A 569,636-nucleotide genomic window follows, 5' to 3' on the forward strand; every position below is an offset into this window, starting at 1 on the left:
TACTGTAACTATACTTTGATATAGTTGATCTGGTGCTTCAAGGAAATCATCTAACACTACAAATATGAAGTCAGAAGACCTGAGAAACATTTATTTGGGAGCTTTAACACGGCAGCCTATTGAAAACTATTGAAAACTTTCTTGATACAGACGTGCTACTAGACACTGGTTGGTAACATGGTATTTCTATAAATATTGACCTTTACTTTAATCTTTCATTAGCATTTAACAGTGTGATCAAGGATTTTAATTGGGTTATGATTTAAAAAGTGTGTGTAGCTTTTGAAAGTTTATATGCTTCTGTGTTTTTTTGCCACCGTGGTCTCATGTTGGCTAATGTTTAATTAAAAATATGTAGTTATAAATTACTTTTTCCTTGAGACAAAACCAATTTTGCTTATAATTAACGCCAAATTCACCTTTATTACTGCCTTTAATTAATGTAGAAACAATCATAGAATTATTAATAAATTCACAACAACTAACAAACTTATTACTAATGACTACTTTTACATTTTGTCATTTTCCACATTGCTGTCACTTGTGGTAGCAGAAGTTACGTTCTGGAGAGTCCAGAGTTTCAGTCTTATCATGCATTGCAAAAGTAACTCTTAAACCAAAACAATAGTAAGTCAAGGAAGAACTGCTAATATTTACACCAAGGGTTTATTTACTGTAAACACTCCCTGTAGGTCACACCCACGTGGGCCTGACGGGTCAGGAAACCTGCCAGGAGAGAGGGTAGTTATCTGCATATGAACTCAGTACACTTGAATGATATTATTAGTCAGAATTAGTCAAAGGCATGTGACTGACGCTTACACTCATCTGATCTGGCACCATGAGGCAGAGTGAACACAACAACTGTGAGTGCTAACGTGATGAAGTGTGTCAACAACCTGTTGACGGAAACTCCGGTGAAGTAAATATCCAAATTCTGTTTCCTACATGTGGTGTTGTGATTAATGGTTTCATTCAAAGCCAGCTGGACTTCCTGGAGAAAGAGGAGGAAAGAAGGGAGGTGAATATAGCCACGCAGAAACTGATCGAATACAAACAATGAATACTGAAAAAAAAAAGCAAGGTCAAAAAGAAAATCACTTCCTCGCTGCTACATGTGGAAATGTTATAAAGTGTGTCAGGGGAAATGAAATTCCTTGTATCCTTGAATTTAGTTAAATGTCACAAGGAACCGATTAGAAACACTAAGCTGGTATGACCTTATTTATAGCAGTGGAAATGCTCTGTTTGCTCATGGGGAAATTTTCCTAGTTGCTATTTCACCAGCTGCCCACGTTTTGATTGTATGCAGGAATGTAAACAGGAGAAAGGAGGAGAACGAGAGAGGAGGAGCAGTGAGAAGGAGGAGAGAAAGAGATGAACGCCGTGATGTCAGTCCATCCCACTGCTGTGGAGTACAAAGGCACAGAGCAGAGCTGAGCATGCATACCGCTGCTGCTGACGCCTGATCTGATCGCACACACACACACACACACACACACACACGTCACACTGAGCTCCCAGAAGTGCTGCCCCTCAGACCACAGTGCGGGGAGATGCTACCGGCTGGCAGCCACTGAGTAAGTCCACTTCTCCCTCCTCCTCTCTCTTTCTTTGTCTGTGTTTGTGGTGATTGCCATTCTAAGGTCTGTCTAAGTTCATTTATCTCTTACAATCTCCTCCATCCCCGTGAAATGCCCAGTGTTTTCTCAGGCTGAGGGACCTTTCAAACTTTTCTCTCAATATGCCGCGCACATACCTTTCTCTCCTCCTCTTGTTGCCTTCCTTTTCGGCTCTCTGCGTGTGAGCGCAGGCAGAAGTGAATCGTGGACTTATTTGCATGCTGGCGCTGTACCAGACCTGGACAATTTGTCTTTATATATGTGTGTGTGTATGGATAACAGAGTGGCAGTGTGTGGATGTTTATCTGCTATATGTTAATGTTGTTCTTCTGTGATGTTGTTTTCCTGTGGGTTGTTGTTGTCTTTGGTACGTTTGACATGTTTATGTCTTCATTTGAAGATTTCCAGCGTGTCACCGTGTTTAAATGTGTACAGTTAATTGCAGGCACTGTGATGCAGATTTAAGACTGTTGTTTTATGGAAAGCTTGAGCTGTTTGCTACACAGTGGAATGATTGGTAGTAAATCGCCCTGTCAGATATGGTTTATTTGTGCCAATAAATCACAGAGTCTCAAAGGACTTTACAGCTCCTGCATAATAAAACAATAAATAAAAACAGCTCCCCTTCCATCTTTAGACAATTAGACACATGAATGGGACGAGTACAAAAACCTCACTAGGAAAAACTATTAATAGCAACTTTGAGGGTTGATGGATGCTGGTTATAATACTGATAATCTGTCTACAGCATATATTTTGAATTTAATTAAAACTGTTAGGGTTATGCTTTACTATTAAAATGATTAAAACACTGTTACACTTTGGTTCATTCAGTGAAGATGTGAATGTGTTCAGTCAGGCCCCATGATTTTAGTCTTTGTGCTAAGCTAAGCTAACTTACTGCAGAATTACAGTGAGGAGCTGCTCCTTAAAATATAACGCTGGCACAGAATCATAGTTTTTTCCGAGGTTTGTACATCATATTTAACTCTTATTTTAAATCACTTAATGTAATATAATTTACACTATTTTGCGTTCTGTCCTGCATCTGCTGTTAGAAGCAGAAAATGACTGTTTTATGTTTAAGAGCGTGTCTACTTGGAGGTTCAGTTTAATTTTACGGTTTGCATGTGGCCCCACCTCAAACACCAACTTTAAGGCACCTATTGCTTTAAGCTGGTATTAGACCTCCCTCGCCTGCAGGTTGGTGAACCATTATCACAGACACAAACTCTATTGGCTGTCGCTCAGCAGCTCAGCATTTCAAACTGTCAGGGCGGTGATGTTTCTGAGTGTGTTTACACACAGTCTAAGGTGAAGGTTGTTTTCCGGGATCTTGCACTTGGGGACTAACCAGGAAGGCTGTTGATGGTTATCAGTGTCACGTGTGTTGATAAGGTGCTAAAAACAGAGCGGCGTGTGTGTCTTTGTGTGTGAGGGACAACTACTTTCAGTGCAGACATTCTACTGCACTATAGCTGTCTTTATCTGTGTCTGTTACCCCCAGATAGCATGCACTCATTAACACCCCACCCTCTGTAAGTGTGTGTGTGTGTGTGTGTGTGTGTGTGTTGACAGACAGACTGAACCTGCCCCTGTTTGCCTTTCTGTTTGGAAGCACAGCGGCATTCTCTCTGCCTGCTGTGGGCAGAGTAAACACTGCACACACACACACACACACACACACACACACACACACACACACACACACACACACACACACACCTATACACTCATTACAGTTGGCATCGTGGCTTATTTGCTTAGGGCCTATTGTGTTTTGCCAGCTAGAACAGGATTGGATGCAGGAGTACAAAGCAATACAGCAGATATAATCTCACGCTCTTTCTCTGTCTCTCCAAACCACAGCAGCCACCTTCAGATCCTATTTATTACGGGCACGCTGCACCTTGACCTCCAGAGAGCCTGACACGCTCCTGCCGAACAGAAGCAGAGCATTTGACAGCGGACACTACTGTGACCTCTAGCAATTATACAGTACCTGATCCCACATCCTTCAAAGAAAAGGGAACCTGACTCTAAGTGGAGCAGGAAAAAGGAGCGATCATACCCCACTGCTGAAACACGACCCGCTGGACGGAGAGACAGAGGGGCTGACGGCCGTCGCTGGTGCCCGGGGAACAGAAGCAAGATGCTGGCTAAAATCCTTGAGGACATGTGGGTAGAGCCGGCTGTGCTGGAGGCCCTCAGTGAGGAGCAGAAGAGGATCCTGTTCTTGAAGATGAGAGAGGAGCAGGTACGCCGCTGGAGGGAGCGGGAGGAGAGAGAGGAGAGGGAAGAACAGAACAACAACCAAACCAGGCCAAAGAAAGGTACCGGGGATTTTTTGAACTGGTTAAACTGGCCGATCACACTGCAACACGCAACACATACTTCATGTCTCATTCATAAGGCTGCCGTAATAATGATTTCCAGTCAAGCAAAAGAGGAAAACCCTGAGTGAGGTAGCAACATATTTTTGTAGCAGCGAGGAGGAAAGTTTCTGGTAAATGTGACCTGGATAACAGACATTAACATAACTCTGACATGAGCTAAAGCTGCTGGTATCATAAGCATGACCTGGTTTCTTTACTGTCACTATCACAACAAAGTTCCAGGCTGCAGTGCAATGACTAGAAACTGTACCTTTAATCTAAAAATAAATACAGTAAGTATGATATATGATATAAAACCCTTCACTCTAAGAGGATATAGAAACTCTGTCCATTAAATGCAAGAATATATAAGAATATGGCAGCAGCTGGTTATTTTAGCTTTAATATGAAGACTAGTGTACCAGTCTAAGCTTTCAGAATGACCTTTTACTATCATCACACCTCCGTTGTTTAACGTAATTTAAAAGTTGCCGTTTTCCAGAGATGATGTGTCAGACTACTTCTTGGTTTGGCACAGAGGACTCCTGGAGTTTCTGTGACAGAGACAGGCCAGCTGTTTCCTCCCTGTTTCTTCATGTTAAGTGAAGCTGTCCAGCTGTAGGTATTACATAATACAGATGGGAGGAGAATCAGTCATTTCACTTGATACCCGGCGAGAAAGAGAACAAATGTACTTGCCAAATGTGAAACTATTCCTTTAATCTCGGCTCATTATTGTTTAGTCCCATTACCTTGGTTCTCATTTAGGACATGATGTCCTCAGTATTGTGAAGATTTAGTACTTTTGATGTCTTAAAGAAGACTTTCTAGAGTTACATGTCAATTACACGTGTTGGGTTTCAACTGATGATTGTGACGTCTTCAGATCAAGTTAAATGTGATCGATTTTAAACAGAAAATATGTTTCTCCAGTGGTGGGATGTGACTGGAGAGGATTTTAATTCACAACATCAGCTCTTGTTAAACCCCGGCTGCAGACCTTTTTAGACCTCACACAATGACCAAATACATTTACTGTACATACAGGAAATTGCTGTTGCAAACATACAGGCTGCACATGTTCCAGACATGGTAAAACTGGACACTTGAGCCATTTTACACTTAATTAATGTAAAGCAAAAACATGTTCCGAGTGCATGTGAGTAATGAAACACTGATACACAAGCTGTGTAGTAACACCCTCTCAAGTTACCAATCTCATTAATGGGCTTAGATTACACCCAAACAAATACAGTCCATGTAACCCTCTGCTCCACCTCTCTGTCTTGTTCATTTTATTCAACCTTCCTCCATCTAAGGTGTTCATCTAACCCCTTCCTCCCCCTCCACTGGTTCACCTTGCACAATGAGATGAGTGTGTGCCATTCTGTGCAAGTGTGTGTGTAACAGACAATTTCTATCACCACATGTCGAATTGTTCCACAGCCTGAATAAGACTGAGTAAGCCCTGTGGTTTGGGGCGTCGTCAAGCTCTAAAGCATATATTAAGTTACCGTCTTTGTTTTCCCAATCTCTGCTTTGTCACCTGAGAGGCATTACACAACATAAATCCAGTTAGGTGTCTTTCATTCTTTGTTTACTGTGCTGTGACCGGAGAACAAGCGCTCGTCGCATGTACATGCAGACCTATAAGAGTCATCAAAATAGATACTTAAAAACTTCCAGTGTGTGCTGCATTTCTGGTTTCTTTGCGGGTGTGGTAGTAAAGACAAAAACAAATAAAGCTTCTGTTCTTGCTTAATTCCAGTTATACCTCAGTGAGTGATGTGAACGTGAAGGTGTGCTGCTCAGACCATGATTTATGTCAGAGATGCTCTTTGGCTCGTTTACGTCAAACTGAGACGTCCACACAATGTCCTCTTATGTTCTGTGTGACAGTCCGCAAACACAGGTCATTCCATAAAATATGAACAGCAACAGAGCTGCCTTTGTTGGATGGTTTCTGAGAAATCAGCACAGTCGTTGCTAGAGTCTACTCTATGTTTTAAAGAGTAAATTAGCAGAGAGCTGCTGCTTTCTAAGGATATGATTTTTTTCTAAGCCACTCCCCCAGCAGTGGTGTCATGGCAGGTGTTTTTCACCTTTATCAGGTAATGTGATGTAATGGAAATCATCTGTTATCACTCAGTGGAGAGTGGGGTTTATTTTTACCTCCTGCGTGATGATGAGATAATAATAAATCCTTTTTTTCCAGGATGGAAATGTATTAAAAGAAAAGTGTGAGAGATTTAGGGATTTATTAGTGTATAGAACAACACGAAGGTGAACTGATAAAAAAAAAATACAAATAATTAAGATTAAATGTGAACAAATTAATCAGGAACATATTAGTCATGTGAGGCTGACAGGAATGAGACTGTTTTGTTTTTTTTTTTACTACTTTTATTCCTTTTGTAACGACGCCTTCAGTTAACATGGTTTATCAGTGTTTATGTGAATGTGTTTCAAAGTGAGACACAGTGTAATTCCTTCATATATAAGACACAGAGTCACAGAAAACATAGAAAACAGGAAGAGCAACTGGGAAAAGTAAAAGGACAAAGGCGTTTGACGCTTCCCAGCTTTAGACTGATAGGACAGCACCACCTTCTGGTTAAGAGCTGGAATAACACCTTCATGACAGACTGATGTTGGTGAAACTCTATCTCCTCCTTAATCTTACCCATTTTGTTTTTTTTCCTCGTCTTTTCTTTCTCCCCCATCCAGTCTCCAGTAAACATGTGAGCTGGCTGCTCGGTCGGGACGGAGACGTGAGCGTCAGTGTAATTGGAGAGGTGGATGAATTCAGGTCCTCCAAGCTCCTCCAGAGCCTCATGAACAACAGGTAGACACAAAACACAAAGACCTCCTTTAAAAAAATGTCAGTAGCTGACTGGCCTTTAGACCTCAAAGTAATTAGGATGTATAAGGACAGACTTTGTAACAGCAGGACTCAAACAAGACATGTTGAAGAGAGGAAAGTGTTGTTGGTGTTTAATCTCTGTAGTTTAATGTCATTTTTATTATTTAAATTCAATAAGGAAAAAACAAGCTGTAGGAAGATCATCCATGTCCTCCATCCCAGTTTGATTTTAGAAGTTTTTTCCTCAATAACTAAATGGGAGATTGATTCAAAGGGTGGGGCGTCCGTCTGCAGGACTAAAAAATGGACGTCTTTGTCTCCCAGATACAACAGTGGGAATATGAACGTTGTCCAGACGGCGGACTTGCTGCCAGGAAGAGATGCCCAGCAGCTCGGCTTTAAAGAAGACATCCAGCTGCCCCTCACAGATGTTAATGTGAGTTCATGTGTTTGTGTGTGGGTTTGAAGTTGGGGAGGTAAGAAGTCCAGCGTGCTAGAGTCTGAACCGCGAAACTGTGTCTCACTGAAACACAGGATGACCACGCGTCACCGAACCACTCATCTGAGGAGGACGTGGACTCCTGCAGCGCCGACGACGACCTGAAGGACCCCGCCGAGGACAGCGACAGTGAATCGGGCAGCAGCTCGGACAACCTCTGCGAATGGACTCCTCTCTACAGGGCTCCTCATCTTAGTAGCCATGGCAACGAGCCGCCGCTCAAAGCCCTGCTGTCAGGCACAGAGAGAGATGATCCACAAGACAGAGGTGAGAAAACAAGAGAGGAGCAGCGAGGTAGAGAGAAAGCTGTCACAGATTGATGTGTTTTTGTGTTCAGGTGTAAAAGCGTATGATGAACATTTACTGATTCTAATGTGTTACACAGATTTACCTTCAACAGATTCACTTAAGAGAGAAAAGATTAAAAATACTAATACTAACATGCAAATGTAACTAAACAAGGAATGAAATAACTCAAATAAAAGTTTTAATGTATTCTTTATGTAATGTTCTTATATATTAGTGTATTTCTTCTGTATTTTTGCTGGTTGACTTTTGTAGAGGTGGAAATATTCAGACTACAACATACTATTTATATTTCTGATGTCTAATAAGGACTCATCACACTTTGTTGCTTTCCTTTCAATATGTTCACTTAGATTTGTCTGTCACATAAGCCTAAGTGTAAAACCACAACTTGTGGTTTAAACACTTTACATTGCATAAATTAGTAGCTTTATACGTCATGGTGTATTAAGTAAACAGTGTGTTTACATGCAAAGCCATTCTTAATGTTTGTTATGCTAAGCTAACAGGCTGCTGCAGATCCCAATTGTCACGTAGTACCACAGTGGCATTGGTCTTTTTCTATACATAAACTCATTAATACTCAGCTAAAGTACATGTATCATGTAAAGTCTGTCTGTCTAGACAGTTTGTCGTTAATCTATGATGGAACGACTGTTAACTGAAAGTGAAACTGTGAACTCGCAGAGTAAAGAGGGTCATCAGCCTTCAAACTGTCAGTGAAGAGGAAACGCTGATTCCTAATGAAACTTGTAGAAACAGTACATCTGTGCTTCAACTTTCCTCTTTAAACATAAATACAGCAAGACGCATGTGCATGTCAGCGAGTGGAAAAAGAAATACAGCTGAGGCTCATGTCTTTTGTTTTTGTTTTGCATGTGTATTTGCATATATCTTGTTATTCTGTCACAGCTCGACTCCATTAAGTGTTCATATCAGCAGGTACTAAACGTTTGATGGCATTGACATTAAATATATAATATCACAACTGTAGGAATTTACTTTGCTTTCTGTCCTTCTCAGATATTTTGTGCTCTGAAGAGAAGAAGTCACAATGTCGAGGTCGTGTGGCGCAGCTCAGGAAGGCATTCAACAATGATCCTCGCAGCACAACCACAGCCTACTCCAAACCCCCAGTACCTGTCAAACCCGCTCATCTACACAAAGGAAGCACACCCTTCATCCATTAGAACTCCTTGTGTATCCGCCTGTTACCACAAAGTACTTGAGTCCAAAAAGGCAGAGCCTACTGTACTGAGCATGCAGAAATCTAGTCTCGGTTGCACGCTGAGGCTGAGGCCACATACATGGTGAAGAAGAGGATCCTCACCTGAATCCGAACGGGGAACTGAGACACTTTATTAGCCCTCAATTCAAGGCCCGACCCACAGACTGAGAAACGTCTGGAGGGGGTGGACAACGAGAAAGACTTGAAAGCTTTTGACCTGAAGTCAACCTGAATGCTAAAATGAAGCCGCTTTGATGTAGCTGAGTTCAAATACACTCACATAGTTTGTCGGATTGACAGGCAGATGCAGAGTGAGATGTTCAGAGATACACACAGACGACTGACTACAGGCTGAAAGAAAAACAGTGGTCCACCTGATAAATGAGTTTTGATGAAGTTTTATTATTGAAATGTCAGAGGTCAGAGGTTTTGAGGAACTGATGAATATCGTTTTCTTCTGTACTGTTTAAATGCATTGAAACTGTAGATGTAACTTTTAACAGAACTGTTTTAACACCACTGACACTATATCAGCATTTACCTACTGGCACAGGGGTTTTGGGGATGAAATAAAAAAAAGGAATTGATTGCATATTTTACAATATGCATCATATGATATTTACAATCGACTCACTTGTTTTACAGTCTGCTTTCTACATATTCATATATACAGTCTTCCTTTATATTCTACATTATGCAAATGGATGCAGGCTAAAATTGATCAAAACTGTGTTGGGCAACAACACAATGGAAACAGTGCAGTTATTGGACAGTGAACGTTTTCTTTTCTTGGTTTTAATATAGGTTTTTGGGTTTATTGTATATTTAAAAAAACAAATAGTGGTCAAGCTGTAAAACTATATTTTACTATTGTTTTAACTGCATTTGAAATTTGTTTATGTCAATTATGTCTTTACGTGTGCATGCTAAGTAGTAAAACACTGATGTCATCATGTAGCATGTAGTATGACTGTAGAGCCTAGTTCCAGAGAGTGCCTTGATTTTAGTGGCTCAAAAGTAATTTGACAAGTTAAGATGAACTTTATAAACTTCATATCCAGTTACTTAGTTTTTCCAGAGATTTTAGTTGCATTTCTGTTCACAGGTGACATAAAATCCACACTCGTTAAATAACAACTAAACCATCTCCATGACAACGGATACCACGACATGTTGCTGGAAGCTTTGGAAACTGACCATGTGATTATTTGTTGTCAAATATCATTTTTAATATTGGGCTGTGAATGCTTTGCAGTCTGAATGAATAAAGTCTGTGAGCCACAGACACAAACAGACCCCTCCATTGTTAGCGAGTTCTCTCGCAGCTCGTTCGGGGCCTTTTTGCCTTCAGTCTGGTCCTCGACAAATGAAACACATGATCAGTTGGACTGAGGTCACTTGGTCAGGTGACTTGGGTCACTCGGCATGGTCAGGTGACAGACATGGCTGGGCAAGAAAAATCCACTTGACTGGCCCTCAAACCCGCTACGTTTAGGATGGCTGAGCTGCAGCGTCACGGAGTCGGAGGGTCTGTGTTAGTCCACTGTAGCTTAGAGTCAGCACTATAACCTCCCTGGACGGAGCTGCAGTGCTGCTTTAACAGGACACCAGACAATAGAAACAGTGTAACACGACTGCGTTTGGAGTGTTTGAACAATAGTTACTACCTAACTGTTTGGTCACATGTTCCCTTTACTTGATCACTAATTCATTGTTAAACGCTGCTCCTGCTGACACTTTGACTTCTGTATTTTAAGTCTTTCTTTATTTTGTCTTTGTCTAATGATAATAAAATCTATTGTTAGTTTGGGAAAAAAACTCATTAATGAAACCACTGGCTACATGTTGTTATTTGCATTTTCATGAAGTTGTGTCTGCTCATAAGACACACTGAGTCGGGAGAGTCAGGGTTGCTGATAGAAGAAGACACAGAGAAGTTGTTGATAGTGGTCACTTACACAACTCATTATCTATTCAGTGGGATGCAACAGAAAACAGCCCCTCACAGATCAAAGAGGCAGCACAGAAAGCTGATTAGCATGCGGTTTAGACTGAGACAGAGGGTGAGACGCTTGGGGGAGACAGAGCAAATGGGAGTCAGGCTACGGGAAGCATCACGTCACAGTCAACTCAATAAAGCTCTTCACATTCCCTCACCACCTCCACTCCCACCACCACAGGACTCTGCCTCTGTGTGTGTGTGCGCTTCTGTTTGTGTGTGACGAGCAAGCGTGTGTGTGTGTGTGTCTGTCCGCCCATATATCTTGAATCATGTGACCTGACACGAGCAGTCATGCTCACAGTGTGACAAGCATCGCTATATATAGCAGGACAGTGTTGGGTTTCCCAGCAAAGCATTGTAGGAGCCCGGTTGTCTTTGTCCCATAACAAAGTGCACGCTGTTGACTTGTAATGTTTCTATCTAAGACTCTGCTGGTGCTCCTGTACATTAACTGTCCACCCCTGAAGTTAAGATTGTTGACATATTAAACACATTAAGCTTTGTTTTGTACATTAATATCCACTTCTCCAACATCTGAAGATTAAAATCATTACCTCAAAGTAATGGACCCTTTAAAGTGACCAGAACACGTTTAAGGAACCCTCACATGTCTCAGCAGCACGTTTTGTATCTAAAATATGCTGTATCCTGCCAGTCTGATCTGACAGGAAATTAATACTTATTGTTACCAAAAAACCTAATATTTCAGGTGTGAGTACGAAAACATTGGGAGTCAAGTAAAACGTTTGAAAACATGACCAGCCTTTTCCTAACCCTAACCATCATAATCCAAACTAAACACACTGCTGATATATTTTAACTGGGCTTTCATAATTTATGGTGCCTCGTGGTAAACGTCCACGTTTCCAAGCCTCATGTTCTCCGTTTGTAATGTAGGCCCTCTGCTAAAAACGCTTTTGTCTTGCTCATGTAATTAGAGTCATTTTCTCAGGCTTGACAAAACCCCTCCAAAGACACAGGAGGATGTTTTGTGAGAGGCTGAAAACTCATATCAAGTCAACTGACTTTTGTGGACTGGATGAAAATGAACCAAACTCAAATAATAAATGAAATAGCTAATATTAGCATGGGATGTGTGACGTGTTTCAGTACAACCTCACAAAGGCCTCTAACATGGCTGCACACATTTAGTCGTGTTTATAGCTATGCATTAAAATGTAATTGATCATTTAGAATCAATACCTGCATTGAGATCAAAAGAGAATAAAGGATAAAGCAGATTAAGCAGTGTTATGAACTATTTTGATTCTAAAACAGTGAGGATATCATGTAATGAAAATGCTAGAACAGACGTAACAGCTCAGGTCATGATGTGCTGCTCTGATTAAAGGGTGGGAATCATGCAAAATGAACAGTGCGAACAACCTCACGCTCCGTACTCAGTGGTAACAATCAATTCCACAACATGAGGTGGTGTGAAGAGAAGCCATGATGAAATCTCGCTGTAGGAGGACAGACTTTTTCTGCATGCTTTGCCTCACTTCCTGGAACCGCTGTGGCTTTTTTTAAATCAGCAGCAAGCTAAAGATTAACAGAATTTTGTGTACACATTACCTCTGAAAATGAACACCAACCCTAAGTGAACCCAGCACAGGATCAAAATGAATTGAGAGCTCGTTTCTGTGATGTTACCACGTGTTTGGGTTAAACTCAAAGCAACATGTAGAGCTTGGTTTGAATTGTGATGCTCTTTAGTAGTTTTGTTCCTTTTCATGAGTCCAAACCAGAAGTGGATGAGGCTGTTTTTAGAAACCGGTCAATTTGAATCCACCTTTAACAGCTTTAAGGGTCAAAGGTCAAGAGTCCCCTTTGACCCTGATGTCACCAAAATCTAACCTGAGGGCCGATGAGCCTGAGCTGCTCAAGGATGTAGGAAGCCATTGTGCTCCTGTTTGCTAGGAGAATGTTTTGCAGGTCTAAAAAAGTCAACGTGGACTAGTTAACAGAGATGTAACGAGGAGCGATCTCAGAAAAGATGCTGTTTCTGCAAAGCTGTTACACATTTTCTAACACTGGGGATCCAGCCAATGGAGGCAGAAAAAAATATTTCACAATGAGACACAGTGTCTCCAAGCAGTCGCAGTGGCCAAAATTTCAAAGGTCTGGCTTGTGAGCGAGGGTCCGCCCAGCTCCAGCGCAGGTTGCCTTGGGCTGGCAGGTTGTTCCACTGCAGTGTGTGTGTTGAGAGGAGTTTTCCTCCAGAATGGGCAGGGCCGCTGGTGCTAACATATGTAAGCTCCACAGAGGTCTGTGACGGCACACACCGGCTTTCTGTACAATGCATCCATCATTAACCCCCATCTCGCTGCATCTCTGTCTCGCTGCGTTTCGGTCGGCCTCCATCACTCTGCTCGCTGGATCTCGCACTCATCTCTCCTTCTCTCTTTGTTTGGCCCACGTTATCTCCATCCCCTGCTGTCCATCTCCCCATCCTCCTGCCTGCATATCTCTCTTTCTCTTTTCTCCTTCCCTGTGGCCTGCTTTTCATCTCTCCCAGTTTCTCCCACTCTCTCTCACCCCCCCCCCCACCCACCCCCTTCTCCTCTCTTCTCCCTTTCTGCCCTTCACCACGTCTCTTTCTCTCCCCCTTCACCCTCTCCCTGGATCCGCTTTCCACCCTCTCCTCCTCCTGCCCCACTCCCGCAACTCTCTCTCTCTCAACCCTCCCTGACCCCCCCTTCCTCCTCTGCTCTGTCCTTCGTTCAATCCCCCCCACCTCCCTCCCTCTCTTTCTCTCCTGCCATCTTGCAGGCCAGTGGAGCCAGACTGCAGGCGTTCAGGGAGTCACTGGACCTGCTGGGCAGCGGGTGACACAGATTTCCGGTGTGTGTGTGTGTATGTGTGTGTGTGTGTGTGTGTGCATGTGTGACGAGAACAGGGAGGGGGGATTAAGCTCCAAATCACTAGAAAGGCGTAGAACAGAGAGAAGGGGGGGGGGAAAAAAAGCTGCAGATCCAAGGATTTGAAATTCCCCCTTTGTCTAGGAGAAGAAGAAACACTAGACTGTGGACTTTTATTAAAAGACTGTGTGTTTCTCATTCAGTGGGAGCGTTGTAATAGCACGATGTTGGAGCTCACTGCTTTTCTCCATGAGTTGGCAGTGTCCTGCGTTGGCTGGCGTGCTGTGCTTTCTCTCTCCCTGCCTGACAAACGCGCACACACAGGCACACACACACACACACTAACACAACCCCCCCCACCCCCACAGATTCACACACACACACACACACACACACTGAGTCCCTCTGCGATCCCCCTGACTGAAGGCGCACAGGAAGTGCAGCCGTGGCCCAATTATAGCGTGACACCTCGGGCCGGCCGTTGCCATGGTTACGTCTTCCCTGCGGTCCCCTGGAGTGTGGCGCCGAGGAAGAAGGTCTTATCACATCAGCCATCGTTACGGCAACAAGCAAAAACCCACCCTGTAGCCTCAGTCCAGCTGGCTGTGTATTTGGCTTATAATGTGTGTGTGTCTGCATATGATCTAAACTTGTAAATACAAAAGGGAAATTGCGTCAGTGTGTGAAAAGAGGAGAGAGTGCTTGTGATTATGTGTGCATGTCAGGTTAGGTGTGTTCGAGTGCATGCACCGGACTTGCCAAGGCAGCGTGTAGGTGTGTTTGTGTGTGTGTGTCTGTGGGGTTGCGATAAGGCTCTCAGCCACACCATTAGGTGAATCATAATCCACACAACCTCCCTCACATACACATGAACACATTTAGGTACAAGCAGGAACACAGCACTGACAGACATATATCCAATTAAAAATGAACATATACATACTGACGTGGTAGAAATCCAGCCTGTAGACAAGTGCACATGGCCAATTTCTTTTATTTCAAAAGGGCAAACAGAGCTATACAGTACAAGTTGCACATGAAATAATTTAGCCTAATCTGAACTCATTCATTTCTTACTGATGCAGTGACGTCAGAACAACAGAATCAAAACTCCCCAAGAGAAACAAAACATTTGGCTCCTTTTTTTTATGTTGAAACACAATACATCCAAACTGGAAAGGGATGTAAAAAAAGACATAATGTTTTCCTGATATTTACAGTCTATTTACAGCATTTTTGTTGTCATCTAAATTTTGACACACATTGGTATCCTTCTTTCTCTCCTCTCCGTTTCACTGATTGTCAAAAGAAAGGATGGGAACGAGTGTGGACATTCTTAAACTGAGCTGCAGCTCCTCACTAAACACATGAGCTGAAGATCTTTGAACCACAGTCCGAGCGTGTTGACAAAGTGTCCCGTGTGTTTTTATTCAACTGCAGCTCATCAACAATCATCCAACCAGGATCCTCTGACAAATGCTGCCACCACAAGCATCCCTATCCATCCAAAGCGCCGTTGCTTCTCTCCTGTGCCAGACCCAAAGTAAAGTCGGACCCCCTTAGATCAAACCCAGACACTCTGCTATCAAACCCAGGCCCTCCAGGCTTCCTCTTCAGCTCCTCACACTTCCTGTATTTACAGATCTGGTGTCCCCTCTTGCGATTGCGACAGCTGCTGCACTGTTCGCAGTTCGTCTGACGCCGGCAAGGTACGCACTCCCCGCACCTCTTCCTCTTCCTCCTCCCTCCGCTGCTCCCACCCAGAGAGCCAGGAGAGTAGCCCTCTGCCACCAGCCCCTCGATGCCCTCGGTTCCCATGGCCGTACTCCTCCAGTGACCTCCCCCCATCTGGAAGCCAGCCAGAGGGAATAGAGCAGGGCTGAAGGGAAACCAGGCACCCAGGAAGGGTTGGAAATCAGTCCCACATCCAGAGGAGTCCTCTTCCTCCTCCTCAGGCCCCGATCCACCACCCTCCCCGTCCCCTTTCACACTCTTTGCCTCTGCAGCCTCCCTTTTAGCCGGCTGGTTGTTCTGTGCTCCCAGGCTGGCCTGCTCTGTGGTGGCAGGGGTCAGAGCCAGAAGCCCAGCGCGCATAAGCAGCTCTGCGGCATGGGCCAGGTGGAGCCCGCTGGGTGACTCCCACATGTCGGGCCAGGATGGGGCCCGGCGAGGTTTAGTGTGCCCAGGCTGGGCAGCCCGCTGCTGGGCCGGGGAGGGCTGAATTAGGCCTTTTACGTCCACGGCCGGGGAAGGGGTGGAGATGTAATGGGAGAGGCTGTAGGGATGGTTAGAGCGCTTAAGGCTGGGTCTCAGTGGCTCATTGGGGATCTTAGCGCTGCTGTGGGCCTGATCTGGGGAGGAAGGGCCAGCGATGTCTACAGCGGTGGACATAGCAGTGGCTGTGTGGGGGGTGTCTCTGTCTTTGTGTTTCTGTCTATGTCTGTGGGAGGAGAGGTGAGGGAGAAGAGGATTGAAGCCGATGCGGGGTTGACAACCGTCCTGCTGTTACTTCAGCCAAAATGGCAAGCCTTGGCCTGTGTCCCTATTCCCATTCTCTGCAGCACCCTCAGAGTCCTAGAGAGCTAGAAATGAATAGGGGATGAAGAGAGGAAGGTTAAGAATAGAAATGTTGGAGGGACAAAAACAGAAAGAGAGTAAACAGAAGAGATGAGACTGGAAGATATTTCTCAGCCGGAGCCACAACACACAGTGTCAGAGAATAAGAGCGGAGACAATCTGTGATTAAAGACTGTGCATCATAAATGTATAGATTTGGAAGGAAAAGTGCTTAAATAGAAAAGGGAAAGGCCTGTGTATCTGACAGAGTGCATGCCTTGCCAGTGATTTCCGCATACAGGAGGCAGTATCCCTTTAAGAATTTCACGGTATATCAATGCAATCAATAACAGAGCGACAACAATATGCAAAGATATGCGCATATGCGCAGGTCAAATGTGGAGCGCGCTTTTCAAATACATTTTGACGACTGCTGTTATGTGTGCCAGCCAAAGCTAAAGCTCCACGGAGAAACACTAAATAGTGGACCGTAAAAAAACAGGCTGTCTTTTGTCTGGTATCGACGACGAGGAGCGAGGTGCGCAACGATGCGGTTGCTGTGGATAAAAAAAGACCAGGCTATATTCCGTGTCCACAGTTGTAAAAAAAAAAAAAAAAACTACCCCAGTGATTAAACGCAGGTTATATACGTTGTCACGGGACACGTGTGCAAACTGTATGATGGGTCGATCAGAGAAGCCGATCGATCATTTCACCGTCGGTACGGTTACCTAAGAAGACGGTGCTCGACCGACGCCACGGCGAGCTGACCACAGTCCGAGCGGTCGCTGCGACACGGCGCTGCGCGCAGGAAAAGGCGACACAACAAAAAAACAGCGAAAATCAACAGGAAGTGCTGATCAAATGTCTCCCCTTACCTTCTAAATGCGGCCCAAACTCTCCTGTCAAAGATATGATGAAGTCATGAACTAATGGCGTGCTGATTGTAGTGTACATGGACCGCGGAGCTGCCGATTCCTCCTCCACCTCTCCGTCCCGGAGGGTCTGCAAACACTCTGCACGGAATTTGGGGGCGTCGCTCAAAATGCGAAGTGGACTCTGCAGCCGAGACCGTGGTCAGAGCGACCCCGTAATGTCCACAGGAAGTGCTCCTCACGCACGGACAGCTGACGGTGTCTGCACCGCAGCGTGGACACACAGACAACCTCCACCAGCTATTAGTCCAGAAACAAGAGTGCCCATTAACATGGATGTCATGTTTTATTTATTCATCAATTAGGACGTGTTGTTATTATTATTATTATTAGTAGTATTTTTACAGCCGTCTAATATCACATCAGTGCACATTAGGACTGCTATCAATAACACAGTTTCCATAATGATGCTAATGAGGTTAAATGAAAGCTGTAGAAATACGGACTAGTAGCTAAACGAGGACTGGAAGTGAGCTAAGAGGCGAGTGATCCGTTTGACAGGAGCCGGCTGATGCTGGATTTCCATGCTACAACACTGCCACTAATAGAAGCTCGCAGTGTGAGCAGCATACACCCTAAACACCACATGTGTGAAAGCACAACAAAGACGAACTTTTATTTCCTGTATCATGTTCAATTGATTCACACCGGACGCGACGTCATCACACTCGTACACGTTCTCACACAAAAGCCGCTAAACTTGTTGTTGTGCTTTGTTGTCACAAATTATCAGGCCGGCAAAAAATAAATTAAATTAAATAAATGTAGTTCCAAACTAAGACTGACCGCAAACCGCGACTCTTTTCCTGCTGTTTCACAGTTTATCTCAGCTAATTAGCAGCGGCGAGGAGCCCGACGTGCCGCTGACCCCGTGGCTCTCACCGCGTGCCTGCTAAAGGTGACTCCTCGCGCGGGGACGCTCGAGTCCACTCCGCCTCTTCTGAGAGGCCTCCGCCGCATCTGGCACGCGGCCAGATACCTCGTGCGTGCGTTTGTGTGTGCGTGCGTGCGCGAGCGCGCGTCACTATGGGAGCAGGGGCCCACCGTCCTCGCGCACGCTTGTCTGGCCTGGAGTATCCGTGTGAACACGGCGCCTTCTAGCGGTCCGCACCGGTACCGTCGCTTCTTAAAATGGCCACTGGTGCTGGTGGACACTGCAGCACCCCACCCCCCCTCCAGCTCAGGCCCCCCCCCGCTCTCTCAGACACACACTCACACACATTTAACAGCTCCAGTCCCACTGCAGCCACCGCACACGGCTGTTTACTCATTATCCCCTGCCCACTGTTAATCCATCAACACAGTCCGCCTCTCTGCTAAGAGGTGAAGTGATTAAAGTGGAGTGCATTTGATCCTGCGTGTGAAAACACAAACACATGTAGAGTTTGGCCCCTGGCTCCGCATCAAGAAAGAGGCATCCGAAAAATAAATATGCGACGTGTACAAACCGTTACACTCAACAGGTTTTATTCACAATATACACAACGAATCATCACGACAAACACACCGCAGCCAGCAGAAAACAGAGTCGATGAAAATGTGAAAGATCCTTAATGAGACGATGTTTTTTACTTTTGACATCTTGAAGATTAAAGACAACAGGTTTCCTCAGAAAGCAGTAACTGGATACACACAGTTCAAGAGTGGAGCTGATTTCTTTTAAGACAAACAAGACTTTTGTGAATAAGCAGCTGTTCGTGCAAATAGTGTAACATTCATTCGTGGGGTGTGTGTGTGTGTGTGTGTGTGTGTGTATTTCAATTTAAGGCGTATGCTGCACAGATGTGAAAAATGTTGAACTGACTGAGTGCCAGTTCATCAGGTTTCGACCAGCTGCTCCAAACCTGAAGGAGTCGAGAAGGAAGGGGACACAGGTGGCAGCAGACGTGAAGGTAAACTGCCTGCACTGTCACATCAGGTCCAGTGAGACTTTGAATGTTCAAGTAGGTCAAAATGCAACTGCATGGTCAAAGTACCTTCATGTCTGACTGTGCTGATTATCAAAGTCCCTTCCTTATCGCTCCTTTAACGACCTTTGATTTTGAAATCTGTTAATGCGCGAACAGTGTAGTAGGTCTGAAAACCACAAATTCATATTTTCCGCACTTCTCTGTCAGTTTCTACTTTTTACAATGAAGAAAATCCACTAACTGCAGCAGTGTCACACTGAAATCATCAGTGTGATGTTTAATATGGATGAACAAACTCAGGACAGACGCATGAGAAGTCGAGAGAGGGCGGAGATCTCCGATTGGCTGCTTTAAGCATCCTTCTTTTTGATGATGAGCGGTCCGACGTTGTCCCCGGTTTCCTCGTTGTGTTTGGTGTGGGCTCCGTCGCAGTAAGGGAACTGCAAGGACAAGGCACAATGTTAACAACAAACCTTAGTCTTATCAAGTTTATGCTGTTTGTACTTTGATATGAATCGCTTTATCTCCCTGACTTTGTGCGAGAGCCATGGCAAAAAAAACTCCAGAGCATCTGATGTTTTTGAATGGACATTTGAACTATGTTAGCCCACAACCTCAGCAGTTTATCTTTATGATAAAATGAATTAATGAAGAAGCTCAACTCAACTCCCCAAAGTCCCAGTGTAAACGATCAAAATGATTGACTTTGCAGAGTTAAACAACCTAATTCATTTTCTCTATTCTGTGTCCAGGTGCCAAATTGCTGATTATCACCCTCTTGTCGACTTTAAGTACCACTCAGCTCCATTTCAGAGCGACTATCTATTTTAAATATCACCTCTACACAAAATGATGGCTGCCCACTCAGTTAAATTCAGATTCTTACTGAAGCCAGAGGTCAGTGTCGCCAACTGTTCAATTCCCTCCTGCAGCCAACACTGCTGACCGCCTGCTGTTCAGTTTCCACTGTTATCGTTAGCACAGATCTGCGGAAGGAAACCTTCGCTGCATGGAGCCTTTCTGACCACATGCCAATTAGAGAAGTCAAAACTGAAGATTTTCATGTGCAGCGACTGCGGGGAATAAAACGCTGATGCAACAGTTTGAGTAGTTCCAATAAGAGTTTTCCACGCGGCACCGACCCGACCGTTTGTCATTTTGCTATTATTAAGTAGTGTTAGTAAGGAGGCAGACAGGAAACATGGCAGAAAGGAGAAGGGTATGACAACTGCTGGTATGCCGGGTTTTACATGCCTGCATCACCGTACCATAACCTGAACCCTACCTTACCCTAAACCTAACCAGGGGAGGGAGCTATATGGAACCCAAGCTACAGTGGGGGAAAGTGGGAGTGCATGCAATTTTTGACAAGGAGGCACTCAACACTTAGGTTATGTGGCACGTACTGTTACCATTTGGCTACCAGGGCGCCCCAAGCCTGACCTTTTTTGACTTCCAGCAGCGGCAGTAGACCGCCTTGGTGCCGATGTCCTCCATGTCGAAGCTGTGGACCACTTTGGGACTGTCTTTGTGGACGCACGTGTTCACCTGGCCCTTTTTGCAGCTCCTTCTGTTCAGGTAATGGCTGACAAGGAAACCACCAGCAGCTGCGATCACGGCCACGGGCACTGCAACCGCCAAATGCTCTGGACAGAGAGACAGACGTGGTGAGCGTACACGGACACAAGTGTAAGCAGAACACCTGCCTAAAGATCTGTTGGTGATGACTGTTGTTCTAGGAAATGTTGGTGAGGGTGGACGAAATATGAGAAACACCAGCAGTCATTGCACCCTCCAAAATAAGGGGGGATCCTGTCTAATTTACAGTGAAACTGGATTGGAAAGCTTTAGTGTAGTATGTAGTCATGGTTGGCACACGCTGAGCCAGGAGCAGCAGTTGTTTGGCCTACAACATCATGCATGGTCAAACATCCACAAACAGGCCCTGTCCATAAGATACAGGGAAAACTTGAAAGGTGTGTGCGGTGTTTTGTTTTTTTCAGTTCTACCACGAGTTGTGAAATTGCCCCATTTTGCCAGACAATGAGGATTATCCTGTTCCACCAGGCACCACATGATGCAGAGTCGTAAGACACGAGCAGTCTGGATCAGCAGGTTCAAGCTTTAAGCTAGCTGCTTCACTACAGTTACCAGAGGCCACGACACACACACACACACACACACACACACACACACACACACACACACACACACACACACACTTAGCTAGTATGTGTCTGTGTGGCTGGGACCGCATGAAGATGCGTCTAAAGTTAGAAACCCAACCTGTGACTGTATCCAGCTCCACTAACTAGATAGTTTGGCAATTTAGCTAAATGGCTAGTAACCAAGTAAAGCTTGTTAACACTGCTGCGAATAAATAACTCGTTTCAGAAAATAAATTATCTACCATTTTTTATACATAATATATTTCAATCAACATAAACACAGTGCCTCCTGCACTGAATTTCTCTGTAACCTGAACGTTAGCTGTTGCTTTAGGTCGCAGACATGTTAGGTTTACGTTGAGCAGCTAAGAGGTAATGCTCCCTCAACGCTAGCAAACAGTCTGCTCGCTGTAATACTTTAACGATACCTTTAGATAATCTGAAACCCGATGAGGGTACTGCGTACGTCGCGGCTGACATGTTTTCCCTGCAGTGGTGTGTAGTTTTTTGGTCAGCGTTCAACAGCAAGGTCAACCGTGAGTGTTGTCGGAACCCAGTCTGTTCCTGCAGCTTCCTGCTGCGTCACAGGGCAGCAACCAATGAGAACGGAGGAGCGAGAGCGTGATCATTTGCCAGAGCAAGATGCTGCACCTCGAACATCCAGAGTACTTCCGGCTTCGCGTTATTGTGCAAAGTTTGAAGGTTTTTATTTATTATATCAGAAAATGTCGACTCTAAAGTTTAAAAGTTATTTAGGCAGTTATTCATATTTCAGACAGATGTCGAGTTAACATTAGCCAAGGTTTCATGTTCACGTGAAAATCGTATTTTTCCTAGCAATTGTGCAAACAGCAATTTTTGTAAGTCCCCTTTCAGGAGCTTATTTCTCTTCAGCAAAGCCAATAACATGATCAGTCAAAGCAAAACGTGCTGAATTTAATGTGTTCAACTCATTAACTCGGTAGCTCTCTTCTACTGGATGTTGATTTGACTACCAAAACCGTCATAAATAGACATTAAATGTTCTCTGATTCCAACCATGCACAATAGCATCAGCAGAGGGCGACAAAATGGTCTCAGCATGATGAATTGTCCTGAATTCCAATAATGAATGCTAAAAAATTTAAATTAACAATATAAAGATTTGTTTATGCATTGCTTAAATGTTATTTTTCACACTCTAAAGATAAGTACTAAACCAGTGGTGTAAAGTGGTTTTACTTGAGTACTGTATTTGGGCTTTGAGTGTTTGACTAATTACATTCAAATGGAAAATATTGTTTTTACTCAAAATAATATACTAGTGTATCATTAGTTAGTATCAGCCAATGTCTGCATCAAGTACTTGCACATGTAACACTTTAAAATAGGCGTAACAAAAGAAATGTGGAAGAATTGTTTTCTGATTATATTCAACTTACACACAGACGTTTATTTGTAGCACAGTGTACTTAAAGAAGTAATGCAAGTCCCCAAGGTATGAACAACCAATATCTGAACAATGTGAAGCACCAATCAAATGTCATGTATTAATAAGATATTCTCCAATCGAGTAACAGTGATACCACAGCATTCAACTAGTCAAATCTAGTAGAACTGGATCATGAATGTGACTTGTCTTCAGATTTCTCTTTCCAGCTTCAGTATGTCCTCTTCAAAAGGACCTGAGAATGAGTCAACGCAGGAGTCATGGGGTTTTTATTACACAGTTTAATCAACACACAAAGCTCAACGAGCCTCTCAGGTAATTCAATATACAGAGGTTTTGTGCAAGAAGAGTGGGTTCTCCTCGCACCCAGAGCCCAAGCCAGTTCCGTAGCCATTTAAGATGTTAGCCTCTAATTTAACAATAGCAAAAAAGAAAACAAAAAGAAAAAAAAAAGCAACCTACAGAGTTATGGGGTGGGGAATAAAAACACAGGTTAAACTAAGAAAAATAAATTGCTTAAATACCTGGTCCAGAACCTCCACTTTGTGAATAAAGAAAATGTGGTGGTAGTGGTGGGGGTGACATGGGGTTACAGTTGTCTGTGCATGTGTGTTTGTGTACAAAGGGGTCAACTTGGATAAGGTGATTTGAGAGGGGGGAGGGGGGAGTGAGTAGCAGGAGGTGCATGGGGATAAATTCAAGTCCTTTCACAGAATCCAACAGAAGACCAAAATAGGCCAGGTGCATTGACCCCCCCCCCACCCCCATTCTACATAGCCTGCAATGATTTCTTTAAGTATTCATTGTATAAAATACAGAGTGCCCTTCGATTCGCGTGTGAAAACTGATTTCTTGAATTGTTACCTGTAAAGATGGAAAATCTAAGGACAACAAACAAGAAAGGGTGCAGAGTGTAAAAATCCCTCCATCCTATTTTCCCCCTCCCCCCCTAAATAAACTGAAGGAAAGAGAAAAAAAAAAAAAAAGTCCCCTCAAACTTGTACAGATGGTCAAAGGAATGCTTCTAGTGATTAAAGTCTGGGGAGGGTGGTTGAGGATGCATGTGTGTAGCAAAAAGGGGGAGTTCAGGAGGGGCTGAGACAAGTCAACCTGCATGGTGACAAAATGTAAGGGAATACAGAAGTCAGGACCTGGGGTCAGAGGTCACAAGGAAGGGTGGAGGTGGGAGAATTTTTTTGAAAGTAGCGGGGGATGGGATTTACCATTGCAAGTTGACAATTTGTACACGGGAGGGTGGGTAGGTGAGCTGAGAGGCATGAGGGGTAAGGGAGAGAGAGTCAAACAGAGAAAGAGAGAGGGAACGAGGGGGCAGAGGGAGTTTTACAGGTACTCTGGTGAAGGGGAGGCGTGGCTCAAAGAAAGCACTCCAATGGAAACCAACAAGATCTTGTTTTAAACTTTTCATTTGTTTGTATGGTTTTTTTGTTTGTTTTCTCTTTACTCCCCTAACCTTAAGTCATAGAGATGGTTGGCCATGATTCTACCCCAACACTACATTGCATACTTTTGTGTCCATTCCCGAGCTATTTTGTTGTACCTGTAAACAAGGAGAGAGAGAGAGAGAGAGGGAGAGAGAGAGAGAGAGAGAGAGGTTAGCTGTTTGGCTTTGTAAGATATTTTACAAAAAAAACATAGCACGAAAGCTACGCATCGTAGGTTCTGCTGGGACCTGAAAGCAGCGGCAGAGGGGCACACATCATTTTGCACTGAAACTTAGCAGGTTAGTTTTTATTTCCTTTTGCATCTGCAGCAGGTGCCAGGAATTGCTGCTGCTGGACAAGCAGGGACAAGACGAACCATGCCGTTTTAGCTCAGATATCACAAAATGAAAATAAGAAACATTTCCACTACTAGGAAAACACCTGCTGACAGCTGAGATCAGACATTTCCTTTTCATAAACTTTGGAATGCCACACTGCTGACTAATCCTGATGGGCATTATATCATGTTACATGCCAACGGTTTTAATATTTCCAGTTTTTAAATTGTGAAAAATAACACAGATGAAACAAGTGTGTGGTTTTGGTCTCATTAAACCAGATGAATCACTGATGCCAAGTGGAACGTAATGTGAACTTTCTTGCTGAAAGACATGCGGAAATGTGCGTTTGTGATATTGTTTGATGTCTCCAGTGGCTGGCTGTGTCCCTTCAGAACAGTAAGCAGGGGAAGGAAACCCAATCATAAAGGTATGATGGACACATTATTAAATATGGTGGATGAACATGACAAATTGTTGCTATAAGAGCTTATTACTTTGCACATCAGGTGTATTTTCAAAGATTTTTTTTTTCCTTTAAAGAACGTATACAAAATATAATGATTGGTTGGGTCTGTAGAATGTCTCACGACAACAATTAAGGCATGGAAACAACTCATAATGCATATAAACAATGCTGAAAACATGAAGCTTACTTTTCCCTGTCAGTCTTGTAGATGCGGGCGATCTCGGGTACTAATGGGTCATCCGGGTTTGGGTCGCACAGCAGAGAGCAGATGGACAGGAGGACTGGAATGGACAAGACACAGGTTGAGGGTCAACTCATCAGCATTCATGCAGAAAAAACAGAATTGCCCAACTTTTTCATTAGCTGGCCCTCAGATGTAAATTAGAAAGAGTATTCACTAAGGTTGATAATACTCAACACAACAGGTGTAATTGGTATCTTAAAAAAACACCCATGAGGAACAGCGTTTGAGATAACAAGAGCAGAGGCTGACAGTTATGGAGATAGTCCTCCAGCTCCATACAAGGACCTCTGTATGAGACATGTTGACATGTAATATGTCAAAAAGCGTTTTCATTTCAAAAGAAACATGTTTCTCCTCTCCTCTATCTGTTGCGTGCTGTTTATAAAGGTAGTTGCATCCACATTTATCTGTAAATACAGGTGCTGTTGTGCTCATCGGGCCTGAAGGCCACCCAGACACAGCCTACCTTTGGAGATGGTGAGAGCCGGAGACCACTGTGATCGCAGGATGTCAAGACAAATGCTGCCGTTGCTGTTGATATTTGGGTGGTAGATTCTTGTGGTAAATGCAACCTGAAGACAGACAAAGATAAATGTAGGGGGAGGGGGTGAGGACGAGGGCGAGATGAGAAGAACAGGAAATGGAATGATGTAAAGTTGTGGCACTTTTTGCAGACAACAAACACTATGTGTTCCTTGCTGTTACTAGTTAGTTTATCCTTCTTTGTGCGTCTCTGCTCATCTGTGTCTAGCTCACCTTTGGCGGTTTGAAGGGGTAGTCTGTGGGGAAGTGTATGGTCAAGAAGAAAACCCCGCTCTGGTAAGGACTGTCATTCTAAAGAAGAGAGACAGAAGAAACCCATTTATCTGATTAATAAGAAATATTGTTGGCTGACTAAAAGTTGACTTTCCTTCACTTAAATGATCAAGTAAGCAGTAGTAAGGTCTGTTTATCTAAGCCCTAAACACCATATCTGATGAGCATTTTTAGAGAACACTGAAAGTGAGGATTTTAGGGGTTAGGGCTGTGGCACATCATGCAGACATCAAAGAACTGGCGACAACTTAGACCCAACTACTGTCCTATCTTGCACTTGCATCACAAGAAATTAAAAAATTTCTTCCTATAGCACTTGTTTTTTTCCTTGACTTAGATATTTTGTCTTGTACCTTACTTGTAAGTCACTTTGGATAAAAGCATCAGCCAAATGACTAAATGTAAATTTACTGTGTTGTCTCACATTGTCTTTGTATGGATCAGAAAATGGCACGAGGAACTAAGTCTATACCAGCAGGTGGCATAAGTCTGTATTTGTCATTCAAAAAGGGAAAACAGGAGAAGACTTGCTTACTTTTCACACCACTATCGGTCAGCACGAACACTTTAGAGCTACTTCTAATCGAGAATATGTTGATAAGGAGATGTAAATAGCACTGGGGTCTATTTTCTCTTCTTGTGCTGAGATTTGCTAAGCATCAGCCAGCGATTTCACATGCTCAATCAGCTGAAAACCGCAGTCAGAGGTCCAACTAGTGCCAATGGTGCGGGACACACAGCACAAACTAGGCCAACAAAACTAGCCCGAAAGTTGCCCATGGCCGACCGTCGACTTGGCGCGTCCCAGCTCTTCAGAGTAAACGTAACAGAATGTTTACACGCACATGTTAATGCCCAGTGAAAATGAAAGCAGTAAGACTGCTGAAGCTGTGACTGAGTGAATACTTACAGGTCCCATTATTGTGGCTTGCCAGTGAAACACTGAAACAAAAAAAAACAGAGAAATTGGTTATGAAACATTAAGAATACAAAGTGTGCCTAATATGTGTTGGAGAGAAAAAAAGCTACATGAAATGTGTATGTTTATTTGTACAGCTGAGTAACAGCCTCTTATGTAAGTTTAACCCAGGAGAAATTGTATACGTTAAGGGATGAACTCACATTTACATGTCATTATATATTTTTTAATAATATCAAAAGCACTAAGCACTGTCCTAAACTGAGGTGTGAAAAATACTCAACCAGCAAAGATTTGTTATCACTTCAAAACCTGTCCAAATTCAAGCATCCTGTTGAGGTCTGACAACAGTGATTATATGTTACGTCAAGCATTGTGATATAGTTTATAGCGGAGTGGTTTGTTTGATGGTAGATGGCAGGAAGTAACGTGCAGAGCAACACTGCAGCTACTGATTTTCACCATGGTGCTATTTTATTGTCAAATGTCAAAAGGTTGATTGTTCTTGAGACATTTTTAATGGCATAAAGAAAAAACAGCTACCATGTTAAAAGCATGTGGTTAAAGGGCCACTTAACTTGCTTCTAATGATTCTAGTTCGGTGAATGCATGTATGTCAAATGACAGAAGTGCCATCATCTGAATTCCTGATGATGATAAACTTGTTTTTCAGTTAGAAGCACTTAGACATTATAATACGGAGAAGGCAGAGGGAAGTTACAAAACATAAATATACACGTACTTCCCAAACCGTAAAGGTGCGAAGAAAACTGTAAATTGGTGAAGTCGGCCATTAGGCATTTACCGGTTATAATATGGAGCTTACAAAGATGTGTAAAAAAGGTTTTTAAGACGTTAAATATTAAATGTTTCCTCTGTTAACTTCCAACTTGAGCTAAATGAACATATACAGCGTGTGCTCCTGACTGCGCAGATCACAAACTTCAAAATGAGATAACAGTGGAGGTGTTAGTCCCTTGTGGAAATCAGGTGTTGCGGTTATCCTGATAACCATCAGTTCACCCATTTACTAGCAGCTGCAGCAGTTCTGATCCTCAACATATTAGATATTAGGTCAATGTAAACCTTTGCAGATCAAAGCTAATAATGTATGATTATTGGCACCATTAGGACCACTTGTGAAGTGCAATGACGATCTAGCCAGAGAGGTGAGGTACCTGCTACCCGCCATTAGCTGTTATATGACGAATAGACCTAATTAGCTGTAGGGACACCCATCATTGTTAGGACACACTACATGTTTTATAAAAGGTCATTTCAGTCCCTTCTTCCAGTGAGATCAACTTATCAATTCCACACAGCCAATTAGAAACTGAATTTGAATTATATGAATTATAATCATATTTGCAAAAACAATTATTATCTCTCCTTAATAGTTATGTCTTGAGTTAAATTAGCAATGAGGAATAAGATGTACCTTTAAACAACTGCAACGCCACTCTGCAATACTGTGTATGATTCAGCTGATTGGTTTTCACATAACCCCGTTTCAAAATCTCCAAAATGTATCAACTCTGTCAGTGTCACCACAGATAGAGGAAGCAATTACATCAGATCTAACACAATACCAAAGCTTGACGTCATCAAAATCAAAGGTGGTTATAGTTTAGATTCATAGAGTCATTGCATCTACATTGGGTGAGTGGTAACACCTTTGTAGTCAATACAATACATACGATCTTATTTGGGTTATCTACAAATATTTAAAGAAAAAAATAATAATAATAAAAAAATCACATCACACAAAGCATATGAAATAAAATGACCAAAGGTACAATTATAGAAATATGTAAGCTGGAACAGTTTCTGTGTATTTTCTTTACTCTAAAGTCTTTTTTCAAATCTGTATGCATATAGAGCTTGTTTTCAGTTTCACTAAGTAATCTTAATCATGACAATGACACAAATACGTGATTTCTTCATCTTGTGTGTCCATCCCAAATTATCCAGATTATCTATCATTATATATATATATATATATATATATATATATATATATATATATATATATATATATATATATCTATCTATATATATATATATATATATATATTATAGATAATCGCCCTGCATGTACAAAGCCTGACTAGCTCACATTCAATAATTTTTGGCATAACAAGCTATAAAACTTTAGCTGGTTAATTTAGGAAATAACTGCTCATTATTAGTTATATAATTAGTTATCTAATAACTGCTCGATAACCAGGTTACTTTAAAACATTAATAACAGGTATTTCTCAGGCAGAGGTATTCACCAATTAACAATGGATTGTGCAAAAAAAAGACACTGAGTATGCAAACTGCACAAGGTAAGGCCAAACTAAATTCTAAAACACTTAACACAAAGATAAAGGTTTTGAGAGACACAGGTGGCTGGGATGTTAAAGCTTGAGCTTTTGATCCCTGGGACTATGCGGGTTGCTGAAAGTATCAGCTACACTGCTATAATTCTACATTTTTCTGTCTATGAACCATGTGGTGTAACCAAATTTTGTAATTTTTGTTTTGATTTTACTGATAGTACTTTCCAAAAGAATATGTCAATCTACACCAACAGACCTTGCAGCTCACCTGTGTCTGGACTGTATTTCAGTTATGTATTGATGCTATAAATGTGATTTATATAAAATTATATTTCTGTAATGTAACAGTTAATGACTGCAGGAATTAGGTAATCTGGCAATAATATGCATCACTGTCATGTTTTAAATCACATGGAAAACATTACCGGTATGTATTGATTTTAATAAAGTTATTTTGGGTTCAGGCCGTTCAAAATTATCTTATAAATGAAAAGCTAAATCTAGAAGTCTGTACTGAAAATAAATAAGGACATTCATTTTGCGTAATCCAAGATTACTTTGACCAGTAAATATTTATTTATGGACTTTTTGTGTGTTACCATTCAGATCTGAACCCCAGTACACATAGTTACCAGGACAGTATTGTGAGTTTTGATGTTAACTTACTGTCATCTCCTACTGGTCCTGCAGAACACTGGGCTGGTGGATCCCGTGCCAAGTCATTCAACTCCTGAGATAAACACATTTACAGTTCATTAGGTCCCGCTGTATTTCAAATATTTCCAAAAACAACAATGGTAATCAAATAAAAAAAAAAAAAACGAAATGACGATAATTAAAGACTAAACAAAATACATTTCTGTAAAACAATCTGACGACTCTTCAAAGTCAACTTGAACATGTCCAGTATGGAAACTCTGTATTGCTAAGTAAAAGTACTGTCTGTGAACAGTTCCTAAGGCAGGTGTCACTGCTACAAACTATCACTACAATAACAACTCTAAAAGAACTTCCTACTACTACTACTACTACTGTGAAACACTGTTGTAGCACGAACTTTGATTATTGTGGAGTGACTGTTTTCACATAGTATGATTTCTTCGGGTACAACAAATAGTATTTGAGGACCACGACGCCCCAGCACAGGTTTTACTGTAACCAAAACAACCCGGTAAACTGTGTGGTAGCTAGTTGTGTGTAGCCCGATGTAACGTTGTGGTGCAACTGTTAGCCTAGCGCAATGCTAGCTGCTTAGGTTCGTCAACAGCACAGGATGTCAAGCAAAGAGAAACATTATGATGGCCGGGCAGCCACATTATGACATATTCTCACGTTACTAGAGAAGTTACGAACAGTAAGACAGAGCATCTTAAGCTGGGCCAGAATCGCACAAACGGTAACTTCTAATAGCGACCTGCTGTTCGCCTGCTGTCAGCAACATGACATCAAAGGCGAACAACGCATGGGGCCTGTTGTCACCACAGCGGCACACTGCTAACAGGATCAGCGTTCCCCATTTACTGCTCGTTTGTCGAGTTCACACAACAATAATGTCAAATACAAACAATGAAACGTCTGTTCTACCGTGAGTGCTTAAAATAAATTAATGCTCTGTGTTATGAAACCAAAATAATGAAATAAATGAACCAATACGTTACAGTAACGATAGCTTAGGTTATTTCCATCATTACCCCAGAGCTTATACGAAATAAGTAAATTCACCCATATTTCAAAAAGCAATTGATTAACTACAAAAAAAAATAGCTCAACATTTAAAAGGATAAGAGCAAATGTCCTCTTACATGCAGCTAACGTTAATGCTAGCGGGTTAACTTAGCGTTATCTGTCAAATCGAGTAGCGAGTTAGCCAAGTAATCTTCAGTCACAGTAGTAAATAACCTTAGCTACCTGGACTAACTTATACGGGGACTGCTAATGAGAAGCATATATCATAAAAGACCTGGAAATAGGAACTATCGCTACTGTGAAGATATACCGTGATGTGGTCGGCTAGCTCGAGCCGAAACCCCTTGTTAGCTTGTTGGAGTTAGCCAGCCACCGGGACAGATGATGTTAGCCAGAAACCGCTATCATTAACTACTACCTGTCAGACAAAGCTTAAACATTTAACTAAACCCAGTGAAGGATATATCGACTGTATGTGACATGGTCAAGAGCAGCTAACCTAACGGTTACTTGTAAGTCAACGGTTGAGTTGGCCCGTTTGTAGCAGCTCATAGACACAGAAAAGCGGCGCATTGCTGCTCTCACCGTCGTCACTCGCTCTTCAGAGACTGTTAGCTGGTACTTGAAACCAAGCCAGAGTTATTAAGTCATTAATTTAAGTTATTCTCAGTTTAACAAACCAACCAGACAAGCATCAAAATGGGCAACCTTGGAACTAAATCCCTAACGAAACTGCGAGATCCTGGGCCTCGTCGTTCACTTCCTTACCTTGTGAATTCTTTTCAGAGCCATTGTTGTGCTAGCGCTTCTGTCAGGGAAAACGTGCGAATAAAATGGCGATTGAAATCACTGTCCGTTGGTAATACTAAAACGTAGTTATCATAGAACACCGTTACTGTACACTCAATTTACGGATCGCTACTAAAGGGATCACCGAAAGAATTTCGAGGCGAAACTGAAAGGTAGAAGGGGTAGAACCGCGGTCCTTCCTCCCACTGCAGCGGCTACCAAATCACTGCGGCCTGCGTTCTGCCAGCAGCAACAACGAACATACTTCCGGACGCTTCACAATAAAAGCTCCGACGCGGTTAATTTGAACAACGCTGTTCATCGACTCACACAAGTTTACAAAACTGCACAAATTACCAATAAAAGTACGTCTTTTTGGTGTACTTTCCCTTTCCTGTATCCGTTTTAGTCTAACAAATACAGGCGTTCAAAATTAGTTATATTGCACAGTTCCTCAGTGTCTGCTGCTCAGTGTTGTCGCCTTTATTAAACATGTCTGTTTTTAGGTATTGTGTTGATTGGTTTTAATATTAGCACTGTTCACTATTAACTCAGTTAAGTAGTTTGTAAATAAAATAATAAAATGTGAATAGTTGTAACATTGCATTCGTGATCGAGATTCGATTGCTGCTGTTTTATCAAAAGGCCAAACCTCTAACATATTCACTTTGCATCATAAAAATGAGCAAAACAGAAAAATCCTTATCTGAGAAGTTGAAGCAGTAAAACGTTGGCACTTGCTTTAAAAAATACTTTAACTGTGAACTAAACAATAATGCAAATTAATTATTAATTTTCCGTTGTTTAAATACTTGTCTAGCTGTTTCAATTTATTAAAACCTTTTTTTAACATATATAACATCTCCTTTTTATCGTGAAGGCTCATCGCCAAAGCCGGATGCCTTATTGTTGGATCACATCTCTCACTGCGCTATAGCTAGACAGCCCTCCGCCGACATGCGTACGTAACGGGCACCCAGTGCACGCCAGCGACGTAGTTCTGCAACTGCCGCCATTGCGGCTCCGTCCATGCGATTCCGCGGCTTTATTCATATGGCCCGTGAGGAGCCAAAATGGCTAACCAGCACGCACTTTGCATGAGGGAACCCTCCTGGGTACCTGTGCGGAGATGTTTTACTACCACAGTAAATACGTGATTTGAATATTTCACCACATCGGAATGGTTGGGTTCCACTGTCTGTATTTATCGATTTAATTAAAAGGTTAGGGTTGAGATACACACCAACTACAGTGATACGATTACTACGGCTATGATCGCGGGCACAAGCACAAAGCTTACAGTAAACAGGCTGTAAACTAGACCTACAATAACTTTGTACGATTTAAACTGCATCTTTTTGTACATTTGGAATATATTAAAATAGATTTGTGTGATTCATTCTTGGTGTAATGCAGGTTCCTGGATGTTGATATACGTTTTTAGAGGATAATTAGAATATCTTGCTGTCTTAGGTAAATACAGTTGTTTAAAACACTGTATTTATAAATTGGTATGCACCAATTTATTTAATTGGTGCATACCTGTCAGAATAAACTGACAATAAACTGTTAGAAATACAGTTCTGTTCATATTAAAACTGTGAAGAATGCTAAATACAGAAGGTAAGAGCAGTACATTCCTGCATTTCGTCACGAATGTATAAAAAGAAAAATCTTAATATAGAAAATATCCTATGAAAATGAACTATGACAAATGAAATACATAAACCTACAGTAAATTGGTTATTCAAGTGAACCTTCAAGTGAACTATGTAAGCAAACCATCCTTTATGAATATCAATAGATATTTATTCACACAATTTGAGAACCTAGAGAGTAATACTGCTCTTCACAAAGTGATCAATTCACAAAGTTTTATTTTTAAATACAGTGTGATGTTTGTCACTCGTTTGTGCACTTTAAGGAATGTACACACCTCCCTTTATCTGTACAGCAATCAGCTAAAGATTTTAGATCGTAAGAACATTCTCATCCTTTTCATATTTGCACTTTGACCCAAAATCCAATAAAACAAACAAACAAACAAACATAAAAACAAAGTTGTGAGGTATGTTGTATCAGCACTCTTGTGATTAAGATTTATCTAGCTGAAGTTATCTGGAAGTTCAGTCATATAGCAACTGGACGTCCTTCCAGCTGTCATCTAAAACCAAGTTTACGTTTATTTTTTTCATCTATTTATATGTACAAACCATCTCCTGCTCTCGCCAAGTCTCTTAAAGGTAATTGGATTTAGGAAGAAAATAAGTCATATTGATGAGCTGTAGGCAAACCCAGGGGTCTTTAGGGACAAATTGTAACTTCTTATTTTATGTGTATGTATAACAACTGTGCATAGTATAGTGTAGATATCTTCAAGTGTTCACAGTAGAGCTCACCTAACTGTAAGTTTAGCTGAGGCTTATCAGCAGCAGTTGAACCTGACAATGTGCAGCTTTATTGCTGGATACACTCCAAAGGCAGCTGTTGTTGTCGTTTGTGCTTCACACTTACTGGATACTAAGGTGTGTCAGTCTTGACTGTCCTCTGTAAAGAGACACTCAGGTAAAAGCACTTCCTCTTTTTTTTGCCCCCACAGTTTTAAGCAGTAATACCTCTCAGCCTGCTTAGTTATATGAGTCCATTCATATGATATGTTCATACCAATAGGTTGCCTGTATGTACAGTGGGTCTCACTGGTCAGGATTGTCCACTGTACACAACAATATGTTACATTTAGTCTTTGCTTTACTCCTAATTGGATCCTATTTAACAGCCATAAAGACACCACGTGATTTTCTGTCAAACTGCCTACTGTACACTCACACGTGCACACACCCAAGCACAAATTCCCACTCCACTGAAATGCTGTTGGGGGGGGGGGGTAGCCCTGTAATCAATACCTCCACAGGATGGCAGTATGAGTCTGAGTGTGTATGTGCGTGTGTGTGTGTGTGTGTGTGTGTGTAAGTTCCTGCGTGTGCGTGAATCTGCGTGGGAGTTCCTTCTTTCGCCATTCCGGGGTGTTGCCAGCCGCACGGTGCTGCTTACAGAGGCGTCCTGGAGAGGCAGAGCCTGCGCCTCTCCTCTCTCTCCAAGGCGTCTCTTCGCCCTCTAACCTCCAGAGTCTACCCCCACCTCCCCCTGCTCCGCCACCACCACCGCTACACCAGCAGCACCCCTTACACCCCCCATCCCCCCCTCCTCGCCCCCTCCTCTATCTCAAAAACAAATTCGGGATCCAAGCATGCCACAACAGCAGCTAGGTATCCGCCTATCCTCCCCCAAAGTCACCGCAGGCGCAGCAGCAGGCTTCCCCCGTCCGAGAGAGCACGGAGACTCCACCGAGTGATGCCACTACTGCAGCAAGAAAAGCACCCAGCAACCTCGCATATTGTCGACGCCTGCCGGAGGACCCGACACCACAATCTCGGCCCTTGACAGAAGAGAGAGCCCCCCCATCCCCTCGGCTCCGTTCCCGTCCCGACTCCAGGATGTCCGACTGCAACGCAAGTCCCGCCGACCGGGTGATCAAATGTAGGCATGCCAAATCCTGCACGGCCAGTGAGAGCTACCTCTGTGCCAATGATTCTGCTGTACATTGTTTCTGTCTGCATCCCTGTCGTTGCACCACTGTCTCTTATTCGCACGTTTTTTTTTTTTTTTTTTTGTCTTGAGTCCATCTCTCTTTTTTTTAATGATTGTAGCACCTTGTAATAAAAGAAACCTTTTTGGCTGGCGAGTCACCATGCATGTGCCTCTGAACCTTTTAGGGGAGGGAGGTGGTGATGGATGGGAAGGGGGTGGGGGGTATCCAGCACGATACGCCATAATCAGGGTCTTCCCTCTTTATTCTATTAGAATTCACCCCCTCACCGAGGCATTACCCCATTTTCTAACAGAGGGATGTCTCTTCCTCTATGGATAACCAAAGCTATTGTGCGACACTCCGTGCTGCATGAGCTCCATTCGGGCGCTCCACTCCTAGTGGTGGTTTCGTGTTACTGAACAATACCCAACAGAGTCACAGCCGAGAGAGTGCTAGAGGAAAAAAGCAGGGAGGGAGAGAGGGAGATGAGCATCTTGTTCCAATGAAACATCAAGCAGTGTGACGATGACAGCGAAAGGCAGACATAAAGGTAAATAAACGATCCGCGTAACCTGCGAGCGTTGGTGTTGTGCTTTTGCTGTGGATGTGGATGGTGTCACGGGATGATGTTGCATGTAAGCAACGATGAAAGGAGAGAGATGAGGAGAGAGGGAGGGTAAAGATGCTATGGGGGACTTGTCACTCGGAAGCTCGAAACGATTGTTGATCTTTCTGTCTTAGTGCTCATACAGGCTCCTGTATCTCTGCGCGTCCTAGTGGTACTTGGTTAGTGGTAATTGGTTGTGCCGACCACTCGGTGGCCTACATTGGCGATCTAGTTTTATTTCAGCCAAACTGAGCCAAACTCAGGTAATCGATAGGTTTCGACCGAAGGTAGGCTGACAACTTTGCCAGGCCGAGTGCGCACCTTCCTACTCAGTTTGGTTAAAATGAATCAAGCTTACGGGGTGAAATCAGTCTGATGTTTCATGATGTGACGTTTTCAAACCACAAGTGTACATGATGACTGTGAGAATTGTTTAAAGTCGACGTTTTCTTTAGTTAGGCCTGCGTGTCAGCGGGTGATCGTGCTTCTTCCGTGCGTGTCGCTCTTCCACGACTCCGTTAAGGTGTCCCTGGTTTCCCCCTCTTGTATCCCTGAGTGTCAAATGAGAGACAAAATGGAGTTTAGGGATGCTGGACTGCGTATCCGAGCCGTTTGTCCAACCATGATGATGAATGCCGCCCTAATGGTGTTATTGCATCATTGGATTGTGGAATATTTAATGTGTTTATGAGAGTGTCTGTTTCTGCTTTACGCGTGGGCGGCTATAGGGGAAGCGAGGAGGGGCTCCGCTCGGGTAATGATCCGCCGAGCTTGCACAGATTGTCGTGCTTATCGGGTCACAACCCAAGGCTGGCAAGGCAGCGGCGCTTCCACGCACCCAGCCTGTCACATGCGACGATGCCTGGCTGGCTGTCTCTCCCACTGGATCCCCTTAATACACTCACAAGGTTTCTGTGCAGGAAGAAGCAAAGCTGACAGTTGGACGTGTCGCTCGGGCATGCCCCGGTATTCCGTGCGTGCGTCGTGCTCCAAAGGGGGTGGGCTGGGGGTCGTCGGGGTCTAGATAGCGTTTTTTTTTATGCACGTAGGCCTTCAGGACTGCATGTGCATATGCATACAGTATGGCTGTATGTGCGTGCCTACATGCAGTTGTGCAGCAGCAGTGCTAAGAAATCTAGAGCTCCTGCGCTGAAACCAAATAAAGACCGACCCTCCTGCATCCATCAGTTATCTACCTTCACCCCATCACAGTTAGTAGCTCCCCTCTAAATCTGTATGTGTATTTTTACTTTTTAATTTCTGTGTGCATATGTGTTGTATTGCAGCTGGGCCACTGGAGCTCAGCTGCCTCAACACTGGAACAAACTAAGTGCCCTATATCCTCATGCATCATCCATCACACACACACACACATATCCACTCACCCACTCATACACTTAGACACATACACACACACAGAGAGAAATGCAACTTCTCTCATAAACATGCAGCAAAAACAGCAATTCATCAGTCATGTGAGAAGGATTTAGTGTGTATGGGGCCTGCAGAGGGATGGGGGTATCAGTCAAAGGGACATCACTTCTGGCAGATGGACTGTAGCCGCTAGTTCCTCACATTATAGATTTAGTGATGTTCAGTAGAGAGACGTGCACAGAGACGGAGCCAAAGGACGAAGCATACCGAGAGGAACGGACAGAGAGGCAGAGAGTGTGGGGGCGAGGTGAGGGAAAGAGGGAAGGAGAGAATGTGACAAGGCCACAGAGGAGGTGATGTAGCTGGAGCGAGAGAGAGAGAGAGAGAGAGAGAGAGAGAAAAGAAAGACAAGGGAAGAAGTGTTTCACACTGTTGAGTGGCAGGACAGCATCCTCTGACTTAACCAATAGACTTCTCACACCCTATTCCATCATTCACTTACCATGAAACCCTGTCTGTTTCTGTGCAAGAAGCAGGAAGGCTACGAATTACTTAAACTTTAATTTACTTTTAAGTTGCCTACATACATATATAGTCTGGTACAGTAGTTACCTAGGGATCATTCTAACAGTCCATTTCCTAGAATCCTGAGGTGAGTGACAAAGCACAGTGCAGAGTCACAGCAAACAAACAGTGCCAAATAAATCAATGACTAGAATTAGAAATCGATTAAATGTGTAACACTGCCTGTGTTGATCCCTTAAGTGGGCCAATAAAGGCCCGAATCAGGTGGTCCTGTTTGTTTGACAGTGTAAAATCATGTGATGGCTACACCTAAATATGAAAACAGAATACAGACACAGATACATATTCTATTGATCTTTTGATGGCAGATATTATAAGATGTCAATTGCAGATGTAATTATAACACTGATGATGATTACACCCCATACCAGCTAATTCCAGGGGTCTGCATTGTGCACAGTGGGTCACTGAATGACTCAGTATGGAATGGAGCCATTGTGAACATCATTACTTACACTTGTGTATTTGCTTCCATGACATGTCAAAATGTCTGCTACAGGGTCTGTTGGTATTGTTGCAGAGGACTGGTGTGACTAGCCAAGCCACGGCACGCTTGCTCAAACAACAGTACAGAATATTTTGTGGTTACAGCTTTAGGTATTTGAGATGCTAGAGTAGCTTGTTTTTCTCTGTTTTGTAGCACTGTTCATAGAATACATGAGACAAAAAAACATTTTTATGGCATCACTGTGGTTTTGGGTTTTGGAATTGGACCACCAACCCAGGGGTTTGTAGACGACTGCCCTACCAACTGAGCCACAGTTGCCCCTTAAACAAACGTGCCTCCGACGTGGCAGTCGGGAATTCTACCACTGAACCACCAATGCTTATATAATAATGACTGTTCTCCATTGTCCGTTGATTCTTATTGTCTCAGTGTCTGTACTTTACGGTGAGTGTATTGGCACTAAAATGAGCAAATATTCTTGGTTATACAGCAACGTACATACACTATGGTAGGTGAAACTGTATGTGATTGCCATTATCTTGACTTAAATGTATGAAAATAATCACTTCAGTAATGCAGTGTTGGTGATGGTTAGTTTTACCTGTTACAGTTGGTCAAGTAAGTCGATCATTTTTGCCGCCTGTCATATGATTACTGAGCAGACTGTATGTACTGTATGCTGGCATAAATGCAGCACAGAGTCACACAGAGGCATTATTTTGCTGCCAAATGTCTTTATATATATTATGTTCAGTGCCAATGCACTAGACTGTCTGATAATACAGTTAAGAAAGACATTTCAGACCACATGTGCTATTGCCTCCTCAAATAGCAAGCTAGTGTTGTTAAATTCCCTTTAGTGAACTCAATTGCTGCTCTCTCTCTCTCTCTCTCATATCATTTGAATGTAAACAGCATGTACATCTTTTGTGAACTGTGATCTTTTAAACACATATTGGAGTCATATCTAACATGCACACATGCATGTATGCATGTATTTATGCACAAACACAAGCTCACAAACATCACCTCTGGCAAAGCTCGGGGCACACTAGGCATATTTCCCTTTACTGTAACATGCGGTCCCGTTCCCTCAGAGCCTTGTGTGATCTGCATGTGTGTGTGTGTGTATGTGTGTGTGTGTGTGTATGTGTATGTGTGCTATCTTTGTGGGTTAAGGGTACCACCTTAGCCTGTGTGCCCTGTGGGGTGGGTGGCAGGGCAAAGACTATTTATAGAGTAGCTACTCCAGAGAGTGAGTGAGAGAGAGAGAGAGAGAGACAGAGAAAGAGAGAAAGGGATTGTCTAATGAGGACAGGCTGTTAGGGGATGGGCCGTTGTTTCTGTTGGTGTGTGTGTGTGTACACAGATGGTTCTTCATGTGTGTAGTGTGCATTAATTGAACAACTTCAAACACATCTTCAGTTGTCCCCTCTCCACCACCTTTAAATACCCAAGAACCTATGTGAGCTGATCTGGGTCAAAGATGTTAGATAAACACAGACACACATATTATACATGTGAACAGTCGCATCTCTCCTCTCTCATACACCCCAATTTCTGCTCTCCCTCTCTCTCTTTTCAGTGCTCTCATTCTTTCATCCCTCAGTTTCTACCTCCTTCATTTATTCATGCTGAGACAGGCAGCGGGATGTACTGATCTCAGGAGATGTGTGTGTGATCACTTTAGAGGAGGTCCTGTAGAGGGCAACACATTTAAAACACACACACACACACACACACACACACACACACACACACACACACACACACAAAGTATAGGCATGCCATCAGATCAGTTCTGCTCTGTGTCATGAGATGAACATCAGACAGACACATTGTGGACAGGAGCAATATAGCTCTGTAATGAATTAGTAGTTGTTCATGCTGTACGTGCGTCTTTACTGTATGTGTTGCAGTTTAACTCTTGTAAATCTTTTGTTCAGCACTGAAGACCATTTCCCTTTTTTTCACTGACCTAACAACCAGGTGATTGAGAAACCCATGTTTGCTTTGGTTTATACCTATTTAGTCCTATTTTACAACATTTGGAGGACAGACACACACGAGGACAGATGGACCATGGGTGACTTCTACCGTCATTTCTGCAATCTGTCTGTTCTCGCTTGCTGTCACTTCCTCCGTCCTGCACCAGCTCCTGTGATCGTGAATGGTTTCCCTGTGTTATTAAAACTGATGAAATATCCCCATAATTAACTTTAGCCATTAGGGAGGATGTGCACAATAACAAGATGATTCTGATCAGATTCTGCTCCAGTTAGGCTATTAGGGCAGCCCAAACAAATTTAGGAGATTTGGTTGAAAGCTATGTCATAGATTTTCTCTCAGGCTCCCCCTCGCTGCTCTGTGATGTGGAGGTTTTTTTGGCTGAGCTGGCAGTTTTGGTGCTTAATAAATTCCACACAGGGGAGTTCAGCTACAGAGAGTGGGCCAAAAGACAAAAACAGAACAGTACAGTACTTTAGGAAGAAGCTAAAAATGCTTTTCACCTCTTTGCTCATCATACCACTTGGTCCATCTCACCTAACACGCAAGACTTGCATCATGTGACGGGTTACCTCAGTGAAAAGGACAGGTCTAGATGAATAACTTTTTTTTTCACTCCACTTGCCCCCACTCCAGAACGTGGAGTTCCCCGTGTTTGTCTTCTGTACTCAGACAAGGGACAGCTCAGACTGTACTGTCAGAGAGTAAAGTTCCCTCTCAAGGTTAAAACACTTGGCAGCATCACAAAGCGTTAAAATGCCTTGAGAGGAATACTATCCACTATCACTTTACTGATAACTGACTTAGCTGATGAATCATAATACATAGTGTTAACGTACTCTAAGTACCATGACGTTTGCCTCCTGGTCCTCCTGACAGGAGCGTCTGTACATGAATACTTTAGGTTTTGCACTGCTCGTCACTCCCTATTTTATGGCAACATTACTGTTTGTGGAGCGTCAGAGGCTAAAAGTACTGGAATTAATCCCTGAACAAAGACAGCACTCATGCCATGATTATTGTGCTAAAATAACTATGTGAGCTAGCCAAAGTGTAGAGCCGACCGTCTCCCAGTCAGATAGGATGAACCACAGTGTGAGGTGTTTTACACCAGGAAGCTCGGTCATGTTTCACTTTGGCAAATATTTGGTAAAACAGTGCTTGTGTGCAGATTTAGTTATCCTATTTGTCCTTAGAAGTGCTTGTAAGATGGCAGTTATGGGGCATAGAGGGCAGTCACTGCTCATACGTTGATTAAATGTGCCAGGAACTCTTCAGTGACAGGAAGTGACTGCCCTACACACCTGCCCTTAGACTTTTATCCTACCAGAGTGCTGTAGGGACCTGACAGTGAGCATCACCATGGTCCCCTAAACAAAAAGCCAATGGATGTTTCATCTGGGTTTTGGATTGTTGCAGATCATAAGTGATGTTCATTTATGAATGAATGATCTTCACAAATAAACATGGCTTGTGTGAAGTCTTCATCACTTCAGTGACACCACCACTACACTCCCAGCTTAGTGGTTCTGCACTCCATGTTTTTATTTAACTTGTAGTTCACTAACATAAAGATAGGTTACACAAAAGTCACATTGAAGATTCATAAAGATTCATTAAGGTAATTCCTCCTGCTCAACGTACGTACTATGAAGGATATGTTAGTGTTGGTGAGGCTTCTGTTTTTGCTTAAAGCTACCGTTAAGTTTAAATTAATCAATGAAAGGCTTCTTTCAACCTGAATTATTAGAACCATTCACTAGGATAAAAAATTGGAAGTTTAAATATTATTAAGAATTGGAACAAGACATCTCACAGAAATAACTACAATGATTTTTTAAGGAGACATTAAATGGACACGATTGATCCTAATGTTTTCTAATCTTGGTGGATAAGGTATTCTTTGTATTCTTGCCCCTGGTATAGCACCACTGTGAGTGAGCTGGTTGAAAAAATTCAATGTATTGAATCATCAGTGGGTGCATTTTGTTCTGCACAAGCTTAAGAGCAACATTTGTACAGAGTCTGTTTTTGTCGCCATCTCCAAGTGGCACAGAATGATCCCTTCTCAGGAACCCAAGTGTAGTTTTCTCTTACAGGATTTGAAAAAAAAAAAAAGATTCTGTCTTTATAGAGGGCTAACGTCATGATGGTGTCTGTGTGTCACACAAGTTCAGTTTCGTCATTAAATTTAAGTAAATGTCTATTGTGATGAAAAAATGCATAATAAATATGAAATGAAAATGCTTAAGCGTGTTAGCATTGTGCCTCTGTGAGCATGTTAAAACACTGCTGTGCTTCCATACAGCCTCACAGAGCCCCTAACATGGCTGGAGACAGATAGTGTTGCTGTGGAAAAAATCATTTTCCAATTGTTTCAGTAGTCAGTCTAGATTAAATTGAAGGGGAAGCCTTATAAGAATAATCAAAAAACAGTTTTTAAACTATACCTAGATGATATGTGATGATGCGTTGTGCTACTGAATGTATTATATTATACAGTAGATCATAAGGGTGTTTTAAATGTAAATCTGTTTCTACTACATTAATGTTGAGCTCCAGGCCTACAGAGTGTGATGCACAATGAAGGAAGGGCTTAGTAGTGCGGAAAATCCATATTTTCACTAACAAAATATCTTGAAGGAAGAAAAAGTGATACCTACATGTTTTACAAATTCATATGAGAATTGCAATATTAAATTCATACCTAGTTTGTTTATAATTTACAGCTCTTAACCTCACAGAGTTTTCAGTCTTCAGATCTTTCATCCCTTCATTAGGCTTGAATTACAGTAAGAAACCTCTTGGATTGTGATGGTCAGTCGTCAGGTGCAAATGACTGTTGTGGCTTGACTGTGCTGGTTCTGAACCTCTTCTCTCTCTATTCCCTAACTGCCAAGTATAGTTTTCCCAAGTATAGTTCCTTTCCCCAAGCTCTGTGTCTCTGCTGCTCTCCGCTCTCTCAAACCTGCCCTACTTTCACACTGCTCTCACAATTTACGAGTTTCACACTCCTTCCCTCTCCCTTCTTGCTTCCCCTCTCTCCCTCTGTCCCTCTCTCTCTCTCTCTCTCTCTCTCTCTCTCTCTCTCTCTCTCTCTTTCACACATACACTAGAAGCCTCAGTGTTACCTCTAACCAGAATATATATACACACATCGGCTGTATCTTTCTGTGCAAGCTTTAAAAGAGTACTATACACACAGGTTTCCATGTTATGTACCAGCATCATTACAGTTTGTATCACAGCACAGTACAGTGAGGTGCAGCACAGAAGTACAAGACAGTACAGTACAGTAAAATGAAGGAGGAGGTTTGGCCACAAATGGACTGGGCCTTGCTGTTTCATTTATAAACACTGTAAATATGAAGACGCTCAAATACCAGCATGCATGAGTAATTAATTTTCTGGCTTGTTTTCTCTGACAGCCCGGGGTGCACTAACCCTATAAAATATTAATCAGTCCTAACCTGAAAGGCAAAACTGGTTATAACAAGTAGAACCGCTGTTCTCGATCGATGGAAAACAGACCCTTCAGCTTGGCAGCTCATAGTATCCTGGGATGTCTCAGGGTGCTTTCGTGTGTTGTTTTCAGTTTGTAAAGTGTGTAAAAGTGTCTCTGGACGTGATACGAGCTAGGCCATGGAAGCCCAAGGTGTCATTAGACATGTTGTGGTGTTCACATATGTCACCAAGCGTCTATCATCATTGTGTATCCCATGATGTGTGTTTTAGTTGAAGTTCAGTGTTAACATTAGGTACTTATTACTTTTGATGCAGTCAGTATGTTTTGCTGCTAATGTTTCTATGCTTTTACTTCAATATAAAATTGAATGCAGAACTTTAAGAATGGTAAAGTACTTTCACTTCAGCAAAGGATTTGCATTATTCTTCAATGACTGGGTGTCAGGATGCTAAAATAGGCTAATGGACATGTTTGGACAGTAAAAGGTTGATACAGACTCGCAGTTTTTATAGAACTCAGAACAGAACAACTACTGTGTAACGATGAATTGCAATTTAACAGCAGCAGTTGTTGTTAGTGTTTGTGTTGTAATATATGACGTATGATGTAATCTGGTCCCATGTAGTTGCTGAGCTACTTTTCCTGACTAAATGAAATAAAATGTGAGTATCGCATTAAAATGTAATGATGGACATCAATGTTAAAGCTCGCTGAAAAGACGATGGAAAGAGAGAGAAGCAGCAAGAGAGGAAGAGGAGAGACAAACTGAAAAACAAAAAAAAAAAAAACAAAAAAAAAAAACAGAGAAGGGGCAAGAGGAGAGAGTGCAAAACAGAGACAAAGTGACAGAGAGTGAAATTGTGTGTGTAGAGAGAGCCAGGCCTAGTTTTTAGTGTGTGATCTAGGCCATTATCTGTGTTAGCACTAGTGGGGCTCCAACAGGCTCTGTGGATCCTGCATAACAATACCTTTTATGAGCTTGTATGTGTGTGTGTGTGTGTGTGTGTGTGTGTGTGTGTGTGTGTGTCTGTGTGTGTGTGTGTGTGTGTGTGTATGTGTGTGTGTGTGCCACTGTAGGCTCACACACACATATGTGATCATGCGTGTTAACGGTATTGTGCCATACATGATGTACGCATGCGCTCCCGGCCCTCTGCCTATTGTGTCTTGCCACTGAGTTTTCCCTGTTTGCGAAGAACGCTCGTGTGTGTGTGTGTGTCCGCATTTTGTTTCTTCGCATGAGTGTATGCGAGTCCTCACGTGCAGCTGTGCACTCTTGCTGTATCACCCCCGTCGTCAGTCAGCCCCCTTCTCCAGCAGTGCCCTGGGGGCCTTCATTATGTAAGAAAGACATTACTGCAGAACAGAGGCAGGCAGCCCTGATAACTCTGGCAGCCCCTGCTTCAATACAACACGCCTAGGCCTCCATAACACACACTCACACACACACACACACACAGCCAGATCCTGCTGCAGAGGTGTGATCAGGATAATGGTCAGCATTCAGGGCTTGTGATGTTTGTTGGCAAGCTTGTTGAACAATACAGGAAATATCAATAAATCATGACATGAATTATAATAAATGTTCTCTTTCTTTTTCCCTGCATCAACTTTTCTCCTTCCTTCCATAATATTACTCACTATTTATTCACCATCTATTTATTTACACCCCTAAATTTCCTCCCTATCATTTATTCTCCTCTGCCTCCGTGTCTCTCTACATCTTCTCAATCACCCCTGACCCCCTCTGTCCAGCGGTCCCCTTCCCCCTGGCCCACCGGCTGACCATGAAGGAGGTGTTTGATCCCGAGGGCCGGCCGCGGGTGGACCTGCTCAAAGCTCACCTCACCAAGGAGGGCCGACTGGAGGAGGCTGTGGCCCTGCGCATCATCGATGAGGGCGCCGCCATCCTGCGCCAGGAGCGCACTATGCTGGACATCGAGGCGCCAGTCACGGGTATGGTGTAGGGATAAAGATGAAGTGTTCAGTGGACAGTTACAGTACTGTTATTTGGAAACTAAGAAAACTAAACCTGCTACTAGTTGAATAATTTGACATATAATTAATATAAATAATTATTTAACATCTTCTCATCCAACAAGAGTTGGATGAGAAGCCCTGTACATCAATCTTCTCCCTTAACTCTCAGAGAGACAGTAAGTAATAAGCATATTCCTACAATGTCAAACTGTTTGTGCACCTTCCAATGAGGCCACCCCCTTCAAAAAAAAAAGAGCTACATATGTGTTTATATGCACAACTGAGAAGTGATTATATCACACGCTTTCACATTGAGAGCACAGAGCAACAGTCAGACAGAGAGATAAAGGTGCAGTGAAATTGAGCTGCGGAGCAAAAGGCATAAATATCAGTAATAATGTATTAATCAGATTCCATTCATTGATTCATTAATCTGCCATATGTATCTGCCACCCTCTTAATATGAACTGTTGTTCGGTCGCACTTCGCTGAGAGAACCAATTGGCAGTTCTGTACCTCACAATAGCGGGCGCTGGCTTCCTAATATCTTCATGTATTCCTTTGCCAGGGAAATGGTAGAAACTGAGGAGACTGTGCAAAGAAAGGAGGAGGGGGAGATTGAGATCAGGACAAAATGGAAAACAAGTTTCTGAGAGGATGACAGAGAAGACAGAGAAGCAGGCAGGCCGACTCAGACACTCTCAACCTATTGACACTGCATGGTTAATGTACCTGTGTGTCTCTGCGTGTGTGTGCGCATCTATGCAAATGTGAGCAGTGAGATAATTCTGCGTGGGCTGTTGTGCCCACGCAGTGTGGGAACATCACTCGGCTTTCACAGGTACAGATCCCCGGGGACGAGGACAGATAGACAGGCAGATGGAGAGACAGTCGATCATAAGGGCTTAGAGCAAAGGTTCTCAAAGCTGCTCATTCCCAACGAGCAACATATTGATTCCTGTGCGCAAGTTTCTCCACTTTTACAGATTCTGACCCAGGAACACCCACTGGAGGGGATTTATTTTCTGAGGCGGCTATGATTGATTAGAACCTATAGATTGCAGAGAGATTATTTCGTAAAAATAGCTGATGCAAATGCAATGTTGACAAGGTATTTTAAAAACAGTGTATCACTCTCTAGTCTCTATGGAGAAGCTCTGAGATAAAGCAACTAGTGAACAGACAGGCAGGTGGATGGCTAAAATCTGAACTGACAGGCTTTTAGGGTGTCACATAAAGGCTTCTGGGAGAATGCTGAGACAGGTCTGAGGAGGCAGACAGGTACGGCTCCATTTTACTCATGCCATTTTGCATTCCCAATTCCCAGTTTAAATTAAAGCCAAGGCTTAGGAGTAGACACACATTCGCAGACACACACAAAAACAGACATTAACATAGCAAGCAGATGAAGAGACAGACATGCAGACATAGCCAGCCAGACAGATGCAAAATGGCCATCGTAAAATGGCTGCAGAGGGAATGAGAACTATGACATCAAGTAAAAGTGAAAGGAGAGGCCAGACAGATGGCGAGGGAGGCGGATGGGAAGATGTATGCTGGCAGATCATACAGACAGTCGGTCCTGAAGTCTTTCAAAATACATAGTGTTGAGCATATGAAGACTGCTCTGATTTAGATCCAGTACTCGTGGATGTGGATTGGAACAATTCACTGGATCAGACGTCAAAAATCTGTAAACATGCACTAAAATCTGGAGATGTGAAGTTAGTGATGCAATCAACTAATCAATGCAGAGACTGAGCTGTCCATGCTACGTTAGCATAGCATTTTAGACAGCTTCACAGAAATTATTGATAAAGATGTTAAACTGGCCCTCATGTATTCCTTCACTGGCAGGAAGTATTTAACACAGAGACGTCAAAGCAATTGAACTAGCTAGACTTTCAGGAGGACATTTAAATATAATTTATGTTATGTTGTCTTCCATCTGGCAGATGTGTGCTGTTTCTAGATCAGCAGACAGGACAGATATACCTCAGCAGATGCAAATGGGGCCATATGGAGCCACTGAAGCAAAGATTGCCCCACATTTGTTAACTGAATTGTGGAAACAAAACACGCGGAAGCTGAATATTGTGGTGTTCATGATCGTAACGTCATTGTGTGCTGTTTCCAAAGTGTGTGGTGACATCCATGGCCAGTTCTTCGACCTGATGAAGTTGTTTGAAGTGGGAGGTTCTCCTGCCAATACACGCTACCTCTTCCTAGGGGACTATGTGGACAGGGGCTACTTCAGTATCGAGGTGAGGATGAATTCTTCACTAACATGTCAACATGTTACTGGGTGTGTATTAACCTGTGCATATATTGATATTACAACACTAAGTCACTTTCCATGAGCGAGATCTAGTCCATTACAGGGGTGACTGACACACCACCACTGTGCGTGTAGCAACGATGTCATTTAAAATTCATAGATATAGAGTGTCATTATCAAGGCCGGCTTTCATTTAGTTTTCATATTTAGTAGTCTGTGTGGACATAACAAGTATAGAAAAACTCAAGGATAGTAATCACTAACTAAAATTCATTCTACTGAAGTATGTGTGGAAGCTGAGTGCAGACAGTGTACTATCCAGAGGGCTGTTTGGACATTTGATTCTCCTGCTGTGAGTCCAGTAAAGTATGTTTGTGTTTGCCTTGTCTGATAGAAATGCATTACAGATGAGCAGTGAGGCTTGAGTCCATAATGTACAAGCACATGGTGAATGCCTTAGTTTGTTGAGGCATAAGAGATGTGTCATTGACATGGAGCGAGTTCGGAGCACAGGGAGCAATATTTAGGCCACCTTCCTAACACACTTCAAGGACACATAGACAGGGGACTTAATGTAGAGCAGGGATGACACTTTGTAAAGGTGAGAGAACATCCTCTAGGCTATTTGTAGGGTTAAAAACCAGTGAAAACATGTTGGAAGATTCACAGCTTTTTTCCTGTTAAGCTAAGCAGCACAATGTCTGTTATGTTTATCTTTATAAAAGTTCAGTTCACACTCAGCTCCACTAATTCGGTGCATTAAAAAAGGAATTTCTGGTAACATCTCCACTGTGAGTTTCTGTGCCACAATTGAATTACTGGTAGGAATTTAATGAAAGTAAAATTATCCAACTGTGCTCCGGCAGTCACTATCAGTGTATGCTGTTTGCTTATTTGCTTCCTTGTTGAGAAGTACATAAGAGAAGTCTTAACACTGTTTTGCGTGGTTAAAATGAAGCTATAACCTGGAGCGACTTAGATTACCTTATCAGGGGCAAACAACTACCCTCAGTTCAGCCAAAAGTAAAATAAAAACAGCACCAGCACCTTTAGTTTTTTTAAACAAAAGCTAAAAAACAAGTTGTGCTTTCCTATTAGTTTAACTTAATATAAAGACACAAGTAGAAGGTAGAAACGACCTGTCTCTGTCTAAAATCAATACACTGGACCTCTTCAAGCAAGGTAGTCTTCTGAGCATAAGAAAATGCATATTACATAAAACACACACACACACACACATATACACACACACACACTACAAGACCAAGTACTACAAAGCATTACTTACTTTTGTGGCTAGTTTAATGGGGTTTTATTTCATTGAGCTGTTTGCTCTAACCAGCATTTGTTTTCTCTACCTGGTGAACCTCCAGTGTGTGTTGTACCTGTGGTCACTGAAAATCCTCTACCCAAAGACACTCTTTCTTCTACGGGGAAACCATGAATGTAGACATCTGACAGAATATTTCACCTTCAAACAAGAATGTGAGTAACTAACTTGTGTTTTTTCTCTCATTATGCCGTTGGCTTATTTCCTTACTACTTTTGTTTTAAAGCCGCTTCCACTACTCACTTTTGAGCTACGGTAGAAAAGAGCAGCAACTAGGAATTGTTTCTATTTTTGATTAAACTGCTGATCATCATTTCTTGATGAATTCCTTTTGTTCATTATTAAAGGTAAAATAAATTAGTTTAAAACTTACCCAGTAAATATATCCTTCCAGCAGATGTATTTTACAATGAGAATCATTCTGTAAATTTTGAAAATCATTATTTTAATATCATGATATAAACACCTCAAAAATCCAATAGAGCTGAAAAAGCAGATGTCACCCTACTCCCTGATATAATAATAATAACATTAAGGACAGGCTTTCACACATACTATACTAAGCAGTGGGTGGTTTATTGTGGTTATGATTTTCATAGCACTAGAAAATGTGGTTAGGGAAGCTTACCAATGTATAGGCATGTGCAGAGTTTTGTGAAATTTAAATACGAGACTACTCATATAACCTACAGGTATTATTTTTAGCTTGACTGGAGTAAAGATAGCTTTGCTCAAAGCTGAGCTTTTCACCTGAGGCCTTGAGCTGTATATGTGAAGAGAGTAAATATTTTTCTTTTTATTATTTACTACTATATAGTACTTACAACCTTTTATAACATAATGTGGTATCACTGCCACAGACATATCTAAGTAGTACTAAAAATGATATTACTCACTCCCTCTCTGTACAGAATTTATACAAATGTTTATATATCACGAGAGTTGAGGAAAAAGAATGTCATGTCGACAGGGGCCCCTTTGATTTAGTGCAGGGGCTTGAGCCCCCAGAGCCACCCCTTCTGTACGTGCCTGCTAATGCCAGAAATGGTCATATCAGAAGACAGAAACACTTTGATCATTCAATCCCTTGCACTTTTGCTATTATTTTTAAAGAAATCTAAAACACATCGTCCTCTCACTACCTGCTCACCTTTCTATACATGTGGAGAAAATCAGAGTTTGACAGACTGAGCATCGTTGGATTGAAAAGACAAAATAATTAGCTGCTTGGTGAAGATGTTTAGTGAACAGCTGCTTGTTTAGATAAATTTTCTGTCATTGAACTAGAATAAACTCACAGATCGTTTTAGCAGTTCAGTTATGCATTTTGTGTAGTAACTCTTTTCTTCTCTTCATCTCCCCCAAGGTCCCTCCCACATCCATCCTTCCTCCCCCTCCTTTTTAGTTACTGGCAGTTTGTTTCCTCCCTCATTTCCCACACTCCCATCTCATTTCTTTTCCTCTTCCACGCTATATTTTCTTCCCTCCCCCAGTCTCTCTCTCTCTGACTCTCTTCTGCCAGTGAATGTCGGCGTCCTGTCCGAGAGTGGGTGATTAGCAGCAAATTAATTTGGCCCTTAATGATTGGCTCAGGGACTTACTCCTAAGTGTCTGATTGGCCAAGGGACGAGGAAGCTAATTTCCCCTGGTGCTCATGGCGAATAGTGGTCGCCCTCAATTACCATCTGCTGTGTGTGTAATTGTGAATGTGTGTGTATATGTGTGTGTACCATAACGTGTGCAAGTGCATGTACTACAGTATGACTGCATGAGTGTGCAAGAGTGTGAGTGTGAGTGTGAGTGTGTGTGTGGAAGGAGATGACAACCGGTGGACTAGCAGTAGTGAGCTCGTGCTGTACACAAGGCAGATGGAGTGGCTGACAAACAATCCTCTCCAATCACACACACATACACACAAATGTTGGCTACTGTACACTGGTACTGCTCACAATACTGGCTTTGATTTGTATATGTGTCGTTCTCATGTCACACGCCTTCCCATCTCTCTTTCCTGCTCCCTTGTTGTCTCTTATCCTTCCTCTCTTTACCTCTCCTCATTCTCTCTCTTTCTCACTTTTTAAAATTATCAGTCCTTTTCTTCTCCTCCCTACTCCTCACTCACTCTCACCCAAAATCCACCCTTCTCTCTTTTTCTTTTTCTTCTATCTCTCTCCTCCGATCTCCTTTCAGCTATTTTAATCCTGCGTGTCAGATGTATTGTTACGCCCATGTGTGAAATGCACTTTAAAGATGCTGCGTATTGGTATCACTGCCAAATGAAAGGAGTTTTTCATAAAGCAAAAAAATAAGCCTTTCAGTGATGCCTCTGCGCTGGTTTGCGCTTATATTTGGGTCAGATTTTGTTCACTGGAAGCAGAATTGGAATTTGAATTTGCATCAATATGTTGCCTGAAATTCTAAATACTATGTACTGTAATATGGAGCCTTCTTTCATGGCATTCAGTGGCATTTCTAAATCATCACAGAGGAGAGAAATAAGTCATGTGGGAGTGCAGGAGAAAGTGATGGCCACATAAATTAATAACGTGTTATGTAAAAATCCTGCCTTTACACCCAAGTGAACTAAATTATGTTTTTAGAGGAACCGCACTGGTCTGTTTGAAGCTTTTAGATTACTGCTACTTATTACTGATATATAACAGTCACACTCCAAGTGACAGGGACTGGCTGTACGTTTGCAGAGAGGGTGGTTGTTCAGAGCATGTCTAAACACACTCAGGCGCCTTCTTTGTCTCAAATCTTGAAATATCTTTCTACCCCTCCAACCACCTCCAGGTAAGATCAAGTACTCAGAGCAGGTGTATGATTCCTGCATGGAGGCGTTTGATTGCCTGCCCCTGGCAGCCCTGATGAACCAGCAGTTCCTGTGCGTGCATGGAGGGCTTTCACCAGAGATCCACACGCTGGACGACATCAAGAAGGTAAAATAAATAAAATTAAAATAAGTACACACATATACATTTTAAGCAATACGATAAAAACAAACAAACTACTTACACTCACAGTTTAGAAGCGAAAATAAACAAGAAATCAGAAATTAAATAGCAACACAGTCTTAGCTAGCTTAGTTCAAGCTAAAGCTAAATGTGCTTATTCACTTTCCATTGACCTTAAATAAAAAAATAACAATAATAATAAAAAACTGTTTTCATTAAAGCTACAATATGCACAACTGACCCCAGCTCATCAGGGATTAGTCACAATACTATAAAGAAGAAGCTTCAAAACTTAACAGTCAGAAACAGTAAACCATAAACTCACTATTAAAACCTTCGAAGCAAATATCTCTGCACTGCTGCCACAATATTCAATTAGTCTGGGTCACACAAGAAAGTTTCACACTGTAGCGTCCGCTGACATCTTGTTCAGCGAGTTTTCTCTTCCACATAATTAAATAAAGCAGAAGCTAAATGCAATCAAAATGGAGAGAACAGCTAGCTAAACGCATGCTAACAGCAACTAGCTTAGCAGAGGAGCAATAATTACTAATGTGTGAATTCATTCAATATGGTTTTGTTAAACTACTGTTATTTATATACTTAAATATATATTTTAAAGTAGTAAATTGTATTCATTGTAGCTAAACAGCAAGAAATTCAAGCATTCCCCTTTTTTATGTTGTGTTTTCTTGTGGCTAAAACTCACAAACTTTCTGTCAAACAGCCTTTTTAAATGTTGTTTCTGCAGCTATTGTCTCACTGCAGGGAAGAACACATGCTGTAACAGCATTAATATACATTTTGCTAGGTAGAATAATAACATTAATGTAAGATGACTGACTTATGTGCCACAAAATACACCTGTTAGCACAGTCACAAATACAAACTGCAACTTTTATTTATACCTTTATCACAGAATGGACTGTAGATGCAGAGAATTAAGAGGAAACCAGAGAGTCCACCAGTGCACACACGCGGTGCATGTATCGGGCTGACAGTAACACAGAATACAAAAGCACACACATGAACAGAGACACATGAGAACGCACACTTCCTCATCTAATGGCAGTGTTTCCATGGTGAATCTGCCGGTGTGACATCTTCTCCCTCCTGTGTGGTGAGGGTTGCCATGGAGATGCTCTGCTCTGACTGTGTGTGTTTGTGTGCATCTCTGTATCTGTGTCTGCTATGTGTTTCGCCTTCCTTTTCTTTCTGATCTATACTGTATGTGCTTATCCATTTGTGTGTGTGAGTAAAACATTTGTGTGTGAGATAAGTGTTTCTGTTTCTACTTTTTATGTGAATTTTCGTCATATGAGCAATTGTGCTTCTGTGCACTAATAATTTGTGTGTGTGTGTGTGTGTGTGTGTGTGTTCTGTGTCCTAGTTGGATCGGTTCAAGGAGCCCCCAGCGTTTGGGCCCATGTGCGACCTGTTGTGGGCCGACCCCCTGGAAGACTTTGGCAATGAGAAAACCCAAGAATACTTTGGTCACAACACAGTCAGAGGCTGCTCCTATTTCTACAGGTACAGGACAAAATTGCTCCTTACAAGCTGCACCATGACACCAACAAAGGGAAATATTGCGCAAGAGTCCTGACTGCTTATTTTAGAAAAAAAAAAAAACCCTCCTTGAATTGAAAGTAGCCTTGCACAGTATCTCTCTGTGCATATGAGGCTCAGGATTATTAACTCACCTGATATTCAAACAAGCCAGACCAAATACAATATTCAGATATAAATTAAATATACTAGAAGCAATATTTTTTAGAATTACCAGCTGAAACATACGTCCAGAAATAAGATCACTTCCCCCAAATGTGTCCCTGCATGTACCGTGTTCAGCTCATTTAATGTATCTTGATGATCCAGCATCTTGTAAACGTCTGAAGTTAACGAGTTGATGCTGTACTTTACACGCCAGGAATCGTCTGACTTGTGGGTGGACTTCAGGCTATTGGTTTGAAATGTTGGTAATGGGAAGAGAGAAGGAAAATTTCTTCCTGCATGGCTATACCACATCCAAGATCCAATAACAATCATTGGGATTTGTATGAGAAACAGAAAATCTTGGCCAGTTCACACACACACACACACACACACACACACACACACACACACACACACACACACACACACACATGCACAAACACCACACACACACACACACACACACACACACACACACACACACACACACACACACACACACACACACATGCATAAACACCACACACACACACAGTTCCGTTTCAGCATGAAACGATATCCCACAATCCCCAGGGAGACTGCACGGTTCTGTTGCTATGACGACTGGCTACTCCTGCCAAATATGGAGTGATATTAAGATACAGTGAGAGAAAGAGGGAGAGCAACATACGAGCAGGGTGGTTGTGGCACCGGTGGTGGTGTGATTGAAGGTGAAAGATGGAAATAAAAGAGCGAAAATGGAGGAACGGAAGACAAGGAGCTGAAGTACGGAGCATCAGCGCGGTCACAGTTGTAGTCCTCACATGTAGAAGTCAGTGTTATGATGTGTCTTTGGTGAACACAGTGATTTTCTAGGTTGAGCAGACACAGCATCAATTTTCCAACTACTGTATACTCCCTCAGCACTGAGGTGGCCATAAACCCTGCTCTGGCCTGCCTGCACTCACTGATGCCCCCAGCTGGTCCCAGTAAGACATAACATTAGAAAACAAGAGGCCTCCATGTCCTGCTGTTAGACTCTAAATACTTCCATCTGTTTTGTGGTTTACAAAACAGTCTTGGTATAATAGCATATGGCATGTTTGTTAGGTAAAGTAGTTCTTACTGGATTTGTGTATACTTCTTTCTGCTGTCTGCTTTTGCCCGTTGCCCTGGTTCAGATTCATTTACTTACCTCTCCTTCTGTCCTCAGTTACCCGGCAGTGTGCGAGTTCCTACAGACCAACAACCTGCTGTCAATCATCAGAGCGCACGAAGCACAGGATGCTGGGTAAGCTGACTGACTGTTCTTCTCTCAGCTTAAAAGGGAGCACCATTTAATTTAATGGCTTACCTTGACATTTCATGCACCGAGCTGTTATTTTCTTTGTCAGGAAATCGGCACATTACAGGAAAAGAGCTTCCACAAATGTTCCTTCTATCACCCTTAAACTATGTTATTAGCATTGTTAGAGTTTGTCTCACTGAGAACACCAGCAGTCTGCACCAAATTCAGTTGAACTAACTGACCTCTTGACAATAGCCCGGTAATGGAAAAAGACATGTAAGGATTGCACTACTAGTCCAAATAAATTAGTGGGGGCAAAGTATAATTTTCTGACCCACAAATCCAGTCCTGGCATCTGTTGTCCCAGTGAAAATCCTCTAAATATAATGCTGCAATTAAGGCAGTGCTATTCTGAATGATGCTGACGTGAACCCATTAACAATATTTTGTCTGTCATGCTGTAGGGTAGTCTGGGTCAAAGGAAACTATAATACAGGAGGTTATAGCTGCACTGTAAAAACTGCCTAATGTATTGATGAAGTGCTGTGTGTTTGTGTAAAACTACTAGTACTTCATAACAATATGTGTGCATAATGATAAATAGGGTTTAAATATGTAGTGTGTTCATTCTGGGAAAGTGACAAAAGTATAATCTATCAGTATACAGATTTGTGAAGGTGCTGTTTGACGGAAACTGTTCTCCCACAATGCAGTGCAGTGAAGTGAAAAATTATTACCCTAGTATTATCGAATTATGGATGGTGACACAGCTCTAGCAACACCTCAGGAAACAGAAAGTGATATTTTAAATTACTTTGTTATTTTTGTTATTTTCTATCAATATAAAATAGTGAAATAATCTGAAGGTTAGTACAGTGACAAGCAGCCAATCAGGAACTAGTTATAAAATTGTGATTGGATAGAGGCATTTGGTTACGCACATTAGTTCCTAGAGACATTCACTGGCACCGTGATAAAAGATAGTATGGTAGTAAGTGACTATAAGAAGAAGAAAAAATCTGCATGATTATATTTTAAGTTAACGAATGAAATTCTTGATCACTGATAAGTTTGATAATTAGTTCAAATGATTTGTGTGTGCTTCATGTTTATTATTGTGTCTAATCTAGCTGGGTTCTTGGTATGCAGCTTGCTAATTGCATTAGTGTGAGTGTGTGTTTTTATTTGACCAAGTCACTAAATCTAGGCCTAAAAATTTAAATGTTCGCTTTCTGCTGGAAGCCTCTCTCACACACTTGGGATTTTCAGTACCCTCCCCAGTGGCAATTTTACCTTACCCTGTCATTTTGCCCACACAGATTTTCCCAGCCATGTCAGGGATTCTGTTCTTTCTTTGTTTTTAAATGCGTGGCTGTCTCGCTTTCAGTCAGTTCCTGTCTGGTTTAGAGACCTCCGAAGCAAATCCTCAGTTCTCATCCACAACATGGTCTTTTATTCAAATAGCTATAACGTAGGCGGTTTGTTTGTCTCTCTGTCCTCAGGTACCGTATGTACAGGAAGAGTCAGACTACAGGTTTTCCGTCCCTCATCACCATCTTCTCTGCTCCAAACTATCTGGACGTCTACAACAACAAAGGTCTGACACAAACATGCACAGAAACACACACTGGCATTTTATACATACAGAAGAATTGGGCTCTGCTACTGTTGATATGTGGTAAATGTTTTTTTTTTGTAATTTAGCTTTAAGGAATATTGTACTTTCCTAAGTAACCAAATCCAAATGACTAGTATGTAACAGTATGTATTTATTCAGCCGCAGTGCTGAAGTACGAGAACAATGTGATGAACATCCGTCAGTTCAACTGCTCTCCTCACCCCTACTGGCTGCCCAACTTCATGGACGTCTTCACCTGGTCGTTGCCTTTCGTGGGAGAAAAGGGTACCACACTTGAGACACACACCCTTCTTTTTAGACTCCACCACATATATAACTTTATGCTAAAGCATCATAATTCAATGCATAAACCTTCTGGTTTGCAGTGCATATTGGGGTGTAGTGTGTTTGGTCATGACTCAGCACGTGGTGCGGCGTTTTTATTTTTTATTTAATCTTATTGGACAACAACAGTAGAGATAGAGCACCAGGTCACCCCACTGTTACTGGTTAAATGTGCGTGTGTATCTGTGTGTTTGTCCTGCAGTGACTGAGATGTTAGTCAACGTCCTGAGTATCTGCTCTGATGACGAACTCATGAACGACGGAGACGAGATCTTCGATGGTGAGAAACACTGAGCGCTGACTTTAATACAATAATAAAGAAATACTATGATTTTCATTATAAATCGTGTCTGGCTTTGTGTTTGACTCTGTCACAGCCAGTGCAGCAGCAGCCAGGAAAGAGGTGATCAAGAACAAGATCCGAGCCATCGGCAAGATGGCCAAAATGTTCTCCGTCCTACGGTGGGTTGAGTTCAGCTTGTGCGTGTCTGTGTGTGTGCATGTGTCTGGCTAAAAATGCACTGTTTTCTGCAGAAATACATCAGCAGTGACCACACTGTCCCTTTCTGAGCTGAGTCTTTTAACCCACAAGCATGGTTTTGTGTGTTTGCAGGTGCACAGTGAGGGGAAGTGTGTAATTCTCTCCTTATCACCTGCTCTCTCTCTCTATATATATATATATATCCACACACATCTGTCACATACATACTATCTCTTTCTGTCTCTCAGGGAGGAGAGTGAGAACGTGTTGACCCTGAAGGGACTGACCCCTACAGGAATGCTGCCCAGCGGTGTGCTGTCGGGGGGCAAACAGACCCTGCAGAGCGGTGAGTGTTCAACACACTCACGCACACACGAACACACTCTCCAACGTAGCCCTAAACACCCCTTCAGAAACATATTTAAAAGACACACAAGTACACACAGACACAGTTTAAATATCTGCTTTGGACCATCCTCCGGTTCCTTCCTGCCTTCTTTCCTCCTCTCTTCCTCTACTGCTGTTTTTCTCCCCTCATTCCTCTGCCTCACTGACTCACTCACTTACTTCACCTCAACTCACCAGCGCTGAGGATACTAACAGCCTGCTGGTTGTGTATGTGTGTGTGTGTGTGTGAGAGAGAGAGTTAGAGAATGACAGAAAGTAAGGGGCAGTCATGCAGATGGTTTTAGGGTTAGAATTACTTAATTTTGGTTTAGAGTTAGGGTTAGGGTAAGGCAGTACATGTGATAAATAAAAAATTGAAACAGAGTAGATTAGCATGGACTATGTGACAGTAATGAAGGGAATTAATTAAATCAATGAGTGTACTCACAATGACACGCTGAACAAAAATGTGTGTGTGTGTGTGTGTGTGTGTTTGCATGAGTTGTGTGAGCTAACACCAGCTACTGCTAACACCAGGTGCCCTATGAACCTGCCATGGTCTCAGTGCTGCTCTGAGGGCCTCACATGACTAAAGCCTGAAACATGCTTTGGAGGCTGCAAATTTGCAAACGTTGTGTGCACAGGTTCGAAATCCATCTGCTAACATAAATTGAACATAAAGTTAAACGTCTACAATAGGGGACATCTTTCAAACTGGACAATGAAATAAATATTTCATATTTTAGGCCTTTTGACTTGAATTCATAGTGTTCAGTTGCGAGACAGACAGGAAAAGTGTTGAGGAACAGAATGTGTTCTAGCACCTAAAGCGTTATCACACCTTATCATCTTCAGGAAGGTCATACAAATATTTGTATTGATCCATCAGCCTTATTTTCATTCTCTGTTTTTTACTGGTTCACTTTTAAAAGAATTCTTCTTTGTTTGTGTTTATGTTTGGCTCCTGGGTTGGATCAGTCCAGGTGCTGGCTAAATTATTTCACACCTATGTTTGTTTTAGAGCTTTTAGAGGCTCCTCTCAAACTACTTCTTTATGTCCTGAAGTCCGTACATTTACGATTATCTGCACAGAAGCATGTTTCAGCCTTCACTCCTTTCTTCTTCTCCTCCTTCTGTCTTTGATCTTCTTCTTCTCTCTCGGACTCTGTCATCTTCTCTCTCTTCCTGTCCTCCTTTCCTTCTCTTCTTCTTTTCTCTTTGCCCATCCTTCAGCTACCATTGAGGCCATAGAAGCCATCGAGACAGTTAAGGACGCCGAAGGTAAAATCCCACTCATTTCACTGTGTGTGTGTGAGTGTGTGTGCACATGCGTGCACATGTGCGTGTGTGCGTGTGCGGCATGGCTGCGCTCTCGGCCACCCATGCTCTTAAGGTCATAGATTTTCCTTACCCACGATGCACTGAGCTCTTCTAACCATATCAGCGCTTACAACAAAGCCTATAACCGCCGCACGCTGAAGTCACCACATCAAAACACACAAAACATACACACACTTTTCTCTTTCCATCTCTTGGAAATATCAGTACACCTTCCTTCCCAGCACTCAGAAAAACATTTATTCACATCGTGCAGTGATACAACACACAGCATATACAACTTTATATATACACACAAGAAGAGCAGGGCTGTGGGAGTGGGTGTTGTAAATATAGGTGTGGTCACTCAGACCTCCTGAAGTCTACAGTTGTCTTTTCTTTGCTTTCCTTTATATTCCAGAAGTGGTGTGGTAGTTATAGAAGATGAACATGCAATCAATCTGTTTCTTTACAAGCTATGGCAGAACATTTTTAATGATGAAAAAAAGTAATGCAATAGGAGAATATATGTTGATGTATTAATGTTGCAAAGCGATTAATAACTCTTTATTGTGAAGTTTCAATTAGCTTTCCACTAAAATATCAACAAACACCCATGGTATCCTTCAGCAAATGGTCACACGACCTAAAGTAAGTACAGCAGTCCATCTTCACGCGAAGATGCCTGAGACGCTTGCTGAAGAAGACCAGGGGATATGTTTGAAATCTCTGAAAAGCTAATTGAGTCTTTTTACCACCAATTATTCAGCTGCAGGTTCAATTGGAATAATTCAAATTTTCAACTTAAACATCTGTGTTCTCATGAAGAAGTGATAGAAGATCAGTTTCATGCCCATTTTATATTTAGAAGGACTGTCTGAAGGACAGATCTGCCAGGTTCCTGTGTGATACTGAACAGATTGTGGTCATGGTGTTGGTGTTCAGTGGGTTATATTCTGTGTCCGATCTTAGTGATTACTCTGCACGCTGTAGTTAACTGTGTTTGTATCTTTAGTGCTGTTGTTGGCTTACCTGAACTACAGTCCATAATTTGTTGATGCAAATGAATTATGGTTACTTTTTGTGTTTGTTTTTCTTTTTCATTCATGTTATATTGTTTTTTATTCAGCTGGGTATTGTTGTATAATACAGTGTTATATGACAGTGGTCGTTGTTCAAAAGTGGTACTGGTCCCTCCAGACAGACTTCCTTATCAGTAAGGATTTCCAAACCTCACAATAATTATTTATCTTTTTAGCAGTTAGTTTTAATGTTAATCACCATTACATGTGGTAGGTCCACCCTGTCCCATGCTGTTGTTCCATCTGTAAATTAAAGGGGTTCTCCACTGATTTAGTATTAAAGTTCCATAACTTTGGGGAACTCTCACAGTACATGCCAGCAGTTCATAGAGGCAGCAGTGCTTTAAGCTAGTGTGTGCATGCAAACATGACACACAGTGATGGTAGCATGCTGATCTGTGTAATGTTCATTATGTTGGTGAGAGAATGTTAATGTTGCATCAATGCAACTGTTCCTGCTCGGTCCAAAGTCCCTCCTTCTTTTTCCTTATTTCTGTTCAAGGAACTTCTTCATTACAATCATTTACAGTGTATACAATATAGTGGTATTAGTATTCTCATCCTACTCTCTGAAAATAAGCCTATTCTAACAATATTCAGTATGTTGCCTCCAAAGCTTATTTGAGACACCCGGGCTGACATCATCACCCTCGTTTGTAAACCCAACTGCATGTGCAAAATCAGTGGATTGACCCTTGAAGAAATACATTAACTTCAAGTGAACTGAACAAGTTTATTTGATCAAATCTGACCAACTGTACGGTATCACCGACTTGATTAGGAACACTTCACTTTTGTCCTTACTTTGTTTGAGGTTTGGAAAAGGGTGACTTCCAATAAAAAGGTTTTGAACAACGGCTGACTGTCAGGAACTCTTCACAGAGGCAAAACATGACTTACAAACAACGCTTCTGTGCAGTTGTGCTTCTTTTCACACTCTGTGTGTCATAATGGCTTATCTACCAGGCATCTCAGGTCGCACTGACTGTCATGTTCACTGTGAGCTGCGAGGTCAAACTAATCCTAGCTCAGCATTCAGACAACAGATGAACACTGGCTGATGTGTGTGGATACTGGTGTAAGAACGCTATGAATGTGCACAGGTGAAGTTTGTTTATCCAAACCCCAAATTACCTTCAACCAAAGGGAGCAGAATGAGGACCCAAATAATCAAAATATAGTTACTGGTGTGCTCAAATGAAAACATTTAAAGGCCGAGTTAAACCAGAATAGATGATTTGGAAATGTATGCACTCTCACATTTCATAAATGATTCAAATGTGGTTTCAATCCATTTCAGTGCTCTGACTATTTCTTTCAAAGCTCCCAGAGGTTTGGATACACAAAATTCTACTAAATGTCTAGTTAAATATTAACCCTGCGTGCATGTTTGTGTGTCTGTGTCTGTGTGTGGGTGTGTGTGCCTGCCTGTCTCTGCAGCCATCCGAGGCTTCTCCCCGCAGCATCGGATCAGCAGTTTCGAGGAGGCCAAAGGCCTGGACCGGATCAACGAGAGGATGCCTCCACGACGCGACGCCGTCAACAGCGTGGGCCTGTCGATGGGCCGCATGAACATGGGGGAGCCCAATGGGACAGACAGCAACAGCAATATACAGTGATGGACGAACACTCCCACATGCCAGACACCTGCAGTTACAACACTGATGTGGTACTATATTTATAGATACGTGTACATAAGCATATATACACAAAGAAATGCATCACCCACATACACACAATTGCAGTATTTCTTACACTGAATAGGCTACAGACAAAACACCCAGACACACACATATACACATGCAGCCACACACACAACATTACCTGCCCTTTCTCGTTGCCCTCAGCTGTATGTAAAGGCATGAGCGTCCCCGGGCGTCACCACCAAAAGGCCGAATCTCTTCACTGAACTGTTCAGCCCTATTTAGAGAACTACAACTCCCCATGTACCTGCACAGCAACGAGAAAGAAACTACAAAAACACTCCCCATGCAAAACAGGAGGAGCTGCTGTACACCGTGTATGTTGGGGCTCACCAGTGGGTTGACAGTGTCAGCATCATGTGGCAGTATCAGTGCCGTGTGTTCGGTGTCGGGTGGGGGCGGGTGGCATCAAGTGTTTGCATGAAGGGGTTGGGGTGATCAGGGGGAAGGGGCATTTAAGCTATGTATGCTTCTTATTCCAGTTTGTATCCCAAAACAGGAAGTGGAACCGAACCTGCACTAGGTTTGATTTTATAGGGTTGTGCTTGCGTGCGTGCGTGCAGATGCTTCAACATGTAAATGTCCGTGCAGTTCTATTTGAAAGTGTGTTTCCGTTTACAAACACATGCAGATCTCTCCATTAGCCAGGCAACAGCGAGAAAGACGTGGATGTGTGGCGGCTTATCTGTCGCCAAGAGGTGATGGAAAGAATCTCAGCTGCAGTCAAATCTGAGCCCTCGCTGTCTCTTTTCTTCTCCGGAGGAGATTACTATTTGCTTTTGTAGCACTACACTGCATCCTCCAGCTGAAGTCAAGTGGAGAAGCCCAACCCCAACTTCTGGTCCCTGGCCAGTTAGCTTTTGGGAAAGGCTCCAAACTGGGTCCGGATCAGATTTGAAGTTTCTCCCTACTGTCGCATGTAAATAGAATACATAGAGAGGTTTTATTGCACATCTGAGGCATATGGTCACAGGATGTAGGATGCAGTATAGCAGAAGTCTGATGCCCTGTGTATGTGAGAGAGCCAGGGGGAGTTGAAATGTGAAGTCATACTCTATTCATTCTCTTTCCACATCCTCCTTTCTTCCCGTGTTGCTGTCTGCTACCACACAGCAGGGATGGCCAGGAATCTCCGGCCTCAAAAGCAGGAAATTATATTTCACAGAGGAAACAGACTCTTCTGGTGAAGGCAGCAGCCAGGACAACAAAAAGTCTGAAGAAAAAGGTCTTTGTAAAGCATTTATATTAACGCATCAGTGCATGCAGAGTTAAGTTCTTTGATAATAATGTGAAGATTATATTTGTGCTCTGTGTTTCACTATGGTAGGATTTTTTTTTCTTCTAGTTTTTCTGACTTATAAAAATGAAATGAGGAACACTGAATAATTTATTTTGTACATAATGTTAATTTTATTTATTTTTTTGTATCCATTTTGTTTTGTTCTTTTTTTTTCCACGTTTCCTTTCTTTTCTTTTTTCTCAACCTGTGTTTCCAGTTTCCTTTCCGCTCTGTACAGAACGACAGTACGCTCTAAGTGTCAAGTCCACGTTCTCTGATCTCTTCTTTGTCAATGTACAGGAGTTGTTTTTAAATGATAAATATGAATAACGATAAACAAATATTAAACTAGCATTGGTGAATGACCATACTATATACAGAGGCACAGGCATTCAGGCAGCCAAAAGCATGATTGCATGGGTAAAATTTGCGCTGTTCAAAGCAAAAAGCAGCAAGACACATTTTAACAGAAGCGCCGTCGGTGTGTTGCCGTCACAATTTAAAGGAAAAAAGTGTACTCTCTCTGATCATAATTCTTGATGATTCCTCTTGTTATTTGATGATATTTATGATTCTATGATTATTATGATTCTATTTATTATGGACATTACACTTAATATTTAAGCTCTCTCTCTCTCTCTCTGCTGGTTGCTCTTCATGTTGCGTTGCTCCTTGGTTGATCTTGTTGTGCTTCTTTGGGAGAGGTGATCCCCCCTGGGAGACCCTGTGCCATAGAAATTGTGCCACGGTTCTTTCTTTCTTTCTTTCTTTCTTTCTTTCTTTCTTTCTCTTTCTCTCTCTTTCTGCTCTCTTTCTGTTTTGACTCCCCAGTCACTAACACTGTAAGCATGCCCCATGGGACGATCCACTTTTTTACTCTTGAATAAAATATGCATGAACCTTTGGTATGGAGAATGTGCCTTTATTCACTTACTGATGAGCATGAAAACACAACACAACTAGACCAGTTGAACTGGCTGGACCTCTTATACAGTTTTTAAATAGCAGACAAACATGGTTACATGTCTGATACTTCCAGTATAGACAATATGAACAGGGTTTTATTAAACTGTAGAGAGATCGCAGCATATTGGATTTAAACTCATATTTCCCCCTTAATATGATCCACTGCCTGATGCTAATTGTATTTCACAAGATAAATCTAAGATATAAATAAAGTCAGACATTAAGGATTTTGTCTAGTAGAATTTTATTTATTTCCTACTTAGAAAATATCCCTTCTTTAACCCCTAATTTGAAGTGCACTAGGTCTTTAATGTTCTGCTTCAAACACTGAGGGAGTTACTGGTTGTGTTTTGACAATTAAAAAAGGAGTCATAAGTATTAGCTTCCTGTGTCGAGTCATGTTACTTGATCCCTTATTGTAAAAGCAGTGCCGTCTTTCATTATGCACTTTCACTTTTAAAGTGAAAATGTTTGACTAGTGAGTGAAAGACAACATTTTTAGAAAGGGGAAGCTCAGATAAGGGGATCTAAGTATGTGGATGAATATTACAATATTTATTAAAAAATAATGTGAATGTCTTTATAACCTAGTGACAGGGTTTTAGCCAGGATTTGTTTTATGAATAGGTCTGAAGTTAAAAATCTAGCATATTCCAGTGGATCTAAGACATTCTTGCTTTTCTAGCTACCAATGACGTAATGATGTAAAAAAAAAAAAATATCACAAACTTCACCTTTTTATGTAGCATGTGTTTTTCGAAGCAATAGTGTAAAAATATTATTAATCTAATACTATAATTAAAACGCCAAGCTGTGGAAAGTATGTCATTACTTTAGTGCTGTTAGCTCTCAATATAAGAAACGTTTGGATATGACTGTGTCCCTGGTACTGATGACCTAGTCACTGGAATATTTCTCCGGCTGCCAGAAGGTAAGTGGAAAGACTGTGGGTGTGCTTGAAAGAAAAACTGAAATTTGACTTGGAAAATAAGGTGTGTACTGTATACAAATCATACAGTATTATCACATATCAACATCCTGTTCATGAAGTTAGCGAGTATAACAACTAATTCAACTACTTCAACTGAATGATTCAACTATTTCTTCTTCAGATTTCTGACTTGATTTCTGAAGCTTCCATTAGTAGTGTGGGATGACGGCAGCACAGTGTACTCCAGAGCCATCATCAACACCAAATGAAGGAACGCTGTGGTAGAGAATGGCATTTGATCTCCTAAACTGAGTTCCTTCATGCTGGTTTTTACTTTAATTAGTCACTAATAGATGCCCAGTACTGCCTGGGCATCTCTTCTGTTAAATAAATACTGTAATAGACCCTAACTGCAAAGTCAAATCATGTGTCATTACAAATATAATATAATTTATGGAAAGCACTTCCTCTTCTATAAATTGTTTCTCTTCTTCCCTCCCCCTCTTTACAGATTACACTACAGAAGAGACTGAGAATACATTTCCAGAAACCCAAATCGAAACTGAAAGTGTTGGACTATGAAGGGTGGAGTGTGGAGGAGTGGAGAGGCAGAAAGAGAACAGAAGACAAACGCAGAGCTCGCTCATCTGGACCGCGGGAAACACGCCAAGGTGAGTTCCTGCCTGCACTTCTACTTTGTCTTCTTCAATGTATTTAACGTTTAAAAATGCTGAGACCAATACAATACGCACCTGAGATCTGTTTGTGGTAAAAGGTAAGTATGTCAATTAACGTGACAAACAGGATACCTTGTTGTGGCAGCTTTGCTTTGTGATTGTGCTCAGAGGCACATTAGAATGAACGCGTGGGAGTGTGTGTGTGTGTGTGTGTGTGTGTGTGTGTGTGTGTGTGTGTGTGTGTGTGTGTGTGAGGTATGGGCAGAAAACAGCCCAATCTCATATCATATTACATGTTATACTGATTCTCAAACTCTAGAGATACAAGTGTCTGGTTTCCGTGTGCTTCAACAGTTTTTCAACAGTTCTTTTAAGTCACCGCTTCATTCCTGTACAGCGTTTCATAGACAGATCAGAGGGAATAAGCATTTCTCTTCCGTACATCCATTGTATCATATGTCTCCTAACCCCATCTCAGTGAGCAATAGTGTTTTCTAGTAATAATTAATAATTCAAATCATTGTTTAATACCACTGAAACAGGCCTGTGCAATTCAGAATAAGTACTTCAACGACTCGGTACAGTTGTAATCCCACATTTTTGGCTCAATTGGTTTGTATTTATGTATTAAGACTGCAGTTGGTGTCACCGTTTCAGCCTGGGATTTTTCCCTCACCTCACTCTCCCTCTGGACTCTGCCCACCGGCCACTTCTCTCCCTCTGCTCACAGCAATCAGCTGAACATTGGACTCACCTGTGCCCACTTTCCACTACAAAGCTCTCCTCAGCCCTTTCCCCTCTGTCAGGTTTTCGCTAAACCTGCCTGTTCCTGCCCGTCCTCCTCAGCCCTGTCTGCTTCCCCCCCTGGATTCCCTGGACTTCGTTCCCCCCTCTGAATTCTGGACATTATTACCTGTGTTTCCCGAGAGTGTTTTCCTGCCTTTGAGCAGTGGTTTTGTTTTGTACTTTGATATCCTGAATTGTTACTTTGTTTTCAGCCATTTTGTTAGTTTTACGTTGTCACTTTGTCTTCGTGTTTTCCTGCCTGTTTTGTAGTGTCGGTTGACACCCCCCTTAGTTTCCCTGGTTTTTGTAGTGTGGCCTAATAAATCCTGTTTCAGTTCAGACCTGCCTCGTTCCCCTCCTTAACTGTGACAGTTGGCTGTGATTGACCTTTTTTGTTTTGCGGTTCATACTCTGTTAACATTGAAAAAACAAAAAGAAAGGAAACGTGAAGATTTGTTTGTGCACACTGTGTGATCTGGTTTCTTTAAAGCGCTCCCTGACACTGGGTCCCTGTTGCCTCACAGATGCAGTCGCTCCAAGATCAGGATTCTCTCATCCCTCAGCCTCGCGGGAATTTGCCTAAGGTGTGTGCCGTGGTGCTGGCTGCCATAACAACAGGAGGCATTGTGATGCTATCTCCTGAAACGTTGTTTGGGTGGGTTGCCATGGTAATACTCATCCTGACTCTTGGCCCTCTGCTGAATGGGGTCTTTCTACTGGCAGAGGAGATGCTGCACCATTCAAACACAAGGTGAGAGATCACTGAAGTTTTATACTTATCTTATTTTTTTGTGGGCCTTTCCTTCAACTAGTGCACATTATCTGTCCAACTGTCCAACTGTCCAACTTATCACCCAAATGCAGACAGACAGACGTTTGGGATTAGCTGGTGGAAATAATGGAGTCATTAGTTGCTAAAGAGTTGTAGATCCTTCAGCAAAAAGAAGCCGGTTTAATATTTATACTTCAGTTTGAACTATAAACCCTTTGTAGATACACTAGATGTAAATAACAGTATATTCCCTCTTATCTACTGTATAATTCACATTGCTCCAAATTAATAACCCACTTTGCTGATACTGGATAATTCTATACTGAGCATCCACCAGTGTAGCAGTTAATTAGTCAGACATGCTAATGGAGACAGTACCGTCTTTCCTTCTCTGTTGTCACCAGGTATCAAGGTCGAGGGCTGCTGAGCCATGTGCTGCCAGCCTGTGGTTTGGGGGGGAAGACCCTGCTGGCTGCAGGGCTGGCATGCCTTCTGCTCTACCTTGCTGGAAATCCTCTGCCACACAAAGGTCAATGCTGGAAACTCCTCCTCCTGTGCTCAGTTCTTTATGTGCTGCTTAAAAGCCTGGGAGTGCTGGTGAGCTGCAGACCCGACACACACAAACACCTGTGACTTGTTGTTCTGGAGTCTCTCTTTGTGTTTCACTTCCACTGCAGTGCTAAAACAAAGAAGTCTCCCTTGAACGTTACGTGGCAGAGGTTTAAGTGTCGGTCCAGGCTGCCAGTCATTTAGTCTCCATTAAAGCAAAATGGACTGTCATGAAAAAGACACAGAAAGATCGAAAACACAACTGTGTCATTTGAAAAATTGCCTTTACTTTAGCATTAAGTGGAAACAAATCTGAAGATTAGTTTTCAGAAGTTACTCCTATAGCAGGGTCACTCAGTTTCTGCTTCACTGCCACTGTCACTGTCACCAGTAAAGTGGTTCTGATGTAGCTGTCTGTGTATCTCAGATATTGTTGTTCACATCTGGAGTTTTATCAAGAATGACACTGTCTGGTGACAGTATGCTGCAAAGGTGAGGCTTCTTATTATCAGTAGCTCCATTTGACATATAAACTGTTGGCACACCCATTGTACTGTATGTGTCCTGACTTGTTGCATAAAAGAAAGAAACAAAGCGTCACAATATTGTCAGATTGCTTCTGCTCCTAAAATACTAGTTACTAGGTACCAGGTACTAACAGGTAGTCTGCTGAGTTTGGTAACTGATTAAGTGATTTTGTCTGTTTAACCAGAACAACTTAACTATTTTACATTAATCTAACTAGTAACTCAGATAAACTTAACTGAGTTATGTTCAGCTCAGGTAATTGCAACCTTGTGTTTAGGCCTAATTTTGTTAAGTGTACGACTGTTTGCTGAAACTGGAAGCTGCACAGAACTAAACTTAGAACTTCGAACACAGTTCATAAAGCTAATAGAGAGTTACTACCAGAAAGTTCAATATCTGTAGAACTTGCTGTATTTTTTTACAGCTCATTGTAGAAAAGAAAGTAGCTCAGCTTCAGCATCATAGGGCTGCACTTCATACAGAGCATCCCCTGTGTAAGAACACGTCCTGGAGCAGCATTTGATTTTAACTCGTATGGCATTTTGGAGTGAAAATAAATTAAAAACATGTCTTCATCAGCAAGAATGACCAGGGAACTCCCACTGATACCACTGTATCATTTTTTACACAGCTCACTTGTCCCTCGGTCTTCTGGCAGCATAAATTCAAATCCAGCTCAGGCTTGGGTTTAACTGTAGGAAAGGACAGTTTCAGTTCAGTTATGCCTTTTATTTAACCACCTTCACAAATGTGTCAGGGTGACTTCTGAGCAGAGCTGAAGTGACGACGTTCTAAGGGCTGTTTCTGTGGATGGTGTTCAGGGTCTGTCAGAGGTGGAGGTGTCAGAGATCTGCGAGGAGAGGAAGATGAATGTGGCACATGGCCTGGCCTGGTCCTTCTACCTGGGTTACCTGAGACTGGTGCTGCCATGTCAGTATCATCAAAAGATACACACACACACACAGAAAGAGAAAACACTTCTTTGTTCTTGTCTTTTAAATCATACACCCATCATTTAAATGCCAGAGGCTGTGGACTTTACCTGCTGTATAACATGTATTATCTGGTATTTATCTTTGCTGATTCTTTGGGTACAGTAAAACAGTCAGGGTGTGTGTGTCCTTCCAGATTTGGAGACTTCCATAGCAGAATTTCGCGCCACCCATCGGGCCGGTGGTCCCAACTGGGGTCGTGGCTCCAAAAAGCTCTTTATTCTCATCCCTCTCAACGCCAACATCACTCACAAACTGGAAGAAGAGGACGAAAACATATGTTTTTATGACAACCTGCCCAACAAAGAGATAGACAGGGCAGGGGTCAGGGGTCGGGTCTACAAGCACAGCGTCTACAAAGTACTGGACGAGCATGGGAAGGTTGGTGGGAACATAAAATGATCATTTGCTGGTTAGATTATTATGTAGGTGTATTTCTAGACTCACTGTATGTATCAGATTATATTTAGATACCCAGACAGACAAACCCAGACATATATGTCTCTCAGGTTCAGAGTAGAACTCTCCCGTCAGTATTAAATAAAGTCGTCAGAAAACCTGCAGTTTAAATGCCACCGAGCTCAGTGTTGGTCGTCTTACTGCCAGTGTGGGCTGAGACACTCAGTGTGCTGATATTTTCTCCTTTGATCAGATTTGTAAAGACTGCACAGTTTAAATGCGACAGAGAGAGAGAGAGAGAGAGAGAGAGAGAGTCACAGTAAAGTGTCAGACTCAAGGGGCTGTTTCTCTTTTCAGTACTTCCAGATAACACATCGACACGCTCTATATTCAGTGTGTTTGATGGAACAAATCTAACAGTGATCGTACTCGAAACCTCATCTGTATTTTAGTCTGGGAAAAGGAACTTGAGGGGCTGCTTGAAAGCATCCTGAGTTTCGTGTCAGACCAAAAATAGCCACCAGTTATTTCAAAGTGATTTTCAGCCCTGTGAAGTGGCTGTATTTTACAGTTACAGTCATTACACAGAATAAGACGAGGCTTAATGTTTGACCTTTAACATTTACTCCAGCACTGAACTTAACAACAAGTGTTTCTTACTTGAGAAGGAAACAGCTTCCACACATTTACCTGACAGCAGATCTGTGCATATAAAATGTGATCATCTTATAAGTTAGGGCTGCAAATAATGGTTGAAACACCTGACAAATGACGACGAAGAGCCGAGACAAAGGGCAGCAGCTGTGCAGCTGGGGTGGTGGAAACACTGGGGCAACTGGGATGGGCAGGATCTGAAACTACAAGAGATGTTAATGAGATTTAACAAGAGGCAGCTGAGAGAGAGATACAGACTGCTGTATCAAAAGCTGTAAATCATTATTGAAGTTAACATAACTATGTGATACAAGCTTATATAATATATCTCTTTTCACTCTACTTATTAAAGATGGAGATTTTGAGACATGGTGTCTTAAATATATTTCTGAAGCTATTAGACAAATCTTGAGCCTTTTGTTATTTTTGTTTATATTATATTATATATTGCCGCCACATATATTATTATACATTTATATATAGTAATAATAATAAGAAAAAGCCTCAGGAGAGTACAGCTGCTCCAGCATGCTGTTTCCCTTCCATACCAGAACATGAGTACCACCTGCTGGTTAAACCTGAGAATTCACCATTTGCTCTCCAAATGTATGAAAGCACAGTAACAGCACCATCTTCCCACAGGACACAGGCTTTTAAAGGATTAACTGTGCAGGAAAATGTGTGTGTGTCTCTCTCTGGGTTTTGTTAATGTGTGTGTGCATGTGTAAACAGGCCCATGTGTTTGTGGGGGAGTATGCAACGCCGCTGCTGACGCTCTACAACATGTCCCAGGAGAGCAGCGCTGGTTTCGGGGAGTCTGAACGCAGGCACCAGGTCCTGCTTTTCTACAGGACCCTGCAAGACATCCTGGAGCACTCGCTGGACTGTCGAAATCGCTACAGACTCATCCTGCTTAATGGTAGGAGGGTTTGTCTGAGTGTGTGTGTGTGTGTGTGTCTGAGTGTGGGTGTGTGTCTGAGTGTGTGTGTGTGTGTGTGCTTGTGTATGTGGGTAAACTCTGGACACATCTTGCGGCAGGAGACACACTGCTTTTATGGAACTTTAACTTTAAGTTTATCCACTTCCCCAAAGGACTGACAATCAGGATTGTGTTTTTTTTTTTGCAAGAATAAAAGATAAATAGAACTTTAACAAAAACAAATGTTAAAAAGAAGTAAGTGAAAAACAATGGAAGTTTTTCTTCTTCTCTTAGATGAGCACGATGACGACCCTCACTTCCTGTCCAAGGCCATTCTCAGACACCTGCAGCAGCAGGAGAAGGAAGAGTTCTGTGTCCCCCCACCTCCGCAGCAGGTGAAGAGGCACCCTTTCAGAAATCTTTTAAACACCCGGGCCTTAAATGGTGAATGGCACTGCACCGACCCAATGAGCAGGGAGCCCACACTCATGTTCAGCATGGAGCAACCTCAGCCGCTGATGGAACCTGTCGAAGACACAGATCCATACCATGCGCAACGGTAGCATGTCAACGTTGGTGTCAATGTTTTTTGATATCTAAACAACTCAGTGTGATTATAATAGTGAATACATACAAGCCTTTGCTTAAATGAATAGCTGATGAATAGTTTTTTAACAACCCTGTTTCCAAAACTGTTGGGAGGCTGTGTGAAAAGTAAATTAAAAACAGGAAGCAGAGATGTGCAAAAACAGCTGCTCATTTTGAATTTGATCCCAGCAACGCATTTAAAAAACAGTTTGAACAGGGGGCTACAAAAAACTGGAAACTTGGTTGTATAATTGATGATGGGTATAAGTGTGAGATTGTGAAGCTGCATAACCGGTGAGAAGAGACAAGAAGATTTAGAAGTTTAAAATAAATATATACTTATATATTATATACTATATATTATGGAAAATGTGCTTGGTGTAAACTGAAGTATATGCCCATAGCACACACAATGCCTGACAGTCTATAGCACAGTACATGCACAATGGAAAACTCCAGCACTGACTGTACAGGCAGTTCCAGCGTGCTTTAGTGATAAGGAAGTGTTTCAACATGTAGTTGTTGTTTAGTAGGAAGCTTGTTATTCTCCGTCCTCCTGTAAAGAACAGGACGTGATCTTCTTCCAGTTATAACATAGTTTAATTACCAGTCTGGAGTAGAACAAAGAGTGTGTGACGCCCGCTGCTACAGCTGATGCTACTACTAAACAGTTTTAAAATGTTTATTTTTTCTTAAATTTAAAGAAATCACAGTGGGATGTTTGACATCCAAACGTTTATTCCCACGATGACACATTTAATTCACAAATTCTGAACTGAACTGCATAGATAGTTGATTTCATATCCTTTTATTATGAAGAGTGATGCGGATCATTTGAAAACTAAGCTGGGTGTTGATTATCAGTGAAACAGCGCGATAAGTAGACTGGAGAAAAGTGCAGGGCTCACGTGTGTCACATTGTTGGGAGGGGTGGGAGGAAGACATAGATGTACAAGTGTGTGCTTTATGACTGTATAAACAAAATGAACAGTCACAAGACACCTGACACCACGCTTGTTTATCTGCTTCTCTCCCTCACTCACACACACACACACAGACACACACACCTCATGACCCTCAGCACTGCAGCTGAAACGGCTCGGTGAAGTTGCATCAGAACTGTCTACTGTTTACCTTCTTGACAAGGACACAGCGGGATCTGGTCCAAACCGCACTGCATTATCAGCACAGTTTTTGAATATTGCAGATTCAAATGATTCACAGATGTGTAAATGGAGCATTGTTTGAGCTTTAAACTGCACAAGGTTCTCTTTTACTGCTCGCCTTTACCTGTGAAGTACTTTGTTTGTGCTAGAAGAAACTCTGTCACACAAAAGGTATTTATTCTTTTAATGAATACAGGAAACAGTTCGAGAAGGAAACTCATCACCTCCTTGGATGAAGTGCTCTTGAACTCACCTCCACATTAAGGCAGCTTTGTCTTTTTCAGCTAGTTAAGATGTTTTGATGAAATCACTCACGTACTTGCAGCTAAGCAGCTTTGCTTTGCACAAAGCTTGTTAACCACAACTAATTGTGTTTTCATTTGCGTTTTCGCACAGAGTAGGTTTCATTTAGAGAGAAAAGGGACATCTATGTCCTCCTGAGGTCAGTCTTACAGTCATGTCATTGACTATCACTGTCACACACTCATATCAGGCAGACAGCCGTTAGAGTGCTGCTATTTTTTATCATCTACAGGTACAGTGAGCCTTTATTCTAAAGGTGCCACATGCAGAAAAAAACTTTCTCCACGTGACAGTTGGTATGAAAACAAATTATGTTTTGTTTTTCACTAAAAGCTACTGTCTATGGAGGCCCAGCAAGGGCGTATATGAAGACAAAATGTATAAATAAATAACAAATAAATGTTGTGCAATGTGGAAATGAGCTTTCTTTCTTTCTTAGGCGCATAAACCTGCATCTGAAATCATTGACATCTTGTAAAAGTGTCATCTGGAAAGATTACAACACAGCACTGGACTGTGCACAATGTACAGTCAAATATTGTTAGTCAACTGTTGGGTCTATACACGCAGATAATAAATGAATGGTAAATGGTTTTTCTAATTATTTAATAAATTAAGCACTAAACTTTTGTAGCTCAGTGCTTCTCAAAAATAAAGCTCTATTTCACATCAGAACAGTATAAACTAATCTGTTACTGATGATTTAAACGTTTCCATAATAAATAATAATTGAACTAGAACAAAAATAATAGCGAGTTTCTGTCCTGTCCAGGACAAGTGGACAGTAATGATTAACACAGCTGTAGCTGTAGTGAGAACAGACAGTGTGTACGTCAATAACCTGTCCCCATCAGGACACCGATATGAATTTGTGTGTTTTGTGAATATTCTGACGTTCCTTCCTGGTTAGATATGGATTAGAAAAAACAATTATCACTCACACCGCTGCAGACATAAAGGAGTTTTAGTTGGGGACAGGTCAGACCTGTTCTCTGCTGAAAACCGATAACCCAACAGGACTGAGACTGAAGTCGGGTTTAGGGCTCAATGACTCCATGAAACATCAAACCTGTGACCATCAGCACTCAGAACGTGGAACTCAGCACTCAGCTGGAAGACAAAGCAAAAAAAAAGTGACTCAGACTTTGACATTGAGACACTATTGAGGAAAAGCAAACACATTTATAAACCACACGCAAAGTCAACAGTGAGAAGGTAGTAAGCGTAAACGGTGACCACACGCTGTAGTTCCCCTGCATTTCCACAGAAAGACACTTCCTCCTTGGTGGCCAGTCTTTCTGGTGACAGTGTTTGATCGAAACGTTACTAGGCTGGCAGCTGTGATGTCACAGGGAGCAGGGAGATTTCCCAAGAAGGTGAGTCAGACGTGAGAGGTTAACCTGCACAAGCACCTTCCTCATCAGTGTCTGCTCTCACGTAATGCCAGAAGGCTTCAGGTCTCGTCTGCTGGTGTGTGAGTGGCTCTTTAAATCATGGTTCAACATGAAGAACACATAGTTGAGCAGATTTGATTATTAACCCTGACACCAGATGACTAAAGACTATATTAATATTGTGGTTTTGAACGCAGTTTCTAGTCTCCTGAGCAGCACAATTTATTGTGTATTAAACAAATAAAAAAACTGTTCTGCTCTATTAGTGCCGCAGAAATGCTCAACACACAAGAATCTGTGACAGGCTGAAACAAAGTTGAACCTATTCTCAGTCTGATGCTTCTCCAGGTGTGTGTGCACCTGAATGGCGCATGTTCAACCGTGTTACTCACCTGTGAGTAAGGCAGGGCTCACGCTACCATGTCTAGACCAGACGTGCTCATACACACACACGTACCTGGAGCTTGAGTCCACAGCCTAAAGGATAAAGTACTGGAAGAAGTATTTTCTCTCAGTAAAGTCTTCTGCAAAATCTGTGTGTGTGTATTTCTACTTTAATTGTCAGAGACCATGTTTCATTCAGAACTAATATAACTTTTGTAACAAAACTGTCTTTATCTCAGCAACTAATAGTAGCTTTATTTATTTATTTATTTTTGATAAATTCCCACAGAGCAGCATGTTTTCTTCATCCTCTGTTCTTTGAACATATGGGTTTATGTGTAACGTTATAACATTTACAACTTGAGCTTAAACTGTTCTTTCCATCAGTGGAAAACTGCCGACGGCTTCACTGTTTCCTTATGCTAGATTTTTCCTTCATGCCTAAGGCAGCAGGCTTAGTTTGAACTTATTGTTGTATTATTGTCTATTGTTCTATTGAGAACAAAACCAAGCCCAGAGTCAAGAACTTACCTGTGGTTAAACCAACCTGACAAATATATGAAATGAACACTTCTATTGTTCAGCAACAACACCAATAGTAGAAATATGATTTGTAAACACTTCCTGCACTTTTGAAGACTATACGCAACTTGTTCCTCATGACATAATCAACGCTTTTTGTCAAATTACAGAAAGAATTACTGGGACAACTCTGAGGACAATGTCCTTGATGAAAAATTTTCACTTAACAGCATCTGGTATTTTGTCAGATAAATGTAAATGAAAGTAAATATCCATCAAACAATCAAACAGCAGAAAAAAACAAAGTAAAGCTACACAGTGATGATAGGTATTATAATGAGGTTATGAACTGTGTGTTGAGTCTGTTTGACAGCTTTTGCTGAATCGCTTCCAGAGAATCACATGACTGATGACAAGCACATTATTTCCAACTGAACTTATCTATCTTTCTATCTGTTTTATTTTATCCTTACATTTAGTTTTACTTTCAGTTTTATTAATTTCACTTTTATTAATCAGTTTTATTAATCCTCACAAACTTTAACAGCATTAAAGCACTAGAGATTCCTCTTAACTATAAAACATATTACAACTGAATATAAGAAAAACAACCCACCGACCAATCAACAGGATCAAAATAGTTTATAACTTAATATAACAAAACATGTCTTCATTAATTATGAATAATATAATAATAATAATATTTAGACATTTCTAAAGATAATCATGATAATTAAAAAACACTGAAATGAAGATGGGGTACCTGTGTGCTGCAAATGAGCCCCAGAAAAAGTCTTTAATTATTTTTATTTGTATTATTTTATTTCTTATGCAACTGCATAAGAAATTAGTGGTGAGGTTCTTTGTCACTGTCACCTTCTTATGATCCCTCCCTTTCTTGCATATATGAAGAAATTAGACTTTCAAAAAACAAACTTTATGGCTTAATAAGAACGAAGCGAGCAGCTTCTCCTTTTACTCATCCATGTTACACATGAGGCTTGTGAGGCTCTGTCATGTTGGTGTCATCAGAAAACCATAAGGGAACATTCCCAAACCACTATATTACGAAACAACAGGAGACCTCAAATAGAGCCCTGTGGTATGCCACACGCTATTTGAGTCTGGATTGGACTTTACATTAAGTGGCTGCTATTGTAGAGTATGTGACAGGGATCAGCTCTCTCTTCCTCTGCAATGCCCCGTCATGTTGCGTGAGCCACAGATCGGGAAGTTTCTCGATCAAACCGGTCAGTCCCGCCCCCCTCCCAGCTGACGCAACCGGCGGCTGCTCCGGTATAAAAGCTCCGAGCTCGGCTCCGGACGCCGCACACGTCCGCTGACTGACTACATGGAGAAAACGCAGATCAAACGTGTGGAGGAGACAGTGGCGCCGCATCAACAGTTAGCAGGATGGTGTATAGCACGGCTTTGCTCTTTGGACACGGACTGCCCGTCTTGACAGAGGAGGAAAGAGTCGCACACATGATAGGAAACCACTTCTTCCATCTCACCTCCCCGGGCTCAAAGACGAGCTCAGCCCGGCGGGGGAGCGTCGAGAGCTGCGAGGAGACCGAGAACCACTCGCCTTGTAAGTTGATTGCAGATATAAAATATGGTTTTGTTAATGATACAGTAAAGAAGAAACATTGCCGATCCAAACGGAGTTAGTAATGAGCTGTTCAAGTTACATACACAACCGTGAACGCAACACTCATCTAATCCAAATATAATATAATAAAATAATCAAATCAATTGGCTGTGACTTGGTTAATAGGAATAAACCATGCAGTAAACTGCGGGAGAACGAATGCACATCTTGGTCTCTGTGATGGGCATGTTTCTGATGCAACTGACTCAGGGCTTGGATCAGCTGATGAGTCTCTGAGTCGTTCACACCGCTGCTGCAGCTGTTGTCGTCGCACAGCTGATGACAGCTGATGACAGCTGATCACAGCTGACCTGGTTCATGACTCAGTGCAGTCACGCGATTCATGTCAAAAGTGAAACTATAGATCATCGTTCAAACTCTTGCAGGTGTAGTGGACAGAGACAGTGGGGGCACCGTCAGCACTCATATTCAACTTCTCTTCAAATGATGCCAGATATTCTAACAATGCTCTTGCTGTTTTCTCCTGCAGTTGACAGCTTGGATTCTGGCTTTGAGCACAGAGAGCAGCTCCTTTTGCGTGATGTGACCCAGCAGATCACGCGCTGTCTGACAGAGGCCAAAGCTTCCACCCTCCACTGCCAGGTGTTGCTGCTGCCTCGCCGGATGACCGACAGGGTCGGCCAGGACGTGATGCACTCCTCTGCTGATGAGCCCTGCGGGCTTCGGGGCGCCTCCATTATAGTCTATGTAGAGATCAAAGATGGTCTGAAGTCTGTGGGGAGCATCTTCCCGGACCCCAGTGTCACCCCGACGTTTGAACTGTCTGTGATCTTCAAGGCTGATAAAGACAGTGGCTGGCCACCACTCAAGCACATCTTTGACACCAACAAAGTATTGAAGCTGAGACCAGAGTACCGGCTGGTGAAGAGGAAGCTCTACTCCTCTGAAAATCCTGTTGTTCATGATTTCTGCTAGGGGTCAAGTTGAGAACCCGTTTCAGTGTTTACCTCGTCTTCGTTTTTTTTTTTTTTTATGTCACTGTTATTCATGTTTTAAATGCCAGGCTGCATGCGGTTAGTCTGGCCCTACATGCACTGAAGAAGCTGACTTTCTCTGCACTGTTTATATTTCATGTAAGAATGATTTGGAGGTCAAACTGCTCCTTTTTTTTTTTCCCCACTCTGTAAACTCTGTTACCACTATGGCAATAGTGTTTTGCACAGAACGGTTGAATGTTAAAAGTGTACACTGTAAACAGGACCATGTCCTCTCAGGTATGTGCAGGTCTCATTCCAGAAGTGTGCCCTACTGTTATTTATGCAATTAAATATTTTTTACACTACACTTTCTTTCTGTGCTTGGATTTGAGTGAACTTGAATGCTTTCTATTTCAAAGAGCATATTTCATTTTCACTAGCACACATTGATAGTTTTTTACAGGTTTGGTGTGTCAGGCTGTTTTAGTAAACTAATTTGGACATCAAATGCTAGTAGTGACAGAGCATTTCAAAACTTCAAAATGCAGGATGTCATGTTTCAAAAAGATCTCTACAAAGTTCAAAACTACAACAGCATTACACAATTTGGAGCTGGTTTTAAGTTTAGAACAAATCTTTATTTAACAAATGTACAACAGAGCACATGATACATGTATCAGCTAACCAAACAAACTACATGATCCATCTCACAGGTACAAATCTGATTTTGTACTCAGATCTAACACACAACACGAACACGTTTCTTATGCCATTTACATAGCACGCTCTGGCTACAGCCTACGTGACCAATAGGGATGTGTTGATGCAACAAGCAGCATGTTTTATCCCTTTAACACAGTCGATACCTGCATTTTACATCACTGCCAAACATTTCACAAAGCACGTTTACTTTTTAGATTCATTTCCTACCTTCACCATAGTTTAAAATGGGTCGAGCAGGCAACGGCACCACCACACACAGTCCATCTAACAAAAGGCAACAATGTTTTACTGTGACTGATAATATATGAGACATTTCTGCCTGCAACTTAAGAGGTTCAATTTCGCTGCATCCTACCTTTTGTGAAAGTTACGGGCTGTATGAGGGTATATAGTCATATTAAAACCCTGCGCTTTAGAAAACAATCAGCAGAAATGTAAAGTATATGAATGTATAGTTAACGGGTTAAAACATGCAAAACCACTGTAGCATTATGATCCGTTACTAAACAAAGTGAACAGGAACCACCAATTTAGTGACATCATCAGGTTTTCTCAATTTCGTGGATTTCACCACAGCATTCGTGCAGTGATCAGACTGATGGATTTCTTGGTTTCGTCTGGTGCAAGTAGCACCACTATTCATTTTTGAATTTCTGGAAATTGTGTGTGGCCGTCCTGGCAGGACACTCGAGCTGATCAGTAAATCAGTATGAACCAGTATTAATGCATCCATGATTCACCTCATTAGATGTGGGAACCAGCGATCCATCCGTCCTTTATCAGTTAACCCCAAACAAACTTTATTTCCAAAAAAGCTCCCCGCTGTTTCCTCTCTTTAAGAAGGAATGATAACCTAAAAGCTTCGCTGGTGAAATGATACTTAGGGGTAGTGCTGTGTTGGCCTTTTTGTCCTGGAGTGAAACCCCATAGCGCTGCACAGTGACCAATCATATGAACTAAGCAGCTCTCTCAAACACACTGACAGACACATCCACATTTACCCTCATCTACACCACGGTTGACGACGTGTCTATCCACACACAAACGCCAGGCACACAGAGACTGCAGTGCTCTCCAGAAACCAACCAAAGTGACCAGTACGTTTACAGCTCCACGTTTCTGATTCTCACAGCATCTCAGTGTCTTGTTCTGTAAAACCTCAGTCTATTTCTTCATTTTAAGGTCGGCCTCCATGGCACTACGGCGGCCCCTGGTGCCTCCATCCTGCGGTGGAGAGAGAGGATGAGAAACAGGGAAAAAGAAAGCATGAGAAAGAATTAACACAGGAGTGGAACTGCCAATTGTTGCTGGACAAAGTGAACGGAGGCCCTGTGGCGGGCCTCCACACGTGATTGAGCTCCGCACATAAACACAGCACAGTCCGCCTTGGAAGGCTTCCTCTCCAAATGAGGAACACAAAAAAATTAATGATTATCAAAAGATTGAAAAGAAAAGAAGGAGAAAAGAAATTAGAACATGCAGAGACACGGACAACTGCACATAAAACAGAAAAACAACGGAAACCAGCATGGGGTCATTAACCGAAGGTCGACAGAAGCTGGGTGATGACAGGTTACTGTGGTGTGTGTGTGTGTGTGTGTGTGTGTGTATGTGTGTGTATGGTGAGTATTGTGTCCAAACAGAACTCAAAGGTTTATGAGGGTGATGTGGGCAGTGATGTGTGTTTGTGTGTGAGAAACTTTAGGAAAGAGCAAGAGTGAGAGTGAAAGACCTTATTTCTTTCTTTCTTTCTTATCCATAATATACAAGTACAGTATGTACAGTGGTTGAAATTTGGCTTCTTCAGTACCACTGAGTGTAGGATACTTCAGTGTAGTACCTTCATTTCTGCAGTAACACTGTGTTCCATCACAAAACTACTTTCCAATAATTGTAACTCTGAATTATTGAAAATTATTTTAATTTCTACAGAGTTTTGCTTCCTTGAGATGAGAGGTAGAGACAGAAGAGTAGAGAGTGTCACATTGGGAGTGTGTGTATGTGTTTGTATGGCTATCATTGTGAGGACCAGCATACATTTTTAACCTTTGGATTGAGGACATTTTTATAAAGTGAGGAGATTTTAGCGGGTGCTCACAATGAGATGGGTGTTTAAACAGCAATTTCGGGGTTAACACTAGGTTTTAGGGTTAGAATGAGGTTTTGGTTAGGGTAAGGCAGTACATGTGTTAAATAAAAACTGAAAAAGTTCATTGCCTGCGCGACAAGAGAGGGCTAGAAAATGAATTACATCATGGAGTGTCCTCACACTGACTGCCATACAAAAGTGTGTGTGTGTGTGTGTGTTTGTATGCGTTGAGACAAGCGTGTGCGGAGCGTGGCCTGGTTCTGGTGAAATCTCAGGGAGAACCTGAATACTTACAAAGAGAGAGAGAAGGAAAGCAGGAGAAGCCATTGGGACACTGTCCTGTAGGAGGACAAACATTGGAGTGAGAAAGAGAGAGAAAACACACACAAGTGCGTGAGAAAGCAAGTTTCATACAAGTCTGCGTCAAACAGAGAAGCACGCTGAGGGACAGGAGTCTACTGAGCTCTGCACGGCACATACACAACCATGAACAAGTTGTTCATACAATGTCAAAAAAGACAGACAGATAACCACACTCAAGACACAAAGAAGAAAGTAAATCATGAGATTAATGACACACAGGCACACTGCCACAAACACAAACACATACACGATGGTGCTTCAAAGTTTGTGAACCTTTTTAAATTGCCTCTGTTTCTGCATCCATTCCTACATACAGACAGCTTTAACGTAGATGCTGGTTTGTATTCTAGCACAAATAGTCTCCTTCACACAGCATTTCCATAGAATTAAGGTCGGGTCTTTGACTCGACCATTCCTGAACATGACGTTTCCTCTGCTTTAATCGTTCTTCAGTAAAATGGTTTGTGTGTTTAGACTTGCTGTCTTACTGAGGTTCAGTTCACAGATTTGTCATCTTCCTGTAGAATGTGCTTGTACAAGGAGTTTATAGCCCAATCAATGATGACAAGTTGTCCTGGTCCAGATGCAGCACAAATCACTATACAGCCACCACCGTGTTTCAACAGTGGCATCAAGTGTTTAATCAAGACAAACATGACACAAAAAGTCCTACTTTGGTCTCGTCTTTCCACAGAAGATTTCAGTAGCCCTGCTGTGCACACCACTGTTCTTTAGTGTTCTCATGATGATGGATTCACAAACACTAACGTTGACCACTCCTTTAGTTCCCTAAACACTAACATTTGAAGTTAGATTTACACAGTACATGAGAATTCTGAAAGGGTTTACAAACTTTTCAAGCACCACTGTAAGTCTTTAAGACAGCTCACAAACAAACAAACACAGTTCCCATCATGGCTCCTATGAAAAATATTGTAATTTGCATTTAGTCTTAGTCTTTTATATTTATATATCAGCTCCAGTGGATCTCGCTGTGTAGACACAAGTTAACAAACATTAAAAGGTTTTAATATATTTGTGGAACTGTTATCTGGAAAAGACATTCCTAAACTCTAGGATACTTCAAAAATTTAGACACACTCTCTCACATCCAGTTATCCAGTACATACAGTTAACAGATGAAAATATGAACACGATATCAAAAATGAAAATGAATTGCAGACATAAGGAGACAGACAAACAGCTGAGACAGAGACAGGCAGATACAGACGAATTAAAGATAACGAGGAGCAGTGCAGCCGGCATGCAGGACAGGAGTCAGCGGGGAAGTCAGGACCAGGAATTATCCCAGTGAAGCACATTGAAGCGAGCAGAGAGTGGTGACCAACTATATCAAGTGTGACTCTGGACAGTGTATGTGAATATAATCATGCATATATTCCAAATATAATCTCCTAGAATCATTAATATAAAAGCTGGTATGTGACTAGGTACAGTCCCTCTTTACCGGTACTTTCAACACCTATTGTCTTCACTTTCCATGGAAACTCATTCTATGGTAGTAATACTGGCAGCACGGACCACGTTTCACTTTTGATTACCCTACTTAGGTTTCACAGGTTTCACTTTGGAGTTACTGTGAAGCACAGAGGCAGTACTCTGCCAGAGACAAATGAATGTGTTGTATTAACAGTCTCTCAGTAAATGTTTATGGTTGTCTCTGTCGGGAAAACCGTTTTCACAGTAAAGAGCTAAAGTGTCTTTCCATTCCATCATTTATTAAATCCATATCTTCATACTGTTTGCCCTTTACTTGCTACTGGAAGAAGGAAACACATCTAGAAGAAGAGAGCAATGTGCCCTAATATCAAGTGTTATCTCTAATGTCAACAGGTGAAAGAGGTCACAGGCAGGATACAATTTTACAAGTCACATGCAAGCCTTTAAGCAATGAGCACAGCAATAGCAGGCCTAACGACCTTTGACCTTTATGTCTTCAGCTGGCCAGCAGACTGAAGGATAGTATTTATTTAGGCTTTATTGTATGCAGACCATTACATGTGCTTCATCCAAAATTCAAGACAAAGAAAGGTATAGTGAAGAAGTGAAGTGAGCTGCAGGAGTTTCTTTGGATGTGTTGATACTTTTTTCACTCTGAAACTGGATGTCTAGTCTAAGTTGTGCAGTAAATCACATGGCAAAAATAATCCCATTTGTGATTTGAATCCTGATCTGAGAACAAGAAAAGGTGATTTTGCAACATTATAGGGAATTCAGATAAAGACTCACTGATGCTGGTAAAGCATCCCCATATCGTGGTGCACAGACATTGTTGATATTGACAAACTCAGCACGTTTCACAGATGAGTGTGAAATGCAGATTAGCTTTAAAGCACCAACAGCTACATTTGAGGATCGAGAAGTTTTACACAGTATTTCATCTTTAAAGGGAATCCTAATTTAACCTTATTAAGTCGCCCAACCCACCTTCTCTGCTGGCTCTCCCGGCTTACGATTTCCCTCCCTGCCACGGAGACTCTTGGCGGATATTGCGCTCTCAGAGGTCTGCATGATGAGCTGTGTGGCCAGGAACTGCTGGACGTGCTCCAGGACATCCCGCTGCATCTCCAGCGCCATGTGGTATACGTCGTGGTCGGATGAGTTGTACATGACGGCATTCTGAAACATCAGCATGATGTCTCGCTGGAACTCAGCTGTTGTACGGATCACACCTGACTCAATGTTCTTCTTAATGGCTGACAGGTCCATGGGCCTGGAGCAGGAATAGTGGTGAGGTTAGCAGGTGACAAGGAGATGTTTGTATTAGAATTTGTGCCTGCTATGGACAATCAACTGTATTTTCTATTGTTTGATAGAAGTGTATTAGTACTCATTAGCCGCAAGAGCTGATGAGCAGTGTGTGTGTGTGTGTGTGTGTGTGTAGTCAGACCTGTGGACAATGCTGTGGTAACCCGGGGCAATGTCATCTGACACAGGCTGCAGGAAGACACTGGCATACCTAACAAATGAGACAGGTGAGATCAATAACAGTAAGACACCTGTTTTGCTGACATGAGATTCCTGCAGATCATGTTTCCTAGTTCTGCTCGCTCTGTATTCAAATAAAGAGGTCACAGGTTTTTCAAGGGGAAAAAATTTATATTTTAAACAATATGCAAAACCATTACTGAAGACTGTAGCGAACATAACTCGTCTCTTCTGTTTGCACATAAAACATCTTACGATTGAACAGAAAACAATTCTACGAATGAGGGCCTAAGTAGGTCAAAGTCATGTCACTGGTATTATTTCAGGGGCTGAGTATGTGCATGTGAAACATATTCCGATACTACTACTACTACTTTTTAATCAATAAACTTGGTCTACAGGAAAAAAACATTGAATCGAAAGAAAATGTTTAGAACTACTAAATACTGGCAAAACAAGGTGTATGTTAATTCAGCTTTTGTATATTGCACCTTCTGCAAAGTGAGCTGAAATAACAGCCACTCATTTCTCTGGGCAAATCTAACACGTTGCTGCAGTAAGTCAGAAACTGTATATAATCGTCCACCTTTGTCAATGTCAGGGCTTTTTCTAGGTTTTTTAATCATTCTTTTTTATTTTAATTTTGGTATAGATTACAGTATTATATTTTTCCTGTATTATAATTTTTAGCATGATTTCATTTAATATTAACAAAAGATTGTGATAAATTTGTTTTATGTGTTTATCTTTGTCTGAAACGATATGTTGCTGCCTCAAAGAAAGACATTTAAGAATGCTGTGACACTGCAGAAGCTTTTCAAACTGATGCCACAGCAAATGCGTGCTGTAATCAAATCTAAAGGTGGTCCAACGAAATATTACAGCATGTGACTTTTTTTGGACGGGCAGTGTATATTAGTATTATATCACAATTAATTAGACAATAAGCTATTAAATAACAAATGGCAGCTCAATTGAATTAAGGGTTAATTGGACTGACACCAGAAGCAACACAATCTTTCTAAATGAGAGACTGTTATAGTTTGCATAAGTATTTTTATCCAATAAAGACTAGTGGATTTTTGAGTTCAAGGCATGCCAAGAAGTTCCACCTGTGGTTGGCTGCAGCTCTCCACACCAGCATAATGGCTTTCTTCCAGATCTTTTGTGCTTGGACGGCTTCCTGGTCCTCACCACATGTTGAACTGATGTAGAGATAGAAGAACAGAAAGGGAGAGAGGATTTCCACAGTAAATGGAAATGAAAAGCAGAACAGAAACCCCAAGTGGCAAAGAGACAGAAGCACGTACTGTTAGAATTTTGATGTCAGCAGCCAGAGACTGCTTAGCTCAGAGAAATTGACTCTAATCTGATTCAGAGGTCATGACATAAATATTAATGACAAATGCTAGCTAAGCTTTATCCAGTTTTAATGCAACACTCCTAAAATGTGCTGTTGCAATAAAGGCAGGAGTTACCTCAGGACATTCACACAAGAGACTTGACAAATATAGAGTTCCCAAAACCTAAATTATTCTTATGACACAAAAACACATGACACAACTATCACATCCTTTCTGCAACCATGACTGATACCTACAGCTGGGAAGAAGAGGCTGGGCTGCTAGCCAGTGAATCAGCTGTGTATCGCTGGGATGGAGGGCCATAGCCATCTTCACTCTCACTGGCGGCCCGCTCCACCTCTGACAGGTAGGGCCCTTCCCCCTCACCACACTCCTCCTTTAGCTCCATTGCTTCGTCAGGGTCACCCTCACTTCCTGCCTCCTCCTCCTTCACCTCCTGGATTCAAGAAAAAAAAACAGGAAAAAAAACACACACACAGGAATAAAGCGACTATTTAAAAAAAAAAAAAAAAAAAAAAAAAAAAAAGGTGTGTGTGTGTGTGTGTGTAGGCATCTTATATGTGTTACCTTAGACTCTTTCCCAGACACAGAGCTGTCCTCAGAGTCTGAGGGACAGAAATGAGAAGGAGATTAGAAATAATAAACATATGGGCATGATTTCAATGTGTGCTTGTGTGTGCGCACCACCTAGGCAAGGTGGGTTAGCCTCTGGTTGGCTCCATTCTTCTCCTTCACTCTTTACTGTTATCTCTGTGGCCTCCTTTCCCGTCACACCCTCCTCTGTAACCTCACTTCCTATGGCACAGTCGTCAGAGGTGACAGAAGAAGTGACATCAATTCCTGGCACCTCAGGTGCCTCACAGTTTCCCGTAAGCTGTTCTTCTCTTTGAGTTTCAGGTTGGTTCTGGGTCTCTATGCTAGCAGGAGCCGGTGCTGTCATTGCAGCCACTTCCTGAGGCTCCTGTGTAGGGTCAGAGTCTTGGACTGTGGGTGTGGGGTCAGAAGGTTTCAGCTCCTGGGTCTCCCAGGGGCCCGGGAGAGTGTGTCCTTCTGAAACAGCCTCTTCACACAGAGAGAGTGCTGCTTCCACTGCTGCTGCATCCAAAGCCTCCACAGAGTCATCGACCTGGGACAAAGAAGGGGAGGACAGGGTGGGACAACGATGGAGACATAATGAAGAGAGGGAGAAAAACAAAATTTTTTAATGTAATGCAAACTTACACATTACATTTGTGTTAAACTTACACAAATGTAATGTGATCTTAATGACTGAGCAAATGTTTATGCTGGCAGAGAAATTAGGCCAAATCATGTAACCACGCAAATCAAATAAACATAGTATGTACCTTCTCCTCTATGATAGCAATGATGTCTCCTACTGTCTCCAGGTCCAGTTCATCTCCCATATAAGACACTGCTACAAGATCCTCTTCTACTAATCCTGTCTCCTCAGCAAGCTCTGCCTTTACTGCAGCCTCTGCTTCACCTTCTTCAAAACACACAAACATAAAACATTTGGCTCCAATATATACAACATATTGTATGATTTCAACGCTACATATAGAAATATGTTCTTATTCAGCAGCTAAATGGAAACCAAACTATGGTGTTCTTCCTACTGAGCAGCAAAAGGCAGAGTGTGGTTCTCCCAGTCTGTTCAATAACACACTGTAAAAACAGGACCCAATGTACATACATGCATGCATCAACAGTTGCAAATGCAAAATATATTTACCTGTGATGACATCATGTCCAGGTTGTAAGGCAGCGGCTGCAGTGGCTGTTTGTACTCCATTGGTGAGGTTACCAGTAGAGTCCCCCTCTGCAACCTGACATCAGCAAAATAATCAAAAAATAATTAGATGCAGAACTGAAGTAAGACGTTATTGATTTATTGATGCTTCATAGTATTTCCATCTTAAATTTCTGGTATTGTTGGTTTAGTTTTGTTTAAATCCAAGTTCAGCCTCTCACCAGACGGGGGCTGGGCGAGATGAGGTTGCCTTTTTTCAGCAGTTCTGAGAGGAGAGGTGAAGGTGGAGGTGTGGCTTTTGGCGTTAGGAGTCTCTTCTGTGGTGAGTCATCCACAAGAGCAGCCAGACCCCCGTCTTTGGGCCCTGGGCCTTGTGCATCCTTCACTGGCAGAAAAACTCCGACCCCCTGGGCCTGGCAGAAATGAAAGGAACCATGAAGAGTTGTTGAAAAGTGAATTGTGATGCTGTGAAGAGTGTCCTTCTAATATGAGCTGGATCCACCAAAACCACATAGGATAAGATTATCTTTTTCCAATGACTAATACTAATGCAAGACAACAAGTTGGACAAACAGAAAAGAACTATTGTGGAGTCCACTGTAACGTCTTTGTTTTCAAAATATTATTTTAAGCTGTGGCACCAAGGAATTTAATTTGACCAAAGATGTTGTCTTTGAATTACAAACATAATCATCACTTCTTGACACAGTATATGAATATGTTCTTACAACTGAATGTGTGGTGGTCTCATCAGAAGAAACACCTCCTGTTTCCATTGGTGGTGTGGGGACTGAAGAGTCGGCCTGAGAATCCAACGTTGGTGGGCTGGCACCCAGAGGAGAACGTACAGTAACACTGGGCAGGCGCTTGGGAGTGTTTTTCACTGCTTGACGAGCTGTAACACGGGAAGGGGTATGAGAGTGCGAATTAATCCATTTAGACTCACTTCCACTTTAGGAACTTTTCTTGGGGACTTTTGAAGAATTTCAGTTTCTCTACCTGTGTTTCCACCAATGAAATCTGTGCCTGAAGTATGACAACTGTGTTTCTGTAATTCTCACCCAATCAGAAGCACCACACAAACAACACATTATCTTAATACAGTATGTAATGAAAATATTCAATGAAGAGGCCAAGGCCATTCTAGTAGTTGGAGATCTACCCAGCGACCATCCTTAAACAACAACAAACTATTTTCTGTTGACTATTTCCTAGAGTGGAAATGTGTGTGTGTGTGAATACACTTAAATAATGATTAAATAATGATTATCCAGACACTGTCTGGAGTGCATCCATGAAGATATCTATAGAGATTATATGAAGGTTACCGATTTTTCCTAAGGAAAACAATTAATAAAAATAACATCAGGGCTTAACAAGGTATAGCGTTAATATACCTTGGTATGCTGTTTCTGTGGCTTTTCTCTTCTGCTCAGCTTCCTCTTCATCCTGCTTCTTCTTTCTGGAATTGGAAGAACAAAACCTTAATGGCAATTTAAGGAGATGGTAGCAGAAGAAAAGAAGAGATAAACTGTGGCTAAAACAATTTTAAACCTAAAACAAACTCATAAAACCCTCTCCTCAGCATTAAGAACTGTGAAATCTACTCCAGGGTCAGTGCTCACTAGCGAACATGGAGTCCGTTTTTAGACAGATGGCTGTAAGTCAGGTAAGTGTGGAAACAAGACTAAACATGTAAAGTTCAACTTGTTATTAGCATTGTCGATGTAATTAATAAATCATTTGAAACATTTTGTATCAGAGAGAACTGATGTATCAGTTAAGAGCCTTACAGTGTAATCTCTGCCCACAGCTCCTTCAGCTGGGAGTCCATGTGACCTGTCTGTATCAGGTCCACCTCCTTCTTCAACTTTCTGTTAGGACACAAATCAAAGAGAAGTTACAGGTAATTTCTCACAGTGGCCAAAAATGTTTCTTTTCAGTTTCTATATACCTGTACTGCTCCTGTGTGTCTCGCAGCAGTTTTTTCAGTTCCTCTATTCTTTCAGTTGTCAGCCTACGGACAATAACATCTTCAATGGTCTCAACCACCTCACCCTTCTCACCACGTTTACGCCTGGAGAAAACAAGGATGCGAACACCGAGTTACCTCTTGAAACAGTTTACCTTTTACCGTAGTGTGTGTGTGTGTATTGTAGTACTAACTTTGGTGCTTCTGTGGCTTCCAGCAGCTCAGAGTATTGTGAGGCACAATGCTAAAAAACACAGAAGATTTTTTTTCTTGAAAAAAATAGTAATAATGAAGACAACATCCTTTCCTTACACCACCGTTGACTTATAGTTTTGGATAGTGAGAGAAAGAAATTGTATTCAATGAAGAGGACAATGCAAAGCATTCTAGTAGATAGAGATTTACTGCACGACTGCCCTCTCACCTTCTGTGAGAACCAGTCAGGCGGGCGTCCAGGCTCTGAGAAAGGCTTAATGGCTCGACTTACAGAAACCCTGGAAGACAGAGAGATACCTGAGAATAAACACACACATTCTGAGGAGACAATAAGAAAAGCACATGGATGTTGGAATTGAAAACATACATTAAAACACATAAAAAGAAGTATATATACCATGTATTCATTACACCACTATACCATGTCCACATCTGACATCTAGTGGTGAGAACTATAACGTGCTTCAACAGCAGATGCAAGTATTACTTTTTTTCACACTATGTCCAAAGGATGGACATCATATAATGTTACCGGTAAGATAACTGGTCTCACGAACAGTTTTGTTTCCAGAAAATATGTTGTGCAGACAGCATCTTTAGATTCAATGTAAATAAAACATAAGGACTAATACTACATGTGTATTGTTAGTTCAGATGAGATACTTTCAAAGAACCAGTATACAACACAACATACGCCATTGTGCAGTTATACTTATCATACAGACACAATTACAAATCTGAGACAATAATGTGGATGGTCTATTCATGAAATGTACTGTATATAGATAAAACGCTCACATAGCTTGTCTTCCCAATACTGTATTTGTGCAATTAAATTAACGTTGTATTATAACAGATTAAAATTTGCCTATATTTTCTTGAATCATTGTGACTGCTGCTTCATGAATGACAAAACCAGATCAGTGCTTTTTTGAGTTTGTTGAGTATGCGAGTATTTTTTCTTTTTTACCAGTTTTGGTCGCCACTCCTCATAACGGAGGAGGCCAGGCACAGTTTCTCCCTGACTGACCAGGGCTCTGTTGGCCCCACATTCAGTATCTTGTGCTCTGTGAAAAAAGTACAAATATACAGCGACATTACAACAAGTCCAGGTTTTGATCAAGTCCCTGACTCAATAACTTGTTTATCTAAAACGCTGAGAAATCGCTGCAGTTTTAGGTAGGTATACTGAACTATTCAAGTTGGTCATAAAACCAAGTTACAAACACCACACACTTGTCCAGATACACACACAAATAAGTTAAAAATAAACAAATTGACAAGACATTTTAATACAGGATACAGTTCCCTCTGTTAGAGGCGATGAGTTGATCTTTCTTTTAGTTCTGTTTCATATAAAGTTGGGCAGCGTTGTGTGTTTTGTTTTTATGGAGCATGTGTTGACTATTGTGAAAGGAACACATTCATATGATGGTCATCTTCATACTCAACCAAACAACGTTAATCTGTGCGGTCAAACATAAACGACATAAAAGTAAACCACACTAGAACTGGCTCTCTTACTTATTTACACATTTTATTATTAATCCGCGTTAGCTAGCCCCTCGTAGCCACACTGAGGACACCAACTAACGCTAGCTAGTATTATACTTAGAAAATGCAATTAAGGTTTATTATTTAAATAGACTCAGTAGTTTGTTGGGGCTTGAATGCAGTTTTAAACTTAACTAAATACCGACAAATAGTTATAATTTATGGTTCTGCATACATTAACACACAACCAGCAAATGTGTAAATCGTAGCATTAGCTTAGCAATGTTGATTACGGGGGGACACATTCATGAAACACATACAGCTACACGGAGTAACGTTTTATCAAACAACGGCGCAACACAGTCGACTAAATAAAATACGAGTCAATATTTGGGTCTTGTTTGGTGGCAATGCTTTGCTACAAATTACGAGGAAAGTCGAGAAAGAGTCGGAAAATAATACTCACTGCCGATACCGCTCGCCATTTCTTTTGTGACGAGGCCGTAAGCTCAACTTCCGCCGGAGAGGTTTCAGTGGTGCACACAGTGAAAAACAAAGTTGATAAACACAGAGACTGTCAGAGTCACAGAGAGACGGTAAATCATCAACAAACCACGGACTGAGCTCTCTTCAGGGGACAACGGAATATTGTTGGTGTGGCAAGTAAATAAACAAATTAATTAATCACTGACTAACCAACTAAGTAAAATGATCTTCTGTTAAGAGCTCTGTTCTGATAAGAAAGCGCAATTGCAGAGACATTGATAGTCGTGGTGCTACACACATTTTAATAGAAGATACTGATATTCGGATCAAACAGTGCGGTAAAAATATGGCCTACGTGAGAAATACTGTGAAATATGCACCACTTCCTGCAGCACAGCTCTTTTAGTCTTCTTTTATGGGTGGTTTACAGTGGAAAAATCACTTTATTTAGCCTGCAAAAGAGGTAGTGGGCATGTTTATGTTAAACATAGCTTACTCTTATAATTTCTTTACTCTGTTTTGTAACTGTGTGTATCCTAACTTGTGTTGGATAAACATGCAGACCTTTATTAGGAGGAAAATTAAAACCAGTACACGGATACACATTACATAGTTGGTGTTTGTGTTTCTCTGTTGGACAATAGAAGGATTTCCTGCATAATTCAACTGCTGATCTATAGATACATTTCACATCCACGAATCTAAATGGACTGGTTGCAAACTGCTGTTATCATTGTAAGATGTAAAGAACAAGAGAGCAACGCAGAACATCAATATTTTCAATGAATAAAATGTAAAAATGGATCATCTTATAATGTTCTTATTATGTCATGTATTTGTGTGAATTCTGTTACACTTGGAGAAAAATAAATACCTCTCTCCACCTCTTCATGAAGACATTTCAGCTAGAAACACAAACATAGATTCAGCTCCATGGTTGTGGCTATCTACACATCTCACCATGTGTGAAAGGATTTCCATGATGTACAACAGCAGTTGCAGTCTACTTTCTAAGATAACATATAAAACCCAAACTTTCACAGACTTTAATGAGACCCCAAGTCTTAAAAGTCTGCTGTGACCACCTCCATGAAAAACAACCAATGTGGAACAATCTAAATATAGTGAAGCCAGTTTTGAGATAATGAGACCACTTACAGCTGTTTTAAATATCATCAGTCTTTATTTCAACAAGACTAAGAAATGTTGTTTAATATACATTTTCTCTTACAATTTAACATCTATCTCATCTCGTTTTTTTCCCATAACATTTAGGAGATAACTCTGACAAGTAAAAATCTGGTGTATTGTTACGGCCTCTTTTAGAGACATCTAAAAAACGGCTGCTCTTTATTTACACATTTGTTTATTCTTTTCAGTCAAGTCACTCACGCTCTCCTCAGAAAGTGAGTCCTTTCTGTTCTTGTGGGCCAAAGGCAGATGGAAAGCTTTCAACTTCTCTCTGAACTCTACTTTAAAGTCACTAGACTGAAGTTGCCTAATGGATGAAATGAACAATCCAGCGGTTGGACCAACTCTTGCCAGCTGGAAAATGTTGCTGCCCTGGCCCGCAAGCACAGACATTTTACCATAGTCACCCAAAACATTTCCTTGGACTTGTAGAAAGTTGGGTTTCTTCACACTTTAACACAGCTCTTCGCCACGACCACATGCACAAAACATCTGAGAAATGTTGGTGGAACGAAAATGAGAATTGAACTAGTTACATGCAGAATTAATGTCAAATGCAGATGCTGAAACAGTCGGTATTTTATACAGGTTGCATAGATGTTTCATCAAATGGTTGATTTCTTCTGAGTCTGTTAAGTGGGGACAATGTTTTATTTCATGTGAAAATCTTTATGTGAGCTTACAACCAAGCGGTCAATCTCAAAGCCAAACAAGAGGCAAAAAGTTGTGTCCCGTATTTACCATCTGTCCTACTGCAGCCATTTGTTTCAGACTGTAAAACATGCTAATTCAAGCCCCCAAATCCTGAAAAGAATATTTTTCACCTACAATGTGCAGATGTAAACCTTCTGAATACTGTATTTTTTGGGTAATCATGTAAGCATGTTTGCAATGACATTAAAATACATGCATAAGTTACTGTACACAAGGTAGGCAGCATCATTTTAGAGATGAAATAACCAGGAAATGCAACTCTCAGACCTATTATTTAAGTTAGAAAATCCAATGTCATGTTGCCAGATGGTAACAATCTACTCGAACACCTTGCAAGGAGTCTGAGCAGACAGACGCAAAGCAACAACATTTACATTCTTTTACCTCCAGAAGTTGCTAATAGTGTACCAAAGTAAAAAAACAAAACAAAACATCAGGCACCATACATTGCATTCATTTTGGTAGCACTTGTAAGAATACTTAAACATGCCACCTCAAGTTGAAATGATGAGAATGTGAGAACGAAGATCTGTAGATCCAACGGATCAGGATGAGTCCATTTATACTGACATAGGCCATTTAAGAGGTACAAGTGTGTATTGTGGGGACAGAGGATGTAGGCAAAAAAACAAAAACAGCCCCCAGATCTGTGCACACTGACCAAAAGTGCCCCATGTTCTGTACACACTGTCCTCCTCCACCAGCTAAAACTAGCAGTAAAATCCACTGTAGTACCCAATATATATATCTTCATACCAAAAATAGCTAAAAAAAAAAAAACAAACACCTCTTCAACATAAAATCCTGTATTAAAATAATCTTTTCTTGATTCAATTTGATCAAAGCACTGTCTTTTGTTTCTCTCCTCTAGTTTGATGTGAAACTCTCTGAACTTACACGTCACCACGATTCTTTTCAAACAGTAAGACTGTACAGAGTCGGATCCTCTGTGAACTGAGCTTACAGTACCAAAAAGGGGCTTTCAGGACTTGTCAGCTTTGCCTTCTTCAGGGGTAATGCCAAGGGAGTCCTTCTCCTTCCACACCAGTTACCTTTCACCAGGATGCCAGCCACATATCTTAGCTCTTTCAAACACTTTCAACTCAACATGACTAGATTGCATTGACATTGAGAGCATGCATGAGGTATGACCGCACTATTGAAGTGTTTAGGATGAGGAAATTAAATTAGAAATTAATGAGGAAATTGATAGTTAGGTTGTGATAATGCTTATAGCACATATACAATATGCATGTTTAGGCTTGCAGTGCGCCCTACACACTATTCCACTCCATCTTTGGGTTAAACGTCAATACTTGTGCTGTAGCTTCTCTCACCATCTTTCTGAGACATGAGCTGGCTCTGCAACATCTCTCCAAAGTAAAGTGAGTGGAGCTCAAACTATTCCTTAGTAGAGATCAACAGCTAGCTTCATAATTTCTGACTGGCTAATGTATGAAAATATGTAAATGCAGACACACAAACATTCACAGTATGCACATTCATAATGTGCAAAATGATTATGAACATTCACGACAACATGACCTGTTGATCTCTCAGTAATGAAACATCATTGGAAATATGAAGATATGTCCCACCACAGGCACTCAACGTTCAACCAAAACATCTTGTTTACAATTTAGTTACTAGATGGCATTTAGGAAGGCACACACATGAATTATAAGATTAAATTGCCAAGATAAGACAATTATATAATAATCTGTAATGCTGCAAACAGAACCTCTGTGAAGCTCAAAAGCAGCCTTATGGACTAAGGTTTATCTGGGGGAGAAAAGTGGAAAAGGAGTTCTTGGGAGGAAAATCATATTGCTGTACACTGATGACCTTAAAACATACAAACAAATATTTAAAAGTGAAGTTATTGTAATATTATGAAGAGTCTTCCCCCCAGTAGCTGACAGTCCAAGGTCCTGAAGGCAGTCTTTTCAAAGTCTCTCTGACAGTTATTCCCATTGCTCCGTCATTCATGGTCGTTCTTTTCCTCTTGCTGCCAAGCCAGTTTTATCTCAAGTCGGAAGCAAGCAGGGCCAAGACCAGCCCGCAGAGCGCCAGCGCCATGCTTCCCTTTGTGGCAACGCCAGCAGAATTTCCATGCACCACTTGATTAAGCCGGGGTTTGCCAGGGTTCGGTGGAGTAGAGAAGTAGATGTCCCGGTCTGTGTTACAAGATGGAGAGTCACAACCGCTGCCGCTCTCCTCTCCGCCACTGCCATCTTCACTGTCATCTGGAAAAACACGCGCACACACACACACACACACACACACACGAGTCAGAGGGTCTAGTGCTAGTACAGTATGCCATAAAGCACATACTTAGAAACTTTAACTGTCCTTACCATCATCACCAACAGAGATGTCATTGCCACTGTGCGCAGCTTTGAGTCGGAGTGTCATTTCTTTCAAAACTGCAATCTGACTGCGAATCACGACGTCTGGCTTTGTTATGTCCACATCCACATCAGGATTTGAAACCTGATTGGCCAGGCCATTGCCAATGACAACAGACTCATACCTAGAGCAAGAGTCAATTAGAGGTGTCGTTTACCATGTGATACATCTTAATAACATGTAGATTTTGAACAGATTTATAAAGATTTTTTAAATATTACCATATTTTACCTGCTTTTTGCAGTTCCATTCCAGCACTCGTCCCCAGGTGCAATCCTTTCACCTGCACACACAGTCTCTGGCAACGTGGACCAGAACTTTTTTGCATGTTTCAACTTCTTCTTCACATCATTTGTCTATGTGGGGGCCGAAGAAACACACAAATACCAGATCAAACAGAGCACTTTAAAAGAGTAGTCTGTGCTCTAAGTCATTGTACCAAAAAATGTCTTATTCCATGGCTGCTGTGGTCTAAATATTTTCTTAGACCTTACCAATCGATCTAAGCTGGTCCCAGCAGCAGTAGTGGGCCTAGCATCAGGACTGTAGGGGCGGAAACGCCCCGTGAAGCCCGTTTCTTTGACGGAACGTTTGGAGCGGAAGGCCATGCTTGGTTGTGGCTGCCCACAACCCTGGAAAACCTGTCAGAGTGAAGCAACAATGAAGTCAGTTAAGTGGAACTAACTCTTCTAGTCTCTTTTCTTTCTTGAAAAGTACTGTAAAGTAATACTGACTTTCTGTGACACTTGCATGCTGTTCTCCTGCATGTTCATGATGGCCTCTGAGATCTTCACATCAATGGGATCCATGACAGACTCGAAATTAAAAGGACCTTCAAGCCTCTCAACTAGACTGAGCATGGCCTCTGAAAAGCAGAAGAGGAGAACATAAAATGTAAAAATAAAACAAAAAGATATATATAGAAAAGGAATAATTTTTCCTTTTCCCCAAAGCAGCCTTATGGACTAAAGGTTCATCTGTGGAATAAAACTGACAAAAGATCTTGAGATAGGAACAAAAGACTGCCACTAGAGGGAAGCACATGCTAAGCAGTGAAACAGAGACCTAAAACTATGACCACACAGCTGCTGCAGAGCGAAGAGGCAGGAAAACGATCCCAGACAGCATGAGTAGATAGATGTAATGGAGGTATAGAAGCACAAAAGTCATGTAGAATAAATATAAAGCATGCAGAAAGGAACACTGGATATGTGCACCACCCTGAACGCAATGAAACCCATCTGGATCTGTGTTTACACAACACTTGAACTGCATTCATTCTGTGGGCTACAACATGTACAAGTTGTGCAGTGTCTCCCTCTCTCCTTTTTATTTACACAAAACACTAAAGAACATGTTTGTACATGATTTTTTAAACAATAAACACAGTTAAACATGTTCTTGTCAAGTTAAAATCAACCCTGTGACAAAAAAAACAAAAAACAAAAAAAAAAAAACCAGCTTCATCATGCCACTAACTCTGTTACATCACATTGGTTTCATGCCCACATCGGTAAGGAGGATGCATGTTTAGATAAGATGGGATTAGATTTAGCAAGATTACATAAAACTTTAATGATCTTTGGTGAAATATGAGCAGTGCAGTGGCAACTTGTATAAGAACACAGAGGCGCAGAGTTGTATAAATATACTCTGTTGCCAAATAAAACAGTTTAAGCCATTATGGTTATAGCAGAAAACATTCACAGTCAGGTTTGTTTAATACAGGCTACAGAAGGTGTCCTTGTCCACATCACAATCCCTTACCGAGGAAGTTGTTCCATTCCGTGTCCAAGTCGGCCTGGTTGGCCAAACACCCACGCATCACATTCAGACAGTAATTCTGGCAGGGTTTGAGGGCCACTTGGCCCGAGCAGTAGGGACAGTACATCATCTTCATAACTGCTCGCACACAGCTGGGAGACGCACTGACCTGGAGGAGGCAGGGGGCAGTTAGCACACTGTTATTATTGTACCACATCAAAAACACTCATCCTACAGCACAGACTCATAACTTAGCTCTGAAAAAGCCTGAGCATTTAGTTTATAAGCCAACTCCACAAAGACGTATCATCAATTAATCACTAACTGGAAAAACATGTCATGCCACAACTGTCAAAGTTGTCCTATAGTTGAGCAAAAAGCCTAACGTACTTCTCTGACTTACCGTAGAAACTTTATTGACCACCTCTGGCATGAGCGCAAGGCCCCGCACAAAGGTACGTGCAGCAATGAAGGCCCGCGTGAGCTGGATGCGAAGTTTGCGAGGCACATCCCCGAAGGGCTGCAGCTGGTCGGTGTGCCGGCTGACGCACTCCATGTAGGAGTCGCTGAATTCGTACTGTACGTTGACGAGCCGGAACATCCTCTCCAGCAGGTCGACCCAGAAGTCAGACAGCATGGAGTCCAGGTTGACTGCAGAGCTGCCAGACACGTAGTATCGAGTCAGGGCCTCGAAGAAGTTCTTGAAGAGCTCTGCGTTCTGCACATACATCATCCCGTATGTTCGCACAAACATGTTGTGTAGAGATTGTTCTGCATTTTTCAAGAGCTCACGGAAAAACCCTGAGGAAAAAAAGAAGAGGGTGATGACTAAATGCTGAGGCTGCCAAAGAGCCAGAACAAACAATTGTACATTGTTAACATTTCAGTGTCAGTGTGAAGCATTTGTTTGATGGATAACGTAATGCTGAGATTAAGAGCTGATTCTATCCATCTTCATATAACTACCTGATTATACGTTTTAAATACAGAATACTTGTTTTGGGGTTATCTCATTACAAAAACATCAGGCAGCACACAAACATATTGATTAGGGGTGTTCCAGCATGGCCACAGTAACTTCCACTCACACCTTTTCTTTCTGAGCTACTGCCATCATCCAAAATAAGACAGTTATTCCACTTCACCTGTGTCCATGTCCTGACACTTTGAGAATCCCAACAAAAACAGCTTAAGCATAAAATCCTATGAAAGGCAACACAAATGGGTTATAGCAAGGGGCAGCAGTTGGGGGTGAGAAGATGAAGGGTGAAGTGAGGAGGGTGGGAGGTGGAGTTGGAGTATCTCTGTCCTCGTCTCTAGACTGGCCATTCAGCAGAGACGTCTCTCCACATCAAGCTGCTTCAAACTGACCACCATCAATGGCATTTTTCTGTTGTCACATTCCATTCGCTTTCCTTTCTCCTGGCTTCTTTTCGACTGTCCTTCAGAGGCATTTTCAACAGGATTACTGAATAATGCCAGCCCCCTCCCCTCCCGTATATGGACCTGTATCCCCCCCATCCAGCCCTGCATCTCCCTCCCTCTGCTGCTTTCACTTCATCAGTTTCTTCAGAGAGCTCTCTTCACCAGAGACGGGGAACAATGACCTACTTCATCCTGAGGAATGTCCATCACCCCCCTCGTTGCTTTCTCCCACCCCCCAATAATCCAGTCCCACTCTCCCACAGACACCCCCTCCTCGACCCCAACTTTCTTAATCTGAACAAAATGAGAATTCCTCAGTCTCTGAAAAATGCTTCACCTTCAGTCTTGCAAGCACGCACATACGCACTCACTCATCTTTGTTTTTTAGCTGCTCTCCATCCCTCCCCCTCACTGCCCATGTGCACAAAACTTCTCTCCCACTGCACTTTCTCTGGGTGCCCTCTGCTTGGCTTTGAAATGTAAAGTTCCCATGCTCTCACAGGGGGAGTCACTGAACGCTACCCTGCCATCAGTACACATACAGACCCCAAGTAGCACTGTCACTTCCACTTCAGACTGACACACTAAAAAGAAAAAATGAGGTAGGGGAGGGGTGAGGGCGGCTTGAGGTGGGTTAAGTTGGGAACTTTTTTAACTCAAAATCCCCACTGTGTTGCCAAGGATACCGGAAACACTGCAGTCCCCCCACCTACCTCCCCAGCATTATCCCTCACACCCCCCCATTCCTCTCCAACACACACACACACACACACACAAAGCCAGGGTTGAGGGCACCAAGTTCCACGCTCCATTGACAGAGATTAAAACAAAAGGTCCACCCCTACCCCAGGAATGTCATAGTAGACACAAGTTTAAAGTCAGTGAAAGGAGACGGAGGAGGTGGAGGAGGAATAAGCACCAAGCAGGAGGATAAACTCAAACCTCTCTATTTCCTTTCTACAGTTTATTAGAGCAGTAATGCCTTTATACTAAACAGATAAGCCCTGTAATCAGTTCGGACAAACCCACTGGTTAAAAAGACAGCGGTCTGTAAAGGGTGTGTGAGCGCAGTGGCAGCAGGGGGGCTTTTTGGCCCTGACCTGAGGCTCTGAAGTATGAGCAACGTTACACAGGCATCTTGCACTATCATTAAAAACAGTTTATGCTGCACAGACGCCTGCCAATAGGCCCAGGAGCCAAACCCTCCCTCAGGACGTTTTCATTAAAAAATGTGCCAGTCACTCAGCCAATGATCTGAGAGAATCTGGGTGAAAGGTTATACAGGAGAGAGTGTAAAGGGGAAACGACGACTTCTTCCTCTGTGAGGATCCATCTTTTCCTTTCTCCTGCCCCCACCCTGCCACCATTTCCACATGTTGCAGAGAAGGTCTACATTATGAGCAATGATCTTAGACCCAATCCATCACAGGAACAGAGGAGCTGACCGATCTCCTCCCACTCCTCCCTCCCACTTCCTCCTCTAAAGAGCTCCCCCCCCTCCCCTGCACCCCCCCATGTCCCTATAAACTCTGCTCCTCCCAATTCCAGCCCAGGCTATAATTGCATCCTATTTGTGCCAATTAGCCCCTGCGCTTCTCCCTTTTCTTATGGGATAGGATTTTTGTCCCTCCTGCTGTTGGACTCCAGGGCTTCGGGTGGATGTCTCTCATTGTATGCGTGAGTGTGGGTCTGGATGCGAGGGGCCTTAATCCAAGTGCTTAAATCCCAGACATAGGCTTGCTCTGCTGGACAGGGTCACTGCAACAGGACAGAGAGGCTGAGGCCAGGACAAACACACAGTGAGAGGAGACAGAGAGAGGAGAACTATTTTTGGCTCTGGTCTTAATTGGCCATGACTCCTAGCTCCAGGCACATGATGAGAGCCGGCCTAATCACATATACCACTTCCTGAGTTTGTTAGTGTGTGAGTGCGTGTTGTTGCATCTGCCTTAATGTACAGTTGCAGCTGTGTTTCTCCACATGCCCCACTCCTCAGGAACAGTCAGCTGATGTCACAGTGACCGTTGTCTTCAGTAGTACTACTGATACTGAACTACTGACTTCCTGTGGCAGTTTTACTGACAGGAAGTGCCTCCTTCTGGATGTCTTGACATGACAACCAAAACACAATAGGACAGTAACATGAGTATGAGAGACACTCTAATGTCCCAGGTGGAAGAGAGCACAGCAGACATTTGTAAAGAGATCCCACATCTAACAGTTCAGTGACAGCGGCAACCAGCCTATAGTGATGAGGAGGGGGCACAACAGAAGACGAAGGTAAATGAAGATCGGAAAAGAGTTTCATTGTAGGTTTTAGGACTCCTGTGCATGTAGATAACCTTATAGTTCTTTGGGCTTTGTCTGTAGTAATGATAGTGTTAATATTTCAATTACATCTTTGAGGGAAAGCATGCTACCAGTTACAAAATTTAAAAATATATATACACATTCTTAAAAACACTTTGACAATAAGTCAAAAGAAAATCCTAGTTTTACTTATGTAAAACATCAGCGGAAAGTTTCAATTGTGGATCCATTGCTCAAAATCAAAGACTGAGAACTGCTTTCTAGTATCACGGTTTCTCTTAGATGTTTAACTACTGTACAGGAAGACACCAATCACAAAATCTGTAGATCATAAATATCTCAACACCTGGAGGCCCAGTAGACCAACTACAGTTCAGCTAGGAAAATTTTCACCTTTATTCAACATTTCTCTTTCTTATTACATTAGTAATAAGAGTTCTCCAAAAAAAAAAAAAAGGACCCAAACTGACAGATGTAATGAGCACAGTGAGGAGATATTTAATTTAGTCTTTTAACTAAATTAGAAAATAGTGTAATATTTCAAATTTCCTAGGTGAATGAAGGTAGGCTTTAAGTCTTTAAAGTAGCCTGACAAATACTTTTTGTTTTTTAATAATGTTTAAACAGTTTTATGTTAAACAATGTAGAGCTTCTGTATTGCAGTATTTTTTGCTTTAGTAACATGCAAAAATGTCAACAATCAGTGGTTTTGACTTCTTAAACATTATTATTTTTGGTTTTCGTGTTCTTGGGCAATAAACTAAATCTCTTTTGGTTTGACACTGTTGGTCCGACAAAAGACATTTAAAAAGAGGATGGGCATTTTATCCAACAAGCAAATGAGAAGAGTTGTCAGTTAGTTGCTGGTTTAAAACCATGTCACAGAAAGCAACAGTTTAGTTGTGTAAAGGAGAAAGAAGGATTTCATGGGCAAATAGAGGGGTTTTTGGTAGAGTGAGGCATGAGATGGGGACAAAGGGCAGCAAGAGAGGAGAAAAAGAGGGGCGGGACGGCTCGAGCAGCCACTACATTCCGACACGTCACATTCCTGTTCACATCTGGCTGCAATACACATGCTCCCTGTTACTGACTATCCCTCACTGCCTTTCACAGACACATAAGATTTGAAGGTCTCTGACCCGCATATGCACAGGCACGTATGTGTGCACACATACGCACATAACCGCCCTTAACAAGCTAAATTCCAGGCTATATTTCTTTTTAAGTTAATCTGCTGCAGAAAAGTCCTCATCCTCTCTATCATTTCAAGCTTCTCGGTAGAGCTTCAGTGGTGGCACGGTTGGGTGGCTGAGGGTATTCAAAGCTGCCCCGCTTCCTTGGTGACTCAGCACTGCTGCATGTTCCCATGCACTCCCACCCTCATCAAGAGAAACCGGATCCCAATATTTACAGGCATACACACATGTGCTCTCATACACACACATACACACACAGAGGAACAGGAAGTGCAGAGAAGACAAAATCTCAAGATGTGTGTGGTCTGTCTGGAAGCGTGCATGTCTCTCTGGAGAGGAGGGAAGCGAGTTGCAGGGGACGATAAGGCAGGGGGCTGAGACGCTGAGAGACAGGTGGACAGGCCAACAAAAACAGACCGACTGTCTCCGATTTGGGCAGTGCACTGGCAGGTGGGAGCGTCTGTCAAAAAACATGCAACACAAGTGGTGCTGGGGAGGGGGCACTGTGGCCAGCAGCACAATTCAGTCTGAAAAGTGCCTGGCGTGCATGTGTGTGTTTAGATAAGTGTGTTTGCTTACTGTCAAAGTTTTCGTGCTTCTGTCTGAAGATGGTTTGTAGGTTGGTGCTAAGCTTGGAGACGGGAGCATTCATGTCCGAGTGGCTCTGCTGGCTCAGCTTCTCCTCCATCTCCACTGTGCAGCAGGAGAAACCCTGCGGACACACTTTCAGGGGGGCTCCTGGAAGACAACAGGAGAATGCATATTAGAGCACCATCTGCTACACAAATCCCATAATCGTGGATCACATGACAAAAACCAATACATCCTACAAAAGTTACATTAACTAAATAAAAATTTAAAAAAAAGACCAGTTTCAAAGATTAAGAATACAAACCTGCTGTGCTTGGGTTGTTTCTTATTAAACGGAAAAGAAAGTTTAAAGTATATTTAATGACTTTGAAGCCCTCAGTGTCAGTGCACCTTCAAAGTGGCTTTGTAATGTGTGTGGGATACAAGAAGTTAAGGCAACAACAATTTTAGTGCATATTTTAATTGCTTGTAATCCACATGCCTATCAAACTCTGATACATTTTTTCAGTTTCTTCAAACTGTTCAGTAACAAACTCACCTCTCACCAAATCAAAGGCACATTGGCTGTGAAAACCCCTTTAACTGCACTTAAGTGGATTAATTGCAACACTCAGCTCAGAGCAGTCTTTAGCCGACCACTTTATAGAGCCTTGCTCTTAAACTGGCACTCCCCCGTCCTGATTGATAGTTCAGTGCTGTAGCTTTCTCTGAGTGCTCTGTCCTTCCAAAACTCAGACCTTAAGAGGAGAGGATTAGCTCTTCACCCACTTTACAGGTAAGAAGTGTGGAAGTGTGACTGCAGCCATGTACATGCACGCAGACAGCATTTCACAAAAAACATCCTCCAATATGAATTGCATACACTAAGGCACCGTGCTTGTGTCTGTTGTAATGTGAATTGGGAGGAGCATTTTTAAAAACTGTCACATGACCTGGTTTTGAATTGTTGATGCTCTCTTTTTAAAGCTTACGCTGTAAACAAACACTTAGGAAATGGCATTAGGCAGTTGCTGGAAACAGTGTAAAGCTGCAGGCATCAAGTGCCAAACAGGACCGAGATGTGAAGTGTTTTTCTGCTTTGGAATAGCAAAGCCATTAGACAAATGTAGGAGGTAGTCGTTTAAAAGGTTTTCAGGCTGATCTGCATAAGCATGGACATGGTTGTAAACTGAGCCAAAAACCTGAAAAACTCTGTGCTCTCACTCTGTTCTCTAATCAGAACCATTATTCAAATCCTAAATACAGTCTTTGATAAAAAAAAAAAAAAAAAAAAGAAAAGCGACTGTCAACGTTCTCAAAAGTGAGTTCAACCTCCAATTAAAAGCAGGGTCGGGAGAGGACGAATGCAAAGACGCAGCTGCAATAATGTTTTGTTTTAAATGTGGTTGTTGGAATTTGGGAGAACACAGGGATCCTTTCACTGCATCCAGGCACCAACAGCCTGTTTAGTTTTCCCCACCAGCTCATGCTCACTGACTCGAGGCCTGCACAGGTTACTGCTACTTGCGGGGCTCAGTTGTCACATAGATTGGTACTTCAGTTTTACCTGCAACGTTTTTCTGCATCTATTGAAAAACAAACTAAACATCTATCACTAGTTTAACCTAAGGTGATGACGCGGAATCCAATCTCTTAAGTGCAGTGTATACATGTTTTTTGTGTAAGTAATGCTCCAGTATTTTATTTAAAGAAATATAGCTAAATCATACTAAACAGGTGGTAACAAGGTTTTTACAGCTTCTATGATGTGAAGTTAATTCTTTTGATAAAACTATACTATAAATTTGAGCAACTTACTCCAAGTGACAACAAAAGCACGTTTAAACTTTTATACTGATTTGGCAAAGACCAATGGGTCCTGCTTGATTCTTTTACAGTACTAACATACTCTCTACTCTGTTATAGTCAAACATTGCAGTACATTAGTTTAAGGTTGTTGCAGGGTTTGTGTAGTGCATTATGGGATTTTTCCTGTTTTTGTTTGCTCACTGTGTTTAAAGTGGTGCTGTGACATCTTAAGATAGTTGTTATTCTATTTGTAAATTTAATAGACACCACACATCAATTTCTATTTGTACATGTATAACGCTACATAGATAAAGAAGAAACATATTTCTAGATCAAGTTTCCTACAGCTTAAAGAGCCTCCTGATGGAAATATTAAGCTAATCAAACAACCAACAACACAGACAACAGTTCTCAGCTCCAGCGGTTCCCGGCATGTCTGAAATACGGTAGAAGCTATAATGTTGAGAAAAATTAAACTGCAAGGCCAGAAGTGACTCATAGTAATACAATCATCTAAACAGGGCACCAGAGGGAGGGATGCACCCTGGCGCCATAAACTGGACCCCTCTGTCTGGGATCAAGTCCAAATAATCCTCAAGTCGCTCCTTCTCTCGCAGCCCTCTCCCCAAACTCATCTCGCTCCCTCCAACTCTCTCCCACTGCCCCCACCGACCCCCTCTTATACACAATTGCACATACACATACTCACACTCTCACATACCCAGGCACAGTTGGCAGTCCCTACCTAAACATATTCACACATCACATCACTGCTCAACACATGGCTCTTTGTAACAGCGTCATTGGCGGTACAAGGACTTTTAGGTGAAACAGCCATCTAGTCTCTCCTTCAGCAGGGCCCCTGCTTGCCCACAGCACAGGCACACCATCAAAAGGGCTATATCCACGTGGAAAATAGCCCTAGTTACCAAAGTACACAAATAAAAGTGAGATGGTCAATATTTCACAGGAATGTCTGCACAAATGTCACATTGTTAGCTCTAAGGATTAACTCTCTGAAAACTGAAGATTCTTAGCTAATGCATACTTTGTGAAAACATTTTGGCAGCCAATTTCTCAAACTGCTGGGAGAGAAATGGCACTGTTGGAACACAAGAGAGTGAACAGTCGAGCAGAACAGTTAGATCCTATAAAAATCAACATCATACTGGACTTTGCATGACATGTTTCAGCCTCACTGTTTTACAAAAACTGATGCAGTGGATGCATCAGTCATGTCTTAGACATCACTGGCATGAATAGTCTTTGTGTGATGGGTGAGCTGGATCTCAGTTGCCTTATAGAGCTCCTTTTAGAGGCCTCTTGCCCCTCCAGCTTCCCCACTACTTTAAGCTGTAATAAGACACAGAGACAGAACATTGTTCAAGTGTCACTCAGAAGAGGGAAACTGCCATTTATGGTGGTCAAAACAAGGGAGCAGAACCTTGTAAACAAACATGTGACTGTGTCATGGCATTCATCAGCTCCTGCTGCTTCCCGGTCTTCCCTTTGTGGGGAGACCACCATCCCCTTTAAAGGCTCATAAAATAAGTCACTTCCCTTTGACATTGTCCTGCCTCTCAAACTCGGTTCTCAGAGGAAGGACTGTGGGGGATGGTGGGGGAGGTAAAAATGCACCGCAGACAAAAACCAGATTAGACACCTCACTGCCCCCTCTGCCTGCCATCATGTGCCCCTGAACCAGACGGACCCCTAGGTGCCCCTTACCTCCGCCTCAACCACCGCCACCCTGCAGGCTTAACCAGCGAGGTCAGGGGTTAACAGCCACTCCTCTGAGAGAGGTCCTGTCCTCTGACTCCCCCTGCCCAGCAGCCAGCACATCTACCACACACAGTAACACCCCCCCCCAAACACCAAACACTCCAATAATAACACCAGCAACAAGGCATTCAAAAAATACTCCACACATACAGGCAATTAAGGGCCGTAAAAGTCACAGACACAGGCACAAAATATAAATGGAGAACCTTAACAGTCATATACTCCATTTTGAAGACCTTAAAGTCCCTCTGAGATTATTTCTGTATCTTCCTGAACTCAGGACATCTCTAAAACTGCTAAGAGAGCCATGAAGGAGGCCGTGGGGTACCGTATGTCACAAACCATTCACTTGACGTCTGTCATTAATTGGAGCCTGGTGGTCTGCAACTGAAGCAAACCTCCAAACTTTCACACAGGCATCAACATTTGTAAAGAATTAAATGACAGACTGTATGCGGCTCATAGTTTATGTAAGCATTAATCAAATCCCAGTGGAATGAAGGTAATTTCACACTGTGTATTTTGGGGAAATGTAACGTGTGAACATTTTCCAGGTCGTTCTGATTGATCTTTGAATGTGCAGCACATAAAACAAAGCTCCAAACATTCTCAGTAGCATGAAGAATGTGAAACGACACATGTGACCTAAACACAAATGATTGACCATTAATTGGCATACAGTATTGAGTTTCCTGCTGCAATAGGTAAAGGAGAGTGCTGTCAGTCCACTGAGCTTTCCTCGCACATGCTGTTGTAAATTTACACACCCTGCAGCCATAACATTCTCCTCTTGCTCCTCACTTCTGTCTAGTGTGTAATTATCTCAGGGGGCCACGGTGCCATTTGTTGGCTAAGTGTCTCTGTTCTGCTGCACATCCTGTCATGCCCAATCACGTGAGCTGAACCTATAGTCTCTATGAGGGTGTTGCCTTTATTCAAGGTGTGAGGTTTTACCCATAAGCATGACATCAGTAAGAGACGTAATAATCTGTCAGCAGTTTCAAACAGGCTTAATGTTAAAGTGGCATGTTGTGAAGCCACGACTGAAAGGAAAGATGAAAAGATGGCAGAACGCTGCATATTTCATTCAAAAATATATATTTATCACAGAAATAGTTTTTTTCTAAGTTGTTCCCTTCTTGAATTCTTTCCTGCAACAGCATGTTGTGACATCACACCTCTCTTTTCTCTTTCTGTAAGACCCTGTAGTTTCTTCACTTTCTTACTCACTCTTACTCACGGGAAAATCAATTTCACAAAAGAGATGAATTTTTTTAAAGATTTAAAAGCAACAGCCTAAAAATGCTTTTGGCAGCTTTCAGTAATAACTTTGCCGTTGTTTTGTTGAAATGTCAGCAGTGTCATTCTGAAATTAAACCCACATCTTTTCACAACCAGGGAATAAATTTAAAGGATCGGTATTTATGCAGTGGAATCTCCTGCTTAATATCAGACTAGTGTCATAAAAAACTCAATGTGCACACAGTTAACTTCTAGTGTCCTAATATACACAACATAATTTCACAGTACAATTAGAAATGTATAAATCACCATGATATTTTCCTCCTACGTGTTTTACCAGAAAACATTTGAATAGGCAAACTGGCTCAGCCCTATTTACAGGAGGAGTAGCTGCAGAGAGAGAGAGAGAAGGTTACAAACATCCACACATTCACGTCAAGTGGCTGCTTGGTACAACCGCAGACTCTTGCTCAAGGGCATCTTGCCAGTGGTAGCACAGGGAGGGGGAATGTGCGCCTTGTTCACTTTCCCCATCCAGATTTTTTTTTCTTTTATAAAAAGACTCAAACCAGCCACATCCCAGATGACTGTCATCAGTACAGAGAAATAGTACTACTAACGATTAACTGTTGACTTTTCTTAGTTAGAAACAAAATAGCACTTAATGTTTTGGCAAAAAAACAAAAACAAAAAAATAAATGAAAATGTCACTGTGAAGAGGAGTCAAATATCTGTTAAGACTTTCAAATCACAGCAGGCTGGAAAAAAACAAAAAAAACAATGTCATATTCAAAAGTAGAGATAAATACGCCCCTGCCTGCATTACATTTATCTAATATCCATCCACTAGCTGAGCACTCAGCAAACTCACTACAGAGAAGGAAAATGTTTAGCAACAATTTTCTGTAAGCGGAAACCATTATTGCCTATTCATATGGAGATAATCAGGGCGATACTTCCACCAACTCTGTTTCTACACTTTAGCCGCTTACAGACATAGAGTAATAGCAAGTTTAAAGCTTGGGCCAAAACAATAATGATTATCAGCTCTTGATGCAAAATGTAAGTCCAAAAGACACCGAACTGTTCTGGGAAAGGAGGCCTCAAACTCTGTGAAAGTGTTTTAGCAAAATGGTGAGTAGCAATGTCAAACCTGGTCCAATACTTTGTTCAAATGTTATGTAGTTCACTTGACTGCTGCTCAGTGTATTTAAGTATGGTAGCTGAACTGAAAAGGAGTATAAATTAGTTATATAATAATAAGCAATGTTAAAAGGGACTTTACAGGTGTCAAGGAGAACATTAAAATCTTGAGGAACAACAGTTCCAGTGTTTCCACAGATAAACAGCTTCAAAATGACACCAGATGTGATATTCAACTGGACATCTTGTACATTTACATCCTTTATTATTATCATCACTGCTGCATCTGTTTGTTATTGTGCAAATTATATCACCTTTGTATTTATCTACATGTGCTACTACTACTACTTTCTAAACTGCAGTTTTTGTACTAGTAAAGTATGTAAAATTCTAATTATGTTCAATTTAACCTAAGACTTATTTTATAATGAGGCGACACTAGGATGAGTCTGACTTTGCCTCAAACTATAGCACGCAGTATATATGATGTAGCTTTAGTAGTTTGTCACTCTGCATGTGGTCAACTGACTTTAGAGCAGCAATCCCTCACATGATGAGTCACACCACTAACATTGATTTAACCCATGATACAGCATCAAGCAGATGAGTAAAAGTCAATGCAAAATGCAGATCACACGGAGCATCAGTAGCATCCTTAAATAACAGCATCTACTACTGTGAGGAAGCCTCCCACTAGTGATGAGCTTGGGAAACACTTACACCACTTGTGACATGAGAGATTTACTCTACTTTGAACAATGCTCACCAACCATTTACGAGGCAGGAAGTTTTGGTTTAGTGGAGCAATCTCTCTAGAGTGAATATTTTCAGCTATGCACTCAGCCACAGGGCTTTGGATAATGTCGGTGTAAAATGATGTTTCCTTAAATAAATCAGCAATTACAATCTCTTCCACAACCCAGCTGACAAAACACCAAACTGCCAAAATTTGCTTGTCACATGGCATAGATGATTCAGAAAGGAAAGTCTGTTGCACAGCACAAGGCAGAGCACAACTCATTACAGTCTCCATCTTCTGCTCTTTATAGAGATGTATTTCACTGTCACAGAAGAAAAACTTTACACAGACTACTTGTCATTCACAGTCAAAAAGTGTGGCATTAAAAGGTTTGTCTGTGCTAAAACCTTCTAAAAAACAAAACTCACACTGGGATCTATAAATCTGCACAGAGCCCATTTCTGATTACTAAACCAGTCGGAGCCTCAGGCCTATTAAAACTCTCCATTGGTGAACATTCCAAAACGCTGCCATCCATGAACATTTACCCAGAAGCCCCTGGGGAGATTCCACAACATTGCCCCGGCCTCTCGCTCTGTCTGTTTCCCTCTCCCGTCCCGGCCCTGCATCTACGGCTTTGACTCCCCACTAAAAGCTCCCTGCTTACACCACTTCCCAGGTCACTGCTTTGTCAGGGTTTCGCCTCACTACTGCACTTCTCTAAGTACATTTAAGAAGTCAGATGCCAAACACCAACCACTGCTGTTGTTCTCCAAGTTCACCTGCTACACAATTTATATAACAATTTCTAATATTGAAAAACAAAACAAAACTGAAGGACTGTATCTGACTTTGACTTTTAAACAGTTGTTAAAGGTAAATATAGTTCCTGATGACAGATTGTGTATGTGGAGTAAAATGTTTTCCATTAAGTTTCCTGATAGCAGAGTGGAGAGGTTCAGGTCATACTGTGAAAACCAAAAGTCATTCATCAAGACACGTTAATCTACTTTCATTACATTACAGAGGACAATGGGCACCTACAACATGGTTTTCTTACTTGACAGCAAACATTTGGGCCAAGTGAGCACTGAGGTCTGGCAGAGGTCAACAAATCCACAAACATAGCAGCAAAAATGAAAAAAAAAAAAGTCATAAAAAAGAAAAGTGCAACACTTGTGCAAGTTCTGTCTCAACTATGAGAGAGATGGATGCCGTGATTCATGTTAACAAAGTTATGAGGAATTCATACTTCAAACAGAAGTGGTTTGTTTCAGGATGGGATTGAATCTGGGCCATTTTCATACCATGCTCCACACAATCTTTCTGCAACTTGTTCAACTTCCTTCTGGTAAATAAAGCAACCACTGCTTATTGGCTTTACTGCAGTTCAGATCAGTGCAAAATTCAGTGGTTTTTAACGTTGAGTGTTGTAGTGAAAGTAAATCGGGAAACCTTCTGCTGGGAGTCTTTTCTTAACTGCACTATCTATAGGGAGTTGGAGGCAATGATTCACTAACAACTAGACTAATCTTTCACCCTTTCCACATCTTTCTTTCAGCTTATGTGCCTTTTGATGAGCCGCAGAGTTGCAGTGTTTGATCTACTGCTTTTACTACAGCAGTTTAGTACCATCTTGTGTGTGTGTATGTGCGAGCAAGAAAATGTGAATGGAAGACAGCAAGACTGTGTTATGTTTAAGATTTGCAGAGACAGGCAGAGGTTTTGCAGACAAACAGAGAGGACAAGTTACAGCATAGCGTGATTATCACAAGGGAAGCGAAGAGAAGGGAAAAAAAGGCACAAAAGACCTTCCTGACTTGTCCTTCTACACCAGCCCTCCATCTTTCCCCTGACTCATGGCACACGAATGAAAACAGACTTTAAAAGAGTAGATGAAAAACACTCTTTACTTAAGACCAAGTGATTTACCATGGCAGCCTGCACAAACATTGTTGTGCTGTTAGAGAAATGGACTACTGTTAAGCTTGCAAACAGATTCTCTTTAAGATTTGATTTAACTCAAAAGCCATGCTCATGTGTGGCTTATCTAACGGGACTTTGTGGCCTGGTCATTTACAAGATACACATAACAAATCACATCCCTCCCTTGATTCCATATAACAAGAATTTTAAAAATCCAACTTTGTTGAAACATATAAGAGCTTTTAAGACTTAACACACAAACAATACATTTCTTCGTTGCCAGTAAAATCCGGCGAACCCCTCCTAAGGACAGGGAGCTCTTTGACAATGTTTATAACAGACATCCAAAAGCAGCTGAAGTCCACCAGATGTTGAGGTAGGACGGGGCCCAGCAAAGACCCCCAGGCAGAATGAGGTCAGGTACAAGATCAGGTTTCTGAAAGCTCAAAGCTACAAAAGGGCAACAAAGATTCTGATATACCTGTTGGGCCTTACGAAACTGGACACCAGCAGAGGCGGTGGGAAAAGAACCACTCATCACTGACTGTCAAAGAGACTAGTAAGTCTAAACCTAACGGTACAATGGTTTAATGGGACTCTGTCATGGATGGCTCAGTCCATTCCTGATGATATGTACTGAATGTGTCAATAAATCAAAGCTGGTTGCTATTCCTAATGATGTACATTTGAAAACCCTGGCGTGTTGACTTGCATTCCCACAGCCAGTAAAAAACCACCCTCAAAACAACTGACCAAATGATTTGCAGCTTTGGAGCCATCATTTAACAAAGTATTTCATCCTTTCATGTGTGATTTTTTTTCCCCTCCCTCGCTCATCGGCCGTCAGCCAGCACAGCGTCTACAACTGCTTTCTCCATGTTTTAAATTTGAGTTTTGATGACCTGTTTTTAACACATGGCATCAACTTGTCAGTCAAATTCACAGAGCTATGTGAAGCAGCCAAAGACCCGCCTATTGCTTTTTTGTTTGACAGAAGAAAGGACTTGTGAGAAGAAAGAAAGAAAAACCTGGGGTTTTGATCTCAAACAATATAATTTATATGAAAATAAATCCAAGAGCGAGCAGCACACAGAGGGATTAGGTAAATATTAGGAAACCTATTACGCTAACTGCAGTTTGGAAAAGTGAGCTAAGTGCAAGTGACTGCCTCATCAGTGGGAGTCTTGATGTAGGCCTTGGGAGTAATTAGCAGGGATTACAGCCTGTCTGGCCTACATCCAGCACTAGGGTTTCAGCCCAAACACCCAGGCAAGTCCCTGGCTTGGCTCCCTCACTGCTCTCCCTAACCACACGGGCCTCTGGCGAGTCACACAAATCCTTATGATGATCATGACTATCAGCACAGACATCAAACCTGCTGCGGCTTCATAGGAAATCAATTAGCATTGGTTGAGTTACACCTACATCATAACCACACTCCTCCACTGGCAGCTACACAGTGAGATGACTTCAGTGAGTGAGTGGATCCTTGTAGTGTTAGGCAAGCGGTGGCGGGGGGGTTCACACTCCACCCCAAGTAGTTTGGGATCACAGGCTGCAGCCCTTTGCCACACTTCTTGCAGCTGGTTGAGTGACACCAGCACCATAGTCATCAACACAAAGAAGACGCATGGTGGCTCAAATATCAGAGGGACAAAAAAATGACACCACCAAGCATCAAGTGCACAATGGACTTCAGCAGCCAGAGGAGCAGGTGAGGGGGTGAGGTGGTAGATGCCTATGCACAAGAAGCATGGGAGTGGCTAAGAAGTCACTGTTTCACTGATAATAGGCCCATATAGGCCAAAAATCATTAACTACATCTGAGACCTACATTACTCAACTACTGTGCTTATTGGTTTCATAGGCCAAGGCACCTCACCTCACATCAAGAATCACTTTTTAAATATTTCATGTTTTTTTGCATATTTGCAGTTACATTGTTCTCATACACTGGTGGTTATTGATGCCCCTCTAATATCCAGAGCCAATATCAAACCAATATTAGGATTAGTTTAGTTTTGGTTGTTGCAAAGTGTAGAGGCTTTTAAGGTAAAAAGTCTAACAAGAAGTTAAACAACAGACAACAGGACGCTGAATGGAGAACGACAGGAAAATACCAGACCAGTAAACCACCACTGACAGAGACGGGGAACAGAGTAAAGACTAGGAATGAAACAAACTCCCAGAGGAGCTACTGTGTGAGCAGAGGGACGGTGAAATTAACCGACATGTCAGTCTGGGCAGTGGAAGGGGGAAAAAAAATATATGGTCGACTTTAACAAGTGCAAATAGGAAGTGTTAACAAGGAGTTTCAGGGGGTCGCTCCTCTCAAACCAAAATATGGAAAACCACAAAGTCAGATCATGATTTCTCACAGTTTGTGTCAGAGAAGGACCCACACAAATCCCCCCAATTACAAATAAAGTCAAGTTTAACTGTGGCCACTTTAGCCAATATCGTGCTACGAGGCTGTTTGGTTAAAGTCTGTGATGGAACCTTGCATTGTGTTAGATAGACACATGTGCTCACAGGGGTTACCAAGAGGAGCAAGCAGTATGTACAAGCCTGTATGACTGAGCGAGGATGAGTCACAGTGCATGCATGCATCTAGTTACCTCCCCAGATTCCCCAAGCCTGTGTCACACACAAACAGTTGCTCCCTGGCTTCTGCCTGGCCCACCACTTCTGCTGGATATTCACTATTATTATATTCAAGCCCTCTTTCCTGTCAGTCAAATGCCCCCTCTCTTTTGGTGCATGCCTCAGTCAGTCCCTCCAGCGCTCTCTTTGTTGCAATGTGTTCCCAGCTCCTCGGCTCCCTGTGTGCGGGTCTTGGTGGTCCGTTGTGGAATGTGGTGGGGGGTGGGGGGCAGGCCAGCCTAAAAGGGGATGTTCAATTGTTCCCACACACAGCATCCACCCCCCACTGATCTGTCGCTCACTTGGCCATTTGGGGGGTGATAGGGCCAAAGCAAAGGATGCAGAGGTGGAATTATGGGTGCACAGTTGACACACATGCACACGCAGCAAACTGATGCTACCCTCAGAGCATATTAAGTGAGTATGAGGATCTAAGCAACTAAAACAGGCACTTTTCAGTAAAGCCTAATAAACTGATTTGTTTTGGACCAGCGATAAGGCAGCTGGTAGAGCAGAACGAGACGCCACAAGAGACCTAATCGCAGAGCTGCCACACTATGATCGCAGGAAGCTGATAAGAATGGCGAGATACCACAGAGCTGCCAAGAACATGTAGCTGCCCTTTCTCCCTGCTTTGACCCTTTTTGGATGCCACAAGTCACAGTCAGGCTCACAGGACGTTCACAAGACTCCAAGCTCATGACACCTGAACTATTGAAAACCCAAGTGTCCTGGCAGAGAGCAACAAGAACCATCAAGTTATCACTGTCACAAAAAAACAAACAAATGTACAAATCAACTCCTTAAAATGAATGAGGAGCTCATGAGCCCTGCTCTTACATTCTGCATCCTGATGCAGTCAAAAAAAAGCTGAGGTCGGAGATTGTGTTCAGCTCTATTGGCATGTCAAGACACAGGCAAAACTTCATTTTCATTAGAACACCTGGTTTTAAAAAAGGCACATAAGGCAAGTGAAAAGAAGCGGTTTCAAACTCTGAAGCTGCAAAGGTCTATCCCATAGCTCAGGAATGTTATCAGAGATTACTGTGAAGGCTTTGGCATTAATGTGGGGTGTTTATTTAATCCCAATCACACATATTTTCTACATTTTCTTTTTGAATGAATCACTGATATTAATGCCTGTGTGCTTATTCATCTTGTTTCTGCTAGGCCAAAATTGTGCTGTGCTAGGAAGATCTTGTTCAAACTAAAACCATCCATACAGCAATTCTTATGGGTTTTTTTTTTTTCAGTCTAATTTATTTTTGAAGAAATAGAACTTTGCACTTTTTTCTATGACAATTCAGATTAGTATGAAATTATAAAAGTATTTTAGGCTGGTAAAGCCAATACTAGCTTAGCTTATCTTCCTAAAACTAACTGAACACAGTTTGCCACTACTGCAATAATTTGAGATGACTGTAGAGTTGATGCTGTATTATTATTTCTTGTATCAACCAAACTAGCATCAGTGAATTCAGTTTTTATTGTAACTGCACCAATGAGTGGGAATAAAATAGTTTCTCGAGTGACACCTGAACTTGTTTGATTCTCCTTCATTCATTCAAAATCTGTTCATCTTTCATGTGTGGAGACCATCTAACTTTGTTGTGTCTTTTGAAAAAATATAGCTTACACTTCAACACTAAATTCAAGGCCTGAAAGTCAAATTGTAGTTTGAAAAGAGTTTCAAAATGTCAAATTATTCTGCGTACATTCAGAGCAGTTGGGGATCTACAGCATGTACAATACAAGTGCAACACTAGATGCAACTGCTTGACAAAACATGATGAAATGTCACCTTCTGAAATAACAATATATTCAACATTTCTTTGACCATTTTCTATTCATAAAGTGCTTCCTAGAAATATTTCCTTATTAAATATGGCTTATAATGACATACCTCAACATCCTGAATAAACTTAACCCTCTTTGAGGAAAATCCTAAAAGGTTTCTGGGTTTACCAAAAACCACATCACGGTAAAATCAACTAAAATGAACTATTTCCATGTTAAAAGTTTTGATTAACAACTACACAATAACAATATAGCATTTTTTTCTGATACACTGGTTATAAAGTCAACTTATGCTAACTACCTTGGGTCTTTTCATTAGTATTTTCTATAACAATTTTTGAAATTGCTGGAAATTAACCTTCATTACAAAATGCAACACTAAAGTGATTTTTAATAATAAAACTTGCAAAAGGTTTCACATTAAATAAAAAGGGCCGTTTGGGTTTATCACATCGACCTTGAGAAAAATGTATGACACCTGGCTAGTGGTTTATTAGTTAATCATTACAGGCGGTAAAATACTGGGCCCCACTTCTACAAAGCAGAGCCAGTCAAATATTGGTATTTGAGCTATAAAAGCTCCTGCAGACTGTGTGTGCCCCAGTTTCCTGCTCTTATCTTATCTGCTGAATGTCACTGCAATAACACAACCTGTTATTTCCCAGAGCTTAATGATGCAGGGCACGCAGCCACTGGCTAAGGAGCAGGGAGCCCTCACAATGTGAGAACTTCTGAGTGTCTCAGGCGTACAGAGAGGCCAACATGCTGAGGTCATGCGCGCTTTGAGTTTCAGTTATTATGCACTGAACTGATTATGAGCAGGGGATGTTCCTCGTACTGAAGGGAGGGAAAACGACCTTCTCCTCTTTGATCTCTGCCATTGTCCCATACCTGAAGCATGACATCAAGCCTGACTGCCAGAGTAAACCAAAACAGATTTTACTTTACCATGTAGTCTTTTCCAATCTGGTCACTTTTAATTGCTCTGCTCTCAGACAGGGTTGTTGCAAGTGAGCAGAAACACTGAGCAGATAAGAACGTTTAACATTTATCACAGTATAAAATGTAACTGTTGACAAAAAACAAACATCATTTACAATTAGCAGATAGCTTCAGACACTAAAACCACCAATTAGATTCTGTATGATTACTGATATTATTTAGCTGTCACAGCTGTGACAGTGAGTTTAATTTATTTCCCATTTAATGGAAGTATTCAACCACAGACCCTAAACAAATCATCATCGAGCAGACGAGAAACTTGGAAACAAGGTCTTGAACTGCTTCCACGTGAGTGGTAAAAGATTGATGCCATGGGAACAACAAGGAATTTGCCAACTGAGCCTGCTCTTCCTCTGTATCACTTTATTCTCTTTATGCTTAAGCAACCAGGGTTTCCATTTCAGTTTTACTGCATTAAAACATCTTTATTGAATCTCAAGTCTGGCTTCAGCTGAGCCTTTCAGTAATTTGACTAGTAACAAACATTCTTATCTCCATACTGCCAACAATAACACAAGATGTCTGTGGTTAAAAAAGGCAAGTTTTGAATCCTGTGTTTCCAAGACAAGTCATATTTCCCCAATCTGATTTATAAGTTCTTTATCAAAGGAAGTAAACATTTCAAAAACTACTTCTGAGACTACTGGCAAACATACTGTATCATTTTTCAATCTTCTTTGCCACAGTCATCTCATACCTAACTAGAAGAGCAACAGTTGGAATAAAAATGGTGCCTTATTTTAGACAGTATGAGGAACTAAATTATTCCATTGAGACATTTGCATTATTTGTTGCCCATTATAGACTCTGCATATGTTAGAACATCCTTTTCTGCTGAACCATTTCCTTAATTGTTAGCAACTGAAACTAAAACGGTAATACACAGGGGATCAAAGGTATAATCATTGTTCACTTGCAGTTTAGCTTAAACTTTGTTATGAATAGGACCGAATAAATCTTTGGAGTTTGACCCATCACCAAGTACAAACTGACAAACATGACTTAAGCTCAACCAAACTGAACATTTGGATCTCTTTCTCCTCAGCAACATTAAACATTTAAAGAGTTCAGGGCTTTTATACCTTCTTTTGCTTTCTAGAGGCCCATACCATTCTTTAATGACAGTAAACCTTGCTGCTTTCTATGGATCAATTATCTCAGTCTCTATCAGTGACAAAGAGCTGTTCATTGAAGTCAGCCCTGCCTAAGGCCCAGACATACACTAGGAATCTATTGTAAGAAAAAGGCACGTGTATAGCACACATATCTGCATAATTAAACTGCCTTCATTCAGTTCCTTCTTTCAAACCCCAGAGATGCAACACAATTAAATCTTACCAATGCAGACATGTCGGGGTACTCTCAATGACATTTAGCATCACAAAGACCTACAGCTAAAAACAAGTCCATAGACTAATGGCAATGCAGGAAGTTTTTAGCTTATTTGACAATTATTGCCAACTCACCTGAATACTTAAAGTAAACTCATAAAGGTCATCAGTACACAAATTGGTCACTTTTGTCAGGTGAAATAATACTTTTTACTTTAGTTAAGTTACCACTGGGGAAATCAAGATAACATGACAGCAGCCATGCTTGAATGACCTACTTCCTCTACGACATCTTAAATTTGGACAAGAGCGTCATGCTTAAGCCTCTGCAAAAACTGCCAATTAAACCGGACTGAATTTAGGGGTTTGAATATGTGCGCATATTTGTTTTTAACCACCATAAAAATGAAAAGGAAATGAGAGAAGGGAGGGATTTAAAGTATGCAGGGCACAGTGGAATTTCAAACCCCAACCCCCGTCCTCTGTTCCCCTCAAGCGGTCACTGTAAAGGCCCCCCTGCATGAGTTTCCATTACTTGGGTTTAACTCATGATTAGCTAAGTTGATTTGCTTTCTCACCTCCGTCTGACTGATAACATAGCAGTTCCTAATTATTACCAAGCAGCGTCCACTGGTGCATTACATGCTGCCCAGCAACGTGTGCTTAAACAGAAAATGTTAAAAACCACAAAACCAAACTAACACAGAGGGGAACAAAAACATAAGCCTTGTTCACAATGCACAGAAATGTTTACCAGTCACTGCAGGCTGCCTGCACTTCACAGCCACAGGAGTCTCTACTAAGGAAGCCTGGGAATAAACACAGACACGGCTTCTTTCAGTGGAGACCGGAGCTGGTGTGTTGATTATACGTCTTTATTGTTATGAATTACCTACAAGTATTTCCTAAATGAAGACTATATTTACCCTGTGGAGCAGTGAAGCGTTGCCAGGAACACAATTGCCTGAAGAAATGATCCCCAAATGTTTCAGTGCTACTTCCTTCAAACAACACTGTGCTGTAACTTTTCACACATGTAAAAGCATCATATATGTCTGATTAACAATGTTTCCATTGAGACTTTAAGTAAATGGATATTTAGCCAAAGTGACAGATTAGCAGCGTGTTGTGGGTGTTCCAGTGTTTCTCCACATCAGTGACCCCTAAATTAGCTACAATTAATGAGATTGTTTCAATTAAACCATTTAGAAAAGTAAGTTTAAAGTCACTTTTGACTGTTATGTATGGCTCCATTATAAGTTTAGAGTTAACAATGTGACAACAAACACCTCATTTTACCTCTTTCACTTACTTTATGCTAACTTTGCTAGCTTAAAAGTTATCATTAGCCTCAGGACTCCCGGGACACTCATCCCAGACCCACAGAGGGGGCCCCGACCCCCACTTTGGGAACCTCTGCTGTGGACTACAGTGATTGAGATTGGAAACTGGCCTGAAAGCAAAATGTAAAACTCACCGTTGACTCCTTTGTTGGGGACATCGTTAACATTGAATCCTTTGGAGCTGTAGGCTGCACGAACTTCGTTGCAGTTTTTCAACTTCTGCTCCGCGGTGCTCGACACAGACAACACAGCCAGCGAGCACAGCACGCACAGCAGCGGCGTCTTCATGGTGGTGTCACTTCAAATAACACTAAGAAGAAGAAAAAAATAATGGTCTACAGCGCAAGAAGTGAGAATAAACACCACACAGGTGTGGTGCGAGCTAGGATAAAGTTTGGGCCACCGCCGCGCGGAGTTTCCTCATGGAGACGCGCCGACTCCTCAGCAGATCGTTCCCCGAAATAAGCGTCGAACACCGGCCAAACGACGTCGGGTTACAAGCTCGGATATGCAACATAAATGTCGAGTCCCAGGCTCAACAGAAAAAACGCACGAAGAGGCGACAAAACTACTGGTTAAAACACGTAAAAACTTTTTCTCCCCCCCCCTCACTCACTAAAATCTGTGCTTCGACGAAAAGTAGGAACCACGGGGGAGAGCGCACGGCAGCAGGTCACCGGGACCGTGATGTTCTCCTTTCTTTCTTCCTTTCTTTCTTTTCCAAGCGTAAGGAGGCCGTGGTTTGTGTAGGACAGGACACCGAGGAGTACGCTAGTGGTCCTGGGATCCAGATGCGAGCAGAAAACCCTGCTGGACACCCAGGAGCGAGCGCAAGTTCCGGGGACAAAAGACCTGGAAAGCAGGAACACCAGGGGTGGAGCGCGGAGCCGGGACTTCAAACCCTGGACCGCTCTCTCTAAATGTCTCGACTGGAAACCGGTCTAGAAAATCAGGACTGGAACCAAGGGTGGAGCTACACTGTGGCATAACAAGACTTCTTATTAGACCACATGACAGAAAGAAAAGAAGCACCTCTGTTTGACCTGAGTTTCTTATCTGTTTACTCAGATTAAAGCTCATGTCTCTCCCACTGTCCTGCACCGTATATATTATTCTACGTAATGAAGTGAAATCATTGGGCTAATGAAGATCAAGTATGTTGGAGACCCGTGGGACCCTAAGCCCCCGCGCTAGAAAACCACTTGCTTTTGTAACTGAATGTCGTCCACGGTGGGAAAATCGCATTCTTGTAAATGTTGAGTCTTCGCGTTGCAAGATTATTTATTTCAAACACAGTTTTTCAAATGCTTTTATTGCATGACAGCAATTTACATAACTAGACACCACATGTCACAGAAGACATATTTCTGTTGTTTCTGTTCAGCTTTTCTAATCCAATACATCTTAGTTTGTTTAAAACCCAGGGATTAAAACCTGTCTAGTGTTACAGTAACTATGGAGTCAAAATTACAGGCCTGTTCCTTACACAAATACATGTCAAGCTGTGCTCCGTAAGCAACAGGGCAGTACTGTTTTTAATATGCAGCTGCCTGTCACGCAGAACGCCCAGTGTTGTAGACTACAGTAAACAGTCGACTGGAAGCACGGTTCACGTGTACAAGCGGACTGACATGACCAAATTAATAGAAGATGTATAAAGCAGCACAATTCAGATTAATTTGTGTTTGAAAAGCACTGATTGGTCCCATGTAGTGGGGAAACGACTGAGTGATGTGTATTTTAAAGGATAGAACAAAATTGCCCAGACTACTAATGCCCTGCAGATAAACACAGTGTGTAACTGTAAAGGCTGAATCTCCATGCATCACGTGTGTCCTGAATTTTGAGCACATGCTGTTCCTACTTTTAAAATTTCTTTGTATGATGCTTTTGAAATGTCATCTGTTCAGCAGATACTTAATATCCACCACATCCTCGTCTGTCCTGTACATGCTAAGAATACCTCTGGTCTGCCTCGGTCATATTTCTTTAATATTTTGTTCCGGTGTTGTCTTTTCCTGTTCTCAGGCACAGTTTGTTATATCTGCTGTCACGCTGCCTTCTGTCTCTGACCTTTGCCCTCAGTGTTGCCTATGGAAATTGTCTAAATCACAGCTTTTAAATCCCTTTAACCGACGACACTATGTCCACTTCGGCTATAATCAATAATAGATCGCCTCAAATCATAAACTGCACACATCATCCTCATTCATGTGGGATTTCTAATTTGAAAAAGTGCACAAGTCTTTGCGCGCAGTCCTGTACGCAAATCCCTAAATTAAAATACAAGCCATAATAATAAGAGTTTTTACCCCCTGTGTTTAAACATGCCCGGACTTGTGGGGTGCTTCTGTGTGTGTGCGCACATGTCCATTGGTTTGGGGGTTTAGCACTCAGCAAAACGACATTCCTGCTTTTGTGTCCACATTCCTCAGGCGGCTCCATTCATTATGTGTGACTGCGGCTGCTGCAGGGGAAGCCAGGGGTTGCTGAGGAGCAGGAGGAGGATGCTGGTGCACTGTGCATGGGAGAGCGTGGGCCCGGCGCAGCTCTCAATAGGCCAACAAAAGGTAAGAAAATGGTCCAGTGCCATGGTAATTACACATGAATGAGCTTTGAATGACATGACATGTCTCAGGCTTTTCTCTCTGCCTGAGGAACTTCAACATCCAGCTTAGTAAAAACTCAACTGGACTGCAGATCCAATGTGCATTCAAGCACCCAAATTATTGTATATTGTTATTTTAATTTCTGTGCTGTGTTTGATGAACCTCTCGGGCTCATATTGGTACTGTCGCCTTGTGTGATCATAAAATAGCACTGAGATACATATTCACAGGGAATCCGTCACTCAGGCAGAAAAAGCAACGATTCCTGATGGTCAGCTATTCTCACTGCTCCTGCTGATTAACATCAAATTGGCCTTTCACTCTCATAATGCATGCTGTTTCAACATTGCCCCAATATTACCCTAAGAAAACACGGGAACTCTGCATTTCAATAGGCCTGTTTGCCCTTTCTCCAACCGTGCATTAGCACTGAGATTATAACCCCCCCCCCCTATCCTGGGTCAGTTGCTGCTCTCCCTGCAGCCTGTGTTTGCTCATCTCCTAATGGTCAGGCTCTCTTTACCATCTTAAAAGCTGCAATCCAGTTCAGGAGAGAAAAGCACAGCTGGATAACAACGGCATTTTTATCCGGGTCAGGGGAGTAAAAGGTGCGTGGCTGGGAAAAGTTGCAGCCGACGCACAGAGAGAGGACTTTGAGGTGCGTTAGCTCTGACAGGAATGAGATGTGTGAAGCTGTGACTGATTGGTCTTGTCGGGGAGGTGGACGGCCTTTAAAAATGGAGATGAAACACTCACAATTAGGACTAATGAACCTTCTTTCATTGTTGTGCTGTGGATGGGCGTCTGATACCTGGTTAAGGTGACTCCAGGGGAAAAAACTAATGGGGAAACCCCACAGCGAGGGGCACAGAGGAGATCTTATGCCAAGAGCTGTTCATCATCTGCTGGGAGTGAGAAATACAGATGCAGAGAAAAACACATGATTCACATGCCGCTTTGAGGATTCGGAGAACCATGAGCACAGTCCAGAGACACATAAATTATATGATTCATGAAGGGCTTTGAAGTGGATCAGAGAGCGAAAAGCAAAAAGTAACATATACACTACTGTATACTTGCTACATGGTGTCCTGTTCATAACCTTTGCAGCAGCATGCCATCCACTTTCTATCTTTTAGCCCATTTTTAATATACATTACATATCAAAATATGTAATGCTCAAGTTGTTCCAGTGATTATTTCATGATTTGTCATTAACGATTTAACCCACTTTTCTTGTTACATAGAAAATGTGTTTCCCGACTGCACTGCATTAAAATGCCTGACACTGTATCTACTGTATTTAAGCTCATGTACAAGTGTGACAATCTTGTGCACCCTATGTGTCATTTTTTATTTTTTTACATTTCATTATTTTCTAAGATGTGATCTCAGATCTAAGAGACTGAGAGAATATGCTCAAAGCAGAAGATAGACAGTGCCAGTTTTCACTGGGAAGTATTTACTGCATCTCAATCATTTGAAAGATTTTATAATTACCTAAAAAAAATGATGACCTATGCTAACAGTGCTTTAATGGACCACTACTAGCAGGGATTGAATGCACCATCAGTTTAACACTAACAATATATTTTGTTAGCTATACAGAAAAAAGAAATCATGATGCAAACGTCCACAATCTTGTATTGAGGTTCTGGAAGATGGAACCCCCCACACACCCACACACGCCTCCCTCAGCTCGGCGAACTGACAGCTGCTGAGCTGTCAGTGCCGCCTGTTGAGCTGTCAGCATGTTAGCAATTCAACAAAGCTCATTTTTTATTTCACATACTGTAACATTGTGTAAATATTGCACATTACACTTTTTATATCGTCTTCCAGCTGCGTGTGTCCCTGGACTGCCCAACCCCACCCACAACAAGCAAAAAAAGAAGAAACGTATCCTGTCATTGGGTAAGAGGTGGGGGAATCCCTGGACCCATCCATTCACACTCTCAGGCAATTTTAGACTCACTAGTTAACCTAATTTGCATGTCTATGGTTTGTGAGAGCAAACCAGAGAAAACCTGTACAAGCACATGGAGAACATGCAGAACTCTACACAGAAAAGCCGCAGGTGGCCATCGAGGAAGTTTCCACTCTCCTAGATCTGTACAGGAAACCTCAGAATTAAAAGCTACTGAGAAATGGAACTAGTGGAACAAAACACAAGCAGGAAGTAAGACAGGACCTAGCCTTTTCCTATTGCTACTGGTCAGGAGAAAGCATAATACATAATCCTTTTTCACTTGAGAAAAAGCTATAGCTATGTCCCCCATGTATTTTATTCTCGTCTGTGTTTGTCATCTGCTGTTTGTGAAATCAGTGTAAAGTGTACAGAGACGCCTCTGGTCTTTAATTGACTGAGGAACCGACACCAAATCTCTGGTGATGAATTGAATCTGTGTGTTGCTCCTCACGTGGCCTCACAGCATCTGTGATCAGACATAAGAATAATGAAATGAATAAGAAAAAAGAAAGAGATGATGGTGCTTTTTACTATAAAGTACACTGACAGATAGTTTTTTAGTTTTTGGGTTGGGTGGGGGTGGGGGGGTGCTGACCGTGCTACCATTTAGCAATTACAGTACAGGGCTGGGTCATGTTACCACACAATTAAGAGTGGTCACAAGTACAACATCACACCTAGTTTTGATTCTGTGGAGATCGGTGCAGCAAAGTGAAGTGAAGTGAAGTGAAGTGAAGTGGGTGGGAATCAGTTAGAAGAAGACATTGTGCACCAACAAGGATGTGGCTCGGTTGTTTGCTCTTGTTGCCAGGTCACTATGCATCAAATCTGATCAAACTAGTTCCACAGCATTCTCATGAAGCGCATTAGTTTTGTGTTTATTCTGTCTTTCCAAGCAGCTTTAATTGTTATTTACGTGATCATAAATACTGAAGATAGAACGGTGAGATCTGATTGTGGATTGTTAGTAGTTGATGCAGCCGGAATGCTTAGTGGTAATAAAAGACCAAAGACATAAAACATTTTACCAGCAAAAAAACAAACAATAAACGGGAAGCAGTGCAGTACGGTACGTATTGTTTTCTCGTTTTTCTCACCAATTAGAGAATTTAAATAATTTCTGGTAGTTTTGGAGCGTTCTCATTTACTGTAGATTTGCTGGCTGGATAGAGGGCTGTGGAGCGTAGCAGACTGCGAAGCAGAGTAAACTGATCTGGAGTTTAAGACTAGAGCTAACTTAAGTTGCATATTACAACTTTAAATTAGCCACAATGTCAACAGTTTAGTTAGCAATTGTAGTGTGTTCCACTGGTAGCTAGTGTTTAGCTAATCTTTATACTCTGTCAGTGAAGTAGTAGTTATTTACACACACAACCTTTTGTGCCACAAAAGGCTTAATACTACTTTATTTAATATAGTACTGCCCAACGGTACTTTAATGTGTATAATCACTATTCACTCATTAATATTCACTCATATTGACACATCAACTCAAAACAGTAAAACAGGTGTAGTTTATTTTATATTGTACCTTTTGACATTTTGTCATTATTTAACAAAAAAAAATCAACATGTTATTTGGCATTCATCTTTTCAGGGCACTGGTCTGGCTCTGGACTGGTTATAACAAACCTTTTGACAAACACAGGTGTATTACTGCGTTGTGTTCAGGTGTGCCAGTGTCAGCACGCTGCAGGCTGGGTCATGGACACGACTCACTTGCACTGGTCCGGAACAGAGCCACCATTATTGTTATTAGTTACACATGTTTTCCTCCTGAAATGATGTGTCAAACAGTCTGTGAGTGCAGTGCACGCTCACAGCTGTGATGTCAGCTGGGTTGCAGCAGCAGACACACTTCCAATTTTTAATTAGTCTTTCCAGGCATCCATGACACTTCCTGCAGTCTAAACAACATGAGCGCTGGAATTCACCTTCCAGAGTTTCATCAACGAAACTCATTTAAAGTAACAATAAAAATCTGACTCCTAGCTTTAACCACTAAAACACAGAGGAGTAGTTTCAAGATTCAAAAATGCATCATCCCTGTGCAAAACCAATATAACAAAAAATTAATTTGCAGCTATTTTCTTTCTCCTTACTTATTTATATTTCACATTACGCCCTGCATTAGCCACAGTGCTAGATATGTGTAGCAATGCTTCACTGTCCAGTCAGGAATTCAGTCCACAAACATTTTCCTGTGAAATATGCCAATATTGCAAATCAACATATTTTTGTAAACATGGCACCAACACAAAGAAACATACATCTGTACAGGTATCCAGCTGAATTGAAGATTTATGCTCTGATGATAGCCCTTTATCATAGGGCTGTTACTGTTAAAAAAAACCATCAGGGATACGGAATAAAGCAAACACTGATGGTGGAGGGGAAAATACTTGAGTTAAGGGAATCAGACTGAAATAATTGAGCTATCACTAGGACACAACGAGAGATTGCAGTAGTCACAGAGTATTTTACGGTACAGTGCATGTTTAAGTTAAATCTTGGCTTGCAGGAAGGAGGAGCTCACCAAACCTCCCCAGCTGAAGTCCATTCCTGGCAGGAATGGAGAGAAGTAGCCAGCAGACGTTTTCCTCTTCGTCCAGCTCGTTTCTGCAGGGCAGTAACTCATTGCAGACTGGGAGTGTGGGCATTTTAAAAAGGTCTGTGGTGTGAGTGTCTTCCAAGTTGCTCCTCGCTAGACAAATACAGGTCTGTGTCACAGAAGTCGGAGCAAAAAGGAGGTGAGGCAAGAGGACAGAATAGCTGTAACAACCATAGTGGTAGTGAATCAGTGGCCAGTTTGTTATTTACAAGATGCCACAAGTTTATCTGGTGTGCTTTAATGGGGTTGTTTGGAATATCCAGTGTATTTTGAATATACCAAAACATGTTTTTATTGAGACAAATAAAGAGACGCGTACAGTTGTTCACGCTTCATTTGAGGAGCCACTGAACTTTACATCAGGAACCAGAACTTTTAAAAAGCGTGTTCCACGCTTTGTATTAAATCGTAAGGGAAACAGGTGGCGGGAGCGTGTGAATGCGCTGGTCAGTGGTTACAAAGCAGGAGCAAGGCGAGCGTCACAGGTAGCGTTGGAGCCAAGTAGCTGCTCCGCAGAGGAGCTGCAGGTGAAGAGACGCCTCCGACTCCGCCTGTGGACAACCGAGGGGTCAGCAGCTGCTCCTGGAAGGTGAAGTCGTCCATTGCCAGGTTATCAGCGAGGTCTGAGAGGGAGACAGACAGAGATGAGACACATAGATGGGAGATAGTGAGACAAGGAAGAATGAAAAATATGAGTGAAGCAGGAAAAGGGATGGAGACAATTAGAGCAAACACTGTCACAAAAGCTGAAAAACATGTGTGGTATGTCTGTCCTCCCTTTGCATGATGTCTTACGCAGCTGTAAAAACAATGTTACATCGGGAGAACGAGAAACCCAAGCTCCGCATACGTACAACCAGATGTCACATGTTGTAGACACAAGCTGAATCATACCAACACACATTTTATCGAGTGTTGACATGTGGATTTAGGTGGTGAGATGCTGAAAACAAAAAATTAAAATGAAACCCACAGAGGCTGTCTGAGGTCACGGCTCAGAATGTGATACAGCCAAAATGTTTGACTGATGAATGTCCTCTGTCTTTGAGAGTGGTGACAAAGATGATTAAACTGTTGACTGTATCAGCAACATCGTTATTTTTCTTAATTCTTCAGGAATGAGGATCAATTTGTTGTTTTATGAAAGGACACCTAGTGAAATAATATAGTTTCCCTGAATTAGTGTGACGTTTCTAAAAGGAGGCACAGGAACAACTCAGTAGTTGGCATTTTATGGATCATGAAGGTGTTTTTGATGCTTTAGGTGGAGAGAGTTTGAGAGATATTCCAGGTACAAATATGATCAGGCTACTCTAACCAAGAAAACTACTAGGCACTGTGTTTGCAAAATAATAAGTCCACCTATTTACAACTAGTTACAATAAATAATGATCTCAAAAAAGCTAATTGGAGTCAGATGTTCGCATAAGTTATTTGGAGGTGTGGACTAGAGCTACTTTGACTGACAAAAAACACTCTGACTTTTAGAATACGCCTATGTGACCCATGCCTCACCAAAAGGAGCTTTCAGAGGAGGTTAGGCAAACAATCTACAAATGGAGACACTTTGGGACTGGGTCTACTCTACCAAGATGTTTTGTGGACTGATTGAACTATATTGAACTATTCAAAAAGCACACGTAAAAAGGGCACTGCATATCATCATGAAAACATGATCACACAGACACACTCTGTGTAATTGATGGTACTAGAGTCAGGAGCCAGTTAGCACCGCAAGAAGGGAAGCTGGGGAAACAGACTGCCTCTTTTCAGTGCTCCAATACACACCTATCAACATAACGATATCAACACTTAAGACATTTTAATGTTGTTACATACAATCTGTATACAAACAAATGTAAAAGCATCAGGTTGTGGTTTTACAGGGAGTCATGTACTGCAGCTATTTCTTTGTGAACAGCATGTATTCTGTCCCTGAGCAGAAAATAAGACTAAATTTTTTACTTTCTGAGCACAGTACAGTATTTACACTGTACATACCATAGATCTAATAAAGTGGTTGAACTCGCCTCTATACTCTGTAGACTCTCTTATACATACAACAAACTTGTTGGCTTCAAATTGACTCCTGCAGCAGTGCTGTCAGGAGACAGGAGACATTAATTCAGTCCCTACACGCAGCTATTACTTCCTTTTGTGGATAAAACTTTTGTTTTCACAGTATCATTAATCTTACACAGTGTTGCATGTCAGCAGTCAGGTTGCCTGGGATTAATGGGACACCACTAGTGATAAGGTCCACTGCACATCCAAAGCCTATCATCATTAACTTTCACCTCTCCTTTACAATTACTGTAACAATGCCCTAAAGCAAAGCACTTAACTCATTTGCTCCAACCGGGCTCTTCACTTAGACTGTAGTTGACTAGGAAAGTCCTAGAAGTCAGTATGTTTGTGTTTTATTACATGAATAAAAAACCTTGCTCCTTTTTAAAGAAAAGGCTAAAAGTCCTTAGTTTTCCATGTAAATCCTACAGTAATCTTGACTAGCTCCTGTGTTTTTTCTTTTCTTGTTTCTTCTTCTCCCTCTGTTCTGTACACTGCAGTGACTTCATGGTCACCTGCTGATCTGCTCTTACTTACTACCGTCTGACTATTTTGCATCCACAGATGTTCTTCTACTGACACTGAGCAGGACTCTCTCTTCCTGTGTGTGTGTGTGTGTGTGTGTGTGTGTGTCATATATTCTGTGCTGCTATGTCTGGCAGAAAGCTGTGAGGGAGACTGAAATAAGAAGGCTCAGTTATGAGAGGGACGGCAGGAGGATATCAGTAATAAAGCAGCTTTATGGTTAGGAACGCTAACTATGAGCTGAGCTGTCCCCTGACAAGCACCTTACCAGACAAAAACACATGCACACACACACACACACACACACACACACACACACACACACACACACACACACACACACACACACACACACTGGTGCATTTTTGACATTTCTGGCATTAACCATCACCTTCTCTTAAAAAACACACACACACACACTCAGTTCCCAAAGTAACAGCTAACCCTGAATTAAATAAGCTGTCTCGTCTGATCTGAGCAGTCAGGAGTCCAACTAAAGATTGGGCCTCCTCTCCTTGAGTAGAAACACAGAGGACAGGCCCCTTCCTCCTCGCTCCCTGGTGCCCATAGGCTCCTACGCTGCCAGGCAAATAAATAAAGCACCAAACTGCATCTTTTACGAATTCCTTTGCAGTTATGACATCATTTGAATGGTGGCCAGGGGACAATTAACTTTTTTTTCTCCTTCTCTGTCCTCTGACATGGCAGCGGGTAGACATTCTTTGGGGCTCTGGAAAAAAAAAAACAATTTGTCACTGTCGACAGCGGTGCACTGTAGTGCCGGGCCAATTAAGCTCAAGGTGCAATTCGATACAGCTTTTATACACACTGTGGATAAGAGGGAGGGTGGGGAGGGGACATGCGTGTCTGCATTTGTGTGCAGATGATTGAGTGGGGTGTGTGTGCGCCCGTCCCTCTCTGTGTGTGTGTGTTAGTGAGAAAGCTTGTGAAAAAGTGGAAGAGCATTGTGTTGGTGTGCTTTACAGTGGACATAATGTGAGTGGAAAAAGTCTCAGGCCATGAAAACAATCCCTCAAAGTGGAGGGGTAGGGTGGGGCAGAGAGTCTTTCTTGCTAGTTTAAACACTTTGACATGAGCAGCACCACAGAGGGGCCTTGTTCTGCAGGCTTTAAAAACAACCCAATGGGGACTGAACAGTGTGCAAACTTAGATCCCCTACACTCCTACGCAGCGCTGGGACTAATAATATCCTGGTATAATTAGTGATGAACACCTGTGCCTGTGTGTGTATGTGTGGTAAAATATAGACAGAGAGAGAGAGTGAAAAGGAGAAAAGCACAGACAGAAGTAATGCAAATTTTCATTCTTCCTTTAGGGGTCTTTTGGGAGGAGCCAGGATAGTGGACAGGCAGAGACAATTAGGCAAAAAGATGTATAACTCCTATATATAAATAGATCTACTGTCCCGGCTGTGATTAATGTGACCAGTGTGGGCCCTTGTGGCTTTTAGAGTAGCTGAGCCCTCCTCCTCCTCGTCCATTCAAGCTTCCATTTGGATCGCTCCTCAATGGATGCCACCTTGCCACCTTACCCAGGCTAGCTTCATCGTGGCCTTATGAGCTCCAGTTAGGACCCAGGGATGAGGTCAACAGTCCACCCACTGATTGGTTACACCGAAGGCTCCAGACCAAGAATGAGCAGACAGGGCTAGTGGATGTTTGTTGGAATCCCTCTTACAGGTCAAACAGTGACTGGACTGTCTGCGTGCATGTACATACATAAGTGTGCATGTGTGTGTGTGTGTGTGTCATGCTTTTGACTGTCTGGAAGAGGTAGACAGTAGGGAGTCTGGAGTTTTGTTTTCAGCAGCGCTTTGTGCCTGAGGCTTGTCGTTCACTGTTTGCAGTTGTCACAACAAGAAAACTATGTAGAAAAATTGCAACAGTGAGTGGAAAGCTACATTTTGCAGCAAACCACAACTACAGGTGATGATTACACGGTACAGAAAATCACAGGAAAGGCTTAATTTGTGCTGTCTCATATTTTCAGTAAACACGATTCTTAAATGCAGCTAAAATACTGTTAGAAAAAGGTGCACATCAGCAACCAGTTCGCACATTAATATAAGGCATCTGGCAAGTGTATACCTTCATGGTGCAGTGCAGTTTATTCAGTACATGTGTGCTATGCACAAAGGCCTTTTTTGGTCAGATAAGTATGTGGAATGTTAAGTCTCCAAACACAGGTGCTCCTTATGAAATGGGAGAGATGGTTTAGATTGCTGCTACATTGGCAGATGATGTGTGCACATAACACACCTAAGCTGGTCAAATTTGATCTAGGTTTTCGAGATTCAACAGCTTTAAGAGATATTATGGTTTCTGAGGTAAAGCAAATATTTTATCACTTATCTCATCTCTGCGGAGCAAACTATTCACTTGGATATTAAACTCAGCACTTTTAGAACTTGACAGGTTGGTGTGTGTGTGATGTTTTGTCAGGAGTGCCCCTTACAGCTGCAGAGAAGACAAGGCTTCTCTTAAAACATGATTGGAGCCGCCAGATTGATTGATTAAGCCTTATCTCATAGAGGTACCAGATAAGGAGCTGGACTGTGATTACTGGCTTGTTGGTCACATTCTGTAAATTCTCTGACTTGGCCACGGTCGTTTGTCCTGGGACACTGAGAACTGGGAAGGAACTGAGGGAGCGGTGCAGGATGCTTCTTTCCATGGGCTGGCGGGAATGTGACCGTCTGTCTCCACACCCACAGGCCAACCACAGGGGCGCTCTGAGAGGCTGGGAATGTCGGGCCAAGACAAACGGGACGCCCAGCAAAGGCCCTGCCCCAGGCCTTTGCAACAGCACCGCTCTCTGAGCTGCTCTGGCCTCCCAACCTCCTCAACACTCACTGTTATTCTAGGCTGAGGGACCCTCCCACACAGAGGGCAGGAGAGTAAGACAGGGAGATATGATACCAAAGAAGGCTAAGGACATAAATGAAGATAATGAAGTTTAAAAGGAAGAGTACAGAAGAGATAAAATAAGGCTCGGGGGCAGAAGCGAGTTTAGCAAAACAAAAACTGGAACCAGAACAGTGATGGTGGGAAAAGAAAAAGACAGATGAGGACTGAGTTCAGCTCTGAAAAACATAACCTCCAAACCGAGTCTAGCATGTGTAGGTTTGCTACAACAAAACAGGAATACACCCAACTGTCAAATGACGAAAACAGCCCCTACAGACACTTGTGGCTTTGTGGGACAAACACAACTCAACATCTATTAATTACCATGGTCAGTGGACGGTCGTGATATCAGCAAATGGATGACCAGCATGTTGCACCCATTGGCCTCTCCCTGCGCCGTCCAAATTAGATTTACTCTGATGTATTTATAGCCTCCACTTCCAGTAACAGCTAATATGATCGTAGAGAAAGAGAAGGAGCTTGAAGAGAAATAAAAGCTCGTAACGGCAACATAAATTTTATCCGAGAATTCCTCCTCCTAGTGCTGGTTCTGTGAGGGTGGAAAGTGTGTGCGCAAGTGAGAGGGTTTAAAATCATAACAAATCAAGCATACAAAGAGTTGATTCTGTGCTGAGGGCAAGGGGCTCGTTCGGGGTGGGGAGTACTCCTCTGCCGTGTACAGAGAAGGCCTGTAACCCTCGGCGGCTTGGAGGTTTGTGCTGACTGAGGGTCAGAGGTTGGCGAGGAGCACTGGTTACGGGTGTTTCTGCAGACACTGGACAATGGTGGTTCTTATCAGAGTGACAGAAACAGATAAAGAGTCACTGAGTAAGAGAAAGAAGCAGGAGAGGCGAGCTGATGACCAGCGGGTCAGTGTTTGGCCTGGAGGACATCCTGGTCTTGTCAAGGAGCCTCTGAGAACACATTCTTTGGATACTATCTTTATCTTCTAATAATAAGGGAAGCTGACACACAGATCAGTTTTATTCTCTTCCTGGGTGCAGGAGTCAGCTCAGTGAAGAAAATATAGCTGGCAGATTGAGACGTGTGTTTGTTGTGCAAATGTCCCTGCCAACAAACAAGGAGAATTCTTCCTACATTCCTGTCATGGAGCGGCAGCCTAGACATGCAGCCAAGAGTGACAATTTGGCCGGTCTGACTGTACACACAGAGACATCCTGTTGAGCAGTTTCACTATCTATCTCAGCTCTTTTTAGTGGTTAGCCTGCGGTTTCCTCCAGCAGCTCGGAGTATATCGACAGCATGACTCCTGCAATGTTCACTGCATCCTCGAATTACTTTCAAGAATGGGCTGGAAAGACGTGGCGAGAGTTGGCCACAGGGAGAAAAAGACGGATAGAGGGAGAATTTAGGAGGCGCAGCTGAGAGCAGAGGGTTAAGATGTAAAATGCAAACCACCCAAACCCTCAACCAGGCTTTCCCACAAAATGGCTGCTGTGTGTCACCGTGGCGGCGAGCAGCGGAGCAGTGGGCCTCGAGAATGGCCCTGCTGTGTGCAGAGTGTTTGTGGACTGTGGCTGAACTGATGGACACGACCCAGGAACGGGCCTGGAATCAATTTAGTGCGTCCAAAAAGTGCCTGTGAATGTAAATAAAGCTCTTGAGCAAACAAACTCTTTTCCGAGAGGCACACACAAACACAGAAAAATGCATAGGGCTTACAAAATGAATCAATTGCCGACGGGCCCCCCTCATATAGATGATGAGAACCCAGTCGGTTTTGCGCGCTTGTATCCACAGAAATTAAAACCAGGGCTTATCTTCCTGCCTTCAGGCTAATCTTATAGGGTTTATCTTTGGGTTGATTTGAGAAAACTACATGGCGGAAGACCAACATGGGTCCAATAAGAGGGTAACTTCATCCCACTGTTCCTCTCCTCCCTTTTTTTTCCCTCGCCTTTCCCATCTTCCCCTCCAGTGCCACCACACTCAGCCCTAAAACGGGACACACAGGGCCTGGTGGCTGGCTCCACTATTAGCAGGAGAGAGCGGCGGCAGCTCTTACTAGCCAAGTCTGTTTACACAGATGGTGGCAAGCTTCATTATTTTTGTGAGGGGCGTGGAGGAGGTAGGGAAGGAATAGGATTGGCTGCATTTACAGAGGTTGTTTATAAGCTCAATGAAGGAAGGAGGTGGAGAACATTGGGTCAGAACACGTCCAGCATGTTGCACATTAACAGCCTCTCCACCACCACGACCTGTCAACACCTCCTCAACCCCACCTGTTTTTATAAATTCGAAGACTTCTCCACAGAAATATATTCATTTTGGAAAATAGTCATTGCCATAAGTTCATCATTAATCATCTAAAACACAAACAGATTTTCGTTGGCTTAAGAATTATCCTTTGTCAGCCAAGGATGAGAGAAGTAAACATTTTTTATCTAAATCTCTTTTCTGGAATAAGGATTTTGATTTGCAGTGAGGCTGCAGATCGCCTCAAATTGAGCAACAGCATCTGTTCTTTTATCTACATCCCTTTTATTCCTCTGAGAAAAAAACAAAAAAACAAATCATTATTATGCTGTTTCATAGCAGCGCATAAGATCACTGGCTGCAGAAACACATTTGGTAAAATCAATTTATATACACAACCACAGCTTTTTGGTCTTGAAGCTGTTTGAAAGAGTTCTGACTGTTAATAAATTCTTCTGGTTTGTAATTTCAGTTGGAACAACATAACATAACCAAGAGTTTACAGCCACGCCGGAGGCTCTGTCAGGCTGTACTCGAGCATGGTGACGCTTTGAAGGAAATGCTAACATTATGACAATGACAACTTTAACATATGCATTTATATATGCGTATGCATAGCGAGTATTTCAGTATCAGGATTTGTTAACATATATTTCACTATAAAGTAGTGGACCCACTGAATCTGAAGTCTCATAGTGCTTTGTACTTTCCTAGCTGTTGAAAACCACAGGTCAAGACTCAGGCCATGTGGGCACCCAGATTCCTCCACATCCAAACACCTGCACTCCTCCTTGGACATCTGCATCTGTCTGAGCCCGCCTCCTTCTGTCTCACCCTAACTTGTGGCTCACGGATCCTCTACGTGGCAGCCGCATGTGGACGACTCTTTAACTGAGGGCAAATTTATGCGCGGTAGCTCGGATAATCAGCTCTGTGAAACTATATGGAGCTTGAACGCGGAGGATACAGAATACACAGTGGATGCATCCAGGGCTGCCGGAGCTAATGTCAACAGTGTCTGGATTATGGCTGCTTTGATGAAGACATGTGGCAAACACTACTGTGGAGGACCGGCGCCGTGCGCCTCACCTATCAGGTGCCGAGGGTCAGGGGTTACAGCTGCAGTTAATTAACATACCAGGTTGTTGTACTGGCAGCACATACGGCTGTTAATTCAACCCACATACAGAGTAAAGAATGTTTAGCTTTCCCAGTGTATCAGTCGAAGACTTATCAAAGGTGTTTTTGTCTCTTTCTGTTCTTTCCCCACATTCTTTCATCACCTTCTTCTTTCTTTTCCTTGCTCCTTTGTTCCAGCCAGACAAATTTGTAGCAGACCTGAAAGGTGAGCCCAGCTCAGCCTCTCATCGTAAGCCGCATGTTTCACATTACAGGAATATTTCCACTTTGTATTTTGTTAACCCCTGGTACTGATAAAATGCTCAACAGCTCCCAACAGAACGGTCTTCTTTCGGGCTGCGTACAGTGACCGAATGTCTGAGTGCGGGAGTGTAACAAGAGGTCTATTCACACAGCTCCTGCTGAGCATGGCAAGGTAGAGCAGTGCACAGCAAAGGCCCATCCAGCTCAAGAAAACACACGAGACAGGGTTCTGGTGGAAGAACGCACGTTTCCAAACTGCATTGAAAACCCTTTTTAACAAGTCATTTAGTCTAACTAACCATCTTTATAAGTGGTTCAACAGGAGCAGTTCACTCCTGTTACAGAAAGAGACATTTCTCTGCAATAGTTCCCCTTTTCTTCAACATGAATAATTTTGTGTAGAACTAACTCGAGTCAAGGCACATTACTTTGATACTATTGGATAGATTCACTATGTTTCATTTATCATTTATTTCACAAAAGTCCAAGAGCCGAAATTCAGCTGGAAGTGTATGAATCACATCACTGGCAGGTTTTCACTTTCACAAAGGGAGCAACATTTTAAGACTGCTCCTAATAAATCATTCAGTATTTGTTGGTGCTTTTGCAAAGCTCTATTCTGAAAAACAGTGCAGTACAAATCTGAAGTGACAGCGGGAGAAAATAAATGAGTGAGGGAACGAGGAGTGGGGCGTTGAGAGAAATCTCTGAGCAGGTTTGGGTGGAGATGGAGGCGGGTTCTTTGTTTTTCACAGAGGCCGTACAGTCTGAGGCCAGGTGTGCATGAAAGCACAGAAACACAGGTGAGCCCTCATAATGAGTGAAAGACAGTCGTATGGTATCCCAGATTACTGGATTGAAAAAAACTACACCCCCAGATAAACCCATATGCACATTAAATATACTTATATGTAGCCTGAAATTATTTATAACTATTCTCCTGACTGATGTTGCAGCCCCAGTTAAAAATATTATTAGAGAGGTCCCAGTAAAGAGTGATCTGTGTCTAGTCTGGCTTTGGAGGGGTGAGGGTTAGTGTAAGGGGGGTCCCCCTGTCCTGGAATAGCTCTCCTGGCCTGGAATGCTCTGGGGAATGTGCGGCGTGAGGTTTGATTGGTCAGGACGGGAAATGCGTGAGTCTGTGTGTCTGTGTGTGCGTGCTGATCAGAAGGATGGAATCTGTGTCGAGAATGAGCGAGGACAGATCGGTCATGACGTGGTCAGCAGGTTGACAGCCAGGCTGTGTGGGGGTCTCAGCCCTGCCTGTGTCCTGTCTGCACCTTGTTGTTGTGGCTTCTGCCAACGCTTCATGTACGTGTGTGTGTGTGCGCGCGCACACACAAATCGCTCTGCTCCAGTCTTTGTGAAACCGGATCTGACTCGTCCATCTCAGGGCACCAGAACACAGACAGGCAGCTCATTAGGCCTCATGCTCTGCTGGTTGACCTTTGAACCTCAGCCCCCTGTTTGCTAGGTCAGCATTTTGCTGGGTCATCACAAGCCATGAGAAGCTATCTGTGTTTCTGCCAGTGAGCAAGGTCTGCAACAAGGTCTGCAAACATCCATTGCTAGCGAGAGCACACAGGTGTGTGTTTGCGTGTGTGTGTGCCTCCACTAAAAGCACCAACATCTAATCTGGTAATTCACAGAATAGATAAGAGGAAATTAAGGGGGTGCTGCGACCGAGGTCAGTGCAGACTTAATTTCTACAGTGTCAGCCCTCAGCAGCTCGTAAACCAGAGGAGACAGTATAATCAGCCTGTGTATCGAAGCAGAACTGTACAGTGAGGCAAACAGGAGCATGTAACAGAGGGCATTAGGCTCTCACGGCCCAGCCTGCGAGAAGTGATGGCCCTGCAGGATTCCCATGTTAACCCCGGGTTCCTGCTCTCGTTCCCTGCCCGCTGAACTCAAATCTCTGCCATAACATCCCCAACAGGAGGATGTTTGCTCAGCTGCACCGGCTTTGTGTCGGCCTATCGAATGCCCTTGTTCCTGCTCCCTGGCTGTTTTCTCCCTATTTTTCTGTTTGGTTTCTTTTCTTCCAGCAGTTTGTAGCTTCATTTGTTCTTTGTTTGTCTTTCAGAGAGAACGACTGACGTTTTTCATGCGATTGACAGCAGGGAGGTCGGGAGGTTGAGGTGAGGCAGCTACCTGAGGAAGTCTCACGTCTCCCACTGCTGTGATGGCCTCATAGTTGACCCTCTCTTGTTTTCTGTGGTTGGCTGTACTTTTTGCTTTTGTTCCAGGAAGGTAGAGGGTGGAGCTGTCACAGATGCACTACACCTGAGCGTTCTGTGTTCAGAAATGTGATCTGCAAAATCCTTTCGCTGGCTTCCCCTGCCCTCCCAGCTGTCATTGTTTTGGTGTATGCTCTCACAAAATGCATTCATTACTGACCTGCTCACAACTTATTTGTATTGAATATACTTAATTCAAAGATTTAATATTGTTGAAAAACTACATATGTGTGGTCTCCCTCTTTTGCCAGACTCCTCTGAGCGAGGTTGTGACCCTGCTGTGGTGTCAACATGTAGTCATGTAAAGCGCTGGTGTTTAGACTATGAGCATTTTGACTCACAGCAGAAGAAGCCAAATTTATTCATGCACTTACCAGTTTTAAAGTAAATAGCTCCAATTTGGTCAGCAGGCGTAGACGTAAACAACTTAATAGCTTGTGCCCAACATTTTTTACCACTCGCAATCTCATAAATGCAGTTTAAGGTAATTTGAAGTTATCAATGTGGATGCAGCACCTCATTTCCAACCACACATTTTGCAGTTAAAGTCCATTTAAAGATCCAGTGTGAATATCCGAGTGTGTGTCTAACCTGCAAAGATGCGTAACCGCTTGCGCCTCGGTGGGGGCCCCAGCCCCGACACCCCGGTGCATTCATCTTCGTCGTCACAGTCACCACTCTCGAATCCCTCTTCCCCATCACTGCCCCACCCGTCCACTCCAACTGCACGTGACCGGGCTCTCCAGCGCTTCTCAGATACCGTCACAAGCCGCAGTAACTGTGGGACAAACAAAGGAAGTGGTTAAAGGTAATGATGTAAAAACCTCTCCGCCTCTTCATGAATCATTCTGTGGCCGGATTGGGCCTGTGTGCGTTAATGGTTTCACAAAACTGTGAAAGTAAACAGGGGGTGTCTCTTGATCTGGCTGTGTACCGTATGATTATAACAGTATGTGGGGAATTCCAGACAAAAACTTGGTGAGATCTAAAAGCGCTGATATTTACCAAAGTCTAATTATAATCACCAGGCAGGAAAACCGTTTTGTTATCAGTGCCAGTTTTGTTATTTTCGCCCAAACGTGATTCATTCAAAGGGCTGTGGCTGACGTTCTATGTAATTTGCTGGTAGAAAAAGAAAGAGTGGAATAAGCAGACTGGTGAGATTGTGTTGTTACTGGCAACCATCATTGTCTTGAGTGGTTGTCTCAGGGCAACAGGGATAAAATAACACCACACAACACACTGGGCTCAGGAGGACACCAAGGCCTCAAGATGTAAAACAAAAAATGTTAATGTTAGCGTTTGTAATATTCTGACTTTTTCTGTTTGACCTTTTTTCTCCAGTTAAAATCCAGATTTAGATTTAGTTTCATCTGCAGCATAAAGAGCTGCAAATGAAACAAGAGAAAAAAAACAGGCAACACATAAATAAGTTGTAAAGAACCATGCAACACAAGCTGTCAAATCAGCAGAATTGGTGCTTTTCTTTAACAGAATATCATATAATTCTCAATACAATCTTAATTCAGTTTGGCCTCTAGGCTGTAAAAATAGTTGTTGTTCCACTCAGTTTTTCCTCAAGTGATTTACAGAAGCTCATAATGTGTTGTGCAACACATACCAGAAGTGTTTATTGAGAACTGTGGTAAACTAATCAACGCATAAATAATAAAAAATGTCCAAGAGCTGTAAAGTAATTTCATTAAAAATCTTCAAATTCCTCTTGACCAAGTACAAAAGGAGAAAATACCAAATGTGAAACATTCAATTACTAAAATTGAGCGAAACTGAATAACTTAAAGGAAGGAAAAACCTTGTTCGCATTCTGTCTTTCATCCGTGGGTGAAAAACATGTGAGCAAGCTTGGAGACAACCTACACAGCCGCTCGCTGACAATATTTCCGCCTCACAACATTGCACATGATTGAGAGCCCTGCCAAGGTAACAGATGTGCTAAATTCCAGCCGCCTGCCCTCCGAGCCTTCTTTCATCTCACAGCCCTGCCCCTCCGGTTTGCTTTTTATTGATTTCCTTCCTATCTGCATACGTCAGCATGCATTTTTTGTTGTTGTTGTTTTGGTTGTTTTTGGGCTGTCTATGGCAGAAAATTGAGTTCATATGGACGTTGTCTCAGGTCAGCTGCGATGTCTGCCTGGGATCAGACAGTGTGTGTGTGTTTGTGGGAGACGGGGAGCGGAGGTATAAAAACCAAGAGTTAATCACAGAATTACGTCAGTCAGAAGATAAACAACCCTGTTTCCTTCACCCGCATATACAAACCAGTCAATCTCTGTTTTACAAGTGACATAAACTCTAAAGTTTAGAGAGGGAACACACAGAACTGTGTTCCCAGCATGGCTGCCCAACAAACCTCCATTCATTTCCCAACATTGAGGCCATACAGAGACGATGACCACAACATTTCGAAAAGCCTGGTCACTTAGGTGGACGAATAACTCTCAGACAGACGGCTAATCCATAGGAAGGTTTTCACTTATGTTTGAGGCCATCGTGCAAAGCTCCACCTGTAGCCAGAGCCGAGCCCTCAGGTGTCACATTAAAACAACCAGTTATCTCCCAGAATGAATCGTCCCCATGCTGAATGGGACTTTAATGCACTGAACCATTTGCTTAAAGACAGAACTGTATTTGCCTGCACTGGCCAGAGTCCTCCATAGATTTAGCAAAGTCCTGAAATTCCTTCTCATGGTCTGTATCCTGGCAACTCGGTCAGACTTTGGACGGGGAGGGGTGCCTCGCATAGCAATTAAAAGGCAAACAAACACTTGGAAAGCAGGGGGAGAGAGTGGTTCAGGCTATTTCAGAACAAAACCGTGTAGGAGAAAAAAAAGGTAGGAAGGAACGAGGGGAAAAACACTCAGCAACTGTTGTGGCCGTGTTGAGAGCTCGGTGTGTGTGAACGCTATACCGTGTGTAACTGACCACCTGCCAGCAGTGTGAACACCACAGCTCGCCTCAACACACCTTAGTTTAGCGTGTAAACCAGGAGCTTACCAGCTCTAATTCTCAGCTTAGTTTTTCAGGTATTTCTTCTACTTTGGAATTCAAATGCATTTTTAGTTACACGTGGTGTAAGTGGAGAAAGGATAAAGATACCAGCTATAGCAGCAGCTGAAAAAATCATTAAAGAAATGGGTTTTCCTCAACTGAAAACAAGAAATTGGCTCTACAATCGTAGCAGTAGCTTCAATGAGCCATACCAGCGAGCCGTGCCCTCCTCCGCAGGAGGGTGACAGGGCAGTACCTCTCGCTGTGGCTCCTGCCCGCTGGCTTGTTGCCTTTGCCACAGCTGCGGTAGCTGCGATGGGTGGGATGTATGTTTGTGTCGAAAGTGACGCTGCGCTTTTGGCATGACTGAGCTACAGCGTGATCCGGCAAAAGCCTCCACATTGACCACAAGAGGGAGAAACCTCAAGTCGCTCTGGGCTGGAATCTTCTGTAATTAAAAAAAAGAAAAAGAAAAAAGAAAACAAAGCAAAAGGAAACAGAGAGGAAACAAATGAAAGAGAAATTCTTTTGGAGAAATTCTCAGTATGTTTTTCATTAAGAGAGAGAAATCTAGCTCTCGCTCTTCCCTTCCTGCTTTTCTGTGTTTCAAGAATTACATCGGGAGCTGGCTTGGACAGACAGCTGGACACACAAAACATGTAATCAGTGCGGCTACAGGCATCCCGCAGGCCACGCGGTTCATGTCCCCTTAACACAAAGCGCAAGTCACACCAAGGAAACGTGGGCTCAGAAGCTGCGCACAAAGTCCAAATGTGGTGGATTGCTCAATGCAGGCCAGCTCAGACAGAGACACACAAACCACAAGTCTGTCACTGCCTCCCACACATGACATGAACTCCGCACAGGGTCACCGTTTGAAACGACAGCTGCAGCTGAGCCCTAGCGCCCAGCCACAGGTTGACCTGCGCTGATACGGCCCAACATGCACTCACTGATGGCCACCTGTGGTCTTTTACATGAGACCCTACTTCATATAGGACTAAAACCTGAAAATAATCTATAGAAACATGTAATAGCATAAATGTAGTAAAGTGTTTAATGAATGAGTGATGTTGGGAGTAAAAGAGGGAAAGGATGAGTAATAAAGGCAGAAAGCCCATAGAGAAAGAGTGTGATTGGGATCAGGTCCTGTGTTATGTCCTCTCCACGCAGAACTTGTCTGGACAAGCTGCTCATGACTCGGCCCAGACGGAATCTGCAGCTCTGAATGTTGCTATCAATGCCTCAACACATCTTGTCTACAAATCTAATCTACAGAACTTAAGGCTTGAGTTCCCAAACTAGACTACTGCTTACCATCTGCACATAACAAAAGCCACGGCTTCGCCATCTAATGTGGATGGTTTCCATAATTAATCAGAGTTGAAAGCTTAAAATGCGCACAGCTATCACAGGCTTTGTTTGTAGCAGCTACAATAACATATTAATACAAGCTGCTGATGTGGTTTTTACATTTTCAACCAATTTATTTAAAGTTGGTCTTAATATTTTTGTATTTATGCCCATCAAACTACTTTAGAGGAGTGTGTTTTTAGCTGTAGGAATTATGACTAAACTATTAAAATAAAGCCCAAGTTGCCTTTAATTATAAACTAGACTTTGATGAAGATATGCATCAGAAGCTCTGATTAGAAAATGATTTACAACATTTTACACAGTGCAATTGTCCATAACCACTGTACTGTGCAGCAGGTGGAATATTTTAAAGTACACTAGCGGCTGATGCCCGGGTCACCGTGTTCGACAAACCAAGCGTGACTTTTCAGTGCAGACTCGTTTTCTTGACAAATAAAGGAAATGGACTTTCCTTACACCTAATCCCCCACTCTGTAATGTACTCTGAGGTGCTGTATCAAGTTTGCAGATACGCTATTTGAAGGAGAGAGCCAAGAGAAAAGGCAAGAGAGCGGGAATGAATGAGGGACACCAGAGGAGAAAGACAGAGCGACAGCGTGAGGAATGACAGGAGGCACTTTCCACAGAGTGAGTCATGGAAAGCTCCTCAGCACGCTGACAGGCAGAGCAGCGTTTCAGAAGACACAGCGTGCCCTGCGGTCCCACCCGCTCTCCTTGACTCATTACTCAACTTTTATTGAATCTGAAATGTAAAGAGAAGGGAGGGGGGGGGGGCTATGCTGTCTCATTCCCCTCTCAGTTTTTTCCTCCCCCTCTTGTCTTCCTCTCTCTGTCCGCGGTCAAGTATGTCACGCTACAGGAGCCCAGCCTCAGACAGTTAATGCAGACAAGATTAATTTCCTGATGTTAATTCCAGTTGGAACGAAACACACAGAAAGAAAAAGTAGCTCTCCAGTCCCGTGTAAAACTGGGCGTGTGTCCACTCCACCTTTCTTACTTAGCCAGTAAAACTATTTCCAAATTTCTCTAGTTTGAACTAAAACCTTTGTTTGGATTTTGCTGCCAGCAACTTTGTTCCTCTAGTGGATACATCTTTAAGTCTTCTACATACGTTTAAGATAACAAATTCAATAAATTGCGGTCAGTTAATCTTCTAGAAGAATAAAACATTGTGTCTTCTCTGTTTATTCAGACATTCTCAGATCATGCAGAGGGTTAACTCAGCCTAGTATTAAATATATCTGGTATGACAGCAATTTTCGATCTTTTTTTGAGGCTAACCAAATGAAACTTATGTCTGTGAATGAGCCTGATTGTCTACATGGGGTTTAATAGTTTAAAAAGTCCCATTCCTGCACAGGCCGCCGGTCTCTAAATCAGATTACACCCCTCAGACAATCTCTTTTTGTCTGCTGCTCATCTGCTTTACATGTTATCGCTGTGGTTCCCAGAGTCATGTGTTGCTAAGAAACCCTCCACTTGGACATCAGCAGACCGTCACTGCATGTCTCATGATCACACCTAGCTGGAGCTGGAGGACTGGGTGGAGTGGTCTGGCTATTGAACTGCCACTGGCTACCAGCATGTAGCTAATGAACACAGAGAAAAGGACTTGGGCGTGCTACACAATAACAAGGTGAACTCAAAGAAAGAGAAGAAAAAGAAGAGGGACGGAGGCACAAGTGCAAAAGTACGAGGGGCCGCTGAGATAAAAAGCAGTGAGGGGGGAATGATGACGTTAGTGCTGAGACTAAGATGAACAAAAGGCAGAGGGCGAACCGTGGAGGTCTCTGACCCTCACTGGGAGACCCTCTGATGACCTGACAGAGACAGGAAACAGGAAGTGTGACCCCTGACCCTTTCCTTGGGTGGGGAGGGGTGTGCATCAGTTACACAGCAACTGTCCTCAATGACAACATGCTTGATGCATGTTTCAGCACAGCAACTGCAGAAGTAAAACTCAGCTGTCCGTGTCTCTGCTGCCTCACAACTCAACAGAACTGTAAGAGCCCTCAGGAGACACACTCACAGGTGAAAGCTGTGTGCGCTGTTCCTGGTTAGCGAGGCTGGTGCCTGGCTTGTGCAATAGGGTTTTTATAAGCCGGCTGCGTGATAATTACACCCAATGGGGCGGTAGTGGTGTGAGAGCAAAGAGGTGGACTGCGTAGAGAGAGGCGACCCTGGCTCCGGCCTCAGGGCTGATGATGTGGGGGCAGAGGAGGAAGGGACAAGGAGGTGGAGGTATGGACTTAAGGAGGAATGAGTGGCAGTAGAAGGGATGGTTGGGCCTCATTAGCAGCCAGACTAATTGGTAGGAAAAGGGCCCTCACATGCTCTGTCTGACCTCCCAGCCAGCAGGGGAGAAACCCAGGGTGGAAGAGGGGCCAGTGAGTGTGTATGTGTAGGTGGGGGGTGCGGTATCTGCTATTTGGATTCCTAAAGTTAAGGAACCATAACTCCTCAAATCCTAAACTTACCATGAAGTCCAGAAGTCTAAAGCGACAGGATAACATGCGTGTGTGGTGTTCTAACAGAGAGCCCACCTCTGCATGCCCAAACGTCCTGCAGCCCCTCAGAGGTTTACACCAGGTGTCACGCTTCATTTACAGAACCCTTATGGCTTATCCCCGCTCACAAATATAGCGGCATAACAACACCCCCCCCACGTTCCTCCTCCACTTCCAGGGCAGTCGTACTACACACATAAAAACGAGGAGGGTGAGAGGACAAAGGCCCTGAGGGTGTATATTAAATAACACTTCAAAAACCCTCAGTAAATAACATCAAACAGAAGTCAGCCTCTTTGACTGGAGCGAGCATAATGGCTAGGTTAGCAAGTGTAAGTTTACAAAACAGCAGGCCTAGTCTGACACCCATGGTGTCTATTAGTCTGATTGTAAGCACACCCTGTAGGAAAAGGCCACCACATGCTGGCCTTGTCATGAAACAGCTCCCACTTATCTCTACTGTAATTATAATTCATACTGTACTGCCTGTATCGATACTTTTCAAAGTGTTGCTTTTTCTGTGACCGCCACATGCACGGTTACTTATCACTCATGTATATGAGCTGGAAACGTTTCACCTATATTCCTAACTATGTGTTTAAAATATTAACCGCTGCAAGTGTGCACAGTAAAAACTGTCGCAGCTTAAGTGTGTGTGTGAGTTATAGATTCAATTGTGTATTCTGTATGAGCATGCATGAGGTGTTGAGTGTACACGCTGGCCAGGCTCTAGTGGCTCGGAGGAAGTGAGACTGCGCGATGGAATTTGTGGCGCTCGGGATCTGGTTTATTTTCCACTCTGGATTCCTGTCCTACCTGCAGGATTTTCCCAGGTTCTGGCTTCAATTAGGCTGGGAAGCTGGGAAGAGAGGGAGGGGACCTAAGGGTTTAGGGGGTGGAGGGTGCTGGAGGAGGGAAGGGGGCGACAGAGCTGGAGTCTGTCACACACAACTCAGCACAGCTGGAGAGATGGAAAGAAAGGCAATGAGACCGAGACAGAAAATGATGGAAGTAAGAGCTCAAAACATTCAAATATGTTGCTACAAATTAAAAGCTTTGGCGTGCAGTGTGAAGACGCTCGTGAGCAATTTTAACAGTATAAGATGAAATAATTGTGTTTTGCCCTAAGGGATTCATAAAGAATTTCAACAAAGATGTCTTTCATATCTGTGGTGTTCCAAATGTGCCTCTCCAAAGAGTGTCATATAGCCAAGAAGAGGCTGTCAGAATAATCTCAGGAGGTCTGACCCTCCAAACGGCAAACTCATCTGACAAATGAGTGGGAAACACTCTGTAATCAAAGACCAATCACATAATTGCTCTATTTTGCCACTAGCTCAACCATCTCCTGTGAGATTAGTTGTTCAGAGGAGAAACTTGATACTCTGGGAAGTTAAACAGATGTGCAGACAAACAAACTCATCTATCCAGAATGAGGACACATCGTCAAAATAATATCTTCTAATTTAAGGGGCTCCAGATATGTCTCTCCACACGGGAACTCGCTTGGCCGGTTTTCAGAAAATGAAAGTCGAAATGCACCCTTCCAGTGAACCTCTCATTAAGAACACAGCAGGGCTTTTCAGACTGGCATCATGGAATATCATCACAGCCGGGGAGGTCATGTTGTAGTACAGTCATCTTAAACATGCTGCCTATACAAGGCGCAAGGCACAGGCAGGACCTCACACAAGAATTTGTTACACAGCGTGTAAGCATGCACAAAAATGTCCATGGCTCCTCACAGTCCCACACTGTTTAAAGATTACAAGTTAAGCAGCAATAACCGAAGCAGAAAGCCCGTTCTCTTCATCCATTTATAGTGAAAGGTTCTCTTAAAACTTGGCCACGGCTCAGTCATGACATCAGCTGCTTTAGGCGTGAGAAAACGCAGTTTTATAAGCTGAGGCGATGGGCTCTAAGATATTTTTTTTCTCTTTTGGTGCTTAGTTTAGAGGCACAGAGACACAAAAGCAAGGGTCCCCCTGCCAGACTGTCTCTGTATCTGCTGATACTGCTGCTCAACTCTGACAACGTGAGAAATGATTCATTTCCGCTGCATAGCTGCGTTTCACAGGGCCATCATCACGAAGCGCTTAGGAGTGGAGGAAGGAAACATCAGGGGGATTAAAGTTGGAAGGAAGTGGATTTCTTGGAGGGGTCCTATGTTCCCCTCAGTGTTGGAGAGTGTAGCCCCCATATTTTATGACACAGTCTCACATACAGCAGGCTGGGAATGGTTATAAAGTGGGTCAGGACAATCTGGAAGAACCATTGATTGTGTTCGCTGTTTAAGCCAAAGGGAGAAAAACGTTGCTGCAAATTGTGCGCAGCATAAAGGAGCCTTACAGGACTTGTAAAGACCTGTATGCAAGTGACCCATGTCCTGAATGTGGAGCTGAACACATATAAAGGCCAATAACATACGCATTCTTTAGCCGAGTCTCAATCACACAGACGACATTGTGAGGCTGAAATAGTGCCGTTTTTAATCAGCATGGCACTGAGCTGGTGAACTTCCAGGAACATTACACGTACCACATTGTTGGCCCGTCCTCATACACTTCGCATATAAACAGCGCCAGGACAGATGAAAGTAATTGTCTGCGAGCTGTGGCCCACTCTCTTATATCAGGTTGGTTAATTAGCCCATTTGCTTTTATTCCAGCAACATCCCGAGCTGATGGTCTTTCAACTGGCGGGGAGGTGGAGCCCTTGTAAAAGTGCTTTTAACAAAGCAACATCACTTTCTCCAGTCCAGCCTTCAGAGGTTGTTTTGCAACATGCCAAGTCAGAGCAGCTATGAAATACTGCGTATAGTCCATAAACATTCAGCAGGATTGTAAAGCAAGTTTAATGTTCTGTCTCTTTAGTGAAATGCGTCCTTCTCTACAGATATGTTTTTGTCACGCTAACATCGAAGGGCGGTGTCAATTCAAGACTTTATTCAGAGTAAAATATCTCCACAGTGACTGGATGAAATGTGGTAATAGCTGTTAGTCATTGTCTGTTTTTCATCTAGCACCATCATCAGGTTAAACTGTGACCCATTATGTGCACAACATTTCCATAAGCCTCAGCCTCAGCTCTACTTGTTGTTTGCAACTGATTAGCAAATAGGAGCATGCAGACATGATAACTTAAGAGTGGTAACATGTTAAGCATTACACCTGACATGTTAGGGTCGGCAGTGTGAGCGTGTTAACATGCTGCTGTTCGTGTTTAGCAAAAAAACAAAAAGACAGTTATATACCAATGTTAGGACAAAATAACAGTAACAGTTTACAAACACAGTACATAAACACCACAAAACCATAAAAGTCAACACCACTCCACCCTGGCAACTATGTAATATTGTAAACCTTACAAAGAGTAAGTTTATTGCAAGACTATTGTGTTACATTGCATCATAACGTCAAGTGCTGCACACCGCTATTGATGATTGAAGTAAAACTATTAGTTACTATATTCTGACTTAATAAGAAATGCACAGCTATGAGTCATAAACACTTTTACTGTGCATGAAATATGCAATCAAACGCCGTCTGTCTTTTGTCAGATATTAATCCAGCCCATTGAAGTTGAGAAGCTGGGAGTTCAAGCAGAAATGTGCTTAACTCCTCTGTATGGTCATCAGATATAGGATTAAAAGCTCCCATGTGAACAGTCAATCTGCATAAATATCTGGCGTTTGTAAGCAAAATCAAAACTCCATAAGTGTCCACATGTACACCACATCATCGGCACAACATGGGAGCCAATAAGGAAACAAGTATTAGGTTACTGAGAACATCTAATTTGACTGCGTCCGTGTTTCTAAGGGATTGTCTGAATGTCTGCAACACAATGAGCTCAGTCATTTCACCAAACAGCATTTTCTTGCAGAATCTCATCAAAAACCTATCAGGAACTTGATCCACACGGTAAACAGTCTGCACTGCAGCAGCTCTGCTTGTAATCATATGGCCAGAAATGTTTGTCCCTGTCAGAGCAGGAAGTTTTGAAAAGCTTATTACATTAGAGAGAGAGAGAGAGAGTGTGTGTGTGTGTGTGTGTGTGTGTGTGTGTGTGTGTGTGTGTGTGTGTGTGTGTGTGTGTGTGTGTGTGTGTGCCCCGGGTCCTGGGTTCCATCTTTCCTACTGGTGTTAACGTCTTATAACACTGCTAAAAGAAGAAGTCAGGAGAGCATAGGAACATGCACAGGTAGATGATTAGACAGATTCTAAGCAAACCTCCAGAAAAAAAAGGAACAATAAAAGTGGGAAAAGTGAAATAATTATCCAGACCCCACTGTAAACATCTACACACTAACACCAGTACTCTAAGGTTCAGCTTTGACCTTTTGTAATATAATTGTGTAACAGTTTTTCTGTGAAGCGTGGGCCTATTACTGACATTGGCAAGATGACCATAGCAAAAACAAGAACTGTGTTTTTAGAAACTGTAATGACCTTTTAAACGTGCTTAAAACATTTATTGCCAGGCCCAGTATGAATCACGTGTGAGCGATTTTGAAGGAATCTGTTCAAGTATTGCTCTTCTTGTCCACAGCAGGACATGAGGTAATACAAAAAAAAAAAAAATGAACTGAGAAAATTACAGCATCTCAATCCACAGCCGCCTGTGTTTTTCTTAAGGCTCTCTGGTTGTCCCAGGACGAATAGCGGAAGGTCCACTGTTGCTCCTTGGATCTCTCAGGTTGTTTAAACAGCAGAGATGGATTGTAATCATGCGAGACGGGCCTGCAGCACTCAGAAGCTCAGACACAAAGACAAACACATGCGCACACACGTTACTGCTAGAATGTACTGTATGTATGTGTGTGTGTGTGTGTGTATACGTGTGTGTGGGGGGCTATAAGTGGTCAACAGCAATCCAAAGAGTTGACAGCTACAAGCCCAACCACCAGGAACCAGGAAATACAGACAGATCTGTGGGCTGATACATCTACTTACGGAGGCTGACTTTGAGCCTACACGCAAGCATCTCTGCACTCAACCAGCCCACTGCAAAATAAAAAGAAGAGGTTTCCATGGTGATAGCAGCAACTAAAAAAAGGGGGCTTCGGCCTTGACAACAGATGGGACTTACTCTAGATGGAGGACATAATTCCTGTCTGTCACAACAACCCCCATCACCTTCAGAAAATGTGTCTTTGTCTGGTCTCCATATTGGTTTATTTGTGTCTTCTGTAATAAGGGGTTCTTTCTTTCTTTCTTTCTTTTTGGAGCAATGCAGCTGAGAGAGCAAATAAAAAGGTGTTTTCAGAAGCTTCCTGTCAAGATGATTTCTTTCTGTTTAAAAAGTTTCTGACATTACTTAGAACACAGGTTCCCGGTGGAATTTTTCTCAGATATGACAGAGGAGAGTGATTTATACCACAAAGCGTCTTCATTTCTGCTTGGAAATCAATGTCCAATTGTGAACCAATAGGCAGAACTAATGGGTAGAAAAACTCTTACACCTTCACAGAGGAGGAGGCAACTTGTGTCCACAGAGAAATCAAAAAAATTATTTGAAGAGTTTCTTAACTTGCAGTAAAAGACACAGTTAAACACAAGAGCCCACAGGAACAAAGTGGCACATGTAAAAGCGCGCACACACACACACACACACACACACACACTGTGAGAACACAGTCACACAGCTCACCTGGTTGATGTGTTTGAGTTTGTCTATGATCTGGCTGATAACTGGCTCAGGAGGCTTGCTACTGCGGGACTCGGAGGCGGAGTGCATTCGCTTCAGGCCGGGTCCGGAAAACCTGACGGGAGGGGAAGAACAAATCAGGCTCGGTTCAAACGGCTTCTAGCTGCCTTTAGAAGCATCAACGTAAGCTTGATGAGTGGAAGTGGAGTGAGCTGACCCAAGGGCCATTACTCCAAACCAGGCATTTATCACCATCTAGTGTCCACAAGGTGAACGACAGCTCTTCTGGTTTTTAGCTCAGGGGCCCCTCTGCAAGGCTGGAAAGTTCATTTGTAACTCAACCCTAACCGCTAACTTTTGCCTCGGAGGAGACGTCACGTCTATGAAGTTAAATAGGGATTTAACTTCTTTTTTTTTTACACTTAATGTCCTATTTTTTGTTTCAGTTTCAAGTTATGGAGACGTAAAGTATTCACTGCACTGAGTTCAAGTGTTAGTCTGACTCATGACATGAACTAGTCATCATTATATTTAGCAGTTTTTAGTTTTACCAGGAGGCGACAACCTCCTCGAAGAAGTGTAACTATTATGTAAAGCGTGGCTGGTGATTCAGTTTATGCACATTAAACAATTATTGGCTTTTTAATCATATCTGCTGTTAATGAGACGACATTAGCAGAGATTGTGTTCTGCTTTATCTGGGAGCTCATGTGTACGTACAACCAGCCTGCAGGCAGGTGCTTACATGTCTGTAACTGTGTGTAACTGAGGAAACGCTGTTGACGTGTGTGTGCGTGTGTGTGTGTGTGTGTATGTTATCAAGAAGGAGGAGTCAGAGCGTCTGAAAGGTAGATTTCTCTCCAGTTGTTTTCTTTCATGTTGAGCCTTTTCACGCAGGTGTTCCTTCACTTCTGGCAGTGCCAGGAATTAACCCCTTCCCGTCACTCCACGGCAGCGCCGAGGAGGAGATTAACTACTGCTGCACACGGGAGACAAGCGTGTTTGGATGAGGCAGAGTCAGAACTGACAAGATATCTTCCTCAGGCACCACAGTGATATGAGTTGTGGTTGTGGGCAGAGGTCACATCACAGCGTAAATGTCATCTGCTATATTGCAGCAAATGTTGGAAAGATGAAGGACAAATGGGCTGGAGTGGGGGGGGGGGAATTATTTTCTGAGAAAAGGTTAGTAAGAGAGAGAGGGGCCTTGAAAAACACATGTACTGTATATGTGTGTGTGTGTGTGTGTGTGTGTGTGTGAGTGTGTGAGTGTGTGTGTGAGTGTGCAAAGCATGAGGTCATAGTCTGCTCTCATCTCTGTGACACAGCCCTGAGCAGACACACACACACACACACACACACACACACCTTTCACCTGCCATCTTCATCAGTCTTTCTCTCTGCCCTAAGTCAGACTTTTCATTAAACTCAAATTACATTTCCCCGGTTATTTATTCTTCTTATTAGCCATGATCTCACCCCCTTCTCGACTGCTAATTATCACATTAATAATGAAAAGATATGTGCGATCCATTAAGGACAGGATAAGAGGAAATATGGATTAGAGGATGGACGATAAGGAACCGAGGCAGGTTCGCGTTTCACTTCACAGACAACTTTGCTGGGACACAGCTCACAGTCTGTTAAACTGTTTATCGTCACTGATCTCACCGAACTCTCAGTTTGCTATCCGACTATTTGTTATTGTTCACTGCAAACAGACCTAATCAGATCAGTTACCTCCAGCGATAACTTAATCTAATCTACCACCAATTACTATGCAACTAGGCCCAGTCTGGATGAGAGAATAAATAAGAGAAGAGACACAGGAGGCCAGGTGTTTGGAGAATACATAATGGAGTCTGACGCTTTTCACACCACCTTATGGATGACACCCCAGGTGTCCCCTAAGATACTGACACAGTCAGAGGTCAGGGTATGTGGTGCATGAAGAGTGTGTTTGCTACTGTTAATGCATCTCCTGGCTGAATGTCATGTTAAGCAACAAGAGATTCAAATTTAGGCAGTATCATACAAACACCTGAAGGGACTGAACATGCCTGCCTCCTTTAGGTTATAAATGTTTTCCGCCCTCAAACTAACTTAACATTGGAGATTTCCACTGTATCTTGAAGTTCTTCATTCAGAGACAGCAGCAGACTCAGGCACACAGTCATTATCACGATGTGTCACGTGACCATTTCTATCTTTTACGAGTAAATGTTGTCCTGGGTTGACATGCTAGTGGCACAGTTCTAGGTTTGCCATCATCAATCTATCCAGAATTTGCTGCAGGTGGAAACACCTCTACAGATATAGGTGTTATTGCTATAAAATGCTGCTACGGCTGTGCAAACCAGTTTAAGATGAACAAACTGTCTTCAGTCAGACTACTGTTTCTTAGTCAAAAGAAAAATTACAACGCCTACCCTCTATTAATTTTCATACTCTCCCTAAATGTAATGTTCACAGTTGACACAGCATCTTCGTTTTTTATCAGGTATCTCACGTGCATTAGTTTACACTGGCATTAGATCCAAGAGAGGAATAGAAATGTAATGTTTAGAGCTGACATGGTGTCAGATCTATTATCACAGTTATCAGTGTAACACTCTTTGATGTGGTGAAAAGTGTTGCTTCTCTGATCTTGGCTCCAGGTGGGATGGTAAATACGCCTGATAAAAAAGCGCCACATTTAGCTGCAAAGATCATTCCTCAAGTATCTGAGACATTTAGTACCCGACCCCTCAAGCACCTACCCCCCACCACCCACCCAATCTAAATTTATCTGCATGAGACAATATGAGAATAAATGCCATGTTTGGCTCTGCAGAAGGTCCTATCTTGGGAGATAATGGAAGATGATCCAGAACAAATCTCAGAGTGAAAATGAACCCGGAGTGAATCTGCAGGCATATGCCCTCGCGGATGACACAGAGAATTGCTTGCTGCAAGACAGTGTAATCTCTCCATCATTTCGTCTCCTTCGCTGTCTCCCTGCACCTTCCTATCGCGCTGTTTGGTCCAGCTTGTAATCATTCCCTCAGGACAGCTCTGCCCCCTTGCCAACCCAATGTCTCCTCCTCAGATTGAGGCTCCTTTCTGTCTTTGTGACAGGCTCTTTGTGAAAGCAGCAAATTTATTTTCAGTCCTCTCCGGGAACAAGAAGTAAAACGTTAACCTGCAGGATTTCTCATTTACAATGTGTACTCCTGCATTGATTAAACTCTTCACATAATTTACTGGGGAAAAGGAAAAAGGATGATATCTATAACTATCTAAGCCAAATTGAAATTGGGGCCAGCTGATGGCGCAGACAGAAAGGAAAAAGTTATGATGTGTGGAGCCAAAGGGGCGACGTGAAATATTGTGAAATCCAAATGAGGTTCTGCAGGGTGCGCAGGAGATGTTGGATGAAGGAGGGGAGAACGATCGAACAGCAATTAAGTAAGCGAGAAGAAGGTGACAGCACACCTGACATTAATAACATCCCATAGAGCCAAAGTCAAGATTTACACTCACGCCCAGTAGGAGAGGGGGGGCCTGCATGTGAAGCTCATCAGCTCTGGGCAAATTTACCCTTCAACTCACCTACACTCTGCTAGACGTGACTCTGGAGCGTTGGGAATTCAAGAATCAGAGCAGACTATTTGTATAACCAATCATTTAGAAAACCAATAAACCTGAGCAGGACCATTCTGTGCTGGAGGGTGGATTTGTCAGTGGGTGCATAGAGGGCCCGACGGCTGTTTTTTTTTTTTTAGCTGTAAAAGCAAATAAGAATCTGGTTTACCTATCTGTCATTTCCTGCCCATTCCAGCAGAGGGAGTGGTTCGCTGGAGCAGGCTCACGGCTGCACAACGCCTCCCCAAGACCACTGTAGAAAGAGCTGAAGCCCTTCAAGTTGGATATGAACTCCCTGAAGTAGGTAAAGAGAGGGTTTGTTTAACACGGAAAAGAGACAAAGACTAAAAACCTCTGAGAATGAGTTGGATTCATCAGCAGTGAAAAGAGCAGAAAGTGTCCTGCGGAAAGAGAAGGAGGGAAACAAAGGAAAACAGATAAAGAAGAAGAGCCACAGATAGAATAGGAGGAGGAATTCAGCTTGATAACAGTGAGAGAAAGTCGATGAGATCCCCTCGAGAAGCAGAGAGTAAAAGACTTTAGAATAAGCAGTGTGTCTCCTCCTAATTGACATTAATCTGGCCATTGTACTGGAGAGGCCAGCAGCCCCACTGGGCATTATTACACTGCTCATTTAAGCCTGTTACTGCATCAGGGGTGTTTGTCTGTCAGATGAATACTGCCCCCGTAGCGGTGTGGAGAGCCAGAGCGGCTTCATCAGCTGGAAGGATTTCCTCACCTGCGGAGGCCAGCCAAAGTCTCATCAGAGTCCGAGGATGAGGGCTGAGCGTTGCGGGCAGCTGAGGCGACGGGAGGCTGCGGAGGAGGGGAGGCGACTGAACGAGAGGCCCGCTGAGGAGGAGGGGGTCCACACATCCCGCTCACCTGCAGAGGGGACAGGAGGAAATGACAAACCAGGATCGAGTGAGTGAATGCACTGCCCCAAAAGCTCGTTTCACTGCTGCCAGTTTGCAGACCCCCCTCCCCGGGTGTGTTTATTCAAACTAGCAGTGACACAGGAAGAACCTGTCAAAAGCCAAACCGCTGGCCTTACTCAGCTGAGCCTCTGTGTAAATTGTCATCAGTTTGGGGTTGTTTATTTTTGGGGAGGGATGAAAGTAGGGGTGGGGATTTGCATAACAAACAAGTCACTGTAACGTCTGCCAGCCTGCTTCAAATTTGTAATCATAACACTGGAAAAAATGTGAGCGTGGAAAACAAGGCCTCTCCTCTGCTTCTTCCTCTTCCCCCATATAAGTGCCATTGTGTTTCCAAGCGGGACAACATAACAATAATAAATAAGACGTCCCCGTGTGTCTCTCAGAGATAATGGTCCTGGCACATTCTTTTCAGGTGCAATAAAAATGCAAATGGCTGTTAATGTTTAGCTTGTGGTTTAATGACTTGCCGGTGGTTTAATTTCCCTCGGGGATATTGGCCGAGGCTTAATTCTGCCATGTAATGTTAACAGCTAATTGTGGCCAGCTCCTCTTTAAGTGAATAGGCTGGCACCACCGCTGCTGAATACTGATGGGACCTGATAGAGCAGCACAGGACGTCTTCATCTGGCGGAGGCCGCATGCGCACAGGCGTGCTGACACACAGGAACGCTGATCAGCTGTGTGACAGAATCATCAGGGTTAATCTATGCAGCCTCGTCATCCAACAATACAACAGTGGCAACGTCATACATCCATCCACACACACACACACACACACACACACAATCCTGAGAGTCACAGATGGTTGAGTTGTTCTGCGTCAGGCACTCACTAATGCCCAGCATCCCTGACTGGCCATCTCCACTAATACCCCTCTCTCGTGTACTTGGAGGAAATCACAGACACACCAACACACACATGACAGACACACAAACACACACACTTTAGCCCATTGTCTCCGCCACTTTGCCTCTGTCTCTTTTCTCTCCCTCCACATCTTCCTCTCGTGTAATTCTCTCCTTCTCCTGCGCCCGGAGCGAGCGGCGGTGCTGCCACAGGCCATGATTAATGTGATTGGAGCTGCGTTTCTCTTTTTGTTTGTGCGTTCCCGGGAAGCCGTAGGGGAGTTGTGGCACGAGGGAGAGACTCTGTCGCTGCTCCCCCCCCGCCAGCCCCAACCCACTCGCCGATTGTTTCCGGATTCTGAAAGGAAAGGGCTCATTAGTGGGGTATTAATATCACCCAGGGCTGGACTAACACAACCTAAAGGAGAGTGTGCAGATAAAGCCTGCCTCAGCATGAGAGCTCAGACATATCTGCACACTTTTATCTGCACTGAGCAGCCTGCTGCTCTGAGAGGGAGAGGTGCTGACGGCCAGCAATGCAACACACACACACACACACACACACACACACACACACACACACACACACACACACACACACACACACACACACGTCACTGTCCACATGTTCATGCACTTGCACACCTGCATCTCAAGTTCCATGTGGTTCTCTGCTTGCGCAAACACATCGTAAAGATGAACTCCACAAACAAATCAATAGGGATGCACGTGGACTGTGAAGCTCAGAGTGTGTGAAATCAGGGCTTATGAATTCATTTTAATACAAGGAGTTATTACCGAGCAAGCAGTTCTACAAGGAAATATGACACTATCAGTGCTGTGAAGGTGGCCGATTGCCATGCACAGCTGTAACAGCATATTGGAGAATATTTGGTGAGTAATGTTTGTGTTTCAGGGGAGTCGAGGCTCAGGGGAGAGGCTGAGTCAGCACTCCTCCTCCGTCTCCTCCTCCTCCACCTCCTCCTCCTCTTCTTCTCTGCATTGTTGTCACCAGCATAAGAACTGACCTGTGGTGAAATGCACACATTAGAGGCATCCTATTTCGGCTGAAGCCCTTTCGAATGTGAAGTGAACGTGAAGTGAAAATGAGGTAAAAGTATCACAGCAGACAGCTCTCATGGCTGGATGGATCTTTCATCTGTGGTGTAACAGTTTAAACCACGAGCCCTTTAATTAACCTTTGTGAGCTAATTTACACTTATATTTCATTGTTTTTATGTAATAATTTGAACCATCACCTTTATTTTAGCTGTGCGTTTTTTTAATTAGTGATGAAACTGAAACGCTGAGTGAAGAGTAACACATGAGTCACTAACTGAGGAGCGTAAATATGGACACGTGTGCAGGTGTACTGTGGATATGGAGCACTGTAATACACGTTAACAGCCTCTTGTAAACTCTAATCTAATCTAATCTAATCTCTTTAGCTCTGTATGGTTACGGTTGTTCAGTCAATCAAAGCAGTTCAGAAATTTCAGCTACTAATTTAAAACAACAACAACAAATCTAAAAATACAATTGATTTTTTTGATCAGAAAAACATTTTACTAAAACACAAAGGTTACTAAATCCTGAACAGAATTGAGGATCTGCCTGTCTTGAGGTCTGTCTCACCTAAAACAGACGACGTGCCACACGGAGTGTCGTTTAAAATGAGACATTTGTTGTTTGCACATCAAGGTTAAAGAGACACTCTTAAGAAAATTAATTTCACACTTCTCACTCACAGTTTTGCAGCGCTCGAAGTATTCAGAGCTGTGAAAAGCTATTAAAGCATGGTGTCGTTCTGATTTTATAGACACTTTTCAGATGCAGGTGAAACAGTGGATGTGACAGTCTAAAGTGGGAACATGATGTTTTTATAACGGGTATAAGGAAAGAGATATATTCCTTAAAGAGGTGGAGAGAGAAGATAGAGACGTCATGACGTTTTGGTTCATCTGGATATTTCCCATGGTCAGACTGATTGGGCCTTTTAGTTCTTCCCAACACCACAGGTCCTCTTCTGCAATTCAAATTAAACACATCGGATGATGAATAATATATCTGATGACATGTTACAGCGTTTATTTATCGCATGTCTGAAAGCTCCAGTGATTTTACAGCTTCAAAACGGATTCTCGTGTTTCCAGTAGCCTCCATGTTTGAGTGCATTAATAAGTAATAAAAACGCAGCAGAGATTTAATTAGTGCTTGTTTCCTCAGTGAAGCAACAGGTTGGACGCCATTTGATCTGCCAGACTCGTGATTTTTTTGTGTTTGTTTGTTTTATGTGCACGAAGAGAAGAAAGGTGATGAAAAGTGTGTCAATGACAAAGAAAATTAGAGGCGCACAAAGAGAAATGCGACATTGGACTTAAGACTAATCACCCAACTGTGTCCAGCAACAATGAACAACTCTTGTATTTCACAGTACATCTGGTCTAATCTTGGTCAGATCCATCATATTTCTGTCTCAACCTACTTCCCATCTTCATTTTCAGCCGATGGTCGCAGGGTGATGGATGTCTCCTCCTCACTCTCCTGTCCTCCGTCCCCTTGGGCTCGCTCTTCACGCTCTCCATTCTTCTTTCCTTTTCTCTCGCTCTCCCTTTTGTCACTGTTTCTCTCCTCCTTTCTTTCCCCTCAGTAACTGGTAAAAATAGAGCTTCATAAATCATGCATCTTCTCTCACAGCAGCGTGAAAGAATGAGAGGAAGAGGAATAAATGGGGGGTTGGGTGAAAGAGAGAGAAGGATGTTGAGGATGACGGAGGTGGATGACATCAAACTCCAGGAGAGGGCTGGGAAGTTGACAGGGGAATAGATTGGAGCAGCAGGGCTCTTGGCTGCCCTCTCCATCTCTCTGAACATTGCTTCATTCCAGCTGTACTCGATGGAAGAAATGAATCTTAGCATGCTGGGTAGTGGGTGGCCGACGATGAGTGGTCATCTCGGCATGGTCCAAATCCACAGAGAAGAGATGTGTCTCTCACATCTCAAGGACCCTTTGCTCACATAGAGTTGATCCGTCTGTCACCTTAAGGAACAGCGCCGTGCACTCCCACTGGAGTTGTCGTGAAAGATACGGATCACAGCGACAGCTCTTACTATCACAGGACTCACAAAACAAGACATATGGTTCTGTAGATCCATTATGTTGCTGTACAAAATATTGTAAACGATTACTTAAGGATTCATTCGTTCATTTTAGCCACGACAGAAGCTGAGCAGTGATTTTACACATTATCAGATACTGTAGACTTTACCTCTATCCATTTGCCAAAGCATACCATCTTTAGACTCACCAGCGACAATACATTTGATAAAATCACATTTTTGTCAAGAACTAATTTAACAACTGTTGTTAATGTGCTCCAAAATCCTAAATTGAAGTTTTTTACATTAGTTTTTACGCAGGTTGTCATTTGTGCTATTACCTGACTGCTGAATATCATGTCTCATCTCAAAGCTGGTCACAGGGCAGATGTAAGAAGATACAACATGGAACCAAAGAAATAAAATGCTACTCAAGCAAGTTGGCATGTTGCAGATAGTGTTACCTGCAATTAAAGGTAAACGTGATGGATCCAAGCTACAATATGCAACTTCGCCCAGTCCTTCCTCTCCCTGTGCTGTAGGTAGTAGTGGTTAGGAAATTCACTGAGGTCAAGGTGATCTCTGCATCCCCTCTTGGTAGTCATATGTTATGACCTGTAAATAGCTGTTGTAGTTGGAAGGATTAGTGTAAACCTGTGCCTTTTCACGTTTACATCGAATCACTCTGTTTAGGATTTGAACATTGCTGATTTTATAGTAGTACTATTTAAAAATACAGAACAATGTACGCTGAAAGCTGCTCACCAACCCAGCTACACTGTGGATCTGACCCTTGGACAGTAATTCCTGTTTCATACTGTGGACTTCGATGTTTGTCCACTAAACACCTTTTATCTACGTTGGACCCAAATACACTGAATTTAAAAGCTAACCTGGAGAATGAATCTGAATAAGAGTTAAAACACTGTTCAACTGCTCGTTTTGGTTGAACTCATCAGTTTGTGTCTAATTCAGTGGATCTCATTTGTTTCTCAGTGAGACAGAGTTAAACCTTTGGGAAAACAATGTCTCAGTCCCTTCAATGACACCACAGAGAGAAGACTGTCTCTGCAAGATTAGATTCAAACACACACACACACACACACACACACACAAACACACACAACCTTCTCACAGAGCTAAACAACACACTGCCACAGCAGCTTTAATCCTATGGACTGGAACCAGACTGAGAGCCATAAATACAATGTAAAGTTATCTGTGGTGACTGACTGGAGCTGGAGTCCTAAATAAACCCACACGGGACTTTTTAAGTTTTGGAGATGAATCTTTCTCTCTCACACAGAGAGAACAATTTCCCCTAAGTCAGCAATTCATGGATGCAGCCACACCCTCATGCTGCAGAGTAAGTGAGGTCAACCTGTGTGTTAATAAATGATGGCTTCTGAGTGGAAACCTGGTCACTGCTGGGATTTGGGTGTGAGAGTGAAAAGTTCAGCAGATATACAGGAGCCAAAGCACACCCAGCTCTGTAACTCTGACTGAAATAGTTCTTCATATTTCATAAGCACTTCTCCCTGACTTCACATGTGGGCTATGAACAAACCTGACGGTTTTATCGCAGTTGAAACCACACATAACGGGTCACTGCTGCTGAGTAGTGAGAGACGTGCTGGGAGCATCTGTCTGGCTGCCCGAAAACACACACGTGTGTTCTCCATTCGCTTTTCCCGGTGCACTCTTGGTTTGTGGGGAAATAATGTTGTTGCTGTAGGTCAGCTGTAGCCGTGTCTGTTTGGGATTTCCTATTACAAGGTGATGTTTTCTGTGCTGGAGTGAAGAAATCTCACCTGCATCACTTATCCTGAAATACAAATGTCTCCTGCCTCACTCAGTAAGAAGTCATCTTTCTATTGCAAATACTGTTATAGGGATGCAGTGTTTCTTTTTTTCTTCAGGACTTGTGTGCGTTTTTTTACAGAACAGAGTTCGACCTTGACATCAACACTACATTAAAAGTCGACCTGTTAAATGTGCCGCACTTACTCAGTCCAGCTCAATTCAAGTAAGATTTACTTTCATTATACTACTGTATATTGTCAGTTCAAGCTACTTCACTAGTTAAAAAATGAAATGCTCATAAAGTACAATGTACTATATACTGTGCTCTGTAAAGTGCACTTTGTAGAGCTGTCCAAATGCTGAGTGAGAATTCTCACACCCTATATAGTGCACTGAGAGGGTCCCACGATGCAACGCTAAAAATAGTGAACATGGCATGTACACTACTTTGTGGATTGAACCCACAAAGCACTTCTCCTCATATTAAAAATAAGAAAATTACCATCACGTGGCTTAAACAGTTAACTGTGATGACACAACATGAAGCTCATTATTATCAGTTTGCAGTTCACCATTGAGTGCACTAATTAGTGTACACTGTGTTGGGAGCAGTGAATAAGTGGAGTGGCAGTGACTTAATTTTACTTACGTTGACCTCATATCCATCAAGACAGAAGATACAATTACATTAACTACAAATACAAACATGACAAATGTCTCAGATAACCTCTGGGAGTCCTCTATAATAATATATACTTTAAACTGCCCTGTCCATTTTGGAGCCTACTAAGCTTTTGCATATTGTAATTTCCTCTGTCCTCTAGGGACACCCGTATGTGTGTGATGTGTATGTGTGCGCTGCACTCACCAGGGCAGTGAGGCGGCTGCGGGCATTCACAGCGTGCTTAAGAGCCAGTTTGATCATTGATGGCAGCCTGAGAACAACCGCCTCCATGTCCTGCTCTCCTCTCATTCCACCGGCCAGCTTCCCCAGTCCATCTATGTAGCTCCTCCAGTGAGGTTGCACCTCGGCTGCTCCCCCCAGGCAGCCGTGCATCACTGTCTGACAGAACCCTCGACAGGCTGGCGGTCCCAGCATGCCCTGGCAGTGCGGGCAGTACCACAGCCTCAATAGGGCCCGGCTACAGTCCCGACTAGGCCGCAGGTGGTCGGTGGTGTTCACAACCTCGATGCCCAGGTTCAGCGCCTGCAGGAAGAGTCGCGTCGCCAGGAGGGAGCGAGACAGACGGGTCATCATGAGTTTGGGATAAACGCCAAATGCTCCTGAGTCTTTCCAGGCCCCTTTCACACACTCCTCAGATGCAGTGGATATGCTGCCCCCCAGCAGGCGGCGGTATGTGAGGGGGAAGAGGCGGCCATACAGCACCGTCACCATGTGGTCCACTGTGGAGTCTGAGCCCAGGATGTAGAGCGACATGTCCAGGAACAGCTGCCCCACCAAGCTCTGGGCACCGACTCCAAGACTTGGAAACTCTGACTTCAGCATGGCCAATGTGGAGTTACGGCCGTGACGCAGGACCAGGTCGAAGGCTTCTGCAAGAGAGAAAGTCAGCACGAGGAGTACAATGAGAAGGAAGCTAGGCTAGGTTTGAAAGCAGTTGCATTCAGCAGGTGATGATACGCTCCAATTATGACAACAACTACAGAATTCAATCATAAATAGGCAGCAGTTTAGCTCCAAAACATTAAACACTGAAATAGATGCAGTTCCCCCACCAATCCCATTACTGATGATCAAAGTCTGATGAAACTTCCCACGCACAGCCTCGCTCTCCTTTTACCCAGCTCTTCTCCCATGGGCCTGCTCACACACACACACACACACACACACACACACACACACACACACACACACACACACACACACACACACACACACACACACACACACACACACACACACACAAACACACACACACCTGTACACAACACCTCAATAATAGATCATTTGAAATATAAAGAAAGCAAAGCTTGTGCAACAGATGAAAAGCAAGAGTTAGGGTTTGACCTTTCAGTACTACATAAGAGCGAACTAGAAAAGAGAAGGGTATTAATCTCAATACATTAGCCAACACAGAGCGGCGTGGCCATAAGGATGTCTTCAGGGGAGAAAAGCATGCAGGAGGGAGGGGTGGGCGGCCGACGCGAGGAGGGAAAATAATCAGTGGCGTTTAAAGGCACAAAGTGAAGTCTTATCAACAAGGTGGCACAAGAAGCCAGAGCTCTATCATCGACCCAGAAGCAAAAGGACCCAACAACAGAGGGGATTTAAAGCTCCATTACTGAACTTAGCAGGGGAGCTGAGAGTCAGTGAAATGAAGCTTTGGACAGGAGAATAGCTCGGGATGCTGAAATCCCATTTATAGCGCAGCTAGTCCACTACGTCAGAGTGATAGGCACGACTGCTTTGTGAGGGTGGGGGGCGCGGGGTGGTTGGAAGCGCTGGTTTAGGGGGACATTAGAGGAAGTTATTGGTTTCTGTGCTACAACAACTCACGATTTATTCTTTGTTATTTGATTTTTTTCGCTTGGATAGTTTAATTTCTTTCTCTTCATGCTTCTCTGAGGTCAAATGAAGCTCATCAGCCGCCGCAGTGCTCTTGCTCCTTGGACAGCACTGAGGAATGATGTGACAGCTCTGTCTTTTCTGTGTAGGACATATAATGTGTTTTGTGTGTGCTTGTGCAATTTCAGGCCACATAAACAGGTCTATATGAGACTGTGATGATACCACAACCAAGGAAATGAAGATCACTCTGTTGCTCCAACTGCTGCTGCACCTTTCCACTGTGAATTCACACAATCTTCCTCGCAGCTATGTTTGGTCTGCTAAAAGCAATTGTTATGTCAAATGTTAACGTTTGTTCTATACAGAACATTTTGTGTCGCTGACTCTGTTCAACTTTATAGGTCGTATTTTTTGATGAGTGCAAACAGTGCTCCAACCGTTTGGTAATTTCCTGACCTTGAAATTTGCTTTGTATGAGGTCTGTGTGGTATTTTGGTGCCAAGTGCAGAGCACACAGTGCACAAGGTGGGAGGAGAGGCACAAACAGATGGGATGGTATTTTAGTGGAAATGTTGACGGCACTGAGAACAGACGTCTCAGAACTCCACCGCTTTGTGGTGCGACGCCTCTTCACAGCAGGTCTGATGATTTAATCAACAAGAGCAAACTAAACATTTGAAGCACATGGACAGTAATGATGGACTAATGGACTAGAATGAGAATAGATCATTTATTTAATCACGCTACAACAAGCTGTGGTGATTTATGCTTTAATGGTGAAGGTGATTTTAATATCACTTGCACTGATCAGATAAGTTTGTTAGCATCACTCCAAAGATAACTACAGATGTAATTAACAAAAAAAAAATATAAAGTGAACATTATATACAGCTCATGAAATATTGTGAGGAAAGCTTCAGTTACAGTAGCAAGAAAAAGTATGTGACTCTTTGGGAATTTCATAGTTTTCTGTATTAATTTGTCATAAAATCTGATTTTTATCTAAGTCAAGAGTATTAACAAATATGATGTGTCTAAAGTAATAAAAAAAAAATCTGATCTTTTATGTCTCATAGTGATAGTGAAAAGTGCACTCCATCACATTTTATGACAAATTAATGCAGAAAACTCTGTAACTCTAAACTCAAAAGGTCCACATAATGTTTCTTGCCACTGTAGATAATTCTATTCTCTTTAGAGCCTTATTCGCCTATATGTTCACATTTTAGCAAACTATTAAACCTCATCATACAATGTGAATTTTGGAGTAATTGCTATATATCACAGGAATGACAACAGACCTGGACGTAAACAGATACATATGTGTGAAATTTGTAATTATTCTGAGTGTTTCTTACCAAAACTTTTATGAATTTACACATTTAGAAGATAAGTGAGAGGAAATATCAAAGCATTACATGAAAATTGTGTGAAATCGTGTCTTAACAGACACACAGACATGAGACATGCGCTGTGCACAGTAGGGGTGTAACGCAGAGGAAACTGAGACTGAAACGGTGTCACACACGTCACTGTGTCGCATCATCTCATTAATAATGTAAAAATTCAATGTTTTCATTTCATATAACAATATTTAAAACACATTTACATCACATTATTATATTTCTCTAGGTTTAGGGCAACCATTTAAAGAATAACAGCTTTAATAAAAATAATAATAAAATACATGTATGAACCAAACCGAATTCAAGTCTGCCAAATGAAAACATAAATGTACCTCTGCTTAGGTTGAATAAATATAAAACACAAACCTTTTCTAAAAGTCACTATAGTATAGTATCAATTGATTGGAAGTTGGTGTCATTGCAACAGTAGGTATTAGCAGTAAAATTCAGAGGAAACTGAGTAATGCTGTGTGTGTAAGTGGCCACTGTTCAGCAGAAACAATGTAGTGTTGCCTTAAGCAAATCTATCGCACTACCTCGACTGTACTGTGGGTTTGAACTGTATAAATTATGGTGGAAAACAGCACACGTGCTCAGTGAAACAGTTACCGGGGGAATAAAGGTTAAGAAAAACATTTCAGGATGTTTGGGTGAATGTGAGAGGATGCTCAGAAGCGGCGCACATCTGTTTAGATTTTCAGGCGATGGCTGTCCTGCTGTGTCTACGAAGAACTTCCCTCTGTGATCAACGAGCAGACAGATGTGCAGATTGCCAGCCGAGACAGACTGGGAGGAGGGCAGACATGCCCACACACACTATCACAGAAACACTCACATAATACACAGAAACTCTTCTATTCCTGGTAACACACCAGCAGAAACCTTTCCTGTTTGCTTTCTGATTGAAACTCAAAGGCAGTGAGAAAATGCACATCTACTTCAAAGCTATTTGCTTCTCCTTTTCTTGGGTGCTGTGATAGCCTCTTACATCAAACCCTGTAATTCAGCTGCTACCTGTAGTATCCCTTACACCACAAAGAGGAGTGCCACTTTGTAATGGTAAAGAGAAAGACTAGAGGGCTCTTCATAAATGCAATTCAATGGCCCTAAGTACCTAGAGCCACGGTAAGAACCATTGTGAGCCCATTTCCTGCACACGGTGCTCACTCTCTTTCATCAGTGAAAGCCAACGCGGGATCAGGTATCCTCTAATGGAGGGGAGAGGGGCTGTATGTCAGGGACCTGTGACATTCTGGATCCAACAGTAAGAGGTCAAGAGCACACATTAACAGAGCAGGAGCCCACAGAAGCATATTGGGTCACGCTTAAAATTAGCAGTAGCATTTATTTTGTCAGTGTCACAGATGGAGGCAGAGGGCTGGCTGCTGGAAAACTGTTTCTCCTCTGAGACTGAAGGCTTTTTACAGACGGATGAGCTGAATGCAGCAGAGAGCAATGTCTCTGCCTCTACCGTTTTACCTCTGTCCACCTATTTCACCAGCCAGATAGTGTTTACACCAGGGACGTGGGCCCTCTCCACTTCCTTGGGTATTAAAATATGCATATCGGATCCACTAGATTAAGCCCAATGTTCAGTAGGTACTCTGTCATATTGTCACTGAGGATACTGCAAATCTGCAGTGTTACACTGTGATTGCTTTATCTACTTTCTCTACATACTATGCCATTAATCAAAGGCTCCAATTAAACAGTGATCAAGAGCTGCAGATTCTGGGTTATCTAAAGTGTAAAAAAAAATCTAATAAATCTGTGTCACACTGAGTTTGCTTAGCTCTGACATCTAAAAGCTCTAAGTGACTCCAGCTCTGACATAAAACAGGCTTCTTCCATAACCTATGAATGACCTGTCAAATGAACATATTTGATGTTCATGAGGCCATCAGTCTGGCAGCTCATAACACGGCAGACTGACTGGTGTGACTGACTGACCGCTGACTGTGGTTGACGCACTGCAAAGGCAGACATGTGCCTCATCAATCAGCAGCCCATACAGCCATTATGCCCAGGAGGGGAAAACATCAATGAATTACCCAGCCAATGAGACTAATCCATTTGCTGATGGAGTGTCACCTCTAGCCGCCACGTAGACAGATGAAGGAACTGTTGCCACCTGGTCCCAGTGACAAAACAGTACCTGTCCAGGATGCAGAGAGAGGACTGGTGGGAGACCTATTCACGAAGACACATGCCAGCTCGCTGTATCAGGTGGAAACCCTCGTGTGAGGTGGACAAATGGAGACAAATCCACGGAGATGTGTTTACAGTGGATGTGGGTTTGATCTACACATACTGTAACTCCCAGCATCCTGTGATTTCAATTATTACAAAAAAGCAGCATCTGTTCATTCACTGTGCAGAAAACAATATGTTGTTTTTACAGATCCATCCTCCCTCAGCTCCCACAGAGCGGCCCGTCCCAGGTAACATGAGCCACTCCACCTGAAGAGTTGCTGTTGCGGGAGCAGCGTGTGTCTGAGTACACGTGCCCGGAGCTTATGGGATGGAGGCAATGTGGCAAGGTGGGGTGGGGTGGGCCGATTCCAGGAACAAAGCTGAGAGGATGCTGGTAAGGCCCAGATAGCATCACCAGCAGACCATGGGGGCCAATGGACAGCAGGGCAGAAATGAGACATGTATTAGGTTACTCCATCTGTTAGAGAGCACCTCATTGCACACACAAAGACACACACGCGCTCACACATGCACATAGACGGACACAATGCAATCACACAGCGCCCAGCAGTAGCCAGGTGGTGACAGTGTGCGAACATTTGGCAAACCATGGTGGGAGGGCAAGGTGTGAGTCAGGTGTAAGGACTAGAGCTACACACACACACACACACACACACACACACAAAACGACAGCAGCAGCTTTTCCTTTTCATTCATTTATTTGGCACTCCATGAGCTTCTGGAAAATGTTACACCACAGCCAGGTAAAATAAGGAACAATAAAAACTCATTGTTCCATCTTAGTACCTGCGCTTTGGTCGCCCTAACCAAATGTAGAGAACATTAACATTCAAGATTCAAATAACTTTATTAATCGCAGAGAGACATTGTTTTGCCTTGTTACAGATGATCTCAATTCAGACAGGACCAGAAAAGATCCACACCAACACAAATAATGTGTGATGCTTAAATGAGTAATGATGGCACTGAATTCACAAAGTTCACGGTAGTATTAAAGCAACAGGACGCAGGACATGAGCAGGATGATTGGACAGGTGGTAAACAGGGTGATGGTGCAGGCACATTATCTAAATCCCTCTATTTTTCAGGATAAGCTATAAAACGATCACACCTGAAATGTTGAAAACAGTCCCTGATTGTACTGTAACAATTAGTGTATGTACAAACACAACTATGGGACCACTTGATGTAATCATTTTATAGCTGTTTGCAGCTGTTTACAGCTGTTTACAGTGAGCCACACTGTTGCAGTGGGTGACATGTCCTCTCATTCCCACGTACAGTTCTGCTAAACTACTTCTCTAAATACTGGCCTCGGCACCACGTGTATTGATCTACGACGGAGAACAGCGTGCAACAATAGCCTCATTTGCTCCAGTGTGACTAATGTTTGTTGAGGTTTTCAGTGCCCAGAAATCATTAAGCCTTAAAAAAAACATGAAACCATAAATGTGGAACCTGTTTTTAAATATGTGTTTCTTCAAAAGGAACTAATCAGCTTGTGGATATAATAACACATTTTTTGTTTCGGTCAGAAGGACCTAGGTACTGTACTGTACGTGGATTATGATTTTAAATGGATGTGGAACCTTCAGCCTAAGAAGACCTGACTGAATCTGAGGATGAAACAAATCATTAGTATTTTAAATGATTTAAAATTATAATCATTGCAAATTTAAAGTGAATCCTTGTAGCAGATTTTCCTTGTAAGGCACAGGTTTTTACCAACTGTTTATTACTATTTAGATTTTAAAATGCTGGCAACATGCTATGATTTCAAAATACATAAAGTTGCACATATAACATTTATTTTCATTGTTCATCACATTAAACAGTAAATTTATTATATATAGAAAAGTGTGATTGTTTTATGTGATTTACTGACAGTAAAGAAAATAATTAAATTCCTACATTTCTAAGATTAAGTGTACAAAAGTGAAACTTCACATATTTAGCCAAACATTAGTATTATTCCTGAGTAGACTATCTAAGCAACTTATTCTTTGTTGATTATAGAAGTTTGACCAAATAAGGAAAGGGATGAGTGTGTAGGTTAACTCTCACTGTGATAGTAGCATTTGGACAATTAGGATAGGCCATAGGATTCACAATCAATGTAACATGTAGACTAAGTTGCATTTATTCTGAATCCTATGGCTTTAGCTTGATTTTTACTAGATTTAATGAAATTCCTGATGCTCTCAATATTCATGAATATCCAAATATAAATATAAAACACATCATCTCCCTCTAAGTAATTGAGAAATAAATCCAAAAGCAATAAACCACATCCAAAATTATCCCATCGTCTTATGTCTACATAAAAACCAGGAAGCCCCAGACACACACACACACACATGCACACACACAGATGCACACAGCACAATACTGCTGTTCTTGCTGATACTGAATATGCCAGGCTGCTTCCTCTGCTTCCACATTTGTGTCTTCCACCATTGACTCCATTGATCTCTGGTGCTGCAGTCCACGCTGAGGTCAAAGTTGAGTCATGCTTTATCTCGCACCAGTAAATAGGCAACGCTAGAGGACATGGTGTCCAGCAGAAAAGAGGGCACAGTGAGGTAGGAAGGACGTGAGGGCAAAAGTGAACTGGAAAAACACAGCAGAGAGCGGGAACGGGGGGGATGAGGAGGAGGAGGAGGAGGAAGAGGAGCAGGGCTGGGGGTGGGGGGAGGGTTAGCGAATAGTGCCAGAATGTGTGGAGAGAAACATTCAGCGAGGCAGGCTTTGAAGCTGCATTCAAAGGCAGCTGGAGTCAAGCAGTGCCAGAGCTGTGAGACACATCGCACACCTCTCGCCAAAACTCAGCCACGGGCGAGAGAAACCTGACACCCCAATCAAACACTCACCTGGCAGACGAAATACAAAATACACATACAGTGGAGACATCGGCGGACTCAGAAGAACCCTACCACTTAGGAAAGTGATACTTGAGTGAAAGGCTATTCCAATAATGGATTCATTTCCAGCACACAGACCAAGACAGAGGAGAGTCAGGACACACAAACACACACACAAACACACACACACACACACACACACACACACACACACACACACACACACACACAGCTCTTGTTGCTCTCCAGGGCTGTGATTTGAGGATGTGATTCCATCCAGAGTGCAGCAGAGATGAGAGAGGTCACGACTAACACAGCTTGAGCACTCCACTCCAAATCAAGCATCCAGGCACTATTAATCCAATATGCATCTGTAAGTAGATCCTGTGGTTTAAGATGAATACACTCCCACACATTCACCCTCCATCTATCTTCCATGTATGCAATGCATCACGCCCATGCATCGTCTAATTCTGCACAGCTTACCGTCGCACAGAAAACAAATGTAACAGAAGAAATATTTGCATTGCCATTTCATAAAGTGCTTAAATAGCAACGAAAGATGAGATTTTGTGTCTTTTGAAGTCGGATTCATGAGACATAAAAGAGCAATGGACTGAACGGAAGCAAACTTATAAAAGAAACGCAGCAAGGGGATAGAGTGGTTTTGAAGTTCTTGAAACAGATGGGTGCACAGTGTGAGGTAGAGAGAAACAAGGAGTGTGGGAGATGGAGAGAGAGAGAGAGAGAGAGATAGAGTGAACAAAAAGGGTGCAGGAGGGATGGCTGGAGTGGCTGCTGCCTTAATTGTGAATTTAAAGCTGCAGAGTTGCTACAAGACAAAGAAGCTTCAGTGGGATATAAACTGAAGTTAACATTTTCCTCACTGCTCCAGAGTTCGTCTATCTGACCTGCAGCAAAACGCTTTTTAGACGATGTCACTTTACAGAGCTTGATGAATATTAAATGTTGCTAATGTACTGATGAAGTTTCAGTCTAACCCCTGTTAAGTGTGTGGAAGCAAGTGTGTGCCAAACAAATGAGCACGAGATGAGAACACATTTTAATTACTACATGCTGACTTTAAGAAAAGGTTAGAAAGGCCAGACGCAGTCCCTCAGGACTCCGGGAACAGACAAGTATGACCTTCCCCGCTGCCTGGTGAAGCCCCTTCCACTCAGTCCTGATCATTCTCTGTAAACAAGCAGACTAAATGTTTCTCACTTTGATAGAGATGAATCTCGAACAGTGGTTCTGTCTACAGAACACAGCAAACATACATGATTAGGCCTCAGTGTGAGCGTGTGGATAATAAAAGCGTTTGTAGTTATTAGTGCAAGGCAGGTTGAAGATGACTTCTTTGTCATGAGATCCAATAGACTGAGTGTGTGTGTGTGTGTGTGTGTGTGTGTGTGTGCGCGCGCATCTGTGAGATTGTGCTTGTAATTGACTGCCTGAACCCCTGAGGGTTGAAGGACATCAACGACAGTTTCATTTCCGAACTGCAGAGTGCAGGGTAAGGGTTTCAGCGTTTACTGTATCTCCTTGTGACAATGTTGGTTCAAATGCGACTCGAAGCACTAAACCAACGTGTGTTCTGTTTCACGGACCAGACATCACTAGCTTAGAAGAGAAAGATTCAATACTAACAAAGCATTTTCAGCGAGAATGTTTAAACTTTAATCTTAACTTTGTGAGAGAAGTGTGGAATAACATGCCAACAGACGTTTGATGCAGAATGTGAATCTGTGGAGCTTTTTTACCAGCTGTCGGAAAAAGCGAGAAAGTGAAGAAAGGCTGGCAGAAAGCAAGGAAAGGTCTTAAAAATAACAGGGGAAGACAACGTGGTACCGATGCAGTTCAGCAACAGGCTGCAAACTGCAGCACACAGGTTAGTGGTATCGAGAAGGGAGGCATCAGGACTGCACAGACAGGCATGAGGATCACGCAGCGGAGGAGGAAAAAGATCAGCAGGAAATAACTGAAATAGCCAGAGGCTACTAAAAACAGGGTGCAGGAATTGATCGATGCTGATTTAACAACAGGGTTTGACAGATCGACGGAGAAACACTCACTAAAACTGAGAAAGTTATCACAGTAAAGCAACAGCACACAGATCTTTGGAGTTTGTGAAAGAAACGGGAGGCAGCTGTCTCGGAAACAAAAGAAATGCCGGGATGCTGCAACAAGTTGAGCAACGAGTACAAAGAAGAAGACAGCTCACAAAGCCCGACTTCAGAAGATGACAGAGAATGCATTAATGTACTGCTGTTTTAAGTGTAAACTGGAAGAATCCCTGATCGCACCACAAAGCGTGCCACGAAGAAACAAAGACAGAGGATGAGCTAAGGCAGCTTTTTTCCAGGGTTCATGTGCAACGTATAAAATTATTTGTAACATTTTCCCTCTTCATGGAGAACCGCTACATGAACATCCATCCATTACCTACACGTGTTTTATTCTTGAGGGCAGCTGAGCTGCTGCGGCCTAATCCGGCCGACTCGACGTGAGAGACAGGGTACCTGCTCGACAGGTCACGAGGACCAGCTCTCTCACGGGGGCCGACACATAGAGGCAGACAGCCACTCACACGAAACCCACACAGGCACAAGGAAAACATGCTAACTTGACACAGAGAGAGGCCAGAAACTCATTCGTGTGAGGCGCCCGGCGCTCCGTCGCAGTGCCGCTCTCACACACAGTCAAGACAAGAGTTGAATCTTTCTCATGGCAACACCTCTTCTGTTCTGAGTGTGCATCAGCTGCTTCCATCTCTCATGATCACACACAGCGTTATGTTCATTGCACTTTCTCTTTTCAACTGCTGTAATCTTGTATCTTTTAACTCTTTACATCCACGCTTTTATCTGCATTTAGAGACAGTGATGCAAGAATAATGCACAGTGTGAAATGTAGAAATACGAGAGGAGGTACTGCACCACGTGGTTCTCACACGACACACTGAGAGAACACAGCAGGGGCAGATACTCTATTCACAAATCTATGTGTTACGCAACTAAATTTGACTAAACGTCATTTCCCAGGGGGCATTGCAGCATCATTTATTGCCATGAATGAAACCAGTAAGCTAGTAACCTAGTTGCTCTGGAGAAATTTTTAAGTCAACCACAGAAATCTTGTCAGTGACTAACAGGCTTTTTCAGCCTTGTTCACTTGTTTGCACACAAACAAGTCAGAAGGAAGAAGTCACGCTTTTCTTTAGTGCCGCGTCAGCAAACTGTGGCAGCAGGAGAGATGGAGACAGTCTGTCAACAGATTTGATTTCAAGCATCACAACTTACTTTGATGATTTAAGACTTTGATATTTTTCTTTTTGTTACACAGCATTAGTGTCTGATCTTACACAGGTTGTCAGTGTGTTGTGTTTATTATGACTGCCTGTAACATACATATATAAAGAATACTTGGTGGTAGATCTTAAGAATACAATCGATGGAACCAAATGCTGTATTTCTGGTCTCTGTCAGCCCTTTACTGCAGCTACCGTCAGCTCCTGCTTGTTCAGAACCAGTCACATATAACCAGACCATAACACTACTTCCAACGTGCTTCACAAAAGATGTTGTTTGCATCAGACCATGGTTCATCCAGCAGTCAAACACTTCTGTTACAAACCAGAAAACCTAAATGTGGAAGCATGAGGAGACAAAGTCAAAAGCAGGACTGGTTAATTTAACAATAAAAATTTTTAAAAAATAGTACCATTGTCCAGCTTATTCTGTCCCTGACTGTTTATGTGTAAAGCCAACACACTGACACTACTTATATAATTTATTTAAAAATGCTAATGTGCTCTTGTGTTGAATAAATATGCAACTTTCTGCAAAGCCAGTGGTCAATTATACAAAACCCTTGGTCCAGTTTTCATTTCAGTTCTCTCTTTCCAACCCTCCCATGGAATCAAGTTTATATTCAACCGTAGCAATAGTGTTTGTGATGTGAGCTTGAGAGAGAAAACAATTGTTAAAAAGTTTCCCAAACTTGATGTTAATGTGCTGTATGATAATAGTTGATACAAGCGTGTCCAGTGGGATTAATTAGATGAGTCATGTGAAGCTAACATCAACATGACTGACCAGCAGCTGAATGAAGGCACTCCAAAAACCCAGTGAGGACACGGTTTGGCTCCGGTTGCAAGTAGCATGTTGGTGGACATGATGAAACACGCTATTTATTTTCCAGAACTGTGCTGCAGTTAAATATTGATATGGCACCGTGTCCACGAAATGAGTTTCACAATGCCCCTGGTGGCTCCTCCTACAAGCACACCAGATGTCCTGAGATTTTGGGATTACGTCGCTTTATGAAACAAAAGAGACAAACAATTAATCTCTTGACCAAAGAGGAGGGTGAGGAGAAATTCTGAACTCAAGCTGAGAGACACTTCCTGCCCATAAGGCCCTTTAATCTGAACGCACAAATATGTTCTCAGGCGTGACGGCACCGTGGTAGGCAAGTGATAATAAACCAGTGAGTTTATACTGATGAGGGAAGTAAAAGCTTTTTCAAACACAAAAGCATTATAAGCACCAAATTCAATCATCATAAACAACAGAGCAGAGATTCACATGTTAAATTCTGACATGTGAAGACAAAAATGCATTAAGGGAAGTAGCACAAACATGACTTCAAGCAACAACAGGACATTCAGCAGCGTCTCACTGCTGTTATTTACTGCAGTAACATTTCATAATCACTGAACTTTTACCAAATAGATTCCCTCGCTTTCTAAGTATTAAGCATCACATTTGTGAATTATGTAAGGAGAGTCGTGTGTCTGTCGGCACCATCGCTATCAAGCATCGTGTAAATAAGCATCCACCCCTTCCTGTGACTTAGCACCAAGCGCCACACATTTCTCCGTCTTTGTTTTTCCCTCTTCTTTGTAATGTGGAAGGGTCGTACAACAAAGGAATCCCAGAAACTGCAATAATTGCCTCCTCCGCCTTTTCCACAGCTGGAAATACAAACTTCCCGGCTGCTGTAAGCCACTTTTTACCGCACAGTCTTCTTCCTCCCTCTGTCAGATCGCTATGATGCAGTTGAGTAAAGTTGTTTGCTCATGCAGTTGGGGTTCTGTGTTTATTGGTAAACAAGCGCCTAATTAAATACTGCTGCAAAATGTATGGCACCTCTCAACCTGCGCCACTATAAATAGTTGAGAGTTAAGAAAGGGTATTGTACATGATGGAGGAAAAAAAAACCCTTTGTGAGCCTCTTTGTTGTTTGTGGGAGAGAGGAGATGAAAGACAAACGCCTACGCTGCCTGAATGGCTGAGACACACCTCACCCCCCCCCCCCCCCCCGCCCCCCCACAACCTCCTCCTCCTCACCCCATCTCCCTCCTCTTCCTCGCTGCCTCCTCTCTCACATCTCCCTCTCTCATCCTACGAGTTAGAGCAGAACAGGACTCCCTTGTTTGCCCCCTCACACACTCTTGTTAAGGTTGATGCCAGTTTCGCACAGTGTAAGCCTCAGTCACCAGAACACAAATGAGACGCACGGAGGCACAAACAGGGCTCACAATCACTCACAAACAGCCTGACAAGTTCCCGGTTTGATCAAAGGCCGACACGCACGCAAGTGCAGACGCACAAATCCGTGCTGCACAGTTTTTTCTTTCTCTCCTCTGTCTGTCTTTGCTTTCCTTTTTGTCTCCATTAATTAGAGCTCCTCTAACCTTCGGTGCTGCCCTCCTCATCCGCACCCCCCTTCCCGTTCCTCCCACCCCGGCCTTCATCCATCTAAGTGAAAAAGATGTCTCTAGCAGAATAAAAAATGAATGTGACAACACTTTCTAGAGGGGAAACAATGGGGAGAGTCCCCGGGCTGCACTGTGTTAGGTTATTAGTCTCCAGGTAAAACTGTCTCATTCCTAATCCTATACTCCTGTGCTCCTCTTTAGCCACCTCACCCCTCTCCCCTCCTCCTCCTCTTCCTCTGAGAATCGCCCCAGCAATCCATACATTACACGCTGCACCCCTGCAACCAGCGGAACGGCAATACTTTTAATTTTTAATCAGGGCCTCGGTCAGAGGGGACCTGGCTTTTTCTTCTCCCCTCCTCCCGCCACCTTTCTCTCACCTTCACTTCTACCCTCTCCCTCGCTCTTATTCTAACTCGTCCACACACCCCATCCCTCGTGTCTCCCCTCCCAAAGTCACAGTGATGAATGGGTGAGCGCTGCCATCTCCGTGCCCACCAGCTAGAGGGAGAGGCCGGCTAACACGGCTCAGACGCTCTCTGGGATCACAGGCAGGGAGGAGAGTAATTAATCCAGTAGGATGGGAGGCAGGGTTGCAGGACATACTGTGAGCTTCAGGACACTGTGTGTGTGTGTGTGTGTGTGTGTGTGTGTGTGTGTGTGTGTGTGTATTGGAGAACATTATTAGAAACAGACGATATAAACTCGAGACAGAGTTGTTTTTTTTTACTTGGGGGTGATGTGTTTCGGGGCACAAGGTTAAGCTAGTGTGTGTGTATATACCTGAGTGTGTGTGTATGTGTGTGTGGGTAGATGAGCTCCTTAAATAAACACCACTTGGGTACAGACAGGAGCAGCCAGAGGCAGCACATACAAGACTGTCCTTGAACTCCAGGGTCAAACACACTAAAGCAACTATACACACACACACACACACACACAGCACATCCACAATGAATTCAACATTAGTGAGGGTGGAGAACGAGGCTGGGCAAAGCCTTTTAAAAATTGTGAGTGAAGTGGGTGTGGGCCATTATTTCTGCTGCTTTCTTTGAGTAAATCTGTTGCCGGCGCCGTTACTCAGAATAATCACTAAACTCTAATTGTCTGCTGACGGCAGGGAGGACTCAGCTTCTAAATTAAATTGCGTTCACCTTGATAAGAGAGTCTCTCAGACAACTGTGAGGTAAATGAAAGATGTGTAAGAGTTGGACGTATAAACAGGTGTGCTCTCCATCAAAGCTCTATGTTAATTGGGCCAATCCATTACTCACTTTGACGTGCCTAATGTTTCGGGGGATGACCGATTAGTGCAGTGTGGAGTGGCGTACACAAGTGCCTGGCTGGTTTTCTCTGGTCCGTGACGTCTAACCAGAGGCTACAGCTACATGCATCATTAGTCCTGGCCTAGCCAGCATACCAATCACATGTCCCTATAGCCTAATAGGATAACTGAGGCAAATGGAGGAAATGGCTTCAGTGCTGTAGAGCTGCTCTGAGTGTGCGGCCTCCCGGGTTTTTGTGTTGGAGTATTAATGGACGAGGCCGGAGCAATTATGGCACAAATGAAGCTGGAAAGGAAATATGTCAACCTTCTGGGATTGAATGGAACACAGCCAAGAAATATTGGATTTTGAAGCAAACATAAAAAAACAAAAAAAACAAGTGGAGGATGCGTGAGTGCATTGAGAGTGGAAGGTGTGCTTGGATGCTTCATGACCATGCGGCTGATCAGCGGGTGCAACGCCTTTATTTAAAGTTAAGAAAATGGAAAACGAGACTAGCTAGAGCCACCACGCCCTGTGGGATGGCTGTGAGACAGAGGCGACACACTGACAGTGACAACAGAACGAAGCTGAGGTGTGCAGGTTTAATGTTTCATCGTATTTCATCAACTCTCTTTTTAAATGTGCTGTTTCAATACATTTGACTTGACATCGTCTGTTCAAAGTGTCGTGGCAGTACTCGAGATATTTCAGTCCGGACCGACCACAAACATTCACCGCTTCAACTCTGCGTTAGTCAGCAGCAGGTTTAACGGAGCTATATGAGTTGGCTGCCCTCAATACAGGTAGAAGAAGATGTCGTGCTGCAGCCCACATAATGTGACCCATTTTTTTCAGAAAGGTGGAGCAATCAGCCGCACAGCCATGGGGTGCCTGAGACAGGGAGCACACACACACACACACAGTCCCAGAGGACAGACAGCTATTACAGCACAGGAAATACAATCATCTACAAGCCAGAGGCTAAATGTAAGATTCAGTAACAGTGTAGCAGTGAAGTTAGGTCCTTTTTAAGCCCAACCCCGACTTATTCTTAAATGTGTTTGAGCTGCTGGAAGATTTGATGAAAGATACTTGTCTTCCTATTGAGGACAGTTGTTGACACGCTGCACAGTGCAGTTGCGTTACAAAAAGATAGATTTTCTCCACAGATTCTTCTTTATCACGTGAGTGTTTTTCTTCAGAGATTGCCAGATTTTTATGAAACAAGCACGTAGCTGCTGGTTTCCGGTACAACAAGATGAAGGAGTGAAATGGAGAGACTGGATGAAAGAGGAGCGGCAATGAGGGATGAGTGAAGATGAGAGGTCGCAGCAGAGGGAAGAGCAGACTGACAGATATGGAAATGGAGTCAAGAGGGAGAGAGTGATACGAACTTTTCCTTCACTTCCTCTTTGTATTTACCCTTCAAAAAAAGAGAGAGAGAGAGAGAGAGAGAGAGAGAGAGAGAGAGGCCTAATAAAACATTTATCATTCCAGGAAAGGTCTTTAATATCTTTGACATTAAAAGACTGAAAGGGAGGAGAGATGAAAAGAGAGGAGGAAGAGAGAGAGAGAAGGGCGTGTGTCTCCAAGTGGATGGCGGTGAAAGGTGGAGGAGCGGCAGGGTTCGAGGAGGTAAAGGACAAGAAATCAGAGCCAAAGGTGTGAAAGGACATAAGTGAGCAGTGAAGTAAAAAGGATGATTACACAGAGTCTAAAGATGAGAAGCAGCGCGGACAAAGAACTGATTAAAACATTATTTACAAGCTATTAATTTCATTGACTCTTGGGTTAATTAATAGAATGAGGAGGTTTCTGCAGGGAGTCGAACACTAAAAAGCCCAGATCCAGATCCTTTCAGTCATGTTTTATGATCATCGCGAGCAGGTGACACGAAAAAGAAAATGATTTCTAAGCAGTTCAAGGACACGTCATCTGTACAGAGCAAAGTTGATTTACTGAAAAAGACTGTGTGACACTATCAAGATCCAACATCCAACACTACTAATTATTATACAACGTGCCGATGAGTCTGATAATGTTAATGTGCTTTTTAGTTACCATATAAATGCTTCAAAGTGCCCGATCATGTGATCATGTGCCTTACAACTATTTCAGTTCACAGTATAACATTTGTAACCTCTGAGTGGGAAAAAAGATTTGCTTGAATCCCCCAGCACAATGCTTTCTCAGCAGCTTCTTCAACACAAACGAAACAAAAAGCTTTTAGCACGGCACACACACACACACACACACACACACACACACACACACACACACATACTGTAGAACGGGACCAATAATATGAGCTTAACATCTACACCGCTGTTCTGTTCAGTCATCTGTGTACCAGAATCATCACATGATGACATCATCTTACACCTTTTATTCAAATGACTTCATATTAAGAGAAGAATTGCATAGTTATGCAGATTAAATGCGCTTATTTTAAGTCCTTTTGGACATAAGCATCAATACTGTGGCTGAAAGCTCCAGGCAATATTCAGAATGAGAACCTTGTGCTTACAGTTTGTTTTTTTTTTAATTGCTAAATGAAGACATATTTTCCTACTTAAGATGAAAGTGAAGGCCCAGTATCTTCAAAACCTCCAGGCTGACTTTTGGAGGAAGTGTATTTGTCTGTGTTTTATCTCCAAAATCAGCAGAATCAATCTCTGCTCAGTTCACAAACAGTGAACCCAACAATAATTATAAGACCAAGAGATTAAGAGAGAAATGTTTGTGCATTCTGTTTTACTGCTCATTTGCACTGATAAATGTCTGAAGTGATGTGAGAAGAGACGATTGCAAGTGACAGACAGAGGCAGAAACCAAATGAATGGGGGGGGGGGGAATAAATGCGAGGAAAACAAAGAAGCAGAACCCAGACAGAGGAATTAATGAAAATTAAATGTGACAGTTCAAAAGAAACATTACAGCTGTATTCAATCATCCTAACAAATAGATGAACAACGACTTAAAGAGTCAACTGAGATTTGTTCTCAGCCTCATGATTAGATGACATATTATGCATTTACTGCAGTAACACGGAGCACTGAGATTCTTTATATAAACACAATACATGTTGAATATCTAGTGGTTAGATGCTACTTGGTATAATCAACCAGGTGGTTTCCTTCTGACAGATGAATATACCAGTAGTCTTCCCAAATGCAGAAATAATTCTAAAAACCTAGTCTGATCACTGATGCAGGTTTTGAGAGGACAATAACATGAACTTGCTTCCATCTGACCTCCGCAGTCTGGATGGGAAAGTGCTGCATGGAGAAGCTAATTAAAGCCAGCAGGAATTGCTCAGTAGCTTTAGATTGAAATCTTCAAACTCCATGATTCCGTGCATTGTAATCGCAGGAAATGTGAGAGGCTTGTGTAAAGGTGGGATTCTAACTAGGAAATGTAGTACTGATAGTACTGATAGTGTAGTAGCTCTCTTGCAGTGAGTTAATTTTTATATTACTGCAGTGATATTTAACATATTGTAACTAAAGCTGTCTTGAATCTCATGGAGGACATACTAACAATACTGTCTGCATCTTCTAGCCATCTGTGGCTCAATAGTCATCAGTTCATTAATTCCCCCACTTTTATTTGGAAAAAACTAAAACAGCGAGGCCACTTTTCTCTCTCTTTGTCAACAGAAGCCTCTCAAGGGACCACTACGATGAAATAACTGGTTAGGGTTGTGGTTAGACTGGGGTCAGGATCAGGATCAGCAACACAGAGACACAACCAGTTGTAGTGGGACACCAACACAGCTGCTTAACACGTTCTTCAGCTGCTTCTTTCCAACTCCATGCAGGTTGTATTGTTGTATTGTTCCTCGTAGAACAGTTTTCAGCCAGTTTATTAAGAGTGTTAAAATTAGGAAATGAGGAATATGTGATGTAGTGATAGATTTAGAAATCTAGTGAGCATATGCCAATGTGTACTCTCCAGTATCTGTTTCCATTTTATGCCTGTTCACCACAAAAACAACAAAATCAATAATGATGGAAATAAAGAGGCTTCATTCTCTTCTGTCTCTGTATAGATTTGCTTCATAAAATGTTAAATATTCTCCAAAAAACACATTAAACTAGCAGAGGTGAAAGTCAAAATGTCTCCATACATGTTGTCTCAATAGCATAACATACATAATAACATAAAGAAGGTCTGTTTAGTGTTTCACATACATTATTGTAGCTGAGTTATCTTTAAAAAAGAAATAAATGTTGCAGGTTTACAGACTCACAACAAGTGAGCCTGTAGCCAAAATACATCACAGAGGGTTGAGACCATGCTCTATACATTTATAGGTGTACATTACAGGTGAAAAAAATCCATACTTTGAGATAATGAATATGCAAATCATGTTTGTCCACCTGCTTATTATAAGAGCTCCAAGCTGTCTCTCAGCGTCAGACAAGAAATCTGGTCACATCACCCTAGATACACACAGATGACCAACAAAGAAACGTCGTGCACTTTAAGCTGGGAGTTTCAGCAATTTGATGACTTTGCACTACTGACTAATGACCTGTGGCCAATCAAATGAATATGGTCAACGCAGTAGTAAAACACAAATAGGCCATAATCATTAAGATTAGCTAAACGTTAAAGGAACAATCAGCGCTGATTCAGTCCACTGAACATACATCGCAGAACTCGGCGCACTTTTCCTGCTCCTCACTCTCACTCTGATGCACAGCTTTGTCTCACACGCCAGTCGATTGACTTTTTAAGGAATCATCAAAGGAAACGGCACCACCAGGGCGCACAGATAGAGCCAAGAAATGTGCTGAGCTTAAGGCGCGCTCCATCATTTACATATGGGCTGGGTGGTTGAGATGTAATGGCTTTTTCATAGACGGTTTGTACAGAGTTTACACAGCCGCAATGATGAAAGTGATACGGAAGTGATTTAGGGTCTATCACTTGGCGATGTTACATAATGATCTCTGATGATAACTATCTCTAATCCTGTTATTTGGAGGGAGCTCTCATGTGATGCACAGATCTGATTTTTCCCTGGTCAATAACTCCAGGCACCGATTATCAGACACAAATATCAGCTGGTGTATTATCTGGTCAAAAGCATCTATTAATATGAAAAAAGTCTATCCAAAAAAGTCTCCTATGTCACATTTGTCTTCCCCTGTGTTTTGATAGAGATGCTGTGAGGCTGAGAGAAGCTCATTTGCTATGTGTTGTCATTCTCACCAGACACAGGCAGAGGCAAACCAGAGAATGCTCGCAATGAAAAATACCATCTGAATAATGACATGCAGACATCCAAAGACACACAAGCACTGATTCATTTGTTCCCTTCTGGTTGAAATTTTAGAGTAACACTCATAAAATGATGATGTGATCCCAAGCTAAAAACAACCTGAAGTAGTTAAGATCTAAGCATAGTTTGGGTCTAATTAAACAGAACTGTAGTGCATCAACTAACAGGCTTATGTTGTGTACAGACTTGTAACCATCACCTCAGTGTGTCTGGTATAAAAAGACACAGTCACACTTGGCTTTTTTGTTTTTTGTCCAAGTTCAACATCTCATCTACAACACAGAGGGACGGGGCGTGTGGTATTTCAAAGAAACCTATAACATGTTTTCTATCTATCTGATTTTAAAAATGTAGTTTTACAGTTTTCCTTTTCAAGAAGATTTTTTTTGTATTTAAAAGTATGTTTTTGATAAATCTGGGCCTGGCCAGTGGCTGTGTGAGATCACAGAGTCTTTAATCCCGTATGAGTCAGATCACAGTGTGAAACCTGCAGGGTAGATTCTTTGACTCAAACTAAAGTCCACACTGATGAAGGTGCTTTAATATTATGTTAAAAAACTCTAAATCCAACTAGATTAAAGCAGCAAAGTTTCTGCCCCCTTAATATCTGCACACGAAGAGATTTTACCTGTATTCTGCTTACGGTTTAGCAACACTTCAAAGCAAAATGTCTTTTTGCAACTTGAATTTATTGAAACAATTCTTCTTAAAATATTATCACATGAAGTTACTCTAAAGTTGCTCCAAAGAGTACATTTCCACCTGAGAAGGGTTTTATAGAACTCTCTCCGGAGCAGAGAGACTTAACGCGTAGCCCCTGACAGCCTCTGGGCCAAAGCCATGAGGGCCGAAAGTTCAGGTCTCACTGGGGGGTCCTGTCACATTTCTGCCTGTCTTAAGTAGCTCAGGCAGAGCTGGGCTATATGCATCTAGATGTGCACACACACACACACACACACACACACACACACACACACACACACACACACACACACACACACACACACACACACACACACGTCTCTCCTGCTGAGCTTTGTTCTTCGCATTGCTGTGGTCCACTGTGGGCTGCCACAGACGGCCGTTTGTCTGTCACATAGTCTGCACCGAGCCTGGCAGTCAGACCCCAGGGAGAAATTCTTGCTCACGGGTGGACCAGCAGCCGAGCTTGAGCCTGCAGTGATGACTGGTCTCGCCATGACGCAGCCCTGCGACTATGTGAGATGAGAGCCGCACATTTCCACTTTAAGCCCGGACTGACTGAAGTAGCGTCCCCCGGCACAGCACACACCCTCATACACAGCTAATTGCTTTCATTTTTTAAAACTGCATTTAATTTATACAAAATTCAAAAAAACATCACGTTCAAGTTCTATAATAAAAATGACACAAACTAAATATTCTACGGGCGATAAATAAAAACTTTTGTATTCACGGTTAATCAGCTTTTCATCAGTTTCCTGAATTGTCCCACTGCGCTCACATCATCTGGCTTCAGCGTATGCTTCAATTTGTTCCAGGTATGTGGAGCACAAAATGTAAAATCTGTCTTTCTCAGGTCAGAGCAGACTCAGGGAAGCTAGAAAAACAACATCCAGCAACACAGTCAATAGGAGACTTACAATGTGAGAAGCAGTGCTTCACAAATAAACAGAAACCAAATTAGTTCTCTGTTGAACCAAACCCAGTGTTTTGGAATATAAAACACAGAAATATCAATATTTTAAAAAAGAAAATTCAGTAGAGTATATACGGAGCTCTCTGAGTGGAAACTGCACAGTCCCAGTGAAAGATTTTTTACAAACCATGAACAAAGTTATGTAATGTGTGTATTGTAGGTGAAGCCTGTAATAAGGTCTAGAAGTTTACCTGCTCACTTTGCACATATTGATTTGAGAGACACATCACCGCAAACTGAAGGACGTACAAATGGACATGTACCCATACCACTAACTCAGGAAGAAACAATGAAGCACCTGCTAACATTTTCATACGGATGTAAATGTTGAAGAGTATTTATCATTTTTCTCTTTCTATAAATTCTTGTTGCACCTTCAGGAACCTCACAACATAAGATAAGCTGTTCTTGATCATGTGCCTCAGCCGCTAAGCACGCAGGAGCAGAGAAGAAATATATTGCATACTGCATTTTCATTTGTTCATAATCTATGTGAACTACATCTGACAGCAGTGGGTATTCTCACAACACCTCTGACTCACGCAGTCACTGGAAAAACACTGGTTGTGCCATTAGGAGGAATCTTTTCGGGCTATGAGGCGTGGGGTATGGTTCTGTAAATCAGTGGTTCAGAGACCAAGATCCAATCTGAACAAAATATACACACACTCCATGTCGAGGGCATCAAATACTTTTCATAATAGAAGCAAATTTATCATGAAACTGAGGAGAAGGCCAGAGGAAGCTTGGGGATTTTAATTTTGCAAGGACAGCAGTCAAAGTCAGACTTGCAGAATCATACTGTAAAAGCAGACATGACTTCATTTACATATTCATCACATCCACTGTGCATTTTGCCAGAGGCCCTGTATCCCCCATGTGAAACTGCACAGTTTGAACTAATACTGCGGGGCACGCATTTAAAGTATCACTCCGGTACTATTGTGCAGAGCCGGAGTGATGATCTGAAACTGTTTCGTAGTGCAGTTTATATCAGCCCATCAGCGTGGTTGCATCATTACAGTGCAGGTAAACCACTGGTAATTCTAGCTGCAGACGCTGTGATTTGACTGAGATGACCAGAGGACTTAGGTTTGAGTCCTTCACCTACAGTCACTGTTTTCTGACGCAGCGTGGCTCCTTGTGATGTGAGGGAACTATTCTGTCCCACCCAAGATAACACATAGTATTGTGATACGATATTAAGTGTTTGTCTTCTCAAACTTTCTCTTCCTCTGTCACTGTTGGAAATCTTTTAACATGCGTATCAAGTCAAGGTTAGTCCCATCGTCGAGGGGCGAGTCCAGTGGAGTTGAATCGAATCACATCAAGCCTCTTTTTTGATGAACTGATCAGTTTTATCGTCGTACAGTGGTTTTAGATAAATGTGGCTTGAATGTAGTTAGTTAAGAGACTTCAAAGAGGCGCTTTGAAACGAGGCCATGAAAATGCCAGAGCGCTGGTGGAGCGGGCGTCTGTCCTTTAAAGTCTGCTCTTGGCTTCCTGGCTGCGTGTTAATGATGAACAGATAAAATATTCAACTGAGTGGCATTAGTCTGCATCTGTCTGCCTGTGCTCACCCCTCAGCACTCTGTGTACTCAGACATATGTGCGCACACACACACACACACACACACACACACACACACAAACACAAAGCACGAGTGTGTGCGTCCGCCTGTCTGCTCACCATCAGCGCACCGCAGAGAGTAAATAGAACTGATTGTGCTATTTTGCCTCCAAGTACAAGGGCTTTGGTTACGTGGTCTGCGGTTTTGAGCGTGTCCGAGTGCGAGGCAGCAGGCAGTGGGTCTTATCTAGGAGAGGGGAGAGTAAGGTTGTGTAATTATTTTCACTGGCTTTGATCCAGAGCAGCCTCTTCGAGACACCTGTTGGCCTCTGGCTCCATCTGAGGCCTGATAATTAGACCCACAACCACAAGAGTGGGACACACACTGGGCTGTACAGCACACACACAAACACATGCGCATGCATGCATACAAACGCTCATTCATGACCCACAATACTCCTTTAAAACTGGGAAAACTGCAAATGAAAACTTATTTATTTTATGTCTTATGCATAAGTAATCTGGTGTAACTTTCTGTGGATGGCTCCGCAGAGCAAGTGTCATGTTGTGCCAGTTAAAAGAGAGTCACAGGAGAAGTGACAGCCGTCGTCAGTCAGACTGCAGCTCTATGTCGTAGATTTAATTTCTCTGTGTTCCTCACTTCAATGTCTCACTGAGAGCCTCAAAGCAGCTGCGTCCCCACTGTCATTCAAACTGTGCAGACTTTCAAATGACATTGGCACTCCAAGTCGCTCCTGCCGCGCAAACGACAGCGACGGCTATTGATTGTGCCTCCTTTACAAGAAATGATTCTATTCAAATTTCATTTCAATTTGTGATTTCTTATTATTTTGTGTCGGACACAATGAGAAAAAAAAAAAAAACGGCCTGAAGGGAAACAAAGGAGGGTCAATAGGAAACTTTGCTTTAGAGAAGTGAATTCTTTTTAAAAAATAATTTGATGAGAAAGTAATTTCCTGACATGCCTTGTCTTGTCCTTTCATTTCAGTACATTCCCAAGGCTGCCTATTATTTTTCAAAGAACAGTGGAGCTTTGTGCCAGGATGAGCCAAAGAAATACAAAGAATACTTGGCCAGGACCAATATCTACAATAAGCCACACAAAATCCTTGTTTTCAGCGGCCAAGAACACAAGGTTCTTTGGCTAGGAACAATTTTGTTTGTTGAAATCAGCTCTGGTTTCTCATTGATTTTAATGATACATTTGATCTAAATAAATAGCAACAGAAATGCACCAGACAGCTCTCCTCTCTGTGATGTCAGACTCTTGATAACCACCTGCTACTAAACTACACACAACGTCCACAACTGTTTGATTTTATGATTATAAAACAACAATTTCTCATTGGATATTAAATGACTTTGAAATGCTGGTGGAAATGATTAAAATGGATTATTTGTCTATTGACAATGACAGACTGTATTTATGGTCCCACTGAATCACTTTAAATAATAATAGCCCATAGCAATGACTAATTAACCTAAACCCAACACATTTCTCCAAACAGATCTAACCTTTGTGAAAAACTTTGTAATATCTAAGAAACAAAGACGTGAAAAAATTAATCAGTGAAAATCTGTTTAGTGCATACACAGTGACACAGACCTGTCTGTGTGACTTACATATACGTCTTATTTTGAAAGGACTGTCATCCTACCTAAAAACTGGAAAGACAGACAGATGAAAACATTGGAAGTGATAACAAGGTTGTTTTTTTTGTTCAGTCTACCACATGATGCCTTTACAATACAATATTGTTATAATTTGTTGTTTACCCTTTGTTTAATTTCTGTTTAGCTCTGGTTTGAGGACGAGGATGTGCATGCAAGACAAATAATAAGTAATTTCTCTCACCTGCAGCTCAGAGCCGACTGACAGAGTAGAGAAAGGGATCCAGTCAGACACATCAGATCTCAGTTTCACAGTGTCAATTGTCTTTATTAGGATTAAGAAAAGCTTTTTTAGACTTCTACCAGTCACTTTGTGTTAGTTCCAGTTTTAGTTGGACATACTTTGATTTAAAAAGGAGATAGCATTGCCCCATGTTATGATCTCTCATCAAACAACAACTGCAGCCTTTCGTCCTGCACATGCTTCTTAATTTGATTAGAAACCTTGTTACTGTGTTCAGTACATGGGAATGAAATGAAAGCTTTCTGGAAATAGCATCCCTTCACATTTATATCAGTAGACCATAGACCTCACGCTCGGAGGAAGCAGAACAAGGTGACAGCATAATGTCTGACATATCAGCACCCAGTGAAGTGACTATATGTTGAACCTCGTAGCTGAGGTTTCCTGTTAACACAGCCAGCAGGCGTGGAGCAGCATTGGTATTCATTTTGAGTCTTGATTCTGTTCCTGCCAAGACCAATATTTACTACTCTTCAGATCATCTCATTTCAAATACCTTTGTAATGTCTACGTTTTTACTCACTATCTGCTACACTAAATACAGTCACTATCAATTTTGTCTGGCACTTGGTGCCGGGTGCAATGTACTTTGGCTTTATTAGAGCTTTTTCTTTGAAAACAACTGCTCGCTGCTGTTAAAAAAAAAAAAAAGAGGTTGATAGGAGTAGATTATTGTGGGGAGGAAAAAAATAAAATAATGAGCAAAAAAGAAGTTAGCTGTTAACTGTGGAGCTGAGGTGAACTGCAGAGCTGGATGGTGATTCTCACACGAGCCGTACCTTTCACATTACACAGTCATTTTGTTCCTTGTTAATCTAAAAATATTCATTAGTGCAGCTTAAAAGTTTTGCTTCTTTGTGTCGTCGCCAGCCTGCTCCTCGCTCCTCTCTGCAGATACAGCCGAGCACATTTTCCCCTGAGTCGGTCATTAGCCCGCACAAGCACTCCTCTAATTTTAACCCTCTTAACCTCACGAGGGCATCTGTGCTCATGCTGGAGGGTTGTAAGGAGATCCAGTCACCGCCGCACCCCTGGGCCTTGTCTACACTTTGCTCTGAAATGTCGTGGTTAAACCAAACACCTCTCCTGGGGGCTTTCTCCGAGTTTGGACCGTTTTTACTGCGCGTGTGTGCATGTCATCTTTACTAACTGCTCTCAAAAACCTCTCCAGCCCCTCTGAAAAATGCATGAATAAGAGTGCCACTGTATTGTTGGGAGGTATTACCTTTTAACCTGCGTACCGCACCATCTAACCCTTTAAATAGCTCAGATGAAACAGCACCAAGGGTCAAAACAAGCCTGTGTTGATTTGTTAAATCGGCAGAGGATAAAGTATCCTTGCTCTACTTTTACCTTAATGGATCACAAAACCTTTTAAAAGTTCACACTTGTCAGCCGGGGCTGTATAAGAAAACATTTTGCCTTTTAGCTTTCATGCTGTTCTGCCCATATTTTACACAGAGCTGATATTCCATACTAGCCTGCAACTGAAGTGAATGTTTCATATGGCTGAAATGTGTGAGTTTCCTTGAGCATCTGCCTGTAGGTGAACATAAAGAAGAAAAAAAAAAAAAAGCTAGATAAACATCTGAAAACCAAGCGAAACCTGTACACGACCTACAGTATGTGATTACAGGCAGACACGTGACCAGCCTCTAAACTTTCCCTGGCGCATTTGACTGTGCAGCTTTGCTCGACAAATAAGCCCACTTAGAGAAAACACAGCCTCGCATCAAACAACAACAACAAAAAAAAAAAACACAACATAAAAGCCAACAGCGTGGTATAAGGTGTGCAAATTAAGCGGCACCAGACAAATCCCGACATGAGAGGAAACCTGCACCAGCTCAAGGAGAGTGGAGCTCTTGTTCTTTCAGTTAATGGGGCGTTTCACACAAACCCACAAACAGGCCTCTTAGCCCGACGCTGGCTTGACTATTAAGACTATGTGATCTATCTGTGTGTATCAAACCTGCTTCCGATATTGAGAATGCTGAAAGGAAGCACGGTTCACAGCAGGACATGACAAGACTCTACAGCATAATGGGAACAAGAGCTTCCTGCTAACACCTGTGACAAATCCTGCTCAACTGAGAGGAACAGAAAGCCTCCGGATAGTGGAGAAGCACAGAAGAAGAATAAGAAAAAGGGAGACAGAGACAAGAAGAATGTTTTACCCAAAAAAAGTAGAAAGAAGCCATTTTAAATCCTGTCTTTTCCTCGTTCTGTTTATTCATGTAACCTAGTCATATTTTAATTCTGTGAAAATTTTGTGGGCTGTAAAATCGAATGTTGACTGCTCTCCTGTTTTTGCAGAATGAGGGTGTAACGCCATTTGTCCTAAACTTCAGTTTTGTTTCAAGTAGTTTATCACATATAGCCAGGTAGCTACTAAATCATTTATTTCTCCTTCGTGCCAAATGTTGCATCCTTGTTTCCCATGCTCTCCTTTCATTTCTTCTACACCAAAATACCAGTTACTACCTGATCCATCCAATTAGGTTACATCGCAAATCAGGAGCTGTGTTACACAATTAATGCTTTAAACTATGTCATATCTGCAAAAACAAGACAGTGAGAATAGAAGGAAAACACTTTGAGATAAAAGCTGCATGAACTCCTGAACTCTGTCTGACTTCAGAGCACCACGCAAATGAGGCCAGGAGCAGCACGGCCTGCATGGGTGAATGCTTGTCATCATCTCTGGAGTGGTGGAAGAGTATCAGGAGGAGGAAGAGGAGGAGGAGGACAGAGTTTGGTCCTAACAGCCATTAATCTACCCGTACTGCTCGGAGGTGACAAACAAGCAGCACTGTGGCACCGTCAGCGAGATCTTCACTGAGCAGATCACAGATACAGATATGTTTACAAATCGAAAAAGGAGAGGCAGACAGCAGAGCAACAAAATGATTCACTCAACGAGCATGTGCACTTACCTTGCATAACACGGCTGCACAAATGAAAAATAATGACAGTCACTACACAGGTTGACAGGTAGGAAGCACTGTGATGGTATTGTGACGGATGAGAGGGGGTAGACGGAGCTTGGGGAAAAGAGACAGGTAGCAGTACAGCACCCACGAGAGACAAGGGGGAAGGTGGGTGGAGGACAAGAGTAGTGAGTGACAGGGTGACACTGTCAGCTCCTCTGTGGCGCGCTCTTCAGGGGAGCCCTGGAGCGTGTTCTGTTAAGTAAACAGCTGCAGCGACGAGAGCTCCTCAAATATTAATAGGGAGCGACCCCCCCACCCCTCTCCCCTCTACTCACTACTTCAAACTGAAGTTCCCTGAAGTGGACCGCAGTCCTGCAGTTGGGAGCAGACATCTTAGCTTGCTGTAACACAGCAGAGGCCACCAGGGCCGCCCAGAGCACCCATGAGACCCAGATAGAGAACGGATGGAGCCTGAGACACAGAGAGGCCATCCCTACAGGCCCCTGTGTGGCTCATTATTATCGCTGCTGTCACAAGAAAAGATTTCAGACTGCTAATCAAAACATAGTAAAACACAGTTCATCCCCACCCTCTCCAACTTCCATCTGCGCCCATCAGACGGAGATGAATTATAAATGAAGGGGTGCTCGATCCGAGAGGATCGATACTAACAAGGTCCGAGTTAGCCATGACACAGTTGTTCCTCTCTGCTGTTACCTCGCGGCTGCCCACCACTCTCCGGTGGAGACAAACAGCAAACCCACCTCTTTAGTGAATGCTAAAAAGTTGAGTCAACAAAGCAGAATGTACTACTTTTACAGGTATGATTATGAAGTTATTAAAAAGGCGTACATTACCGACAAGGGAAGTGGTAAATGAACTAAATCTACTCAATTCTACCTCCTTTGATCGACCCACCACTCCCCAACACCCAACCCATCACCTCCCCGCTGACAGGCGGAGCTGGGGGAATTGGCTGAGGAGGAGTAATGGAGCTTGTCGGAGAGCTCGCTGCTTCACACCACTTAGCCTCTCGTCCAGCTAGGGTGGTTGGAGATGTAGGGATACAGGGGAAGGGGAGGGTGGGGAGAGGTGCTCCACTGATGGGGCTCCGCTGGGACCCAGAGCAGACTCCTCACCACCCAAACATTTCTCCTCACATCAGTCACGCCATGCAGGCAGAGAAGCGTGCAGCAGCTCCCAACCACCGCCTTTCATTCTTTCCTTCGTTAAGCTGCCCAGTCGTGGCTCGCCTTGGGGGGGTACGGTGCCCTCTTCACACACTCCTGCTGGGCGAACATGGTGTCCTGCTTCATCAATAATTCCTAGGGTCAATCGTTTCAATAAGGACGACTGTGCTCTCGGCTGCAGCCTGAGCGGTGGCAGTGGCATTGTTTCAAGAAGCAGAAGCACAAATCAGACCATGGCTGTGATGTTTTTAATCTCAGAAACTGTAAGAGATAAAAAGACGTTGTAATATATGACACTGAAATAATAATAGGTTTTAGGTACTAATCATGCATCTCTGGGTTCATTGTTATTAATTCAGATATGTCTGATGTGTCAAATGTACTGTACGTCATCCATTTGTAAAATAATTCAATATTTTTGGTGACTCATCTTGAACAATCATATATATATATATTTGGGGCAATAAACTAATCCTTCCAAGCATGTGGGTTGTATTGGCTCTTAGCAATGTCCTGAGTCAAAGGTGTATGTTTACCGGCTTTGTAGGAAACATATCCAACAAATATGGCTGAGATCTAATTTAATCACTCACATACAAAAAGAAGATAAAAAAAATTGTCTGAATGTGAGCTCGACACGTACGGCCCCCTTTCCCACAAGTCCCTATATTTATATGTAACACAAAAATCATCATTATCAGTGTTTTTGTGATGTGCCACCTCTTCAGTCCTGGTGTCACTTCCACGCTTGTCATCGCTCTCTTACACGTAGCTCCTGCAGCTAAATACGGTCTCTCATGGAGCCTTTCTTTCAGTGGTCTTCTAAAAACACACAAAATCTCGGCACACGTGAAAGTGCCACAGGCGCAGCACAGGAAAAACTGAAGACAGAAACATGAAAACACTCCCACACACCACGCTCACTTAGGCTGTAATATTCATTCACAGTGTTCGGCCTGTTTGACTCTTAACGTTTCTGGGTCCTTTTCTGTTTTTTCTCTAGTGAACATTTAGGGACCATTCTTAGATTCATTAGGAAGATGAAAGCAGAATTGCATCAATTATTAACTTGTTAGTTTACAAAAAATGTAGCAGCAGAGCGGCACAGACAGGTTACTTTTGTTACTGTCATCTTAGCTTCTTTATCCTCACGCCAGCACTTTCTTCATTTGTTACATGTGAATGAAGTCACTTTGAACTTCTTACTCATTTTCATGGACTCAGTATGCTGACATTTTTACCACTAAGGCTTATTGGGTTGGTATTTGTCAAAGGCAACACCTAAATATGACTATTGTTGCTAACACATTTCTAGATTGAGGTTTTTTCAATGTCATATTGCTATCCAAGCATAAAGAGTACATCTTGAGACATACCCGTGACTGAGATTATAAAATACTGTATAGTTGAGTTTCACTTTCTTTTGGATGATCTGCTGTGAAATTCATTTCCACTTCATGTTAACATTACAATAACTTGATAGTAATCCTTGACTTTGCAACCCTGTCTCTTAAAAATGTTCTTTTACAACAAAGCTACAAAGCGAGTTTAGTTTGAAGGTTAATAAACGAGTTGTGTGAAGTTACATTTCTGTTAAACCAGACTACAGTGTTGGAGGGCGTAACCAGAACCAGAAAAAAATAATTTAGTGGTGCTGTAGTCAGACAAACTGGATGTTGTATAGCAAGATCAAATATTTTGGTGCACAAAATAACATTTTCTGGGTACTTTGTCTTTTATTAATATGTTGAGTATTAATGTATTTGTGACTTTCCATTTACATTAAATGTCTCCATCATAACAGAACATAATCAGATTGCAATTACATTCCTTACTAAAATGTACTTGCTTCGGCACACGTTTCATTTGGTCCATTATTATTGTACAGTATCTGCTAAACATTAGCTTATTAGCTTTGTTGTTATACATTTAGTTCAGAGCTATTGCTCTGTAGTAATTTGCATAAAACTATATATTTAGTTAAATCCTAACATTTCTTATTTCTATACCAAAACCTGAAATTATAGCTTCACTCCAGCTGTCTGTGGTTAAGGTCAGTCCATGCAACTAGGAGTACTAATTATAAATGATGAAAACATGGTGAAATGTTAACCTCAACCTTCAGAGAAGATGCTTAGAGAGTACAGTACCAACTCTTGACGGCAAGAGGTCACTTGTCAGGAAAAGGGTAAACATGAGTCACTGTAGGTGTTTAAATACATGATAATTTCTTTCTGGTAAGGAGGACAGACAGTCTCCCACTTTCAGAACAAGTTAAATCTGATTAATTGTTGTTACATATTTATATTGCTGTAAATAAGCCATGAGGTCGTGAAGATGTGAGATCAGCCCTTCTGCCCTGCTCCACCCGCTGACATGCTTGTTATGTCTGCATGGCTGAGCATACGTTGTATAAGCGTTTCAATTTTTCATAGGTCAAAATGAAAAATGCATCTCTTTGAACCTTAAGTGCATGGTTGGAGCAGGAGGAAGAGGGCAAGTTGGCGAGGTCATGAGGTGAAGAAAGAGCTACGAAAACATAGACGGTGAGCAGAAATAAATGGGTCGCTCAGCGCTGTGGCAGTCTTCTAATCTTGCTATGCTGGGAAACTGGGTGCTGATATAATGAAACTACAGCCTGAATTAGGTTCAAGCTGCTTAGACCTGTGAGTGAAGTGACTGCAGAGTGCACTTTGCCAAAGCGGAGGATGCTTTTCATAAACAGAGAGACCTTGAAGATTAATTCTGGAGCAGGTGTCCCATGCCACGACCTGCCAAACATTGTGCACAAAGAGAAAGATTGACAAGCAAACACCTTCAGGTCTTGCTGGGGTTGCCCCCACCGAGCTGCACTCAAATAACTCCAGATTGAGGGACTGATAGCTTTGAGTAAAAGCAAGAGAGGGAACTTTACCAGCCACAGCACATCAGCTGTAAAGAATCACTCAGGCTCTAAATTTATACTGGCGATGGCCGCCCTGCAGCGAGGATAAATACAGACAGAGTCACATCTAAGAATTCTTCTCAATTTGAAATAATATGAAGACAAATGTGCACTTTCCATAACGTGCCCTGTAAATAGATGTGGCTGTTCAAATGTGGGTTTACATTTGCATTGATTTAGCTCAGAGAACCAACTTTGATTAAACTGAACCATGGGCATTTCTGAAAACCACATTTGTAGCATCCATTAAGCTGAAAAAACAAAAAAACACCTCATCTGATGTATGGAGACAGTGGGTGGTTCATGTAAAGGTGCTCATTAGTTCAGTGTGAGATGTGTTCATGTCAATACGCTGCCTTCGCTCTTCACCCACCGCTTCTCTTTCCACTCTTGTTCTCTTCTCTTCCTCTGCCCTCCTCTCCTCTCCTCTCCTCTCTCCTTCGTCCCGCCTGATGCACCACTCATCAGATGTTAAGGAAACAAAGACTCCTTCTCTCAGCTGGAGCTGGGAGGAGCTGTCAGTCCCTTCAGCTCTGTTTGATGATAGCATTTCAAATGACACTTTGATCCTCACTCCACACTGTTTGTTTTTCCTCTATGATGAAATTCAGCTCAAGAGGCGTGCAACAGGGCACATCATTAAAATGTGGCTCAAACGCGAAGAGCCACGCTCGTCCCTAGAAACCACTCATGACAATTTTTGTCACACTGGCATAAAGAACACGACAGGGTACGCTGCGTAGGAATTGTAAAGATGATAGAAATCATGTGTTCTCCCTGCAGATAGTACTCAGCTGAATCAAAACTGGGGTCTCTCTGCAAAGACTGAACGGGAATAAATGAATCTAATGAGGCAGATATGTCAGAGCTAAGTGTTGTCTCTGGTCTGGGAAGAGAAAACAGAAAATCCTGCCTTAAAGCTAAAGAAAGTAGTGGGTAAGCATGTTTGGAGATGTAACTACAGGTAAAAAACTTCCACTCACATCCACGAGAGGTTTTCTTTATAGAGTAAGACATCAGTGCTCACGTGAAAACATTCAAGGACACAAGATAGAAGAAGCTCCAAAGCAAAGATAACTAATCCTCCTCTCCACAGGTCTTTCCAGGGTGAATACAACCATAACACACAATGAACCAACTGTAAATCTCAGTGGAGAAATTAGCCTTTTGTTAAGGAATAATGGAGGAAATGTGGAAGATGAACAGTCCAAAATGGAAATGTGAACGAATCGGTTCTTTTCTTTCTGGGGTGATAATTCTGCTATTGAGGATTTTTGGAGGCACAGCTAAAATAATATGCAAATATCCACCCCATGGGGCGTCGACTGGCTGACATATTATCAGCAGAGAGACAGGCGTCGCATTTTTTGGGGGGGGTTTGAGTGTGGTCAAATCAAAAGACGGAAGCGCGATTAAGAAGGTGTACTGTGAAGCGCTGCGAGACAACAGGAGCACTTTAAACAGGATGCCAGCCCAGTTGGGAATAGGATGGCGAGGCCTCCTGTGGAGACAGGAGCGCCTGGCAACCCGCATAAAGCCCGGAGAGATAAGACAGACAGTCTGGAAATCCAAACAATGAAAAATGAAAACAAAGGGTTATGCGAATGAAGAAAAAGACAAATAATTCCTAGGATCAGCCTAAAGGATGACAACTAAGTCAATTACTCACCTGCTTTACAATGGTTTACTCAGAGTATAGCCTGGACCCAAGTTCCTGTGATACTTTAAGATGGAAGATCATCACAAATAATGTGTAAATATAAAGTTTTATGCAATAAATGATCTTAACAGCTTCATAAACATAGTGAATTGATACTGTGTATACTAACACACTATAAACATTACAAAAGCTGCCAGCAGCCTCACTTGAGTGCTGTATGTTTTCTGTCTTTGGCTCTGTCTACAGTCTCTATCATGAAACTAGTCCAGCTCTGTGTTTGTGAGATGAGATAACTACCACTGCAGCTGTCACTTTAAATTTTTTATTCAGTGAGAGGAAACGATAGTTTGTCTGTAATGACCGATGTTGCTAAAATACATTTGATCCACTGTACACCCGCTTACACCATTAAAATGTGGAGATGTTGTTGCCCCCTTTGCTCCTATAAAATGAAGAGCAGCAACGACACAGTAACGATGAGTCTGTAGCCTACAGCACGCAGACGAAAAAGCAAATCCACTCTGCAGACTGACATCACCCATGAGTAGAGGCAATTCATTGTTGGTTTAACTGTCTGTTTGTGGATTGTTAATTAAAATAGGATTCATTTAGAAAATGGTGAAAAGTTATTGACACTATGTGAATAATACAGCACGTGTGACATTGATTTCCTCCCCAGTCCATGAAAGTTTATCCGGATCCTCTTCAGGCCTTCTGTGTGCAGCCCAAATCTGTGGCCAGTGCCAGTGCATCAACTGCCAGTGTGTCTGATGAGTAAACCAGCCACTTGCCTCATACATACACTGTACATCGTTACCTTGACAAATAGCACCCTGACCCTATGTGTATGTGTATGTAAATACTAAACCTTGATTCTAAGCAGGAGAACACCATCATCTTCTCATCATCTCCAATAACCGTGTAAGCTCGTACATAGCATACAACTAATCTTAATACCACTGAATTTTCTTGGCTTGCATATCCGTGGCAGCTTTACAGTGCTTCCACTTTTCTAGTTTAATGTAAAAACATGAAAACAACAGGATTTACGAGTTACTGTCTGGAACTAGGGCTCCTGTCTGACACACATTGGGAAAATGTGACACACTAAAGGGAAAAGACACATTAGATTCACATGCAAACCACTTCTTCTTAATTCAGTGACAAGCAGCACCCAGACATCTACTTTGTATTTGCCTCTGGTGATTCACTGTGTAATCGGAGTCTTCACAAACAGCAGACTGGATAATGAGAGGAAGTAAGAAGAAGGTGCAGCATCACTTGTGCATTTGCTGTACCTGGATGCTTTATGCTTATACACCTCAAATCCCCTGCTCACGTTTCTTCCTCAGGCTCGTACATACACTGCTTTTTTTCCTTTGAGGCTCCAGAACACCAAGACAAACCAGACACCCTCAAACAGCCAACACGCTCCTCAGAGTTGCACTTCTTTATTAAGTATCAATCTGTGCAGCTGTTTGCCAGCCCAGCAGAGTGCTCAAAAAGTCCTGAAAATCTCATTACAAGCAAACAAATAAGCGACGCATAATGATAAAACGCAACAATTAAGTTAAAACCAAATTACGAGCTGATAGAAGAAGATGTGGTAATGGCTGGTATACCCCATCGTGTCTGGTAAACGATGCTCGAAGGATCCCATTGGACATAGCAGAACTGCCTTTTCCCATCATTAAGTTATTAGATTAGCCCGGGGCAGCAAGTAAACAACTTCAGACATCTTGCAGCAGGCATACATCCCACCAGTCCTCTCTGTTATTGGATTACTCTGGGAAACCTCTTCAGAAGACAAAATGACTGCATGGAGAGATCGAGGCAAGGGATTGATATTGGAAAGCAGATGATGGTTAGAACAGAGGACAGGCCTGCTCAGCCCAGACGCCTGGAGCATTTAGGATTGAGCGAATGGCTGAGGAGCAGGAGACAGGGAACGGATGCAGAGGGCAGTGAGGTCTGATTTTGAATATTGCCTGCTGGATGGAGAGGCAGCTTGAGCCTGCCAGGTTCTGCATCATCCACCTCCTGCCACATCTTGTTTGGGTTACTGCCACAGCAAATGTCCATTCAGCACTATTTGAGACAAATGAGGGCAAACTGCTTTCAAGGTCAACAACCACCTTCACCAGGGCCACAGGGGGTCTGCCATTCTAATTCCTTATACACTTAGAGTAATTAAAACCCATCCAGAAGAAGCAGGGGAAGTCGATAGAATTTTTTGAGACTGCTAATGAGATGCTAATTTGTTGGCCCGCTAGGAATGAGGTATGAGCAACTCAAGGACAGAAAAAGAAGATTTATTCACACTTTTGTTGAGTGAACTTTTTAAATTATGGCATGTGCATTTCTCCGTGTGCGTGTGTGTGTGTGTGTGTGTGTGTCCTCGGCGAGTGCACACCACAGGTTGCCCGGTGTCTTCATGTTTGATAAAAAGAGAGGAGCATCCTTTAAAGCTCCTTCCAAACTCCAGATCATTTACAGAGCGTCGCCCCTCTGAGCTCAGAGTAAAGTGGAGAAAGCTCCCCTGCCTCGCAGCATCGAGTGAAGCCACATACACATCGTCTTCATGCTCCCAGAAAGTAGTCCAAGTCAAACCTGTTTTCGAACACCCTGCTGTGCCAGCCTTATATGGACTCATTGAGTCATTCCAAGAGCACCAGGCTGGCTGTCCCACTTTTTTCAGCAGAAATCACATAGACTCACTGATATCTGCACACATGCACACTGAACAACTTTCCTCCCCACAAAGTTGACTTTATAAGCAATCGGGCCAATCCCATCCTCTCATGTTTATTAATTGGGTTTACTCTTTGGACTAGAGTGTAACTCCCTTCTGGGTTAAGTCTGTTCCTTGAGCTGCAGAGCAGCACCAAGCTGTACTGAAGCTGAGCGCACAGCTGTGTGGTCTTGTTCTCCTCACCAGCGCTGCACTCAGGAGAGAGCCTCATTTTCTCGTGTGTTGCTTTTACACAAACGCTGCACAACAACGAGTACTCGGCCTGCCACTCAGCCGCACGCATCATTTTTAAAAAGTTTAAATAAAAGCTTGTCTCATTAACAAAGGAGGCTAATCTAATTTCTAATCTGCAGGCTGTGACTCAGGATGAGCATCACAACAGTAGCAGCGCCGCTCTGAAGGACACATCGCATGGGAAATAACAACAATTAGAGCTGCCAATCACCCAAAATGCCAGAAGATGTTTTTAGATGAGTTTCTGCTTCGTCGGGCAGTTAAACAGGGGCTACAGATAGAGACGACGGGTGAGAGAGGGGGGGGGCAGGCATGATATGTGAACTATAATTATATTACAAACATCAAAGTGCAACTTAGTCAGCTGAGTCACAGACTTAGGACAAGATTGTGGAAACAGAAGAAGGTTAGTTAGTGAAGATACTCACATATTCACAGGCAGACTGTCTCTTTCAAACCTGTGAATTTGAAACTCTTCAGCTGAAAAAATGTTTCCCTCTCACAGGTAGAGAGGTTTTATGTTTTCAGCTTGTCTTTACATCCACACTGATTTTTTACACGCTCATCTCATTCCTATAAACACAGTGTTTAAGGTAGTTCTCTGGCACAAACATCCACTTGGACTGAAGGATGAACTGGTTAGATATTAGTGGTCAAAAGTCACTGCGATTTCAGGTTTGTCCTATTCTTACATCACTCTTACCTCTGTCCTCCCCCTCCACACTGACTCGAAGCTCTCCAATCAAGATCATGTGTTCAGTTATCTCCAGGCGGTTCAATGACACGCAGCTCACATGACGTTACATATCAGATTTACTGGACTCCATTTATTTACCAAACGAAATCATCAGCATGCGCAAGATCGGCTCCTCATTTGAAAAGATTTGATTTGAAGACGAGCATCCTGCACAGGTTCACAAAGACTCATTTTGAACTAAATTGACAACATCAGGCCGCTGAGCGCGAGGCAATCACAGCACGCGGGGGAAGATGGTGTTATGATCTCGCTAATGTGAATCAAAATGAAATCCAAGAGTCTGTCACACACATCAGAATGGATGCTGCAGTTTATCCATTACATGCTATTTCCCTAGTATACTATAAAGAGATCTGCTAAGGCTCATTAGATTGTCAAATGGTATATAAGACTTTCAGGGCAAGAGTCACGCACCATTAGAAATTCCTAATGCCTTACCTATTTCCTGGTATTGATCTTGAAGAACCCTAATGATAAAGCAACCTGTCATCATACTGCTTAAAAGACAAAAGACGGAGGGAGCCATTACTTTTTCTGTTGTTTGGAGAAGTTGACTTCAAAAGGGCTAAAACCTCTGGTGTAGTCTGAGGCTTGGGAAAGCAGAGCGGGGCAGGATGGAGCTAGAAGGAGAGGGGGATGCAGGGATAGAGAGAGCACTCTGAGATGGGAGATAGAAGAAGAGAGGAGAGGTGAAGCCCTTTGATCTCTCTGGCAGAAGCGAGCGAGGAAGAAAAGAGAAAGAGGGCTGCAAAGGAGATTGCAAACAAGGCATGCGCTCAATTCCCAACAGCACGAAAGCAGGAAAGGAAGAGACAGACGGAGAGAGAGAGAGAGAGAGAGAGACGGAAAGTCAAGAAGATTGAGGGAGACAGAGATGGAGAGAGAGGGTGACAGTGTCGGAGAGAAGACGGGAGAGAGGATGAAAATAAAAAATAAAGGGAAACAGATAAGACCAGGATGTTAAAAGGATTTCAGTCTGGTGGCTGTTTGGGGAGTTCTCTCAGGCCCTATGCTAAAGCAATTAGTATTGAACCCCTTCTAGGAAAGTGCAGCCAAACCACAGCAGCAGTCTCTAACATAGTTAGTGCGTAACAACCAAGTCAAGCGAACCCCACGGTCCCCATTAAACCTCGAGTTTTAATTGGCACGTCAGGATGGTGCTGTGTTTCACTACCCATGAGTGTGGGCTCTCAAAAAAAATAATAAGTTGGTGCAGTGACACATCCCACTTCAAGTGGAAACCCCAAGTTGGCCCAATGAGTCCACACATCCCACGTGAAGACGAAGAGTAAACACGGCTGGTGCAGTACACTGGAGGTCTGTGTAGCCAGATAACAAAAGCTTTAAAGCGGTAAATGTTCACAACAACTGTTGTTGCTGCACGGCTGCACTGTGAAAGAGAAGTCGAGTGGTCAGGGAGTTAGCTTGAAATCAGTTCTTAAACTTTTCAACCATCATTTCAAAAGTAGAAAGAGTTTGTTTTACACGAGCATGTGCTTGTAAATGTGAAAAAGAGAGTCTGACCCTTCTCTCGAAAACGTCCTGTCTCAGAGAGTCTGAGACCAACAAGACAACCACCACCTCCAGAGGCAGTAGCCATCAAACTTAAAACACACACACACACACTCCTCTTCATCCCGCGCTGTTTTCCAGTTCACATCAACATACAGCTTCTATCTACACTCTCTGATTCTGAGGTCGTTGTGACTTAAAAACAGACAATAATAAGACAATAAGGAAAATGGCAAAAAAAAAAAAACAAAAGAGAGAGAGTGAGAGAGAGAAGAGACAGCTGCAACTTAAAAACAGATCTTCCAACCCTTTTGATTACAATCAGGGATGATTACATTAAAGCAAATTCATTCAGCATGTGGTCCATTATGTCCCTGTGTAGGACCAGAGGAGACTTTATTTTGCCTTCAGAGCAGCGTCGGTTGTTTAAAGCAACAATTCAACAAGAAAGTACTGACTGGAGAGTGTTTTGCTGACTTTTCAATATCTGTTTCCACCGCTGTCAGGCTGCATAGCAGCATTCACGTCCAACAATTACCTGTCTTCTTTACCGCCATCATCTTGTTCTCAGCTCGGCTCAAGAGTCGAACCTCAGCATTCCCCAGGTTTGACACATTGTTCATATCACTGTTGCAGCGAGATGTTATTCTGAGTGCTTGTTCTAAGGCTTGAACCAGTCCCTCCAGTTGGTCCCTTCTGACCTCTCTCTCATCCACGAGTGGTTCCCAGGGCCACTGCTGACTGGCGCTTTTCACTCTGCGAATGACGGTCATCACAATCGCAGTGCACCAAAACCTCAGGGGCAGCAGCCACTTTCTGGAACCAACACATCTGGCACAGACACCAAAACCAAGTCTCTTCCAACTACACGTCTGTGCCATTCTAACATTTAGTTGAACAGCAGCTGAATGTCTCATCCCTGTCTGTGTGCATTATGCTTTCGCCTTATTTATGCGTGACTCACTGTCTGGAGGAGTGAGTTGCTGACGTGCAACAGGGATGCCAAGAAAGGCTGTGTGTTGATTTGAGGGCATCAATTGTCAGTAAAAAATTGTAATAATAATAATGCCTCCTCTGTGCCAGTGAAACAAATCATCTTGCCGTTTTAAAACGGGTTTGAACAAAGTGTACTAACTGCTTACCTTGGAAAATGGCAGCGTTCTGAATGATAAGGCGTTTGAGTTGAGCACTGACAGCCTGCAGACCAGACTCCATGTTGCTGCGTGCGGCTACCTGATACCGCTCCTCCATCTTCTTGGAACAGCAGGTCGGGCCTTTGGTTTGGCAAACCTGCAGATCCGCACCTGGCAGGAAATCAGCAGAGACAGGACAGGCGTCTGGATGAGTAAAAAGGAAGGAGCTGCAAAGCCACCGTTGTTTAATTTTCAAACGCAGGAGCCTCTTACTCAACACAAAAAAAAGATTCAGCAGCATCCTCTGCATGCTAAACACAGGAAACACTATCTACAGCAGATTCTGCAGCCTTAATGAGCATATGATTATAACGTAGGGACTGTGTGATTTAGCAGGGTTGAAGTCAAAAATAAATTGCTGCTAAAAAATGAGTCATTTTGATGCACATTCGAGGCACAAGCTAAAGCAGCTGGTGTATGTTGTTTTCCACAGAGATCAATTTGGTCAATAGAAATCTTCCTCCCACTGCAGGCTACACTTTTCACATCTAGGATTAAAGAAAGTCCTGTTTTTTTTAGGCACAGGAACTCCTTTCAATCATACAGATGTAAGTTGGTGAAAGCAAAATTAAGGCGACAAGGATGTTTCATTGGGGGCACTATAGCCGTATACAACCAGATCAAAGAACAAACACCACACAGAAATTAATTCAATTTGGAAAAAAAAAAAAAACTCTCTCTGAGGAAGGAGATAAAGAGTATGCAGCTAGAATTTAGTGTGATCAAGGATAGCGAAAGCACCTCAGCTTCTGCAAAAGCGATAGCGGAAGAACTGCAGCTTTGTGTGATTATGCACTGAAGGACATATTTTATAAAGGGACATTCTTTCTTGTTCCATTATGTGAACATATCCTACTACTCCAGTGTCACAGAGGTGCTGTAAGATATAAGAACCCCAGTCAGAAAATTTAAAAGGCAATTACTCGGTATTGCAAACTAATGGTTTTTACAACGACGCCTTTACGAAAGAGGAAACAAGCACACATTCACAGAAAAAGAAAGTCCAGTGGAACATAAACGTTCTATACAGAAGCTGTAAATTTCCACCTCATTCCCAAGTCACTCCTTTAAAGTGATGCACACACAGACCTAAATAGGGCACAACCATAGGAAGTTTGGATACAAAGAGGAGTTCCTGTGAAAAATCCCTCTGCTTGGTGCTTCCCCCTCTTCGTCTCTCTCTCTCTCTCCGTCCCATGTGGCTGTTGAAAACTTGAGAGGAGGCTGCAGTTGTAATGTGCCAAGCTGCGTCGAACTGTTGTCTGCAGAATCTGCTGCCACTGACGAGGGCCTGATTGATGGCGCGGTAAACAAATGTCAGGGACGTCTGCCAGCTTCAGCTGCTCGGGGTGTGGGAGATGAAGAGACGGAGGTGGAGAGATTAATTTAGATGGATAGCTCAGATTGTGCGTGTGTATATATATATATATATATATGTATACAGTATATATCAGAAAAGGTTTGATAACAAGCATGTCAAAAGGAAGAGGAAAGGCCTTTGACAAGATGGGGGGGGTTATCTTCTGGTTTGAGGCTTTGTCTCTCTGAGATTTTCAAACAATGGCTCTTCAGAAACAGAGCTGAGGCTGAAACAATGAAAGCAGCCGACATGAGGGGGAAGTTAAACTAGCAGGAGACGCAACAGAGTGGCAGTCTTGATAATTAATAACTACTGGGGAGTCAAACAGAGAACAGTTTCAGCTAACTCCCTGCTCACTTCTTCTTCTTTTCTTCCATCAGGCTTCAAGGTGCAGAGTCTAATGAGTGAAACGCGCAATAAAACTGTCACACAGCACCTTTTGTATGCATACTGACAGGCTTAATATCTTAAATCAATACGGACAAAGGACTCCTGACAGATAAGATCAAGTTAATTTTAGCCTGCAGGGGCAAAATTATTAAGCTGTCAATAGCACCATAGGTGAGGTGAGCGCGGCCGGTGCAGAAAAGAGACTGGGATTTAGCAATTACCTCTGTCAAAACAGACAGTTTCATCTGCACGTTTGTCGTTTTGCAGATGATAAATGTGTTTCATTACAGAAGTTCCACAGCTGTGAGGAATAAGTGAAGGATCCGGCAGGGAAGTGATTCCCCATAGAGCTTCACAAATAATAAAATCATACCATCTAAATAAAACCTCCTTCCTGACTGACGGATCGCTTGGGAATAAACTTCCTCCTCTCTTTTTGCTTTAGGCTCAGCTCTCGTTCTCCTCTCTCTGCTTTTTTTTTTTTTTTAATTCCTTGTCATCTGTGCACACTTTTGTTCTGAGGTTGTTTCACTTCACCTACCTCGAGTTTAATAGCCATCAGGCACTGAGAGCATCAGTCTGTTATTGGTTAATTAGTCGATTTTTGTGTCCTGATGGCTCGTTCTCCCCAACACAAATGAAGAGAGGCGGCGTGTGAGCTGGGAGCAATTTAGATGTAAATTTCCCCAACATACAATCTCAGTTCAAGGTGACGCCTTTAAATGATTATGTACTTTCAATCAATACTCTGATGATGGGCAAGACAATTCAACATGCAGAGCAGCTGCTGCTCTCATGAGTGCGAAGGTCTTGTTCAATGCCTTCTTAAAAACACATTGATCGCCCTTCAGATTGTCACCGCTTCTTCTGACCACCCTCAGCCGCTGCTGTCGCAACAGAAAGTTTCACCTCAAATGCCACGGGCGAAAACTCCAGCGACTCTCACAACTTTCACTTGTAGTAACAGGGGCAGCCGCAGTATCTTTTAGTTTCCCAGCACCAATTAGAAAGCTATCACTATGCAAGCTTAATGACGGGACCATGGGGGAAAAAACAAATGGTATTAAGATATAGAATATGTTAAAAGCTGTTCATTAGGAGCATAAATTATACATCAAGTACCCAACTTGAGTGGAAACAACGAGGGAATCCATGGCTTCCTCTCCAGGGCAAAATAAGCCAGTGTCACTTTGTAGAGACAATAAATGAAATGAAGATAGTGCAGTTTATAACCAACCTACGGAATAATAATATCATCAGCTACTGGGGATTACAATTATTTTAAGTATTTTAGCGCTTTGCTCGCTGCTCTACTTTAAGTCGTTTGATGAAGCAATACTTCTGAAAGCTGGAAGCATGAATGAGGAACAGCCCAAATTCTTCTGTTATTTATTTAAGTGCACACAAAACAATCGGGCAGGAAACACAAGAGCCCTTCATTAAAGCGAGACTGTTCACAAAGGAGGAACTGAATCAGCAGAACACAAATGAGCACTTAATTGGACAAAAAGATGTCTCACTTCAGGTCAAGTTGACACGCCTACTACTCGTGTCGGCTGTCATTTAAACACCAGGAGTGTTTGTTCTTTGTTGCTCAGTGTTTCATGATTAACAAGAGGCCTGGATGACCTGTTCCTGCAGCTAATTACTGACAAGTCCACATGCCCTGGACCTTTTTTGGGCACCCAGCTATGAAAATATTAAACAACATGAAGCTGTAAAACATAAAAAAAAAAACCCTCTCTCGCAAAAAAAAAAAAAAAAAAGTGGCAGCTGTCAGCTCGGCCTTTACTAAACTAGCATTACTCTTCCATTTAGTGAAAATCTGATGCTCCTCTCATGAATCAGGTCAGCGGCTGCTGTCAGAGATCCACCAAGTCCTCAGCTCAAACTGCCGCTGACAGTCAAGGAGCCGCTTCAATGCTCTCGTCCTGCACTGTAAATTCTAATTAGTTAACTTGGCTTAAAAATATCTTGCAAACCGATTATTTGAGTTGTGGTAACCAATGTGACATTTCCAGACACTGAGAACTTCAATGTGTACTTGATCAGCAATTAAGTTTACATGCTTAAACAATACCCAAACTGATTGCCTTAAAGACACCAATTAACTGTAATTTAAGTACTTCCAACAGTCGCTAAATGTGACTTTCAATTTCATTCATCTTCCCATCTGTTATAGTTGGTAACCACATTTGCGCCGTACTACATTATAGCTACTATAACCTGTAGACACTGTGGCACAAGTCCCCCTTTTTTCTGGCCCTCCCATCTTTCTCTTTCTCTGCTGTGCACACTCTTAGTGCTGATTAGCTGTAGTTATGTGGCGCTCAGATCTGCCCCACCACACCGGGTTCTTGGCTTTAGGTGCTTAGACGCCGCTAATACTTTTTAGTTTTCAAGTTTTCTAGATTTGTTTCTTGCGTTACTGCCTCCCACTGGTCTAGTTCTGTAACTGCTTCCTTTGTTGCTACTTTATTGTTTTAACTTGGCCTCCTTCAAATTAATAAGCATTTCCACTCTGCAACTACCTCTAACTTAATGAGAACTAGTAAGAGGGACATTTTGTTTCTGACTGAGTGAAACCTATGTAAGTTAGGATAGCTTTTAGAATTTGCAGTGTGGGGTAAGTGCTGCACATATAGTACGAGAGGACACCTTACAGTGAACTGACACCGCAGCCTCCATTTCACCTTCAGACACTACAGCCACCCACAGCAGCAGCCGCAACAAAGGCATGAGTGGTGGCGCTACTCCTACAGCTGTGTGCTACGCTTTGTTTTTTCATATCTGTGCTGCAAATGTTGTTCCTCTGCTCTCACTTCTTTTGAATCATGTTGGTGGAAACCTAAGCGTCTGTATTTTGGTGTGTTGCCCCCTGGCACCACATGCAGCATTATCAGAATTCTGATCTGCTTTCCTGCGGACATCGCTGTGAATCAACCACCTCCCCCACACAGTAGTCCACATCAATACAGGCTACTTTGTGTCTCCCCATCATACACACACACACACACACACACACACACACACACACACAGAAAGTGATACTCAGTTAATCACTGCTTGCCATATTCAACATTTCATATCATGAATCTTTCATTTGCTGTATTCTTCAATGAAGAATTCCTGTTACAGACTATACGGCCCTCAATACGGCATTTGCTTGCCAAATGTTTAGCAAGCTCAAAGTTCAGAACAATTACAGAGGATCTGGAAAACTTATTCTGTATAAATTAATCACAAGCATGCATTATTGATGATGACCAAAAAAAAAAGTACTAAATATGAGAAGTGAAGCATATTTCATGCTTATGTCTAAACAATATGAGTTTGTTAAGGTTGGAATTAATAGATAAAATAAAAAATAAACAGCAAGCATTGCACCACAGCTTTAAAATAGTTTGACAGCATATAAAGGATCACGGGGGATAGTCAGAAAAGCATTGCCACAAAAAAAAAAAGTAAAAAATGCTGGACTGATTGTGGCATAGTTTCATATATGTCACATTATTTGCAGTGACAAACTGAAATATCCCTTACTAATAAGATCTGACTTTCGAGGGTAATGAAAAAATTCTTGCGGTAACTACTTTTCCTTTTCTCTAGAATGTGAACATGTGGACGGACACTGACAAATCACCCTCAAAAAATAAAAACCCATGTGTCGGAGTGATTATTGCTGATGACTGTGAAAATTATTCATATAATACAGTGGGAGAAAGATCTCTCTTTTAAGTAAAGAATACATATTCACGAAGCTTGCACACTACTGCATTATTCAAATGTAATTTGAAAATAGTTCTTTTCACACAACATCAGGGCGCTTACATTGTTTAAATGACGCTGGTTTTACTTCTCACTCACCTCACTATCTGGGGTCACACAGACTCCACGGCTGTATGTGAAATAGTAACACTGAATGCAACAACATCAAATTCATTTTCTTTTCTGTTTAATTTCTTCTCTTATGCTTATTAAAATCTTATTGTTATAGTTATATTGAGGGGGAAATGTACTAATTTACTGAAGTTGAGAAAATACAGAATTGACCCAATTTATAATGTTATTTAAAGTAATTATTTAAACATGAGATGGGATATACATGGACAAAGACATATATTCCTCTATTAAAGAGGTTCATGATCAACTAAAACTCAAAGAGTTAAAATTACCTTAAACAACACCCAGGACAAGTACTGTTCTGCTCTCCGTGCTTTTATAGCTTATGTGGGCCAAAAAAAACCACGTGCTAAACATGTCAAAACTTCATTTTGAGGAGATATTACAGATATTACAACTTAAACGGAGAAAAGCCTGTTGGATACACACATCAGACACTCTTGACCTCAGCCCAGAGACCTGAATGATAATTTTCGTCTAACCTAATTTGAATTCTTTTCCAAGGTCCATGTGTTTCTTATCATTATTTGTCTTTTTCTGTCTGTTTTTGACATTTATTAGTAGAACACTGTTGCATTGTGTGGATATCCCACTTAAGCGTTAGAGAGATCCATTCAGATGGTTTGATTTATATTTCTAATCATTCTAAATGACAGTGATTTACCCAATGTCAATGCACATTCTACTTTTGTCATGGCTGAATTTCAATAAACCTTTTAATTGCTTTTTTCCTTTTACATTATCAGGGTTACTGTATTTTGTACCTAGGTTTTCTATTTTGTATTCTTTATTGCTAAATTGTACGTTGAGAGCTTTTTCTATTTATCCTATTTGAGACATTTTATGTGCTCTTGTATAAATTGTTAGTACTGCTATTAAATCAACCTGTTTCTCTGTGGAAAACCTGGATTATATTTTTATTAAGTATGCAGCGTTGAAGGCTACATGAGCTGTTGTGCCGCACATTGTGCAGAATATTGAACTTTTCTGATATAGATTTCTCACATTTCCGAGTGACTTGGAGCCTTTATGTACTGTATAACTGGCTTTGTATTATGAAGTTTTAAGGCACATTAATGCCTAAAACGTCATCTGTAGAAATAAAGTCTGCAATAAAATGCAGGCTTTACAGTCTAGCACACCTCGCAGCAGTTTGGGTGTGATAGCTACATCTTACAAGGCGTAATGCTCTCTGTCTAATGGACAAGCGGCAATAAAAGCCAAATTTTTAATACATTTATTTGGATATGGAATATAATATGAGTGTTTTCAGTCTCATTTTCTTTATCAGGCTTGAAGTAATCACTTCAAAATCAGATTTATCAACTAAATTCATGAACTTAGGAAATATCATGAAGAGCCAAGCTCATGAAACAATGACTACATGCGTTATTTGAGCTTTTACAAAGGTCCTGTGGCTCCAAAACTGAAACACAACAATTATGAAAGGATCTGGGACATGTGTTTTTGAGTAATTCATAGATGTGTTTACAATACATGCATATGTATGTGGTCATTTATCACAGGTCACCTACTGTACAACTGTACAAGCAGCTCACTTACTAAACCCTGCAATTATTCTCCAACAGAGGAGTGATGGGTATCATGGCAGTGTGTAAACCAAACCAAGCCTTAACTGGCCGAGATGAATTGTCCTTTGGCCGACTTGTGAATTGATTTCCAGTGTAAGTAATGGTTTTGAGCTGCCTTGAGAGTTTGTTTGTTTGTGCGTGTGTGTGTGTGTGTGTGTGTGTGTGTGTGTGTGTGTGTCCCGCTCTGTCTGATTTCTCAGTGAAGGTTCACAGGGCTGCTCTGCCTCAGATTTGGGGAGGCTAAATATTTCTCTTGGTCTTCTCCTTGGCTGCCAGAGAAAATACTTGATGGCCTATAGGTGTAGGATGTGTGATTAAAGATGGATTCATGGAGAAATGTAGGGCTCAGAGCTGCATGCACCCACAGATTGGAGCGTGACAAAAATATGCTTCAAAGTGCACGTCTCACATCTTTCCTGCTGTTTGCTTTGAAACATTTTGTGATTCCTTATACTCCCTCGTGTTCACAGATTCCCTATTATTTGGTAAACCTCTTTTAAACCAGGCAGCGGTGAGGTGTGTGTGTGTGTGTGTGTGTGTGTGTGTGTGTGTGTGTGTGTGTGTGTGTGTGAACAGCACGCTGAGAATGGAGAGAGGACAGTTAACCTGGAGCACTTCCCTGTACTGAAATGCCAGTTACCATTTGCAGCTGGCTGTGATGGAGCCACATGAGAGGGATCTCCATTTACATACCAAATCAGGATGCATGCAACAGGCTTCAGCACGACACCAACATGCTGTGATCTGCAGTGCTGGATGGGGAGCTTTCTCCTCTGCTTGACAAAATCCTGAATTATTTAAGACACATTTCTTCCTCATCCAAGACCAAGTCAGTGACATTTGAGCTGCGTGGAGGAATAATGACTTTGTTTGGGTGATTGCATCTTTTACAAAACTGTTTATAGAGTGGTCACAATTCATATCACAGCACTGCTACTCTATATTCTGACTAGGTGGCTGAGAAAAGCTGCCAAGAGACCTGCCTGAACATGACTATTAATCAACTCTCCTAAAGCAAGAGTGCTGATCTTTTTTTTTTTTTCGAAGTGTGGATCACCATCACCTCCTATAGAACAGCAATGTTCAAACTCAGCAGAAGATTCAAACCCCTAAAATAAACTCCTGCAGAAGTAAAAACAATGCTGCATATCAGCTTTCCCCGTTTCAAAGAACTGATCAAATCAAAGTTAGGTTTCAGGAAAGGTTACTTGGCTCCGTGTTCCAATCAATACTGGAACAAATCGATTCTGCGAGCTTGTTATTTAACAGTTAACTGGTGGTTTACATAATTCAACCTGTCTTTTTAACAAGATACTTAACGTGGCCAATAGAACTCTAGAGCAGGTTGGTAAATGTTCAGGCACAGGGATGGAGAGCTTGTGTGGGTTGGTGCTCTGATACTGGAGAAAAAAAAGCCTCGAAAAAAAGCTCCATATTAGAAGGTTGATGTGTTGGTAGTGCCCTCTGAAACTGAAGAGGAATTGGATTTGAGTGTTTTCAGTCAGAGCTGAAATAGCAGAAATCAGTTTCAGTCAGTCAGACAGTGGTTAAGAATACAGTTACCAGACCGAGATCGAGTGCGTAACGCTTGATCTATCCGACTATTCTGACTCTTAATGCGAGCTCTGATGACACTTACCTGACACTGGGGTTTCGGGGACCCACTTGGAGCCAGGGTGAAGCGACTGAAACACGGTGCGCACCTCCTGGCAGTTTGGCACCTGCCCGCCGAGCAGGGAGAACAGCTGGAGGAAGGCGCACAGGAAGAGCGCACTGTGGACTGATGGACCAACCATGGCAGGCGAGAAGCACTCAGTCGAACCGGACAGAGTGGAGCAGCAGACAGCTTGGATTAACTTCAGCACGTTAAAAGTTACAGGGGGATCCAGCGGTTGCGCCGGTGAGGTGAAGCTGCAGCTCCCGGATATGCTCGGATCAGCATCCTTCCGTTATTTGATTTCTTCCTCCTCGGTGGAAAGCTGCTCCGTTGCGCCTCTTGCCGAAGCTCGTCGGATGCTGATAACTTATGAGTCCCTCTTCACTTGCTGCACTGGCTCTCAGCTCGCCGCTCAGACGAACGAGCCTCTGGATGCATGCGCGCGCTCCCCGAAACGCTCGCGCCCATTGTGCGTGAACCCGAGCGTGCTAAGAGATTTCCTCTCTCGTGTAATAGTAGAGATGCGGGATGATACATCGCCCTCTGTGCGGAGGCAGAAGAGGAGATACAGGGAGGGAATTAATGCGTAGTACGAGTTGCTGTTAGATGAATGGCACCGTGTGCTGCAGGATGCAATTAGGGCACAGAACCTGCACAGTTTGCTGTTCACGTTACATATATTATACATGCACGTGTATTACAATGAAGAAGACACGAAAGCACAGTAGGTTTTTATTATATTATCGAGCCTTTATTATTCAACCCCACGGTAAAAGCACACAGACAGCGAGTGGAACACTGTTTAATCTAAAGGACAGGCTGAAGAGAGCATCAATAATCTCATCTTAAATTGTTCTAACATGACATTTCTATTTTGCACTGATCATTGAATTTTCTCTTATTAAGTGGACACAGCACTTCACGCTCCTCTTCTAAGAGCCAAAAAAGTTCAAATGGTGCCATCTAGTGTTGGGTCTCCATGTCAGACTCCAAGGAGGTCCACTTCCAACCAATTCTGTGCAGACTGACACAAGTTCTTTAATCAAAGAATACTACATTTGGGTTTTTTTTATGTATCTGGATTAATTGGGACCATATATGTTTACAACATCTGGCGGGTTGCAGATGGATACTGTGCAATTTCTTTCATTGCATCGCGTGTTGAAATTGCAGAGTCATCCACCCGAAAACAGCAACGTCAAACAAACTTAACGTTTAGAAGCCTGTTGAGTCTAACATGAGTGCAACTGAGTGGGGGTGGAAAAAAAATAAAACAACATCTGCTCTCTTGTGCCTGCGGTGAGTGAGATTTTTAGCCTTTCAAGTGCTCATCAAAGCTTGGAACAACAGAAAACAAAAAGCACCATATCTCTACTTTTGGCTGAGGGTCTGAGAAACAAAGAGCTTTGCATGGATTTGCACAGCACGGACTGGCAGAGGCTGAGAGCAAACCAACAAAACTCGCTGTAAACCCAGCAGAGTTCCACCTCCAAATACCTCCCAAACTCAGGCTGGTGCAAGAGGGACGGTGACCAGCAATACCCGAAGTGCCCAGACTGCAGTAGATCAGTGTGCACTACCTGCACTGTGAGCACTTTGGGACTGCAAAGTTGACAGACTCATCTCACCAGTCAGAAAGCCATGAGTCACTAAATATGCCTGAAGGAAAGACCTGGGAATCAACACACTGACAAATGTAAAGAAATGTTATGCTGTTGAGGTGACGATAGTTTATTCAGCTTCCCGTTTGTGCAACACAAGATATTCAAATGCTGATGGGAATGGATTCTACCAGCACTTAAGTTCTTCTGTGCACAGGGAAACTATTATAACCAGTGTTGTGTTAGTTTATCATGCACACAAACAGTTTGCTGTGTTTTACCACACTATGATCGTGTGTGATAGTCAGATGAGGTTTTCAACAATGATGTTGCCTTGAGCTACTGGATGGTTTTCACCTCCTGCTTATCAGCAATATCAACAATCAGTACATTGAAACAACAGTTTTTGAACAGTTTCTCTTATTTTTAGGATCCTCGGCATATGATTATGATGTGCATCATCATTGCCAGTGCCAGATTCTTACTGAAAGACAGCAGGAACACTTAAAAGAACCAACAGCATCGTGGTATAATGAACAAAAGACGAGGGCGTTTAATCTCAGGGATAAAGTAGTTTGCAAGATAAGTGTAGAGAAAAAATATTTCAAACAGTGAATAAAAACAAATCCTCCATCCAGAAGGCGCAACTAGGGCAGTAGATACTGAACTACTTCACTAGCTACACTAGATGCACCTTAGCTGGAGGACCGTAAAGTATGAGGGAAGTTGAAGGGAGTTGATGTCGTGGATCACTTCCTCCAGACAAGGCTCTGGCAGACTGGACCACCTGAAACACATCAACTGTTTGTCATTAAAGGGTACAAAGATTTAACATCATCATATTGCTCATTGTTGGAGAATGAATATGTGCTGCAGCATGAAGGCTTCTGCCACACAACCAGGAATAATGATGTTCAGAAGACACAGCAAACCAAAGCAAAACTCCCATCTACAGATCAGCAGCCACATGGAAGCTTTAAGCTTCCTGTTTAAGTACAGCACTTGTGGGAATGCAATTTGTTTCCACCAGTTAGTTACTATAGAGGGTTGGTGAGGAACAAACACAGCAGCTGGTAAAGGTGGAGCTCATTTTAAACTTTAAAATGAAATGGTAACAATAAATTATTATTTATTATTTAACTAACTCAAGCTGTAAAACAAAAGTAATAGAGTCTAATTACATTCCTCTCTAAACTGTGGTGGAGTAAAGGTGAAAACAGAAATACTCCAGTTAAAGCACAAGTATCTGTACTTATTAGTAAATGTATTTAGTTACTTCCCGCCTCTCGTTACATCCCTCTTAAATAATGAGGTGGGGGGGTGGGGGAAGAGGTTTGGACCTAAAAGCTCCATCTTTCAAAATGCGGAAACTAAACGTTTGAAACTTTGAAGCATCTTTTTCGTTTCTTTTCTTTTTTTTTTTCTTTGGATCTCATCCTGAGACAGTAAAACCGCTCCTGAGTCTGTTCGAGCTGTGCGCAGCTGGAACAAAGTGGCGCCAACAGCCTCCTGTGATGGGACGAGGAGCGCGTCGAGTCCCGACGATTAAACATCGGTTCAAGACGATCGAAACTTTTACCCCGACACCTGCTGAGCACCGGGGAGGACTCCGCGTTATCAGGGGAACATTCAATGTTAAAGTGCCTGCACATTAAAAACAAAAGACTTCACCAAACTAACTTGAACCAGACCAGAGTAAACCGAGCCTCTGTGACCTGGAGAACACAAGACAGACACAAACACCGTGCGCTCCAGTTCAGGATCGATCGGTTAATGAAGTAGAAATCACTCAGTCCAAACTCGGTGGAGATCAGTCCAACTTTCTAAAAACCAAAACAAACTATACCGAGCGCGGGGCTCGTCTGTAAAGGAATGAACACGAGCAAAGCTGCAGGCAGCCTGTGTCTGGCTTGCGTTGAGGTTTGGTCAGCTGAATGAATTCACTAACTAGTAGTTCACTAACTAGTCATCGTGCAGAACATGCCAACAACACTGCAACTTACCTTCACCCGCAGATGCTGGATCCTCTGCAGCCGTCTTTGCCACCCTCTGTTTTTGGCACAAACAGGCGTCTGTTGTTGTGCGTGTAAGTGTGAGCGCATCTTTTCTTGTTGTTTTCTCTTTGTGGGGGTGGGGAGAGATATATACACATACACATATATATATATATAAATACATATATATATATATATAAATATGTCGTCCTGAAATCCTCTCCCGAGCGTGTCGCCTGTCGCGCTGTGGCACCGACCTTACAGATGTCACCTGGAGACAAGTTTGGCTGCACACTCACAAGTTGCAGACTGGAAGTGAGAGGAGTTTTATTTAAGCATATCGCTCCACCATTCAGCGCCGCGTGGTCAAAGGATCCCAGGAGGCTTGTGACCTGTAACCCCTGTAAACCCTGCCCCAGTATTTCCTCCTGCATGGTCTGCAGGGGCGCGTCCGTCCATCATGCCGCCACAAATGCGCACTAATCTCACTTTAAACACTGTGCAAACACTCGGTGCGTTTACATGCACTCAGGTAACCAGGTTCCTGAGAGAAACCCGGTTTCTCGAGGAAATCCGAGTATTCAGTAGACTACATGCAGCAAAAAGAGTAATCTGATTTCTCCTGGACCCTGAGCTGCTTTCAGAACAGACTCAGTCCACAGATTTTAGCTGTATGGAAACTCGCTACCATGTGCTGATTTCAGTTTTAGTTGGATTTGTTGCCGACTTTATTTACAAAGGAGATCGTGTTATTATCTCCCCTTTCGTCCAGCAGCACGTCTCAGCTGATAGTAGTAGAGTGGTGCGTGTCCGCAGCCTTTGTTACGCACATGCGCTCTTATAAAAAGCCGGTTAGAAACCAGAGTAATCAGAGTTCTCTGAGTGAAATCGACCTCGGGATATCAGGTTTCTCTAACCCCCTACCCCGATTACGGTGACCAGTGTTCCCGTTTAAATGACTCCTGAAAAATCAGCCTTATGGGAAAAGTAACCTGGTTACTTGAGTGCATGTGAGCGCACTGAGTGGAGTCTACTGAGATCTGTCCTTGCAGAGGTCTTCCACAGTATGGTGGCCCTCCCAGCACTGTGGGAACGGGATGCGGAGTTGCCTTGCTTTCTTTCTTCCCTGCTTGAACTTTAACCTACTTTCCCATACTGCATGTTTCTTTGCTTTTGCGCAGACCGGACTTGGTGGAGTAGCAGGGAGGGAACATTGGAGCGTTTTGACCTTATTCTTTAACCCAGTATGTTGGATCAAATGAAGTCTGAGAGAACAACGGGGTTATTTCTACTACAGTGAACGCGTGTGCACAAAACTGGGCTTAGTTTAGTTTCCGTTATGAATTTAGTTGTTAGCGTTTACACACACACACACAATAAAAGCCAGATCTGGTGCAGTCCTAGTCTTGTTTTTAAGCCGTTATGATTTTTTGTTTGTTTGTTTTGGCTTCAGGAAGTTTGCACAAATTCTAATTACCATCCACACAGACAATGGCGTGGCAGACTATTGTAAAGGCGTCAGATCCCTCCTGGTAGGATGGAATGTGCCCCAGTGTTGTGAACTGGGCTGACATTACTGCCCCACTCCCAGAGCTACAACTGGGAGGAGGGGTTACTCTGAGCAGTATTCATTTGCACCATTTGATAAGTTATGCAACATGTAAACACTGACAGACTTTGTTAAGATGAAGTTATGACCAGGCTACATGTTAAACAAACAAAGCATTGAATAAAAAGTAGGTAGTTTTGACCAATTACACTGTTGCAGAAAAACTCCTGGCTACAGTATAGATGCAAGCAGTAAATATTTTAATAGACTTAATAATTAATTTAATGCAATATCAGAATAGCAAGCAAGAAATGGAAAACTCCTTCCCAGAGGTGCATGTGGCATGTTTACTGTTTTGTCCAACTAATGCAGAAGCTGACAAGAATACCACCTGAAACCGGTCTAGTCACAGTTTACCTGTGGATGTTTGTGCCAAACGCGTTACAGTGGTTTTAAGATATAACTGTAAGAATGGGACTGATGTGCGTATGTATAGCCCACTGTTGCCATTCATTAAATGAAGCTTTTTTTTATGCTTATCAACATTAAGTTTACATCAGAAGAACTGCAAATCATCTCACATATTTTTTATTTTCGCGTGATGAATGACTTAAAATAGGCAGAAAGCTTAAAGAATTAATTCTCTGCCAATTCATTTTAGTTTCTCTAATTCAATAATCATGTAATTAAGTAATAAATGCTGCTCAGAACAATGCTTGGTGTAGATTTTTGGGGCAATAATTAAACTGGCATAGTGAATAACAAAGTCAGTATAAGAACAACCGTTCTTACAACCCCTAGAAGGTTAAACTGGTAATGACATTGATTGATTGCTGTTCGTGGGTCAGAAGTTGTAAAATTAGATTAATGGAACACTTTCAAACAAACAAGACAAAAAGATTCATATAGTTGTTCATTTTCTCAAAAGTGAAGGGACAACTTCTTCCTTTTGTACTTGTGTGAACTTAACTGCTGAAGCCACACAAGTATAAATTGCCATGAAGTTTTATTTTTCAGGAATGCTTTCACACGTTTATCCTTTATAAAGTTATGTACATATAATTCCCTCTCGTGGTAAATAAAGAGAATATTCAGAGAGTGCGTAGAGGACAGGAATTAAAAAAAAGAAAAAAAGAAAAAGTAAAGCACACAGTTTAACAGACAACTCTAAATGGTGAAATATATTGAGTATCAATCTTTTGGAATTTGTGTTGGTGTCTACATCTTATTACCAGAGACTTACTAATAATATACTAATAATTAGAGGTATGGTTAAAGAAACATTTAATGCTTGGTTTGTATGACCAATACCAGATGTCAATAGTTGCCAACAGTTCCCTCTGGTGGGATGGCTGTGTACAGCACGTCCTCTGTAACATGCACGTCATGACTGAAGTCAGATTTTAAGAAAGTTTGTATGCACTATTATACAACAAACTCTCAACACTCTTTCATATAAACTTTCTTAAAAACAAAAAAGGGCAATATGACGATACACTTTGTGTCGAACATTTGTATTTATGGTTAATGTACCAGACTCACAGCAGATTTCTGAAATTATTCTATGCATGTGAATGGTGCAGTGATCAGTTAATCACAACTGAAAAGTGTCTCTGTAGTCTACTGATCTCTATTGAACATATATTTACACTCACAGGATCACATTAGGAGTGAAATGCAGTTAGCAGTAAACATACACTGCACCATATGTGGATCTGAGAATTGAACTAGTAATGCACTAAGCACTTGAAATGTACATTGCTTATACTGTATTGACTTTGGTTTAATGAGAAATTCAGAAGTCTGAAATTTGTATGACCATTGAGATCTATTAAATGTCTTTAAATAAGGCAACATTCATTACAAGGTACCACAATGCAATTCATTATGAATTAACGTCTGTGTGGCACCAGCCAATGAAATATTTAAGTTTAAAAATCTAGTTTTCCACTGAGAAAACCAGGTCGCAGTCCGTGTTCAAGTTCGAACATATATAATCAAGTTTAGGCATGCATACAAACCACTGCTGTGCATTTTCAAATGTCAAATAAAGCATCTCATCCAGGAAAGAAAGAAAACAGAACACAGCATTTGCAAACTTAAATCCCATGAGGTATATACTGTACTAGAAGACTGTGCGCACAGACAACACATGTTGAAATCCCCAATATGCCATTTTAGTGACAATGGCAGAAATAAGGCAATTCTTAGTTAAGAAATGTAACTAATCAGTGATGAAGGTGAGGAACTCAGTAACTGCTATGCTCACCATCCAAACTCACTCTTGTTTTAACAGTGCATGTGGTTATTTTGACAGTGTGGTAACATCTAATCTCATCTACATGGTTTCTGATGCATCACAAGCATGTTACAGTGTAGTCTATTAAAAAGCATTAGTATATTCATATCAGTTACATACTCAAAAAACACGGCAATGAAAATCCTGTGAATGTATTTCAGCACATGTACCCTCTTCGTTTTGCACACTTTAACTGCATGGATGGGAGTTTTTGTTTATGATGGATAAAGCTGGTTTAGTTAGTTTTAACAAAATTATGCAAACTAAAATGTCCATTTTGTACGTGTGTCCACTTCTTAAGTCTTGGGCTACAAATGTTCAATATCTGCCAAATCACAAGGAAATGGCAAAGGAGAGTTAATATAAAGTAACTTGGACATGTTTCAAATACCTCATCATGTTTTGATATGAATACAACAGAATTGCAGTAACATACTTATGATGCATCCTTATGAGCAACACCTCTATGAAAACTGCAATTTGTTATCTTTATGCAGTGCTTATACCATAACGACTAACATTAAGTTGTTTAAAGCACTGTACATTTATTCTTTGTTAAATTTTTTTAGATGAATCGCTGTTATCTGTGCTCAGTATGTGAGAACGAAGCCAAGTGCTACAAGTGAGATCAATTGGTATATCCTGGCTGTTCATGTTGGCTGTGAATGGATGGCTCGACCCTGCAGCATTATCTGATGTCTTGTTTCTATTTCAGTCATGTAAGCCTCACTGGGTGCAGCCTAAAAATTCGCAGCGCAATAAATTGATTCCTCTATGGTTTTGATTTTCTCTTCCTCTGCCAGCTAATGCATTGGCAAGTGCAGCACTGCAGAATCATTTCTGACCTCTGTAACCTCCCACATGCAACCAAAGGCCTAAAAGTGACACCAAATTTTTATATGTGCTGACCTACTCAGTGTGATCCCCATTTCACTCTTCCAATGCCATATATCTTAAAATTAAGTCCCTGTACAACACAACAGATTACAATAAAGCAAAAAAACAAACAAAAACAAAACAAATAAACCTATGCAATTAGTTGCAATAAGCAATGTTTAGAGAGAACGGTTACTGTACGTTTTATATTGTTTACCATGAAGATACATTAGAAAAATATATTTATTTCTCCTCAGCTTTTCAACTTCTAAAATATTGACACGTTTCTGAAAAGGACACCTCAGAGCTCAAGCTGGCTGTGAATGGGTGACGTTTTTGTCATTCTAAGGTCTTGCCAGAGACAATGTAAGTGAAAAGGTAACAGTTTAAGGTCCAAAGTTACAAAAATGGACTAAATGCATTCCATCATCACTAAAGAAGAAGCACTGTGGTTTAAATAACAGTTCTTGGCCCACTCTGCTTGCTGAATGGAAAACCACCTCCACACTAAAAGCAGAAAGTGAAGGAAGTAATCTTTTTCCTATATTTTGTAGTCAATATTAAATCTTAATGAAGTACATCTTTCAGACTTAGCCCTCTGCAGCTCCACCACCATCATAAAATCTACCACCTGATGGAACAGTTGTCTTCGTGGTTTTTAAGCCTCCTCAGGTGCCACAGGCCTCTTCAGGTCTCGGATCTGCTTAATCAGATAGTTCTTCTCATCACAGAACTGTTCGTCCTCAGATCTGTCTGTTTGGAAGTGGCTCAGAAAGTCCACGAGTTTGGTCTGGTTCTTTAGCAGTATGTCCAGCACTGGCTGAGTCTTGTTGGGGTTTGCAACAAATACCTGTGAAAGAAGAAAGAGAAGGAATGTTTAAAATTTTATCCTACTGTAAAACCATTAAAAAAATCCAATATTTCTAAATTACCAACAGTTTCCTCCCCCTATGAAAAGCTCTGTAAGATTTTTCATTTCAGATTGTTAGTTGTTTTATTCGTGATGCATGTTTTATGTGCACACCTTGAATACATGGAACGCTTCAAACTGGATGTTTCGGCTGTTGTCTCTTAGCAAATTCATCATCAACTTCAGGTTCTCTGCCCGACTAATGTACTTTGTCATGACAGTGAAATTGTGTCTATCCAGCAGAAGTTCCCCAAGGAGCTGAAACACAATAAAAGATTAAGTGCATTAATGCAGAGCCAAGTACAGCAAGAGAGCCTGTCAGTTACACTGAATGAAAGTTTTTTTTCAGGTTCTACCTTCAAAGACTGTCGTTTGGTGACATAGTTGTCAGAATGTAGGAGCTTCTCATATTCTGTAAACACCTGGCAGACATTTTAAAAAGTATGTTAGGCACAGCCGAAGTATTCTTTCAATTAAAGATCAAAATCCACACTTGAAAGCTCACCCTGTCATAATTCTTCTCCAGGAAATCAGCACACATAATCTTGTGTCTTGTGAGGAGATCCTGAGAGGAAACGGAAAAGATCAGCTAAGAACTAAGCTAAGTATAAAGATGCTACACCTAGAAAGAAAATATGGCAGTGTACCTTAAATGAGGCAAAGGCATCAGAGGCAATGTCAAATGTTGATAGCTCCACATAATGGAAGAAGCAGAAGAACTCCTCAGAGAAGAGAACTGTCCGTGCCAAAGGCTCGTGTCGCAGGCACTCCCTCAGCATCATCCCACAGTTCAGAGCAACTTCTGGGCTCTCATATCTGTACAGGTTAATACATGTCAGGCCCAGGTCAACGCATTGCATATGTATTAGACCCATTATAAAAATTACACAGGACATGTAATACAAGTGAAAAAAGCTAATAAACAGTATCACTTAAAGAAAAAATACATCCTAAACACTTCTATTAAAGCCAACATTGGCAATTTGGTATTGAATTGATTTTGCACTGATGAATATAACTTAGTAGCTTTTAGTTTTTTTAAGATCTTTTTTTGCATTTTAGTCTTTACTTCATACTGTGACAGTAAAGTGGCACACAGGAAACATTGGGAGAGAGAAGGTATGACATGCTAGAAAGGGGGAAGTTGCGATTACGTGGCATGTGCAATAACCATTATGCTACCAGTGCACTCCAGAGAGTTTTTTTTTTGGTTTTGTTTTTTTTTAAAACATAGCTAGACAAAATTCGTCATACAACACTAGGAAGTTTATAAGCAGAAGCACACATTGACATTAAATGTCAGGGTTTGAAGTTCATCTATGACAAACGAACTGAGCATTTCCTTTCATGGATGTGGTAATTTAAACACAGAAGAAATTTGTCACAAAAGTGGCTATGGGCGAGAGAGCACTCCAAAATGCAGTACAAACTTCAGACATGGTTGCTCTTTGAGTAAGAATGACTCTGTTCTTAGAGCTGTAAAACCAGCAGTCCACCATCATCTACATTTGAAGCCTACATGTGAATACAACAAGTTCATGCTCGTTCTCATCTGGGAGTTGTTGAAACACATACTGGGTAACGTACAAAGTTACGAGGCCCCCTGAGGGAAAGTGATTTTTACCAAAAGAAGTGCTCTAGTAACATATTAATAAAATTATCTTTGGTATGATATTAATCAGTTTGGGAGCCTCTAAGGACTATTATATCTTATATCAAATAATCAAATACTGTGTTCCTGTAGCTAAAAAGATTAACTTACCCTTTCAAAAGCATGAAGAGGATCTGTGGGTGTGTAGAGATGTACTCTACCGTAGGTGTGCGAGTGCCAATCTGACGTCTCACAATATTGCTGAACAAATGAACCACATCCTTCTTCCCCTGTTGAAAAAAAAAAAAAAAAAAAAAAAAAGACAGATGAATGGCTAATGCTCATTATATGCAAAGATGTTTTTGCTTTTGGCGAAGAACTCAGACATACACACTCCCATTGAGCATTTGAAGTCTGCACAAAGTAATCAATACTTTTTACACACACTCAGTGCAAGTACAGGAAGAGGCACATTTTACCAACCTCAAAATCAATCCTTTGCAGGTTTGCAATGAGAGCAATGAGGAGGTTGGTGTTATAAAGCTCCTGTGCAAGCTGAGCCACTGCTTCGGTTTGAGGCTCCTTGTCACCTGTTCCACAAAGGACCTCCTTCAGTGAGGCCAGATTTTTGGACACCTCCTCTGCAACCTTAATTGTGGAAAAACAATTTGTAACTAAGTCTATAAAGAATTGGGAGAATAAGGAACAATTTCCAAATTTCAAACAGCAGAAAAACCATAGCTGACCTTTTCACATTTCTTGCTGTCTCCAGCATCCAGCTTTTCCATGTGTGCCACATTCTCTTTTAAAGTCCTCACAATTTCAGCTGGACTCTTCTGAGATTTCCCAAAAGGAAAAGGCATGACTGAAGACAGGTAGGTAGACAGGTATCCAAGTCCAAATGTCTGAAACAGAACACTGTTAAAGAAAATCTACCCAGTACAATTAGTTTAAGCAACAACTTCCTGTGTTTCAGGAAATGGCAGAAAGGTTGTCACCTGAAGAGAGGAGTGCTACAGATCGACTCTCGAAAGCAGAGTGTTTTAAAGTCAAACACCATAAAGCACACCGCTAGCTACACATGTGTTAGCCAACGTTAATTAACGGACGTTAACGTTACTTTTCAAAGTTAATGCTTTTACACTAGCACATATTGTTCTTTTTCCATTTCTACAGCGTGTTTGCACTATATCATTAGTTTTTCTGTCTTAACATGAGGTCAGCCGATTAAAACGTTAATTTTCAGGCCTTAGCAAGACCAAGTCTGAGAACCAGACGTTTAAAATGTCAACGCTAACGTCAAGTGACAGAATGTTCATGAGCAAAGTTGAGCTAGCTTGTGACCCAGTTAGTTAGCCGGCGTTAGGTAAGTGCGAAACGAGCAAACTAACGAGTATAAACAGACGGAAAACACACACAACACACTGAGATATTCAGTTCAGACTGTCAAGACTCACCGAGTGAAGTCTAGTTTCGAAGATGAAGGAGGCTCGGCGGCTAAATGTTAGCGTTAGCTAGCGGGCTAGCAAACTGTCTCCACTGTCTTTTCTTAGTGTAGCGTAATTTTAAAATGTCTGTTACGTTATCTGAGATCTGCGGCTGCAACTGTCTAACATTCAATAGTTGTAGCTACAAGTTGCTCACACGGAGGACCTTCATTGCTGAGGTATTTCATCTAAATCTATCGTGAGCGTCTTCTCACCTAGTTCACTTGCTAGCTTCCTAGTTGTGAAGAGAGAGTTGCTGGCCTGGCCCGTCTGACAACTTCATTTCCCTGTTCTCTTCTGTCGAAACTCCCGTCTCTCCTCATCCCGGGGACACTGGGCGGGTATGTTTTGCTTTACTAAATGACTGGCACTCATTTTAGCAAATCACTTTGAGGCAAGTCGCGCTTTGGAAACGCCCATTCAACTTTAGGTGCGCACGTTTCACGGCTCGCATTTATTTTACGGGTGGGCAGCTCGTTGATTCTACAGGAAGCTCTTTCCACCGGACCGCCCTGTAGAGGCAATCAAGTGCACCTAGAGTCTACAGCTTAATGAGCAGAACTTCGTCTTATAGTTGGAACTGGAAATCAATCCTTTTATCCTATGTACATTAAATTAAAGTGTGATCAACACTTGTAGAATGGGAGAAGGCAATAGCAGTTTTAAAGCAAAGGAAAGAATATCTATAGTGCCCGTCAAAAGTTTGGACATGCCGTCTCCTTCAGTTAATTTTTATTATTTTCCACATTGTACAATGATGGCGACTGTGAATTAATGACAAAACTAATATAAATAGAATCTTATAGTCGACATTAACATGTTAAATAACCCTTAATTTATTTTTATTTTATTATATTTTAGATTGTCCAAAGTAGATACATTTAGCTTTCCTCACTTCAGGGCGTTCTCTCCTTAGATTCACAGCATAGTCTTCAATTCACAGACTGCATTGTCAAGAGTTAATTTGTGACATTTCATGTGCTTTAGACCATCAGTTGTCTTGTACACAGGAAGGATATGTACAGAGCCAATACCCCTATTAGTGCTACTACAACTACTGTACAAATCCATATTATAACAAGAAACACTCAAGTAAACCGAAACTATCATTATTTTAGGAAATAAAGGTCAGCCAATTTAAAAAGTGTCCTTTGGTCTAAATTGAGTATTTTGGTGTTATGTCTTTGTTAGATGTAGAGAGCGTGAATGGACTCTTGCATTGTTGTTCCCGCTTAGAAGCATAGAGGAGGAGGTGGGATGGTTTGGGCTTTACTGGTGACACTGTTGGAGACTGAGTCAAAATTAACACATTAACACATGGCTACCACAGTATTTTGCAGCAACATGCCATCCCAACTGGTTTGCACTTAGTGGGACCATAATTTGTTTTCCAACAGTACAATGACCCCAGTCACACCTCTAGGTTATGTAAGAACTATTGGTCCAGGAAGGAGAATGATGGAGCGCTGCATCAGATGACTTGACCTCCACAATCACCCCATCTGAATCCAGTTGAGATGGTTAGGAATGAGTTGAACCGGAGAGTGAAGGACAAGCAGCCAACAAGTGCTCAACACCTCTGGGGAGTCCTTCAAGGATTCAATTGGAGGAAAACTATTCCAGGTGTCTACCTCATGATGCTGAATGAGATAATGCCAAAAAGGTGCAAAAGGTGTCTTCGGTGGAGAATTTGCTATTTTGAGGAATTGAAAATATAAAATATATTCTAGGTTGTTAAACAATTGTTGTTTACAACATAATTCAATACATGCTATTTTGGATGTCTTAGGTATTAATGTGCAATGCAAAAAATAGTAAAACTCACTGCCTTTCTGAAGGATCATGTTCAAATCATATGGTTCTATAAACTTTTTGTGGAAGTCTTTAAGTATGTTATAGGTAATTTATCATATAATTTACATGTGTTTATCCGATTCATTATACTCCTGTCCAGTTTTGTTCTTTAACAAAATTACAGTTAATGTACTTACTCAAAACTTTAGACTTTGTCTGCATACATGCATTTCATTAACATGTATAAGGATTTTAATGCAAATTATAACCTGAACACATCAAACTGACAAATAGTCCTGAAGATTTGCTGCAACAACTAGTACAACAGACACAAATCTACACGGGGCATGAAAACGACTAACTTTGAAGTTTCTATGGTCCAAAGTTAAAGTTAGTCATTTCCATGAGGTAGCCTATTTTTTGTTTTTTTATAAAGTACTTTCGTTTCCTACACACTCTGCCCTCCTACATCTTTTCACGGTTGAAACATTGCAACATACGTTCGTCACTGAGACTTTTATTGTGAAAGCCACACCCGGAAGTCCTGTTGTCTTGGACACAGCAGTTAGCTTGATGCTAGTGTGAAAAGCACACGATCACTTCTGAAGGACGGAAAGAAACACAGTCGGTCCCCGGAACACTTTTCCTTCTTTTCTGTCGTTTGGGCGCGATAAGATTACACTAACAGGTAAGGTGTTAGCTGAGGACCAGCGGCTGGATGATAGCAGATGTACTATATGGCCTATTGTCGTTTCGGCCGTATTGCTGGCGTACAGGCTGAGCTGCTCTCTTTTCACAGGGATACATCACGTATGGCGCTCTTTACTTCGAAACGGTTTGCAAAGCCCCGCGCCTGTCATCATAATTTCCCACATTTAAAGGGAAATATTCGCAGTTTTTCTGGTTAGATGATGTCGAAGTGTCATATTTTCCTACCGTCGACCTTTATTTTCCTGCATGAAAAGGCCCGGGGAGAGATTTCGGGGCGTTGAGATGTTCATAGTGCAGATTGTTTTCAGTTAGTTGAAGCTAGTTTGGTGGAGAAACAGACACACACCCCCTTTAATTCAAAACTTTGGAGGAGACATTCGAGGCGCTTTTTTTTACGTTTCCCTTGTTCCTGTCACCAATCGACCAGAACCACGCAAGTTGGCACAGGACCGTGACATGAGAGCATTTCAGCGAGCACAGGTTGAAATAAAGCCTGTTTGCTGTTATTTCCACGGACAGTATTGTGTGTTTGCACGTTGGCTCCGCTGCTGTAGCCGCCGCAGTGAAATCCTGGCCCTGCTATCATGGCTGTAGCGGCTCTATCCAGGCGTCGCAGCACACTGCTATTGTGATTTTCTTTTCTTTCTTTTTCTTTCTTTCTTTTTCTTTTTTTTTTAAACAATCACAGTTTCTTTTGTGGACTGTCAAGAAGTGAGTAGATATTTTTAATCCCCACGTTTAATGTTTCTGCGGCGCCTGCAGCGCATTATGGACAAAAACCAAACAGGATGTGTCTGCAAATGACAGCACACGTTTGGAGATTTGATCTACTCCTCTACTAGAAAGGATACAGTGGTAGCTTCTTAACTAATATTCAGTGGTTTTTATTAAAGAAAATGTTGATCACACTGTATTGGTTTAATTAAATGCAGCTTAAAGTGACAGTTCTAATTTAAATCATCCCAGATCTTGCATCTTATCTTGCTTATCACAACAGCAGTACAATCTACAAATGTCTGCTTAATAATACTGTTTTACAGAATGGGATGAATTCAGGCTGACACAGATGAGATGTGGCAGGACACTATGGTAGACTGTGTGTGTGGAAAATGTGGAAATGTGTTGCACCACTGGCAAAAAAAAAAAAAAACCCACTCATGGACTCATTTGTCTGTAATTGAGAGTGCACATAGATCTGCTGGTCCCGGTTCAGAATCCTGCTTCTGTTAGTTTCTCTTCTTCATCCAGTTTAATCTCATTTTGTCCTGGGATGACTGGTAGGTGATGCTAATCGCAGGCCTGTGTTTTGCCTATCCTGTTTTTAACTAAGACACATCAATAGAAATTTTAACTGTCTTCATCAAACATAATCAACATTTCTCCCATGGCATTGACACGCCTGCAGTGTTACATACTGGTAAATCACTAACTCTGTTGATTCATACTACAGGACATCCAAAACCCTCCACAGCAGAGTTAACGTAAATTGGGTATGATCAGAACATTAAAAAGACTGAAGCTGGAGCTCTGAACCCATGTGTGGTCCCCATGTGTGATCTATCAGAGGCATTGCTGAGCAACACTTAAAGAGTGTTTTTAGGACACGGGGCTCGTCTTTTGTGGAGTTGGTTGGTGTTCAGTTTCCAGCTGTTTCTGGGAAAGAGTTCCTAGTGGCACCTTTCCAATAGGTTTAATTCACTGATCAACACTTACCGTAGTTGGTAATAAAATAGTTAATTTCCACATGAGTTTACTCATCATTAACTGAATCTATAATGGATGTTTTACATAAATATTTTACAGATTTATACATTTTCTGCTTCAACATTAATAATTGAACGAATACAAACTTCTGTTAGTATGTTCACTTACTAATCATATGATATATATATATATATTACCAAAAACTGGGTGTACTTGACATACTATATACATTAAAAATCTTATGGCATCCTGTTCTAAAGCAGGTGATAAGGAAGATGTATGAAGACTGTACCAATGTATTTCAAAGCTGTTATGGTGATATAGTAGAGAACCTCATATGAACACTTGTTTTCATAGCTGTGATAATATCCATTTAGAAGGGTCTTCCAGCAAAGTGTAATTCAAAGTAAAATTGTCACTCACTTCAACATATTTGTGGTGTTCTTTGCATTTTTTTAGGAACTTGGACAAACAAAAAAATCCTTTGGTCATGTCCGGACAGAGAAAAGGAGCTGCAGCGTGGCTGCCTAAATGTGCCTTCTGCAGAAGCGACCGGGACAAGGAGTGTGGCCAGCTGCTGGTGTCTGACAGCCAGAAGGTGGCAGCTCACCATAAGTGCATGGTGAGTAGAGCACATTGTTCTCAGCTGTGGAGACTGTGATCCTTCAAGCCAGACTCTTTACTTATATATGCACATATGCAGAATTTAGACCAAAATGTTTGTGTAAGAGAATCATAATGGCCGTAATTCATGTCTCATGAATTCAGGACTCCAAATTCTCCTTTTGTCCTCTCAGTAGTCCTGATGTCCAGGTTGAGAGAGTGGATTAAAGCCCCTGCTGTACAATAAAAAGGACAGATGTAATATTTTGTTTAAATATATCAGTTAAAGTAAACAAATATCTCTAATAAATTATTACATGAGTCATTGAGTCATAAGGAAATGTGGAGCGTATCACAGCTTAATTGATCATATCAGTAGAAATAATAATTGTTATTTGTGCTTTTAGCTTTTCTCTTCTGCACTGGTGACGTCTCACTCAGACAGTGACAACATTGGAGGATTTTCTATTGAGGATGTGAAAAAAGAGATCAAGAGAGGAAATAAACTGGTAAGTAGCCGCAGCACGTCTCACTGTAGTGTTAATAGGAGTCTGAGTGTTATTATGTAAGACTATGAAGAACATAACTTATATGTTTTGATGCATCTTTTTTTATACAAATGTCTGTATATATTGGGGTGTGTGTGTGTGTGTGTGTCACCGTGTTTTTACCAAATGAATGAATGTAAGTTACCTACCAGGGTGAGAGGTTGCTACTAGCTTGTGGAATTACATCAGATCCTTTTCATGTTTTATCTTGCGTTTAAGCAGGAAACCACTTTTGTGGTCTAATAAAAGATGTTCTGCTCAGTAAGAAAGGAAAGAGTTTTTATGTTAAAATACAGTTTAATGTTGTTTATTCTATTCAAATTGTGAAATATTGTTTTTGTGTCAATATATATTATATATAGGCATAAGTGTTGCTTAGTGAGCTGTACAAATTAACATGTTTACACAAATTCATATATCTGTATTAGTTATTTTACTTTCATCCACATATGAACACAATATGTATATTATTATTAAAACATTCATGTTTTTTTTTCATTGTGAAATCGATCACAAAGAGCAATTTTTAGATCTCAACAAATAAACAATGATAATTTTGGCTAATGTGTTTTTGCATGAATATAACATTTTATCATTTTATGATACAGCCTCTTATTAATAAGATTTCTCTGCTGTTTTTTTTTCTTCTTCTGGTTTTTATTATAATCTTATGTGCTTTTTTTCCATCTTCCCTGCTGAATTTAATTTGTTTTTCTTCTGCAACAAACACATTTTCCCCACAGGGATATCATTTGATGACATTTGCATATGGACTTTGAGACAGTAGATCTTTAGAGAGACATTATTATCATTCAGAACCACATGCAGAATCACATTTGCCACCACTAATTGACAAATCACGTAGCTAGTTGTTAACTGTTATGAAGGATACATAAAAGGATGTGGATCTGTGTGAGCTTAGCTGTTTTTTATTTTAAACTTTATTTTTTTCCTCTTTTTCTCCCTCCTTCAGACGTGCACTACGTGTCGCCGACTGGGTGCTACTATCGGCTGCGATGTGAAGACGTGCCGGAAGACATATCACTATAGCTGCGCTCTGCAGGACAAAGCTCAGATCAAAGAGAATCCCTCACAAGGGATTTACCTGTAAGTCCTTCTCATTTTGGGTTCTTATGCACATTCATGAATCATTTTTTAAATTTAGGTTCAGTTAAATTAAAATATATGTTTATTATTTATTTCTGCTCCTCCATAGTGTTTACTGCTGCAAACACCGGGATGTGTCGCAGGATGGCATTCAAGGTAGAGTATGCTTTAGCATCTGTTTGACTGCTAGGCTACATGGATGGTTGAATTTGCAGTGGGGCACAATATCTCTTTATTCTCAAAATAATTTCACTTACAAGAACTTAGATTTGAGCTGTTTAATAATGTCTTTGATTTAATAATCTTCAGGTATTTATTTATATGTCGTTGTGGAATTTGTTATGATAAATTCTGATACTAGACAACCAGCTCTTGTCTGATTTAAGTTCCTGATCTGATTTGTCTTAAAATTCCAAAACTCTGGTAAAAAATGGTCAGATACATTTTTAATCAACAATTTTTTTTGTGTGTGTGTCTAGATGAAGAGGAAGGTGTGGCCAATGATTCAGACTCATCACCTCCACAAAGTAGGGGCAGAGGAAGGTTTGAGAAGGGGAGAGCTAAGGTGGGATCCCGTGGCCAATCTGAAGACACTCGTTCCACCTCCTCACACGCTGCAGACGAGGAGAGTTCCTCCCATGTAAGGCAACACATCCTTTTAAGAATCGACGAGAATGGTCTGTTGGTTTCAGTGGGTTTTGTTTTTCACTGTTGGCGTGTGTGTTTGTTTCAGCGGGACAGGTCTCCTCTTCGTGCCAGCCCGGGAGATGGTGGCCAGCGCTGTGGTTTTTGCCATGCTGGAGATGAAGAAAATGAAACGAGAGGCATGCTTCACACAGATAACTCCAAAAAAGTGGCTGCACACTACAAGTGCATGGTAAGTGCATGTTGTGTGGGGGAATGTGAGTTTGTGCAACACACTGCAAGTGCTTTATTCTGTGTATTTCTGTGTAACTAGGACAACTTCGATATTGATTAATGTATATTAATATCTGATTCCTTCCAGCTTTTTTCATCTGGAACAGTCCAGCTGACCACTACATCACGGGCTGAATTTGGAAACTTTGATGTGAAAACAGTCATCCAGGAAATCAAGAGGGGGAAAAGAATGGTGGGAAGATTTGTCTAACTTCATTTTTGAAAAACACTTTTTGAAAGGAGATTCTTATGATTGTCTTTGTTGTTTTTTGCAGAAATGTACACTCTGCACTCAGCTGGGTGCTACCATAGGATGTGAAATCAAAGCGTGTGTGAAGACATACCACTATCACTGTGGCTTGCAGGACAAAGCCAAGTACATTGAAAACATGGCACGTGGCATCTACAAGTGAGCTCAGCTTCTACAGAGAAACAGTCACTTGTTTGTGACATTCATTCTTTGAAATTGAAATTGAATTGAAATACATGTGATCATCAGTAAATATACTTGCGTGTGTGAACATGTCACCAGGAGCAGCGTCACGTTTAGCAAACCACACAAGACATTAAATGAATCAGTATATATATATTGGATGCAACTTTGTTGAGGGGTCATACAGATGTTTAGATTTTCTAACCCTGTCTGCTAACCACTCCTTTAGCTGCTTCAGCTTCTTTTCCTTTCTGTTTCCATCCCGCCTCGAATCCTTCTGACACTGAGCAATCAGCTTACTCGACACACTATTCCACACATGTTGCCTAGAATTTGGAAGTGTAGACATTAGCTCGTCTGTGACCTACAGTTACCCATAACATCCTTCTGTGCGTAGTTCTGCATAGATGTGTGCCTGTGCATTTGGAAGGCATAATTCTGGCATGACCTGTAGCAGGAAAGTGTATTGCATTGTCTGCAGACGTGTGCGTGTGGGTTGAGGGGGTGGGTAACCAGACCCTTGCATGGAGTGTGCCTTTTAACTCTACACCTTGATTGAACCAAATAAAAATTGTAAGGTAATGACTTGTTTGCATTAGAGCTGTATAAACAAACAAATTATAGCATGATACTCACATTTGTGTTTGTGTGTGTTTGTGTGTGTGTGTGTGTGTGTGTGTGTGTGTGTGTTTTTTAAAGACTTTACTGTAAGAACCACAGTGGCAACGAGGAGAGGGATGAAGAAGATGAAGAGCGAGAGAATCGCAGTAGAGAGAGGGCAGCAATCAACCACGGAGGAATACCATCAACACAAGTGAATGGCAACTAGGTACTTAGCGTTATTAGTTCAATAGTGATGCACTGATTGTTAAAACTCAGTAAATGTCAACATTCAATGTCAGGTGCTTTACTGTAACAGCAGCAGAATTGAAAATCTTTTCCACTGTTCTCACAGGTTGTCCCGAGTGAATGTGAACATGGGGGGGAAAGTGGAAGAAGTCGAAGACAAGGGAGAGATATTTTTTATACTAAACCTTAGCCTACTCTCAAAGTCGTGGTCTACAAGCTCCGACGAGTCCTTTGCACGGTTACTTCCAGTAAACGGACAGGATACCCCACTGTGCGCCAGATGTCTTTGTCATGAAACCCTGTTTTGAGTTGACTGGATGAGCTTTTCACAGACTGGTGATGCTCTGCAGAGCACTGGACTGCTGCAGGATCACGAAAAGCCATGGCGAACCTTTTACAAGAGTCAGTTCTGGGCTCAGTTGCAAATACATGCATTATTGCCGCGTTTAAGAGCTGGTGGACTGATGTTTTGATTGTCACTCTCTGCCCACGTCCCCACAGATTACATGGCCCACACTGAAATCGATACATTCTTCCTTAGCTTCTACAGGACTCACTTTTAAGAGGGGTCTGTTTGTTACTAGTCTCTCTATGAAATTGTGCAGTTTGATTACCTTGTTTCTGTAATCATGTCTTAAGAATACTCTTTTCATGTTAGCCTTTCTTTCTTGATATGTAATATTTTGCTACTGTATTATGATAATGAGTAATTTTGAATATTTGGATTTCAAAGTCACAGTTATAAGTTTTGCCAGCATGCACTTGGATTTTCCCACTGTTAAGAGTGGCATTTTTTAATTTGGCTAAAGGGCAAAGTAGAGCTCTTTGGAGGAGTTGGCTGACTTTGTTTGATGTACTATGTTACTTGTATCTCTACAAATGTATCCATGAATGATTGGAAATAGAAAATATTTTATTTTACACATTTACTGAGTCTTTTCTTTTGAAATGTGTGTTTAGTTAGTAGTCCAAAGACAAAACGGCGTTTAAGGGTGACGATTTCACACTGCAGAAGGTAGACTGTGCAATCTTACTTACATTTTCAAGTTAAACAGGACATTTGAAGTTGGTCATAATACAGTATTGAAGTACCTATATATACATATACGTGACACATGGTCTTGGTCAGGAGGAGGCCCCGGGAAGGACCCAGGACATATTCCCTCAGAAGAGCTGGAGAAGTTGTCTAGGGAGAAGAAAGGAAGCATCTCTGCTAAGACTGCTGTCCTCGTGACCTGGCCCCGGACAAGCGGAAGGATGGATGTATAGATGGATAGATAGATGGAGGTCTTGGTTGGTCCAACTGCCTGTGTTTACCCTGACGCTGTGTCACAAGTTCACAAATGCAATTATGCTGTAGGAACAGGCAAAACAAGGGTTCTGTACAGACTGTTCATTCAAGGCCTCTCATGTTCCCATCTTGGTCTTTATGTTTCATGTAATTGATTTGAAAAGGGAAATCCTATACACTTAAACATAGAATATGGCAAAAGACAAATAACTGTGTTATTGACTAGATTTTATAGGTAATCAAGTTAGATTCACTCATAATCCTGGAAGGTAAATCAAGTAAGGAAGAAACAGAATTACTAAGGTCAGCAAACACAACGAAGGGACATTAGACCGCTGTGTAATTCAGTCTTATGGTAAGACCATAATACTGTATTTTTCAGCAGGACCCAAAATGCACGTCAAGGCTACATAAGGCCTTTTTGACCAAGAGTGAGGGAAAATGACTGTTTCTCTGTAACATGTGGAAACTGCTTCAGGACTACAAGAAAGTAACTACCTTGTGAAGCTGGGAAAGAAGAATGCCAAGAGTGTGAAGAAACATTTTGAGGCTACTTTATTTGCTCTGTTTACAATAAATCTGCTCGCTTTTACTTTTACTCCACCACAATTCAGAGAGAAATACTGCGCGTTATTCCCCACTGCATTTACTTGACAACTTTAGGTAGCAATTACTTTTTTAATTGAATGATGGAATTGTAGATATTGAATAAACAAATCAAGAGTGTTTGTATTTTACAATATGGTATCCGTATGGTACAGTTGTCCCTCTGTCCAACTGTGTGCTTTAAAGCTCCGTTGAACAGTTTGTTAAATAAGTGCTCATAGATCATTGGTAAATCTTTGAAGTGAAGTTTTCAAACACCATAAAATAAAAGAATGCCCTCTTTGGCTGGTAATCAAACCTTTCACATATTTTATTCCCTGACTTCTATTGTTCCACTAGTTATACTGAACAGATAAAATAGAGTCTGATTGAGTGGGGCTCAATCAAACTGCTGAATAAGAGTTTGTATTTGTAATGTGTGGTTTTGGTTAATGGGATGTTTTGCTTTGTAATGTGCCTAGAGACGCAAACCATTTCAATAGTGATTCTGACAATAAAGTTAATTTAATGAAGTCAATCAATCAATAATGACACAGTAATTTGGAATTGTTTTTTTTTTTTAATTAGTTACTATAACTTTTCTCTATGACTAAGATAAGACTTTAATGGCCCTCAAGTGAGAGATTAATTACATGCATTAAAAACTGTTTCAATTCCTTTCATAGCGGTGTGCTAATAATATAATTTTAGCAGCAGTAGTAATAGTAAAGCACTGTTGCCATTTATGAGAATGGAAGTCTTTAAGGTATGTGGCAGCAGCCCAACGTGCTGCAACATGATATTAATATTTGGCATCAACACAATCATTCTTTTCCCAGTAGGCGTCACTAGTGGGAACCGTGTCGAGCGGGGCTTCGGGCTGATCGATCGTCTGGTGATCTATGTGGCTGTGAAGTCTCTCAGATTGAAGTTTGCAGCACGCTGGCTGCTCACGGCTCCACCACTTCCCTCTTCCCGGGGTGGGCGGGACTCCAGTCCCTCCGTCCTGATTGGCCGCGACAGCGCTCTGTCGTCATCACACAGGCAGCGCCAGAGCTACTGTACAGCCGCGGCCCGGAAAAAAAAAGAAAAGGTGCTGTAGCAACGAAGCTAGCGGCCGCTTCCATGTGTGTGCTGCTGTCACAAGGGTAGGGAGTCACAGAAACCCACCTGAGAATAAACGTTTGCTGTTTGCCATCTGAAGACTACTGCAGACTATATAAACCTGACACGGACATGGCGACGTCCAGCTCCTGTGTGGTGGTGAGTAACAACAACAACCGGGACGAAGTGAGATCGGTGCTCATATGCACGCTCACCGGAACAGCGCGCTAATCGTCGGTATAGAGCCACGAAGTTGTTCCAGCCACGGTACTATATAAATCTATACCTGTCTGTACGTTCACCTTGGTAACACGCTTTGTTGTTAATAGCTGCGGGACGTAGCGTGGCCTGCGGCTATGGAGACACGCGCTATGCATGGCGTAGCCTACGTGACGCAAGAGTCGCGTTTGGATGGACACTTAAAACAGCGCGTGCGTGCGTGCGTGCGTGTGTGTGTGTGTGTGTGTGTGTGTGTGTGTGTGTGTGTGCGCGTGTGTGTGAGACAGAGAGAGAGAGAGAGACATCAGATTAACGATAACATTGGTGTAATTATCAGATTACGCTCAAACACACTGACAGCTGCAAATCTGGGGGCGTGTAAGAGTGCTGTAACACTGGTATACAAAGTGCAGCCTATTGGCTGTGTACATATATATATACCTTAAGTTATTACTTTACATGAATCCAAAACCAGATGTCCACAGTGCAATACCATGTTGAATACAACACTACACAAAACTCATTGTGGAGTCTTTAAGATTCATCAGGAGCAGGAATCTATAGCACCTATCTGGAAAAGAGCTGGTGGTTTTCTTGTACTTCTCTATTTGTTTGTTTTTGGAATGGAAGTCAATTAATCAACCCCCTGGCATGTCAGTAACAATTGAACCAAGAGAGAAGAAGATTTAGGGAAGTCTGGGGAAGTGGTATATTTGCATGCTGCAAACTATTTAAAATTACAGTGCACAGATCGATAATTTACTGGCTTCTTTTTTGTTCAGAGATGAACAGTTGCACTGAAAAAGTTGGGGCAAAATAGTTTTCTTTTGCATATTATTTCAGTTTGAATCAAAGAACTGGGTCCTATGTTGTGGTATACATGAATTTAGTAATTTGTATTATAATGTCTAGCTTACAGTCTCCTCTATGCTGATAATATAAATAACCAGTGCTGTATTTACCAGTACATTTCCAGAATTGGGAAGCCAGTGTTTCATTGTCATCAGTTTTGCCAGTAGACCGTCAAACCCAATTGCTCTCACAGATAATGAAGTTAAAGGCACATTTAAAATGAAATTACTTGTACAGTGTAGCATTGCCAAACTTGGACTTTGTCAGCACACAGTCCAAGGTCGTCCTCTTGTTGACCTCAGACTGTATCACTGGGTTGTCTGTCAGGTTTACAGCTTTGCTTCTTGAATAACAGACAACACTCCTGTGAGTAAAATACTCCTTTAGATCATGTGACCATGGGGACATCTGCTCAGTATCAGTCATTTGTAACTGAAAGAGTATAGCCCAAACAGATGGATGCATGTTTCCAATTCAGGAGGCTTTTCCATGTTTTAGTTTTATTCTACTTGAGCCACATGCAATGTGAGGATGGGGACTTTGCAGTGCAGTCTTTAATAAAACAAGATTTTGTTGACTTGGCAAGATCCAGATTCTCCACTGGTTTAAATACTGTGAGTGTATGTATGATCAGTCACATTCTTCCCACAGCACCTCGCACTCGAGACCAGCTTCACAGCTGTCGCATAATGCCAGTTATAGAGTTTGAGTTAAAACTAGAACTAGAGAATTTTACAAAATACAAATACTGACCTCCACTTACAGAGTTAGGCTCTGTTATCAGTATCTTACAATTTGGATCAAATGTGAGAGACTGAGGCTTTCAGTAGTGGCAATGGGACATTTTACTGCTGACTAAAATGGAACAATTGCTCTTTCTAAGAATCTAAAGTTAGTATAACCACTGACAATTGTCTCAGTGTGAAACTAGGTGCAGATCCCATAAACCGTAGAGAATCAGACTTTGGTTTGTGTTTTATGGCAGAAAACCTACTGAGGCGGTGAACTAAATAAACTATAAAGAGAGTCGGTAGGAAAGTAGACCACCATTGCCCTGTATCAGATGATTGTCTCGTGTCTCTTGTTAGATAATAACCCTGAGATTTTTTACTGCTTCATTTCATGTTTTATTTCAGATCAGTGACAATGAGGAGGGGTATGACCTGGACCTTTTCTGCATACCAAAGCACTATGCTGCTGACCTGGAGAAGGTCTATATCCCACATGGACTCATCTTGGACAGGTGTGTTCCCACAAGTTTAGTGGAGCAGTTTTGTGAAAATTTGTTAAAGATGGATTTTCGGAATGATTAGTTGACTACCATGTCTAAACAAAAGTCCTTTGATTTAGCTTCTTTGTTTCCATTAGCAGATATACTTAAATTAACCAATAATGCAAATAACCAGTTTCTGTTAAACAGACCAATATTTGGCAGTGCTGTAGAAATGACAGCTCTGCCTGCTGACACAAGCAGAGAGGAAATGGACACTGCTGCTGACAGTAGCAGAAGACTGAGCTGACGATTCTCTTTCTCTTTCTCTCTCTCGCGTGACACCAGGACAGAGAGACTGGCCAGAGAGATCATGAAGGAAATGGGTGGGCATCACATTGTGGCCCTCTGTGTGCTCAAAGGGGGCTACAAGTTCTTTGCAGACCTGCTGGACTACATCAAAGCCCTGAACAGGAATAGTGACCGGTCCATCCCAATGACAGTGGACTTTATTCGTCTCAAGAGCTACTATGTAATATATATCATAACTCCACCACTCCATCACAATCACAATCTGTCAGCGTTTTGGATTTGCTTAAACACGTAAAGGTTGTTCAATTGTATTTTATCTTTGAATTTCCTTCTGAGCGAAAATCTTCTAAAGAAATTGGTGAAAATTAAAATTAAGAAAAATGTGTTTTTGGAAGCATGACTCTGTTTAGTTTATCTATACAATTTGATACATTTACAAAAGTCGTTTAATATAAAACACAACCACTAATCAACCTGATGTTGAATAATATGACGCCTGCAACATTTCTACTTCCTTCTCATCTTCACAGAACGACCAGTCGACAGGTGAAATCAAAGTAATCGGTGGCGATGACCTGTCTACACTCACAGGCAAGGTAAGACACATGAGGGAAAGCATGATTATGACTGAAACAATCATTTTGACACTTCTGTCAATAATATGAATAAATAATACTTAGAATTGATCGAACTTGAAATGAGAAACACATTTTACCCCTCTTGTTTTACATGTGCTATTAAATGTTGACACCATTTTCAACAGGAACAGACATTTTCAACTGATAAACATTCACTGACAAGTGAACAAGAACGGTGATTAATGATGATGGTGGCTGTGCTACACTCGTGCAAACTCAGGCAAAACTAGGCAAATGTTCAGCACTGTGTTTCAGGCATGGTGGTCACATGGTCTGTGGTACTGGGAAGGTGTAGGAATGTGTTTCTCTGTCAGCTGATCATGACACTGTATTGGGTATTTAACAATAATCCCTTCTGTGTCCCTCCCTCTACCACTGTCATTATGGCTCCCACCCTTTCTTACCATGATCTTGTCACGGATGCAGCAACTGTGAAATGAAAACACAGCAGACATGGAGATGCAGAAAGCTTAGCATTCTTATTGAGTTCAAATACATGTTGAGATGTAATGTGTGTTTTTCACTCATTTTCTTTTCTTTTTACACAGAATGTTTTGATTGTGGAGGTATGTATTCCTTTTTTTTCTTCTAAATTAAAGTAGGAAGCTGTTGAATCCAAGAGCATTAACATGAGCTTCACATGTTGTGTTTTAAGGATATTATCGACACGGGCAAGACAATGAAGACGTTACTGGAACTACTCAAACAGTACAATCCCAAAATGGTTAAAGTAGCAAGGTAATTTAATCACTTCATGTCTTCCTTTCAAATACAAGCCACGTACCAGGCACAACAAAGCACTCATCTGATTAACAGTTCTTAGGCAACTATAAGTTATCTTATTCAGCATCCTGGTATCTGTTTCTCAGTTTGTTGGTGAAGAGAACACCGAGAAGTGTTGGCTACAGACCAGACTGTGAGTTTCAGACAATGAATATTTCTAATACATTCTGTTTAGTTGTTCACTTAGAAAATGTACTGCCACAAAGCATGCTTTTCAGTGTTGTTAGTTTTCCACTAGAAAGATAAGAAAGTTACTGATTAATCTGTTTGCTTTCAGTTGTAGGATTTGAGGTCCCTGACAAATTTGTGGTGGGATATGCTCTGGACTACAACGAGTACTTCAGAGATCTAAATGTAAGTATTTGAGAAGGACAGTGAACCATAATAAGTAAAGTAGCTTCTGTTTCATGTTTATACATGTACAAGTTTGTACCGTTTGTACCTGGAATGTTAGGTCTGACCAAGTTTAGACCCTTAAAACAAATAATTAAAATCAATAATATGCTGCAGTACTCACTGATCCTTTTCTATTTCAGCATATCTGCGTCATTAGTGAAACAGGGAAGGAGAAGTACAAGGCATGAAGACTCCTTCATAACATGTTATAATGATGGTTATAGCTTTTCCTTTTGTGGTTCATTTTTATTCTATTACTTCATATTTGTGTTATAACAATATGCAGCCTGCTCAGGGTCTCTGAGGATACAGTGATAATCCTGACAGTTGCATTTCAGGTTTAAGCTATCACACACAAACACACAGACACACACTAGAACTTTAGATAAAATCGATTGCCTTAGATAGTACCACGTCTGGCTTGAACAGCATGAAGCCTTGAATTGTGTATAATGGTTCTATTTCCATTTCTATTTCACAAATTTTTTTAAGCAATTGAGTAATTTATTCAAAGCCTTGAAATGCAAAATCACATTTGTTGTGTTACATAAACATTTCTCACTGATTTTAAAATATATTGCTTTTACTGTTCTGCTTGTACTTGGAACTATAAGTATGGCCTCTCTCAAAGAGGATGTTACATTTTCTTTTCTGTGCGTACAGTTTAGGACAAAACACGTTTCTGTGTTGTGTGATACAATGCACTGTTGAGGAAAGTAACACAAATATAGGTCCTGCTGTCCTTAATTAAACACATGGGTAAGCTGAAGATGAAATATCCTCTTTTTTATAAGTGAAAACGTTGTGTGAACAAATCACCTGTGAATCCAGTGTGTTTGTGTAATATAAAACATATACTGAATTTTGTATGCTGGAAAAAAACAGTTTACAGAGGGTGTCAATGTCAATTCATATTACAGCCGAAGTCAGACACAAGTCAGTCCTGTTTAAAATAATCAATATGTATCTACCTGTCATTGAATCAGACATAATTTAACTATCATCTTTCTAATTTATAAAATATTCTCATTCAACGGTGCCATCTCTGTAAACAGTGTTAACTGAATTTTGCTTTATTACCAATTAAATGTTCACACCTTTACTGAGACTAATGGATTTTACTGCAAAGCTTTGTATATGCTATAACACTATATCCTCCTAATGTTTTCACAACTGTAATTTTGAAATTATTTCTGGACAATCAAAGGTAAAAATGCTGGGAAATGCAGTGGTGATGTAGTGAGATTAAGAAAAAAAGTATCTAGCGACTTTGGTTTTGAGTCATGTCCAGTCACTAATAAAACTCCTGGCTTTCTAGAAAGGTAACCAGTCTCCACTAGTTTGGTCTTCAGTGATCATGGCTGATATGATCATGGATCATTAATGGTTGATGTGTTGCTGTATGGTATATTGCTTCATTATTTGATACGAATCAAGAAAAGATTGCACAAATGATTGATTTAAAAAGCCGAAGGTCATTTCTCTTTCTGAGAGAAATTGTGACTGCAAGGTTTCTTGGGGATTTTCTTTTTTCACACTGGGCTTTACATGTGTCCAGTTATTATATTAGATTATTTGAGATTTTACACTGATAAACTTGAACGATTGGCAAATCAATAAAAGTTGATTAAGGGATTACAAATGTTTTTAGCTTTTTTGAAAAGTCTTATCTTGATAAATTCCAACATTAACTTGTTTCACTCTGATTTATATTCATTCAAGACTTGCTACTGATTACACCAAGCATTTGCTTTGTAAGTTCACATTGAATATTCTGCAACAAACGAACTACAGGATGATACTGAGTGTGCTGGTGAACGTGGCTTTATTAGCAGGAACAGTGGATTATTGACGGCTGGAAAAAACTATCTGCCAGAACAAGCACACCACCATCCGCGTATAAGACATGTCAGGCAACCAGGTAAAAACTAATTCTGTCGCACTTTGACATGCAAAATGTGTGTCGTGCTGCTCGGTTGTAATGAGACGCCTTTCCGCTCACAGAGGCAGCGGCACCCCAAGTTTATCCAGGAAGCAAAAGATGCAGGTCGCCGGTAAACGAGGCGCGTTCATTGGACAGGTCTGCTAACGTTAAAAGGGGCGTGAAGTTTGCAGCTAGCGGCTAACTCTGATTATCTGGGAGCTAGTTCATTCTTAGCGACGCCCTGTACAAACGGATAACGAGAGTGTGGAACTTATAAACTTCACAGCAGACACTGGGTAGTTTATTTCTGTAAAGTGTGGAAGCTATCAGGCAGACGGACAGGAACATTTAGGGAAATGGTGACCCGGCCTCTCTCTCTCTCTCTCTCTGGACATGGCATTGTGGCTACTGGCGTTGATGCTAACTTAGCTTGTTAGCTTATCAGGCTAGGTAGCTGGGCTGTTGGCTGTAGTTGAAGCGAGTTGCTAATATTAGCTAGCAATGTTGTGTTAGCAAGAGAATAGACTTGCTTTCTAAGAATAACCTAATAGCAGCACTGGTAGTTTAACGTCACTTACGCTACATTTGAGGCAAACATTAATTTAGTACTGAAAACAACCCGCTGGTCAGTCATCATTTAAGATGCTAACATGCAGCAGTAGTTGAGGAGGCTCTCAGTCGTCAACCAGTGCTGTTTAGTACCCGCAGACTAACGGGTCGAGAGCTAGCAGTTACCGGGCATTGTGCGGTATGTAGCCATGGCATGCTAACATTAACCATCCATCAGAAAAGTTGGTGACTAGTCACAACATTATAGGCAACGTTATCACAGGCCAGTTCAAGCTGGACATTTAGTGGTGGTATGAAAAAATGTGCTCAGGAAACGTTGTACTGACAAATTAGCTTGCGTTGAGTTGATTCAGCTGTGGTATACAGACGACAGGGCCTTGCAGGGTGCTTGGGGGTTATCTACATTGAGTTAGTCTGGCTCACGTCAGCTCAGTGGCTCTTTTGATTGATGTTTCTTCAAAACACGTAAAGTTAGCAAAGTTTGGAGAGCAACGATGTAACACCACCGAGCTGGTTAGCCATTTTAAGTTCATCAGTTGGTGACAAGCAGCGTTAGTTCGCAAAATGAACGACTCAGGAGTCTTGCCACAAGAAAAGATGGAGCTGGATCTGGATCTCCCATCTTCGTTAATTCAGACCGATGGACACTTGAGGAGATCCAACAGTGCACCCATGATAAATGGCTTAAGGTTCTGCACTATTATATAGTTGCACTAATCTTTCTCTGAATGTGTTTATGTCCCTTTTTCATTCACACTCAAGTAAATGTGTTGTCCTCATGATTAGAAGACACATGACATATGGTTGGTCTGTAAATTTGTCATTGCAGTGATAACTCCCAAGTGTTCCAGAGAGAGGTCCTGCGCAGTCGGAGAAATAGCACTACCGTTGTCAACAGGCCCAACATGGTACATTGCTTTATTTAACACATGTTTATTCAAGTAATTTGCGTAAGAATTGTTCAGTATTGAATGTTTCACTTGCATCCTCCTTTACAGGTCCCTTCATCGCCCATTCGTGTCCCCAGTACCAGACTTCATCAGATTAAACAAGTAAGAGAAGACGCGGTTTTGTTTCATGTATTTTGGAGTGTTTCATGTTGAAAATGAGCATGTCAGTGTTGGTGTCTTATAACACTTCTGGAGTTCACAGGGTCTCTGCTCGTACAGAGCTGATCACTTGGTAGTATCAGACTCCAACATAGCAATCTGTATGTGTCTGAATTAAATTTCCAGTAGTCCAAATGGAAAACATTTCTCTTTTAACTGAGCACAAGTAGTACCTGCTAGTTTGATATTGGTCAGACTGCAGTGACGTGAGGTAAAAAAATGTTTGTGTGAAGAACTTACGTAATTCTGACTTTATAACCTCTAACCCTTGTCTGTGCGCTTGCAGGAAGAAGGTGTAGATGTGATGAATAGAGAAACTGCTCATGAAAGGTAATTTATTTCTTAATCCAGTTAGTGACTTAAGAGATTTGCTTGAATGATTACTCTGTTGTAGAAATCAGCTTTTTTGTTTTTCTTTTGCACAGGGAAGTACAAGCTGCCATGCAAATGAGCCAGTCCTGGGAAGAAAGCCTTAGTCTGGTAAAAATATTAACCTGTCTTACCCTATCAGTGTTGTTGATATGTTCTATACCTCTGGATACTCGGAGGACACCCCTTCATACTGCATGTTTTGGCCCTGGGCCATTGTTAGTCCCTCTCCATTTGTAGAGTGGACGATGACAAACATGCTAGATTAACACTTAAAATATTTGGGAGTTAACAGGGCCACCAGTCTTTCAAGGTCAGACTGAGTTGGTAGTATAATACTCCAACACTTTTGCTTTCGATTCATTTTCCTAATTCACTTCGTAATATCATAGACAAAGAGGGAAAATTTCAAATAATAATATTGTGTTCTTAGAGTGACAATGATTTGGAGAAGTCAGCATCTTCATCTCCAAAGCGCATTGACTTTGTGCCTGTGTCACCTGCTCCGTCACCAACCAGAGGGATAGGAAAAAAGGTACATATTTCACCTTGATATGCTTACATATTTATAGCCTGTTTTTCTTAGGTATAGAAAAGCTTTGCCTGAGATTCATTCATTCATTCTTTCCTGCACAATTAGGAATAAGACTTGATACACGACTCAGTAATTCAGAGGACTGACAGAAACTTATGTTTGTTTTTTGCATTTTGACCTGAATGTGATGGCGATTGTCTTCTGTCTGCCTTTTTTTTGTGAGTAGCAGTGTTTCTCTCCTTCACTACAAATCCTTGTGAGCAGTAATGGCCTATCACCCAGCCCAATACCCAGCCCTACGCGGCGTTTCAGGTGAGCCCCAAGTGTTCTACTTATAACTGTAGTTAATAACACAACAGTTACAGTACTTTACTATTGTTGTAAATTGATGTTTATCTTATTAACATTGTACGCCTGTCAAAAGTGGCCAAAAAATTTCCTAAAACGTGAAATTTATAAACGCTAATATTTTCATTTTAAAAAATCTCGAAGCTATTGGACTTTATTTTATGATATCAGTCAGTGGTTATACTCTTTTTTTCTTCTTCAGATTATTCAGGTCTGACTTTGTTTTGTCTGCTTTTCAGCCGACGCAGTCAAAGCCCAATCAACTGCATCAGAGCAAGTATACTTGGGCCAATAAAACGTAAAGGTGAGGTCCCTAACATACCTTGAAATCCTGAACGTTTCACTAAATGCGTTGAGAATAATTCTCTTCACTTAATTTATGGAGTGATGTGTTGTAAATTCAAAGCATCATAATCAGACTGAAGGTCATTAAACACAATAACACTATTGATTATATAATGTAAATTGAGTGTTATCTATCAAAGACCAACTATAACGTTGATCATATTCAGGCCATTTAGAATCTCTATATTGGTTTTAGTCATTTAGTCCATAAAACCCAATCTTCTTTTATCATATTATTTCTGGAGTCCTTCTCCAAACCCTAAACCAATTGTGAATTGAACATGAGATTAGCCATAGACTATTTCTAAATGTCAGTCTGATATTATTCTGCAGGTGAGATGGAGACAGAGAGTCAACCTAAGAGGCTCTTCCAGGGTACCACCACTATGCTGTCCTCAGATGTATCCAACCTTTCAGAGCTCAGTTCCTGGTAAGTAATAATACTAAAGCTGACCTTTTTTTTAACTTGATTTGCTCATTCAGGAGAGATAATGTATGAAAGCCAAAATCACAAATGTTCAACTTGCTTCCCATGGTTCTAGTTTAGTAATATACATTAATATTTTTTCTGTTTTTTGACGTAGCAAGAATGACATAACTTTCCTCCATACAGCTGAGTCTGTCTCCATGTTGTTGTGATTTAAGTCCAGCATGCTGCTGGCCCATGATTTTCCCATCACCAAATATGGAATTGAAGTAAATGGATCAGATCAGAATGGATCTAGCTCAAGATCAGGGCCAATATCCAGTATTAATATTCAGATGTCGCATCCCTAATACATGTACTCCTGAAAAATAGAATTACAGCAAGCAAGTGAAAGAAAAATCAATGAAGTTGTCCTTTAAAGAAAATGGTCAATTTTGCAACAAAATGTTTTTAGAAGTAAGACTAGGGATTGAAAATAGTGGAGGGAAAAAGTAGCTTCTAAAATGTACTGTATCTACAAATTGTTCAATGAGTGGCTGAGTCATGTTTTCCTTTCAATATAGATTTTTGTTGCAAGAAGTGGTGTTTCCCCAGTTAATGAAACGGGTCAATATAGAGTCTAAAGCATATTTATTAAACACCTTATAAACGTAAAGTTCAAAAGGTGTTTGGTATTACAAAATAGGGTGCACATTTTACCATTGCTCTAAAGTGAGAGGATTAGCACTGCAACTAGTGATTATTGCATTAATCTGTTGATTATTTGCTCTATTTACTGTTTACTCTATAACACGTCTGGAAGAAGTATCTCTCCCCATGGAACATGGGTACTTGAGATTGTGTCTTAAACTCAAGTGCCACTTAAGTTGCTCACAAAGAGACTTTAAGACTTGATTTGAAACTTATTAACAATCCTTATTTATTTAGTTTTTTTTAAAGAGATAGGTCGCCTCCATTGGCATCGTTGACAGTGGCAGTTAGATGGCTCTTTAGGCAGCATTATTAAAAGGCAAAGGTAGACTCTTCAAAATAATCAAGAAATATTCAAACTATACTAAAACCTGGCCTTGCCATGTCTGTAGTTAATATGCCAAGCGCAGCCTAAGCTGTACAGGGGAGAGGAACAAAAAGGTGTGAGATTAATTCAGGTGAAGCAGTGCAGAGTGAGTTGTTGGAGTTGTGCTGTGATGTAGAAGGTCTTTTTCTGAGGCAGTCACTGCACTGGGAGTTAGATTTTAGCAGCATTATAAAGGAATTGGAAACAACATGATGCTCACTGGTATAGAGCCCTTTAAAAAATGACTGAACCTCAGCAAAGCACTGTGTAAAATTTAATGCACATGACAGATGAATATGAATGTGACAGATTCTTATTGGCTATTTTAATGAAAGAAGCCCTGGAGAGATGACCCTCAGTTAGCCTTCATTTATAACCTGCTACAACAGTTTCCTGACTGTGAATTTCCCCTTGCATGTCTGTGTATTTCGCTTCCAAGCGCAGTGCACAAACTGTTTCTTAAGCAACACCACTGTTGGCAGTTTAGTGATTTATTTTATTTATTTATTTTATTTTATCAACAAGAGGAGCATCTGGAGCGAAATAACAAAGTGGGCTGCTGCGTAAATGTAGCCTGAGTAGCAAACCCCAATCAATAGTTTAAATCTACTTGTAGAGAATATTGAACACCACTAGATTAATGTACCACTCTGTGTTGGTTTACAAATATGATTGATCTTGGCGTAGGTGCTTTATTCTATATTTCTCCTTCTGAAAGCAGCAGGACACATGCTCCAAAGTGAAGCAGGCTTATGCACAACAATCTCTTTATCGCAGTTAAATTGAGTGTAAATGATAAACAAAAGTTACTGAATAATCGCACAGCTCTGTACGTCTCTACATCAGACTCATAACATATCATCAGTTAGAATTTATTCTCCTCATCATACGGGAGATGTGAGATCCCTGTAGCTCATTAATCTGGTGCTTCCTTATTTCCCAACTTCCTTAACATTTTATCAGCACTTTATGGTTTATTTTTCATTGAATTTTAAAATCAAATACAACCAAATATTTTTCTAATTATTTCTATTCTAAAAAAACAGGGATTTGTGTTATAGACCCTATTCAACCAAACAATGACAACAAATTGCACTGTTGAAAAGACCAAATATTATTATTATTATTATTATTATTATTATTATTATTATTATTATTATTATTATTATTATTATTATTATTATTATTATTGTATGCATATAAAAGGGGGATGATATAGCCATAGGTACATTGAATTACTGAGAAATGGCTACATCCTGGCTTATTATAACCACATGAGACTTGATTTATTATTATCTCATTTCTTGCTCACTTCTGTTCAGTTTCTATCGGTCAATTATTGCCTAGGCCGCTTCTCTGGAAGAAAAGGATTTTCAGCAGCACTTGACTCCAGAGTGAGTTTGCAGCCTGCAGTGATACTAAAACTTGACCTTTTCTCTCAGTCATTCTCCAGATTTACTAGATGGCAGCCTCAGCAGTGTCGGCTCTTCCACTGACTCCCCAGGCAAAATGGAGGGAGTGTCGCCCTCCTCATCCAGCAACTCACCTTTCACATCCCTCCAGGATTTGTCCCCAAAGTGAGCATTGTGTAGCAAGAGACACTAAAATGGACCTGGGCAAAAAAAGACCCTCTCTCCAGGTAACTAGTTTCCTTTTCAGGCCCTCCACCATGCCATCGCCTAGATTTAGATTTAAGTGGAATTTTCCATGTCTGCTTCTGAACGCCTGTATTCGGGGCTACATTTCGGAGGATTAAGATATGTCTGAATTAAGGAAACAAAAGCTGTGGCTGAGATTTTGTGTCTAAGATGTAAGCCTAGTGACACTGGGAGCACCAGCTGCTAGTCGAGGATCTTGGATGGTGCTTGGCTTCATAGTTTGTTCATCCGCGGCTGTCCTGCAAAACTGTCCTACCAGTCCCGCCCACTGGAGAGACATTGAGCACTGGACAACAACAACAACAAAAAAAAGACTGTTTGGATGTGTACATTGTCATGTTTTAGTGCTGGAAAACGTCTGTCCACAGGCCTTTGTATGTACACAGTCTGCAAGTTTTGTAAGAAAAGATTTAACTTATTGTTTACCTGCTTTGTTTGTAATTATGTAAATATTAACCTTGTCAAATATCATACATAGTTTTAAGTTTAGCTGTGAGGTGAATGTGAACACAGGTCTTCAGCAGCAAAAGTTTTCTTTAAGGAACAGAAACTACTTGTGGGGCACAGCTTTGGCGTTTTCCTTACTGTTCGACTCTCCCCAGGCTTGTACTCTCTTCTGTGGTCTGTGAAACACTAAAGCTTCCTCTGTGTCCTGTCCACTTGTCAGGATGTATTTTGTAAATAAGCAAACTATACAAGAAACTTTTTTTTCTTTCTGGCAAAGTGTTATTTATGGAAAACAAAATGTTTATTATAAATTGGTTGGTGATAGTTTCATATCTCCAGTAAAAATGAACTATTTGTGTTATTTACACCAAATCAACTGACTGCTGGAATGTGCAGCAAAAACAAAATGGCACCATCTCATTGTGAGTAAGTAGGCTGCTGTCTTTGCTGTGGTTACATTTATTAAGAGCTTTTACTCAATTGTACAAGTTGTACAGTGTTTCAGCCTGACTTAAGAAGAGATGATGTAAAACTAAATGTTCTCTTTAAACATCCTAAGACATACAGTATATAGAGGTGAAGCCTGTACTGTGATTTTTTTTTTTTTTTTTTTGCACCAAAATTTGCTTTCAACTGTCATGGTGCCGTTGTGTCTATCCCGTGTTACTTACAGGTTTGACCCCCTTCCTGGCTCTGTAGCCTTTGATGTATATGTAAAATAGGAAGTGATTGTACATCATTTTATGGTAGTGTTCCCTTTAATTTAAAAAAGAAGTGTGGTTGCAGTTTGTTTGTTGAATGTCTTTTTTTTTTTTTTTTCTATACAAATAAGAAAAGCAGTCAGCTTGCCCTGCTGTCAACAAGATATTTTTTTCCAAGATGATTTATTTTCTCAGTCATCTTATCAAGTGTACAGGGCATGAATTTAGCAAATAATTGTATGCTATATCGTATGTCTGTAATGGAAAGGCTGTAATCTGCCAAGCTGGCTAACCTGTTGCCTATGCTTGTCTTTTGTCGTCGCCATCGTAGAAGACAGCAAGACTAAATAAATTATTTCTTTATGCTTGTGTATCTGTTCATCATATACAATGATGGTTGTTTCACTAGAATTTCTTGTTTATTGCTCTGGAACCAAATGGTATGAAAGTATTGGTAAATCATGTTTTCATGTAATCAAACCTGATAAAGTTCAACCCCCAAGGGAGGCAGCTAGATGGATTTTCAGCAACCTATATTACAAAGCCAACAGAGGCCTTATTGTCATGATATGGTCTCGTGACACAACTCGTAATGAGCAGAAAATAACCTGATTTAATCTATGAGCATTATAGCAGACAGACTATTGAGACTTTATTAAACGTTTCATTGGGCATTGATATAGTACGACAAACAAACCATTGTCTTCAAAAGATGCTTCCTTTGGTGACATGTAAAAGTATCTCGCTGATGGAGAAATAACCTCATTCAAACAAGGTGTCCACACATGCAAATAACTGCATTTAGTCATCAGTCTACACTAAAAATGCTTTAAAATGTCAATATGATGATGGTTACAGGTTAATACCATAACAAATTCTTAATGGCTTGATATACATTTATCATGTTTGCATGTAGATTCCTTCACACTTAAGTTAAACATATTCTGTTACATAATGGCAATAGAAATACAGATACACACAATATGAGGCCAAACAATACTGTAAATGGCCTCATGTTTCTTCACAGGCCCAGATCAGGGACAACTCCTCATTCCTTTGACCTCCACACCAGAGGTTTCTGCTGTTTACATCAGTTCAGTATTGTGTTAACAATAGACAGTATATTAACACAAGGGTGCTGATTTAAAAACAGGTATGCTAAAATCTTTTTGTTGGTGGGGCGTGTACTGAATAAGTACGTTACCCACCGGCTGTCAGTTCTACTCATTGTGTGTAAGAGGACCTCTGGTGTAACAATCTTTTCTGTTCACTTCTCTCTCCTTAGCTCACGGTACTTCACGTGCGTAGGATGACCATTGTAAGAAGACCTGAAACATAAGTAAAACAGCCACAGCATATGGTTATGTCCAGCACAAACACTTTGAACAATGTAATTTCACAAAGAAGAACAGTGTAGTTGAATTAACACTTTTTAACATAAACATTTCATTCTTTCCAAGATGACCCCATATGCTAGTTTGCTTTTGTTTTTTCTTTAAACGTACCAAGAACATAAGCAGCTACAAGTTTCTTGTTAACACTTAAGTGGAGGTAGACAGGCACAGTAGATTCTTGCTCTCCTAGTGTCGGGAGCATCAGGGCGGCCACACACACCAGCCCAAGCAGCACAGTCAGCAGACTGGGTCCTCCAGCAGCAGGACGGCTCTCTGTCAAACAGACATCCACACATTCATACATGTAAACAAACCCCATGTAAAGACCAAAAACAACATGTTCCACAGCCTGTCAGTGGCTCTAAGCCCAGAGACTGTTACTGTTACTATTGAAGTAATTATTCTTTTAATAATAACAGGAAGATGATACCCTGTGCAAAGGTATGGTGACTCTCTGGTGTGATTTTAAATAGTTTCTGGACAACAATGGAGGAAGTAAGATAAAGTTTGTTTAACAGGCTTTGAATACACGAGTGATATTTTTAATATGATCAATTCAATGCAGGTTGTATTTTTAATATCTTAATATAACACATGTCATACTATATTTGTTGTTTCTTAATAAGTTAGATAAGTACGTACATAGACCACAAAAAACTGCAACATTCTTCAAATTACAAGTGTACAGTGGCGATTTTAATAAGCATTTGGCTCCATCTAGTGGTAAGACCACACAACTGTCTTTTGTCATACCTGACTGAAATGCAGTCTGTTCAAAGAACTCGCTGTCTGCGAACTGCTCCTTGATCCTGCGCTCCTCATCTTGGGGCCGGGGGCTCGGTGGCTCCTGTGAGGCTGAAGGACGGAGCGTGGCTGTCACCTCTTTGCGACCTAGAGCTTTCCGCTGACTCTGCTCCGACACCTGCAGTCGGAACTTGTCGTACACGCCATAGTGACATGCCCGCACATCTCTATGCCTGATTACTCTGTGGGAACACGGAGTAACAAACTTTTTACTTGACCTGGTGGGGAAGGTCATCTGGACAAATGTCCATGACTTACAACATAAACTGAAAGTTTATATTAAGCAAAGTAATACAATAATATAACAATGAATACTGTATATGGACACCAATTGACTAAGAACAACAGTCTGTAAAACAGGTGGTCCCTTTTGTGGTTTATCACAGTTTAAAAAACAACTCATACACAAATAAACTCACATGTCAACACAACATTGTGGTTTAACAGCTCCAGTGGCATCCACCACTGTGTACTTGTTTGGCGCTGTGCAAAGCACTGGAAAAAAAAAAGAATGAGAAATAAAATGATTATCCAGTCTACGGTAAATAATAAATATGACATAGCACACATAAAAGCACAAAATAAAAAGTGTTTTCCTCCACCAACTGACCTTTGAACTTGAGTGCAAACTCATAGGGGTTGTATAGGGTGAGCACCTGCTTGTGGGATGTCTGCTCATCGGCATAGAAGACGAGTTCAGTGGGGAACACGAACACGGGAAGGCTTCCTTCCACCAGCTCAGGCTGTCGATGCTGCTGCTGCATTGGCTCCAGCTGAGCTTCTCCCCTTCCCCGTCCACGGTCTGCCTGGGCCCCCCACCCCTCGCTAACAAGTATCAAGATGTGAAGACTTCTTTTAGGTGGAAATGGCACTTCCACTTTCAGCTCCTTGGGCCCATTATATGATACTGTAAACAGATGCGGGATAAATGACAAAGTACATTTACTGAAGAGAATTTTGATAAGAGAATATAACTCAAGTGTGTGCAACTATGCCCTTTGAGGGTAATGAACAATGTGGGCATATGGCTTTTCATTTAAAGTATTTCAACTTTTGAGTGTTTTTTATCTAAATGAAATAAACTAGATTTTTAAAATTAGGGAATGTCAATGGAATTATATTGGTGAAAAGCAATCAAGATGAATCAAGTATAATAAGTCAAACAGCTTTCACTGGACTCCATGTGGCTGGTCACGTGTCTCTTTGTGTTTACATGGCTGAGGAGAGTGTTGCAACACTTTTTGTTTTCGATAATTCACCATAAATTAATTTTAGTAGTGGCTTACTTGTCACTTACTGACCAGGCGTGGTATATTGCGAATAGGTTCACAACTCTATATCTGTATGTGGTTTCTGAAATCCAGAAACTGTAAACTGCCCTCAAACTGCACTGTAATTACAGGAGACAACATAAACAGACAAAGGAAATTAAGCCTAACGCTGTGAGTTAATATGTGAGCCGTAATATAACAACAGTGCCTTTTAATAAAATTATATTACGCCAACAGTAAACCCCCTAAGCGACTTATATTATTTTATTACATTTGCTTGCTGTAAGAGTGTAATAACATGTTCTTACTGTGTTGTGCTAACGCTGGCTACTGTTAGCGTTAGCCGGCTAGGAAAAAAACAGTTGGTAGCTAATAGCCACTTAACATTGTCTACTAGCAGTGCCAATACACAGTATAAAACACAGGTGTTGTCAAGAAAAAACTTGAGACTGAGACTTTACCTTGTGGTCGGGACTCGGGTTCGTGTAACGTTGATGCTATCACCAGGGTCTGTGCGCTCTGCTCCCACCCTGTTGTTTCTCTCCGGGCTTTTTTCTTTGTCAATAATATACTGCAGAGCTCGCGGTGCATGCTGGGATGGCGGACGGTGTTATGCCGAGTTTTGCATGCCTGCCGAGATCTATATCCCCCACTCTGATCAGGAAGGCGGAGATAGATCTCGGCAACTCAGAGTTGCCAAATATTGCACCCCGATCCCTTATTAACTGTAGCCTAACACACGTTATAACAAAATGCTGTCATTTATTCATCTTTTTAGTATTAGTAGTATTATAGTATTTTTAGAGTATTTTAATCTTTTAGATTATTTTCACACCAAAAGTGTGTGGTTCAAATCATACCGAAGTTTGCAAATCTAGTTGTTAGCAGAGATTTTATTAAATTAAACTTGCCTTGACAAAGTATGACCCATTGATAACATTCATACATTCAATGAACCACAATGAAAACCTTCATTAACCACAACACTACTAATCTGCTAGAACATTTTTAATAGGGCAAAGATCTGTAGTGTAGGCTACTTTGTCACACACGCGTAGGCCTATGTGAATTTTCACATACGCGCATTGCGAAAGACTACGTGCAAAACGTCAACAAAGCGCAAACGTAAAGATGTTCCTACATGTTCAAACAATAACTTTAGAGTGGTTTTTATGGAGAGCATATAAATAGGAACCTACAATTCCCTAAATTAACCAGACTCTGCTATATTTGCGGAACGTATTAGCTCCTGAATTGATAAATCGGCCAAAGTTGACCAAATATAGCTTATTCAACCATAAAATGCAAAGTGCATTGATTTTAGTTTCTGCTCGCGATTGTTTATCAAGTAATGTCTCTTTGCACGGACGCTTTAGACAGATGGATAGTAAAGTGCCACTGAATTTCTGACACCTTCTTTTGCCATTGCATTAAAGGACTTATCGTTCATCCAAAATGTTTTTCAGTTCCACTAAGTGATAAAAAATGCAATCGTTATTCATTATATAAAATATACTGACAATATAAAGTTTAAATGCAAAATCTAAAAAGGAAAGATCTGGTTTTCCAAGACCTTGGTTGTTAAACTTTCTACAGACATTTGAATCTATTATGTTTTCTAATCTCTTTTTAAATATATATATTTGTAATAAATGTATGGTAGATATAAGCATGCGGTGCTCATGATTGGTAACACATTTGACTAAAGTGCTAAAAGGAGACATAAGGCTGCCTTCAAGTGCTGTAGGATGTAATAATTTTACTAGACCACATGCAGAACACACGGCAATATTTATGGTTTTTGAAGCTACATGATGCAAATAGCTTATTTGAGTAAGTTTGAATATTTATATATGCAATCCTTTCTGTTGTGTTCTATAGATACCGATCTATTACGTGCCTGCATCTTTGTTGTACTGCTACAGCGGACTTCAACAATGCCTCTTGAAGATTTTTATTTGCATATGTAATATAAAAACAGGAATACGCTGCACGTGTCCTTGTTGTGTTGGAGTCGGATGGGTAGAGTTTTTGAGGCGCCGTGAACGCAGCAAGAGGAGAGAGAGAGAGAGAGAGAGAGTGGACGGTGGGAGTGCGAAGGAACTGGCAAGTGATTTCAAGTCTATGACAGTCTATATACAGCTATAACAATCACTTGTCTCATTCCAAGGCAGACAGACGAGCTACATTATGGTTAGGAACACACACATTTCCAGCACGTACAGGGAGCCACAGAGCGCGGTCTTGAACATCCGCCCGTGCAGCACATACACAAACACGGGGCGTGGGCGGAGGTCCAGTGGACTGGAGCCGTCTCCACCTCGTTATATATTGATGTAGCGACGGAGGGGGCGTGGTCAGTGGAATGGGCCTCAGCAAATGGCGTCGCGGCGGAGGGAGCGGGGCGTTCCGTTCGGTTAGGAGCAGAAGTTGAACAGCGCGAGCCGAGACAGAGCTCTAGAAAGGCAGATAGAGAGAGGGCAGAGGCAGCGGCCCTCTTCTGGAGGGGGGGCTTATTATAACAAATATATGCACACATGTGTGAACTGTTTGGCCGCACGATAGGTTCATATGTGGAGAACAATTATTTTAGAAAAGCATACCACCGCGGCTTTACATTTAAAATGCCTATTTTACTTTTCCTGTTAGACACGTCCGCCTCTATGAATCAGCGCACTTATTTGGGTACGACGTATCTGGACGTTGCTAAAGGCGCGGTTGAGGTCTTTATGAAGGTAAAGAATGATTTCAACCCCGACTTTTTTCAGCAAGTGTGCAGCTTTGGTGAGCTTACGGTTCCGTGGGCAAGGTCGCTCGAAATTAATATATGTTGTTTTGGTTTTCTTTTTTTTTTTGACAGCTGCGTGCCCGAGACCCGGCTAGTAGAGGCGACAGGTACATGCTAGTTACATTCGATGATCCACCATACGGAGTGAAGGTAATTAGCAACTGATAGAATTTTTACATATGATAAGTCGAACGTATTTTTCTGTCAGTGAGACTTTATTGTCCTTCTGGTTTGTAGTCAGTGCTGGGCGGCATCCCGGTGGCGAACAAACGGCATTTTTTGCTCCAAATACCCGCAGACCCGGAGCTGCACTGCCTCCTAACTTCCAGCGGACATTTTGCTTTTGTGTTGAGAAAAGTCTCGGGCGTTGAGATGGAGGCGGAGAGATTTATTATCGCTTATGACGTCGCTTTTTTTTTGACAATGTAATGCTTAGATTGGTCGAGGGTCCCGCCAATCATTCTCTACCCCTCCCCTTGTATCATCCACGCCTTACCATTGGTCAATATAGGCTGGAAGTTGATAAGCCCTCTTCATCATGAGATTTTTTTTATTATTATTTTTATGAGTTCGCTAGAAGAAAATTGTCATTATTCATATGATAATTAATTTGTCATGTCGACACTATGGGCATTATGACAACATTCAACCATATCAAGTTTTCACACACATAACCAGGCAAACAGCACATGCAACCTGTGAATCACTGCAATAATTGCATGGGTTTGATGTCAGTGAAGCTATCCTCAACACTAATCTATTGACTTGTTTTATGACCTGGCACACATCTCTCTCTGAGCTTTTAAAGCCCAATAAAAAGCGATCCTAAGTACCCACATGAACCCCCGAAGTCCCTGATCTGCTTCAGAGACTGGTTTGTGTTAGAGATCTTACAGCTTGCCAGACTATCAGCAACCAACATTCTACTTCTCTCAACTCAATATGCAATTACTCCATCCCATGACATTAACCTATGAAGAGCGAAGAAATATAAAACAAATAGCTTTTCTTGTATAATAGTATATTTATTTACATGTATTATGATTGAACTACAATATACACAGCAAGAACTTGAAAGTAATGAACTGCTTAATATTTAAGATTTTAAACACTAATATAAAGTCATATGCTGCTGTATATAGTGCTTGCAATTACTAGTTAATACAGTTTGTATAACACACTTCAAAGATTACTCAGTGTGTTGTGCCGCACAACCTCAACAGCAGCTTTTTAAACAGCCGCAGAGACAATAATACAGTCTGTCTAATAATAACTGAATATATATCTATGACAGGCTCAATTCAGTATGGGGATACACATCTGATCATCATACAAGCAAGAAAAAGGGAACTGTTTAAATAATTTAATATGTGCTCGGAGAATGTAAGAAAATTAGTTGGAAAATAGAGCTTTTAATTAATACAGGCAAGTCACTATGATTTATGTATTCAATTATACTTTTAACTAGTCTATTATTAATATTTGTCTCTTGCAGAGCTTCTTACTTTGAAGCTATTTTAATTCATCTTTAAACCATACATTAATATTAATGAGAATGTTTTTTGGTTTGTTTGTTTTTTGCATCATTGTGCTAATTGAAACCTTAGTTTTGATAGCTTGAGAGTAATGACTTCCTCTTCTCAAACAAAATTTGAAAAATTATTCAGAATTTTATTGAACTACATTTAATGCATGTCTCACATTGTGTCTGTTTTAGAAACATTCACATTTAATTTAAACATAGCTACTGTACACCACAGATTAACCAATTAATTCATGTAGGGGTCTAGCTCAGTATTAGTTTTATATCTGACCTCCATAATAAAACAATCAAATGGACCATAAATAGACCATTTTAAACTCATTGCCCAAGTACATTATTATTTATTTTCTCTATTGCTGCAGGCCTGTGTATAGGACTGGGGTCATGACAAAATGTTATGAGTGGATACGATGAGTAGATATGAGTGATTCATATGATGCTTCCTACTTTTCTACTTCAGTCATTGACCTCGCTGTATTTACCAGTCCAGATCACTGAGATACTCTTGTGTATACAATGTTTTTGCCAAAAAATTCAGGATCTAATTGCCCTCCCTCACATAAAATCATCCAGGTGCTGCTATGTCAAGTGCTTTTCCCTTGTTACAAAGTCTTGTCCTCAACTCTGCACCTTCCTGCTTTTCCTCTTGTTGTGTTTGTTGTCTGCCTGCTTTGTGTATGCTGCACTATGATCAAAGGACAAGTCTATACTGAATAAGGCGACTCTGATTGCAGAGTTACAAGCGCAATAAATTGTTGATGTAGTAGGAGAGAGAGGAGGTTGGGTGGGAAGAAAATAGAAATATTCTGTAGTCTGAATTATTGAATGCAAGCTAAGCCTTACATTTCTGCTGGCCTACACAATGATCTGTGTCTCGGTTATCACTTCGTGTGTGTTTCTACTTTCATTTTGCCTCAGCAGCGGTGAGGATGCTTGTATGACTGTATAATATTTATGTAACGTCATTCATGTAACACTCTGCTCTTTCCTAGAAATTCCACCCATGATAATCCTGTGTACAGGTCCGATTCAGAGCATTCATGCTAACACTGGCACTACAAGCTTTTTCTTAGTCTTACTCCCCATCTCTCTTTGTCCCTGTCTTTAGCCTCTCTCCCTGCCGCTTCAGATAAAGGAAGTTGTAAGCTTGCAGGTCATCCTTAGATTAAGCATGAAGCTGCAGCAGTAAAGTAATTGATCCAGCTGGACAAAAGTCCAAGAGCATTTACACAACCCACATCCTCTCTCATGGGAGCATATCTCCGTCAGAGAGGACAAGGCAGCAGTAGGAAGTGTATTTTTGGATGCTTGTTGTGTATGAAATTAGACTATTTCCTAAAAAGCAGCACGTAGCTCAAGTGTGGGGGTGAATTTCCTCAATATTATGTCTATTATATTGAGCTTGACATTACCTGATCTCATTTTATGGTTACTAATGCTGCTGAGTGTCAGTGGGTTGCTATGATCTAATTTCCTCTTACCAAAGGTGACAGTCATAGTTTGACAAGGATTAGTTTGTGTCATTGCCAGTGAACAAAACTCTTTCTGGTTTTTCTTTGTAATTACACAGTGTGGGTGTCTGTGGGTCTATTTTGGTTTGTGGGTATTCACCATGGATCTTCCCTGCTACTGTGTTGGATGACTGTTTTCTGTCATTCTCTGTGTTTTTCAGGCAGGCTGGAAGGAAAATCATGCTACATTCATGTGTGAGCTGAAGAACCTGCAGGCATCTGGGCTGACTACACTAGGTCATGCTCTTCGCACAGCCTTTGACCTGCTGAACCTCAACCGCCTCGTCTCAGGCATTGACAACTATGGACAGGTATTTCACTTAAATATAATTTCAATGTGATGGTCATTATAATTATAATGAGATAGAATATCGGCTACTGTCTTAAGTTACTAAGCTAGTCAGGATGGTGGTCATTGGCAAAACTGTAACTGTAACTGTCATGTTTTTGCTACATAGTAACATAGTAATGACGACTGCAGTAATCCTGGATAAATCCTATTTTTGTATGAATTGGCATTGGCAGAAAATTCAAGTCATAAATAACGGGTAAGCAGAACTAGAGGTCACAGAAGAAGGCTTGGAAATGAGAAAAAATTAATGTAGTGTCTAAAGTGGTAGAATTCACTTGCCTGTGAGCACTTCACAGCTAATACCAAAGTAAAAGATTAAAATGAGTGACAGAATATAAACCAGCATGTTTTTGATAAAGCCAAACACACACACTGTGGGGGATTCTCATTGAAATTAAGGTTTTGGTGTGAGCTTAACAAGACTTTCAGATGGCTTCTTTTGATTCTGTTACGTGGAGACAAATAATAATAATAATAATATTGTCGTTAGATGCCTCTGTCTTGTCTCAGTTAGCACTCTCATCAGCTCCTCTTTTACTTTTTACTATACTCAAGTAATGACACAGAATTGTGTAACTCTACTTAGGCACTGTGTGTAGTGGAATTAGACCGACCCCTACCGCACAGTGGTACAGGCTGCTGTCCTTAATGAGTAACACAAGGACACTCTGCTGCTTGCTGATGCATTTTGACACAAAGCAAAGATTACAATCTGCAGAACACATAATGGTTTCCAGTGGGTTATCACAAACGTGCTGCTCATACTCATGTTTAAGTTGACCTCTGCTTGATTTCATCTTTTGCTATTACTGTAAGTGTCAGCGGGACCAACTACACAGAGCCCACAACAGTGTTCTTGGCCTTTCTGTACAGAGAATAAGGTAGAAGGGAGACTAGAGGTCATTGTTTGCCTGGACCTGGATTTAATTGGTGAATGTTTATTTTCCTCTTAGGGCCGTAACCCCTTCTTCCTTGAGCCATCCGTGATCATCACTATCACTGATGGGAACAAACTTACACACAGCTCTGGAGTGCCAGAAGAGGTGAGGACATAAAAAATGCAGCAGTACCACTACACAGTGTACCACTGATAATGTCAGCTGTTTAATAAAATATGTATGTCATCATTTCAGATTTGTAATGACATCAACAGTAAGGTTTAGAAAAAGATTGACCAGTGACCTTATTTTCCATTCTGTCCCATTATCTTTGCCTTTCTGTGCCCCTGTCTGCTGTCCAGCTGCACCTGCCTCTGAACTCTCCTTTGGCAGGCAGTGAACTGACCAAAGAGCCCTTTCGCTGGGACCAGCGTCTGTTTGCGCTGGTGCTGAGGCTGCCAGGAGCAGCCACACCAGACAACGAGCAGCTTGGTAGCGTCCCCACAGACGAGTCTGCTATCACCCAGATGTGTGAAGTCACTGGAGGTTGAGCATTTCTTTTTATACTTTGGTCCCCTAACATGGCTCCTGTATTCCTAAACTCTGTGTTGGTAGCAATAAATGATTTATTCCTGTATATTTGTTCATTATTCTTCCTGCTTTTTCACCACAGGGCGATCATACTGTGTGCGAACACAGAGGATGTTAAACCAGTGTCTGGAATCTCTTGTCCAAAAAGTTCAGAGCGGTGTTGTCATTAATTTTGAGAAGACTGGGCCGGATCCACCTCTTGTTGGCGAAGGTGAGTGTTTGGGTTAGAACAGTTACAAACAAATTCTTGTCTATTCCAGAGCCCTGTCAAGTGCATACGCATGAATCATTTATCCTATGACCTCTAAAAGAACAGTTTATAACACTTCTGAGCCATCACATATCATTTTTACACCCAAAAGAGAAGTGGGTGCAGTTTCTGGCTCAGACAGTAGTCTAGTAGTAGGAGACAATTTGACTCCATTTATTAGCATTTGACTGAGAAAAGATTAGTTTTTTTTATCTTAAGCTTTTGTTTCACAGATACCTCTATGGAATCAGGTCGTCCTGCATCATCCTTCAGCCCACAGCTGTGGCACAGTTGCCACAAACTCATATATGTGCGACCAAACCCAAAGACCGGGGTACCAGTTGGGCATTGGCCCATACCTGAGTCCTTCTGGCCGGACCAGAATTCTCCTACACTGGTAAGACAAGACAGGTGTAAAAATATTTAAGCAGCACCTTCAGTGTTTTGTTCATCTCAGATTATGTTGCTCTTTTACTGTACTCTCTCTTTTATTTTTCTGCCTTTCTAACTTATATTGGCCGTCATATCTTAAAAACACTGCATGTTTATAAAAAATATAATTATGTCTAACAAGTTCTTCAACTATCTCCATCTCTTGTTATTAGCCACCTCGATCTGCTCATCCTGTGGTGCGCTTCTCTTGTGTGGACTGTGAGCCCATGGTGATCGATAAGCTTCCCTTCGACAAGTATGAACTGGAGCCCTCGCCGCTTACCCAGTATATTCTGGAAAGGAAGTCACCACACATGTGTTGGCAGGTAGAATATTCACTACCATCAGCTGTGTTAGCTTGTTTTTACTGTCACTGGTGTTGCCTCTGTGATTTTTCTGAAAACTAGAAATAATCACATTCTTAATACAAAATATCTTTCCATCCTTCTGGAGTTGAGTGAACCAGCTACTTAGCACAGATTTACAAAGATCCCCTGAAGTTTAGTTTCTCAATGACAAAAACGTTATTTGACTCAATCATTTTTCTTGTTGTCGTCAGGTGTTTGTGAGCAGCAGTGGGAAGCAGAATGACCTGGGACACCCATTTGGCTACCTTAAAGCCAGCACCACTCTCACCTGTGTCAACCTGTTTGTCATGCCTTACAACTATCCAGTGCTTCTCCCACTTCTTGGTAAGACATATGACAGTAAACCATTTCTTTAAAGTGGCCTCAAAACTTCTAGGTCAGTAGGTCTGCGCTGATATTGAATTCAAAAAGCCTTCCTTTTCTGGGTCACTTCATCATCTGAAATCGTTTTTCTTCAGTCTTTTTGTATTTAGCAACGTAGATATACACACAAACATAATCACAGATATAAGGGGCTATAACAGGGTAACACTATATACAGGTAATGTTTAATAATGTACTGCAACAGATAAATATTTTTGGCACATATGGCATTTTGATCTGTAAAGGGTATTGTCACGTATATGTTGATGCTTGTTCTAGACTCACCACCTGAATACTGATGTGTGTTCACCAGTCAGACCCGCAGCAGGAGGAAGCGCTGCAGATAGATGGCTGACTGGTCACTGACACAAAAGGTTAAATCTTTTCTCAGACATCCTGCTCTTCTTTTTCTCCTTTCAGATGATTTGTTTAAAGTGCACAAACTAAAACCAAACCTCAAGTGGCGACAGGCCTTTGAAATGTACCTGAAGACAATGCCTCCATACTACCTCTTGGTAAACTAATTCTGTGTCACCTATGCTGCTTGTAGTAAATGTTCAGTTTATGGATTTACATGTTTTTGCATATGACTGACATGTACAATTATCCTTGATGTCTTCTGACAGCCAATAAAAAAAGCGTTGAGGATGATGGGTGCGCCTAATCTTATTGCGGACACCTTGGACTGTGGCCTGAGTTACAGTGTCATCTCATATCTAAAGAAGCTCAGCCAACAGGTAGAGACTCATGCACAGACATTTTCCTAATATCATTAAAGCAGTGTGATCAGTAAAGATGTCGTAGTGGAAAAAACCCCAGGCTGTGATACACAGCCAGTGTGTTCATCAGTTGTTAAACTGATGAGAAGACAATCAAGAGGTTTTAATATAAAGTCTTACAGCGGGTAACAGCTTAGGTAGTTAGTTGTTATGCCCTAATTCATACAGTATATGTGTTTTATTATGATTCTTTAAAAAAGTTTAATTTAGTCAGTGACTTTTGTAATCAGAAGTAGATATTGAAGTGTGTTTGACATAATTTTAAATAAAACTAAACAAGATATGTGAGTATATATGGCATATTGAAATGAGCCTTTAGAAATAAATGATCTATAATAAATATCAAAAAATAGCAAGAACAAATTAGAAAACATGTTTCCTAAAATGTCTAAATGTGTTTCTTGTCCCACATAATATTCATTGCTAAAGGAGTGAAACGTAATGTTTTTCTTTTTGTTTTGTTGGAACAAAGGCAAAGATCGAATCAGACCGTTTAATCGTATCTGTGGGGAAGAAGGCTCCCCAAGAAACTGGCATAAAGGTGAAGAACCATTCCAGCTCTCTCTCTCTGGCCCACCGGCGAGACTTTAAGCAGCTGCTGCAGAGAATCACAGGGGAGGTCCCTCTGCGCGCAGTAGACATCAACTTCAAAGAGTTTGCTGGCTTTCAGATCGCCCTGCTCAACAAGGTAAATTTAGGACAGCGCTGACATTTCTGAAAAGTGTTATGATGTTTATGTGGGTGTTACAGAAAAGAACAGGGCAAGTACAAAAAATGGTTCCATCAACTAGATATTATGATGTGTTGACAGGATGTAAAACCTCAAGCTTATCGAAATGCCTATGACATCCCAAGACGGAATCTTCTAGATCATCTTACCCGAATGCGCTCCAATTTGCTGCGGACGTCGCAGAAACTGATCCGAGGCCAAGACGAAGGTATATTATCCAAACCCAAATCCAGTGTAACTTTTTCACTATTTTATTAAAACTAATGAAATCTCCTGTGGCCGTTAGACTATCTGCACAGTATCCCCGTGGCTCAGATGGGAAACTATCAGGAGTACCTAAAGATGATGCCGTCCCCTCTGAGAGAGATTGACCCTGACCAACCGAAACGCCTACACACATTTGGGAATCCTTTCAAGCAGGATAAGAAGGTACAAATATGTCAACTGAAATCTGTTTTATACAAAATAAACGAGTCTGTATTTAATATTAAGATCTTCATCTTTTTGATATATTCCCTCACATATTTATCTCTATCTTACATATTTATCTCAGGGGATGATGATTGATGAGGCAGATGAATTTGTAGCGGGTCCTCAAAACAAGAAACGAGGAAACTCCAGTGACTCCAACTTGGGTGTTACTTTGAAAAGAAGGCGGAGTATGTCTCCGTTGCTGCGGCGACCCCAGACTCCACCAGGGAACACCAACCATGTGATGGTGGGAAAGAGTCCAGCAGGAGTTCCAGGGCAGCAGAACCTCATCAAACCAATCCCACAGCACAAAGGTAAGACCATCTGCATTATGTGCGCTCTTAATTGTACTTTTTTTTGCCTAAATGGAAAGGAGATTGTTTTAAATCTTGGATGTGACGTCCATAGGAGTGGACAGCAACAATGTGTCGGTGACAGAGAGTAACGGCGATGTGGTTGTTGGGCCTGACTCTGCGGAGATCTGGCCCGTTGAAATGGAACCCGCAGCAGGAAACCCAACTTCACTGAGCCTGGAGGACAAGGCTGGGTTGGGAGCAGTGGATCAAGGAGAAGATGCCAACACGACGGAGGAGAGACTAGTGGAAGATCATGTAGTAGAGCAGCCGCTGGAGGAGAAACACAACTGTGAGCGGCTGAGTCCGCAGAGCCCGCTTGAGGACACTGAATCTGACCCTGCAGTGCTCGAGACCATATTCATAGCCCCACTAGACGGCAGCCAAGCAGAACTCCGGACGCGGGTCATTAAGGAGGTCCGCAAACCTGGGCGAAGTGAGTATGAGCCACGCAGTGTGTTACGTTGCATTGCTTTTGATTAGAATCTGTTGAAGTTAAATGTTGAATTATATTAAAAAACAGTTTCTTCACCTGTGTATGTTTTTCTCAGACTATGAGGCAATACTTAGACTACTGCAGCAGGTAAAAGGACCACTTAATGTTCAGAGGTACTTCATCCAACATGCCATCAAAGAGGCCGTCAGGTAAGAAGCTGTGACTCATTTTTAGTATCCTGTTTAATACTGTCTCTGACACACATCTGTTAAACTCTGCCATCAAAACCCCTTGTCACTGCAGTCACATTATACTGTAGACTTTATGTGTGTAAAACACTGCAGTTATTAACAATGACTCATAACCACATTTCATAGGCTTTTAAAGCAGGTTCACCCACATAAATGTCTCCTGGCTTGCTCTTAGAAGCATGCTCACGTCACTTAAACTTTCTGAATCATTATTATACTCAATTTATTTCCCTGCTTGTTCCTAATTTCTTTTGCATCTGACCCAGGTTCAAGAAGCGGGTTCTGATCCAGCAGCTAGAGGCCGCCCTTGCTCAGTTGGAGGCAAAGCATGAAACGTGTTCACAGCTTCCCAATGATCACGGCAGATAGTGATGCCACTTCTTCGCTTTGTTACTCAACTATATTCTGTTGACTGTTGGATATCACCACCATAAAATAGATGTCCTTGTTGGGGAACATGGGAACCAGAAGTGAGGAAAGTACAAATGCACTGATAGTAGATGCTCTTACGGTTCCTGTGCCGTTACATGACATCCTGTTAAAGGCGCACAGTGAGGGGTTTGAGTGGAGGATACAGAGAGGACAGATCCTCTTCATATTGACAGATGCCTTAAACATTCATATGGCTTTTGTCTGTATTGGCACATTGTTCCATAGCCACACACACACACACACACACAAACACTCCATTAGACAGACACAATAAGCCAACAGATCCTTAAATGACAGAGCAAGAGATAGACAGGAGAAATCCTGTTGGTCTTCAATAACAGACCTTTCTTCAGCTGGTCTGAAAAGCGTTTGTAAGACTGCAGCAGTTTTTTTCTATGAGTAATAAAAGTAATGTAAGCTGAAAGGAGATGTTTGTTCCTCCCAGATACACCTCACATTTTGAGTGTTAAATCTGCATTAGGAATGCACTGATGTTAATAGTGTTATCTAATGTTCCCCCATTCCTACCAGGTAACACTGATAGGAATTAGTATTAGGGTTGGGTGACATGAATAAAAGCTATGACCATGAAATTTAATTCTCCAAAAAGTCATTTGATAAAAGAAAAGAAGAGTTTGCACACCAAACTCATATTGCGCAGTGAAGAAGGCGTAACTGAAATGTTTCTCCCGTTCTGTCCTGGTGCTGACCTGTAAGTTTCAAATAACTATGAAAAGATTTCCTGCAGAGTTAACTGTGAAAACCTTGCTTTTCTTTTATTTATTTTTTTTCATGAATGAAGTCCGATTGAACGTAGACCAGACCTTCTCTTTGCTTTTTGTTTTTTTTATTGATTTTGGTGGAGCAAGATGTTCTCAACCTCTGCATAAAGATTTTACTGAGAAACCAGTAAAAGATTAAAAAAAACAAACAAACCCAGAAGGAAACATGTATTTTCAGCTCAGTAGAATATTATTTCTATTCACTTCATTCAAAAATCTTTTATATTCAGAAACGACACATTCGAGAATGAGGTACCCACGTGTAAGTTGTGTAGCAAAATCTCTTTCCGTCATCTCATAGTAGATATTATCATGTTGCCCAACCCTACTTAGCTTTTGTAGTCAAAAAAATGTAACTTCAATTAATCTAACTTCAGGTCATTTTCAAGTGACTTTTAAATGTTCATGTTGGGTCCATTTGGAGTTGACAGTTGTGATGACGCATTCATGGAACCATACTTCATCATCGGTCAGAGATACTGTAGATGAATCGGGGTCTGGGACATTACCGTGTGTCCCGGTGTGTCCTAACACATAAGACACTCGTGTTTACTGGTTCAGTGACTGGGCATCAATCTCCTCTTACCTGCCACCACAGCAGTAGAACACACACAAATCTCCACAGCACCACAAACACTCCCATTCATTCCCAGAGCTCGCTGCTGAGTCAGGCTCCCTCCGCTGCTTTTTACATAAACCCACAGCACTCCTCCTTTGTTGTTGTTTATACGACTGATGTACACTACTTTGTAATGTTCATAAGGAATATAGATTATTTTTGTGAATTTGTTTATTTCAGAGTATAAGAAATATTTTAAAAGAAATGTTTGAAGCCAATTTTTTAAACAGTTAAATACATATACAAAGTGGAAAGTTTTATGAACCAACTTTTTTTTAAACAAAACAAAAAAATAAACTACAAATAGGATGGTGGCTACTGTTTTGTGTGTCTGTGTGTGTATTACTACCTTTAAGGGATGTTCAGTAGCTATAGTTAGCTGCACACACATATAAATTCTGTTATAGACCCTTGGTTTTGGAGGGGTCAGATATGGACAAGTATGAACAAGTGAATTTTCTCCCACCATATTATGCTACAGCTTTAGTCTTCTTGGATCTGTTACTTCTTAAAACAGTGAAGACTTCACTTACCTCGTCACCAGTTGCACGTATCCACAGGCCATGATCATTTCAACCAGGGTGATTTGGTTGAAATGATGAAAAAAATTGGGGATTTTAAAATGGACAACAGAAGAGTCATTTTAAGATCAGAAAGTGTTTTATTCAAGAAATTTTGTGTTCTTTTATCCTTTGCATTTAAAATCAACAAATCCACTTGTAATACACATAGTTTTATTATTTTCATCTAGAACATTCAGCTCAAAGTAAGAGGGAACATAGACATAAAACACTCACAAACTGAACTGTAAACAGCATGAGAAGGGTCCTAGAAAACTCACTGACACCTAGAGGCCAACATCGAAAACTGCAGCTCCTCTAATCAGCTGGAAATTCTTGTGATGCTGCAATCCAGCAGCAAGGTCAAAGATATAACAGATCTGCAATCAGTCGTGTTTAATAAGAAACTGGTTTCTTAAAATGTATTTAAAAAGATTGCAGGATGTTAAAAAAAACAGACATTTCATTTTCATTGTTTTCTCTGCAGCTGTTTGTCTGGGAAAAACAGTGGAACAGCTGTCAGGAAAAAAAAGAAACTGACACCTTGTAAAATCAGTACGCCTTTTTATTAAATTAAAAACAATCTGTTGAATCTTAACAAAATGTAAAATGAAGGAAAAATAATCTTCACCCAAATGAATGTACCATACCTTTCTACTTCATGTTAGTGTTCACAGTATCATTAGAACAGTTGTCTAATGGTTTCTGTTCTCACATTTGTCACCTTGAGTTGATTTCATGTGGCATAAATCAAACCTCTTTCTTGCATACATGATGTACAAATGAGCCTTTATGCCCCTAGGAAATAAAAGGTCCTCAGGTCATACACACACATTTCATTCAAATTGTTGCCAAAGTAGCTGCTCAAGACTGATGTGTGGCTGAAATGACACAGTAGCGAAACGGGCGTTTGCATGGCCGTCATACAAAGGATACACAAAGGACAGCAAAATCCCAGTTGGGTATAGAAGGGAGGAAAACGGGGTAGATGTCTCAGTGTCTTAAGACTCCAAAGCATTTACATATTGTATATACAAACAAATCTGCATGGAAAAACTGTTGGGTTGGCACAGTCATTGTTCAGTGTGGTGGCGACCACTTCTACGAGATGCATGGTTGGACAGCATGTTAGTTTATGTACAAATACAAATGAAAGTAGAAGAAGTTGAATTCTCACTCTGCTCTCTCAGTCTAACAAAAACAAATCTAATCTGACGCTGACAATGTTACAGGCAGGAAAAAGACCAGTCTCAGTGCAAGTGCTCCAGCTTGCGTAGCCGTATGGGGTTTGGAAGAGCTTGCTGGTTGCGTGCAGAGGACGGCTCCTCCTCCGGCGAACGGAACAGGACCCGACCGCGGTGATTGAAAAGGTAAAAAGAAGGATGGTTCCTCAGTGTATCAAATGTTCTGAGGGGAAAAAAAGAAGAAAGTTATGAACCACCTGGTAATATATAATAATCCATTTTTCAGGTGTGACTAACTCCACTTCAATGGGAGGAAGCACAGACACACACAAACACACCCCTATATGATGTACAGGGTAACATCCTCCCTTTAAGAATTAAAACAATACATGGGAAAAGATCTGCAACATGAAAAAGCACAAACTAAATTGAATCTGTGGCACATTAAAACATGTGGATAATTTAAAATATAAAAACACAATTTGGAGTCCAGCGTCTCTAATGTGGTTCAAGGTAATTATCTCCAGAGAGGCAATTTGGTTCACAGCCAGCACAATAAGATAATAAACACAACAACAATAACAACAATGGATCATTTCATTTGTTTGTTTATCAACTGATTTGTTACATCTGAAAATATTAAGAGTTTAGACTGCTGTAGAACAAAACAAGCAAACTAAAGCAAACATAATATATGTCCTCTGAGAAACTATCAGAGAGAGAGCATCCTCCCCCTCCAATTTCAATTCTCTTTAATAATAATAATAATAATAATAATAAAAAAGTGCTGAACAACCCCTGGATGAATGTGTACAAAGAGTACAGCAAACAATAAGAGAGGAGTAGTGTATCTCTGTGGACACGCTTCAAAGTAATGTTCCTATAAATGCTGCTGAGGTGTTGAAGTACACGCTTCCCCTGTGAGGACATAAACAACTACATTATCAGGGGAGTTCATGCTTCAGGGTGGCTCAACTTACTTGTTTTTCAGCTCTGATGAGGCATCCATGTCTTTGAACTCTCCAGCAATGTGAACTATACCATAACAGGTCATCACAAACGATAACAAGGTCTGTAATACAATCTGAGGAGAGAAAGAAAAACACGATAATAGAAAATAATAATTAGAATTTTATATAAAATTAAAGCAAAAAGAAAAAAAAGTCAACATTATAAAGAAAGTCACCCACATCAATTGGTAGTGTCTCATTTTCCTTCTCTGTGAGGCGCATGTAGGATCGATCTGAGGGGAGAAACGTATTTTAGTCTCTTTAAGTAAAACGCATTTGCACTGTAACAGAAGAAGCTAAGCAGCATGTGTTAAAATGTAAGATTTTAATCACCCTAAGCGCAATAGATCGCTGGATCAAGTGCAACATCTCAGCCTTTAAACCTTGGCTACTCATTCAGAGCTGCGCTGCCATCTACATGTAGTTAGCATCTTGTTGGCTAAGCTAGCTGTTGGCCCGAGAGGCCCAACCTGCTGTGTTATCAACCTGCTCGGTGACCACAGACTCCCGGTGAAATAAACAAAGACGTCGAGACAGGTGTCTTCGGTCCCTGCATTGAAACTTACGCTGTGCCGCCGAGAAAGCTGCATGAGCTAAGGCAAAAAGTCCGACGCCGACAACACCTTTCCAAAACGACGAGGCCATCTTGAATCACGGCGACGAGGGTCTGTGTGCAGTGTCGTAAACCACTGTCGTAAACCAGTGTCGTAAACAACCGCAAAGATGACAGTGCCAAAATTAATCAGCAAACGGATTAAGCTAACGAGAACGCGTTTACATTAAACACTTACAGATATTCATATTATGCAGTCTTCTCTAAAACACAATTACCAACTAATTGATGTTGCCTATATGTACTATTTTGTCTTGAATAAAAAAAATGAAATAGTGAGGGCTTTTACTCTGAAGGCACGGGCTAACATCCGCTGAAGCCGTTGCTTTTCCTGTTAGCTAACGCTGATCTTTCATGTGATACTACATTTAGCTAGAAATCGTATTGACTTATTCCCGCACTATATAGTATTTATTTAGCCAATACAAATATGGCCGAGGCAATTCAAAAGAAACTACAAGCGGAATTAGAAAAATACACTCAGATGCAGAAAGGTAGGTACTTGCATAGCATTGCAGGTTTTGCCTTGTCGTGCCATGTTGAGGCGAGCTAACCGACCATATTAGGACACGTTTTCGTACAATTAAGTAAATTCGTTTTATATTTCTTATATATTTCAACTATTATTTGTTCGGGTAACAATTTGTCCATTGTATTCTTATAGTAATTGTATTCAAGAGCTCTGCTTATTAGCACATGTCTGCATTTTCAGATGTTAGCAAGAGCATGTCAGCCAGGCAGAAGCTGGAGACTCAGCTGACAGAGAACAACATTGTCAAAGAGGTAACCTATCTTCTTTGTAATAGCTTATTATTCTTGGATCTCTGTTGTTATAACTAATTTACTGTGAAGACAGTGCTAAATATTAAAGGTGTGGTATCTCTGTCTTTCCAGGAGCTGGATATGCTGGGCAGCACAAACACAGTTTATAAGCTTATTGGTCCAGTATTAGTGAAGCAAGATCTGGATGAGGCCAAATCCACAGTCGCAAAACGGCTGGAGTATATTAATGGAGAAATGTGAGTAATAAAAGCTGTGCTGTTTTTCATAGTGTTTACATCTTCAGTGCTAGAGAATACAATATGACCAGATCTTGAATTTCCTTCTCAGGAAATTAAATTTCATTGTCAGAAATGTTATCTATGCAATGCTGACCATGCAGTAGTCTGTAGCATGGATCATAACTGACCAACAACATCTAGGAAATTAATTTTCATGCCCAGAGAAGATACTTTGGCCATCACCACAAATAAACTTAAAATAAACAGGACTGGGAGTTATTAAGGAAGGTGTTCCCCATGCCTCCAGGAAAATAGATTAGTGTGTCACCCTACATCTACACTTGCAGGTATTGTGTGCCAGTTTCAGGGATGTGCCCTTCATCATCTTCATAAATGGATCAAAGGCCAATAATACCTGTCCTTTAAATGTGTCAAATGTCAGATATTGTTATCAGCTTAGACAGGTTTTCTACCTCTGCGACTATCTGTGTTCTGAAAATCCTTCACACGCTTGTCATCATAATGGACCCTTGCATAATTGATTATGCAACATTTAAAGTAAATGTGCTGTACACATTTGCACATGAAGTCATTCCAAGCAAATAAAATCAGGTGTAGATTTTGGGTCTGAACATAGATGTGTTATTATGCTTAATAGCAGGTAGAGGGCAGTAAGGAGTGTGGAGAGACACTTGAAACTTCTGTATCATTACATGGGGGCTGTAAGAGCATCATTTAGTGGGTATTATACCACAATAGGAGACACAAAACAGGGATGAACCTCAAACGGGCGTTGATTCCACTTCTTAGTTATTTCATTTTCCCACTGCTTAGTGCCATGTCTGTTTGTGGATCACTTGCAAATTTTCATGCAAGTCTCAAACAAATGTAGCAATTTAACAAACAATTAAAATGAATCAAATGATTTTTAAAGAATGCTCTACATTTTTGTATAGAGGCATATTATTAGCAATTGTCAGTCCTCTGCATTAATCTCCTGCTAATTCAAGTTAATAATCTTATAATGCTTATACACTATGAGAAAACCCTTTTGCAATTGTGTTACCACAGCTGAGAACAGCAGTACCAATGAATCAAACAAGGGAGCGTGGCAATCTGTAGGTTAGTTTAGTACCTGAACATCAGCAGTTGTGTGTTTACAAGTTCCAATAGGTACCAATAGCCAGAAAGAAAAAACTTTCATTAGAGACTCGACAATCTATTGTTGTCCTTAGATAGGAAGACTACTCAATTCTAGAAATTGCAAAATTTTCTTGTAGATATATATATATATATATATATAAAGTTGACAGCTTGATAAGAAATTTAAAGTTTTCTTGCAATTTATATATAGATAGTTGTGTGTGTGTGTGTGTGTGTGTGTGTATGTATGTTTATGTTTGTGTGTTTCATTTAGTTGTAAAACTAATCGTTTGTTTTTTGCTTTCCTTTTTCTACAGTCAGAGGTATGAGTCACTCCTAAAAGACATGGAAAAGAAATCTGAACAGCATCGAGAACTCTTGTCCAGTTTACAGCAAGAGTTTCAGAAGGCTCAGGGCCTGGCTGTTGGCAAAGCCTGACCCACTGATAAACACACACACACACACACACACACACATTTAAGGGTTTAGTCATCATATAATGTAAACTCACAGCTTAATGTTGAGTAATTTCTCCTTGTATCTCGTCATTCATATGCAGCGTTATTACTGCGGCTTCTCTCTTGTTACTAATAAACATGTTTTTCATGAAAAGAACAGTCGTGTCATCTATTGGAGCAGGTTGGAGATCGGGTTGCAGGTGCAGCACCTCTGTGTGTTTCTGTGGAACATTGGCTGTAATCACTGGGGCGGGCTGGCTGCCACCACAGCAGATGTTGTCCAGTGGCAGACCCACCCCACCGCAGTGCAGCATTGTTCACGGACATGAATGTGTTTCCCCGGGGCCTCTACCACCAGCGGAGGATTTAGGCAACATGAATAATGAAAAACAAAGAGAGTGAAACTTTGTTGATTGTAACCGTCCAATCAGAGCAGGCGGCTGAAGCGTGCGTCATGATTTCACCTTTTCCTGAAGAAACCTGCATATGAATAAAACCCTCCAAGTCCGTTTACCTTAAAACCTTTACGCATCTTAAACTCGGTTAAAGTCCGGACATAGAAATGTGTTATAGTTTATTTGAAGTGTAGCTACGTGACCCAAATGCGCCATAACACCATAACACCATCACTGCGTCACCAAGACGAGTTCGAGCGCGAGCCTGTCACCTGTGGCGCGTGGGTGCCAGCAGACCCATTAACACCCTGAGGTGCGATGGTTTCACAGGATCCGGACTCCAGCTGAAACCTGGCCGACACGTGGCCTAAACATGTCCTAAAGTCCAGGACGCAGGTCGCTTCGAGTCCATTTATGATGATGATGATGATGATGATGACGCGTATTTGGTCAACATGTGTTTACGTTGCTGCGTAAACACGCTCGTATACGTTTGTAACAAAGGTAAATGGCTTTAAACAGATTATTTTAAGTAAAATATTTTTTTAAAAAGTATTTTCAGGAGTTCATGGGAGGTTGGGACTATAAAAATAGCGCGGTGACCCCTGACGTGAAGTGCGAGCATCAAATGGTTTGATGATGAGAGCAAACGGGGAGTTTACGATCATCGCGTTCGCGCTGATGTGACAAAAACCAACAGAGACAAACGCTGCAGGTTGAACCTGTGAGCGGTGTGCTGGATTCCCAGGGTCCAGTTTGCTATAGTGTTGAATTCTGAGCTCGCTTTCTGTGTTCTTGTCGCTAAACTAGAAATCTGTAAGGAGGTTAGATGCCTCCGACTGAGCCTCATCACGCTGGTAAATGCTCCTCAAATGAAACTCTAATCTGATTCCAGCTTTAATTGATTTACTTAGTCCTGCGGGCTTTTCTCCGGGGGGTTTAAGCTTAGAAGAGCACAAAAGAGCATCCTGTCGTGAGATCAGCCAGCGGGACTAACACCTCCTTTGATAAAAGATGTTCCAAACAGGCTTTGAAGGAAGGTATGTATCCACTGGCTGGACACACCTTAAGAATAAACTACTGCTTTACCTGTTCAGACGCGCACAATTCGTGATTAATGCGAAAGCAAAGGAGGTTACAGTCTGTGCTCCCTGCACGATGACATAAACTCTGTTTGGATGAACTTTTAATGCGCAAGAATCAACAACCAAACGATCACTTTCCTCAGCAGATCTGAACGCACCAGACCACCGTGATACTCAGAGAAGTATGGACGCTTAACACATACTTAGGCCAGGATGGAGAACGATTATGACGCATTCCAGTGTGCATAGATATGCTGATGGTTTGGGGCCCTTTGCTTTTTTTCAGATGTAGAAAAGCACACGACAGTGGCCATTGCACAACATGTGCAGCAAGGTTCCGTCCACTTCACCAAATTAAAACTATAGAAACTAAAGTGTTACATCTCCTAAAATCACTCCATTGAAAATGATCGGTTTTGTAAATTGGCACAGTGAAATAGTTTCCACAGTTGATCAGACTAAATCACAGCACAGTCACCCACAATGCGTTCTTGTTTTTTAATTTTGAAAGATTGAATGACATTTAAATAAACACTGGGGCAGCTTCATTGCAGATGGTGGTGGCTCTGGCATTTTAGTGGCTCAAAACCTAACACTTGCAGAGTCTTGGTTAGTGGTAAAAACAATCCGGTCTGGACTCTGTGGTGACCAATCCATGTGCCCCTGAACCGCTCTTTTACAATTTGAGCCTGATACTGTCATATTGGAATAACCCTGTGCCAAGAGGCAGTAAAAAAATCCAGTGATGGAAAGAACTAGATGTATGTACAGCATCACTCATCTGCAGTATTTATCAAATAAAAGGCTCTGACTGAAATTCAAATAGTGACTTAGAATAAGTTAGACTTACAAATCCTCTCATGTTAGAACCTGACCTGAAAAGTTTTTTGGAGATTAACAGATTATTATAATAACCACAGCTAATGTCTCTTTGATTGACCAAAAGGTTCATCCTTTTCATTTTAGGGTTCAGGGGAACAGCCTACTCAACCTCCTGGCTCTTGTGTAATAGTGTTTGGACATCTGAAGCTCTATTTTGTAGATTAGATGCTCCCGTAACTGTCTGAATTTTGGACAGTCTGTGAATGACCACCCTTACTGGCTTTTGAACTTACTACTTACATTTGAAATACTGCCATCAAGATCATAGGAACAATAGCCCATCTACCATCAACATTTCAATAGACAACAGTGCCATAACTACCTACCTAGTACCTGCTAACTGTCCTCTAGATCCTTCCTCTTTTATCTCAGAGTGCTGGGGCAAAGACTGGTCAAGTACAAACTGTTCACACATGAAATAAGCAGCTGTATTGGTATCATTCTTTAATTGCCAGTGGGAACAGAACTCAGCAAGTACAGTCATTGAATAATACAAACACCTCAGACTCAGGGCAAAGAAAAATGAGAAGAGCACCCCTGATCAGACTGTAAAAGTCAAAGCAGCATTTCAACAACACCAAATAACTTTGGTATGAAATAGCATCAAACTGCCGGCAATACTGGCTAAAGAAATATCTCCTATTTACATCTAAAATATAAAAAAAAGAAGAATATAGCATGTGATGCATGTACAAAACCCACATTAAAGTGGATAATCCTATCAGAAAATATATTCACTGTACAAAATAATCCAGGCTGTACAATAAAATACATATTTACACAGTCTGTCAGCATCCACAGTACATATCAAAAATAATCTCTAATGTTCGGGAGTCTCTGTTACTGAGGCCAGGGCCTCCACACAGGATCCGTAACGTGTGTGGAGGCTGCTGTGGGGGAGAGCAGCTTCCTGGTGTCACAGTGGAGGCCACTGTTGTGGGTGAGGTACAGATGAGGGCTCTTGTAATGGTGGGACAGATGCTGAGGAGACAGAGCACCAGAGTGTCCAGCAGCAGCAGCAGGTATCAGTGCCCTGTGGACGCTCCCTGGAGATGAGGGGTAAGTCTGGGGTGGAGGAAGCGCAAGAGAAGCCTGAACTGAATCCCCACCGGCATCATCTGACTCCTGGCTCCTGCTGGCTATGAATTGACTGACCCGCAGCAGGCAAGACCTCATGCCGTCATCGTAGTTGCGCTGGCGGGCACAGAGCTGTCTCTGCTCCCTGGAGAGGACTCTCTTCATGGCGCGCTGACCGCTCTCCACCTCCTTCCCAGTCTTGAGGAACTGAACCACACTTTCCAGAATCTCTGCCTTCTCCACTTTGGGATTCTTCAGTTTCTAAATTGAGAAAAAATTGGGAATCATTTCACGAACTGCATTTGAGATTAAAAACATTCACATTAACAGGGATCATTAAACTACAACCACACCATGACGCGCATCCTTACCTCATTGTGAGTGTTCTCCAGCATCAGAAGCCGCAGAGTCTCCAGACTGTGGTTGATCCGCTCCCGTCTGCGTTTCTCCATAACAGGTTTAGACACCTGGAGGTAGAAATGTTAAATATTAGAACAACAAACCCAAACGGCGTTTAAGCGTTTCACCTTTTTTAAAACAAAGTCCTTCAGAGGGTCAGAACCTGGCAGCTTACCCTTCGCATGGTCCTCTGCTGTTTGGGAGACGCGGTTGGAGATAAAGTCTTCATGCTGCAGGTTGACTCGTGTCTGCGTGTTGTCCACTCGAGTCCAAACTGAAAACAGCACGCTTTGTGTCCTCGTTGCAATTTGTTGACTTCCCTGTAGACAGCCACGCCCCTGCGGGACACACCCTTCATCCATTTAGCGTCACACTATGGACTATGGCGCGGCCTTAACGCAGAGAGTTTAAGGCGTTCAAAGGGATCTCCAATCCCCCTTTCTCCTGCAAATATGCCCCGAAACCTCCCCCATGTTGTAGAGAGGTGATGGCAACCAACGATCCTCCTAAACGAGATTTATTAAACAAAAATTGAAATGTAGTGTGTGTGTGTGTGTGTGTGTGTGTGTGTGTGTGTGTGTGTTAAAACATTTTTACTGAAACTCCTTAATAGTGAAGAGTAAAACAGTTAAATTTGGATTCATTTGATTTACGTTTTGTTCATTTTATCTTAAACTTTAATTGTAAGTAAACCTTTAAACGCATGTGTTGTGTGAAGGAGTGGTGTTTGTCTAATGTTTGAACTCCGCTGCACACACACTTTTTTTTAATGTCTAGATATTTGAAATGGGTTTGGGGTAGCTTTCTCAGCACTGCATTTATGGTCGCCCCTGATCCCCGTAATAGGCTAAGGGGTGAGGATAACACTGGGATGATCGGATCACGGGGATCCCGTAGAGATTAAGTGGCTTTTCAGAGGCAGTGATACTTCCGTTTAAAGTCAAAGAGAGGGCGATTAGTGGAGGATCAGGGGTCACTGCTGGTTACCAGCTCATGCAAACTCACACAGCATGTTTAGCATTAAAGTATTTAAGACTCAAGTTGACCAGCCTGGGTTTCAAATGTGGAAAAGTATAGTAGGTTTTGATAAATCTAACGATGTTATGCTCACATCGAGGGTTAGACCTCAATCGAAGTGTGCGTGCGATTGAGGTCACGCCCCTCAAATGAGCCTCATTATGTGTTCGCCTGAGCCTGTGATGGAAACTAATTAGTGAAAAATGTGCTCTTTGGTGGCAGAGAACTGGACCGTTTACTTCTAATATCGTGACTCCTCGGGTGAATCAGCCCCACTGACAAAAGAGCTCAAATCAAATGGACCTGACACGCTTGGCAACACGTAGAGAAGTCAACAGCTGGCTTTGGTTTTGAAAGAGAGCGTGTGTGAAGTCCAAACATCAGGTACGAAACTGACCCGAGGCAGCGCACACTTAACACTGGAGTGTCAGGATCACACTCCCCTGGCCCGTGCTCCCTTTTGCCCGTTGTTCCCACACGATGTCTTTTAATTCTTATGGTCAAAAAGTCACTTTAAACACGTGGATGTGTTTGTTATCGTGTGCGTAATTCCAGTGCGCACAAACAGACGCATGGATCTTTGTGTCTTGCATCACTTCTCAGTTTGAACCACTGGTTTTTTGCAGGATACGCGCTCTCATTTGCCCTTTTTCATCACTTAATGCAAAGTGCCAACGTCTCACACGTCATAAAAAACAGTCTGCATAGCTGCTCACTTTCTCACTTCGATTCTGTTCCCACGAGAAGTTTCCCATACTCTCACTTCGTGGGGTTCTTAAGAAGCGGAATGCGCCACGTTAAAAGAAATCAGTGAGGAATGGTGAGTGAATTAAGATCGTGTCTGATATTACACTATGTTTAGTTTACTTCGCCATCTTTGTATATTGACTACAGAATATGAATTCTACAGATTATGAAGTGAACTCATTTCACTTCATGAAGGTGTAACATTGCTCTTCTAAATGGTCTGATTTGCGTTTTAAGGGCAAACTGTTTGGAAACTGAGTTCAAATTCAGTCAACTCTGTAATAAAACCATTTTTGGTAAAGTGGCGTCACTCACACCTGTCAGCCAATCAGAGGCGGCGCGAGCTGCGCTTATAAGAGCTCACGGGCCGCAGCAGGGTGTTTGAACTAGTGCAGCTTCTGTTCTGACGTCTGGATCATACCCTGCAACATGACGAGGAAACTACAAAACCCAACTCTGGATGATTGCAAGAGTCGAAAAAGGGTAAGAACCGTATTTATTTATTGAAACGCATCATACAGGTTCAAAGTTACTAATCCATTATTAAGGAGCACTTTTAATTTGTCTTGCAGATTGAGGAAAATCCCTTTTATATATTTTTATTCTCTTGTTTGACAGTTATGTTTTGGCTGTGTAATAATCAGGTAGACTCATTCCTCCAGTGAATCATTTGACCTCTGACTTTTACAAGACTCCCACACAGGAACTTTTCCAATCTGGAAATGTAAAATATGTTCTTACTAACACTTAATAACTGAGCTACATACAGTTTCTGACAGTGTCTAAACCAATAATAAATGCATTAATTTAGCTGATATATTATACAGCCTTACAACTGTAACCTCATCAAAATCCCATCATGTTGTTGACGTCTGTCTAGATTCTGAAACCAGTCGTTGAAAAGAAGAGAAGAGATCGAATAAATCAAAGTCTTGCTGAACTGAGAAGTTTGCTGCTGAATAACACATCTGATCCAGTGAGTGCAAAAAAAAAAAAAAATAAAATAAAATAAAAATCACATCGGGCCTTTACATGAATGTTAAACAATGTCACTTTGAAAAGTTTGACCTTAAAATGATGAAATGCGTTTCTTTCATGCTTCACCTGCAGCGTCTGCAGAACCCTAAGATAGAGAAAGCAGAGATCCTGGACTTGACTGTGGAATATCTTCAGAAGTGGACAGAGAGGAAGAACTTGAGTCACGGTTGGTGAAACAAACTAGTTCGGTCCTTTGTTTCAAAAGTATGAGAACCCAGCTTCTGCAGCAGCACATCTGTGTTTTACTCTTACATTATTGTTTATCTGCCGCCTTGGTGTCTTTTTGTTCATTGCAGACTCCAACAGTAGTCACATGAAGACAAACCTGCACCACCCAGGGTCCAGCGCTCCTCCCCTCTTCGCCATTGAGAGTGCGGGGTTTCAGCAGTGTATGGCCCAGCTGACCAGCTACATGCACAAAATAACACCGGCACAGAGAACAAGCCTGATTGAGGGGCTGAGACATCACACGAAGGCCGAGCAGACCAAACCAGACTCCAGCCAGAAAAAGGCTGAATCTGACATGACAGATGCTGCGTCTGTGGATGCCATTTGCATTTCTGAGACATCTGAGAGAAAAGTAGAGTCTCCAAAGTTGCTGCTTCCATCTCATTCTCCCTTTCAGCCTCAATCCTGCTCCACACCATGCCATGACTATCTCTCCCCGCCTTCTTCTCCCTGGTTCTCACCTTCTTTCTCCACATACGCCGTCGCTCCTTCTTTCCCGTCATTTGCCTCTCACTTCTCCTTCCCCCCCAGCCTGTCACCTCCGTCCTCCAACACCTCCTTCTTTAGTTTCTCACCCACAGTGCCTCACGCTGGCCCTTCTGCCTTCTACTTCCCTCCACTCACCACACCGAGATCCCCTCGACACCTCACACAGAGGCAGGAGTCTGCACCAAACTCTTCATCCATGTGGAGACCTTGGAGCAGAGACTGACCGGCTGAGAGCAGCAGGACCAGCTAGTGGGACCTGAACTGCAACCAGCAGCTGAGAAGACGATGTTGTATAGTGTACATATTATTAAATTGTCTATATTTAATATTTCTCTTGTAAATAAAATTTGTACTTGACGCTGTTAAAGTTTGTTTGAATACTTTGTTGTTTTCAAAAGATACTAATTGTGTTCTTACAGCAGATTGTATTCTGCGTTACAGTGTTGAATTGTAAGAACATGCCACATGTGTAAAAATGCCCAGAAAGACAAGAATACATTTTAAAACTTGTTTGAGACACACAGTATACTTAGAGCATTATTTTACCATTAGATGGCGGTGGAAGTACACAGACTTGAGTAAAAGTGCACATACTTGCCTTAAAAAGTACTCTACTGTGAAAAGAACAGCTACAATTCAAATTCTTTACTCAAGTTTGTAAAAAACTAGTTGGTAAAAGTACAAAAGTACTCACAGAGTGGTAGATAACTAACAAGTAACTAATTATATACTGTACTTTATAGTGGTTTTTACATACTTGTACTTAATGGGAGTATTTTGACGGGATACAGATTGAAAATAAAAAGTTTTTTACATGACCACTTTAATTGCTAGTTACCTTTTCAGATGTAGAATTATACAAAAATATAATCAACAAATACATAAATAAGTATCATCATGATGTTGAAATTAGCTCCAGCTGCAGCTTCTGTTCCTTAGCTAATCACTGGTTAACACAGACCTTTGACCTTTCTTTGCCACATTTTCACCAACTTTTCTGGACTAGAGTTGCACATTTATGGTTTCAGTGTTGTGTTTATGTTTCAAATACATTTACTTCCTCAGTGAAGTACTTGTACTTGGACTGGACTGTATGGACTGTAGCATAGGGAGCATACTTTGTACATCATCTAAGGTATAGGATTGGAAGTGGCACCCATACCGTAGTGGAAATCTATTCTTTTACTTGAGATAGAAAGAAAATAGAACAGTTTAAAAAATAACAATGATATGAACAAGTACAATATTTCCAGAAGGTATGTAAGTAAATAGGCCTGGACTACTTCAGCAAATGTACTTAATTATTTACCACCTCTGGTTGCCATGACAACCCAATACATGCAAGTTAAAGGAAGTCTAAATTGGTTTCTAGCAGCTTTTCAATCAGGCAGTGTGAGCATTATGTCTCCATATGACTAAAGGTAATTAGTTTAGTTTAGCTGACTGTTGGTGACAAAGAGGCCACTTTGAGAAGTCTTCCTCTTTAATAAGCAGGTGGAGATGCAGGCGTGTAAGGCTCCTCTGGGCTAATTACTTGTTGATTTGTGAAGTGAAAAAGGGTAAATACAACCCAAACAGTGCAATCTTAAACAATGAGACCAGAGCAGTCAAAAACGTTTTCCTCCATGTATGATGAGACGTCAGCTTGTCTTACATCCTCCTATATGACCATCTACAGCTGCTCGGCCTTTCCAGCAGGGCATGGTCGGGGCAGCCGCATGCCATAGTTGAAAGACAAGATTCTGCTGAGAGAGCGTGTGCTGCCATCCCAGTACATTCGTCTGTCAACAAAGGAGGGCTAGAAACAATTTTCAAATCCTGGAGAACATTAATGATTGTTCACTTTACGATCCTCTATCCACCCTTTATTAAATTCTGACAGCCAGCCAACCGTACTCACAATGGACTTCCTGTTAACTAATGAGGCCCTTACACACAGGTACATGTGTATAATGGAGTAGTGCATGGACTTTCTGTGGCCCAAGACGTCAGAGGCCTCTAAGCTACAATCTATTTATCCTGTGGTCTTTCTGTGACTAATGCAGTCTCTCTGTGTCCTTATCAGCTACTATGTGTGAAAGTCACAGTATAAACATCCATTTACAGAAAATAGAAATGAGGTGAGAATCACTCCAGGTGGCAGCATGTGGCAGTAGTTAATGGTGTTGGACAACAGAGGGCAGCATTGACACGCATTCAGTGTAGCAGCACTGCAGGTGATCTCCATCCCTGCCTGACCTCTCACAGTGAGGATTATAAAAGGGGGCTGTCATTTGGGCTACAGTGTGTCATTGAGCTATTCCACCAGCGATAAGCCCGAGATACACGATGATCATTCTTGTCTCCTTCTGTCTCTCAGTGCTCAGCCCATTCTTTATCTGGTGATCAAATCTCCATTACAAGCTCTGAATTTTTTCAGCAGGGAGGCACCAAAGGATTTGGCTTCAGAAAACAGACTTTATCACATGATAGAACATGTCTTTGGATAATAGTTATCCCCCCCCGCCTCACCCCACCCGACCTCTCTACTCCTCATGTGCTGAAGAAGCTCTCTCTCTGTGTGAGTGCCATTAGCTATGAGGTTGCCATTGTTCTTTGTCAGAGAAATGAGAGGGCAGGCACATCATTGGGTGCTTGATTCTCTGCACTGTCTCTCTGTGTGTTTTTGATCATTCTGCACAGGCCCGTGAAAGCAGAGAAGGTCACTCTCGCTGCAGAGGCCGACAGTCGCGGCACAGAACATAATTAATGGGGAAAGAGATCACCTCGTGGAGCAACCTGACAATGGTTGAAAACTCCTTGGCATTTTCTTGGGACATGCTGATTAGAGCTGATCCTGTTACCCTCTTTAATCACTGTTTTTGTTTGCCTTGAATGCGCCCACGCATTCCTGATTTGGATTGGAAAACTCGAGATGTTGTTCTGTTCTAGCTGTCATGGGTTTGTCATGGCCTGCTTTGGGGTCTGCGGATTTCTTCTTTCGTGTTGGTGCATTGCAAAAATCCAAATGCTGAGACGGGGCTGATGTCAGAGCTTTTCATCACACATGTGCACACTTGTACAGCTTGAAAGCACACGCACAAACAGAAGCAGCTCGCACCGTACCGTGCTGGCATGTAGCACGGCAGCTCATCAGGACAGGTGCTTACCGTGATCCATCCAGACTATTAAACTAGACACCAACAAAATCAGGAATAAAAACGATTCATAATCATTTGTTGAAATGATTCTATCAGTTATTTTCCACTGACACATTTCTACTAATATGTGTCTACAAATAATTCTTACAATAATAATCAAAATGCAATTGACTGGAAACTTCCTGTTTCCCTTCCTCATTCCAAAGGTCTTAACCAATTTGTATTTAAGTGCAGCAGCAGAAGATTAGCTCACACAAAGGGCAGAGCTTCCCAGCATTTAAATAAAGTAGACAAGGGCCCTTTTCCAAGCTCTTTCAGACCGATTCAGACAGTTTAACCTATTTCCAAGTTGAGAACACCTCCCTCAAGCTACTTTATAATTGATATACCTTGTTCACATTCAGTGTTACTCCTTTTATTTGTGCAGCAGAAGAAAACACCTGCAGTTTACACGGAGCAGTGTGAGTGATTTTCCAAACCTTGAACCTTAGCTGTCTAGTATGCTGTCTATTTGTGTAGGAGTGACTGTGCATTCTTGTGGAGTTGAGTCAATTTGTTTGAATAAGCTCTATTTTGGAAGACGGTCCATGGACTCGCAGCTTTTTATCAGTCAGATTTAAGGACGGCTGTAGACTCAGTCAGCATCCCTAGAGAAGGAGGACTCCTCACTCAGATCGCATGTCAATACTCAAGAATGTAGATCTGTCACTACCCACAACTAAATATCATTTTTCCTCCCTTTCATTTGTCTCTCTTTCCCTCTCTTTGCAAGGTTCTTTGAAGTAAATAGTGAAAGGATCTCAGACTGTAGCAAATTACCTGAGGACTGAAACATTTTTGACATAAGTCCTGAGAGACGAGGGCGAGCCACTTTTCCTGGCGGCCCCTTTTGCGTTTTTAATCTGGGGCTGAGGGAGACAGCAGCGTTGACAGAATGATGGGACAGCTGGACATGCTTCCAGGCCGGCAGCAAGGGGCAAAAGAAAAAACAGGAGAAGGGCCACTGCAGACATCTGCAGGAAAGAGCCAGCAACTCAGGACAGCACACCGTCCCAGGATCGAGCATGACAAGTGTTCATGGGAGAATTTCTCTCCTGGGTGGAGCATTTCTGAGGTTCAACTACAGTAACTAACACAAAGTGTTTTTTGGAGGTCACTGCTTATAGCTGTGTCAACACACCAGGCCTGGGCAGAAGAGAGGGCTCTGGGGACTTAAGCCACCTGACCTTTTTACAAAATAATCAAAGATGCTCCTGTTAACAGTAATTTAATCCATTAGTGAAGCCTCAGCTCTCTTGGGATATAACCATTTGTAGAAATTCACTAATGTCACAATACATTACAAAGAAATATAAGACAGATAATCAAATAAAAAGGTAAAATTGATTTCAAACAGTTTCTGCATTTTATCTATTTATCAAAAACCTACATGTCTTTACACTTTTGTACACATTGTGCAAACAAGATATGATGTTTTAATTAGCAAATATTAGAAATGTGGCTTTTACCCTTTAACACTCTCACACACACACACACACACACACACACACACACACACACACACACACACACACACACACACACACACACACACACACACACACACACACACAAAGAGGTCATTAAATTCAGCCCCTTCGGTGGACAAAAACGGCAGAGCATCCAAAAATCTCTCAAGCATCTTCACTGTCATTGGAAACATGCTTAAAGCGGACAGGAAGTAACCTGAGCCAAACAGGAGGAAATCAAATCAGACATCGCTAGCTTGTTTTTCAGGGCAGGACAATTATATTTGACATAAAGCGCTTTTCACTCATGCATCAGTGCTCTCCACTTTCAAGGGCTGCTATCACATTGGTCCACTGGTTTGCTTTTCTTTCTCTCTATTTTACAAAGTCATTTTGCTGGAGATGATGAACAATGGACGCCTTTTCAGAGATCCTATAACCTTTTCTTCCTGAGGGATCCTGCTGCAATCAAGTATGCAAGAGCGTATTGTCACTCGTTTTGCCTGCGCTGTCCAAATTGTAATCTTTCCTGCACTGCTTAGAGATATCTTTAGGTTTAAAGTTCAATTAATTGTCAGCATGACCTAACCTGAAATTGGGTCTGAGTTGGCTTCATCATGTTGCCACATTTACTGTGTATGTATCTATCAAACCTCAACTAGTTTTTTTTAACTCAGGGATTCACTTAAGAATCAGCCCTTTCCTGCCCGCCTGCCATTGTCTTCCTGTGTTTTACTTTGTGTCTGGGAACATGCATCCTTCTCAGCCTTTGTGACCCTGCTCCCTCCCCCATGGGTGGGCTGTGACCCTGCTAGCCTGCAGCCACTGCAGGTTACAAACTCTCACCCTAGAACGCTTGTAATCCCAGGGATGTACTTCAGTACAATTTGTGCTCTTTGCCCCTTTCCAAAATTCAGTAAGAACCTAAAAGGTCATAGGTCAGTGTACCAATCAGAAGTTGCAGATAAAAATAGCCACCAATACACAGGTCATCTATAAATACTGGCTCCTGTCCATTCTCATTTAGAGATGACTTTGTTTTGTCTTGATGTCACCAGAAAGAGTGAGAGGCTGAAAAGGAGGCACGAAGATCTAGATGTCTTTTTCCTCGTATGTAACCTCATACTGCTGAGAAAATGTCAGAGTGCAGGAGCAGGAGTGAGTGGACATCAGACTCGGTGGGCCCTTAAGGGGCCCCACACACTGACAAATAGAGCACTCTGTCCTTGTAAGAATTCCAACACTGCTGCTCTGGACTGTCTGAAGCCAGGTTTCTGAACAATGAGCATGAGCACAAAAGTCCTAAATCTTATTTAATTAATCTTATTTGGCCTAATTTACAGTAGTTGTACTGTTTTTTTTTTTTTTCCAAGGAAAATGATAAAAGATGGCAGATACAAATTGTTAGAAGAAACTGATGTTCTTCTACAAAGTCTTATCTATAAACAAATCAAGATATCCTTTTCTTTTATTTGTCCTTCTCACTGAGACATTACCAGCATGGAAAAAATGCTTTTTTATTACATCGTCACAAGTTCACACCTGGCAGCTCTGTTGCCGATGAGCAAAATGGGCTCTGTCTAGAGAGGATCTGGGTTTTCCCGCTGCAGCTCCCTGCAGGAACAAGCTCTGAAAGGGTGCCATGGTAAAAGAGGAAATTACATACCTTCACTGCCAACTACCTGCTGGTAGCTGGTAGTCACTAGTATTAGCAACATGGGGGTTTATCAGAATCACCCTCCTCAGTGAGTGACCAGAGAGCACTGATGTTTGTAGAGAGACTCACCTCACCTATAAACGAGGGTCAGCGAGTTAGTTCACTGCCAGAACAAAATATCTCAAACAAACATATCTTGAGACACCTGGGAGGGTCATCACGTTGAAGAGATGTTCAGGCTGAGAGAGGTGACAACGTGTGCTGCAAGGGAATCTGTGATGAAAAGTGTAGCATCAGTTTGTTAGGGTTAGTCAGTCACTGTCAGAGATACTGCGCCACTGAAATGTCAGCTACTGAAGTATTGGTTCCTGTCACAGTATTTACTTTCAGTGTTGTCCATTTAATTGCAAAAATGGATGCTAAAAAAAAAAAAAATCAATGCACTTGTTCACATTTGTTTCCTTTAAAAACCGTCCTCACATGCGCCCTGTCGAAGCTCCAGGGTCATTTAAGAGATGAACACACTATCTCCTCCTGACAAGTGTTGCGTGAGACGATGTGCGTGTAGTTAATCAGAGCTTTTCTCTCTCTCTTTTCATCCAGTTCCATATTTGTATGCTCTTCGTAAAACACAGATGCCTCCACTTGAATGAGACTAGACTTATCTGTCATTCAGGCTGCCCTTCCTTTTCTTTACTGTGGTTTAAATGCATGGACCACCAACCTCTCATCTGCCCCGAGGAGTAAAGGCAGTCAGATATGATGAAACAGATGAAGTTCGGCTCGAAGCTACGGGACCTGGTGGTACTTTGTCTAGCCCATCTAGATTGCTCTGATAGGGTGCCGTGATAAGTAACATGAAAGTGCCCTGTCGTCAGCTTTTTTCTTCTCCTCTGTTCTGCCCTCCAACATCACAGCAGGGAGATTAGACAGCAAGAAAGACGTTCGAGAAAGGCATCTACTCACATGATTACCTACCTCATTGGCCTCTTCTGTTTCCAATCCATCACAACATGCACATGTGCCCGTTCTCTATTACATGGTCTCTGGACAGCCCAAACCTCGAGGCTATCAGTGGTGTTTTATAATAAATCTGATGCTCTGTCAGATTGTGCCTGATTCCTTGGGTTCTACTGCCAGGTTGATTGTGATTTGTGAGTTGGTGTTAGTCAGCAACCAGATTTATACTTCTCATATTCAGCCTTGAAACAGCCTCTCTTTAAAATCATCTAATCTCATTTTACGTGTCAAGAACAGTTTTTCATGGTGAAGGGCCAAGCTACTGTTGTTTTGTAACACGAATGGTGCTGTTTAACTGTACCACTACCACTACTCAGTGGTAAAGTGTTAATATTACAAATAAACATCAGCCTCAACATTAAAACTTATTACCTACTATTATGTAGATTCCAACAAAAACCCACTGAAGCATTGTGAAGGTGGCATGTGCTACCAAAAGGAGAATGATTATGGTCCTTAACGTAGTCAAGAAACACAAGACCAAATGAAAACATATCATTGCCTATATTCGCTGGATGTTTAAATAAAAACTTAATGTGAGATATTGTGTTTAAAATCTGTTGCTCTGTAATGACGCAGACTGAATAATTTTCAGGTTTTGGCTCCAGAGTTATTTTACAGTATGTATACAGTACTTGTGCAGTAGGTATATGCTGAGATAAGGGGGCATGAGGTTAGGGTAAAACTAGGTCATTTGATTAATTTGAACAAAAAACAAAAACACTGTTTAGCCATCACTATATAATTGCTAAAGTACCTCTATCTTGATAACACATGAACACTCAGGAAGAGGACAGTAATGCATACTGATGCTCTTTCTACACTGTGGTAGTTTTACTAAGCATGTGAATACTTCATCCACCACTGACCTGGACAAATAACACAAAAACTCAGTAATGCCTAGCGACCACTACAGGGAAGTGGAAAAATATGTTTTTTTTTTGTCATGTGGGTGAACAGACCCTTGGAAGGTGGACTGTGCAGGTGTACCAACCATGACGGATAAAGGAACACAGTATACCCTTTTCAGTGCAGTCACTGCTCACTGTCTGCAGGAGTTTGGCACAAACGTTCCCCTTTGGCTGCACTTTCCCTGTAAGAATAAACAGCCCTTATTTCACATAGTTCTAATAAATGTTACTATGAATAGAAATGCAACAATGACAAAATCAGAGATGTGTCTCACGCTACTTGTGTTGTACTTTTAAGATTTGCATGTGTCCCTTAAAATTAAAATAACATTTCCAGTGAACAGGATGACAGCTTGCTTGTTGACACAGCAGAAGCTGAATGAATGTGTAATGTCTGCAGACATTTGAACACGCTCCTATCAATGCTGTTATGATTGCACGCTGCATCTTTCAGGGTCAGACCAAAGGAATGAGGTGGTCCCAATGAAAATAAACATTAACTGCGAGATGTATTACACACGATTGTAAAACATCCACCAATGACAACATAAACCCTCACCTATCTTCCTTCAGGGCTCAGGATTGTAACTGCTATTGTGATTGGTCACCACAGGTGAGGCATGTTGGGGAAACGACATGCCTTTCCCCTCCCAGAAAACTGTCTTTGTTTGCCTCTGACAGGGGGAATGTGTGGCTAAGCATCTATGCGGCACTTTGAGTGCTTGAAACGATTCCCCTGTATTTTCCTGATGTGCACAGAGAAGCACTTTGATCCTCACGAGCACACGGGTGTCAACTCTCTGAGATATGGGGCTACAGCTTGCCTTGCCTCATTTGTCTTAAAGGTTATTTTAATGATTTGTCACATAAATTAAACCAGAACTGAAGCTGAGAGTGTGACATTTGATGCTAATTTCCCTTTTGAACTCTACTTCAGATTTATAAGGACACTTCTTGCTCCTTTTTGCAACCAAACCCTGTGCCCTCTTTCTTTTTCCCAACAAATGTTTCTGGTTTCATAACACAGAGAAGTTGACCTGCCGAGTTGGCAACGGGTTTCTGATCACCTCACTGATAAGTCTGAATCCAATAAAAACACACCTGGGTTAGAGGAGGACCAGAGCCAAGCAGACTGAATAATGTGAGCTGGACCAGCCCATTAGTACAAGCACAGTATAGATTATTGTGGGGAAATAGATGGCTCTCCACTCAAACACTGGAACGTTTGAACAACTCCCCACACTATTCCTCTCCGTGTCTACACTTTGAAGTCTAATTTCTGGCTACTGAAGCAGACAATAATGATATCTTTAGGGTCGAGGCATGGGAAATGAACTTGGGAAGCTCAGGTGAAACTCTAGAAAGCCTGAATGTGATATTTCCTGTGTGTTCAGCCGCTCTATTCTTGGCCAGATCTGTATGATGATTAGCTACTGGGACGTGGAGAGGTATGCCTGCATTATGAACAGCCGGGAGTGGAGGAGGAGACCAAAGCCTCATCACCATCCTGCTGTGTCCAACAAACATGTTACATCAGTCGTTGACCACAAACAAGATGATGCTATATCATCATCATTATTCTTCTCAACTATCCTTTCAACATACTACTTACTTTCACATCTCGTGCCTGTATGTGGTGAGATGTCATGGCCATAGGTAGCGACCGTGCGTCATCTGTGCATTAGCCCGCCTCTTTGGTCTGGACTGTTTTTGCTGTACAGTTTCTTACAGACATACGTCTGACTTTGGTGATCCCTGATCGACTCTCTGGACTTTGTGTTAAGTGCTAATTAGTAATTCTAACTGTGCTAACAACACATTTAAGAAGAGTAATGTGGTGAATCCCACCTGCTGAGCGTCATCAGCTTTAATATGTAGCTCAAAGTATGTGGACTCTTAATGTTTTTATCCTGTTTGGGGCTAAATATTCTAAACTGTTCTTTGCAAAACTCCAATAGTCTCTAATCTAAAAAGTCCACAGTAGCTGCATGTTTGTACATTTGATATATATGTACATGAATTACATAATAGGCACTTCTAAGAATTCTGTTTGCTTTGAAGGGTGAGTCTGTAGTTTGGATGTTGTCTTTGTTACTAAGGAAAAATGCAGCCTTTAACAAAATAAAGGCCTAGCCCTGGGCTCTACTGATTGACCTCTGAATCTGTGATAAGCTGGAGCAATCAGCTCATGTAAGCAGGCTGGGATGAATTCTAATTTATATGGTCCTATAAGAAGTTAGTGTATGCCTGTCAGAGGAAGGATCCTTCTTCTGCTGCTTGTCTTTCTTCCATCTTTTTTCTTTATCCGTCGAGTTTTTCCTCATCTGAATTTGAGAAGAAAATTCTTGTCCGCTGCTCAGACTGTAACGCTCTGTCAGTCCAACTTGCATTGATTTTGGGCTGTATTAAAAAGTTTAACATGCTTGACTTGTGAGCTCATGGCATGTTTATGCAGTATGTGGACGTTTGTGTCTGCGTCTAACATGGGCTCTGTTCAGTACTGTTGGGTGGAGCCTGTCCGTTTTGCTGTGTTACACCACCCGGCTCGATGCCTCTGTAGTGGAGTGATGTGTCTTTCCAGGCCAGGGGATTTCCTTCTTCCAGAAGCACTCAAAGTTATTAATGTGGAGGAGGATCTGAGCTCTGCTGCTACGCCTGTTTGAAGTTCCCCATAACGTTTTGCTCTGCAGCACTCCCAGAGATCACAGCGAGAGCAGCCACAGCAGCAGGGAGCTCACACTCATAGTCACATAGCGTTGTATGAAAGTTCATTTCAACATGACCTGATTTGCAATTATCATGACACTGTGTACACTTTTTAAATCCACTTTCATCCACCTTTTATATAATAGACACACTCACAGTATTAGTCTGTATGAGTGATGGATCGAATGGGTGCTTAGAGTGTAGCATGTTGCAGATCTCCAGATCACATTGATTCCTCTGAAGTGGTTTTTCTGCGTTGGCTCAGCCTCATTTTCTGTTCTCCACACACAACTGGGACTCAAGCAGAACTCTTTGATTATTTGTACCTTGTAACTCGCCAGGGCTTGTTCATTTTTAGCCCCGTGATTTATAAAGTGTAAGTATGCGAGCACTACAGATAAATGTACTATATGGCAAAGCCCCAGTTTAAGCTCTGTGCAGAAACATTGCGACCAGAGTTATCCTGTTCCCTAACACCACACACGAGAAAATGACTTTTGTCTATTTAATGTAAGGATTACTTGACAACTGATCTAAGTACAAAAGAGTTTTCATGCTTATGGAGCTCATGGAGACTATTAGCTAATGTTAGGTACCTTAAGATCTCTGTTTTCTTTCTTCCTTTTATTTTAAGGGCTTTGTTGTCACAGTGAGTCCTGATCATATCCAAATGACCATATCCACTTCTTGGTGTCCTTGTAAATCACAATGAATTGCAATACCTCGTGTATATATGCATTTTAATTTGTTTAACACTAATGTTGTTTATGTCAGTCTCTGCTTTATTTTGTGTTTAGTGCTAATTGAAGTGCTCACATGCTAAACTGTGGAGGACGGGGTTGAACATTGGCTGTAGTTAACATCAGCCTGTTGCTGGGACTACGTTACCTTGATTATATTTAGCATTACACCCCCTGAACTTAACTGCAATTTCACAAAGCTGCTAGTATGACTGCAGACACTGAAGAAGTTATTTTTAAATGTTGTTACTGCGTACAGGGTCAATGGATACATGTGACTACATGTTATATACACCCAGGGTGTGTATAATCCTGTTTGTGCTTTTCCTAGAGTTTTCTATGAATCTGCTGGTTGAATTAGCTAAGTCTGTAGCTGGCAGGGGTCAGCGGTGATGAAGGTGAAAACTTTATAGTTTTTCTATTGCAGTTGGGAATGGGCCTCTGATATTGATCTCCACTGATCTTCAGCACTAGTTCAACATTTGTTTGCTGCACACATCCAAACATACTCAAACTATTGCAATAAGTGAAAGCTGAATCGATGTTGGTGTCTGTTTTTGATGTTCAGCGTGTTACATATCTATGGGTTGTTTGAAGTTTGAAGCATTTCTGTTATTACCTCAAATCAAGCAGTTGCTGTTTTTTTGCACAGAGAATAACAATAAGAATCCCTGCTGAGCCTGTAAGTGTGCTCTGTGGTCACAGGCAGGAATAATTAGTGGTATTCTCCAGGTTTGGTCGTTGGCCAAAACCTGACATTTCATCTGCCACTGTGAGCTTAATGTATATTGGGTTCAAATGAGCTGAAATGGCCAATAGAGCTGCAGGTTTTCACGGTAAATTCTTCTCGCATATCGTTTTTCTCTCCCCTGTCTTTAAGTCGCTCTCTCTAAGTCCTCCTTTCTCTTTTCCTCCCCTCGTTTTGTTATTTTACCTGAAGGTGCAGGTGTGAAAGGGTGAGGCCGTGGAAAAACATTCGATTCAGTAAGCTTGTCATGAAGGAATCCATTGACTGACCTCTGCATCTTGGCACACAATGACAAATGGGTTTGCAATTTTCCGCCTGACTGAGGGGCAACAAAGCACATTTCCACTTTCACCGGTAGGCAGGGAGAGTACAGTCTTCCTCCATCATGCTCTTTACCCAGGCAGGGAGTGTTACACATAGCTGGACTCTTTACTTTGGCATTTGCAGCTGTTATGGTCAAAATAGACAATTATGCTTGGTATGATCTATCAAGACCAACATAACTTTACTGAAAGCCTAACTTCACACAGTGAGGTAATCTGTTGACATAAAGAGGAAGGCATGTTTACCTTGCATCAAATCCTTTGGACTCCCCCTAAAATTAGGGAATATATAGATTTCATATTTAATGTAAAATTTAATAGAGATTTAGTTTTTTTTCTCTGATGTCTGATGTTTTGTGTCTGTTTTTGTGAATCTGTGTAATTTCAGCTGTTGATCTTTTATTAAATTGGTTCATCTCAGAGCATTTATGGTGATGTTAGTTAATTTTTGTTTACTTGTTTTGTTATCGGGTGCATTGCTTACATCACAACCTAACTATTAATTTAAGCATGTATTACATTAGTATACATTTTATACTATATACATCATATATTATTACAAGCATAATATTCGTTATGCATTTTTCCCAGTTCCCTATGTTTTCGATCCCATTTGTTTGTCTAAAGTGTAAAATCTGTGGCAATGTGTTCATAATATTCACTCAAACACAAATGTGTCTAATATTTTAGCACAGAAAATCATCAGCCATCTTATATCTCTGAGTCTTGCAGAGCTGCATGCAGTTTATGTTGTATTTCTCTGTGGGATACATCCATCTTATTTATGAGTGCCCTGCATCTTGAACGACGGCTGGTAATTCCACGCTGCTAACCAGTGTTTTCATTGCTGATTGAATTGCTTCCAAAACCTACAAGAATGTTTAAAGTGGAAGCTATGGAAATGAACCATCTGACCTTTTTTCTGACCCTGGAGATCTCCACGCCCTGTGGGAGCACAAACTGTCAGGCAGCACCAGAGTCGGGAAATCAAAGGGATCTATGCTGTTATTAGTGCAGTGGCACCCTGAGACCTACTGCCACTCCCCCAGCATGGCCTCCACACACACATTATTGTCACACAGCTATCATTTCCAAATGATAATTTCATTTTAAAATGAGGATGTCAAACTATTTATACACCGGTTTGATTAGTATGTCTTGGAAATTATACGGCATGTCTTGGCTAAATGACAAAAAAAAATCCACCAGTGAACAACATAAAGGGTCTTGTGTATATGTGTGTGTGTGTGTGTGTATGTGAGACAGAGAGAGATAGTGTGTGTGTGCATTTGTTATTTATTCCTGGACGGGGCAGTCCAGCAGGGCGATTATGTCCTGTAGGGATAACCTGTCATGGTTCTGAGAGCCTAATTGATGCCTCATGCTTTTCGGGGGGCAATTATAGGGCCCAAATGTCAAGACCTAATTTGTGACTCTGTAATGTGGACACATGGGCCAGAGGATGGGGTGACACGACTGCTCACACACGGGTTTGGTCAGCAGATGTGAAGGTTTGAGTGGGAGTTTAAACACTCTTCTGGATGGTTCTTTTCAAAGTACGTCTACCACATATAAAACACAATATTATTAATATTAATACTAGATTCAGGAACAGTGGGAAATATTGGGATATAAACTTTCTTTCTTGCTGTTGAATAGATGAGAACATTGGTACCACTCTCACGCCTGTGTGTTTTGATAAAGTGTAATCCAAATTAAAATACAGAAACATCGTGTTTATGATGACTTTATTATTATATGTTAGAGGTTAAACATTTTACTTACTAAATGTCTATTTCCTTAACATGTAACACAGAGCCTACTCACACAGCTTTATATACTATATGTGAGAACTGATTATAAGTGAGATATATATACTGTAGTTATAAACAGTAAAGTAGCTAAGAGTAAAACACTAACAATCTGCTCTGGTACATCACGTGCAAGGTATGACTACCAACACATCCCATTTACATCTGGTGTACAGTAGACGCTACACATGTCAGCTGGATGTTCTTCTGCTCAGCATCCTCCAGGTACACTGCAAACACACCACAGCATTGTCCTCTGTGTTGCCTTGTTAGAACTGAGAAAGTGAAATCTGTAGAAATGACAGTGCCCCAACTTCTTCTTCTTCTTTTTGTTCTCTACAACACCTAAACACTGTTGTTTTCCCACTAATGTCTCCATAGAGATGCAAACAGAGGAGCATACTTTCCACTGGAGCTGACAGCTTGTGATGTGGAGTGTCAGTAAATCAGGTATGCTGGGTCTAATTGCCGTTTGCAGATGGTAGACCACAAACTCCTCTTAGCTATGACACTAAAAACGATCGAGCTCAAACGGAGTACAATGAAGCAAGTGTGAAAGGTGATTTTTTTTTTTCATGCCACAAAACATGAATGATAGATAAATGGTTGATATTTGGAACCACTGGCTGCAGATTTTTCCAGGATACCTCTCTCTGTGAACACGGATAAAAGCCCAAAAGTATCAAGTGGATAATGCTATACTTACACTTCTGCTGTAATCCCTATAAACATGCATGCAGCTCATAATTTGTGTGCACGGCAATTTACTAAGGAATAAACAAACAACAAAGAGCCTGAAATCAATAGTTGCAGGATTCAAATGACATAAAGCTGCAGACACCATCCCTGTGCAAACACACTCTTAGAAGTGGCCACGGCTTTAGAGCAACAGGTGAGCTTCTCGGCACCTCCCCTGTCTTCCCCAGCGCAGCCTTCTAAATATAGAAATTATGCTCTCTGATAATTGGGGGCAGACAACAAAGCCGACTATATTTCCACCCTCCTCCTGCGCCTGCTGTTAGCAGGGCTGAGATCAGAGTGCTGAGGGAACACCTGCGCTGTCTGACTGGACTGTGAAGATAGACACGGAAGATCACTGACTTCCACACCTGCCCATGGACCCATGCCATGCACACACACACACACACACACACACACACACACACAGTTGATTGGGTTCCCTCGAGAGCCCTTTAAGGCCGCTGCTGAGAAGGCGATGAAAGTCAGGGAGCGGCCATTAAGCGTGTGAGACGGCCCTCCAGAGTGGGTGCGGATGAGGGGTTTAAGTGTTTTCAGCAAGGATCCACAGACCACCTGGAGGAGGCGGAGTAGGTGGAACAAAAGCATCTGTCTCAGGGCCAGGTAGACTCCAAAAACATCGGTTTAACAAGTGCCAAAGAGCACTTCTGGGCATCGGGTATCACAAGTCAGGATTTCCAGCATGTTTAGAGAGATGACCTTCAAAATGTCAAAAGGGGGGCAGAGTGGGTTACGCTCTTAGATTTGCACAAAGTCTGCTTTTCATGAGCACAAAGGTAATGGCAACAAGCCCTGCACTGAAACTTTAGTTGGAGATATTGCTCCAGGTCAATGTCATGGACAAACTATTATGGCAACACACTCGTCAGCTTGAAAAGATGGGACAAGACAGGGATGAAGCACACCGTGTCCGTCATTTTGCTGCTTTTGATGTTCACTTTTCTAAGAAGCTTAAAAAAAAAAAGACAGATCAGTGACAGCATTGTTCCAAAAACAAGCACCAGAATCCTTTTTCACATTGCAGTACGCTTACGTGTGTTTACTCTGCGGACAAGGGATGTCCACGTGCGTACGGGTTATAATACTCTCTAGGTTGCTGTCATTAATCAACAACAGAAGTGTGTTGATATCCAAGGTGTGCATGTGGGAAAGTCCCACAGTGTCGCACTGCAGACAGGAAAGAGTTGGCAGCAGAGCCGACTCCCCGTATCGAGACACCCCCCCACTGGCTTGCCATCACACACACACATACACACACACACACACACACACATGTTGAGATCACAGACTGAGCTTTCATGCTTCAACACAAATCTGCTCCCAAGCGTGGAGGAAACTGTGCACAGATATGAGATAGTGGCTTCTTCAAAATAAATCACAATTTCAGCTATTTCGTAACTCCAGAAGTCCAACTCTAACCTACTTGTGGTTGAAACAGAGTGGGACATACATACACACAAAAAGACACTAACAGGAAATAACAGAATAAGACCCGATTAAAGAAGTCTTGTCTACCTTGACTGTCAGCCCAGGTTACTTAATCCTTATCGTCTGACCTCCAGCTCTATACAGCTGATAAAGTTGCATGACCTGAGCTAAAGGTCAGATTTTATTTGGCTCTGATCGTGTTGTTGTGCGGCCCCTTTCGTTCACAGCGTTCAGGAGGGGCGCTTTGAAGTTTTATGCGTGCATCAGGTCCACGACTTGTCCCTTGGCATAATGGTGTCCATAAAGAAGGACAACAGTGTGGTCTCGTAAGCAGGTTTATATGTTTAAACTCTAAAAGACCAAGGCAAACAATAAAGTATAGGTTTGTTCAAATATTGTGCTGTTAAAATTTTAAATGTGGATTTTTTTGAAGGGAAAAGTAAACATTTAGTGAACAAATACATATATTTATCACATAGGCTAACAAAAAGAAGCATTCTGATCACATTTTGAGCAATTTATTTGTATTGTCAGTCTATGACTTCAGATACTGCTTATGACATGCGTAACAGTAGTTTGGGTAGAGTCAAGAAGACCATTTTTAATTCAGATTCACAGTTACCCTATTGAAACAAAACGCATTTTAGAAATCTTCCAGATGTAGCTGATGTGTTTGGTCATATTAAAAAATATCTGAGCCTCTTCAGAATAAACGTCATAATGATACAGTGTCTCAGTCTTTATATAATTGATACAATTTCTAGTGGTTTTTCTATATTACATGTATCTAACTGTAAAAATATATTCTCCAATAAATAAATATATAACATAAATATATGTATATCTAAAACGAATAAATAAATTGTTACAGTGTTCTCTTTTCAAATAGGTCTAGTACACACAGGTATGAAAAAATAAAACACAATTCCTTCAAAGTCCTTCTGAACAAACTGAGGCTCTGTGACATAGCACCCAAACTAAAGTACCATCTTCCCCTCATTCCCACGCCTCTGTCCAACAGATGACAGAGGAGAGGATCATTCAGGTCTGTTTCCCATTCGTCTCCTATTCCACACAGGTACTTTTTAGAGTACGAGCGTGCAGGCATCCTGGCCTGTCTTCCTGGCTGCTGAGAGACGGCCCGTGCATTCCTACAAGAGGCCTCGGTTCCTTTATCCCAGCCAGTCGGGCTGCTGTCCTCCAGCCTGCAACGGTAACATCCCTGCCTGCGTCCCTCTTTTGTCTTCTCTGCTCCCTGCCTTCCAGGGCTTTAACAGCTATTCCTGATCTTCGCCAGGCTTCCAGGTCTCAGCTGTGTCCCAGGATATCCCTGTACAGCTCTGGCACACGGTCAGGGTCCACAGGCCTGGGCAAGAAGTGTGTAAATTTCTGGTGCCGTCTGGATTTAGTCCCATCCCTTGGTGTCCCGTCTTTATTTAATGCCACAAAATAATGCGTCCCTTTGGCTCCGTGTTTGTACAGGTTGGAGGAGTACGTGTTGTACCAGTTCTCCTCAAACTGCTCCTTGAATACACACTCAGCTGTGAGCTTCTCCTGAAAACAAAAGTAACAGCATAAGATTAATCCACACTTATGATGGAGAAATAGAAAAACAAGTCACACATATTACTCCTTTATATATAAAGTCCTGTTCTAACCATAGTAAGTGGAAAAAAGGTCCCTGTTGGTCATCACATATTCTACAATGACCAAAATGAATAAGAAAAGATGGTACTTACAGAACCATACAGCTCTCCTTTATTGTTCATCCCCAGATAGAGTCCACTGTCCACTCCTCTGATGCTTATCAACCCAACAGCGAGGCTTATGAATTCCAAAATACCTGCAAATGAATAACACAGTTGTTCTCTTCTGATTTTTACAAAGATGAAAGAAGAACATCAAAGAAAGTAAAAACTCCTCTTTCTGGGTTTGTCCAGAACAAATGAGTACACTTAAGTTCACATAATAATAAACGGAATAATGACATTGTTATAACATTGCCACTCTTGTAGCTGATTCCTTTGAAAACTATTTGCTTTCTTGTAAACTTTGTATTATATCTGTTGACTAAAGGCCTGTATGAAGAGGTTATCTCAGTATTTACCAAAACGGCTGTGGTCTTTCCTCGTCCCTTGCACCGTGCCATCCGGAAGTATTTCCAGATGAAATCCAGTCCTGCAGTACAACTGTCTCCTCCTGAGAATCCCTTTGAGGTGCGTTAAATCCGCCGTGGTGCTCCGGGACAGCCTGTCCCCAGGTATGAGGTGCTCCCCCAGCAGCGTCGGACTGTCCCCAAGAGGGGGCAGGAAGAAATGGGACCCGACATGTGTGACACCTTCGATGCCGTGCAAGACGCCTCCAACTTCCCCCAGAGAAGCAGCAGCAGCAGCAGCAGCCATCGCGTCAAAGCTCAGCGGGTAAAGTTCAGCGAGGAGGTCCGGAGGGAGCGCTCTTGCGTAGTAGACTACCTGGTTGCCACTGTCACTTATTGCATGTTGACGTCCTCTGTTACTTAGTACATGACCCCATGGGACAAGAACTGAAGACGCACGGATTTCTCTCCCCTGACATGAAACAGTCAAATATCCGCAGCTGGCAGCACCGATTTCTTCTGTTTCACCGCTGCGTCCTCATCAGCTGGAGGTGGGCTGCAGTGGCGGCCCCCGTGTCGCATACCTGTCCGCAGAGGATGGTGAGGGACAAGTGGAGCCGTGGAAGTGACACAGCAGAGGGCGAGTGAGCGGCGAGGGCGGAATCGACGCTGCAGTGCAGGTAAAAAGAGCTCCTGGAAGGTTTTGCGCTCAAAGTGGCAGGAGTGGTGAGGCAGGTGCAAAACCACAGGACTGCTCATGGGCGGGGCTGTCACAGCGGAGACGCGCCCTGGCACCGAGTTTTTTTCCTCCTCTCGGGGCATAAAATAAGAGAGACATGAGGTGAGAGAGGATGGTGGGCCAGGGTGTCCAACGGGACATGCTCCTCAGGTGTCAAAGTAAAAAACAAAACAAGAAAAACAAACTTAAACAGAAAAGTGGTTCTCAAAACACGCACACACACACACACACACACAGCATATTTCTATTTCCCCTCACACACTCCTCTCTCCTCTCTATCCACCGGATCCTTTCAATCCCCGAGCGCCGTGAAATACCCACGCCGCATTTCTCGCGAGTTCTGCGTGTTATCGCGTCCGTCGGCTCGGTGGGAACAGCCATGGCCGCCCTGCGCACGCTCGTCCCTTCGTTGAGAAGCAGCTCCGGAGGAGCACGGACGTTTACCTGGCGGACACAACACGCACCTTCGAGGGCGAACAAAGCGCTGAAGCTAATTGCAGCCGGAGCGTGCGTCGCCGCCGCGGCCGGTGCCGCTTGTTACTGCTCGTTCGCGGCTCGGAGCTCCGGACTGAGGAGCCGTGCGGAGGCTCGGCTCCTGCGCCTGGCGCTGCCGTCGGTCTCCGCCACCGATAAGGTACAGTGGGGCGTTTGTGGAGCGGCGGCTCCCCGGTGGACACACTCACGTCACATGCGGTGTGATAAAAGCACACGCTGCCCAAGAAAAGGCTGAATTTCACTTCAGGTTTAGCGGTTTTTTTTTTTTGCTGCCAGGACGTCGTAGGAGCATCACTATGTTCAGTAATTAGTCTAAACCCGAAATGTCGCGCACGCACAAACTAGAACAAAGTGTCGTCGCCTCCAGGAGCTATCCGCGACCTTTGGTGCTGAAACTGTCAACGTCGTCAGGATACAACACTTAGATTAACAAAGTGAAGGAACTATGATAAAAACACCCACCATAAAAACATTACAAAACACCTTAATACATGATCTCCCCTATGACCTAGAATTATAATATAGTAATAGTAATAAACAGGGTTAGGAAAAGGTTAGTTTAGGAAATGAAAACCTTGTTAAAGCAGAATTCATGGCAGAGCTGCTGTATTGCATTGTATTAGATTTGACCTGATAAAGTTAAAGCCAAACAGTTAATGGTGCCTCTGGTCAGAGGTGGGAGATGTACACAAACTCAGTAGGCCTATAAAAAGTAAAAGTCTGGTACTGGCCTAAAATAGTACTCCACATAAAGTAGAAGCACCACTTCAAATTCTTTACTAAAGTACTAAGTACAATACTTGCTCCTAGTTGTACTTAAACTACAAAAGACCAACAATATATTATGAACACCATCAAACTTGATGCTGTTGATAATATGAAAGCACAAAAGACATTTGAGTTAGGAACCTTTCACTATTTACACTGAGAAAACGTATAAAACAATTCATTGGAACATTTTATTTAAAGCCTACTAATTGTCCAACTACTAATAATTCATTTTGCTGAACTAATAATTTCAAGCTGAACTTTTCGTCATTTCTTGCTCTTTGTGAAATCCACCACGTGTGCAGTGTGTGTTTGGTCCTGTTTGCCTACACGCAGCTACTTCTGAGTCTCTTTGGTTCAGACATGTGTTGACAATGTTGACAAGATTTTCACAGATCACAGGAGGCGTAAACAAACATGTAAATTGGTTCTGGCTTGCACACCTCTAGCTACAGAAGATTCCTTGTTTGCTGTCGGTGGTAGGAGGGAGGTAAACGTCCCTGGTGTCCACAGACAGCGGGAATCCAGGGACACAGGAAACTGGACACTGGGGCTTGGTGGAGGGGCTGACATTTGATGAGGGGTGGGGGTGGTTAGAGGGGGTTTAATGGTTAAGCAGAGGGGGGCACACATTCCCTGGGTGTTTGCTCCGTGCCCAGTGGACCTGGCTCTGTGCCACCTGATGGAGAGATCCACTCTGTCTTCACCACTCTAGCCTTCTGATCTAGCTGGGGTTGAACAGTTGTAGGGACATTATCTGTGGCACAGAGATGACAACCAGGGCTGACACAACACTGCCCCTTTACTGAATTGAAGCATAGACCTCTTTATTGTCTCATGTGAGCGAGGCCTTTTGTGACAAGAAGAAAGCCTCCGTGCTTTTCATAAAAAGCATCTTCTCAGACGGTATTATCACTGTTGATATGACTTGCAATATTCCATGACGGTGTGTATGTGTGTTTACAGGTGAGGACCTATGGTCTGGATGATGGAGATGTGTACATGTCGTCTTATGAAAACAGATTTCGCCTCTTCAGTTCAGTGGAGTACGAGGGCCAGCTGTACATGACTCCGCTCAACTTCATCGAGTCCGTGACTCTGAATGAGCCCAAGAGTGAGTGCACTGCTTTTACTCTGCTCGCTCCCACAAGACTAAATGTTCTTTACGAGCAGGAAAGAATCAGCACTGACAAAACACTCTCAAGGTCCAGTAGTTGTTCTAGTGCTTTCCATTGCTGTCAAGTAGTTAATTATAGCAAACCTATTTGATAATCAATTAACTGTTCCCTGTTAACTCTAATTAATTAAACAAACATTTCTAAAATGTGCAGATTTGCCAAGTTTTGCCAACAAACTGGTTACTCTCCTAATTGAGAAAAGAATCGATAATAATAATTAAACAATGAATTAGTTGCAGCCCAATTTATAACTAAGGTGACGGAGGAACAAAATTCATGGAACAGAAATTGACGTTAAGTCCCACAGTTTTATACCTGGTTTGACTCGCAGTTTACATTCATGAGGAAACAGCACGAACCATTGTGCTCTTTATGTTTGCTGTCATCGAGATGCGTTTGAATCACATTAAGGAAACAGACAGAGATGTTACACAACACTGAGCGCTCTGCAACATCTGTCTCCAATCTGTGATCTTCAGTTGTATTTCGTTAGTTGCCTAAATGACTACATTAAATGAAGGAGCAAATTAAGTTTGGCTCTTCTCTTTCATGTGTTTGATCTTCCTTGATCTTATTGCTTTTGGAGTAAATCAAATGTTTCCAACTACAGTAATAAGTTATATCCACCTCATCCTTATGTTGACTAACAGAGCAGTGTTTACTGATAATGTGGATTAATTCTCTAGTTATAGCCTGAACTTTGTGTTACATAAAGTGAGTCAGGGACATTTTGGGCAAAACTGCAAATAAAGATTATTTGTGAATTACTTGATAACTCACTTAAAACTTACTAATTGAAATTAGACAAATTCAGTATGGATAAAACACACACGACAGAGGACACAGTCTCTAATGTGATCTTAATATCTAAAGATTTACCTTAACTGACACTTGTTTTTGCTATCCAACATTTTGTTAGAGAAGGAGAATAACTGTAAAAAGATGCTGTGCAGCACTGCAGGTACAACACTGCCACTGTAATTGTTGCAGCTCTGTGGAGAAATCAGCTGCATTCAGCAGCCATTTGCCTAATTACACTAATGTCATCTCATCGGATAAATCCTGGCTCCTTCATCCTCTAATTAAAAAAGCCATAGTTTCCTGGAACATCAGTGTTTGGAGAGGGCCTGTGAAGTGTCACTGGACAATAAGTTGCAGCTTGAAGTGTTTCAGTCATAACACCTGCATAAAGATAGATATCTTTACCAGCAACCCCACTTTTATGGCTCATTTATGTGGCAACAAACTCACAGAGAGAACAAACGACTTGGCGTGGATGTCATAAATGTAATGATAAGACATTCAGATTACTGTGATTGATTATGAGTTAATGTGTTTGGTCTGCTGTAATGTGTTAGACATGACTTTACTGATCATATAATGAGGAAGGTAAACAACAAGTGCCAATGTAATAGTACACCTTTTATCCCTACCCTCCTGTAGCTAATGTGTTGCAAAATAGTAATCAAGGTGTTTTATGGTTATATTGTGGCTGTAAAGAGACGCGTTTTATTCTTCCTGTAGATATTTCTGAAAGCCTTGGACATGAATGTCGTGCGTGGCTCAGGGTTTAATTTCACAGACAACAAACAGCGCAGAGGCTCGTGGAGTTATGGCCATTTAGTGAGTCAACCCTTTAAGTGCTGTCATATAAATTATTCATATGAGAAACATTAACTGGAAGCATCAATATGTAGATAGCTCACTTTTGTGGAGAGCAAGCCATCACATGGCAGTCGTAATCCCAGCTTTAGACACAGGCTTCAAAATGTGTGAGTGGAGGGTTATTGTCACTGATATCGGTGTGATTTCCAGACCAGGTGTTTTTATGGTGTATCCGTCTTATCGTCTCTTTTATTGACCGTTGGAATGTGTTCATGTTCATTTTATGTATATATTTATTTATTTATTTTAGGTAGAAGAGTGTGGAAGTCGCTCACTAAAAAGGTGAGCTGCTCTGTCATTGAAGCATCTAGTATTTTTGTACAATTTTCTTCTCTCACATAAGCTATTTAATTTAACTTATTTTCTTGAGGCTACTTTAGCTAAATTCATGTTTAGGTCCATTCAACCTAGAGTCTCACTTATTCGCTTTTTTGCCATTGATCTCCTTTTTATCTCTGTAAAACCTCTGTAATTATTGTAATACCAACAAACCCTGCATGGCATTGAAAATTCTCAAGACGTGGATATGAATGAGTGATTTGGGATTTTCCTCTTTTCTCTCAGGAATTAGACAAGATGCTGGCTGATACCCCGCCTGTTTGGAAAGGATCATCTAATTTGTTTAGAAATCTTCGTGAACAAGGTAAAGAGCTCACTGGATAAAATAGAGCTGCAAACAGAAATCCCTTGAACACAAGTAATTCCCCTTTATGCTTATTTAGGTGCAGTATAAAAAGCCCTTCACCTCACAGAGTGTACTCTGTTGTACATGTCAACCTCATATTATCGAGAGCAGGAGGTGTGTGCTGTAAATGCTATCTTATCTCTCCATCAGTCTGGTAACTGTAGTAGATTTGTTCTTAGGTAACGTTTACTGTTCATGTACAGAATCGTCATGTTTCATTTTCTTGCTACAATTATTTAATAACTATGAGGTTTTTTTGCAAAAAACAATTGTGAACGTTTTTTTTTTAAACCAGATACATAATGTATTGTCCATAAATGCTAAAATGTATGCTTGCTTATAGACGGTTGACATGCTCAACTAAACATTGAACATTGAACTTTTAGTTGAGGCGTTAATAGTCTGTAGGTTCCACCCTCAATACATTTTAATAATTGAAAGTGATTTTCCCTTTAATTAGTACCAAATGGATTTTTTTCTAGTAAAAGTCTTGGAGAATGTAAATTGTTTAAAGATGTGAGTACTTAAACAAAGTGTTAACTAAAAGGATTTGAATCATAATGGAAAAGGAGGATAATGCTTCCTGCTGCTAATGGCAGTATGTTTTTTTTCCTTTTCCCATATTTTACTTAATATCACCCCATGTTCAGTCAATGCTTTTAAAGCTGAAATGATCTAGTGGTGATGAACAAAATTTCCACTATTTTCAAGTGAAATTACAAAATCGGATTCTCAGTTGTGAGGATTTGTGCATTTTCTTTGTGATAGTTATCTGTTAGTCATTGGATTGTTTTGGGGTTTTGTTTTGTTTTTTGACCTAAGGTTTCAGACCAAACAAGGCATTCGAAGAGTGGGTTTTGGAAAATTGGGATCAAGTATGATTTCACATTTGATAGAAGGAATAATCCGTTTAAATTTTGGCTTCACGACTTCACACTTTGACTTTTCTAGCTTATAAACATGTAGCATGAAGTAGCATAGTGCTGAGATATGGTATCTGAGCACTGCACTCTGCACATGTGGACTCTTGATGGGTGTGTTTCAAAAGAGAATCTGATTTCACTTAATGCAGGCTGTGAAATCAGCACCATTTCAAGTGCAAACCTTAGTCCATAGTAGCTAAACTAAAGTTGTCAACGTGAGTGAAAATGTTTTTAATTTTCCCACCTGGACCTACACACTTCCCGCTTAGTAGGTCGGACGAGCCAGTGGAGCATCAGATCTCACTGTTCTGCTCTCTCCTCTGTTTCTTTAGCTAAGTGCCAATGCTGGGATTTGGGGCTTTTAATCCTGCTGTTAAACGTTGCAGCTTTGTCAGGGAAAAAAGGACTGGATTGATCTGTGAACAAAGCGTTGCTTTAGAGAATGAGGGAGCTGTTTGAACCCAGCTATGTTGAGACATGTCCCACTGGCCACCCCCCTGATCACCATGGACATTATGAAGCCTAAGAATGGCATTGGATTACATCTCTGGGACTGCCACTCTGTATGAAGTGTTTCTGTGGAATTCTTTGTATTGTCTAACAACATCTACTTGAGCTCAGAAGCCGAGCTACAGGAAGGAGGGGGGCTGCCTCCAGGAACGAAGGTGTGTGGTATTGGTGAGACATGGCTGGAATCTTAAAAGTTTTTCTCTCTCTCCTCAACCCATTTAAGCTTTAAAGGCTTTGAAGCTAGAGATCTGTTGTCATTATAGAGCCATACCTGCCAAACAGCGAGAGCTGAGTGAGGAGATGGAGCACTATGTCATGGGGAATTTTTGGATGAACTTTGTCTAATGGCACGCATCTGTAATTCTCTTTTCACACCTCAGTTTGTACATGTTTTTCACTGGTCTTTACATCATCCTATTAGCAGCATAGCTCCAGCCTCTTGATGAAATGTAAGACAGAGTAAGACTTACGTCTTTGTTTCTGTCCCTTGAGTGTTGTTCTTTGTGGAAATATCTCCCTGTAGCAAACCCTATACCTGAAATCTTTTCCCATAACTCCCAAAGCAGTCACCCAGAACTATCTGGGCTTGATTCTCTATCTTCGTGAGCAAACAAAAGCTTGGGAATGCTTTCAGAGTCAGGGGAGAGAAACCTCCTGAGTTGGCTGAGATGTCTCCTGACACTACTCTTCCCTTCTCCGTGTCACACAACAAAGAGAGCTGAAGGATGCGACACAAAACCTGAATTGGCCATTCTCAATCAGTGACAGATCACTTGAGAATGTATTACACCTTGTTACCCAAACACGATCAGAAGCTGTAGGCCTTAAATTTGTTTGGGTTTATGTCCGCATAGGTCAGCTCGGTTGTAAAGCCTGTGTTTGTGTGAGGGGAACACCAAGCATGAAGTAAAAGGCACCTTTTAAGATGTTATCAGTAAGCGTGAGAAGATTACTCTTGTCTGAAAGCGTGCACTGTTTCTTTGGATGGCTTATTCATCTCGGCAGCATGACTTTGAAGATCTGTAAACACCTCGAGCCAACTGGTTAATGCTGAAATTTTGATACTGTGTTGTTTTCAAAAGGGAACATTTTGGTTTTTGTTTCTCAGATTAATCATTTTTCTCTTTTCTCAGGTGTCCTTAGTTACACAGAGTACCTCTTCCTGCTCTGCATTTTAACAAGTAAGTATAGAGTCGAACTAAGTTAAGAACCATTTTGAACAATACGTACAGAGTAAAGTGACAGTGACCGTTAGTGTAATTCACTTTTGTTTGATTTCAGAACCACATGCCGGTTTTAGGATTGCTTTCAACATGTTTGATGCAGATGGAAATGAAATGGTGGACAAAAGGGAATTCTTGGTGGTAAGACCCACAGATTTGCATAATAGTGTGTAGAATCCATTTGACCACTGATATTACATTCTGCGTCATCTTACCAGCTGGAAGAAATTTTCCGTAAGAAAAAGGATCGTAAGGAAGTAGCTGAAGACGAGCAAAGACTTGATCTACAGGTATTACTTGCTTTAAATACCTTTAAACAGTTATTAAGCTGCATTACTGTGTGGTTTATGTTAATAATTGATTAAATGGCTGTGCTTAGTCTAAAGGGTTCTAAACCCCTATGCATAGTTCTGTTCACTGTTTTCATATTTTCTATTGGCTGAAATGTTACTGTTTGGTTCACCCTCACAACTTTAAGTCAGGTTTGTACATATTCACCTTGACACTAAAAGGCATAAAGCATTTACTGGCCATACTTTGTACTGTATGTCCTACATAAAACAAATTAAACATTGGACTCTGTCATGTTTGACAGAAATATGACTTAAATGAGTGCTACCTTAGGACAACTTGAATTTAAAGCAAAATAAACTTGTGTTTTAGGCTTTCATTGCAATGCTTACAGAATTCGTAGAGAGAACACTGAGTGTATTGATGTGAATGTGGTCATACAGGGTAAAACATGCCTGAGGCTTTCATCTCTTTAAGGCTGTCTTATGCTGCATGCAGGTGGATGTAAACAGGTAGAGCTGAAAAGAGCGATAAGACTGACTCTTTGAGGTTTTATCACACCAACACAACATGGAGGAGCTTATTCTCCAGGGACAAACGTTAGTATCTCTGAGCAGTCTTAAATTAATCTGACGCCCGTATAACCATCAAAAAGATCATTAGAATAGGTACTCTAGATTTGGAAATATAATGATGCTTTGCAAGATGACAGAGTTGAGGATGAAGACTAGAACAGAATAGAAGGACAAATCTTGGATCACTGCAAAGGTCACATATAAACTTTATGTCTTTGACTTAAAGTCATCATTTGATCAAAAATGAATTTATAGCTTACAGACACATTTCCTACTACTTTAGTTCTGCTCTGAAATCTCTGGATGAATCTTTAGTCATTCATGCACCTTCTCGTTTTTTGCATTTCAGAGCCTGCAGCTTTACGGTCATCGCAAATCCCAGCCACACAGTGTACGTATTGTTGTCTTTATGTGAGGAGAACAGTTACGCTTGCATGTATTGTTAGCATGTGGTCTTCCTAACCTGAAAATGTTTTGCATAGTGGCTTAACACAGAAAATACACATGCTGACACCACCCATGTTTTGCTATGTTAACACCAAATAATTTCATTCACATTCACATTCACACTCTGAAATTGCAATTGTGCAGTGTGCTTTAGCATTACCCGACATTTGTCTTTGTGTGTGTGAAAGAGAGAGAGAGAGAGGAGCAGTGCAGATGATTTATGTACTTGCTTTTTGTCAGTATGGGGCAAGAGATTCCACTTCAAAAAGCTCTTACCTGAAGACTGACAACCTTTTCTCTCAGACCCCCATGTTTTATTTTTACAGTTTCTTCAGGAGTGGTATTTGGACTCAGGTTACCTTTTGAGATGGGTTTGACCATGAAGATGCCAGTCAGAGAGGAGAAGCAGCACAGTGAAAAGCACTCAACACACAGATACAAGCAGCCAAGGACAGACCCATGTTTTCAGAGTAGTGTTTGAAGACTTTACCTTTAGGCGTGTCTTTTTGTTTTGATACCTCCTGCCTTATTTTAGGTATCTTTTTAGTGAAAAGTTCAAAAGTCAAATCTTTTCAAAAACACATAACAGGCAGGTCTTCAGTGCTGCGGTTGGGCTTTCCCCTGGCATGTTCTAATTACAAGTGTATCAGGACCTTTTCATGGGATGAGATGGGAACAGTGCGGTGCATTAAAGAGTTGTTGCATAATTAGCTGTGGGATCATGTTGTAAATTTCCCTCTCTGGTGAAAACCAATGAGGCGAAGAGGAAGAGCTGCTTTATCAGCTGTCTCACATTCCCTGCAGGCTTGAGAGGTGATAAAAAAATAAGATAAATAAATATTATGAATGAAGCAAGCCATACTTAAGAACACATGTTGATGGTAACTGGCTGTTTCTGGTTGGTTGTGTGCTTTCACATGAGGTGATGTCGAGACATGAGCGGCATCTAGACTGAAGAAATGATAGGTTGAAAAAGCTGAATGGCACAAAGAGGCACCACCATGCTTTGGTTTATAACTGGGAGTGAGAAATCCTAGTTGGAAGACAGATTTCTTGTGATCTTTTTATTGCGCGACACCAATTACAAGGAAATTGTTGTTGACAGTTTCTTTGTACCTGTAGTTATAGTATTGTGCTGTATTTTGTATATTTCAGCAGTAGGGTGGCGATTGAAGTGAGCACTGTAAACTGTAATAAGGGTAATGGTTGGTTAATCCAAGATCAGGATTGTCACAGAAAAAAAAATCCAAAGAGCATCAAGCGACAATTGTAGCACAGACTGAAGTTCTAGTTAGTGTATATGTTTGTTTTAATTGGAAGCCAATTTCACAACAGTATTGCAGATTGCTGGTGCATGATAACTTATATTTACCTTTGCAGCTTAGCGTCAAATGATGATATATTGGAAAGATTCAGTTACATAGTTAAACTGGCATGAATCGTCTGGAGGTCACACACCGTGCATGCTTTGGACACGTGTTATCTGTGTTGGCCCAAACGTCCTGCCAAGAGGCTGCATGCATCGCTGCAGAGCAGGCTCACGTCAGGGTTGATGGGCCTCTCAGATACACCACAGTGAGCTCTGTCTCTGCCTGTATGGATGTCTGCCCCCCACCCTCCAACCCGTCTCTGTGGATGGTTTGCCCACATAACTGTCTGTTGGAGTTTGTTGCAGTTAACATGCGCCAGATGCATTTGGTTTTCTAACAGATGTACTTCAACTGCTACCACAGGTTCTCAAAAAAGATGGTCAGCATGTGGAGACCCGGGGCATGTGGGATGTTCTCAGACGTGGCACAAGTCAAGTTGTGTTTTCTGATCTCACTGAGGTAGTGCAACCCTCATTAAGATGCTTCTTCATTAAATAATCATACATCATTGCTCCACAACATGTCCTGCATATTGTTTCACTGTCCTTGTTTTATTTTAATAAAGGTTCCTGTAGATTCTGTGTTAGCAGCACAGAGGAACAAGCACTTGAGTTAAGCATTTATCATCTTGTTAGTAAGAGAACATGTAAAGAATATTGCACAGTATCCTTTAACAGAAGCAGCATCTGCAACAAGGGGTGTAGCATGCTTAATAAATCTGTTGCATGGTTTGTATTGTTCAGAAATGAGAAATGTTGGCCCACTGTTTGGTTCAGTTGCAGTGAAAATTAACCATTAACCCTGAGTAATTATTCAATAGCTGAATCTGGGTATAGCTATTAACTAACATCTTTACTTAAAGTTTCGGCATGGTTAAATAAATGCCATTGTTAATGTTTACCAGGTGTTGCCATGACAATGTTTGTACTGTATGTGACAGAACAGATGATCCTGGCAGCTGGTAGTTCAAGTTTGGCTCAGTTGTTATTGGTTGTCCCATATGACTTGCTGCATCTGTGTTGCTTTCTCATAAATGATCACATCTGAGGTGGATATTTGAAGCTTTTAGAAATGATAAAACAGCCACTTTTGTTCCTTCTGATAGCATGTGGATGAAAAAACAGAGACAACCCTGCTGGTGCATTTCTTTGGGAAAAAAGGCAAAGCTGAATTGAAATTTGAAGATTTTTACAAGTGAGTTGAGAATCCTCCTGTCTGCTCAGTGATCTATCGTGATGCATGTAATAAAAATTACAATCTCACAGTGTTATCTCACCATTAATAATTGTCTTTGAATGTTCTACAGCTAAGCATTTAGTGGTTTTGTTATAGTGACTATGTTAGGGGTTTGCATGTCGGTTCTTGGTGGTGGCGTTTCCTGTCAGCAGCTCCTGTCCGTCTTACTCCTCCAGGTTCATGGACAACCTGCAGACAGAAGTGCTTGAGATAGAGTTCCTCTCCTACTCTAAGGGCATGCCCACCATCAGTGAGGAAGACTTTGCTCGGATTCTCCTTCGCTACACCAACGTGGACAATGTCAGCGGATACTTGGAGAACTTGCGCCACAGCATGCCGGATGAAAAGGTGCACATTACCTCAGCCCAACGGCTCCCAGTGTTTATTTGAAATACGAAGGGTTGGACACAATAAGTGCAGCATATCACATAATGATGTACTGTCAAAAAACTGGAGGTCTAAAAAAAGTGTCTAGTTATTTTGTCCTTAGTTTTTTTACTCCTCTGTGTGTTTGGATATTGCTCTGTGAATCAGCTGCTGAGTGAAGCCTCCTTATTTGAGCATTAATGTGTTTCTCCTCTTGGCACGCTGACCCGCATGAAAAGATGCCAGCAGCTCCTCAGCAGCTTCGAGTAGCCTGTTGCTAGATCTCCATTGATAATCAAGTGGGTCTCATCATTAGGCTAAGAGATATTTTATGGCCCTCACCTTGTTAAAACAGCAAAGCGTCACAGATTAGTCATTACTTCATTTGTTAGAGTGTGTATGTTGCCTGTTTGGCGGGGCCCCTTGCGAGAGAAGCAGCTAGTAGCTGTAGGATGGTTGAGTGGACATCAATAGGCTCAGTGTTTGAGTCATCAGCCAAGCCTGAGATGTTTGGGGATTCATCACATTTGTTTTTGTTTATTCAAGTATCAGGTTAATCTTCTTTAGAAAAATCTGCAAACGGCCTGACCTCTTCTCAAAAGCTACAATCCTCCCCCTCACTGCTGACAGCTCAGCGTGTCCATACTTCGCAGGGAAAATGCAGGAGGGTATACTTTGTCTGCTTGGGTGTGTTATCTATCTGATGGCTTCAAGGTCCCACACACACACACACACACTAAAAGATTCCCCACAGGATGAAAGGAAGCAGATTATGTATTGTGTGAATCGTAGCACTATCCTAAGCTGCAGTGTTGACACATGCACTCGTTTGCTTCATGCAGCACGTTATCATCTCTCACACATTTCATTAACTTTGTGTTTCAGAAATAAAGACAATGTTTCCTTGTTGTTGTCTCTTTGCAGGGAATCACATTTGAGGAGTTTAGGTCCTTCTTCCAGTTCCTGAACAATTTGGAGGATTTTAAAATAGCCATGCAAATGTACAACTTTGCCAATCGCTCCATTGGACAAGGTAAAGTGTTTCACTGCCTGTCTGTCATCAATTGTACAAGTGGTTAAAAGTATGTAGTGGAATTTCATGGTTTTCTCCAATAATTTCTCATTTTGAGGGTGTAGACTAGAGCTACTGATAAAAACCACTCAAACCTTTTGAGTTTGCTCCACTTCTTGGCTACTCTACCAAGAAGATTGCGTCCAGTCAAAATGACCCCAAAAGCACAACAAACACTCATCAATGAGATAAAAAACAACCCAGAGTGACAGCCAAAGACTTGAAGGCAGAAGACGAGGGAAGCTGCTGCTTACTAAAAAGAACATTACTGCACGCCTGAAGTTTACCAAAGATCACATTAACACTCAACAGCAGTATCAGCAAAAGGTTTTGTGAACTGATTAAACTATATTGAACTATTAGGAAAGAACAGACTACACTACACATACATCTGGTGTAAAAAGGTCACTGCATATCATCATGAAAACATCATCCCAGTCGTAAAGTATGGTGGAGGAAACATTTTTGTGTGTTATTATTTTAATTAATTAATTATATTTGTTAATATTCTTGACTTCAGATCACATTTTATGACAAATTAATGCAGAAAATCATGAAATTCCAAAAGGTTCACATAGTTTTTATTTGTTGGTGAGGTTAGCTCATTACCTGATGGTGTATGGGCTCCACTCAGAAGGGAAACACAAACTTATACAGAGATGATTGTATGCAATCACTCACCAGTATGTTGTCATTTATATGCTCTATGTATGTCACTTATTTTAAATAACATTTCATGTATACAATTATATTCATTTTTGTTTTTCTGTCTTTAGATTTAGGAGACATACTGTAGTAGATATACTTGAAAGAATGTGTAATTCCCCACTGCTACCTGATCTCTTATTGCTCCCTTGATCTTTGAGAAAATCTCACAATTCAGATAGATTCAGAAGCATAAAAAGCTTCTAGGTTTTTGATTTTTAAATGTTTAATTAGTGTTAAGCACATGATAATACGTACTCTCTGGTGGTTTATTTTTCACTTCTCCACTGATGACCTATTTCTCTTTTCCCACAGAGGAGTTTACCCGTGCAGTGTATGTGGCCACAGGTATCAAGCTGACCCAGCACTTGGTCAACACCGTCTTCAAGATCTTTGATGAAGATCACGACGATAAACTCAGCCACAAAGAATTCATTGGCATCATGAAGGACCGGTTGCACCGTGGCGATGGGGTGAGAAAGGCAAAGTCATTTGGACGTTTTTTCTCTTTTATTTTGTGACACTGAAGGAGACAGAAGAGACGTATTGGCTCAGCCCACTCTCCTCCTCCCTCGTCAACTCCTTTGGGGACTGATGAGGAAGCGAGCAGCACAGAAGTGAGGTTTTTTGCAGTGGCTTCTGAAAAAGATGCCAACAATGTCAGTCTTTGTCAGCCGCTTCTTCATGTGTAACCTGTCAGTGTAGAAGGAACAAAGACCGAGACTGACACATGGATGCAAAGTCAAGTTAGATTGACGTAATTAGGAATAAATATTGGTTGTTGCTGAGATCAGAAATGTATGTTCATTTTCAAAAGGCCATGTTTTTATAAAGTAAGGACATTTTAAGCAACTATTAGCAGCACACAAACCACTTTTCTTGTTCAAGTACAACTTTAAGGCAGCACCTTCTACTTTTCCTTATGTAGTGGTATGATTAAATACCTCCATACCACCATGACTAAATTGCACTCCTCACACTTTTTATTACTAAAACCCTTCTCAGGCTACGATCGGGGATTTTTGTGAAATTATACTGCCATCTAGTGGGACATCATGAATTTGGTCTCAATATTCTCTCTATCTCCCTTTTCTCCTCACACATGCACCACAGGGTGTCCGAGTGGAAGAAAAGTTCACCTCTTTCAAGTCCTGCATGAAGAAGGAGCTTTCAGGCAGATAGGTAAAAGTTTTTTCTCCCACTGTTGGAGTTCCCGGTTAAATGAAAGAAGAATAAGAATATGTGAAAGTGAGGTGGAAGAATGCATCATTTTGCTCTGTAATAGAGCCTTTGGGAACACTGCTGCAGCATATAAACAGTCTTTTCAGATGTGTTTTGAGGCCCACACTCTCCTTGCCTGAAGCATTGAGTTACACTGTAATATTAACGCCTGATCAACTGCCACCAGATACCAGCTTAAGTCTGCATACATGATCAGTGAGCAGTGCAGATTAAAGGCGTATAAATGTTTCAAAGGAAATGCACCACTGTGGAGAGGGCTTGAAAATCTGCCTCGATAAAACCAGGAAAGCACTCAGTCTGTGGGTTTATGCAAACAGTGCCACATTGATAAAACTGATTCATTTGAGAGAAATGAGAAAAAATATTATTCAGAAAGATTTAGCATCATTATAATCTTATTTTGGCCAGGTCATGTGTTTAGACAGTCAGTGTATCACTTTGGTGCAATATGTGTTGTTGTTAGCAGTTAAAACAGTAGAAGCTACAGTGAGCAGATGTTTAGCTTAGCTTAGCACAAAGAGCAGAAAAGGGGGGGAACAGCTTTAAAGCTCAAAACAGCATTTTGTTGTTCGACTAATTTGTAAAAACCGTAAAAGAAAAGTCTAAAAACTATAAGTTGTGGTTTTGTTACAGCACCTGGTCAAAAAACAAGAAAACAGACACATAACCTCCTATAAAACTGCAGCACGCTCATCTAACATACTGTAAATAATTTTTTATTGTCCATTAATTTTCAGCATCAGTCGTTGCAGTCTTTTGGATTTTCTACAATGTGTTAAGTCTCTCTAACCCCTTCATTTTTAGAAGTTATAAATATGTGAAGATACAGCTATGCTGGCAGTTCTCCCCACATTAGTAAAATCTATAGATGTATGTGCAGAAGCTGCAGGGTTTGCTGCCTGTTTAAAACTCGTATGGGGAAAATCTACAGCTGTGGTCACTGCAGAGGACGCAGTTTTTTTTCTGCACACTTGCAAAACTACTGCTGCTGTTATGCTCCAAGACTGTTTGATTAAGAGGTGCAGTCGTTTTTGTTTCTCTGTATTCCAACATCTAGTTTTTCATATAATAAATTAGGAATGCCAATAGCAAGTAATACATTTGTAGTACTGTTTATTTTTTTAAGGACGTTGTGCTGCTCTGTTATTTCTATGGAATTGTAGGTATTTATTATTCTCTCTGTGTTTTGTCACCAGGTGAAAGTCCCACCACCAGTGCATGTCTTACAAACTGGATAAGCTGCTCTCTACCAGGACAAAAGGGTTATTGCATGCTGCAGCATATTATTGCAATGTGTTAGAAGTCTTAAATCAAACAGGATGTGGTAAAAACAGGATGTTGACAGTCTAATAAGGAGCCGTTGCAAGTGAAAAAACAAACACACAAACAAAAAGTGACCTGTAATGAACCTAATAAGAAAATGAGCTCAGTGTTGCAGGACTCCAAATTGCACTTTTACCTTTTCAGAAGATGTTGTGCTATTTATTGATTCATCGTCCTAAAAATAGTCACAGAATGATTCTTAAGAGTTTATTTATTTATTTATTTATTTATCTTAAATTCCAATGTTATCACATTAAAGCTCTACCTGTGTATATTTTTCAAAGTGATTCTCCTTTTATGCTGAGCCTGATTCTGGCGCCATAAAAGGCGGCAGCGATCATTTACATGCTTTGTCCTTCCGACGGCTCTGCAGCCCACTGCACAGATCAGCTTAGGACAGCAGCACTTCCCCTCCTCCCAGTCTTACTCTGCTCTCCCATAGCTCTGCAGCTAAAATCGTCCAGGATCCCTCCAGACCCAACAGGCCTACACACACGGAGTCTGTGACTTTTCCCCTGTCTAACTACAGGCAGCTCACAGTGTTAATCATTTCTCTGCTGGTAAACAGAGGTGCTGTTTTCATGCCACTGGCAGGGATGACCTCTTTATGAATAAATATGCAAAATGTTGAAGCCATATGTTTGTTCCGCTCTGGGGACATGCAGTTTAGTTAGTGTTGGTTTTAAGTGAGAAATAGAAGAGCATGACCTTCCCTTTAGGCTGTGTAAGGAAGCGTTTACACTTTATCTTCTTTACAGAGTGTCTCAGTTGATCTTACTGAGGAATTCTTGAGGTTTCCTGCTGCGATGTTTATTTTGGGTGGAGATATCAACATGTTACATACTATATTATTAATCACATTAATGTATTTATATTTCGGGCTACTTGCTGTTTTCAAAGTGAATATTTGGATTAGTTAGTAAACCTCTGAAAGAGCTTTAGAAACTCTCCATATGTCATTCTTTTAAATTCGGCTTTGACTGTTACACTGATGTTAAAGCACAGTCGCATTTCAAATGACGCAGTGCATTTTCTGCTTTCTCTTGTCAAACATGCTGAAAACTGCGTGTAGTTGCAGTTATGGTTTCTGTTTTCACACATCAGCTAATAATCTGTAAAGTGTAATAAACTGCTCTCACCACCATGAACAGTCCAGTCTTTTCCTGTTCTTAACTTCAGTAGACTGACGGCAGGGCCATAGCTCGATAAATGAGCTGTTTCACTCTCAACCTGAAGGCAAATCATTAACAGTATTAATCACTGAGGGGGCACAAGACTCTAATCAGGCAGTTTTTATCTGTAATGATTGATTCAGCAGGTTAATAATTTGCAGTCTCACACTCTAATCCTGCACTTCCTAAAGTAAGATTAAGGGTTTTTTTAAGGAGTCTCTAACAGATCTCTGAAATACAAAGAGTCCTTCATTTATTCATCCTCCACCTGAAAGTAGCATGAGCCATGATCAGTCTGGGTTTATTAAATCAACAACAAAATCATGGATCATTGTTATAGTATAACCATCATTTTGATTTTTTTGCTGCATAAACCACAAGTGACACAATTCCCTGAACCTTTTTTATGTATTATACTTTCTTTTTGTCCACAGTTATAATATTGAGCTATAAGCCAAATTGGACCTTGGGGATGTTAAGCGTTACTGTGGCTGCACGCCCTCAAAGCTGTGAGATTATCTTTTATAGAATGTTTATGAATCACAGCCAAACATACTCTTTCTCTGAGTTGATATAGTTTTAAAAAGCAAACACTGTTGTGCATTTATTAGATTTTTGCCATATTTAGGGTGATTTTGTTTTGGATGCTTTGGATATTTTGCTCAGTCCTCTTTAAAACAGCACAAACAGCTTCAGTTGCAACATGCTACAGAGCCATCTGTCCTTTCTGTACCACAGAGATGTGCATATTCTGGTGCATATTGTCAGCAGGTGGTCAATCTGAAACCTTTCTCATCTTCAGACAGCATTAATGAAAAACAGCAGTAAGAAAATGTGACGGTAACACATGCACACAGTGCATATCACAGTGTGACAGGACGGCTGGGAACAGTGCAGCACTGCAAAATCTTTTGCAGGTGTGAAGCACACACGGGTGGAGCTCTCCACCAACACTGAGGTAACGATAAAAACATTATACATAGACTGGTGAGCAAAAACATGAGAGACAGCAAAGAACTGACAACACTCAAACTTGACAACACGTGTGTGTGTGTAAGTGTGTGTGTGTAAGTGTGTGTGTGTGTGTGTGCGTGCGCGCCCCCGCGCAGACCCCCGTTTCAGCACTCGCGACAATGAACTTATTGAACCCATGTGCTCGCGGTGGAGAAATGTGCCAGGCTTGCAGCATCCCGCGGACGTCATGGCAACCTGTGGGGATGCAGACGAAGCTGAGTGTGTGCGTCGACTGTGTGTGCGTGAGCTGTCTGCTATTTGTGTTGTAGTCTGTACTACAGGCTGAGCAGGACGATCAGAGGGGAGAGCGGTGCAGCAGCAGCAGGAGCAGCAGCAGCAGCAGCAGACGCGGCCAGGAGGCTGGTGTGGATGGATGCGGATGCGTCTGAGCTGCCGATTAGGCTGATCAGAGCCGGAGCTGCGATGCAGTGACAGTCTCCAGGAATACACAGACACATACGCTGAGCGAGAGGGGGACAGGAGGGGAGGGGGAGGGAGAGTAAACACGCGAGTGCGCACGAGAAATGATCCGCTTCTAGACCATGGCACCGTCGGGTTCGCGTAGTATGAAGCGGGGCTGTCAGAGAGTTCTGTACTGGATCCCGGTCCTCTTCATCGCCCTCATAGTAGCGTGGTCATACTACGCCTATGTTTTGCAGCTTTGCATAGGTAAGAAATCAGCTGTCTGGGTAGTAGCCCACTAGGAGTAGGCGTGTGTGCGTGCGTGAAGGGGAAATGCCTCTGACTGCTGTGTGTGTGTGTGTGTGTGTGTGTGTGTGTTTCCTTTTTTTTTTTTTTGTGGGTAATAGGGTGGGGGAGACATTTCTGTTTCAGCACTTTCTGGTCCAGGCTGATGTGTTTTTCCTTTTTCTTCTTTTGGATGCAGGAGCCTGGTTGTTGTTGTTTACGCAGTGTGTGGACAGTGTCAGTCACATGACAACAATAGTTCAACTAGGCACTGTCAGCATGTTGTGTTTGTGCACGAAGAACTCCTCAGAAAGATTTTCAAATCCCAACACAGATGGCGTTAGGATGATGTGAGGAACCTGCTCGTATTGTGAAGCAGCTTTTTGTTCCATTCTATCACAGACATGATCACAGGGTGGACAGAATGGGATTAAACCGTTTGTCTCACATTCATTATCAGACTGCACCACTATCTGAAAGGCTTACTGTAATAGCTTCGGGCTCGTGTGTAGTTGCTGCAGCTTCATTATGTGAATTTATATCCACCACAACACCACAACACCACGTCTGTAATGGCTTTTGAGTCAGGCCTGCCTCCTTCCTTCACACCCCCCCCTCTGGCTGCTGACTGTTGGGCGGTGTGGTTACAGACGGCGAGCCTCCTCTGTGAAGGGTGAGCACAGAGTTGACCTGGATAGTGAGTAATGGTTTCTAGGATGCCTCAGAGGAGTCTCAGCAGCCTACTCCCTTGCTCTATTTGGCAGCCTGTCAGACCACTAGGAAAGACGATCGCCTCCGTCAAAAAAGGAGGATGGAAAGGAGATGGTTTGATGTTCTGTTAGTTTGTTCCTAAATCTGATAACGTTCGATCAAAGACCATAGGGTGAAGCAAACATGGCCACAAAAACCCTCCCGTTCCAAATCTAAGTTTCTAAATCCTCCCCTGCACCAGAGAGGGCAGTCAGCATCTCAGCATCCGTCTCCTAGAGTTACAGGACACCATGTGCCTGCTGCCATCCATGAGACATGAGACCATTTTCAGGTTACTGCAGCATAACAGAAGAGAACAGCAGCGTGGTTGTTTGATCTGTCCTTATTTTAAAACCGTGTTGTTTTGCACCGGGTAGAACACGAGCAAATTTGTGATGCATTTGAGTCACATGGGAAAGGCAGATGAAAATAACAGCAGCAGGGCAGGACAGCAGTCACTCAAGGCCAGCATGCGCTCCGCAGACAGACACAGAGACGGTTGTGTGAAAGTATCATCAGCTGATACCTCTCGTTTGGCAGCTCAGTTAATCCCATTGTCTGGCTTACATAATTCGCCCCAAGCAATCTGTGGTTGACCCACTTTGCTTTTAAGCACCGAACATCAGCCTCTGAACAGTTGCTCCTCTTTCCAAGATTGTTTAAAAAGAAGAAGAGGAAATCAGGTGGTGTTTGGCTTCTTGGAGCAAGTGGGTTATAGCAAGAATGCAAAGAGGAAATCAGACGATCGGTACTTAGACCATACGTTAATACATTAAAATACATCCTCGCATTTGCCCTTAATCACACACACTCGCCCTCAGACTCTGGCTCTTTCATGCTGGCACAGCGGCGTTCACATGATTTTTGGCAGCATCCACCGTTTCAGCTCCTTGGCTCACCTTTCCTCAGCCCCTGTTGTGTGCATGTGTGCGCGTGTGTATGCGCGTGTGTGTGTGTGTACGTATGTGTGTGTGTGTGTGTGTGTGTGTGTGTGCTGGGCATTAGAGGCTAATTGCTGAAGATGGATTATTCTCTGTGCTCAGCTAGTCTTTGCTTAGATATTAGATATTATGACGAATATAAAACCTTGCTGATCTTTCAACAGGTCCCCTCTTGTCTCGTTCAATGCCTCCCTGTGCATTAGTGCAGGTTTTCTGGTGCTCATGTGTGAGAACTGATGCTGGACTGTGATCAGCAGTTTCAGACCGTCCCCTCTGTGGGAGTCCTCGCAGCTCTCCGCATTCAGACATACTATGTTGCTGTTGTTTTCCATTCCTCATGTCAATATACACTAATGATTGTCCATGAGAAGAACAGTTTGGTTGGATTATTTTTCTGGCAGGTCGCTGTGTATTGATGTTATTGATGGTGGTAATTGGACACTGGGATTAAGGGTTTACAGAGTCAGCATTTTTCCATTTTGCTAATTTGAATTCCGACACTATCTGTCAGTCAAATATGTGAGATTTGAAACATAATGAAAGTCATGTTCCTCATGACCCACAGATTTGGGAATATCCTAACTCTCCAGTGTGTTTTGGTGTCTTTTATTCCACACTGACGTTAGTGTGTGTTTATATTTTTCAGAGTCCATTGAAGACACAGGAGAAAAGGGTAAGTGTTTTACGATGCTGTTTAAACTCAAACCAAATTAAAACTTTAAGTGTCTCTGGCTGTAAAGTGCTGGGTTTTGGACCAGAGGAGGTTCTACAGCCTGCCATCTGCGCAGCGACAGCTCCCATCAAAATGCTACGATCAGACTCAGCTGGGAAAGTGTCATGTTTTTTCATTACCTCTGATTTATATTTAAAGACAAGCATTTCTTTAGAGTGTAGATATGAACTCCAAGAGGCCAAAGGACTATATTTCGCTCTTAGCTCTGTTATCTGGTTTGTTTAGTTTATTCTCTAGTGTCGAGACAAATGAATCTAATCAAATGTTACGTACATGTATCCAGAAAGTATTCACATTCACTTCGTCCACATTTTGTTATAATACAGCCTGATTCCAAAACGGATTCAATTTATTACTTATCATTATTTAATATCCCATAATGTCAAAGTAAAAAAAGTTTGTTTGAAATCTTTGCAAATTAAAAAAAAAAAACAAAAACTAACAAACAAGTACATGTACATAAGTATTTACAGTGTAAATCATAATTACAGCCTCACATCTTTTTGAGTGTGATGCTACACTTACATCTATTTTTGGGCAGTTTCTCATATTCTTCTTTGCATAACCTCTCAAGCTCCATCAGGTTGGATGTGGAGTGTCGGTGCACAGCCATTTTCAGATCTCTCCACAGATGTTCAATCAGGCTCAGCCTGGGCTCTGGCTGGACCACTCAGGGACATATACAGAGACATGCACTGTTAACTGTGGGACCTTATATAAACAGGTGTATGTCTTTCCAAATCACGTCCAATCACGTCTTGCATGTGGACAAGTTGTAGAAACATCACAGGGATGATCAGTGAAAACAGGAGGCACCATAGCTCAACATTAAGTGTCATGACAAAAGCTGTGAATACTTATCTACATGTGATTTGTTTAGTTTTGATTTTTTATACAATTGGTAACATGATCATTTCTTCTGCTTCCAGTTGTGTATTTGCTGCTGTACCATGTTATTTTCATCATGTTCGTTTGGGCGTACTGGCAAACCATCTTCACCCAGCCAATGAATCCCCTGGAGGAGGTGAGTGTGTCTGACTATGAAGCAGCGCTACAGCCAGCAGGGACGGCGAGGCATGGTGGGAAGTGCAGATGTAGGTTACAGCCTCCCTGTGTGATTGAACGCTGCATTTAGGCTAATAATACTCTCCAGTGGAAGCGCCTGGAGCTGCACTCTAATAGCTCTGATTCTGACCAGAGCACTTCAGCTCTGCAGGGTCAACATGCAGGCATCTTGAAGAGAAAAGCCACCTTTCTGCATGTCAGTGTCCACTGACTCACACACAGGAGCTTTCTTTTTATTAGACGTGATCATGGATCACTTAAGATATTGAGATTGGAATAAAAGTCGTATTTCTTGTTGTTATCATCACAGTTATTTGTTTCCAGCGTTCAATAAAAAATCTCCGGAGTGGTTGAAAGCAATATTGCAGCTTTGTCTTGCTTTGCTCCTGTTTGCCTGCTGGGGCAGAAGGAGCCGAGGCAAATAGAATGAAATAGAGATACCCTTCACTGCCTACTGAGCTGCAGCTTTGTAACAGACAGTCCTGCATTGACCGATACTCACACACTGCATCATGTGGCTCATCTAACAAAATGTAAATTTGAGGATATGATATGATTCATAACAAATAAACACAGGTTGAAGTATCGATAAATCACATCTGTTGTTTATCTTTCTCTCTGTGGTCTGCCCAATGTAGTTTCACCTGTCCTACTCTGACAAGGAGCTGCTGGAGCGTGAAGACCGGGGAGAGTCTCAGCAGGAGATCCTGAGGAGGATAGCCAAGGACCTGCCTATCTACACCCGCACCAACTCTGGAGGTACGGCACAGTGCACGCCGCTGCCGACGCCGAAATAAAACAGGAGCAGTCTAGACTGACGCGCGACTCTCTGAAGTCATTTCACCCCTGTCACCTTGATAGTCTGTGGTCAAGTGTTAGCAGAAGCTGTTGCTGACGGCTGTGTGATTGAATTGGCTGTGTCTCCTCAGCAATCCGTTTCTGTGAGCGCTGTCAGCTGCTGAAGCCTGATCGATGTCACCATTGTTCAGTCTGTGATAAGTATGGCTCTCTGCTCACACGCCTATAGAGAAACGCCACACACTATATTGCATTCTGGCGGGCGGAGTGAAATTCAATTACACTGACGTCTGACCCTGCTGTGTTACAGATGCATCCTGAAGATGGATCACCACTGCCCCTGGTATGTACTGGCACTGTTTTATTAAACAGACAGTAGAGTTTAAAACAAGTAGAAGTTCCACTACACCGGTCCACCACCGTGCTCATGTTATGTTTTATGCTTTTTATTACATCACTTCCTTTTTTACTTCCATTTACTCACAGGTTGGCTTATGAACGGTCCCAAACACACTTGTAAATTGATCATTTCAAGCAGAAATCACTGAACAGCTGTGTGCACATTCACAAAACCTCAACAGGATCATTGCTGGATGCCAGAAAGTTGATGTGAATACCATAATGTACAATTAGAAAGGATACTAATAAAACCCATAGCTGACCAGCATCCTTTCATTCTTTTTGCAGGGTGAACAACTGTGTGGGATTCTCCAACTACAAGTTCTTCATGTTGTTCTTGGCATATTCCCTCCTCTACTGCCTTTTTATAACTGCTACAGATCTTCAGTACTTCATCAAATTTTGGATGGTAAGTAGAGCCAAGCACACCAAACTATTTGTGCTTCCTTTTTAGAGACTACTGTGTTGGAAAATAAACACATGCTCTAAAAATGTGGTGTTTGATTTGTTTTTTCCCCCCACAAGGCTGGAGGTAGAGCACATTTCCGTCTAAAGGAATATCTGGTACTGTATGAAGCAGCCAGCTACTAGCACTGCAATAGAAGCAATGTAAAAAGCCCCCTGTAGAAGAATTGAGTAGAAATGTCTTAGGTCGTACTCAGTACCCACTGTCCACTCTGTGTAGCTGTGTTCATGTGTTGTTTCTCCCCCCCCCTCAGAACGGCCTCCCAGACACTCAGGCGAAGTTCCACATCCTGTTTCTCTTCTTCTCTGCCTCCATGTTCTCAGTCAGCCTCGCCTCACTTTTCATCTATCACTGCTGGCTCGTCTGCAAGAACAGATCCACCCTCGGTACTTGGTGCACTTCATACCTGCGTGTGTGCCGATTGCTGTGTTCTCTCAGTGGCGGCAGTTATCTGCTTCCACTGTTTGCATAGTCTCGTCTCTGCACTGATGTTTCAATGCATTTTTTCCCCGCTGTCAGTCACCCTCCTCATCAGCACGGTGATTTGATGAGCCTCTCTGGACCATTATCAGACTGAGCAGTTTCTCATTATGCGTACACAGAGGCACACTTTGTCTCTGTGCGTTGAGGAGAGTGGATTATCCTGGGGAGTATGTTACAGTGTAATGCAAAGACACAAGGCTCAGGGTAGTAAGCAGCTTAGTAACAGACACTGTTAGGAAGAGAAGTCACACCTGGTGAAACTGTCTGAGAAGTGCTTTTTCTGCACAACAAAGACACTTTCATCCAGGGTTTTTCTTACTGCCGAAGCCATTCAGGTCAATGCGTTGATCTGTTATTGAAACTAACTGCTGTCAAAGAAATTAAAATAATATTAAATGTTGTCTTTTATCCTTCTCACACCAGACTAACTCTTCTTTTTTCACACGTGTCCTGCCAGAGGCTGTGCGTGCCCCCGTGTTTCGTCACGGCACAGACAAGAACGGTTTCAGCCTGGGCATCAGTAAAAACCTGCGGCAGGTCTTTGGTGATGAAATGAAATACTGGCCTGTTCCCATGTTTTCCAGGTAAGGCTACTTGAAACTGTCTGAAAACTACAATTAATAAACAAAGAAACTTTAACATTTATATTGGGCACACTAAAAAACAAACCCAATAAAGCAAAGCTGTGTTTTAAGAAATTATTTTTCCGTCTGGGATCTGCAGTAACCTGTAATTGTAGTCTAGACTGAAGGTCAAAGACTCTGGTTCTGCTTTAAGATCCACAACACTGCTGCAGTCTGGATCATGCTGTGTTTCAGATTGGCAGGACTGTCACTGTGTAGCACTGAAGAATGTCTGGACATGACCAATGCACGCTCTGTCATCGCTCCACTGTCAACAAAGACATAAAGACGTCAGCTTGGAAATACAGAGCATCCAAAGATGCTGGATGAGATTGAAAGTGTTTTGGCAGGTGTGCTGAGGAACACCTAAGAGTGTGCTGTAGTAAAACAGATGAATGTACAAGCACAGACAGGTGGATGGATAGTGGTGGTAGTCAACGTGTCAGGCTATGGTACAGATACAGATACAGTACAGTTGTTACTTAACAACTGGATGTTATTGTTATTCTTGTAAATACAAATATTGCATGAATTTCCATATTAAATGTGACATCTCAGATCACCTACTGAGATAATGAAGGTGTAATTTGTAGATTGATGCAGTGACCTTTTCTTATTGTCATACATGATACATTTTTAGTAGTGAAAGGTAAAATGTGGTTGTATTCATATCACAAATATTGTTTCTCCTGAAAATATTCATTATTGCTCATAATTATTGTCATTATTAAGTTATGTAACGGGTTAAAGTTGGTGGAGGCTCATTCACTTCCATTATATTTTATGACACATAACATCTGAGATAGTTTATTAATTATAAAGTCATTCAAACGTCCGGCCAATCAGCATATTATGTACATATACTATAAATATATATACTTGAAAAGATAAAATAGATTAAAAGAGATTTTCTTACAGTGACGTTAAAGTGAGAGTGTGTAACAAGTTAAATTCAGAATCACTGCACACTGTAAAAAAGGAAAAGTTCAAAACTTCAACGAACTTAACTTTTTAATTGGCTTTCTTAAGTTTATATGATTCATTTTCACTTTATGCAGCCGCCACACACCAGTGATGAGTGACCTATAAAAGCAGATCTTTAGTAGACATTGTGATGTAATGGTCATCTAAGACTCATATTTGCTGATCTTTATTTGAGCTACTTTTACACAATATTTTTAACATTTAACTTTATCCCACAATCACCTCTGGCAGCCACAGTAGCCACAATCTACTGTTTTTATTAAACAATATTTTGATTATAATATTCATAAAATCATTTAGAGGAAGTAGGTTTATTACCAGACAGTTCTTTAAAGGTGTTTCCTGGTCTTTCCTGCTTTTCAGTTTAGGTGACGGTTGCTCATTCCCAACCTGTCTGGTGAATCTGGACCCTGAACAGCCTTCTTCACCCACTGGCTCAAACCCTGCCAACAAAGCGTGAGTGAAAATAAATTAATTAATAAAGAACACGTACATCAAGTGGTTGATTAACTTGTAGGTTTAATGTTGCTGGATTATTCCCTTACAGCAGTTTGCAGCATCAGAGTTTAAACTGAATCATCTGGATTGCAGGATTCCAGGATTTAGGAAAATTTTATTTGAAGGAGGAGGTTATTGGCTGCTCATGGCTTTGTTGTGTGTTTGCAGTGCAGCAGAGGGCCGCCAGTTCCCCTCCAAGCCTCTGAGAGAGAGTCAGAGTCGCCTGCTCACCAGCACCCCGTCCTGGACAGAGAGTGACAGTGCAACAAACAAAGACATAAAGGGTAAGAAGCTGAGACTCTCCTCCATCACTTCATGCTTACATAACTCCCTTAAAATAAATGACTGCAATTTGAAACCGATTTTATGACTTGATGATGATTTATTCCACCTGTGTGTTTGCTCAGGTGCCAGCAACCCGGGGATGACCATCGAAAATGAGGCATAGCCAGAGATAAGAGTTGACACCTGCTGAAAGTAAGAATATAATCACGGGGAAATTCTCCATTAGCAAGATATAAAATTCTAATCTGTCTCTATGTGTCTCTGCTGCCCTCTCCTCAGTGTCTCGTGCCTATCAGAACGTGACGTGATGATGACCCATATTAGTTGCTTTTCCATAACGCACCCTGCTTCTGAGAGATTTACATGAGACACGAGGAATTCCTCCCATCGTCAGTATCACCACTGCTGTTATCAGCAACATTATCTGCTGCTGTTTCAAAGTATTTCGACCTCGGAACAAGTGCACTGAAATTAAACCTGCATTCCAGCAATCACAATTTTTTTTTTTTTTGTAAATAAATAAGCACAGAGAAGCAATGAAAGAAATATTTTTACACTTTGAATACAACAAATTCAGTCTGAGCTAATTTTGTATGTTACAGTTCAAGTCACAGGAACTCTGACCCAGTCTGTTTGTCTTCTGTTATTTCCGTAGCGTCTCAAGCAAGTAAACGGTTTTATGAGTTTGCCAAACATTTGCACACTGAGTAATGTAATAGTAGTGATGTTAGTGTGATGTAAATGACTTTTTTATTTAGTTTTTTTTTGGTTATTCTGTGATGTTTTGTTTTTAAAGGGGGACGGGTTTCCTACCCACCATGGGAGTTCAAATGATGCATGCTTTCATCTCAGGATGTCAACACAAACACACCATGTTGTCGTGAACTGTAACACAAGATATTTGTCCATTTGCTTGGAAACAGAAAAAAAAAAAACAATGTAGATGTTAGTAATTATATTTGAATAAGGGCTCTTCTGACTCATTATAGCATGAGCAGGGATGCTGCTGACACAGGGAAACACCTGGAAGCTGGTGCTGCTCTGGGGTGCGACAGTGTGCGTCCTCCCCTCCTGTATTTTCCAATTCAAAGTATTTGGCAGGTGCCCTGAAGTACACGTCTAACTGCCGGCCAAAATGCTTCCTGACTGTTTGCCTCTGGGGGTGCCAGCTCACTGGCCGCCAGAAAAAAATAAGCCTCGGTGTGATAGTGCTGCAGATCTGTTAAACATAAAAAATGTGTTTTTATAAATAACGTGGATGTACTGCAGAGCAAAAATACAAACATACACACACATATATATGGATATATATAAACATACAGTGTATCTCCTCCAGCCGCTTTGTATAGTCAGTTTTGTTCTCAGTATGGGCTGGAGACGACTAAAAACATGACTGAAAAGTAGTTTGAATGTATACTTATTTGAAAACAGCTTCATGGCGATAGTCAGTGTTAATCTATTTTTCTATTCTAGCGTCTGTATGAATCGAGACAATATGGATGTGTGAGACGATGTACTGTACAGTTGTTCAAGCCTTATAAGAATAAAACGAGCTCCTCTCCTGTCTTCTCGTTCCATTCGTTCGAGTCATTGAAGAGATTGAACGCTCGAGAGCATTTAATGGTAGAAAAAATTCAAGCCTTTATTTACAAAATAATCTAAAAACAATCCTGTCGTATATTGCATATTGCTCTTGTATTCCTTTACAGTGTGAGAGATGTGCTGCAGAGGGAGGGGACAGTGTTGCCCTTTTCGACGCTGGGTGATGAGGTTAAGTTGTGAACCTACACTTCAACACACACCTAGGGAACTCCAGCCTACTATTCAACAACACAGCATTTATTCAAACATTTGAGTACATGCGTCCTGTCTATGCAGCATGAATCGACTAAAAAGCCCCCCTCAAAGAAAAACTAAAAATAAAATAAAAACGTGTCCAAGGCCAGAACTACCTGTGAAATCAACACAAAACAAAAAGATGCACATTAAAAAGCAACGTTTTTTTTTTTTTTTTTGCCAATGAGTAAAAGGTTTTTTTTTCCTTCTTTTATTACAATACTAAAACTACCAAAATTGAATGTCAATTAAAATTGAAAACACACTCTCAACAGAGTAGTTCAGGGTGACCTAAGAGCGTACACTTCAGGGTTGAAATTAGTCCAAGACCATGCAGAGAGGTGATGCATCTGTTCATATGTGCTTGTGTCAATGAGTGCGTTTACAGGCACGAATATCTGGCATTTGTCCAATAAAGTCTTTTGTACGCATCCTGGTACATAGGTGTAGAACTAAAATGAGCATAATTAGAAACACAAACAGGAAAACCGCAACTAGCAGCACAGCTGAAATGGTGTTGATTTGGATCAGTTCAAGGCTTCTCACAGTGACAGAGCTTATTCGAATTATAAACATGATTATTATATGAACAAAAGAACAAAACACTTAAATGAGATATTTCTGTGCAAGTAGACACGCTCACCGAAAGCTCCCTTTGTCATTATCACACTAGAAATCTAATCGCTGGGGAAAAAGCATATTGGCATATGCTGTCTTTAGTGTTGAATGGGGGCATGACCAGCACAATAAATTATAGTTTAAAAGATACGAAGGCAGCTAATTTTAAGGCTGAGCATGGTGAAAGCAGATGTGACAGTAAAGATTTACATGTTCACAATGTAAAATGGGAACGCAGAGAAGGCAACAAAGAGGACACACCAGAAACATTGTTCAGCTATCCATATAAAATCCGGTTAGAGCTTTAAAGTGCAAAACATTTCTACAGAACATTTTAGGAAAACTAAAACCCCATCTTTTCATACATGTTAAATTCAACAGAACCAACCAGACTCCCGCACATGCGCAGCAGCAGTACCAGCATGTGAGAGGACAGCTGTGATATTTTTGACCATGTTCGGCTGTTTATGGTGACCAGAGCCTATGGGTAACAGCTTGCTATATGATGCGTATATGTTTGTTTTCTTTCATTATTATCATCCAGCTGCTGAAGCTTGGCCTCAGCACTGCACTGATTGTGGATGTGAATTGCAGGATGGGAGAGTTTCAGAGTCATGTCACAACTGCTGCTTGTTAGCTTCCTCTTCGTAAGCGTTTCCCGTTCCGTTCTGAACATAGGCCGAGCCCGAGCCGAGCCCGTACAAGTGACCACAGTACTTTGCATCATCGATATGATCCTCAAAGAACATCTGAGGACAAAATAAAAAAAACACAGCATGATGAGAAAAGACACCGACTGAAATATTTGTTTTTATTTAAAAAACAGTTCCACAATATATTATTATAATATATAAATATTCAGGTTCTTCTTAGAGTTCAATGAAAGATTGTTGCAACTCTTAGCATTAGCTATCTAGTCACAGCCATGATTCAGGTAACTTAGCTTAGCATAAAGCCTGGAAAAGGGGATAATCAGCTAGTCAGCGTTGTTATAGCCACAATGTTACAGTGCACCAATCACAGTTGTTGTGGTATACTGTGTCTGTAAGAGGGTTTCAGGCGCATTTTTCAGTCATCTGTGTGGAGTGGGTGTGTCAGAACAGACATGGTCAGTCCAGCTTGTTGTTGCTCAAAGTCTGCAATCTGTGTACACCTGAGCATTCATACATAGTGAAAGGAATTCCTTTTTGACTTGATGAACCTACCTCTCTCATCTTGAAAAAAGCCATGCCTGTGAGTAAAGAGTCGGAGCCGGCCTGATGCTGTGGTCCAATCCTCTCCAGCTCCAGCTGCTCAGCTACTTCCTGCAGCCCGCCCTGAAAGCACAACACCATCAGTGTCTCTGATCTGTGGTTCTTGTCAAAGAGAAGCTGAGGGCTGCCTTCATATGAGATCACAACAGAAATCAAGGCATGAAGCTTTAAATTCATATTACAGGAGATGCTCTGTGCTACCTGCTGCTTTATTTATCAAAGTACCTTCAGGTTTTTACAGCTCTTCATGAGGTACTTGACATCATAAATGACTGGAAAGTACAAGCGAAGAATCTCAAAGAAGTCCACCTCCTCCTCAGGCAGGTTAGCGTTGGACAGAATCTTAATCAGGTATCCAAAGTCATAGCCACTGCAACACACATATGCACACTTTTAATTATGTTTATGACAAGCACACAGCTACACACAGCAAGAGATGATGTCACTTTCAATTTGAAGCGACACAAAATAATGTAAGACGGAGTGAGTGGAGTTTTTGTTATGCCTGTCCCTGCTGATCCCTGTGCTAGGTAGTATACTTGGCACACATGTAAGAAGTACTCAAAGCTTACTCAAAAATATCTGAATGCTAGAAAATCAATAATTAATGTACATTTAATTATGAGGAAAAACATAAATTTGATGCTAAACTAATTCATAACAGACCAAGCACCACATTAGAGTAGCACTGAATTCACAAGACAGCAAAAATGAAATGCTGTCACGCAACAAAGGTAAAACATATCAACAATATTAAAGGCTGTTTATATAAGTTTGCTCTAAATACCTAAAAAAGATGAGAATGATGTTAAAAACCTAAACTGTCTGCAATATCCAAAGCTGGGATATCCTCGGTTTGCTATGAAGACATCGTGGGAAACTGAGTATGAAATGAAGATATTAAGTAGGTGATTGTTGAAAATATGTCCAACACATTGCTTTGTAGTTACACTTGGTAATTTATTTTACCAGCAAATTATAATAGTATAATTTGTTAAATCATGTTTGTAGCAAAATATTTCTATACCTGACTCCAATTAACTTTTTTTAAGGTTATTACTTTTTCCACTTGCGCTATGAGGGTTTTATACCAATAAATACATAAAAGATTTTAAAGAGAAAGATTAAAAATGTTGTGTGACTGGGATGATCACATCTAATGACAAATTAATGCAGAAAATGATGAAATTCCAAAAGATTTACATACTTTTTCTTGTCTTACACTCATTAAGCTGTACCATGCACTGCATAGGTTTAAATCTCGAAATGTATTAATGTATGATGTTGATCACACACAGATATAGAATACCTAAATGTGTTTCTGTTAAGAGCTTGTTTATTTTATTGGCAAGATGATTTTGGCACATTTATTTGTTACTATGCATTTTCTGAATATTTTGAGTAGAGCAAGTATGATTCCTGTTCTGCAGGCACCTACAATATAGCTAATCAGAGCTAGGTAGAATTCAGTTATGAGCGAGTGCATTGAAAAGAAGTATACCTGTGAAAAGACAGCCACTTGACCCCATCACAGAGCACCACTCCTGATGTCATCAGCAGCTCTGCAAAGTACAGTGTCTCGATACCTTCATCTTCATGCTTCTTGAACTGAATCCCTGAAGTGGTCAGAAGCTCAATGGAGTCCTGTGCGTACATATCTTCTCTGATGGCAAACAGCACAAATCATATTATTATTATTAATATTATTGTTACAAACAGGAAAGACAATAAGTTATGACAGCTGACAACAGTTATGGACAACAATAGCAAAAATGTAAAATACTCTGACACTTGTATTAGTTGTCGGTTTTGCTCTCAAACAGGGTCTGTACTGTATAATACATCTGAAACTGTGTCGCCAAATCCGTTACCTTAGAATGCAACCAATAAAATAGACAGAAAAGTCATCTTACGTGAGGTTAAACTTAAAATTGAACTGCCATGTTGATGTTCCAGGAGGATATTCCCCCTGTTCGTTCATAAACGTGAGGCCCAGCTGGATTATCTTGAGCAAATCTACGTTACAGCGCAGTAGCTGGTACTGATAGTCTGCGTTGCTTCTGAATTCTCCAATCGGTCTGGCTACTACACCTGGAAACTCTGTGTCCTGCAAGAAGACCATTCATTAGGCATGACACAGAAACCTCAGGTGAGTCAAAAATCAAAGTGTGACAGTCTTTTCCCTGTGTGTCTTTGAGCTCCTCTCACCATAGCAATGTAGTTGTACTTTCGGATGACATGTCGGATCCTCTTCAGCTCCTCCTCCAGGTTGTTGGCCCAAACCTCACATATTCTTTGGCTGTGATCCACAGTAGCTGCGGGCATAGTGCCACTACACCATGCAAAGGGAAAGGAAGAAAACAGAAGCCAAAAGGAGACAGCTGGTTCACAGACCAAATAATAAATCGGTGGCAGGACACAAAGGTACTGAAGACATGACCACCAGAGCCCCAAGAATTGCAAACAAACCACATGGCTGACAATATATAACGGTATGATATTATCTGCAGGGACTGCATCCTGCTCTGGGTATCAAATCACTGATGTCTCAATGTCAGAATGAGCACTGGGGAAGCTAATTTAATCTCAAAGCAGTGTGCGCTGCCTTTCACCTGGAATCCATCAGGTTAACTGGAGAAAATGCATAAACGCAAACAGCACATGCACGACGTGCTCAGGTGCAGTTAACATTAGCTCGTCGCAGCCAGTTGTCGGCAGCACTTTGGGCTAGCTGGGCTAGGTTACCTGTAGCAGTTCTCAGGCTACAGACTTAGCTAGCATTGGTGCCCATGAGCAGGACATTGGAGGCTCTCTGCGGGAGGCTGTGCACAGTTTTCACGCACTTCTCGTGGAGACAAACAGCTCGGTCATTGAAACAGTCTGTGCACGATATGAAAGACGCGGCGAGCTAACTAGCAGCACACACTACGTTATATACTCAGCGCCGCTTTGCTCACTGCATTCTCGTTAACCTACCGTTCCCCAAACCGGGCGGGTGTATGTTTTAAGCGCGTACTATCTCAAAAAATGTTAATTTGTTCCACGTTATTGTGTCAGGGAGTTTTTCCGCTAACTTTTAAATAGTTTATATTCAGTATTGTATCGATGTCAACCTACAGCTGCCATCACAGCTGAGCCTACAACCCGACGTCATCACGTAAAACGGAAACGAAATGTACGTACGTGTGTGTGTGTGTGTGTTAGTTCACAGCTCGAGTTTTATTATCTTTAACATTTTAGAAAGAAGGTGAACAGTTTTATTTACAGACAAACAACTAAAATAGCTATTTAAATTAACCTCTTCAGACTAACTAAATTCTGAATATGCAGTTTTACAACCACAATATTAATATTATAAGTTGCACCTCTCTCCCATAATATAAACCTTATGAATTGGTGAAAATCCTAAATCCAAAAAATTAAACAAAAAATATCTAATCCTAAATACACGTAGCTCTGTTTGACAAATGTGTATGAACCTCTAGGATTATCAAATCATCTGAATTTACTATAGCTTGAGTGAGAACTATTATTTGGCAGTTTAATATAGAGGAATTCAGCACAATTCATACACATATTTCCCCCAAATTAAAACCACAGGAACAAATCAGAACATCACAGAAGCTTCCTTTTAACCCTGCATGAGTTTCTGGGTGTTTCTTATTGCATAGAATAATCAAAATATTACCCACCAGACTGAGTATAGTTTATGATTTGTTTAGTCTACAAAACAAGAACATGACTTATTGATCACTCCTTGGGATATCTAGATATGCAAATGGTTTGTCCACAGTTTGACAAATTAGGTTCTAAAATGTGACAGTGCGGAAAATAAACCGTTTTGTACTAAGAAGCCATGTGAAGAACTATCAACACAATCAGAAATCTCAAACATGGGTAAATAAAGCTAAACTATGTGAATTACCTCTGGGGATGTAATTTGAATAAACAGACCCTCTGAAAATATCAGGCATGAGAACAATTAAGATCTATTACAATAATATTATTGACAGAAATGTATTTATTTCACAAGAAAATAGACACAATTGACATCTTTATTTCAATTAGTTTGACAAATTTGGTTCTTATTCCATCTGAACTAATCAAAGCAGCAATATAAAGCTCTCTTTTACACAAGATCAGAACATTTTAAACCCTCGTACAAATAAAAATAACATGCATTAAAGCAATAGTCAAAAAATAGGTCAAAGTACAAAAATATCTTCACATGCTTTCCTTGTCTTTCGAGGCATTGTTCGTTTGTAGTATTTGAGTCTAGCTACAATAATGTGTACTGCACTATTATAGTGAACAGTCTGGGTTGAATTTTACATTAAACATGACACAAATATCTAAAATAACTCAGTATTCAGTTTCAGGTCTTCTGCTGGCTGAAGCAGGAGTATATCTATGTTCACATGCTCTAATCTGCTGCTTTACTTTTTAGATATCCAGTATTGAAATATAGTGAATTTTAAACAGTATTTTCCCACATTCTGATGTGTTAATATCTCGTGAAGAGGTGGGGCATCAACCGCAACTAACAAATGGTTAATGTAGTGTAATGACTCTAAAACCCAGCTGAGGTCACTGTGGTGCTGTTAGTGATTTATAGTTCAGTCATCATTTGTCGTTTGGGGCCGTCACTACACTGACATTTGAACAAGGCTCTGTGTATAAAACAGGATCACTGCTGCTCTCTCACAGGACACAGGAGTCCTGAACCGAGACAGCCTGTAAGTCTCGGTGACTGTAAGGTGCAGTAGTAGCATTAAAACTAACTAAACACTTTGTACTAAAGAACTTAAGGAAATACTGCTAAAAGAGTCTGAACTCCAATTATCTGTTCTGTAAACATCCGTCTATTTTGTTGACTGTTTCTTTCCCCTCAAGTCATCTGTTTTATTTTGTATCAATTCCTTCCCTTTTACATTAAATCATTTTAAAGATCGATGCATCTAAAATGTCGATTAAATGTCTTGATGGCTATGAAAGCTGACATAAAATGGAGAAGTGTTTGTCACTACAACTAGGCTACATAATGCTCTTCCTCTGAAGGTGTTTACGTTGTAAAGCTAATTGCTTAATTATTAAATTAAGTGTGTGGAAGACCATCATACAAAGCAAACAGGCACACCTAATAAATGGCTTGTGGTTAATTTGAGATTAGTTGACACATTCTGCTTACATTTGCCTTGAAGTGTTTGGTTGTTCTTAACTTGCTCTTATTTTTGTAAATAAGTTTCTGTTGACATAAGGTCTCCGATATGTAACTTGTTACTGTGGCCCTGGAAAATACAACTACCTTTTTTACTGTCTGTGTCTATAGCAATAGACCTGCGAGTGAACAATATTTTCTATTTAACAATGTTAATTTCTTTCACTGCAGTAAAAAGTAAAATGTGGTCACTGACAACAAAAACAACCATTATTAGGATGCATGTGGCAAAAAGGAGAGTTGACCTCATATTGGGTGAATTTAAAGGTAGTGTTTGTTCAGCGGCTTCCATCACGTGCTACATTTGCTCAGGCAGCAGAGTAGACGGCCTCGTCCGAGTCTGGATCCCTGGTGCTGTCCTCACTGAGAGGCGAGCGACAGCTCAGGTCAGCGATCCCCGACTCCTGGTCGCTACCGTTGGACAAGTTGGATTCAGGTGTTTGGTTGAAGCCTGATCCTCCTGAAGGCAGGAGGATCAGGCTTTTTTCTGGTACTTTTGGCTGAGAGGGGCTGCAGCTGATGAAGCCTCCGGTGTAGTCCTGCGGGGTGTTGGCCAGACCGAGCTCATTAGTGAGACCCCACGCTGTGGGACTCTTATCAAAGACGCTTGCTTTCAGGTTAACACTCCACCGCTGCTCTTGCTCCAGCTCAGCAATTTTCTGTGGACAATGTTAGATTAGCCAGGTATGTGACCAGGGAAAATAAAAACACAGTGCGGCCTCAGGACAAATAAGCTGCAGTATGGTTTTGCAGCTGTGTTCTACCTGTTTGTGTGAAGCCAGCTGTTCTTCCAACTGTTGCGTCTCCTCTTGGATGGCCCTCAGGTAATCCTCCACGGACTGTCGGGGGTGCATCCCACGGTCAAAGCGGTTATACAGCCCTCTCCAGAGTCTACACAAAACAAGAGATCTGTTCATCTGTAAACAGAACACGAACACACCATCCCTTCTCCTTCTGTCTCTACTTTTTAATTGAGATTTATTCCAAACACAACAGATTAATATTCATTTCTAATTATGTTTAGTTTTAGCTGATGTTAGTTTAAACCTACTTAAAACTGTAGGGGGCAGTAGATGGCCGGAGGAGTCCCTGAGTCTGGCTGTGGTCAGGTCTGTAAAGCGGGTTGACGTAGTCTGCACGGTTTGTCCACAGATAAGTCCACAATGAATGAGTCTTCTCGTGCACTCTGTACAAATGTTCATTGGCAGATGAGGAATAAAGGGCAGGGTAAAACAAAAGATAAAAGATCTCATTTGTTTTTTTGGAAAGAAAGACAATGATTTAAAACATGTTATTCCTGTTTCTACGCCTCAATTGATCTCCATTTGCATAAACACAGTAATGTAATATACTGCTGGCTGCCTTTTCTCCTCAGTAGTCACTCTTCTTGCAGACCAGATGTCTGTGCCATGAAAAGGAAAAGAAACTGATGGTGACCGTGGGTTTAAATCTCACCGCAGCTCTATCTTCTCCCGCTGATTGTTGCCAATGAAGTTGCCATACTGGCAGGAGTAGACGTGGCTGTGAATGGTGATGAGGAACCTTTCATTGAACTCAAAAGCACAGGGGAACTGTTCCATCAGGTGCCACACGCACTCCAGGAACTGATCAACGATGGGAGACACCTCTTTAGGGTCTCCGACTAGGTGGTTGCATCTGGAGAAGGGGTTAGAACAGTCAGGTAAAATAATAATAATAATAATAATAATAATAATAATAATATCACATTGTGTTTGTGTAGGCCTTGAAATAAAGTTTTCACAGACAAACCTGTGAGAGAACTTGTGTCCAAATGAGACCCAATCTTTCTCAATGAGAACCTAAGTGCAGAAAAAAACATTAATGTACTAAAACAGGATTAAAGCTCTAGTTTATGCACATGCTGAATTTCTAATATCTCACAATTCAAGGTTCAGACATAGTGCATAGTCAGTCCCTGCAGAATGGCTGAACCTCTTCACCCTCTGCATGGGGTCAATTCCCTCTAACTTTAGAGGCAATTCCCAAAAGCAGGCCTCTGTGTTATATTTATTTTCCAATAGTAACTCTTGCTGGATTCCAACTTAGCCTGAACAAATCCTTCTGATCAAAGACACAGACCTCATGAGCCCAGTAGAGATGACTATAAGCCAGAATGTAATGTGAATATATTAACAGAGTGCATCAGAGGCATGTGACACTGACAGTGCTACTTAGGAGATGAAATCCAACACTGTTAAATAGAAAAGCACAAGTGCGATATGTACCATGAATCCTCGAAGCGTCCTGTAGTATGGATCCAGCAGCACACAGGCCACTGAACACACCTGAGCAGTCCGGTCCCAACCATCTGAACAGTGAACCAGGACACTGACACCCTCCTCTGCAACAGCCTGCACATCCACACCACATGCATCAAAAAACAGTAGTTAACGCAGCCCATTCAAGGTGCATTCAAGGCTACTATCTGTTATTGTTAGTATTATTATTAGCTGCCATAAATAAAAGTTGACTGAGGAAGTCTAAACCCCTAAAACACACACTAAAAGGGATTCAAACTTTGTTTTGCATATTAATGTGTAAAGATATCACTGTGTTCATTCATGCACATGCTATACCAGACATATTATCTGGGACAATCACACATCAATGGAAACATTGCACCATTTTAAATATTACAAAAACGTGAATATTTTATAAAGAGGCACGTGTTAAATGAGGAAGTGTCAAAACTGAGATGTTGTGACTTCACCTGTTTGTACCAGTTAATTAAACTAACGTTTCTGTTGCTGACGTTTAGGGAACTACATGGATGTAGTCATGTTGTGTTTCTGTGATTACTCTCATGTTCCTGTTTATATCTGATTAGAGAACCCTGAGGCAGTTAGCTACTGTTTGCTATTGTATGAGTAATTAAAAGCTCTGGCTACAGTTATGCAGCTGTTTTATTTTATTGTGTATTGCATTATGATTCAAGTACTTGTTTTTTCTTTTTTTTTTCGCCTTTTTTGTAGTTAACTACTGACAGTAGAAATACAACAAGTACAAGTACAAATTTAAATGGATTAATTTTTCGAAGCTAGATATCTCTCTAGGGTAGTTCAATGTCTTCCAGTATGAAATCATTTCCCAGAGTCTTGAGACAATGTATCATCATCGTCTCTACACAGAAAGACAGGATATGATACACACACACACACACACACACACACACACACACACACACACACACACACACACACACACACACACACCTAACTTAATATTGCAGTGATGAGGCAGACAGCAGGGATTAACCTCCAGACTGACCTTGGCGATGAAGATGCCTGCATCCAAAACAGCTTTGATGTGCTTCAGCCAGCCTGAGCTCTCCAGACCCTCCAGGAAGTCAGACATGGAGGGAGAACGCAGCTCACACACTGAAACCACAACACAGCTGTCTCACTGACAGGAAACTTAGAAAATACCTGATCATTGTACTTTATTAAACTACATTCACTTTTGAATCACTAGTAAGAACCATGAAAACGAATTTCCAAGGAAATCTGTGCATAGCATGAGAAAATATGGGTCACATAAATCGATTTTGTTTTTCAAAAGCTGATCTCTTGCTTCTCATGTGACTGTTCATTTAGATGCCAATCAAGGTTTTTAGTCACGCTGGAGACATGGTTGCAGGGGTGGAAATACCAGCCTGTCAGACAGACCATCACTTAGGTCTAGACTCCAATATCAAAACCACTGGATGAAGTTGCCATGAGATGCACACACATTCATCGCTGCCCTAGTTCTAATCAAAATGATTTATCAAAACTAACTTAGAACCAGGTCATACTTCAGTATTTCGGTACATGAAGTATAGACAACATTTCCATCACCCTCTACTGTACCTTGTGTTTAGAACTTCCTAGCACTGTCACTGTGCGACTGCGATCAGCAGGCTGATGTTTGCATTTGGCCAAAGGGAACTACTGTGCCTAATTTTAGCCTCACAGAGCTGCTAGCATGACTGTAGACTATTAGTCTTAATAACGTGCACTTTAAAATATGAATGTAACACAGCGGGCAAGGCAGAAAATTAAATGCCGATCCATTTCTGTACCATAAGGCCTATTGTACTGTTTGTTTATCTTGTGAAACTGATTCGGAAATTTATTTTTCCATGCACAGAGTTCACTGTAAATATTTCATAAGTTCACTGAGAGGCAGAGTGACGTGAACCTCACAGCTGCCATTTCATTTGCTGAAGACTATTTATCACATTAGTGCTCATAATTCAGACACTTACAGATAAAGGTGTTGACAGAGGCGACAGAGTGGCTGACACTACATCAGTTTGCTGACCTGTAAAAGTGCTCTATGCCACAGACAGGGGAGGACAGGTGAACGGGTTCGTTCAACCTCTGGTTTTATAACACTTATTAGAGCGTACTTCTATTTAGAGGAAATGTTTGAGCTAATCCTGCCAGGTAGGGGGTCTTCTAAATCTTATTCAAGTGTGCACTTGGGTAGAGAGAGAGTCGGTCTGGCTCTGAAATGCAGGCGCTTTCCATAGCATTTAAAACTTCCCTTGCGCTGCCACGGGGGCAAAGAGTTATCACAACTGAGAACAGCTATAACTTTTCAGTCTTGAAATCACATCATTCTCACGCCCTCTCTTTCTCTCTTTGGGGAATAAGGTCCCAGATTGTCCACTCCAGGAAACCAAAATAGCTCCGAAATAAAATCCAGATGGATTCAAAGTCTTCCTAGGAGCACCCCTGCACAATACCCAGAAATTCTCCTGTGGACTCATTTGAGGCCTGATTGCAGCACAGTTCAGTCTGCATGAGTGCACATGAAAAGCCACGGGGATAGCATGGGGTCCCAGCTTTACTGTAATAATGTGAAGAAGCATCAGATTCAAAACAGACAAAGCCAAAAAAATATACATTTCGTTTCACAAATACTGATGTGGTGAAAGATTTTTCATGCTGTGGTGAACGTACTGCTGCAGCGTCCAGAACGGTTCATCACATGAAAAAATATCTGTGAGAAATCATCCTAGGAAGACATGATAATTACCTTCCAGCATTTTTTGTTGGCTGTTTCTCATGACATGGATGTTCTCAATGCCGATGAACTGGAATTTAATGTTGGAATAATTGTCTTCATTTTCATAACCTTTTCCTGCAGCTCGGTTTGCGATTGCATTCAGCTAGGAAGACATGAGATTAACTCTTAGAACACCCTTTTCCAGGGACATAAATACATGATATTGATTATAGGCCAGCTGGCAAAAGGCAGCATAAAAAATAAAGCCCACCTGAACATACAGCACAGTACTGTGAGACTGTATTTTTGTGCCTTAAGCACAAAGCCCTCACCTTAGGCCTGGTGTCCACCACATACATGAAGTCGCTGCGGGGATTGGACCTCAGGATGGCCTCTAGCATCTGTTCATCCTCCAGGCAGCGAGCGCTGAAACCTGACAGGGGTTGGCTGCTTCGGCAGATAGCAGCCTGGGAGGAGGTAAGAGGCACTCAGGCTTCACGAAGGAATGTTTCCTCATCTGACAGTTGTTAAGCGAATTACCACTTTGTACGACAATTAGAACAAATAAATCCAATATGTGTGAATCACCGTGAGGTCGAATAAAGTACTTTTCTGTCCCGGCATGTTCAATTTAAATTCAACTACATAATTTCTCAAATCTCCATTTAAAAGCCACAGGGGAAAGAGCCAAAGATTGTTTTGTGATTCTCCCCTCTGACTCATGAACCAGAGTGGAGCCCCCTTTGTATGAACTGAGCTCCACACACATGACCATCAACCCTGGGAAGCTGACCTCGCACACATAAAGCACTCCAACTGTCCAGTCCAAAAGTAATAAGACAAATTATGAATGTTTAGGCTTATTCCTGATTCAGTTACATGGCTTTTTTTTTTTTTTGTATGAAAAACGCTTGATGACTTATAGGTGAGGGTAACATACTGCCCTGTGGTGTTGTAGCAAAAGTACAATATTTAGAAGCAATGAATTAACCCACGTTAGGTTAATGTCAGCTAAACAGGAAGTCAACCAGTAATCTTTAAATGGTTTCTGGTACGTATCCCACAATCATTAGATGACCGCTCAAGCTCCTGAGCCACAGACACCCCAGTGAGTTCAAGTGCTTTGACAAGGTGTGGCATTAACCATTCAGCAATTAAAGTAATTTTCATACACACACCCACAGTTTGAAGGGCTCATAAATAATACAATGAAACTGTCATTATTGGAAACATAACGATAGTCTTTGATACTTTGCAAAAATATTTAGCAGCTAATGGCTGCCCGATGTCTGGAACCAATGGACATGAACAAATGCTGAGTTTCCACCCTCAAGATGTTTACCAGACCTTTACTGCAGCTTGCTGCTTGTTTGTGGGTTTTTCTTACTTCAGTCTTGTCTCCAGTAAGTGAACTCTACTGAGTTGAGAATAGGAGACAGATTTGGCCATTGATGAAGATCCCATTTGAAACTCTTAGGGAGCTTTTGCTGTATGTTTTAGGTCATTATACATGTGCAATATGCAGAAGTGTCATGTCAATTTTCCAGCATTTGGCTGAATCCGGACCGAGGGCACAGCCCATACACTTCTTGATACTTTTATCAGCAGTCACATCATCAACAAACACCAGTGACTTAGTTGAATTGGCAGCTATACAGAGTGCTTAACCATGTTTAACATGTGATGTGGTGTGCTTTGGATCTTTGTGATTGTGATAGAAAATCTATCACTATCACTAATCTTGGTTTCATCAGTCCAAACAATCTTATTGCAGAACTGGAAGAAAACAGCACCTGCTTGTAAGCCATTTCCTTCCAATATTTATGAGCCCCTCAATATAAAAATGGCTGTTAATGCCACATGTTTGTCACACCCCTTGAATTAAAGCTGAAAGCTTTAACTTTGCTCACATCGTGAGTGTTTTATTTCTAAATTTCAATTCCTGTGGTGGTGTACAGAGGAGAGATGCCAAAACAAACTTATCATTCCATTATTTATGGCCATAATCGTATGTACAGATGGAAAATGGAATGGAAAAAAAGCACTGATAAGCATTTACTGCCTATCAGTTAAAAATGGCCAGAATACAACGGCAGACAGCACCAATAACTCAACAGCAACAACATAAAGTTATTCTGAGGGCATTTGGCTGCATGAAGAGCGAGGGCAGTGCTGAGAAAGACCACTGTCAGTGACCAGTGGCACCAGATTTGGCAACAAAAGCTGGCCATGGAAAGTGAGCAAACATGATATACCGATATATCTATTTTGATAAACGTTCCTCTAACAAGTTTCATTACCATTCCTGCGCAGGGTCTGAGTTAGACACATTTATTCTCTCAGCTGTTGTTACAATCTCTCGCTGACAGCGTTTGAGAAACACCGATATGTCCTTTCACTTGAGTTATAATAGCAAGCAAATGGAAAATGAATAGGGAAAAAGTGTGTACAGTCAACTTACATGATTTTCTTTGGAGTAGTAGGACAGAGTGGGAAATCTGCCTCTGCTTCTGAACTTGGAGCTCCCCACTATAACTGGAGGTGTGGCTGACTCTGGTACAAACAGGTCAGCAGGGTACGTGTCGCTCACCTTTGAAAACAACACGACAAAAGTCTAAGCAACTGCGATGTCCATATTAGGATGAAAAAAACACAGCAGGTCATAGATGTCAGCTCACTGACCTTATATTGTCGGTTGACAGGGGAGAGTTTCCACAGAGAGTTTGGCAGTCCCATTCTGCTGTAATCAACCTTGAGGTCTAAGAAGTCCCATTCCTTTCGTCTGTCATCCTCATCAACGTTTGGCTTGAAGGAGAAGCAATACAGCTCCGCGTAACTCTCTGCAAGGCATAACACTCCCTGAGGTCTGATGAGCAAAACCTCCACTCTGTGCACAACTATTGCAAAAGCAGGGGAGATGTCTAGATGCTCACATATGATCAGTTGTGAGGTTAGTGCTAAATATACCACACATGTACACGATCATCACCAAACAGACCCTTTGCTGACCTCTTATGACCTCTCACCTGGCTGGGAGAGACGTTGTAGGGACAGGTGAACGTCGTGGCATTCCCGGTCTCCAGGAATGACAAAATGAAGAACCTGGAAGTTCTTACAGTGAATGATCAGAGGACATCCTGAGGCTGCAGCGGCTTGTTTCTCCACACTGCACACCAAACTGTGAAGCACCTGATAGGATAAACACAAAGCTCATTGCACATTAAACAAGATAAACGAATGAATGCAAACCATCACTAGAGAAAACAGACATAGCAAAAGACCTATGTGATCATCCTAACAAGCTAAATGACTTGTGCTCCATTCAGGTGATGCCTACCCATGTTTCATTGCGCACTCCGGCGTCACTCTCTACAAAGATGGTGTGTGTAGCCGTCAGGTAGAGGGTCCCCACCCTGCTCCTCCTGGGAGAGACTCTGTCAAGCAGCCGGACATTGTCGATCTGCAGCAGGAAGAACAGCATGAAAACAGCCTGAAAACAGCCTGAAAACAGCCTGATCCCCTGCACACGATCCCTCACATGTCTGTGACACAGCCGCACACGTGTTAACAACACTGATACACAATCAGTCGTCAGATACAGCTGACAGCAGCAGGACGACCTCTGGCTGCCTACGTGGCGACATCACACACATCCTTTAAAATGTGATCTGTACGTTTGCTTGTTTGTCTGGTTTCAGTGTGTGGAGCCACAGTGCGGATGTTCAGCTAATCACTGCAGTCAAATCCGCGGTTACCTTTGGTAGTCGGATGTGCTCCATCAGCAGCTGAGATGAGCTGCAGCTTGCGACTGGACCTGTCACTAAACAAGTACTAACAGTGCCACATGTGTACAGTGGTGCTACGGTAGGCTACAGTAGGTTGCAGGCTAGTTGAAATGGTTAATGTTGTTCGTCAGAGGCGCTCAGGTAAGTCCCGCATCATCACTGCGCCTGCCCTGTCTGTCCTCCGGAGAGCTGCGCCGCAGGGTCCTAAAGCCCGTCACCAAAACATGCGCTGAACTTGTGTGTTACAATAATAACTGGACAATCTTAAAGTCCTTCAATCTTAAAAACTAGGCCATTGATGGTGGGAGTAACCTTAAGAAAAATAATGTGTAGATGTGTTCAAAAGTAGGGGATCCACTGATCACTGATCTTTCACAGATAATGAAAATCAGGAAAAAATGTGTGCAATTGATAGAGTGATTGTACTAATGTGATAGTTACATCTTAGAACAAATATTTGAAAACCTTAATGACATGAACAGTTACTGTTGTGATAAAATGTGGATCTATCTGCCCTGTACTGGGAAAACTGGGGAGTGAATTAAAAAAATCTTGTTTTACATGCACCACAGATTCTACCCCTCAATGGTTCTGTACTGATTACAAATCAAATCTGAGGACCGTCTGATTCCCAGATTAGGCGAACATTAGACATCATAAAAGGCATTTTGACTGATCTGGAAGCAACACACACAAATCTATGGACAATTTACAACAACAGAGAAATAACTGGACCAAGGTAAACACTGACACATATTGCAACCAAAATAATAACCCTTTCTTAAACAGAGGTTTGAAAACTTGTTGTCAGTGTCTGTAAAACACCCATGACACATGCACAGACAGTAGACACTGCAGGAAAACAGCAAAGACCAGGGATGTCTTAAATCCCCTCATCATTTGCACTGATTTGACCTGCTGAAGTTCATGTTGGGTGCAACTTTGCTGAGAATTATGAGCTCATCAAAATGTTCTAATATGTATGATAAAGGAGGAAGTCACACATTAACAAGTAAGGAAGAGTTCTAGTAAGTGGAAGTACTGTGTGTGGAGTTGTGGAGAAACTTTACGCAGCCTATATACACACTGAATTCTTTTCCCATTGAAAAAAAGGCTGAGAAAAACACAAAGTTACTCAGCAACGCTTTTAGCCATGAATTGCAACAGAACTTATGTAACATTTTCTAATGTGCTTGAAACCAAAGTCAAAACTGGTTTAATTTCTGCAACACGACCAGCTGGTCAGGGGTGTGTCACAAATTAAGTCTGCAGAGAGTTTTTACATGTTTTATGTTTAAATTTATGGGATTCATTGCTACACAGTCTGGCACTGAACATAAAGTAGTCTATATACAGTTGGTTTAAGTGATTGTTGCATTTTTAAACAGCAAGAACTTACAGAAGAGGGAGACCTGGGGGCTCAACCCTCGCCCACAAGTTAATCAGAAGTGTCCCCTCAAGATTACTGTTACCAACTGTGTCTGTTACACCTTGCATATCTATTGTTTCCTAAAGTAATAAAACACCACGCAGTATAAAAACTAAAATAAGAACCTTACAGATAAAGAACCTGTAACCTTATTTCTAAATAACTCTGTACCTTTCAGCAGTTTGAGAGCTCCTGAGAACACCCAAGGAACTTTTATAGAGTTAATAATTATACTAAATTAGTATCAAATTTCAAATCTCTGCAGTATTTCGCAGAGCTACCATGTTACAACACAGTAGACAAAACAAACACAAAGAACAAAAAAAGCTTGAATGTCCAGTGACTGTTTAAATAGTTGAATTCTCCATATATCACATGGATCAGACGACTCGCCTAATTAGCATGATCCAACCTTGATGACTGAACTGATGCTTCTGAAATCTGATCTTGGTGATCTGATCTGTTTTGAAATTATTTAGTTTTGGAAGAGTCAGTGCATCCCGAGGGATACTCCGAGACCACAATTAACCCACAGGCCAAAAGATTCTTGGACGTCACAGGTTATATTTAAAAGAATCTGTTACATTTGCCAAATGTGTTGAAACCAAATTATACAGTATATTATTACAAGATTTAAGCTATTGTACACTGACCCGCGTCCAAGCATTTTGGCCAGTGTAGTTTCCGAAACTTTGAAAGGTCACGGTATTACACTTAGACACTTACAAGTAGGTTTTTAAAACAGTCAAACACATAACACACAACAACTGCAAGTACCTACAAGTACTGTACTCTAAATTAGATAAATATAATAAATCACTTTTAGCAGAGCAGGAACAGAGAGTACCTACCAATGACAATTAAAACATTCAAATATTATGCTCATGCTCCTACCTCATAAAAAGAGCATTAAGTCAAACTGAGAGCAGCTAATGTCTCCAGGCTTCAGTCCCGGGACTCTTATTAAAATGTCATATGAAGAGGATTTGTGCCTTTACATTCAATTCAAGAGAGACAGCATTTGAACCATGGTTCATACTAGTCCTCTGCACACGTTTTTAACCAGTTTTTATACTCGACTTTAAACTTTTCTGCTGAAATAGAAGAGTTCTTAAATATTCAATAGCTGTACATCCGTTATTTGGTTTTGTTAACCTGTACTCTATTACTATTGTTGCAATCTAGTAAACATAGGTAATTCCCATCACACTGCTGTTTTTGTCAAATGAAGGTCTGAGTATCTTCTTAGTGCAGTGACTGTTGTTTTTAATCTTGAGGTTTACTTGTGCTGTCTTGATTCTACTTGCAGCTGTTGTCTGCTTTATCAGTAATTGTTCACTTTAACATTTCCTGGTGACATCAATGTTAACTGGAGCGAGCAGTCCTGCTGTCCACAAGGCAAACACCACTCAATCTGTTGACCATATCCATATCCACTTTTTTGAAGCTAGGTCACTCAGCCATTGGAGGGCAAATGCATTCAATTGGCTTCACACAATTAGTGCAGGTCAACAATGAAATACGGTGAGCCTGTGACTCCTTTCCACGCTTTCCATGGTTACAGTGACGACCTGCATGTGCATGTGAAGACACTTAATGCCCATTCCAAAAGCGAGTGTTTGTGTGGTCCAGAAGGATATTATGACATTAGAACAAGATTAATCTAGACTATTTCTCAAAAATATTGACTTGACATTTTTTGTAAATGCTAACAATGTAACTAGATCATCCTAGATGTAACTTAGGGTTAGGGTTAGGAGATTGTTTAAACCATTTTTCAAGCTGTACTCTTTATTTTCTGCTTCTCAGTCATTTGATCCAGGCATATTGTCCTCTCATGACTTGCTGTATTTGTGTTAAGTCTGTTACTGTGTGTATATATATAGGTTGCTACTGTAGATAGTGTCTCTGTGTGTGTGTGTGTGCTTGTGTGTTTAGGACAAACAGCAAGCTTGAACAGCAGTGTCTTCAGCCAGTCCACCACTAAGAAAAGCATTTGGTTTCTCATCAGCATGCAGGTCAGATAATCAGCGCCCCCAGCCAGGGTCTGGTGGGTGATCGGCCATGAAATGTGGCTGCTTGGCTGGATGGTCAAACTGAGACAGAGCTGGCTGCTGTCATGCTGTCAAATCTTTGGTCTGTGGGTTGGACGGTGTTTCTAGGGGCCAGCTGCCACCTTCCCACTGAGGTATTAAGCTGGTTTAAGCTGGTCTTGGCAGAGACAAACTCAACCTTAGCTGTAATTTGCAGTCAGTGTTTGGTGGACAAATGCGACTATTTTTCATTCCAGGAGCTGTATGTGAAGTTTGCGTGGAGGTGCCAGACCTTTGGCTGTGTACCATAGTGAGCTCTGTTATTGATTTTGTAACGCCCATGGGTTCAATAGCTCAGGGTACATTGAGCAATACCTGCCTTCCATTAGGAGGACTTAACCCCCCAGTAGTGTGGCTTGTGCACCCTTCATTGACCAATCAGCACCCATGCTTTTAGCAGCACTCCTGTAGGCTGCACTGGGTAAACACAAGAGTCTGCCTCAATGTTTGTCAATGCCAGTTGCCTAACCATTTATCAGTAGTCAGTGAGCATCTGGGCAGCTGGGATCTATTTGACCTGAGTGTGCATTAGAAATCACAGATCCTATAGGCAGAAATTCCTCCTTTTCTTTTCTCTGTGTGATTCCTGGATGGGAGCTTGGGGTGCACTGTGCCTCAGTGAGTAATACTCCCCAAAACTGTAAGCATGGAGGTGAAGTGCAACCTCACCTAAATTCCCTGGGGTCCTCTCCTCCCCTCATGGCTCGTTTCTCAAGAGACGTCACTCCCCTCTCTGCGGTAGAACTGGAGGCTGGGTCTAGGGGCAAGGCAAGGGCAGAGCCTATGAAGGAACACTGGGGACAGAAAGGAGGAGTGGAAATACTGCTCTGAACAGTGTACATGCCAGCATAGTGAATTAGTGTTGTCGCCACTGGTGTAGCAGAGTTTCCAGACTGAAGTTCATGGGATCACTAGATGTAATTTGACTTTTACCTGTGTCTCATGTGCTGCTGATGTGCTGAGCCTGAAGAAGACGAGTACTGTTGAAACCCTTCTGGTTTCTGTGTCTCAGCTTGGACCTGTCATATTTACAGTGTCATTCCAACAGGTAAGTGTGTGTGTGTGTGTGTGTGTGTGTGTGTGTGTGTGTGTGTGTGTGTGTTAAAGTTTGCTACAGTGAACGTGTAATGTGAAAATGTTATAGTAGTATGTAGTTTCGATTTTGCAGTAGCTGTATTGGCATAATATGCCAGTAAACCTGGCATATTATGATTTAAGTGCAGTGTGTAGTACGTGTACGTGCTACGTGTTGTTGCCAGTGTACAATTTGAAATATATATGACAAATCTGGAATGATATTAACAATTTACCTGGCAGCTGAAGTTACTGTATTTTTTACTGCAACTTCCCCTTGTCAAAATCTGATTCCGGTCTTTGTGATCTCCAGTTTGCATTCACTGTGTTCATGAAGCGGCTGTAAAATAGCCCACATTGTAATGTTAATGAGCTGCTGCATCCAAAACCCTCTCTGTCTAAAAAAAGCACTGAAATGGTGAGCAGTGCATATTTGGATGGTTGTCAGTGTAAATTTATGGTCAAGATCATCAAAGTTTAGATTCAAAGAAGCGGTAACTTCAAAGGTACGCTTCTAACTATTCACTGAAGACGAGGCTTATTTCATAGCTCTCTTACCATATTGTATTCATGCTGAAGTTTTAGGCAGCTCCCATGGCAATATTACAAATGAGAACCATTTTTAGAGAAAAGACAATGAAACAAAGGAGCCTTTGCTGTTTCTCCTTCTTTCTCCACCTCATGTAATTAGTAAAGAACGCTACTGTAAGGTCTTTTTGTACCACATTGTTGCATTCATGGTCCCCTTATGAAAGCAGCCCTTTGAGTACTTAGGTCTGCACCATAATTTCAAACAATAGATTTATACGTACAGTAGGAGCTTTACCATGCCATAGCATTTGGCAGCATTCCTAAAATGTACGTCCCAGTTTGTAGAGTTAACATTCCTCGCAACAGCTCTAACCCACCTTTGTTTGATCCCAATGTGTTATGCAACAGGCTTTTTGGCATTTATCATGAGAACAAGCTGCACAAGCTGCTCAAAATGCAAAGCTGTTGGTGTTCAATGGAGCTGTGCTCACAGATGCCTGACTTCACAGCTCTTACATGTTGTGTTAAATGTTAAAGTAATAGTAATGATTAGATGAATCACATTAGCTGCACAGGTATTTTTAGTCTTTTCTTCCTTTTTCCCCCTCTGTCAGCAGGTGCCAACATGCTGGAGCAGGTTCTGTCATTCGGCCGCTCCTTGGTGCGCAGAAAAGTGGTCGACCTGAGCAGCCTGGAGGACTCCAAGCTGTGCCGTTGTCTGGGAACCGTCGACCTCATCGCCCTGGGGGTAGGCAGCACCCTGGGTGCCGGTGTCTACGTCCTTGCTGGGGAGGTGGCTAAAGGTGACTCAGGCCCCAGCATTGTCATCTCCTTCCTAATCGCCGCCCTGGCCTCTGTCATGGCTGGCTTGTGTTATGCCGAGTTTGGCGCCCGTGTCCCCAAAACGGGCTCAGCTTACCTCTACAGTTATGTGACTGTAGGGGAGATATGGGCCTTCATCACCGGTTGGAACCTTATTCTCTCCTACGTGATTGGTAAATTACTGGCAATCTCAAAAAAAAAAAAAAAAAACTATTCAGAGATTGTACTGATTCTTCACTGAGTCTCTTCGTTTTCTCATAGGTACATCCTCGGTTGCCAGAGCATGGAGTGGCACGTTCGATGAAATGATAGGAGGACACATAGAAGTTTTCTGTAAAACCTACTTCAGCATGAATTCTCCTGGTTTGGCTCAGTATCCTGACTTCTTTGCCGTCTGCCTGATACTGCTGCTCTCTGGTAATAATATCACACAATTCAAGTTACAGTAACATGAGCCTGCAGAGAAAGAATCTAGATTAGTGGTGGTTCTTTTCTTTTTTTTTACACAGGCAACTTTCATAAACCACAGCTGAATAATCCAACAAATAGATGACAGGATGTATTTGATAAGTCGTTAATGCCAGTTTTGTTAGACCACTGGGAGCCCACATTCACCCCCTGCTATTTTAAAAACTCCCCGATCGTCTCACTAGTCCTCATCTGTGCCTTCCCACAGCCACACAGAGTCCCAGTACAACTGCAGTTTCCCTACAACCCCGGGGCGCTGGGAAGCTCCACTCTAGCAGCTGAGGGTTTAGTGGTAGTTGTTGCTAGAGCATTAATTTCCTGTGGTCAATTCATGACAGTACAGGGATTCAGACTGGGCATGTTGTGGTTGAATTCCATCTTTCTGATCCTCAGGCTAGAACAGAAAACATGTGGTTTCAACTCTCGGTGTGCCAACGCAATTATTACATTAGGTCAGTGTGACCCAGAAACAATCGACCAGTGTTTGGTTGTTTTTGAGGACCACACTATCTGTTAATTAAAACCTCCTTTAAAAGAGAACAGCTCCTGTTTTTGTAAAAATTAAAATGGGAATCAAGGTTTGTAACTACAGTATGTCTCTCTTTTGCTGAATGTGAATTTTTGGGTACATTTCCCCATTAGACAATTAGATTTGCACACTTTTCATTAAAGGACCTCAAACAAAGATTGAAGCATCCTTTTATTTACATTGAAAAGTAGTAATGTTGCCTCCAGACTTCACACACAGGTCACAACTGTTATTTCTCCAGTATTTTAGTTTAGGAAGATTCGTGCTAAACTACAGTGAACATTTTAAACATTAGCTTAGCATCAGCATTTTAGCATTGGCACTGTGACTGTTTTAGCACTGCTGATGTTAGCAATTAGCTCAGAGCACCACTCAGAGCAATATATTTCAAAATATGCAACAAATCCGCATGCTAGTTATTTCTATTTAATGAACAATAATTAAGAACATTAACAGATTACATTGAGCTCTGTTGTCTTTGTGCTTGCTCAGGACTTCTGTCATTTGGGGTGAAAGAGTCAGCCTGGGTCAATAAAGTCTTCACTTCAGTCAACGTGCTCGTACTCATGTTTGTTATCATCTCCGGCTTCGTCAAAGGAGACACACACAACTGGAAGATCAGTGAAGAATCTCTCATAAACGTCACTGTAGTTAAAAGGTAACAGCGTGTTGTGCTTGTACAGTCTGAGTAGCCATCACGGGTACAGTGAAGTAGGTAATGACCCACTGTGGTGCCTGATTTAGAGACAGGCTCACCTGACAGTGAGCAGCATGTCCCCTGTGTTATTAAACGAGACTTGATGTGTTTCAGGAACCTGTCGGTGACGGCCAACGTGAGCAGTGATTACGGGGTCGGTGGGTTTATGCCCTACGGCTTCAGCGGGACCTTGGCTGGAGCCGCCACCTGCTTTTATGCCTTTGTTGGATTCGACTGCATTGCAACCACAGGTGAGGTCTTTGCTGCTTTGCCATTTTGTGTGATTTGACGTCATCAGGCGCTAAATGCAAGAGTATATCTGTGTGTGCGACAGGTGAGGAAGTGAAGAACCCTCAGAGGGCCATTCCCATCGGCATCGTGGTGTCACTGACTGTGTGCTTCCTGGCCTACTTTGGCGTGTCAGCTGCACTTACTCTGATGATGCCTTACTACCTGCTGGATGAGAAGAGCCCTCTGCCCATGGCCTTTGAATATGTGGGGTGGGGCCCCGCCAAATACGTGGTTGCTGTGGGTTCACTGTGTGCTCTCTCTACCAGGTAACCACTGGATTTGCTCTTGCACTGTATGTATCAGTGTTGATGGTAGATGAAATAGATTTAATTTATTATGTCATATTCATTTACATGTTAGAGTTACTGTATGTTTGCCATATTAGGTTGATAATGGTGAATGAGGTCTGGTCAAAACTGTGACCATATCTCTGTCTTGCTTACTGGATTGATTGCTGTTGCTTAAGGAGACGTAGTGGGTGTAGTGTTTCACTTTTACATAGGTGCATGACTTTATAATATATTCTTTATAATTAAAGCATTGCAAATAATTTGTCTTGAAACAGTGTATTGGTGTGACTAAAGACTCCTGTCTTTCTTTCCTGGGGTTGTTTTTCATTTTTTTTAATCAACAGTCCCTGGTGGATGCCAGCCACTAACTTATCCCATGCTCTTCATCCATATGCATATTATCAAATTTGACTCAATTAAATTTTGGTGAAGCGGGGACGTCTGTTGCATGTAATACCATCTCTGAATAAAAATCTAATCTAATGTTCCTCTAGAGGAGTTTACATCAGCTTACATTCATCAATGCAAGTTGATGTAAATCAGTGAAAGATGAAAACAATGAAACTACAGGACTCTTAACCAACAGGAAAGAAAGACACTCGATCACTTGAATCATGCTCTGAAGCTTTGATGTGACTGTAGAGTGTGTGTGTGTGTGTGTGTGTGTGTTTGTGTGTGCGGGTGCTCATCTGTATTTGGGGCTCTTGACTAACGTGTTGGTCTTGCATGTCTCTGCTGTCTCATGCAGTCTGCTGGGCTCCATTTTCCCTATGCCTCGTGTAATCTATGCTATGGCAGAGGATGGGGTGCTTTTCAAAGCCTTAGCCCGAATCAATCCTAAGACGAAGACCCCACTTATTGCCACTATGAGCTCCGGTGTAGTAGCAGGTGAGAGCCGGGGTCAGATCACTCCTGCTAATCTTTCTCCACCGACCAGCTGTGAAAGACACAGTCAAAGATGCAGATTAATCATTGGATTCTCCTGTTCCCTAATTTAATGAAATGCAGCCAAACTAAAGTTGCACCACTTCAGTAAACCTTTGTCTTAAACTATCCACTCTGTACGAGGCTCTGTTGTTCTTTCACAGTTGCGCAGGTGTCATGTTTTGTTTCCCAGAGTGCCCTCAACTTAACCATGAACCCTCTTCTCCCTAGCCTGTTGGGCTCCATGTTCCCTCTGCCGCGCATTCTCTTTGCCATGGCACGAGATGGTATTCTGTTCAAATTTATGTCCAAAGTGAGTAAGCGCCAGTCGCCTGTGGCCGCCACCATGGCGGCAGGTACCACCGCGGGTAAGCTCCTCGGACAAGGACCCTCTTCTCACTGGGGTGTAATGTGGACGTTTGGCTTTTTAATCTATGTTTTTGCACACATGATCAGGTGGTGGTCGTGACTGCATGTTCAGCTTGGTGATGGTGTTTCCAGAAGCATGTGATCAAACAGTAAAACTAATTATTAAGACCAAATTATTTTTTGATCTTGAAATTTATCTGTGTGCAAGTCCATCTGGAGTTTAGTTGAGTTTAGTAATTTTATTTACCAACACCAGCTATGTAGCTCAAGTAAAGTTGACCATTTATGACCCATTCATGATGAATTTTAATAATACAAATACCTGTAGATGTTAAAATGTTAAGATACTGAAGATACTGAGCATGGTAAACATCATACTTGCTAACCATATCAAGATTGTCATTGTGAACATTTGCTGTAGCCTGCTAATATTATTGAATTGCTCAGACATCCACTGTGTCTAAGCACTGATAAGACTGTAAACTGTTTGTTTCGTCATCACTATTCATCATGAATAATCTAAAGTTAACACAGTTATTCTCATAAGGAATTATCAGGACAATTTCTTCTTTAGAAACCTTTGGACAGCTTTCTTATTTGGGGCATTGCTGAATTGGAGAGGTGTTATTTAGGGCCTGTATTTATATTATATACTATATTAAGCACACACTCATAAACCTTTACGGCAGTATAATGCATCGAGAAAGAAGGAATGTAAACAATTTGGTTCAATGCTTATATTATGTTATAGAATCCAGGTGTAGAGTGCATAGTTCCATCGTAACCAATGGTGTTGGGGCTATAGGGTGCACGGCCTGGTGAAGTGTCTGATCCCTGGGAGGGTTCAGCACACCTCACCACAGGCACCTGACAGCAGCGGGCAGGGGATTCTTTTCTTGCTGTTTTTGTTTGAACATAATGTTTTGAGGCACGGCGGACATACCACTGCTCTGTGTTTGAAGTGTGCTGCTGAGAACAGTTCCATACCGGACTGTGGCGCTGAGATACAAGAGAAGGAACTCGGCAGTGCGTCTCACATCAAACAGAACGTGGTATGGAGATGGTCACGACTGTCAGCTCAGGGAAACATTTAGATGTTTTTTTTTTTTTTTGTGAAATCACAACTGCATGAAACTTACTGTAATTTGCATTTGTTCATGTGTGTTTGTTTTTTCGTTGGTGCATCTTAAAAAATCATGACATGAACATACACATACTGTACACGGTTTCATGTGTTCTGTTAAAATACTTGCTCCGGCAATGCTCTCATGTCTTCTAAATGGGGTTTTAAAGTTGAAGATGATTGTGTTAATTGTATTTTTTTGCTTAACGCAGCCATCATGGCTTTCCTGTTTGACCTGAAAGCTCTGGTTGACATGATGTCCATCGGAACTCTGCTGGCCTACTCGCTGGTCGCTGTGTGTGTACTGATACTCAGGTGGGTACATTTATAGAAAAGAACTGGCAAAAATATCACTAGAAGCTGTTTATGCAGTTTTGCGAAACAGTGTACCCTAACAGCTTTTCTAAAACCCACAGGTATGATTACCCTGCTTGTGAAATGTGCTCCAAACCTCATGTTGTTGCATCACACTGGTGATGTAAGAGCTGTGAATGCTCTCATTGTGTGTGTGTGTGTGTGTGTGTGTGTGGAGTAGCTACTTGCTCTTTAAGTCACACCAAGGTGTCACAGCATTTATAGATCTTAATTGGTTTATAAATGTAAGTAAAATAAAATACCTGGAACATTTTCACAATATAAGTAGTTTGTGGGTAGAAACTGCAACAACATGCTTTTGCTTTTTGTGCCTCTGTCACCTAGGTACCAGCCTGATGGAGCTCTGGAGCGGCGTGCAGGTCCTTGTGAGAGGGACTACCTATCTTCTGAGGAGGGTGAGTCGGACCTGACCGAGTCAGAGTCTCACCTTAACATGCTGAAAAGTGGGAGCTCCACCTTGCAGGCTGTGCTGCACCCCCCTGTCTCCCCCTCCGAGGACTCCTCCAGCGTGGTCAACATGTCGATCAGCGTGCTAGGTAGGCAAGCCAGGTTAACTTGTGCTCTAACTGGTGTCGATTCATGCGTTGGGATTGAGCGTGTCTTCTCACACCACAGTGCTGCTAGTGTGTGTGGTCAGCTATCTCACCACATACCATATCAACGCCATCCTTGGTATGGAAGTGTGGATCCTGGCATCGCTGTCCCTGTGTGTCCTCATCTTCGCTGGCTGCATCTTCATGGTGTGCAGGCAGCCTCAGACGAGCAAGAAGGTCTCCTTCATGGTGCGTAGCAGCTCAACAAATCATCACATTTCCTTTCCAAGTCCTGAAAAATCATATAAAGCTGATCTGATGCACCAAACCTGATGGTAGATGTTGGGATTGTTGGTTCCAGGTCCCTCTTCTGCCTTTTCTGCCCATTCTGAGTATCTTTGTTAATATTTACCTCATGGTTCAGCTGAGTGGAGATACCTGGGTACGATTCTCTGTGTGGATGGCAGTGGGTGAGTGTTTGTTAACTGCATGTACCAACAACAGCCGAACACATTTTCTCAGTGCTAGCTGCAGTAATATGTCTATTTAACTTTAATGGTATTTGATGGTGAGCTGGTTCATTGACAAAATGTCTATTAATATTTATTCCTCTGAGGATTAGTTTAGCCGGTGGTTTTTATTTTGTGTATTATATATCTGCCAACACCTCTCTCAGGTTTCCTCATCTACTTTGGCTACGGCATATGGCACAGTGTGGAGCGCCAGCGCCAGCTTCAGGGTCCTTTGCAGAGCAGCAGCACCAAGGAAAACAGCAAGACCAGCAAGGAGAAACAGGTTGGCGTGGATGGAGCGGGAAAACACCAGGAACATTTCATCTGCCCAGAAAAGACGAGCCAGTGCTGAAGTGTCCCAGCTCATTCACAGACTCTGAGGCAACAGATGCAGGAAAGCAAACAGCTCTGCCTTAATGCATCTGTATATAAAGCTTCACCATGTGCGCTTCAGCCACAAGCACGTTCAGTCTGCAAAGGCAGTGTCAGTATTCTGTATGGGCGGCCACATGACAGCGAGCCGCTCTGTTACTATGATGGGACCATATCTTGTAGATCACATTGTGCTTTATGGACAGCATGGAGGCAGAATTATGGACAGGTAACACACTGGAGAGTGATAATTTACGTAAACACTGAAGCAGCCAGTGCAAGGCTGCAGCAAGTACGGACTAAAGTTTGTAGTGCATGACGCATTTAGTCTTTTCTGCTCATTTTTACATTTTTAAGCAGGTTTGTACAGGTCAGTTTTGAAATGTAAAGTCTTTCCATTTGTGCTTTTCAGTCAATGGTCCAAATATTATCTGATTATAATGCATCAGTTACGTACTATCAGTATAAGTAATGTTAGTTCGATATGGCCCCTACATGCTGAAAAGCGGCCAACATTAGATTAAAAATGTTTTTTCCATTAAGTAGTTTCTCTATATTTTAGAAATACTGCATAATTGTTTCATAATGTGAAACTGTACTATCTATATAAGTATATCATAAATACACTGCCACATTTAGACCAATCTGTCGCTTTTTGTAGGCACTTAACATGTCGTGACTTGACTTAATTTATGTATTAGTGACTTGAAAGTAGGCCAAAATGCTGAATCCACACATTCTGTAGGTATTAGGTAACAAATCATATCAATCTTTACTGTAGATACGGAGATGTGTGTAGCTAGTGTGTTGGTATTATTCAGCACAAGTTTGCCTTTATTTGTACTTGGATGTTCTATATCTATGATCTGAATATCAATATTGCTATTTCACACTTTTTCATTGTGTCCTGTCATGACGACCGTATCTTCCTCTGTAGGTGTTTGGAAGCTGTTGGTGTTTTTCTTGTACTTTGAGTTATGAGGCTCAGTGAGTTCTAGTTTACATTAGGAACATGTTTTACCTGTACTGACTGTTCTGACACTGTGTGATCAGTTGGGGACATGTTGTTAATATAGCCGTGAATTGATTGCCTCTTAACCAGATTCATTACAAGTTGAAGTATTAAAGATGAAAAATATTTGTCTTGACACATGTTAATTGCAGCGGGCGTTTTTCCAGGTTTCTCTGTGTTCTACTTCATAGACTGGGGACATGCCGGAGTTACCTAATAACCGGTTGGAAGAAATGCTCAGTGGTGAACTGCATAAAGATTCAGAACGAACAGTTTTTCCTTTAGGCCTGTGGCAGCTGCCAGTGTTTTTTCATTCTTGTATTGTGAATTCTGAGGCTCAGTGAGTTCTAGTTTACAGTAGGAACTGTGTTCTTGTGTCATCTTTCACCTGACAGGCGTCTTTATTAATTTACTTATTACTTTCCAGCAAGTCAGAGTCAAGGGGCTGTAAGATGTCAGATGTTTCTGATTGATGGATGTGTTCAGTGCTTTAAACAAATGTGGAACAGATTCAGAGGCTGGTGCAAGGTGGGTTCCCAGTCACATTACAGGAATAAATACATAGAAGTAATTGGACTGTAGCTCAGTAGGTAGGATTGATGGATCAGTTCCCAGGTCCTATTGGTCACATGTTCATGTGTTAGTGGACAAAACACCAACACCTGTATTAGCATCAGCAACTAGGGGATCAACACAGTAGTTAGGTAGCAGTTTATATGTGTTTATGAGAATAAATAAATAAAAAATAAAAAAAGACTGATGTTTATATTTTAGTATCACTTGTTAAAAACTGTCAAATAATTCCATTTATATAAACTGTGTTTTTCAGTAGCACATTGTTACTGTACACTAGTTGTGTTTTCTGAATTCTTCGTCTACTAGTTCAAAGATTATTTGAAAAACTGTGGAAGAGATTTAAGTGAAACCCAGAGAATGGATGATTATGTTTTTGTCAATGGCGCCACCATGTGACCAACAAGAAACAGCTTTAAATTCTTGCTAACAACAAATTTTTTTACTGTGGCATGCAGTTTTTATTTTTGTCATCTCATATCTCACTTTGGACATTATCAGTGATCTTTTACAGCCTAGAGTTTGGTGATTCTGTAAAGGAGACTGCATTCAATCTGTAGGCGGGGCGGCAGCTGTATGATACATGCACATATACAGCACCAAAATGCTAGGACTATGAACTAACCTCTTAAATATAATTTAGAAGCATGGGTGAACAACCCTGCACCTCCAGGATGACTCTTCCGCTTGTTTTCCAGCTATTTATTTACTTAACATGCCTGATCCAGGTAGTCAGCAGTGGGTAGATGGAAAACGAGCAGGACAGGACAGCTGAAGAGTTAAAGGGTGAGTTACAGATGGTAGAAAACTGCAGCTTCACTGCATAACAATGGCATGTGTTGTTACTCTGGCTGCACCTCATTTAGTAATGATACCTGTATTATATCAGCAATGACTGGCTGACAGGTGTGCAACACATATGAAAGAAGTAACCTGTTCAGAGCAGCACAACTGTGATTTGCTTGTGATTTATTCTTTAATAGTGATGTAAAGTCCAACAGGAAAGATTGCAGAGATAAAAATGTTTCAATGTACAAATTACTATGAGAGTACTGAAAGGCCCTTCATAAGCAGCGTGATCCACCTTCACATCCAGCAGAGGGCCTCACAGTATCTATTTTTGCTCTTCATATCTGAGGAGAGGAAGTAAACAGAAAGACTTAATTTCCCCTTTTCCTCTCAGTCTGTGTGGAGGATGGAGCTGGAAATCTGAACAGGGCAGCTGGAGCCTGCAGAGTTCCAGCACAGCTCCGACTCTGACCTCCTTTCACAGCGAGCCCCTCACCAAACCCTGACCATGAAGCTCTGGCTTGTGCTTTGCCTGGTATTGATCTGGGTGGAGCTCCAAAATGGTAAGTCCATCTATCTTTTTAATGAGTGAAGCGAAGTTACTGCTCATCTAATCACGGCAGTGGAAGGATAACAAAACCTGAGGCTGTGTTACTGTCTTATAGGAGGTGAGTTACAAAGTAAATGTAAAAGACATTCAGTACAGGCAAAGACAAACACCATTCTGTCTGTTTCTCAGCCACACACTAACACAAAGCTACTCAAATGCCTTTGAATAGTTTGTTGAAGTTTGTCGAAGTCGCATGTGTTCTTGCAGTGTTCCTGCAAACTAACTGACAGCAGCTGGATCTGAGGCATGCGACAGCCGTTTCTAATTATCTGAACTTTGCAGCTAACCAGTGCTCAGAGCTCTCCTTAGAGCTGCACTGAAGTATAAAACAACAGATCCCGAACCCTCACACTGCAGAATAATCATTTTTACTCTCCGTTTGAGACAAAAAAGGAACTGCTGCTGAAAGAGAGGCTCAGTTCTGCACTTTTAGTAACAGGGATTTCACACTTCCTGCTCAAATGTTGGCACAGCTGGAGGCAACACAAAGAGAAGCTCTTTAATGGTGAACTGTTCTGCATCGGTCTGGACCTGCTGCTGGCTCTGTCAGGACTGAGACCAGCTCATGTAGAAGAGTAATAGAAGATGTTGTAACGTTGCTTTGCTTTATTTTTCCTTCCCTCCCTTCTCGTTTGCCACTGTGTATCCAGGTGACTGCCAGCAACTAAAGCGTAGAAAGGATGTAGGAGAGAACCGCATCAGACCAGGGGGGAAACGGTTGAAACGACCCCTGAAGCCTAAGGAAGCTGGAGGGAGAGGCCAGTCCCTGCTGACCCAGGTTTTAGATAAGGGTCGCTTCCTTCGCCTGGGCCAGAGCACATCTCTGACTCCTGGGAAGAACATGGAGCTGCGCTGCAAAGGCAACAGCATCGGATGGTCTTATCCAACCTACTTGGACACCTTCAACGACTCACGCCTCAGGTGCTGCAAGGACACACCAGCTGTTCCGTTGTGAGGTGATTTGAATGTCTTATATTTTTGTTTTATGCCTCCAGCATCAAGCAGAGTGACAAGTACAGTCAGCTGATCCTGACGTCACCCTCTGCTGCTGACACGGGGCCCTACAGCTGCTGGGTCATAGTGTGTGATGGGACAGAGTGTGAGAAGGACCACGATCGCTCCTATGCCTCTTACATCTATTTCACAGGTGATTACCTAAGATACTGATCTATATAGTGAGGGGTATGTTGCGGCTTATACTTAAATTAATGGTTAATAGATTATAATTAGTGATTTAGTGCAGAAGTTGAAACAAATTTTTGCATTGTCAGATTCAGCCCACAGTAGTGAGAGATCTCTTAGCTGGGGCCAAAGTAGATTTAAAGCTGCACTAGTAAATATTTTTACATTAACAACAGATCTAAAAATATGTATAATGTGCAAAGGAGCACTAACAATTTTAAATCCACAAAGATAACATTTTCCTCTCAGATTTAGCATTGTTAAATTCATTGTTTTGGTTTTAAGGCCAAAAGCCACACCAAGGGCTGGCTAAGGCGAGCCATTGAACAGCTCTGGCCACCGCATTGTACCCCAAGTTCAACTGTGCTGTGAGTGGCAGTGATTTAGCCAGAGAAGAATTCATTTCTATACACAGCTGCTGTCAGTTTTGATCAATGTTTCACATTTAGATTTTGAAACCTTTAACTTTTAAAGACATAATGAAGAAATAACGGCATTTCAGGCTTCTAGACCCATATCAGTTCCAAACAAGGCTCAATGTTGGGGTTTTGGCATTGACATTCAGATAATTTTCTTTTCTAATGAGTAGAATACTTAGCAGTAATTTGGAAATCTGCGTATAATTATTTTTGCCATTAAAATGCAAGAAATGTTTTAGAGGTACTGAATGGAGCCACACAGTGTATCAGCAGCTTCAGTCTTAAAAACATCAATATGTCATCCTCCTAATAAGTCAGTCCAGATCGTAGTTTCAGTTCAGATGTTCTTACAGCTGCACCTTTTCCACACAGAACAATAACAACAGCAGAAATATGTGCAAAAACACTGAGTGTTTCACATGTTTTTTCCCCCACCTAGACAAAGACAACCTCTTCGTCCCTTCTGCCATCCACTTTGAGATTGAGTACCTGCGGCCAGACAGACCGGCTGTCGTGCCCTGCCGCGTGACCGACCCACAGGCAAAAGTATCCCTGCACAGAGAGGTCCCTCCAGAGGAGCTCATAGCTAACGAGACCCTGCTCACCTATGAGCCTACCAAGGGGTTCGTCCTGCAGAGCCCCAGCCCAGAGTATCAAGGGGTTTTCTATTGCAAGGCTGTGACCAAGGGTGCCCCTCAGATCTCCACTAAGTACCAGCTGCTGTATGTAGAGGGTAGGGATGCAGCAAACACAAAACACTTCAACATAAGCCGAATGAAAAAGTGAATAAATACAATTCTGCTCCAGCCAGTTACACGTGTATATAGAGGTGTTTTCACAACGGCATGAATCAAGAGCTGGTTGCTTTGCTTCAACTGCTTCCAGGAAAAAGGTTTTATTTCAGAGCAGTCAAAAGCCTCCTCATTCCTCACTGCTTGGTTTATGTGAATGCTTGCCAGTTGAAACACCGTCTGGTTTTAGCAAACAGGATCAGAGGTGAATTAATGACATAGAAAAGGTTTGTGCTTTACATAAAATTAAGCTGCAGTGGCATTCTGGACTGGCAGATGAAAAGAGAGGCAAACCATGGATCCTTATATTTATACACAAGAAATCTGGAAAATCATTTTCTCTTTGATAGTTCCTGTCGGGCCGCCCTTTGCGAGTCTGGAAGCGTTTCCAGACTCTGTGACAGGAGGCGACAACATCAACGTGACCTGCACAGTGCTGGGGGAACCAGAGGTGGACATCAGCTTTACCTGGGTTTATCCTGGACAGGTGAGAGTTTGACGTCAGAAGTCAAACGCGGTTAATTATAATAAATAGAAAAAGAAAAAGTAGGGTCTCAAATAATTTGACACACCTATTTGCTATTTATCATTCAAAGAGATATGGGATGGCTGTTGCTGTACATGATGGGCTTTTCTTTTTTTACAGGATTTCCGTCCTGTTCACATCAAAACTTCCTGGAGGCTGGTTAACAGAGGTATGGGCTACATCACACGAGTCTCACAGAGCGTCCTCACAGTAGAGGACATGGAGACCATCGACTTTGGAGACTACATGTGTAAAACCAAAAACCAGCATGGCGAGACGATCTTGACAATCAACGTCACCTAAATAGTCTTGACACCACTGCTGTGTACTGTTGTGTGGTTGAACTGTAACAAACCAAAGAGCGAGACCAGATGAAGTTACACTGTATATACACAAAATGGGTGTATTTTTAGATTTCAGATTGTAATAACAATAAAAACGTGCTATATACATTGTTAATGATTTATTTCGTGCACCAAGTTGCAGCTAAATTAGAACTTTCACAGGAGCAGAGCAATACTGAAGGACATTAGTCCTGAGACTCTAAAGACCTGCACAGTTTTCTTTACAGTCACCAGACACTCTACAGTACATTAGTCTGAGTTTAATCTGTCTTCTCCTTCCTCAAAACGTTGACACCAGACAGCAAGCAAAAAGTAATTATGACAGAAGTAATGCCAAACCATTAACTCCAGGCTCTCCGTTGTGTTGGACACCTAACCAAACATAACTGCCCAATAACGCCCCATTTAAATTAAACAATGATGCTGCTGAGTCGTCAGACACTTGGTGTGGCTGTGAGCAAGTGGTGGAGAAACTGGTTGAAAGCTGAGATACGTGCCAGGCTGACGTCCTAATGTGCTCCGTATGTGGAATGTGATCTGCAGGCCCAGGACTTATTTTGGTCCAATGCAACACTTGCTGTTTCCACATGGCTGGATAGTTGGTTATGATTTTGAAATAGACGTAGAAATTAAATGTTTAAATATCTGACTCAAAACAAAACAAATACCAGACTTGACTGAAGGTAAATACATGTATGTACAGCATGTACAGTGAATTAAAAATATGAACACACTGTCAAAATAAGGTGTTTCAGCTGCACAACTTTATACAAGACTTTATTAATTGCATATTTTAAACAGGGTCTACACATCAGTAACATCAACTCCCCGCAAAACACTCTTTTTTTAGACAGTTCCAAGTTGCAGCGTCTCTCACATTTACAAATGAAGCTTCTTATGATCAACTCTTTGCAAATACCCTGACTTTAAAGCTGCATTAGGAGGAGAGTTCAGGAAGGGCTCACTGACAAGCCTCAAACATGCACGAAGACTTGGTTTGGTCCCATGGACAAGGAAACTAAGAAATGTTGGAGACAAAACAAAACATGTCTGAGGCCACAGACTACAGTATATGTAAACAAAACAAACGTACAAAAAAAGTCAAAACACTTAAAAAAATAACATGCTCATCGAGTCTTGTGAGCAGGAGAACAGCCTGCACATGAGAATGAAATGTATGTACCACACTGATCACTAGCTAACTAGCAGCGGGCTGCAAGCAATATGATGATTTTGTTACTCTTGCAGATAGCTGTGAGAAAAAGAACTAATCCAAATATGTCAGACATATTTGAAATAAAACTATGTCCTGTATTTATGGATAGTTCTAATTCAGATTTTCTTTGTGGCTTTGGTTCCACAGATACAAAGATGCTCCCTTACACACTACAGAGCTCTATGTATGCACATATTGATGTGTGTGTATGTTTTAACTGCATGCACTGTATGGGTGTGTGACAGGCTTCAGGAAACCAACCAAGTAACAAAAATAGCGTTTCATTACATCAAAGTCCTGAGATTTAATTTCCTCCAACCCATAGTGTCAGATATGAAAGGCAAAGAACAAGGTGGCCTTGCTTATGAAGTGCTTCTGTGCAATAGTAAATTATCCTTCATATTATGTAGAGTCGCTGTACAGAAAGTGCTCGAGTTCATCCAATCCCGAAAGAGCCAAGCTCAAGCTGTTGTGTTGCTAAGCGAACAGGAAACAAACATGGCTCCATGTTGCAGAAGGACAACTCAAGGAACAGCTTCTGCTTCTAGGAAGCACAGGCCCGTCGTTATCTGGGTGAGACGGGAGAGCTGGAGAAGACGCTGGAGCTGAGAGGTGACTGGAGGCTGAAGGAGTGGGAGGGGGAGTGTAAGGGTGAAGTGGAGGTGGGGGACACTTTGCGGGGGCTACTAAGGTCTCCATTATGGAGCTTCCACAGGAGTTCCTCATTCTCCATGGACAAACGCTTGTTCACCTTGGACTCCTTCTGAAGGGATTCCTGCAGCATGACCTGCTCTGTGGACAGCTGTCTGTAATGCATCAACACAACATGTTTGACATGTTTACATCCATGGAAATATTCAACTAGTCAGCTGAAGCTCTCACCTGAACTATTTTACTAGTTATTTGATTTGCTTGGTACTTTAGGCCATCATTTAAAATAACTACCTTAAATAAAATTAGGATTAGAAAGGTTGTTTGTGTAAATCTATGGGGGGAAAACAAGCAGGCCACTAACTTATAGTTTTATTTCAAATATATTTATTTACTTAAACTGTAGTACTTGTCCTGTAGTTTTTAAGCTGACAGGAGTATCATTTATCATTTATCATTTGTTGGAGGCCATTAACAGCTGCAGATTAAGACACATTTGATGTTCTATTAAGTATTGACGATACCAAGATGGGATTCATTCAAAATAAACTGCAGTGTCCATCCACATGAACTTATTCACAGTCATTTGTTTTAAGTGGAGGGAAAAATGGGATAGGGAGTGAATATTTACCTTGACAAAGCAGCATGTCTTTCCATGCGGGCTTTGAGGTCCTCATTCTCCTGCTGGACCTTCTTAAGGCTCTCATCCAACTTGACATTTTTCTCTGTCTGAAAAGAAAAAAGCAACAACAAAAAAACAACAGAATGACTGAGGAGTCACAGTACTTGTTGTCTCCAGCAATCACTTTTATCTGCTCCGACCCTCACCAGTTTGTCTACCTCCATCAGCTTTTTCTCCTGCTGGTGGAGCTGTTTGTTTTTGATATCCAGCACCACTTTGAGGCTTTCCAGCTCCTGCTCCAGATACAGGGTGTGAGAGTCTTTCTGCAGGGACAAAGAAACAGTGCCAAGATGTTCACTTAAATAAAAATAAGTTCATTACAACAACCTCGTAAATGTCATGTGGCCAACAATCCAGAACCAGACAACAGAAGGCTCAGTGTGTCACATAGAAAATATATTTACTGCTCTGGGCTCTGAACTGTAGAAGTTTAGGTGACACACAATAAAATAAAGTGTTCTGCATGATGAAGTGTGTAACCACTCTTAGGTTTTGTAACTACATATGGTCAACATGTAATACCGAGCTGTTGTTAATGCTGATTAATAACCGGTGTGGAGTAGCAGGGTGTTGTGAGGTAGTTACCTTAACTACTCTACTGTGCCAGGACAGAATCCTGAGTGACAGCTACTTACTACTGAGTAGAGGCAGCTTCCCTGTGCAAAAGCACTCTGGGAAAATTAAAATCTAGATGTTCAAAGAGGTGGAGGGGGGGGGGGTGGGGGTTTGGCAAATACAGAGATGATGCAGAGTTTAACCCATTCCTGTTCACACATGGTAAAGAATAGTTAATAGTTAAGGGACAGAAAACTATGGCTATTTAAGATAGATGTTTTTCCAATAAAATTTGCACGGACTTTTGCTTCTTTTGATAATGTATCCTTCTTATAATAGTTTTTCCACCTTTTATGCTCTAGGGCAACGGCTGGAGTCTAAGATGTTCCACAGTAGAGCTCTGATATATAAAATACACTGGTAAGAGTACCTGGCTCTTTTCAGCCAGCTCTTGCCTCTTGTTCTCTTCTGCTGTTAGCTTCTCAATAAGGGCGTTGTTCTCCACAGTCAGCTCTTGAATCTGTCCCTGCGGACAACAAAGTCACTGAGTAAAGTTCTTGCATTAGTCAGTTAAATGCCATGTATTTGTCCAGTCATTACATGAAAATGGAAAATGTGACGCTTACAGATAGAGAAGCTTCGGCATGTTTCAAAGTGTTTTCCAGAGACTGCAGCTCATCATTGTGGACTTTCCTGAGCTCTGTAAGTTTAGGTACTGTGGCATTAGATGTATTTCAGAAATATCACACTTTAAATTGTGCATGCATTAGTTAACCGAGACAAAATATTAAAATTCACCTTGAGTCATTTTCGATTCAAACAAGTTCAGGGAAGGGAAGTAGTGGTGGTAGTTTGACTAAGTACTATCCACCCACCTTATCTGCAAACTAGACTTCCTGTTAGGTGAGTAGTGAAACGTTTCGACCTAACAAGAAGGAAGTCCAGTTGCCATGATTCAACTTCCAGATAACTTCACCTAGATGGGAATCTTCACAGACACATTCACTCACCTTCTAATGACATTTCATACTGCTGTTTAACATGCTGCAGCTCTTCTGTGTGGCTGCTCTGGAGATCCAACTTTATGGCTTCATGACTGGATTTAAGCTCTCCCACCTGCATAAGTGAACAGAATATATTTCATTTTAAAATGTTGGTTTCTCATTCTTTGTAGAAAACAGATTTCTCCTGGGCAAATAATTAAAAAATCGGAGGCAATTGTAAATGATCTTGTATAAATAATTTAACTATATAACACACAATAATGAAAGTGAACCTGCTGTTGCATGAGAGTCTTGCACTTGTCAGTCTCTTCCTGGTAGGTTTGGTGGATCTTGTCCCACTCAGCTAGGTAGAAGGCATGCAGCCTCTGTTCCAGCTCAGTCAGATCCTTCTGATGCTGCTCCTGCAGTTTTTGCAGTGCATTTTCCAGGGAAAGATGCAACTCTTCCTTCTCCTTCTCCAGACACTCAGAGGAACGGATGGAGCAAACTAAGAATAAAAGCAGAAAATCTGTGGTAAAATAGTGACAGGACATTTACATGAAGTTTAGCAGTTTGCAGCTGTGTAAACTGTAATTCATTAAAAAAAAAGGTCACAGAAGAAAACTAGAAGTAAGGGAAATCTGTATGTCCACTGAGGAACGTCTCTTTAGAACAGTCATCCTAGATGTGAATGTGTGTGACACCAAATGTTCTCCAGAAAGGAATGGAAAAAAAAATAATTTCAAGGGAGCTGAGTAACAAGTCTCAATTCTTTCACAATATCTAGAACTGGTAGCATGGGTTAAGATTTCTTAAACCAGGCTCTCCTTTCCAGAGCTGGCAATTTGCCATTTAAGTTTGTGCAATTGATGGCTTTTGTTTTTGTTCTGCAACAGGCTCAATATTTCCATCACCACATATTTATGTCTGCTCTGAAGTGGGTGACTAGTCTAACCTGTCTTCAGTTTGATATAAAATAAATATAAATATATGTGTGGCAGGTACATCTTCATTTAGTGCTCTCAAACCATTAAGGGATAAACAGCTTACAGTTTGATATCCCTTTTGAATAGACAAAGGTTTTTCTAAACACATTTATTATCTATTCATATATATTCATTAGATTCTTCCTTTAGGGCAAGTAATGCATCTGGATTGTGATTATTAATTCCCAATTATCTCTATTGAGGGTTGATGTCTAAATAATGGTCTACTGGACTATTTTGTCACAGGAAAATACTTTCAAAAATTGGAATTTATCAGTCACAATCCCTGTTACTGCCTGGATGTAAATGAAGTTCTTCTCAGCTGAACAATAAACTTCAGTAAGAAGAAATAACACTGCACTGCAAGAGCATGAGGATTCACCTTACCCAGAGTGGAATAACGGTAGCCAATCCAGCAACACAAGCCAAGGAATAGGGACTATTTATCAGGCTTTGGCATGTACTGTACAGCTCAAATGCAGCCCAGCATTCCACAACCATGTGTAACAGAGATCTGGTCATATGAGACTTTCTAGTCCAAGTCTACCTCAAAAAAAAAAAAAAAAAATAATAAAAAAGTTTTCAGTAAGCATTTTAGCCTGCTGTGAGCAAAATGATGGGGCTTGGAACTGTCACAATAATGTAGATGCTGACTCAGGAAGATAACGCATGGGACTTGTATCATAAAACACAATTTGGTCCAAACGTTGACTTTACTGCTATGTTGATGTGCGAGATCACTGGTTAAGCAGGTGGGAACACAGTCTGAGAAGAAACCCATATGAAAATCTCTAGACCACCCACACACCCACACCACCTAATAGCACTCATGTGGATGTCCTGTGTGTGTGAGGGCCATCAAGATGACAGGACTTAAACTGGAAATTAAACATGTGCCATTGTTCCCTTATCTTCTGAGGTGGTGTGACATTCCACCAGTCGATGCCCCTTCTGTGGGAGGTGGGAGGTCAGAGGACAAACTGCCACTCCCTGGAAATGGATGGCCACCATTTTACTTACTCTTAAACACACATGGTTTATTAAATGGGAAAACTATAATTAGGAAGGGGACGAAGAATAGCATGCTATATGGTAGATAGAAGGAAATCAGAGTAAAGCCTCACCTGCATACATACATAATATTTAATTTATGAAACGATTTTTACATACCAGGTCCATCAAATAAGAAAATGGCACAAAAGATCATCCATTTTGATAACCATGTTAAATAAATATCACTTTTTCTTTTTAATCAAACAGCATAACTGCCAGTTCTCAGAAATTCAAAAGACCAAAACACATGAGAAACACGTAGTAAACACTAACCCTGTACTAAGAGTACGATAACCACTGTAAACAAGTATGAGACCAGGGTGACCTAACTTACCCAGCTCTCCTCGAAGGTTGACCAGCTCCTGAGACAGCTCCCTGCACTGCCTTGTAGCGTCATCACTCTGCAGAGGAAATGTAAACAGTCATGCACATGCTCAGGTCACATTCAATATTACAGCATTATGAATGTGAAAAGTTATTCTTCATTAGAAAGAAGGTTCGGTTAAGCCAATAGCCTAACACTTAACTTTTTGATTAATCTAATTTTCTTAGCAGGATACTGTCTTTGAATGCAAAATGAGAATACAAATGCCAAATGAAGGTACAACAGCAGCATTTAACAAAGAAACACCACTAGCAGGGAAAATGGGAGGCGGATTAAGGGAAAACTTTGACATTCAGTCTTATCACATGCCTTCTGTCAGCCTAATGCTATTCTCACTCACTCTGTTGCAAGAAAGAGAGCCCTGTAACTGCAGTGCTCTTCTAGATTTCAAACTGATGTATCGATCATCCAAAAACTGTTTACATCTTCCCTGTCATCTCTCCCCTAGTGTGCTGATTCACACAAACCTGGCATAATATGCTATTTACCACACAGCCTGCATAATTCAACTGAAGACCAGGCAAACGTGGCCAATTAAGAAAAGTCATACACATTAACAAAAATATAGCCACCCTTTTTCTCCTATCCCACAAATCTACAGCTAGTCCTCAGTGCGGAAAAGAATAATGTAGAAGCCAGTTACCCTCTCTGCAGTGCAGGGAGCACTAAGGCACGCTCTGCTGCCAGAACAGCCCATGATCCAGCCTCAGTCTGAGGCTCGGGTACTGGAGTCTCCCCCTAGCTATGGAGACCCAGTACTCCAGGACAAACAGGTCCAGGTGGATGCACCACCTCCACACACACCTCCTCTCTCAGACTGCTTTAGCTACATCTGAGACCGGACTGAAAAAGCCGCTTCACTGGCTCTGCTGAGTGACTGCAGAGTGCATTACCGTATTACATCTAAAAAAACAAGAAGGGGCAGACTATAGTGTGCACAAGGCCAGCCTCCTCACTAGGGCACTTTAAAAACAGCACTGAAGGCTGATGGAGTGGAGCAAAGATAAATTGTCCAGAGCTGCCTGACATGAGCTGTGCAGGGACCTTCCCTGGGGATACAAGGAGAGGCTTCATCACCACCATCTCCTACCACTTATCCAAACTCACATTAAATCATACCCTCCCCCATCTGCACCACTACAGTACATTACAAACTGCTGTAGGGCTACAAGCTGCATGGATAAAACCTCTCCATGTTAAGATGATTTAATGCTGTGAGCAAATTTCCAGCTTCTGTGTGGGTAAGACAATATATCACTTGTTGGCTTATGCCCAACTCCCTTAGAAGGTCTTGATCAGAAATGAAATTTAACTTAGCTACTGACATGTTCCACCAACTCCTTTACACAAATAAACTGATCAATCACAGATAATTTTAATTAGTTTTTGATGAGGGATCCTAGAAAACATCCAGGTTTTGGTCAGTTTCCCTTAAATAGAAATGTTTATGTACTTTACATTGCTCAAAAAGACTAAAATAATAATCAAATAACATGTGAAGTATAAAGTTTCCATCATGCATCAAATGGTGACTACAACTCTAAGGAACATCTAGGTGCGTCCACGGAGCAGACATGTCTCCAGTGTATATAATGATGATACCATGTCAGGTGTAGAATAACACTTGATGGTAGATTAAGATCAATAACTAATTGCTTCAGATCAGGTTCCACTTTCCTGGACATACTGTGAATATAGAATACCAGTAAAGTAAAACAAGATAGTAAATAATTTTTAAATGAAACATGTTCTGAATGACAGCAGCTATGGAAAACTAAATACAGTGCTTACACAAACAGATAACAGTGCCCAGTCTTTACTTAGTGTTTGGCTGCTGTTCATAACCATATCAAGTCAACAGCTAGGGCATTCTCACACTATGATGGTAACATCCAGCCTCCTATTCTTAGTCTTATGAGTGCCTATCAGATTCCACTGTGGACTACAACCACACAGGCCTATTAATACACCCAATACAAATATGTTCATTGTGTGTTGAATTCATCTTTTGACATTTAGTTACAAACAGTTACAAACTCAGATATTTGGAACTTGTTTTTAACAATCCTGTTGCTGTATTAAATTTTACAACCGTGCCTCAGAAACAGAGGAAAAATGAGATAAATTGTGATTGTAAATTAAAGATGTCAGTTTCTGCTCTTTATTTAAATTGACGACAACAACAACTACTCACTGAGCATAACATTGGACTGCCATGAACTCACAACTGCAGCCATCCTAAATGCTACCACAAGAGATCTGTCTGGAGTCAAACCCTGGAGTAAGGCATGAGTTGCTGTAATCTAGGTAAAAAAAACAAACAAACGTGTGACTTTGTGTATTACAGCTGAGGCACTCAGGAGAGGTTTGATTTTATGCAGTACTGCTTAGCTGCACAGCAACAGCAACTTGTTAAACACTTTCAAACACATCGAGTCAACAACCCCTTCTTTTCACTGAGAACACAACATCACCAAGACCACAAAGCCACACTGTGAATCAAACCAGAACCCACTCATCTGCAAAAGTACTTTGACCAAGCACAGCTGCAGCAACAAATCATATAATGAACATACCTATATTCACAGCTAAAATGTGTGTGATGGACTGCAAGCTGGAAGCATCACAGTAATCATAAGGATTGAAATAGGTTTGCTGCTCCTTATGATTACTCTTTAAGTAATCATAAGGATTGAAATAGGTTTTCCTTAACACCATGATGGCGACCCCTACATCTAACCCTAATCTAATATCTATTTTTGAACTGACGAACGTGTGTTTATGCAGATTATTTGGTGCACTGGAGTCAATTAAGATCTCAACAGCCTTGAGGAGGACAATCCTGGAAGATTTGATGTGTGCTACGTCTTTAATAACTAGATTAAGCTCATTTATTTTATTTTTAATTCACTGATATTTGACTGTAGTACTCTTGTATAGGTATATTTGACCATCACCTCATATATTTGCTTTGAAAATTAGGGTAGATAATTCTTTGGGCTATGTAGTTCCTAACAAATTAGCAAATTTAAACGGAATAGAAAATTTCCAGGGGTCAGCATTCCTGTCTGAATATCCTACAAAAATATGAGAAATACACCATGAGAATTACTTGTTAAAGACAATTACTCATGGACACAAAGTATACACAAAACATCTGAACAGGAGATCATGATGCTTCTTTTAGAATACAGCACACCTTTTGACTCAATTACTAAAAAAACACAGATGTAATTAAAGCCTCTTCAACAGATGTAGAATTACTTCTCAGGGGAGGACAACACAGTTGTTTTGTGTTGGACAACTTTCAACTATATCCATATACTGTATGTCCTTTAATGTGTGTGTATCCTTAACATCACTCTCTTGGTGTGAGCAGAAATGCCATCAAGTATCAAGACATGGGATCTAAAGTTGCAACATTTGTAGTTATGATGCAAGCTGATGATTTAAAGATAAAATCATAGCTATTTGCAAATGTAAAGTACAGATAAATAAATAATAATCTAAACCCAGAGATCGAGAGTATCCTCTACTGGCTCTACTGGTTTTTCATCGGTATGTTAAAGTACTACTTACGGTTTGATTGCATTTACTATGGAAATAAAGAATTTAAAGCTCTGCATAATGCAGTGAAAATATAATTTGAGCTATATAAATTTATTTTGGTCATGGTTCCTAGTAAATGTAGAAACGTTATGGACACTCGTAACTGATGAAGATAATGTGAATTAGAAATTGTCCCGTTTTAAAAATAATTTGTCAGAAAAATGATTTGGATTAATCCACGTTGCATAATACAAAATAAAAATTCCTTTCTTAGTGTAAAGACATTTTCTTACCTTGGCCAAAGTTTGCTGCAAGACAACAGCGATTGCCTCAAATCTGCAGTTACTGGCTGCCAGTTGTCCTTTGAGTTGCTGAATTGTGTGGTTCTTCCTCTCAACCTCGGCAACACTTGCTGGTACCACATCCGGAGGTCCATTACTCTGGTTTGGTTGGGATGCTTGCTGCTGATGGTGTTGCTGGCAGGAGTTGGCCTTTGATTTGTTTTTGTCCACTGTGAAAGGACATGTGTCAAGTGTTGTGACAATGTTGATCATCACACTCCCCTCTATAACTGCTGCAGCTAGTCTGACAGCAGAACCACCCACCCCATACATTCCTGTCAGGGTGACAAATACAGCAATCTTTAGTGTCAATGTGTTCTGACCAATCAGCCCGTATGATGATTCCCTGTGATATTCCTCTGAGGCCACAGATATAAAAATGAATCCTCTGAATGCAATTACGTTTTTCATATCCTAATTTATTCTAGTGCTCTGCAGACATTGGTCACCAAGGACATCTATTTTAGCGAGGTCATGCTGCTGTAGTTTTGATACAAATCAGCTTTAAAAATACATTACCCCTATATAAAAACAACTTGCCTACTGGCAAAGTCACTACCACAGACTGTTACAGTGGAGAAAGGGATTTGTTGAATTTGGACACTTGTGAAAAAGTTGTTTCCCTGACAGCACAATTTGTGAATGAGGAGACTGTAGTGAATGTTATGTAACACTACAGTGAGTACAGTATGAGAAATCTTTGAAATACCAGATTTGAGGAGTGGAATATACTATACCATTGGTGGGCTGTAGGGATACTGACTTCTGCTATTTTACATGACAGCTATCAGACCTTATCAAAATAAAAGCAATAAACACACTTCCTGTAAATTTCTGAAATTAAAAGCTAAAGTCATACTAATCAAAAGGCAAGAGGAATCCACTATAATGAACTTCTTTACTATGTAGGCATATTCTTTACCTATGGAGGGATTATATTCATCTCTTCCACCAATGAGAAAAGCTGGAGCATAGTCAAGTAACATTTAGATGCATTGTGAATGGTATCACTTAAGAACACCATACCATCCCAGAATAACTCCAGCATGTAGTGACTGTGGCATATAGACCCCTGTCTGAGCAAAAAATGTACTTGGAGGCCTGTCAAAATAAGACCCCGTTTCTACTTAAGAGAAAGTACTAAACCTTAGTTGTTTTAACCCTCAATGTAATAAACAGAGAAAATGCCAGAGCTGTTAAGCATAGAGCTACATAATACTACAGATAATATCAACATTCCTGGCTGACTAATTGAACAGAGGGATCAAACTTAGTGACCATACTGTCAAGTCAAGGCAGTCAAGTGGCAACTTCTATGGGAAAACGGGAAAATGAAAAGCCAGCTCCATCTCTCGGGAATAACTGCATGCTGTATTTATGGCAAAAATTTACTGGAGTTTAGTTCAACATAAAATACAGGCACACATATTATTGTATTGAAACTGGTTGATGCTACAAAGCTGTGTAGAAAAGGTTGTAGCAAGATTCATATGGTATAAGACCAGAAAGAAAACAGCTCTTCATTTCAGTGAATCTTCATAAGAAATTCCACTTGCAGCTTTTAATTTCTGCAGAAGTTAATCAATCACTACACTGAGCTGCATTGCTCAGCTTGCAGTCATTTTGATTATGTTTCACTTCCCTACATCTAAAAAGGGTTTCTTTATACTAGGATGCCCTCTGCTGGTATAAAAAAATGCACAACAGACCATCAACAGACCACAACAGACCATCTGAAGACAAATGAGAGATTTACAGATTCAACTACAGCTCTATTACAGAGTCAGGCTGTTGAGTTACTGGAAATAATTCCCATCATACTATGGAAATATCACATGTAGGAGTGTAAATATTTTAGCAATGTAACAGGTTGTTGTGCGATTGTTAGCTTTGGAGAGCAATGTTTTTTTACAATGACTTAATACAAAAAAAAATAAAAAAGGAAATCGTAACCATGTTCACTGATGCTACTTTTAAAGCGAACAGTTTGCGCTTTTATCTTAATGCAGAAGTCTTATGTTATGCATGTTTATTTATTTTGTATTCTATTGTTCATGCTTTAGGATAATTTTTAGCTATATTGTTTAATTTTGAGATTATAAAACAAGCAAAGACGTTGCCTTGAATTATCTCTTAATTTATCATCTCATATTTTAACTGTAATGTAGCTTTTGTATTCCATAGATCACACACGTGCACCAAAAGACTTCTCTTTCACTGCACAGTGCTCTGCTGCCATAGGAGATGTCACGCCATAGCACAAGGCTTGATGGGTGATGGGACCCCCCCAACACACACAATCAGACACTTGTTTAAGTGCTGGTGATTCAATACAAATCTTTAGCATCTTCTGAACACTTGTTTGTTTAAATATGTAAGAGACTAACCTCTTTCAAAATCCTTTGAAACAGTAAAATTAAGTTACCATATTTGGTCACAACCTTAAATTGTCTTGCATAATTTTGGGAACAACAAAAAGCCACAGTATTCTCATAATCCTGTTCAACAATCTAAACAAGGTTCCCATGATTCAGTGTGGAGTCCAAGAACCAAAATAACCCTTCAGTGTGTAATAAGAGTACTCAAGTCCCACTAAGGAGGACAAAGTGCATTTTCACATTTAACATGTTGAAAAAGAACAAGGTTACCTCAAAAAATGCAAACCATCCTGATATAAGACTTTGATGAAGAAAAACATCCACCTCTAATTGTTGGTTATGGTCTGTATTCAAGATTTGTATCCTTAAATACTTCTGCCCAGGCTCATATTTTGGTAACAGAGGTGGGCAAATGAAAGATGAACCTCCTGCTCTGTGGACTAGTAAACAGCCCCACTAAAATAGGTTTTAGAAGAGGCTAGCAGCACAGGTCTAATTTAAGGGGAAAACGCTGACAGGTTTGATTAAATATTATAGCGAAAGGACTAAAAAAATATCGCCACAATAGGAAAGAAATATTACAATTGACATGACAGACCTGCTTGGAAGACCACAGTGTTCCTTCTGCTTCCTGACAGCAGCTGAACGTTCTGGAGTAAACCTTTGGCTGTCAGACGCACGTGGATGTTTGACAAGGAGAGCTTCGGAGACCATAACATCCCTCAAGGCTAAGGAAGGCAGTCACTGTTTTTAGCTAATCACTTAAAAGAAAATAGTGTCCAAATATAGGAAACTTATGACCTCATGACCTGCTGCACCTCACTGTATCATCTCTGATGTGTTTGAAAAGCAGCATGTAAAAGTTCTGACAGACAAAAAACAAAACAAAAAAAAAAAAAAAACACCAAACATATGAATATATCACAGTAGAGCAAAGCAGCATCTCCAGGCTTGATGATGGCAGTGCTGTACCAAAGTCAGGATGCTACTGAGACAGCAGAGGGTGGGAGGAGCACTAGGATGACTGCATTGAATTGAAATTTAATCTAGGCTCCACCTCTTCCCATCATTTGCACTCTTTTTCCATGTCACCAATAGTGGGATAGCATGATGGCCTTCTTGTGGCAAGGTTTTGTCTGATGAGATGGCTGAAAACAGCTCAGTTTTGTGAAAATGTGTCCCGAGCTTTGTGTTACTAGAACATGCACGTGGAGACATTTCTGTTTTTCAACAAAACCCAACGATAAGATACATCTTTAAGCAAACGGATCCCATCATGTCAACAGAAACCACATTCTCTCTGGTATTACTTTTAATTTCAATAACATAAGCCAATATTCTTGAGCCAATACCTCTAGTATTTAACGAAGTACACACTGCAACTTGAAGGTGTGGAAAAGAACATCCAGTGAAACTACATTGATAATACAAATAGAAAAAAGAAAAAAAGAAGAGTCCAATCTAAAAACCAGTTGGTAAAAGATAATAAATCAACAGCTAATGTTTTAATACAAGCTGTGTCCAAAGCACAAACTTACCGGGTCCATTTGAAGTTCGACAAACAAGCTTTGCAGGTGTGGTCCTAATTAGAGGACTGACTGTAGAATTTGAAACTCTTTTGGTGGTCGAAGCAGCAGGCTTGCACGCTGTAGCTAAAGCTGTTACAAGCAAAAAATACAGGTGAGAAAAAAAGCCTGTTAATATGACTCGGGAACAGTGGCAACTGATTAACCTGTTGACACACACACACACACACACACACACACACACACACACACACTTACTTGGTTGAGTGTTTTTCCTAGGGGTTGAGATGTGCTTTGCTTTAAGTACAGCAGATCTGAATGGGGTTGGTCTATGTGCAGCTCCCCCAGGAACTGTTGGCAAGTAAAGAAATGCCAATTAATTAAATTCAAATATGCAAAATATGGGCTGCTTAAAATCAAAAATGTTATTACATACACTTGAACTTTACTGTTCATTTTAATCACTACTGACCTCATGTTACAGATTGCTATGGTTTTCATGAGTGATGCATTAAGCCATTCAATGAAGATGAAAACACATTATTTCTAACAAGAACAATCAATAACGCAGTAATGTAAATAAAACAATATATAAACAAATAATATATCCAGAAGATCTTTAAAATAGATGTTACCAAACAAACCCCAGTTTAAAATTCAACTTCAAGTCCCACTTACTCTTCCAAATCTTTCTATTTTTTCCATTAAATGCAGTTAAAGGGATGATACAAAAGCGATAGGATCCAATGAGCAGACATGTAAGGAGGGTGAGATCACAGTTTGATGCTGCACTACCCTGTGCCATTAAAGAGGAGTTGTTGAAAAAATGAGCTGGAAATTCAGTCCAAGTGCAGCTTCGAAGTCCAGTATAACCAGCCATTTCAGTTTTAAAAATAAGACTAAACTGCTCCTATCAACCTCAGACATCAGTTGTGTTGTAGTGTATATCTGCACTCTCTCCTCCAGGCAAAACTGTGGGTGAAATAGAGTGGAACAGAATTTGTAGCCTTGACAACCACAGAAAAGGAGACCCCCATTTGGAAAACATCCTCTCAGCCAATCACAGACCTTGTTAAAGATACTGGGAGGAAAAGAGCCCAATGGCTAACAGTGACCCCTCACTTGATGCAATACACCAGAAAATAAAATACAAGTTGTCATAACCATTCACAGCTCATCAGGAACACTGAATGACTTCTTATCATTTGATGCTGAGGTGGACAAATCAGAGAAAGATTTACAACCGAGCCCAATCCTGAAGTGGGTGACCATGGAAAACAGAAGCTCTTTCCCTCCATTTCCAGGTGTGTGGTTACCAACCAAAATCAAAACTCTGACCTCACCCTGGAGATAATCTGCCTTAACTCATTTTGTTCCCCATCAATCAACATGGACTCCCAGACACCCTAGTGTAAATCCATGTTAGGCTCACCTTTTTCACTCAGCTCATTGTGGACACCTGCCTCAGTGAGACTCCTTGATGGTCTTGGGGTCTTGCGTGGTAGTTTAGAAGCAGGAGTAAGAGGAGGGCCCATAAAAGAGGCACGAGTGGGAGTCTGAGGAAGTTGGGATCCATTCAGCTGGTGCTTAACACCTGCTGCTGAAGCATTTCCAAGGGATGGGTCTCCTCTTGCCTGCACTCTCTGACTTACTGGGATGCAGTGGAGTACAAGAAAATAAAGGTCAGCATGAAGCTCTTAATCAAAGGCTAGTGCACAGACTGAGAGCAGTGATATTGCTCATGCAGTTCAAAGAGGTGCATTTTATGCGACAGTATGAAAAGGAAAAAAACAAAAACAAAAGGTTTTGGAGTTCACCTTTCATTTTTAGGCTACCTTTAATCCAAATATCATATTCCTTTAGTGTGTCTCTTTAGCAAGAGCCCGAGAAGCATACATTTCTTTTTTCTTTTTTTAAAACGGTACTCAGGCTGCTGTGCTCCCATTTTAACATTACTAGTGACCTTTAAATCCAATTTTCCTTCCCCTTGTTTCTCCCACTCATACATATCTCCCTTCTTCCCTAAGACTACTCTATGAAGAGCAGTAAGGCAGAGGGAGGTGAATGTTTATCCCAAGACTTGGACTGGAGGTTACATCTACATCCACCACTGTTCATGTGGAACATGGCAAGGCTCATAAAGAAAAAGACAGTAGGCAGATAAGAGGAATGCCACCCTCAGATGGGGAGATTCATTTTGCTTTCTGAACACCATCCAACAATGATGATTCCTACCTGCAGTGTTCTTCGGCTTGGTCTGTGGTGTCCCTACGGCTCTGGAAATCCTACATTCATCCCTCCCCAGGATTCCCTGCCTCTGCCTGGCTGACAGAGTTGCTGGTTTGTGACTAGCAGCCAGAGGTTGTGACAGCAGTGTTTCTCGTTTTTGTCTAGGTGATGGAGCTACTCGAAATCTGCTCTTATTCTCATTCTGTAAGGGTCCTTCTGTTGGGTTACTGGACTCTGCCTGTGAAGGGAGAAATCACTCAGCTCTATCCTGACACACGAGTCATTTTCTCAAAAAATGTTTTATGTTACCCTCTAAAAACAGCTTTTCACCTTCTTCCATAAAAACATGTGTCTAGAACATAGTTATTTACTGTAGTTTGAACTAACTGTTGCAGAATTTTTAATTCAAAGTTCATACTCACTACCAGGCTGATCCTCTTAATCTCTCTAGTGGAGTTTTTCATAGGTATGTTGGAGGCCTCAGTTTGAATGGCTCTTTTATTCTGGGAAGAGCAGTTCAGGTTCCCAGCTTTGGTCTGGCCTGGGTGGATGTCAGCTTTGGGAATGGTAAAGCTAGCTGAAATTCTCTTCTCCTTGGGTGGCCTAGATGATGATGAACTCTCTGATGAAAAGCGAGGCCGTGTCTTGAGGACTGGAGGCTTGTCCTGACCTAAAGCTGAGCCTGACCTGACCTCAATTTTATCTGACAAGCCCTTCTTTGGAGTTAGTTTGGGATCTGTTTGGCAACTTGAATCAGGGGATTTTTCTAAGGATGAGAAGCAAAAGGTCTGGTTGCCAGCATGTTGTGCTGAGATCTCAGCCACTTGGTTTAAGGCAACTTGCTCTTCTTCAGAGACGGTGTTACTGCACTGGATTGCTGAACTATGTTTATTTGAATCTGGGTGGTCAGGTGGGGATGCTCTATTATTGTCCTGTCCATTGACAGTGGTATGTTCACTTGACTGCGTCACTGTCATGCCCAAGTTGGCAACCCCTGTATTCACTCTTCTCTGAGCACCGTTGATAGAGACAACTGTAGGTCTGTTCCTTACTTTGGTAGGACTAATCCTGATAGATGCTCCTTTATTTGCTTCAGTACGTTTACTGTTCAGACTACTTTGTGAAGGCTTGAGATGTGAAGCAGGGCTTGGCACTGCCATTTGATGACTAGTGTTTGTCACAACTTTGGATTTTATATGGTTGAACTCTGATTTAGGAACTCTCTCAATTTGCATTTTCTTGACTTGGCTGGCTGAAGGTGGCAGTCCTACAACCAAACGCTCTTTAGGAGTCACAAAGATTGGCTGCTGCTTAACTGGGTTAAGTCCTGGGCTGCTTGTGTTTCCAGTGCAGGGAGACTCTGAAAAGGAGGGAAGGCTAGGTATCTTGTTCCCAATGTTTTGTACTGGTGTGGAAGTATGAATATCTTTATCAATTTCTTGCATTGCTGACAAAGTGGAAACAAATGTCTTGCCTTGTTCTGGTGTAATTGCTCCAGGAAAGTGGGGCAACAGCTCTGCTTCACTAGCAAATTTAGCCTCTTTTCCACTATCTTCAGAAGAGGTTTCACAGACAAAGGTCATTAAAAGCCCCCCTTCATTCTCATTTGGCAGAGTTACAAGAGAGTTGGATGTTGTCATATCATTTTCTTCAGTGAGAAATTCTGAGTTATCCGTCTTAACGAAAGTCGTACCAAGACATGGGTGACCTAGGTTTTCCTCCACAATTCTTTCTGTTGATTGTTCACAGAGATCTGGCAGAGTGGTTGACAGTAGGTTAGATGCAACAGGCAATGCTAGATGACCCACAGCGGGAGAGACAGATGACTCGTCCAGAGAAGAGACTACTAACAGTGACTGGTCTTCCTGACAAAAACTGTTGCTCCTTATTACCATTTCCCCAGAGCTCAGAGAGTAATGGCTGTTCTCTGAGGATCCCCTCCGAGAGATCTCACATGAACTCAGCTGGGTCTCCCTCCCAACAGAGTCTGGGGATGTCACTAAGCTGTTACATTGATCCTCTGTGTTCTTTTGAAAAGTCTGGTACTTCTCTGACCCCGTCTCTTGGTTGTGAATGAGACTCAAATTTTCATTCCAGAAATTCATGCTCTCATTAACAGGTGTGGCAATAAAGGTTTTGTTCAGGTTCATGCTTACACTACAGAACACGTCACCCTGGGGTAAGGTAGTGTTGTAGTGTTTGTCCACAGGGGAACCTTCACTAAAGCAGTAATCCAGCATATTGATGTCAGGGGAGCTGTTGACGTCTCTGTCACTCAGGTTAGAAAGACTGCTGCTAGAGTCGGGTGATGGGGACATGGATGAGTTGCTATAATGACTCTCAGGAGATGGGCCCAGCTGCAGGCCTCTGTGGGGCAGAGGGTCTCTACTGCCAACTTGATCAGTGGACATGTTAAATGTCTTACTAGACATTTTAGATAGGGTTTTGCCTACTTCTGTAGTTGTAAATAACCTACATTTAGTTAGCAGCACTGTAATCCATCAAATGTGGTGATCAGTCATAAATGAATGACAGAATGTCTGTGAAGAAGAGAAAAGGGTGAAATCTTTAGAACCATATTGCTACACAATCTTTGCAATTTCACAGACTGTTGAGATGAACACTTTAAATTGAGCGAAAAGCTTAAGCCCAGATGTTCGTATGTAAAGTTCTGCTTATGGCTACAAAAGTGGTTTAGTGTTTCTGGTAAGACATTCCAGCTATTGATCACCGCAACAAATGATGTTAATCCAATAAAAAAATGCAAAGATCAAGTAAAAATGTAATGACAAGCTGGGTGGTCTGAATCTTAACAGCCACTACTATAACAAAAGCACCATTGCTGAACATACCAGAGAGTAAGATGCCAAGTCTCCAACAACCTGAAAATATTCTTGTATGCAGAGCCCAGACATCATGTTGAAATTAATAAATCTAAGAAAATCAAAGTCTGAAACTTGTACAATTCAATAGCTCAACCCGTACCAATAACAATCAGTCTTAAAAGGTGAGTGTGCATCGACTGGAGCAAAGTTAAACAGGGTCAGCAGCACCTCTGTCATTGAGACAGGGAATATGCTGGAAATATAAGTTTGCTTGTTTTTCCTTCTAATAACACACGGATTCAATCAGAATTCAAAACCCATATCACATCATATTCAGCAAAAATGTCAGCTCATATTGAATATTATAATATTATGTTTCTGATGTTATGGTTAATCCATTTACATAAATGAGGGTCAGTTTAAACAAAAACTGAGAAATAAAAGTAGAATTAATGGCAGAGCTACTGTTCTGGATAGCATTAGATTGTACAGGTGTATCTAATAAAGTGGCCAATGCATCTAAAAGCAGCTCTACCAATCTGACCAACAATCCAAATCTTGATGAAAAATGTTTGTTTAACAGGCAGAGAAACACACACACCTTACTTTGCATTATAATCTCTACAATCAAATATACAATAAGAAAAAATGGCTGTGCACACTGACCCTTGGCAAGAACTATCCCTCCAAGGCCACTGCAGTATATTTCACGTGTAAGTTTTTAATAGTTGACTGTGTGTGACTATAACAGTGTGACTGTTCATAGTTTGTTATCCAAACAAAAGTACAACTGCACTTAAAAGAATGACCTGACAATATTTATGGGAAAATAAAAATCACATGATCCAAGCTACAAGAAACTAAGCCAATGAGAAATCAGAAACACTGAGAAAATTACTACATTACAGTTACAATCACAGCAACAGTTACCTTTAATTGAACAAACAAAACAAACTATAGTATACCTCCACTCTTGTCCTCTCCATTCGGTGATGCAGTGCGGAAAAAAAGTTCCACAATCAGCCAGGCTGCCTGATGTAGCACGCCAGAGATCACTCATTTTCTGCAGGTTCACCCGGCTCACTTTACAATTTTACTCTGTCAGAGACAATGGCACTGCTGATTTCCTTCCAAACCACTAAATCCAGCCAACTGGGCAGGCAGTGGTGTGCAAATCTGTTTCAGCCAGACACCAATGCCCCTTGTCCCACCACTCCTCCCTCCTCGTGTTCAGAGTCAACTGTGCATTAGTAACATCACAGCCTGAATGAGGCTGCCCCCTGCGCAGGCGTTAGATTCCCCCTGACGTGACTTCCAGCAGGCCTACTGCAGCAGTGGATCAGCACTTTCTTCAACTAGCCCTTGTCTGACACCATCAATAACTACACACTGCTCTCCAGCACAGGCATATCAAGCTCCTGACAGGGTCTGTGCTCAGTGTAGAGTTCCACTGCTGAGTTTACTAAGGGAGCAAGTGAGAAAGTCAGCAACATGTTATCTTATCCATGCCAAGCCTAGTGCAGGGGGAGTGGCCAGGGCCTGCTAGGCTGAGTTGGTATTCAGTGTTGCTAAGCAGCCAGAGTCCCTCTTTTATGAGAGAATGGATCAGGCAGTTTTTAGTAAAAGGATATATGAAAAAGGGGACAGAACAACAGGAGGCCTAGGTGCAGGAAATGTATTGCTCAACAAGACTTTTACATTTTAGTAACTGACTAAAGTTTGTATTGGAAATCACTTACTCCAGGATGGTAAGACAAGTAACAGGGTATAGCTTTTAAGTTCTGCTGTTGTAAACAAGCAGTTAGACACTTGATCCTGGCACCACAGCAGTGATGTGACACCAGAGTCCAAGACCTCCAAGACTCACAATATAGCTACTTAATCTATGTAATGGTCCTTGACACTGGGAAATGCATTCTAATCTTGACTACTGCAACAACTGGGGTTTCCCATTGGGATTGATGAAGTATGTGTGTATGTATTCAAGATTGGTCTTCAACTACTACAGTCTCTCGACACTTTCTGTGTGGTCTTCTGGTCCCTGTATCACAAACATTTTGGTCTGTCAAATAATAAAATGGGGCTTTTCTATAATTGACTACTTATTAGCGAATGCAAATCGTTTCATATGGAGTCACACAAAGTATCAGAAAAAAAAAGAAAAATTCAATGCCTTTACATTACATTATCCAATTTGAAAACAGAGATATAGAACATTGCTTCTCTATTTCTGAAGCCCCTCAGGCACCATGCAGACAGCCTCAAATGGCCTTTCCTTGAATTTGCATGAATGACTGCACATATCAGTATCACACTGAGAGACAGCCATCAAAGCCTGGGCCAGCAGGTCAAACCGGGGGATTCCAGTCAGCAAACTACAAGGACAAGGCTTTCCTCTGTAAAGCAAAGAGCAACAAAACCTCAAAAATGTGCCTGGCTAGAGAAATAGCATGGTACTGTTTTCAACAATCAGAATCTGTCTGGTCCAACAAGAAGAAATGGAAAAGGCTTTCAAGATAAAGCTGTGGGTCTGAAACCGGAAGAACCAAGAATCAGCTGAGCAACTCCATCTCCTAAGGAGGGCCACCAGATGTGGTGGACAGTTTTATGAAATGTTTCTTCAATTCACTAGCAATGGAGTAAAACACTCCACACTGTCAATGTGGGTGCACCTAAAAGCAAAAAACAAGCATCAAATAATTCTTGAAGAGTGTTTTGTACTAATGCTATCTCATTTCTCCGAAGTCTCCTCTAACACATTACCTAGCTCAATGCTTGGTTAACGTTACAACATTTCCTGAACTAGACTGGCTCCTAGCACTGACTGACAGGTAATCCCAGTGTGAGGCCTCCTCCAGCCACTCAGGTCTATAATTAGATCAGGAGTAAACATAGGATGCATCTACAAATAGTAAAGAAAACACTCTTTCAAGTCCATAAATGGCTTAAACCCAGTAGACCCACTTACACAACATCTCTGGGACACGTTAGAAGATTAACGTGAACGTTAGCCAGCAGAGAAATAAGTTGGTGTTATGTTCAAATGCTTCAGTATTAGTCTTAAATATAGCTACAAACACAGTGGACTACCACTAGCTCGCTGCATGAATTTCAACGTTGGAAAAACAACAACGTAGACGAAACAAACAATTTAACAACTCACTAACAGCTACGCTAGGTTAGCTAGCTTAACAGTAACTGTTATCTAGGTGGCCACGGATCAAACAATAACATATAATTCACTCTGCTAACAGGAGGTGTTTTCCTGCCTCAAACATAACGTTACAACTTATACAAGTCGTGTGGGAGAACTTTGCAAACGGTCTTACCACCTGCCTCACAATTAAAACAAGAACTTGAGTATGAAGTCTCTAAAATTCACCTATTTTGAAACAGAAAAAAGCAGCACGCTACCTGAGTCCCGAGCGAGCAGCCACGGCGGTAGCGCCGCTGAGGAGGTCCTAATGAACGAATTACCTTCACCTGGACTGAGCCACCTCAGCACGGTCACCGGCTCAGACCACACTCTGCTCACACTGGAGCTCCTATTGTCTCGTAGAGGTGATCAACAAGTATTGTTTGCGTGAACTTTGAGCCGGTCTGATGAGCTGGCGACCACTTTGAGAGTCATACCCAATTAGTTTGAATCAATAATGTATTCGCCGCCATCAGATCAGTTCAGCTCTTATCGCTTAAGCCAGGTGAAATGACAGAGGCACACTGTTTTCTATCAGTAGAGATCAAACACTGGATATCACCAGATTTTATTATTTCAAATCTGAATGTACAATAATTATTTAATTACATGAATATAAACCATATGATGCCAGGAAGCAAATCTATGTACAATGTAAAAAGTGCATTGTGTTAACAGAAAAACATATGGTCACACTGTATATCCTAGTAGGGATACAAGGCAAATTAAGCCTACTATCATTTCCACAGGTGGGAGACTGTAAATAAAAAGTCAGGCTTGATTTAAAAGAATCTTTATATCTAATGAACCAAATTTACTATATTTATTTGTATAATGACATCTGGTATTTTACAACGTCCATTTAGAAGATACTGTGCTTTGTGATAGAATGTTAATCAGAAAATCTACATACTGCGTCAGCTTAGTCAAAAATTGGTTCTGAGCTATATAACAGGTCCAGACACTGTATTGGATCTTCAGCATCCTTTAAATGCTACCTTGCAGCTCCCATATGTCTCTGCTGACATTGAAAAAAACCAGGACCATAATAATTGAATCTTTGCTATCATTGTGGTTAAATTATTATCAGTTTGAACGGATTAATTACATAGACAGGTGCAAGACAGTATCACAAATTGATACATCAGGCCACTAAGTGTATGGGACAGGATGAATGTACCAGACTATGATAAGACAACATTATTGTTCCACATTGGTTTTAGGCCACATGGCTGCTGTCCATTAGTGTGGATATGAGGTGGGACTCCCTGTCCAGAAGGCAAGTCGATGTGCACACTATCAAAGACGGAACGAGGAAGGAGGCAGGAGAAGGAGCAGCAAGTGTTTTTGAGGGATGTTGAAGCTAGATGCGCAAAGCAAGGAAAGTTGTGCTTCCTTTTGTGTCCATTGGGAAGCAGGTTTAAACAGGCGCTTCTCTCCCCGTCCTTTCGTGCTTTATCTCCTTCTCTTTTATCCCCACCCTGCTCTCATTTTTTGACACAAGAGGGCCAGCTGAGGCCTCCACATGCAGCAGAGACAATAATGTAAAGAACCACCTGAAAAGGGAACAGAGACAAAATTCACTTCTTGTGCAACTGTCTAATTAATTCTGACACTGTATATCATAAGGTTAAATCATGAGGTTGTGAACACCAGCTAAACTGTCCTCACAAAATCAAAAGGGCCAATACTGCAATGTGTTTATAAGTACAGTGGCAAGAAAAAGTATGTGAACCCTTTGGGATTACGTGGAGTTTTGCATGAACTGGTCATAAAATGTGCTCCGATCTTCATCTAACTCACAACAATAGAAAAACAGTCTACTGAAAATAATAGTACACAAACATTATATGTTTGCATGTTTTTATTGAACATAACATGTAAACATTCACAGTGCAGGGTGAAAGTATGTGAACTAATAGCCTAATGACTTATCCAAGTGCTAATTGGAACCTTGAGTCCAATCAGTCTGATGATACTGGATGTGTTGGTGAAAGCTGTCCTGCCCTTTAAAAACACACACCAGTTTTGGGTTTACTGTTGCAGCACTGTTGCTACTCTCCCTAGGCGTGGTCGTACTGTAAAGATGACTGCACCTGATGTTGAATCCTAGAGTGTCAACTAAAGACTTACAGAAATCTCTGGCACATGCTAGCAATTTTGTTGACACATCTACAATAAAGGAAAAAATTAAACAAGAATGGAGTACAAGGGAGGACACCACGGAGGAAGCCATTGCTGTCCAAAAAAAATATTGCAGCACGTTTGAAGTTTGCAAAAGAGCACCTGGATGTTCCACAGCACTAGTGGCAAAATATTCTGTGGACAGATGAAACCAAAATTGAGTTGTTGGAGAAAAAAAGGCACAGCACACCAACATCAAAACCTCATCCCCACTGTAACACAAGGCGGAGGGAGCATCATGGTTTGGGGCTGCTTTGCTGCCTCTGGGCCTGGACAGATTGTTGTCATTGATGGAAAAATGAATTCCAGAGTTTATCAAGATATTTTGCAGGAAAATGTTAGACCATCTGTCCGCCAACTGAAGCTCCGCAGAGGATGGGTGATGCAACAGGACAATGACCCAAAGCATACAAGTCATTCAACAAAAGAATAGCTTCAACAGAACAAAATACACCTTCTGGAGTGACCCAGTCAGAGTCCTGACCTCAACCCGATTAAAATGCTGTGGCATGACCTTAAGAGAGCCATTCACACCAGACATCCCAAGAATATTGCTACACTGAAACAGTTTTGTGAAGAGGAGTCGTCCAAAATTACTCCAGATCATTGTGCAGGTCTAATCTGCAACTACAGGAAACGTTTGGTTGAGGTTATTGCTGCCAAAGGAGGGTCAACCAGTTATTAAGCCCAAAGGTTGACACAATTTTTCCACCCTGCACTGTGAATGTTTACATGTTATGTTCAATGAAAACATATAATGTTTGTGTACTATTATTTTCAGCAGACTGTGTTTTTGTGTTGTTGTGAGTTAGATGAAGATCGGAGCATATTTTATGACCAATTCATGCAAAACTCAGCGTAATCCTAAAGGGTTCACATACTTTTTCTTGCAACTGTAAGTATACATGATAGACAGCATGGCTGAGCCACATCATATCTTAAAGAATAGTTAAAGAACAGTTATTCTGTTTCCAGGTAAAAACTATCTTACCAATTACTATTACTGTCTGTACTCACCAGGCACACCAGCACAATGACAACAGTAAGCTTGAGGTTCTTCATACACATGGCTCGTGCAAGGTTACGACTTGTGGTCTTAAATGTGACTGACTAGAATAGCATGAAGAGAAAATAACATTCATAAAAAGTATAATTACTCAATAAATAAATAATAAAAAATAAAAACACTGGTCTCTGAACTCACCGAATCAACCAGATTTTCTGTCTTGTCAATCAGCAACTCCAGCTTCTCTCCTCTCTGAGCTACCAAATCTGTAAAAAGACACAAAGAGGTCAACTGGGAATACACAAAAGATCTCCTGCAATGTGATGTATCAAACTGTGGTCAAATAAGAGACAGTAGTCCTGCACCAGAAAATGCTTTTAGCCAGAATATCTGCTTTCAACCATTACTTCACTGGCTCATTCACTGAATGACTTAACTGTGATTACGGATGCAATCACAACACACTGCATCCATTTTGATCTAAAAAAAGGCCAGACACATATAATAAGCCTTTTCTGATCTAATTAAATTAGCTCCACATCAATAGGAAGTGTTTTAGGCACCCACCCCTATATAAGGAGACTGATGAGTAGCTCACCTATGTTGCGGACCATTATGCCCTTCAGGTCATCCACCTGCATCTGTGACTCAGTGAGACGATCTGATCCACGTGGGTCTGAGTGGTGTTTCTACAAAAAGGAATAATTAAAGAGAAAAGTAGGGGAGGAAAGGAAGATATCAAAAGGAGATCTAACTTTATTTTGTTATGACGAAATCAGTTTTTATAGGTTATATAAATATTTGTCAGAGTCACACTGCTCACATGAAAATGTTGCTCAATAAGCTCAGGCTCATGTCATACTCACCATCTGAGCCGCCAGTGTTGAGGAGAACTCACTATTCATGGCATAGGGTAGAGCTGTTTGTGCTCGTGACCCATATGTGGTCTGGAAGCGCTTCTTGACCTCACTGAGGAAGCTGAATGCACGTGACCTCTCAAAGTCCTTTAATGAAAATAATTTAATTAATTCTGTATATGTCGATTATAAAACACACTAATTTAAAGGTATGGAGAAATGAAAAAAAAACATGTATTTATTGCTTATCCCTTATTTAAATTCAGACTTTATTATTTATCTAACTATTTTATATACTATACTATATATATATATATATATATATATATATATATATATATATATATATATATATATATATATAATATTGTGTGATATGAAAATTAAAAACTGCCCCATCCAGTATAAGGCTAAAGTCCATCAAACGACACAGTTCCAATCTCAAATCCATTTCAAGGGACCATGAATATTTTCAGTGAGCATATCATTCTGTCTCATAAACAAATAAATACTGTATCTGAGGCATTTACATACTTACATCATCAGTGATACACAGGTATATAATTCTGTCATGGCAAATGTAATGAAAGAGATAGCTATGAAAGAAAAAAAGAGAGAAAATGTTTCAGCATGTGGCCAAAATTGTACATTATATGCCCTGGAAAATTGTTAAAAAAACAAAAAAACAAAAACAAGAAAAAACATGACTAGAAGTAAGCAGCGCTAAATTGGCTCATTCCCTGTTTTCGTGTTTATATGCACTGTAGCAATGACATTACTTCTCACTCTCTGAAGTCATCTGATTTTAGAAATGTCCACATGCACACATTTGCTTTTCTAAGTAAACTGGCAAATTTGAAAAATTTTTATATGGACAGACATACTATTATAAGGGTTCCCCATATCTCTCCTAAGGGTTCACATATACATTTTAGATAAAAGCAACTTTAGCGATGTTATAGCAACACATTATATCAATACCAACTGGAAATAATCAACTGCAATATCTATGTGGATCTCAAGTTTGGTCTGGTTTGCAAGGAAACCAACATGTTTGACCTGGTTGATCTAAGTGAAAATAATGTCACAATCACACTAACACATCTTCTAAATTCATCCTTACTTGTTGAATTTGATGACAATTACAGCCTTCTTTTTGCTGTGTATAATCATTTTTGGAAATGATCATCAACCAAAGATATTTGGGGAAACCACTGGGAACTAATGAGATTAAGACTACCCTGAAAGATTTGTTCAACGCTTCGGGTACATTTGCCACTGTCATGGTTAAAGTACAATATAAACTTTGACTTGAAAACTAGAAGTTTGAAACTAGGTGATATGAAGTCAGTTGTAGGCTCATGTTGCATGTCGTCTGTGTCAGCTGTAAAAGTCCTACCTGCCGTGGCTGTAAGTCAACTTGTTATTCTCTGAGGGGATTTTGGCTAAGATCTGTTCAGTTACTTCCAAGAAGTTCCCACCACACCATGCATGCTTGGCCAGGATGGTGGTACCACGAGCCACCACAGCAAACAGAATTGCCATGGCAACAGCTGGGGGGTGTTCACCGCCAATACTCGCTGACAAGACAAGAACAAGAAGAGTAAGGTGATGTTTATCATGCTTACCTAATGGCTACTGGAAGAGCCAGAGGCAAGCAGAAACACAAGATTGCTTAACACAGAAAGATTCTGCTGAAACACCTGATTGCAACGTTACGGATAGCACAGAAATGATGTGGATCAAATTATGTTTGTCGCTAAAAAAAAACCTCGTAACCAATAAACTAATGGCTAAGAAAAGATAGCTATATAAATGCAAGAAAAAGCCAGATTAACAGAGACTGAGCAACAACAAGCTAGTGAGCTAATATTATTGTCCAGTGCACATCGACATTTGCTACTTAACGTTAAATGTTTAACCTATAAACAGAGCTGACGTTGCCTCAACAATTATCATGTATTTCAATTAGTTAATAACAATAAATCCAATACCTCAGTCTGTCAGCGCTGTTCAGAGTAGCTCGTTTATCGCAAGTCCCAACATCTAAAGAGGTTTCAGCTGCTAGCAAGCTAGCTAATCCCTTTCGAGTGACTTCTGCTTTGCTAATCGTTTAGCCCCCCGGGCCGGAAATGAATCCACTCTCTTTATGGTTAGTGTAGTTCTTACCACATTCCCTAACCTTAGAATTCAATTGTGTCGCGTCGCCTCTTGAACTACATTTCTAGTTCCTACTATGACCGTTATCGTCATGTTTTCATGGGGACGTCACGTTATTGCGACAAGCACGTAGACGCACGGGGAAGCCCATGGGTGTGGTGTGATGAGCACATAAGCCGCGCCTCCTAATGCATGTATTTATCACACGTACATATCTTTTGTACCAGTAATGTTTCTTTAATGCTGTTTATTTAACATTAATGTATTCATCGTAGTATAATGTAATGCATATTATTAAGAAAAATAAAAAGGCTAGCGCGATCACAGTCTGCAGTTCTCTGCTATATGAGGTGGTCAAAGTCCGGCTGATGTGGCGCCGTTAGAGCCCTCGACTGTGTCTTAAAGGCTGTTAAAAGCTGTTGGCCACTCACACTAATTAACCTTACAGAAGACTTTAATACCTCAAATACTACACTCAGCACTATGTATACTGGCAGCTAATACGAGCAAATGGATTCCAATAGTTATAAATGTTTTAATAGCATTTATATCTCTTTATATAGCATTGTAGATACAGTCCTCCATGTGATGTGTGCAAAGTTGACAGAAAAACTGCACAGCCCCGAATCTCAGAAACTACTGCTCATTACACAGAAATATTTAGAATTTGTCATATGGGAACATATGTAAACATTTGCCAGATCGGATTTGGATCGTGGAGCACTGGTTGATTTGAGATGAAAAGATGGGCCCCTTTGAGCGCCTATCGTTTTGCCTGTCAGACAGTGAAGAGGGAGTAAAGCCCCTCCTATGGGTTGACGGGCAGTCTGATGTAAAGCATGGCTGGGGAAGGCGAAAAGAAGCCGGTGCTGAGGATGGTAGGACGCAAAATGTCTCTATGTTGTTTTATGCTTGGTATTATATATATAGCGCCATATGGTGGTCCCGCTGTAAAACTAGGTTTGAAAAATGTCCAGCTAAAGAAGCTAACGATAGCATTTGAACCACTCGTAGGCTCCTCACGTGGGTGTAGCTACAGTAACGTTAGCTAGCAATGATGAGTTTACTTCACATGAACATTAAACTGAGCGTCAGACTACACTATAGTAATATAACCTTTTGTTGTGGACACGCAGAGTGAGTCTATCGTGAAAAGGTCGCTAACGTTAACCTGTAACTTGAACCTTTGTTTGCTTTAACGTTACATTTGCTTCCTTCTCAGCCCATTGCTAACTCCGAGTTTCTCCACTGGGGGGCAGTCTTTAAACAGTTTTTACCAGCTTCCCAATGGGTTCAATATGTTAACAGCTGCTGAGCTGATGTCAGTCAATGTAAACAACAGCTCTACATGATAGTTGAACTTTAAAGTCACTAGTCTCCAGGGAGCGTGCTGCACAGTTTAGTGATGACTGGATTATGACATGCTCTAACGAGTTTCTGTTGTGTTGTAGGTCCAAGCCGATGCAGCTGATGAGGGCTGTGTAACATTCGTGCTGCATGATGAAGACCATACACTGGGCAACTCCCTCAGATATATGATAATGAAGAAGTCAGTATGTTTTTCTAAATGCTGTTGCTTTAAACTCAGTATGTTGTGGTCGTGGGTTTCATTATTTAAGCTCTTTGTTTTTCAAATACTCATCTCTCCTCTGACGTGTGGCATATTGATGGTCATTTGCAGTTGACTCCAGCTAGAAGGAAGTGTTTTCTTCATAAAATGATTAGAGATCTGCCAATCGATAATAATGATATCAAAAAGAGACTCTGTAAGTGTGTATGTCATTCCGGTAAGTCTGTATGTTTGTTCACTGTGGTTTTGTTCTCAGATGGTCCAGGACAGCTGGGATGAGTTGGAAACACTACTCCACCCATTCTAAGCAAAACATTGATGCTAATAACAAATCTTGCTTCTCTCTGTTGTTTTTCATCAGTGTGGATGTGGATTTTTGTGGCTACACCATCACCCATCCCTCTGAGACCAAGATCAACTTTCGCATTCAGACACGAGGTGAGAAACCCCTCTCGCTTTGTCCTCTTTTTATTCCTTTTCTAATCTAGTGCATACAACAGCTAGAGAGTGGCCGCGTTGCAGAGTAAACACGTTGATTGGAGTCTGGTGCATTCACTTTCTCCTCAGCCGCAACAAGACGCCTCTGTGACAGACTTTCAGCAAAACGCACACACATACACCCCCTCTTGCTCTTGTCCCCAGACAACTTGCCTCGTTACAACAAGAAAACATCGACCAACTTCTTCGAAGTCCCAGTAGATAGCAGCACCCTGTCACATGAAAGGATGTGCAAGACTGAGAACTTGTTTGTGTTGTGGAACAAACTTTTAAAATGCCTGGAGGATCTTTCCTCATGGACACATTTAACTTTAGTAACAAATGTACTTTCTCTCCAGCAATCTTTCTATATTTATGTGTTTTTGTTGCCCACCCTGACCACAATAAAAACGAGTCCTCCGTGTACATGGGGAGAGGTCGTTGACCAACAATCATCTTCATTCATTCCATTTTAGTAATTTTCCCCTTTTTGATTAATCAATTTGATGACCATAACAAAATGCTCAAATACAGTGATGTTGTGTCAGTTTAAGTATCTTATTTATACTGATATGAGTTTAGTTACAACAAAAGTAATTGCATAAAAAGCATTTTCATTCCTATTCATTTTTTCATTTGTTTATTTCTCTTCTATATTTTATTTTTGAGTGCTCAATTCGACTAGGATCATTTTGCAGCATCTTTGCTTACATCATATCTCTAATGCTGAAAGACTTTTGCTCTATAAAGACGGTTTTGTTTGTTAAAACTATAACAGGTGGTGGGTTTTTTTTTAGAGGTGTCTGCTGTTTGTTTCAGGGGGCGTTCCAGCCACAGAACCACTGAGGAGAGGCCTGAATGAGCTCAATGATGTTTGTCAACATGTTCTTAACACCTTTCAGGTAATGCTGAATGAACCGACGGCACATGTGCCAGACAGTAAAACTACATGCTTGATTTGTGCATCAAAGGGTTTATTCACTGGCCCTGAAGCTCTTCACCTGCAACAGGACTACACTGTGAGCAATGTAGGACGAAATGCACCCAAAATGATTCCTTTTTTTTGTTACCTAAGAGCCGTTGCTGACATGTGGTGTAGAGATACTTTATTGTAGTTTCCATGTGGTTTTGCTGCTGGAACCTTTCTAAACATGATGCATGACAGTGAAAGGTTCCAGTAAAAAAACATCAACTTTTGATTCATTTCTGATTCATTTCATATACATTTCTTCTGCTAACAGAATTTCCCCCAACTTTTATGTATTGATTAATTTTCTGCTTCAAACATGTTGACCTATGACCCTCCTTCGATTTATAAGGTAGCATGAAGAGAACTGGGTGTGGTCTTGACCCTGACCCATGACACTGGCACTTTCACACCAGCTGTTATGACTAGATTACACACAATGGAAACTGCATCAAAATATACATGTAACCATAATACCTTTGCTGGCACTCCCACCCCACATGCCCAAACAAGTCTCTTTAAAGCTGGAATCTTTTTTTTTGTGAATGTGTTTATAAATTATAGAGATTATTTATTTAAAGATATTCCTCCAAAATGTGTAAATACATATTATTTGTATTTAAATTGAAAAACCTTTTCAAATTGATAGTTATAGTAATTTTTTCAGCATTTTCAAATAGCTGAACAATTAACTTTTTAACAATTTCGTCGCTGCATTTGGCTTCCATTTGGCTGCATTCACTTACCTCCTAGTCAGCTGTTGTTAGCTCAGCTGGTGAGGACACAGCTGTGCTTCTCACTATCGTCCTCTGAGATAACGTAGTGAGTCTGCTGAAGCTTTACATGAGCCTCATCTGTGCATTTTGTCCCTAATTTCTTACAGCATAGTGAAAAGCTCCAGCTCTGGTGGGGAGAGAGGGAAATGTTAGAGTAGCCAGGACTTGCTACATACAGTATATACTGTAGTATGTATGGTACACGTAAAAGGGTCAAAATTCATTGACTGCTGCAATGTTTGATTGAGCCCATGTGTTAAAAGATCCACAGAGAGCATGGAGGCGTGTTGATGACATTACCATCACGCAACTAGCACAGCAAGTTGCTGTAAACAAAGCACAGTGATTTTCGCTCATCACGCCTCCTGAAACTTCTACCCAGATGTCTCCACCAGTATTTGCAGTCAGGACAATCAGGTGCAGACATTGTCCAGAGTTCATATGAGAAAAAGTCTCAAGAAATAAATGGTAGTTTGTAGCACGGGTTCCGGTGAGACAGCTTAGACAAAGAAGACTAAGTGAGAATTGAACCTTGTAAAAGTAAAGTCAGTCTTTACTGATTAAATGTCACTGTCTCAGCTCCAACTCTGACTGTATGTTCTTTCATTTTGTTCCAGGCAAGAGTTAATGAGTTCAAAGAGAGGCAGGAGCAACCCATGGAATGAAGAGCATCACATATGTGGGGACTGTAGAACGTTCAGACACAATCGTACTGCAAATAAACTGTAAAAGAAACAGCTACAGTAACAGCTCCCTCGTTGTACACTAGCCTAACAGAGGTGTGGCACTTGTTAGAGTATTTTGAACATGCCGCATTCAAACATTTGTACAGTATTTTTATATTTTGTTCACATTGATTTATGATGTATGATAAATGTGTGTATGTGTGTTCATCATTCCTAAATTGTTGGAATGATTAGCAAAACAAATTTAGAAACATTAAACAAAGCCAACAAAGATTTCCATCTTCCTGTCTCATGGAAAGATTTCGTAACACATATCGCTCAGCCATTTGACTTGCACTCTCATATTTATTTTCATATCATGTAACACCGTTTGAAGGATGTCCAAACCTAAAAGGGATGATTCTCTCAAAAACCAAATTGCTCTCATCTGTCCTTTGAAGCCGTGTTTGACTAGTTGAAGGAAGAAGTGGAAGTCCTTATTAACAGAGGAATGTGGTGTGAGGGACTCTGTCCAGTGCCAAGAAGACAGAGAGGGAACATGAAGGCAGAGAAGTGTAAATAATGCGGCTGAAGTTATTTGAGGTTAATCGTGTCCGTCTGTCAGTCACATGGTCATGCATGGCTGACTCTCTGCATGTGCAGCACAATTTGAGGGCAAAGAGCAATTAACTACAAGTCATATTTGGCAAAATACAGTATGTCTAATCCTGTGTCTGTCCAAACCGACAACATACTTGTAGGAGCACTTCTAAAACACATTCACTAATAGGTTTTGAATTGTTTATGTACAGAAACAGAACTATATAAAACGCCACACATCCAGTCAAGTTTTATTTTCTATGGCTCAATTTCACAAATCACACAATTGCCAGAAGGGGCTTCATGGTCTGTACAACAATGGCATCCTCTGTGCGTAGATGCTCAGATTGAAGAAGGGAAAACTCCCTCACAGAACCCTGTAATGGTGGAAAAAATTAGTAAGACAGAGGAGGGATCCTTTTTTCAGGATGGACAGACGTGCAGTGGTTGTCACGTGTAGAGAGCACAGACAATCAGGACGACACTTGGTAAATGATATAAATAATATGATAAGGAAGGATGTTGAGCAAGTCTCAGGTGACGCCAACAGACTCAACCGGAGCAACGTGACCTCCTCTCCACCATGAATACATGGAAAGAAGACAGACTACACAGTGTAGTGTCACAGTCACATCAGAACAAACCTCCGATTGCACTGATTAGAATAATCATATATTTTATTGATATTTACTTCCTACTTGCATCTGTGAGCTCACCAATGAAGAGATGCTGTGGCCATGTTGACAGGACCCCAACTGTCAGTGTGCAGTGTTCAAAATGCCTCTCAACTGCTTTTCTAATGACACACTTCTAGTTCAGATCGTAGAGGGGAAAGTCCCAGAACTCATCAAGTGGTGCAAAACAACATCGAGTGTGAGCACGAGATCCTTAAAATATTGTTTGTGCAGAAAATCATTTATTTACAGCAGCTGGGAGAAAGTAGAGCACAACTGGAAGGATACGAGTCTCTTAGCAAACAGTAATTTGGAGTGTTGTGCTACGCTTGATGTGGTTCTGTTAAAAATGTCACTCTGTCGTGAAGCTCGGGATTTAGTGCACAGGGGGGAGTCTCAGTTCATACCAAGTTTTATTTGAAACATTTCAGTGTATGTTTGGTTCACCAGTTTGAAGGAACATTCCTCCAAACTTAACAGCAATAAACTTTCCTTTGTTTTTTCCTCACTGTTGTTCAAATATTTTCAATAATGTACTTAAGTCAAATAGGCGATTATGGATTAGGGTTAGTATTCTCAGCTGGTATACTGGGTTTTTGTTTATTCTACACTGAGCGTCATTAAAGTCTTTGACCTCAGCGTTCAGCTAAGTTTGTTGCCCAAAGCAAGTTCTGTGCATTTTTTGAGCGGTTAAAAAAAAATGAAACGCCACAAAAATCCATCCCTCCAGCATTCCTGAATCAAACCTTTATGAATTACTCCGAGGCCAAATAAAATAAATAAATACAAATTTACGGCTGGTGATTATTGAGGTTTGTTGCCTTGTTGAACTTGCGGTCGTTTCTAAGAAACAGCTTCACTGGGAGAAATAAACTGAACTCCTTAGAATCAGTAACATGCGCTGATAGAAAGGACCTTTTCAGAGATTTAATCAGCTGTTATCTCCATCACACTGCTTCTTGGAACTGGCCCCTGGAGTCCTGTGCTCACTTGTCTCGAGCAATAATTTCCAACCGGGAAAAGCTTTGTAGAGGGTAATTTGTAACACATTTGACCTGTTGTCTTTAGATGATCTCTCTGTAAAGTCTGATTCAAACCAAATGTAACCTCAGATAAAAAAAGCCAAAGAACACCAAGCTGAGGATGTAATATTTAAACTGTGACGGGCTGTTAATAACAATGATGACTGTTTAAGTTCAGTCCATTCAGTCTCATACCACAGCTGTGTTTGACTTTTAAAGGGGAGGTTGAGCAGTCAAGCTGTAAAAGTGATTTTATGTTACTGATAACTAAAGAAAGATACACGTAAAGCACACAAGATATATTCACAGGAAATGTCAGCAAGGCCCTCGACAGTCTAAACTCCTCCTTCTTTCAATCGTACAGTATCTTGTCGAATCCTTTGTCAGCAAATATGAGACTGCGTCAGCGTGACTCTGTAAATAAACCAAACAAGTGCTATAAAATATTTATTACTGCATACCATTAACAAATAAGTACAATATGATGTACAATATAAATGCAATTCAAATCACCAGGGTCAGTATTCACATTTCATTCCATCTTCAACCTTGAATTACCTCTGAAAAAGCTGCTCAGATGTGCTGTAACTTGAGTTTAAGAGTATATGAGGTTTTTACATCATATCTTAGTCACAATGTACTGAATGAGAATGAATCGACCTCAAGTTCGCGTTTCTTCAGTACATACTACTGCCAGTGTCAAAAATTGATTCATTCAGGTTTAAATTCTATTTACAGTGAGTTGTGACACGCAGGTTTCACCAGCATCACCAACACTACAAACACAAACTGCAGTTTCTCCTAATGCCGAACTTTTTAAAAGAGCCAGATATCAATATTATTTATCATTATTTTTGTTTCTTCATGTTTTGGCATCACAAGATTTGTCACGAGTATGTGACTATGAGTGCTTGCAGCTATCTCTAACTACAGTTGTCCTAACCTCAAAGTTAGTGTAAAATATTAGGCACATGTTGTTTTGCTGTGTTACATCCCACACACTTCACTTCTTATGTTTGAGCTTCCTTCCATCCACACATCATGCAGTTTAACATGTTGTTACACACCTTCCCTGCATGTTTCCAGTTGATTTAACTATTGGAAATTATTAATATGTGACTATTAGAAATTATATAGTTAAAAAACATATATTTTTACAAACATCCAACAATACAAAATCCTTTTTCTTGCTATAACTTTTGAATTGGCTTATTTAAAAAAATGTATTCCTTAAGCAGCTCTCTGAAGTAAATTTCAGATTGATTTCCAGCCACAGGAACATCTCTGTGAATAATAAATGAAGTTCTTTGTGTGTTTTGTGATAATTATATACAGTGGAGACCACTTACAACAGCACGAGAACTCAGACAATAATAATATTAATAATGATCCGTTCTGTGTCACATGGCGGGAATCACCCGGTGTTTGCCAGCGTTCTCGGACAACAGCTGCCCTCCGTGTGACTTACAGGCTACAATTCCCAGATAGAAGGTTTCCAATGTTCGACTCGCCATGTGACTGTAAGACACACAGTGGGGCCCATTTTACTTGGGTGTGATCATCTCCGGTCAACCAGGGTATGAGCAGTGACAATGCAGCTGATTGTCTGACAATCAGGTACTGATCCTGTGTATGTGGAGGCACATTTTACTAAAAAGACATCCTCACCTTTATTTGTATCAGGAATATAACTCCGGGTCATAGTCTCCCCAATATCTTTGTCTGTGAGGTATTAAAGCTTCAGCAGTTGGTACTTGTAAGTGCTGTTATTCATATGTGAAACACTAAGGCTGGATATAACCATAAGTCTGCATTAACATAATACTGTACATGAATATACATGTGGCTTGAATAAACATTTTCTATAAATGTATTTACCATAAACGTCCACTTTGAGACTTTTAATCCTCTACACAAGCCTCGGCGTCAGAGCATGAACAGATTTATGTAGCCTTGGTCTCAACAACGTGTGTTACAGCTGGAACAGGTGCAGTCCTGCTAATTCGTTCGTCAGTTCAGGGTTGATCCAGTGAATCGCTCCACTTTTTTTCCTCCTGGCTTAGATCTGATCTCTCCATAACTGATGGGAACATGAGTTTGGCACAAGAGGTTTTCCAGTCATTTAGGAGGAGCTTGTGTATTTCTGAATGGAGCTGGAGTGGGAGTTGGAGCTTGAGCGGTCCAGTCTGTTCCCGTGGCAAGAGACTTTCCAGCGTCCTCCTGAGCCCCGTTCTTCGAGGGGGGATGTTCTGTAGCACCAGCAGCACAGACAAGACTGTAGGACATGAAAACACACATTATCTTTGGCTTTTCGTTGACTCCACCTGTGAATAAAACCACAGTGTTCACCATCAGTGCGTTCCCTCCTACCTGGAAGCAGTTTTTAAACTTCTGGCTGACGAAGTAGAGAGCAATCGGGTTAATGCAGGAGTTTAGGGAGGCCATGTTGATGCCGATGTAATCCATCACTAACAGGAAGCTGACAGAAAAAGAGGCAAAGTTTATAATAAAGACCACAGGAAGTGACAGGGCAGAAAACAATGGGTTCTACACAGCCTGCTGTATGCACATGCCTACCTGAGCAGCTCACAGCGATTGGGGTCATTTTCGTCGTAGATAGTTTTCTTCAGAATACGGCTGAGATGAAGGGGCAGCCAGCACAGAGCAAAAATCAACACCAGGCAGAACACCGTCTTCGCTACTTCCCGCCGCTACAACATCCACACACAAAGACAAACACTGACGCCAGTGAGTTCCTCTCACACATCGTACAGAGCAGAGGTCACAGGTCACAGGTCACATACGATTATCCACTCCTCACTTTTGCACTTGTACCTGTTTCATGTGGTCGTTGAGGGCGATGCGCATGCCTTTCTTGCGACTGAGCATTTCACAGGACATGAGCGTGTAGAAGATTCCCGTGCAGGCCAGAGGGAGGCAGAAATAGAAGCCGAAGAGCCACCATTCTTTCATGTCCTGGTAGAACTGGGAAAGGAAATCCTCTCTCGTTAAAAAGTCCAACAAGTATACATATGGTCGACTAAATTATACCACAGGCTGGAATCTCCACTAGCAAATATATTTAGCTTCATAAACAGTGTCACCAGAGTTCAAATAGCACGTTAAATAAAATACCACAGCATTTGTTCAAAAGCAACATGAGCTGTATTAAGACATATCACATTGTGAGGTAGCATATGTTAGACATGTTTGTGTTTGTGTATAATGTGGTCACTTCAGGACACCGGACTTTCTTTCATGACGTCATACTCAAAAAACTATTCCCTGATTAAAAATGACACATTACAATTACACAACAGTCACAGCTTTACTCTGACAAACAGTCAGATGATTTAAATGCAGTGTATATGTATTGTATTAGTATCGGTAATTACTTGTTGGCTAAGCTTGAAAAAGAAAGAAGGAATCCTGATTGAGGAAACACTAATTGCGTCGCTGCTCAGGCCCTTTGCTTTGATGTGAACCATTCTGTTCACATTTGTGCTTCAAAGTATCATCAGGTGCTGGCTGAACAAACCCCACAGGTTTTTCCTAACTTAACCTTATTACAGAGCTCCTAATCAGTGGGAGAGCATAAGCTGGTGGCAAAATAATAACACACAACATGAACCATTCTAAACATCCTTATATAAAAAGGGACAAAAGTTTATGTTGTGAAAATACGAATACAAAATAACATATTTACATATTTAAAAAGGTTGCTCATGTGTCAGTGCTGACAGATTACACATCTAATCCTCTTATGTCCCTACCTTCAAAAAACTGGTCGTCTGTTCTGGATGAAGCAGGCAGACACGCAGCTTGTTGCCTCTGTACAGCAACTCCAACATGTCGAATGCCAGCGCCTCAGGAACTGCCAGCACCACAGCAACCAGCCAGATCAGAGTCACCTCCACTGCTTTCCACAGAGGGATGCCCATCCCTTTCACCCTGCTCCATGATGTCACTGCATGGTAGCTGCACACACACACACGCACATGCATTATGTGTTTGTTGCCAGTGTCTGTCCTGTGTGTGTGGCACATGCTGTCAGTATGCTCACCGGTCAATACTGAGGGCACACAGACTGAGGACCGTTATTCCCACTGAAGCTTTCTGGATGAATGGCATCAGCTTACAGATGTACACGCCGAACGGCCAGTCCTCAGCTATTAGCTGCCCAGAAAAATAATAGAGAGGAAAGAAATCTGGGGTGAGAGACATGTAAAAAAATGTTATTCAGTCGTCGAGGTTCACGTAGGGGTCCTTTCTTCTTCACATCTTTCATGGTTACTGCTGCAGCTAAAGCCAAAATAAACAAAGCTGTGTTCCTCCTTTAAGACCTTCTACCAGGGGGGATAAAATGAATTCAGCATCAGGACAGTGTTTTTTAGGATGTGCATTTTATTATTGGCAAGTATTTTCTATTTCATTATTTTGAAATGTATTCTTTTTTTAAAATTCCTGTTTATCATTACACTCTGTATTATTAGTTGAAATACCTAAAATGCGTGACCTTTATAGGTAGTAAAATATGAATCAGAGCGACTACTCAGACTTGTCTGGATAAAATGCAGCATTCCAGTTTTGGAAAATCTGACAAAAAAAAAAAAAAGAGTCTCATGTTGCATTTTGTTTTTTTCTTTGGTTTTGGCAAACAGTTGTGGTCCTATTATGAGAAGCACATGTGGCACTTAACACCCCAGCCCACTGAATGATTTCACTTCACACACTCAATGCAAATGAAGAACAAAAGTTAATTTCTCCTAAAACCCCAAAACTTCAGTTCACTGCAACTGTTGGTGTGTGTCTTAGATTGAGTTCCCTGTTTAAATGATACTTTATTTGTTGGTAGTTTCTGTGGAAAATCATCACAGTCTGCACTGAAAAAGGATATGAACAAAACCACATGAAACCCACTAATCACAGAGACAAACCACAACAATAAACCCGTAAATAAACCACTGCTAACCAGAGGATGTGCTAGGAAAGGCGTTCCAAACAGGTCAGTCACTACTCTGAAAGTGCCGAGCGGGGATGTTGCTTCGGATTAAAGTGATACTAAATTATGCACAGGCCCTGTAATAAATATAATTCCCTTAAAGTTATGTTCTTACATTTATCTGTATGCATCTTATCATTTTACAGTCAACAGATACACATTTGGTATGTTTGCATCCACTCCAAAAAGTCTTTTAACTTGAATTAGCAGAGGTCATAACTCATCAGTCACACTGAACAAACAGAAAAAGCCACAAAGCATTGATGTGTTTACCTTAAAAACATTGATGGGGATGGTGATGATAATATAAAGCAGATCCCCCAGTGCAAGGCTGCCAATCAGGACATTTGGCCCGTTCCTCATACACTTGTTCTTATATATGATCCTGAGCAGCGTTGAGTTGCCGATAATCCCCACCACAAAAATCAGGCAGGACACGATGGTGTTCACGTACTTGAAGGCGTACTTCATCTCTGTGGGCTTGATGCAATTGGGGGGAAAGGAGCCCCGCGGCCGGCCCTGCTGTGGAGGTGGAAGCAGGATAGAGGCATTGCCCTGGGAGGATTCAGAAGGTTCAGGTTCACCCTGGGAGTTGCGGATCACCCTAGAGGCTCCGACCTCCGCAACTATCAGGAGACTCAGCAGAGCGACGAGAGCCCTCATCCTCACACGAGACTTGCACTCACTCAGCAAGGGGTTTGTTCGCTCCGAGGTACGCCGCGGTCTAAAAGCACATGCTGAAACACACTCACACACGCATATTCAGGCACACACACAGCCGCACAGGGTCTTGCGCCAGTCCTGGCAGCATGTGTCTTCCAGTCCAAGCTTCTTTTTCCTGCAGAGAAAGTAGATGAACCATCATGTCACACAGACAAAAGTGGTTGCATGTGTTTGGCAAAATTCAAATATGTGCTTTCCAAGAGCCATGCGGTGGTTCAAATATTCAAATGTATCAACAGCTTTTGCATGAGTTGCCATCTGTATAGACATTCGTGGCCCCTGGATCTTGAATCCTACTGACTCTGATGATCTCTTTTCCTGTTATACCACCATGAGTTGGACATTTTTAGTGGCTCTGTGCGAGGTGCACAGAGGATGAATCTTAAAGACTTTGGTGATCCCTTAACCTTTTTATAACTACTAACAGGTTCAGTTTTGTACTTATCCTGTGAAATATCTTAACATGTACTTGACGGATTAGGACACAGTTCTGGAATGACATTCATGGTCCCCAGATGGTGAATCCTACTGACTCTGATTATTCATTATGACTTGTGTGCTTCTGAATGACATATCTCCACATGTACAGGTTGGGAGGATTGCCACAAACTTTGGTACCGACATTCATACGTCCCTTGAGATGAAGTGTGACTAACAGCTGATTGTTCACCTTTTATTTGAGCACCATCATCAGATCGAATACTAAAGTACCAGTACTTTAATGACCACATACTTATACCATTCCCATCAGCTTGATCACTAGTTTGTGTTTAGTGCTGAGTAGCAAATATCAGCGTCCTACTACACCAACTAACTAAGACCGTGTTGAACTTGTGTTACCAGATTCTATATTGATCCAGGGAGATTTCTGAGTTTATTCGTGGACAAAAGAAACATTTGTTTAACAATTACTGTTTTTTATGTTTGGTAATAAACTAACAGCAAAATCATCTACACACCAAGGAGACTTATATAACAAGTAAACATGGTTCCAATTTTCTTTTGGCAACTTACTTGTAAATATTCTTACATAATATACAGAGTTTCAAAATTGATAAAACACATTTATTCAACCAGCTCAAGCCTGATCTTTTTCAGGGAACAATCTGGTGTCTGTGTGTGTGTGTGTGTGTGTGTATGATAGAAATATGTTCTTTGTCTCACAGAGAACTCAAGTTTGGCTCTATGCCTCCTAAAAATCATGTGTACCATAAAAATGCTGTGGGGCATGTCCTGGGATAAATGCGTTGATTGACAAAGGCAGCAATATGTGTAGTAGTGAGGCGCTATTAGAGCGCACAAACACACACACATACAGACATACACGTGCCCTCAAGTGCCCCTGGGGGACAAAAAAGTTTTTTTTTTTATTGAATTGAGTTGAATTGAATTGAATTGAATTGAAAATCGGATAAAAGTAGATGTACAAACCTCTTGATACCATGTTATAGAAGGTTTGTGGGACCATTCTTAGTTTAGTTTATTCTCAGGGTTTAGGATTGTGTTCTTACAAACCAATAAAACACACAAATGCTCATGGGTGCGTAGTCTCTTTCACACACAGCCGGCATTCATAGCTGCATTTGGCTCAATAACACAGAGGGATGTTCTGTTCACACACACAAAGACACAAAACTCAAATGGATGAACTCACACACGTATCACAAGAAATCAGTTTTGAAAAACTTGGCCATCGTCCATACATATCTCCACTATCATCTGAATTATCCCTTTGTGTTGTAGAATCTGGAGGCTTGTTAGGCCGTGTTAGAGCTGCATTTTCTGATCTAATTGGAAAGCGGAGTTTTAATTGGGTTGATCCTCTTAATCTAATAGACTTTACTGTGGAGGCTGTCACCGACCTTTAGTCCTGTTGGCTGCGCTTCTTAGAAAGAAGGAGCGGGAACATTGGCAAGCAGTAGAAAAGCAAAGGGGTTAGTGGCTGGTCAGAGAATATGAGTGTGTGTGTGTGTGTGTGTGTGTGGGAAGAGAGGGCAGGAAGAAGGGCATGACCAAAAGTGCAAAAAAAAACACAAATGCAGGGAAGAAAAACTGGCAATAAACAAGGCTAAGATTGACATTTTGATCTACTGTAACATTGAGAAGAACAAAAGGAGGAAAAGGAAAGCACAGAGAAGGCAAAAACAGAAAAGGGGAAAGAGTGAGAGCTGAGGTACAATGAGGACAGGAGCCATGAGATCGACCTGAAGGCAGGAGAGAGACAGAGATGTGAGGAGGATACGTGGAGGCTGGGCTCACACCAGCAGCACTGCTACATGGTGACAGTATAAAAGGACAATTTTAAGTCTCAGCACTTTCACTTTCAGTATTTTGTATTATTTCTGAATGGATGTCTTTTCTGTATAGAAAAACGACATGCGGCCTCCTCAACTTTATAAATGTAATGCTATTTTGTTACAGTATGAATGTGTTTATTTATTTACTGAGTTGACTGGATCATTTTTTACACTAGTTAATACCTAAGTCTACATCTGCAAGCTAATATTTATTGTGACAGCCCCCAGATTTATGTGTGTAGAATTTGATGCCGCTGATAAATAAACATAAATATAGATGTTTAGTCCAGATTTGTTTGACAAATTCTCAAAGATGAAATTTTGGACCAAATGTGTTGTAACCTAGAGACTGTGGAACAGAAACAGCAGTTGGTAAAGGTGGAGCTGATTTAAGTATAAATATATATAAATCACTTTATATGGTGACATTATATGATGTCAGCTAATAACAGTAAAAACATTTAATAATATATGTTTTTAAGTAAAGTAAAATAGGAATAGTCCTATCTGAAATCTTTAAAATTGTACTTATAAGTACAGCAGTAGAGTTTTTAGGATAAGGGAGACTCTAAAAACGAAAAATACCAGCCGGGTTTCAGCTCCACTGCGCCTCAATGCACAAACGTGTCAGTTAAAAGTTAATAGCCTCATTTTAGATTCTTTGTCGAAGTGTGAAATATCGTTTTTCTGCCAGTTCCCCGCAGCTCAGTGGTCTCCACCGTGAAAAGATCCAAATAAATCCTGTCTGCACTGGACAAAAAGCCAGTGAGCTTGACAGTGGTTCATTCTTTAGATCTATATCTATGATGGTGAGGGCAGCAGTACAGATCCGTCTCTCAGTGACTTGAAAGCGCTGCAGAAGAGACACGGTTTAAACTGTGAGCCTGGTAAAGATCACTTCACTGTCAGACTGGGATGAGCTTCTCTTTCTATCTGCGTAATAGCCAGACAGCCAGACATTGTCACGGTGTGAGAGACTCTCCGGTCCAACACGCGCTCAGCAACATGTGTGGACACAGTTGTTCATTTGCAAATTGCTGAAAAACTGCACGGATACAAGTGGCATTAACAGTTTCAATGTAGCAGGTTCAAAAATACAAATAAAACAAAATATAAAAAAAACTTCCTACTAAGCATCCTTAGTCTTGAGCAGACTTACCGCACCACGGTGCAGTGTTGCTCTTGAGTCCAAGCTTTCCACCTCAGTTCCACCGAAATGGTGTAATGCTCGTTAAATAAAGATGAATCCTTTGGTTCCAGCAGTAAATCGTCACAGTGTGTCTTGTGCGTCCGGCTGTGCGTCAGGATCCTTCGCTCCCTGCTCCGACTGCGATCTGACTCACCACTAGACAACCCGCAGTTTTATAGGCACAAGCCGGGAGGCTGCAGAAACAACCAATCACATCCCAGACAGCAGCATCCTTGAAGGGTCCAGCTTCACCACACGCGTCAACCTTTTTTTTTTTTTTGGAGCTGAAACGTGCTCCGCGTCCTGCGCTTTGACAACAGCTAAATACTGTTTTTGGTTGTTGTGCTGTTGACGTGCACATTGTGTGGGTGAGCAGGGGAAATGAATGGGAAGACGTCAGCTCCGCTAATCTGTAAGCTCTCTGTAAACAGGTTCACTTGTATCAAACATGTATTTATGATCTAGAAGATTTAATCACCTAGAAGATCGGATCACCTGTTGACAAGTTAGGGTTTAGTATAAAAAGTCTAAAGTGCACCTTTGTTTTTTTTCTATAATTGTTTCAGTGTTGCTTCAGTTACATTTTCTACTACTTTCTATTACTGGGAATATTCCTATTGGAGGTATTCAACAGTTTCAACACAGTCATCACCCAGCTGGTATATTAGCAGCCATTCAGCCACTTGACACTTGAATGTAATACAAAAACCAGAGTCCATATATGATTTGAAAAAGATTTGGAACAACTCACAGCATTGAATTTCTCTGTGTCTGTGACTCGCTTGTGGACACACTTGCACATGCAGTTGCACATGAGCGAAGGCAACAAACAAGAAACAAGAAACAAAATCTCCTAAACTAACCCCGACCCACCCCTCACACCATCATCACCACTCCTATTATATCAGTGGGTGCACACACACACACACACACACACCAAACAAAGGACCTTTCTGTGCAGTCTATTTAATGGCACCCATTCCCCGCTCTATTTTGGGAGGCAACTATTCCTGGCGCATCATTATTGTCATTAGCACAGTCTCATGTTATCGAACCATTAGCAGACATTATCACTATTATACACATTCTTACGAACGCTGACTTCTCCCCAGCCTCATACTGCACTGCTCTACACCTGTGTGTGTGCCATGCTTTACTAACACTGATGACACATTCACGTAGTGGGGATGTCTCATGGTGATTAGATGCTGGTCCCCACTTTGAAATCATAGAATTTCACAGTGAAACCATGTTGGATGAAGGTTGAGGCACGTAGTGGCTATGGCTAAAGTTAGAGTAAGTCTCCAGGAAATGAATGTAAGTGAGCGTAAAAACCCCACACGGTGAGGACGTGCTGTAGTGCCTGTGCTCTCTAGTGGACTTGGCAGGAGGTCAGAGTTGTGTAGTTCACTTTAAACCTCTTCCTGATTGCACACAATCCTCTTTCACAGCAAACAAGCTCACTTTGAACTTTATTGTATGGGGATCCTACTGTCGTTACTGTGATTAAAAAAGTTATTTCTTTTAACCCAAAAAGTGTCAGACACCGAAAAGAACAAAGGCTAAAGGAGGAGTCAGGGACTGAGAGGTGATCCTGTGAACCCATGAACTGAGCCAATTACTGATAGCTGCTCCATCTTCAGGCTGATGTCCAGTGGGAGGAACCTGACAAACATGTCTTTCTTCACCACATGGCTGCTGGAGCCTGCGTCATGTTGCCCTCAAACTTGTAAAGACTTTCTGTCTCTTTGTTTCCAGCCCCCCCCCCCCCACAAACAACTCTCAATATTGTTCTAATCTCTCTGGGAACGATTAAAAAAAAACTCATTACCAGAACTTTTCTTTCACTTTATTTAGTTCTCGGGGACTTACCCATTTCTGCTATTTTTTGCTGAAAACCACAAAACCACACAATTCATCCACTACTAGTTGTAATGTGAGGAATCAAGCGTCCCCATACTGTGCTCGACTCTTGAACTCCGGAGTTTCTCAACAATTACTGTAACAGATTATCACAAGTGCCCGGTGGCAATAATAAACATCTTGTGCATCATTTTCCGGCAAATTTGTCATCTTCGCATCATTTAGGATGTTGGCTAGAGTGTAAAATAAATATGTGTGGGTTTTTAACAAGGCTGCCAACCGGATTAAAGCTCAAGTGAAAGACAAGGACTTATTTTGCCGTGAGTCAAAGTAAAATACAAATACAGTATGCCAAAACATAAAGAGCACAAAAAGCACATTAAGGCTCTGTCTTTCCACCTTTTAAAATCATATATGGGTGCTATCATAATAAAAATCCAGTATCTCCAGTTTTGTTGTTGTTTTAGACATAGCCCGTCCAAAGATATGGATTATGTGAGAAAAATCAAGAGATCATTGACCGTCACACACCCCGCACTGTGAGTGTCTCCCAATGGAGGCCGATGATTTATCTCAAATCAGGCACTCAGGGGTCACAACCTTTGACAGAAACGAGGGGAAGCTGATCAGCACCAGCTGTGAGTGTTTTCCACTGACTGAAGACAAGTGTAAGGAAGTGGGTTTTTTTTTTTTTTTTGGCTGCAAATCTAAAACGCATGCCTGTCTGCAGTACCTCATACACAGGGACAGTTCAAATGAAACAGGCTCATTTCAACCTCTCTGTCAAGTGCATCAGGTGGCAACTAGTGAGTATGGAGGATGTTTTTTGTACATAGGTGATGGGTCAGGTCAAACTTCAAGATTCATCACTGACCAGCTCCCACTGGTTCTTGATTTTTCTTGCAGACCTCTTGAACTTTTGAGGGATCAACACAGGGGAAAAAAAGTGATTTCATTTGGTTGCTTCATTTAAAATGGTTTTGCACACACACACACACACACATATATATTGCTTTATCATCGACTGCGGTTCACAACCAAGGTCTGCGCACAGCAAAGCAAAAACAAGAACCTAGAATGATGAGACACATTTTCAAACTTTCCACTGGCACACACACAGACAGAGCAATCCTGCAAACTTGAAGCTTTCTGGATGTTTTCTCACGCTTCTGCCTCTCTTGTGCTCCCACTGGACTGAAGCCCTAAGTGTGTGGCAGTGTAGCATCATTAGTTGGTTTCGTACAACTTGACTAATGTTCGCGGTTCTTTTCTCACTAAGAAGGAATCCTGCATGGAAAGTGGCACAGCCAAGAACAGTCTATCAGTCACAACAAGAGAAATGAGAAGGAGCTGCGATTTGACCCGTTTGGGTGTATCTTGTCTCAGATTATGATGCTTACAGGCAGTTAACTGGATATTTTCATGACCCATTTGATGCCACAAAAACAGAATGCTGACCCCTGGATAAAATACAGTATTTCTACGAGTATGAGGTAATGCAGCTGTTCTCCAACAAGTTCAATGTGGGGAATGCTGTAGCTGAATCCACTGCATCTTTGCAAAACACATCACTATAGTGCCAGGAAATACCACTATTTTGTAATGGCATAGACCAAATAATGAGCCATTATCTTCGCATCTAAAAAATGTGTTGCTCATGGTGCAGCTGGACTCTCCCTGATTTTCAGGGCATGTCACAGTCAAAGGGAAAATCTATGAGGAGCATAATCACTTATGTTTCGTCTCGATGGAATCATTGTTGAATTTACATGCTGATAAGTAAATAATATGTGGAGGAAAAATTAGGATATCGACCCTTGTAGGACGGCTTTAAAATCAGCTCACCGGTGTGTTAATGAATGGTTTATTCTGGCAGGATATCGGTGTTTAGTTTCTAAAGCCCCAACTTTCTTTCATACACACATGAATCTGATTTGGGTTCAAGACACTGCCAGGTCACTATTTGCACTTTGGCTGAAGACTCTGATGAAGGCTTCTAGTTTAAACACACTGCATGAGTCATGTGATATTAAAGGCTTTTCAAATCATTAAAAGACTGTGAAGTTGCCACATCAAGCTACTGGAACTGAAAGTATGGATGAAAAGTAAACTACTGGACCATAGTAGCTTATGAACAAGCAGGCTGGCTTTCAGTCATTACTGATGTTATGACTAAAGAGAGGCTGTGTCAGTCCATTCTCTCAGGACTGTCTAAATTCCAGTCTTTTACAGCATGTGGTCTGACCTGTCAAGTCCTGTATATGCTCCAATCGTCTCCTCTGTCAGACCTCCACTCTGCTGGACAGGGTCACACATAGGAACCTGTCAGTCATTCTTAGTTTAGCACTAATATAGTGCACATGGACTGCATTGTGTAACCCAATACTGCAGAGCATTATCCCAAGAAGATTACATGATGATCATAGTTGTGAGTGAAAAGCAGGTTGTCAAGGGTTCAATCCTGAGAGAAACAGGTCGGTGCATGTGGGATGATTCAATATCCTGGTGTAAACATTCATGGTGCTGAATGGTTTTGTTTTATTTTTTTTGGTTTTTTAAAATGACAGAGAAATCACTATTTAGTTTTCTCATATTTCTTTTGAACATCCGACTGCACCACAACATCTCTCGTCTCCCTGTGGTTCTCCAGCTTTGCCCTCTGTCTTCCAGTGTGCCTGTTTGACGTTGACCGTACTATATAATACTATGAAGTTACACTGCTTGTTTACCAAGTCACATTTGCAGAATACTGTAGCTTTTCTATGATTTAGTTTAGGTTTTTCTGTACAAATAATACACTTATAATGGTTTTACAGTCATAATATAAAGATTAGTTACTGACTTGTTTGGAGTTCTAGTAACAGCTTTTTTTCCGTAACTGTTGTACTGTGCTTGACCACTGATGCAACTTGATCACAAGGCTTACTGACCACATTCAATGGCCAAAATATCCATAAATACACTGTTAATATACTAACATTGCCTGGTTTACAGCATTCTTGCAGTCACGTGACAGATTATTTGGTTAAATAAATGTTGCTGTAATGATGTAAATTACTTTTGTATGGAATTTGGTTGATGCCAGTAATATTTTCTGATGCATCCTACATACAGTACATAGAATTAATTAATTGAATACTCTACCTAGTGCAAACTATTCATGCTTACACATTTGATGTGCAGCCTAACAGATCATATTAACCCCACTTGAAATTAGTTAAGCTCACAATCAGATCTACAGAGCTTAACACTGCGTTATAATTTCAGTGTTGTGGAAGGCAGCTCAGTTATTAGGCTTCCTCTGAAGGCCTGTAAAGCTGCAATAGAGAGCTCCCATGTAATACCAATCATTCTGGGATGTGGTCCAGGCCTAAACCCCTACAGCGAGAGATGGGGAAATGTACGGGCCAATCATTCTATTGTTGGATTTGAAGCTGAGCTTTGGGGCTAAAGTAAAGCTGAAAAGGAAGACAATAGACTAACTGGATTAGAGGATGAGATGGGCAAAATATGACCGTAATCCTGCCAATAAAAACACCATTAACACTCCAATAATTTTTTTCCCTTCGTCTTGCATGCTAGTTGACAGAATAATATTATTGTCCTTGGCATAAAGCAGAAAAACACTGGGGAGTATTCCAGAGGAAATCTTTGCACAGAGCTTAGGATGTGTGAGTATTGTTTGGGAAGGGGCCAAAAAGGGTCTTATCTTTTGAAGTACACATGTAAGCAGCCAGTTGTGTGACTAATGTGGGTTCAGTTTTATGTGTTTGAAATCAGGAAAATATTATATCCCCAGGATCCAGTGAAAAACTAAAACTAAGTAAGATTCCTTAGCCCTGAGAGATTTTCCAGTGTGACCCAAGCAGTTTGTGATGAAGACATTGCACTTCCTAATGAATTATGAGGCGTGTGTGCCAAATGTTTACAAGAAAACTACAGTTTAGAATAGCCGAATGATGTTAGAAATGATCTCCAGGCTGGGTGTGGAGCAAAGCAACATCTGCTAGTGATCTGTCCCCTGGCTCAGCCTGCAGTATATCAGTGTATAGGTGTACAGTGTCTGCCTATGCGTAAGTGTGTGTGTGTGTGTGTGTGTGTCTTTCTACTTGGGTCTTTCACGTTTGTTGGCTGCATGAGGTGAAGAGTAGGAGTTTCCCTTGGGGTTATTATGAAAGACAGGGCTGAAAAAAAATGACATTCCCATTTTCCCTTCCTGCTCTTTCCACACTTGACTGGTTTAATTAAAAAAATTCCTCTCAGGTTTGTTGGATGCTGTGGGGGATGCCACTGCAGTGAGTGACACAGTGGGAAAGTGACCTCACTTCATGGGGAGGTTTTCTCTTTTTGTGGGGGTTGTTTGACAGGTTTTCTCTTTTTGCACCAGATAAGCCCAAAGATACATATCCTTTTAATTCATCAAGACCAAATATGCACACACACACACAGCCTTACCCAAACCGTCCTGAAAAACCTAATTCTAAAACCTAGTCTTAACCCCCATCTCATGCTAGTCCTCACAATGATAGCCATACAAATACACGCACACACACACACACACACACACACACACACACACACACACACACACACACACACACACACACACACACACACACTTTGTATCCCCCTCCACAGTGTAACAATTACCGCCCACCCTTCTACCCTGGGAACAGGAACAGTGACTTGCAGCTGACATCAACAACTGGGAAACCTGCTGCACACATCCGGGTTTATTATTGACCAAGCAGCGTTTTCAAGGAGCACAATGTTGGTGTCAGGGCAAAGGGTCTTTTTTTTCCACTGTTTAGCAACAATATGAAAGTAAAAGACATCAAGTGTCAAACTCAGGATAGGTGGGTACTTCCTCTCCACTGCAGGAAACTGCTGATATACAAAAACTGCAGCTGGGTTGAATAGAGGGAAATAAATTAAAGAAGTGAAAGGTGTAGTAGTTCACTGTTTGAATATATTGAAAAACCTTGGAAAAAATACAAAAAATACAATTTCTGGAATATGTTTGTATTATTGTATATGCTCTGTGTTGTTATGAATGTGGATTAAAAAGTTTTTCATGATTTCTCCACAATTTCTAATTTTAGCTCAATAAAACAGAGAAGTAAGAATCTGAAAAGGCAAAGAAGATTGAAGTACACAAAGAAATAGGGAGAGACTGACAAGTGGGGAATAGAAAAACTACACACTGAAAGAAACATTTTGTTGAAGATTTTCTATTTTGCCTGTGAGGAGACAGTGATCTAACCATGCTGCAGGTGCTATAAGCATTTCTATCTGTCTTCTGTAATCGCTGGACTGAATATTACATGTTGATCCACAACTGAACAACAAAACAAAACAAAACAAAACAACAGCACAAGAACTTGACAAAATGTCATCATGTGCTTTAGATGGTGCTATTTTGCTTCTAGCCTCAGGGAACCCTCAAAATCCATCAGTTTGTCTCTGCTCTGTACTGCAGCCTGTCCTCTCACTCCTGTCTGTCGTCACTCTGCTTTCTGTGCTAATAGCAGGAGGAGGCCGAACTGCAGTTGTTAGTGGTTATTAGCGTCTTCTGTCCAGTTTTCTTTGTCACCGTCTGTTGCGGTTTTGGTCTCTTTGGAACCACTGATGACTTTACCAAACTGACCTACTGCATAAATCCTAAACTGAATCAATGATATTATGAGCCTTAACAGTATTTTGAAAATTAGATTATAAGATGAACAGGCTAATATCCTGTGTGCTGATTTATGAATTACTGAGCAGGGCCCTACATTCACTTCATGACTGAAAAGGAAATTCCTACAGTACAACCCAGTCTTTTTCTCATAACTGTGGTCATTCTAACAAATCAGTCCTCATGCTACGCTCATCGTTTCCCCTGTAGAGACAAGAAAAATATGAAAAGTAGAGCATAGCATATCAGGACAATCAGCATGAGCAAGACAAATCAAACCTTCAGCTTACATTTTACATCAACTGCGTCTCCTACACCAAAGAAAGTAAACACATGCCTTGCTGGATTAGCCATTGTAAAGGGATCTATTTACAAGGTAACCAGACTGCTAAATAATATGCTATTTGACTAGCCACCTGGCAAACTACCTATTCATTCTGCATTAATAGTGTTGGATAAGTTACTTAAAAACCTACAGTGCTGTAAGTATTTTTTTCCTCTTGGAACAGTGGTCAACCTTCCCAAAAAGACCCAAAACAACATCTAAAGGACTGCAGGCCTCACCTGCCTCAGGTAAGGTCAGTGTTCATGATTCAATAATAAGAAGAGACTGGGCAAAAATGGCATCTATGGGAAAGTTTCAAGGTGAAAGTCACTGCTGACCAAAAAGAACACAAGGGTCTTACATTGGCCAAAAAATATCTTGATTATCCCCAAGACTTTTGGGCAAATATTCAATTCAATTTTATTAGTATTGTGCCAAATCACAACAGAAGTCATCTCAAGGCAAAACTCCCTTTAGAGGAAGAAACCTCCAGCAGAACCAGGCTCAGGGTGGGTGGCCATCTGCCTCAACCAGTTGGGGTGAGTGGAAAGAGGAGAGAGAAAAGAACAGCAGGCAACAAAAACTATATTCTGGAGATATACAGCTCCAAGGCCGAGGATACCTGCAGAAAAGTACAGAGAGAATGGAGGTAGAGAGGAGGAAGCACTGTGGATTATCATATTCTGTGGACTGGTTTGGACTAGGTTTCCATCCTGTTCCATCTGGTGTAAAACTAACACAACATTATATTAAAAAAACATCATACCATCAGTCAGACATGGTGGCGGTAGTGTGATAGTCTGGGGCTGCTTTGCAGCTTCAGGACCTGGACAACTTTCCCTAATTGATGGACCCATAAATTCTTATCTTATCTTTGTGTAATATTAGAATTTGTTTGTCTGAATTACTGTGACAAATCTGCAAAATAAAAAAAGTAAGAGGGCAAAAACGTTTTTACGCAATTGAATTACAGATTATTCATCAAAGGTAGTTCGAATTGTTACTTTAAAGCAAGTCTAGTTTACAGACCAGACTTGCTGTTAGCTAAGCTAACTCAGTTTAGCCTAGTTTAGCCTCAGCTGCACTTCACCACTTGACCATTTGGTTTATCTGGTCTCTGTCTTTTCTTTCAGTTGATTTTGGAAAGGCACTGTAAAACAATGTATGCATAAATTCTTATCCACGAAGATGCACATGTGAGGGTTTAGACTATGTCGTAACTGTTGAAAGAGTATTTCTTTTTAGTCAGACTTAAGAGTGTCCAACTCCCGAGCAGGCAAAAGACTTCCAGACTTGAATTTTCTCACCATCATATTTCACTGCTTGTTTGATAGATCATCTCTCTGCTGTTTGTCTCCTGACTGACAACCTCCTGTCGCTGCCGTAAATCTCATACTTGGATTCAATACTAAGAAGGACTGCTGATGTGTTTTATCTCAACCAAAGTGTTTGGCCTTGTTCCCTTCTTGAGAGGTATTTTCAAGGAGCTACTTCTAGGCAGCCTTTTGTGACAGCACTTTTGCTGTTTGGAGTCATTAGTCAGAGTTATTTAGCAAATTCTTGGTCTTTCTCGTCCAGCCATGATTCGACCCTGACAAAGCTCCTCTTCACTTAGAATAACAATTTGACTTGACTGATGAGGACATCAAATCCACCTGACTGAGTGTCATCTGAGTCCTTGTGTTAATGGAACGGCTAAAACTCAAAGAGGGAGTTCAAGTGGGTAATGCCACAAATTTGCTTCAGTTTGATTGCTGACCTACAAATAGTGCACAGTCTTCTTCATTTAACATATTGATTTCTTATTTTTAAACGTTTCAAAACCCTCAAACTTAGATTATTTTCAGGTTTACATGAAAATATCACAGATTTTGGACACCACCAAGCTAAATAAACATATTTCAGCGGATGACATCTGAAACCTAAGCCTTGGGTACCTGAAGCTGAACCTATTTTAACCCCAAGTGTTAACAATAATTTGTCCCTCCATGTCTTTCTATTTTTTGACCTCTTTATGCCCACTGGGGCCTAGTGAAGGGTAGATGTCCTGCTCAAGGTCATACATACATCATGCAGATGCTTGCAGACAAAAATCTGTGAAAGTCATTCATCTGCCAGTTGGATGATGGATCTTCTGACTACCAGGCCTCTGGTGTGTGTGAATGTGTGTGTGTGTGTGTGTGTGTGTGTGTGTTACCACAGATGACAAATGAATGGTTTGTTTCTTTCCCCGGGGTGAATTTGTGTACACATGCAAATCTACTGTAAGAGAGGGGCTCACCGTCTATTTCTTAATGAAGCTCTCATGTGTCTCATTACTGACTGGCAGACAGTATAATTGAAGACGCATAGCTGCCGCTTGTTTTTCTGTCTGATATGTTGTTCATCTGCAGCAAAGACATTTCACAGTGATGGATTCTTTTATACTTCAAACTAGTTGTTTTGAGTATGGAAAAGGACACATGAGGAGAAAGTAGGTCAGCTATAAATCACACCTATAGAGCTGGGTCTGGTTCAAAGTCTCTTTGAAAAGATTTTGAAATTTAGGGGATTTAGCATCTGAATGTGCTGTACTGTATATGTATATTAGTCTCAAAGCAACCAGGTGGGGATGTACAGTGGCAAGAAAAAGTATGTGCATTAATCTTTCATAAAATGTTATCTGATCTTCATCTAAGTCTAAGAATATTAACGTATATAATTTGCCTAAAATAACAACATTAAAAAATTCACTAGCTAGTGGAAGAGAGTGGTGTTTCCTAACTGTAGACTGGTGAATTTCTAAATTTTTTGAAATCACTTTGTAACCTTTGGAAACCTTTTCCAGCTTTATGTAAATCTACAATTCTTGATCATAGATCCTCTGAAAGCTCCTTTTGGTGAGGCATGGCTTACATAAGCGTATTTTTCTTGTGCGGAGGAAACTCAAAAGGTTTGAGTGGGTTTTGTCAATCGAAGTCGTAGTAGTCCACACCCTTAAAAAGACTCCAGGCATGCTAGCACCTGACTCCAATTAGCTTTTTTGAGGTTCAAATACTTTTTCCACTAGCACTATGATGCGTATTCGCATACTTGTTCTCAATAAAGGCATGAAAGAACTGAATATGTTTTGTGTTACTATTTTAGGCACATTATATTTGTTAATACTCGTGACCTAGATGAAGAAATGTCTTATGAAACATTAATGCAGAAAACAATGAAATTCCAAAGGGGTTAAAATAGTTTTTCTTACCACTGTAAGTCAACAAAGCCAGTAGAAAAGATTCACTGTTTGTATATTTAACCTTTTTTAACTTCTAGGACCTGATCCCATCAGAATTTATGTTTTTGCTTCTCAACATACAGTAGATGCTGTGGTCAGGTTTTGGCTGAACTTGCAAATTCAGTTACAGAAGACATCTGCTTTACATTTTTCTTTCCTCTGCTCCAGTGACCAGAGGTCTCAAAAAAACATCATCACCCTCATTGGGGATCGAAGTGGATGAACACTTAAAAGTAGAAGGTAAGCAGGTAAGCGTTTGTAGGTGGGCTTCCTTTGCCATATTTCAAATTTAAAGTTTTTATATTTATTGTGATTTTTAATTTTTAAATTTTTGTTTTTATATGTCAGCTGATAAGTCATATGTTTTCTGATATCAATCACATCCCTTCATATCTAAGAGTAAGAAATTATGTTTGACAAAATGTGAGCATGTTATTAGTTCCCTATCACTATCCAGTACTACATTTCCATGAGTGTTTTCACAATAGGAGCACAGAACAGAACCTCTAAATGACACCACTACAAAACTATATGTCGTCAAACCTTCAGACTCAGTGTCTCCAGTTTTTGACAAATACTTAACACCAGCAAATCCAATATTTTCTTATGTTGTCTAAACCCTCATCTGAACTCAAGATGGAATTAAACCTGGCAACTGTGACAAGTTTCTTCTAAACTCAATTGTTTGGAGAGAACTGAATTTAATTATGAAAATAGAATTTGGAAAGGTGAAAGTCAGCATGAGGTTGACTGCCTCATCATGTATTCTTATATGGCAAGTTAACCCTAACCCAACCATAGTAATGGCTATTGAGACAAGTTATATCAGTAACTGGTTCAGTTTGCTATATATTAATCACTAATTATGCAGAATCTAACACATAATGCACTAGATTGAGTACGAATGTATTATGTGTTTCAACATTTACTTTCAGTGTTGACTACAGTGGTAATAGCAGATGGATACGAGTTGCTGATGTCAGTTAATTAAAAGAAATGTATCAATGGTCTGCATTGATGTGGTTTTGGGGTCAGTGAAGGCCACATGTTCTGGTCCTTCTTCAGTCTACTCAAATCTGGAGGGGAGGCTTCCTGTACGCTCAGTGGGGATAACAAGCAGCCCATTGTGTGCATCTGAGTACATGTCTGTGTGCAATTGCTTTTATGACGGTGCAAGCAGAGGGTTGCGGATAACCCTGATGAGTGAGTGTGTGACCAGGTGTCATGTGATAGCTGGAAGACAACACAATGGACACTTGAAGAAGTGCACAAAATAACCTGATAGATGTTGAGGTGTCTTCACCTGTGGAGGCTAGGCTGCAGCAGGGGCCCCCTCACCCACCCACTGACCACGGCATCCTCTATTCCTGTCTGACCATTGTGGTGTCTCTTTTCACTAACCAAGGAAAGGCAAAGAAGCACGCAACCTTTGTTTACTGAAGAAACTTCAGTTAAGTCCTGCAAAAGCTTTCTATAACCATAAAATGACCCAGCACTTCAGCATGGCCACTGTGACCAGTGTGAGGCTACACAGTCCCCTCAGTCATCTGGTGATCATGGCCAGTTGTACATTTTCACCTGTGACTAAAAACAGTGAAACATATTTATATTTTTATGAATCTATTTGCAGAATTTTCTAAAAAAAAACTAAACTTTTTTGTAAAGCACAATGAAAATATGTTTCTTTCTGTTTGAACATGTAAAACAAAGCAGGAAACATTTGCATGCATTGCATGTTTTTTACTAATCACTTTCATATGTTAGTTTGTTTGTTCATTTAGATCTTAAACTGGGCTTTTTTTCTACATTTTTGTTTTGTCTTCTGTTGTGTTTCTTTTTTCAGCTTGTCTCGTTTCTCTCTTGAAGTGTCCAATTATGTTTTTTGTGTCATTGTATTTCTCTGCAGTGTTGTGCAGTATATTATATATATATATATATATATATATATATATATATATATATATATATATATATATATATATATATAATTAATATAAAGTTCTGTATCACTGAATATGTTTAATTTCACATTTATTTGAATCATAAATGGCGAGACAGCTGATAACTCATGAATCCAGACAGTATTTTATTTAAATGTCTCAAACAGATTTACAAACATGATGAAGACAAACTGCCTTTTGAAATGTTTACAGTTTGATTTTACACCAATTTAGAAGCCAAACCTCAGCTTTGTTCCCTGCGCGCCCACTATTTGTTTACAGTGATCTTTCTGGTTTGGATAAACAGTGACTGTCTACCCAAACACTGTGCATGTGTATAGATTAGATATATTGTTGTATTGATATGTCATGTGGCACAAAGAGCCTAATAAGAGCCAGTTCACTACTTTTAAGACACAGAAAAACTAAGACACGAGCCACAGTAAGTGGCTGTCACTATGATGACCCAGTTTCACTGCTTGTCACTGGACTTGTTACAGTTTATTAGTGAATACGGTATCACCACGTTTCCCCGCTCACTGCTTCAGTAAACCTCTAAATCCTCTTTTTTCACCTCATTGATTTACAAAGAACTTCTGCCTTTGTTGTCAGTGCTGAGAGCGGCACAGCCATCGTTCCTTTTGACTCTGAACAAAGAGCTTTCTGTTTGAATAATCGTTCCCAAACTCAAGTTTTTGCCAAACATCCATTTGCAGTTTTGGCATTAAACTCCTCTCCTACTGTGGCTCTAGGATCTGGAGAGAGAAACATCACAGCGGTAGTCTTCCTTTTGCTAAGATTGAACCAACTTAGATTACATTGGCTCAGTGGGCTAAATCATGAAGGAAATGAGTGAAATGTGGTGAAGGAATCAGATTTTTTTTTCATGAAACATCTGTAAGTCAGTGATTCTCTTAATCTTGATATTTTTGATGTGTGTTCTCACTGAACTAAACTAGATTTAGATTGAAAACGGTCTTTTTAACCCCCCAAATGATTCTGTGAAGGACAATAACCTGGTTTTTGTTGTAAGTGCAATAATTCCATTTATTCCTCTTTGTTTTTTTTTATTTGTTCTAAACGTCTTTACCAGATGGCCTTGTGTGATCTGGTGAGGTGATGCGGTGATAAGACTTTAAAAGTCAAGCAAACTGAGGGGCCTTTCTCTTTGTGTGCGTCACGGTGCTGACAAAAGTACACTGGTGGTCCAAAATACTTGGAACACACAATAACTGAGGACACTGTTGTGCTGTTTGCGAGCTTTCTGTTAGAGCAGCTACAAGCTCTCCGATCGAGGGGTGTGCCCTCGTAAGTTCAGAGAGTTAGTGTTTGGTAACACATAATGTAATGGGTATGGTCAGTCTTTTACAGTGTGTCTCTAACTGACAGACAGACGTCTCAGTAAAAGCCTGACATGACTTGACTCCAGTTGCTCTTGAGGCTCCAGAGTGCCATTAACCCGTCTGTGAGACGTTTGTCTGCCTCACTGTCCTCCAACCTGAACTCAACAACGACCATAACCCTCAGCTTGGTCTTTAACCTTGCACTCTGGGAGTAAAGAAGATGCAATCTGCATATGTCCTTTAATGTGGGTCGTGTGTCCAGGAATGAGCAAAAACAAGCACACTCAGCATGCACTCTTTAGAAACAGCAGTGCTTATCTCATGTCCTTCATCTTCCCAGCCTGTAAGTGACTTTACATGTTTTACAGGCATGTTTCAGATGGCAGTGGGAGGCAACTTAGTGTTATGAGGCTCCACGAGGCAGTGTTCTGTTCAGTGACCTAACTAACCACTAAAGCACTTAACCAAGGAAAGGGACAACAGATCTAATTTTGCTGTTGAGCCATTAATTTGGGTTTTTACTGTGTGCACATACAGTACTGACACACACTCACTGGCCATTTTATTATTGATTATGAGAAATTATAAACGTGTAGAGTAGAATTGCATTTTATCAATTAGGTGAACCTAACATTGTGACATCATTTCAGATGTCACTGCACACTCTGGTTTAGTGCTTCTTGATTTTTCTATACAACACTGAGTAGTAAGATGGAGGAGGCCAATCTGTTGTAGAGGTGAACTGCAGAACAGCCATAAACAGTTTTCTTCAACTTTTCACCAGTCTCCTTGTTGCAAGTATCAACCAAAGCACGTGTGCGTGTAATATCATGAGAAGAAGTTGAGACTTTAAAAAGGAATATTATCTATTATTAAAGCTGCTCTACTCAAAATGTTAAGCAACAGAGGAGCAGATGACTAAAGGTGAAGGAGCCAGACAGAATCATTACCCTGTTCTACAGTTTCACCCGGCTTTTTACCATCTTTGCGCTCACTGTTGTACTGTTTTAATTCACTCTCACTGCTCCTGTTAGCTTTAATCCCAGCTGCAGCTGGTGTGGCTTAGGTTTTTAGAGAAAACAAACTCTAACTACACCTTAAATAGTTTTCACATTGTACATATAATTACATAGAGTTGTGTTGGCAAATGATAAAAAAATCATATTGTGTGTAAAAACATCCAAAAAGTCTTTTTGAAGTTTAGTTCAGCCAAAATCTCTGACCTCAACTTCATTGTGATAACATAGACCAGACCTAGAGGTCTATGTGATGACTGTTATAACAGCCATCAAGAAAGATAAGAGAAGATTTTTTGTAGTAAGTTGATTTAACAATTAGTTTCTAAATCGTGGCTATCATGTATCACCTCGTCTGACTGGCTGATTTGAGGAGCAGGTTTGGTTACATTTTTAATTAGTGGAAACCACAGCTGGATTTGGCTAAAATAGACTGTTTGTCAATGTATGTTAATGTCAGGTTGGTTTCCCCTTTGCTGTGTTGTGTAGACATTTGCATCTGAGCTGTCGTTCTTACTTAGCAAGCTCATAAGTGCATGCCAGAGCCCATCCCAGAGGAAAACTGCGCTGCTCACTTCTGTTTTTCCTTTGTCTCCTGATAAGTAAATCACACTCTTATCTTGAGTTTACTGAAGTCTGAACTTTTTCTCCCAGAGCCCGCCTCAGGAGAAATATGAAGCGACAGCTGAGGTCAGTGTAGGAGAAAATGACCTCAGTTGTGGAAAAGCAAAGGAAATGAAGAAGATCTTTCTCAGGACATTCAGTGTGTGCGTGTGTGTGTGTGTGTGTGTGTGTGTGTGTGTGTGTGTGTGTGTTCATAGGTTTCTCATGAATGATAGTTTTGACATGCAAAGGCAAAGAAAGTGAAAACTGAAATGCACTTGAGTATCTTGAGTACTTAACAAGTCTCCTTTTAACAGACAGAGCACTATGTGATTGCTGATCTACAGTATCGTAAAATGTGAGAAGCCACCTGCGTTTTCTTTTCTTGTAGAAATGAAAAGATGCGCCAGTAAGTCAGAAAAAAAAAAGTTGTGCTCCTTTAGACGAAAGGTGAAAAACATGTGAAACATTTTAAAACCTTGGAATACTATCAGAGTGAGACCCGAAAACATCAGTGATCATTTCCAAACTGTGAGAAATTAACCAAAATCTCAAACTGGCACTAAAACAAGTAAGTCATGGAGAAAAAAAGATCTTCTATTTCTTTTCTCTCCCGGATTATGGCACGCCCCTGTTTGTTGTTCTGCATTCAAGTGGCAAAAAAATAAAAAATAAAATGAATTCATGCATGAGTAACAAAAGCCTGACCCACTCTTGATCTATTGTATTAAAGGGTATCTCCTGTGGATTGACATGTCATAGCCGATTTATTCTTCATGACGAACAGTACGCAGCCTGTGGCACTGGAGTTGTCATTTTGTTGATGTCAACAGAGTTGAGACTTTCAACAGGGTTAGGTTTGTGTCACAAGCTAGTTTGAAAGATATGGCTGTTTATCAGGCATGGGGGGTGTAATAAAAAGGTTTTTACCAACAAAACAAGGCTTTTTAGCAGCTTTATGGGAAATAAGGTCCTAGGTCCTAAGGCTTAACCCATATTAATAGCTGCAACACTAAAGTGCTGATATCCCCTTAAGCTATTTGTGACCTATTTATAATAAATAAATATATAAAAAAAAAACACGAAAACATAATGTATATGTATTGTATGTATTAAGGAAATCAGGAAAAAAAAACACTCACAATCAACAGTAAATTAGGGGTATGTTTATATATGAAGACAGAAACAATGTCCACAATATATAAACAGTGTTCTTGGGAAGTTTCTCTAACTCCTTGTGAACTCCTGTGGTTGGAATTGACACATGTTACAAAACTAAGTCTGTTTCCCCTGAAGGCAAACAAGTTATTCTTAGTCTTTCAAAAACCACCTGTGAAGCAGGAAACCTGGAGCACAGCTAGAAGAAAATAAAATGATATGAGTGATTTCCTACAATGTAATAGGGTGCCATAAGTTCTTTAGCAACAAATGAATTTAGCAGGGACTTTCCTTACTTCCTATATGGTGAGTATCTCTGCTGTGAGGAACACTAGCACTGCAGGCCCAGCTCAAAGACAGCTCTGCTTTGCAAACTCAAACAAACAACATTTTGTTTAAATGGAGGACAGGGTTCATCATGTGCTTAATATTATTTGTTTATGGAGTGATAATACAGTGGCCCTCTATGTTTTAATAGGCAGCGATAGCCTCAGCAGTCGGGCCTCTCTTAGTTGTTTTGTAATTCGAAATAACCTGTAAGCTTAAGTCTGAATGTTGTTGCTTTATTGAAGGGTAAAGATTTGCTCTTACCATTAAATGAAACATGTTATATCTTCAGCTAATACAAGTAAATACAAACGGTTTTATGACATGTACATTTAGTGCAGTCAATTACTAAATGACTCTGAAAATCCACGACCCATCTTAAAGAATATGACAATGAAAGAACAACCAAGAGAAAATGATTAATACTGAATCATTGGCAGGACTCATATTCTGGGTGCTTGTGCGACATCCAGTGGACAGAATATGAAACTCTTAACGCAATCAGCCATCAACTGCACATGACAGTGCCACTTATTTGGTGATTTATTAATGCCGTAATCATACACAACATGGGTTATTGTTTGCATACAGAAGGAATACAGTAGAAAGCTTTCAGATGCTTAAATGAGTTACTCTGTTAGACAGTAGGAAATGAGCTTCTTTGCCTTCTTGCACATGAACCAGATAAAAAGATTTTTATGAGCATTTTTGTGTGTGTGTACAGCGAAACTTCAATTAGTAGCTAATTTCCTTAGTTTAGAAGGAAGACATGAAAACATGCAGACAACAGTTGGTTGGCCTTTAATCTATCAAACAGTAAAAAAACAAAACAGCAGGGACTTTTTTCAATTTTTCCAAGCTGGGTTGAATGAACAATAAGTAGCACTGACACAGAGCTTTTAAAAAGGCTGTTGCAGTAGTAATTCAAAATACTAGCAGCAAGTTAAACATGTGGGAGCTCAGCAGGTCTGTCCTGGGCCTCTGTCTGGTGTGAATCATAACATTTAATGTGAGAATGACTGTGCTAGCCAGCACCGGTCCGACTCACTTCATTGTCTGTGTGTAAAATACTTGCTGCTTGAACTTTTTCATGATTTATAATAACCATCTCTATTAGTAATTGTAATAAGTTAGAGTTAGCTAATCTCAGCCAAAGCCCCGTGATTAAGTCTACCTGTCCAAAGCACATATAAGTCCTCTTTAAAATCCATCTGGAATCTAAAGAGTGTCATGTTTGGCAACCTGTGGTGTCCAGATGTTACTGGGTAAATGTGCAGTGGGCAGAATCACACAGATCCAAACAGTTAAAGTTAATATTTAAACTTAGCATTTCTCTTTATCTCTGATGACATTTAATGGCCGTTTCATTATTTAGCATAGTAAATACATTACATAGTATTCCTTTAATTAAAGGTACACTTCACCAATTATCCTTCCACCTCAACTTCAAACGTTTGAGCCTCAAACAGAACACATAAAAAAAAAAAGTTTATAAAAAATTTAGTTTATAAAAAATTTAAAAGAAAATGCAACACATTACAACATAATGACAGCAAGTATGAATCCTAATTTTGTCAATATGATAGCATTGAGATTTACATTATAATAATAAAATAAATTACAAAAAGGCCATTACATGGCACAAAGCCTGCTGCTTTGATATCAGAATAAAATGACACTACCAAATAAAAGACAAGCTGTACAATAGTCAGTTTAAGCCCTTCTCAGTTAGCATTCACATTTCCTGTTTGTGTGATACAAGACTCAACCCAGGTAGCATTCTGATGTGGGCCACTTGAGGCAGTGATGCAGCACTGCTGATCTTCTACTGGGCACGACAAAGTGGATGTAAGACTAAAGTGGTCCACATATAAAACAGCCATGCAACCTGCTTGTGGCTCAGATCAGGCAAACTGGAGAGGAGTGCCAAAGTGCCCTTATGCCAGGAGATGTGTGAGACAAATTAAAGTATCTGGGAAGCTTCATGGAGAAAATGGTATGAAACATACCATAGATTTCTAAATTCATATAATGCAAGAATATTATAGTTCTGATTCCACAGTCTGACTATGGGGACACAATACGCTACTGGTTACTGTCATCATAATATTGCAGAACAACATCACTTAAACAATGTTCACTCTTTACAATAATAAATATCCAACCTAATAGAAAACATCCTCCTGAGATGTATAACTTAAATGCTTAACTACTTAACCAACATGTGGTTTCATCTTTGTGCTGTATGTTTCTCCTAGCCTGACTTATAATGAAGCCACAAGTCATCCCAAGCTCCTTTTAAACACATCCTAAACAGCCTGCTTGATGACCCTTGATGACCCTCAGCCGTGTAAATTAACTGTCCTTCAGCTGGTGGCTTTCCCCACACTCTGAGCCTGAAACGGGCTTCAGCCTGGCTACATGGCGCTTGCTGTTGACTGTCACTGAGTGGCGCATGGAGGACAAACGGCTGCGGAAACCCTCTCCAGAGAAAAAATAAAGCAGTGGATCAAAGCACGAGTTGGCAGCAGCCAGGCACAGTGTCACCACTACATACTTCTGCATGGCAACCCTCTCTGAGCAGGTGGTGTCAGTCCGGGACAGAAAGTTCAGGTGGATGGTGCGCTGCACATGGTAAGGCATGAAGCTGATGAAGAAGGTCAGCAGGACGATGATAATCATACGAATGGCCTTGCTGGCTGTGCCCCGCTGACGTCGGGCGGTGTGTTTGCGAGACAGCAGGGTACGGACTATGCCAGCGTAGCAGATTAGGATTACCAAGAATGGCAGGATGAAGCCTATTCCAAGAGACAAATAGTTCAGCACAACTAGTTTGTTCACAGCTTTACCACTAGGAGGCTCAAAGCACTTGGTTTTATTTGTGGTGTGGTCAAAAGACTGGCCACTCATCAGGAAGGGAGAGGATGACAGACAGATAAACAACCAGATGCCTGCACACACCAGGCGTGCACGGCTCTCTGTCACCAGGCGTAGGTTCTGCACAGGGAAGACGATGGCCAAGAACCGTGTGACAGACATGGCAGCCATGAAGTAAACACTGCAGTACAGGTTTACATAGAGGGCGTAGGAGCTGATACGACACAGGAAATCCCCCTGGTTCCACTGGCCCTTGTTGACATAGTACAGAACTCGCAGTGGCAGTGTCATAACACACAGCAGATCAGACACAGCCAGGTTCAACATGTAGATGTGAAAGGGTGAGCTCTGGCGGTACGTTCTGATCAGCACTGCCAGGGCAAAGCCATTACCAACCAGGCCTAACACAGTGATGAGGGAGTAGGACGTTGAGTAAACCTGGTTACGGAAGTCATCAATAGATGGACAGTTCGTAGAGTTCCTCCCTACGTCCCCCGTCACATTCACCTGCTCCATTTGTTGCTACACCCCAGGCTGCTGAGACAGAGAGAGGTTACATGTTGATGTGTGCAAAACTGAACATGCAACTGATCGAAACTTCTCAAATGGCTTCCACCCACCTTGCAAGAAAAAAAGAAAAAAAGAAAAACACACTCATGAGAGAACTGAGAGACCTGCGGTGACTGTAAAATGCAAGACATTTTGACAGATGGACTCAATTTTCGGGCTGTTGTGCTGTGCTGTGCAGACGCTGAAGGAAACTGATAAAGTAGATAAGCATATTTAGGCCTTTATCCTGTCACGTGGCAAAAGTTCTGTTTTTCTGAGGTTAGAATAGGTACCTACAGTAACTGATGACCCAGTACAGATAACCTACCTTAAGATGAAATTGGTTACAGCTCCCTACAATCTGAAAAACTCTACTGAAAGCAACTGGAGCACAATGATGCCATATTGTTTCTTTGAGTGAATCCATAGCTGTACTGCAATTGATAAATCATTTAGTAACTTGCATAGTACGAAAGCAACCTCAATTAAAAGAACAAGGCCATTTAAATAATCTGCAGTGCCATTAACAAAATAATCTCATGCTCTCTACTACAAACAGGTTTATCAATGTCGCTATGATGCAAATAGCATTGAGCCGTTCTCAAATTATAGATGTATTCATTCATTCATCCACATTTAGGGACTATTTGCATTCTCACTCTTGCCTATCGTCATACAAAATGAAACTATTTACATTGCATTAGACACTTGAAGGAAATGTGAAAGTGACATGCCGTCAATTTAATTTTCTGTCAATAACAAAAAATCTGCCTCCAGCAAGTTTTCCTTACCAGTAGATTCCTGTCTGATGTCACAGTGGGGCAGGCAGTCTTACTTCTCCCTGGTTGATGTGTACAACAGCAGCGCTGCCTCAGAGTGCGTCTCCTCCTTCTGTCTATCCTCCAGATGTCACAGCAGCAGTGGGAGGACTCTACAGCAGGTGGCTGCTTGAGCTGTGGAGAGACTTTTCAAAGCAGAACTGGTCTTTCTCTTTATCTCATTTGCTGCAAAACAATGACATCATCACCTCCGCAGCTCCACGTTTACGGGAATCAAACTGCATCATTGCTAAAAGTTATGCTCTGTTTGGTTGCTCTAATAGTCCAGTTCCGTTAAAACATCTGTCTGATTTTACTTCAGTTATGCTTTTAATTTTGCAAGCGCATGTTTTTTTGTCCCCACAGTGAGATCAAGTGAGTTGCAACACACTCTACCTTATGTCATCTCATATTTCTGTCTCAGTTGCTTGTATTTGCTTGCCTGACCTGTTCTGCTCAAGCAGTGTGTATATAGTGGGATCTAAGAAGTATGTGTGCTCTCTGAAATATATATACAGTGTATGAAAGTTACATTCTGCTTCCACACTTGCTAAACTGTAATTTGTAATGATAACATCTTTTCTATTTGTATGTTGTCTGCTCACCAGCACAGCTGTTACAGTCACATACAGTGAGCTGTGTTTCTGTTTTTAATCTTAATTTAGTGTTGTGGGCAGTGAAAATCACAAGATGTATTGCGTTGACTTTTGTAACATTTAGGGTGCTCAGTTTGTGAAACTGTGGGTTAAGGTCATGCTTATCCACAGGTGCATCATCTGTAGCTATCAGCTATAGCTAAAGGTTGGGTTGTTTTATTGTTGTAGATTGTTGGCACGGCAGCTTTTGTACAGTGTTTAACAAGTGACAAAGCAAATCAGTGTGTTGAAATACCATTTTATACATCAGTATAAATCAGTTCTCCTAAACAAAAAACAGATAAACATAAATAGCACACAACCAGGTGATAATCTCAGTAACACGTGTGTACCAATTTCACATACTTATTATAATGTACTGTAAGAAATATTATTTTCATCAAATATTTCTTTGTTTTTAAATATTTATTATAATTACAATAGCTATCTATGCCTTGCTTCATTTGTCTGTTCTGTTTATTCCACAGTATTTCCTTTGTATGTTGCTAATAGCTGTGGTTTACACTTAGTAAAGGGAGTGCGGATACTACAGTGGAAATGGTCAAACTCATTATGGGAATTGAAAGGCCTGTACGGTAAAAGGGCAGAATAATTCATCTGTAACTCATTTAGTGGTTAGGATCTGGCAAAGGCAAACATTTAGGCCCACTTGCCTAAGAAGCCATCTGTATCAACACCAGTGATGAAAAAATGATCTTGACTTATTGCTCTATTAGCTTGATAGTGCATTAAGGCCAGCACAAAGAATAATTGCAGGGTCAGAAAGCTACAATAAGTGGTTTGACTCTTTTGAAAGCTACTGAAAGTGCACTTGGAGTGAACCACTTTCCTGAAGTAGTTTGCTCACCCTGGAGCCTCAGTGATTTTATTTCTTGACACGCAAAGGACCTTGAACTGTATATCATTTTATTACTGTTTATTGATTGCACAGGATTAAGGTCCTCTTGTTGGCACTTTCCACTATCAGGGCAGTATTGGCCAGTATAAATGCACATCTCAGATATACTGCACTGCATGTCAGCTCTCATTGCTACTGACAAAGAAGAAAAGGGTAAACAGTAAAACAGGTAAAAAGTTAACAGGGACACTCTGAGTTAAACCACTCTCTCTGGAAAGAGAAATGTTGCAGTATGATATTGTCAGTGCTGCTGACAACCCTCCCGTGCAGCAGGCTGTGAAGATTCTCACTTTCACAGCAGAGACTGTGGTTTTAACACAAACTCTTACTCATAGCTCTGGTTTATTTGTACATTAACATAGGTTTTCTCGGAAAGTAAATATGTCCACTGTCATTCTCTAACATTAACCAAGCACTGTAGCTTTGGTTGCAACAGGTTAAATAGAGCTGGGGAGAACTGTGGAGTCAAGTGATTAATGATAGGGGGTTCAATGTGACTTTTAATGTCACAAAACTAACTCCAAAACAGTGTTTGTTGGCACCAGTTCCATCTTTTGCTTGCTTTTAACCACTCTCTAAGTAAACTGTAGAGAAAGATGTCTAGCCCACATGAAAACACAGGCTAAACAATACCCATGTTTTTAGCAACAGTCAGCCAACAGTTATTTAGTGTTACTGTTTGACGTAGAATACATTTATAAAACACAATAGCTGTCCAGCTCATTTACTGCAACAGAAGTTTTATATAACATACATGAAGCTCTCTTTCACTAAAAGAAATTATGTCTAGGAATATAGCTTGATCTCTGATTGACTGGGGTAGGGACAGAAGGAGTGGATTGTGAAAACAGTCGCATATGAAGTGCTGTGAAGAGATGGAAACATTGCTTGAAGTCTGTTGCTGGACTTTAACTACATTCATTGCTGCTTGTTTTATTATGTATGTACCAGTACCAGTTATGTACTTCACCAACAAGAGACATTAAGGGTTATAGCATTTTGAAAATGAAGCATAAAGAGAGCATGATAACACACAGGTATGTGTAGCATGGACACCCAGCTTAACAAAATCTGTATGTAACATCAGACCATGAAAAGTATAATATGATCCACTGATGAGCTCATGTTCTTAAAATGATAATATTGATAAGAGCAAGTTTTAATGTTACATAGAAATATGAAATTAACACACAGCCACTTCCAAATGTTTTACAATGACAAGGTTAGTTCATTTGTATTTGCTGTATATCAATAACATTTAGGTTCATGATGAATGAACATGAGTCCTGGAGTTTTATGGCGTTGAGTCCAAGATTGACCTCTGCCAAGGTGATGAACAGACACAAATTGTTGGAAGAAAGGATCTGCTTGTGATCCAAACCACACAAGCTCATCTGTGAAGCAACTACCTGTTGATGTTTTGGTATGAACACAAGCTTTTATTAATTGTATACAGATGACCTGGACCCAGCTGTTCCTTCCCCTCTCAGCACTGCAAGTCCTTTCATGGTGAAGTGAGACCAGTTGTTTCCCTTCCTCCAAAGCTAACAACAAATCTATTTTTGTGTGCTTCACTGGTGTCTTTTCACGCTGTTTGGAAGTTGCTCAGCTCCTCTCCGCTGCTTTAGGTCAGGTCCAGTTCAAAACATTTGGTTCTTTGTTGGTGTAGGGACTTTACTTAAAATCAATTGTACTTAAACTGACTAGCTTTTATAAAAAGTAGGCATCTTATAGTCAAATGATAATAATATGTGGGTGGTCTGCTTACACTGACATCTGTTGTCATTCAAATGGCCTTTTTTGTTTCTCTAACATAGATGGAATACCCTGCAGACTAAGATATTTATATAGGTCACTTTATCTCTGAAATATGCCTTTCATCTCAGCACTTAAGTGTTTCATAAAGCAAAACTCAGAGATAGGACCCAACCAGAACACTGGAGGGAAACAAACAGCTTACAAACAACTTGTAAAACTTTTGTGGTTTCCTAACTGCTTACATTGTGTATGCATGAGAACTGTCTGCCTCTTAGCTGATGTACAGATATTTTTTAATCCTGTGTATTTCAGGTCAGTGGAAACAGCGGTACATCTTTACTACATTTGTACAAAGTTATAAGCGTATACATCTTTGCACCTATAACTTCAGCTATCTATCTTTACTGGCTCATTGAACAAGGCATAACAAATACCTATAGTCGCATCTTTTTAAAATGGAAATATGGGATATAATTCAATCATCCTTTAACTCTACTCTAACAGGAGAGGTCATCATGCTTGTATTAAAGGAGCATCCACTCAGTCTCCGCAAGCAACGTTGGTTTGTCAGTTCATGAAGACCTTTCACCTTCTACAGTACATAATAATGTGAAAAGGCTCAGGGGAAATCTCAGTGCATTAGGCCCAAGGGTGGAAACCACTATTGAGTGTGTGCTACCTTTGAGCCCTCAAGCAGCCTTCCATAAAGAGAAATCATCATGATACCATAATAAATATAGACACATGGGCTCAGGAATACTTTGGAAAACTGTGTTCATTTAACACAGTCGGCCTTCATCTAGAAACGCAGCCTGAAACTCTATTATGCAAGGAGGAAGTTGTGCATCAATTCTCTGCTGAAGAGTTAATCTGAGTCTCAATTTGCATCTATTTATGAAATACAATTCAGTTGGTAAGGGGAAAACACTTACAACATTTCCTTTTGTTTTATCAGATAAATGCATGTCTGAACTTATCTGGAAATGGGGTTTGTACATAAAGTCCCACAACTGAGAACGGGTGACACCAAAATGGTTGAATGCGTGCGACTAGACACGGATGTAGATAAAACTAGAAAGGAAATATGAGAAAGTCATCTCTCATGATCTTGAGGAAGCTTCCCATTATTGTTATCTGATGATGTGCACTCTGTGAACAGCACAGCACTCACTAGGGCTTTTACATCGCCAAAATAGTTGCAAAAGAATAAAACAAGTTAATTTTAGTGGAAGTTCAGCTGTCAACACTGATTGTAGTAGTGTGAGAGTAGTGGTGTGAGTCACAACAGGCAATCTCTGAATGGTGTTGTGAGGTCTGTGAGTCATAAAACAGATAAGAGTCATCATCTGTCTTATCATCTGACTGAGAGCAGACGGCGCAACTTGAGACATGTAGTAATGGACATAATTCATAAAATGAATGCTAGAAAATGCATCTCATTATTTGAACGTTCCACACAACTGTACGGTTTGTCTGACACCATCGTGGTCACTTTCACATAAAAGGTTTGTGTAACATTACACCACATGTTTTGAATATACAACCTAGAATTATAAAAGACATAATTATTGTTTGTATATCATTACATTTGAATGAAAAGTAAATTAAACCTGCAGGACATGATCTACAAACATGATCTGATTGATATAAACAACATAGAGAGTAATTTTAAAGCGCTATCATTAAATTGTTAAAGAATTTGTGTTATTGAAAATGAAGAAAAAAGACCTGTGGACAGAAATACTTTTTTTATCTTTTTTTTTTGGAGCGCCCTGTTCGTGCTTGCATTTGAGTGACAGCAGCTGTCACGCTGCCAAACCACTGACGTGACTACAGAGGGAACACAAGACAAAATAAATTCACACTGTACACATCATGGATACACAGTGTTTTGTTTGCAGTCGAATTAAAGAAAGACGACCAGATAATTGCAGTTAAGTACACTGTGGCTACCTTGACTGCAGACTGATAGTAGCTGTGCACCTTTCCTCAACCAGCTACTTTTGCAGACACTTCCTGATTGGCTGGCATCTCTTGCGCTCTCAATATGGACTCATTGGTGTCTGACCTCAGGGGGCACTAAAGAGCCCCTTGAAAGTATTTCTTAATAATCAGTTTCACAATTTTTATTTTTGGTTCTTTTTTTTTAAGGAAATAAAATTGGAAAGATGTGTAAGTATAATGTCATTTCCATTGAACTGATGCTACCATGCTGGTGTAATTACAAATGTCAGTATCCTGATACGATGATAGGCACTGACAGTTTAGCACTAGACAGTCGAGCCAGGTGGAAATCAGATCAGGAATCAAAGTATCAGACAAATGTTGACCTGATCGTGCTGAATGCTCGATGGGAAACTGAAGGATCCCCAAAGCTCTGGTAAAACAACAAAACAAACAACAAACCAAACCCTGTTTGGCAATGACTTCCATATCAGAGATACTCACATGTGTGATACACACTTCGTCACACAGCTGGCCTGTTAAATAGCATCGCGTATGTGTTAGTGCACCAGACTAAAAGTGGAACCACCAGGTCTTGGTCCACTATCAGAAAAGTGTGTTTTATCTGCATCACAGGCCACAGTGTATCATCCTTACTAGTATCTGACAGTTACAAAGTTACCTTTGGCGTAATCTATGCCATTTCTCTTGTCACTGCCTTGTTCCCTGTTGGATTTTCTTTCACTCTATCTACAATCAATCAGCAGTGGTACTTCAGTAGCACCTGACTCATACAATATAAAGGTTGTGGGCCGTATCCCAGAGAAAGCCCACACCCTATCTTTTGCAGATACAGATGTGTGTTAACTTGCCTTCCTCTAAAACACTACTGACAGCATGTGTGGGTTGTTACGCTAATGCTGAATCAGGGTTGTAAGTCATTCAATACAAGTGCCAACAGGCTGTGACAATTTTTCTTTCCTTGGTTTTCCGGGTTTATATGCAGCTACGTGTACAGTATAGTATAGTATGCTGGAGTCTAAGGGAATCATGGCAATTTGCTTTTGGCAACAGCTCTTTCACATGGAGTTCGTTTTTGGCTTGTGTTTCATGGAAAAACTCATGAGTCAGATGTAGGGTGGCTCACCTCAGGGCGAGACATGATGGCATCTGTAGATTGAGCCAGTTGAGCTGAAGCAACTGAAGTTGATAAAGAGAAGGGAGAGGGGACTTTCTTTCACTTCAGTCCTGTGGCAGAGGGGCTAGAGTGGGAAAATCAGCCCAGAGCCAACAGGACAATGACTTTCAATCTCAAATTCCTGCCAATACACAGGTGAGTCCCACACACAGCAGCATTAAATTTAATTTTTTTTCATTTGTTGAAAGGCAGTTTGGTGGGTTTATTGAACTAGCAGCTGTTGAAATATCGAGTTTTCTTAGCTTTTAGGGGGGAAAACAAAGGGGTCAGCATTGGAGAAGAACTGCGAAACTCAACGGCTCCACAGAACTGAGAAACTATTAGATCCAGTTGAAATATAAGAGTTGAATGTCTCTGATTAAATCAAATATCCACAGCTTTCCAGACCAGGTATTTCCTCTGTCTGCGATGTGTGAACACTGGAACACTTTCCTGAATGAATGTTGATAGTATTGTGTGTCATATGCAGTTAATATGACTCTGTTATTCTTTCTCAGTAATAAATGACAGCTGTTAAGCTGAAAAATGTATGACAGGCTTATTTGCTTGCTGGACCTCTGTCTTCTTGTATAACATGATAACGGTTATAAAAAAAGAGAAAGGTGTAAAGTGGATTATGTGGAAGAGATAAACCACATGTGCTGTGTTTAGGTTATGTGAGTGGATCTTTGAATGGGTGTGGATCAGAGAGATGTGCTGAATATTTATACTGAAGAGACCTTTTCCAAAACAACTGAAGAGCATCACATTAAGCTGACTTGCCTTTGCTAAACTCTCTGCAGATCACAAGTTCTAAAGTCAGCCTGGGAGATAAGCTGTCTGTGCTGGTCTGGATCTATCACAGAAGGAGTGCTGTCTGCCTCCAGAGGTTGGCTGCGACGGTTCTTACTGCTGAAGCTTGTGACGGTGCTGTTGTTCCCCCATGGAGCAGGCCTCCCCCTGTTGGTGGGTTGTATTTTCAGCCTGCCTGCTCTGTTGCTGCTCCGCTCCCCTCACATCTCTACCAAGCCCTCCACTGTGTTCCTGGCCCAGCTGGCTCTATCAGACAGTCTAGTGCTGCTGCACTGGGCTCTTCGTCTGGGAGCGGCACTAGTCTGGTGCATGGAGGAGGTGATCTGGACGGTTGAGATGGGCCTCATGAAGGAGGGGGAATCTCTTTGGTGGAGGGAGGCTGTGAGTGTGCTCTGTCAGCAGCTGCTTGATGCTCACCACCTGGCTTCGCTGCTCCTGCTGGGGCTGCTGGGGCTGGAGGCCACACTGGTGTCACGCTGGCCTCAGCAGACTCGAAGATTCAGGACCTCTCACTGGGCTCAGCTCAGCTGCAGCCTGGTCTGGATTCTAGTGCTGCTAGAACTCGGACTATCACTACACTCAAAACTTTTACAGCACTCCAGACCTCAGACTTACTCCTCAGCATTACAAGACTGTAAAATCTCCTATGTGGGTGTGAGGTCTCCTCCCTCCCCCTGCCTGAGGCAGATGTTATGGCTGGGAAATTTGTGGCTGCACTATGTTGTCTTCCATAGCAAACCTCAGAGCAGGAAGTGCTCTTTTCATTAGATACTAATGTAAAATAAATAGTTTATTCCTGTCTGATATTTCTATTTATATTGTAATTTATTTTTTTATTTACTACTAAAATTTGATTTATATATTGTACCTATTTGAAATATGAAGTAGTTTTATTTAAATGAGGCTATGTGACTTTAGCATAAAGTAACAGCAGCCTCTGTGACTACATGTGGTAAACACCTCACACATTCTGATGATGTGCTATGCTTAAACGGTAAAAAGGGTGAGAGAAGTGACTCATATCATTTTACACATCTATTTAAATGTATTTACAGTAAAGTTATTGGATGTCAATTATACATTACCAGTCATACGTGAAACTTGAGTCATGGAAACTGGATCATGACTCAGCTTCTAAATAAGCTCATCAAGACGACTGAGAATATGCACAGGAACATACCAAATAAACTAAGAGTGTAGAAACAAAGCCCTTGAGTATATTTTTTCATGAGCAGATGTTTTTTTTCTTGATATTTCATGCGTATAATGACGATTGCGATATATTTCCTCTTTCAAAAACAAAGATTTTTAACTTGTTTCCTGTGGTTCTAGTCTGGAGAATACGTGTATATTAATGGTGTCAAACCTGCCGCTGCCTTCGCTATATTAACACGTGTTTCTGTTTCTTGCTGAAACAAGAACATAGATTAGATAGATAGATTACCTGGAGACAGTCAATCAAGGCTACAGCATTCGTACTATGACCAAGCAGATGATGATTTCAGTTGGTGTGATCCAGAAGGAGATAAATATATAGTAATATAGCGAATACAGTAACATGAAAAGGTGAAACACACTGAAAGGTCAGTAACCATACTGCAATGTTGTGGTGTAGCTATGAACAACTTGTGAAATGTGGTGTTATATTATGTTGAGCAAGGCTTCCTCAGTTTTCATTTGATATCCTTGAAGTAAACTGGTGTCCCATTTTAGCTGTGAGAGATTATGATCTGCTCCATTTTGTAAACACACTCTCATCCTGCAGTCTCTCCTCTGTTTGATATGGCAGACAGCCCAGGAAACAATGGTAAAATGAAATACAACACTAATAAACACAGGTTTGCGGCACTGAACAACACACAGAAACATGTTGAGTTTAGAATTGAGGTAATTTAAAATTTCTCCTCCCAGTGTCTAAAGATGTGTTGTGTTTGCATATCATCTCTTGTGTCACTGTTTGCATTCTTCGGCAGCGTATCATTTCTACAGCAGAATGGATGCAGCCCATTAAACAAACCGGGATGGTTCAGTAGCAAGAAATTTGTCTAATGAATGGGAACGGCTCCAGCATAATTTCATAATGTCTGTGTCCACCCAGATAGTGCATACAAACACTCACAGAGAGCGGAAAAGCAGTTTCCTAATGGGAAAAAAAAGCCTTAAAGACCCCAGGCAAACTGTGAGTTTAGCTCGGATGGCATCATTGTCTTGCATTGTCACGAGGATATGAAAAATAAAAATATTCTGTGAATTAACCATTTGTATTTATAGTGTTTGGGGGCAATTTGTAACATATACATACCATATATTGGATCTCAGCTATAACTGTGATACAAACAGCAAGAGCAACAGCTTTTTTACTTTACTTTATTGCAGTAGTGTGAGCCTGGTCCTGCAGAGGGAAGCAGATAGCAGCTACTTTTTGTCCATGCTTCTTTTGGCTGCCAGGAGCTTGTCTCAACAAAGTGCAAAAGGCTGAAGGGGATGTAAGAACTCAGCTTCGAAATTCATTAGTATGCCTCCTGCGTGTGTCTGTGTATAGCTGCAAATTCAAGTGTTCCGGCAACAAATCAATTAAGGCTGAAAACCAAGGAGCATCAAGATAGAGAGGAGTGAGGAACCCCGGTGGGCACTTCCTTCCCATGATGCTCTCCATTTGACCGTGGTAGCCCTGCACAGTGTACTATGCACAGGGGCTGTCACTCACGAATAAACAGTGTGGGAGGTCTGACATAACAATAGATTCAGGACAAAGTTGACTTGTGCATCGAGGAGAGGACCATGCATCGTACACAACTGTGAAGAGATCACCTGACATGCGTATACATAAAATAACACATTTGAAATAAAACACATTTTATGCACCGTTAGCACTAATATGATATAACTGTGCTTCTTCCCATCAGTGACACTCTACAGCCTGACTGTTTAGTTAACCAGTTACACATCATACAGTTGCGACATGCAGTTCAACAGCACCCCCCTTTGGATTGTTTAATATTTTGGTGAAACATTGTCAGCATCCTCATTTCTTTAGCAGGAGACATTGTCACTTAGCAGGGGAATCCTAATAACATATTCTGTTGTATTCAAGTGTCCCCGTGATGCTAGATAGTAAGCAAGTGCTTATGACCAGGACTCTGATAATGGAAAGAATAGACTTCAATCAATGATTAAATATTTTACCAATAATAAATATTTGCATTAGTTTAATTTCCTAGTAACTTTACCTGAAAATAACTTTTTCATCTGGCACTAATTATAAAGAAAGTAGAGAGGAAGTCCTAAGGCTGTTTGTGCTAAACAATTTTTGCCTTGATGTCTTATTTGCTAGGATGTTGGGGGGACCTTTGACCTCAGTATTGCTGCACTTCTGGCTCCGGTTCTAGCTACACAGATCCTTTATCTGTTCTGTCATGCCAATAAAACAGATGGGACTTGACAGTTTTCCCCCAAAGAAGACATCTTTGATGTTCCACTGTATGGACCCTGAGTCAAAGTACATTACCCCATCATATTACAGAGACAATCAGCCAGTTCTGTCTGTACAGGACAGGGTCAGTCTGGTCAGCCTGTCTGCATAGCCTCTCAGTCTGCAGAATGATTGCTCACCCATGGCTGCTCATGCTGCATCAGTGATGTGGGGTAAACACACACTGCCCTATCTCAGGCTGTAGCTGCAGAAGGTCTGTGCGTCTCCGTTGAAGACCTCAGTCACAGACAGCACCATTGATCCGGCCTGCACTCAGCTGTGAAGGATCAGGTCAGAGCTGAATGCTGGCTCACGGGGTCAAAGGTCAGCTCAAGACCTACACACATACTCAGTCAGGACACCCCTCTGCAGTCTTGTTAATATCAGTCCATAAAGTCTGTGAAGCCCAAGTCTCCTGCTTTGTACTGCTTTGCTCCTTTTGTCCGACTCTGTTGTCAGGGCAGAGGTATGTATGGCACGACAGGGCTGCCCCCTAAACCCTCCTAGAGCCAATGAACGAGAGGACGGACAGAGGCAAAGGGAGGAAAGCAAAGGAAATACACTCATCATCACATTAAAGGTGAACAGGAGCCGAGGGTCTGAAGAAGAGAGAAGGAGAGAGAGAGAGAGAAATAGTGAGAGAGAGGGAGGAGGAGAGCAGGAGGGGTGCAGTAATGGGGTCTTTGTTCTGGTTGGTGTGACTCACAAAGCCTTGGCTGGTGCAGCACAGCTTAGTTACCGTTACCAAACACAGGAGGAGGGAGGAGCGTGCATGTGTGTAAGGACTGGGGCCCAATCAAACCTCACAGCCTCTCCAATCATGGTAACCTGCCTTGGATGTTGTTGTTCTTTCTCTTGTCCCCAGTTAGCTTCCAATTTGGTCTAGACTGAAATATGTTGATACTTGGTTCATGACGATACAAAAATTATGCTGTTGCTGTCTGATCACAAGCGTTTGCCTATTCTACCTGCAGAACTGCTTTAGCTCCGTTATATTCTTTGGACGTCTCGTGTGTGGCTCTTTTCAACTCGTTCCATAACATCTCTATCAGGTTAAGGTCTGGGCTCTGACTCCAAAAGGCGGGTTTTGCTTTCTGAAGCCATTCTGCTGTGTGTTTTGGGTCGTTGTCCTGTTGCATCACCCAACTTCTACAGAATGCTTATGTGTGTTTCTGATGTACATACATTCTCACATTATGCTGTAGATCTTATTGATACACAATGCATCTTCCACCAGTCACTGCAAGCTGGCCAGGGCATGATGCAGCAAAGCAGGCCCAAATCATGATGTTTCCTCCACCATACTTTACGATGCGGATGATGTTTTCATGATCCTATGCAGTGACCTTTTTACACCAGATGTAGTGCTGTGTTCTTTCCAAATAGTTCAATAAAGTTTCAATGAGTGTCAGTGTGCTCTTTGATAAACTTTAAGCGTGCAGCAATTTTCTTTTTAGTAAGCAGCAGCTTCCTTTGTGGTGTCCTGTCATAGACACTCTGTTAGTTTAATGTTTTACCTGCTGTAGACTCATGAACACAGATGTTAGCCAGTTCCAATGATGCCTTCAAATCTTTAGCTGTCACTCTGGGTTGTTTCTTTACCTTAATAATGAGTGTTTGTTGTGCTCTTGCAGTCATTTTGACTGTCCGTCCACTTCTTGGTAGAGTAGCCACAGTCCCAAAGTGTCTCCATTTGTAGATTGTTTGTCTGTAGACTGGTAAATTACCAAAGTCTTTGACATCACTTTGTAACCCTTTCCAGCTTTATGTAAATCAACAATTATTGATCGTAGATCCTTCCTTTCTCAGTCAGTGTAGCTCTAGTTCACACCCTCAAAATAATTTTCTTTTAGATATGCTAATGCCTGACTCCCATTAGCTTTTTGGAGGTCATTATTCCAAGGGTTTACATACTATCAGTCACTATCACTATTAAGTTTTTATGGTTATTCTCAATAAAGACAGACATGAAAGATCTGATTTGTTTGTGTTATTATTTTAGGCACTTTGTATTTGTCAACACTTAGATGAAGATCAGATCACATTTTATGATAAATTAATGCAGAAAACCATGAAATTCCAAAAGGTCATATACTTTTTCTTGCTGCTGTTTGTGTACCAAACAACTAGAAACTTGTTAAGAGGAGTTTAGAACAATTCCTTGCCACCTAATGAACCAGTGCCATGGTTAGGCTGACTAAATGAAGGAAAATACTGAAATGAGGTCATGAAATGTCATTAAGGTAATATGCTTTAACCAGTGTGTGACTCATACCTATTTAAACGGCTGCACTTCAACACCAACAATCAAGAAGTTGAAGACGTTGGGTCGCGTGTGATGTGTTGCGTGTGTAATGTATCACATGTGCATGTTGATTGTGTGTATGTACGTGTGTGTGTGTGTCTTTATGTCAGAGTTCAGCTTATGCAGTGAGCAGGATATCCTGTCCTCCCTGCTGCTATTGTAGAGTGGTGAACCTGCCAGACGCTACCCCCAAAGAGCACTTCCCCTCTGTCAAGCGGCCTTTCTCTCTCACTCACACACACACACACAGCCCAATGCCACCCTGAACACAATAGAAACCTCTCCAGCACCACCCTGTCACCCACCTAAAAATAACTCTTTTGGTTGTCTCAGACTTTATGATTGTACAGGAACAATAGTGTTGCAGGACTTTGATCAGCCAAAATAACACCATGCTGTTATTCTGAGGTATCATACATCACAGTTAAAAGTTTCTCTGGCTGGTGTACAATTGGCAGAGTCCCTGTAGACGTTATCCCCCCGTTCTGAACTATAATTACAGTTTCTTTTTATATAACCTTATTGGCTCTGCAGTTTATAGTTTCCAGTTCATTAGTAGCAGGTCAGAGGCTGGTCACGTGTTGGTCCCTATGTCATTCACTCCGCTCCTCAGTAAACACAAACACTTTCAGTTCAAATGCTTTTTTTAATTAGTGGTTAGACATTTTGACAGCTCTTATACATTTACAGTACATTACTGTAAACTAGAAACTTGTTGTAAACTAGTACTGTAAACTAGAAACTTGTTTACAGTAATGTACTGTCTACATAAAATCAACTAACTGTAGCGATAAGATCTTTTTTATTAAGCTACAAACAAACAATCTGTGGTGTGAGAAAACACACCACAGTTTGGTCATGTGGGCAACACAGCACACACAACGTTTTGGTAGCTTTGTAGTCTATAACATCCTGTTTGTGCTTATTTAGACTCATTGAACGAAATTAAACGATTATGCAATTGAAGAAACATTATTATTATTATTATTATTATTATTATTATTATTATTATTATTATTATTAGTGTTATTATTATAAGTAGTATTATTTATTGACAGATTACTGGTGAGTTAGTTAAAAGGTAAAAATAGAAAGGTAAAAGTACCTCTGTACTGTTTAATAATACTGTAAAGTGTGAGCTGATGAGACCAGGCCACCCCACCCCCAGTGTCCTTTCCGCCTTCTCCACAGTCCTCTATTCACACCCCCTCTCCCCACTGCCCGGCGGAGGTGCTATTGTCTGGCTTCCTGCGGCCGTGTAAGCAGCTCTCCTCATACATGCGCGCTCTAACGCACGCACACACACACACACACACACACACACACACGCGCGCGCGCGCAGCCGGGGGAACAGGCGCGCTGCATGCGGTGCGCTCCCATTTCTGCAGCGGACGGGGAGCGAGTGGTGCGACTGACTGTGAGAACGAGTTGTTGTCGTCAACTAACTTAAAGATATGATCCAGATTTCTTCGTGCCGTTTTGAATCGGGAGAGCTGGATACTCCAAGGAGCCAAGGACAGTGAGCAGGAGCCAAACACTGGACTGAACAACACACAGAGGATGGAGTTTTTCTTTTGACAGCTGCGCCGCTGCCGGACTGACAAACATCAGTGACCAGGAGGTGAACTGTCACCATCCATCCCGCTGCCAGTAAGTTCGCCCTGCTTTGTCTGTGAGACAAAAACATGTTTTCTCTTCAGCTGAGGAAAACTTGAGACGCTTCTTTCCACATCAGCCACAAGGTTTGACGCCACAGAAAAGATTCCCAGCAGCTGTCCTCAGCAGTCATCCACAACAGAGTTAAACTAAAAGCCCGTAGAGACGGAACAACTTACTGAGAGTCTATAACTAGAGCTTTGAAAAGGACTAAAACTACACTAGGCTGGGGCCTCAGTCATTGATGTAATTAAATTAAACGTAGTCAGTGCTCTTTTTCCTGTGTTTCTAGTTAATAGATAATAGTCAGCAAATAAAATGAATCCTACACGAACAGTTCTGATGAACTTCTGATTAATCGTTTCATCTATAGGGACGGATGCCTGACCAGCAGTACATAGTTCACACTCATAGTTCACTCAGGGTCTAATACACGATTATACAAATCTTAATCTACTTAGTTTTTCTACAAAAAAGTGATAAATCTCGTGAAGTGATGTTTGATTCATGTTCACGTGTTCATGATATTGGTGTTCTCTAACAACATCTCTGACTGACAACATGCCGTAGCCATCCCTTCATCTCCTCCATCGCCTGCTTGGCACCACGCCGCCTTCGCTGCCTCTTTCCTCCTAGCATGTGAGAGAAAGGAGCAGCTGGATGTGAGCTGAGCTTGAACTCGATCCTCTCAGATCAGCAGGTCCCAGAGGCCTGTTTCTGTCACAACCACGACCGACTGCAGAGGGAAACTCTGTAACTGAGCAGCTGTCCACGACCTGTACATGAAATCCATACACACACACACACACACACTCAGGGTTGAAGTCCCTTGGCACAGCTTCTAATAACCCACAGAATGCTTATGTGTGTCTCTGCTCTAGACCTGAAGTAAAGTGTCTTTCACACACAAACTGTATGGATGTCAGATTCAGTGTTGGCTCTCTGCAGAAACAACGTCAGCTGAATATGAAGCCGGCACTGTCAGGGGTCCTGGGCCTGAGCCATAGTACACAGAACTCTACAGTTTATGTGTGTGTGTGTGTGTGTTTGTGAGAGAGAGAGGACTGGCACATGTAAGTGTTTGCCTGCTTGTGTGTGTGAGACTTGCGCATATGGAAGTGTGTGTTTGGAGCAGGCGGGTACAGTGAGGGCATTGTGAGGAGGCCTTCTGCGAGGCGTGTGAAAAAGCAGTAAAGATGTCACACTGCAGCTGGCACAGGACAGGACTGATGGACTTCTCACACTCACAGCATGTGAGTGTGTGTTGAAAAGACAGATACAGCGGGTCTTATCCAGAGGCCCTCAGGATTGGGTGGGTGAGGTGGTCGGCCAAAGGCTCACTGCTGCTTCAACATGTTGCATAACGCAAGATAAGACCAGTTTAGTTTTGGTTTAGAGGGTGCTGTGGTGATCCAGAATTGCAGTCCCATGAAGTTGGAGGAATCAGGAGAGAGATTTTAGTTAAGAAAGTTAAACAAATGTTCAGAATCATGCGAGCTTGATCATACATTATGTAAAGTAACACATTTGTGTCAAACCACAAACTGTTTTAGACAACATCAGATGTAAAAGCGCAGAACGAGAGCAATAAATCTTTGGCCACAACTTCCGCAACACAAATGTTTATGTTGAATGTGGACCGTCAAGTGTGTGGACCATCGCTGACTCATATCGCACAGAACATTCGCAACAATCTAGTTCCTGTTCTGTGACAGTTAACTATCTTTTAGTAAACAACTGGAAAATGCATTGTCTTGTTGCAATATCAAATCATTTGAATTGTTCGTGTTCGACAGCAAAACTATTGTGACTTCTGTACAACAGTGCTCTGTGATGGAGCTCTAATCTTCCACCAAGTCACCATCCTAAGTTATTTACCTCTTCCAGTTCACGCATGTACATTTGCAATATTTTACTCTCTCTTTAGATGGATGCAGTGTTTTTTTTTTTACATCCTAATCTGCAGTGCTTTTAAGTCCCTGACAGCTATTTACCACTTGTGCAGATGACAGCCACAAACACCACTGCCATGAGAACTAAAACTATGTGACCAGAAAAGAGTAAGAGTATTTGTTCTAACAGATAACAAATCAAAACACACTTACAAGTACGCAGAGAGGCAGCAAATAAAATGAATCATACAACACATGAGCACATAATTAAATCCATATGTCCGCATTTGTCATGAAGGTTTTTCTCTTTTAGGATTTGCTAGTTTAAAATTAGTTGTTTACAATCATAGTGTAAGAAAGAATACACACGTTCTGCGATTCACATTTGTGCAATTAAAACTAAAACACACTCAACCGGCTCCTCTTTAGGTGCCAAAGGTCAGTATGCTTCTTCTTGTGGGGAAATTGGAGTTGTTTGCTCCTTGGTCTGTAACTTTTATAGTGAGGAAGTGACTGTGTGCTTTTTCCTTTCCTCTCCACAGGAGGACTGACCAGGCTTGCAGCCCAGCATCCTGACTGTCTCTGCCTCAGTTTGTGTGTCTGAGTGTCCACCATGACTTGGAGAGGGCTAGACTGGTGGATCCTCTACTGACAACTCTGATCCCGTGATCTCCTTGTTTTGCTCTTTCCCTGCTGGCCTGGCTGTACGCCTGTTCTGTGGAGCTCCCTTCTCCATCTAAGCTCTCGCCATGGCTAGTCTGGTTCTCAACGAGACTGGAATGGAGAACTGTGGCATTGACGACTCCTTCAAGTACAACTTGTACTCTGTGGTCTACAGCGTGGTCTTTGTTTTGGGCCTGATCACCAACTGTGCGGCCCTCTTTGTGTTCTGTTTCCGGATGAAGATGCGCAATGAGACCACAATGTTTATGACTAATTTAGCGTTATCTGATTTAGTATTTGTGTTCACGCTGCCTTTCAAAGTTTTCTACAATGTTAACCGCCACTGGCCATTCGGAGACGAACTGTGTAAAGTTTCAGGAACAGCCTTCATCACCAACATCTATGGCAGCATGCTCTTCCTCACCTGCATCAGTGTAGACCGCTTCCTGGCCATTGTCTACCCTTTTCGTTCACGCTCTATCCGCACACGTAGGAACGCAGCGCTGGTGTGTGCCGCAGTGTGGCTGACCATCGTAGGAGGAGGGATATCGGTGACGTTCTTCTCCACCATTAACAGCACAAACACGGCTACCACATGCTTTGAGGGCTTCTCCAAGAGCACCTGGAGGACCTACCTGTCTAAAATCACCATCTTTATCGAGGTAAGTCACCTGACACATACACCAGTTATACACTTTATTGACCTCACCAGAAACACAACATTAAAGATTAGTCCTGCTGTGCTCTTTATTAACATCCCAGATTGTTGGCTTCCTCATCCCCTTGCTGGCTAACTTGGTATGTTCCTCTCTGGTCCTGCGGACCCTGCGTCGCCCAGTAACTGTTGGTCATGGCTGTGATAACAAGAGACGCGTCCTACGGATGATTATCGTCCATCTGGGCATCTTTATCATCTGCTTCGTACCTTATAACTCCATCCTCTTTCTGTATGCCCTGGTGCGGACCCAGGCGCTGGCTAACTGTGCAGTGGAACGTTTTGCCCGAACACTTTACCCCATTACCCTGTGTCTGGCCTGCCTTAATTGCTGCCTGGACCCTGTGGTCTACTACTTCACATCGGAGAGCTTCCAGAAAAGCTTGACCTTGGGAGGAAAAGGGCCCGGCTCCCGGCCGGAGAGCATGCCCCGCAGCGACACTGAGACCCCGGACACAGCACACACTCTTCCCAAAGACACACACACTGTGGCCAGCAATGGAAAAGAAGCAAAAACATCTGAAAGCCAGCTCTGACTCAGCAGGGGAAGAAGGAAGGAAAGAAGGACAGGGTAGGTTTGAAAGACAGGAGCTCCGAGTTTGAAAAAAAAAAAACAACAATCAGATGTTTTTGTCCTGGAAGTGACAAACACATAACTCAGCAGATTAGTTAAGCCCTAAAGTAAGTCCGGAGGTACGGCCTGGGCTTTACGGATTAATCCACCACTGGAGAACAGAGGAATGTATCTGTGTGTTATGAGCTAGCGCTGCAGTGACTAGAGACCCAGCCACATCAGGACTATCATGATAGTCCAGGGATACACAGAGCCTCTAAAAGAGACGCCGCCACGTCGTCACTCAGGCTTAATACATGCAAACGCTCACAAATGCACTGGATCGTGGATAGAAGGTGATTTCCATCCACATTGTTGAAATACGCTGTTAACTAACACACTGAGCCCTTACGTTTTATTAAGATGAAGTTCAGGCTTTGACGGTGCATTATATCATTTTAGACGTTAATGTTATGACACTCCTTAGCGTGGCGAGCCACTGTTATTATAACTCAGCAGGGCACTGTCTTGCAGAGTTACAATTGTCTCGTGTTAATGTTTGAGTCCATTAAATGTCTGTTTTGAATTTTATTTGTGGCTGCATTTTTTTATTTCTGTCCAGTGATTCGGTCAAACGGGCCTTTGTCAGCGTCACCTTAGATTTGCACTCATAGAGGAGGTTTTCCATCCACCATGCAGCCACTGTGATCTGTAAGAGGGCTACTCTGAGCCAAACGAGGACCTTGGTCTTTGTGCTGTGTCACAGGCCAAATGCTTATTATGACCCGATCAATTGTGCATTGTTTGCTACTGAATGAGGACTCTCTGTTTTAATCTGGCCTTAGACTGCAGATCTGCTCAAAGTCTCAGGATTGTGTGCTCCAAAGTACATGTAAACACTGTTAGCTAATTACCCTAAATCACTGTTACACTGCTTGAAGCACAAAACAGTAAAGGGTCAGCTGATCCTGGAGTTTGAGTTGCTGACTTTGCATCTCTGGGTTTGTGGGACAATTGGTAAATACTTTTATCTAAAATGCTCAAAAATGTTTGTGATTTTATGAGCTCTGGGGAATCTTGGCATACTAAATAACTTGAAATAATTTACTACATCACTGAGCTTCTAGAAATGACTATTTTACGACAAATTATGCTTTACCACTGTGTGTTGTGACCAAGCCGCTAAGTATTCAAATCTGTGTTGTTTGGGGCAGCTCTGGAAGTAGAACTGTTTTCTACCAATCATGGATTGGTGGTTCGATTCCTGGCTCCTCCTGTCACATGTTGAAGTGTTCTTGGGCAAAATACTAAACCCCAAGTTGCCCCTGTTCAGTCAGGTCAGTTGTGTGGCAGCTCTGCCATCGTGAGTGTGTATCTGTGCGAATGGGTGAATGAGACGCAGTGTAAAAGTTTTTTTAGTACCAGTACAGTAGAAAAGCGCTATGCAAGTGCAGACCATTTACGATTTCTGCCCATTTTATTACATTGTAGACTTCATTTTAAATGGCTTAAATTCACCAACTGCTAAATGGAGGAGGTTTGTAATCACCTTGACTCTTCCTAACTGGCATTGTTGAATAACCAGGAAAAAAACCCAGTGGTCAGTGCTTTTGAAGTCCTCTGCAGAGATGAGAAACCCGGCAGAAAGGATGACCCTGTCAGTTGCACTTCATCAATCATGCCTTTATGGTAGTGTGGTTAGACATAAGTCACTTTGAAAAAAAGGCATATGACAACCTGCTTAGAGTTTGCATGACTCTTTCTGCAGAACTCCAAACAGTGAAGCGTGGTCGTGACAGCATCATATTTTGGGAGTGCTTATCAGCAGCAGAGACAGGGAGACTGGTCAGAATGACCTGAAGCATACAGCCAAGAAAATGCTGGAGTGGCTTCAGGACACTGAAGTCTGTCCTTGAATGGTCCAACAAAAGCCCAGCTAAAACCCCAATAGACATCTGCGGAGAGACCCGGCAATGGCCGTTGACAGATGTTTCCCATCCAGTCTGACGGAGCTAGACAGGATCTGTCTAGTAAAGTAGGATAAACTGTCTAAATCCAGGTGTGAGAAGCTTTTAGAGGCTGATATAAGTAGACTTGAAGCTATAATTACTGTTAGATGACTCTGTATCTAGAGTCTGAATACTTTTGTAAAGGATAGATGTCAGTGAAAGGTTTTTTAATAATCAAAACAAAATGTCTAAAACATGTTTTTACTGTTATTTTCAGCTGAGTATGCATTAATGTGGATACTGAATACTTTCTCAAGCCACTATATGTCTCATACTATAAGCTAGAAACGATCAGATTTTTGCAGGACATTAAACATGATGTTTAAATTGTTTATTCATTCCTTAACAGAGTCATGGAAAGTTAGAGACGTGGCCATACTTGGGAATATAACATGCATCTATACCTGCTGTAGTAGCATGTAAAGAGAGTGAAGGAGAGGGGAAAAAACTACTTTAGTAATCCCAGTAGCTGTCTGTCTGAGTGATGTGAACATGTGCACCAAGCAGCAGAGACACAGAGTCAACAGTTAATGGACTCAGGGATTTGGGGTCAAGAGCAGCAGATGAGAGCAACTGTCTGGAGTGGAGTAGAGCAGGAATTAAGAACAGTGGGGCGTGTTTACATATGCAAGAGCTCGCTTTTACCCCTCCTGAGTGGTTCATGTCAAGAGTGTGGCAGAAATTTTGCAACAGAAGACACTCACCAGCTCACCCTTTAAATATCTCCTTTTAAGGAGCAATCTGCTCTTATGACTGGAGGAGAAATACAGCAAATTGAACATTGTTTTGGTAAACCACGAATATTGGTCTGTTCTGACATCTTGTGGCTGTAAGTTGGAACAAAGCTTGTTTTAGTAAAAAACGGATCACATACCACTGACCTTTGCCTGTCACGTTTCTTTGCCTTCAACGTGTTTGCTAATCATCATCCTGCCCTGACTTTGCACTGAACTGTGTGCGTGAAGACGAAAGCGCATTGTAGCACACACAGGAAGCCTGCTAGTCTCAGAACATAACTGCCATGCAGGTGCCCGGGGCTGCATGGGAACGTATCAGCAAGTGATAATCTCTAGGTGTTATTTTATATGTATTAGATGATGTGAAACTAACGGCATGAAAAAGATGCAGATATTTTGCTGTGGTGTGGCTTTGCACCTAGAAACTTTTTTTTTTCCTTTCTAGATGCCACAGAACCAAAACCAATGACCATGTTGCAAAAGGTAAATAGCCACTTATGAAAATCAGTAGCCACAGAAAAAATAAACTTAAAGTTTCAGATGACAAAAGTAGAAATTAAACGTATCGTCTACACATAAATCTACTTGTTAACAAAAGTGTGGTTCTAATAAGCAATCATTTTTAAAAAGGAAGTGTGGCACCTGATAGGGGAAGCAGATACATAGAAGTTTTTTTTATCCTTTTCTCATACCTCTAACCGTCAAGACAAAAGCATTTAGACTATCAGTATAGTATTGTACATGCATACTGCATCAAAGGCCTTGTGTGTTCTCGGACTCTGTTGTGTCCACTAGCCAGATCACCTGCTTTAGAAATCGTCAAATTTTAAAAGGTAAGACGTGATTTCTGTCTTTCTGTCTGTATTATGTTAGATTTATGACTTAATTTCTTATCATTCTGTTTTCTTAACCCCGACTTTGTCCTCACTGTGTGCCCAGAACTGTGTCTGTGTCAATTTTTGGCTCAGAGCCTCTTTGGGTCTTAGTGACGTAGTAAACGGTAGAAAAACACTCACATGCATAAGGGCACAGCTTCCCCTTCCCCTCATCATCAACACACGAAACCAAGAGCCAGTCAAGCCTGGTAGCAGCTCACATGGGACACCATCAGCAAAATGTGTCACATTCAGACAGAAACCACATCAGTGCTAGGTTAAGTCTGACTTGCTCACATGCACACGCTGACAGGTTTGTTTTCTTGGTTGCATAAGTGCAGGAAGACTTAGTTTGCTACTGTTTGCCTTGAAGACGTGAGAGCTATTGTGCGTCAGTCTGAGCTTTGTAGAGGAGTATGAAGCATGCGGTCTTCGGTGGCCACTTCTGTTTCTGACCTCTCCAGTCCGTCCATGCTGATTGATAAGAGAAAAGACACAAGAAGAGCGCAAGGTAATGACACAGTTTTTGTTCAAATGGTTCATCTCTGCACTGTTCTTTGTCTGAACCATAGTGGTCAAAGTCATGACAAAGGGTTTGTTATTAAATCTTCTTTTGCTTTGCATTCAAAATCCAAATATTAGCCTGAATTCTGTTAAGAATCTACATCTATTGGTGGTTACAGATATCGCTAAAGTATGTGTAAAATGTAAATAACGTGTTTTGAATTATCCGTCTCTGTCATGGATATTAAGTCATATTAAGTGACATTACAGCAATATTCAGTTACTGTTACCGCTCAAAGTTTCACGTTTTATAGTGATGAACGTGTTTCGCACAACAGTTGTTAAAATGAAAGTACCAAATTGATCTACATAAGTTCCACAAAACCTGCATATCACTTCCCCTAATGCAAGAGCAGGACACACTGTTGTGAGTGCACACATTACATGAGACAGTCCGTTGGAAATGTAGCAGACTCATACCCTCAACGGCCAACAGGAAATAAGAGTCATAACTAATCAAAATATTACAATAAAGCAGCAAAAAAGAAAAAAAAAACAAACTGTCACAGTTTTTCTGTTCCCCTCTGGGCCAGCACAGGAAGGGTGTGGTGTCGTCTTAATGGCAGAAGGAAGGATGGTTAGGAAAAAAAATGGTCTATCGTTCTCACATTTCCTGCTGCAATCTTTGGACAGACAGGGAAGGATTTATTACACTTTGGTTTGGCATTCTGCAAATATCCTGCACAAACTGTATATCACAGTCTGAATAGTGAATATCTTTTATAAACTATACTAGTTTAGTTGAGTTTGTGCTTAACTAAACTAAAGGTGGTAAAATATGGTTAAAGCATTGGTAATATTGAGTGAACATATTGAATTTTCATTACCAAAGCATTAACATATAAATCCATTGGAGTGGAGTGAGAGTTTTTATTCTGTGTCCTGCTGGCTGAAATAATTTGTACACTTGCAACATATATATATATATATATATATATATATATATATATATATATATATATATATATATATATATATATATATATATATATATATATATATATATATATATATATATATATATATATATATATATATATATATATATATATGTATATATATATATAAACTAATCACATTTTGCATTAAAAGTATTGATTAGTTAATAAGTAACTACCACAAAAATGTAATGTATGTAATAGATGCAGTGTCATAACAGGAGGAATACAATGAAAAAAAGATTGTTACATTGTGGTTATACTACTATCAGCCCATTACTTAAGTCAGACTGTAAGAAATCTCTGTTACAAGTAACAGTAAAGAGTAAAGTAATGAAACTAACTCTCTTTTTAACTTGCTCTTCATTAAGTTCATCATGAAGACAACTCCAATACTTGACTGAATGCATTAATGCGTTGGGTACTTCAGTAACTAAAAAGCATTTTAAAAGGTTCAATTCATATAGTTTGATTCTCTTTAACACTTTCCCAGGTTGATTAATAAGCCAGTTAAAAAGCAACAAACCTAAAGACTAATTTAAGAAACTAGGAGCCAATCGGATTTGCCACAACCTGAAGAATTGTACTACTGATTGGTAGTGTCTGACTTTACAGTGATGTGGAGGGATGACGCCACAGCTCCTCAGAAGTGAAGCCATCTTAAAGCACACTTACAAGTTGTTTGATCAAACAGAAAGGGGTGTGACTTTGTATTATTGCCTTTGTATAGTTGACAGCTTTGATTGCCAGGCAACATGGGGAAGCAAAGCGATGTGTGTAGTAAGAGCTAATTAGCATACATTTTAATTTGCTCGTTCATTGCAGACATTGTAGATTGAACTGATGCAGGAACAAACCTCTCAGAACAATGCACACGTGAACTTAAATTAGCATGATAACATTTATTTAAAAAGGTCTTTACAACATGTGGGGGGTGAGGTTTATGGTCTACACTACAACCGTGACTTCAGATGGCTTTACTTCTGGGGAGCTGTCATGTCATTGATTCTTTTCACACTGTATAGAATCATGAAATTAAGTCAACTGCTGTAGCTCTTGCTGTTTAGTTTCCTGTGTAGTTTCCACAGTATCATCCGTATTCTTTCTGATCTCAATCACTTCTGTCAAGCAAATATGTGTTTTTGTTTTACTGTAGTAACTACTGTGATATTACATAAAACTTTAAAAAATTAAATTTTATATAATTAGGTTGAATTATTTTTATAGTTTACATAACAAGTCTGTTTCATTACTGGAATATTACCCCTATTACCTGGTTATTACTGAGCTTTATATATCTATATCTATAAAGCACTAGGAAAAGTGTTACACCATGATGTTAATACTATTTAAAAAGTCATAAGTTACAGCCATATAAACATTATTAGAATGAGAAACCAATATTGGATAAATGTTATATATGACAAGTACTACAAAGTGTTTCCACTGTGTGTCAACTACAGTATAACCTTTCTGTTTCAGATGTAATGGAAAGAAATTAAGGACTGACCAAAGAAGCTGAACTCTGACAACTCCAGTGTCTATATAAGTGCAGGAAAGACTCTGAAAATGCCTGGGTCCTTGAATGGGTCCCTGCTGAACTCCTCCTGTAGCCACAATATGACCAAGTGGGACAAAGACATGGAGACAATGTACACTTACTTTTACCTGCTGCTCTTCATCCCAGGACTGCTGCTCAATACTACTGCACTCTGGGTCCTCTGCAGATATATTAGGTACACACACACACACACACACACACACACACACACACACACACACACACACACACACACACACAGGGTTACAAACAGAGACAAATCTTAAATTCATCCTAGGCATGGCTAACTCTTCTGCTTGTTGCTCCACAGTAAGAAGACCAAGGCGGTGATCTTCATGATAAACCTGTCAATTGCTGACCTGGCACACATCCTTTCTCTGCCCCTCAGGATTTATTATTACTTCACACACACCTGGCCATTTGGTCGAGGCATCTGCTTGTTCTGCTTCTACATAAAATACCTCAACATGTACGCCGCCATAGTTTTCCTGGTAAGCAGAACAAATAATCCTATCCTAACAATTTCTGCGAAGAGTCAAATGTCACATAACTTTTTAAATGAATGTTGCATTGGAAATAACAGGAAATCATCTGCATTTAACCAAGTGACACCCTTGTCCTGACTTCCTGTGATTCTGTATCTGGTAGATAATTTTTACGTCGTTGTTTTGTTTGTTTCCTGTGTTTTCAGGTGTGTATCAGCATGCAGAGGTGTGTCTTCCTGCTTGATCCGTTTGTTGCTCGACGTTGGAGGCGGCGTTATGATCTGTTAATCAGCCTCATAGTGTGGGTGGTAGTCAGTCTGGCCTGCTCACCGTTCATTCTGATGCGGAGCAGCAGCAGCAGCAGCAGCAGCAGCAATTCTTCCAGTATCATCTCAAGCACACAAACTGTCTATAATCTGTCATATTCTTTAAATGCCACCCCACATTTCTTGGGACCTAAACTCTCCCCAACTCTGATTACAAGCCTCAGCACAGGAAGGTCAAACTCCATTACCGATCCCCCCAAAGACGGCTGTTTTAAAGATTTGCCTATACGTCGCCTGCCTCTGTCTCTAGCGGTCACCATGATGGCTCTAGCTGAACTGTTTGGTTTCTTAATTCCTTTGATCTGCATCATTTACAGCTCCATACGCATTGCCTGGTCCCTTAAACAAAGACAGACTCATGATCGGCAAAACTCTACCGCGTTCAACTCCTCAGCACGTAGCCGACTCCAGTCAGTCACCTCTGTCAATGGTCAAGATAGAAATCATGAGAGGCAGACAAATGGAGAGAAGCGGCGTGCCCTGCGTATGGTGCTGAGCTGCTCTGCCCTGTTCTTGTTCTGCTTTGGCCCATACCACATCAACTTCCTTCTGTACCTGATGGTGTCACAGGACATTGTATCACACTGTGCTACCAGGTTGGCTGTGCATCAGTTCCACCCTGTGTCCTTGTGCCTGGCGAGCCTGAGCTGTTGCCTCAACCCCCTGCTGTATTACTTTCTAACTGCAGAGTTCAGACAGCACCTAACTATACGCACCTCCTCTTTCTCCTCCTCACTACTGTCTTCCCCGAGCTCCCCGACCCATCGTCCTACACAGTCAAGACTGATGAGCATGGAGAGCAACTGCTCGGATTAGGAAGTAGCATCAGAGGCAAGTTAGTTAACCAATGACAGAGAGAGAGAGAGAGAGAGAGAGAGAGAAAGAGAGATAAATGTGACAAACAGACACGTCTCAGATTAACATGATCCACGGTGTACCTCACACATCTTAGTTGTCTGAAAACAAGCTGATCTAACAAGTTTTGAACTCACTGCTTTAATTTAAACACTTTCAATCAGCAACTGAAATTATTTACACGTTTCACATCAAATATTTTGTATTTTTTGTACATTTTTTTCCTTTATTTTTATTGTTTTCAACATTGTACATTAATACTGCAGACATCCAAACTATAAAATACCATGCATTGAGTTCACAACAATTGTTAAACAACCTAGAATATGTTTTATATTTTCAATTCCTCAAAACAGCAAATTTTCCGCTGATGAGAGCTTTGCATTTTCTTGGCATCATCTCAGTCAGCATCACAGTGTAGACACCTGGAATAGATTCCCTCCAATCTTTAGGGAGTCCCCAGAGGTGTTGAGCACTTGTTGGCTGCTCGTCCTTCACTCTCCGGTCCAACTCATTCCAAACCATCTCAACTGGATTCAGATGGGGAGATTGTGGAGGCCAGGTCATCTGATGCAGCGCTCCATCACTCCCCTTCAAAGTCATGGTTTGCACTGATGCAGTTCAAACTTTTGACTGGTAGTGTATTTTGTAAATATTTGAAAAAATGCATGTTGAATTCTTGTAAATAAAAGTAAGTCTGCATTTCCTGTTGTATCTTTTTTACTGTGATGTTTTTCCCACCTGCTGCACGTTTCTGAGGTTGCTTGATGATAGTTTCCTCTGGGTGACAGCAACTGAAAAGACGAGCCAGCTCATTTTTGGCGCACTTCCTCTTGCGATGCAAAGTGGCAGAGGCAGTTGGCAGCAGTTGCAACTGCTCTGAAAAACCAGTAACTGTTGGGTGCCGAGGTGGGCTTTTGAACTGAAATTCAGCCCCCCCACCCACTTACCTCCTGTCGCATCTGCAGCGTCTGAGCTACTGCCACCCCCAGGAAGATGTACACAACCCACCATTGGAAAAACCGTTTGGTATTTGATCTGTATTGGCATTCGTACAGTAGCAGTCTATCAAATTTCACAGTTTAAGTTAATGAAAACATGATTGATGTGAGAGAGAGAAAGAAAAACAAAAAATCTCTTTAAAAAAACACAGAAGAAAGTGTCTGTTTCTAGCTTTAGTACTTTAGAGTCTGTAGAGTTCTGATACATTATAATGTTTTGCTCTGTCATCAGAGGTACACACATGACTTATATATGTCGTCCACATGGGAAAAAAGTGGCTTAAATAGCAGAAGTTATGTGTCAAAGATTCTTGTAAACCACACCCCCACGTTCACAGGAAGTCAGATGTGTGCTAAAACCCCCATTACAGCAGAGAGAGAGAGACACATAGGAAGATGTACATATAGAGAGAATACGGTGTAGAGTTAAAACAGGAAATAACATCAGATTAGACAAGAAAGAAATAGCAGACATTGTATGTGAGGTAGAACAACAGATAAAGTGAGAGAGACGGCTGAAGGCACAACAGACAACGTGAACAGTTTCAGAGGAGGATGGGATGGCATGTTTGTTGACTGATGGCTTCACTCTTCTGCTTTCTGATTCAACGTGGCTTCAAGTTTGAAGACAGAGGTGAGAAACTGTTGGTCTTATTTATTATAATAAAAAAGAGTGTGAGCTCTTGTGTGAGAGGCTGGATGCTTTCAGTGTGGAGTCATGGCCCATGGGAAACCTCGTATGTTTCTCCAGTGTGAGGAATGTCTGTTATGTTGAGGGTGTGTGTAGTCTCAGGGTGTCTGTGCGTTCCTCTATGGGTCCATGTAAGTAACCTGAAACAGGAGGTCATTACCTGTTTTTAAATGTGTAAGAGCGCACGTGGAGTTACCTGAGTGTTACTACGTGAGGGCAGATGTCGTATCTAAGTGGAAAAGCTGTAATGTGCCATCAACCCACAGAGAGATGAATCAACGGATGAAATAGTGGTTTTCCATTGGCAAAATGTGAGGACCCATACAGCTGTATGCTAAGGTAGAGTTACTGTTCTCTTGTTTTTAAAAGTAGTTTTAGTAATTTGAGATATTTCTTAAGTTTTTATACATGAAGACAATATTTCAGTGTAGAAAATGGCCTTTGCCGCTTGTGAACGTTGAACAGCACTATTTGGATTGATGCTGATTAGCTTTTTTGCGAGACATGGCATATACAAGGCATTTGTCTCTTTTGTGTGACAATGTTCAGCTGTATAGTCCCTGACAAATAAACAAACAGAACTGATAAAGAAATGCAAACTCTAGCCTTAACCTCAACCCAAGTTTCTTCAATATGCTCACATATAAACAAGATCATGTCATAGTACAATGAGGTGTCTGTCACAGGACATCACAAATGGGCTGGTTTTAATAGGTAAACAGTGTTTACGTTCTGCTGAGTCCACTTTCACAACCCACGAAGGAGGAAATGAATGTTAAACAGGGATGGGTCATCTGTAGAACGAGACAGAAACACACTAGATGTGCAAAAGTGAAAGTAATAACAGAAGAACTGGGCCAAAAAGCATGTTTAGGTCAAAGGTCAATGATGCTAAAAGAAAGATTGGGGCTTAAGAGTCCACTGGGAATGCTGTGAAGCCTGATTAAAGACGGCCAGAGAGCAGAGGCCAGGGGCCAAAGTACTGTAGAGGAGTTTATGTCTTTAAACAGATCTGTGCAGCATCCAAACCGGATGTAACCCCTCTTTATTTATCCAAAACTCCTCTGCCTGCTAACATTCTTACTGGAAAGCAACAGTGAAGTACAATTTGATGTATTTAAACTGTTATGTACTTACTACTACGACCTTATTATACTACCCTGTTACTTTTCAGATTAAGATTTTGCATAAAAATATATGATGGGATAATGGGATAAACATACAAATATTGATTTGATTAAACTAAACTTCCACAAGTCTTTTTTAACTTTAACCTTATTTAACCTTTATGTAATTTGCAGAAAAGACATTTCGACTTTTCATTCTAGCTAATTTGGTAGAGAAAAATGAAGAACACTATCTCGCCGCCCCTTAAATTCATCTTGTGGTCTTTTGGAGGTTTCATGTCTGATTTGTTTCGATTTCTACCTGATTATGTTTTGTTATTAACATGTCTGCCCTTGAATTAAAAACCTTTGGCTGTTATTATACTGGTACGTTTACTTGAGAAATATTTCTTTGTACTATTTCCACCACCTGCAACTACCACTGCTTGGAAAGTGTACACAACAGAGAAGAGTAAGTCTTAGGGTTAGGAATAAATAAGAAGCTGCACCACTTCTTTTTTGCTTTGTAACTGCATTACTATATTTAGACTACATCCTCAAATTTTAAACAGCTGGGCACCATCAGCATTATTTATGTCATGTTGTTTCCATACTGCTGGTCAAGCTTCCTCAAGTCATGATAACTTAAAAGTTTTTGGCAGTCACGAGGGATTTTAACTAATTTTAAATTAACTTGAAGCCAGAAAATCTTGACGTGCCTTTACTGCAAATAAAATGACCTCTAACGATTTGTGAAATGTTCTCAAAGCAGAGACGGTGATTAGCAGTAAGCCGGATTTTCAACTTCGTACAATTCAAAAATGTCATCAATTTCCATCTGATCCGAGTCTGCATTGCAAGTGGCTGAATCTTCATAGCTTGCATTTTCTCTAAATAGTTTATGAGTGATATAGAAAGTAGGCAAACCCATGTTAAACTAGTGTTACACCTACTAATGTTTAGAGCAGTGTGTGCATCACACTTACAAGATGGAAGTTCAGTTACAGGCAGTACTGTGACAATCAAAGTGAAAACATATCTAAAACTTAAAAGTCTGACAAACCTTCAGAAATGACTTTCATTTTCTGCTGTTGGATGTGTCGAAAAACACATGGTAGGTGTCAATAGTTTTGAAATGGGGGATTCACCACAATAAGAATGGTTCCTCATATCGACGAAGACGTAGAGGAGGCAGGTTGATCTGACCTGTCAACCACACGCTTGGTCTGAATTGCAAACCACACAAGTTTCACTGATGCTTCACTCTGCAGGGTTTCACACTAGTTTATTGTTGAGCACCCTGCAGGTGGAGATGCTAAACAGTGAACACTATGTGGGAGACTGCAGCCACGGCTTCTCTGTGGGTTTGCATACTAACTGTAAATGCCACTGCAACAAGCGCACGCAATTTATTACATTAGATCATGTGCTTCAGCAGTTCCCAACAAGCTAAAGCTTGGTTGACAGGCGTGAGTGTGTTTGCATGCATGTGCGTTTATAACTGCATCCTGTACAATGTGATATGTGTCCTGTCATAAAAATTCCCTTTTCAGTACCCGATAGTAATTTGTGCAACATGCAAAACCTGCTGCGATCTGAGAATGATTTACAGACAAAGATCATCTGTTATTCCTAGAAACCTGCTTTCTGTCCTAGGATGCTCTAGTTAAGAGGAAGGGTAGGTGTCTAGTTTGTCACACTTGTGTCTATAAGGCTCAGACAGTCAACCACACTTACATCACAATAGCACTTTAGAAATCCAGACTCAAATGAGCTTCTTGTTTTTCGACTGTGGCAGGAAAGGGAGGCAGAGATGTCTCGTCCTGCAGTGAGGTGACATTGCAGCTAATACTTAGACGGACTGTCTGTTTTTGGACACAATTTTACACATCTCATTACGTCTTTGAGTTGACCTTTTCCCTTCTCCTCCACCAGGGTGCCCCGTTCTTGGGATAGATAGGTAGATAGCTTCTCGGCGCTGGACACAAACGTCTACTGCAAAATCCATTTCTTTCTCTGGGATGCTGCTGAGAACAGGACTGTAGTGGCACAGGTCATAGCATGAACTCCTTACCATAATGGACAAGATGGATTCTCAAACGCACCCTTCACCAGACCGTAGGCAGCTTTCCTGATACAAGCTTCCTGTTGTTCCACAAGGCAGCTTGTCTTAACAGTTAACAAGTATCAGCCCTTGGCTTAAGATGAACTCTACAAACTGTGAAAACAGTGTAGATCTCAAGACGTACCAGCATCACTTATATGCAGTGGTGTACAGTGTGATCCTAGCACCAGGTCTTCTGGGTAATGTGTTGGCACTGTGGGTGTTCAGAGTCTACATCAGAGAAACCAAGAAGGCCGTGGTCTTCATGATGAACCTGGCTGTGGCCGACCTGCTACAGGTAAAAATCTTTCCACGTCTTTTGTCCGTCGTATTTAATTGTTGTGCTAGACTTTTGATCATCACATTAAGAATGGAGGATTTTAGAGTTTTCATTAATATAGTTATTGAGAAATATGCCTTCCTACAGTTAATGTTTTTCCGCTCAGATTACGCCATCTTATGCTGAGCAGAGAGAAATTTCAAAATAAGGAAGGCACAGGGAAACTTAACACTGTTCACATGTCCATTTTCATTGGTACACCACAAATCTGATTCAGAGGAAACATGTTTTTGCTTCTAAATGCTAAATGGGAAGGGTTACTATTTTACACCCATAAAGGTCAGAAAACAGCTGGAAAATGTCTGTCACAGCTCAGACTAGAGGGGTTATTAAACATCCCTATGGTATAAACAAAAGAAAACAAACAAAAAAAAAAAAACAAACTTCACTTTTGAGAAATGTGCAAATATGCATTCAAAAGTTCAGCCAAAGCCAAGTGAGCTTTCCGGGGTCCCACTCAATCAAATCAGATGGCCATCTACTATGTTATGTGAATAAGACCGACTTTAAAGTATTTTAGCTTGCATTGTTTCAACTATTCATTGATTATGAAAAGGTTTAATGTTGAACACATTCAAAATAGTTAAATGTATTAAGAAAAGATGCCGAAACATAACTGGCTCGTTGCTCTCCTCAGGTGCTCTCTCTGCCACTGCGGATCTACTACTACCTGAACAACACCTGGCCCTTCGGTCATCCACTCTGCATGTTCTGCTTCTATCTGAAGTATGTCAACATGTACGCCTCCATCTACTTCCTGGTGTGTGTCAGTGTGCGCCGATGTCAGCTTATCATAAGCCCGCTGAAGTGTCACAATTCATCCAGGCGAAAAAGAGACTTGTTTACATGCATCATTGGCTGGCTGCTGGTCTGTCTCGCCTGTCTGCCATTCCCCCTGCTGAGGAGTGACCTCTCTACCACGGACGACCTGGTGTGTTTCTCAGAGCTGCCCATGAAGAGAGTTAGTACCACAGCAGCTTTTGCCCTCCTGATCCTAGCAGAACTGATGGGCTTCATCGTGCCCCTCATCCTGGTTTTAGCCTGTGCCTGTCTGACTGCTGGCAGTCTTAAGCAGGTGAAAGCAGGGGCATTTCCTGACAGAGGGGAGAAGCAGAGGGCATTAAGGATGGTGCTAAGCTGTTCTGTGGTCTTCTTAGTGTGCTTTGCTCCTTACCATATCACTATGCCCCTGGACTTCATGGCAAAAGCCAAGCTTCTTAGCAGCTGTGACTTCAGGAACCTCATTCTACGGTGTCACCCTGTCACGCTGTGCCTGGCCAGCCTGAACTGCAGCCTGGACCCGCTCATGTACTATTTCACAACGCACGAATTCTGGAGGCGGCTGAGCAAGCCAGAGATACCAGAGAGTAAGACTTTCAGCAGGCGCCTGTCCTGCATAACTGGAGGAGAGGAGACGGAAGATGATTAGACTAATATATAAACTCGCCTGTTGAAAAACAGGTACATTTCAGTCACTAAAGCACTGACAGTGAATCTGTACACTGCTCAAAACTATAAATATGAGATGTATAGAAACTAGGATGAGAACTGTGAATTTTTTTTCTATTTATTTTACAATTAAAGGTTTTTCTTAATAAAACTCTGTGGCTCTAGCGTAGAGCGAGTTGTTCCTGTTATGACGGATTAACTTGCCTTCATCAATCATCAGGCAAATCAGAATACAGGAAAACCCCTATGCTACACTTTTCCTCCAGATGCAGTTTCACGATAAGCTTGCAGAGGATGAAGAAAGGGTTAGTGTTGGCTTTCTCAAATGGTACTTTCTGTGGCGTGGTAATATCAAGCAACCCACAAAAATATTTAGTAGGTAAAGAAATGCAACTTTATTCAACGACAAAGTTCAGTTCAGTTCAGTTCAGTAGCTGCACAACACAATGGTTTTTTCTAATCTTCTAGTATTCGGTTAAAAAGCTACGACAAAAACATTTTTACACCGCACACTTCCTGTCTGATTGTCGTTCTGTGCACACATTCAGCAGAAAACCATTCAAAGTGACTGATTTTGTCACACTTTCAAGCTTTCCAAATGAAAAATTAACAAATTTATGCGTCATCGTTTGTTCCTGTGACAATTTTCAGCATGCAGTGTACTAAACTGACAGGAGCATGCTTCTTGCAGCTGTCAAAATGAAGACAATTCCAGGTTATGGGAGTAAAAAGTCATAAGTAGGAATTCAAAAATTTGTATTTTCAAATGAAACTAGGCAAAATTTACTCTTTAGATTTAGCTCATCAACCGTTCTTCAAGTTTATTGTCACAAATTAGGTTTCTACACAAACACAAATTGTATGAGTGCTAAACTGTTCACCGTAAGGTTCACATTAAATTATCACACGGCAGGACAGCAGAGGCCTCTGGGAAATATCTACAGAGTGGTGACCAAGAGCGGTGAGCACATGCATTACTGGTTCCGTCCATAAAAAAAACAACAACAACCATGTTACATGTGCACTGTAGCTATATTGTACCATACATTTCCAAGGTGACCTGTGCTCTATTCACACTATAACATATTGTTTATGTTGTCAAAGCTGCTCTATAAACCCCATTAAGAGTGGGATCAGTAGACTGACACACACACACAGATCTGACATGAATGACTCCTCAGTACCACTAGGATAATAGAATAACTAGCAACTCTTGTCCAGAGGTGAATGGATGCTGTAATTCCGTAACAACAACAAGAGCAGTTTGCAGGAAGCTACAGCAACAGAACAAAAATCAAGGTAATAAATAAAACTTAGTTATATCCATAGTTATCAAGCTGACACTGGTTATCAGTACGTGACAAGCTAGTGAATACATGAGCAAGAGAGCTAGGACCTATACAGGACCAGGGAAAATACAGCAGATAAGAGGGGTTCCTATATCATACGGGAACTAAAATTCACTTAATCACTGGGGTTAAAGCAGGGGAGGCAAAAACTACAAATAGGAGTTTTACACAAAAGTAACTTTCTGCTGAAAGTTGTTCCCTCGTGGCCTATTTCCTCCAACTCTCTCTGTCTCTCTCTCTCTCTCTCTCTCTCTCTGACCTACACTCATGCTTTCCCCCCATCAAGCTTTGCAGATCCTGGTCTCCATCACAAACTTGTTTTCAAAGTGATGGATGGTTGAACACTGGTCTGCAGAACGCTTCTGGATGCCTCCACCTGACAAAGAAAATACACAAACGTCAGTACTAAAAGGACGAGAGGCTGCATATGTCACACTGATCTCTTTTTTTTTTTTTTGAACTAGTTAGGTTGTATAAAACTTTGGTGCCATGTGGTCAAAAATGTAATAACCCTGAGAGAGATTACTTTTCCATTTTATTTCCTGCCATGACACTGCCCTCTACAACGAGCTGTGTAAATCATTTCCTATATCCATTCCAAACATTAACAGAGTTCAGCAGCTGATGTAGACCAGTCAAGATTTTTACACACCACATATTACTTTGTAATTTGGACATTTTTAAGTTTTGGCAGTCTGACCATGCTCATACCATGTACCACAACTTTAAAAAACAGTAGCATTAACATTTTTTTTTTTTTTTTTTTTTTTTTACATTTCCTTATCAGAGACCATGTAGAAACAGAATATCAAATGAGGAGACGCACCGTTTTGGACGGAACTAATTTCCATATGCTATAATGTTTATATATCAGGTTCAAATCTGTGTTAACATTAGCAAGCTGCTAACCATCCTCTGCTGTGAGAGAAATGCGTAACAGCTTCTTTAATGAACATAATAATGACAATTTAAATTGCTAATGTGAAATAACAAGAAAGAAGAAGAAAAATCAGTCATGATTGTAAAGGGCTAATGTCCCATCCATCTTAACTTCCTATTGTTCTGACATGAGAGAGTTCACACATTTTTCAGAGATGTTTGCACCCACCGACTATATTAAAGTCAAATTATTTAAATTAGATCATGTACCTTTATGGCTCAGCTTGTTAAGTTCCTTAACAAGTGAAACCAAATATAGTGTATAGCTTCTTTTACATCAAAAGCAGAACCTGACATTGTACTTGTTGAAACAAACTATATTTAGATGTAACCCAGCAACTCCATCTCTTAGACGTGAGTCAGTTGCTGTCACTGTACGGATATAAATTGACATCCAAAATTGTACCACTGAAACTAGAATCTGAAAGTTTGACACGTTTTGAATGTGAAAGCTATGGATCTAAAACTGAAAAATGTGACCGACACGTGAAACATAGTTTGAATATCTGTAAAGAACGCTTTATTATTTTCAGTATTAGAGTACAAACCTGTGTCTGCAAAGTTTTGAATCTCGCTTCGCAAATTTTCGACTCCTTTTAGAGATTCAGCTCATGTTTTTCCAGAGAGTCAACTCTTTGTTTTCAGGGTTTTAATTTGGCTCTTACTGACCCCTTCTTAAAAAAAAAAAAAAAAAGAAGAATAGGCAACGCTGGAAACATGTTTTTAAAAGTTTTCAGGCGACAGGAGATTTTAAATGCATAGGAAGACCGGGGTGGAAGCTCACAGATGCTCAGCCAATCACACGATCAAGCTCAAGCTTCAGTTTTGATTGACAAACTTTCAAAAGGTGATAAATTTTAGCAATGAATAAATCTAAGAACAAAGATCCGTGCTCTGGAACAAAAACAACAGCCGGTAAAAGTGGAGTCGATTTTAATATTTGACGTACGGACAGCTGCTTCACATGTTTTTATTTTAAGATTCTACATCTGCAAATAGTAAATGTAACTAGTTACCTATAAAATGTCTGGTTCAAGGCTTAAATAAAGCTCACAGATTTCTGCAAGCAAAGCTCTCAGTGACTGAATGTATGCAAAACCAGTTCAAGAATACACCATTTTCACCAAGTGACACATATTTAAATGAGACATATTTTTGTCCCCGTTAGCTGATTGGCTCATTCCGAGAAACTGAGATGACTGTAAATAAAATCTTATTTTCTAATGCGTGATGTTCATACCTGGCAGGCTGGCACGACGTTGCATTCGGTATGTTTCCTTTCCATCACACAGCCTGCGGATGTAGAAGCCCAGAGGTTTGATATCATCAATACGCTCCGTCACCACCAGGTCCTCATGCACGAGGTAGCTGCGGTAAGAGCCAGACTGGGACAAAAAGAACGGATGTATTTAATAATCATAATACATATTCAGCTTTAATTCTTCCTAACTCCACTGTAGTTCAGTGAACATGACTGAAGCAAAGTGTGAAAATCTAGGAGTGGGAGGGGTGATTAATGAATCGTCCCCACACTTCTGCATTATGCGAAACACGTCCACACTACATAATTAAATCCAATTTGCTGTTTGCACCACCACCCACCGTGCACCAAACATTTAGCAACACACCACTGTGAATAAGTCAGTGAAAACAACTAAACCGAAGCTAAACTCGCACTGCATAACGTATTAGGGCTGATGGTTTTGAAAACAGTCCACGAACCTGAACATCTAAAAATCTATTCAGGCTGGTAAACGTGGTTTTGAACCTCTGTGGTAAACAAATATTAAAAATAATTTCTTATACTATGTTGGCAAATCCACCACCATGTGGTTCCACTGGTGTTTTCTTAGCAAAATGCTAAAAGATTTACTGGCCGGATTGTGACATTTGTACCATGATCACATCCAAATGTATTTGTGAAAATTTTAATCTGTGCTACAAGCACCACATAGTGAACACGACATGACAAAACAGTGGTTACTCAAAACAGACAGTATGACAGTAGCTTTCCACAGTTACTGACTCATTCCAGTTCCAAACACACTGGAGTACTTCGACATCTGTAATTAAATGAATAGAAGGATAAAAGTATGGTAACTGCTGAAACCGTATAGTGTGATGAATAGAAGGCTACAAACATGGACTCAATATGAAGTACGGGCTTTAGACAAACTTTAGTCTTGTTAACTTTCTTACTTAGCAAATGAACCTCAACACTGTAAAACACTGCACTGAAAGCCTTTTCTAATAGATTGTAATCATATTTTATAGTCAGGAAAAACACGAGGCCCGAATTCTGGCAGAGATTACTGATTCATACACTTTCTAATAGGAAAGTGAGGTTTGCTGGAAATTTTCACTTTACAAATTGCAGATATGTCAGATTTGCACAGGATTAAAAGGCAGACAATCTCTGGATTTATTATAAATCCCTGGATTTCCCCAGGTAATATTTTTGCATTAGGCTGAGTGAGAGTCTTACAGTATGAGTACTTCTTCATTTATCTGAATTAACCCAGAGATGGAAGAAATGCACAAACTCAATACTAAAGTAAAAGTCCGTGTACTTGGCAGAAAAAAAATAGTAGTAGAAGTACCACTTGGTGTACTCACCTCTTACTATTCAAAACAAAAACTGCATTTTAATTAAAAAAAGAATCCTCTAAAGTTGAAGTATGTCAGTATTGGATGAATGTACAGTACCAGCATGAGCTACCTGCCACCTCTGCTTTGGCTGAAGTACTCACCATCAGCTGTGAGAACAGGTCAATGAGGTCCTGAGGGGGGAGCACCACTGAGGTGTTCAGAGGAATCACAAAGCAGGTCCTCAGAGTCAGATCCAGATATGCAGTCAGCTTCTACTCACACACACACACACACACACACACACACACACACACACACACACACACACACACACACACACACACACACACACACACACACACACACACACACACACACACACACAGTAATCATCTACTAAATATACTACAGTAGATTCTTGTGGGTGCCTGAAGGTTTTATGTTTGCGAGTGTTACCCTGTTGAAGTCATGGAGGATATAAGCAGGGTCTCCAGGTCTGAAGCGGGGAGGAGGGACGCTGATGACAGCCATGCTGTCAGAGATCTCCACCTCCTCCTCCACCCGCGGCAGGTAGTATGGCTGGCTCTCTCCTCCAGCTCCGGCTGACACGTCATTGAACTGCATGGCACCGTGGTACAGCCTCTGAAGGAGACGTGCAGAGTAGAAGGTAAAATCACCCCAATGCAAAAAGTCCTTTCAGATCAAATCAAATCTAGTTTAGGATTATTTTTAGGTTTTTTACTCAGCATTTCCACATTTTCTTTACCTGTATTACATTTCATTGTATACTCTGCAAAACTAGTAAGTCAGTAAGACAAACTGCCTTCAAGGTACGTAGTTATTTTTACTAGTGGTAAAGTAGGTGTTAGCCACAACTACCTCATCTGGTCTTAGATCTGCGCAGACAGTGGTTACCTGTCTGCTTTATGCAGCAACAGACACATTGTACCTGATAAACAACATATTGCGTCACCTTGGGAACTTGAGGCTGCTTAAAGAAGCCAAAGGGCATGCTGGGGTAAGTCGGAAAAAACAACAGTTCTCGTATGAAAAGCCTTTATGAATATATTACATAGACAAGACTTGGGAGTGAAAAGATAAGTAAAGCTGCTCAAAATGGTTTTCATCCACTAGAGGGCAGAAAATGAATTCTTACCAACATGTAAAGAAAACCACTAAATACAAGACAATTTAAGAACAAGATAGGACCTCAGTAAAACAATGGCACCATCAATGCTTAAGAATTATTATCACAATAGGCATGTAGTAGGACATCGTCTAAACAGAGTTGACTTTTATTTGAACTAAACGGAGATTACACATTGTATTAATGTAATAATGTAATAATCTCTTCATCAATTACACGTGAAACAAACAGATGCTGCACTGCATGCAGCTTACTCCCACAGACAACACAGCAAAATTCAAATAAGTCAATGTGTCTTTTTCTGAAGACAGAAGTGAGCAGCAGGGTCAGCACTTGTTTTACATGTCCAATCCAAATGTGATCTGGTCTTCAGCAAAGTCCCAAATACAAACAAACAGCATTTCTAAGCTGATAAAACACAGTCATGATCGTTCATGTCTTTACTGAACACATCTATTAACTAATTCATATATTATTAATTATACAATGATGGAGAAAGTAAGTGAGACAGGTTGAGACAGACAGTCTTCCTCACAGAAGTGCTTTAGCTCAGGCACGTTATTGCTGTGAATGGTCGTCTGGGCTCCGATTGGCCCACTGCAAAAGACGGATTCTGTGTGTCTGGAGCGATTTACTTTGATGTTTAAGGTCACTGTCCTGCTGCATCACCCAGCTCATACTGAGTTTCAGCTTGCTGACAGTATCCTGCAGGATAATTTGATAAATGTGAGAATTCACTGTCCTCTCCATGATGGCAAACTGTGCAGGACCGTGGCAGCACCACAGGGAGCAACTGGGTTCTTTTTAGGCCACATACAGTACAGTACAAATCAGCCTTAGTTTCATCAGTCCACTTTTTTTTATTTTTTGGCTCAGTAGCACTGTGAAGTGTGAAGGTTGTCCTCAGACTCAACCTCCACATACATTAACTCCAATGACTGAGAACCTTCATAGACACGTCCAGACATTTAGTGGTGTTAATATTACAAAGTTTAGGTAAATCCTTGAGAGGTGCTCTCTAGTTATGTATAGTAACAGTGCAGCATAGTTGCAAACCTGCTGAATGACACTGCATCACCTGCAGTTTCCAGACATGCTTTTTCTTTCCTAGTGACAATATTTCAGGGAACAATAGCATACAAACTCACCTTTGGAGTGAAATATCGGTAGAGACATGCTCCCCCCACGATGAGCCCACTGAGGATGAAGGCTATGCCCAGCAGGGTGAGCAGGCAGCGACCTGTGGAGCCATCGTGGCCCCCGGGAGCAGCGGCCAGCTCCGGATCCTGAACAGCACACACACATGTCAGCAAGCCCAGTGAATGTCAACATACAGATACCCCCGACCCATCGATCCTAAAACCCCAATGGATGCTGTGTGTGTGTGTGTGTGTGTGTGTGTGTGTGTGTGTGTGTGTGTGTGTGTGTGTGTGTGTGCAGAACAGCTGTTCAGAGGATGGGCGGTCCACGTGCTGCAGCAGGTGCAACACGGCTCCGTGCATTTAGAGGAAAAACACTCTCTACATGGTAAATGAGATAGAAGAAGTCGCTATGAATAAAGTGTGTGTGTGTGGGGAGGGGGGGGTCACGGCTGGGTGCTCGGCGCCGGGTGCAGGCCTGCACACACCGGGCCCCGTCGGCTCACCTTCTCCGCGGCTGGCACCTCTTTTCCCAGCGCCTTCTGCGCCAGAGCCGAGTTGAAGGCGATCTTCACCATGCTGCGGTGGAAACGTCAGCTCGGGTTTCCTGTGCAAACAGAGAGGGGGGGACGCTGTCGCTGGTGGACTGCAGCCTCGGTTTATTCTCAGCAGCTCCGCGCTGTGACGCACTTTGCAACCTCGGCTTTATCTAGCGCTTCCGGTTGCTGGAGGGGGATTAACGAGACATCCAAACCCGAAGAGCCACAGTCTACTCCAGACCCAGCCTACGAGCGACGCACACAAACGTGTGGTCGCCTGGATGGATTTGAACGAGTGTTATTTGCAGCTTTAACCGTGACTACCGAAACCTTTTATTCCCACGTTTGTCTTCTCTTGAGAGTTAATTTGTAGGTGATTTGGCGCCACCTAGAGGTGGCGCATGGGAAGCGTGACCCACAATTCCTGAACGTGTCCCCATCTGGACACATCAGCTTCTATTAATTTGATCTAACTAACCCTAACAGCACAAGACACTTTATCTACACGGCTTTGTACAGTGTATGACATTAAAAAACAAGTCAACCCTGCGCTGTAATTTAATGAGAATATTTTTTGGAGTGTATAATGTGGCCCATTCATTCCTCTCTCAATATTCCACTCTGCAAATTGACTCTGTAAATATATTTCCTCCTACATGCTGGGTACTACCTGCCAGTGTGTCTGCCCCCTCATATTGACACACACGCTCACACACACAGTGCTCAGGCTTTTCTTTTTTTCGCACTGCGTGGAAACAGGCCGGTGCCAAAGCCATACAGTACGTCTGTCACACTTCGTCAGTCCTCTCTCTCTCTCTCTCTCTCTCTCTCTCTCTGTCTCTGGTCTGTGGTGGTCCTCTGCTTCCTCTGCTTTCACTCTCCTGACTCAGTTAGGCTTGCATATATGAGTAAATAAACACTCACTGCTACGCTGGTGCTCTAATTCCATACAACCTGACGGCATCTCTCCAGCCCTCTGCAGTGCAACTGTACCATATACATTTCTCACAAACACACATGCATGCACAGCACGAGGCTATGATATTTCCGATGTTAAACAGACCGATTGGACCGGTAATCACCACTGAAAGGCACATAAACAGAGCAGCTGATTTCAGTACCTACACCCTCCCTCTGAGTACCTCCTCCAACACTGACTCTCCCTGAAAACCATAAGTGGTTCTGAAGGCTTGTTTATGGGCTCGTCTTACGCTGTGTTTGATCTGAGAGTTTGCCCACACATGCATGTGTGGACACACGCACACAAACGCTGCAAGAGAGAGGTATTAGGAGCAATAGCAGAAATGATAAACAAAAGACTCTATTTGATCCTGAGGGCTTCTCGGCGTCACACACACACAACAGGAAAAAAAAAAAAAAAGAAGAAGAGGATAGAGTGAGGAGGAAACCGCACTCTGGGGGGAACAAGGGATGATTAGGGGGGAAGAAACATAGAGGCAGGTGGGGGTTCAGGGGTAGAGTAAAGTGATGATGGGGAAAAACACACAGAGTGAGTTACAGGGAGACTCAGAGTAATCTGCAGTGCATAATGGTTGAGTGAGTTTTCCGAAGGGCTGATTAACGGCAGATTAAACTCGCCGTCCATCCAGCTTACATCTCAAACTTCGCAACACTCCTGCTAAGCAGAGTTTCTGTGGCTCCCAGAGTGCACAGAGCAAAACATACAGAAATGGGCAACCGTGCACACAGGCCGAGAGCGTCATAACGGTGGATGGCAGGCGTGTGTGACGGAGTTTGAATGCCAGTGTTTCCTTGTGGTCTGCAGCAAGCATCCAAGAAAAGCAATAAAAATACCCACGCTAGACACACGCACGTGTACACACGAACATTCCTCGCTTGCACGGTCAGCAAACTGCGAGAGCCTGTGGGGCAAAGCTGGCTTCATCAAGTGTGAGAAAAAGACGCTCTTGTGCATGACATCACCCTGCAGTAGCCGACACATAGGAACACACACACACACACACAGACACCTCATACATTTGTCATCAGTTTCAATACCAGACATGTGAAGCCACAAGTGACAAATGACTTTGTCCTTTTCGCTGCTCCCAAAGCCGTTCATACAGTGCAGACACACACACAGCCCAAAAAACTGCCATGGTAACAGCTGGCCGCAGAGCTGCGTTGAACCAAAACGCTACACGCCGCTCAGTGCTTCATAACGTCACTGACATGTCTTCATGTGGACCCACCATAATCACCATGTGCCTTGAATGAGGGAACATTTAGTGGTCAAACACAGAGAGCAGGAGACAGAGAAAATGGCACAGAGAACGAGGAGAGCAGATCTCGTGGGCAGATGTGGTGCAGAGCAGTGATGCTGCTTCAAAGCCCCCTTTCAGATGATCACCACCCCCGCCCCCCACCCCCAGCTCCTCACTCCCCCCCCCCAAATCAGCGCGCATCACACTCCTGTGATCCTTGCCCCACCACACACACATTTCTGCCGATCACATATGGTTTTAAGACAAGGGTGACAAATGAGTCTTTCCTGTGAGTATCAGCTTCTAAAGCTACCTTCGCTCTCCCATAGCACTGCCTGTCTGCCTGGCCCGTCCCCTTCATGCACTCACCTCGGGGAAATGCAATCATTTCATGAATTTCATCAGACATGAATTAGTTTCTTGTTTTAGGCTTGCTTGCTCTATTTGGTCACTTGTGTTCCTGGCGTGGCCTTTGTTGTAATTTGAGCTGCAGTACGTCCTTCTATTCTTGGTGTTTTAGCTTCCTGCTCTAATCTTGAACTTAATCTTTATGATAATGTGTCGGTTGACAGTTGAGTACTAATATTTTGATTTGACTATCTCTTGTTGTTACTCAAAGTTAGTTACTGGAGAACTAGTTTGTGTGGAAGGACCTGTTTTTATTTTAGTGGTGCATTGTTATCTGTTCTAGTAACTTACAGCACCCTGCCCCTGGTCTGTTGTCAATTAACAGTGTTTTTTTAATTTCACTGCTTGTAGGCTTCTGGGGCTAAAGTATTATTTCATGTAAAACATGTTACACCACAAAGTTTTCTGTCTGTTTGTCTTAATTATTGACCTAATGTTTCCCCATTGTGTCTGTCTGTCCCTTCCAAACAGCAGAGACATGGTTAAAAAGACAAAAGGAAAAAGAAGACAATGGCTTGAAAAAAGGTCTAAAGTACAGCAGTAAAAGAGGAGAAAAGGTGAAACTGAAACGAGGAATAAGGTCGGTGCCACTGTGCGTGATGGACAACTGGCACAGGTAGAAAGGAAAAGGTGGAGCAGTCAAAAAGGATGAAAGGATGGAAATGGATGTATGTCTGTTATGTTCCTGAGGGTTAAACTCTGGGGAAGTTACCTCATCATCATGAGTCTGCTCCAGTGTGCTACAGTCATGTTGACTTTGAGCACACACACACACACACACACACACACACACACACACACACACACACACACACACACACACACACACCTTGAATTGTAGCCAATAGCATCACAGCCTGGTGGAATCACTTCCAGATTCAATGACGTCACCTCTGTCAGGTTCACAGGAGGAACAGCAAGCGAACACACACACACACACACACACACACACACACACACACACACACACACACACACACACACACACACACACACACACACTGGACCTTTCCACCACAGGGTGTAACACTGATCTTTAGGCTATTTCTCCTTTAATTTTCACACAGAGGTTAATTCATGCCATTTTAATTCTTCCTCCACTAAACTCACAGAAACTATCCACATATCATAAACTCTGGCTGAAAACGATGATGCTTCAATCCCCACTGGACTCTAAAATATCCGTAATTATGTGTTTGTAGCCCGCACTAGTTGAGGCAGTTTAAAGCCTCAGGTTCATGTTCTAGTCCCAGATAGAAGGTGGTGGATTTAAGAAGAATCCTAAGTCATATATATACGACATACTGAAGTATAGAAAGGTAATGAATAAACTAAAATGAATTTCCATTTACTTATTTATTTATTCTTTACCAAATTCTTTCTACTAAAACAACTTTAAAAAAAAGTATAGACAATATGTAAAATACAGTTTTGAGAACAGACTACATGGTTGATATGTTTACCATCTTTCCAAAAAAGATTTAAGACCATATAATAATAACTTTTATTGATTTAAATCACAACATCCCTGGTTTCATTCTGGGTTCAGAATAAAGATTGGATTGCATCACCATAAATGTGTGCATAGAGAAAGTAAGCCAGGTTCTTGTAGGCCTACCAATCCTCATACTGTGAACTTGAAGTTTAATTAAATAATAATAATAGTAATAATAATAATAACCACATTTGTTCCTTTTTAAAAATTAAACATTGTGCACATATAGCACCATTTTCAAAACATAAACTGAATTGATATCTTTTGTCACTGTGATAAATGTGTCTGTTGTAGAAGGTTTCATGTGACCTATGATGCCTGAAAGCATCACTGTGCATGTATTGGCGTGTTTGATGCTGGGGAGGGTTGGAGGATATCAGACTAAGCTGCTAAAATTGATGACATCCCCAACACCACCCTTGTTTCTCGCAATGTCAAAGTTCGCCATGCTACAAAGAAGACAAATGTGATGTGATATACTGTGGATGAAAGTGATAGCCTGTGTGTGTGTGTGTGTGTGTGTTTGCGATTGTCTGGAAGGACTTTCCTGTGCTTCAGAAAGCTAAGTCCTGCTCAGGATGTAGTTATGGAGCGCTAATTTGAGAGCTGTCTGATTGTAGACTTTCAGTGGGCCCCAAACACACACACACACACACACACACACACACATGAACACACACACACACACACACACACACACACACGCACACACACACGAACACACACTCTCTTTATCAGTCATTAATCTATCAGGTGTCATTAACAGGGGGTGGATGGGCTGATTGGAACCAGAGGGAGACAGAATGATGTCACACAAACACACTTCACTGCCAGAGTCCTCATGTGTCTCCACATCTCACGTTCACCCTCATCGTCATCAAACACACACACACACACACACACACACACACACACACACACACACACACACACACACACACACACACACACACACAGTGACTGACATACACACAGATAAAAGTACAAAAATAGGCCTGCGAGGGAAGCAGTCATTCATGCTGCTTCTCCAACCTCTTGGTTATTACCGACAGCAGCTTCCATAAAAACCGCTCAGTGGAGAGTGTGAAGAGGATTCCTGAACGCTTTGACTTGATGTCTGAATATAACAATAATGGGAGAGTTATTTTGTGTGAAGCCAGATGGGAATCTTTAATGAATAAGCCTGTTTTAAATGGCACAGAACAATTGCTTCTCTTGCTCCAGCCTGTTGCTATTTTAACCCCCCTCTCATAAGATACTTGAATACACTTCAACACACAGCTAAACACACGCTACAGTACTATCTTTGGAGGCTGAGCTATTGTTTAGCTGTGACAATAATCCTTTAAAGAGGTGCTGTGTGCAGACTGAGAACGGATCTCTTTATTAACACTGACACAGGCTCATTATCTATAAATACAGGCGGGAGCCACTAATAAATCATTTCTCATGGCCCTGATAGAGCACTAACCACAAAGCATTAAGGCATCGTGAATGCGAACCACACATTGGCAGGCGATTTCTCTGCATGCGAGTGCTTGTGAGTCTGTGTGTGTGTGTGTGTGTGTTACCACACTTTGGCAGTATGATGGGGCAAGAACTGGGCTTTTGATTGAAATAGCATGTTGTCTTTTTCCCATTTCGGCAGAGTTTAAATTATAGTGTCTCCACAGGGCTGCAGAAAGTCTCTAGGGGTGGGAATAAGTCAGAAAACAGAAAATGCTATTCTAAACATATCAGGACCATCCAGATATGCAAAAAGAGATGTTAAATGACTCAGTTTTTTCTTCTGAAGATGACACATCACAGTAGCAGATAGCAGATGTGTGGATTTTCATGTCCACAGGTGTTGAATCACAGTATATCAGTGGTGGGCGACTTTAGTGGAACAGTAATAATAATAATATTAGAGGCCGGGGCTGAGTTTACAATTAAAATAAGACACAAGTTGAATATACTGCACTTTTAAAAACGTAACAAAGTTCAAGTTAATACTTTATTAGTGTGTTAATTAGTTGAAACAATAATTACAGTTCTGTAGTGCTGCCTAACTAAACACAAATGATTTTTAAAAAAATAAAACTTAACTAAATTATAATTTATTATTTAGTTTTATCATTCAATGCGTTTAGAATGAAAATCATAAATTGCACCTTAGGGCCAAGAATGAATTGATTAGATTTTGGTGATCAATGGTCAAATGTCAAGGTCGCTGTGACCTGATGTACGTACTATCCTTGTCGATGCCTGGAAAGAATTTCATTACATATAGTACAAACTATATCAGCAATGCCGTCATTTTAATTTATACAAGCATCAGTGGTGAAATGGGATTTGTTCAGAGTTTGCATTATTATGTAGTTTAAAATAATTTGTACATGTGCAATTAGGCTAACCTAACCAGTGTTCAGTTACTGGACAAACCATCACTTTTCCTCTAAGTTGTATTTATTAAATTTTATTTGAAATCTCTCAGCGTTTCACTGAGTGTCTAAATGGTTCATTAGGATATCGTGGTCAGTCATCTAGCTCAGCTAGCTAGTAGTTGTACCTGACGTTATTGTGTAAACAACTAATCTGTAAGCACTAGTTTGTGTGCCGTGACCTGGTTTCATCTAGTGATGCACAAATCTCCATGGAGTTATTATTAAGCACAACTTGAATCAACAAAGAGCTGGAGCGGCCTGCTCCAATCTGGAGAAAGTCAGAGGGTTTCCATGGAGACAAAAGATTAAGAAGAGGACAAAAATACCAGCTCTTATGCAAACCAAAGTTCAATTGGATATTTAACCTTTATCTTAAAATTCAAGCCAAACTATGCCCGTGCAGTATGACCAACTGTACTCAAGCCTAGATGTTTCATCTTTGTATCTCTTGGCTTTACAAACACCGATTCTTGATGGATTAATATTATTTCCTTTATTCTCATTCTTTCCTCAGTTCATCTTGTCTACCCCAGCTACAGTCAAACTCGAGCCAGGCCAGACCAGCCAAACCCCTGACAGTCTGACCTTCCTCAGAGGTCACTCCTACAGCAGCCAGTCCAGCAGAGACTCCTGCTTCAGCTCAGGCCAGCCCCGCCTAACCAATCATACCCCTATCCAGATCCATTCTGCAGAAATGGGGGAATGAAAGGTCCGATTAGAGCCTGCTGGAAGTATTCAGCGTGCAGCCTCGCCTCTGCCTCGCTGATCACCCCAGTCAGTGGCCCCCTTCCCTCTCCCCTCAGCCCTGTGCTGCTCGGAGCTGTGATTGACATGTGAATTACAGTGTGTGGTGATGATAATAAGAGTGCTAACCGGGGCCAGGCCTGAGTCTTCCAGCCAGCAGCCAATCCCAGCTGGCACAGCCTGAAAGACAACCGCTGCCACCATCTGAAGAGGCAAATAAAAATGACAAGCTAACTGTTAAAGAACTGCTGATTTTTCACATGTTGTTTTAAAAGCTTTTGTGGTCCTGCCAGATTTTTTTCAACTCTTTTCACTCTTCTTCCACTCAACCACATCTAGATATATGAAACCCCTCATTTATCGGGGCAATCTAAAAATAATTCCCCTCATTGTGGCGAGGCTTTGATAAAAAATATTTGTGTTCAGAATGATTGCACTCAGTGGGACAAAAACAGATAAGGACGTGTTTGACCGTGGGGTTCCTTAACAACCTCCCACCACATACATGCACATAACCACGGTTTCCCCTAAATAATTACTACTTGCACTCACCATGCATGCTAAGAACACCAAAAGAAATCCTCAACACATTTCAAACTCCTGCTTAAGTCAACTAACAATCTCAAAGTGTGTTATGTTGCAGAGCTGGCATTGATGATTACACATGATTTTATCCAAACATAATGAGCTAGTTACACATTATGGTATTAGGAAATTGCCTGCTAACCCAGTGGGTTAGTTTTCCTCCTTGAAACCCTTCTGGGAAGAACGATTCGCTTTCCCAGAGATCTGTTCCCAAATCCCAACTCCCCAAGGCCCCGTGGATCCCGGTGCCCTGTTCAATCAGAGTCCTGCTTGGCAGAGCCGCCTGTCTGGGCCGTCACTCCGTGGAGCTGACGAGAAGGAGAGGAAAAGAAAAGACGCTCAACTGAGATCCTCACAAGCAGAGTCTGACTCTCATTATCAATTACGGCTGTTTTTGTTTCTTTTTACCGCAACCATTAACCACACAGTTACTGGCAGTCAGAGACAGAGGGAGAGAGAGAGAGGGGGAAGGAGAGAGTGAGACAGACCGACACAGGGAGAGAGAGAGAGAAAAGGCAATTTTCATCAAAAAGAATTAGCTATCCAAACAAATGAGATGAATGTGCCGTAGAGCTGGATTCACAGCAGGCCTCATGAAAGCGTGTGGACAGATGAAGATCTATATGTGTTTAATAGGAAGAGGGTGAGTAGCAAGGGATAGCGAGAGGCTTAGAGAGAGAAAAGGAGAAAGAAGGAGAGAGAGGCAGACGATAATTCACAACACACTTGTGGTGAAAGGAGGAGGCGGCATCTTGGCAGTGATAATACTCCTCTCTCCTGTTTTCCTCCTGCCCTCAACCCTTGTTACCCACAGGGACAGACTGAGGCAGAAGGAGCCTGTAAAGGCTGGATGCTGTGGCACATGAGCCATTAAATCTTCCTACACTTTGGGCAGGGGGAAGGCGGTAGTACGAGGCCTCGTGCCGAGGCTCCGCTTACGCTGCCAGCCCAGAGACCTGGGGAACAGAGAGCAGAGGCAGAGAAAGCCCAGAGAGGTTTATGCACACTCACAGCTATGGCACGTTTGCTTTTCTGATTGCATACCTGAAAAAAAAAAACAATACATCATTTGGTGGAAAGGGGTCGGCATGGGAAAAAAGTTAATGCTGCTATAATCAACCAACACGGTGCATCACAGCTTGATGCGTATGGAGCTGCACAGCCTCAGACAGGTCAGATCACCCAGAATGACCCCTGTCCAACCCATTAAAACCACCAGGTGGTGTCAATGTATGTGTTTAGGCACAGCTTTTGGTTGAGGGTGTGATCTATGTTACATATTGAAAATGTCCACAGAGACAAACTGTGCTTATGATGACAAATCAGTGTTCAGAACGACTTAAGCTTTAAGAGACTGGGAGGCTCCTGAAAATATGTCAAGTCAGGTTTGATATTGATTAAAATAATTTAATTGAACACTGTAAAACTCTTTGTATTATTATTAACATTTACGGTCTAATTTTTATCTTTTACAGGTTTCCATTTATCTATTTATTCATGAGAACTGCACAGTACTCCATAAACAAATGAGGTTTAACAGGAAAGGGTGGTGCAGAAGCTCTAACAGATATTTTGCTGATGCTGGTTTCAGCTCACGAACACAGCAGCAGCCAACTTAAGATCTTGTGTCGCATGTGGCTCAAAGTTAAACAGGTGAGATTTTCCTCTTTCTCATCCAGACGTCATGGAAGCAGCCAAATTAGATTAAATACAAATTTCTCTTAGTAATAGATGGTTGGTGGGGTGGAGGTTTGGATGCCTTTCAACAGCAAATCAAGGGGCAAGATGTAAGTGTGCTGGCAGACACAGTCGATTAACTGTGAAGGATGTGATCAGCGTTTCACTCGCTCTCCCATTAGAGCTGCTTAAGAAGCAGAAACTTGGTTCCTGCGCAGCGAGAACCCCTGCAGAGACTCAGCAGTCTGAAAGCGGCTCTGTGGACCTCAAACAGCTGTAACCCCTGGGACTGTGACAAGATGGAAGTTATGAGGAGCAGATGTGACACAACACACACACACACACACACCATGGAGCTGATGACATGTCAGGGTCAAAGGAATTTGTCACTGTGTAATCAGCCTTGTTGTAAAAAGCTTTGACTGGTTGCCATCATTCTGTTACTTGTTCTTTCAGATCCACTCTGAATGTTTTTTGGAGCTGTCTATTCAAAGTAGGAGCAGCCAATGACAATATCAGCCACTAACAAATAGCTGGTACGCTACTTGAAATCCTCACAGACGATGAGGTTTTCAAGCTCAAATCGATGTCACCAGCATTGGAAACAATTAGCACGTCATTGTCTCGGCGTGGAGTGTGTGTGTGCTGCAGGTGAGCCATCATTCATGTGCAGCACAGAGGGATCACAGCCCATTAGTGGCATAACTCACTAAGTGTGTACAGCGTTGTGTGTTCAAACACTCCTCATATGTCACCGTGAGCTGGTGGTGGAAGTTTGACGTTTGGCAGTGAGCGGGCATCCGCTGCGCCGGCCTATGCCCAGAATAACAAAACACAACACACACACACACACACTAACTGCTCAGCATCAGTATCCAACTTTAAACAAACCATCCGGAGGCCCAGTCACATCCATTTAGCACAGAGCAACAGACAGACAGGCCTGTTTATAAACACACACACACACACACTCATTAAGCTGTGAGCATGTACACACATACAGTACAGACAGAGGCCTAGCATGGGTGTAAGGCTGGTCGTGATTACTCTGTGGGCACCGGCCTGCAACTCCCACACACACACACACACACACACACACACACTTCAGGGTCAATCATCAAGTTGAGGCCAAAAATTTAAATGAAATATAATAAAAAATAAACAGATGTATTGGGAAAATAGAAAATGGTTTAATTTTAAATTGAAATCATGAAAGACTCACTTTCTAAACACCTGAATGTCCCTTTAACCGATCACAGTTATTATCATGTTGAGCGTTTGCACTTTTACAGTTCTTGGGAGCATTTAAAGGTTCATACCACTAAGTTTCAATTACAAACCTACTGCTAAAACGATTATTAACTAACTCACGGGGACGCAAATCAACTGCATGCCAGCGAGCCCGAAGGCGCAAAATGATCGCAAAGCCTAATTACAGCTGGTCGTCGAACTTCCGCATTAATGGAAACCTGAGGCCCATGCGAAATTGGATTTGAGTCTCTTGTTTCCGCCAAGCGTGAGCATTGTGCTTAATAAGGAGAAACATGTGTGCCACACATCCCTGAACGGGACAAATGCAGATTTGCGCTGGATCAAGAATCATAAAACAACCACGATGGTGCTTCCTGTTGTGTTTAGCGGAGCCAGGCGAGGTGAACACTTGTCTGCGCGTCCTTCATCACTTGGATGACATCCTGTAATTCCGTCACCAAGATTTATGAGCTGACGGCTCAAGACAACATGGCAAAGTGAGCTCTCGAGCTTGTGTGGAAGGAGACAGCACCAGGCTATTTCCATCACTTTCTGGTGTCTTTTGTCTCAGGCCGGTGCACACAGGACAGACACTGTAGTTAACTGCTGTTGCACTTTTTCCTCCCGCAGTTACAAACCAGACCGCGTGTTTGGGATGCACTCAGTTACAGTACGGAGAGAAAGGGACAAGCTGGGCAGGGATAAACATAAATCCAGTCTGCGGTCCTGAAACAGGTTATGATGACAGAGAACATGCGATTCCTGTTGGTCATAGTTCTCCATTCCCCGGCTGTTGTCAGATATTTCCATCACTAACCAAACCAACCGTGCCGTAAACACAGCCCTCATTTGTTTTCTCCTAAGAGCAATTATATCATGTGATTAAAAAACATTTTAAATAGAGCCTTCGCTGACTTTTATTTGTGTAAAGCGGATCTATTTCATGTCGAGCAGTAATGTAATAATCCCGAGCTGTCATTACGGCCCAGATTCCCCCTGTGCGCCAAACTACATCTGATCTCCGCACTTATGAGAACCAGACTGGCGCACACTCTCACCGGGCACCACAGAAGAGACAAAAAAAAAAAAAAAAAAGTCCCACTTCTGCACCGGAGAAACGGGAGACGAGGGAGCGCTTAAAGGAAAAGCCTTCAAATTAATATAGGAAATGTTAGCTTCAACAAAAACGCAGTGAGTTTCATGGAGATATTTAAGCTTCCAGATGGTCTGAGTTAACAGACTTAAATATTTGTGCCTTCACTCCCTTTTTGGTGCTCTGAAATTCTCATTCTATTAATCTATCTAAATAAAGGGAATGAAGGAAAAGGCAACGTGGAAAAATATCAAACGGATTGTTTCTGAGTGAGGAGAACAATTTCAATTAAACACTTGAATGAATCACTTCAGTATTTTAAGGCCTACTTCTTTAATTTCTGATTTAAGATATTATAATTGATGATAGATGTGCATTATATTACAAAATTAGCCAAACCTACAAATATTAAGTTATATATATTTATGAAGTTCAGGTAAAGGTGTGCAGTAAAAACCGACAGTGGCGCGTCGCGCGTTTTAGCTGCTACTTTGCGCACAGATCGCACACTGTAAAAAGTAAAAGTCATTTGTTCAGTCTCATGTGTTACCTCCATTTCTGCTGGAAGAAACAACATTTATAAGGTTGGTTCACTTTTTTTCTTTTTTATATTAACTTGAATTAATTGTGTTTTGATTTAGATTTCACCTGATGGTGCTGATACATGTAGTGTCTCGTTTATTTCAAAGCACCGACAAATATAAAGAAGAAAACCAGATGACCGCATGCAGAAAAGTAATTATCCTACTACATAATGTTTCATTTACAGCCATTTCATTTTAGGATTTTCAGACTGGTAATGAAACGAGCAAACGCTCCGGGATTTTGAGGCCGAGATTATAGGATGGATATTTTTTGCAGCGCAGGCCATGTGGAGGAATGCACTGCACGCTCTTCCCTCCCTCTGTGACGCGCAGAGAGGGACCAGAGGAACAAGCTCTTTGTAAGACACAGAGGAAAGAGGAGACACTGAAACGGATCAAGTGGGAGAGGTAAATATTGCAGTGAGGACGAGAGGCGTGCCAACAATCAAGGATTTTGGATGAAGGCGCGCGTCTCGCAGAACACATGGGAACACACCGGATCAATTACGCAGGGTCACAGAGGCACCGAGAGAGAAGAGGGGCTCCTTGAGGTGCTGCTGTTGCCTGTTCCTCCCCGTCCGGTTCTGGATGAGCTGGGACACTGAAGATTGTGCGGCACAAAATAGAAGTTCAGACGGATATAAAGTCAGAAGAAAGACGGAATATTTCGACAAGATGCAGGGTCTGAGCTCCCGGGCTCACGCGTTTTCGGTGGAAGCGCTGGTCGGGAAATCCTGCAAGAGGATGAAGTTGTCTGAAGGTCACGAGTCGAGTTCGGCTGGAGACACCAGCGGCGATACGAGCATCTTCACCGGTGAGACTGGAAGAAACTCATGTCTCGGCTTTAATGCGGGCTTTTTACGCACGGGATGGACAACACGGCGCAAACTGAACGCACTCATAAAACGATTTGTGCCCTTTGGTCAACAATTCATATTAATTTTCTGTTCACAACAAAACAGTTCTTTTTCATCAGAAAGTTAGGTTTTGCAAACATGTTATTGAATGAAATACTGGAGCAACGTGCTGTGTTTTCGTTTTATAAAACGTATTATATTACTTATTCTAAAAATTAAAGAAAGTTATCAGTTTGCTACAATGACCCACAAATGAGTTTGATGTCACTGTTCTAAATATATTGCTTTGCTCCGTTCATCACCTATTTTGCTTTTCTGCATTTTTCAGGGGCGAGCCAGATGGAGAAAGTAGGTTTGAGGCCAGATGACAAGTCCTGTGACCCGGGGAGACGGACTGTCAGGTCAGGCACTGACGAGGCTTGCTCGGGCAGAGAGGAGAGCAAGACGGAGGAAAGCGATTACTGCCCGGAGCGAGAGGTCCGCGTAGAGCTGCAGGGCTCCGAGCTGTGGAAGAGATTCTATGAGATCGGCACCGAGATGATCATCACTAAAGCTGGCAGGTATAAAATCATGGACACCAGAGGAGGACTTGGCTGAATTTTGCAGTGGAAAGGTTTGCTTTATTGCAAATTTAGCTGCAAACTCCAAAAAATGTATTTGGCCTACATACAAGCAATCAATATCTGACCATGAATTAGAATATAAGACTGTAGCCTGTGGAGTTTATACTATTGTGTGGATGTTGTATGGTCTGCATGCGCTTCCACATTTTGATCTGGAACTATCAGTAATGTGTCATTTGGGATAGGATAGATTTAGGATAGAATATTTAAAAAATCTATATCGCTTTTGAAAATGTATAGACATTTATTTAAAAACTTGGTAAAACTCAGACAGAAGGCCTCACACTCTGCACCCAGACGTCATTTGCTTAAACAGGGTTGATAAAGGAAACACAAATCCCCAAGCTCTTTTTCGTTTGCGATTCGTTGTCATTAAACTCCAGTTTCCTCGTCGAGGTGTCTACTATAATGGAAATACTAGATCGAGTGGTCATTATCAATGACACAGCAGATAATATAACTTTTTACGTTAACTGTTGTGCACAGGTGCGCGTTTATCAGGTGCACGCAGCTTTGAATGTTCCGCAACCGAACTTGTGATTTTAAAACAAAACCAATTTCTAAACAAATGAGCTGAACGTGATAATGATCAGCTAATAAAACGTCGGCTCCGGACCAGAAACTGCGCTTGTGGAAATAACTTGTTTTATATCCGTTTTTTATTTTTGCAGATGTTTTGGAATCATAAAGTGTGTTATGAACACTGTGAATCCTGAGGTATCTAAAAGAATATGAGAGCGAACTAATTTTAGTTAAAGGTTTTCAGTCGTTTGGAGGCAGAAATAAATACAAATAAGACATTTATACACAACCCGTGACTTTAAACTGCAAAACAAAGACATGTGGTGTAGACATTAAGTGAACTCTGTCTTTCAGTTCCAAATGAATTTGAGGTCTGATAAGTAGCCCAGTGTCCTTTCAGATGTGAGTTGTTGGGACATAAATATCTGCTGATCTAAGTTAAGTTTAGTTCATTACTGAGAACACACGTCGTAAATCTGGGCTGTGAAGATGCCCTCACGGCCCCTCGGGGTCCCTGAACTGTTTTCTGAACTTGGCCGCCACATCCTTAACTTTGTCTTTCTGCCTTATTTTGGGATGTGAAATCCACGGAGGCTCTACACATGTTTACCTTTACCATGTCGTATTTAACAGCGACATTAGTTGAAAATTGATTTATCATTTCTACTACATAATGAAGTTGCCGCCTTCCCGCAGGAGAATGTTTCCCTCTGTGCGCGTCAAAGTGCGCAATCTGGACCCGTGCCAGCAGTATTACATCGCAATGGACGTCATGCCCGTGGACTCCAAACGCTACAGGTGTGTGTCTAAAATACACCAAACATACCTACAAATTCAAAATGTACTTACGTGTATATATCCCCTGTAGGTATGTGTACCACAGCTCGCAGTGGATGGTGGCTGGTAACACGGATCACTCCTGCATCTCTCCTCGGCTCTACGTGCACCCGGACTCCCCGTGCGCAGGAGAGACGTGGATGCGTCAGGTCGTCAGCTTTGACCGGGTGAAACTCACCAACAATGAAATGGATGATAAGGGACATGTAGGTAACACACCCGAACATGAGCTGCATTCTTTTTATTCAGCTGGATGGTGTGTAATTACTGTGATAGTGCCTGCGCAGCGTAATGGATTTAAGAGTGAGACAGATGTTGTGGAAATCATGGCTCGATTTATAACAGGATGTAAAACAGCTCTGAGTCTTTGCATTTCTGTAGTGAATTTACAAGTGAAGGAGCAGCAGGGTGTTGTCACATTTTAAACTATAGTGAGACACTGAGGGATTCTTATATTATATTATATATATATTGTAGTGTGTGTTATACCACACGTCTTTTTTACTGCTGAGCTTAGGTTTGCTCTTCACAGTGCATGGTGTGATCAGTGAGAGGCCTCTGAGGAACTGTTATTTCACTGATTTTGGTTTTAAAGTCTAAATGTAATACATACATGTGTATACACTGAAGGTTTGTAAAGGTTTGACCAGTTTTACTGTTCTTTTTAATATTATATTTTAGTTTCTCAGTTTATTTCACAAAATAGTTTAAATGTTCAAAATGAATATAATGATAATATCTAACCAATAGTACACTATAAACAAATTACATTCTGGGGACCTAATTTATTCAAGTTAAGTTTTAATCCTCCCCGCCAGTAAACACGTACTTTTTAATACAATATATACAATTGTGTGTATTTATATTAAATAGTTGATGATCATTCATGTGACCTACTATGTTAACGATATTTACTGTTTTTGTTAATTCACTCATTAGGTGTAGTTTGTAGTTTTTGTCAGGTTTTGTTAATTTGCAGCATATTATTTTCTGTGACGGATAGCGAGGGACATGGTTTTAAATAAGTGTTTTCTTATCACTTAATTACTTTTCCACAGAACTGGTGAGGTTAAAGCAATTTGCCTACTGGAGTACCAAGGAATATATTACATGCAAAAATAATACGAGAGCCTGATCTGCCCAGGAGTTTAAGTGTTGATATCTTTAAAGACATTTGAATTTGTAGAGTTTTGGCCACACCCATGAATTATTGGACAACCAGATAAATACTGAAGAGCCGAAGCCTTTAGTTCATAAAATGCACCAATAGTTGATCAGCTGAGAAATTACTGGTACTGTTTGGATAATTAAATTATGATTAAACAGCCTATATTGTTCATTTACATATAGTCATTTGACAGACGCTTTTATCCATAAATTTACAAGTGAGGAACAAGGTACCAGGCAAGAGCAGGGTAAGCGTAAGGAGGTCTTGCCTTAGGACGCCTGCTGGAGGCAGGCCACAGTTCAGTTCAGTCAACAGGTGGTTTAATGTTGAGGCTCATTGGCACAGTCCTCTCTGCAATTCATTTTTTCAGATATTGATATAATTGAGGTTCATGCTATAAAAGGCTAAATATTATCTTTGTCTCTTAATACAGATTATTCTCCAGTCCATGCACAAATACAAGCCACGTGTCCACATCTTCCGACATGACCCAAGGATGGACTTGTCGCAGATCCAGTCGCTGCCTGCTGAGGGAGTGCACACTTTCTCCTTTCCAGAAACTGAGTTCACAACAGTCACAGCCTACCAGAATCAACAGGTAACACTCTCTGAAGCTGGATTATCCTACAGAATTGTAAAATACTGTTGGTTAAGATACTTTGTGCACTGAATATATATTGAAAATGTGCAAGTATTTGCAATTTAATATTATTAAAAAACACAGATGTCCAGTTGTCATCATCAACACAGTGATTGTTGTGATGATCCAATCAACAGCTCAGGCGTATTTGACCTCTCATAAGAATGTTTAAATCATCACATCAAGAAGATGATGAGGCCCACTTCCCTGCAGCCTCAGCCAAATCATAAATTGCAATGTCCTGATTTTCAGCTGGCCCAGTTGCTCAGACAGGGTGTGTGTGTGTGTGTGTTCCCGTACAGAGGAGCTGACCCCACTGTTGGCTACCATTCCTCCAGTAACAGAACTGTCCGCTGGGACTGCCAGCTCTTTTCATCAGGGCTCATTTTACAATCAACGAACATATTATTACAGAAACTCAATAACGAGCTGTGACTGGGCTGACTGCTGGAGCTCGCAGCCCATCAAAGCACCATATAAAACTGTACGACCTCAAACCCCCTTCTCCAAGAACCCTGTTTGACATGGCTGCTCGCCCTGGGTGCTGCTGGGAGATGCCGTGCCCGAGGGAGAGCTCCGCCACTCTCCACACTGCTGTAAAGCTGAGCTCATTGTTAGCTTAACACGTCACCACTCGACATGTCCTCTCTAACTGTTCCTGTCTGTTCTCTCTCTCTCGAGATCACAAAACTGAAGATCGACAGGAACCCCTTTGCCAAGGGCTTCAGAGATCCAGGAAGGAATAGGTACTGAGCACCAACACTTGCTTTAGCTCAGAAAGTACTCCACTAAAAGAGCCAAGAGAGATTTAAGGTTTAACTACTGAAACCTGATGCCACATAAAATGTTCAAACAAAGTTGAACTGTGGAGTGCAGAATTTCACACCTCTCAGAATTAATATATAAAAACCAGGAAAAACATTTTTTGCTACTTTTACTTTACTTGTGTGTGTGTGTGTGTGTAGGGGTGTGTTGGATGGCTTGTTGGAGTCATATCCCTGGAGATGCCCTCTTAACTTGGACTTGAAGCCATTCAGCATACAGCTCCAAGGTACAGTGCTGCAACTCTCATTACTTTCTCATTTCTCTTCTCTTCGTCTTTTATCTTTGTGATTCAAGTTTCCGACATCTTTTTCAACAGGGAGTTCGGGGTCGCCCAGCAGCAGTATGAAGAGCCTCCTCCCTCTCTCCTCGTCTTCGCCCCTTCACCCTTTCTCGGTCTCCACGCTCTCCTGCCATGACGCCGCTCTCCACACCCTCGCTCTCCCACTCTATGGCAAGACTTCGCCCACATCGTCCTTGCTGCCCAGTCGAGCCTTCTCCTCTCTGGGAGCCGACAGACTAAGAGGCCTGCCCCCTCTGTCTCCACTAACAGACCTCTCACTGCTTTCTGCTCTGCAGGGGAAAAAACCTCCCCACTGTAGAGACCCAAGTCTTCATGGATCTCCAGGTGGCTCCCCCAGCCTCATTCCCCTGCACAGCCCCCTCAGCGCTCAGGGTCCTTCTCTGCTCCCTCATCTGTCTGACACTGCAGGGCCGCACTTTCTCTACCGCTACAGCTTCCCCCTGAACCCCCACCTCACAGCTATTTCTCAGCACGCCAAACTAGCTGAAGACACCACAGACTGTGTGCTGCGCCAGTCTCCGTGGCACCCAACCACCAACCACTGCCTCTGACAGCTGGACCGCACTTGCAGGCTCTGGCCCATTGAGTATAATAAGCCAAGGCTTATTGCAACAAAACAGAGAAAGCTGATCCTCTTTGAGGAAACGGAGCAATAAAGACAGAGCTGTGACCGAGGGGACAATTTTATATTTAAGAATGATTTTGTACCATGTTGGATTTACCAGCACAAAACTGGAAGCAGATTGTGAGCAACTCGTTTACACTGTGCAGACTATGCAAAAAAAAAAAAGAAAAAAAAAAGAGCACATCGGTATTAAGGTTGGACACGTAAAAATGTAGCCAGAATGTAAATGTGATGTCAGCACAGAAAGCAATGACCCTGTGGTTAACTTAACTACTACACAGGCTGTAATGATTTTACCATAGAGCATCAGCTGTAGGACTTGAAGTATGTACTATACTGTAACTATTAATGAACATGGGGAAGACTGTTAAACTGACCGTAAGTGCCAATTAAAGTATTTTTCATATTTTTGTTAATCTCATAAATCAGTATTCAAATTGTGTTTTTCTATATACAGTACAAAGTACATGTAAACTAAGTGGGCGAAGAAACAGCTTTTCCATGTTTTCCACTTCCACTGACACGAACATACAACGTAAAACAGAACACATATGTGCCATTGGGCAACAGGAAGTGATTTCCTGTAAGAAAGGATACAAAAATCCCCTCTTGTTGTTGATAGTACAGACAATACATTGGTTCTGAAGAAAAGTCTGCTTTGTTTTTTTGCACACTAGAAACTCAGTTGAATCCCAGTGTCAGGCTTGGCCACCCCTGACTAATAATATGAGCTCATCAGGTCGCTCTGTGATTTTAGGGGAAGAACAGCTGCCAGAAATGAGACGGCCCGTTTCCACCCGTGGACTTTATTACCAATAATAGGACTAATCAGAGAGGCATGGAGGTGAAATGGTTACTCTGTAGAGGCCTTTATTAGTCACAGTCTGTAACAAGGCTGGAAAAAGGCTCCTTGGAGGCAAACACGGGCTAAAGCAGCCGTGTCATCATCATTGTAGTCATTATTGTACCACTGTTCCAGGATCAACAGTAAATCAATACTGTTGTGTGAGTGCTCGATTTTCAGACACATGAAGGCTTTCAGAGAAGTGAAGAACAGAGAGTCGGTGTGCATGAAAACCTCTCTCAACTGTGGGCCAGCAAAAAGCTGTGTTTTCTGTCCATACCAAAGGGGGCACGCCCGTTTAGCCGCTGATGTGATAATTCCTGCCTTCAGCTCAGACTCAAAAACCCAGCGCCATCCCTCCTTCACCCCCTCTCGCAGCAGAGCGAGGAGCAGTGGTTTAGGCAAAGCGGGGGGAAATGGTCAGTTTCCCGACAAACGGTCATAACCAAACAGCAATTTACTTGTCATGGCCAAGCGTGGCAGTGAGATAATATGCCCTGGATGTGGAAATAGCAGGAAGGAGATAATTGAGGAACTCAGAGCAGGGGATGGCCCTCGCTTCAGCGAGTAGTCAGGTGCGCTGCTATCTAACAGTCTGCCCTTTGTCTGCAGACAGACATAATCTGTGCAGGTTATTTAATACTGTCTGTCATTTCCCTGTGTGCCTATGTGGAACAATCCTTTTAAACTTCTAACTAATTCCCGATCTTTCAATTGGACAAATTGCTTTCATACCAGCAGAGCTGAGCCGCCCCACCGGCCAGTCTCCAATATAGTCAACCAGGCAAACACTTAGCAAATATGAGGAGGGAAAGGACGTGGCCACCAGCTACTATAAGTGCTTAATTGCAGCATGTAGTTTGTAGCTTTTAATTAGCATGTTTGTGCACACACACACGTTGCAATTGAAGAAGAATGCATGAAACAGTTAAAGAAATAGTTCAAAATCTTTCTGAATTGAAAACACTGTCATGTCTGTACAATAAATATGAAGCTACTGCCAGGACACTAGCTCAGCAAAAAGACTGGAAGTGGGGAAACATTCATGTCTAAATGTAAAAAAACCTGTCTACCTCCGCTACTAACCCTTTCATACGGCACTTTCTTGTCTTGGCAAACCCTGTCTACACTGTAAAACCTTGTTAGGCGCTCAAAGGTGTTTGAAAGCAGCGGCTGAGTTAACTTTTTACCAGCCTGTCAATGACTAACCACACTGTTCATTCTCCCTCATTGTTAATTTGCTTGATAATGTGTCAACATGATCCTCTTGAAGGTGGTGGCTGAAATAACATGGAAACTGTGCTGATTCCACTTTGTAATAACATAAGGAGGGACGCTTCTGGGCCATTCCACAGTGATTGACAGGTAGTAAAGGGAGAGAAATTTGACTCTGGAGTCATTTGTTTCCAATCATGTGAAATGGCATCCTGAAACAGGAGAGAAGAGTCGGGACATGTAAATATACTCATGCCTTCATTAGATTAACAGGACACACACAGACGCACACACCGCACAAACACACACATCAGTTACCTCCTAATAATAGTTGCCATACACTCGCTCATGAGCGCTGAGGTGTGCACGCGCGCGGTTGCTTCAATCACGCAGTTTCATGCCCTGCAGCATCACTTGCATTTGGCTCTGTGCAGTCCCTCATGAAGGTTTATATTGGATGCTATTTTCTCTGCAAACTCAATAAAAGCTGGTTATTTATCAGGCCAGATTATAGGACGTGACTGAGCTCAGCTGTAAAGTTGAAAGTCAAACCAGCTGTGGCTGAAATTGAATTATGGCAAGTGAGTAATGTGAAAAACAAGGACCGTTTAACAGTTATTAACCGCTCTTCTACTGCCCTATCACACAGGCATACGCTGCCCTATATTTCGCCTCCCAGGTAGAGAAAGTTCTCTCCTCTTAGCGCTGGATCCCACAAGTGCTGGCAGATCCAGGAGCCTCCTTGGCTTTTGATACTTCTTGCAGATCTTGCTTTGTATATTCCATGTGTCTGAAGTATTTATACTCTTTTCAATCTGTACATAATGTGTGTGTAGGTCACCACTTACAGCCAGTAAAAGGACTTGTACTCCCTGGCAGGCCTCTGTTTTACTGGAACAGAGGTAAGACGAGTGTAGGACAAACAGTTTTAACATGTGGCCTGGCACCTGGCCTGCATGTTTGTGTGTGTGTTTTGGGTCTTTCCTCCGAGTGCTCCATCTGGGCCTCACACTCATGCCATTTATCAGAGAAAGTGTTAATGACCCTAACAGCTCTTGCACTCTCTCTCTCTCACATGTAACCTCTCTGCTTTCACTTCTTCCCTCCTCCCCACTGGTTTCAGACCAAACAAAGTGCACAAATGGGTTGAATTATAGCCAATTAGATCAGGTTAAATATGGAAATATTTTCTTAACATGTTAATGAATCAAAAACACCCATTCATATTACTATATATATTAATTCTAATACTTCTAAAACTCTTGTTTATAATGTAGTGTTTTACTTCACATTGTTACTTACAGTGTATTAACTACTTATACATGATTGAAACAGCTTGGTGTACATTTATTCCCCTGTAGATTCTAACCCTAACATAAGATTAACTCCATAACAGTGGCAGTTATTACTTATCACATTTACTCATTGCTTTGTTATCTTCTCTTGTTCAGTGGCGCTGTGCATTTGACTGTAGGGTGACTTGAAGAGAGCTGTCAGCACTCCGTTTATGACCAACAAATACAACACACTCTGACCTGGGATGCCCATCACACCGTCCCTCCTCCTGATAAAAAGAGCTAAGTCCTTTCTCTGTCTGATGGACAGCAGGATTCTACAGGTGCATATGTTTTTGGTTGCATGTTTGTATGCGTGTGTGTGTGTGTGTGTGAGAAAGAAAGAGAGAGAGAGAGACACTCATGGGCTTTGGTTTTATTTAATACCAATCTATAAATCAACCCTTTTGGAACAAGAGATGTGAGATATTCTTTTTCTCCTTTCCTCTATCTCTGACAGAGGGATAGATTGTTTTTACCTCTTTTTGCTTCCTGTGTATGACAGGTTATCACTCCTGGGGCAAATACAGAGGGGTGAAAAACGAAAGAGATGGTGCATGATTGAGTGAGAATGATGCTCCATGCCTGATATCAGATGGCAGATGAGGGGATGGGGTGAGGGTACGGGGTGGAGAGAAAAGAGTGATTTAATGCTGGCCTGTACTCTCCTCTCTTCTTATCCCTGCCCCGCTTCTTTCATGTTTCAACCCAGGGTCGACCTGCCTGCTGTCCCAGATGGTGCTGTCTGTCTGGGCTGCCCTCTACAGGATGTGCCCCTCTCACCCCCACTACTACAGACCTATACTTGCCTAATTGATTTCAGGGGGGAAGGCCGTCTTTCTCTTCTGTTTCACACACACACATAGACAGCATGCCAACAGTTTGTGTCCCCAGTGCACACACACATACACGCGGCTGGCGCTGTGCGCTGTCAACGCTAATTCAATTTGAGACGCGGGAGTGTGACTAACAGCAGACCTGCTGAGTGTTTTACCATATGCACCACACACACATAAACACACACTCATATCACTCTACACATACACACACCTCTGTTCCATGGTATAATAATAACAATAATAATGTAATTCCAGGGATACATTAATAGATTTCCTCTTTTCCTGTTTCCCTCATTATCAGGAGGCAGTCATTTTGTCATCAGCTAAAGACCAACTTATTAACCTCTTATTACCCCTTCACTGCCTAATGCAGAATTACTTTATATAACCAGCCAAGTGACACGTATAGTAATTAGAGCAGGTTCAACAACAATCTTACAAGTTAAGAATCTGTATAAAATGTTTCATTGTTTGAACTAGCACACGTTTGCATAAACTACCTGGGAACAGGGTAGAAAGTATAGTATAGTAATAGTAAAACCTAAATCTACAACACAAAACATGACTTTAGAATGATCTAAAGTCTAAAGCCATGCCAGCAGCTCTGAGGAGATACAGGCCACAGCATTGGAACATAGGCCAAAACATTTGAATCTGAAGACATGTGGGTTTAATTTAAAATGTTTCTGAGTCAAAGTTTAATATTTCAGCTTTTATTTCCTGGTATTTACACCTACATATCATAAACAATTTAGAGCATAGCACCTTTTCCATCAAATGACACCAATTTTAAGTGAAAAGGATCTGAACATGTCTGGTGAAATGAATTAATAAATAGTATTCTTGGTTTTAGGCTGTGAAGACTAGATTTGTATTTAAAAAGAATAAATCAACAGAGACAAACACTGGGCATTTCCAGTACAGTATTGTGGAAAGTTTTGTAAGAGAAAGGAACTACTGGTGTAGGGAGCAGTTCTCACAGAACGGTTTGGGCATGGAAAACAACAACAGCTGATGCCAGATGCATTGTGAAAAGTGTGAACACCGATGTTAGTGATATCTCCAACAACCTCCACCAAGCAGAGGTGAAAGTATCAAAAGAGAAAATATAGAGGCTATAGGATTCAAATCATTCATCAGTAGTAGGAATCTAAATATAGCAGAAATAGAAAAAAAGTACAAAAGATGAGCAAAGTTCTGGAATAAACTAAGAAATGAATTTTTATTTTTACATTTTGGAAACAAAAGGGGTTAAATGAGTTTTCTGTGATTTTAGCCTGAGATCACTGTTCCCATGTGAGGTGATGAATATAATATAATATACTGTATGCAGATAGAAAAAGTGTACATGCCATATTCCATTCATATGTGTAGACACAAAGACTGGTAGACAGCCACAGTAAAGAATAAAAGACAAGGATACATGTCCATGTTCACGGGTTGTTTCACTGTAAGAAATATCAGGGTGAGGTGAGGGTCAAGTGGAGGGGGGTTAACAGTGTGAGGAATTGAGTGGGGGATCAGGTGTGGGTCTGACAGAGGTTGTGTGGGTGTGAGCAGGAGATTGGTTAAATCTTAATGAAACAGGCCGTGGAGAACAGCGATGGATAACGCCAGCTCTACTGTGTGTGTGTGTATGTACGTGTGCATGAGATAGTAAAAGTGATTAAAAGCAGCATTAACACATCTGACAGGAAGCGGTGGTCAAGAGGTGAGTGGAAACTGGGGAAAGCCTTGGGCTGGAACAATTAGACACACACACACACACACACACACACACACACACACACACACACACACACACACACACACAGAGGCAGCAGCAGATGGAGACTGGGGAAAGCCCTGGGCAACAGCGATTGGTCACACATACCCATCGATATCCGAGTAGAACCAATCAGCTTGGCTTCCTGTGTTTAACCTGACCTTTCACGGACAGTAATTGAATATTTAAAAAGAGGGGTTGAGAGTGAGAAAGATGACAAGGGGGAAAGAAAGAGGGGGAAAAAGATCCTGTGCTACCTTATTACATGAAATGTTCTGATCTCATAAGCCAGCTTAAATAGACGATGAGTCTCTTTACTGTCTCCACTCACAAGTGATGATGATGTAGTGTAAGAAATATGAAGGCTGAATGTGATCTTCAAACTGTTTCACAAAAGGTATAATAACACTTAGTAAACACAAGTATATATAAATTCATTACTTGCTACTGTATACATTATCCTTGGGTGTCCTTGTGCAAAATTTACATCGAGCTAACCAGCTTCTTTGAAATGATGAAATAATCCAGATGTTGTCGCCCCTTAAATTAGTGTTTAGCTGCAAGTATCCTTGCCGGCTGACTTCATACTGACTGTTTCATTTTCTGTGTGTGAATCATGTAGAAGTCCAACCAATCCCCTTGTTGTAATTAGAGCTTTTTTCATCGAGCCAGCTGTGTGTGTGTGTGTGTGTGTGTGTGACTCTGAGCAGCTCATCACTCTGCGCAGAGGCAAACAGGTCAGCCATGGGGACAGACCACCAGCTGACCGGATCCCTGCCTGTCAGCACGTACAACTCCTCTAGGAACCAGGACGAGGAGGTGTTGACGGCACTGGAGGGAAGAGCCACTGCGTATCAACACCTGACACATACATATATACAAACACGGGTCTCCCCCAGAGCAGCGCTCATGCAAGAGCTGTCTCCAGCACATCTGGAGAAAGCATCCTTGCATGTGTTGGGATGCACACAGCATAGAGAAAAATGGGCAATGACAGACTCCCTCGGCTTTAATCATACTTGAAAGAGAAAGGATGGCTAGTGAAGCCTATATATAGATTTAAAACAAAACTTACCAAGTCGATTTTGTGGCTTTGACAGCAGAGGAACATGGAATTTTAATTTTAGGTGATCTAACTCCTGGCAGAAATGACTGACAGCTGTTGGGTGACTGGGGTCAGTGTTTTTAGGATAACTCGGACGAGGACTTGCATGTCCATGCTCAAATAGGCTGCAGACAATTCACTCATCAAAGTGTCTGGTATTAGGCAAAGCAGAAACTTGTGTCCGTCTGGGGCCACTGATGATGATTGTGAATGCAGTTAAGTGTGTGCTGATGATGATTGGGAAGGACATAAAAAGGGTCAAAGGTGGTCGAGTGTCACTCTGGAAGACTCACATCAGCTACACGGCTGCTGGTGTGTTCATGTAGAGATATTTGTGTGTGCTTGGATAACACCTGTAATGGCTCCCAGCTGAGCCTGCCTCTCTCCTACAATACGGTAAAATGTGTGTGTGTGTGTGTAATGAGGCACTGGCATGCGAGTGGCATAAGGCCGCTTCCTCCACAGGTGAAACCTTTGACCTCTCATCTGTTCCCTGTTGGAAGAGAGTAAGGGGAGGGGTGGACTGGAAAAAGGTGCATACTTCAACCAAAGCACGGCGGTGGAATGACAAGAAAAAACAGCTAACATGTTAAAAAGTCTTTTAATGACTTTCTGGCTGTGCATACAAGTGTGTGGTGACTCACTACAGTGTTTAATGCTACATGACGAGAAGCAGTAATATTCCAGCCCTCGCCAAAGCATATTCACATCATGCAGGTAAGACTGATAAGTTACAGTAAATGCATGCCCTTAGCAATATCCAGTCAGTCAGTAAATGCACAATTGGACAGTTACATAAATATATCACTTTGCATCTTAAATACACCACATAAACAGCCTGGAATGAGGTATTAGCTTTTAAAGTTACTTTTTTCTGTACAATCTGCAAAAATACAATTCCATCCTGTAGGGAGGTAATCTTTAAAAATAAGGAAACACAGCAGCACAATAGCAGCATATTGCTCAGCAAATAAATACATGTTAAATACAAATGTGCAAATTAAGAATACCATGTTTCCATGCTGTTAATACCAGGACTGTAAACATCCTCTCTTACAACAGTGCTTTTCCTTTCCTGCTGTGAAGCAGCTCTTTGATTTCTCACAACAGAACAAACCTGGAAAAGAGATGAGGGCGCATAGCTTGCAGGCACAAGGCACCTTTTTTATTATTATTCTCCAATCTTTCTTTCACTGCCTTCATTTCAAGTTTCCTCCTTCTTCTCCCTCCTCAACAGGCATTTTTCTGTTTCATCATGATACCTGATCTCGCAGTCTGGACAGTCTCTGGGAGAGCTCGTCCTGATGATGACACAAAACATGATCCACTACCCATCTGTGTTATTGCTATATTCCAAACAATCATTGTTTTGGTAGAAAATGGCTAAATGCACTGCTTCTGCATCAGTTCCCTGCCTTCAGTTAAGCTCCAAAATTGAACAAGAACTGTACAATTTTGGTGACACTGTTAAAGTTTTGTACATGTTGAGGATGTGTATTGAGCCTACCGAAGTGTTTTGAGAACTTTCTGGTAATAATCTACATATTGTACAGAACTGAAGTTCCAAATTACAAATGCTTAATTTATGGGGGATACTACTTCGTGTGAGCCAATTGGACTAGTAAACATGATACATGTGGGAATTCTGTTCCCACATGTACAAATGACAGTAACAGCATAATGATAAGAATGGATGTGTTACCGGCTCTGCTGATGCCACAGTTGATGCCAACAAGGAAGTCTGGCCTGGAGGAAGCTTCAGGTTAAGATCCAACCTAAAAACCAGGCAAAATAAACATGTACTATTAATATTAATTAGCTTTTTGTATTGAAAAGCTGCTTTGTAAACAGGGATAGAGGTACATTGCTAGATTTTTATTTTCTACAAAAGTAATTTGAATAAAGCTTTTACTGCAATTTATTCTGGCTCTTCAGCATTTATCTTTTTATTTTAACAAGCAGGTACACTATGTTACTGCTCACCCTACTCACCCTGCTTCATCAGCCATCTCGTGCAACAGCGTATCCACTTCATTCTAAACAGCAAACAGGAATTTCAAAAATATGAAATGCTTGACTTCAATCTGAGGCATGAGTGTCCAATAAGCAGCAACGCAGAGGATTTTTTAAATGACTGGTTGATGTTTGTTACCTGAGGTGTTGTCAGAGTGGTAGTGTTGCCCATTGTGTCTTCCATCTGAGCTGTCTGCACATCAAGAGTTTCAAATTGGTTTTCAAACTTGTCCATTAATGTAGAAATCTGCAGGGGAATATGGAAAAAACAAGGTTCAACAAATCTTAATGAGCATTTTGTTTTCTTTTTTTTTTCATGTACATATGCTCATATATGTGGGTTAGAGTTTACCTTCTCCAAGTTCATGCTTTTCAGTGTAGCATCCATACTCTTGACCACCCCAGACATCGACTTAGATACCTGGGAAAACACATACAATAAAATGTTCTTGTGATTTATTTATCTAACCTGGTGATTCAAAACAGGATCTGGGTATATGGAGTCATAGTGACATGGTGGTCTGGAAGGAAAATAAAAAAGTAGTGTATCCTATATTTCCACTAGGTGTCACTTTTACCCTTTAAACTATTTGTCATACTGCTCTTGTCCTGAAAGCAAGAAGGATTATTCTGTATAGGGATTACTCTTTTTAATACTAAACTACCAAGAGTTGACCAAGCTATAGAGCACATTATTGATGCTAGTGTTTTAATGTTTTGTGTAACAAGCAGATGCAAAACACCTCTTTCAACCTCATATGTTGGAGGTTGTAAGAGTTGATTTTCATTGATACTACTTCCCACTGTGTTCCTAATTTTGTATAAGCTATAAGTACTATTCTATCAAATTGTTCCTTTCCTACAATGAATCTAAATTATAGCATTTTAAAAGGGATTGTCATTCTCATAAGAACAAGAAATGAATAACATAAAGTCTGAAGCAAATCTAATGACATTATGTAATTATGTATGTGTTTTTGTTTGCATGACTACTAGCCGTTTTTTACTCACGCACACTCCCTTTGTCTGCTTTGTGTAGAACTTTTAATAGACTGAATGTTAAGAAAAACAAAACAACATTACAGGCTGATCTGGTTCCGCTTTGCAGATCTTCACCTTCTGAATTTAAATGTAGTATCATTTTAATGCAAAACTAAATTACACGCACAGTGAAATACCTTTAAACCTAACATTACACCTCACCTGGTTCATAGTGACTGCAGTCTGGACCCTGGAGGCCACAGCATCCACACGTGCACTCATCCTCAGATAGTTAATAGACTGATGCTTCTGACGGATGGCATTTTCAGCATGGATCCTAGCTGCCTCCACATTACCTTTCTGGATAGCCTGAGAAAATTAGGAAAGAGTACACACATGAATAATATTTCATAATACATACTGATCTGTATTAAATTTGAAATATAAATGTGAAATTTAACAAGCCAACCTGCTTCACTTTCGATTTCTCTGCCTTTTCCTCTTTGTCACATTTCTTTGAGTTTCGTTGTAGCTCCTTAGCAGCAAATTTGAGGTTGAACAAATGCTCTGTTTGACTGGTCAAGGAGTGATTTATCCTAGTAATGTTAATGCATTAGCAATATACATCCTAACACGTCCCTGTATGCTGATGCATGTACAGACATTCAACCAATTCTTAATGCATGCAAGACAATTTGTTTTTATAAATTGCAAGTGAACTTTTGAAAACGTTAGACGAGGTGTCTAACCTGCTGGTGTTTTCCTTCATCTCTGAATGACTGGGCAAAAGTTAGACGCTAGCTTGACCACTGTCTGACACTATTAGCTACCAAAGCCAGCTTACATTTAGCTTGGTACTGTGTGAACCGTTTTGTGCGTTGGAACACATAGAAAAGGATACTGTCCATATTCGACATGATGAATGACTCTCAGACCATCAGTCAGTCTGGTTATGTACAGTTATAAGCAGCATGCAGACACTCGCTTGCTTCCCAGACTTGTTTGTTTTGATTTTTGAAGCTACATTCTCCTCTGTAACGAAGCGAGATGCTTCCCTTACGCGCACTTCCGCATTCGCTTAAATTCAGCGCAGCACTGTGGCAGCTTCATGTTCGCGGTGTGGACTGTGTTGAAATAAATATTTTTATTCGATGTAACTTTCGATATTTATTCTGGTAAGAAGGAAAATACAACTGTAGACTGGTGAAGAAGTGTTTAAAAATGCTCGTTGAAGCACTGTCCACTGTTTTCTCCATGTTTTAGCTGATGTTGATTTAGATACCGAACACATTATTATATATATCAGACAGACGTGTCCGTTTGTGACGCGACCCCTCGCTCCTGTTGCATATGGACTTGTGGGAACTATCTTGATGCGCCTTCATCTTCGCAGACAATCGCTGACACTTCTGGTTACGTCACACGGTCACGATTTAGCACGGCGTGCTCGCGCCTCCTACGTCACGACCGTCGGAGAAGTGGCCGGGCGCGCGTGTCCAGAGCACACAAGTTCCTTGCAGACTAAAAATAACCCGGTTCGTCCCGGGATCGGTGGCTTGTGCGCGTCCAGTGACGTCATTTGCGCTGTTTTTGGTGAAGGAGTAAAGTGACCTTTTCCACTGAGACACTCGCTGTTTGTTTTCTCTCACTCTGTTTTCCCGCAGTTGTGCACGGATGGGGGGGGATAGAGGGGACGACAAACAGGAAGCTGAGCATAAAGAAAGAAAAGGGGGGTTCCGATCCAGTGGAGGGGGGCTGGCTGGGGATGTGGCTGTGGGGGGGATCGGTTGGAGGGTTGGGGGGGTAAGGATGACTCATACTGTATCTGCTGATACTCTGTGGACACAGCACTAGATATGATGGTGTGTACCTGAGCGTACAGTTAAATCAAAAGTGTTTTCTAAACAACCCTCCAGCAGGACCCCCCCCCCCCCCCACTGCCCTGTGTGTCTTGTGTTAGCTGGGTCGTGGCCCCGACTGCCCGCACAGCCAGTCCCGCATCAGGACCAGGAGCAGGAAGCTTCACCCCTGATGCTGAATGTAGCTCATATTATAACTTTTAGTTTTTTCTGAGAGGACCCCTGTTAACTCCAGCATCCTGCTTGTTGTTGTGACTGTCACACACACACGCACGCGCACGCGCACTCTCTCTCTCTCTCTCTCTCCCATGGAGTCATAACTGAATGACGGCAGGTCGCTATGGAAACTGCGTTACACTCCGGGCGGCCGGAGGAGAAAACAAGAGCGCGAGGACTCGTTTCAGTCTTCATTTCAGCACCACGCGCCTCCCGGACAGCGCCCGAATGAACTCGCGCACTCGTCCTAGCCTCACATGCCTCTCGAGGGACGGATCGGCATCATCAGCGGACTCCAGAAGAAAAACAAACCCACGCACAGCGCACCCTGACTCTCCGGACCTGACACTCGGCGGATACTCAAGGTTCAGTCTCGCTGCCGAGCCAGGAGCCAGCCGCTCCTAAAGATGCCACAGCAACAGGTAAGAAGCTCCTGCTCCGTAAAGTTGTGTGGCCGCGTGGCGCATTCACGGGCATCTAATGTGATTTGAATCCCAGCACTCAGCCACTGACCTTTATCCTGCCACGTACTTAATTGCGCTCATCTGGCTTCTCAGGTGTAAGTAAGTGCGTGATTAGGTGATTAGAGGGTGAAGACCAGCAGGGCAGAGGGAAACTCGGCAGAGCTCTGGATCAGTTCCAGTAAATAAAAAAAAGAAAGAAAGAAAGAAGTCGGTGGTGATGAGGTGAAACTGAGGTTATTTTATAGGGAAACTACTCTTGTTCTTTATTTTAAAACATTTAATATGAGCACATGTTTGACTGAGTATTAGAGGTGCTATACACACTTTCTTGACACTGTAGTTACATTTTGCAGGGTAACAAAGTACAATTATTTATTGCCTTTTCATTCAACATGATCAATAATCTCACATGTATCTAGAGTTTTCTACAGACAGGACACAATCCAGCTCCAGTCATGCTGTCCTGTATGTAGATATACAGAAGATCCAGACAGAGCCTTACAAAAAAGGATAGACATCCTGTGTGTCACTCCACAGAATCTCACACCCTGCCTTTACAGAGCACAGTGTGCATGAGACCCTGGCATCGGCTGGGTTTCCAGTGGCCACAGATTATGTGCGAGCTGAGCCGATACGCCTGGATGAGTCACTCAAGCTGCAAGTTTGCAGAAGAGTGCGAAAGGGGAGGGGGAGATACAGGGGGCCAGCTTGAAAACAGTCCCGCAGTGCCTGTCTGCCTACTCAACACATTGTTTCACTATATGCATGGTCAGTGCCAAGATCTGTAGCTACTCTATCATTACTATTTTCTTCAACTTGTTTAAGCTGGGTTACTGACAGACCGTCTTATCTTATCTCTTAACAGTTTTTAAGAGCTCTGCGTCCTTGGACCCACACAGTTTGTAATGACTAGGGAGGTTGCCTTTGTTCTGTTTGTGTTGAAAAATGTGCAACATGGATTAGAGGATGTTATAAACACTTCCTATAATCGGGTGCTTGTGGCTGTTAAAGATGTCTGATGTCTGACAAACTGTTACCAGAAAGCATCCCATTACTGCTCATTAGTATCCAAATGTTTACCCCACTAGTATTGAAAAATCATAGCAATTAGCTGCATTCAGATGTAACACTGAGTGACAACTATTGATTAAAGCAAACAATAGATCATAATGGGCTGCTACGAACCACAGTTGCACACTCAAGCACGAGCACTCAGTCCCTGAAACACTCTGGCCTGCGCCCACAAACGCGCAGTCACATAACAGAGACTCTTCTGACTGAGTTGGTTAGAAAAGTGTTTGGCTTCATTGAAAACATGTGTCTAGTTTGTGCACACTGATCGATGAGGCAAGGCCACAGAGGCTGCGTGTGAGTGTGCCAGGAGGATTACACATGGAAACGATAATTTGACAATATTAAATCTCACTTTGTGCCAAGTTGTGCTACAATTTACGAAAGGTGTTACATAAAACCTTGTACGCACGCCTGTGAATGAATGTGTGTGGGTCTCGTTGTTTGTAATGTATACACACGATGTGCTACACACACAGACACAAACACAGATGTGTGTCTTTAATTAGTGACGTTGGTGTGATTAATGCAGTCTGCTGGTGATGACTCATTCAGTTTAACCCTTGCTCCTCTGGAGGAAATAATCAATAAAGAATAAGTCTGGCTTTACATGGATTATTATTATTGTTATTATCTTGCACTATAATTGAGCATAAGTACACGTTTTTGTGAACAATATAACAGCACCCTGATCCTGATGTTGTATATGACTGAGACAAAGTGTAAATAAAGAGACTAAATGATGTGATATAAGATCAAACATAAATACTGTAAGTAATTTGAGAATTTTTCAAAATCCATACGCTTCCTCTTAATATGTCGTGATCTCAGTGAGCGGTGAAAATATATTTATGCAAAGCACATCTATGTGGTTTGTGCCATGTGTCAGTTTGTCAACACAGCAGTTCTATTAGCGTTGTGGAAAAGCTGTCAGCCAAGCTGTGACTTGCAGACAGCAGACTGGCATGGAGTGTGCATATGAGTGTGAGCGAGTGTGTGTGTTTGTGAGAGAGTGCAATAGAGTTAAATACATAGCACATTTCGTTGAGGAATTGCGATGAAGTCTCATTTGCTTCCTCCTTCCCCCCCCTTTAGGGTAGCAGCATGTCTGAAACCAAATCCAGCCAGCGGTTCCACAGCCTGAATGCTGAGCAGGTCGAGGTTCTCCACCAGGTTCTGTCAGAGGTGGTCCCAATCCACGGACGTGGGAACTTTCCCACATTGGAGCTGCGTCCTCGAGACATCATCATTGCAGTGAGGGCCAGGCTGCAGAATCAGGGAATCGTATTAAGAGATGTTCGTCTAAACGGCTCCACGGCCAGCCACGTCCTCGTCCGAGACAACGGAACAAGCTATAAGGACCTGGACATCATCTTTGGAGTGGAGCTGCCCAGTCAAGAGGAGTTCCAGGTATGATCATTGTGCTGATTCGTTAGAGAAGGAAAGAAATCAAATCAGTCAATTCAATAAAAAAAGTAAAAACTGCACTAAGATTGCAGTCATTAGTTGTAGCTGTTAAGTTGTTGATGTGTTCTTCTCTCAGGTGATCAAAGAGTCAGTGCTGGGCTGCTTGCTGGACTGCCTACCCGCTGGAGTCAACAGGGAGAGGATCAGCAGCGCTACAATGAAGGAAGCCTACGTCCAGAAAATGGTCAAGGTCTTCAATGAACACGACAAATGGAGCCTCATCTCCCTTTCAAACAACAGCGGCAAAAACCTTGAGCTCAAATTTGTGAGCTCGCTGAGGCGGCAGTTTGAGTTCAGCGTTGACTCCTTCCAAATCATTCTGGACCGTCTCCTGGAATCCTACATGCAGGAGGAGTCGCAGCACAAAAATAAAACTATTGAGCAGGTTGCAGAGAATCAAAATGAAGACACCCCCTCTCTGCAGAAACAGGTCAATACGGCAGAAACAGATAACTCCACAGGTAGAGACTTATCCTGCAAAGAAGCGGCTCATTTCAGCAAGACACAACAGAGAGATGAGGTGCATGAAAAAGAGTCACAAACAGACCTCTCACAACAAACTGAACATTCAACGCAGACAAAACAATCCGCAGTGGAAACAGACAAACAAGAAAAAACACCTGCAGGGCTAAAAGAAGTGTCAGAGACACTCAGAGAAAACTCAGATGAGAGTGACTTTTCTGACCAGACATCTCTAAACCTTTTGTCAGAAAAGAAACAACCCCCTGAAGCTGAACCACCGACTCAGATCGAACTCAGACATGAGCCAGAGCTCTTGGACAAGACGAAATGCTCAGTGAAGTTAGAACTGTTAGAGCAAAGCCAGTCCTGTGACGGCCATCAAACGGTACTTTCAAATAGCGAGGAAATCCAGAACGAACTGTCTAACCACACAGATCCCGGTAATGAAGAAAAAGAACTCGCAGAGCAGATGGAACAGTCGGAATCGCCAGAAGCCTCAAACGAAACCCAGACAGAGCCTCGACAGCTGGCAGAAGAATCACACAGTATGGAGATCTCAGATGAACCCAACTCTAAATATTGCACTGAGGATCAGAGAAGTAACGAGGACGATAAAACACAACACATGTGTGATCCAGATACTAGCACATCCTCACATGCTAGGACAGAGGCACAGTCAGGAGATGAAAGAAATGTCGACACAGTAACCGAGGAGCAGGCACAAGCAGAGAGGAACAGTGACATGGAAATAAGTGAAATGACAGATGAGGTTTTAGCACCAGAAGCAAAAAACATAGAAAACACACAGGGTATTAACTGTTCCTGCTCCACCTCTACGCTGTCTCCTACACTTCACAACATACAGCCTGGTGGCACGCAGGATACGCAGGAGACTCACAGCACACTACACACAGATAACTCAGAAAATTCATCTATCACACCTGATGCCGTCAGCCCTCCACATACTCAGGATATTTTACCTGCACCACCTGGCCTTGTTTCTGACAAAAAGACCTCCTCTCCTTCCTCTTGTAAAGCCTCAGATAGACTAGCTCACATGGTGGTGCTCAAACACTCCTCTCCCAAGCCCCCCCGCAGGATGTGCAGGAAGGTTCCCCCCAGTCCTGTCTCTGAAAGCGAACCTGCCATGGCGCCCTGTGTAGATCCAAACCCTTGTCCTATCCCTGAACCTGAGATAGCCCCAAAGCCAGCAGCTCCCAGTCCAGACCCTCTGACTACCCCAACAGTCAATATCCTGCCTAAAACAAGCCCACAGCCTGTACCCAGCATTTCCAGTAACCTAGACCTTACCTCAACTCTAAATGCAGACCCCGACATAGACTCCAACTCTGCTATTGATCCCATGTCTGTTTTACCTCAAGAGCTGTCCTCCTCTCAGCTAATCACACAGGGTTCATGTCAGACAAGTGTTCAGAGCCTAAAAGAGACCCCATCAACACAGTCAAGCCAGTCCCCCTCTAGGGAACTTGTCTCTCCACCAAAACAATCAGAGTCTCTAAACTCAGTGGATACATTAATTTCACAAACTGGCACATCGAGCTCAAACATCCAAGAACCTGTACATACCTCACAAGTTGAGCTCAGTGATGAAGATGAACGCAGAGAACCAAGGACCAAAAAGATGAACTCAAATCAGGCAAACAACAGCCCACAAGAGACAACACTTACTTCCCCCTCCTCTTCACACTGTGTTACTCCTCCTGTTTCCTGTCTCACCCCTCCTTTACTCAGTCTTTCCCCTCCCTGCTTCACTCCCTCACCCCCCAGCCTCAGCCCTCCCCCATGTCTCACCCCTCCCTCTCACTGCCTAGCATCTTCGATGCTGAGCTCTATCAGCCCTACTACAAGCTTTAGCTCTCCACCCCTTAGTTTCAGCCCTACCTCATCTTGTCTCAGCTCACCTCCTTACCTCACCCCACCTATGCTTAGCCTCAGCCCTCCTCCACTCTGTCTTACCCCCCCTTCTCCCTGCCTCAGCCCCCCTCTCCTCTGCCTCACTACACCAGTGGAGTCAGAAGGGCTTGTACCTCAGGTATCTTCAGACATGGAGCCTTTGATACTGAACACAGACAGCGAGGAACAGATTAAAGAGTCCTCTGCTCAGCCAGGAGTTCCTCTCCTACAGTTAGAGGATAAAAACGAACAAGATTATATCTCATCGTTGCCTCTGGTTGCAGAGCCTGTCTCTTTTCCAATCACAATCCCTAGCTCCACTTCACATGCACTGCCTCACTCTCAGTCTGGGGGCCCAGGGGAATCTGCCCCTCCAAGAGCTGATGAGGCATCCAGCTCCGTGCCTGAGAACAAAGAGGCCCCTAAGGTAACTGCAGACATGCCCGAACAGTGCAGTGCTCCTCGAGCATCTGGCTCAGTGCCTGATGTTGAGGTCCTAGCAGAGAGCATGTATGGTGACTTTGAGGCAGCCATGGACCACCTGCGTTACCGCTTAATCGCCACCAGGAACCCTGAGGAGATTCGAGGTGGCGGCTTGTTGAAATACAGTAACCTGTTGGTCAGGGACTACAGACCAGCCAGCGAAACTCAGATAAAGACACTTGAGCGCTACATGTGCTCGCGATTTTTCATTGATTTCCCTGATGTACAAGAGCAGCAGAGGAAGATCCTGTCCTACTTGAAAAACCACTTCATTGGTGAGGAGAGAAGCAAGTACCAGTACCTGATGACACTGCGTCGCGTGGTAGATGACAGCACAGTTTGTCTAATGGGACATGAAAGGCGTCAGACACTGAACATGATCACAGTGCTGGCACTGAAGGTTCTAGGAGAGCAGAATATTATTCCCAACACAGATCATGTGACATGCTTCTACCAGCCCGCCCCATACCTTGCAGAGCACAGTGCTCCCTATCTAGGAGAACCCAGCTATTGCAGTTACTACATACCCCAAGGGGGATCAACTCTGCTTTACCAACCTTATCCACTACACCTGCACACACAGACTGGACTTGTCTAAAACACACACAAATACACACTTAATTACCCCAGGCACATAGTGATGCAAGGGGACGGTACTTGAAATGAAGAAAGAGCTGGAGAATAGAAATTGAAAAAAATTGAAAATGGAAAAATAAACCAGGGATAAACTGTTTGGTCTATAATAGACCTACAGGGGTGGGGTTGAGTGGGTTTTTACAGTAACCCCCGCTCCATCCCCACCCAGTACTCTGTAAGGTCCTAACATGATTATATGTAATTATCTGGGGTTTGTGGGAAAATAATAATTCTTCCGATATTGTTAAAATTCCAGAAAATGCTGTATGCACTGCATGAGTCATAGCCCTTTGGTCTCCCTGGGAAACCAATTGTGCTGTTGACATTCACACACATGCATGGGTGCGCGCACACGTACACACAGACACACACATACACACATTTTTGTATGGCAGTCAGTGTGAGGACACTCATTGACATAATTCATTCTCTAGCCCCCTACTGTCATATAGGCCATGCTAATCTACTCTGTTTCAATTTTTAATTTATCACATATACTGCCTTACCCTAACCCTAACCATCATAACTAAGGGCCTCACCCTAAACTTTAACCAAAACCTATTTCAACACCTAACCTTAAAACCTAGTCTGAACCCTGAAATTGCTCTTTAAACACGCTTCTCGTTATGAGCACCGGCTAAAATGTCCTCACTTTGTAAAAAGGTCCTCAGTCCAATGGTTAGAAATTCACACTAGTCCTCACAATGATAGCCATACAAACACACTTCCAGGTTCTTGAATTGTTGTACACTCTTTTCATGTTCTTACTGTGTTGTTCTTAATGGGTTTGTTCAGAATGTGGACCTTGCCTGTGGTTGATATTGTGCATGGATACTTTAGGACTGTTCTCTCACTGCCAAATACTGTGTGACTACTATGCTTCTTAAACAGTTTAATGTAACTTTGTTATTCCTTTTCTCATGAGGTGTAAAAAAAAATACTAAGGGACGAGTCTACCAGTGAGTACTTTTATCGAAACACACACCTGCATGCACAATACACACCCACACACACAAATACACTGCATACGTACATGCAAACAAACATACACTATGACAATGCATGAGTAGCTAAATACAGTATATAGATAACATCCCAAAGTCAAAGCAAAGGCTTTTAATTTAATAAAAATGTATCTATTTTTGCAAGACTTTCCAAGATAATCCTCAGAATGATTAGTTCCTACAGAAAAATGCCAACAACAATGCCTTTGCAATAGACTGTATAGCGTATTGATTACAGTACATTGTGTGCAAATACACTGCATTGTTTTCAGGTAAATTGTGTTAAGATGTAGTGCTTGATTCCTTTTCCTTGTGGAGTCTTTTCTGTAATCATGTGAGGTACTGTACCATCTAGTGTTGATTTATTAATGCTAAAAGTTTACTCTAAGGAGGTGGTCAGGTTCTAACCATCTTTGGGTCATCCCTGAACCGTGATAGATCTGCCAGATCTGTCTAAAATGGTGGAATTACCTTTAAACTTGTGTGACTCCTCAACACAAATCAGCATCCTCTAATTCATGTAGACTCAACAAGTTCAAATCCACTTCAAACCTGTTTGAGTTGAGTTCAAAGTCGTGCAACAGAAACTATGACCAAAGATGGTTCGGTAGGGAAATCAAGTGCCTAAATGTGAGACATCATTGGCATGTCTTTATCTCACTGCACTGGGGGTGTTAATGGAGTGGGCCTGGGGGCTGGTTTGGGTGTGTGTTCAGTTGTTGACCCCTGTTATTGCTGCCCGTTTTGATGTCTTCTTTAATGTAGTCCTTTGTTGTAGTTTATTCATGTATTTTTTGATAAAATAAAGGGTACATTTAGAAAACCTTCAACTGTGAGAGGAATTTATTTTTTTAAGTCTCAACTCCAGCATCACTTTTTTCTTTCTTGTGCTTTGGTCCGTTCATTCATCCCATTCCACTTTTCTCCCAAATGATATGCTCCACAGCTTACGTATCCTCCTTGTGATACCGCTCTGCAATGATCCACTTGAGCATGACCGTCAAATCACGATGGTGGCCAGCAGAGCGACCCAAAGCTGTGAAATTCTGCCTGTGCGAGTCCTCTTATCACAAATTGCCTGTCCTTTAGATGTGTCTGGACCTGAATGACGCACGGTCTACGCAACTCCGCGGGCTCATCAATGTGTAAATGTGAGGGGAATATTGTTCGTGAGGTGTGAGACTGGCAAAGGAGTGTGTATGTCTTCAACTGGGAATACACGTGCAGAGGTGGCATCAGGTGGTCTCCTTCTCCACCTGGTAATTGAGAGACCAAATGTATATTGAAACAATAGAGCAATAGCTATGTCATTGCTTCCCTCATTGGTGTGTGTGTGTGTGTGTATATGTGTGTGTGTGTGGGGGGGGGGTTATCATGCATAGGCTTTGCGCACATAAGTAAAAGCATAGGCTTTTACTTATGTGCGCAAACATGTGGCTCACTGGGAGAGAAAGAGAGCATGTGATCTAATAGGGTCTGTATCAGCGTCTCACAGACCTCTGAGCCACTCTTGTCCACTCGGGGTTTCCATAGAGACAGAGACAGGCAGCACAGTAGATGCAGAGAGCATGACGGAAGACAGGGAAGACCCACACACCAAATGAGGGGGAGAGAGATTAAAACAAAAACAGAAAGAAGGTGGGTGAAATAAAAAGAGACAGTGGTAAGAGAGATAGATGGATGAGAAAATAGAGTTGAGGGGGAGACAAAGCAAAGGATAGAAAGTGAGTGTGTGGGGGGGGCTAGGCTGTGGATAAAACGAGGCGAAAGGAGCAGGGGAGTTGATGGGGAGAGCGTGGGAGGTTGTCAGGCCTTCAGTCACAAGGGAGTCACTGTGAGGTGGCTGCAGTGACGCCAGCAGTGATGTCAGAGCAGGGGTACACACACACACACACACACACACACACACGTACAAGCATGCACATACACACACAGCTGCATGCACGTCAATTTTCCTAATGACCTGCCCACCCATCCACCCTCAACAAACTCAAAACGAATTTTGAAACTCACCGGGACAAAAAGAGAACATCACCCACACATTTGTCTGTATCTCTTTCTTTGCTTTCTTTCTCTGATATACTCTGAACAATACATTTCTCTGAATGTCTGATGTGATCATCTCTTCAGTGTCATCGTACAGGTTTGTGTGTGTGGGTCACATTTTCTACTTACTTTTTATACCTCTGAGTTAAAATGGGAATAGCTTGTGGCCACGCGCGGTCTAAATGAAGACAAAAGCGTCAGGTTGGTGTTAGCAGGTTTAAAAGACGAATCGTGTTGACTCCAGATAATTATGGCTGCCAGCCAATTTATTTCAATCCCCCAGTCTCCCTTTATCTCATTGTCCAAATTAATTTCTCTAACTTTCTGTCCATTATCAAACCCTTTAAGAGGAGTTGCTATCATTAAATAAACCTGCTAAAAGAAAACACTACTAACTATAACCAGAACAATTTGAGTCATCTTTCTCTGACTGATGATCAGGTTATAAAATAGACATGTAGTATTTGCCATTCATAAATTTTCATTCACTACAACTCCCCCCTCCATCCCCCTAAATGCGTACCACCCACGTCTGTGGCACCCACCCACCTGCTTCCTTGACTGCTGTGACTCAGTCCTCTTCCAGATGAGGGTAGAAGAGGATAAAAACCTTGATGAAAAACAGCCAAGAAAAACATTTTACTCAAAGAAATAGATCAATTGGCAAGGCGAGTGGCTACACACACACACACACACACAAACCTCCAATCCCCCCTCATCAGAAACACACTCATAAACATGTCCCCCACACTGAAATTGATGCACTCTTATTTTATCTGCTAAATCATCCTTAAGAGCAAAATTGGTAAAGCAGGGAGGAGTGTTTCAAAAATAGTTTTTCATTTCTCTAGATAGAAGTCTGTGTCGTCACGACTCTGTGACATGGATGGATGATTTCTTAAAGGCGAACTTGCCAAATACATGCCGTACACGGAGCCTGAATCAGAAAACCTGAACAGTCAAATCTGTTAACCACATTCATTTGTTATTCCACTTACCGACTTTCAGACTCAAATTGTACCATCATTACTTTAACGCCTGTTGCATCAATCCAAATTGTGCACTGATACAGAATGCAGCTTAAGACTATTATATTTCCTGAATGGAGTCTGTACCATCTTTTTCTTATGTACATTGTCCATCTAGGACACTGCCTGTTGATTATGCAAACTAAATGTAGCACAATGGATCATAATGGTGGTTTGCCACGTGACAGATATGATAATGATAAAGCCTCTTACAACCTCACAATTAATTGAAACTACACAACTTTAATGCTGCTCTTTAAGGCCATTTTATTCATCTTGAGAAGTACTACTGCGCCTCAAACATTTGCATAATGTTTTCTGTGACTGAAAGCTTTCGAAGTAACCCGACAGCCCCCCAACATCCACAACACTGCCATTTCTAACTTTGATGCAAACACTTAATAAATAACAAATATCTACATTAAATAACATTTGACATTACCACATGGAAAAATGGACACAAAGCTGAGTATAAATAGTAAGAATAAAATGTTACTTCTCATGAAAAGATTTTATTCGGTTTAGTATTTAGTATTCACTCCATGAGTTCACATCATTTAGCCTGTAAGTGTAGTCTGTGAGTGTGTTCTACAGCAGGTTGAGTTTCCCTCTTTCGATTAGATCTTTACCTCCATTATCCAAATAACTATCTCAGAAATAAAGCAACATTTATAGAAGGCACAACAACATTTAATTAAATTTACTTCGGAAATTCATACTCAGACTCCTCATGTCAGTGAGCAGACTGTTTCAGGAATAGCTAGAATTCCAGCGCCTTGTTGAGAAAAGGGTCAGGTATATGTGTATCAACACTGAAGAAAACTAGTATTGAATAATTCTGTATTGATGTTTTAAAAAATCTATATTTCTGACATTAAACCAGCGCACACCCTCGTGATGTCATAGTGAAGTCTTGTAGGCGTTGGCCTGGGCTTGAGATTTTGTTTTCAACAGAAAGCATCTTTCTTAAACTAGGATGTGGAGTAAAAGCTCCTGAAGCTTCACTCGCTCCTGGGAGAAAAGACAGTGGCTCCTGAAATGACCAGTTCCTTTCAACCAAATGATTTCACTTTACTTTGATCATGGGTATAAAGTACAGTACATGTTTCATATTAAGATCATGTTGTGTGTGCTTTGCCCTGCACATTTGTTATGTTTGCCAATAGCAAACCTTCCTGAACTTTGATCCACAATTAAGGAAGCTACCCCAGCTGTACTGCACCATTCACTGTACGTATCTCCTCTGTTAGATTATAAACTGCCCCACAAGAGAATAATGCTTTACTGACTGTTAGGGTTCATGCTACAAATATGATTTCTGAGCAAACTGAAATTATTGACACATTAAAAAACTGCAAACTCAAAAAGCTTCATTGTCCTTCTTAAAAAACTGTTTTAATGTTAAGGAGCAGTAAGCAAAATAGTAAATTTAAACAATAGAAAGACTGTACTAATCATATTACAATGAGGTTATACAGTAAAGTAATGTCTAACCATTGGTAATGTATAACCACAGATTCCGTCCTTCAGGACTTTTACTAGTATTTTTCCTAAATGGTGTGTTCATACTTTTACTACAGCAAAGGTTCTGAGTAATTCTTTTACCCCTGTCTATGTCATAAAAGAGGTTTTCTTCTTTTTATTGTACGACTGACAGAAACGAGATACTGAAATCATCAGCCAGGTCAGTGATGAAGCTCCGATCTGCGTGTTTGAGTGTGTGTTTGCTCATGTTGTGGGGGGGGGGGGTTTGTTTGTGTGTGCCGATGTTTATGACTGTGATCCGTAGCACCGCTGCTGTTTGCAGTGAAGCATGTATTAGCATGGGACTGGAAAAGGAGGGGAGTGTCTCACTGCGTGTGTGCATGTGTGTGTGTGTGTGTGTGTGTGTGTGTGTGTGTGTGTCTACACTGATTGACGTCACAGACGCCCACTCATTTCCATCTTGTCTGCGCGCGCGGAGAGAATAGATCCCCATCTGCATCCAGCTCTTCTACCGTACACACTTTCTCCTCCCCTCCTCCCCACTTCTTCCTCACCTCCCGGTACTTTCTCTTCGTCTCCTTCTCACCCTGCCTCTTCCCATTCACTCGCTCTTGAACATCCCACCCCCATAGTGTGCAGCCAGCCTGGCACACAAACAATTTAAGACAGTCAGACAGCAACATCCTGTCAGAGCGGCATACTGGAGCACACTGCCTCTGAGCTGAATCTATTCATTTTCAGCATCACTAATGTCCGGTCTGATGGGAGGACAGTTTCCACACATATTGTGCACGTGTACCTGTTGGCATCTTGTGCGTATTGTCCTCTCGGCTACTGTGTGCGTGTCTAAGCATGTGCAAAAGTGTGACGCTCTTTCCACAACAAATGCTCATCCGTATTCACACACTGGTATCCCTGGTGACGACAGGACATCATTTAAATCACTTCTCTGTTAAAGGTCATCCTCGTACTTTGCGCAGAGAATTTCCTCCCTCCCCCCATCTCTGCCGCACACACCAACGCACATGGGAAGGTGTGTGCAAACATACACAGCCTCTCACACACTCCTGCGTAGGAGAACCTTGATCAGAATGATGTGGACATTGGATGTGAATGGATGAGTGTGGGGAGGAGACGAGGGCTGGAAACACGTGGGATGGCCGAGTAGGATACGCACATGTTTAAAAAGGGAAAATGGGTTATTTTAGACAACATATCACAACCCATTAGAAAGATGAGGGGGTTTGTGCACAGCTAGGGTACAAGTGTCTTGTTATTGCTCAGACTAGACAATGGAAAGAGACACAGGATGAACAACAGAGTGGTAGATGGACAGACAGGCAGTTAAACAGGCAGACAAACATTCATTTCAGGCAGGCTGGGCAGCTAGTGTACACAGACGAAAGATAAAAAAATATTGGAGTAATTAGCTCTTTGATGTCAGAGGGCTCCAGGAAAAGGTTGTATATCTGCTTGCATACGTGTGTGTGTGTGTGTGTGTGTGTGTGTGTGCAACTCAGTATCAAAGGCATTAACAAGCCAGAGGGCTGATCACAGGAGACAGGATGAATGGGTGGATCGATGAAGGTGTAGGAGCTGAGAAAAATCACAAGGACCACACAGATGAAAGTAGATGGTGCAGAGAAAAGAGACCACCGTGGCTGAGATAAGAAACTTTCTGTCAGATCAATAATATATTTCCTTTTTGTTTCCCTCACATCGACGCACTTCAACTCCAGATCTCATGCAGACGACGCCGGGTTCAGAGCTGGCTCTGTGAAATTGCTCTTAATTGAACTAGTTGAATAGGTGTGAAATATAAAAGTAACTGTATCAAAAACATGATGCTGACAGAGGATTAAAAGGAAGTGTGAAGGGAGATGAAAGAACGAGGAGATGGGGGATCTGCTGAAAACCCGGACACTTTTGAGTGCTTGAAATGCTTTTTTTGTGACTAAATGTATGATCTGTCACATATTATTCAGCGATTCAAAGTTATTCTAATATGCCTTTTAACATCACTAAATGTAAGGTAAGTTTACAGTGCTCCCTGGGCACAACTCGTCGACACTCACAGGAACAAAGATGAAACAATACTGCCATCTAGCGGGGGAGTGGCGAAACAACGTGCTACACACACACACACACACACACACACACACACAACACACACAACAAGATATCGACAAAATGGAGCCCGGTGCTCGGCCATGACAATGCAGGTCAGGGGGGCTGGGACGACAGGGGGTAGACCTGCTCTGACTTCCTCCTGTCTTGTGATGCCAAGAAAACAGGAATAAAAAAAAAATGCCTTTGGTCAGTTGTTGACTGGAAAATCTCAACTTTGAGCATTTCAGTTATTCACAATAAAGACAAATCATTTTTAAGAATCAAGAATGAAGGAGGAAATGTACTACAGTGAAATGCACATGCACTGTCAGGGGATTTTGGACTAGAGTCCAAGCTGTGTCTGACCTTTTGCTGACCTGACGTCCCAACAGAGCTGCAGCTCCAGATCAGTGGAATACATCGCGTTGGTTTAAAACCATTAGCTAATGTGTACGGACAATCTACCTCCTGCAGCATCACTCTTTGATTTGTCCACAATGAAATAAATTCCTAAACATTTTTCATTTAGGTGAAGGTATTGAGAACAGTCTGTTTTGTTTTGTCTTGCATCTTTAGAGATGGAGTCAACATTTTCCTTAAATGTGACTATTTATCTTAGTTTGCAGAAATGCTGAGTAGCTCTCACAGATTACTATGCAACGTTCAGTTTTAATTTTAAAGTGATAGACTATTGCTATTACTACAAAAAAAGAACCATAACTTGGTCACGTTTTGTTATGCATGGTTACAAGTTTTCCATTTGACTACTGTGTTGTTAATACAGATGTTTCAACTTGTGTTGTGCTATAAAACATGTCTTTAAGAAACAAACTCCAGACACTGATTCGAGGAAAATTCCCAGGACTTCTTTTTATTAAGAGAATTTCAGAACATAAGAGAGGGACCAGACACCTGCATTTGTCAGAGAAGGTTTCCAAATTCAATCGTTTTAAAAAAACCAGAGTGTTTAGAAAAGCTGACATGACAGCGTGGATGGAGCAGGAGCTGTTTTACACGCAGGGTCGTCTAAGAGACAGGTCGGAGGCAATCGCTGTTCCCGGAATGTTTCACATGTTCATCTTCCTCTTTCTTATGGACAACACGCTTCAACACGCTTTTTTTTTTAAAAACACGACTTCAATGAAAAAAAAAAAAAAAAAAAAAAAACAAGACCATGAGACAGATGCAAAGGGAACTCACTGCACATTTAGAGGTCTAAAAGAATCACCCACATTAACATGGCTGAACTGTTAATAAAACATGGATAAAGGCTGAACTTTAGGGGAAGGAAAGTCTAAATCTGTGGAGGAAGAAGAAGAGGAGGGACTCGAAAGGGGGAAGATCTGGGAAGGGAGAAGGAAAAACACAGGAATACACAACTCACAACGTAGCCAATCCGGCAGGGACACACTTCCTACACCAAACAAGCCTTCAACAATCATGAAATGCCGTTTAAAAAAGATTTTAGTGTGTTCATCTTGCTTGCAGACACTTGATATGACCACTGCAAATCTGCAAGGCGCTCCATAATCAGCTTTGCTTTTTGTGCTAAAAATCTGTACGGATACTTATAAAATCATTGATAAAAATATTCCTCTGTTAACAATACGCCTTGGAGGGAAACCATGTGAGACACTTGGGGGGGCTGGCTGGTTGGCTGGGGGGTTCGAGGAGGGAGGGACTGTAGAGGAGGAGGAAGCTTGCGCAGTGGTGCTACTCGGACTTGGCTTCCTCCTTGGCCTCCTCAGGGGCTGCCTCCACCTGTGGGACAAAGGACAGGCCAAGGTCAAAACTTTTGATCCTTCATATCTGTGAGTCTACAATGAACTCGTCCTGCAGTCGACTCACCTCGTTGGTCTTGGCCTCTCCATTCTCAGAGTGGTTTTCCTCGTTTGCGTCTGCCTCAGCGTTCTCCTTCGCCTTCTTGGTCTTCTTGTCCTCCTTCTTGTCGTTCACAGCCTTCTCTTTCTGCGGTGGCGACAGAACAAACTGTTAGCGAGCTGAATATTCACACACTACCTGGGCCACACTGCCGAGCTTCGTGATGCTAGCGCGTCGAGGATCAGGGGAAATGTATCTCACCTTTGCTGCCTTCTTGACCTTTGGTTCCGGCTTGGGTGGGGCCGGTTTCTGCAAAAAGAAAATGAAATAACGGTTCAACTTAACAGACACAACGCCTTCTCTGTAGGTTTACTATGATTTTAAGGGACTTTGACTCTACTTTTTTTTAATGGGTGACAAGGAATCAAACTCCTAAGTGTATAAAGACTTTGTCTGGAGCTGTTTGGCATTAATATTTTCTTGAAGTGATTAAGACATTAACAATTAGAAGATAAAATTGGTCATTCTTATTAGTATTTAGTAAATATTACATGTAGAATCGTGCAAATGTGTGCAGCACTGCAGTTTTAACTTGCTAAGACATTCGTAAATCAAGTCTTCAGCCACATCTTTGTTATTTTAGGGTGTTTCTGACAGCTTTGCTTCTCCTGAATGTGTTGCTTAAATATTTTTAGTTAATATTTAGGCTTGGTAATGCAAAAATAGCATTTCTTTCAGTTTTTACATTAGAAGAAGTCAAATTTAAGTATATGGAAAACTAAAAAGTGATTAAGTTTTTGTTTTTGCTTCTCTAAAAGCTTATATCTCATCTAAGTTACAGATATGTAACCGTATACGGATTCTACTGTGTTTAACATGTTAATTAACTGTATTTGGTAATGTAAATGTGCTTAATAACACTGTATGAGTGTCTTCTTACCGCTGATAACCGGGCTGATCTCCTCTGGGGCTGAAACAGAACAGAGAGTTATTAGGGTCCTTATAATTCACACTGCGAGTATATACAGAAAACACACACTCAAATTCAACACTAAAGCACTTTTTTTCATAATTCCCTTAAAAACACATATGCATGATGCTTAAAACGTCACATTAATCAAATGAATGAAGTGTTCGTTAACGTGGCCCCTGTCTTACCTCCTCCTTTTCTCCTCCTTCTGTTCCCTGTGCCTGAAAAACACAAATATAACAGGTTAAAAACACACAAAAATCCAAAACAGCCCGGTGAAGAGTTTAACTACCGGTTATACGGACAGGAAAGCGCTGCTAAACACTTTGGGCGCATATTACGATTGATCACAGACGTGCTGAAAAAACTTTTGAGTTTGGCGTGAAAATAACAATTTATTTCAAATACAGGTAGATTTAAGAGGTTGGAGGCCAGGGATGCAGGGCTAACGCCTGATCTCGGTAGTGGGCTGCGAGAGCTCAGCCATGTGGGCCTGTGGAGCCATATTTCGAGGGCCCGGGCCCTGCGTCTCCCCTTCACTCCCTCATCTCTTTCTCTCATTCAATGCATGGAGCTCGGATTTGAAAGCTGGCGCGGGAGTCTCTCACAAGGGGGAGGGACCTGCTCGGCGGCTCGCGGGCGCCACCTGGCGGCGGACCCGCGCCACCGCAGCCATTTGGGACTATGAACAAAGAGAAAAAATATATAATTTTATCGAAACGCGACGGCCAATGTTTGTTTTCGCGGTCAAAATGCAAAGGAGAGGCACCAGCGCATTTTCTGGCGCCACTTTTGGCCGGTTTGGTGGCGAAATGGCGATAAGTGAAGCGTTTGTTCTCGGTAGGTCGGCGACGAAGGTGGACAAGAGCTGCAAAGCATGGCTGCTGCTTGTGCTTTAACTGCATGGAGACCGAAAGAGACTTCTGACTCCCCAAAGGACAGCGGCTCGCACATGAAAACGCGTTTTTAAAGCCGCACGCGAACAGGAAAATATTCATTCTAACACACAAAAAATGTATATTATATCTAGATAATAGGCAAAAATTACCAGAGATAAATAACGGCTATACGCTGCGTTATAATTAAGTAATGTCTCAGAGGGATGTCTTCACAATCGTTTGCATTGCATTAATAGCTGCTACCCCCCTCAAATAATTGTAGTTTTTTTGCGAGTACGTACCTTTCTCTTGGGCATGTTGATCTCTTGGAGATTTCCTCACAAATACAACTACAAACTGTTTTTCTCAGTGGGTTCAGTGCATGTGAAGACGAGTGTCTCCCTTATGCTCGGCAGTGTAGTAAACACACTGGAACAGAGAGGCGAGTGGTTGAATGGGGGGAGGGGTGCGGCCAAAGGCATGATTGATAGGCTCTCGGCCAATCAGGTGACGCCATTCGGGGCTGCAGAACACTCGGACTCTCGGAGCCGGTGATGTTGTGGGGTCTGCGCGAATGGCTTCTTGCAGAGGGGAGATGGGAGGAAGCCTGCAAGAATGAAAGCACTGCAAGTGCGAGGACATATTTGCCTTCACCCCAAGTGTGTTCGATTACTGTGTGAGAGAGGGGAGGCCGCACGGCTAAGCTGCATATGCACCGTTACACAGGCCCCGGTGGAGGGCAACATGCCCCCGCTGGAAAGCCGCGTATCCCCGGCTGGCTCGTTTTAAAAACCCGGGGCTCACATCTGCAATGACCCGCAGGGAGAAACAGCACCGTAAATTCACTTCTTGTTTGAGTCCAATATGGCGCCCACTCCTCTCCGACACATTTTTTTTTTTTTTTTTTTTTTTTTTGTTTGCCAGTCGGCTTTCCTAAATTCGTTTCAGGGAATAGCCTTGCGTCGTCTACCCCAGACGCCTGCAGGGGGCCCACAAAGCCCGTCTAATGAACGTGGCTGCTCAAAACTGGGCTTCCACAGGCTGTGCTGCTACACAAAAGCATCCAGGAGAGCTGTGCAAACATCAGTGCACGTTTATATTGACAGCACTCCTCTGGAATAACACACTTAAAACCAACACTGTTGCGTCGGTGCGCGTCTGCAGCGCTGCAAGAACAACAGGCAGACAAAGAGCTCGATGCTGAAATGTGCACACATAACCTCGTTGTGCTGCCATCACGATAGGCCTATTGCCTCCGTGTGTGCTCCTGCTCTGCACACACACACACACACACACACACACAGAGAGAGAGAGACTATAAGGGGCGGAGAGGCTGAGTAGAGGCGGAGGAGGAATGCCAAGCTCCATCCAGTGCTGAGAACCGGAGCATTTGCGCAGATAGTCTGCGCTGCCTACGACAGACACACAGCATTTCACCGTGGGAAGTTTGTTGTGTGTGTGTGTGTGTGTTTTTTTATTTTGTTTGTCTCGCTACCGAGCAGTCCGTCTGCGAAGTGTCTGCAAGGAGCAGGGCAACCAAAGCCGCGTCAGCATCAGGGATTTATCATGGTGATCAAAGTGTACATCGCATCGTCCTCTGGATCCACTTCGGTAAGGAATAACAGATTTTGCAAGGATCGTGTGTTTGAGGGGTGTAGCTGGATATAATTGGAGCATCAGGAAAGGTAGCTGAACTTTTATTGAACTCACTAATGGCTGTCCGTCAGGCTGTCATGCAGTCTCAGTCTCAAGTGGTGTGATTCATCAGTAAGCATGCAGCTCTGCCCTCCTCAAGACTTTGGACACAAATGCAGTGGCTCAGTATCTTTTTCCTCCTCTCTCTCTTTGTCTGTTTTTCTCTCTTGGCTGTGTCACAGTAGCAGAAGTGGAGTGGAAGTCTGAGGTGGGTAACACAGTGGTGGTTTGTCACAGTGCTTCCTGAAGTGACAGTGCAGTGCAACTGACACCAGGCTGACAACAGGAAGGGCATGCAGTGAAAAAGAAATGATTAAGTAAAACACATTTTTAAAAAAAACCCATGAATGAACTTAGAATTCTCTGTTGTGTCTTTGGTAAGGCTCATAGTTATATTTTCAAAGTGGAGTCTTGCATGTTCCCTTCACTGTCCTGCAGCCTGGTGGGACCTCAGCTTCATTTTTGGCAGTTTCTTCCAGAGTGCAGAGGAATGGTAGTGATGCAATTCTCCAGGGCCCGTTTTTAGACTGTGCAGCTGCAGCCCAGGAACACTTGAGCTGTGTTTAGGATTCTTGGTGCTCTGAATCAGTCTAGACTTTACTTTACCTTACTAAACCTTTATTCTTGTCTATAATGTGTCAGATCTTTTTGCTGAGCAGGTATTACACATCTTCTAACATACTCTGCCATGTAAAGTACTACTGAACTCTGTTCTAGACCACTCAGTGTCTCTCACAGTCATTATGTAGTCATAGGCTGTTAGGAAACTTGTCATTTGAACTTGCAGTTTGTTTTCACAGCTCACACACGGAGGAAATTATGAAGCTCAGAGCCTCTTTGCAGTCGGCCAGTGCTGAGTAACTTTATTGCTCTTACAGTAAATGACATTTGCGAAGGCTCAGCAGCAGTCTTCAGCAGGACGGGAGCTTCCTGTAAAGTCAGGCCAGGCGGAGTTAGAGACACTTATGCCATCACTGTGCTGAGGCCTGTCTGCGAAAGTGCATTAGCTCTCATTCACCGTCTTTACTGAAGTCTGCTGGAACAAGTAGACAAGGTTATGTGCTCTTTGTAGATCGGCAGCAACTGAGAGCTCTACTACGGTAGAGCTATCAGTTCTTTTGATTTCTTTAGACATAGTTAAAGTCTGTGTGAGTCTGCTTGGCAGTGTATCTATTTTAAAATGTCTGTCTACGCAACAAGGGCGCGTTTGCGAAAGTGTGTGCATTTGCTGTTGAATGACAAACTGTGGTGGAAACCATCTGCCTTCACTAAGCTTGCAGTTTGGTTGCATCAGTGACTACACACAACAATGTGATTGCATTCCACCGTCCAGCAGCGTCTGCTGCTACATTAATCTGTCCAATGTAGCTCAGCACGTAAATGGAGTCACCGCCAAAACAGGAAGACACGAACAAGGAGACGGAGTCAGCATTTGAGAAGCTGCAACAGTCAGAATTATTCACACAGGAGTATTTTGTACTAACACAAAGCTATTTTTCATTTGATATATATTGTTTTTATGCTGAATCTGATCCATATTAGCACAAATGTATCAGGTAAACATTGTTTTAATGGACAAAGGTGTCTGATTTCTAATGTTTAAAAAACACAGAGAAGTACAACAGTTATGTTGCTAAACTAATCAGAATAGATTAGCTTATGTGTTTGTGGCCACTGGCCCCTCCTTTACACACTGTACCTAAAAGTACAGTGCATACAGTGCACGAGTGTGCTCTGAGAAATATCTTAATGAAAAGAGTTGCTGTTGAGGGCTTCTGTAAGCCAGACTCATTGAACAGCTGTGCAGAGATATTCCCTCCTAAAGCTTTTTTCAGTGAGGCTCTCCTTTCTAACCAATCACAGGAAAGCATATATTTCTGCTTGAGTGGCAGATTGTGTAGCTATAATACTAATACCTGTAGGTTTGGGCAGAGCGTGGTGAAGTTTAGCAGAGAGTAGTGGCGCATGGAGGGCTGGGCAGCATGGAGTGGACTGATTTTGAGTCTCCAAACCCACTACTGAATATACCAACTGTGTGAAAGCAGGACCACTGTGACACAAAATGAATCATAACAAACTACATAGATTACTATAACCACACTTAAGTTCATTACCACACAAACATTCAGTGCACCTATGCAAAGCGCTCATTGCCAGCTTAGTTCTCTGCTGACCTATGCTAGTCCCATGTGGAGAGTTGTACCCTTGCAAAGTCAGCTGATATCATCACATTTCCACCCAGTAATGAGAAGTAGTGTTTTTATAGAGTGTTTGAATCACCTGAGGAAATGGTGTTGTGACTCATTGTCAATTCTCCAGAGACTCTTCTAGTGTTACTGCCATTGACTTTGTAAACATTAGGTCATACAACATACAGATGCCATTATATATCCCTTCTTCATCTATGAGAATAAATATTTTTATGAGGTTTTTTCTCTTAGGGCATCTTTGAGAATAAAGTACCACATTTCCCAGTTTTGCCTGGTTGTGATGTTTCATTGAGGCCAAATTTGACTAACAAACTTGGGTTTTCTTTATAATCCACATATTCAAATTTATAGCCCCCACCCCCACCCTCCACACATACACCCCCCACACACACATCTGTAGCTGTGTATTTAGACTGTCGAACACCAGGCCAACTTAAACTGAAAGTACGCCTGAGAAAAGAACACATTCACTCCCTTATTTCCATGTATGCAATGTAGCCACGGTACTGTCCAGTTTCTTCATTGGCCTCTTTGTATGACTTTCTATCTAAGAATGCACTTTGACATTAGGGTCTGCAGGTCAAGCTTGACTTGCATGGCTGCTACACTGAGTATTCTGTTTGTATAAGAGGTCATGTTATGGCCTTTTTGTTTCACATTCAGGCAGCACTGAGGGACGCTGGCCAGACTCGTAGTGTAAGGCTCTTTTGTAACAGTGTTGTAATTCTTACTGAGCTCGGGATTGGGTGTAGGCTACTGTTGCTGCTAAAATTCCAGTAAGTGACTGTTTTCAGTATAAATCAGACTTGATCAAATCAAGACAAAACCTTTGTTCTATATAAACATTCAAGGCCCGGGGCTGATTCGTGTTCCCTTTAGTGTAGAGAGTAGATTTACCTGCATTCAAATGTTGGACTCCTGCGAGATTAGAAAGGTCACTTAATGTTACTTAATGTCACTTAATGAGATATATGAGGAAAGTTTGACTAATTTTAATTGCACATGAATTCACCCCAACCCTGTGTCAACATAACAGACTTAATCCAGAATCAAGTCCCACATATTGATTGTTGTGGATACAGTGCGGCTGATCGATGCCTGCCATTGTGGGGCATTTGTTACTGCCAGAGTCCTGACCTTTTTCTGTGATTGATCAGGTCTGGGTCTGACCTCACTAGGCCCACCACAACTCTCACATGATGATAATGACGATGATGATAATGTGGAATGTAAACCGCTTGGTATAGGGACAGACCCATTGTCTGCAGTAGTGGTTTACTCAGGTTCTAGTTGGTGAAAAATAATGAGCAGTGTAATAGATGTGTTCGACTGAAACGTTAGAGGCCTCTGATCTGTTGTATGGCCGGAAGAACACAAAGTGTAGAGATCCTTGCAGACTTACATCTTGGGGCACACTGAATCATCTATTGATTGATGTAGGTCGTCCATGGGCATGTGCATGGATTATCTTGGGGATGTGATTGAAAAGTGTTTACAAATGATTCTCAGTGTTCGTTTCAGGTAGTTTCTGTATTGGCGTACCAGCAACACAGAAACAATGTCTTTCCTATTTTTGCATAAAGTTAAACTCAATGTCAATGAGTTTAACTTTATGTGTGTATATTTGCATACTGAGACAAGCTATGCAGGTATTGTGAGAGAAAGCATGGCTTATGCAAATCAGACTTCTACCCGTTGAGTGTCTGCGGGCCTGACTCTGGCTCATTCCTCTCACTCTTTGTCTTTTTTGTTAGGACTGAGGAGTCATTTTGTAGCATTCCAGGGAGAGACTATAGATAAGGAGGGAATAATACAAGGCAACAGGAGAATGGTTGTTTACTACCACACCCAAAGCCTGCAAGAGTGTGGTTTCTTCCATAAAATAAAATCACCAGGAGCCCCACTCAAGACACCACAGAGCAATGCAAAGGGCAAAGAGGGGCAAGACTGGGAACTGTACAATTAGAGCCGGGGGCAGATGGCATGTGGCCAGTGTGCTCAACAAATTAATTTTGCTTGACAACAGTACAATGCGGGCTTGTGCAGGGAATGAGCAGATTGCACAAAAAAAGGAATGAGCAAAGCGGAGAAAGTCTAAGAATCTTTATGTTTAACTGTCCATTTTATCAATGCAGCTTCAATTCAGTCCACTGTGTGCAGTATAAATTTAAGTCAAGTTAGAGGCAGATTGTTCCATCACAGCGAGGAGTGTCTCTGTGTGTGTTTAGAGAGACAGATTGAGTTAAAGTAGGTTTGAGATCATGACGTTCCACTTGGGTGCTTCCATTCTGCACTGCTTTCCACAGCAGGTGGGGGGAGAGCGTGTTTTTTTTTTTAGGACTTTGGCCTTGGGAGTGAAACTGCCATTAAATCATTGAAACTGTACTGTGGCTAATCCAACGGCAGGGCCGGCTCCCTCATTTCCATTCCTCAGTTTTGTTTCTGCAAATAGCTATAAAATTATCCACCTGTCTCGTCTGCATGTCATAAACCTGGGAGGAGCCCTCGCAGGGAGGTGTTTAGAGTGACAGGAAGACAACCAATTGATTAATACAGATGCAACATTATCATGTTTTTGCCACCAAGTCATCTTGGTTAGAGTTTAGGTGTGTTAGTGTGTGTGTATGCAGCTGAGGCTGCATGTGTGTGCTCTTTGCAGCAGGCCTTATTTGGCTTGTGTTTGACCAGTTACCTCCTCCTGAATCCCTGAAGAGCTCTTGCTTCCGTCTGGCCTTGTAGGGCCATCCTCCCTTTTACACACACCCACTGAGAGCTCATTGGACCATAATTTAATATACTAACCCCTTCACCCCACCACCCCCCACACATGTCTATATCTAGATAAAAGGAGGAGCAAAAATTATAGAGTTACATACTTTTACAGCTACCCTGTTGACTTGCTGGTGATGATGGAATCTGGCATATTGTGTGATGTAAAAACTTTAGGATGCACCTGTTAGTTCTCATTAAAAGAGGTGAGGTCTCGAAGGTCACCGTGTCATTGCTAACAACATTTCCTTTCCGGTTCAGTGGTAGAGTTAGTTAGAAAATCATTGATGGTAAATCTAGGATATTGCCACTGCAGCAGATCTTTCTCTGTGGGGAAATGTGCAATGCTAATAACATATTGTCAAGCGAGCGTCACATGACAATTGCTTTCAAAATAGTTCAATTTTAAACCATAAAGTGACATTTCCTTTTAAAATGTGGGGAGGGAATCCAGTCCTGGCAGCTGCCTGCTTCCTCACTCTCTGGGATTTTTCTTGCTGATAAAACTGTTTGTCCCTGCTTAGCATTGCCTGAGTTTACCCTCTGCAGTATTATTGAATCACTTTGTTCACATGTCAGAAAATAAGTGGTAACTTAGTAACAGAGCAACCAGTGATCTCTGTAGTGTAATTTCTCACAGCACAGGAGAAAAGTGGTGTTACTTTTGAGGCAGACTGATGACAGTATGGTGAACTGAAGCCCTTATGTTGCCTCATATGGCTGAAGTTAACACGTGTCTAACCGACAACTTCCCCTCTCTCATCTTCTCCCCCCCACACACACAGATTAAAAAGCAGCAGCAGGATGTGATGGGCTTCCTGACGGTCAACAAGATCGAATTCGAGGAGTGTGACATTGCGGCCAATGAGGCCAACAGGAAGTGGATGAGAGAGAATATACCGGAGGAGTCCAGACCGGCCACGGGGAACCCTCTCCCCCCACAGATATTCAACGATAGCAAATATTGTGGGGTGAGAGACACACACTTTGACAAATGTTAAATATTATTGTGACGTAATTGTTCATGCAATGACAGTATCACACTGATACAGTAGGTCACATACAGAGCTGCAGCGAACATTGAGGGTATCTTCCTCATTCCATTAATCATGCAGAACTAATAAGTGATAAACTAATTAGTGTTTTTATATTATTGGTGGATCAAGCTGCTATACATAGATACATAGAAATAGACATTTTAAGTAAGTAAAACAGTGACATCACTGAATTGTTGGTGTCTTCTTTTGATATGCTTTTCCAGCCTGTCAGGCTGTTGGTTGCTCTTTGTTTTAGCTCGTCTTCTCTTCAGCAGTTGAAATGCAAGGTTAAGATCCAGTGATTGACTTGGCCAGTCTTAAACCTTCCACTTTTACCCTCAGGTGAAATTATTTGTTTAGTTGGCAGACAGTGTGTTTCTGTACAGCTTTAAATTCATCCTGCTGCTACCGCCAGTTATTTAAGACTAGTGCGGCCACGCAGCACATCATGCCAAGGCTCCTTCCTATGTAAGCTTGTATGGTTTGGATCGTGAACAGATCCTCTCATTCTCCACACTTTAGTAAATGATATATGGTCTGCACTTATAATATCATGCCTTATCAGCATCCAAAGCACTTTATAATGTTGATTCTTATTCACCAGCTCACACACCAATGGCAGAGCTGCCATGCGAGGCACCTTGGGGTTCAGAGTCATGGCCAGGATGAATGACTGCTCTACCTCCTGAACCACAGCTCCCCCCTTTTAGCCTCTCCATCACTTTGGAAGTGGTTAACCTTGGTCTCGTCAGTCTATCAAATGTTTCTCTCTGTTCAAAAAGTTTGTTGCAAATAAACTCCAACCTGACTTTCGGAGTCTTTTGGGTTGCCTGATACCAAATGTGCTATGTTCTGTATAATTGTCATATGGCTGGTAAACATAGCAGCTTTCGTATTTGGTAGCAAAGAAAATTTCCTTCTAGAATTATGTCCAGCAGTGCAGAGATGAACAGCAAAACAACATTGAAAGCAACAATTCAACATTAGTTAGTTAGAGTTGGGTGAAAAGATTGATACCATTTTCATGTTTGAAGGTCAGTTAACAAAGCCAGAAAATACTATAACTTAGTACAAAAACCTAAGGCAGGATCAAATAGCTAGCGTGGCTGTATCCAAAAATTACTTATTAATTTGTCAAGGTTAAGTTTGATTTATGCTTCTGCCTCAAGTCTACCCTGGTGACACATAGTCACCAGATAAGGCTGAGCCATCTTGTCGCTATAGCTTCACATGTAACATAAAAAAGTATTTATTATGTCAAAAATGTCAAACCATCCTTTTAAACAAATCTATGTGTTAATCATGTTACATAACTGTACAGTTTTGTGATTAAATCAAATAAGACAAAATAAATAATAAGGAAAAAAAACAGAATTTTTTGGTCGATACTCAAAAATAAGGTTGGGGGGGTGCATTTCTCCTATCCTGACTACAGGCCTTCTCAGATTCTCGCTCCACCAAACCTTCTGTCCTGTATTAGCGGATGCTGGTCTATACCCTTCAAAAAGCTACAAGGACATTAACTGGTGATGTGATATGCTTTGCAGCTAATGTATGGTTGGAAGTGAAGTTGCACATACAGGATGGGCTTGTATTGAGTGCCTCAGACAAAGAGAACAGCATTTCCCAGGACACTTGCAGCTGTAGGGCCTCCTTTTGAAAAATCTGTTTGTGTGTTGTACCGGTATGTGTGTGGGAGAAAACATAGGGAAACAAAGAATGAGAAGGAGTGAGGGATGGAGAATGAGAAAGACTTTAGACAACTTAACAGGCTGAATGGGTCAGCTTGTTTACTCTGATTTGTATTCTCAAAGACAATATCCTCCTATTAGATTAACTACTGAGGCCCATCCTTGGACAAACAACACAACCCGACTTCTCCATGTGGCAGTTTCTGCTCAGATGATCACCCTCAGACACTGATCCAATTTCACATTATCATTCCTCAGGTTGATTTATGCCAGCTGATCCTGTGATCGATGTGCATTTGAACCTCTCTCTGTGTTTTCTTCCTCCTCAGGACTATGAGGCCTTCTTCTATGCCAGGGAGGACAACGCTGTGTATGCATTTCTGGGTCTGACTGCTCCCCCAGGCTCTAAGGTTAAGCCAATGAACACAAACAAACTGAACTGCATGCCTACAGCTGAACGATACTTCCTGTTGAAGTTGTTCTTGTGCCTAAATATATATTTTTCGTCACAGTGTGATTTCCATACAGACAACACATTAATATTAACCATTACATAATACATCTGTTCATGATATTCTAACACCCCAGAGGCGTCTTCTCCTTTTCCTCCCCTGCACGCTGGCGCCTCCTCTCTGCCACAGCAGGGAGCGCAGGGAGGTGTGCCAGTTACCATAGAAACAGAGGGGTTTTCCTCTGAGGAGATACAGTACAGTATATAAACCAATATACTCCATTTTAATGTAATACTCTCTTTTTCTTCTCTTCCTCTCTGTTTCTCTGCAGGAAGCCGAGGCTCTGGCGAAGAAAGAGCAGCAGTAGCAGGTTTACACCGTTTTGATCTGAGATCTCAGGCTTAGACCTAGACCCAGACCTGGACCCAGAGTGACCAGGAATAGATCCAGGAAAAAAACAAAAAACAAAAACACAGCGCCATGTCACTCAGCTTATAAATATATGGATGATTTAGATATTTCGGTACTTTCTTTTTATTAATCTGTGTTCAGTTGTGCCTTGTCAGCTGTAGTGAAAGGAGGCACTAAAGCAGAGCATTATGGGTAATCAAACACAGCTCTGCTTCCTCCCGTTAACCTCAGCCTGCTCAACCTATTGGCCTAATGACATGTCAATCAATCATTATCAATGTGCAGTTGTCAGTTCGAGAACCCCTCATCCAACACAAGAAAATGTGCTCACCATGAAAATTGTAACACAGATTCATCGTTTGCCAACGGAACGTCATCCATGTTCCCGTTAAACCAATTAAACATTATCGTCATCGACAGTACAGGTCTTATCTGTTGAATCCTGGAAACATTAAGTCAAATGTGCTTTTTGCCAGTCATGTCTTTGCCAAAACCGCTGCACCTTCTAGAGTTATCTTTTACAATCGCATTCCCTGTGTTTTTATTTACTTTATATTGTCTTAATGCTGTTTTAATAGCAAATGTTTTTCTACAAACAGATATGTGTTTTAAAAATGACAATGCCAAATGTCAAAGGTAGAGGGATATAAAATGGAGGGTTTTTTTTTTATTTGCTGTTTTTGTGGAATCTTTGTCATCTTGTTTCACATGATTTTGGTAATTTCTGTCTTGCATAATTTTCCCCGAAATAAAATGAAAAAATGACAGCAAACACGAATCTGTTCTTCTCATTGGTTAATAATCAGGAAATAGCGCTGAACAATTACAGAGTCACCTGCATTTCCAAATAATCAATGTGACTGCTTTTCATTAAGTGAACTAGCTGTGGTGAACCAGTATTATGATTTGAGAGCAATACATTATTAGTTATTTATATATTTCAGTGTTCAGTTCTTTAACACTGAAAGAGACCGACATTACAGTCAGTTACTGTATTTGTGATTGGTACCATTCCACAGAAATTCTGGGGAATATCTGTAGAATATTTGCCAGGAAAATAATATGTATTTTACTTACTTGACTATAAAAAATACAATAAGATGGTAATACTTTGTGCATATGGGTTGTTTTTAGTTTCACATAAGTGAGGTAGTTTCCTGCTACACTTCTCGTAAGGATATAAATAATGTTCAAAAGGATAAAACTGTCCAGTGTTTTAAAACTCTTCAACAACATTAATAGATATAAAATGACTAAAGTAAGGGCTCTGCTCCTCTATGTACCATAACCAACCTTAAGTTTAGATGTTATGTTTTTCAACTGTGATTTTCAGTTACAGACTAATAAAGGAAGTATGTTGTGGGGGTGGAGGGGCCAGTTCTCATTTGCAGAAGTGAAACAGTCCACCAGATCAACTCCACACACGATCACTCTGTGCCATTAACTCTCAAGACCGACGACTGGACGAAACAAAAGATAGACATCAAATAGAGGACGGTTAGGTGGTGCCATGCTGGGTGAAGGTTTTCTCAGAGTGCTGCGTTACAGGGAGGAGAGAAAGTTTGCTTCCAGGCGACACAAAACACAGACACACAGCCATTGTACGGATGCACACAGCTCTAACCCAAACTCTGCAGAGCTACGCACAGAGTCAACTGACGCAGGTAAACTGTATTATGAAACATTACAGCCAAATGTTAAAGCTGTCTGATGTTGTAAGAAACGTGCCTTTTTGTAGTGGTTTCATGTGCTGAGTTGACATCCTCCAGTTCAATTTCTTCCCATTAACTAAAAGGTTGTTTTTTTTTAAATTAGATGTGATAATGATGATAGATGTGTGACTAATCATTTCATGCCATGTAACAAAGCCATCAAACTAAACTATATTAAACTGCAAACGTGTAAATAAACAGTTAATTTTCTGTGATCAGGTCCAAACCAGGAAGAGTTAGACTCCACCCAACCCCAGGGACTAAAAGTGGTGCATCAGACTCCTGTAGGCCTTTCAATTCCTCGGTGTTCACCTACCCTCCTCTTGGACCATGACTTTACAGTTTGCATAGATGACTGTAGCCTCCTGGAACAGTACCCAGACCTGCAGGTGGCTGACTCAGGACGCATCTCACACAACCCGCTGAGGGCCACCATCACCCAGCATGATTTATACAGTTCTGAAGTTCACCGTCCAGAATGGGCAGGCCAACTAGATACGTCTGCTTCACCGTTACCAGACCAAGGATATCTAGTCATGGGGCCCAGTGTGAACATCAGCCTGGATCTGCCTGGGTCAGGCTTGGAGCCCATGTCTAACTCAGTGCTGAATGGGCTGCTGGAGAAACAGCTGGAGGAGGTGTACATGCAACATCTGACTGACAACTTGGCTCGATGCAACTCCCACCTGGGGAACAGCATTCTGCACGGCCTGGTGCCACCACCGCAGCCCTGCAACGACCCGAAGGGCCAAGAATCACTGGAGTCCAGTCTGGAGGAAGAATCAGAGGACAGCAGCGAGAAGATTAGTTATCTGAGCACCCAGAACTTGGTCCCCTGCTCATCCAACTTTAGCTCCCCTGTGCTGAGGATTTCAGAGGCCGACAATCCTCATCTGCAGTGACATGAGATTGCATCCTGCATCCTGCAGATAGGCTTTATTGCTTCACTCTCAAGTTTCCATGTGCACACATGCAGAGACAGTTGTGATATAGAAACAAGCGCAATAGATTAAAACAGTGCATGCTTTTATTTTTGCTTCTCTGTATCTACATGTCTTTGTTTACTTGCTTTATAAATGTTGCCACAGCTGCACCTGCTTTTATGTGCCATCTGCTGGTGTGTTGTTGTACTACACCACACTGAATTTACTTTTTTTGTCATTTATTTTACTGACATTATAAGAGGGTGTGTGTTAAGTCTGTAATACAATAAATATAACTGTAATAAACCTGTACATTGAAGGCACTTTGTAAATAGGCATGTTTGAGAGAAAGATAATCATGCCTGGCCCTGTGATACCTGTGTGAAGGATTAATGACCTATCCAAGTGTTCAGGGTGTCCACATCACTGGAAGTACAGTAAGTACTGTCAGTGTTAGGAAGCTAGAAAGCACAGATTTGCAAGCTGCCAATTACTTTGCTCTGGTAGAAGATAAACTACAGCAAAGCTATCCATAGGGAGAAATCTACTTTGTTCAAGTAGTTCCAACTACTTTGTAAAAAAATAGGTCAATTTGACAATGGACTTGTGATACCAAAGGATAAAAACAATATAGCCTATTGTAATACAAAAAAAAAAAAAAAAAAACAGCCATTTATTGTGAAAAGTGGCTACTTGTTTTCAGCTCATAACAAATAAACAAACTGCTCCACTGCTCATGAAAATCTACCTTGAGGAAACTAGAGTCCAGTTTAAGGTCTTGCACCAAGCAGGATTACTCAGTTAACCAGGTAACTTTGAAAATAGCGTGCCACCTCTTCTCTGAAACCTGAAACTGAATGCTTGTCTGAAACAGAACCATCCCATTTGTGGTTTCAGTAGTGAACTTGAATCACAATGCAAATATGAATGTAGTTGAACCAACAGGATACTGCAAAATGGTGTGTTGACATGAAGTATAAATACTACACATTGTAAAGACAGATGACTAATCATCAAACCTACTCAAGCTTGATAATAATGTACTTTCAGGAGGAGCTGTGCATCACAATTTGGCAGGCTCCAACTGTGCTGTTCACTCCTTTTCACTGTGTGGAGTCAGCAGTTCTTTTAAAGGCACCTGCAGATCACAGTGAGGTCCAGTATAAACCATCAGAGCAATAGCCTAAAGATTTATGATGCATGTGCCCACGTCGATTTGTAACCTGTGAAGCACAGATCCTCACAGCTGGGCCTGTTAGAGCTCCCACTGTGCACTTAATGGTGATCTTTCATGTGCACTTGACTTTTTAGTAACCCAGGCCAAATTATTTTATATGTGCAAATAAAAAAGGTAGAAAGGAGAAATCTACTAAGGGTTTCCTCAAACTAAGAGTTGGAGTCAACAGTATCTAATTAGGCTTTTGTTGCACACAGCCTCTGTCTGGAAACTGGGGCGTTTCTTAATTTAGATGATCTCAGACCTGCTAAAAAATTAAATACACACAAATAGAGAAAGAAAAGGAGATAGTGGAAACTGCAGTATAGAACTTGAGAGGATGCTTTTGAACCTAAAAAATAAAATAAAAGTACATTATGAATATGAGTACATATGAGTAATACATGAGTTTCACACACAACTGACACTTTTGACTTATTGCACATATTACTACTGTATGTACTGTCACTACTGTCAGCATTGTCGTTAGTTTTTACTAAACACACAGTTGTTTCCAGTTTGGCTTATAGTAATAAGAATTTCCCAGATGCAATACAACTTGCACAAGAGTAAAGGTGACGTCATTTTCAACCGAATATGTGGCAAAACGGGAAAAGAACAGACGTAAACAGCGATAAATGATAAAATACTAATGACTCAATTCTATTTAGATGCTTCGGTTTCTGGGTGTTGATGATATACAGGTGAGCCCACAGCGATGCACAGCACACAGCTGCACTAATGTAATTAAGAACACTATTAACAAGTACATTTAATTTAGGTGAGCTAGTTCCAGGGTGCTTTACTGGGACACATGAAGGAAAAACAAGGGCAGCGTTAATGAAGCCTTTCCACAGTTTTCATTCACGTTTTTAATTACACATGTGCTTTCCCTGCTATCTCACAATGTCTGCCAGAAAGGTCCATTATCATTAGGAACCACTACTCAGTACATTGGTTACATTGCAAAGAGTTGCAGAAAATCTTTATTTAATCCCCAAAGTCAATTAGAGGATGTCCATTTCTAATCAGACATGCTTTGTACAGAGATTCAAACAACAGTGAGGTGTAAATAGGTTTTACTCATTGTAACCATTTCTCCTGTTCATCCAGGCTTTTAGGACATGCTCTAGAAGATGTGTCCTATGCAAAGTACAGAATGTGCAAAGTCATGGATAAATGTGTATCTGAAGACAATATGAGGCTTTAGTCTCATATTGATATGGATATCTTCTAAGGCTGCAGCATTGTTACTTGTTATTTCCTTTCCACTGAAGCAATAACTAAAGCAAGTAAGACATTAAAGTCTGGCATCCTAAATGTTGCTTTTGTTAATAGCATATAGCTCATAATTGAAGAAAGCCTTTAGCTACAACTTAACAAATGGGCCACGTTTGAAAGTGTTGGCAATGTAATCTGTTTCTATTATTCTGTGATTTCTTTGTCTTTTTGTTTAACTTAAAACTAGAACTATCTCACTTTCATTTGAAACAAACTGTTTTCTAATTTGTCTTGGAGCACTGAATCTTTTTATTAATTTAATTAATTTGATCATTAAACAGATTTTTCAAAAAAGACAAACTCAGCTTCAATCTGTTCTCTTGGACTTGGAAAGAATGAGTGCCAACTTTATCAAAGCAGCAAGAGATTTTAAAACTGAAAAAGATCAATCCCACATTTTAGCACTTGCCAAATTTCTTTCTGTAATTGATCCATAAAGCTAAATCAACAAAGCCCATTATTTGGGGGTAATTACACAGTGCAAGACTTATTCTGTCAAGTCTTTGTTTGTGAATCCCCCTAGACTGCAAACACGCTGGAATTAAATGAGAACTAAGACGACAAACCTTGGATTTAAGAACAAGTAAAAGGAAATATACTGCCATGGTCCCAAATTAGAAATTCTTTTGTGGCAAGAGAAGCTATTTGTTCATTTAGGAGGCGCATTATCATGAAGAAACTGTAAAATAACTAATAACTAAAAACATTATGTGCCATATTGCATAATAACTTCTCTGACATATGTGATATCTGTTAGCATTGGCCATATTATTCCAAGTCTATGTGCACATATTACACATATATTAGAAATGGAGGGGCTGTGGATCAGTTGGTAGTGCAGTTGTCCACAATCTCTGTCACTAGTGTGTGTGTGTGTGTATACTGCCAGTTGGACATCATTGCTAACTCAGGGATTCCTGTGCACATTAGTGGCTGCATGTGTGTGTGTGTGTGTGTGTGTGTGTGTGTGTGTGTGTGTGTGTGTGTGTCCGTTCGCCCTCCCCCTGCCTCCATACCATTCTGTCCTATTATCTCACCCTGCCTCTCTCTGCTGTTGTCCCAGCATGGCTGCAGGATGGTGGCCCTGTGGACTCTCTGGCTGTTTCTCTCTGCCTCTCTCTTGGTTTGTTTGGGCCTGACCCTCCCTCAGGAGCTCCCACAAACCCACAACCTGCCTCCGTCACTGGGCTCCAACAGCAGCGATGGCAGCCTGTCTGTGGATATGCCCATGGCTCTGAGGGTGTTCAGTGTGGACTACCACCATGTTCAGGCTCCCTTTGAGATTGTGTTGTGGATCATGCTGGCTTCACTAGCCAAACTAGGTAAGTGTCTGTTGTACTTTTGCTCAGACATGAGAGGACAGCCCTTTACTAGACGTTACAGGTGTGAAATTTAAGTTATGAAGGTGATTTTATCAACTGTTGGATCAGTCACACAAACCATTGAACTTCTCTGTTTTTGAAGAAGTAAGTCATGTGCCCCAACATTTTGAATTTCACACTCTCTTTCTATAATAGTAAAAAAAAAAAAAAAGCATGAAAGATGACACTGTGAAAACCAACACGAGGATCCTGTTAATAACCAGCTCTGTAGATCGTGGAGTGATGTCTATGACAGTGGCCTTTATCCAGTTCCACTTTTGTGCTTTCAGTCAGAGTGACAGATGAAACGATTGTTACAGCTCGAAGAGTCACATCACTGTTGAATCCATTTAGCTTGACGTCCTTTGATAGTTTTTCTGTCGGTGTCTCCACCGGATTCAGGATTCCACTGGTCGGGCCGTGTCCCAGCAGTCGTCCCAGAGAGCTGTCTCCTCATCATGGTGGGCCTCCTGGTTGGAGGTGTGATCTACGGCGTTCGACACTCTGCTCCCCCGACTCTCAGCGCTGATGCTTTCTTCCTCTTTCTGCTCCCGCCCATCGTCTTGGATGCAGGATACTTTCTGCCAGGGAGGCTGTTCTTTGAAAACCTTGGTACCATTCTCTGGTTAGTGCACTGTAAATGATTGACTGATTTTCTATGTGTGTGCGCGAGGGGTGAGGGGTTTAATATTCACTATTGTCATTGTTATTATCATAGTTGTTAAAACTGCTGATTCTGTATATATATACAGGTACGCAGTGCTGGGTACCTTGTGGAACGTGCTGGGCATCGGCCTGTCTCTGTATGGTGTGTGTCTGCTGGTCGGGAGCTCTCTTGGAGATGTCTCTCTGCTCCACTGCCTGCTGTTTGGATCTCTGATCGCTGCTGTGGACCCAGTCGCTGTCCTCTCTGTGTTCCAGGAGATACATGTTAATGAGCAGTTGCACATCTTGGTGTTTGGCGAGTCACTGCTCAACGATGCAGTTACTGTGGTGAGGAGGGAGAGATGGTGGTGGTGGTGGTGTGTGTGTACAGTCAGGTGTTGCAGTGATGAAACGAACTATGTAACTCTGTACGTGCAGTAATACACTTCTCTTCCTCTCAGGTGCTCTACAAGTTGTTTGAGTCCTTCCTTCGCCTGCCATCAGTGTCAGGGTTGGATGTATTGTTAGGTGGGTGCAGGGTGGTGGTGGTGGGACTTGGCGGCCTGTGTGTAGGCCTCTTCTTTGGCCTGGTGGCAGCCCTCACCTCGCGGTTCACCTCCAGAGCCCAGGTGATCGCCCCACTCTTCGTCTTCCTCTATTCCTATTTATCCTACCTGACCTCAGAGATGCTCCACCTCTCTGGTATCATGGCGTGAGTGCTCAAGATTTGGGTCTTCTCATAGTGCATTGTTGTGTGTTGTTTAACGTATCTGGGTACACATACCATTTACACCTGACTCTCTGTACTAATGTTCCCTTTTTGATTCTAAACTCAAATGTCTTCCATGTACAGTAAAACTTAATTAATTGGTCTTGCCATCACTTTTGGTGAAGACTGTTCATGTGTTTTTATTTTATTTTATTTTATAATTATAATTTTTTTAAAATGTAATTTTGTCCTATAGTTGTTGTTCTTTTCCTCCTCCTGTAGCATTGTGACCTGTGCCGTCACCATGAAACAGTACGTTGAAGCTAATGTGTCTGAGCACAGCAACATCACCATCCAGTACTTCCTGAAGATGTGGAGCAGCGTGAGTGAAACCTTAATATTCATCTTCCTGGGTGTGTCCACCATACAGGATATCCACATGTGGAGCTGGCCCTTTGTCTGCTCCACATTGTTGCTCTGCCTTGTGTGGAGAGCCACAGGTGATTTTAAAAGCTGTCCTGCACTTTAAACACTTTAATTTTTATATCCACCATTGTACCAACTGAACTAAACATCAAAAGTCAAACTGGAAAATCCCACATACGTTCCCACTTCTTAAGGTGTTCTGCTTCTGACTGCTGTGGTGAACAAGCTCCGGAGAAACGCGGTGACCTTCAGAGATCAGTTCATCATTGCCTATGGTGGCCTTAGAGGAGCAATCTGTTTCTCCCTGGTCTTCCTGATTGATGATTTCCCAAAGAAAAGACTCTTCATAACAACAACCATTGTGGTCATCCTCTTCACTGTTTTTGTACAGGTGGGAAAATAATACCGCATAGGAGAACACTGAATGAGAGAACATTGACTGTATTTATTTATTTTGCACACAGTTAATTGCTTATTTGCCTTTGGTTTTGTCTTGTTTTCAGGGGATGACCATAAAACCTCTGGTCGAGCTACTAGATGTGAAGAGGAAGAAGAGAGCTCTGCCCACTGTCAGTGAGGAGATCCACAGCAGGGTGAGAAATTACAGCAATTGTTGCAAACTCTAGCATTTGTAGTTTGATAAATAAATACCATGCTGCAGAAAATTACAGGTGAAATTAACATATACAGTGCCTGTTAAGTAATGGAGATGCAGACATCAAAGTTATTTCACTTTTTTATGAACTTACTGCGTTGTTGATTTTAGTTTATTTTAGACTTGGATATGTAAAAAACAAATAAACATATGAAACTGAATTTACATTTTTAATTTTTATTTACCTTTCCTTCAGCGTGTTTTAATTTTATTACCTTTAGGAACATGCTTCTACACAAAGTATACAGTGTAGGGGTGAGTATGAGCAAGGTGCACTGAATTAAATGATCTAACAAAGACATAGATAGATCTTTCCAGTCAAATTAAAACAATGTGAGGACAACTTTCACTCAGAGTTTAGATATGCAACTTGCAGGGATTGTGGACATATGACACACAAATCATGACGCATGGTCTAACGAAAACTGTAACAAATGTATGAATGATGTGGTAATATCATCTCTGTGTTTAGCTCATAGATCACCTGTTAGCAGGAATAGAGGATGTGGTCGGCTACTGGGGACAACACTACTGGAAAGACAAGTTAGTTTTATTAGTTTTATTTTTAATTTACCTTCTGCACAGGTTTCCTGAAAATATTAAGTTGAGCTAGTCCCACAAAAGTGGAACCTCAAAGTACCAGTAGATGGCAGCAAATACCATGTGCAAAAGGTTCTGCTGATTTTTGTCAACTGGAAACTCTCATATGTTTTGTATGTGTGAGGTTTGAACAGTTTAATAAGAAGTACCTGCGTCGTTTCCTGATTCGTGAGCATCACCAGGCTCCCTCCAGCATCCTCAGAGTTTACCAGGAACTGGAGAGAAGGGAGCAGAGAGGAGATGAGGAGGCGCCACCGTGAGAAAACTTTCTGTCTCATTTTATGTCAGCATCTCACAAACTCAGGATCTGAACGTGACCCGTAAGAGTCCTACAGATCCGAGGGATGTTCCATGACTATCATGGTTGTGCTAATTCAAGTCTTAAACTAACATTCTCCAAAGATGGTTCAGCTCAGTTAGTTTGTGAAAATCCCTTTTAGCAATATTTACATTAGTTTGAAAGTGAAAAATAGCACAGTTTGTTCAATTACCCCAGTTTTATGCTACTGAAATGCATTAAATATTTCTAAATATAAGTATATATATATATATATATATATATATATATATATATATATATATGGCTAAATAATTGTGAATATTCATGCATTATTTTAGAGTGGACCCTCGCTCCCATGGCCGTCCTCTCTTGCCAGAGGAGATGGATAGCATCAGGCGTATCCTCTCTAGAAATCTTCAAAATTTTAACAACAAGGTAAATTCACAGGTTTGTTTGTTTCTTGTTTCTTTTATCAAACTTGTTTTCCCACAACTTAAACAATAGGACTTAAACAATGTGTTTTATAGCTCAGACATCGTGTGCAAGCTGCACATACTATGTACCATTCACCTGCGTGTTGACATTCCAGCAGACACCAGCCTATAGCAGACACACCCTGCACCAGGACAACACCGTGAACACACCGAGGTGGCCTCTTCACAGACACCAGAGTTTTGGAGAAAGATACACATACAACACAATCACATACTGGCCACAGGTACTGAATGCATGCAAAGTCACAGCTGTGGAGTCACAGAAATTCATTTTAAACTGTCCAGCGATGGACTCAAATGTGTAAAAGTACCACATTAAAACAGGTTCTAGGTTCTAGTCTGACATTTCATTGTTCAAAGCACCGTTTTAAATTCACTGCATGTTGCAGGGGGAGGACAGAGAGATCAGTGGATCGCACAGAGTGAGGACAGGACTAAGCAGATCACACACAGGTAAAGTGAAATGCCATTCCTGTCGGAAAAAGAAACACACGTATAAGATGAGAAATTCTAAACCTTCAAATGTTATCCATACCAAGCTGAGGTTGTGTCTCCCCACTCCTCTGCTGTCACAAAAACCAGCACTTACTGAGAGTTTTATTTTTTACCATTAGATTTTCCCCTTCTCTCTTGTCCTCCTGACTCCTCCTGACCTTTGACTTTTAGCCCTGAGTTTGTGAGCACATTTTAGCCTGTCCTCTCTCTGCAGTGTGCTCCATAAGCCCGAGGCCTGTCCCCGAGGATTCATCAGTGCCTGCAGTATCACCTTGGACTGTGACAGTGGATCCAAAATCCTCAGATGCTAAAGAAGACCCGACCACCCCGCAACACCAAACAACTCAGCTCTGTTTTGGAGAATGAGAAACAGCAATGTAGGCTGACAGTGGGGGGAGGGGGGGGAAGATGCAATGTAGTGTGTTGAGTCATTTCAATTGGCTCCATGAAGTGATAAGTACCTCATATCCTTTTAGTGATAGAGTTGTGGGGTTGCGAGACTGCGATGATAAAAGGTTTTAGCAATTCCATGCACATCATCCAATTAGAATTGTTAAAATGGATTAAATAATTAGCCTTCTGGTTTTATCATTCTGAGTGTATGCCAATTACAATAAAGCTTTTCTCAGCTCCATGTTTCACCTCTTGAACAGCTCTGGTGGACGTTTGAGGGTCATTTACATCATCAGTCTAATTCAATTTCAAAGTGGTGCTCCAAGTGTAACACCTACTTTAGAAATACCTTGCAGTCAGAAATGCTGATACTTGCACACGTTTTAAACACACACACACACACACACACACACACACACACACACACACACACACACACACACAAATTGTTCGTGCCTCCCCTTGTCTCCTTTACAAATGCACAGCACACCCACTAGTAATTTGACGAGGACAGGCTTACGGCTTGCTTCTTAAAATAACTGCGGTCCCCCTGCCTGACCTCCTCGTTTGCTGTAGCTTCTTTTGCCCACAGCTCCCAATATGCTGGGGAGTGGCTCTGAGAGCCACACTGTTTTCATTAGGACTGGAGCTGGACAGAAGGTTGCACAGTGGACACTCGTGAGGAGCAGAGGACTCAAGGCTCAGGACAAAAGGCAACAATCGAGGTTTAAGCTGGAGTTATGAGGGTGGGAGCTGCAGCCTTGGCTGGAGGGATTTTTGGGGTAGTAGGGATCCTGTGTTTCCTCCTGGCCTTTGGTACAGACTACTGGCTGGTGGCCAGTGACAACTGTGGACCATATACATGGGCGACCCAATCAACATTGACAGGGGAGAAAGATGCCAATGGGACTGAGGTAGGACAGATATGTGTGTGGACATACATGTCCAAATTCAAAAACATACATCAGCGTATTTCAAACCTTACTGCTTGCTGCTACAATTGGTAGGTGACACCCAACTAAACACTTACACATAATAATAGTTGCTCAGTGTGTTATTTCTATCAGTAAAACACCAACTATGATAACCACAGACAGACCAGTGTGGACCCTAAACAGATGCTCTGGAGGATGGACAGTGAGGGGCGTGCTATGCCACCAACAGATTATTTAAATATGTTCTAAAATAATTTAAGACTGATTATTTTGTCCAACTTTAGTGACTCAGTCTTGTTATAACTCGTCCTGTGACTCTTTTACACTCCATGCTCGCAGTGTGTAATGCAGACTTTATGTTAACAGCTCTATGAGGCTGTAGGTTATGTGAGCACAGTTTTACTCCAGCTAAAGGCTAATCTCAGTAGGATAAAATGTGACAACAATACTAACATACAGGTAGGAAAGTGTTGAGCATCCTCACATTAGCTAATTAGCATTTAACACAAAGAATAACTAAGAGTGAAATTGTTGATGACATCATTAGGGTTATAGCTGACTTGACAAAGCTTTCTATGATGAATCAACCAGTCATCGTGTTTACAATAGGAGGACTTCCCCTTTCACTTTCCAAGTTTTTCTTCAAATGCCACATTTGTGGGAAAGAAAAAAAAAAGAAAAAGGAAAAAAGGAATATATTTATCCAACCAATCCCTCTGTGAACTCCTCCCTAACATCGCAGCACTACAGAGTCTTTCATTTTCAATCAAAGAGGACGATTAAAGTTGCTGTGTGTTATTCAGCACCATCAATCATATTTTTGACAAGCGAGCGGAGGGTATCACTGGTGTGTTTCATAAGATCTCCCTGCAAACCTCACAGACCAGCAGGCCCTAATCAGAACCACGTTTTATGCCTCGGTACCGGCTAAAGCCCAGAATCACTGAGAGCAGCTGAGAGCAGCTAATAGACATGTGCTGACAAAGTTGACAGAAATTAGGATGGATCCATCTTTAGACATGTGAGTCCCTATCTGTGTGTGTGTGTGTGTGTGTGTGTGTGTGCGCTGACGTCAATCTGCCTCTTTTCGCTCCCATAGATCCAGTTAGTGAAAGCAGTCACTGTTTCTCCTCTGACTCTCACTCTCCACCACGAGGGCTTCTTCTGGCGTTGTGTGTTTCAGGTGGAGCCCACAGCACACGCGGTCCTGGCCACGCTCTTCAGTATGTGGACAACTTTCCTCTAAGGCAGCAAAAAGTTTTCGTTGGGGCTCGTCCAGTGTGGTTGCATGTCTCATGCTCTTTGTGGTCTGCTTGACATGCTAACAAGTGCAGAAAAGAAAAATGTCTGTAATTTTGATATTTGACAGAAAATATACCGCAGGAGAACAAAAAGAATGCGTTTGCATTTATTTCAGATGATGGGGTTTTTGGCTTTTCTCTAAATTCAGTCACGAACAGAACGCAGTGTTGTTAGGTTCTCATACTCTTTCTGAGCTCTATGAAGCCTTTTCCATCTTTTCTTTTTTAACGTAGCAAACCAACCAGAATCGAAGGTGTGTATCCATGGTTACCTCTTCCCTCTGCCCGTTGCACTTGGACAGGTGCCTCATCCAAGTTACGATGCTACAGCAGGTAATTCAGAGTCACATGCAGACAGGAGACAAAGTTAGGAAAAGCCTACATGAATGAAGCATCACTCCTGCAGAATACATACATACATATACATATATATATATATATATATATATATATATATATATATATATATATATATATATATATATATATGAGTAGGCCCACGGCTCTGATGGTGGTCTGCTTGTGTTATTACAGTGTTTCGGGGTTTCTGGACCGTGCTGATAATCCTCGCCTTGGTCTCAGCTCTGACTGGAGGCTTCCTCTTGGTCTGCGGTGTCCCCTTCATCAGCCACAAACTCTACAAACTGGGTGGAGCCTTCCTTGTCACTGCTGGTAAAATATAGCCCCTGTGTGCATGTACATGTGTTGAGTGTGAAATACACTGCAGACACTTTGGGGAATAGGTGAGTGTACAGACACCAACGCACCCATGTTGCAACCTCTGCTGCTGTCAGCTGTTCATACCTGTCACATGACAAACACAGAGCAGCTGTCACTCTGCAGCTCTGTTGCTATAACAACAGCAGCTGTAAACACTGCTGCCGTGTTAACAGCAGAGATGAGTAGGAGCTGCATTCCTCCAGAGTCACACTATCTGCGTCTCAGTGTCTCTCTCTCTCTCTCTCTCCATCACTCCACAGCCTGCTTGTTTCTGTCCGTGATTTTGCTCTACGTTCTGTGGATGGAGGTGGTGGATGTGAAGCGCTACGTCCTGCAGGAGAGAGGAGATGCATGCCCACAGGCCCAGGTTTCAGTTTTCTACGGCCTGTCCTTCATGGTGGCGGCGGCTGGCGTACCTTTGGAGCTCGTTTCAGGGTTGGTCTTCATGCTGGTGGGCCGTGCGCTCTATGCCGGCAAGTGAACCCTGACCCACTTGAGAGAGGAGGACTGATCATTTTATGTCCTGCACTGGGACACAGCATTACATCTGTGGGATGTAAATACCGGCTAGACCTATGCAATGTATATTGCTTTTCAATGTTAAGAAGAATGTATAATACTTTATACTTAAACTCCATTACAGTTAATAAAAGTAGAGCTGAAACAAATACCGGTTTAATGTATAGATATAATTATAAAGGAAAAGTCAAAGTAATAATAAAACTGTTATCAATAAAAATTCTGGAAATCAATCAGTAAATGAACCCTTAGTGATATTACAAATGTATTCTACTTTTGTTATTGTAAATATACATTTACTTGTAATCTTACACAAAACTGTACAAAATAGAAATAGCACTGCAGCTCCACATGTGCATGAATTGTAATAAACTAACAGGGGCCATTTTACTGCACTGAGTACTTGTACTTGTAATACTTTAAATACATTTCCCTTATTACACCAGATACCTTCACATAGAAACTTCAAATAGTATTGGTGTACTGCCATGATGTGAAATGGTACTAGTATTTACTAGTGGATGTGAATACTGCCTCCACCACTGGCGGTTGGCACATGATCACAGTAGGCTACAGTGTCTGGAGCAGAGCGAGGTGGAGGGAGGAATGGCTGGACGGACTGGTTACAGAAAGGTTATTTTCAGATAGAGGGTGGGGGTGGAGATGGAGGGGGGTGGCTATGGGGAAATAGAGAGAGAGAGCTGATGCATGTGGAGGGGCACAACGGGGCTTTGAGAAATGAACACCTGTTTGTGGGTTTGGTTGGAGTACGGCGGGCAGCCACCTGCCTCCTTCACCCCAATCACATTTGACTCCTTCGCTCATTCATTTCTCTACCCCACTCTGTATGTTTACAGAAACTTGACACACATCCACTGCGCACACAGACAAACTGACCCCCACTCCACTGGGCATTCTTTCTTTTTCCTCTGTGTTATTCAAAAGGGGAAACACAGACGTGTGATTGTATCATAACTGCTACAATATTAGATCATCCTTCTTTTTCACTGGTGTGAATGGGCAGCGGGTGGAAACAAGCGGTGCACTCTCAATCACACATATCAGCTTTCATCTGCTCTACTGAGGAGCAGGAGTGGTGGTGGGTGGCGGCGGGGAGAGGAAGGGCTTCAAAGATGTGCCTGATCAAACACACACCTTCGTGCACACACACACAGCAACATACACATGCTGTGATCAAGATGTCCGACATAAACCAGTGGTTAATATTGAAATATACAGTGTTTTTGCTGATCCTTCATCTGATGCATGTAACACTGTAGTATGTCAAGGTGTAATGTGCCACCATGGTCATAAAATAGGTCATCTGAGTTTGCTGTCACGAGATGTTCTCAAGCTTCAGTACACTGCAGCTGTGGTCTTTTACGTATTATTATTGGTACATGCATGTGTGATTGAGCTGCGGTAGATAAGATGCCAGCAGTGGGCTTGTCACTAGTATTTCTAGTAACTCGCTAGCACCATCTGGGATTGTGTCTTCCACTGTGGGAGGGATAGTCATCCTATTATGGGGCAACAGGCTCCTGTGCGCACATGTTGAAACCCCAAAGACATGTAGTCATTTTGTGTGTAGTCATACTTGTGTGTTTTGTGGCTGTGCAGTTGTTTCAAGTATCTGTTTAACTGTTTAGGTTATTTTACATGCCTTTTGTGGCTATTTAGCATCTCTTTGTACTTGCTTGCATTTATTTGGTGTCTCTTTGTAGTTGTTTGACTGACTTTCCAAGTCTAGTAACAGGCCCTTTGTGATAGAGGTGGTCTCTGCCCCTCAGGCCTCTGTGAACGTGCCTAATAAGCCTCTTTAGCAATCAGAGTATCAATGGTGATACTCCAAACCACAGTTGTTAAGAGTTGCCTATGTTCATTCCTCCATTATCGTAGCTACCTCTCCGGTTAAGGGTTGTGTGGGTGTTGGAGTCAATCCCAGCTGTCACTGGGCGAGAGGCAGGGCGTACCCTGGACAGGTCGCCAATTTATCACAAGGCTGACAAGTAGAGACAACCAGTCACACTCACACCTGTGGTTTGACCCAACTTCATGTCTTTGGACATTGGGAAGAAGCTGGAGTCAACCCACGCAGGCAAGCTGACAGAATTAATCACCACCTTCACTAAAACCTAAAATGGCTCTAAGTAACTGCAGTTACTAGCTGTTCAGAGAATCCAAACAGTAGGATTGAAAATGTAGTAGCACCATGTATGAATTTAACATACACATGGCTTGTGGAAAACCATCCATCCATCCATCCCTGCATCCATCCATTATCCTAACAGCTTGTCCTCTTAAGGGTCACGGGTGTACTGGAGCCTATCCCAGATGTCATTGGGGGGAGGCGGTGGACAGGTTGCCAGTCACGGGGCTGACATATAGAGACAGACAACCATTTACACCTATGGGCAATTTAGGGTCACCAATCAATCTAACTACATATCTTTAAAAGGTGGGAGGAAGACAAAGTACACAGAGAAAACCCACACAGGCATGCTCCACACAGGTCCTTCTTGCTGAGAGACAACAGTACAAATCCTTGTGGGAGACCATTCACTGCAAATATAAAAGAAACCTGACAAACAGTTGCTGACATGTGTTGCTTTGGACCAAAACTAACAACTTAAATGATCGTTAATCTTTGAGCTCACCGCCTGGGCAAGAACTCAACAATGTTGTATAAGCCAAGACTCGTGATGAGAGTCTAGTAAGCTCTAGTAATAAGGCACTGGATTAAACCTGAGACAGATTATGTATACTGAATTCTGGATGAAAACGGACTTCCAGCTTGTAGACAAGTTATGCAAGTTATAGTGAGTAAAGGTTACTCAATTTAGATCATTTGATTCCTCAACTTGGCTGAATTATCCCAATAAGCCAGCAGAGGGCTCTCCAGCTCTCCTCTTTTAGAGCAAAATCTCCCATGCATTGATGGATGGAAGGAAAAGAATGAAGAAACAGTCAGAGAAAGGGAAAGGAAAGGAAAGGAAAGGAAGCAATTACTGAGTGGAGCATTGAGCAAGAACCCTGGCTTGTTCAGTGACTGCAGCTCTTCCTAATCATACTTAATTAACTCTTACGTCTCCACCCCTGTCATCCACAGTAATGGAGACACACTATCACTTCATTTAAGGAAAAAAAAATAATCTAGCGCTTGGAGAGTGAGCAATTATGGGCTTATGTTATGCATTATGGCATGGTGAGCGTCATGCGAAATAAGACATGACATGATCAAGTAATAAATGGTTTGCAAATTAACCCCGGCAGACCAAAGGAACCCGTAGAGCATGCACTGAGTTGATTAAGGTTAATGAGTGTTTATCATATGTGTATCTATATGTGTACATGTGGATACATGTACATATATATATATATATGTGTGTGTGTGTGCTTGTACACATCTGTATTCAGGCATGTTAACACTATTCACTGCTAATTCTACACAATTTGTTGAATGTCCCATATCTGTGATGTGTCAGACAGCAAACAGCAGGATGTGGCCTCACACTATGTAAGATAAATTAACCCTATGTGGACCCCTCACCCGCCCGTCCCTAGAGCACCTGGACTGAATACTGGTGGGCTCTAATCCAGTCAGAAAGGGGGACACACTTGGTGAGAGTCCTCTCCTTTCTTTCTCTAACCCTCTAACTCTAGTAGTGAGCCGATTACCTGCTCTGTGTGTGTGAGCTCCAGCCCACCAGGCCTTGAGCGTGGCTTTTCGTTCGTGTGTGTGTGTGTGTGTGTGCTCATGTGTGCAGGGCCAGACGGACACAGTTTTTCCCAGATAAAAGCTTTTCTCCTGTCAAAAATGACTGCCCTGATAAGAGCTGATATGAGAGAATAGCGAGCCTTATGGCATCACTCACGCTTTTTTTTGTTTCTTTTGTGGAGCCCAAATCCCCAGGAATGGTCCTACCGCACACACACACACACACACACACACACACACACACACACACACACACACACACACACACACACACACACAAACACACACACACACGCACACTACTAATCTGTGTTGGGGTGTATAGTTGAGGTGGAGAGGGAGCAGGTGGGGGGATAAAGAAGAGTTACTGTTTGTGTTTTTTTTTTTCTATTTTTGCATAAATAACTAGCATGGTCTTATTAAAGGCATCTCTCCCCTCAACCCCCCCACCCCCCACCCCCCCACCCACCACACACACACACACACACACACACACACACATACACACGTGTTCATGCAGACAGATTATGTCTCAGACAGTCAGAGCTCCTGCCTTCAATTAACCTCACAAAAGACAGGATCGCTTACACACACATACTGTGATGATGATAGCACAATAGAGACAGTAAGGAGTGTGTGTGTGTGTGTGTGTGTGTGCGTGTGTGTGTGTGAATAGCTGCCACGTGTGGCAGGCTCTACTACAATGACTTAGTGAAGGACATTATATCATGCACGCTTTCTTCTGAGAGAAGAAACATTCCTGTGTGTCACCCGCCCTGTTCAAACTATAACCTTAAAGCTAGAGCTAATTCAACAGATGGTACAACCAGCGTTACCAGCCTACAATATAAAAATGTTCTTTCCCTCGTTTGGTTTCAAAAGATTCTGTTTGTCTTTAATGGAGTCTGGTCTGAGTGAAGGCCTCAGTGTGCTACAAATGAACGTGTTGGAGGCTCTAACTGCATCTCAAACTCCTGTCTAATGACAGGACTGAGTGACCATTCTACAGCACACAATCCAACAACAACACCCACTGTGTGCTGTTTGGTGAAGAGTGCAGAAAGGAGATCTGCACCTCTCTGTTCCCTTTTGTACTTTTCATTTAGTCAAGACTTGCTAGGCCCAGAGTTCTTGGTGAGCCTGACTAGTCGTTGCAGCCCTCTAGTGAACCCTTCAAGGCGCCATTATGCTCTGTCAGAACCACTCGTCACACAACTCAATACTTAAGAAAACCCCGTCCCCCAAGGCCTTTACAGTGTTGGATCGGATAGGCCTGGAATGGAAACACGTTTTTTCTATTTTCTCATTCGCTAACAGATCTACGTTTTAGGACTCTGACCTTGTAGTTGCTGTATCAGCAGCTCAAATCTGGTTTGGGACCTTTGTTGCATGTTACTGTCACTATCTAATAAAGAATTCTTTAAAATATTTAAACAGTGTTTTGTCCAGTCTAGAATATATCTATGGCACAATGCAAACTTCTAATTAGCCACACAAAACTTATAGTATGGTGCATGAAAATGTGGTTTTGGAGGAGTGATTGAGCAATGAATGAAGAATCTTAATTATCGAATATTTAATTTAAAGTCTGAATTGAAGACATAGTAGATAATGAGTTACTTGAGATTAGATTGAAGATACTACAGTATGTGATCAAATGATTAGTGAGTAAATGATTAGTTCATAAGTATCTGTACAGAGTAATTACTAATGACTGGAGTGATTCCTTTTAATAAAAGTATTCCAGACACAAACTGTTTTCTTAAAGTGTATTTACATGTTTACAAAATGTTTTAGCATAAAATAGTAATAATAATAATAATAATAATAATAATAATAACAATAATAATAATAATAATAATAATAATAATAAACTGTCAACTCTCCAGTATTTTATCATGATCCACTGTCTTCAAGAATTAGATTTCCTCTATAATGTGCTGATGTTCAAAGACAGTACACAAATCAATGCATAATATACAACTTTAATCTTTATTTATTTTACCACATTCACCTGCCGCTGATCTGTGTAAAGCTCTTTTGGCCCAGTCTGCGTGACTGTGCTTTGGCCTCTGCAAATAAATACGCACAAATCACATGTGTGCACACACTGGTCACTGTAGGAGCTGCCTGGCAAACAAACCAAATCCAGCACAGATACAGTACAATCCATTTGAACAGTGAATACAGTAAATAAATACAACCAACGAGGTAAAATCAAAACAAAGAGCTTAGCACAGAGGCAAACAGGAAGGAATCTGCATGAACAGACAGGAAACACTGCTTTGGGCTTGTGTTTCAACTAAATGTTCTTCTTCTTTTACTCTATGTCTTTATTTTCCTTTAATACACCCCTACACACACACACACACACACACACACACACACACACACACACACACAAACGCATGTACACACGTCCTCTCCCCAACTTTTATTTCTACTGAAGGAGAGGAAGAGGAGACAGAGCAGAGAGGAGGAGGGGGTTGCGATTAGTTTCAGGGTTCCAGGCTGCTTGATTGGCAGCTGGCAGCATATGGAGCCGTGAGGAAGGTTTGCCCACACTCACTTCTGAGGAAACAAATATTTGCCTGAAGGGAAGAGAGAGAGAGAGAGAAAAAAATATTAATTAGTTTGCAGACGCACTGAGAGATAAAAGTCGGCAAGACGTATGCATCAAATGGCTGCAGAGTTAGCTGCAAAATGGAAATTTTCCCCAAGTTGACAGATCCAGTAGGCTGCTGGCTGAGCTGAGGGGGAGAACACATCCACGCTGGGAAAAGCACTGAGGTGCTCAGCACATAAGCCCAACATGGAGTCTACATCAACATCTGTGCATGCGTTAACATATTCTGAGTGGAATTAACATTTAGGCTTGCATCTTTCATGCTTGAGAAACGTTTCACTAGCCCCTGCAATTATTTCTTAATTACCATCTCCACGTAGAAACCGAGCTGTGACACACTAAAATCAACACATATGCAACATGTCAGATGCTCTCGAGGTACAACATGAAAATGCCAATCGGAAAATGGCTGCGATCAATCCAGGACCCCAACTTGGAAGATATATTTTGCTGCGTTTTTTTAGTCAAGGAAAAATCTACAGTAGGATCGTGTCAGTGAAAAGTTTAAAGTGTGAGACTTTTTTTATGTCAGGTGTCATTCTACAGAGACCAGAAGCAAAGAGGTTGTAGTAAACTACAAGTAATCTGTAGTAATCTACAACCTCTGCTGGAGCCACAGGTACTGTGTCGTACAGCCCGGTGTGCAGCAGAAAATTCTGAATGGGACGGACAGTGGTTTTTATGGCGTAAACAGTAATGCAAAAGAAACACAGGATTTTAAGGGGTGATTATTTATTACCTCTCAAATGAAAGTACTGTACAACTGAAACACGCAAGAAAACATATTTACCAAATCAATTATTGATTATTAGATAAAACTGAAAATACTACAAATATGCCATGTAAAATATAGTTGGAGTAACTGTGGACATAGTCAGCAAAGCTAATATAAATGTAACAGTTTAATATTGACTATGCCATTTACTCGACGCCAATGCATGATGGGATTTAGCATTAACATGGTAAATTAGCTTTACAGATGTCGTAATATTACTGGGCAGCATAAAGTCAAAATAGAAGTGCTCCCTTGTGAGGTCAGAGGTTTCCCAGTCCACGCTACGTTGGCTCTGTCTCACCCATATTGGATGGAAAATTGTTGTTCATGGAGAAATTACAACTTGTATATTATATTTCTGTTTGATAGTGGTATCAAACCTTTCATCTAAGTCTCGCTGAGAGAGAAAGTGAGTGTGTTTCCCAATATGTTGAACTATTCTAACACTGTTATTTCCATGAGGCAAGATGAATTCTCTTGGGAAACAATTAAAATTACCATAAGATCTCCAGAACACTAAATAAACAAAATAAAACAAACATTTTTTTTAATCTATTTGCTTCTTAAGATATTAATTGTTAAAAAATAACTAACTTCATCTGCAATCTCAAACCACTGAATAAACTAATCATGACCAAAAAAAGCACATAAAAGAGACTTTGCTTTCCCTTTGCTTTGATACATGGTGTTCAGACACTGACCATGGGATTATGCAGCACCGATAAGGTAATTAACAGACTATGATAGTGTAATTAAGCAACATCTGAGAAGAAAGACTGTTGGAGTGGTGTGTGTGTGTGTGTGTGTGTGAGTGGTTGGTGTGGGTGCACATCAAAGCATGTGGCACTGCTTTAAAGGCAGATTGGCTGTGTAGAACATTTGGTTTAGCACGGCTCCTCTGCGAAGGTATCGTCAAGGCACTGAAAAAAAAAAAGCCCCAGCTTGTTACACCACTGAGAATTAGCTGACAACACCAAATAACTTTATTGTGATGGAAATAAAATGCTTTTTCGGGTTTGTATGAAATGGACGGAGATCATATCGAGGGAACGCGGAGGCAGTAACTGATAGCTCCATTGTTGGAGAGCCAAACGGTGTCCCTCTCCATGGCCGTGCAGTCTCAACAGATTTCAGTGAATAAATGAAACTTGCATGAATTCACTTAGATGTTTGCCTTGCTTTGCTTTATTGAGAATACATCTTTGTGGGGTTTGTCGTCAGGCCCTGCAGAGTGCACTCCCTCCATTTCCCTTGCAGCCCTCTCCCTCTGTGTGCACTGAACCAGCACAAATTCGGTTTTATTGAATTTATTTGTTTATTTACTCTTATCTCTTTTCCATTTCAGAGGCTTCCTATCAGAGACCTTCAAACCTCAGAAGCCGAGTGGCAGGGGAGTCGTGGGTTTACATTTGCTTGTGTACAGTACGTGCACGGCACGTGTGTGTGTGTGTTTCAGGGAATTGGTTTAAATTAAAGCACAAATAGAAAGGAAACATTGGAATCATCACTTTTGTTATCGCCGGCTATACGGTTTACAGCTCCCACTGTTAACAAACTCCTCCAGGGTGATGAAACGGAAAGCGCTGAAATGTGCTTACTTTATGACTCACGGAATATCTTTAAAGTCATATTACAAACACTTGGCAAGAGCACTAATGGAATGGGTGTGAAACTCATTTTAGGCATTAGATGAGAAAAAATATTATTGCGTTCAATAATAACACCTCTGATTGGTGCATCCACAGAGCTGTTTAACATGTTTAACTGTGTCTGTAGGAGTTTCCAGGGACTTTATGTTGTAGGCCACTAACTGTCTCTTATGTACAGTATGAAACCCATTAGCCTTGTACTGCTAAAAGTTGCATGGGTGGTTCTGCACCTTGTGATTTACACTCCAGGCTACAGTTTAGTGCCTTTGCAGAAAGCTGTGTGTCCTTTATGTAGCATGACAGAAAATAAGGATGCAGATGTTGAGGTGATGGATTGGTGTGTAGCACAATCTTCATTCATGCTGCAGTTGGCATTCACCCTTTTATCAACTGTAACAGGAGTCATTTTCGAGCCTTAACCATACCGCAGTTGAAATTGTTTAATGTAAAAACATCTGAAGATATTCTGGTTAGACAGAGGTGTCTAATATTATTGTTCTTGTATAGAACTAATTGGTTAAGTAAAAGTAAATACACAATGTAGGCAACTCTAGAGACATTTTAACATGTGAACTGTGGAGTTTGTGTCTGGAGAATTAGATCTGGACATTGTTCTGTCCCATGGAAACATGTTTATATGCACTTAAGAAACCTGGCTACTGGAAATCCACGTATAGATGCAGCGACTGAGTAATGAGTTCTCTACCTTCGGCCTATATCTGAAGCAGGGTTCACAGAACTGCGTAGAGACAGAAGAGGCTGATTCCTGACTTTTAGGATACATGTGTGGCAAAAAATGTGTTTTAATTCTATAATTTAAAGACTTATTCTAAAAATCCTGGTGTTCCTATCAAGAATGCACATAGGCAAAATTAGGAAGCAGAGGTGAAAATAAAAAGAAAGTGAAACATGCAGAGTAGGTCAGCAGCAAAGATTAAGTTGTCTTCATTTTTGGAGTGAATTTTTTAAAGCTTCTATTTTTGGTGGATGAATTATCAACTTAGTGTGGGTGGAGGGCCAAAGCTGAAAAAAAAAAAGCTGTTTAATGTCTCCACATTAGCATTATGATCATGGCCTAAAGCCAATGGTAAACACTAAAGTTGCATTTGGTTTGTGTGTATGTTCTCAGAGTGCGGATAAATGCTAAATATGACTGTCCTGACTGTAACTCCAGTTGTGTTTGTTTCATTATGTCTATGCCAAAAGAATGAGCTTGGGAGTCCCAGTGGGAGCATACCGGAGCACATAGTATCTTCTAATATGAACGTCATAAAACTAAAGCCAAAACTGGACCCAGATTCTGACTTTGTGGTTTAGTGGTGGTTTAAGACAGTACTGTACAGAAGCACAATGTTCCATCAATCACTGCCTCATTACCACCACCACATCCTCACCAGTCACCCAGTATTCAAGTGTGTGTGTGTGTGTGTGTGTGTGTGTGTGTGTGTGTGTGTGTGTGTGTGTGTGTGTGTGTGTGTGTGTGTGTGAGAGACAGTCTCAGGTCCACTCCAGAGTAGAGAGCAAGCGATCTCGCCAGGATCTGAACTGTGTCTTTGATCTCCCAAAGCCAAACAGAGGGAGCGAGACGCTCGCCCCTCACAGAGAGGATTAAATATCCCTGAGTCGGGACATCACAACTCCCTCTCACCACCCCCCTCCCCCCTCCCTCTATGCCTCTTTCCTCCACTCCCTTCCTCCTCCCGTCTACCCTGGTTATCACTGAGTCTCCAGAGGGGCTGCAGGGAAGGAGAGCGAGCGAGGAGCGAGGGAGAGAGGAGGAGAAAAGAAAGTAGACTGTGAGGTTTTAAAAGCCAAGAGGACATCTGGGTCCATGAGGACTTTGACTGTTTCACCCACACAGGTCAAAGTCTGGATAGGTCACAGCTCTGCCCAGGAGCTCTTTGTGTGTGTATATGTGTGTGTGTGTGTGTGTGTGTGTGTGTGTGTGTGTGTGTGTGTGTGCATTGGGACGGGCTTTTTGTCTAGGTCAGGAGGGAACGGCCAGGATCTCACACGGTGCAGGATTTATTTAAGAGTTAGTAGGTTGTCAGAAGGAGCAGGATTTGTTTAGTAGAGTTGAGTGGAAGTGGTGGAGGGGACGGAGCGATGTTGCAACAGCCAGATGAAAGAGTGCAGGAGGTCTGAGCTGTTGTGCTAACCCCCGTACCCTGAAGTGCCCCGTGTGACTTCTGCCCCACACATCTCTGAGAAATTCCTTTATTAAAGGTTTTCCTCTCGGACCAAATAGATAAGATGGTTAGTCCGAGAACAAAAGAGCACGTGTGATTTATACCATATAAAATTGCGGTTTATCACACCATAAGAGCTAATGTCTTCTTTTGGAATATTTTATGTTGCCCTTTATGTCGTTCTTTTTAATTTGTCTGTTAAAGGACCAGAGATCTCCGTGTGAAGGTGACAGGGTTAATGTGGGTGATATTTTACACGGAGAGGGAGTCACTGGTGATAGATACGCTAATCTTCTGTCAACGGGGCTGTGAATAGAAGCCAGCTGAGAACGTAACTCGACAACTGAGAGGAAACAGGTTTTAGCGTCTTCAAATTAATTCCTCAGGATATAAGTGATAAGAGAATATTGAAAATATTGCAAACGTGCATCTCGTTTTAGTCAGCTACCAGTGGAGCTGAGTCTAGCTCATTGAAACCTCAAGGGTCGGTACAAGCACAGATTTAGCAAAAAGTCGTGTGAAACAACGTCCTGAAGCGGCCTTTGCTGTCTTGTTTAAAGACACTTCAACATGTTCCAGTCCATAGCTGCCTGGTTAAAGGTTTCCAGCAGCTGCTTTAATTCATATGTAGTAATACTAAATACGTAAAACACAGGATCTCCTGTTTACTTAGACAGACACTTAACCAACTAATCAGTGCCACAGTTTAGTGTCTGTAGACACTGTTTGAAGCTTCTTGCAGGACCCCAACCAGTATCTCTGAGGTGAAGCTGTTCTTGCTGTAAACGTCATTGCGTTGTGTGTCATTTGTTTTATTGGGTTTCCTCCGTTTCTAGTTTTAGGACTTGTGTGAAAAGCATTTTTAGTTGTATCTGCAGATCAAACGATCCATGAAAAACAACCTGCTGTCTACTCGTCCCGGATCTCCCCTACACATCAGTATGGGACAACCAAGCTTTCAGCATTCATCACACATAATTAAATGTTCATTTCAGTATCAGACATGTATCAACAAATGGCTTACACAGCACTCTTATCTATGTCATACAGAAATTTGACCCAGTAAAGCCTATGGTATTTTCTTATCTAGCTCATTATTAGAACTAATTACTGATTATACAGAGAAGCTCAAAAGCAAAACAAGCATGAATGGGCATACAATCCCAGTCACACATGGAGAGTGGAGGTGAATTGACCACATATGCAGAACCGATGAAGAAATCCCATAAGCCCTGGTGCAGTAGTAGACCTATCCATGGTATTTAGGGGATCTGTGCAGCAACTGCAGATTAAGTAGGCACAGTGCAAAATAATGCAGAGTCACAATGGACAGTTTTTCTTTTTGGTATTTCAAGAAAATGCACATTTGTTTATATTTGAGTGGGGAAAAAACATCTGGACTATGATTCTTCAGAAGAAGAAAAAGGAAGGAGTCAGGTGACATTACAGAGCCGCACACTCTGCAGGCGGCTGTGGTGGAAGGACAGAGAAACTAAAGGCGAGACTTTAACACATCACTATTTGTTTCATGTTTTCTACTGACATTCAATGTTGTTTTTTTAACCATGACCAGAGTTATCCCCTAAACCTTAAGCAAGCAGTTAAGACTGCAACTAAAACAATGTTGATCCCTGAACGTAACAAACCACAAACCCTTCCCGATCTTCAGCTGTTTTCTGAACCCCGCCGACATGGTTTAAGCTCATGAATTAGGTACAGTTTTGAAACAGTTTTGGAAGACACTGAAATACAATGTTGTCCTTGTTCATACACTGGACACATGCAGTGGCAAGAAAACGTATGTGAACCTACTGGAATTTCATGGTTGTCTCCTTTAATTTGTCATAAATGTGATCTGATCTTCATCTCAGTCAAGAATATTAACAAATATATTGTGCATAAAAAAAAAAATCATACAAAATTCTCATCTTTCATGTCTTTATTGAGAACAACCATAACAATCTCATAGTGCTAGTGGAAAAAGTATGTGAATCATCTGACTTGGCCACTGTGTGTTTTTCTGAAGTCATTCTGTTGTGAACTTGCGTCTGTGTTTTGGGTCACTGTCCTGTAGCATCACCCAACTTCTACAGAGTTTGACGTAGAGACGTTCTCACATTATCCTGGAGATTATTTTGATACACTTAGTGTAGGTAGATTGTTCGTCTAACTGTAGACTGGTAACCTTTTCCAGCTTTATATAAATCAAAATTTCTTGATTGTAGAAAGCTTCTTTTGGTGAGGCATGACTCACATAAGTGTACTCCCCGGAGTAAAGTCAAAACATTTGAGGGAACAAAAAGCACTAATTTCCTTTAGATTTCTAAACTACAGACATGGTTAAAGTCTGTAAACTGGGAGTTTACAGACTTTAACCCTGTCTGTCATGTCTCTGAATGTGTGTGTTCTGGGACTATTACCACCATGTGAACAGAAGCAAAGGCCAGAGCTCTCTACGAGGGGTTAATACAATCACCATTACAGCTTCCTGCTGCTGCGCCGGGCCTGAGGAGGCGGAGGAGGGAGTGGACGAGTAGGGCTGGGGAGGAGGATGAGAGAGGCAGCGAGGGCAAACAGAAAAAGTGGCAAGTCTGACATGACAGTGACAAATTGCCTTGTATTTATTCAAATTGTGTAACGTGATCTCTTGGCGGCGTTGTAATGTGTGTCTGACTGCTGCTGATGAGTTAACACTAACGAGCTCGCAAAGATGAGAAGGCAAGGTGAGCTGAAGACAATGAGGTTCGTGAACGCTCGATTGAAAGCAACAGGACTCAACAAGACTCACAGATTACCACTAATCTGATGCTCTTTGTGTTGGCCAAGTTATCTGAAACCCATAACAAATGATTTTATTAGACATTACTCACCAAAAGGAGTAAAGTGTACAACTTTATTACAGCACAAGCTTGAACACTTAAGAATTCATATGGCACCAGTACAGCAGGTGTTTGTGTAACGTCTCTTCAAATGAACTTGTTGATTATAAAAATGCCTAATCTAGAGAAAACATGCAACCTATGAATCATTCTTTGTCTATAACTGATCAAAAACTCGATTGACTGGGAGGACAGACCTCAGTGCCAAACTCTGTGACATAATATTCAGACAGACCCCGTGTCAGCTGGGGGACAGACGAAACAGCCGACGCTGAGAAGCTGCGGACAGACCCTCCTCTGGTTCATTTCGTTCTGCCCTCCGGATTATTGATACAGACACCTGCAGAGTTCCAGGAAGTCGACACACACCAGTGAGCGCAGCCAACACACACATGAGCTGACACACAGAGCCAGCGCGCTGCGGGATGAGTCATGGCGGGCTGAAGTCAGTGCAGAGATCTGGAGACGCTAGCGAGGAGAGAGGGGAAGCACCTGTTCGAGCAGACCTTATGCAAAGACTGACCCATTAAGAAGCAGCGAGGAAGGCACGGGCGCAGGAGCAAAACTTCCTTTCTAGGGCAAGCGGGACATGAACAGCAAATCTTTTTTAGTGTGACATTAACAAGGCATCTCAGTGTCTTAGTGATTTCATTTCTCAGTATGAAGCACATTTGGGCCCGTATTCAGGAATATCTTGTTAGCCTCTTATTTATTAACAGCTATTTCCTGTCTCAGTCCCTGGTTACCTACTTTAGAATATCTGCACCTTATGTAAAGTGCTTTGTGCCTCTCAGTTTAACAAAACGCTGCCTTCCTTTTCCTCAACGTCCTTCTCTTCCCCGTCCTCTCGTTCTCTCTCTCTTCGTGCTGAAGCCTTATCAGTGCTCCAGGGACCGGCTGACATTCACACAGATGCTAATGACACCACAGGATTCGAGGCGCTTTGCTCTCCGCTCTCCCCTCTCGCCTCTCTCCCCCTATCTGTTTCTCTCTTTCTCATTCTTGCTACTTTTACTCTTGTTCTGTCTTCCTGGGCAATTAGACAGAGAGAGAAGTCCCAGTTGGCTCGCGGTGGTAATCAAACATCTTTTTCTTGTCCATTTAACATTGGGATTAATTTCCTACAAGGTTAATTAAAGAGGCCCATCAGACAGAACTGATTATTGCAAAGGTTACTGTGGCACTGCTGCACACTGTTTCTCTGCCTGCATCTGTACACACAGATGCACAGACATTCTCGCACATACATGTGTGCCCTGAGGGCCAAAATGCCAATAAGATTATACTGTTTGTCATGTTAAGGTTGTTAAATCTGTTACAGGTGACGTTTTGGAGACAAAACAGACAGACTGATGTCTGTGAATGAATCCTTACGCTATTGTCCAGAGATTAGTTGTTTTTTAACACAGGTAAAATTGAAGGAGATGAGAGAATTAATAGTTGCCACCACCACTAATAGCTGCTCCAAAAACCTCTGGTTCCAGTTGACTTCCATTCAAAAAATATCTGCTTCCTCAAACATCTCACCACTCGATGACCCATTATGATCTTAATTACATTTCTGGCTGCATCAATACGTGTTTGCTCACAGATGTTACAGTTTTACCCTCAGACCAGCTGGGGCAGCACCGCTTCCTGGCTCCATTCACCTGTTTGTTCTGCTTCCGTGTTTCTACCGCAGCTGTTTCACCTCTCACAGGTGATCGGCATTAGCTGATCTTCCTCGCCTTTGTCTGATTCTTTCTCCTGTTCGTCTTCTTCCCAGCCACCAGGGTTCACTTTGTTGTTTGTTTACTTTTAATGTTCTTAGGTGAAGGTCAGCAGTGCTTTTCTGTTCATAGCGTCTCCATGTTTAAAGCATGCAGGGATTTAGTTTTCTCTTTTTTCTTGTGTCTAGTTAAATATTGGTTTTCTTCTGCTGTGCATTCTTTTTTTTCTCTCCTTTAGTTGTTTGCTAGTATTTTATTTAGTTTTTTCCCATCCTATGATCCAGCATGATTGACACCTGTTCACCAGCTGTATAGTGTTAGATGCACTGAAGGAAAATTAAAAGCGTTTGTTTGTTTGTTTGTTTTGTTTGTTTGTTTTGAGGGGCAGTTGGGTAATGCCATAGGACTGCAGGATCAGGATCTCAAATGTTTTCATGATATGTCAACAATGCTGGAGACTGAAGTTGATCTGTCTATTATTATTATTGGGTAAACATCATATAGCTTCAATCAAGAGAGACTTATATATATTTTTGTGTGTTTTTAGCATTTTGTGTATTTGCATATGGCTCCAGTCTGCTGCTGTATATGTAAGATATGGAAATCATGTTCCCTATGGAGAGCGAGCTGTGAAGGCACATGTCCACCTCCCAGTAGTCGCTGAGAACAAAGGTCACCATGACAGGTATAACTAGACAGAGAAAACATTCCTATTCAGCTGGTTTCCATAACAGCTAACAGCGGCGGGTAGACCAGGGTCACAGTCCATAACACACACACACACACTCACACATGCACAGCCGCAATCAGAGCGGCAGCCATTCCTCTGAATGCCAGCCTGTTACTGTTTATGCTGCACAGTGAGAAAGAGCCCTCAGGTGACCACACACACACACACACACAGATTCATTAGCATGCTAATTGGAGGTGAGGACAGTGTGGTGTGGAGGTGGGACAGAACAGCCCCAGTGTATTAATCACAAGCTAAGGGAGACCAGCTGACTCCCCAACCAGCTCCTACCAGCTCCTTCCTTACCCAGATCCCCCCGCTCCCTCAACCCCGTACCTCCTTTCACCCAGTCTGCCGACCTCTCTCCCACTGAAGCCAGCCTCTATGAGTCCCTACCCAGCTGGTAAAGGGCACTCCGGTGCACAAGGAATGCTGTGTTCACACCGGTTCATTGAAACTAAACAGCTGAGTTTTCTTTTTCTAAATTTTGCTTTAGGTCAAACACACAGCATATATCGTGGTTTTATTTATGCATTTAATTTATGTCTTTTTTTTTGTTTTTAATTACTCATTACATTATTTATTTACTGCTGTTATTTGTATTCATCCTTTTTAATATGTTGATTCATTGTTGATCTTTTTTTACTGTATCCTATTTGTCATACATCTATGTTTTATATTCCCTGTGGTTCTGCTAAATTACCTTTCCTGTAAGGCAGGAAAGTAAATGATATACAAATAAAATGCAACATGGACGAGAGTCGTGACACTGAACCAAAACAGAGAAGTTGATCACCATAAAACCAAAACAAAGAGCTAAAAGATGCTAAAATGCCTCAAAGATTGATGGACAACTTCCAACATGTTCATCACTACAAGCAACATCCCTCACATTACATATTCATGTTTCTTTTCTTAGAGCGCTAAGTGCCATGATGTTGCACAGTGCAGCTTTAATGACTTTATAATGTCAGCCAGAATTCATAAACCAATTTCTGCACGGACACAAGTGGAGCTTTAACATGTATAGGCTTAACTGTGTGTTTGATTTTCACGACGCCAGCTGTGCCAAGGTAGGTATTTAACAGATAATGAGCCGATATATGAGTATGTTAAAAGCTGCAGTGTTATGCAGACAGTGCGAGAAAAAGAGCCACGGAAGCAGCCAAAAGTAACCTGCTGTTACTGTAACAAGGGACCCTGATAACACAGTAATAACAAGCTAATCGTATTTGGGTTCAGAAACCACAACATGCTAATTCAATTAGCTTAATAAGCCCCTGTAGATAAAGGGCTTGTTTCGGCTGTCGTGATTGGCTCGAGGTCCCAGGGAGGTGGTCCTCTGGGGCAGGACTTCCTAGCATCTACCACCACCATAACATGGGGAAGTTCCAGTGTGTCAGTCCACTGTGTTTGTGTGTTTTTAGGGTAGTGAGAGAGGTGTGTTGTAGGAAATTCTGCAAGTTTTCACATTTTTCTGCTACTTCTCAACATTTACGTGCATCATGAGAGCTTTCACTGTTTGTGTGACGTTTAACTGAGCTCACAGGCCGTCAGACCTTTCTGAATAGAGTGACACAAAGTTCTGAAAGTTTTTCCAAGTCCGACTCTAAGTAGAGTCAACTAAACCCTGTTTCCGCTGGGACTGATAAACATGAATGGTACACACACGTTTGATGGGGAGATCCTGAGCATCCTCCTTAAAGTTTCACCAATATGGAAAAAGTCGCCCGTTCCTTGGAACTTTCTTTATTGTTCGTCTCCACAAACACACAACACAATGCCGAACAAAACCATTCTCAGCCTATTGTCCTGTGCTGTGTCTCAGTTCACTCCGAGCGTCTGTCTCAGCGCTGGGCTCTTTGTGTGGAGACACACAGAAAGCCACGACAGTATTGTTTCACTGGCTGAGGAGGAGAATGGAACTGTTACAGTGGGGAGAATTGGCAGCTGAGCCCAGCGAGGAGATTCTCCACACAGTATTAGGGAGAGGGATCACGACGCGCCACCGCCGCGCTGGCCCTGCTCAACCCTCACACACACACACACACACACACACACACACGCACATGCGCGCACACACACCCCAAAACTAGACGCACAGCCTCGTCTCCCTCCCTTTCCCTGTGAAATCTACATTTTCTCTTAACCCTTTGTTTCTCAGCAGACAAGCTAATCTGTTTACGGGTGTTTGTGAGGTGCCTTTGTTTGTGTCACGCACATGTGCGTGTGCACACACATATACACACACATACATTAATCTGCAGGCCACGAGCCAGCTGACACCAGCAGAATATAACACTCATCCCCACAGACTCACACACTTACACACACACACACACACACACACACACACACACACAGAGTCTTTCTTTCTTTTTCTTTCTTTCTGTCTGTCTTTCTTTCTTTGTCCCCAGACAAATTTGCATGTTATGCCTCTGTGCATGCATACATGCACATATGCAACCCACCTATAGAAAGTGGGGTGGGGGTGGGGCGTCTGATCAGAAATACATAAAGCAGATAAGAGAGGGGCCGGTGTCAAATGCACAGAGACGGTGTGGGCAGAGAGAGGATGGCGTCTGGAGGCAGAGAACTGCTGTAAACAACGCAGCTCGTATTTAAAGACGGATTTGTTCAGATGCAGAGGGCACAGCTGGATCAGTACTGTACACATCAGCAAAAAAAAAAAAAAAAAAAAAAAATGACACACACCCTCCCTCTCTGACTAGGCCCGTTCCTCTCTTCACACCAGCTCGATCCCCTTCATCAAACGTCACAGCAATTTGAGAGATTAGACAGCGCGGATTAGACACCACAAGGCTGCCTCTTTTTGAAGCGTCGGCTGCCTTTGTGCTCCATTCTTTCCTCGTCTTTCATTTCATAAGTCGATATTATATCAAGCGGTGGTAAGACTCTCTCATTCACAATAACAGCGTCTCAGTTGATTCACCGACTATAGGATATGAGTGAGTAATTATGTAAGAAGTAAACACTACTTGCTGACTGCTTATTCCACCTTCCACTGGTATACTTGTTTATTAGTTGGCCTTACTAGATTTCTCTGCCTCTCCTTCTGCTCTGATTAATGAGATACACACACACACACACAAACTCATACACTCACACATGAAGGCACGTGCTCTCAACTCCAGCTCGCCTCTCACCAACTTAGCAGCGCTATTAGTAATGATTGAACCCTATCCAGTGGATGTAATATATTAGCAGGGAGATTATTCTGACGTTAAAACATGTTCCCTGTGCTGACAGCATCATCAATCACCCTCACACTGCCTGTAGAAGACTCACACACTGGACATAATTGCTTCAGCATGGGGTTGGGGAGAGGGAGGGGACGAGGGAGAGAGGGTGGGAAGAGAGGACGGAGTGTGTGAGATGTAGTTGGAGTGTTTGTATTTGCATGTAAGCTATACAAGGCAAGTGCAGAGCTGAGCATAAAGGGGAGCCACACTCCCTAAACTGATGTTTGATGATCCAGATTAGTCTGAAACGAGCCCTAATCTGAATGGCTGCTCGTGAAAACGACGACAATAATTATTGTTAGATTTGCAGGGCAGAGCAACAAGCTGTTAAGGCAGCATTTTGATAGAATAACCTCAGAAAAAGTTGATATGTTTTGGTCTCCACATTGCTAATTTGGTCAGTTAGATGCTTATGACTATAAGTAATAAATTCCACATTGCTATCCATGTTTGTTGTTGTAACTATTAAAATATGAATTAGTGCAGCTTGCTTAAACATCACATCATCACAGTTTGAAATAGTGGCTTCATGACATTGTGTGTAATATACAGTATCATTAAAATGTTAAATAAAAGTATTAGAGCAAAAAGTACAGTGTTTGCTTGTATACGTGGTCACATCATCACATCACATCAGTAATGTGTGATAAGTACAATGCTCGAGTCGTGGTATTCAGGGATTCATCCTGTCTTTTAACTGCAGTTATTGGGAATAATTCTTCTGTTACCAGCTGCCTTTCACCCAGGTGGACAAATCTTTCTTTGATCTCACCTCTGTTTCCAGCTGTGCTGCTCAGCTTTCCTCTCACCTGCCTGCGACATTACTTTTTAATCACTAGCCCAGCGTATTTGCATGCTGCTCACAGTCAGGTGTGAACACCATGCCCTGCGAAGCCCACCTTTATATTTCTGTTATCTGATGTAATCCATGCTATTCCGTGCTGCTTCTTCTCTTTCTATAGCAGCCACCATCTCTCCCTCTCTGTAATGTGATCCAGTGATTAGTATTCTGCTCAGGCATTAGGATGGAAAGCAGAGTGGCTGCCGAGAGGTGTCCTGAATCACATCACTCATATTCCTCTATGTGTGTGTGTCTGTGTGTGTGTGTGGAATGGCCACTAAGTGTTGCGTGTGTAAGCGTCACTCTGTATTGTTTAAACACATTTACCATCTAACTGAGCCGCTGCGCTGCCATTTGTCAGGTTCCCTCTACACGGTGTGTGCGGGTCTGTGTTCGCACAAGGTCAGCCGCACCTCGTCTCTCCTGACTGGTAAATGTAGACAGTCCGTTCACATGCTCAACATAACACAGTCCATCCACAATTAAAACCCATCGTTCGTCCTTTTTGCATCATCCACAAAAGTGAGGACAGTCACATGTGGAACTAATTGGTCATCTGTCGAGGCAACACTCACTAAAACTATTCAGAAATAAGTTACAGCTTAGTAGTGTTGTTTTATCATAAGTGTTAATATGCCATAAAAAGCAGAAATCCAAAATAAAATATTTTTATAGCCTGTAAACAACAGTGTGAAATACAAATGGGTTGGAGTTGGCAAACCTCCTGACAGGCCAACAAGGGCATAAATTAAACTCACAGTCTGACTTCTGTGACTGTGTGTGCAGTTATTTTTTAAGTGACTCTCTGCGAGGCACACCACACAAACCTTTCCAGGGCCGCACCCAGTTGTACGTATGTATTAGATTTAGTCCGTGGCCACAAAGAGCACTGCTGAGAAACTGTAAAAATGTTTTAAAATTCTGTTAAAGACTCAAAAAAAAAAAGGCATTTGTTGTTGAGCTGTGGTACTTTTTATTGATTTGCTTATTATGCCGCGGAAATACATAATTGCATGTAAATTTTGTAGCAACTACAGGAGATGAAACAAACCCATGAGAAGGCTCTGGTTTGTAAATGTGTGAGCTCTGAAAGCTGTGGTCACACTAACTGTCACACAGAAAGGCAAGCTGAAAGAAAAAGCAAAGGCTCGTGTCCACCACACTGAAGTCGAGGAAGTGTTCCAGGGGCGGAAGAGCTTTTTAAACTACAGCAGGGAAAAGGCACAGGTAACAAAACAACATTATGTAACTTACTTATATACTTATTTAAAAGAGAAACGCTCCATGATTTATTTTGATTTGGAAAGGTGCTGTCAAAGCCTCTCGAGACACAGAATCACAGAACTGGCACTGGCAGCCCTGAGGAGATATTTGTTTATAGAGGTTTTGAGCAAGGTTCCCCCTTTTCAACCAATCACAGAAGTTAAATCCTGTGCACCACAGCTTACAAGCTTCTCTCAGAGCCACAGGCCCCACCTTGATAGTTCCTGGACTTTCAGAAAGTGCTATGACCTCATCAGAGACGTGTGTTTGGTGGCTTAAATTAGGAATTATTATAAATGGTTCCTGGTTCCTCCCCTTGAAGCTCAGGTAGGGGAACTAAGTCCTGGTCTCTGAGAAAGCTACTTTAAGATACTGTATTTGCTTTTTGAATTTTGTGAATGACACCCTGAGGTATAATCCAGTATTTGTTCTGGGTACTATGTCATTATGACCTGGGAAAACAATAATTAGCCTCAAAGCCAGAAAATAAAAGCTTTATGTTTTTCTAAGTGCTCCAGTTTCTTGGTCCATCAGAAAACTTTAAGCCTTTTAATATCAACATTAATGCTTGTGTCCTGAACGTACTGTAGTTCCAACTTGATGCCTTTTTTGGGAATTTTACTTAATGTAACACAAGAACATCAATCACAAAACCTGTTAACCAGAACAAAGAAAATTCTCCTCAATTCATTGGATTATTTTGCCTCCAAAATCCATTCCACGGTTTCAAAATGTATTCCAACGCATACTACAACATGCATGACCTCACTTCTACAACTATTATAGCCCTGTGGAAAAAAATTAGTTGGCATTACTGATGCTGTGTTTTAGCTGTGTTTTCTTTCTCTTGTATCACAAATGTCTCTTATCTGATTATGTTTTCTTACAGTAAATGGACTGTAACACATTTCGGTTAACATTTCCTGACAGCTACTAGCATAATGACTGTGTGCTGCCAAACTCTGCCTTGTGTGAACAAAAGAAGAAATTTCATTACAGTATAAATTTCCAGAAACGCCACCACACTGTGACGATATTACCATTACAAATATCAAAAATAGCAAGTGGCGTACAAGGCGTGCTTTAGTCTAACTTAAAAAAAAAAAGGGGGGAGCTGCTGTGCACAGGTACACAGAGAGATAAAATAGAAAATATGTGTGTGTGTGTGTGTGTGTGTGTGAATGATGGGGGAGTGTGACCGCGGGGTGAGAGAGGAAGACAGAGTGTGTGTGCATGCATTAAAATAGGGGATTTTCTTGTCAGAGTAGCAGGGTTGGGGATTAGTTTAGGATCTGACTGAGACAGAGGAGAGGAGGGCTGATGACTTTAGCCACATAAAGAGATGACTGGGCAAATATAGGCACATACATCAATATCAGCACCGAGCACATTATAGCAACGCCCAGCAGTGCGAAACACATACAGCAGGCGGCTGCGGAGATTTTCTTTGTTTATGCATGGCTGGAGAGAAGGAAATTAATAACAGTGAATTGAATCCGCTCCTATGGAAGATCTTTATGCTTCCCCAAACCTCAGACTCACGCACTAAAATAGACACAAGTGACACATACATGTACACAAGTCCACACACCTACACACACACACGCACACACACACCCTGCTGAAAGACAGACACTAAAATAACCTCTGTTCCAGCTGGTGGACTCCTGAGGCTCCTGCTGGGCTGTTTTAATGGGGAAAATTAGCCAAGCAGAAAGGTGGATCCTGTTTGTTATGCTCCACTGTCCCCCTACCACATAGTCGGCCAAGGAGGCATCCTCTGTTGTCCTCTCTCTGTGTCTCTCTGAGCTCTCTTGACTCTATGTATCTCCACCAGCTGCTGCCGCCTTCATACTCTGCCAGGCACAGATACATACAGGATGTATATCATACACACATATAGACACAGAGCAGCAGCAGCAGCAGCAGCAGCAGAGTCATCTCCAGCATGCTGTGTCTAAGTCCAAATCAAGGAACATGCACGTGTTAATCTCATTTTTGAGAAATCTCATTCCCAAAGCGAGAATGACATGTGGGAAAAGGAGGGAATAAACAAATGAGAGGTTTGCATGATACAAGAGTCAGACTGAGCAGGGAGATTAAAAAAAAACGAGAGTGAGAGAGTGAAGGGCGTGAGGAGGATATGCAGAGGGGTGAAAAGCGTCTTTGTTCTGGATGCCCTTGAGACAGCTGACATCGCCACAATAAGACCTTCTTTCAGAGGGAAAAAGAGGGAGTCAGAGCAAGACAGAAGGAGAAAAAGAGAGTGGGATTTAGTACTTTTGGCACTGGTAGTAGCAGTAGTGGGTGATAGTAATAGTCGCAGTAGTGTGGCTGTTACATGTCAGAGTACAGTTGGACTTTTGAGAAAGGCATTTCATTTCTGTTGGTGATAATAAAAATAGCAATGTGCTCACACATTACAAGTAATTCAAGGTTCATGGTAACTTCCTTTTGTAGTTTTATCCATCATGGATCAAGAGTGATGACAT

The 569,636-nt window shown here is 41.7% G+C and overlaps 44 protein-coding genes and 1 non-coding gene across 66 annotated transcripts; 25 read left to right on the forward strand and 20 right to left on the reverse strand.

Moving 5' to 3' along the window:
• Positions 1-1,380: 1,380 nt before the first annotated feature.
• On the forward strand, positions 1,381-10,715 carry zgc:92242 (uncharacterized protein LOC436899 homolog). Its single transcript, XM_026357980.1, has 6 exons — positions 1,381-1,580; positions 3,492-3,955; positions 6,725-6,842; positions 7,185-7,296; positions 7,395-7,626; positions 8,689-10,715. The coding sequence occupies exons 2-6, from the start codon at positions 3,775-3,777 to the stop codon at positions 8,853-8,855; spliced, it is 810 nt and encodes a 269-aa protein (XP_026213765.1). The 5' UTR covers positions 1,381-1,580; positions 3,492-3,774; the 3' UTR covers positions 8,856-10,715.
• Positions 10,716-14,732: 4,017 nt separating this feature from the next.
• On the reverse strand, positions 14,733-18,049 carry cxxc5b (CXXC finger protein 5b). Its single transcript, XM_026358678.2, has 3 exons — positions 18,034-18,049; positions 17,191-17,487; positions 14,733-16,338 (listed from the first exon to the last, which is right to left on the reverse strand). The coding sequence occupies exon 3, from the start codon at positions 16,145-16,147 to the stop codon at positions 15,254-15,256; it is 894 nt and encodes a 297-aa protein (XP_026214463.1). The 5' UTR covers positions 16,148-16,338; positions 17,191-17,487; positions 18,034-18,049; the 3' UTR covers positions 14,733-15,253.
• Positions 18,050-18,697: 648 nt separating this feature from the next.
• On the reverse strand, positions 18,698-21,911 carry zgc:110843 (CDGSH iron-sulfur domain-containing protein). Its single transcript, XM_026358629.1, has 3 exons — positions 21,754-21,911; positions 20,601-20,803; positions 18,698-19,597 (listed from the first exon to the last, which is right to left on the reverse strand). Exons 1-3 carry the CDS (start codon positions 21,803-21,805, stop codon positions 19,508-19,510), a joined length of 345 nt encoding a protein of 114 aa, XP_026214414.1. The 5' UTR covers positions 21,806-21,911; the 3' UTR covers positions 18,698-19,507.
• A 1,107-nt stretch (positions 21,912-23,018) lies between these two features.
• On the reverse strand, positions 23,019-32,019 carry ube2d2 (ubiquitin-conjugating enzyme E2D 2 (UBC4/5 homolog, yeast)). Its single transcript, XM_026357788.2, has 7 exons — positions 31,761-32,019; positions 29,973-30,036; positions 26,974-27,005; positions 26,004-26,081; positions 25,714-25,819; positions 25,191-25,284; positions 23,019-24,312 (listed from the first exon to the last, which is right to left on the reverse strand). Exons 1-7 carry the CDS (start codon positions 31,782-31,784, stop codon positions 24,267-24,269), a joined length of 444 nt encoding a protein of 147 aa, XP_026213573.1. The 5' UTR covers positions 31,785-32,019; the 3' UTR covers positions 23,019-24,266.
• Positions 32,020-34,994: 2,975 nt separating this feature from the next.
• Positions 34,995-62,707, forward strand: ppp3cb (protein phosphatase 3, catalytic subunit, beta isozyme). 3 transcript variants are annotated; one of them, XM_026357002.1, is made up of 14 exons: positions 34,995-35,318; positions 45,613-45,813; positions 47,977-48,101; positions 49,489-49,600; positions 52,242-52,387; positions 53,793-53,932; positions 55,308-55,385; positions 56,885-56,979; positions 57,160-57,285; positions 57,548-57,625; positions 57,723-57,807; positions 58,075-58,172; positions 59,447-59,494; positions 62,053-62,707. In XM_026357002.1, exons 1-14 carry the CDS (start codon positions 35,276-35,278, stop codon positions 62,229-62,231), a joined length of 1,554 nt encoding a protein of 517 aa, XP_026212787.1. In that variant the 5' UTR covers positions 34,995-35,275; the 3' UTR covers positions 62,232-62,707. The 3 variants fall into 3 exon arrangements, with proteins under 3 accessions (XP_026212787.1, XP_026212790.1, XP_026212789.1); XM_026357004.1 differs by lacking the exon at positions 34,995-35,318 and adding an exon at positions 35,717-35,920; XM_026357005.1 differs by lacking the exon at positions 59,447-59,494.
• Positions 62,708-66,033: 3,326 nt separating this feature from the next.
• Positions 66,034-74,080, forward strand: sting1 (stimulator of interferon response cGAMP interactor 1). The gene is made up of 7 exons (XM_026358455.1): positions 66,034-66,162; positions 67,479-67,705; positions 68,131-68,323; positions 69,625-69,733; positions 69,932-70,176; positions 71,581-71,767; positions 72,062-74,080. Exons 1-7 carry the CDS (start codon positions 66,070-66,072, stop codon positions 72,328-72,330), a joined length of 1,323 nt encoding a protein of 440 aa, XP_026214240.1. The 5' UTR covers positions 66,034-66,069; the 3' UTR covers positions 72,331-74,080.
• A 3,376-nt stretch (positions 74,081-77,456) lies between these two features.
• si:ch211-39i2.2 (RTP801_C domain-containing protein) lies at positions 77,457-79,080 on the forward strand. Its single transcript, XM_026357104.1, has 2 exons — positions 77,457-77,715; positions 78,266-79,080. The coding sequence occupies exons 1-2, from the start codon at positions 77,538-77,540 to the stop codon at positions 78,709-78,711; spliced, it is 624 nt and encodes a 207-aa protein (XP_026212889.1). The 5' UTR covers positions 77,457-77,537; the 3' UTR covers positions 78,712-79,080.
• Positions 79,081-79,329: 249 nt separating this feature from the next.
• On the reverse strand, positions 79,330-92,156 carry LOC113160554 (bromodomain containing 8). Its single transcript, XM_026357868.1, has 18 exons — positions 92,103-92,156; positions 91,113-91,209; positions 90,351-90,420; positions 90,121-90,170; positions 89,909-90,031; positions 89,748-89,828; positions 89,352-89,416; positions 88,683-88,849; positions 88,176-88,367; positions 87,937-88,030; positions 87,548-87,690; positions 86,889-87,327; positions 86,769-86,806; positions 86,438-86,637; positions 85,950-86,042; positions 84,800-84,868; positions 84,337-84,622; positions 79,330-80,660 (listed from the first exon to the last, which is right to left on the reverse strand). Exons 1-18 carry the CDS (start codon positions 92,119-92,121, stop codon positions 80,601-80,603), a joined length of 2,286 nt encoding a protein of 761 aa, XP_026213653.1. The 5' UTR covers positions 92,122-92,156; the 3' UTR covers positions 79,330-80,600.
• Positions 92,157-94,861: 2,705 nt separating this feature from the next.
• Positions 94,862-121,352, reverse strand: gpc4 (glypican 4). 2 transcript variants are annotated; one of them, XM_026357854.1, is made up of 10 exons: positions 121,075-121,352; positions 120,593-120,768; positions 103,711-103,869; positions 98,604-99,001; positions 98,204-98,369; positions 97,171-97,301; positions 96,931-97,077; positions 96,668-96,792; positions 96,385-96,560; positions 94,862-96,273 (listed from the first exon to the last, which is right to left on the reverse strand). In XM_026357854.1, the coding sequence occupies exons 2-10, from the start codon at positions 120,744-120,746 to the stop codon at positions 96,050-96,052; spliced, it is 1,680 nt and encodes a 559-aa protein (XP_026213639.1). In that variant the 5' UTR covers positions 120,747-120,768; positions 121,075-121,352; the 3' UTR covers positions 94,862-96,049. The 2 variants fall into 2 exon arrangements, with proteins under 2 accessions (XP_026213639.1, XP_026213637.1); XM_026357852.1 differs by having other exon boundaries at positions 120,593-121,352.
• A 5,475-nt stretch (positions 121,353-126,827) lies between these two features.
• Positions 126,828-212,806, reverse strand: gpc3 (glypican 3). The gene is made up of 8 exons (XM_026357186.1): positions 212,397-212,806; positions 203,462-203,623; positions 162,728-163,413; positions 155,912-156,057; positions 155,342-155,467; positions 151,552-151,663; positions 139,598-139,784; positions 126,828-128,270 (listed from the first exon to the last, which is right to left on the reverse strand). Exons 1-8 carry the CDS (start codon positions 212,551-212,553, stop codon positions 128,095-128,097), a joined length of 1,752 nt encoding a protein of 583 aa, XP_026212971.1. The 5' UTR covers positions 212,554-212,806; the 3' UTR covers positions 126,828-128,094.
• A 5,739-nt stretch (positions 212,807-218,545) lies between these two features.
• Positions 218,546-225,092, reverse strand: cab39l1 (calcium binding protein 39, like 1). 2 transcript variants are annotated; one of them, XM_026357993.1, is made up of 9 exons: positions 224,937-225,092; positions 223,981-224,139; positions 223,718-223,882; positions 223,406-223,524; positions 222,291-222,459; positions 222,149-222,208; positions 222,000-222,065; positions 221,758-221,901; positions 218,546-221,583 (listed from the first exon to the last, which is right to left on the reverse strand). In XM_026357993.1, exons 2-9 carry the CDS (start codon positions 224,095-224,097, stop codon positions 221,392-221,394), a joined length of 1,032 nt encoding a protein of 343 aa, XP_026213778.1. In that variant the 5' UTR covers positions 224,098-224,139; positions 224,937-225,092; the 3' UTR covers positions 218,546-221,391. The 2 variants fall into 2 exon arrangements, with proteins under 2 accessions (XP_026213778.1, XP_026213777.1); XM_026357992.1 differs by having other exon boundaries at positions 224,692-225,080.
• Positions 225,093-227,062: 1,970 nt separating this feature from the next.
• On the forward strand, positions 227,063-234,313 carry phf6 (PHD finger protein 6). Its single transcript, XM_026357001.1, has 11 exons — positions 227,063-227,203; positions 229,390-229,552; positions 229,941-230,042; positions 231,055-231,188; positions 231,298-231,344; positions 231,668-231,828; positions 231,922-232,065; positions 232,195-232,299; positions 232,382-232,515; positions 233,239-233,368; positions 233,495-234,313. The coding sequence occupies exons 2-10, from the start codon at positions 229,421-229,423 to the stop codon at positions 233,366-233,368; spliced, it is 1,089 nt and encodes a 362-aa protein (XP_026212786.1). The 5' UTR covers positions 227,063-227,203; positions 229,390-229,420; the 3' UTR covers positions 233,495-234,313.
• A 1,640-nt stretch (positions 234,314-235,953) lies between these two features.
• Positions 235,954-241,880, forward strand: hprt1 (hypoxanthine phosphoribosyltransferase 1). Its single transcript, XM_026358200.1, has 9 exons — positions 235,954-236,527; positions 238,576-238,682; positions 238,998-239,181; positions 239,492-239,557; positions 240,148-240,165; positions 240,255-240,337; positions 240,469-240,515; positions 240,660-240,736; positions 240,919-241,880. Exons 1-9 carry the CDS (start codon positions 236,501-236,503, stop codon positions 240,964-240,966), a joined length of 657 nt encoding a protein of 218 aa, XP_026213985.1. The 5' UTR covers positions 235,954-236,500; the 3' UTR covers positions 240,967-241,880.
• A 985-nt stretch (positions 241,881-242,865) lies between these two features.
• On the forward strand, positions 242,866-250,632 carry fam122b (family with sequence similarity 122B). The gene is made up of 10 exons (XM_026357985.1): positions 242,866-243,961; positions 244,102-244,180; positions 244,271-244,324; positions 244,668-244,711; positions 244,807-244,861; positions 245,184-245,285; positions 245,512-245,597; positions 245,873-245,937; positions 246,312-246,408; positions 248,905-250,632. The coding sequence occupies exons 1-10, from the start codon at positions 243,837-243,839 to the stop codon at positions 249,041-249,043; spliced, it is 846 nt and encodes a 281-aa protein (XP_026213770.1). The 5' UTR covers positions 242,866-243,836; the 3' UTR covers positions 249,044-250,632.
• Positions 244,944-245,099, forward strand: LOC113161146. Its single transcript, XR_003298733.1, has one exon. It is a non-coding gene; the product is annotated as a small nucleolar RNA U109 (small nucleolar RNA).
• Positions 250,162-254,306, reverse strand: mospd1 (motile sperm domain containing 1). Its single transcript, XM_026357983.1, has 6 exons — positions 254,199-254,306; positions 253,077-253,373; positions 252,886-252,961; positions 252,416-252,648; positions 251,774-251,935; positions 250,162-251,596 (listed from the first exon to the last, which is right to left on the reverse strand). Exons 2-6 carry the CDS (start codon positions 253,228-253,230, stop codon positions 251,565-251,567), a joined length of 657 nt encoding a protein of 218 aa, XP_026213768.1. The 5' UTR covers positions 253,231-253,373; positions 254,199-254,306; the 3' UTR covers positions 250,162-251,564.
• A 1,871-nt stretch (positions 254,307-256,177) lies between these two features.
• ints6l (integrator complex subunit 6 like) lies at positions 256,178-267,014 on the forward strand. Of its 3 annotated transcripts, XM_026357709.1 has the most exons (19): positions 256,179-256,472; positions 256,598-256,675; positions 256,763-259,090; positions 259,741-259,890; positions 260,885-260,974; positions 261,172-261,355; positions 261,483-261,611; positions 261,884-262,047; positions 262,256-262,408; positions 262,642-262,774; positions 263,234-263,328; positions 263,440-263,550; positions 264,065-264,280; positions 264,404-264,530; positions 264,609-264,751; positions 264,876-265,107; positions 265,202-265,582; positions 265,698-265,791; positions 266,100-267,014. In XM_026357709.1, exons 4-19 carry the CDS (start codon positions 259,771-259,773, stop codon positions 266,200-266,202), a joined length of 2,475 nt encoding a protein of 824 aa, XP_026213494.1. In that variant the 5' UTR covers positions 256,179-256,472; positions 256,598-256,675; positions 256,763-259,090; positions 259,741-259,770; the 3' UTR covers positions 266,203-267,014. The 3 variants fall into 3 exon arrangements, with proteins under 3 accessions (XP_026213492.1, XP_026213494.1, XP_026213493.1); XM_026357707.1 differs by lacking the exon at positions 256,763-259,090 and having other exon boundaries at positions 256,178-256,472; XM_026357708.1 differs by having other exon boundaries at positions 256,763-259,890.
• A 1,759-nt stretch (positions 267,015-268,773) lies between these two features.
• On the reverse strand, positions 268,774-271,104 carry mmgt1 (membrane magnesium transporter 1). The gene is made up of 4 exons (XM_026357086.1): positions 270,987-271,104; positions 270,601-270,653; positions 270,391-270,494; positions 268,774-269,633 (listed from the first exon to the last, which is right to left on the reverse strand). The coding sequence occupies exons 1-4, from the start codon at positions 271,063-271,065 to the stop codon at positions 269,477-269,479; spliced, it is 393 nt and encodes a 130-aa protein (XP_026212871.1). The 5' UTR covers positions 271,066-271,104; the 3' UTR covers positions 268,774-269,476.
• Positions 271,105-271,349: 245 nt separating this feature from the next.
• Positions 271,350-285,673, forward strand: pfdn6 (prefoldin subunit 6). Of its 2 annotated transcripts, XM_026357136.2 has the most exons (5): positions 271,350-271,527; positions 271,746-271,816; positions 271,928-272,052; positions 273,495-273,652; positions 285,657-285,673. In XM_026357136.2, exons 1-4 carry the CDS (start codon positions 271,464-271,466, stop codon positions 273,613-273,615), a joined length of 381 nt encoding a protein of 126 aa, XP_026212921.1. In that variant the 5' UTR covers positions 271,350-271,463; the 3' UTR covers positions 273,616-273,652; positions 285,657-285,673. The 2 variants fall into 2 exon arrangements, with proteins under 2 accessions (XP_026212921.1, XP_026212920.1); XM_026357135.1 differs by lacking the exon at positions 285,657-285,673 and having other exon boundaries at positions 273,495-273,789.
• On the reverse strand, positions 276,443-277,740 carry her5 (hairy-related 5). The gene is made up of 3 exons (XM_026357134.1): positions 277,649-277,740; positions 277,446-277,541; positions 276,443-277,335 (listed from the first exon to the last, which is right to left on the reverse strand). The coding sequence occupies exons 1-3, from the start codon at positions 277,700-277,702 to the stop codon at positions 276,838-276,840; spliced, it is 648 nt and encodes a 215-aa protein (XP_026212919.1). The 5' UTR covers positions 277,703-277,740; the 3' UTR covers positions 276,443-276,837.
• her11 (hairy-related 11) lies at positions 279,667-281,215 on the forward strand. The gene is made up of 4 exons (XM_026358353.1): positions 279,667-279,720; positions 280,118-280,213; positions 280,348-280,441; positions 280,572-281,215. The coding sequence occupies exons 1-4, from the start codon at positions 279,667-279,669 to the stop codon at positions 281,213-281,215; spliced, it is 888 nt and encodes a 295-aa protein (XP_026214138.1).
• A 12,611-nt stretch (positions 285,674-298,284) lies between the features above and the next one.
• fgf20b (fibroblast growth factor 20b) lies at positions 298,285-300,610 on the reverse strand. Its single transcript, XM_026358280.1, has 3 exons — positions 299,851-300,610; positions 299,483-299,586; positions 298,285-299,297 (listed from the first exon to the last, which is right to left on the reverse strand). The coding sequence occupies exons 1-3, from the start codon at positions 300,143-300,145 to the stop codon at positions 299,052-299,054; spliced, it is 645 nt and encodes a 214-aa protein (XP_026214065.1). The 5' UTR covers positions 300,146-300,610; the 3' UTR covers positions 298,285-299,051.
• A 238-nt stretch (positions 300,611-300,848) lies between these two features.
• micu3b (mitochondrial calcium uptake family, member 3b) lies at positions 300,849-317,785 on the forward strand. 2 transcript variants are annotated; one of them, XM_026358278.1, is made up of 15 exons: positions 300,849-301,211; positions 302,807-302,954; positions 304,934-304,965; positions 305,248-305,326; positions 307,935-307,982; positions 308,083-308,165; positions 308,243-308,314; positions 309,240-309,281; positions 311,071-311,166; positions 311,813-311,901; positions 312,120-312,291; positions 313,234-313,342; positions 314,402-314,559; positions 315,200-315,268; positions 316,525-317,785. In XM_026358278.1, exons 1-14 carry the CDS (start codon positions 300,957-300,959, stop codon positions 315,266-315,268), a joined length of 1,452 nt encoding a protein of 483 aa, XP_026214063.1. In that variant the 5' UTR covers positions 300,849-300,956; the 3' UTR covers positions 316,525-317,785. The 2 variants fall into 2 exon arrangements, with proteins under 2 accessions (XP_026214063.1, XP_026214064.1); XM_026358279.1 differs by lacking the exon at positions 311,071-311,166.
• Positions 317,786-319,337: 1,552 nt separating this feature from the next.
• Positions 319,338-329,104, forward strand: zdhhc2 (zinc finger DHHC-type palmitoyltransferase 2). Its single transcript, XM_026357172.1, has 13 exons — positions 319,338-319,506; positions 321,862-321,888; positions 322,878-322,972; positions 323,652-323,772; positions 323,943-324,012; positions 324,122-324,154; positions 324,499-324,619; positions 324,930-325,062; positions 325,617-325,743; positions 327,130-327,222; positions 327,433-327,548; positions 327,672-327,741; positions 327,829-329,104. The coding sequence occupies exons 1-12, from the start codon at positions 319,380-319,382 to the stop codon at positions 327,710-327,712; spliced, it is 1,104 nt and encodes a 367-aa protein (XP_026212957.1). The 5' UTR covers positions 319,338-319,379; the 3' UTR covers positions 327,713-327,741; positions 327,829-329,104.
• An 85-nt stretch (positions 329,105-329,189) lies between these two features.
• Positions 329,190-334,402, reverse strand: cnot7 (CCR4-NOT transcription complex, subunit 7). Of its 3 annotated transcripts, none has more exons than XM_026358573.1 (7): positions 334,374-334,402; positions 333,465-333,588; positions 333,170-333,363; positions 332,758-332,919; positions 331,482-331,626; positions 331,209-331,319; positions 329,190-330,752 (listed from the first exon to the last, which is right to left on the reverse strand). In XM_026358573.1, the coding sequence occupies exons 2-7, from the start codon at positions 333,579-333,581 to the stop codon at positions 330,621-330,623; spliced, it is 861 nt and encodes a 286-aa protein (XP_026214358.1). In that variant the 5' UTR covers positions 333,582-333,588; positions 334,374-334,402; the 3' UTR covers positions 329,190-330,620. The 3 variants fall into 3 exon arrangements, with proteins under 3 accessions (XP_026214358.1, XP_026214357.1, XP_026214356.1); XM_026358572.1 differs by having other exon boundaries at positions 334,233-334,399; XM_026358571.1 differs by having other exon boundaries at positions 333,465-334,399.
• An 891-nt stretch (positions 334,403-335,293) lies between these two features.
• On the reverse strand, positions 335,294-345,429 carry mtmr7a (myotubularin related protein 7a). Its single transcript, XM_026357724.1, has 14 exons — positions 345,243-345,429; positions 344,825-344,947; positions 344,514-344,676; positions 344,170-344,327; positions 343,949-344,077; positions 341,820-341,954; positions 341,518-341,650; positions 339,763-339,872; positions 338,721-338,846; positions 338,245-338,294; positions 337,930-338,130; positions 337,526-337,660; positions 337,239-337,365; positions 335,294-337,133 (listed from the first exon to the last, which is right to left on the reverse strand). The coding sequence occupies exons 1-14, from the start codon at positions 345,264-345,266 to the stop codon at positions 336,783-336,785; spliced, it is 1,965 nt and encodes a 654-aa protein (XP_026213509.1). The 5' UTR covers positions 345,267-345,429; the 3' UTR covers positions 335,294-336,782.
• A 3,876-nt stretch (positions 345,430-349,305) lies between these two features.
• slc7a2 (solute carrier family 7 member 2) lies at positions 349,306-359,446 on the forward strand. 4 transcript variants are annotated; one of them, XM_026357720.1, is made up of 12 exons: positions 349,306-349,842; positions 351,014-351,394; positions 351,483-351,638; positions 352,711-352,876; positions 353,030-353,166; positions 353,250-353,472; positions 354,245-354,384; positions 356,125-356,227; positions 356,612-356,823; positions 356,903-357,069; positions 357,182-357,290; positions 357,497-357,684. In XM_026357720.1, exons 2-12 carry the CDS (start codon positions 351,025-351,027, stop codon positions 357,682-357,684), a joined length of 1,971 nt encoding a protein of 656 aa, XP_026213505.1. In that variant the 5' UTR covers positions 349,306-349,842; positions 351,014-351,024. The 4 variants fall into 4 exon arrangements, with proteins under 4 accessions (XP_026213505.1, XP_026213506.1, XP_026213508.1 ...); XM_026357721.1 differs by having other exon boundaries at positions 351,017-351,394; XM_026357723.1 differs by lacking the exon at positions 354,245-354,384 and adding an exon at positions 354,652-354,788 and having other exon boundaries at positions 349,307-349,842; positions 357,497-359,446.
• Positions 359,447-360,461: 1,015 nt separating this feature from the next.
• pdgfrl (platelet-derived growth factor receptor-like) lies at positions 360,462-364,056 on the forward strand. Of its 2 annotated transcripts, none has more exons than XM_026358004.1 (6): positions 360,462-360,641; positions 361,339-361,609; positions 361,684-361,835; positions 362,729-363,022; positions 363,431-363,567; positions 363,727-364,056. In XM_026358004.1, the coding sequence occupies exons 1-6, from the start codon at positions 360,587-360,589 to the stop codon at positions 363,907-363,909; spliced, it is 1,092 nt and encodes a 363-aa protein (XP_026213789.1). In that variant the 5' UTR covers positions 360,462-360,586; the 3' UTR covers positions 363,910-364,056. The 2 variants fall into 2 exon arrangements, with proteins under 2 accessions (XP_026213789.1, XP_026213790.1); XM_026358005.1 differs by having other exon boundaries at positions 362,729-363,011; positions 363,727-363,888.
• A 636-nt stretch (positions 364,057-364,692) lies between these two features.
• mtus1a (microtubule associated tumor suppressor 1a) lies at positions 364,693-386,830 on the reverse strand. Of its 5 annotated transcripts, none has more exons than XM_026358000.1 (15): positions 386,724-386,830; positions 380,907-383,024; positions 380,491-380,722; positions 379,688-379,906; positions 378,514-378,606; positions 378,268-378,387; positions 374,304-374,521; positions 370,411-370,477; positions 368,331-368,545; positions 368,065-368,170; positions 367,681-367,754; positions 367,485-367,580; positions 366,646-366,762; positions 366,449-366,546; positions 364,693-365,972 (listed from the first exon to the last, which is right to left on the reverse strand). In XM_026358000.1, exons 2-15 carry the CDS (start codon positions 382,914-382,916, stop codon positions 365,732-365,734), a joined length of 3,906 nt encoding a protein of 1,301 aa, XP_026213785.1. In that variant the 5' UTR covers positions 382,917-383,024; positions 386,724-386,830; the 3' UTR covers positions 364,693-365,731. The 5 variants fall into 5 exon arrangements, with proteins under 5 accessions (XP_026213785.1, XP_026213786.1, XP_026213784.1 ...); XM_026358001.1 differs by lacking the exon at positions 386,724-386,830 and adding an exon at positions 386,692-386,712; XM_026357999.1 differs by lacking the exon at positions 386,724-386,830 and adding an exon at positions 384,275-384,998.
• A 452-nt stretch (positions 386,831-387,282) lies between these two features.
• sybl1 (synaptobrevin-like 1) lies at positions 387,283-392,693 on the reverse strand. The gene is made up of 8 exons (XM_026358650.1): positions 392,547-392,693; positions 391,952-392,132; positions 391,091-391,148; positions 390,562-390,699; positions 390,294-390,384; positions 389,894-389,961; positions 389,707-389,799; positions 387,283-388,061 (listed from the first exon to the last, which is right to left on the reverse strand). The coding sequence occupies exons 2-8, from the start codon at positions 392,095-392,097 to the stop codon at positions 387,993-387,995; spliced, it is 663 nt and encodes a 220-aa protein (XP_026214435.1). The 5' UTR covers positions 392,098-392,132; positions 392,547-392,693; the 3' UTR covers positions 387,283-387,992.
• An 805-nt stretch (positions 392,694-393,498) lies between these two features.
• Positions 393,499-397,483, forward strand: polr1d (RNA polymerase I and III subunit D). Its single transcript, XM_026357131.1, has 5 exons — positions 393,499-393,590; positions 394,164-394,261; positions 394,644-394,720; positions 395,579-395,661; positions 397,120-397,483. The coding sequence occupies exons 1-5, from the start codon at positions 393,552-393,554 to the stop codon at positions 397,165-397,167; spliced, it is 345 nt and encodes a 114-aa protein (XP_026212916.1). The 5' UTR covers positions 393,499-393,551; the 3' UTR covers positions 397,168-397,483.
• Positions 397,484-401,522: 4,039 nt separating this feature from the next.
• On the reverse strand, positions 401,523-408,817 carry LOC113160563 (endothelin receptor type B-like). Its single transcript, XM_026357877.1, has 8 exons — positions 408,645-408,817; positions 404,739-405,303; positions 403,527-403,639; positions 403,237-403,441; positions 402,299-402,448; positions 402,041-402,174; positions 401,834-401,942; positions 401,523-401,738 (listed from the first exon to the last, which is right to left on the reverse strand). Exons 2-8 carry the CDS (start codon positions 405,126-405,128, stop codon positions 401,586-401,588), a joined length of 1,254 nt encoding a protein of 417 aa, XP_026213662.1. The 5' UTR covers positions 405,129-405,303; positions 408,645-408,817; the 3' UTR covers positions 401,523-401,585.
• Positions 408,818-426,973: 18,156 nt separating this feature from the next.
• Positions 426,974-430,561, reverse strand: cysltr1 (cysteinyl leukotriene receptor 1). 2 transcript variants are annotated; one of them, XM_026357033.1, is made up of 2 exons: positions 430,406-430,561; positions 426,974-429,599 (listed from the first exon to the last, which is right to left on the reverse strand). In XM_026357033.1, the coding sequence occupies exon 2, from the start codon at positions 429,579-429,581 to the stop codon at positions 428,544-428,546; it is 1,038 nt and encodes a 345-aa protein (XP_026212818.1). In that variant the 5' UTR covers positions 429,582-429,599; positions 430,406-430,561; the 3' UTR covers positions 426,974-428,543. The 2 variants fall into 2 exon arrangements, with proteins under 2 accessions (XP_026212818.1, XP_026212819.1); XM_026357034.1 differs by having other exon boundaries at positions 426,974-429,602.
• A 6,086-nt stretch (positions 430,562-436,647) lies between these two features.
• LOC113160707 lies at positions 436,648-438,854 on the forward strand. The gene is made up of 2 exons (XM_026358095.1): positions 436,648-437,021; positions 437,669-438,854. Exons 1-2 carry the CDS (start codon positions 436,987-436,989, stop codon positions 438,444-438,446), a joined length of 813 nt encoding a protein of 270 aa, XP_026213880.1. The 5' UTR covers positions 436,648-436,986; the 3' UTR covers positions 438,447-438,854.
• Positions 438,855-444,824: 5,970 nt separating this feature from the next.
• lpar4 (lysophosphatidic acid receptor 4) lies at positions 444,825-457,991 on the forward strand. 3 transcript variants are annotated; one of them, XM_026357904.1, is made up of 4 exons: positions 444,825-445,105; positions 447,546-448,328; positions 448,429-448,952; positions 455,540-455,629. In XM_026357904.1, the coding sequence occupies exons 2-3, from the start codon at positions 447,753-447,755 to the stop codon at positions 448,915-448,917; spliced, it is 1,065 nt and encodes a 354-aa protein (XP_026213689.1). In that variant the 5' UTR covers positions 444,825-445,105; positions 447,546-447,752; the 3' UTR covers positions 448,918-448,952; positions 455,540-455,629. The 3 variants fall into 3 exon arrangements, with proteins under 3 accessions (XP_026213689.1, XP_026213688.1, XP_026213687.1); XM_026357903.1 differs by lacking the exons at positions 444,825-445,105; positions 447,546-448,328; positions 448,429-448,952 and adding exons at positions 452,371-452,513; positions 455,929-456,109; positions 456,310-457,991 and having other exon boundaries at positions 455,540-455,793; XM_026357902.1 differs by lacking the exons at positions 444,825-445,105; positions 447,546-448,328; positions 448,429-448,952 and adding exons at positions 452,550-453,066; positions 455,929-456,109; positions 456,310-457,991 and having other exon boundaries at positions 455,540-455,793.
• A 673-nt stretch (positions 457,992-458,664) lies between these two features.
• gpr174 (G protein-coupled receptor 174) lies at positions 458,665-464,958 on the forward strand. The gene is made up of 3 exons (XM_026357799.1): positions 458,665-458,919; positions 462,018-462,484; positions 463,164-464,958. The coding sequence occupies exons 2-3, from the start codon at positions 462,287-462,289 to the stop codon at positions 463,953-463,955; spliced, it is 990 nt and encodes a 329-aa protein (XP_026213584.1). The 5' UTR covers positions 458,665-458,919; positions 462,018-462,286; the 3' UTR covers positions 463,956-464,958.
• Positions 464,352-472,048, reverse strand: LOC113160507 (integral membrane protein 2A). The gene is made up of 6 exons (XM_026357800.1): positions 471,645-472,048; positions 471,148-471,285; positions 469,309-469,494; positions 469,014-469,124; positions 467,504-467,648; positions 464,352-465,700 (listed from the first exon to the last, which is right to left on the reverse strand). The coding sequence occupies exons 1-6, from the start codon at positions 471,714-471,716 to the stop codon at positions 465,606-465,608; spliced, it is 747 nt and encodes a 248-aa protein (XP_026213585.1). The 5' UTR covers positions 471,717-472,048; the 3' UTR covers positions 464,352-465,605.
• A 12,792-nt stretch (positions 472,049-484,840) lies between these two features.
• tbx22 (T-box transcription factor 22) lies at positions 484,841-490,607 on the forward strand. The gene is made up of 8 exons (XM_026358125.1): positions 484,841-484,979; positions 485,351-485,582; positions 486,864-486,965; positions 487,036-487,210; positions 488,606-488,770; positions 489,494-489,558; positions 489,778-489,863; positions 489,954-490,607. The coding sequence occupies exons 1-8, from the start codon at positions 484,841-484,843 to the stop codon at positions 490,487-490,489; spliced, it is 1,500 nt and encodes a 499-aa protein (XP_026213910.1). The 3' UTR covers positions 490,490-490,607.
• Positions 490,608-498,295: 7,688 nt separating this feature from the next.
• LOC113160638 (charged multivesicular body protein 1b-like) lies at positions 498,296-501,690 on the reverse strand. Its single transcript, XM_026357989.1, has 8 exons — positions 501,561-501,690; positions 501,129-501,226; positions 500,882-501,028; positions 500,031-500,099; positions 499,818-499,925; positions 499,658-499,701; positions 499,368-499,440; positions 498,296-498,966 (listed from the first exon to the last, which is right to left on the reverse strand). Exons 1-8 carry the CDS (start codon positions 501,574-501,576, stop codon positions 498,919-498,921), a joined length of 603 nt encoding a protein of 200 aa, XP_026213774.1. The 5' UTR covers positions 501,577-501,690; the 3' UTR covers positions 498,296-498,918.
• A 1,337-nt stretch (positions 501,691-503,027) lies between these two features.
• Positions 503,028-511,839, forward strand: LOC113160891 (terminal nucleotidyltransferase 5C). Its single transcript, XM_026358354.1, has 5 exons — positions 503,028-503,156; positions 505,365-505,679; positions 505,813-506,090; positions 508,569-509,077; positions 511,769-511,839. The coding sequence occupies exons 1-5, from the start codon at positions 503,142-503,144 to the stop codon at positions 511,837-511,839; spliced, it is 1,188 nt and encodes a 395-aa protein (XP_026214139.1). The 5' UTR covers positions 503,028-503,141.
• Positions 511,840-517,747: 5,908 nt separating this feature from the next.
• Positions 517,748-521,019, reverse strand: LOC113159994 (non-histone chromosomal protein HMG-14A-like). The gene is made up of 6 exons (XM_026356998.1): positions 520,875-521,019; positions 519,883-519,915; positions 519,665-519,694; positions 518,986-519,033; positions 518,752-518,871; positions 517,748-518,664 (listed from the first exon to the last, which is right to left on the reverse strand). The coding sequence occupies exons 1-6, from the start codon at positions 520,887-520,889 to the stop codon at positions 518,617-518,619; spliced, it is 294 nt and encodes a 97-aa protein (XP_026212783.1). The 5' UTR covers positions 520,890-521,019; the 3' UTR covers positions 517,748-518,616.
• An 892-nt stretch (positions 521,020-521,911) lies between these two features.
• On the forward strand, positions 521,912-531,490 carry sh3bgrl (SH3 domain binding glutamate-rich protein like). The gene is made up of 4 exons (XM_026357814.1): positions 521,912-522,183; positions 528,032-528,217; positions 530,304-530,384; positions 530,758-531,490. The coding sequence occupies exons 1-4, from the start codon at positions 522,139-522,141 to the stop codon at positions 530,791-530,793; spliced, it is 348 nt and encodes a 115-aa protein (XP_026213599.1). The 5' UTR covers positions 521,912-522,138; the 3' UTR covers positions 530,794-531,490.
• Positions 531,491-532,223: 733 nt separating this feature from the next.
• Positions 532,224-533,784, forward strand: si:dkey-237j10.2. The gene is made up of 2 exons (XM_026357812.1): positions 532,224-532,501; positions 532,769-533,784. The coding sequence occupies exons 1-2, from the start codon at positions 532,348-532,350 to the stop codon at positions 533,449-533,451; spliced, it is 837 nt and encodes a 278-aa protein (XP_026213597.1). The 5' UTR covers positions 532,224-532,347; the 3' UTR covers positions 533,452-533,784.
• A 3,260-nt stretch (positions 533,785-537,044) lies between these two features.
• On the forward strand, positions 537,045-542,000 carry LOC113160893 (sodium/hydrogen exchanger 2-like). Its single transcript, XM_026358356.1, has 13 exons — positions 537,045-537,291; positions 537,733-537,955; positions 538,083-538,323; positions 538,437-538,687; positions 538,967-539,184; positions 539,305-539,501; positions 539,614-539,703; positions 540,238-540,308; positions 540,490-540,621; positions 540,984-541,080; positions 541,235-541,363; positions 541,529-541,592; positions 541,849-542,000. The coding sequence occupies exons 1-13, from the start codon at positions 537,045-537,047 to the stop codon at positions 541,998-542,000; spliced, it is 2,112 nt and encodes a 703-aa protein (XP_026214141.1).
• A 701-nt stretch (positions 542,001-542,701) lies between these two features.
• Positions 542,702-545,664, forward strand: LOC113160514 (transmembrane protein 182-like). The gene is made up of 5 exons (XM_026357813.1): positions 542,702-542,941; positions 544,062-544,185; positions 544,498-544,596; positions 544,798-544,935; positions 545,244-545,664. The coding sequence occupies exons 1-5, from the start codon at positions 542,768-542,770 to the stop codon at positions 545,462-545,464; spliced, it is 756 nt and encodes a 251-aa protein (XP_026213598.1). The 5' UTR covers positions 542,702-542,767; the 3' UTR covers positions 545,465-545,664.
• Positions 545,665-569,636: the final 23,972 nt, after the last annotated feature.

This window comes from Anabas testudineus, chromosome 10 (genome assembly GCF_900324465.2).
Source record: "Anabas testudineus chromosome 10, fAnaTes1.2, whole genome shotgun sequence".
NCBI lineage: Eukaryota > Metazoa > Chordata > Actinopteri > Anabantiformes > Anabantidae > Anabas > Anabas testudineus.

Coding starts and splice junctions, on each gene's coding strand:
- zgc:92242 (XM_026357980.1), top strand. CDS start 3,775: ATGCTGGCTAAAATCCTTGAGGACATGTGGGTAGAGCCGGCTGTGCTG. Junction 6,843..7,184: donor CAGAGCCTCATGAACAACAG/GTAGACACAAAA, acceptor TTTGTCTCCCAG/ATACAACAGTGGGAATATGA. Junction 7,297..7,394: donor TGCCCCTCACAGATGTTAAT/GTGAGTTCATGT, acceptor ACTGAAACACAG/GATGACCACGCGTCACCGAA.
- cxxc5b (XM_026358678.2), bottom strand. CDS start 16,147: ATGTCCACCGCTGTAGACATCGCTGGCCCTTCCTCCCCAGATCAGGCC.
- zgc:110843 (XM_026358629.1), bottom strand. CDS start 21,805: ATGTCAGCCGCGACGTACGCAGTACCCTCATCGGGTTTCAGATTATCT. Junction 20,804..21,753: donor GGGTTTCAGATTATCTAAAG/GTATCGTTAAAG, acceptor CTCTCTGTCCAG/AGCATTTGGCGGTTGCAGTG. Junction 19,598..20,600: donor GCTGCTGGAAGTCAAAAAAG/GTCAGGCTTGGG, acceptor TTGTCCTTGCAG/TTCCCTTACTGCGACGGAGC.
- ube2d2 (XM_026357788.2), bottom strand. CDS start 31,784: ATGGCTCTGAAAAGAATTCACAAG. Junction 25,820..26,003: donor ACCCCTTCAAACCGCCAAAG/GTGAGCTAGACA, acceptor GTCTGTCTTCAG/GTTGCATTTACCACAAGAAT. Junction 25,285..25,713: donor GGCTCTCACCATCTCCAAAG/GTAGGCTGTGTC, acceptor TGTCCATTCCAG/TCCTCCTGTCCATCTGCTCT.
- ppp3cb (XM_026357002.1), top strand. CDS start 35,276: ATGTCCGACTGCAACGCAAGTCCCGCCGACCGGGTGATCAAAT. Junction 35,319..45,612: donor CGCCGACCGGGTGATCAAAT/GTAGGCATGCCA, acceptor CCCTCTGTCCAG/CGGTCCCCTTCCCCCTGGCC. Junction 55,386..56,884: donor CACGAAGCACAGGATGCTGG/GTAAGCTGACTG, acceptor CTCTGTCCTCAG/GTACCGTATGTACAGGAAGA.
- sting1 (XM_026358455.1), top strand. CDS start 66,070: ATGAAGGGTGGAGTGTGGAGGAGTGGAGAGGCAGAAAGAGAACAGAAG. Junction 67,706..68,130: donor CTGCACCATTCAAACACAAG/GTGAGAGATCAC, acceptor TGTTGTCACCAG/GTATCAAGGTCGAGGGCTGC. Junction 71,768..72,061: donor CAGACTCATCCTGCTTAATG/GTAGGAGGGTTT, acceptor TTCTTCTCTTAG/ATGAGCACGATGACGACCCT.
- si:ch211-39i2.2 (XM_026357104.1), top strand. CDS start 77,538: ATGGTGTATAGCACGGCTTTGCTCTTTGGACACGGACTGCCCGTCTTG. Junction 77,716..78,265: donor GACCGAGAACCACTCGCCTT/GTAAGTTGATTG, acceptor TTTCTCCTGCAG/TTGACAGCTTGGATTCTGGC.
- LOC113160554 (XM_026357868.1), bottom strand. Junction 90,032..90,120: donor GAAGCCACAGAAGCACCAAA/GTTAGTACTACA, acceptor TGTTTTCTCCAG/GCGTAAACGTGGTGAGAAGG. Junction 87,328..87,547: donor TTGCTATCATAGAGGAGAAG/GTACATACTATG, acceptor TCTTTGTCCCAG/GTCGATGACTCTGTGGAGGC.
- gpc4 (XM_026357854.1), bottom strand. CDS start 120,746: ATGAAGACGCCGCTGCTGTGCGTGCTGTGCTCGCTGGCTGTGTTGTCT. Junction 99,002..103,710: donor GAAGCACGAAAACTTTGACA/GTAAGCAAACAC, acceptor TTTTTTCCTCAG/GGTTTTTCCGTGAGCTCTTG. Junction 96,793..96,930: donor GGACCAGCTTAGATCGATTG/GTAAGGTCTAAG, acceptor GCCCCCACATAG/ACAAATGATGTGAAGAAGAA.
- gpc3 (XM_026357186.1), bottom strand. CDS start 212,553: ATGGTTGGTCCATCAGTCCACAGTGCGCTCTTCCTGTGCGCCTTCCTC. Junction 155,468..155,911: donor ACTTTGGCTGGCCTCCGCAG/GTGAGGAAATCC, acceptor TACCTACTTCAG/GGAGTTCATATCCAACTTGA. Junction 139,785..151,551: donor AACTCAAACACATCAACCAG/GTGAGCTGTGTG, acceptor TTTGTCCCACAG/TTACTGCGGCTTGTGACGGT.
- cab39l1 (XM_026357993.1), bottom strand. CDS start 224,097: ATGCCTTTTCCTTTTGGGAAATCTCAGAAGAGTCCAGCTGAAATTGTG. Junction 223,883..223,980: donor ACAGCAAGAAATGTGAAAAG/GTCAGCTATGGT, acceptor TCCACAATTAAG/GTTGCAGAGGAGGTGTCCAA. Junction 222,460..223,405: donor CTCTTCATGCTTTTGAAAGG/GTAAGTTAATCT, acceptor TAACCTGTACAG/ATATGAGAGCCCAGAAGTTG.
- phf6 (XM_026357001.1), top strand. CDS start 229,421: ATGTCCGGACAGAGAAAAGGAGCTGCAGCGTGGCTGCCTAAATGTGCC. Junction 231,189..231,297: donor CCCTCACAAGGGATTTACCT/GTAAGTCCTTCT, acceptor GCTCCTCCATAG/TGTTTACTGCTGCAAACACC. Junction 231,829..231,921: donor ACGAGGAGAGTTCCTCCCAT/GTAAGGCAACAC, acceptor TGTTTGTTTCAG/CGGGACAGGTCTCCTCTTCG.
- hprt1 (XM_026358200.1), top strand. CDS start 236,501: ATGGCGACGTCCAGCTCCTGTGTGGTG. Junction 238,683..238,997: donor CATGGACTCATCTTGGACAG/GTGTGTTCCCAC, acceptor GCGTGACACCAG/GACAGAGAGACTGGCCAGAG. Junction 240,516..240,659: donor TGTTGGCTACAGACCAGACT/GTGAGTTTCAGA, acceptor GTTTGCTTTCAG/TTGTAGGATTTGAGGTCCCT.
- fam122b (XM_026357985.1), top strand. CDS start 243,837: ATGAACGACTCAGGAGTCTTGCCACAAGAAAAGATGGAGCTGGATCTG. Junction 244,325..244,667: donor GACTTCATCAGATTAAACAA/GTAAGAGAAGAC, acceptor GTGCGCTTGCAG/GAAGAAGGTGTAGATGTGAT. Junction 245,598..245,872: donor AGCCCTACGCGGCGTTTCAG/GTGAGCCCCAAG, acceptor TCTGCTTTTCAG/CCGACGCAGTCAAAGCCCAA.
- mospd1 (XM_026357983.1), bottom strand. CDS start 253,230: ATGCAGCAGCAGCATCGACAGCCTGAGCTGGTGGAAGGAAGCCTTCCC. Junction 251,936..252,415: donor ACAGACTGCATTTCAGTCAG/GTATGACAAAAG, acceptor TCTGTTTGACAG/AGAGCCGTCCTGCTGCTGGA. Junction 251,597..251,773: donor TGTAGCTGCTTATGTTCTTG/GTACGTTTAAAG, acceptor CTTATGTTTCAG/GTCTTCTTACAATGGTCATC.
- ints6l (XM_026357707.1), top strand. CDS start 256,275: ATGTGTGAACTGTTTGGCCGCACGATAGGTTCATATGTGGAGAACAAT. Junction 256,473..256,597: donor CGGTTGAGGTCTTTATGAAG/GTAAAGAATGAT, acceptor TTTTTTTGACAG/CTGCGTGCCCGAGACCCGGC. Junction 262,048..262,255: donor ACCAGAATTCTCCTACACTG/GTAAGACAAGAC, acceptor TCTTGTTATTAG/CCACCTCGATCTGCTCATCC.
- mmgt1 (XM_026357086.1), bottom strand. CDS start 271,065: ATGGCCTCGTCGTTTTGGAAAGGTGTTGTCGGCGTCGGACTTTTTGCC. Junction 270,654..270,986: donor AGCTTTCTCGGCGGCACAGC/GTAAGTTTCAAT, acceptor TTCTCCCCTCAG/ATCGATCCTACATGCGCCTC. Junction 269,634..270,390: donor TCATCAGAGCTGAAAAACAA/GTAAGTTGAGCC, acceptor TTTTCCCCTCAG/AACATTTGATACACTGAGGA.
- pfdn6 (XM_026357136.2), top strand. CDS start 271,464: ATGGCCGAGGCAATTCAAAAGAAACTACAAGCGGAATTAGAAAAATAC. Junction 271,528..271,745: donor ATACACTCAGATGCAGAAAG/GTAGGTACTTGC, acceptor CTGCATTTTCAG/ATGTTAGCAAGAGCATGTCA. Junction 272,053..273,494: donor GAGTATATTAATGGAGAAAT/GTGAGTAATAAA, acceptor CTTTTTCTACAG/TCAGAGGTATGAGTCACTCC.
- her5 (XM_026357134.1), bottom strand. CDS start 277,702: ATGAAGACTTTATCTCCAACCGCGTCTCCCAAACAGCAGAGGACCATG. Junction 277,542..277,648: donor AGCAGAGGACCATGCGAAGG/GTAAGCTGCCAG, acceptor TTCTACCTCCAG/GTGTCTAAACCTGTTATGGA. Junction 277,336..277,445: donor TGGAGAACACTCACAATGAG/GTAAGGATGCGC, acceptor TTCTCAATTTAG/AAACTGAAGAATCCCAAAGT.
- her11 (XM_026358353.1), top strand. CDS start 279,667: ATGACGAGGAAACTACAAAACCCAACTCTGGATGATTGCAAGAGTCGA. Junction 279,721..280,117: donor ATTGCAAGAGTCGAAAAAGG/GTAAGAACCGTA, acceptor ACGTCTGTCTAG/ATTCTGAAACCAGTCGTTGA. Junction 280,214..280,347: donor TGAATAACACATCTGATCCA/GTGAGTGCAAAA, acceptor CTTCACCTGCAG/CGTCTGCAGAACCCTAAGAT.
- fgf20b (XM_026358280.1), bottom strand. CDS start 300,145: ATGGCTGCTGCTGCTGCTGCTGCTTCTCTGGGGGAAGTTGGAGGCGTC. Junction 299,587..299,850: donor GAAAGACCACAGCCGTTTTG/GTAAATACTGAG, acceptor ATTCATTTGCAG/GTATTTTGGAATTCATAAGC. Junction 299,298..299,482: donor AAGGAGAGCTGTATGGTTCT/GTAAGTACCATC, acceptor TTTTGTTTTCAG/GAGAAGCTCACAGCTGAGTG.
- micu3b (XM_026358278.1), top strand. CDS start 300,957: ATGGCCGCCCTGCGCACGCTCGTCCCTTCGTTGAGAAGCAGCTCCGGA. Junction 301,212..302,806: donor CGGTCTCCGCCACCGATAAG/GTACAGTGGGGC, acceptor GTGTGTTTACAG/GTGAGGACCTATGGTCTGGA. Junction 307,983..308,082: donor CCTGCTCTGCATTTTAACAA/GTAAGTATAGAG, acceptor GTTTGATTTCAG/AACCACATGCCGGTTTTAGG.
- zdhhc2 (XM_026357172.1), top strand. CDS start 319,380: ATGGCACCGTCGGGTTCGCGTAGTATGAAGCGGGGCTGTCAGAGAGTT. Junction 324,155..324,498: donor ATGGATCACCACTGCCCCTG/GTATGTACTGGC, acceptor TTCTTTTTGCAG/GGTGAACAACTGTGTGGGAT. Junction 325,063..325,616: donor CAAGAACAGATCCACCCTCG/GTACTTGGTGCA, acceptor GTGTCCTGCCAG/AGGCTGTGCGTGCCCCCGTG.
- cnot7 (XM_026358573.1), bottom strand. CDS start 333,581: ATGCCCGCAGCTACTGTGGATCACAGCCAAAGAATATGTGAGGTTTGG. Junction 333,364..333,464: donor AGTACAACTACATTGCTATG/GTGAGAGGAGCT, acceptor GTCTTCTTGCAG/GACACAGAGTTTCCAGGTGT. Junction 331,320..331,481: donor AGAGCTGTAAAAACCTGAAG/GTACTTTGATAA, acceptor TTGTGCTTTCAG/GGCGGGCTGCAGGAAGTAGC.
- mtmr7a (XM_026357724.1), bottom strand. CDS start 345,266: ATGGAGCACATCCGACTACCAAAG. Junction 344,677..344,824: donor GAGTGCGCAATGAAACATGG/GTAGGCATCACC, acceptor TTATCCTATCAG/GTGCTTCACAGTTTGGTGTG. Junction 344,078..344,169: donor CTGTCAACCGACAATATAAG/GTCAGTGAGCTG, acceptor TTGTTTTCAAAG/GTGAGCGACACGTACCCTGC.
- slc7a2 (XM_026357720.1), top strand. CDS start 351,025: ATGCTGGAGCAGGTTCTGTCATTCGGCCGCTCCTTGGTGCGCAGAAAA. Junction 353,167..353,249: donor CGACTGCATTGCAACCACAG/GTGAGGTCTTTG, acceptor TGTGTGCGACAG/GTGAGGAAGTGAAGAACCCT. Junction 353,473..354,244: donor CTGTGTGCTCTCTCTACCAG/GTAACCACTGGA, acceptor TGTCTCATGCAG/TCTGCTGGGCTCCATTTTCC.
- pdgfrl (XM_026358004.1), top strand. CDS start 360,587: ATGAAGCTCTGGCTTGTGCTTTGCCTGGTATTGATCTGGGTGGAGCTC. Junction 361,836..362,728: donor CTCTTACATCTATTTCACAG/GTGATTACCTAA, acceptor TCCCCCACCTAG/ACAAAGACAACCTCTTCGTC. Junction 363,568..363,726: donor CCTGGGTTTATCCTGGACAG/GTGAGAGTTTGA, acceptor CTTTTTTTACAG/GATTTCCGTCCTGTTCACAT.
- mtus1a (XM_026358000.1), bottom strand. CDS start 382,916: ATGTCTAGTAAGACATTTAACATGTCCACTGATCAAGTTGGCAGTAGA. Junction 366,547..366,645: donor TGATGGAGGTAGACAAACTG/GTGAGGGTCGGA, acceptor TTTTCTTTTCAG/ACAGAGAAAAATGTCAAGTT. Junction 365,973..366,448: donor AGACATGCTGCTTTGTCAAG/GTAAATATTCAC, acceptor GATGCATTACAG/ACAGCTGTCCACAGAGCAGG.
- sybl1 (XM_026358650.1), bottom strand. CDS start 392,097: ATGGCAATTCTGTTTGCTGTGGTGGCTCGTGGTACCACCATCCTGGCC. Junction 391,149..391,951: donor TTGACTTACAGCCACGGCAG/GTAGGACTTTTA, acceptor TTTCTTTCATAG/CTATCTCTTTCATTACATTT. Junction 389,800..389,893: donor CAGAAAATCTGGTTGATTCG/GTGAGTTCAGAG, acceptor ATGCTATTCTAG/TCAGTCACATTTAAGACCAC.
- polr1d (XM_026357131.1), top strand. CDS start 393,552: ATGGCTGGGGAAGGCGAAAAGAAGCCGGTGCTGAGGATG. Junction 393,591..394,163: donor AGAAGCCGGTGCTGAGGATG/GTAGGACGCAAA, acceptor GTTGTGTTGTAG/GTCCAAGCCGATGCAGCTGA. Junction 394,262..394,643: donor AGATATATGATAATGAAGAA/GTCAGTATGTTT, acceptor GTTTTTCATCAG/TGTGGATGTGGATTTTTGTG.
- LOC113160563 (XM_026357877.1), bottom strand. CDS start 405,128: ATGAGGGCTCTCGTCGCTCTGCTGAGTCTCCTGATAGTTGCGGAGGTC. Junction 402,449..403,236: donor AGACGACCAGTTTTTTGAAG/GTAGGGACATAA, acceptor TTCCTTTCCCAG/TTCTACCAGGACATGAAAGA. Junction 402,175..402,298: donor TCAACGACCACATGAAACAG/GTACAAGTGCAA, acceptor TGGATGTTGTAG/CGGCGGGAAGTAGCGAAGAC.
- cysltr1 (XM_026357033.1), bottom strand. CDS start 429,581: ATGGAGCAGGTGAATGTGACGGGGGACGTAGGGAGGAACTCTACGAAC.
- LOC113160707 (XM_026358095.1), top strand. CDS start 436,987: ATGACTTTCAATCTCAAATTCCTGCCAATACACAG. Junction 437,022..437,668: donor AAATTCCTGCCAATACACAG/GTGAGTCCCACA, acceptor AACTCTCTGCAG/ATCACAAGTTCTAAAGTCAG.
- lpar4 (XM_026357903.1), top strand. CDS start 455,627: ATGCCTGGGTCCTTGAATGGGTCCCTGCTGAACTCCTCCTGTAGCCAC. Junction 455,794..455,928: donor GTCCTCTGCAGATATATTAG/GTACACACACAC, acceptor GTTGCTCCACAG/TAAGAAGACCAAGGCGGTGA. Junction 456,110..456,309: donor ACGCCGCCATAGTTTTCCTG/GTAAGCAGAACA, acceptor CTGTGTTTTCAG/GTGTGTATCAGCATGCAGAG.
- gpr174 (XM_026357799.1), top strand. CDS start 462,287: ATGAACTCTACAAACTGTGAAAACAGTGTAGATCTCAAGACGTACCAG. Junction 462,485..463,163: donor CTGTGGCCGACCTGCTACAG/GTAAAAATCTTT, acceptor TGCTCTCCTCAG/GTGCTCTCTCTGCCACTGCG.
- LOC113160507 (XM_026357800.1), bottom strand. CDS start 471,716: ATGGTGAAGATCGCCTTCAACTCGGCTCTGGCGCAGAAGGCGCTGGGA. Junction 469,495..471,147: donor ACCGATATTTCACTCCAAAG/GTGAGTTTGTAT, acceptor CGTCTCCTTCAG/AGGCTGTACCACGGTGCCAT. Junction 465,701..467,503: donor ACGTCGTGCCAGCCTGCCAG/GTATGAACATCA, acceptor TTTCTTTGTCAG/GTGGAGGCATCCAGAAGCGT.
- tbx22 (XM_026358125.1), top strand. CDS start 484,841: ATGCAGGGTCTGAGCTCCCGGGCTCACGCGTTTTCGGTGGAAGCGCTG. Junction 484,980..485,350: donor CGATACGAGCATCTTCACCG/GTGAGACTGGAA, acceptor TGCATTTTTCAG/GGGCGAGCCAGATGGAGAAA. Junction 488,771..489,493: donor CAGCCTACCAGAATCAACAG/GTAACACTCTCT, acceptor CTCTCTCTCGAG/ATCACAAAACTGAAGATCGA.
- LOC113160638 (XM_026357989.1), bottom strand. Junction 501,029..501,128: donor AGAAATCGAAAGTGAAGCAG/GTTGGCTTGTTA, acceptor TAATTTTCTCAG/GCTATCCAGAAAGGTAATGT. Junction 499,702..499,817: donor CCACTCTGACAACACCTCAG/GTAACAAACATC, acceptor TTTGCTGTTTAG/AATGAAGTGGATACGCTGTT.
- LOC113160891 (XM_026358354.1), top strand. Junction 505,680..505,812: donor CCAGTCAAGAGGAGTTCCAG/GTATGATCATTG, acceptor TTCTTCTCTCAG/GTGATCAAAGAGTCAGTGCT. Junction 509,078..511,768: donor CCCATACCTTGCAGAGCACA/GTGCTCCCTATC, acceptor GGGTTTCCATAG/AGACAGAGACAGGCAGCACA.
- LOC113159994 (XM_026356998.1), bottom strand. Junction 519,695..519,882: donor AAGGAGGAGAAAAGGAGGAG/GTAAGACAGGGG, acceptor GTTCTGTTTCAG/CCCCAGAGGAGATCAGCCCG. Junction 519,034..519,664: donor GATCAGCCCGGTTATCAGCG/GTAAGAAGACAC, acceptor TTCTTTTTGCAG/AAACCGGCCCCACCCAAGCC.
- sh3bgrl (XM_026357814.1), top strand. CDS start 522,139: ATGGTGATCAAAGTGTACATCGCATCGTCCTCTGGATCCACTTCG. Junction 522,184..528,031: donor CGTCCTCTGGATCCACTTCG/GTAAGGAATAAC, acceptor CCACACACACAG/ATTAAAAAGCAGCAGCAGGA. Junction 530,385..530,757: donor CTGCTCCCCCAGGCTCTAAG/GTTAAGCCAATG, acceptor GTTTCTCTGCAG/GAAGCCGAGGCTCTGGCGAA.
- si:dkey-237j10.2 (XM_026357812.1), top strand. CDS start 532,348: ATGCTGGGTGAAGGTTTTCTCAGAGTGCTGCGTTACAGGGAGGAGAGA. Junction 532,502..532,768: donor CACAGAGTCAACTGACGCAG/GTAAACTGTATT, acceptor TTCTGTGATCAG/GTCCAAACCAGGAAGAGTTA.
- LOC113160893 (XM_026358356.1), top strand. CDS start 537,045: ATGGTGGCCCTGTGGACTCTCTGGCTGTTTCTCTCTGCCTCTCTCTTG. Junction 537,292..537,732: donor GGCTTCACTAGCCAAACTAG/GTAAGTGTCTGT, acceptor CACCGGATTCAG/GATTCCACTGGTCGGGCCGT. Junction 539,502..539,613: donor TCTTCACTGTTTTTGTACAG/GTGGGAAAATAA, acceptor TCTTGTTTTCAG/GGGATGACCATAAAACCTCT.
- LOC113160514 (XM_026357813.1), top strand. CDS start 542,768: ATGAGGGTGGGAGCTGCAGCCTTGGCTGGAGGGATTTTTGGGGTAGTA. Junction 544,186..544,497: donor GGTCCTGGCCACGCTCTTCA/GTATGTGGACAA, acceptor TTTTTAACGTAG/CAAACCAACCAGAATCGAAG. Junction 544,597..544,797: donor AAGTTACGATGCTACAGCAG/GTAATTCAGAGT, acceptor GTGTTATTACAG/TGTTTCGGGGTTTCTGGACC.